This window comes from Paramisgurnus dabryanus, chromosome 21 (genome assembly GCF_030506205.2).
Source record: "Paramisgurnus dabryanus chromosome 21, PD_genome_1.1, whole genome shotgun sequence".
NCBI classification, from domain to species: domain Eukaryota; kingdom Metazoa; phylum Chordata; class Actinopteri; order Cypriniformes; family Cobitidae; genus Paramisgurnus; species Paramisgurnus dabryanus.
The window spans coordinates 3,649,902-4,226,617 of NC_133357.1; the positions used below are offsets into that span (position 1 = coordinate 3,649,902).

At 36.2% G+C, this 576,716-nt stretch overlaps 24 protein-coding genes and 6 long non-coding RNA genes across 51 annotated transcripts; 17 read left to right on the top strand and 13 right to left on the bottom strand.

Annotated features, from left to right (window-relative positions):
* Positions 1-1,315: 1,315 nt before the first annotated feature.
* LOC135775228 (uncharacterized) lies at positions 1,316-4,552 on the top strand. The gene is made up of 4 exons (XR_010543848.2): positions 1,316-1,506; positions 2,320-2,454; positions 2,664-2,747; positions 3,545-4,552. It is a non-coding gene; the product is annotated as an uncharacterized lncRNA (long non-coding RNA).
* A 2,058-nt stretch (positions 4,553-6,610) lies between these two features.
* On the top strand, positions 6,611-9,018 carry LOC135775227 (P2Y purinoceptor 1). Of its 2 annotated transcripts, none has more exons than XM_065285278.1 (2): positions 6,611-6,712; positions 6,798-9,018. In XM_065285278.1, exon 2 carries the CDS (start codon positions 6,959-6,961, stop codon positions 7,880-7,882), a length of 924 nt encoding a protein of 307 aa, XP_065141350.1. In that variant the 5' UTR covers positions 6,611-6,712; positions 6,798-6,958; the 3' UTR covers positions 7,883-9,018. The 2 variants fall into 2 exon arrangements, with proteins under 2 accessions (XP_065141350.1, XP_065141351.1); XM_065285279.1 differs by having other exon boundaries at positions 6,639-6,712; positions 6,801-9,018.
* Positions 9,019-9,112: 94 nt separating this feature from the next.
* On the bottom strand, positions 9,113-18,238 carry ints11 (integrator complex subunit 11). Its single transcript, XM_065285277.1, has 17 exons — positions 17,998-18,238; positions 17,646-17,743; positions 17,048-17,121; positions 16,730-16,958; positions 16,389-16,487; positions 16,262-16,296; positions 16,020-16,158; positions 15,869-15,933; positions 14,870-15,059; positions 14,520-14,603; positions 14,287-14,376; positions 13,969-14,131; positions 13,769-13,879; positions 13,476-13,537; positions 12,935-13,077; positions 10,932-11,061; positions 9,113-9,233 (listed from the first exon to the last, which is right to left on the bottom strand). The coding sequence occupies exons 1-17, from the start codon at positions 18,023-18,025 to the stop codon at positions 9,177-9,179; spliced, it is 1,797 nt and encodes a 598-aa protein (XP_065141349.1). The 5' UTR covers positions 18,026-18,238; the 3' UTR covers positions 9,113-9,176.
* Positions 18,239-18,462: 224 nt separating this feature from the next.
* cptp (ceramide-1-phosphate transfer protein) lies at positions 18,463-20,133 on the top strand. Its single transcript, XM_065285276.2, has 2 exons — positions 18,463-18,782; positions 19,136-20,133. Exons 1-2 carry the CDS (start codon positions 18,670-18,672, stop codon positions 19,656-19,658), a joined length of 636 nt encoding a protein of 211 aa, XP_065141348.1. The 5' UTR covers positions 18,463-18,669; the 3' UTR covers positions 19,659-20,133.
* A 139-nt stretch (positions 20,134-20,272) lies between these two features.
* Positions 20,273-21,994, top strand: ubxn10 (UBX domain protein 10). The gene has a single exon (XM_065285275.2). It carries the CDS (start codon positions 20,933-20,935, stop codon positions 21,707-21,709), a length of 777 nt encoding a protein of 258 aa, XP_065141347.1. The 5' UTR covers positions 20,273-20,932; the 3' UTR covers positions 21,710-21,994.
* Positions 21,995-22,304: 310 nt separating this feature from the next.
* On the bottom strand, positions 22,305-29,656 carry ddx19a (DEAD-box helicase 19a). 2 transcript variants are annotated; one of them, XM_065286645.1, is made up of 12 exons: positions 29,519-29,656; positions 29,134-29,185; positions 28,923-28,970; positions 28,671-28,806; positions 26,042-26,134; positions 25,832-25,934; positions 25,591-25,705; positions 25,334-25,511; positions 24,894-25,131; positions 24,639-24,801; positions 24,339-24,530; positions 22,305-23,104 (listed from the first exon to the last, which is right to left on the bottom strand). In XM_065286645.1, the coding sequence occupies exons 1-12, from the start codon at positions 29,582-29,584 to the stop codon at positions 23,043-23,045; spliced, it is 1,446 nt and encodes a 481-aa protein (XP_065142717.1). In that variant the 5' UTR covers positions 29,585-29,656; the 3' UTR covers positions 22,305-23,042. The 2 variants fall into 2 exon arrangements, with proteins under 2 accessions (XP_065142717.1, XP_065142716.1); XM_065286644.1 differs by having other exon boundaries at positions 28,923-28,973.
* Positions 29,657-30,504: 848 nt separating this feature from the next.
* Positions 30,505-32,122, bottom strand: LOC135775223 (uncharacterized). Its single transcript, XR_010543847.1, has 4 exons — positions 32,087-32,122; positions 31,724-32,003; positions 30,795-30,850; positions 30,505-30,602 (listed from the first exon to the last, which is right to left on the bottom strand). It is a non-coding gene; the product is annotated as an uncharacterized lncRNA (long non-coding RNA).
* vwa5b1 (von Willebrand factor A domain containing 5B1) lies at positions 31,374-72,941 on the top strand. The gene is made up of 22 exons (XM_065285273.1): positions 31,374-31,540; positions 35,487-35,681; positions 36,564-36,722; positions 36,882-37,101; positions 37,707-37,855; positions 38,485-38,616; positions 41,079-41,203; positions 44,275-44,451; positions 47,729-47,839; positions 48,248-48,450; positions 54,379-54,493; positions 56,394-56,579; positions 56,773-56,959; positions 57,198-57,391; positions 62,036-62,234; positions 62,972-63,262; positions 63,348-63,485; positions 65,966-66,097; positions 67,190-67,264; positions 67,440-67,509; positions 69,471-69,597; positions 70,976-72,941. The coding sequence occupies exons 2-22, from the start codon at positions 35,543-35,545 to the stop codon at positions 71,660-71,662; spliced, it is 3,816 nt and encodes a 1,271-aa protein (XP_065141345.1). The 5' UTR covers positions 31,374-31,540; positions 35,487-35,542; the 3' UTR covers positions 71,663-72,941.
* A 22,921-nt stretch (positions 72,942-95,862) lies between these two features.
* camk2n1b (calcium/calmodulin-dependent protein kinase II inhibitor 1b) lies at positions 95,863-100,472 on the bottom strand. Its single transcript, XM_065285272.2, has 2 exons — positions 99,930-100,472; positions 95,863-96,940 (listed from the first exon to the last, which is right to left on the bottom strand). The coding sequence occupies exons 1-2, from the start codon at positions 100,096-100,098 to the stop codon at positions 96,870-96,872; spliced, it is 240 nt and encodes a 79-aa protein (XP_065141344.1). The 5' UTR covers positions 100,099-100,472; the 3' UTR covers positions 95,863-96,869.
* A 579-nt stretch (positions 100,473-101,051) lies between these two features.
* Positions 101,052-107,956, bottom strand: mul1 (mitochondrial E3 ubiquitin protein ligase 1). Its single transcript, XM_065285271.2, has 5 exons — positions 107,867-107,956; positions 107,299-107,433; positions 107,134-107,221; positions 106,741-106,861; positions 101,052-103,692 (listed from the first exon to the last, which is right to left on the bottom strand). The coding sequence occupies exons 2-5, from the start codon at positions 107,416-107,418 to the stop codon at positions 102,963-102,965; spliced, it is 1,059 nt and encodes a 352-aa protein (XP_065141343.1). The 5' UTR covers positions 107,419-107,433; positions 107,867-107,956; the 3' UTR covers positions 101,052-102,962.
* Positions 107,957-124,198: 16,242 nt separating this feature from the next.
* Positions 124,199-127,785, bottom strand: LOC135776024 (uncharacterized). 7 transcript variants are annotated; one of them, XR_010544010.2, is made up of 12 exons: positions 127,675-127,785; positions 127,184-127,282; positions 127,040-127,094; positions 126,868-126,939; positions 126,656-126,741; positions 126,317-126,357; positions 126,084-126,166; positions 125,695-125,772; positions 125,464-125,527; positions 125,263-125,362; positions 124,953-125,053; positions 124,199-124,633 (listed from the first exon to the last, which is right to left on the bottom strand). It is a non-coding gene; the product is annotated as an uncharacterized lncRNA (long non-coding RNA). The 7 variants fall into 7 exon arrangements; XR_010544009.2 differs by having other exon boundaries at positions 125,464-125,530; XR_012335596.1 differs by lacking the exon at positions 125,695-125,772.
* Positions 127,786-129,469: 1,684 nt separating this feature from the next.
* Positions 129,470-222,654, top strand: LOC135776023 (uncharacterized). Its single transcript, XR_010544008.2, has 3 exons — positions 129,470-129,608; positions 178,152-178,240; positions 222,514-222,654. It is a non-coding gene; the product is annotated as an uncharacterized lncRNA (long non-coding RNA).
* Positions 148,646-150,624, top strand: fam43b (family with sequence similarity 43 member B). The gene has a single exon (XM_065286641.2). The coding sequence runs from the start codon at positions 148,787-148,789 to the stop codon at positions 149,693-149,695; it is 909 nt and encodes a 302-aa protein (XP_065142713.1). The 5' UTR covers positions 148,646-148,786; the 3' UTR covers positions 149,696-150,624.
* LOC135776021 (trypsin) lies at positions 207,571-222,647 on the bottom strand. The gene is made up of 5 exons (XM_065286642.1): positions 222,512-222,647; positions 214,549-214,708; positions 212,920-213,061; positions 211,704-211,967; positions 207,571-208,382 (listed from the first exon to the last, which is right to left on the bottom strand). The coding sequence occupies exons 1-5, from the start codon at positions 222,564-222,566 to the stop codon at positions 208,215-208,217; spliced, it is 789 nt and encodes a 262-aa protein (XP_065142714.1). The 5' UTR covers positions 222,567-222,647; the 3' UTR covers positions 207,571-208,214.
* LOC135776019 (uncharacterized) lies at positions 217,779-221,347 on the top strand. Its single transcript, XR_010544007.2, has 5 exons — positions 217,779-218,062; positions 219,016-219,046; positions 219,273-219,428; positions 219,562-219,657; positions 220,709-221,347. It is a non-coding gene; the product is annotated as an uncharacterized lncRNA (long non-coding RNA).
* Positions 222,655-231,825: 9,171 nt separating the features above from the next.
* Positions 231,826-241,070, top strand: LOC135776018 (trypsin-3). Its single transcript, XM_065286640.2, has 6 exons — positions 231,826-231,888; positions 232,156-232,221; positions 234,938-235,088; positions 235,208-235,349; positions 235,507-235,764; positions 240,676-241,070. The coding sequence occupies exons 2-6, from the start codon at positions 232,167-232,169 to the stop codon at positions 240,826-240,828; spliced, it is 759 nt and encodes a 252-aa protein (XP_065142712.1). The 5' UTR covers positions 231,826-231,888; positions 232,156-232,166; the 3' UTR covers positions 240,829-241,070.
* A 710-nt stretch (positions 241,071-241,780) lies between these two features.
* cdaa (cytidine deaminase a) lies at positions 241,781-243,123 on the top strand. Its single transcript, XM_065286639.1, has 4 exons — positions 241,781-241,999; positions 242,620-242,731; positions 242,815-242,872; positions 242,971-243,123. The coding sequence occupies exons 1-4, from the start codon at positions 241,861-241,863 to the stop codon at positions 243,091-243,093; spliced, it is 432 nt and encodes a 143-aa protein (XP_065142711.1). The 5' UTR covers positions 241,781-241,860; the 3' UTR covers positions 243,094-243,123.
* A 933-nt stretch (positions 243,124-244,056) lies between these two features.
* Positions 244,057-250,700, top strand: pink1 (PTEN induced kinase 1). The gene is made up of 8 exons (XM_065285269.1): positions 244,057-244,532; positions 245,149-245,421; positions 246,296-246,399; positions 246,482-246,664; positions 246,745-246,908; positions 246,994-247,118; positions 247,245-247,475; positions 250,126-250,700. The coding sequence occupies exons 1-8, from the start codon at positions 244,176-244,178 to the stop codon at positions 250,393-250,395; spliced, it is 1,707 nt and encodes a 568-aa protein (XP_065141341.1). The 5' UTR covers positions 244,057-244,175; the 3' UTR covers positions 250,396-250,700.
* Positions 250,701-250,890: 190 nt separating this feature from the next.
* Positions 250,891-256,670, top strand: agmat (agmatinase (putative)). The gene is made up of 7 exons (XM_065285270.2): positions 250,891-251,288; positions 254,022-254,224; positions 254,369-254,417; positions 254,510-254,705; positions 254,811-254,990; positions 255,281-255,365; positions 255,449-256,670. Exons 1-7 carry the CDS (start codon positions 250,993-250,995, stop codon positions 255,520-255,522), a joined length of 1,083 nt encoding a protein of 360 aa, XP_065141342.1. The 5' UTR covers positions 250,891-250,992; the 3' UTR covers positions 255,523-256,670.
* Positions 256,671-258,037: 1,367 nt separating this feature from the next.
* Positions 258,038-271,115, bottom strand: dnajc16 (DnaJ (Hsp40) homolog, subfamily C, member 16). Of its 4 annotated transcripts, none has more exons than XM_065285267.2 (15): positions 268,881-271,115; positions 266,653-266,841; positions 266,493-266,559; positions 266,078-266,396; positions 265,586-265,770; positions 265,408-265,512; positions 265,166-265,324; positions 264,885-265,015; positions 264,630-264,804; positions 261,739-261,921; positions 261,354-261,430; positions 261,192-261,272; positions 261,021-261,110; positions 259,648-259,818; positions 258,038-259,111 (listed from the first exon to the last, which is right to left on the bottom strand). In XM_065285267.2, the coding sequence occupies exons 2-15, from the start codon at positions 266,814-266,816 to the stop codon at positions 258,703-258,705; spliced, it is 2,316 nt and encodes a 771-aa protein (XP_065141339.1). In that variant the 5' UTR covers positions 266,817-266,841; positions 268,881-271,115; the 3' UTR covers positions 258,038-258,702. The 4 variants fall into 4 exon arrangements, with proteins under 4 accessions (XP_065141339.1, XP_065141338.1, XP_073669106.1 ...); XM_065285266.2 differs by having other exon boundaries at positions 259,648-259,821; XM_065285268.2 differs by lacking the exon at positions 258,038-259,111 and adding an exon at positions 259,127-259,378 and having other exon boundaries at positions 259,648-259,821.
* Positions 271,116-271,421: 306 nt separating this feature from the next.
* On the bottom strand, positions 271,422-277,133 carry LOC135775216 (torsin-1A-like). Of its 3 annotated transcripts, none has more exons than XM_065285263.2 (5): positions 276,946-277,133; positions 276,603-276,853; positions 275,148-275,323; positions 274,785-274,915; positions 271,422-273,633 (listed from the first exon to the last, which is right to left on the bottom strand). In XM_065285263.2, the coding sequence occupies exons 1-5, from the start codon at positions 277,067-277,069 to the stop codon at positions 273,371-273,373; spliced, it is 945 nt and encodes a 314-aa protein (XP_065141335.1). In that variant the 5' UTR covers positions 277,070-277,133; the 3' UTR covers positions 271,422-273,370. The 3 variants fall into 3 exon arrangements, with proteins under 3 accessions (XP_065141335.1, XP_065141334.1, XP_065141336.1); XM_065285262.2 differs by having other exon boundaries at positions 276,588-276,853; positions 276,946-277,132; XM_065285264.2 differs by having other exon boundaries at positions 273,465-273,665; positions 276,588-276,853; positions 276,946-277,132.
* A 1,472-nt stretch (positions 277,134-278,605) lies between these two features.
* LOC135776016 (torsin-1A-like) lies at positions 278,606-281,174 on the bottom strand. The gene is made up of 5 exons (XM_065286638.1): positions 281,020-281,174; positions 280,635-280,900; positions 280,370-280,545; positions 280,097-280,230; positions 278,606-279,886 (listed from the first exon to the last, which is right to left on the bottom strand). Exons 1-5 carry the CDS (start codon positions 281,141-281,143, stop codon positions 279,630-279,632), a joined length of 957 nt encoding a protein of 318 aa, XP_065142710.1. The 5' UTR covers positions 281,144-281,174; the 3' UTR covers positions 278,606-279,629.
* A 2,586-nt stretch (positions 281,175-283,760) lies between these two features.
* LOC135775214 (torsin-1A-like) lies at positions 283,761-291,390 on the bottom strand. Of its 2 annotated transcripts, none has more exons than XM_065285261.2 (5): positions 291,211-291,390; positions 290,830-291,095; positions 290,141-290,316; positions 289,924-290,057; positions 283,761-284,146 (listed from the first exon to the last, which is right to left on the bottom strand). In XM_065285261.2, the coding sequence occupies exons 1-5, from the start codon at positions 291,353-291,355 to the stop codon at positions 283,899-283,901; spliced, it is 969 nt and encodes a 322-aa protein (XP_065141333.1). In that variant the 5' UTR covers positions 291,356-291,390; the 3' UTR covers positions 283,761-283,898. The 2 variants fall into 2 exon arrangements, with proteins under 2 accessions (XP_065141333.1, XP_065141332.1); XM_065285260.2 differs by lacking the exon at positions 283,761-284,146 and adding an exon at positions 288,116-289,802.
* Positions 291,391-292,712: 1,322 nt separating this feature from the next.
* Positions 292,713-389,686, top strand: plekhg5b (pleckstrin homology domain containing, family G (with RhoGef domain) member 5b). Of its 4 annotated transcripts, XM_065285256.2 has the most exons (22): positions 292,713-292,857; positions 293,365-293,538; positions 309,873-309,949; positions 351,535-351,676; positions 351,939-352,038; positions 353,709-353,778; positions 354,240-354,331; positions 354,621-354,757; positions 357,982-358,148; positions 373,492-373,695; positions 377,864-378,034; positions 378,242-378,337; positions 380,166-380,366; positions 380,505-380,615; positions 380,805-380,954; positions 381,037-381,174; positions 382,805-382,924; positions 383,072-383,204; positions 383,608-383,723; positions 383,811-383,956; positions 385,492-386,397; positions 388,390-389,686. In XM_065285256.2, the coding sequence occupies exons 2-22, from the start codon at positions 293,457-293,459 to the stop codon at positions 388,397-388,399; spliced, it is 3,369 nt and encodes a 1,122-aa protein (XP_065141328.1). In that variant the 5' UTR covers positions 292,713-292,857; positions 293,365-293,456; the 3' UTR covers positions 388,400-389,686. The 4 variants fall into 4 exon arrangements, with proteins under 4 accessions (XP_065141328.1, XP_065141327.1, XP_065141330.1 ...); XM_065285255.2 differs by lacking the exons at positions 292,713-292,857; positions 293,365-293,538 and adding an exon at positions 300,885-301,148; XM_065285258.2 differs by lacking the exons at positions 292,713-292,857; positions 293,365-293,538; positions 309,873-309,949 and adding an exon at positions 334,809-334,958.
* Positions 389,687-398,882: 9,196 nt separating this feature from the next.
* On the top strand, positions 398,883-429,347 carry LOC135775212 (uncharacterized). The gene is made up of 12 exons (XM_065285254.2): positions 398,883-399,142; positions 404,456-404,517; positions 406,084-406,287; positions 406,367-406,456; positions 409,742-409,855; positions 414,189-414,245; positions 415,721-415,822; positions 420,832-420,846; positions 425,341-425,427; positions 426,768-426,840; positions 426,939-427,028; positions 427,182-429,347. The coding sequence occupies exons 1-12, from the start codon at positions 399,019-399,021 to the stop codon at positions 427,364-427,366; spliced, it is 1,203 nt and encodes a 400-aa protein (XP_065141326.1). The 5' UTR covers positions 398,883-399,018; the 3' UTR covers positions 427,367-429,347.
* A 31,816-nt stretch (positions 429,348-461,163) lies between these two features.
* Positions 461,164-462,734, top strand: irx7 (iroquois homeobox 7). Its single transcript, XM_065286637.2, has 2 exons — positions 461,164-461,659; positions 461,847-462,734. The coding sequence occupies exons 1-2, from the start codon at positions 461,453-461,455 to the stop codon at positions 462,555-462,557; spliced, it is 918 nt and encodes a 305-aa protein (XP_065142709.1). The 5' UTR covers positions 461,164-461,452; the 3' UTR covers positions 462,558-462,734.
* A 3,126-nt stretch (positions 462,735-465,860) lies between these two features.
* Positions 465,861-472,484, bottom strand: cd40 (CD40 molecule, TNF receptor superfamily member 5). Of its 3 annotated transcripts, XR_010543846.2 has the most exons (10): positions 472,323-472,484; positions 470,526-470,610; positions 470,086-470,208; positions 469,764-469,916; positions 469,153-469,243; positions 468,988-469,046; positions 468,401-468,502; positions 467,042-467,058; positions 466,279-466,930; positions 465,861-466,248 (listed from the first exon to the last, which is right to left on the bottom strand). XR_010543846.2 is itself a non-coding variant. In XM_065285253.2 (9 exons), exons 1-9 carry the CDS (start codon positions 472,350-472,352, stop codon positions 466,709-466,711), a joined length of 876 nt encoding a protein of 291 aa, XP_065141325.1. In that variant the 5' UTR covers positions 472,353-472,484; the 3' UTR covers positions 465,861-466,708. The 3 variants fall into 3 exon arrangements, 2 of the variants coding, with proteins under 2 accessions (XP_065141325.1, XP_065141323.1); XM_065285253.2 differs by having other exon boundaries at positions 465,861-466,924; XM_065285251.2 differs by having other exon boundaries at positions 465,861-466,930.
* Positions 472,485-475,525: 3,041 nt separating this feature from the next.
* Positions 475,526-533,083, top strand: LOC135775132 (uncharacterized). The gene is made up of 17 exons (XM_065285151.1): positions 475,526-475,696; positions 476,119-476,244; positions 476,724-476,789; positions 477,365-477,538; positions 477,702-477,859; positions 480,038-480,283; positions 480,565-481,126; positions 481,419-481,581; positions 497,669-497,780; positions 499,493-499,583; positions 503,467-503,553; positions 513,762-513,914; positions 522,344-522,473; positions 522,578-522,610; positions 523,121-523,218; positions 528,158-528,241; positions 531,092-533,083. Exons 1-17 carry the CDS (start codon positions 475,652-475,654, stop codon positions 531,212-531,214), a joined length of 2,451 nt encoding a protein of 816 aa, XP_065141223.1. The 5' UTR covers positions 475,526-475,651; the 3' UTR covers positions 531,215-533,083.
* Positions 533,084-545,323: 12,240 nt separating this feature from the next.
* Positions 545,324-556,043, top strand: cbln4 (cerebellin 4 precursor). Its single transcript, XM_065285250.1, has 3 exons — positions 545,324-546,081; positions 550,195-550,311; positions 551,069-556,043. Exons 1-3 carry the CDS (start codon positions 545,779-545,781, stop codon positions 551,264-551,266), a joined length of 618 nt encoding a protein of 205 aa, XP_065141322.1. The 5' UTR covers positions 545,324-545,778; the 3' UTR covers positions 551,267-556,043.
* Positions 556,044-563,462: 7,419 nt separating this feature from the next.
* LOC135776014 (uncharacterized) lies at positions 563,463-568,700 on the bottom strand. 3 transcript variants are annotated; one of them, XR_010544004.2, is made up of 8 exons: positions 567,884-568,700; positions 566,968-567,053; positions 566,748-566,820; positions 566,338-566,434; positions 566,072-566,221; positions 563,801-563,868; positions 563,584-563,678; positions 563,463-563,517 (listed from the first exon to the last, which is right to left on the bottom strand). It is a non-coding gene; the product is annotated as an uncharacterized lncRNA (long non-coding RNA). The 3 variants fall into 3 exon arrangements; XR_010544005.2 differs by lacking the exon at positions 567,884-568,700 and adding an exon at positions 567,464-567,497; XR_010544006.2 differs by lacking the exon at positions 567,884-568,700 and adding an exon at positions 567,232-567,455.
* Between the last annotated feature and the right edge of the window lie 8,016 nt (positions 568,701-576,716).

The window sequence follows — 576,716 nt, forward strand, 5'->3', positions numbered from 1 at the left end:
TGAAATCCTAATGTCAGTTCTGCACAATTGACTCGTTATACTTATAGTATGTGCAGATCACATCATGATGTATCCTTCTTTTAAATGAATCATCACAAGCATGCTCATTTTCATATTTATAAGGTCATATTGCTCACCCTTGCTCTATTGAGTATAAGCAACTTTAATAAGGATGCTTAAAATTTTTATCTATGCATTCAAATCCATATTAAATGGTATTATGACATGAATTCACAATGGCTGGAAATATGTTGCTTAAATCCTACAACAGTGGATCTCATCCATTTTGACTCACTCACAATTTCAACCCAATAAAATAGGCTATTCTAGAGTTTGGCTTAGCTGGTAAGGTATTAGCCGACTGTATATTTGCTATTATAAGTAAAGACATACTTTTTTTTTAAAGCTTTAAAAAATGCTTTTGCATTATTCTAAATATGTTTAGGTTATCCCGAGGTGTCCACATTGAGAAACACTTGTTAAGAATAACAATGAATTAGGTTTTTGCGCCATCTAGCGTCCACATGGAGAATCCGCTTGTTAAATTGTGACGTAATGAAAACTATTCATGAGACTACGGCCGTTTTTCAATCCGAAGGCTGCAGCCTCCAGAGGTCGCATTTGCAGGCTGCATACGTCATCAAGACGGTTATAAAGTTTTTCTCTAAAGTATTTTTCTTAGTTAATCGTATATTGTTGTAATATGGCTATGACTTTTATTGCTCAGTGAACGTAAATAAACCAGTGAACGTAAATAATGCAGACTGCATATGCGACCTCCGGAGGCTGCAGCCTTCAGATTGAGAAACGGCCTATAATCTCAACAGCAGTTGTATTTATTCATATCACACATTTAAGCTAAATTTTATAAACTTGCGTTTATAAAAAAGTTTTTAAGTTTATGTCAGCCGAACTCCCATTGACCTAAATTATTTACTTAAAGAACCATCTGAAATTTTAGGTGCATTTTAAATAAAATTTTATTTTTATTTATTTATTTACTTATTTATGAATCGTATTTTAAATAGCTATTGTTATTATTATTATCTTTTATTGGACCTTTATCTGGTAATTTTCTTTTACGGTTACATAACACTTATCTGTCAATTTTGCATGAGTTCTCAGTTTTAGGATATTGTGTTGTGTAATGGTCACATGATATGCATATATAGTTTTTTATTTAGATTTTAAAATTATTTATTGATTTATTTTATAATTTAATTATAAGTGACGATTTTTTAATAACTCATAACACCCCTGCCGCGAACCACCAGGGGTCATCTGTTTCTTTCAGGCATCTCATGCAGCGTGTCAGTACCCGATCCGTGCCGCCTGCCCGAACTGTTTTGAGCATGCGCATAATTATGCGCATGCGCAGAAGCTCTACGTGTTTTACGACAGTTTACGACCCTACCTGATCTGTTCTACGCATGCGCGACAACCGGAGTTTAAAAATAGTGAAGAAATGCGTCATATAACAACACCGGCGAACATATGGAGGCTAAGGTAAGTGACGGAAATGTTCGTTCAAAAGTTTTTAATGCAGATATACAGGCTTCTTTATGCATAAACAAGAAGGTCACTAAGACATAATATTATATATACAGTATTTCATATCAGCATGTAGTTAGCTAAGCTAGCCTAGGTGGCTGGTTAGGCTTACAATGAAATGCAGTGTGTCCGGTTACCTGAAAACTTCGAGTGTTTAAACTTACATTTATTTGATGGTGTATTGGCCCTGACTAGATTCATGTGACATGTAAACCACAATCCTTGTTGATACCAGAGGTGGACACTACTTAAGTATTTTACTTTCTACATAAAAGTATTCCTTTTTTAATAAGTGTTTTACTTTGGAAAACATACATTCCAAAGCATATTATCATATTTTTACTCCACTACATTTCATAATTTCAAGTTTTTGGTTTCCCTACTGAAAATCCAGCTAAAACCAGCATAAGCTGGTAGCTGTTTTTGCTGGTTTAAGCTGGTCAGGCTGTTAGACAGCTGACCCACCAGCTTTGCCAGGCTGGGAGGACCAGCTTAAACCAGCTACTGCCACCTTAAAGCTTATGCTGGTTTTAGCTGGATTTTCCAGTAGGGTTGTGTTTTAATCTCTATCTTTTTATGTTTATCTAATTTATTTTTATTGTTTCGTCATGTCATCTTTGTTTTAATACCTTTCATTGTCTGTGCATGTCACATTAAAAATGTACAATGTAAATAAAGTTGATTTAATTTAATTTAGTCTTTCATCATTATATCTATGTGTTAACATTGTAGCAGCATATGGTGAGTCAAGATATCTTTTTTTTTTAGTAATTTGTATAAAGGACCAACATGGACCAGTATTTATTTCATGCTGCCCTTCGGCAGTACCTACTAAGTGGGATGTCGATGTCGCGGTTGACTGGAAGAGAGTCATGCAGGTGGCCAACCACTTCGTTGTAGATGGTAAGTTAGTTGAGATAACATTGGACAGACAGACAAACAGACCAGTAAATCAATAAATTAATCAATCATCTCTTTTTCAGACAATCATCTTTTGTATACTATTATTTTCTTTTCAGTGTTTTACATCTGCTCTTGGTTGTTTCCATTTAATGAATCTCGCACTGCATACTATTGTTTGCTTTGTGACAAATTAAATGTTGTGTTTGTAGATTTGTCCATGCTGATGGCCATGCAGCATAGTTGAAGCAGACCTGTCAGAAAACATCTCTAAGGTGCTATGAATCCAATGACTAGTAAGTAGAACCTCAAACTAATACATTGCTATTCAAAGGTTTATGGTTGTGGTTTTATTTATTTAAAATGCACCCATTTCATTGCTGAAAACAACGTTATCTTGTGTATATGGTATAATATAATGTGTTTGCGTGGTTTCTGGTCAAAAAAAAAACATTATTTTCCACATTCCGTACATTTTTGTAGGTTTAGATTTACCTCCTTCCTCAAACGCATTGATTTTGTACAGAACTCAGTGATTTAAAAAGCTCTGTGTCCCTAATTGACCAGCTAATCTGTACATTGTGACGCTCCTTACCATGTTTAAAAGATTCGCTCACAATGCAATGCTAACAGGAGTAAACTTACAGGCCAAAGTGGGAGGAATTATGATATTGTCAGTCTTGTCTACATCACCAATCCCAGGAAGTAAACTGTTGCCTACAATCCGTGTGTTTGTTGTTGTCCAAGAAAAGAGATTTACATTGGAGACGATAACTTGTGTCATCTTTTACTTTGGGGTTTGTACCTTTCGCATATCGTTAACACTTACTAATACACACTTACACACCAGGAAATGCAAAAAAGTGAATCAGACCATTGTTGTACTTTACATAAACAGTTAAACTCTACCTTAACCTTACTGTCTTAATCAAGAAAAACACCTCTTCTAAGCCAAGCATTCGCATACACATCTTATGACCTTGTTCTCCAGTGATGAAATGATAAGAAGTGCACATAAACTTTTGCTTGAAATAATATGAACCGCAGCAATCCTAATCCTTCTAATTTTGCTTTCCTGTTTTTTTCCCATCAGGATACGCATCCTTAAATTACTAGAGGTTACGGAAGCTCCTTTTTGGATCCAGCTTCATTTGTGAAGACTTCAGATGATGCCAACACTCACAGAGACTTAAGACGATGGCAACAATAGATGAAGCAACACTCACAAAGACTTTAGATGATGGCAACTATAGATGGACATACAAAATTGCCAAATATAATATTGTAATTACTGCCCCAAAGCGCAAGTTTGCAGATTTTTAACCCACTTTATATTGTTACAAATACAATAGATGCTAACATTTGAACAGAAAATGTTTCCTCTTTATTCTTGAGTTAATTGTGCTGATTTATTCCCTTTTTTTTAATCCACAGTACTTTGCCAAAATTATGTTTTGCATCATCCAAATGGTTCATTTACAAATTACAGACATTGTAACAACACAAAGTGGGTTGAAATTCTGCCAACTTACCCTATAATAATAATAATTGTCTTTTAACTGAACATGACTTTAAACACATGACTTGTATTATCTTAGAGCTATTGTGATATTAATATTGTTTTGTTTCCAGAATATTCTCCTCAGTGAGTCACTGTTACCTCGGACTGATTAAGGGATTTTTTGTAACCTTGAAACATGCATTGGTTTTACAATGGTCAAACGGCAGATCTTATTTCAAGGTTTTGTGACCATGGTTCTACTACAGTAACAATATTGAAATGCTGGAATGAAACTGTGGTAACCATATTATTTTAAATCATGGTAAATTTGTGGTTACTAAAATGCACTACTATATGTTGGTTTAAGAGCATGATTATTTTTTATGTATTAATAAACCATGGTTGATTTTATATTTACCGTGGTTTTACTGCAAATTATGGTAAAAAATTATAGAAAACTTTTGCATGGAGACAGAAAAAAAGTGTAAACTGAATGTTTCTATTCGTAAGTCACGTTGGTTAAATGCATCTGATAAATGTAAATGGATTTGTATATTTATTCTGTTTACTGAAACTAATAAATTTGCAGTTGCTATTGTTTATTATTGTGTTGAAAGACATTTAGGTTAGAGTGATTAAACGATTATGAACCATGAGCCGCTGTGTATTAGCTGGGACGCGGTTTTGGATAATTGCCAATAAGTCTTCATTTAAATATGTTTAAAAAGAGTCTTTATTAACTACACAAAAGTGTAGCCTACAAAAATACGCTGCCAGTTGTTATGCTTAGCCGTAAAGTGTTTCACACATGCGTGGTACCAATCGCACAGTGAAATGGTGACGTTCTCTACTACGCAATTATGCGCATGCGCAATACAGATCGGGCAGGCGGCACGCATCGGGTACTGACACAGCGTTTGGAACCGAAAGTTGAGCCGTGTGACGTCAGATTTAACAAGCTGATAAACATCTACAATAAGTACTGAACTGTACAGTGAGTGGTGAACTTTGCAATAGACTGAAACCTGTTTTGAGGTTTTTTGGTCAGCAGAATTAGGGCAACAGAACTGATTCTGACAAAGCAGAACAAAAACAAACGATACCACCATACAGAAAAAATACAACCTATAATCAGTAAATAACACTTGTTCATCTCTAACACACTTATCTATTAACTTTACACAATCATGTAACCCACACCTCCGCAAGGGCAGGGCGAACGGAAGGACAAAAAAAGTGATGCTCCGATACCAAAACCTCAGGTGTGATCAGGTTCATGCGGCGCTGCGCAAACTGATCGGCGTGTGACATCAGAGTATCGCGAGAATTATTACGTTTGCAGACAAGTTAATAATATTTTGTATTATTACAGTTGTTTTTATCATAATTATTACTTTTATAATTATTTTCAGATATTTTTATAATTATTGACCAGAGCACATTTACAGTTAAGACAAAAGGGTCTGATAACCCTTTACAAAAAACAAAATTTATGGTCTGACCGAAATAACCATAGTTTAGCTATGGAATGTGTATGGTCATACAAATACTGCAATGTACAAATTAATTTGCAAAAAAAACCCCACATGGTTTCTGTACCTTCACTATAATTAAGCCACAATTAAATGTTTTATAAACAAAAAAACAAAACAAAAAAATATTTGGATTCTTTCTGCCTGTATTTAGTCAAGAAGCTTTATTTTAATTTCAACCACATACAGCGGTTGTCAAAAATATCGGCATGCTTGGTAAATATAAGCAAAGAAAACTGTGAAAATATATTGACGAAGTTTCTTCTTTTAAGCTTAAAAACAAATCACAAAAATGTTTCATTGAAGTAAAACAATTGAAAGTGAAGGGGAAATGACATTATGAAATAATCTAAGATCACTTGCCATGAATTCTTCAACCTCATCAGACTTCATAATACAACACTGAGCTTTTATCCTTGCAAATGGATGTAGCAAGGAGTATTAAATGAAGGGGCTCCAAAAATTGTGTCCAGTGTATTGGAGAAAAACATTTATTTCATAATGTAATTTCCCCCTTCACTTTCAATTGTTTTACTTTAATGAAATATCTTCATATTTTTGTGATTTTTAAAAAAGAAGAAAGATTGTAAATTCATTTTTAACAGCTTTCTTTAGGCTACTCATATTTACCAAGGGTGCCAATATTTTTGGCCACCACTGTACAAGTAGTTTAGTGCATGTGTGCAACCCAGTGCAACCCAGTGCCAGACAAAAGACAACAACAAGACAATACATTACAAAAAAAAAAATACAGTCTTAGTACTCTGCCACGACATGACATAAGAGGAAGTGACTATCACAGATAGACTAAAATTAGCCTTCAGATAAGTCATTTAAATATGCTCATAATAAAGATGCCATCTAGTTTGAGATTCTGTAATTAAATGCAATGAAACTTTAAAGTGTTAAAGCTTAAATACTCCATAATGAACACCCATAATAAACCCGTCACGTCTGATCAACCAACCAAACATTTTTAGTAATTGCATGTGGAAAATAAGATGCAGAATTTCCACGTGATAAAATGATGCACGTTCCCCTGGTTGCCCACAAAAGCAACAGTGGAGGCTGCACTTTCAATGTTTCCTGTTCTGACTCTTTATAACACTGTGCATAAACCACAGCACTCAGAATAAGTTTCCACCTCCGACAGAACACAACAAGCTTTGACATGACATGAAAATAACGCTTTAGTTTTACATCTCTTCTTAGGATTCCAGAAACCATTGTAAGTACATGTCGATTTCAAACTATATTGTGTTTTTTTATGTGGTAGTCTGTAAATTCATATGTGGTAACTTTGTCTTTCACAGCAGAGTCGTCTGGCATACTTTCACCTTTTTCAATGGTGAAAAACTGATTTATAACCAAAATAATGAGTAGCATTTTATGTTTCCGGCTTGAAATTAAGGTGTTACAATCTTAAAAGTACAAAGCCATAAAGCGGAGATCAAGTCGGACTAAGCTTTCCAAAATGTACCCCAACACCTCTACAGTCATACACCGTCAGTACTTGACTTTCCAGTACTATCTTTTCCCATCGGTGTACATCCCCGTGTTGATTTTCGGACTAATTGGAAATCTGGGAGCTTTGTATTACTTCATATTTAAAATCAAACAAAGGTCCCCTTCTAACGTCTACATCGTGAACCTCGCCGTGGCCGATACGCTTTTCCTGTGCACCTTGCCGTTTCGTATCCACTACCATGTGAACGAAAGCAAATGGGTGTTTGGAGACGCCATGTGCCTCATCACCGGCACGCTCTACTTCGCCAACATCTACATCAGCATCACATTCATGACCTGCATCTGCGTGGACCGCTACATCGCCACCTTGCACCCTCATACCTACCTGCAGCTTCGCAACAAGGGTGTCGCCACGATGGTGAGCGCTGGGGTTTGGGTGATCTCTGGGGCCGCAATGTTGGCATTTATGTTAAACTGTCCAGGCCGGACTAATAAGGTAACATGTTTTGAGGACCTCTCTCCGGAAGATTGGAACAACTTGGCACCCTTCACTGCATGCTGTATTATTTTTGGGTATCTCTTGCCTTATGTGGTCATATTGGTGTGTTACCCCATCGTGGCACGCAGGATCGGTCGAATTAATAACAACACTGCCCGTGGGGCAAGGAGGATCATCTACGCAATCCTGGCTATCACGGTTGTTTGTTTTCTACCGTATCACATCGTGAATTTAGTTTATCTCCTGTCACGCATGAGATTGATCGCCGTTGATGTTTGGATCCCTCGGAGAGTGACCATGGCTCTGGTCAGTCTAAACAGCCTACTGGACCCGGTGTTGTACTACTTTGCTACCGGTCACTACAAGTGGAGGATGAAAAGATTGAGGTTTAGGAAGAAAAAGGGGGTGTATTCAATATCCAAAGATTTTTGAGATGACGGATTGACCGAAAGCAGGTGTAAATCTTGCCATTTTTTGTCTGTAAAACTGAAAACTGAAAATCACATTCAATTCTGTGTACTAATTTAGAAGAAAAAATAAGGGGTTTTCAATGGTCCACACTTTAAGAAAAAGTAACGTTAATATGGTAACATTACACTGTATAAAAAGATTTGTTGGTTTAACTTAAAAAGATTAAGTTATCTGGTTGTCTTAAATTTTTGAGTTACTTCAACTTAAAAAAATATTAACTAAAAAAAAGAATTTGTATCAACTATTTTTTTTAAGTTGAATTAACGCAACCAGGTAACTTACTTTATTTAATTGAACAAACTTTTTTCCATACAGTGAAGTGAGATTACTCACTTGGTACCAAAAAGTACCTCTACACTGTAAAAAAAAAGTAAAACAATTAGGTTTTTACGGAGCCCGCAAGGGGACATGGAGCAAAAATTAAATAAAGTTTAGTATTGTGTGTGCACGTGAAACTGTCACATGCGCATATGAAACTTTTGCGTGCGTGTGTGAAACTATCGGGTTTAGTTTCGCGTACGCACGTGAAAATATTGCGTGCTCACGTGAAACTTTCGCGCGTGCGCGCAAAATTATTGGGTTAGTTTCGCGTGCGCATGTGAAACTATCGCGTGAAACTATCGCACAAAAATTCTGCACATGAAGGTTTCGCGTGAGCACATGTAACTAAACTTTAGATTTTTTTACTCCAATGTCACCTTAGGGGCTTGGTAGGTTTTTGCCAGTCAATAACTTACTATATAAGTGAATAGTTTACTTAAATTATAAAAATAAATTAAAAATTGTTTAACTTAATTTTTTAAGTATCATAAAAATATATGCTGATTGGACAAAAATGCTGCATTTTTTTTTAACTAATAGGAACTCTTTGGGTGCAAAGCTGTACTATTTAAAAGGGTACAGTCCCAGTGAGAGCTGGGGAACATATTTCGACAAAAAATCTGATGTTCATGACTGTACACACACATTTAACCAATCAAATAATTAATAAATAAATAATAAAGTGTTTAAAAAAACTATTAGATAACATATATTTGAAATACAAAATGTATGTCCTGTATGTTCGGAAACACATGTTTGCAAATAAAAATGTTTGAAGTGCAAATGTTTAATGAAATGTTTTTGATCTATGTTTGTGCAAAACTAAAAATAAATATAATTTTGTAAATCAGAGCCAGCCGAATCGATTAATTTTCCTAAAAAAAAAATCTTTATTTTTTTACAAAAAGCAAACTGTAAGTTACATTTATCAGAGTCAGGAGGGCAAACCCTTCTTCAACAGTGTCGACAAAAAGCTGCCCAATTCTTCATCCTGAGGAAGACAGAAATATGTTTCAAAACACAACAAAGAACAGGACACGAATGCTAAAAAGAAGTTACTTTAATAAACTCCTGGAAAGACCAGTGGTAGAGCATTGCGTTAGCGGTGCAAAAGGTCATGGGTTTAAACTCAGGAAACAAACATACTGATAAAAACTATACCTTGTAATGCACTGTAAATTGCTCTGGATTAAAGTGCATAAATGTTATGTAAATATTGTATGAACAACCGTATTCTATTGTATAATAAGGGATACTTCACCCTAAAATGAAAATGTTGTCATTGTTTGCTCACCCTGATGTCATTTAAACCCCAATGTCAAAGGTTCACAGATTATGAGGGTGAGAAAATAATGATAAAGTTTTCATTTTTGGGTAAACTATACCTTTAAAACAGATGATGTGTTATTCAATCTCAGACAGTACTGGTAGCACATGTGAAACTTCTTCACACTTATGTTGTTTGGAAACAAAGTAAAAAAAAATTCCATGTGGGTAGAAAGTTGCTGTAAATGCCATTGCGCTAACTGTCTCGCATGTATGACCCTGGACCACAAAACCAGTCATAAGGGTCAATTTTTTTTAAATCAATTTGACTTTTGATTTAAATAAATAGGCTTTCCATTGATGTATGGTTTGTTAGGATAGGACAATATTTGCCACAATATACATTTTTGATTTATTTACAGTAGAAAATGTCTTAACATGATCTTTACTTAAAGGATCAGTCCATTTTCTTAAAAGAAAAATCCAGATAATTTACTCACCACCATGTCATCCAAAATGTTGATGTCTTTCTTTGTTCAGTCGAGAAGAAATTATGTTTTTTGAGGAAAACATTGCAGGATTTTTCTCATTTTAATGGACTTTAATAGAGCCCAACATTTAATACTTAACAGTTTTTTTCAACAGAGTTTCAAAGGACTCTAAACGATCCCAAACGAGGCATAAGGGTCTTATCTAGCAATACGATTGTCATTTTTGACAATAAAAATAACAAATATACACTTTTAAAGCACAACTTCTCGTCTAGATCCGGTCGTGATGCGCCAGCGTGATCCCACGCGATACATCATGACGTCAAGAGGTCACAGAGGACGAACGCGAAACTCCGCCCCAGTGTTTACAAGTGTATTGAAAGAGGACCGTTCCTACGTTGTTGTATGTCAACTGATACTAATTAATATCTTTGTGTCAGTTTATTGTTTACAATGGTCCGCAAATGTGCGTTTTATATATGTAACACGTGACCTCCCTACGTCACTACGCATTTACGTTAGGTCACGCGGGACCGGACCTAGACGAAAAGTTGTGCTTTAAAAGTGTATATATATTTTTTTTCGTGTCAAAAATGACAATGGTTTTGCTAGATAAGACCCTTATGCCTCGTTTGGGATCGTTTATAGTCCTTTGAAACTCCGTTGAAAAAAACTGTTAAGTGTTGAATTAAGTGTTAATTGTTGGTGTCTATTAAAGTCCATTAAAATGAGAAAAATCCTGCAATGTTTTCCTCAAAATCATAATTTCTTCTCGACTGAACAAAGAAAGACATCAACATTTTGGATGACATGGTGGTGAGTAAATTATCTGAATATTCCTTTAATATCCTAATGATCTTTGGCATAAAAACTACAAATATACCACATATGTATAAATAATTGTGTATTTTGCTGAACTGTAGTTGGTTTACCTGATAACTCCATGAAAGCAGGATGACTTTAAGATTTGGCTCCTCAGGTGATGAGGTCACTTTAATAACAATGGACTCTACGATGACCGTGCCGTCCGGCAGGTGCTGGACACCGTAGCTTTTCAATAAACTATAACAGAGGGAAAAACAGACGTAACTTTTAATGACCTTAAACGTCTCTCAGACATGAACCTCATACAGTATCTGCCCACGTTCACTGACATTTATAATGTGGGAAGGTGGTCAATGTTTTTTCACACTACAGGTTGTGAAATGACTCACTCGGACGTAATGTACATTTATCACTGTATTTTTAGTCTTGTGTGATAATGTTAAAAAAGTATCATCGATCAACAATTACTCAAGTAATACATACAGTACTGTGCAAAAGTATTTTCTGCATTTCCTGGTTGTATATGAGAAATAAGTATATGCTCACTGCATTGCAAAAACAACACATCCAATGCAGTCCTTCCAGAAAAAGCAGAGATTTTTTGTGATTGTTACGGGCAAAAATCCTTGATCTTGCGGCATGTTTCTTGCGGGATATTTATGCAATGTTATGTGATGAAATTGCGGAAACTTGCTTGAAACTGTTTGCAGCTTTTAAATCATGTTCACGCCACATAATCATTTCACTTCATATCGTTCCCACGGCAACAGGAGACATGGCTGCACTTGTGTGAAGTAAATGCAACTTTTTTTTTACTTTCTGCTAAGATATATGTGATTTTTGCTACGAAAATGCAAGGATTATGAAATCATGCAAGCCCCGCATATTTTGCGCACGGAAATCTGCAATTTATGCTGCGAAAGTGCGCCATATTTGAAAAAAATGCTGCCTCCGCATAAATATGCCGACTTTGGTTGATTATGCGTTAAATCATGCTATCGCATTATCACGTTTTTCTGGAGGGACGGCCAATGATGGCCTAAAGGGGATCGCACACCAGCCGTGCAGCTCAGCGCCGCGTCACGCCTAGCAGAACTCGGAGGTATTGTAAACCGAAAGTGCACATTAAATAGCGCGAGCTTCGTCAGATAGCGTCTGACTTCAAAAGTTAACAGGTAACAAGTAACAAACACTATTAAAGGTGACATAGCATGATTGAACGGGGCATTTATCCTTGTTCTGTGATGTGACATCTGTAATGCCTTAGAAGCTTCATAAAAAACCTCTCTCAGATAGCTCTATTAGGGTGGGGGATTTTAAACAAGTGGTTTTGCACCTATTTGGCTCACCCTATTGGCTTAACCTGCAATCTCATTACTGATTGGCTGACTTTGCTGCCACTCAAAAAATGTAGCCAATTATTTTAAAGTGGAGGGGCAGTGAGATGCCTGTGATGTCATAAGCATCAGTTTTTCAGATTGGGGCGTTTTCTGGCTGACATTTCTAAAAGAGGAATTTGGAGGACTGAGATGTTTAGCATGTCTAGCACTTTTTGTATGTTTGTGAATGCGACTACCATTATTCAACAAAGACAAGGTAAAAATGGTTTTTCATTCTCTGTCCCCTTTAAGAATCAAGGCCCCAACAACAAAACAAATGGAGAAATAAAAGTGAAGATGAAAGACGAGGTGCGGGAGAAATTAATGTTGGGAATTTGTGAATAGATAATACAAACGCAAATGTTAAAAAAGTTTATCATTGTCCTTTATTTTTTATAATATGACCATGCCGCTTTCTATGGTTCATAAGCATATGTTGTTGCCAGTTTACAGTGCAATGTAACCTTATACCTATTTCCAAGCACTTTTAGGCTGAAATAAAGCCGCTTTACATTTACATTACAAATGCCTGGTATGTCTATTTTAATGGTCGCGGGTACGAGGTTGGTTGTAAAAATAAATACAGTGGTGCGGTGTGAGTTGGGGCAAGCAAAAATTTTCATAAAACCGGGACCCGTGGGTTGGGAAAAACCCAGGCGGCCAAAGCATGACTGCAATATTCATGACGAATTTATATGACACATAGAGAGCACTGGAGACAGGGGTCAGACCTCTTGAGATGTGTGTAGATGCGGCTGAGCGTGTCACTGTCGCTGTGAGGGTCGTGTAGTTGCACGCGGCAGGTGAAACGCAACTGATGTTCAGAAAGGCCGAGCTCTTTCAATGCCTGTTCTGGAGAAACCAGCCGTAGACTCTACCAAACACAGACACACAAACACATAGCAATGCAATTTATCAGAAACTACACATTTCCACTTCAATCTCGGGTCTAATTTGATCAGATCGAGTTTTACTTAAAAAAAAAAATTATTTATGCAAATCAGGCAAGATGTGATTTCGGATTAGGTATGGATTTTTGGACCTGAGAAGCCCCCTTAAGCAAGGCATCTTTCACCCAATCGATCACCGAGCTGCCTACTTCTCCAGGCGTGCGTGTGTTCAATACTCACTGGATGGGTTAAATGCAGAAGACACCTTGCAAGTACGGGTTACCTGGTTACTTTAACTTTCACTCGTGGGACGCCACAACTTCCACATATGAAGTTATAAAGGTTATGAAATGAAAACTTATATAAAACTACCGTGACTTACATTGTCCTTCATTATTAACGTGCCGTGCATGGTGCGAGGCTTTTTAGGATCAGGCAGTGGACCTGAAATACAGTACAGTTTCATTATAAATCCTTCATAATGAAATCTAAATTTCAGATGAACAAACCATTTAAGAGAAATTATCACAAAGTAATAATTATATTTGTTAAAAATGTTATTATTGCAATATTTAAACAAATCTCTGCATGTGTTGGCATGAATTATTGATTTGAAAATCTGAAAGTACAATTATATTTAACTGTATGACAGAAATGTTATGGACATCTCATCACCTCCAAGAGCCATTTCTCTCTTTAGCAGATTGAGCGAGATGTCCACAGGGACGCTGGGATTCGTCACTATGGTTGTCGTCTCTCCGTTGGCTGGCATGAAGCAGCTGATATCTGCGAATGGAAAAAACATACCATTTATGCACCAAAAACATTTGGTCATTTTTGGTAACAATAAATGTCATTATGGGAAGTGGACTTACTGAACTCCTGTTCAATCTTGTCTTTAAGAAACTCCATTTTTTTGGCCTCTCCGTGCACCAGCAACATGTTGCGAGGTTCTGCCATGCGTATCAGCTGCATGATGCCTTTAGCGTCAGCGTGAGCGCTGAAGGACATGTACTCCACTTGCAGCTTCACCTCCAACTAAAAACAAACAAGCAAAGATGTACAGACGTAAGAGACAGGTGCATCACATAAAAACCTTTTCATGGTATATTATGGACGATTTATTAATGGTCTCTATTATGTGAAGCTCTCTGGTGCCATCTAGTGGCAAACTGATCTGCAAGGCTCATTACCGTTGCTCTTCCCTCCATCTCCAGTTTCTTCTGCCCATTCAGGATCTTGTGTCCCACAGTTCCTTGCACACAGTACCCAGGCATGATCACCTGAAATATAAACCATACATTTAATTTTTAATTTTTCTTTCGCTTTAGCAATACAAGCAGAAAAGAAGTAAAAGTTTTAGCACATGCATATATATATATATATATATATGCATATATAAGTAGCTAGATAATATAGATATTACCATGTTTTTTTCATTGCCAGCCCATTTTTTAAAAATCTGCAGAGACTGCCCAGCATGCAACATTCCAGGAGTGGCAAATACAACCTGATGAAAAAAAACAAGATTCATTTAGACTCATCCATCATCTCTTCTCAAATAAACCCCTTTTCACAGAGAGATTTCATCACTATGACACACCCGGATATGTCATCGTTCCTGCCTTGTTTTTTTTTCACACAGGACTGATCCTAGTATTATTACTAAGTCCCCATCCCGGATTCGAAATTGCCCGAACACATTTATTTTAACAAGCATCTAACATATGTTATAAGTCTATATGATGATGATGATGATGATGTCATCGATCTTACCATTGGCCCAGGGTTATCTGCGTAGGTCCGATCAAAGGCTTTGATGTGCTTGAACTCAAACATGTTTCGCTGTACAAATGTCTTGCGGATCTTCTGATTGGTCCAGGTGATGAAGAGCTTGTAATAGTGATTGGCTTTCTCAGTCAGTCCAGTAGAGAAGTATATGGGAGCTTTCAGATTCATCCTCTCCCTGTAAAAGTGTAGCTGCTATTACCATACACAATATATCGTTTTAGCGGTGACTTTGCAACACAGTCACTTAACTAAAAAAAATTTCCAAAAGGAAAACTATTTCGGATGCCTTTGCCAGCGTTAATCTATATGAACGTTTCGAACGGCGTAAGAAATCACAGATTTAGCAACATTTCATCTTGCAAATCACATGGTGTGTAGTAACAATAGTTATGGTTGCAATATAATTCATACGACATGATGTGGTTGCTTGACAAGAGTTATTCAATACCATCATGCAACTATTTTTGGTGATGTAATTAAAATACCGCTATAGGCATAGCAGGCAAGCAAAATTTTGCAAGAACAAGAACAGAACACATTAGATGGAATAGCGTATCCCATGATGCATTATTTAGCATCAAATCCATTTAAGTTTGAAGGGTTCATACGCCTTAGTTAACTTCAAATTTAAGGACTTTCCAGGTCCAATACCCTTAAATTCAAGGAATAAATGTGGGGACACATTTCAAGTGAGAGCAAGGTTACATCGTGTTACCTTTTAAGATACATTGTTACAGTTCCCTTTTGAGGGAACTCGCGCTGCATCACTGCTGTGACACATTTTTTCCCCAGAAAATAGATTCAAGCACTTTCAATGACCTGTATCTAAGTATGCATATTTTCAAAAACTTCACAGGGCCTTGAATTATTTTCCCCCAGATTCACAAACTTTCAAGGATTTCAAGGACCCGTGGGAACCCCGGCCATGGTTTTTAACATCTCTGTTATGATTTATTAAACAAATGGAAAAGTATCCAAACTCACCAGAATGTTTCCAACAGGATGCAGAGTTCTTGAGCTCTTCCTAGAGCAAACACTGGAATCAAGACCTGAAATAATAAAATAAAATATATAAATATAACAGATAAAACCACAACTGCAAATCGCTGCTGGAGAAAATGCTTGCATTTCCCACCTTTCCTCCTCTTTCCACTGTTTCGTGAACTTTCTTCAAGAAATCTCTTTCCCTGCAGCGTTTGGAGTCTCTGATCGTTGTGGCGTACGTGGACTCCGATATCAAAATATCTGGTCGGCATTTATCAATCCAAGCAGCTCTGATATAAAGCGCATTAAAATAATATAAACTGAAAGTTAACTTGATGAGTAAAAGTACACTGCAGAAATAATCTACACAAGCAACTAAGACACTGTACTCACCCCAAATGTCTGTCTGGTGTCATGTTGTAATCTCCCTACATATAGGTTAAGACATTTTATTGCACAATAAAATAAAGCAGGAACATTGAGAAATTATAACGTATGTGACGCGTAATGTAACACTCACAGTGTAGACGACAGACTCCAAGCCAACTTTGATTTGAACCATGGCTGCTCCCAGCACGTGACCGGCATAGTACGCTTTGATCTCAAGCTCTTCATCCACCTGGATTGTAGATAATATACAAATATAAACACAACATCCATCTGTAACACATTTAATTAAACATTTATAGTTAAAGTCATAAAAAATGTTAGTAGTTGAGTCTCAAATGACATGCTATACACTATCAAAGTCACTCGCACCACTAGCTAACCATGTTTGCAAAGTCTTTCTTTCAGGCTGCACGATAAATCGCATGCGAAAGTCATGCGCATCTCGTCAGTAAAGCCGGTGGAAGTTTTTACCTGAACTGTTTGGTGGAGGTTCAGAGGCACGACTTTTTTCATGCAGTCTTTGATCATCTGTGAGGTGAAAAAGTTCGTCTCTCCCTTTTTGTCCACCGTGATCTTTCTGAAGTCCTCTAGCAGAATAGGGCAGATGGCTTTGGTGGGGTGGGTCATGTAAATGGGACCGTCGTAACCCACCATCTCACTCATGTAGGGAAGAGCACCGCAGTGATCCAGATGGAAATGACTTGAGGAAGAAATAAGGAAGAACACGCTTTAATGGAGGATGGGAAAAACTCGCACGACAGCCGATGAACACGTCAAACATAAACCAACCTGATAATGACGCAGTCCAAGAATTCAGTGAGGCGACCGTTTTGAGTAATATAACTAAAATCTGGAAAACGCCTCTATTGGGGAAATAAACAGATCAGAAGTATTGATGGCAGTTTAGAGTTATATGTAAATGTTAAAGGGCACATTTCACAAGACTTTTTTAAGATGTCAAATAAATCTTCGGTGTGCCCAGAGTACGTATGTGAAATTCTAGCTCAAAATATCATATTGATAATTTATTATAACATGTTAAAATTGCCACTTTATCCGTGTGAGCAAAAATCCTTATAAATGCAAATGAGCTGATCTCTGTACTAAATGGCAGTGCTGTGGTTGGATAGTGCAGATTAGGGGTGGTATTATCCCCTTCTGACATCACAAGGGGAGCCATATTTCAATGACCGAATTTTTCAGATGCTTGGAGAGAAGAATTTACCAAAACTAAGCTACTGGATGGTCTTTTTTACATTTTCTACAATGAAACAAGCACTGGTGACCCACTTATAGCACTTAAACGTGGAAAACGTCAGATTTTCGTGATATGTCCCCTTTAAAAAAACATTAAAAACCAGTTGTGTGGCTTTAATTAACAACCCACATCATCATTGTAGCCCATGTGCATCCCACAGTCAAGCATGATGTTTTTGCCTCCGATAGAGACCAGAATACAGCTGCGCCCCACATCTTGGCCCGCACCTGTAAAATATAATTGTATAAACTGTACATTTATAATATTAGCTTTTTATAATATTATAACATGTATAATACTTTAGTTTAGATATATTTGCAAAATAAAACTAACTATAATATACAATATATAATACATGAATATATAATAAAGAATGTTATAAATACTTGCCATAATGTTGTATAAAATGTTTCATTATTATCATCATCACAAAGAAAACTGATCTGTTAAGTGTATATATTTATATAAAATGTTTACTTACCTAAAGGTGTGACTTTAATCTCAGGCATCTTTCCCGATATGAAAGGATCAGAAATGAATGCGTATTAAAAAATACTACTTCACATGTGCATGTTTGTCTGCTTGTTTACTTCCGCTTGCACATCAGCGATCATTACACACTAACATACATAAATTACTATCGAGGCAGATTAATTAAATGTACAGAATTTAGACCATTACATATAATCAAACAGCAAAAACGCATACAAAAACTGGTTAGCAAAGATGCGGCAGCCATGTTGCTTTTGCTGATTGTGTCTCAAAACCTAGCGAGTTCCCTCACTAGCAGCAATGTTGAGCTTAAAGAACGCGCTTGTCTGTGGTCAAAGATGTCTATGTAGGTGGCTCGCTACAGTTTAGCACACAGTCACTCACACACGAGACAGAAACGTCCAATCATCATGTCTCAAAGTGTCATGTGACATGGAACACGCGATTTGATTGGACTAGAGTTGTTTACGTAATTAAAAGAATGCCGCAAATCCAGGAAGTATCAAAAGGGAAAGCAATGATATAATCCCAATGATAACCCTGATTTTTTAAGTCTTTCTTTACTAAATATTATCACATATATACATTTTATTCACTTGTACGAGTTGTCGAAAGATTAATCGTCAGGCAATTAACTAAATAAGAAACGTAACGTTACGCAATGGCAGATACATTCAGTCTTCAGAAAGTCTTAGAAACATTCAGATCATGCCTGAGTGAGAATAAGGAGGTTTATATTAAATATTATATAGAAGGATGGAAAGAGCTGGTCTGGTGAGTACATGTTATATGAGAGATGTTACATTATTAAGTTTACCGTGTTAAAATCATTGACTCTATTGTGGGTAATATTTACAGTCTCGTTGATTTTATAAACTAATGTGGCAACTTAGAATAGAATCACGTGACTTTCTGGTCATGAACAGTCAATGCAATTTGTATTTATATTTTCTGCTAGTGTTCTGCCCTGAAATATTTCATGGGCTTGTTTTTATATTTTTAAATACCTTATACTGTAATTACAGACTTTTGCAAGTGAAAATTAAGCACAACATGGTAATAGGGACTGTTTCATAATAATTTACTGTAGTAGTTTATATATACTTATTCTACACTTCTCATCTCAGCTTCATGAATAGTCTGGGGAGCGTGTTTTCCTTCATCTCCAAGGATGTGGTCAGCAAGGTTCAGATCCTAGAGAACTTCCTTAAAAGTGAAAACGAATCCCACTATGTCACAGTCCAGTCTATGGTGAAGTATGAACTGGAAAATGATCTGGTGGACCTGACCAAAAGAGCCAACCACCCTGAATCAGGTTGCCGTACACTTCTGAGGCTACATCGGGCACTCCGGTGGCTGGAGCTTTTTCTCGACAGCCTACGAACCAGCACGGCGGACAGCAAAACCTCAACCATGTGCTCTGATGCCTACAATGAGTCTTTGGCTCATCACCACCCTTGGCTTATTCGCAAAGCTGTAGGTGTGGCGTTCTGCGCCCTTCCAGGGCGTGACACATTTTTTGAAGTAATGAATGCTGGTGATCAAGAGCAGGTGGTTGCTCTGTTAGGAGAATCATTGCCTCTTATATCTGAAGTCTACCAGATCACAGAAGACTTATATGCGAAAAACAACCTTCTGGAGTTACCATAGAAGCATGATGGTTTAGTTGCAGATTTGATGGACCTAAACAATATGTGGATGAATGTATCAATTTTAGGGTTCATAAAGGGTTCAACATTCTTATTTGTGTAATAGTTATACACTACAATTCCAGTATTTAAGTTTTGTTCTTCATGTTTTTGTTGTTGGTCAGTTGGGCATTTATTTGATTGTATTTTAATATATTTAAAGTTAGAGAGCAATATAAATATGTTTCTTTATTTAAATGGGTAGGGATGTATGATATTCAAATTATAAGTGACAGTACATTATATAAGAATATATATATATTTAGATTCAAATAATTGTGTGATCAAAAAGAGCACTTTTATTTTTGTTTTATTTTACCTGAACTTAAATGTGTGTCTTGCATCTCCAACTTTACTAAAACTGCAAAAGAGGAAAATCCTGATATGTTAAGATATAATGTATTGCAAAAATGAAATACACCATTCTGGGAAATCTGTTTTTGAGTAAACATATTTCTTCACACATTATATATCATATATAATATGGTTTTTGACAATTATATTTCCACAGGTTGCCTATACGAGACTGTCCACTGGAATAACTGCGTGATAAATGGCTTTTCTAATAGACCCTAGGAAATACACACAGTTTTATTATAGTAAAAATAAAGTAATTACAATTTTACTACAAATATAATGTTTAAACTATAGTTGTGAGACCATATTTCATTTTTGATCAATGTGATTTCACTACAAATAAAAAACTATTGGTTACTATAATTAAACCATGGTTAATTTTCGTACGAGTTTATTATTTAAAAAATGTAAATCCATAATTATAAAACATCGCTAATCGTTTTCTATTTATACAGTAATAAAATAAAACGAACTTTACAATAATAAATACAACAGTTAAAATAATATGTAAACATTACTGTGTGTGAGCGTAAACAACAAAAGCGTGCATGCGCATTTCCGTATTGGTAGCGTTGCCATGGAGACGTCACTGCGTTGCTGGCATGATAGACGCTTGCTTCCTCACGTTATTTCTGCAACAACGAATGAAACTAACCTAATAACTTAAAAAGGTACATCTAATATTTTACTTTAGTAAGATTTGTGCAATGTTTGATTAACTTTAAAAACAAAAAATATTAAGGTAAAAAACGTGATAAATGTTAAAAGTTATATGCAGTGTTAAGAAAGCTAAATGCTAATATGTTCATTTGTATAAACTAATGCACTGTCTGTCTATCTATATGGGCTTGGCTATTCCATAGGTTTCATCAGAGTTCAATGTCGTCTGGGGAAAAGATGCAAGTGACCAGGCCCAAATCTTCTAAGGGACGAAGCAGACCTATGATGGCAAACTTTCAGAAGATGGAAACACCGGCCCATTATCCCACACTTTTGCCCCAACCTCCAACCAAATCAAATGACAGGACAAATCAACACCTTCGGTCCCAAGCTGTTCCCAGATGCAGGAGTCAACCGAGTACAGAGGTACTGCCTGAAATCTTTGACAGACCTCCAGATGAACCTTCCTCCCTCAACAGATACAGGGTTCTCCCCTCCATAGAGAAAAAACTGTCAGGAAACCGGTCCAGTTCAGATGTGGACAGAAAGGCCTCACAGATGAGTCAGGGTGACAACAGCCACAGGATTTGTAAGCAACAGTGTGCTTCACATCTCCCAACAAAAGCTCAGGGCAACGCAAGGATGAGGAATGTTTCGAATAGTCCAAAAACCCCAAAGCAATCAGTTGTGATGCCAAAGGGGACAGGGAGTAAAATGGGTTTAATGCCTCAAGATGAACCAGACCTACTGCTTGCTATCAGAAATCCATGCGGTCACAGATTCAAGTGCAATTTTCATCCAACAGATAAGCTTCAGGCGGTACTATCAAAGGCAGAGGCTGAATTTGGGGAGAATTATGAGAATTGCATCATTGAGACTATGGATGTACCACGCAGGACCTTTACAAACTTGACAATGACTTTAGCCCAGTGTGGCATCCTTAACAAATCAGTTTTATGCATTTCACAGGATGGCAGCAGTATTGATTCAACTTGAAATTAACAGATGAATAGTTGTTCATTTGATACCTTTGATTCATACTTAGATTTATGATACAGTCCGATCAACATTTCATATCTGCATTTATTAATTATGTAATAATTGTATGATGCACAGAAAACATATATATTTTTGGTAAAAAGCCAAGATTTTTTTTTTGGGTGATGTTCTAGTATCGTGTCAGTCTCTTTATTGCTGACTTTACATAATAAAACCACTTTGTTCTTTAAAGAGCCTGATTTTTATCATTTATTCAGGTAAAATGTCATAAATATGCTGTAATCCTGCATGCAAGTTTAATTAAATTGTTTATGCAAGTCAATTGAACATATTATTTTAAGTTTTTGACTACTAGTGATGAGTTAATATAACTTGTACTAAATAAATAATTTCTAAATAATAAAAAAAGTGTAAGTAAAACAAAAACTTGCATGTCTCATGTTATGTCTGCAAGCCGACAAATAACAGCACAACAATTCAAAATATATGGTGTAAAGCACAAATATGGTATAATGTTGTGAACATACAAATATTACAGGTGTTGTATTTAAAGTAAAATGATGATACACCACACATAAATCAACCAGCTGGCATATTTTTTAATTATAAGAATAGTTAGGAAAATACCATTAAAAGCATAAATGCAGCAAATGTACAAAACAATTGAAATGCTGCAGCTAAATGCTTTTAAAGAACAGATCAAGTCTTAAATTCTCAACCAATAAACTAAAACACTCACATCAATATTAAATATAAACAATCTGGTCAACAAAAGTGCACTGCTTTAAGCAAGGCAAAAATAAAATAAAAAATAATATTAATCAAACTCAACCTGCAAATCTTGCTCTTTCCTTGATAAAACTCCCAATTAAAGAGTAGTTTTGTGTAATATTGTACAAAACAACTCTAAAGCTTTTATTAACTTCAAGCACAAAGGCACTGTATACTTATTGGGTTTCTCACAATAATTGTCTTTAATTCTAAAGTGCAAGACCAAAAGGCAGATTATTTTACAGTGTAACAAATACGCCTCAAAATCAAGTAGCTTATAAACAAAATGTCGTCATTGAGTTGTCTCCATATGACCCAAAAACAAATGTAAGAAGAAGTACTGCACCAGTCCTTTACTTTTAACCAAAACATAGACACCCTGTCAAACTTTTTTAAACAGCAAATTTAAGTTCAAAACTATTTGGCATAAACCTCGATGAGGTGGCGCTATTCTTGTAAATTTAAGTTTGAAATCTATGCAAACATATTGGAAACTGAGTAAACAGAAGAACTGATTTCAATGATGAAAAGTGGAGTGGATTTTGGACTCTATGCTTCTTCAGTTGGTGATTTTTTCAATTTCATCAAGATCATCCGCGTCCATCCTCAATATTTTCTTATCTGTTGCAAACAAATTAAGAAAATTATAAATTTGTGCAAATAATAATATGCCACAAAATTATTAAATGGAAAAGCTGACCAGAAAAACATTTATTCAAGTCTTCTCATAAACTTTAATCAAAATCTGATTATGGTGACTGGTCTCTGATGACATCGGCTTCCGTTAACCCCATCCCCTTTCAACTCTCATGCTGCGTTCACACCAGCTGCGGTAGAGGCGTCAAGTGTGATTTCAATGTTAAGTCAATGTAAAGACACGTTAACGCGCGTCTGGAGGTGTCGTGGCGCAAATGAGGTGTTTAGCGTGTCTAGTTCGCACGAATGATGCAAATTGAGCGTTGCTGCGGGAAACGCGAGAGTTAAAAAACCTGAACTTTAGTGGAAAAACGCACCGCGTTAACCAATCAGGAGCTTGCTCTAGTAGTAACGTCATTACAGGAAGCGACCGGAGTCCCTCCCATGACGCGAATTTATGCGAGAATGTCTCGATGACTCAAATTTCACGCACAAATGAAGTGAGTACACTCAAAATGTTCAAGCGTCCAACTACGCGCTGTAGACGCAAATAATTTGACACCTCAAACGCGTCTGGTGTAAACCGACAGTCAGTTTGCTGCAAGCTCCATTTCTAAATGAAACGCCTATTTTACAATATCCAATCAATTCACAGTGGAAAACCACAAACCACGCCCACTATTTTCCTCACGTGACATTCCGTTATACTCAAAAACGCAAGTTCTGGTTCAGTGGGTTCACACCAGCCGCGTTTGAGGTGTCAAATTCTCATCCATCGCGTCTAGTTTGAAATTCTAGTCATCGAGACATTCACGCGGAAATTTGCATCATGGAAGGGGCTTCTGCGGACTCCGCTCGCTTCCTGTAATCATGTCACTACTAGAGCAAGCTCCTTAATTGGTTAACGTGGCGCGTTTTTCCGACAAAGTTCAAATTTTTTAACTCTCGCGTTTGCCGCAGCACCGCTCAATTCGCGCCATTCAATGAGGCGGAATCGTGTATACGCGCCGCGCTAAATGCCTCATTCGTGATGCAGCACCTCCAGACGGGCATCAACGTGTTTTCACATTGACTTAACATTGAAATCACTCACGCTTGACGCCTCTACCGCGGCTGGTGTGAACGCAGCAAAAGGATGAGTAAATAATGACATCATATGGATTTCTAATAATAATAATAATAATAATTTCTAATAACTAATAATAATGAAAAGCCTTACTAAAGTGCTTCTCAATTTTCTTGAGAATGTCCATGTTGCGCTGGCTGTCCACCATGTTGATGGCGAGACCTCTCTTGCCGAATCGCCCTGTTCTACCGATTCGGTGGAGGTACGTCTCATTGTCTGGATAGCCATCTCTGTCCAGAGGCGGGTCAAAGTTGATGACCACAGAGACTTGTTCGACATCAATACCTGCATGTGGCCAATTAGATTATTAAAATATAACCAATTAAAGTTAATAAGCTCTCATATATACATCTTTACATGTTATTTGCTGTAAATACAAAACATTGCACTTGCCTCTGGCACAGACATTAGTAGTGATGAGAACCTTTTCCTTGCCATCTCTGAATCGTTCGATAACTGCGGCTCTTTGCTCGACGGTCATTTCTCCATTAAGGAGGCCCACTTGATGGCCCTCCTTTGACATCTGCCCCGCGAGCCAGTTTGCGGTTCTCCGAGTCTGACGAAAGACAACACAACACAGTAAGATGAAAATAATACACACAAACAAAAATATAAACAATAAACCTGGTCCAGGCATGACAGACTTACATGACAGAAGATCATGGCTTGTGCAATAGTGATGGCTCCATAAACGTTACACAGCGCATTAAATTTGTCCTCCTTGCTGTTGCAGAGCACATAGTACTGCTTGATAGTGTCCAGAGTCTCCTCTTCTCGTCTCAGCTTGATGATGTTGGGATCCGGAATGACCCGCTCTGCAAACTTCCACACGGAGTCCTCAAACGTAGCGGAGAAAAGTAACATCTGACAGCCTTTAGGTAACATTCTGCATTAGGATGAAACAAGTTTAAATTTTTGTACATTAAAATGATAACAATTTAAATAATAAAGACATCCAAGATGATGATGATGATGATGATGATGATGATGAGACATGATTTAAAATGCAAATGTTCTTAGAAATGTAGATGTGGGTATCCAATTTGTGTATGCAAGCAAATAATCAAATAATATTAAAGAGAGCTCACCTCTGAATGCGGATGCTTTGGTCCTGGTGGCCCTGTGTGGCGATCATGACATCTGCTTCGTCCAGAACAAACACTTTGATAGTTTTCGGGTCGATGAGCTTCAGTTTAACGCACCAGTCTAGAACCGTTCCGGGCGTCCCAATGACAATCTGCTCCTTGATTTTAATCCCACGGGGCACTGAAAGACCATCACACATTTAACAGTTACGCACAATTAACAAACATTAAGATTCAATGGATGAATTTAAGCAACTTACTTCCATGTCCTCGCACAGCGTAAGCCAGTTTGACTTCTGGGTAAAACTTTCCCATCTGCTCAATCACTTTGCCCGTCTGAACGGCAAGCTCGTATGTGGGAGAAATGCACAGACACTGAAAGAAAAAGATTGAACATGGATTATGAATTTCTTTTATGGTGTATTGTTATATCGTATTATTTTTGCTCTGAATCAAAGCCATATTTGAATTTTCTGTGAGAAAGAAACGAAAGTGACGCACCTGAGTCGATTTTAAGGCTGGGTCCACATGACTGAGCATGGCCAGCACGAATGCGGCCGTTTTACCCGTGCCAGACTGAGATTGAGCGATCAGATTCTGGGGTCTGGAACACACACAAAACGTGAAGCACATATCTAACCACCATACCAGTTTTTATTAACACCTACTTCAAACTATATACTACAGCATTAATAAAATATGTTGGCTTACGGTTGGGCGAGCATCATGGGAAGTGCGTTCTCCTGGATTTTGGAAGGTCTGTTGAAGCCCATTTCATATACACCTTTAAGCAGTTGAGGTTTCCTGAGTTAAGTAATGAAAAGGACAGAAGTTGCTTGTGAGAGATTTTTAAAGCTTACTTTTACAGTATGTAGTCTAACTTCATGCACACCAAAAGCGAAGCGAATATATGCTTCGCGTTAATCGCTGGAGATTCCTCACGGGATTACTTGTTTATCACGTCACTCACACAAATAAAACCATCGATGAGGAGTGTCATCGTCACACAAAAAAAATTTCTCCTCCATTTTCTGATACAGCCAGATGTGTAAAACAAGACATCTCATATCAGTGACAGCTCTTCACTGATTGAATTGAATGACAAGGCATCATGCAAATTTCCCGCTGGAGTTGAATATTCCGCGTTTAAACATGTTATCCGGCACATGTGTGCTTTGACTTTGTATGTAATCTACTTGCGCAAATAAATAAATTCGCTTGATGTGCACACACCAGTACATTTGCTGGAATTACCATAACTGCAAGTTTCTGTTTAGTAAAAACTTTTAAAATGTGGCGTTAAAGGTGCAGTATGTAAATTTTAGTGACATCTAGAGGTAAGGTTGTGAATTGCAACCAATGGCTTAGTCCACTGCTCACCCCTCACTTTTGAACGCATAGAGAAGCTACGGTAGCTGCCACTGGAAAAACATGTCATCGTTGGAGACAACTTAGTAAAAAAGTTTGTCCGTTAAGGGCTTCTGTAGAAACATGGCGGCACAAAATGGCGACTTTCACGTAAGAGGCCCTTAGTGTTTGTATATAAAAAAAGTCTCATTCTAAGGCAGTAATTCTCAAAGTGTGGTCCGCCAAACCCCCCCAGTGGTCCGCCAAAAGATGACCTAAACTAGGCAAGTGTTTATACAATCGTCACTTATCTAAGTAGATTTTTAATGCACTTGCAAAACTGATATCAGTTCTTGCCATTCTGTTTTAATAACGTAAAAATGGATCGATGGCTAAACCAAAGAGGAGTCAAAAGGAAAGATCAAGCGTCAACTGAAAGCAGCTAAAATCCACAGATTTGTTTAATGTGTAAAATCCCTGTAATTTCAGTGATTTTGGACATTTTTTTCAGCTTTTTATTGTCACCATAGTTACAACCATAGACTTCATATACCCACCACCTCAGTTTTAATCTAATGGCTCTTTGGAATGACATTAAGTGGGACCTATGCTGTTATACTATGTTTAATTGCAGTTTTTTTACATATGTGAAGTTTGTTGTTCATATTAAGCTGTAACTCAGTTCACATTTATTTTTTCAAATGAACTAAAATTCATATAATAATTTCTGAACATAGCATTGCATTTGTGTTTAAAAAATTAGTTTTTGACTTGAAACAGTTGCTTATTAAACTTAAATTTAGCTTATCCTTCCTATTTTGTTGTTTTTTGGGGGTGTGTTAGAGTGGGATTCTGTTAGGTGGTCCTGAAAAAGTTTGAGAAACACTCTTCTAAGGTAATAAAAATATAACGGTTCATTATAAAAAGGTCTTTATACACCCCTAATGATATAGTTTTGTATATTATTTAGCGTTTCTGTCAAGAAATCCTTCTAAAAATTACACACTGCACCTTTAATAGAAGTTCCAACTGTTCTAAATGTACTTTTTGCAAGACAACATAATGATGAATTTATGTTCAGTACAAGTATTTCTGAGTTATGAGTGTTACCATAGAAATGACTTTTTACCGAGACTTAAAGCGATACTCCTGCTAAATATCAAAATGACCCAATGATGTACTCACGCAAGCAACCCGATATTAACATGTCCATCATCTTTTTGACGAACACATTTGGAGTTATTTTAGTAAATGTCTTTGCTTTTTCAAGCTTATAAATGGTAGAAAACAAGGATGAGGGAACAACATCTGACTTTAAAGCCCAAAAAGTGTATCCATCCTTCACAGAAGTAATTTACACGGCTCCAAGGGGTTAATCAAGGTCTTTAGGTAATCGATGAGATATTTTAAGGAAAATATCCATATTTTTAAACTTTATAAACAACAATAACTAGCTTCTAGTCACAATGCCATCTTGGCAACGAACGCTCTCTACGCGAAGATCCAAGTCCAAGATGGTGCTGTTACCGAAAGCTAGTTTTTACTGTTTATGGAGTTTAAAATATGGATCTTTTCCTTACAAAATCACATCGATTACCTGCAGAAGACCTTTATGAACCTATTAGAGCGGTGTGGATTACCTCTGTGATGGATCAATGCACTTTTTTGGGGGTTTAAAGTCAGAAGTTGTTCCCTGATCCCTGTTTTCTGCCATTATAAAGCTTGGACGAGCAAAGCCATTTACTAAAATAACTCCAAATGTGTTTGTCTAAAAGATGATGGACATCACAAATTGCTTGACGTTAAGTAAATTATGGGGTAATTTTGATATTTGGCTGGAGTATCCCTTTGAGGTTGAATAACGGTAATTCTGACAAGAATTTTGAATGCAGCGTTAAATATAAAAAATATATTAACTGGTCTGAATGATAGCAATGTAGATTCTTTATATCTTATAAGTACAACTGTCTTAACATTGATGCAAAGTACTTACAGTCTGAGTTCCTCAAAGGTCTTGACTGAGTAAAGTGGGGAATTGGGGTCTCGCTGAAGAACCTCTACCTGGTTTGTATTGTTGACCAAATTGGTTCTGATCAACTTATTTAGGAGTGACTGTGTAGCTCTGTCCTCTAAAATAAAGATAAAGGAGAAGATTGTTTTTTCCACAATTAGACATTTAATAAATTAATAGTCTAGTTTAACTATTAAACACAAATGTATTCCAAAAAAATGTAATAAAAGTAACCTTTATCATCTTCATCAGATTTGTCACCATCATCTAAAGGTTTTGTTCCTGCTTTTCAAGACAGAAGAAAAAAATAAATTAACCACTTAAGACAATGCAAATAATGTATTGTAAAGAAACAATTGCAAAAAGGTAATTCTACATATTTATAACATGCAGGCTTCATTTGAAAGTGAAATATCTAAAGTTATTGATTTAACGTTAACGTTACCTTTACACTGGATGGAGGCACCACCGGATTCCATAATCCGCAACTTTCCAATCTGGTTTTGAAGAACAGATTTTTGGAAAAAATGAAAGTTAAAGGTGCGTAGTGTAACAGTACCGTACATTTACACGATACAAATCAATCACTTGATTAGAAATAAAAATTATAAAGCAGACTTTTCAGCTTTCTACAGTTATCTGTAACGTTAGTACCTGGACACGTGTAGTAACTTAACTACAAGATTGAATCGGCGGTGTTTAAAAACTAGCATGTTTAAGCATCAAACGTGTTTCTGTTAGGCGTGTCCTTCTAGAATTTCGATCCACGGACTAGCATGCTAGCTTATAAAACAACAAATAAATTAAATGAAAAGCTGTTTTACACTCACACACTTGGCTGTCTCTTGATCGTCCACAGCTAGCGACCATGAATTTGTTGCCATGGTTGTAGTCATAATTAACAGTTTAGCTAAATTTTTCTGATGAGCCGTCCACTAGTTAACTCCACTTTGCTTCACGACGCACAAACTAACGGCACTCTCGTTGGCGTTGCGGCTGACTTGCTGTCCGAACGGAAGTCCGGACGCAACCCCCACTACTCAAGTATGACATCGAAGTACCGCGAGACCGATCCGAAAGCTCAGCTCTCTAATCGCTCTCGCGGTACTTTGATGTCATACACCAATTGTAATGCGCAATGCGGTAAAAATTTGACAATTTGAGGGTTCTGTACTCACGCCGATGTTGTAGATGGCGGCGAAACACCACGTTGGTTGATAGCCTGTCGTGTAAGGACGAAACTTAACAAATTAAAGTTTATATTTCTTTAAATATAAACGTTTTTTGGACCAACAGCAGCTAAAATAGACGTTGTTTTGTGAAGCGCTCTGACTAGAAGTTTACCTGAGTTGATCACGTGACGTGGATGCACTCTTTGCTTTTTTAAACGTTACTGGTAATATTGCTTTATTTGACATGATTTTTAGTCATAATATGAGTTGGTGCTCGATTTGTGCAAGAAAATGTTTACAGAATTTGTCTATTAATAACAGAGGTTAAGAGTTTGTAGAGATATGAATTAGATACCTGTATTGAATGCAATGACATTCTTATATATTTTCTCCTAAAAACCTTTGGGAAAACAGTAATAGGAAAGCTTTTAAACTTTTTAGTTTTAAATGGTAATTAATTATCAAAAGGTAATTTGTGTTAAAAGAACTGATAGACAAATAGATTTACCAATAATGAATCAATGTGTGAGAATTAGAGATGTAACTTATCCATAGTATTTAGATGTGTACAGCACCACTATTTTCTTGCCTTTTTATTTGTTAAGTTATATTTTGTTCTTTTTTGCAGAATAAATAATCAAAAACCAGTGCCTCCATCTATTCTCCAAACATGCTTGTCCTCTGCAGGGTCCTGGTGGGCTGGATCCTATCTCAACATCTTGGTCCACATGCAAGATACTCTCTATGGATAGAAGGAACAACCAATGAATGAAGTCTTAGTCTTTAGCATATCCAGGAATATATATATGTGTGAGAGAGAAAGAGAGAGAGAGAGAGAGAGAGCACATGTTAATTTAATTAAGAACAGAAGCGGAGATTTAAGCCAATGCACCACCACACGTTAGCAAACACTCACTGATGTCCTCCAACCAACCTGTTGTCTTTAAAGAAGCCCTGGAGGCTCCATATTGATTGTCATGGTTACGTCTTCTGTAAAAGCAGATTAAATACACCATGGATGTGCAATGTCACAAAAAACGTTAAGGAAAAATAAACCATCCCTCACAAACTGCTGTTAAAGGGCAGGGAGCAGGAAATACTAACACAAAAATATGCATATGTTTATGCATTTAAAATAATTTTGTATGATCTCTCTCAATGCATGCGGTGGTCCCCTGTCTATCAAACAGGATACATGAATGGGCGCATTCGTCACAGATTACGGAAAGGGACGGTGGGTGAGTGGGTGGTACAGATGCTTTGGGGAAAACTGAGCGTTGGTGGGGGCACAGGACAAGCTATCACATCCAGGTTTGAGCTCCTGCAATAGCTCCTCTGAGCTCCTCCTCATAACCACATGTTGCTACGCTGATTGACTGCATTAGCGCTGTGCCAGCTGCTACAGCTGTGGCTATCTCTCTCTCTCTCTCTCTCCCTCTCTCTCTTTCTCTCTCTCCCCCTTTCTGCCTCCCTGAATCTTCACTCTTCTCAGTTGTTGTGGCCATCTCTGAGAGGCAGGGAGCTTGAATTCAGAGTTGCAGCCACCTGTGACAGCAGACGTTATCTCTACGGCACTCAAACAGACATCATTACCCAAAAGAGTGGAGCGACAAGTCTTATTGTGGCTTTATGTGATTCATGCAAATATATAGGGAGATCTGTAGCAGATGCCAACGTGAGGTAAGAGTTGTGTTTTTTTTTTAATCTCTAGTGCATGTTTACACTTATTGGTGTGCAATTCAGTTTCTGAATGGCTTTGATTAGACTGAAACCGCATTGATAAGGTGCAATGAAGATGCATGTTGTTTTTAGAGTCAAGGTAGTGTTTTAAAAGCACTGATCTGTATGGAGACTCCTGCTTACCATAATTCATTGACAGCATCAGGTGAAACAGGGTTTCTGCATCTTCTGTTTGTTGAAGATGTGGTATCAACAGGTGTGTTGTCTCCTGCGGTGCGTGTGGTCGAAGCCTTGGTGTTGTTGTGGGTGATTCACACGGAAGACTCCGGAGAGATGGGATGGGGCGTGGGGGGTTCGTTAAGCATCTGCCACTTTGGGTTCCCCATCGGAGTCCCACATTATGGTGAAGGACCTTCTACTTGTTCCCAGTTCCCACATTTTCTTAGAGAATAATCTGTTAAATCTCATAAGTGAGAATGAAATTGAAATGGTTATTTATTTATTCTCTTTGGTTCAATTATAAATAATGATTTTCTTACCAGTTACCTGTAGAACCAAGAGGTTCAGTATCGGTTACGTCTCAGATGATGCCTTTGGGCAGTGAAGCAAACTTGCTCTTCTGAGAACACATGATGGCAGTGTTTGACCGGTATTTTGGGCACGGCGGTAATCTATTGCCGTTGTCTTGCACTTTTGTCTATCTGGTCTGATCTCATCACGCAGCCCTCTGCCAGACCGTAATCTATTAAAGAGGGGGTGGTGTTCGTCTGTTTGAGTTACGGCCATGTGGACATCTGGATTAACAGCCCTGTTTCTGTTCTTTGATAACCAGGAGCTGTTTAATCTCAAACATTTATGGCTCTTCCTGTCTTTGCAGGGTAATTACCTATAAATCATAGAGGCACTAGATGAAAAATCGAGCCAACTTTCTAAAATACTGTTACTCTGTGGATGTTCAACAAGGTGGATATGGAAGGGCTGTTTGAGCGCCTGTAGCACATTGGTAGAGCATTGTGTTAGCAGCGCCAAAGGTTGTTGGTTTGATTACAAGGCAACACACACATACTGATAAAATGTATAGCTTATAATGCAAAGTCACTTTGGGTAAAACATTAGGGGTCGGATTTTTGGGTCACAAACTGACTTTTGGGTCAATGTAATTTTTCATTCTTAATCCATTAACTAAGCAGAATTTGGGAATACAAATCAGTCATAAGGGTCTTTTAAGTCTTTTGAAGATTTATACGTCATCTAAATGCTGAATAAGTATGGTTTGTTAGGATAGGACAACATTTAACTGAGACGACTTTTTGAAAATCTAGAATCTGAGGGTGCAAATATTGAGAAAATTGCCTTTAAAATTGTCGAAATGAAGTCCATGGCAACACATACAGTATTACGAGTAGATTATTGATATATTTAGGTAGAAAATGTACAAAATATCTTTATGGAACATGATCTTTACTTAATATGCTAATGATTTATGGCAAAAAAGTAGATAATTTTGACCCATACAATGTACTGTTGGTGTTGGCTAAAATATACCCTTTTGTTTTGTGACTTTTGACTGGTTTAGTGATAAAGGGTCACATTTAGTCTTTTTTTGTAACTATAGGAGACAAATGTGAGATTAAGTCTTTCCTGGGAACAAAATACTTCACCAAAAGTCTTTATTGGTGCTTAGTTTAATCTAAATTCTGTCAGACATGCAGTAGATATTCAAAGAGATCTTGTTTGAGCGTTTAATGTGGGATCGCTTTTCAGAGAAATATTCAAATTTTTATTACATTTTAAACTACTTATTTACTCCTATGTGTATTTTACTAAAATCCAACAATTTATCTTATTTAGTCACATTACTCTTTTATTTAGGGATAAATCATTAAGACAAATATGAGATATGTCTACAGTATACACTCACCTAAAGGATTATTAGGAACACCTGTTAAAATTCTTATTAATGCAATTATCTAATCAACCAATCACATGGCAGTTGCTTCAATGCATTTAGGGGTGTGGTCCTGGTCAAGACAATCTCCTTGACTCCAAACTGAATGTCAGAATGGGAAAGAAAGGTGATTTAAGCAATTTTGAGCGTGGCATAATTGTTGGTGCCAGACGGGCCGGTCTGAGTAATTCACAATCTGCTCAGTTATTGGGATTTTCACGAACAACCATTTCTAGGGTTTACAAAGAATGGTGTGAAAAGGGAAAAACATCCAGTATGCGGCAGTCCTGTGGGCGAAAATGCCTTGTTGATGCTAGAGGTCAGAGGAGAATGGGCTGACTAATTCAAGCTGATAGAAGAGCAACTTTGATTGAAATAACCACTTGTTACAACCGAGGTATGCAGCAAAGCATTTGTGAAGCCACAACACGCACAACCTTGAGGCAGATGGGCTACAACGGCAGAAGACCCCACCGGATACCACACATCTCAACTACAAATAGGAAAAAGAGGCTACAATTTGCACAAGCTCACCAAAATTTAACAGTTGAAGACTGGAAAAATGTTGCCTGGTCTGATGAGTCTCGATTTCTATTGAGACATTCAGATGGTAGAGTCAGAATTTGGCGTAAACAGAATGAGAACATTGATCCATTGTGCAGGCTGGTGGTGGTGGTGTAATGGTGTGGGGGATGTTTTCTTGGCACACTTTAGGCCCCTAAGTGCCAATTGGGCATTGTTTAAATGCCACGGCCTACCTGAGCATTGTTTCTGACCATGTCCATCCCTTTATGACCACCGTGTACCCATCTTCTGATGGCTACTTCCAGCAGGATAATGCACCATGTCACAAAGCTCGAATCATTTCAAATTGGTTTCTTGAACATGACAATGAGTTCACTGTACTAAAATGGCCCCCACAGTCACCAGATCTCCACCCAATAGAGCATCTTTGGGATGTGGTGGAACGGGAGCTTCGTGCCCTGAATGTGCATCCCACAAATCTCCATCAACTGCAAGATGCTATCCTATCAATATGGACCAACATTTCTAAAGAATGCTTTCAGCACCTTGTTGAATCAATGCCACGTAGAATTAAGGCAGTTCTGAAGGCGAAAGGGGGTCAAACACAGTATTAGTATGGTGTCCCTAATAATCCTTTAGGTGAGTTATAATTCTGTTTTTCTATTGCTTTAATCTTTAAATTTCTGTGCTAACTCGGTGTGAAACTGATTTGTGATGACATCAGCGCTGCATGTGTGTGTATGTGTGCCATCGGCATGTTTGAAGTTTTTATTCTCTTTGATGGTGCAACATCAGACCAGTGCTTGTAGTGCAAAAATTGTGCCTGCATGATGGGGGGTGATGGGCTGCTGTCGGAGGTAGTAATTTAGATAGACACCCATATAAAAAACGAATAGCTCAGTCTTCATTAATGCGACAGGCGTGGGCGCATCGATGAATTACGATCTGTGAATAAATTCCCCAGAGAGTATTTAGCTACCCTATACTCGCATAATGCATGAAGGTCATTGGTTTTGGACCAAGCATTTCACAAAAAAGTTTGATAGTAGATCAAAATTTGTATCTGGACACTTTTTGCTTGTCAAATGTAAGTGGAATGTGTTGGACCTTGATGATAACCAACTTTATACATCCAAATGAGCATGACACCATTTGGCTAAGAGTAATTGAAAATTTAGCTAAAATAAGTCTTGTGTTATGTGTTTTAACAAACAGCAATTTTTTTATTATCTAATGCAATGAAATGCATACGTTTAAAGTGACTTAAAGGGCCATTTTGCTCTTTGACCAACATCCTCCCTAACATCTTTTGTGTCATATGGCTTTGAAACAGCACAATGGTGAATTAATTATGAGTTTTAATTTTGCAAAATTAACAAATGCTTTTAGGACAACTGTATGTTTATAAAAGTTTGATTATTTTGGGCAATCTATATTTAAACCTTGGTTTCAATCTCACCTGGTCTTTTGAAGGGCACATCACATCTCTCCTCTGTGCACGTGTGTTGCTACTGGGTTGAACCTTCATTATGCCGGGTCTGATCAACAAGAGCAAGAGGAGCGCTCTGCCTCTCAGTGTCTCTGACATCACTTCCTGTGTCAGAGGTTACACCCTGGCAATGACAGCCTCCCTGACTTACGAAAACATTGAGGATCACCCAATTGAGGGTAAATGCCAAGTACTTATCACATGATGACATCATTAGTAGTACTTGCTTAAAGGCAGGGTGCATGATCTCTGACATTTGAAATCACCTAAACAAACGCCCCTACCCCAATAGAATCTGAATTTTTTTTGATAGACCTGCCCCACACATACGCAACCTGATGTTGGTTAGTAGACACGCCCCTTACTGCTGATTGGCTACAAGTGTGTTTTGATACTCGGCCCGACTCTCTTTTCCAAAGTGTTTTTTAAAAATCGTGCACCCCGCCTTTAAGTATGACTATCACTATTGCCCATATGTAGGGTTTGAATAAGCCCCTAGGTACTAATTGTTTACATGTAGATTGTTATGTTCAGAATTTTTTGTGCACATGTCAATAAAACCCCTTGGGTTTACACTGAATGACTTTGGCATCTTACCGAAAACATCTAGAGGGACCCACCAGTTTTTTCAAAAACATCACTTTCTCATAAAAAACATTTTCCAAAATTAATTTCCCTTCACAGTAAGCTTATGATGCAAACCACAATTTAGATTTTTGGCCTCAAAAGCAATTTAGGAGGAAACACATCAGCCTGCTTTATTATTATCCTAGTAATCCCTTTTCAAAATCTCGAGTTGAGGTAGTCAAATGCCCAACAGGGAGAGAAACACAAACCCCAAACCTCATCAGCTTTCTGTGAAACCTGGAAATGTCATATCGGCTTGAAACAGATTTGGTTTTGGATCGGTCAGTGCTGAAGTAATTTAAACGATTTAATTTCTGTCAAATACAAAATTCGCTTTGTGCAGAAATTGGTTTTCATCAGTATCTAACAGAAATTGCATTCTTAATAAATGCAATAAATCGCTCTTTCTAATGCTTTTACTGTAATTCATGCAGGAGTCTTTATATACCCGCTTGAAGAGTGCTGCGTGGTGGTTGGGTTCGAAGCAATGATTGGCAGCCAGATAATAACCGTGCAGGTCAAAGACAAAACAAAAATCGATGACTGTTACTTTGATTGCTGTCAAGTCGATGAATTTCCGCAGAGTGGAGGTGGTAAGATTGCATGCTCGTTTATTATGCTTGTTAAAGTGTACTTGAATAATTCCTGGTTTTGAACAAAAAATGAAAGCTGATTAAATCAGTTTAATTCTGTTATGCTGAACATGAGATTATGTTCTCATAAGTCCACCTGACTATATCATTTTCCTCCAGGTCATATAGTTTTGGATGAGGATCAGGAGAGGACGGTACTGGTTGTCAATCTGGGGGTTGTTCCACCTTTGGAGACCATAAATATACAGGTCAGCACCTCGTCTGAACTGTGTACACTTCCTAATGGTGGGATTCTGGTAACATCACCGCCCGTATGTTCCCCACGGGTCCAACGGTCTGTCAAAGAAGATCCAACATTTTCCCCCAACACTGCAAGAAGGTACAAAAGATTTATAAATCTTTCTTATGATCTTGGATAACTTTGGAATACCGAATTGTGATTGTATTTTTTTAAATTTCAATCCTTGAAAGTTTGTGAATCTGGGAGAAAAAAATTCAAGGCCCTGGGAAGTTTTTGAAAATATACATACATGGATACAGGTCATTGAAAGTGCTATTTTATGCAAGAAGTTTTCTGAAAAAAAAAAGTTTTCAGTTTCATTTTGTACCTTACACCTCATATTTTAATGGCTTAATTTAAGCTGATGGGCATTAAAAGCAAATATTGTACAAAACGTCTCCCCACAGTCGGACATCACGTTTGGCAACTACTGTACATACTAATTTGTTATTGGTCTTTTCTTTCTTGATTATGATACAAAATGCAACAATGGCAAAACATGCTGCAAACCAACCCTCAAATGCCAAGCTTACCTTCAGTAAAACTTTAACATTATTATGTCCCTTCCAGCGCTGTTTTCTTTTAAGATGTTTACTGTATGTGAAGTCAATACTGATTCACATTAGGTCTCTGATTTTTAAGGACTCGCATAATTTACGTGAATTGGTAAGAAGACGAAAATGTAAATGTGTGATTTGTTTAAGGAGGGATAAACATCATTGTGCAGTTGGAAATCATGAACAGACGACCTCGGGTGTGTTCCTGTCTGCTTTGTTGCAAGAGGAGACCATCAACTCCATTGACTATGTGTTTAACTTCCAGCTGGAGATCAGAGGACCGTATCTACTGGCAGGTCATTACATCTCCACACAATCCAACCAGCAACCAGATTGCAGCTCTGCGGCCTTAACAGAACCTAGGAGTCCAAGGAATCCTCTAGGGTGTTAAATTGAACACAGCATATATTTCCTTCACATCCTATTTGAGAAAGTCTAGAAAGCGGCCAATTGCATTTTGAGCCTGAATCTTATACTCCTGCTGATAAGAGCTAGTTAGCTAGTTAAGGGGCTGTGTGAGAACACCAGGTAACCAACATCTCATGCTGATAGAGCCTGGCACTAACAAATTCAGTGTTCACTTATTATAATTGAAAAGATACAAGACACACTAACTTGTTAATGCACATGCAATTGCTAAAAACACCTGCCAAATTTTGATGACCAGAAATTCTTGACTTGATTTTGAAAAAAACTACATTGGATATATATATATATATAAACATGAAAACAGATGCGCAATATACACTTCTGTGAGCCATATTTACAATTATCATCCTTAGGAAAAAAAGTAGTTGTATTCTTTGAAAACGGCAATACTTTTTTGGCATGCATGTTTGTGTTAGGGAGTGGTCAGCACCCTGCATGTGCTGTAATGTGTGTGGCACCTGCCTATTTCAGATGCTTTACAAGTATTTCTGTGCAGGTGTGGAGAGTCCCTCCCATGCCATCCGGGCTGATGCAGACCCATCGGCTCGCTCAGCAACCAGCATCATGGTCACACTAGCGGACAAATACACTTACGACTGCCCCGTGGAGATACTGATCTACCCTAGTGGTGTGTAACACACATACACATTTGTGTTTGTTTATTATGAAGAGATCCTTCCACTGATTGTTCTTTAACTAAATTAGTGGTGATTACAAAAGCTGTGTTGTATGGCAAACACCACTCACCATTATATGTGAGATAAACATTATTTACAATCTTTGACAACATGTTTTCCTTATGTGGTTTGGAACATTTAGGTGCGTTTCCATTAAAGTGGACATATCATGAAAATCTGACTTTTTCCAAGTTTAAGTGCTATAATTGTCCCCAGTGCTTTATCAAACTAGAAAATGTGAAAAAGATCAACCCAGTAACTTAGTTTTTGTAAACCATTCTCTGCAAGCATGTGAAAAAATAGGTCATTGAAATTTGGCTCCCCTTGTGATGTCAGAAGGTGATCTTATTATAATAATACCACCCCTTAATATGCAACTATCCAACCATGGCACTGTCATTTAGTGCAGCGATAAATAGAGAGGAAGTAATTGACAGCACAACTGAGTTTCAATTTCATCAAACCATCATTATGGTGATCAGTGTTTGTTTTTTCATCAGCTCATTTGCATTTTAAAGGACACACCCAAAAACGGCAAATATTTGCTCACACCTACAAAGTGGCAATTTTAACATGCTAAAATAAATTATCTATATGGTATTTTGAGTTAAAAATACACATATGTATTCTGGGGACACCAAAGATTTATTTGACATCTTAAAAAAATTCTTGTGAAATGTCTGCTTTAAAGATTTGTGCAAAATTTTAGCGTTATTTTTTAAATGTCGTCAAAAAACGATTGTGAAATGACGGCGTTTCCATCAACCGATGTTATGCAACTAAAACAAAATTTTGTTGTCTTGCAATAAGTCATTACAAAAACCATGTGTTCGACTTCATACGGCACTGCGAAAACCCACTGAAAGATGACATCAAAATACAGTTAGAGCGACTCAAAAGCATACAGAGCAGTACATGTGCTTGTTGGTTCTTATGACCCCACATAAAGTAAAAAACACCTCTTCTGTCTTGTCCTCCAACCAAACATAGCATGCCATATTTAAAGAATGATCATGTGACTTTTGCGCACGTCAAGTTACGTTTAAATGTTTTCATTGCGGCTTTGCTATATATTCTTTTCCAAAACCACCTCACCCGAGCGTTAAAACCTTTTTGCGATATATGTGAGTTTGCTGTGTTTACATTGGGTGCATTTTTAATTCGCTATTTCAATTTGCGCAATTTGAAGGGTAATGGAAAGTAACGCAGCTATAGACGGTTTCAGCAGTAACAACATAAACAAGCAGCTTTTGTGGAAAACACGCAACTTTCGGTAAACTCCGTTAAGAATTAGTGCTTGGCGATAATTCGATAACGGAAATTTTACCAATATAAATTTTCTCGGTAAAACGATAACGACAGTTTGATAAGTGATCGATAATGTTTATGCACTGTGCATAATGTTGCGCAAGCAATTTCGGATGCACCATGCGCTCTTAGTTTACAATCACAGTGTCAGTTAGACTTGAAGGAGTGGAGTAAGATGAGGCAAGTTATTCATTTTTTTGTGATTTTCGCGATGTGGATAAAGCGGACAGAATCACGGAATCCAAATGCGTGAAAACATTTTAAAAAATTTTGGCCACATCGCCCAGCCCTACTAAGAATAAATAACAACAAAATCCGTTTAAAGTAGTTTATTTATATAACGAGCTAAATAAACTACACTTAGATTACCTAGGAAACCAAAACATTTGTTATTTTCAACAAAGGTATTTGTTTAAGATTTCGTTTTGAGCAACTAGTCAGACCATTAAACAAACAGAAACCGGAAGTAAAGTTCAGACCAGACGGGTAATCGCATCACTGCACGTGCGTCTGATGAAACAGTCTATAGATAGTCAAACAAGATCATACCCACACAGTGACCCGTGCTAATCTGAGCTTTGTAAAACAAACCAGCGCTGATCTCATCTACGTGCATGAAATGTGCATTGTTTAATCGAATCGGAAGCTATCGAAACATAGCTCAGATTGTAACTACATTTCCTGATCTTCCATTCAGATCTAAACTCCCCATGCCTGTATTTGTCTCTGCCCACCTCATCGTGCCTCTCAACCTTCACCCGTTGTGTGTGTGTGAGGCATAAATGAATCTCATACTGCCTCATAAAATGTCTCGAAAGATTGCCTCACTCTCCAGCCAACCCGAGGCCAGCGCTGTGCAATTGAATTCATTAGGGAGGCCGGCGGCATTGTGCACAAAGTCAAAGTGGCAAGTGAATGGACGACCTACCGTGCACCAATTTTCTCTAGCCCTTTTCATCGATACAGCTACAGGTTTAAACCAAAATACGGGTGCACTTTGTGTCCTTAGTGACTGCTACTAATAGAGAGACAGATGAGTGAATTATGAGAGCTGTCTTTACACTATGGTGTACATAAAAAGTGCTGTCTTCCTTCCCGTGTGCAGAGCCTCATCTACCACACGTTCTCATCGAGGATGGAGACATGACACCGGAGGAATACGACGAACATCTGAAAGGAAGGAGCGACTACATCAAAGCCACGAAGAAGGACTGCAGTAATGAGAAAATAGTGAGTGAATGTCACTGAGAGAGACACAAAAAATTGTGGGTCACACAAGGACAAAAAAATCAAAACTCAATAGACTGTAAAGGAGGAGGAAAATAATGGTATTTAGTGGGACTGAATATAATTGGCGAAGTCTGTCCCAGAACCGCCAAATGTCACAGAATATTTGTTTTGACTGTCAGCCAGGGTTTTGAGCTTGTAAGTACATTATAAATGAACTTGTTTGAAATAATTCCCACATCTTTAAAACATGTTGTGATCATTTTCCTCTTTGTGTTCATGTAAGTAATACATCAACACACCAGCATGGCCCATTAAAGATTAAACACTTCCCATTTATTTACAAAAGATCCAACAAAAGATTACAAAAAACAGTGCTGCTGAATGATATGAATGATAATCATTCAGTACTATGGTATGTGTCAAAGTACCATGGTACTGCCACAACAGTGCTGTAAGAGGGTTACGTTTTTAAAGATTAACGTCAAGAGATCTGTTTTCCCAGAATTATTTAAATTTGTATATTTGAAAGTTTACTTTGTATACTTTACCCCCAGTTTCACAAACAAGGCTTAAAGGGACAGTAAGTAGGATTTCCCCCATCTAGTGGTGAAGTTGTATTTCGCATTCAAACAAATAGTGCGCCTCGCTTTTCCAAATGCGTGTTGCAACTATGGTAGCCGTCATGTACTCACTGATCTCCTTTTACATCTCAGCTGGTTCACTTTGTTCTGAACGAAAACGCATTGTGGTAGGCTAGTGCTTTTTGTCCCTCTCTGCTATTATAGCATTTCAATATGGCGGAACGACTTGGATTTACCCGTTCAATGTAAGTAAAGAGAAGAAATTCTGAGCTTACCAAAAAAGTCAGATCATTGGCAGATGTTATTTGACACCAGTGAGGACATATTTATGAATAAAGACATTGATTTTGACCAATGAAATACTTTAAAAACTACACATTGTACCTTTAAAGGGACATTCCACTTTTCTGAAAATATGTTCATTTTTCAGCTCCCCTAGAGTTAAACATTTGATTCTTATCGTTTTGCAATCCGATCTGATCTTTGGGTCTGGCGCTAGCACTTTTAGCATAGCTTAGCACAATCCATTGAATCTGATTAGACCATTAGCATTGCGCTAAAAAACTAACCAAATAATTTAGATATTTTTCCTATTTAAAACTTGACTCTTAGTTACATCGTGTACTAAGACCGGAAAATTTAAGGTTGTGATTTTCTAGGCAGATATGGCTAGGAACTATACTCTCATTCTGGCGTAATAATCAAGGACTTTGCTGCTGTAACATGGCTGCAGCAGGCGTAGTGATATTATGCACTGCCCGAAAATAGTCCCTTTGGTTACTTTCAAAAGCCTGGGACTTACCACTCATAAACATCCATTAATAATCTCTGAATAATTGATTATTCTTCAAAATCTGTATCTTCGTCTGATGTCAAACATAAGGTCTGTTCACACACACACTGAGCTCCTGAACCGAACTGTTCTGAGAAACAGCCAATCAGAGCAGAGCTCCACATTATTATTTATGACCCTTTCAAATAAGGTTTTAAAAGACCATTTAATTCTTAGGGACATGTAAATAGCCATGTAAAATGTTTCTGGATAATTTTTGCACTTAATAAAGCCACATACCTTCTATGTAGATACCAAAGAACAATTTAACATACAGTTTCAATGCTTTCTTTGGCACCTTTAAGTATTATAACATATATAAAGTGAAAGCAAACAGACATGGACTAACAGCCACAAATCTCAGTTTTTTTAAGGTTCACAGCAATTTTCTGAAGTCTCTGCTAAGGAGATGTTTCCTTGATGTGCTTTTATCAAAAGTTACTCAGAAGTTAGTCTAATGGCATCATTCTCCAAACCAGAAGTTAAACAAAACAAGAAAACAATTGGTTTTAGTTTGGTTATCCTTTTAGTTCAAACTCATTTATCAATTCTCATTAACTGGCGCTTCAGGAAATTTCTAGCAAGTGTTGGAACAGATGCATGTTTACCAGCAGCACAAATGCTTCAATTGCATCTTAAGTGAGTGACACTATTCCTTCACGGGAGGGAAAGAACATTCAGCCCTAAAATGATTTGCAATGAATAGAGGTTTCTATGGAAACCGTCAAAGGTCTTCAGATTCAGCCCATAGTGTTGCTACCCTGTCGTGTGGTAAAGTAAGAGTAAATTTTACCTCCTCTGTGCTCCTTTAATTTAATCTTTACTCAGAAATGGCCAAACTGGACTTCATGAACTCTAGTAGATCTCTCATAGTGATCTGTCTTGCTTAAATCAATTATTTTCCTATTTAGGACCAGTGGTCCTCAAAGTCTTCGCGATGGACCCTTCTTGTATACTGTAGATTGCATCCCTTCGTGGCCCAATCAAAGTCTTAGAATTTGAATTAAACAAAACATATTAAATTATACAATGTAGTGCTGCTAGTTAATAGCCTTATTTTTCTGTGGTTTAATCACCAAGTAGTTACGATAAATTGATGTGTTTTTTAAAATTTCACAAAACTGGCCTGCCCCCCAGTTTGGGAACCACTGCTTTAAACTAACCTTTTTCCGGCCATGAATCCTTGTAGGGACACTCCACTTTTTGAAAATATGCTCATTTTCCAGCTCCTCTAGAGTTAAACATTTGATTTTTATTGTTTTGGAATCCATTTAGTCGATCTCCGGGTCTGGGGGTACCACTTTTAGCATAGCTTAGCATAATCCATTGAATCTGATTAGACCATTAGCATCGCGCAAAAAAATAACCAAATAGTTTCGATATTTTTCCTATTTAAAACTTGAATCTTCTACTTGACCCCAAGTAGGCGAAACATTCAAAATTAGACAGAATTTACATAATTTATGATGTTGTCATGTTAATTTTTAGCATACGTGACATTTTAAGTAAATCGAGTTTATCGTCGGAAAGTTATGCTTCTCATTAAGTTTGAATTTTTATACGTTTTAAAGTTATTATAGTTTGTGTTATCATTTATGATATAAGGCTGATGTAAATTAAAATACGTCACCATGTTTTTTTTTTTACTGGCTCTTTAGGTAGACATAATTCGGAAAAGACTCCATAAGGACATACTTCACAACCCTGTGGTCATGCTAAACTTTTGCCCGGACCTTCGTTGTACGACCTCCGACCTGCGGAGCATCCAGGGGGAGTTCATCTTTCTCATTGATCGCAGTGGCAGCATGAGCGGGGTCAACATCAAGCGGGTAAAGGTACGGCTCTATGAAGGGTCATTAACTGCTGAAGACATCTTTATTTATTTATTCAGTGGTTTAGTGCTCTGGCTTCATAAATGACCATTAAAGAAACCAGGATTTACAGTATGTATACATGTGAGCAAAGAAATAGTTCTGCATTAGTGTCAGGCTTGGACGGACCCCATATGGATCATTAATAGTCTGTCTTGGTGGCTGCAGTTGGCAGGTCTGCTGATTGGCTGGCATTACGCAATTTCTAGGCGTCAGGGTGCACATTCAGTACTGGACTGCTATAGTGAACGTTAGAAAGCACTAAATGCTGCTTTTACAAAGATTGTAAAGTTCTTGCCAGTGAATTCATAAAAGATGCACTGTAAGTTGTATCGGATAAAATGTTTGCCATAATTTTTTTTTAACCTTTTCACTCAGCTCTATGGGGATTAAATGTATGTAGTCATACATTATTACAAGCATTTTCCTGAAACAGATGTTTAAAACAGCATATTAAAGGACCACATACTGAATTGAACAGCTTGTTGAATCAAATGCCACAAGCTGCTACAATAATTGAACCCAGTAAGTCTCCATGTAGTGGTTGGAGGTATTGTGTGCTCTGTGAATGGGTGTATGTGTGTTGATGGTGCCTCGCAGCGTGACGTGCGTGTGCACAGCGCAGCAGTGATGACTCACTGAATTTGATTGAGGACGCTCCACTTCTGACCACAGACACAAGACTGTCCTCTTCTTTCAAAGGCTCGGGTCACTACTGTGGTACCAGAATATCCCTGACCCTTAAGGAGACTTCATCAAGAAATGTCAGTAAATTTTGTTTGATGTTTCCTGGGCCAGAAAAGGAGAATTGCGCTGTAGTAATAAGACGAATATTAATAAAAAGATAAAAATAAATGTAATTGTATGTGAGAGAGGTGTTTTATGAAGGTGGATCTGTTTATGGATGGTGGATTATTATGCAAATTTGAGCAAAGATTTGTCATTCATCTTAAAGGGGGCTGTGACAGATCTCATCATTAAAGAACCATTAATATTTAAAAACTTTTTTATGCATTCTGTTTAAACTGCTGGCAATCTGTTGAGAATTAGTAATTTGAATGATATATCTACTCGTAAATATCTAACATCACCTAACTAATGGATGCATGTCTGGGTGTAATTGCACAGACTGAAATTAAATTGAAAATGCGCTCTTATTTTCTTCACTGTATATATATATATATATATATATATATATATATATATATATATATATATATATATATATATATATATATATATATATATATATATATACAGTGAAGAAAATAAGTATTTGAACACCCTGCTATTTTGCAAGTTCTCCCACTTAGAAATCATGGAGGGGTCTGAAATTGTCACCGTATATGAATCACAATATATTATTTTTTTAGCTATTTATTTGTATGATACAGCTGCAAATAAGTATTTGAACACCTGTCTTATCAGCTAGAATCTGACCCTCAAAGACCTGTTAGTCTGTCTTTAAAATGTCCACCTCCACTCCATTTATTATCCTAAATTAGATGTACCTGTTTTAGGCCGTTAGCTGCATAAAGACACCTGTCCACCCCATAAAATCAGTAAGAATCCAACTACTAACATGGCCAAAAGCCAAAGAGCTGTCCAAAGACACTAGAGACAAAATTGTACACCTCCACAAGGCTGGAAAGGGCTACGGAGAAATTGCCGAGCAGCTTGGTGAAAAAAGGTCCACTGTTGGAGCAATCATTAGAAAATGGGGACTGGGGCTCCATGCAAGATCTCACCTCTTGGGGTCACAATGATCATAAGAAAGGTGAGAAATCAGCTCAGAACTACACGGGACGAGCTGGTCAATGACCTGAAAAGAGCTGGGACCACCGTTTCCAAGGTTATTGTTGCTAATACACTAAGACGTCATGGTTTGAAATCATGCATGGCACGGAAGGTTCCCCTGCTTAAACCAGCACATGTCCAGGCCCGTCTAAAGTTTGCCAATGACAATTTGGATGATCCAGAGGAGTCATGCGAGAAAGTCATGTGGTCATTTGGGTCTGTTTTTCTGCACATGGGACAGGGCGACTGCACTGTATTAAGGAGAGGGTGACCGGGGCCATGTATTGCGAGATTTTGGGGAACAACCTTCTTCCCTCAGTTAGAGCATTGAAGATGGGTCGAGGCTGGGTCTTCCAACATGACAATGACCCGAAGCACACGGCCAGGATAACCAAGGAGTGGCTCTGTAAGAAGAATATCAAGGTTCTGGCGTGGCCTAGCCAGTCTCCAGACCTAAACCCAATAGAAAATATTTGGTGGAAGTTCAAACTCAGTGTTTCTCAGCGACAGGCCAGAAACCTGACTGATCTAGAGAAGATCTGTGTGGAGGAGTGGGCCTCTGTGTAATTACTTATTGCGAGACAGCAAAATTAAGTTTTAGTCACATAACAAATAGTTTTTTGTTGACATTTAGAAAAAAGTTTTGCTCAAATCTTTAATAAAAACACAGCTATTATCTCATCTGTTTCGTAAGACGTTGGGTGCATTTCTGCCTAAAACAAAGTTGGTTGTTTTAAAGCAACACTATGTAGTTTTTTTACCTTTAAATAATGTCTCTAAAATTATTTCAGTGATAGAACAACTTTTAACTAGACAAATTGTACTGTTGCTGCAACCTGAGCAACCTCCTAGCTGCTACAAGCACACTCTGAAAGTGGCGGTGGAGGGTAGAGCACACAGCCCCGCCCCTCCCCCTGCCTGCAGAAGAGTGTCTGATACCAGGCACTGTTGTGCTTTTCAACCACATGGGGGAGCTGTAAGGCATTTTTACATGGAAACTACATAGTGTTGCTTTAACCCTGACGGGGTGAATTCTTGTAATTAAGTGACAGTAACTCGCTTTGGTTAATAAGAATTTGTTTCTGCAAATAGCAAAGCACTATAAAATCTGAAATGTACAATTAAAGCACTAAGGGTTTGTTAGATATAATGACAATGCTATTTTCTTTAGGTAAAAGCAGAAAGTCCACAGCTAAAATGCAACCTGGCTAGTAGCACAGTGCCAAATCCCATCTGCAGAGGCCAATTATAAACTCAATTATATAAAGCGTACCCCTGCAGACCCTTGGTCAATGTCACTCGACCTGACCGCTGTAAACACCTCTTCCTCTGCTCTTTTATCTTCCACCACTTTTACTTCCTCTATTGTATCTGATCTGTTATCTAACTAGTGCATCTCCTGTCCTCATTTACTGCACTAACCTTCTTTCTTGTGTGTTCACAGGATGCAATGGTCGTGATTTTGAAAAGTCTTTTCCCAGCATGCTTATTCAATATAGTGGGCTTTGGGTCCAAGTTCAAAACTCTGTTTGCCACCAGTCAAAGCTACGATGAGGTAGGTCACCCGCAGAGAACGAGAGCAAAACAGTGAGCATACAACGCTCGCTGCCCTCATTAGCACAGCAGTCATACTGTGGCGGTTTGTACTTTAAAAATGATAAATATTTGTGCTTGTCTGCCGGGAACCATTGATAATGTACTTTTATAGAAAAGTTTATGTAATAAAGTTTATGTAATAAAGTTTCATAATGATTTCATAGTGTGCTGTACACTAAAAACTGTAAAAATGCCTAATCTGTATTTTTCACAAAAATCCATATTATTACACTCCTGTTTCATATCACATTGGCAAAGCTAGTTTTATTTTCCTATGCTAAAGTAAATTTAAAAGAAATTTTCACTGGAAATGATAAATCAAATGTGTCATAAAAATGACCATCCACAAATCTCATTTATGTAACAGGTGACTTTAGCTTTGGCTTGTGAGTATGTGAAGAAGATTCGGGCTGACATGGGTGGCACAAACCTACTGGCTCCACTCAACTGGATCCTTCGGCAGCCCATGCAGAAGGGTCATCCTCGCCTGCTGTTCCTGCTGACGGATGGAGCCATCGGTAACACGGGAAAGGTCATCGAGTTGCTTCGTAGCCACGCCCGATTCACCAGGTCAATAAATATTCCTTTAATGTTGGCACAATTTTTGGATTTATCAAATTAAATTTGACTGTGCCTTGGCAATCTTGAAATCGTTTATAAGTAGGGCTGTCAAACAATTAAATTACAATTAATCACATACAAAATGAAAGTTTAAACATATATACACAGTGTTCAAATTGTGTCAAAGATTATTGGGGGTCCTTTAGCTAAGCCCCCCGTCATTATAGGGTTGCTGTGATTTCACAAAGTAAGATGTGATCCTGGATCAACAATTTTTGTTTCGTTTAGTTACCCTTAACTCATTTTTACCCCTCAAATTAGTGTGAAATAATAATTCTTTATATTCTTTATTCTTAATAAAAATATATTTTTTAAAGCCCCTAACCCAATCATAAATTTAAATCTAATAATCTTTCAATTCCTACAGAATGAGGTGCACTTGAGAGATTAGATTTATTTCAGACAGAAATCTTTTGGATCCTTTTAACGAGAAATTTGGTAAAAATAATATCACATTTTGGGACAGTATCGCTTTGTGGCATCGCGGCATAAGAATTTTAAATTCATAGTATTGTATTTTTAATAAAAAACAGTGGACCCCCCAATTTATATTTGTGCTCTATAGGTGGTCCCTCGATGCTTATAGGAGGTCCGGGACCACCCCAGCCCCCCCTCAATTCGAACACTGTATATACATAATAATTACACACACATAAATCATGCAAACACAAGCTTCTTGATGAATCATTTGACAGCCCTATTTATCAGTCTAAACACATTTTCAGGGCATTTGGAATTTGCATTTGAAACTTGTTAAGCACAAATTGACTCATGTACCAAGGTCGTATAGTCCTCGCTAATGAGTCTCAATACCAACTCTGATTCTGGATGCATATCTATTAACAAAAGATTTTAGTATTGAGAACCTTTTACATTAAATGTAATGCATTTTTTTAAATAAAGAGATTACATCAAGACGCCTGACCAGGGTTAAAGGGATAGTTCACCCAAAAATTTAAATAATGTAATTAATGACCCTCATGTCGTTCCAAACTCGTAAGACCTCTGTTTATCTTCGGAACACAGTTTAAGATGTTTTAGATTTAGTCTGAGAGCTTGTTGACCCTTCATTAAAATCTATGTACAGTATACTGGCCATGTCCAGAAAGGTTATAAAAACATCATCAAAGTAGTCCATGTGACATCAGTGGGTCAGTTAGAATGTGTTGAAGCATCAAAAATACATTTTGTTCCAAAAATAACAAAAATTACGACTTTATTAAGCATTGTCTTTTCTTCCGCGTCTGTTGTGAAGCGCATGCGCGAGACTAAAGTCACGTGACTGCAGTGACGCGAATAACTTTTTATCCTTAGACATGTTTGCTACTTTTTTTTCAAACTTACAGCGTGCGTCTCCCTCAGACTGTAAACGAAGCCCGGGCACACAAAAAAAAAAAGCTGGGGCGCACCAGATAACACGTCAGCAGCGTCACTGCAGTCACATGGCTCTAGTCTCGCACAAGAGAAGACAACGCTGAATAAAGTTGTAATTTTTGTTATTTTTAGACCAAAATGTATTTTTGATGCTTCAACAAATTGGACTACTTTGATGTTTTTATTAACTTTCTGGACATGGCCAGTATACCATACGTAGATTTTCAATGAAGGGTCAACAAGCTCTCGGACTAAATCTAAAACATCTTAAACTGTGTTCGGAAGATGAACGGAGGTCTTACGAGTTTGGAACGGCATGAGGGTGAGTCATTAATGAAACTATTTTCATTTTTGGGTGAACTATCCCTTGAACATCCGTGTAACCAAGCGGCATTGGTTCTTCCATGTTTTGTTACCAAACATGACATCTTATGCTTTGTGAGCTGAATTGAGGATCCAAAAATGGTTCTTCTATGGCATTACACATTATTTTAAGAGTGTAAGTTATATGAAGTACTTTTAGTCCCACGACAGAGAGTGAAACAGGTTTGATACAACATAAAGATGTGTAAAATAATTCAAACAGTCCTTCTTTGGGTGAGCTATTCCTTTAATATCCTAAGCTTGGGGATACAAAGCAGCGGGACAATGCAGGTTATCATCATAATCAGATCAGCACAGATGCAGTGAAAGTAAATTGATATCTAATCCTTTTAGATGACACAAGCTACAATGCTACCAGTATTCACAAGCACAGTCTCTGTCGATTTCTTACCTTTAGAGATTTTCCCTTAGAGAAGCAGTGCTTTTCTCACCTGTTCTCCTGGAGGAGAGTTGGCAAAAGCTTTCTTTTAAATGAATAGAAAAAGTCGGTCAGTTTTAACATCCGTTCCTGCTGTACAATAGAGCCGAGACACAAAGCAGATGACGCTTCATTGTAATTTACAGATTAAAACACCTTGTTCTCTACAGCAGAGAAAGATGGGTGAGAAAATAGCTAAAATTGAAAGGCATTTCTCTGCTCTTTGTGCTTTTGATAGACGATTGCTCTCAGTAAACGTATCAGACACGGGAACATTTGTTCATGCTTGTTCAGACATTAAAAATGCAAACCTGACAGATGTGTTCGCAGTCAACCCGTTCAGCAAATAGCAGTCTGCTGTTAGTCATGCCGTGATATGACGATGTCGGCTTTGAAGGTCGCTGTCCTTAATCACTATTGTTTGAGTTTAAATGATGCGCATTAGCTCTGTTGTCCTTTACAGACCCTGGTGGGTGGGTGTCACATTTTCTGGGGCAGTTTTAATAGAAGAATTTGAAGGACAAAAGCTCAAACCAAAGGAGCTGCCAACCTAAATAGGATTTCATGGAATTAAAGGCACGTTGGAATCGGAAGAAATAACACGCTGCTTTCAAAATTAAAAAACACACAGTGCACGTGCGCTGATGTACGTAAAAGCTTGACCAACACGTTGTAAGTGGTGTCACTGCACATGTCCATGCGTTATTGTACAAAGAGCAACATTCAGCTGGATTTAAAGGTCACAAAATATGAGAAATTTACTTTTACTATGTTGTTTGAACATAATTACGTGTCACCTGTGTGTGTACACAACCACCCTGTAACAATGAATATCTGCCCACTTTTTCACAGTCTAGGGCATGTCAAAGATTGGTAAAAACATTGGCTTTGATTTTATTATTTTCTCCCTCATTTATTGTTTGTGACCATTTTTTCCCCATTGACTTCCATTATAACAACATTTTTTGATTGCAGAGCCATGACACCTTATTACCATGCATGCCCAAGACTGTGAAAAAGACGAAAAAATATCCAGTCCACAATCACTTTTTATATTGAAAATCAGTGATTTTGTGTTTTTTTTCTCAAATCAGTGGCATCACTTGGCAATTAAAGAGTAAAAATCATGAAATTTTTGGAAACATTTGGTAGTTTTGATCAGTACTGAGGTTGATTTACAGATTTATGCAAAAAAAGTGAAAAAAATATTAATTTGATAAATTTTTACAGCCGTTTAATTGAGTGGCCATTTTTGTCCGCTAACAACACGAAAGGGTAGTGAATTGGAACAAGGCACAAGGGTTAACGATTAGTAAGTGCATTGTTGGCGGAAGAGACCCAAACGTGGGAATAAAACTCAGCAGAGGTGCTGAATGATGAATTTGCACATGGCTTGTCATGTTAAAAAAACATCACATAGACATATAAACAACAATATAAACCTGAATTTTTCCTACAGTGGGACTTTAAAGGGGCTGTCCGTAAGTTGAGAAATTTCTAACCGTTACTGACACCAGTGGCCGTTATAGAAACTGCAGCCAGTCTCATGCTTGTACTCGGTGGGCACACTCGTACGAGCATGACAACAACAACCAGAGTTGCCATAGCAACCACAGACAGCTCATTGAGATTCACCAGCATGTTTACAAATGTAAGAAAAGTTACAGTACTGTAAGGTTATTGTTTGACAGACCATATTTTAGCAAAATGTTGCAGTGCTACTTTATATTTTCAATAGAAGTCTACTTCTAAAAGTTTTGTAACACGACACTGTAAAACACACTCCCGACACTCACAATCTTAATGCACTCGTGCTCTGAATAAAGATAATTCATATAAGAAAGTAACTTTTGAAACGGTCCTGTGCTACATGCTATCGTTAGCATTACACCACAAAACAAATGCTATCGTTAGCATTACATCACAAAAACAATAACATAATATATTACAGATGCCCTGTAACTACCTTTGCAGTAAAAAGGAAACCTGCTCAAGGTCTGTTTTCATACCCAGCGCTGACCTGAGCTCCCTCCAAGAATCAAATGCCAATCCGATGTTTAATCTTGTCTTTTCCCCGACGCCGGTCACGCACTATTTTGGCCGCACTAGATAAGGATTTTTTTTAAACTTACGAGGAGTTTCCATAAGTGTCTGGATTGTGCTGGAAGTTGGTCGCTTCTTTCCGTCTACAGAGTCCATTTGAAACATGCTAGCGATTGGCGCTGTTTACTAATGACTGCCGTGCGCGTCTATATGGAACGCCCAGGTAGACGAGCACGCGCATGACGTCACATTTTGAATTTCGCGCCAATTCGGACCCGACTCCTTCAAACAGAAAAGAGCCTACAGGCTGATAGAGACAACCGTGGAGGACACTCAAGGTGTCATTCTTTCTATTACATTATGGTTGCCTTATAAATATACAAATGAAAACTCTATCTTAAAGATTTTTTTAAGTAATAACTTACATTCAGCCCCTTTAACAGTCAAGTTGTGGGACAAGTTGCTGCCCTTTTTATGAACAAACTGATGTCACTTTGCGCAGGCCACGCCCACAACCGTCCAAAGACCACAGTAGTGTCATCATTTCTATTTTAAACCTTCTTTACGTAATTTCTTACTGCACGTTCATTATAAACAATGAAGAAATGTGATAGTTTTAGATAACGGTAAATTGGAAAGGAATAATAGGCGTGCACATTTTTCCTGCACACCCAAAAAGACAGAAAAATAGCTTGATAATTTGCTGTGTGTGTGTGCTATGAAATGTCATATTAAAATGCACCTATTATGCTCATAAGTCTCAGGTGTGCCCAAAATGTTTCAGCTTAACCCCCCCCCCCCCCAGATATTTTATTATAGCATGTCCAATTTGGGTGGGAGCAAAAATCTGCTGTTTTCGTGTCTGTACCTTTAAATGCAAATGAGCTACTGCTCTTCACTCCCTTACCAAAAGAGACAGTGAACACTTTCAGTTTCATATATCTGATTCATGTGAACACAGTCTGAGACAATATGATCTTACTGAGGGCAGAAACTATATGGTAATGCAGGACTGTCAGTCAGTGGCCATGGGCAGGGCTTTATCAGTGTGACATCACATTAACAAGAGAATTAAAACACTGCTTTGGTTTAATGGTGATTAAAAAAGAGTGAGTGGATTTTTTTTCTTTGTGTGCTGGTTATAGACTGCCAATGCACATTTATATCCAAACACATAGTAAAATGAAACTTTGCATAATAGGTGCTTGTTAAAGTCTTGTTAAAGCATCCCATCTTTAGGTTAACAACATGCTAAAGGAAACCTGTACTGGAATGCGGCGTGTAATATTTATAATCAATCACTTGTAAGGATTCATTTTTTATGCTCCCTAGCAACTAGCAGCTCACTGTGTTTTGACACGTGGTTAGTTGTTAAAGGTTTGATGCTTTCTGCTTTCTAATAAAGAGAAAATGAATGATTTCCTTCCTGGCCTAATAAACACTCGCTTGCCAGTTCCAGAATTAAAAAGCCGACAAAATGAATCTTCAATTAAACTGATATTGTTTGACAGTGTCACACTGTTGAGGTACATTAGTGCTTGCGCTTTCAAAGCTGATGAGAACTAATCGAGTTTTCAAATTAATGGTGTTCTGATGTTTTTGAGGTCTTGTTGCACCTGTCGAGCATCTCTGTGTCTGTGTTTTTTTGTACATGACAGGTGTTACACATTTGGGATCGGGCAGAGCGCCTGCAGAAGGCTGGTGTTAGGACTGTCCACCGTTTCCAGAGGAACCGCTGAGTTCCTGGCAGAAGGGGAAAGACTGCAGCCCAAGGTTCTCATTTCATCTGACATGTTTATCCTCCACCGCTACAGCATTTTATTTAAATGTCACCACGCTGCATTAAGACGAGAGGCGTAAATTGTGGGGTGTTCAAATTACATAGCAATTAACAATTCCTTTTTGTCCCCCGATTGAATTTGAATGGATGTCAAAGCTGACAGCACATTTACATTTGGTTTCTGTATTTTCCTAGACTTAATATATAAAGATACTGGGGATAGTTACACTATTAACTCACAACAACATATTATGAACCGTTAAAAGAGACATGTCATGAAAATCAGACTTTTTCCATGTTTAAGTGCTCCCAGTGTTTCTATCAACCTAGGAAATGTGAAGAAGAACAAACCAGTAACTTAGTTTTGGTAAACCATTCTATGTTAACATGTGAAAAAATAGATAATTGAAATTTGGCTCCCCTTTTGATGTCAGAAGGGGATAATACCGCCCCTCAATCTGTACTATCCAACCATGGCACTGCCATTTAGTGCAGAGATCAGCTCATTTGTATTTTAAAGGCCACAACCAAAAACTGCACATTTTTGCTTAAACCTACAAAGTGGCAATTTTACCATGCTATAATAACTTATCTATATCATATTTTAAGCTAGAACTTCACATAAGTACTCTGGGGAGACCAAATATGTATTTTACATCTTAAAAAGGTCTTGTGAAATGTCCCCTTTAAGCAAAGTTTTACCAGCCAAACAATTAAGCAGAAAGGTGACATACAAAAATACCAAATTGCTTTGGCTAATGAATTATTAAATTATATATAAAATGCATAACCTTTAAAACACAATAAGAATGTGACAACTAGCACTGACCTGACATTTATGAGAAAACACCCTTATCCTGAGAAAACAACAGTTCAACCTTGCAAAGAAAATCTTATTTTTATTATTGTGCCGGCCGGTTTACACTACAGCCATAGCAAAGATATGATAATGAAATTTTTCCTTCAAATTCTTAATGACAACTGTGACAACTAGCCCTATAAAGTTTTATTTACAATATATAGATTACATTTGTAGTTTTGTAGATTATTGAACTGATTTATTTTAATATTTAACTTGGTGCTTATTATGGTGATTCTCATGAAATCTAGATTAAGAAGGTGTCCAGCATCAGAATTTTTAAAAAGCCGTTGAAGCCAATTTTGTTTTGCACAAATAAGATTAAGGTCTGAATTTACTATAACCATTATTTTTAGAGGATATTAAAAATATTTCCTATAGAATTATTTAAATTTTTTGGATAATCATTATCAAAAATTATCATTAACGCAACATGATATTACATTAAATATATGCATTTATAAACTCATGTTTCGGTAATGACAACTAAAAAGTTGTCTAGGTACTATGACAAACAAAATTTCAACTTTTATCTGGAGAGAAAAAATAAGAACTGCTTACCTGGTAGCCATCAATTCTTTTTTTTTTTTTAAATGTTAGTTCCTTGAGGGCTTAAACAATGATTGAAAATTGTTGCGGAGGATGAGAAAATTGGTCTTGGACACATTTATATTCCTTATTATTGTCTCTACATTTACCAATGATCACCAAATACCACATGTTTCTTTACTGTAAATTAACATTCACTGAAGCTTTTATTTTTTAGATTTTTTAATTATAAATTTTCCATGTCAAAGAACCCAAATCCAGTCATGGACACGTTGCGATAATGAAAAATGTTCCCCTTAAATGTGGAAAAAACAACAAAATTGGTTTGGATGATGTTATTTGAAATCATGTGCAAAATAGTACATGAAGAGATGTTTGTAACTGTATGCCTCTTATTTTGATAGTATTTACTAATCAAAATGTTTCATGACACCTCATAAGTCTAATTATGCGAGAATCACCCATTTGTGTCTTTGGACCAACAGATGATTAAGTCTTTGAAGAAGTCTATGACATCAGTATTGACTGACATCTCTATCGAGTGGCTGTATCCAGAGACAAAGGAGATCTTGCTTTCTCCAGTGGGAGCGACCTGTCTGTTCCCTGGTGACCGATTGATCGGATACAGCGTGGTCTGTGATACTTCCAGACATCACTCCAACCCTAAATCAGTGAGTAGTGAGTCCAAAATAAAAATGTTATTTGCTATTTTTCGTTATTGTATGATACAAAGTCGGAGCTGATGGTGTAGTGGGCAGTGCACCGACATATAGTCCAGACGCACTTTCGCCAACCCGAGTATGATTCCCGGCTTGTGGTTTTGCCGATCCTGTAAGTCTTTCATGTCTTTCTTTTGCGTATCAGGACAAGCGAAGGCGATACAGCATGATGCGCTCCAACGAGTCGGCCAGTTCTGTCTTCTACCATTCTCAGGAGGATGACGGCGGGAAGGCTTCATCTGATAGAGACAATCAGGTCGCCTCACTGTTTGATGCTTGCCAGGATACTATGTCTGAGAGCAGTCCTGTCGCCATTGAGCAAGACGCCATGGGTATGGTTAAAATCTTTTTAAGGAAGTTGTGTCACTGTGCTGCCATGTTTGCAATGCCTCCGGGTCTTGTTACAGCAAGACCTGTCATATACTGCCAGAGGATGTCATTCTATAACGGTTGACAATTGGCGATCTGCCCCATTTACAATGTGACGCATCTTGTTAATATTAAAATATCTTTTGTGTAGTACAGCTCTGCATGGGGAATACCTTTTGACCTAGAGGTTTTTTTTCACAGGAAGTGACACGGCCACCTCACCGAGAAGACGTGCATACAGCACCAATCAGATTATAGATTACAACCCTACAAAGAAGGTCTATACTCCAAGCGACCCCAACTCGGTAGTTGGGAAGAATCCTCTTAGAAGAGCAAAGGTCCAGGAGCTCACTGGTCAGGCCGATCATGGGTCTCAGTGGAAAATAGACTACCAGGTGGGTAAATCTTAAACCTGTTAGTTGATTTGTAAAAACTGTATCTCTTTCTTACGGTACATTCACACGGGGTGTCAACGCTTGAGGGCGTGTCTAAAGAGTGGGTAACAGCCAATCACAGTGGCCGCAACACATGCTCCTTTGTTCTCCGGTCTTGCATAAACGTAATTGGCTTGCTCTACACTAGGTTATTTAAATAAGGTGATCTGATTGGCTGACGCCAGCGTTGGCGCTTAAAAAGTTGAGAAATGTTGAACTTTTGTTGCGCAACGGCAGTGAGTGACACTGACAGATCCACAATTCAGTTTGACAATGCATGACATCACCCATTCAAAGTGAATGAGAAGCGTTGACGGCCCGTCATAGGTGTCATTTACACTGGGGACGCTGGGGACATGTCCCCACCACTTTTTGAAGTGGCTGATTTTGTTCCCACCACTTTTTAAAAGCATTTGGTTAAAATGTTCTGAAAAATCAAGCGACTTTCACTGCTATTTTTGTCTTGTTTTCAGTAGAAATATATAAAAATTCTTAAATTAAGATGCTTTTTCATGATGAGCAAAATGACCTAAGAAAATAATTCTAGTTTTTAGACAAGAAAATATACAATTTAAGTGAATTTGTGATTAAAACAAGCAAAACTATCTTCCAATGGGGTGAGAAAAAAAATCTTAAAATAAGATTTCTTTTTTTCTTAAACACTTAATTTAAGCAAAAATTTCTCACCCCATTGGCAGATAATTTTGCTTGTTTTAACTAGACTTATTTTCTTACATCATTTTGCTCATCAAGAAAAAATATCTTGATTTAAGAATTTTTAGATATTTCTACTGAAAACAAGACAAAAATAATGAGTCAGAAAGTAATAATCAAAAAATCATTTTCAAGAAAAAAAATTCTTAGCACTTTTGTCTTGTTTTCAGTAAAAATATCAATTTTTTTTACATTAAGATAAATTAAGTCTAGTTTTTAGACCAAAAATATCAAATTAAAGTGATTTTGAGCATAAACAAGCAAAATATCTGAAAATCAAAATTTTTTCTTGATTTTAGTGTTTAAGAAAAATGTTCAAGATTTTTTTTGCTTACCCCACTGGCATATTTTTTTACTTGTTTTATGCACAAAATCACTTAAATTTGATATTTTTGGTCTAAAAACTAGACTTAATTTATCTTAATTTAAGATTTTTTTTATATTTTTACTGAAAACAAGACAAAAGTCGACATTGTTGAGGGTTTTATGCTGAGTATTTGTGTGTTGTTGACTGGCCTATGTTATGGCCATTTTTGATGCGACATTATTCAATATTTTTCCCGTCCTGCTGTAATGTTTTTTCATCTGATCTTTTGTCCCCACCACGTTTCAACACAAACTGACGCCCCTGCGGCCCGTGTAAATGTTATGCTGCGTTTACACCAGCCACGGCAAAAACTAGTTGGACACTTGAACATTTGAGTTTACTCTGTTTATTTGCTCGTGAAAGCCGCGCATGAAATTGTAGTAATTCAAGACATTCACACGGAAATCTGCGTTATGGGAGGGGCTTTTGCGACTCTGCTGAGACTCCGCTCGCTTCCTGTAATCACGTCACAAGTACTGCAAGGTCCTGATTGGTTAACACGGCGCGGAAATCCGCCGAAGTTCAGATTGTTCAACTCGGCCGTTTCACGTGGCAACGCTCAATTCGCGCATAATGCGTCGCGCCTTCCGCACCATGCGTGCCGTGCCTACCACTTGTACCGCGCCGCAGGATGCCTAATCGCGTCTTTGCATTGACTTAACATGTAAATCACCCACGTTGCCGCCTCTACCGCGGCTGGTGTAAACGCAGCATTAGTAGTGTTACGTGATTTTTTTTGTGCAACAGTATGTGTTTTGACAGAAAGCCTTCAATATCTGAAGGCAGTCATCACCACACCATCTGTTTTAGCTAAAGCATCTGCTGCGATGTGAAACTGGAAGCTCCATAGATTCGTCTGTTTGTTCAGTAGGCTTGTTTGAACTCATTTCTGAGCACTGTGAGCAAATGATGAGATTTGAATCTTCTCATTGCGACATAAACACAAACAGAGTTTAGATGTTTAAGCAGAGTAAAGAAAATACCCTTACAAAAATGAGTGCCGGTGGGGCAGATTAGATTACATTGTGATGCGTGGCCACGCTCCCAACATCCGAATTTACCTTTGGAGTCTCGTGGGAGAAATAAGGCAGACGCCTGCCACAAAAAAGACGTGAGATGTTTGAATAGAAAGTCATGTGGGTTACAAAAATGAAAATGCAATCAGGACCAAAGAAAAGGTGTGCATTCGCTGTGACTAATAATAATGGCCGTGCTCATTTCATGAAAATTATTAGGATTCTCTACACACGCCGACCTTTGCAAGAAAACTGTAAATAAGCTCACATCTGCTTTCCTAAGAGACCGTGGTACTTTGTTGCAATGCATTTCCCACTGAGATAATGGCAACACACTCGGCACTCAATGCTACTGTTTCTTGGCATTATATTTCGATTTAAATAGATCCAGCCTTACTTCTGCATTGTTGGCACCCTGCAGAATCTGATATTGAACGCCTGTCCAATCTGTCCCGAAGGGTACAATTAGTTACTGACAACTGTGACGAAATCTTATCGTGGCCCTCATGGATTTTAAGTGTCATTTTATTGAAAGAGGTGATGCGGTATCAATAGTCTTGGATGTGCTCATCACCTATGGAAATGTTATTAATATTGCAGCAGAAATATTACAGATTAGCTGCGGGTAATAACAAGAGTCCCTGATTTCCCCTCAATGCGCGTAATAATGACTTTAATGGTCCTTACGAGCTCTTCATGAATACATTTTTCATGGTGCAAATTGTCATTAAATTGTGATTAGAGACCAATGGGAATAGGAACTGGATGGTTACCAGCATTTTAAATAATCATTATGTTTATAAACGCCTCTACATAAGAAATAAATTAGATTTTCTTTTGCTACTTGCCGCCTACATGTCGGATACTATAATATTAGGCTTGATATTGGCAGATAAATAAAATGTTAGTCTAGACTAGTTAGTCTTGGCTATGTAATTTTATTTTATGTATTTACTTAGTATACAGAAAAGATGGTTTGATTGCACTTATAGCTAAGTGGTGGAGAAGAATCTGACAATTTGTAAGTTTACGTTTAGCCATTTTTACATTCTTTACTTTATGCTTTTATTTAAAGGTGCAAATTGTAACTTTTGACTCTCTGTTGCCATCTCTGTCTGCAACATAAAATTGCAGGTCTTTTTTACGATTTACTTATTACTGACATTTCCTGGGAAATCCGACGTGACAACTAATATCGGGAGAACAAGCAACAGCCGGCATTTTTCCTTCACCCGAGTGCCTCTCGCGTAAATTATCCGATTGTGATGGTTTACATTTCTTCCCCGCCACAGGTTTATCAATTCCATCAAAATTACTTTTTCTTTGTTGATCACAAAGTAGATGAGGAAAACTAGGATTCCGTGTGAATTCAACGCGCCGCCATTGTTGTTTACAATGCGTGGAATGGTGCGCTGTGATTGGTTGAGCGGATTTATTGCATTCTGCAGAGAAGGAGGACTGGTGTTTGTCGCAGTTTGGAAAAAAGAGAGAAAAGATGACAGAATAACAGAGCGGATATTGGATTTTGCGGAAAAATTATGAATTTACTTTTTAATACTGACCAGATACAATACTGATTTTGGCAGTAACAAATTTTTTGGCGTTTATCGCGTTTTGATACCAAACTCTTCAATTATTCTTTATTTTCATGAAAATACTGTTAGTAGGTTTGAAGAATAGCTATACAAATATGCTTATAGGTTTTTTTCTTGAGATGCGTGTGTAAATAGTACTACTTTTGCGGTGCATATTGAGTTTCTGCACAAGAGCGCCCTCTGGCTTTTGGATGTAGCAGCATTGTACCGTAATTCATTTTAAGGCAAAACAAGATAATCGCACGATTTATCACCCCAGGCCCACTATTTAACATTAACTATTTATATACCCAGTTTTTTTTATAATTTTTAACGATAAAATAACCAATTGCGGATTTAAATTACTTATTAATGCTGAAACATTTTGGCTAATTTTACAAGTAGGAATAATATTGAAGCTAAGTGAAAAACATGAAAGAAAAATTGTTAAATTTGTAAAAAAAACTAAGTTTGAAATAAAGTTAAGTTTTAACACATACACGACGCTCCACATACATTGCGAATATACTCAAAATAGAACGCGCCCACTGTACGCAACCGCCGGATTTTATAACCTAACCGTGCATAGTACTTTCTACACATAGGTCACACCATACAGGAGTATGTATGCCAGGAGAGGTATTTCATTTTAGCGCAATGCGTATGCGTTGAACATCTGTGTACATTTATTAGCTATGCTTTGCAAATTTGACCGTAAAGAAAAACAAACTATACTCCAGGCTTAATTTGTGCATCCCTCACGATTGTGCAATTATTATTTTTTGATTGCCAGCAGCTTTGACTTCATCAACTCTTCTATCAACGACTATTACTTTGCTAAATATTTTTTACCTTGTACTGCAGCCAGGCAAAACAGGTGGCTGTTCCTGTGAATCGTGTTTGACTAATGGCCTGTTTGCCTTTTCTCCAACAGCCTCAGTTGGCCAGCCTGTGTGCGACGTCTTCAAGAGCCCGACCTACGCCTGGTCATAAACCTCCACAGCAAGAGGGGCTCCCGGAAGAAGCAAAGGTAGATCAGACCCCACCCGGCCCCTCAGCACAGGGTCCTCCTGTGGAGAATGGCTCCAGATCTTCGACAGACAGTCCATCTTTAGGCAGCACTGGTGATGCAGGTCAGTGGCTTACGGCAGTCCTCTAGAATAGAAATAAAGTTTTTTTTTTATTGCTGCTTTTAACTAAGTATTTTAAATACCTGTAATCAGCCGCATTGTGTGAGCATAAGAGCACTTTACCCTATAGCATACACTAAGTTACCACATGATGATAAACCATCTGTGAATTAGCTAATCACTTACTCGAAGGAAAAATCATAATGCTTTTATGAATGAAATGTTAGATTTAACAACAACAGATTTATAGAGACAGAGCGCAACGCGTCATAAACAGAAAATCACACCCACCGGGGGGAACAATCCATCCATTTCCATTGACTTTGTATTGCGAGAGGCCGCCTCCTTGTCATTTTTGGATTATAACAAAAAGCAAAATAATGCTCAAAAGCTGCTATGTGACAGGATGCACAGCTAACAGGCCAAAAATCCCAGAGATACATTTTTATAAGCTGTCGACCCCAAAAAACAAGCGTTGAAAGACACAAAAGTGGATACAGGCAACTTTTCATAGTACTACTATTATTATAACTACGCCCACTGGAGAGAAACGTAGTCGGCGATCCACTTTTGTGTCTTTCAAAGCTCGTTTTTTTTGGAAAACCAGTAAAATGTAAAACAACAAATATATTAGTCATGCAATTTGTTCACCAGTTAAACCAGCTTTGCCAGTCTTAAGTGTTTTGTTGCGACTGTTGTGACATCTGTTAATGCTCAGAACAACATATTTATTGTAACAGATGGTTACACGCATCAGCTTTGCGAAGTCGAAACGCCCCAAGATCCTCACGCTCCAGAATTTCGGGCTGCTCGAGGGAAGGGAGATTGCAAAGCGGTTGTATCGGGACTGCTGTGTGGAAAACCTGTGAGATGGGAGGTGTCCTTTGACATTCAGCCTTACCTTAAAGGCCGAGAACGAGAGGAGAAGGTTCATGAAGAACTGTGGAACGAAACCTTTCATCATCTGGCAGCGCGTTCGATTATTCAAGACTTTGAACACATGGCAGATAAAGAATGCGAGATTGAGCATGGTAAGAAACTGGAGCTGATGTGTTTTATATAAGAAAGCTGTTGTGGGTCAACCTCAGGTTAAGTTCCCTGTCATTTCCCTCCTAGGTTCTGGGAGGAGGTACCAGCTTTATGCCATCCACACTAGCAAAGCCTGCAACATCTTGAGCAAATACACAGCGTTTGTACCCATCGAACTGGACAGCAATGAATATTTACCTACTGGTGTTGAGTACAGCCGTCCTGGTAAATCTCAATAATCTTTAAGTTTCTAGTGATTATCAATTTGATATACAGTACTGCATCACTGTATACATTACCGTTCAAAATCTTAGGGTCACCTACTCATTCTTGTTCATGTTACTACAAAATAAAATAGATCAAAACTATACATTTTTGGATCTTCAACATAGTCAACATTTGCCTTAAATTTCCACAAATTGAATCAACCAGCCTCTTCACCTTGACATGCTTTTAAAACAGCCTAAAGGAGTTCAGCTGTTCTGAACTCTTATTGGCTGTTTTTTTATTATTTCGCCCAAGTCATCCATTTTACACAATTTTTTTAATAGATTTGTGCTTTGTAATGATAGAAATGAATTTACCGTCTAGGTAAATATCCATCCAAACACAACCCAAACGTAGGCAAAACGAGACAAGATTTGGGCTGTCAGTGAAAATTTAAGAGACGTCTAGCCATAGGCCAAAAATAAAATAAAAAATAAATAATACAAAAAGTAAAATAAAATAAAATGATACAAAAAAAAAAAAAAAAAACAGAAAAAATAAAAAATAAAAATAAAAATAATAAAAAATAAATAAGAATAAATAATAATAATAATAAAAAAATAATAATAATAAAAAATAAATAAATAAAATAACATAAAATAAAACAAAGCATTTTATTAAATAAAAAAGGCCAAATGACTGACACATAAAACAACCAATCACGTTTCGCTTTGTGTGGCATCATGTTTAGGGGTGTGGAGATTTTGCCACAATAACAGCAACCATCATTCACAGACGTTTTAACAATTTTATAACAGTTCAGTATATAACAACAATATAAAAACACATTAGTCTGGCTATGGAATGGAATGGAATGGAAAGTATTTATTTGAAACAGGGACAACTCACAATTAAACATTAAACTTGTTAAAAAACAAGAGAACATGTCTCGAGCCACAACAGTTGCTAATGGCAACCGTTGGTGGAACGCCTGATGCATACACTTATTTGGAAACACTTCAGCAGATTCAAAGTCGTCCGCTGATTGGTTGAATTACACAGGATTTGTGGGAGATGTTTGTGTCGGGATCTTTAATTGTCCGCCTAGAAAAAACACAAAGCCGTTTGATCGAAGAAGAAAGCTGTCGTGTTTACATCGCTGACAGTATGATTCATCAAGATCAAATAAACGCTGCATTTTTAAAAGTATGAGAGATATTTTAACGTGTTTTTATATTGTTGTTATATACTGAACTGTTATAAACTGTTAAAATGTCCGTAAATGATGGTTGCTGTTATTGTGGCGCCAGAGATGGGGACTCGAGTTTGAAACTTGGACTCGAGTGCGACTTAAGTCGCACACACAGTGACTTCAGATTCGACTTGAGACTCGTCCTCAAAGACTTCAGACTCGACTCGGACTCGAGCCGCTGAGCTCGTGAACAATGTTTACTTTTAGGAAACGTCTGATGAGCTCGCTTTCATACCCCTCCCTCCGTTACCTACAACCTGCCCACGACGTAACACGTGACGTATCTGCTCCGTGCGCGCGGCCGCGAACATACATGTCGACTGCACCAGCCGCTGCTGTGCCATTCATCTGAAGCTTTGGATAGTGCAGTGACGGATCCGCGGTTCGCCTCGCATCCGATTCGCGGATTAATATGCAATTTAAATAGGGTAAGTTTATCATTAATGTGTTTCTAAACCCACATAGCTGACCTCATTTATTCAGACAAATGGCTTCAGATAAAAAGGTTTTCAAGATGGCAAAAAAAAAAAAACAGTACACCGACCCTGAACTTTTGAACTGGTATACAGTAGGGATGGGCGATATGGCCTAAAATCCATTTTGCGATATACATTGCAGCCTCTTGCGATAGCGATATGTATTGCGGTATAATGCTTTTAATAGACTCGTTTCAGAACACGTTATAAAAACCCTTAGAAAAAGTGTTTATTCTAAGTCCATAATGCCAATTTTGCACGTGAAGCAGCAGTTAACTTATGTGCGATCTACCGGCATTCCCATCGACGTATTGGACACCCCTGCTCTACAGAGTATATTTTCCTGCTGCTTGTTGGATGGCTTAAATCCAAACCAAGTCCAAATAATAGATGTTGCATCGGTCTTTTTCACGAGCTCCTCTGTTTCGTTGATGCTTTTAGCCATGTTTATTCAAAATGACGAATATGATTATGCGTTGCAGCCGGCTGCAGCTCGTGGCTCTAAATTTCACGGGTAGATAGCGTCATCAACACGCATTATCGCGATAATCAATTTTTAATTCTAAAGTGCAATAGAATTAAAATCTCTATCGTATGCCAATTTTGTATTGTTTATATTGCATATCGTTTATATTGCCCATCCCTAGTATACAGTATCATCTATGTTGCTTAGAGGAAACGTTGGATCAGTGTGATTTTGTGTGAGAGTCATTCCAGGTTTAAGCACAATATTAAATTATGGTAATGAGTGTGTGTTTGTTTGTCTTCAGGGGAGGATCATAAACGCAGTTCACACTGCAGTTCCCGCTGTGGCAGCAGGAAGTACCTTGGTTACTCTGTGGGTCTGGGTCGATCACAGTCCGGCGGTTTACCCGAGCAAAATGATGTAGCATTACCCAGCAGTAAGAACGAACACACAATATTAACTATTTATCCCATCTACAAGTTTTACAGAGCAATCACAAGAAACTTGAATGGCTAAGAGATGCATAAATCCGTATTGCATCTAAGGCTGTCACAATTATTAAATTATTGTCTCATCACTATTGATTGACCTCATCGCAGACCACCGCAATGATTGCACATCTCTCTAAAAAACACAAAGGGGGCTGCAAACATAGCACAGCCACAGTGGAAAAACAGCATTTAAAGAAATGCTGCAAAACTTTGATAAGCAGTATAAACTGCCAGGTAAAACATACATTTCCAAAACAGCAATTCCAAATTTAGGTAAGTGAAGGACGCTATTCTTAAGGATCTGTAAGGAATTGATTTTTTTGCAGGCACTACAGACATGTGGTCCAGTACTAATATGACCTTAGTAGGATTGGCTACTATTTAAGGCCTGTTCTGGTATAGTCGGGTTATTTTCGATTTCAGACACTTTATTGTGTTTATTTCTTATGAAGAATTTTCAGTTTTTTAGATATTTTCATTAAATAATTACTTGTAAATTATGTTATGTGTATTAATATTTACTAATATCTAATTTAAATATTCACAACAATGTGTGAAAATAATTTCATGAACAAACCAAAAAATGTATGAGAATTAAATGTCAAAAAATAACACAGACAATTAATTGTCATAATCGTCACAATTTATTAGGCAATTAACCGTCAGCCAAATGTAATAATTGTGACAGCCCTAATTGCATCACACGGTTCGATTGCTTAGTCTTGAACCAGAGTTCAATTTCATACAGACCCCAGGTCTGTTTTAATGCAATACTCTCTGAAGTTTTTCTGTGATGCGGCTGTTATCACTGTAACCAGGTAACGACTAAAGAAAGGCTAAAAATAAAATAAAATAGAAAGTTTTGTATATTTTTCTTTACCTTCAGAGTTATAAAAAAATCCACCAATAGAATTTGTGTCTAATTATGCAAGACTTTGGTGCATAAAAGACTACACTGTCCACCGGCTTTTACCAACCCAACAAACCTAACTGATGTCAACAACAGTTTTGCCCTAAAACTGTTCTGTGTTGTACAGGTTTGGAAGATGGATCTCATTCCTCTCGCAAAACATCCTCATCCTCCAGTGGGGACAGATGTAGTGTCACTGAAGGTGAATTTATCTCAACTGTTGTTTGGTTTCTGTTTGTATCCGTTAACTCGGTTAAGATGTATCACTCGAGCAGCACAACCATATTCACTTCATTTGGTGTGATCTTGAGGAACATATGGGAAAGTTTGTCGAGCATCCTTTGTACTGGGTCGTACCAACCTGTCTTGTCTTTCAGGCTCTCAGCGGACACCATCAGTGACCTCTGATTCCTCGCAGAGATCCACTGAGAGTCTTTTCTCAGCCAGGTAGGATGCATTGCAAACCACAAATCAAGATATGCATTTCAAACACTGTAAATCAAAAAGCACAGATGTGTTGTTCAACAGATTTTGCGACTTTATTGTTTTGCGTCATGGGCCGAATTTGCATTTTGATTGACTTTGTTGTTCTGTGTGCGCATGTAATGAGTTCAACATGAGCATGAGCAGACAGCAGTGCTCATTAAAAAGATTAAAGATGGGTAATGTTTAGATGGATGGTATGACCAGTGACCACAAAGACGTGCGAATGTACACTGAAAAAAATGATTTTTAAGAAAAAAAATATTTGTATTTTTGTCTTGCTTTCAGTAAAAATAACTAAAAATTCTTAAATTAAGTTGAGCAAAATGACCCAAGAAAATAAGTCTAGTTTTTAGACCAAATATATCAAATTTAAGTGATTTTGTGCATAAAACAAGCAAAAAAATCTGCCAATGGGGTCAGGCAAAAAACAAAAAACAATTGGCAGATTTTTGCTTGTTTTATTGCCAAAATCACTTAAATTTGATATTTTTGGTCTAAAAACTAGACTTATTTTCTTGGGTCGTTTTGCTCATCAAGAAAAAGCATCTTAATTTAAGAATTTTCAGATATATTTACTGAAAACAAGACAAAAATACTAAGATTTTTTTTTCTTGAAAATAATTTTTTCCGGATTCATGGCAAAAATGACTTTCTTAATGTCTTGTTTTCAGTACAAATATCAAAAAATTCTGAAATCAAGACAAAAAATCTAAAATTTAAGTGAATTTGTGCTTTTAACATGCAAAAAATATCTGCCAATGGGGTGAGAACTTTTATCTTGGATTAAGCTTTTAAGAAAAACTTAAACTTATTTTTTTGATTTTTTTCTCACCCCATTGGGAAATATTTGTGCTTGTTTTAAGCACAAATTCACTTAAATTTGATATATTTTATCTAAAAACTAGACTATTTCTTGGGTCATTTTGCTCATCAAGAAAATGCATCTTAATTTAAGAATTTCTATATATTTGTACTGAAAACAGGACAAAAATGTTAAGTAAGAAAGTCGTTTTTTGCCGTGTTTAGTCTTCAACAATCTGTGATTTTGAAGATTTAAAGACTAATCATTCAGAACGATACACTTCTACAAAACATTTCCTTGTTATGTGGAGTACCTAACTGCTCTCTTACAGTTAATTGAGTCAATTATTCAAGTGTTGGGTCTGTTGACGTCAAAGGTTTAAAAGGTTTCCCTTAAATGTGGGATATTTTAGCCTAAGGAAGTGGGAAAATCGGATGTTAGTCACACACTTTTAATAAATTGTGTGGCATTAAAAAGTGTGGGCATGCTACTTTAATTTCTTTGCTCTTGCTTTGACCCACGCTCTTATGTTTTCAAGTGAAGCACTGTTACGTGTGTGATTAAAATAGTTATGTAAAAGTTTAAAACCCATAGACGTTAGTGTAGCTTAACTGGTTTCCATTCTAATGCCGCAGTCACACTATTTCTGTGCAGACCCCTGTATATATGGGCAGAAATCAGGGCTGTAGCAGCCATTTTAAAAGTGGAAGGACAGCTGTTAGGTGATGTGACGCTCAGGCCAAACAAATGATGCTATTTTTATGTCTCTCACAGTGGACATGCACCTACGATGACAATTTCAGACCCCTCCATGATTTCTAAGTGAGATTTCTAAGTGTTCAAATACTTATTTTCCTCACTGATGACCCTCCCTTCAAACCACCGACATGAAAGTAAACCCCATCCCTTGCTTGTCTGGAGTCTTTTTCACAGTTCTCTCTCTAGCTGTCACTTCATCTTAAGTAATGATCAGAACATGAGGAGCAAAGCTTTCAAGTAGGCAAATTAATGGATAAGAAGGGTTATAGGTTTCACACATTAAACACACATCAAACACGCCTGGGGATTTAATAAAGACATCACGGCACTAGAGTAAAAGGTGTTGTATTTTTTTCTCTAGCAAGCTGAGTCTGACCCGAGCGCGTCTCCTGTCGAAAGCCGCCAGGGGCTTCATGAGTCGATCGCAAATCAAAACCAGCAACTCTATGGGAGACAGCGAGAATGACAACAATGACTACATCCCTCTGGTATCCCTTCAATTGCATTTTCTGCTTTTATAGTTCCCTAGAGTTTTCAGTAGATTCAACAAAACATCTCACACCGCTAGTAATGACGTCATTGAGAGTATTACGGTCACTCGCCACACAACCTTTATAAAGCTGATCAATATTCACTTCACGAGCAAAGGCAAGTCTTCACATATATTAGTGTATAATAGATCTGATGACATTTAACAAGGGACGATCGATATCTCATGATCCTTATGTAAAGTTAAATGCTTTCGTATTTGGCTTTCCGTATTTGAATCGGATTACACAAAGCCATTGAAAAGGATTAAAAAAGCCATTGAAGCCAATTTGTTTGCACATATAAGATTAAGGTCTGAACTTACTATAACCATTATTTTTAGAGGATTTAAAAATATTTCCTATAGAATTATTTACATTTTTTAGATTATCATTATCAAAAATTATCATTACCGCAACATGATATTACATTAAATATATGCATTTACAAACTCATGTTTCGGTAATGAGAACTAAAAAGTTGTCTAGGTAAAATTGTGTAAAATTTTAACTTTTATCTTGAGAGAAAAAATAAGAACTGCTTACCTGGTAGCCATCTTAAGTGTCACAGTCAATTATGTCCCTTCAAACAATTTTTTTTGAAAAATTTTTGTTCCTTGAGGGCTTATACAATGATTGAAAATTGTTGCAGAGGATGAGAAAATTGGTCTTGGACACATTTATATTCCTTATTATTGGCTCTACATTTACCAATGATCACCAAACACCACATGTTTCTTTACTGTTCATGTTTATAGTATAACATGCACTGAAGCTTTTTATTTTTTTGATTTTTTTATTATAAATATTTCCATGTCAAAGAACCCAAATCCAGTCATGGACACATTGCGGTAATGAAAATTTCCCTCTTAAATGTGGAAAAAAACAACAAAATTGGTTGGTATAATGTCATTTGAAAGCATGTGCAAAATAGTACCTGAAGAGATGTTTGTAACTGTATGGTTTTTATTTTGATAGCATTTACTTGTTTATCAAAATGAAAGATTTTTCATTTATTTAGTGAACGATTTCTTTAAAAGACAAATTCATCACAAAAAAAAATGTGTTGTCATTTATTCGCTGACTATCAAGCGATTAATCGCGATTAATCGCAATACAAAATAAAAGTTTGTGATTTTAATTACTTTTAAACAAATGTAAATGTTTCTTAAATATATACATACATTTTTGTATATTTATATATTCATAATAATTACACATACTGTATATTATGCAAACACAAACTTGTATTTTTTTTATTGCGATTAATCGTTATTCCAAACCCATATTTTTTCATAGCCCAACAGCACATAAGCAAATGCTCTTTCTTTCTTTTCAGGTGTCGTTGCAGCTGTCTTGTGGGGCGTTCATGCTGGATGATGCCTTGTGTGAAGCCATCAACGTGCCCATGGACAAGCTGAAGTGGACCTCTCCATTCACCAGTCACAGAATCAGCCTTACCAACCCCTCTCACTCCGGCTCACGACGATCCGAGAGCCTGGAGGTCCACCATGGCTCCTCTCCTCCACCAAAAGACTTGGACCTGAATTCCGAATACGAGGAACCTCTATCCTACACGTCTTCGTCCTCCTTCCAGTCTCGTAGCCCTCGAACCGAGGGTTGCGGGTCCCCGCTGATAGGCGGTTTCTCTTCGATGTCAACCGGGCCTTCGATGTCGCCCATCAACTCTTTGTACGACAGCGGACGAGGGTCTGAGTCTGAAACTCTGGTGGCGCCCCTGCCAGGTTCCCCGGGGAGCCTGCAAAAGAGCATGGTTGACACAGAAGGGATGGTGTGGGCCACTGCGGTAGCTCTGGCCTGGCTGGAGCACAGCTCGGCGAGTTACTTCATCGAGTGGGAGCTGATCGCCGCTAAGGCCAGCATGTGGTTAAATGAACAGATCGTCCCAGAGGGCCGAGACCTGGCGTCTGTTAAAGCGTCAGCCAATCAGTTGTTCATTATTCTCAGACACTGGGACGAGAACCTGCAACTCAACATGCTGTGTTACAACCCGAACAGCATGTGAGCTCAGGGTAGGGACTCGACTTTAAACTATGCTAAAAGAGAGTTTTATTTTTATTTACTTACGTTTATCTCGTTTAAGTTTTTATGAATAGAGAATGTACCAGTATTTCATATCATCTACCCTACAGCGAGAAGTATGCAAATGCAGAAACAAACGCTTTGCCAGCACATTGCAAGCATGCTGTTGAATAATTTTTTAGTGCAAAAGTCTTATACTGTGTGCACACCAAACGCGAAGCATCGTGTTCCTTGCTCTACATTACTTGCGGGATTTACCTTCGTGTCATGCTAATTTTTTATCATGCAAATATTTTCAACTTGCGCAAAGACACATTTTAGGTGAATATCACGTTTTTGTGACAATCGTGCTGCCTTATTTGCGACATTTGCATCGTCCGTTCGAGTTCACGTCTATTCGCGTCTCTTCATGTCTTTTCACGTCTATTCGCGCTTTTGCATTGACTTTGTATGCGCAAATCGTTGAATTCGCGTTTGGTTGTATGCCCCATTAGGCCACCATTAAAGTATATTTTGCAATGCTATATTATTGACCATATATAATTATTAGTCTCTTTATTAGAATACAACTGGAAAATTAAGGAAATTTGTATGTAGTTTTACAAAACTATTACAAAAAAATTCTAAGCTAAAATGTTGATTCTCCTTAAAAGAGTTTAAGAAGTGTTTAGTGCCAAGAAAGGTTAACACTAAGGGGCTGGACACACCAAAACTTTTAAACGCGGCTGAAAACGCCTTGAGGACGCCGAACGCCAGCTGTTTTTCGGCTGAGTGCCAGCTTTCTTCAGCTGAGCGCTTTGGTAGCTGTGATACTTCAGCTGCGAGCCGGTTGGTTGCTGTGGTAATGTCCCGCCCCTCCTCCACTGTGATTGGGCGGCCGTGTGAGAACTGACATTGACGAGCGGAGCTTTTCTCCCAAAGTTGAATCTCTTTCAACTCTCGACGCTCAGCGCAGAGCGCGGAAAAACCGTTGAGCGCCGGTTTTCAGCGCGGAAAAAAACCGCTAGCTGCTGGCTTATTTGAAAAACGCCGAGCTTCCATTGGAAACAATTGAAAACATGCGCCGACCACGGGCGTAAAAGTTTTGGTGTACACAACCCCTAAATATTTACTTTTCCCCAAAAAGCCATTATATTTTGATTATTTAAAAAAATATTTTTACGTATTTCCTGTATGCGTACATAATCTGTATTTTCTGTTTGTATCTTAATAAAGAGAGCAAAAAATAAATATGGATGCTCATTAAAACTTTGCCGAATCTACATGGTGGTGGCCTAAGACTTTCGCACAACATGTTCTTGCATTAGTGGTGGTAACATGCCTCAGTCCTCAATGTGGCGTCCGAGTAACGTGTAAATGCCTTTGCCATTAATTATCGCTGTTATGTTCAAATAAAATGTACACAAATAGTATAAATAGGTGCTACAGCGCCTCTTGTGGCAACGCTGAGACTGCAAGGCATATTTATATTTAAACACATTGTAGGAACGCAACTATGTGTGAAATTAAACTTGCGTCGCCAGAAGCATTTATGTGTTCAAATTTCGACCCAGAACAAAATAAAAATTGCATGTCTTTACAATTTGAATCTCTTAAATGCAATGATTGTTCATATTTCTAATCCGTCTCTAAAAAATGTTTTGTGCATATCTTTTAAGAAACTGTCTTGTTGCTGCTTTTAAAGGTTTTGTACCAAAAAAAGACATGAATTGTACGAAGTAAAGCCTTATAGTAAGTATTGTGTTTTTTAGCTGAAGATGTGGTTTACTGCTTTACAGTATGTGGCATTTGGCACCTCAGGCTTTTTGTAGCCATCAAAAATTGCAGTTACTTTCTGCGTTTCCATTATCTTTCAACTTGCGCAAATTGATGGAAACACGTCAATTTCGCGAAAACTCCCATATATTACCTCCAAGAAACACCTCATACTGTACATCGCCTCTCCCAAGTATAAGGGGCTTTTTTTGTCATTAAAGGGACACTCCACTTTATTGGAAAATATGTTAATTTTCAAGCTCCTCTAGAGTTAAACATTTGATTTTTACCATTTTGGAATCCATTTAGCCAATCTCTGGGTCTAGTGGTACCACTTTTAGCATAGCTTAGCATAATCCATTAAATCTGATTAGACCATTAGCATTCCACTAAAAATAACCAAAGAGTTTGGATATTTTTCCTTTTGTTTTTTTTTTAGCGCAATGCTAATGGTCTAATCCGATTCAATGGATTCTGCTAAGCTATGCTAAAAGTGGTACCGCCAGACCCAGAGATCAGCTGAATGGTTTCCAAAACGGTAAAAATCAAATGTTTAACTCTAGGAGGCTGTTTACACTTGGCATTAACATGCGTTTTCATCGATCGGATCACAAGTGGACGACGTTAATGCCAGGTGTAAACAGTGTTCAAAACGTTTTGAACGCGTCCACTTTCGACCACTTTCAACCACATCCAGAGGTAGTCGAAACCACTTTCGATCGAATCGCTTTGGAGTTGCGGAACGCAAATGTGGTTGAATGTGTTCGAACAGCCACACGCGACCGCCTTCTCTCCGCCCATTTATCTAATCTGAGGTATTAAACACCAGTTTAACGTCTTTTTTTGACTTCTGGCGTGAACATACGGTGAACAGCGCTATTTTTAGCCTTTCATTGATAAAACTACTGCGGGTGTTCTCCGTAGTTTCGTTTTGAAAGCGTGAAAGTTGCGCGATCCTATTTCATCAATTGCGCTGAAAATTCAGAGAAAGCTCCGACATATAAACGTACAAAACACTGTGCAGCATGTATACTTGCTAAACAAGCAGCGGACTCCGACATAATATAAGTTTGTGTCCATATAAACTCATAATTACTCCCGCTCAGGTTGAATGACAGCAGAGAGACTCGCCCACCGTCTCACGGACCGTCCCCTCACAGTATTCAGGACAAAAGCGGTCGAAAGTGGACAAAAGAGACAGATTTAAATACCAGGTGTAAACGTAATGTGTCTCTCTCGTCCACTTGTGATCCGATCGATGAAAACACATCTTAATACTAAGTGTAAACAGCCCCTAGGGGAGCTGGAAAATGAGCATATTTTCAAAAAAAGTGGAGTGTCCCTTTAATGTTTAAAAAAAACCTCCCCCGTCAAATTTGATTATAAATAATGGCTAGTTCGGTGGATGTGATGATAAACCTACCATCTGTCGACGTGATGTTTGGTATGACTTATCGTGAGAGGAAAAACTACGTTTAAGTCGCATGTCATTGGTTAGTGGAAACGGCATTTCACAAAATTTTTTATCGACATTTAAAAAATATTGCATATGTTTTGCGCAAATTTGTAATGGAAACGCAGCTAGCGTAACATTGTATCCATCATGCAATGTACATTTGTTTGCCTTTACGCTCGTAAAAGATGTCAAATCGTCACTGGAACGACACTTTCTATTGATGCAAGTGCTCTCCGGTATTAAGTGCCTAACTTTGCAGAAATCTTTGGACTGTTGAAATGAACGTCGTACTGTTACTGCGGTGTGTAATCGAGTCGTTCTTTATTTTTGCTGATTGTATTTATTGCTGTGTATTATTACAGTATTTTGTTGATGTCAGTTTGTACCTAATAATTCAATTGTAAAGATATTTAATAAGTCTGTTTAAAAAAATGTAACCTGAAAGAGACATACAGAAGCTAGTTTACTCTCACAATTATTATTTTGATTTCTCAGGTATTGCTATTGAGTACAATGAGTTTTGGAGTTACCGTTGTCTAATGCATGAGTGCTTTGTGGAAATTTTGAGGTTTTCTTCTGAACGAACCTCTCACATGTGCTTGTGAAGGTGGCAGGTGGCTCGTTTTTTATGTGAAAAGTGTTACGTTTTGAGATCAGTTGTACTTTGTGCGTACATGCTAGTGCAGTGCCGTGTAACTGCATGTAATAAAATGTATTGCTGAAAAAAGTGCCTTTTGTCTCTCAATTGGAAACCTTTCCTCATTTTAAAAGTCTTTTAAAGCTTGCTGAGAGCAATTTCCAGCGGCTAAGTACCTAGAAATCATTCATTTCTAATGAGAGGTGATGTGAGGAGCATGAGTGACAGAGGTCTTTGGCAATGCCTTTTTCTAAAAGCAAAGTGACGTGAATGGCTGAAAACTGGCAACCAACAGTTCAATGACTTGGCAACCAGTCGCTGTCAGTGTGAATGCACCTTTAATGCAGATGCTGTAGTTTCATAGCTGGGTCTTATGCACATTACAGTTTTTTGCCTGTAACCTTACTAAAATCCAACAGTAGTACTCCTTACAGCCAGTAGATGTTGCACCACACTTAAAAAAAATCTCAGAAAAAAAGGCGTTCTTTATCCGAATGCCGCATTTACGGATCTTTCACGACAGCTCGATTCTCTTTGAGAAATAAATGTCTTTGCTTATTCATAACCCATTCGTAGGGATTCACTCCGCAGCTGGCTGTCAAAACATTCCCGTAACTCAAAACAATGAAATCTCTTTGTCACTTCTTCTTTTATGAGTTATGCTAATATCTGTCCTGAAGCGTGCATGACACATCTGAGGCTTTAATCATATCGGTTACCTCTCGGCGGGGTACAAAGAGAGAATGAAAGAGAGGATTATGATAACACACTTCAGATGCCCGATAGAGGGAGAGAAAGCACGAGGGGAGGAGGTGCTGGAATCTAAAAGAGGATTCTAACCCATTCCATCCAGAATCCTCTTCACCTTTGACCCCAGAAATGGAAGAAACTTCCACCCCATTGTCTGTAGGTAGATTTGACATCCATCTACCTGTGTATCCTGTGAATAAACAAAGTTTTTTATATTTTACAGTTCAGGAGACTAACAGGAGATCTCATTTATTATTCACTTACAGGTATCAGCTTTGTTTCAGATGTTTCTGCTATGAAAAACAGATACGAACCACACAATTGATAACATACGGTAAGGATGTACTGCATATGTACATTTTTGTATATAATAAAGACTCTAATATCTAAAAATGCTGGGTTATTTTCAACCCAGCATTGTGTCAACATGGACGAACCCAACCCATTTGGTGGTAATTTTATGCTAGGTGGTTTTTACCCATTGTTGGCTTAAATATAAACATTTTCTGGGTTCATTTAACCCAACGACTGGGTTGAAAATAACTCAACATTCACTCTAAAAATGCTGGGTTATTTTCAACCCAGCGTTGGGGGAAAATATGAGCTCAGCCCCTTGGGTTGTAATTTAACCTCTGCTGGATTGTTTAAACCCATTGTTGGGTTAAATATAAACATTTTCTTGGTTAATTTAACCCAACAAACGGGTTGGTCCCCTTTATGACCGAATGCTGGGTTGAAAATAACATTGTAATTTAACCTATGCTGGGTTATTTCAACTCTAAATGCTGGATTGTTTAACCCATTGTTGGGTCAGATATACATATTTTATGTTAATTAAATGGCTGGGTTTAATTTGACCCAATGCTCTGGGATTTTTTTTAACCAATACTGGGTTGAAAAAACCCAAATCAAAGTTGTAATTTTAACTTTACATTTTTACTAGTAATGAATTCCAATAAGAAGTTGAATTTTCTTAACTTGATCTGATAAAGAAAGAAAAAGAAAGTCATGTTGGTCTGGATTGACATATGGGTGAGTAAATAAAGTCAGAAATGTAATTTTTTTTAGATAAATTTTACCTCTCAGTTTACTGTTCAAAATACCTCAGCCGAGTCAGCCATCATACATTAAAAGATAATGGACATATGATCTATGAACTTCTGATCCCAGGATGTAGGAGGTTGCCACTGACAGGAACGTTTGATGTCTTGTACTGATGTCTTGTCTCAGCTGTATTACCCAACACTTTTACACAAGCAACCATAGTCTTCTTACATAAAAACTTACTAAAAAGTTGTTGAAGTGTAGAACGAACGCATACACTTCCAGATTTCGACCTGTTTTATATGCTCAGTTTATGATCAGCAGGGAGATGTTATTTGCTGTTTTGATAATGATTGCCAAGAATAAGAAGCTAATTAAACAGCTTGTGTTTATGTAACTGAGAGGGCACAGCGCTAACAACATAAAGGTCATGGGTTTGAGTTTCAAAAATACGCTGAGTCAAATTCAATCGAAAGCGTCTGCCGAATACATAAATATAAGTGATGGAATGAAAGGTCTAAGAAATAAGATACTACTGTACAGCACTGCTATAGCCTACTGCACAAAAACAAGAGTGATTTTATTTTTACTGATCTTGTTTCTATGGCAACTGTAAGCATTGTTAAGAGACCTTGAACAATGCTCTTGACACAAGAGCTTAAAAATGAAAAGAAACTTAAGTTTTGTCTGATTATGAGGTCAAACCGGTGATTATTGTGAAGTGTTACTTTCACTATTGTTAGTATGTAAAATCTCTAGTGACTTTAGCATGTAATCCATGCTACTATGGTTTGCTACTGACATGAATGAAGCTTCAAATCATGCAGTTATGTTGTGATCGGATTTATCATTTGCACGAATCAAGAGATTCCCTACCCTGTCAGAAAAAATGGTCAAAAATGGTCCCTATGTACGGGGATGGTACTGTACACTTTTAAAACTTACATCTTTTTTCTAAAGAGTTCATATAAGTACCTTAAAGGTACATATTGCTACCAAATGTTATATTAAATGTAAATATTTAAAACTTAATTAATGAAAATAAATACCTTCCGGTAGCGCCGCCATCTTAGTCGCATCCGCATTCAGGATGAGCGCTTACGCAGCCTATGGAGGTTTCTCTGCTGCTGCTCTGTGCCCCCGCCCTCCGAATTTGTCATACGTCACTAAGAAAAGTGCATACACTACGCTAATACTCTCTCCTGAATACAGAGGAGTCTAAGATGGCGGCGCTACCGGAAGGTATTTATTTATGTTAATAAAGTTTTAAATATGGATATTTCTACAACAACACCGCGCGGATTACCCTCAGAAGACCTTTGTTTATCATCCTGGAGCCGTTTGGATTTAATTTGTGAAGGATGGACGCACTTTTTTGGACTTGAAGGTCATGGACCCCGTAACATTACATTTAATGAACAGAAAGATCTTAAACATTTTCTAAAATATCCGAAAATGTGTTTGTCTGAAAAACGATGGACATATGCAACTCGGACAGCTTGGGGGTGAGTAAATCATGGGTTTAATATCATTTTTGGCCGAACTATCCCTTTTATTGAATCAATATAGCATGATTTAGCTAAGTTTTCTTTTGTTTTCTCTGTGACTCAGTCCACTTTCATAGTCAGTCGAGAGTAAACCGTGACGGATCACTTTTTGAAATCCCAACAGATTATTGATAAAGGTTTAGACATCACTCTCATCTTATCAGTTTTCCATGCGATGCCGTGAAATTGAATTATTTTAACAGCTAGCAGCTCTGTCAATTTTTCCATTCTGATATAGCAGCTTCCTGTTTATGATTTTGCACTGGCTGATGTCATAAAACGTTGTAAATTAGTGCATGCGATGTTTGGTTTCCAGGATGGATGCTGAATGACCCTCTGAAAATACAATAAAACCCACCCAGAAGAAAATTTTATTGCTCATGTGTTGCTCTTTCTTCGCTCAGAAGATTTGGAGTTCACAGTTGTGTTTTATTTATTAGTCTTAGATGTTTCTCCTAAAATTGCAGGAGAAATAAAAATAAGAAACAAATAAAACAACTTTATATTACAACAAGATTGTATAATAAAAAGTAATTTTTATAAAAAAATGTAAGTTAATAGTAAAATCTATATTGACACATTGCAAATGTGACAAATCTGAGCTGAGCTTGTGGCATTGCCGAGATCTCTTCTGAAACACTAATGGATACATTTGTGAATTTTTATATCAGGTGAAATATCCAAGATACAGTGAAGATTTAATAATAGTTGAGATTATTTCTGAGTTCTGTGATTTTTCTTATGCGCATTATCTAAAGCCCAATTATTAAAAAATTTTCAGGCTGTCAAAAGCTGTAATTTCAGAGCACCTCTCCATTCGGATCTGTGTTTTCACTGGGGAATCAGACAGTCAAGTTTGAGCTCTAATGAGCTCCATTGCTTTGGTGCGAAGGGGTCGACTCTCAACCAGGGGATGTACAGAGGACTTTAATGATGTCTGACATCCAGAGAGTGCCTGGGTTTATTACTTCACTGGAGTGTAATAACCTAAAAAAACTTGTGCATCAGCATTACGTCATTAAAACACTAAGATGTGATTTAAGCAAAGCTATGTCATCATGCTTGCTCTATGACTATATTAATCTAACATCTGTAAAATGATAGTAATGGAATAGAGAGCAATTAGATAGCTAAACTACAGAATATAGTGATGCATTTACATAGTAATGGAAAGAAGACTAAAAGACAACTCAGCAAACAATTTTGCATTTAAAAGCCGTCCAAACACTGCCCACATTGCATTCTGTCTATACAGTCTGTGGAGAAGCATTCAAGAACGTACTAACTTAAAAATAATAATGGCAATAAAAGACATTAACTTTGATATAATGAATGCTATATTGGCCACATCTGCGGAAAAATGATAACTGGGCAACCATGAAAATATCCTTTATGGGCTCTGCCACTTTATTTCAAGTTATTTCACTGCTTAGAAGCAGCTTGAGATTGCTTATCTGAGCAACATCGTACACCAAATTGCACACTTTCCTGTTATACACAAAGGTGCTACACAGTGTTGTAGAAGAACCACGTTTGGCTGTACTGTAAAACATCTAAAAACTTTCTGTTTCACAAAAGTTCCTTATACTATAAAAAGTAATGGTTATTCTATGGCATTCTTGTGAAGAACCTTTATTTTTAATAGTGTTTCTGTTTTGTTTCTGTTGAACAGGATCGGTCGCTGCTCACGGGTTGGTGGAAGGGTCTGGAGGGGTCACCATGGCAACAGAGGAGGAGAGATAACAATGTGATGCTCTTCATTCATAATTAAGGCAGAAGAATCCTTTCTTCTCACAACTGGGAAGCTGCTGGTAATAGTCATTAACATTGGTTTGTTTGTTGGTTGTGTGTTGGCCAAAACATCTTTTCTTTAACGGTCAGCCCCCCTTTTTGAGTGTGATGTGCACCTTCAATTAATATAACTTTGGCATTCTGCGGTCTAAAAGCTTAATCTGGGTCTCTTTTTAAGACGCTTTTTTATTGAAGTGTCTGGAATCTTTTTCCCCGCCAGGGTTTTTTTTTTTTTTTATAAAGTTGCCAGCCAGCGCCAGCATTTTAATGATTTTCACAAAAGTTTAATGCCTTTCAGAAAATGTTCTTCTTTAAATATAAAAAAACATACATTATATCAAATGAAACAGACCCTCTGCTCTTAAAAACAATAAATAAATAAATTGTTATATAGGTAAGTTTCTTCAAAAATACCAAATTTTGAGCAAATTTCTGGGAGATCAGAGAGATCAGATTCAGAACGATAATTAAAGCATACACAACGTTTTTACTGTTTCTCAATCCATGGATACGGTACTTTATTGTTTTATAAGTTGTGTAAAAGCGCCACCTAGTTGATAATAGCGGAAATATGCATTGCGTAAAAACTCGTCTTTGGCAGGAAAGCGTTTTCTTTTAATTGACGAGATAACTTGTCAATGGGGGGAAAGAGTTAAATAAAAAATAGTTATAGCAGTTTAAGTTTAAATGTAACATTTTTACTTTATTGCATTATTTTTATTAAAAGAAAATAAAAATGAAAATGTTTCACACCAAAAATGCTTAAAAAAAATAAAGCAAGTCTCAACTTGTTTTGATTAAAATGTATTCTTTGAATCATCAGAAAAAAAATTTTCACACTTTTGGTGGTTTTACCAACAAAGGCCACTAGGTGTCGCTGGTTTGCTATATTTCTGTCACAAATTAATAATTTACTGTCGCTGCATTATTGTTTGTATTGGATTATTGAATTATAATGTTTGTTAAAAATACTTAAATATAACTAAATGTAACTTTAATATAACTAAGGCCAAGTCTCAGTGCGACTTATATATGTTTTTTCTCTTCAAAACACTTTTTGACTGATGCGACTTATGCTCCAGAGCAACTTATAGTCCAGAAAATATGGTAAGTTTAACGATTTCAACTAGTTCTTATAAGTTAAAGTAACATACAAATATATGTTGAATTGATATCACACCTTACAAAAAAACATTACTGCTGTGCATATTGAGACAAAACAATTGGACAGATATATGCAAAGATCAATAAAGCAGCTCAATCATGCATTTTATAATCCGCCCCTTAGAGTTTTCCAACGATATAGTTTGTCAAGATTATTTTAGCTTTAGAATAGGCTATTATCGGTTTAATAGTTAAGCCAACAATTTGGGCCCACCCAGCTTTAGAATAGGCTATTATCGGTTTAATAGTTAAGCCAACAATTTGGGCCCACCCATGGGCGAGCCCCACGGAGTCATGCAGGCATTAATCTGCCTAAAATGTTTGTTTAAACTGTGAAAAATAGTTATCCAGTTCGATAAGAAAGTGCAGGTGAGGCCACGAGTGGGCAATGTCAGTTTATTCAAGCTCAGCGTGGCGTTTAACAAAAATATACCAGCAAACATTCTTATCTGTAAATGGATATGCGATTGGATTTTTTAATCTTGTTTCTAGGCAACCTTGTTTCATATGCCGGAGCTTTAAGCCTACTTTGACATAACTCTTTATGAAGCTCTTTTGAAAAGTGAAAGCCTGAATACTTCAATGTCTTTGAGGCCCATGTTTGCGGTTTATGTCCCGAGCAGAGCTAGCATTTGCCCCCGCGATCCATATTTTGGCAGACAAGAAATGTAATGTAATGAAATGTCATGGGAAGAGTTGTGGTGAATCACCAAAGTACTGCAAGTTTCCATAAATGAGTGAAAAGAAAGATTTGAGGCAGATTTAAAATGGCACAGAGACTCAGAGGAACCGTTTTCAAGTTTACCAGCATCGATTTTTATGGCATTAGATTTGTATTTTTTATGAGATGTGGAGGATGGATTTAGGATTAGCATTAACCTCCTAAGACATGTTTTTGTTGCTTGCACCATAATACTTAATTCTGTGAAACTAGAACCTGTTGTAAACAAACGTGGACAATGACACTTCTTCATGTTCAAAGAAAAATATTTGTTTATTATCTTTATTGGTTCTTCCTAACCGCAAATAGCTGGGAGAAATCTGAAACAAGACAAACCAAAGCTCAGGTCTTAGGATGTTAAAGGAATAGTTCACTCAAAAATGACACTTCTGTCAGCATGTATTCACCCTCAGGTCTTTTTGAAACCAAAAACAAAAATATTTTAGATATAGACATTTTTTAAGACATTGATTTGTGACCATGGCCTGTCAACCCTAAAGTTCACTCTGTTCCTTAAACAAAACAATTGCAATTGCAAGACTTAAAATATACTGTATGTAGTTTTGTGGTGCTTATTTGTCCCCTTTGATAGTCTATGGCAACTGGGGGCCGGGGCCCTTAGGGGGGGGCACAAGATGGTGCCGGGGGGCCCCAGTTTTATGACATTTTATGAAATATATTAATTTATCACGAATTCTGTGTAATTAAACCTAAAAAAATAAGCCTACTAATCAAAAGCACTACTTTTTTGTATACTTTTATGTTTTTTTTTATTAAAATTTGAGTTTTAGAACAGTTTTTTGTCACAAATTTTCTTTGGGGGGCCGCGAAGGAATGCACCGTACACAGGGGGGCCACATGGTCACAATATGCTGTCAAATGCATAAATGTAAATGTACTGTATAGCTGGATGGGTTCATGTGTTACAGGTATCAGAACAGCTTTTCTGTACCCCCACAATATCATAAAGCAAACTAATTCATCATTATAACCCAACCAGTTATGCATTCTCAGAAATGACATTTCCATTTATAATCAAGATAAAAAAATAAGTGGTCTGGTATAAATCTGACTCAAAGTTAAAATTGCTCATTTTCTTGTTGAATGAGCACAAACAGGAGGATGAAGCTGTGTCACAGGAGCATAAAACTGTGCTGAAGGTGCGATAATGAAACTCTAACTATCTGCTGTTTTATTTTTTTTAAGAAGTAACATGGTGACCCAAGAAGCTTATTAAACCTGTAATTGGAGTTTTCGTTTTATTTCTGTGACTCAACCACAGGAAAAGTTTTGTGATAAGAGCACTGGATTGAGATGTCAGAGGTGCAGTTCAACATTATTTACAGCTCGGCAAGTTAGTGTTACTCAGAAGTGCCAAACCTGCTTAAGGGGAAAATAACATTCATACTAAAGTTTACTTTTTTATAGAAAATAATCCCTTGTATTTGCAGTAACAATGCTTTTTTGATGTAGTGATTACCATTGGTAAACTACGGTGGCCCTGAAGTGCAAACCACAACAACAAATTACTAAACAACAACAACAAATTAAAAAACACCACAACAAATTAAAAAACACTGCAACAAATTAAAAAATAACAACAAATAAAAAAACACTACAGCAAATTAAAAACACAACTACAAATTAAAAAACACTACAACAAAATAAAAAACCATAACAAAATAAAAAACACAACAGCAAGTTAAAAAAACACTACAACAAATTTAAAAACACTACAACAAAATAAAAAACCATAACAAAATAAAAAACACAACAGCAAGTTAAAAAAACACAACAGCAAGTTAAAAAAACACTACAACAAATTAAAAAAACACTACAACAAAATAAAAAACAACTACAAAATAAAAAACACTACAACAAATAAAAAAACACAACTACAAATTAGGTACTACTGTTACCTACCTCTTCCGGTAGGTAAATGTAGTTGTGTTTTTTATTTGTAGTTGTGTTTTTAATTTGTTGTTGTGTTTTGTAGTTGTGTTTTTTAATTTGTTGTAGTGTTTTTTATTTTGTAGTTGTTTTTTATTTTGTTGTAGTGTTTTTTTAACTTGCTGTTGTGTTTTTTATTTTGTTATGGTTTTTGATTTTGTTGTAGTGTTTTTTAATTTGTTGTAGTGTTTTTATTTTGTATTTGTTTTTGATTTTGTTGTAGTGTTTTTAATTTGCTGTAGTGGTTTTTAATTTACTGTAGTGTTTTTTTTTATTTGTTGTTGTTTTTTAATTTGTTGCAGTGTTTTTTAATTTGTTGTGGTGTTTTTTAATTTGTTGTTGTTGTTTAGTAATTTGTTGTTATGGTTTGCACTTCAGGGCCACTGTAGTAAACCATACTTTAACCATGCTTTTTAAGGTAAGCATTGGTTTACTATAATAACAATGGGTTTAACTGTAGTAAAACTATTGGTTATTATGGTATACTTATGGTTATTTTTTTCATAAGAGATGTTATCGCTCACAGCTTGCTTTTCATTGCTTAAGAGACTCAGAATTTTTTTTATTTAAGTATGAACTTGGTTTCAGATTTTATATTTAATAAAGAAAATTTTTTTTTTTTGCAGATTTATAAACTCACAATTAAAACTTTCAACTTTTATTTGAGAACATTTATTTTAATTCATGGCAAATGAACATTCTTGAGTAGTTTTAAGCATTAAAATATGTTGAACATTTTGCTACTGAAAGGAGAAACAAAGGGATTTGTTTGTCCCAACCCATTCTCACCAAAAAGCGTACAAATGACACGCAGTGTGATTATCGTGCAATAGATACGCCAAATTCCGATTTTGCGTGCATATGATACGCCAGTCCTTCCCATTCACTTATATGGCGAATCGTTTCGTGACGTTTTATTTATTGTTTTCTCATTTGTTTTCTGTTTTTTTTTTTACCATTTTCGCTTGGGTTTAGGGTTAGAACAACTTTTTGTTATATAAAAATGACATCCTAACCCTAACACCAACTCTAACCCCAACTCCAAGCGACCATGGCTTAAATATAGATAAAAACTTAGAGAAACCTGTATATTAAATAACCTGCTTAAACAAATGTGAAATCTAACCCTAAACCCAAGCGAAAATGGTTTAAAAAACAGAAAACAAATGAGAAAACAATAAATAAAACGTCACGAAACGATTCGCCATATAAGTGAATGGGAAGGACTGGCGTATCATATGCACGCAAAATCGGAATTTGGCGTATCTATTGCACGATAATCACACTGCGTGTCATTTGTACGCATCTTGGTGAGAACGGGTAGGTTTGTCCACAGCCACAACATTGTTTTATGTATTTTAACTTAAATATAATAAAAATAAATCTGTCTATAACACAATATTTCCTAAAAACAGTCAGGGTTTCATTAATGACACATTTTCCACAATAAATTCAGATATTAGCTTCTGTAAACCTTAGTGGGTAAAGATTTAAAGGGTCATGGGTTTGAAAATAAATGTATACCTTGCAATGCACTGTAAAATGCTTTGAATTAAAGCGTCTGCCAAATGTAAATATATAGCTCCAAACTTTATAAAGCAAATTATGTAACAAAACATGTGAGAGGTGAGGAAACAGCGTGTTGCGTCTTACTATCACTAAAAATCAAATTAAAGAGAAAGGGGTAAAATATCACCTTGCCATGCATGGAAAAGGTTCACGAGACACATGGGCGATGTTTTGAGTGGGATGCAGAAACCGCAATGAAAACCTCAACTCAGCCTCATCTTTCTGCTGAAGCGCATGAGGCTGTGGGGTTACTATGGCAACAGGTGTCGGCAATCCATGTTTTGTTGCCCTGTTTCACAGCTATCATGCCAAGAGTATGTCACCATGTGTTATCAGTGCTTCTCAGAAGACCGAGTCACACACATACACGCAGTCATATTTTCATAAATGTGTATTAAACACAGTAGGCTATGAACATCAAACAGAGATGAACTCGTATGATGGGCCTTTAAAGGAATAGTTCACCCAAAAATGAATTTACTAACCCTCATGTTTTTGTAGACTTGTATGAGTTTATTCAGTTGAACACAAAAGAAGATATTTTGATATGCGTACTGGTATGCATTGACTGCCATATAGGAAAAAACTAATACTATGAAAGTTAATGGGTACTATCAACTCTGTGCTTAAGTAGTTAGTTAGAGATTTTCCTGTGCATGGAAATACATAGATCTAGGGACCAATCACAAATACTTAGGGGCGGAGTCTTTTTACTTTGAAGAACGTCTATAGCAAAAGCACTTTTAAGCCATCAGAATACCTTAGCAACCACATAGCAACACCCTGGCTTTTCTTATAATGTGTTTTAAAGCTAAACATTAGTGCTTGCTCATAATGTTTATAAATTGTAGATTATAACTGAATATGTGTACTGTGATGGGACTCGGGTTCAGTGTGGATTTCATCATTGCTGCCTATGAAAAAAACCCTTGAATTGAATCATGCATACATGAAGCCACTGGACATAATGAATTAAATTCCATCTTCATTTTTCTGTTGCTAAACGCGCGTCACCCGGCCGGACCCAATTACACACCGACACTTCATTCTGTTCAACCTGAAACCTGCTTTAATCCTAATGACTAACAGAAAGCTTCAGGGCTCTTTATTGAGTTATTTCTGCAGGGATTATTTCATCTCTGGATCCATGATTCTCAGAATTCTCACATTTATAGGTTCACTATTTATAAATGTTCTGGACATTGCTGCTGCGAAATGATTTTGATTCGAAGAATGTTTCTGTGCACGATTATTAATGTTATATTTACTGTACATTACATTTATTCATTTTGCATGCACTTCTGCCTGAAGTAACACAGCTTGATGTAAAATATTCAATACAATTCAATAATTTATTTCACTAAAGTGTTTGATTGCACTATATGAATGGTTTGATTCAGATTTGAAATAACTTAGGATCTTTAACAGGCTGTGATTTTAATATATTCTGTTTGTGTTTGACGTGCTTGCATAAAACATTGAAACTTTTTAATAGGATGTGTTCATGTGGATCAAAGAAACAGGGTTTGGATGTCACCTATCAATGAGGTACAGAGAGAATGCATGCTTATGAACCGAGGTTATGTTTTGTTTGATCATATCTATTTTTTAAAACTTCTGCTGCTGTTTAATATTTTAACTTTGATGATCTGCAAGGATTTTCAAAGAGTTTGTGTTTTGGCTGCAAGTTACACTGTAAGTTCTGCACTTTTAAAATAATCAAATTGACTGTACAAGTCATTTTAACTTATTAAACTAATTTAATTTGATAAGAAAATGTAATGTAAAAACATAGTTGATTTATTATTTAGTGTATAATGGTTCTATGGTTTAGTGATGGTATCATATTGTAGTACACTGTAAAAAGTGAAAGTTGAATGATAATTACTTCCTTTATACATAAAATTTGTAAAATGTGAAAATTTTAAATAGAAAAAGCATTTTAGCTGTTACCAAATTATGTATTTTTTTTAAATACAACTTTTACATTTTTTCAGTGATATTAAATTAGTAGTAGTAGATATTTTAATATGATAATTAAATTTACTGTAAATCTTTTTTTTTTGGCAGGCAGTTTTACCATATATTTAAAAAAATGTTCCCACAAATCTTAACTTCTTATAAGTTGCAATAACCTATAATAAATAAGTTACATAATAAATAACTTTCAAGTACATTTACATTTTTGGTAACACTTTACTTGATGGGGTGTGCATAATGCTGACATGGCACATGTCACGAACATGAAGAGATTCAATGCACGTTTATGCAACTGTCATTAAGTGTAATATGCTCAATTTTAAATGCAAATATGCAAATATGACATTGTTTGAGATGTCTTTATTATGACAACTTGATATAAACCAATACATCATAACCTGTCTTGACAACTTGACATTACCAAGACAACATAACTTGTAATAAATCTGTTATAAACATGACATAGCAGAATAATTATTAAACCTAAAAGACCTAGCTTTATGGGTTAACATTAAACTGCCATGTGTGGTTTTGCATTGGCTTTTATGAGGCCATAACAGTAAAATTGTGTCATGAATATTTTTCTAATCACTTTTTACCAGTGATACTAATTGAATTTGTCATTAAAATGTCATTAAGTGTTAATACTCTGTCAAATAGTTTTATAACAGGGTCATGAATATTCTTAATTTCATATTTTATATTTTACTATGTTTTTACCTCAACTTAGACAAATGAATACATACCTATCTTTTTTCAATTCGTACAATTCATCTTTTTACAGCGCGTCATGAATGTGTTAGCATTTAGCCTAGCCCCATTCATTCCTTGTTGAGGTCAAGAAAAATATTAATGACGCTATTATAAAACAATGTGACAGAGTATTAACACTTAATGCCATTTTAATGACAAATCTCATTTGCATCATTTGTAAAGCATGGTCAGAAAAATATTCATGAGACCATTATAATGGCCTCATGACAGTCAAAACCAACCACATGACAGTTTAATGTTAACCCATAAAGCTAGGTTGTTTATATTTAATAATTACTCTGCTATGTCATGTTTATGACCGGTTATGTTGTCTAGGTAATGTCAAGTTGTCATGACAAGTTATGATGTATTGGTTTATGTCAAGTTGTCATAACAAAGACATCTCAAACAATATCATCTTTGCATTAAAAATGATAAACTTCTTACACTCTGAGGCTATTTTGGGGATTTCCGCCTGGAGTTGGCCTACCCAATTTCAAAAGCTTCCCATACCCACATGCAGAGGTGCACATACAAAAGATTTGTATCATTTTACAGGAAACCCTTTGAAATTACATAAAACACTGTTAAAAGTGCTCAACATGGTTGTATGTGTTGTCAGTTCTCTAATAAGCACAAAAATAAATAGGCGCTATTTGATGTTTTTTTTCTAAAGTCTGTATTTAAAAGTGTATAACTCTGGCCCTGAGTGGTAACGAAACCTCCAGACAGTTTTGTTTGATTCCAGCAATTGTCAGCTTACAGAGGAAAAAGGAATTTTTTCTCTATCATAATGTATGCAAAATATATTTTACTCCAACTGATGGGAGGAATAATACCCTTTTAGTATTTAATCTCCACCTAAAAATATTTGAAGTGCTCCCATAACCACATACAGTGGAATAAATGCAATTTCTTTATATCATTTTAAAGAAAACCCTTTGAAGTTACATAAAAAGCTGCTGTTTGTGTCAAATATTGTTATTTATGTTGTTTTTCATATGATGAAACACCAAATTTTATTTTTTATGTTGTAAATACTGTCTTTGATAGTGTATAACTCTGGTTCTGGGTGCTCTAGCAGACTGCAGACAGTTCTGGTTGTTAGCAGCACCACAGTAAACACCCAAAAAAAGAATGAACTCTTTAGCATGTCGCATTCAAAAGTTATTCTCATTTTACTGAAGGGTGTTAAAATAAATTTTTCATATAAATATTAATTTTTTGTTTTGGACATATAATAAATAGCAAGGGATTAATTATGCACACAACCAAATAAAATGCTGTGAATGGACTCATTTTTTAGAGTAGGACCTAAGATAAAAGATGGTGTATCATTTGTGGCTATCTGTGCTATCTGAGGCAGTCCACACTCAAGTTTCCCATATGTTTACAAAAGACCATTTTTTACCTCATTATTCATTCAACGATTGTTGAATATGTGATAAAAATAGAACAAACGCTGTAGCCTTATTCCTGAGAATGAGAGCTTTCATTTGATATAAGACTTGCCCATGTTTGTCATACTTGAAAAATATGAAATATGTGAATATTAAATCATATAAAAAATTGTGGGGGGGTGATAGTGTAAATTAAGTGTAAATAACTTTCTTACAGTAAAACATATGTCAAAGTGATGCATATCTGCAGAAAGTAGAGACTCTAAGCTTTCAAACAGTATCTCATATGTAGTACTGGGTCCATGATAGATCATTACAAATTACAGGAATATTTTATATTAAGTCAAAATAAGATAATTCTGGACCCGGTACAGGGTCCCAGAGTTAAAGAAGTTAAATACTTAAATATAATTAAACAAATGACACTTATTCACAATTGTCATAAAATCTCCTTCATGTTCATGACACGTGTCATGTCTTGATTATGAAGATGTCATGTCAGTCTTATGGACACACCTTCTTTTTTATTTTTACAAAAATCTATGCCTACTTCTTTGTAATAAAGAGTAAAAAAGTTTTAACACATTGTATTATCATGTGTCTAGAAGTAAGATAACATTGTTAATCTTCTCACGCGAGTTTGTTTTTTTAATGTAAAAATATTACAGCTAGATTGATTAATTTTCAAGATTTTTTTTTAATTTTCAAGACTCCAGCTACAGATTTTCATAGAGACATAAGGTTGTGCTCATTTGGCCTCCATTTATTGCAAAAATGTAGTTGTTTAAAATTAAACGTACTACTCAAACTGTGTTTCAGAAAACCAATTAAATTTAAGCTGATTGAGTAAGGACTCATTTAGTTTTATAGGCTCGGCGAACAACACATAAAACCAAATAGTGAACATTACACAGTACAATACAGCATAATCTTCTTAGCTGTAGTGCCGACTCATTACACAGACTCATTTCACAAACATAATGTGTTGGTTTATTTTTTGGTGATGTGTTTGTGAAAGTACCAACCCTATCATGATTTAGCACATATGGATGTTTCCTAAAATTAACAAATTATCATTTGAGGAATGTTGTAATCAGACATGAAGTCTTCTTGTGCTGTTAGGTGTCCTAATTATAAAAACAGACTCATTTGCAAATATTTGACATTACATTTCCATCATTCACATTTAACTTTTTAAGGACGCATGGAGGTGAGGATGGAGAGCTTTTAATAGTTCAGTGATCACAGAAACAATGGGAAAATAATGATTTTTTTTATCACAATAGCACTTTAGTCATTGTCTGATGATCTGTGCTGTTGTTAGAAGTCCATTAAGAGGAATCAGTGATATGATTTGTGCTTATAACTCCCACAGTCACCTGCAAACACAAGCAATGTGCTACAGTAACTAGGACAGCTTCCATGCTTATTTCTATAGCAACCATTGTGAAACTTTCACATAGCAAAATCATTATGACCTCAATGCACTTTGCAATCATCACAACATTTATAGCATTTGTTAAATAGCAAGTAATGCGAGCCAGGATCATTACCAGAGGGGAAAATGTACATAAGAGCCTTAAAGGGACACTCCACTTTTTTAAAATTTGCTAATTTTCTAGCTGCCCTAGAGTTAAACATTTGATTCTTATCGTTTTGTAATCCATTCAGCTGATCTCCGGGTGGGCAAGTATCACTTTTAGCATAGCTTAGCATAATCCATTGAATCTGATTAGATCATTAGCATCGCGCTCAAAAATAACCAAAGAGTTTCGATATTTTTCCTATTTAAAACTTGACTCTTCTGTAGTTACATCGTGTGCTAAGACCGATGGAATATTAAAAGTTGTGATTTTCTAGGCAGATATGGCTAGGAACTATACTCTCATTCTGGCGTAATAATCAAGGACTTTGCTGCCGTAACTTGGCTGCAGTAGGCGTGGTGATATTACACAGTGCCTGAAAATAGTCCCCTGCCACTGAAATTAACCAATGGATAAATGGATTCCAAAACAAAAAAAATCAAATGTTTCACTCTAGGGGAGCTGGAAAATGAGCCTATTTTCCAAAAAAGTGGAGTGTCCCTTTAAAAGTTGCCATCTATATGCATAAGAAACAATTACCTTTATAGCCTAAAAGCTTTGTTTAGCCTACCTTTTTGTGTTGCAGGAGTGCATCAGCATAGTAGCGAAAACACGAAATGTAGTTTAAATTATACAAACTTTAATGAGTCAAGTTGAATGGATTTTAGGAAGCAGCAGCTTGGAAGTCAAGGCTGTAGCTAAAATGCGGAATGGAGTTTAATTTATTAGGATATTCCTAGTGGAAATTAGTGAAAAAGTGAGTGGGTCCAATATCAGCTGGTCGTTATCGGGTCAATGACGTGACGTTAATTTATTTGTGTCCATATGGTTCAATTAAATGTAAAGGGGTTTAGGGCTGCATAACGATTAATCGCGATTAATTGTTTGCAGAATAAAAGTTTTTGTTTACATCATATATGCGTGTGTACTGTGTATAATAATTATGCATAAATAAATACACTTGCATGTAGGTATTTAAGGCGTATTTACATGTGGATATACATTTTTATATTTATTTATAATTTATATTATATATAAATATTTAATCTATAAATATTTTTTTCTTAAAATTATACATGCATGTGTGTATATTTATTTATACATAATTATTATACACAGTACACACACATATATGATGTAAACAAAAACTTTTATTCTGCAAACGATTAATCGCGATTAATCGTTACGCAGCCCTAAAGGGGTTCACATTTTTTAAATAAATTTGCAGATTATTGGAAACATATTTTTTTGAGCACCAAGTCTAAAATTTCTGGTTTTATTTGATTTTAAAAGAATATTTGGGGGATGATTGCAAAAATGTCCATGTGGTGTAACCGGTCTGTGTCAATTGGTGTAACTAGTATTTTTTTAAATGAAAATATAAATATATTCATAAAAAATGTGGAATAAAATATAATCATCTGGTTTAGTATAATATGATTTTTTTTACATACATTTTTACATGTCATCAAGGTGGATAAAATATTTATATTTCTAATTCTTTGGCAATTGGCGGTTACACCGTTTGACATTTTCAGGTCCACGCATTCTTAAATTTCATAAAAGTGGTGCAAATGTATTTTGCATAGAATTAACATAAATACACTATGTGCATTGAAAAAAACCTATGCTTTAAAAAATTTTTTTGAATTTCTCACCTTGCCAAACCGTTTTTGTCACTGCCCCTATTGCGAAATAAGCCCCTTCAGTGTGATACAAGTATGAAGTGGGCGTCCTTTTGCGATAACAACCTGCTGCCTATACATTTTCCCTTATTTGTGTGATAAAATAATCACTATTATTATATTAGCTTTAAAAGTTGTTTTGGTAAAGAAAAATATTATTAAACAACTACATAAGCAATCAGTGTTCAAAACTGTCTCCTTACTTTACAAAAGTTCAACAGTAAGCTTATAATTATGATGCATTTATTAGGATTTATCATTTGGGCCATCAGGTCAGATTTTGCGGGAAATGTCCATTGTTTTTTGTGACACGCATAAAAATAAAGACCTGCAGTTTTATGTTTTAAACAGAGAGGGCGATAGAGAGCCGGAATGCAATTAACAACCCACAATAGCAGATATTCGTCTGAATGGCGTGGCTCTTGAGAGCAATATGATTGAAAGCTGACGCTACTGAGACATCTGTGAGCTCAAGTGGGTTATAATAGAGAACATGACTTTGATGCAACCCTGTATTATTTGCATGGAGAAAGAGTTGCGATTGGGGCTCTGCTCACATCGCTTCTCCTGATGCTCATCTGGCATCTGTTGCCATGGCAGCCAACTGTACCGTTAGCAGGTCCATGTCTAGAGAGAGTGGACAATAATGAAGGAGAAGTGGACTCGCACTCACTGTTACTCCTCTAATGAGATGCCAACACACATCGGAATTTTGTTTTGGCTCCAATTTCTTTATTTAGATGGACTATGAGATGTGTCACATTGTTACGGATTAATGGGGTTTTTTGCAATTATATTTGTTGACACCACAGAAATGTTCCTGTAGCTGATTTGGTAGTAGAGAGCGCGCTAGCAGTACAAATCTTGTAGGTGTAATTTCCAGGGAACACACAGGGGGGCTTGTCTAAATAAAAGAGGACATGCTGTCCTCACGATGAAGTTTGTTCTGGAAAGTGTTTGCGTGCACTTTCTGCTTTTTTAAATAAGCGCATGCATTCTGGTCTGCTTGTTTGGTGCGTACCAAGGTTCAGGTGCACAGCATCTCAGTGAACAGCACCAACTGAGCAATCACACAAGAGTTTGTTTAAATTGGACCAAATCTTCCAAGTGTGAACAAACCATAAGTTGTGGGTGTTAGTTAGTAACGTGAATCAAGACCGTAACCACACTTTAAACATTGGGGGGGACATTATATTAAAAACATAGGTGCCGATCCCGGATTAACCGAGCACCCGTGGGAAAACGTGCATGATTTTTGTCGGGCCGAATACCAAAACACACTTGTAGCCAATCAGCAGTAAGGGGCGTGTCTACTAACCATCATCGTTGCCTGGGTTGCGTATGTGTGGGGCGGGTCTATCAAAACAAGGGCCAGATTCAATTGGGTTAGGGGCGTGTTTTGGTGATTTCAAATGCCAACATTGGCTTTCAGAGATCATGCACCCCGCCTTTAATTTTTAAAAATGCTTTTGAAATTCAGGAGCATCTCTGATTGGTGGATCTCGTGTGCTGTAATATCTACTATGTTTTGATTTACAACACACGAGATCTACCAATCAGAGAGGCTCCTGAATTTCAAAAGCGTTTTTGTATACGCTAAATATATAGGGTGGCACATTTTGCATCTAAAACCGCACGAAAAACGCAACCGTGCCGCTTTCTTTCTTCTTTCCAAAGCTAATTTCAGATCATTTGGCCATTTCTGATTAGACGCACAATATCTATTATGGTTACAGTACTGATATTAATACAATTACGTTAAATTATTGTAACTTTTGGCCATTGTGCTGATGGTAAAGTATCTAAACTTTATACTTTTTAAAGGATAACACCACCGTTATTCAATATTTTACTATGTTCTTACCTCAACTTAGACGAATTAATACATCACTATCTTTTTTCAATGCGTGCACTTAATCTTTGTACAGTGCCTCGTGAATGTGTTAGCATTTAGCCTAGCCCCATTCATTCCTTAGGATCCAAACAGGGATGAATTTAAAAGCCACCAAACACTTCCATGTTTTCTCTTTTTAAAGACTTTTACATAAGTAGTTAAACGAGTAAAGTATGGTGGCACAAAATAAAACGTTTGTTTGGAGCCATAGGAATGAATGGGGCTAGGCTAAATGCTAACAGATTCAAGAAGTGCTGAACAAAGATTAAAAATGCACACATTGAAAAAAGATAGGTATTAATTTGTCTAAGTTGAGGTAAGAACATAGTAAAATATTGAAAAACAGTGTTGTTTTCCTTTAAAGAGTTATGTTTTTTCAGTGTTTCTATTAAAACATTAATTTATTTTAGTATCGTTTGTTAAGCAAAGTGCCCATCTGTGCCCATAAACTATTATGAAAGTAAGCTAACATACGAAAGTGAAAAAATTCACATTGCACAAAGATGAAAATCATACTTTATTGGTCATTCATTTCATTGCAGACATAGCCCTGTTTAACAGTATAGGGAAGTGCAACACAGACAATATTGAAGAGTCTGAGGTTCGAGTCATTCAAAATAACAATAAAATATATTACTGTACGTACAGTACATCAGTTTCACTGCCACAAAAAAAAGACGTTTGTGCCATTCCCATGCAAAGCCGTTAGAAAAGCCCCAAAACATCAACGAGAGGCAGGCCTGAATTGAAAAACTTCACATTACTCGGGTGACCGGAAACACAAGCTGGCATATTTTGCACTATTTGGCACAAACGTGTTCATAGTCCATTCAGCTTAAAGCAGTGACAACCACATTTCAAAGTGCTACGACTACAGAAAAGCAGTTTTTATTTCTTCGACATAATTGCTCCGTCATATAAAAATAAGCTTTTCACTTCAGGCTAAAGCAGGCAGTTTGCAGCCATATATACGACATGAAAAAAGTATGTTTTAAAAAGTAGTCTTTCCCCCCTCTCTCTCTCTATATATATATATATAAAAAAAACATTCGCTCAGTACATAATCTTTGCGAACGATCAAAAAAACGTATCCAAGAGATCACATTTAGGATATTCAAAGTGAAACGCTTTGCTTTCATTGTGCACAAAAGATACAGAGAAAGCACGCGCCCACGGCAAAATAAAGAACGAAGGTTTGTGCTTGTGATACCGATGCATTCCTCTCACAATATAAACGGTACCTTGACCACCACAGACCAATTCCACATGTATTATACAACATACGGTAGGACTTGTATGTCCAGTAGGATCTCACTTTATAAGTAGGGATATATAAAACATGCCCTTAAAGAGAGAAAGCTTCTTCCATCTGGACGCCAGCAACAGCAGCAGGAACTCCTCACCTGCTGTCACACTGTGAAATTCAACCCATACTAAGTGGAACCTCAAAGTGCATTTGATGCAGAATGCATGTAACCCATTTGTAGCCTCTTTACCGACGTCCTTAAGCGCTACACACCCGCTGAAGACTTTTCTGCCGTGTTATTCAGGACTTCATCAATTCTGTCGTCTTCAATGACAACTGCAAAGAGGAGAAATCGAAAAGTGAGGCGTTTGAATGAAACACGGCTGACGATGAAGAATTGACGGCACTATAGATTTAAAGGTTTGACAGACATTGCAGACTGATAAAATGTGGGTGACATTACACGATAAGCAGTGATATGCGCTTGGTCCTTTTTATCTCGACAATCAAGAGAAAACGCTTCCATGCCAATGACGTTTCCCTGACGAGTTTTTACGATAATCTATATTATCCACTAGGTGGCGTTCTTACTTAACTTATAAAACACTAAAGGGGATCGCACACCGGCCGCGCAGCTCAGCGCCGGAGAACTCGGAGGTATTGTAAACCGGAAGTGCACATTAAATAGCGCGAGCTTCGTCAGATAGCGTCTACTTCAAAATGTAAAATATACGTTAGCAGCCAATGTTAATCATTAATGATGTGGGACAAATATGATGTTATTTAATGTGAAACTATGTGAGTGGCGCTGTGTGGCGCGACAGGGATTTGAGCAATTTCCTGAGTCACAGCTGGGCGGAGCCGGTGTGCGTATACTCATAGAAAACAATGTGTTCAGTTGATTTAGAACGGCGCGGCGCTGAGTGGCGCGGCTGGTGTGCGATCCCCTTAAAGCAGCCACTGATTTAAAAACAGTAAAAACTTCTTTGTATGTTTTGATCATCGCTCTAAATCTGATCTTTAACAAAAGTCCTTTACAAAAATCCTTTTTGCTCAAATTTGGTATTTTTGAAGAAACCTACCTATATTTCAGTCCTTCCAGAAAAACACAGTTTTTTGTGATTGTTTCGGGCAAAAATCCTTGACCTTGCGACACGTTTTCTTAAAAAATGTGATGAAATATGTGGGATATTTATGAAATTGTATGCGATGAAATTGCGGGAACTTGCAAAAATAGCGTGAACTTGCAAAAAGGGGACATGGCTGCGCTTGTGTAAAGTAAATGCAACATTTTTCAACTTTCTGCTAAGATACATGTGATTTTTGCTACGGAAATGCGGGGATTATGAAATCATGCAAGCCACGCATATTTTGCACACTGAAATCTGCAATTTATGCTGAGAAAGTGCGCCAAATTTGAAAAAATGCGGCCCCCGCATACATATGCGGACTTTGGCTGATTAGGCGTTAAAGCAACACTATGTAGTTTTTTTACCTTAAAAATAATGTCTCTAAAATTATTTCAGTGATAGAACAACTTTTAACTGGACAAATTGTACTGTTGCTGCAACCTGAGCAACCTCCTAGCTGCTACAAGCACACTCTGAAAGTGGCGGTGGAGGGTAGAGCACACAGCCCCGCCCCTCCCCCTGCCTGCAGAAGAGTGTCTGATACCAGGCACTGTTGCGCTTTTCAACCACATGGGGGAGCTGTAAGGCATTTTTACATGGAAACTACATAGTGTTGCTTTAAATCATGCGATCGCTAGGGCTGTCACAGTTGAGAAATTTGTCTGACGGTAAATTTTCTAATAAATTGTGATGATCACGACAATTGATTGCCTGTTTTAAGGCCTTGACGTTTAATTCTCATAGATTTTTTTTGTTTGTTCATGAAATTATTTTCACACATTGTTGTGATTATTTAAATTAAATCTTTTGCAAGGTTTACCTGGCAGTAAATTTGAATACACATAACACATATTTAAAAGTAATTATTTAATGAATATATCTTTCAAAAACTGAAAAAAATTTTTTGAAGTTGCTGTTTTGGAAATGTATGTTTTACTTGGCAATTCATACTTCTTATCAAAGTTTTGCAGCATTTCTTTAAATGCTGTTTTACCATTGTGCTTTGCAATGTATCTAGTTACACTGTCAGTCAAGGAGCGCCATTAGATACGGTCTCGTTTATACAGGCGCTGCAGCTCCCCCTTGTGTTCTTTAAAGAGATATGCAATCATTGCGGTGATCTGAAATCATTGCGATGAGGTCAAACAATTGCGAATAATTACAATTTCATTATTATATAATTGCATTATAATTATTTTTTTGAGGGACTGATATTTGAAAGGTTCATTTGATATATTGTATGTTTATATTTTTATAGAAGAAAATATTAAACTTTTGTAAAAATCATTAAAAATGCTAGCGTTGACTGGCAACTTAAAAAAAAGCTGGTGGGAAAGAGTTAAACAGCATTTTTATGCTTTAATACTAATATTATTATTATTATGCATTTTGTATAGAGCAGAAATGAAGAACTTTCCAGTTACTTTTTAACTGTATGAAGACAAATTGTAGTGATTTGCAAGGGTGTGAAAACTATTTTTTACAGCACTTTTATCCGAAGCGAATTACATTACATTTAAAATATAAATTTTTATCAGTATGGGTGTTCCCTGGGATTCGAACCCATGAACTTTTTGCAAGGCTCTACCAGGAGCGAAATCACAGAAATATCGTATATGTGAATACCGCAATAGTTTGCAATAACTCATTAATTGTAATTCTTCCAAAGATAATGTATATTTAAAGTTTCAACAAAGAGAAAATGAGCGCTTGGGTGTGCTTTGACATACATATTATAATACACTTCAATTGACCTTACAAATTTTAACCATTATCATATCCTATATTGTTTATCGCATCATCTAACAAGTTATTGCATACCGCATTATTCAATATGGTGCAGCCCTAATTGGCCTACTGTATATACATCCCAAAGTTTTCCTGAGGAAAAAGTTACTGGCCTTGTAAATAATGATGATATAATGGACTCACAAGCAGGCAACTACATGCAAACGCACCACGATGACATCATCACGTCATTCCACGATTTGCATATTCAAGCTACCAGTTTCATATTACTGGTAAATGGTAGAAACCAGACATTAGTTTGTGTAATTAACAGTGCTTTTTATTTCTATTTGCACATTATGGCCATTTGAATGTTTTTTTTTTTTCAAAAACGAAAACGCATTTTATATTCACTTTGACGTATGCAACAATGCATCACCTCAATTGGTAAATAAATACCGTCTTACCTCTCTTGCTCCTTCCGATCTGTCCGAGTTTCGGTGCTCGTTTGTTGGGTGTAGTAGCAAAGAGGTTGTTGGTGTTGTTCTGCAGTCGACAGGTGAGGGATATCTGATCCTCATCTCCATTATCACCATAATGAGCGATGTTCTTTTCATATGGCAACACCTCTGACATGATCGCGGTAATCGATAACAAGGTTGCGATGCGATCGGACGCGATACTCAACTGTCACGATCGGATGCAGTTGCTTTAATTTTTTCCTAGACAGACTTCTCACACACAGCCACTTTCACCTTTCCAGTCGCAGAAGTGTTTCGGAAAAACTGATGTAAATGCAAAACAAGAGCGCGAGGCAAAAACACGGTCCGATCTCTGGAAGAGACGTCACTCAGACTGGAGCATCCAGAAGCTCCCCCCTCCTATCCTATCCTGCCTTGTCACTTTTGTTATCTTTGCCAATAGGTGCTGTGGCGCAGTGATTAAAAATATTGGTTAAAAGAATACAGGTTTAAACCCCAGCAGTGTTGGTTGATAATGCATTAGTTTGGTCTTAACACACACGGTAAAAAAAACTTGACAAACGCAGTTGCAAATGGGTGGTGTGGCGTAGTAGTTAATAGTAGCTTGATGACGTTTAATTATTTAAGGCACCCAAAACTTATGCATATAAATGATGAATTTATTTCTATACTTGGGGCTTTTTTAAAGAAATAACTCTGTGTGATGTACATTGTCAAAAACCCATGTGCTTAATTTTGGCCTGTGGGACTTAAACCATATTTTTCTCAATCTAGAAGGTATTAAAAATAAATTTGTGGGGTTAGTTGTTTAAAAGCATTGACTTCTTAACTGCATATATTACACAACGTTTTGCATGTTGTTTAACTAGTATGCAATTTGTAGATAATATCATGTTGTACGGTATATATATAATTATGTCATTTATACAATTAGCTGGATTGTGAGTATTAAATAAGGCATCGTGACCATTATAAAACTGAACTGCAATGGTAAATATAGACGTGTATTTACTGCCCTCCTCTGGTCAGGTGCATTACTACTATTTTTGCTTATGTCCAAGAACTTAAAAACTGCAGAACATTTCAAGTTGTTTAATCTTTTAAAACCATTATAATGTTGTCTGTAAAATAATATTAAATCAATAGTTTTCTTTGAAAACAAACAAACAAACAAAAAACCCCAGAAGAACAATAATTAAGTTTTATATTTCCCGCCATTTAGAGATTCCATTGAATAAAGCTTTTAAAAATAATGTCTCCCATCTCCCTACCACCAAACATACTAAATCTAAATAGGGATGAATTAACCAAACATGTTCAAAAAATGAAAAACATATTTTTCACAAATACAATGAATAGACATGGGCCGGTATGAGATTATGGTGGTTTTACAGTGTTGGGTTATTGCCATTGCAACATTAAAATGTGCTATTTTTGAATGTCTGTGTATACAAACAACATCTTTCCACTGGACACAATACATATTTTTAAGCAACATACAACATGTATGACAGGTAAAAATGAAGCCTTTAAATAGGGGGTCTCCAACCTTTTTGTGAGGGCTATCACAATTAATAAAACAATCTGGATGGCTACTTTTTGATATAGTCTACTCAAAACTTTTTTGTTTTACTTGTTGGTTTTATTTTATTTTACTTGTTGATATGTTTTATCATTGTTTCAATGTTAACATACATAAAATAAGCCAAGCTAATATAAAAAATGTAATAAATAAATATTACAATTGAGAATATTAATAGAATATGCTTTGGCGGGCACCTCACAGACTCGGGCACCATGTTGGAGACCACTGCTTTTAAATGATATTCTTTCAAAAAATGTCCTTTTGTAATATAAATAAAAATAAAAACATCAAATCAATTACGTGATATAATGATTTAAAGGTGGGGTGCATGATCTCTGAAAGTCAATGTTGACATTTGAAATCACCTAAACATACGCAACCTAGGCAACGGTGTCGGTTAGTAGACACGCCCCTTACTGCTGATTGGCTACAAGTGTGTTTTGGTACTCGCCCCGACTCCTTTCCAAAGCGTTTCTCAAAAATCGTGCATCCCGCCTTTAGTTCATTTTGTGTGTAAACAGCTAATACCTTGTGAATGGCATCACTGAAAATTTTAGTGGTTTTGAAACCTTGGTATCCCTTGAAACCGGCCCATGCCCGAAGGATAATTAAGATTGTCTGCATCATAATATTAACAAGCAGTACAGTTTTGCCGTAATACAGTTAAAAAAATTCTCATTGCATATACAGATAAGATCTATATGAGAATATGACAAACTAACACAAAACTCAATAGTAATATGTCTGGATGTCATTATTGTAATGAGCAGTGTTGGGGAAGTTACTTTTAAAAGTAATGCATTACAATATTAAGTTACTCCCCAAAAAAGTAACTAATTGCGTTACTTAGTTACTTTTCATGGAAAGTAATGCTTACGTTACTTTAAAATTACTTCAGCGTTACTTTTTCTTGGCTGAAGCTTGATCTCTTTCAGGCCTTGCAGGTGTTTTTTATGATCGCAAAAATGTCCAGATCTGGCCTGCCATCTCCGTTTCTGACTCAAACTGTTCCCGCTCAGGTGCACAGAGTGAAATATTATTGTGTACAATTATAAAGTAATGTGTTACTTTACTTGTTACTTCAGAAAAGTAATATTATAACGTATTACTTGTAATGCGTAACCCCCAACACTTGTAATGAGTATGTGCATAGTTCTCAGTGGTCCTAAAATAGGCTTTATTTCTTTCAGCATTTGCTTTTTATTAAATGTTTTTGCCATGAAATAAGTGCAATGAATTTAAGTTCACACAGGCACAAGTGATGATTACAATTCCCAAATAACTTCTTAAAATCCCTGTCAACCATCTTGGTTTTGGTCAGGAATTGGAGTCCTATAACAATGTGATACAGCATTCAAATACTGTGCTTGCGCACAATAATCTGCCCCTTACTTATTTCCAAGCATACTATTGTATGTTTATATTAAGGCCCCCTAGCTGTTATACAAAGGAACAATCCTGTCTATTCGAGCCCTACATATGGGGCATTTCTTAGGTGTGGGCAGAGCCCTATAGCAATCCTCGCAGGTGCAGACATGTCCACACTCTAGAAACACACAGGAACGCTCATTACTCAGACATATCGTGCACATGTTGAGGGAAACGTCATCCTCCGTCAGGTTGAGCTCTTTAATACGTCTGTTCTTCCACTTCTTGAATTCTTCCAGCATGCTGCGCTCTTTCCCTCGATCTCTGCGCAGAACGTACTGCCGCCACAGCATGTAAAATAACGTGGCGCAGGCAGCCAAGCCAAACAGCACCGTCAGCACCTTCCAGAGCCTCAAGTTCCTCTCTTGACTGCTCAGGAGTGTGTCGTAATCCAGACGGCTGAGGAAATAACGCAGGCCCTGCTTGGGAGGTTGAAGACGGACCAGGTTGTTATCTAGCACCAGCTCCCCAACACCTGTCATGGTGGCACCCAGACGCAGCATCTCCTCCGTCTCCTGGATGCCTTGTGGGCGCTCGCCGCTGATAAAGTGGCCGATAACATTGGTCAGAGACTGCTGGGATGGGTGAAAGTTCTCATAGGTGGTCTCCAAATCCAATTCGGCCGCATCGAGCGGACGGACCACACGAACGGCTGCAGGGACCGTGTCGTCGTGCGGGATGAGATCAAAAGGCACGGTGTTGGTGCGTTGGTGGATAACCTTCTCGTTCTCATTCCTAAAAGATGTGTTAATACAATGCATTAAATGACATTTCTGATCGTTATAAATTATGCCTAGTGTGAGCAAAGCTGGATGTTAACACATCTAGTTTTAAAAATATGCTAGTATATGGCTTTGCATGATATAATGTGTCCAAAAATATTGCCAATTATTTTTTAGACGGCAATAAATCAGATGATTTATTAGACAATGCATTTATTATTTTTCCTTACTATCGGCATCAGCCAATAAATCTGTTAAATCGGCCGATATATCAGACAATATTTGCATTTTTATTTTTTTCTTTACTATCAGAGTTTCGTTGCAAAATGAGATAAATCCGTTTTTAAAATTTTTGTCAAAACATGTTTATTATTCTTATAATAAACATAATAATTATCATGTTATTATTTTGTTTTATGGTGCTACTTAAAAAAAGTTAACTTGTTTTGCAGCGAAACTCTTCATTTGCATTTCTTTTTTCTTTACTATCAGTATCAGCCGTTAAATCAGTCGTTATATCAGATTATATTTGCTATTTTACTATCTATTGGATGATATTTGCACTTTTTTTACTATCGGCATCAGCCAATAAATCTGTTAAATCAGCCAATATATTGGCCAATATTTGCATTTTAACACATTTTTCTTTACTATCAGCATCAGTCAATAAATCTGTTAAATCTGACGGTATTTGCATTTCATTTTTTCCTTTACTATTGGCATTGGCCAATAAATCTGTAAATCAGCTAATATATCAGATAAAATATTTCCATTTTAAACCATCTATCAGATGATATTTGCACTTTTTTTTACTATCGGCATCAGCCAATAAATCTGTTGAATCTGCCAATATATCAGACAATATTTGCATTTTTTAGAATTTATTTCTTTACTATCAGCATCAGCCAATACATCTGTTAAACCGGCCCTTATATCAGTGAAAAAAATTGCAAATATTCTCTATCTATCGGATGATATTTGCACTTTTTTTGTTATCCGCATCAGCCAATAAATCTGTAGAATCAGACGATATATCTAACGATATTTGCATTTTTAACAGTTTTTTTTTTTACTATCAGCATTAGCAAATAAATCTGTTAAATCTGTAAATATAACGAACAATATTTGCATAAAAAAATTTTTCAAGATCTTCCAAATGTGTATTAATAAATATTGCTCACAATAAATGTTTATTTAGTTTCACCAGCTTTCTGTTTGTCTCTTATTTACTGCAATTACATGTGTGTTATATCGGCCACATAGCTTTTTCAATATCGGTTGAACATTGGTTGACCATTATTTAGTTTATAAACCAGTTTATATATCAGCATTAGCAAATAAATCTGTTTAATCAAACAATATTTGCATTTCTTTTTTTTCTTTACTATTGGCATCGGCCAATAAATTCGGCTGATATATCTGACGATATTTGTATTTTTTACTAATTTTTTTTACTATCGGCATCAGCCAATAAATCTATTAAATCGGCCGACATATCTGTCGATATTTGCATTTTTTTACAATTTTTTTACTATCAGCATTAGCAAATAAATCGGTTAAATCTGCAAATATAACAGACAATGTTTGCATAAAAAAAAACTTTACCATCAGCATCAAACAATAAATCTGTTTAATCAAACAATATTTGCATTTCTTTTTTTTCTTTACTATTGGCATCGGCCAATAAATTCAGCCGATATATCTGACGATATTTGCATTTTTAATTTTTTTTTTACTATCAGCATCAGTTAATTAATCTGTTAAATCGGACGTTATAACAGACGATATTTGCATTTATTTTTTTCTTTACCATTGACATAGGCCAATAAATCCATTAAATCAGCTGATATATCAGACGGTATTTGCATTTATTATAATTTTTCTTTAATTTCGGCACCAGCCAATAAATCTGTTAAATCTGACGATATATCTAACGATATTTGCATTTTTAACTTTTTTTTACTATCAGCATTAGCAAATAAATCTGTTAAATCTGCAAATATGACGGATAATATTTGCATTTTTTTATTCTTTACCATCAGCATCAAACAATAAATCTGTTTAATCAAACAATATTTGCATTTCTTTTTTTCTTTACTATTGGCATCAGCCAATAAATTCGGCCAATATATCTGACGATATTTGTATTTTTTTTATTTTACTATCAGCATCAGTTAATAAATCTGTTAAATTGGATGTTATATCAGACGATATTTACATGTATTTTTTTCTTTACCATTGACATAGGCCAATAAATCCATTAAATCAGCTGATATATCAGACGGTATTTGCATTTATTATAATTTTTCTTTAATATCGGCACCAGCCAATTAATCGGTTAAATCGGATGATATATCTGACGATATTTGCATTTTTAACATTTTTTTTACTATCAGCATTAGCAAATAAATCTGCAGATATAACAGACAATATTTGCATAAAAAAACTTTACCATCAGCATCAAACAATAAATCTGTTTAATCAAACAATATTTGCATTTATTTTTTTCTTTACTATTGGCATCGGCCAATAGATTTGGCCAATATATCTGACGATATTTGTATTTTTTTTTTTTTACAATTTTTTAACTATCAGCATCAGTTAATAAATCTGTTAAATCGGACGTTATAACAGACGATATTTGCATTTATTTTTTTCTTTACCATTGACATAGGCCAATAAATCCATTAAATCAGCTGATATATCAGACGATATTTGCATTTATTATACTTTTTCTTTAATATCGGCACCAGCCAATAAATCGGTTAAATCGCCCTATATTCGCAATTTTTCTCTATTGGCATGAGCCGATAAATCTTTTAAATTAATTGTTCTAATTAAAAAGACACCCAGATGTAAAGCCCAAGTCATATGTCTTGTTAATATTTTTCAAGATCTTCCAAATGTGTATTAATAAATATTGCTCACAATAAATGTTTATTTAGTTTCACCAGCTTTCTGTTTGTCTCTTATTTACTGCAATTACATGTGTGTTATATCGGCCACATAGCTTTTTCAATATCGGTTGAACATTGGTTGACCATTATTTTTGTTTATATACCAAAGATGTGTTGTACGATTCCACACCATCTTCTTCTCCTTTAAGGTCAACCTCTCGATGACGCCTTTGCAGTTGTCTACAAACTGGCTGTTCAAGGTCTCCTTGACAGACCGCACAACTCCTAAAGACAATTAAGGAGAAATACAGTGCAATTAAAATCCTTAAAAACTTACATTCAATTTTATGCATTTGACAAATGCTTATCCAAAGCGACTAATAGTGCATGCAAGCTATATATTTGTTTTAAAGGCGGGGTGCATGATTCCTAAGAGCAAACATTGACATTTGAAATCACCTAAACAAACACACCCCTACCCCACCGCATACTGTATATACTTTTATAAATTACATTTTTCTGTGTCCTATTCTAATACCGTAATAAACAACCATTACCTTCAATAACTGCGTAAGGAATACACTTTCCTGGAGCTTCACTGAGGATTGTTTTAAGATCTGGATTTAATGACATCTTTTTGGCCTCCTGATAAAGAGAAGAGTTCGTAACATACATCTGGTGATAGTGTTAACTAGGTAAAATAAAGTGGGATGTTGTCTTACCCTTAATCTAACTACATGGCTTGATTTCCTCTTATATATGCTGTATAAGAGGGCTGTCAGAGCTGAACTTGTAGCCAGCAACACGACCTGTGTTGTTGAAGGTCTGCCATTGGCCACCATCCTTTCATCTACCAGCTAAGTATAAAGAATAATAAACACTGAAAGTCAAACCAATTGCCATTTAAAATATTCAAGATTAAATATTTTTAACCTGAGGAACAACATAGAATTTGCTTAGAAACTTGAATCACTTTCTCTTTCTCCAAGTGTAAAAAGAAACAAACAGAATTCTATGTAACTTAGTCAATAAAAACGCAACATTTATCATTTATGAAAACAGAAGTTGAGTTATGTAATATTCATTTATTTGGTAGTTTGAGGCTTTGTGATTTACTCATGTAACCTTAGCATGTATGGCTAGCACGTCTTCCGATAAGAGCTAAGGCAGATTTTCGCTAATTCTTAATTTTAATATTTTATAAACTGATGAAAGCGGAACAAAGTGCACCGATGAAGTAAGGTTTTAATCAGAACAAGCGTTCAAAAAATAAAGATAAATTTACGCTACCTTCCCGTCAGCTGTGTTAGTATCTAATGTAGAGTAAAAGCCTTTTCATAATAAAAGTCCCGTGTTTTGACAGCGAGAGAGCTCTGCTACAGGCGTGCAATACTCTTTATAAATGCGTTTGCGTAATTTGGCCACTAGAGGGCTTCATTGTACTTTTTATGGAAAAATCATGACAGTTGAAAATATTACTTTTTACTCTAACAAACTGAAAACAAACAAAAACAAAAAAGTCTGAAAACATGTAATGCTTTAAAAGCACTGAAATGTACATGTATTTTGTTATTTTTTTGCCAGCTAGTGTTTATAATGCAAATATGTATTACCTTACCTTTTGTTCTTGTGACACTAAATTAAACGTGGTTTCCCGGATAGGGATAGCTGAAGCCAGGACAAGGCCTTAGTTTAGTTTAATTAGGAAATATAACTAGTTTTAACAAACATGCCACTGCAGGCCAATTAAATTCTTTCAAACAGATGTGGCTTATACTTTTAAAGTCCCTATAAAATCAAAATTAAATATTTTTTTACTTTAGTACAAATATTTTAGCCTTAAGGATAAACTATAAACTAATTCATAAACTGATTCAAAACCCTGACATGACAAAACATTGCATTTAGAAGATATAGCTAATCATTCATGACCTCCACCACTGATTAATGATTTTTGTGATGTCACTCTGCACTTTTATAAGTGGGAGGAGCCACTCAATATGCCATGGTCTAAATTTGCATTCAGTCATTTACCTCCTGTTGCCATCAATTAAAGCTTTGCATTTTAAAGCACTTGAGGTCTTTAAGATTGCAGATAGGCTACAACAATACATTTAGTCATTTGTATAACAGCCCATACTGTATAACCAAAGATGCTAAACACTATTTAGGAAGTTAGAGATTTTCTTTAAATGAATAAAGTATTTGATATCTAAGTATATACTAAGGCAGAATTGAAGACTTAATTAAGATTGAACTATTGGATTAAAAGAGTTATGTAAATCAGTATCACCAGGGGCGCCGCTAGCAATTTTGGGCCGTATGAAAAAATAGGGGGTCAGGCCCCCATACCCATTTCGTACCAAACATACAATCCAACCTACTGTAGCTATTCAAAATCTTTGTCTGTAATTTAATAATACAGAACTATTTATTTTGCTATTGTTTTGACCACAGTTATCAGTATTTATAGATACCTTAAATGTCTGCAGCTAAGATAATTTATTGTGCAATGCAAATTTAATTGAAAAATACAGTACATTAAATCAAATATTCAGAGAAAATGCAACATTCTTAATGATTAAAGATAAATTTGACCATGCCTGTGAAAACCCAGCTGAAGTATTTCTTTGTGATTTACTGTTTTCCACATAAAATCATCCTATATAATGTAAAGAACATTTGTGAAAATATAAACTTGATATCTTTAATATTGACTGAGTAATGTCATGTCAGCGATTGAAATCATAGTGAAATTAATGCTTGAAATTAAACTGTGATGCTTTTTATCTCACAATAAGATTTGAGGCTTTAGTCTGATTTTCAGAGACAGTCTTAGTGACATACTGTACTGTATACTTGAGCCAGGGACGTGCACAGGAATTTTTAGGGGCAGTTGCTCTGACCTACATAAAGGGCACCCCCCCAAAAAAATTTTTTTTTAAACTCACGGCCTATATGAAGGACTGAGAATAACATGGTCTTTATTAAAATCAGCAAACATGTTTGCCTAATGCCTACTAAAAAAATTGTAGCCTAGGCTGCTTGTCTGCAAGCTGTAGCTAGCTGCTATCTGTCTGATTATTTAGGCTTAAACGTGGCAAACTCAGCCTATTCATGAAGATTTTAACAGAGGTGGAAAGAGTAGCCAAAAACTTTACTCACGTAAAAGTACAAGTAACTAAATAAATAATTACTCAAGTAGAAGTAAAAAGTATGCAATGAAAATAATACTCAAGAAGCGAGTTGCGCACGCACGCACGCACGCACGCACGCACGCACGCACGCACGCACGCACGCACGCACGCACGCACGCACGCACACACACACACACACACACACACACAATACAGTGCCCTCCATAAGTATCAGAACTGTAAAGACAAGATTTTTCTGTTTGCTATGGAGACCAGAAATTGGTAAGATAAATATCAGTATGTCAGAAGTTAAGAATGTCACATTTTATTAACCTTTGTTTATGTTTTAACACATACATGCTTTAACAACAAAGAACAACAGCATTAAATGCTGACTTATGTGTGTTGTACACAAATGCACACAAGTCAATCAAACTGATCCTACACATTTTATGCTTTTCATCTGTAAACAATCAGGACACAGCTCAGTGACCATTAAAAAAAAAGAATGTGACAGATTCTGTACTTTTGTCTCATGTTCATCTTTTAATGTTTAGACATTTCTTGACTCCACAACAAACAGAAGAATACTTATGAAGGGCACTTCTACAGTATGTGTAAAACTGCAACATACACAAACAGTACAGAAAAAAGAATACAAACACAGAATAGACAAGCATTTCAAATTAACAAATTAACTCTAGTCTCAATGTTGATGTAGCTTATAGCTGAAATATCAGACAAGTAAACTGACAACAGTTTTGCATATGTATAAAGTTAGAAATCTCCTATGGTCTGAGAACATTGACAGTTTACACTTACAAAAAAATGATTTTAGACAAAACTCATGTTTTCTTACGTTGTCATGTCACGTCACGTGTGTTTTGTGAGGATCACTTACATCATATACAGTACAGTATTTTTTTTTTTTTATTTTTTTTTTTATATACAGTACAGTATACAGCGAATCAGACGTCAATCATCGATGGATTTTCTTCAATCTGTGCAACAATGCTTCTGGAGGTTGCACGCGTTTAACTGTGTCTGACGACGAACAGGTCGCGTGTATGTAATGGCGGGTACATGTGTGAAGTTTTGCTTTTAGTTAAAAGATTGGTAAATTCATTTCCACGTCACCCAACACTGGTTATATTCTGCGTGCTTATAGGTTACGAGTAAAACAGCTTCGAACGATTCAGTTTTTGCAGCGATCTGAACAATTCATTCAAACTGATTCGCGAACCAATTTAAAACTTTGGCCCATTCGCTTTGTAAAGAATCGACTCAAAAGACTCGTTTATTTGCAACACTTTGTAAGGAATCGACTCAAACGAGTCATTAATTCGCGAATACGCCAGAAACACAAGATAGCAATTTAAAAATAAAATACAAATTTCGTAATTAATTAAAATACAGTAACGAAGGATCGCTGCATAGTGTAAATAAAGTAAAAGTACAATTTATTTTTTTCCACCTCGGAAGGGCAACTTGAGTCGAGAAGGGCATATGGGCAGTTGCCCGGGCAACCTGAGCAACCCCCCTGTGCACGTCCCTGACTTGAGCTGTTACACACACGACATTGTAACATTTAAAAAACAACAATGCATCTTTTCTATGTACATTCTGCCTGAAATAAGACTGGGTCAGCAATGCTTGACCAAAGCGGCGTGGTGAGCTTGAACCTGCTTACATCACGAGGCATTTTTTGGACCCAACATTCAATAGGAAAATTCAACTGCAGTAGCCACCGTTCAACCTGAAGAGGGCAGCACTCAGACGTTTTTACACCATATATTGTAGTATTGAAACACTTTATATCCAAATGTCAAAAAAACTTACTAAAATCAATGAACAGCACTAATAAAACCCTATTCTTACAGATCATTAACTAAAAAAAGTTGGTTTAGGGTTTAGTTACTCTTTAAGAAAACAGAAAACTGTTATTAAATGATTCTTCAGACTGTTTTTTAATCAACGGGGATCTAAAATGAAATGAATGACAACTATAGCAGATTACGACATAGATTTCCATTGATTTCTTAACCCTGTTGCAAGTTGAGAAGCTTTAATATACATAACTGGACTAGTTTAGCCTTAGTTGCATTTCAGTTTTATCACAACCAACTCGATTTACGACTGCATAAAAATCCTTCCTTGGCATATTGCGTTACAAAACAAAACAGTGTGTAACCGATCGCATTTCTAGTTTATGTTAATTATCTTATACGGGCTACGTTAATTAAACAGCTTATAAGGGCTGACTTCGCGTTAGAATCATAACATAAAACAGGGAACGTAAATCACCTTGTGTTTTTTTAAACTGGGGTGAACAAAGCGAAGACTTTACAGTGGAAAGAAAACTGCATTGTATTGCTCCAGCGTCACATTGTGTAAACTGAATTTATAGTAAGGAAGTGCACATATGTAGCCTAGAAATCTAGACGCACCCTAGCGGCCGCAAAGTATATTTGCTGCCAGGGTTTAGTCTAGGCACTCACAATAGACCTTTCTCACAACTTCCGTATTTATGACCGGAACTACGCAATCGTCGCGGAAATCTACTTCCTCCGCAGTCAAGGCAATGTAAAAAGCCGTATCTGTTCCATCAATTCCCTGTTGATGGTGAAGGTATACAGAAGTGGATTCAGGCTATCCGGCGAGACTTATAATGTGTCGTTTTAGTTAACAGTTCAGTAACAGTTATACTCGCTCTCTACTTACCTAGAAATTTATTGACAAATTCTTCATGGAAAAAGTTTTCCTCCATTAGTCGTGTCACATCAGCAAATGTAATATTTGGCAAATCCGTTAACGAAGTTTTGTAGACTCTTTGATCCATTTTAAACTTGCCCGGGTTTATGTTTTTCTAGTGTGTTGACGCTTGACAGGAACTCCGCTTACACGACGATTACGTATTTCCGGTTTCTGTGAGAAAGGTCTATACACTTAACAGCTCCAAAAACCAAAATTTGGTCAGGCCAATCACATCGTGTGTAGCGTCTGTGGGGCGGGCTTAACATGATGACGACAGAGCTGCAACGGTTTCCACTTGAAAACAAAGAATGGCTGCTGCTGCTGGCGAACAGCTTTCTTTTGAAGCGGCTTTGGCCGCGACTCTGGAGGACTTAGACTTATGTTTTTCTTTGAGAGAAGAGCAAATAACCCTACTGAAGTCCTTTTTAAGCAAGAAAGATGTGTTTGGAGTTTTGCCGACTGGTTACGGTAACTACGTCACCTTCTTCGTTGCTCTGATTGGTCATAGCGCTATCCTATTGCATGCAGAGGCATTTTGAGGGACAACCTTATATCCCGCCCCTTGCATTGAGCCGTTTGTGTTAAGAGTTGCCAGACCTTACATCTTGATGTAGGTCTGGCTAACCAGGCTAGCACATATGCAGATATCATATAATAGCAGTAAATACACACACCTTGTTCTCTTCTGAAGTTCACGCGCACTGTGAGACCGTGGATTGAAGACGGCGCTAAAACGCAGAGTAAAGACGGGGCGGAGCTAAGAGGGCTCAGCTTAAGGGGGTTGCGTGTGCGGCACAGTCCTTGGCTGGGGCCCTCAAAAGTTCATGGGCCCTTAGAATCGTCCTAACTTTCCCCCCCTTACGGCGCCCCTGAGTATCACAAAGAGATTGCATGGTTGCATCATTAATAAACCGTAAGAGCTTTCAGAAGCACAGAAGCAAAAAGCGTTGTGTAACATCTGGATTTGCATGATAAATGCACACTCTCCTATCTATAGTGCCAGTCAGCGATAGATATTCAGTATATAACCATTCATCAGAGTTATATGCTAAATGATCCATTCATAAGGAACCCTTAACCGTGTAGTATCTTTTTCCCCACACATGCGCTCTATCACATAAATTCATGAGGCAAAAATCCCAGCGGTTGCCTTTTGGGTAAGAAGCCTTTCATAAATTATTAACAGAGGGAAATTGGAATGATGTCCAATGGGGTTTAATGGGCTCTGTGCAAATCAATTTTAGCTGTTTAACACTCAAATTAGAGGATAGCCTAGTTGATTTATGACTGACGGGTAAATGGCTGCATGACTAGTATTGCACAATAGAAGTTTCAGGTGTTGTTTAATACTTTCTTGTTACAAAATGCATGATTGTACAAAGCTATTCTACTCTATTCTGGTATGAGCATTACACTAACACAGAAGTTGTATATATTTGTTTTCTATATTGCGTATTTCTAGGGTTAAGGTTAGGGTGTTTTTTTCATTATGATGCCAGTATTCTTTGTTAAGATCAGATGCTATAAACAAGAATTTTTGTGAATGTTGCTGCAATGCAAATGGGTCAATGACGTGATGTTAATTATTTTGTGTCCGTATGGATAAATTAAATGTAAAAGGGTTAAAATTGTAAAATAAATTTGTAGATTACATACATTCTCTTTTTTGAGGACCAAGTGTAAAATTTGGGGAATAATTGCAAAAATGTCAATGTGGTGTAACCGGTCTGTGTTAATTGGTGTAACTACTATTTTTCAAAATTAAAATATAAATATATTCATAAAAAAATGACACTAGTTTAGTGTAATATGATTTTTTTAACATACATTTTTACATCATTTGTCAAAGATTATTTAGAAAACAGAGCTGTTTTAAGCATATATCAGAACAAATATCACAAAAACGCATTAAAAATTTACATTTAGAAATAATGAATAAAATGATATTTAAATTTTTTTATGATTACGCTTACATGACATCAAGGTGGATAAAATATTTAATATTTTTCATTCTTTGGCACAATTGGCGGTTACACCATTTGACATTTTCAGGTCCATTCAGTCTTAACCAGTCGTATAGGTATCACTTGATTTTTCAGAACATTTTAACCAAATGCTTTCAAAAAGTGGTGGGAACAAAATCAGCCATTTCAAAAAGTGGTGGGGACATGTCCACAGCGTCCCCACTGTAAATGACACCTATGAAATGTACAGTACAAAAGCTGTCACTGGGACGGTACCCTTTGAAGAGGTCTTAATATGTACCATTTAGGTACAGAAATGAATATATTTGGTACCAATATGTGCCGTTATGGTGCTAAAATAAATTCTATTCAACTAATATGACAGTGTAGTCAACTTTTTAAATGAGACCACCTGAGTGACAGCTTTTGTACCTTTTCCTGCAAGTGCATAGTGCAAGGCGTCTTGGGCAAAGTGGCATTTCAGACTAATTCTGTAATTCAAAGTGTATAGTAGAATAAGTTCAGAGGACTTTAATAAGTTTCTTAAATAACTTGTCAGTTAATCTCGATGTGTTGTTCACTTGGCAGAAAGTAATGTGTATTTCAGCGGTGCTTGACTAATGTGAACATCAAGCATAAGCCAAAAACATGAAAAGATGCACTTTTATGCAGTTTTCTACATCGACAGCTGACTCACCAGAGGACTTCTCCTGCCTAAAGGCTTTAACACTAACATTATTCATTGCGTTGAGGGAAAAGGGTAAACTGTGTTGTGTAGCAATTTGTGCTTGAAATTTAGACAAGAAGCAGCTTTCCTGTGCCCACTTAAGCAAGGGATGAGACAGATGGGTCGACAGGAAACAAAACAGGAAAGCTTGGGTACCAGATGTGAAGGTGTGCAGGGATGCAGATGGACTGCCTACCCGCATAAATGCACACACATGAACACACTCCCGCTCCCAAATCATTTCCAGATGGCCTGTATTTACGTGAAAAAGTGTAAACAGGAGGTTAGGATGAGCTTTTTTGTTTGTTGCTAATTTTGAGACCTCCGAAATGCTTCCCGTACACATGATGTGTGCGGCCTTGTTGGCACTTTATCCATTTAGTTTAATGGTTTCATTATGCTAATTGACATAATGAGGAAATAACTGAGATACCATCAGTGTTTTAGAGTAATAGACTGAGAAAAAGTTATTTTATCATCTTATCTACGATCCTCTTGACTCCAATTTTCACTGACAGAATCAGACTTAAGGGCATTTTTCATGGTATGCAGTAGGCAGAAAGTTTAGCTTAGCGCTACGTGCGAGGCATTGAGGATTTTAGGCAATGATGTCTCCTGCTGCTTCAGCTTGAGGGATGCTAAAGAGAAACAACATGAGGCGATTACTTTAAAACACAGTATTCACTGTTGAAATTAATTCTTTGATTATTACGCCAGAATGAGAGTATAGTTCCTAGCCATATCTGCCTTGAAAAATGGAACTTTTAATTTTCAGTCGTTCTTCATACACGATGTAACTACAGAAGAGTCAAGTTTTAAATAGGAAAAATATTGAAACTCTTTGGTTATTTTTGAACGTGATGCTAATGGTCTAATCAGATTCAATGGATTATTCTAAGCTATGCTAAAAGTGGTAGCGTCAGACCCGGAGATCAGCTGAATGGATTCCAAAACAGTAAAAATCAATGTTTAACTCTAGGGGAGCTGGAAAATGAGCATATTTTCAACAAAAAAAAAATGGAGTGTCCCTTTAACATTAAAAAATTGAAATAAAGGGAAGCGTTCAGTGCTCGCTGGTCAGACATCAGCTGTAGATCAGCACTGTAAAAAAATTCCGTAGAAATTGCAGCTGGGTTGCCGGTAATTTACCGTAGATTTACATTTGTTATTTACTGGCAACATTTTGTTCAAAGTTAAATGAACATTAAACATTTACAAGTCTTTGTCTTTACAGAGTAAAACTAAAAAAACAGCATTAAGTAAAACATTCTGGGAAACAAAATCTGAAGCAAAAAACAGAAAAAGGTTGATGATGATTTCTGGTTCCCAGAAGGCTTTGCATGAGGCTGTTATTGTATAGTTTTATTCTGTAAAGATAAAGACTTGTTAATATTTAAAATTTATTTAACTTTGAACAAACTCGTTCCAGTAAATAACATAAATGTAAATCTACGGTAAATTACCGGCAACCCAGCTGCAATAACATTGAAATTTCTACGGAATTTTTTTACAGTGAGTAGTTTAAAGAGCAGCAGGAACTGCCCAGTCGGCATTTCAACGTTGATTCAACGTTGAATCAACGTCAGGTACCAACGTTGAATCAACGTTGGATTACCTTTCGGTTTTGCAAACAATTTCAACGTTGATTTCACGACGTTGTTTCAACGTCACACTTTCAACATAGGTGAATTATGGTTGATATCATGACGCAATTTCAACCTTCTATTTCCTTGTTGTTTTTAACACTAAATATAGATTTTTACTTGACACTGCAATACTCACTATATGATTTTCTGTAAACGTGTTATTTTTAAAGCAATTATCATATGAATACAACTTGCTGCGCATAACTTACAGTACAACCCCATTCATAAAACTAAACACCTAAAGAAGGTAAAGTTTAAATGTGGACAAATAAGATGGCAGGTGCCTACCCTTTCCAAATAAACATGAAAGCAGCTGTTAAAAATATTTTTTAAGGATAAAAACACATTCTTTCAAACAGTTAGGTTTCCAGTTAGTAGTGCAGAAGTGTAATATTCTAAATATAGAATAAAATCATAAAATATGAAAACAAAATCATGTTTAAAAGTCATTTTATTCATCTGAATAGAAAAACTTTATTCAAGAAAAAATGCAAATATGAATTTTGTTGTTGATTTAGTTGACAGTCTTCTTATGGCCACCACCACCCATCCATTCTGGCTCATGCTGTACTTAATACGATGACAGCATCTAAAGAGAGGAAAAAACACAATATTTAATTTTCAAAAAATGCTGCATTTTAGCCCATGTACAAAAAAATCTTGTTATTGCACATCAGGACAAGATGCGTTTTCTTTGATAGTCTGACTTGAAACATTGCATAGCCATCTGATGAAGGAAGAAAGCTGTTGTGTTTACGAAGATAACAATGAGGTTCAATTAAGATCATCTGCAGTGCATTCAGAAATTATCATACACCTTTCACTTTCAAATGTTATGTTGTTGCATGATACTGTAATTGTTTAGATATTTTCTTCAAAGTAAAAACAGAATTTTAGAAACTTTCGCAAATGTATGAAAAAAGAAAACATATCATATTTGCATTATACATATTCAGACCCTTTGCAACAACATCTGTAATTTAGCTCTGTTGCCTCCAATTTCTTTTGAGGTTGCTGAGATGTTTCTACACCTTAAAGCGTCCTGATGAACCTGAATATTTTTTAAGGAATGTCTGCAACCAAACTGATCAGAAGCACCATTGACTTACATAGTAGGATAAAAGAATACTATGGTAGTGAATGGTGCTTCTGATCGATTTGGTTACAAATAAATCCAATACTGAATGCTTAAGTGATATCAACTTTATATTTTCAACACCCCCCAAATGATATGCTTAAAGGGATAGTTCGGCCAAAAACGATATTAAAACCCATGATTTACTCACCCCCAAGCTGTCCGAGTTGCATATGTCCATCGTTTTTCAGACAAACACATTTTCGGATATTTTATAAAATGTTTTAGATCTTTCAGTTGATTAAATGTAATGTTACGGGGTCCACCCATAGTCCACGACCTTCAAGTCCAAAAAAAGTGCGTCCATCCTTCACAAATTAAATCCAAACGGCTCCAGGATGATAAACAAAGGTCTTCTGAGGGTAATCCACGCAGTGTTGTTGTAGAAATATCCATATTTAAAACTTTATTAACGAAAATAAATACCTTCCGGTAGCGCCGCCATCTTAGACTCCTCTGTATTCAGGAGAGAGTATTAGCGTAGTGTACGCACTTTTCTTAGTGACGTTATGACAAATTCGGAGGGTGGGGGCACAGAGCAGCAGCAGAGTAGCCTCCGTAGGCTGCGTAAGCACTCATCCTGAATGCGGACGTGACTAAGATGGCGGCGCTACCGGAAGGTAGTTAATTACGTTAATAAAACGTTAAATATGGATATTTCTACAACAACACCGCACGGATTACCTTCAGTAGACCTTTTTTTATCATCCTGGAGCTGTTTGGATTTAATTTGTGAAGGATGGACTCACTTTTTTTTGGACTTGAAGGTCGTGGACTATGGGTGGACCCCGTAACATTACATTTAATCAACTGAAAGATCTAAAATATTTTCTAAAATATCCGAAAATGTGTTTGTCTGAAAAACGATGGACATATGCAACTCGGACAGCTTGGGGGTGAGTAAATCATGGGTTTAATATCGTTTTTGGCCGAACTATCCCTTTAAAGTGACACGCCCAGATTTTGGGAATTTAGCTTATTCACCATATCCCCCAGAGTTAGATGAGTCCATACATACCTTTCTCATCTCCGTGCGTGCTGTAACTCTGTCTGACGCAGCCCCCGCTAGCTTAGCTTAGCACACTGGAAGTGAATGGCTTCAGCTAGCATACTGCTCCCAATAAGTGACAAAATAACGCGAACATTTTCCTATTTATGTGTTGTGATTTGTATAGTCACACCGTGTACAAATAACAAGGTCATATGAGACACAGCCATCTTTTAACAGTATACATACTGGGAACTATATTCTCAGAAGACAAAGCACTGCTACTTGGGCGGACCAATTTGCACAACTCTGACCGAACTCTCTGCTCCTCACCAGGGGACTTCTCGGGTGCTGTGAGCAAATCACTCCGCCCAAGTAGTGCTTCGCCTTCTGAGAATATAGTTCCCAGTATGTATAGTGTTAAAAGATGGCTGTGTCACATATGACCTTGTTATTTGTACACGTTGTGACTACACAAACCACAACACATAAATAAGAAAATGTTTGCGTTATTTTGTCACTTATTGGGAGCAGTATGCTAGCTGAAGCTATTTACTTCCAGTCTTTGTGCTAAGCTAAGCTAGCGGGGACTGCGTCAGACAGAGGTACAGCACGCACGGAGATGAGAAAGGTATGTATGGACTTATCTAACTCCGGGGGAATACGTTGAATAAGCTAAATTCCCAAAATCTGGGCGTGTTCCTTTAACAAAGCAAACACTGACAGGTTGCTTTACGTGTGGGTAAAACAGCCTTTTGTGTAGTCCCTTACCAATGAGATCGAAGATGGACTTCAGAACCTCTGGACTGTCTGTGTAAGACTTTAAACTCGCCCAGACCAGCAAGGCATCTTGTTAGCAGACATCCCGACCTGATCAAAAACTTTTGATTAGGAGATGTTCTAATCCTATTTTTAATATACGTTTTACAAACTTACCACAGGTGATCTGGCAAAGCGACTTATGAAACAGCATCTTCCCAAATCTCCTCTTCAGGCTCATCTTATCGATCATTGCATTTGATAAAGTTTGGAAAAAGAAAAACATATTTCATTAGTATAGAAACATAAATGTAATGTTTTAGTTAGAAATACAGAAATACATTTTTTGTCATAACACTATTCATTACCTTTTAAGGGGGAATGATTTGGGCATCTGGAAAGACACACTACTTCACCTCTCTGTATTTTATCACACGTCTTCAAATTGCATGTTGATCTGCCTACAATTTAAAACACATAATAAAATAAAAAACAAGTCATAGCCCCTTTTAAAAAGAAAACATAAATTGTGAGATACAAAACACTGCATCTTAATTATTAGGATTAGTAGAATTTGATTTGATTACAAAACAAATATTAAATGCATTGTAAGGTTTTACGGGAGACGCTTCACAAAAAAGCGTCCTAAATTAGCTTCTCATATTTTCCTATTGACAATGATAAACCATTCTTGAGAAACAAGTAGCAGGTGTTTTTAAAAAGCCACTCTCACTTCTCACCTGTGAAGTTTCTTGTGTTTGTGTGTCGTTCTGTTTCTGACCTGACAACCCTTGCTGTCTGTTTCTTGTTCAATCTTGACAAAATATAAAAAAGTAAAATTAGTGCAATATTGAATTGGAAGAGAATTCTATAATGACCTTTATCAGAATGTAATGCATACACGTGCATACTGTATTTAAGTAAATATTGTAGAATAGCAGGGTTAACACAACATTACCTGATCCAGATGTAGTGGCTGTTGATGCATGAAAATCTCAGCATTGACAAGATCATCATCACTTTTCTAATTTGAAGGGCTCTGATAACTAAGACATTACAAAATAGTTATAAAAATATACTAAAAACAAGAGCACATTTGTCTAGATAACCAATATTTTCTATTTCCATTAAAACTTGCCAACTATTCAACAAGAGAAGTAAGCAAAATTACACCATTACAATTTATTTCAATTCGAATAGAACATGCCAACTTACACGACATGACATTTCGTACAAAGGAGTTAACCTAAGTGTTTTATGCCGCTTAAAATCATGGATACTGCGCGAATGACCACAGCATAAACGTAACATGTGATTGACTGATTGCCATGGAAACATGAAGGTCACGTCGACTATCTTGTCCCTTTTAATTTTATAACTGCATTTATACACATTACCCCGTCGTGAAAACCTCAGCATGATTAATATTGGATTCGACGCCCATGTTATAACGTCATCAGTAAGTTTAGATTAATGTCAATTACACGAACTGCTAAACGTATCCGTTATTGCGAATTCGTGAGCCATAAAACACCAACATCTCATCTAAGTTTTAAGACTTAAATGAATTTGAGAAATAGAGCAGCTTAACTGACCGCACCGCACTCGAGCTGCTGCTGCTCCTTACCAAAGGCTGATAGGTGTCTGTGTGGCGCCTGTAAGACCTCTAGGAAATACACTGACTGAACTACGATATCAACACTTTTTCACCAAAGTTGTCCAAAACAGCCCTTACATTTATAACTAGTTGCTTTTCTGAAGCAAAAACAACCAAGTGGTTAAGTTGATAACAACACATATCATATTAATTTATTAATATTCATAATAACGAAGTCCAATTTCGGCGGGAACATCCCGTGAACTAGCAAATTAACTCCTATGACGGATACATTCGCAACTAACAGAAAAAAAAAACGAATTGGCATCGTGCTTTTTTGTCATACCACTTTGAATATGTGAATAAAATAACGTTATGCGTTTAAAACATTGACTTACTGACTTTATATTTCCTTACCTCTTCTTTCTCCGAAGCATTTTCTCGTGTGATACGCAAGATCTCGCAGACAGCGTTAAAACAGTCCAGTCTCGTGTAATCTCGCGAGATTACATCGCTACCTGTATATTCAATTATTTGTTACATCTTTAAATATTTTCATCAATTTCATAAAATGAGTTTTTACATTTTTTTCTAAATGATTCACAAATGATAAAACATTATTTTATTGTCTCTTTGCAACCGTTTACTTCACTGTTGTTTCAACGTTGTTTCAACGTTGAATCAACGTTGAACAAACAACTGACGTTATTTCAACCAAATTTCAACGTTGATTTTTAAGCATTTTATTAACCTTTTTCAACCGTTTACCATTCACCGTTGTTTCAACGTTGTTTCAACGTTGAACAAACAACTGACCTAATTTCAACCAAATTTCAACGTTGAAGGTCGGTCATATGCCCGCTGGGTGGGTTTGTTAGTCTCAGTGTCCTTGGGTTAGAGGACGAGACAGGGAGAGAGAAACAAAATCCTATTAGCGTAGGTGCCGTTTACACATAATGCAAGTGTCATACAGAATTATGGATGAAAGTGGGCTCGGTTCCAGAAAAGCCGACTACTGCGGCATACATGTATTTACTAGATGAATTATGTGAATGCTTTGTTAAAGAGAAATGTCTTTGGTTTAGACTTAAATTGATCGACTGTGTCTGATTCTTGTTGGGTAAATCATTCCAGAGCCCGGGGCTAAGTAGGAAAAGGATCGACCACCAGTTTAGACACTTTTGATATTATAGGGACAAATTACCGTAAAACTTCAAATAATAGCCCGGGCTTTTATTTTCCCAAACCTATCATCACACCAGGCGTCTAAAAGAGACAGGCGTCTATAAGAGACAGGCTTTTAATTTAATTGTTCCAGCATGACAGCAGGAGGTTACCACATATTACGTTTTATTTTTAATGTGTTTAACAAAGTAGTTCGTGTAATAACAACAGTCTTAAATTATTGGCAGTATAAATAAAGCAAACAAGGACATGTTATTTTATTGGTTGTTGCGTGAAATCTTACCCAGATACAACAGTGCTATTTTCTGATTGGCTATTGTGTAGCCTCTTTCTCTTTTTTTTGTATTGGCTCGCTCGACTAGAACTCTAGGGAAGATGGGCTTGATAGAGAGAGAGAGCAGTGCGGCCAGATACATTTTGGGCGCTGCAGCATATTAAATATGATAAATAGTGTTTCCGCGAGAGAAATACAATGTGTGGCGGGAGTGCATGCATGACAAAAGACTGAAAGCCCGGCTATTATCAGCGGCCTCAAAACACTACCGGCCCACCGGGAAAAGTCCCGACTCTCCCGATTGCCACTTCGCTACTGTCATCATCATAGATATGTATATAAAGGCTAGATGGCTCAAGGCGGAGTCAGCTGTGTCGTCACTTGGCGGCCATCTTAGGTCAGTGCTGCCATAGTGCTGCTCCCTGCTGCTGTGGACGGAAGGTGAGTGACATACGCCAACTAAAATGCTCGTAACTTGCTGAATTCTTGACGGATTTACAAACGGTTTGGTTTTTTACAAACGTTATTAACGTGGCTATAATTATGGATGCTTTAACATGTTTCATGAATTTTTTATTTATTTTTAGTATACGTATTCAGTGTCATAGGTACATCTTTGACGTTTATAACAAACCAATCCGTTTGAAAATCGGTAAAAAATTAAGCAAGTTATGGTCATTTAAAAGTACCTGCATCATTAAAACTCAATGCTACGAGTGAGCGAGCGCCCTGTCCTAAGATGGCCGCCAAAATGCGGACGTTCAACTCAATTGGCCATCAGCGCGGACGAGCCATCTAGCCTTTATATACATATCTATGGTTATCATCACCTCAATCCTGGCGACGAAGCTTGTTGTGTTGTCATAGTGATGAGTAACGGAACGACTGCGTCTGTCACGTGACATCTACGGTAAGCAAAAAAAAAACTTTAGCGTGTTCAATCTGCACCATAGAACTGTCTTAAACAGACTAACTGACGGGTTTTAGAAGATTAAATACAACCCGAAACTAAAAAACAGACCAGGCCTTTATTTGAGACAGCCCAGCAAACATTTGGACGTGTGATGACCGTTGAAAAGACGTCCGTTCGTCACGTCCCGTCCTGGTTGAAAAATAGTTCCAAAATGAAAATCCAACCGACGTCTTTGACGTCATCTGACCGTGAATCACACGTCTTTTCTGCACGGTCCGTGCACGTCTAAAAATGTCCTCTTCTGGACTGTAATATGAGTCTCTGCTTAATTCAGGCGTTATACTCACTTAAACGTGCATATAAAACAGGCTAGTTTGTACAATTGTAATAGGCAATTATTAAGGTTCTTAAAATACACAAATTCAGTCCAGTCAAACCTGAACGTCTTTAAAACGTTGTAATCACGTGTATTTCACAAACACATTAAAGAACACATTATTTATGGACACAAGCAAAAAAAAGAAGCATGTTCTGATTTAGCACTTTTTATTTTTTTAAACCGTTTAACTATAATAACAATTTCAAAATACTTTACTCTATAAAAGGATAGTTCACCCAAAATGATTATTTAGTAATTTACTCTCTCTTATGTTTCAAACCTGTATACTTTTCTATGTTCTGCTGAACACAAAGTTATTTGAAAGAATAGAAAGCAGATCTCACAACCCAGTACTACAATTGTAAAAAAAATTATTGACAGCTTGGTTACAAACATTTTTCAATCTTTGTGTTCAGCCGAAAATAGAAATGTATACAGGTTTGAAACATGTGGGTAAAAAAATTATAACAATTTTCATTTTTGGGTGAACTCTCTCTTTAACACATTACAGCTGTTTGGCTTATTTAGCTTGAGGTCGTCTGCCATAGCTGCATCTATTTCCGAGTCTGTGGCATTTGGGCTCCACCTCTTCACAGCATCTGAGGGAAGAGAAGAATGTTTCTTTTTAAAATAAATACAATTAAAATACAATACAATATATAGTATAAAGATGTTCTGCATTAAATAAGTGTTAGATCAGTTGTGGGGGAAACAGCATTTGTCCCCTCCCTCTACAAAACCACTGTGGTGCCCTTGAGAAAGACCCTTAACTAGGTTTGTAATTGTCAAAAAATGAACAGGATATTTCTGATAAAGACAGGTGAGCTGTGATGTCCCCTAAATCCATAAATCATAGCAATAAAAATTACATCAATATACAAAAACAAGTTTTTTAGATCAACATATTCCCCAAATTACCTTGAATAACATAATACAAAGGTGTGCCTTTAAAAGACTTCTTTTCCAGATGTCCACCACCCCTCATATTGAACTTTGCCATAAGACAATTAGACATCATTCTGTGAAATAAATGTATGATTACTTCACCTTAAACAAATTACCTAAATGGTCAATAAATCACAATTAACAGTAATGTGCAACATAGCAATTGCATGCAATGTTCAAACATAAACTATGTTTTAACATTTCACAACTACTCATCTATCATGTAACAAGTGCTATAAACTATATCCTCATCCATAAGTTTTGATGACAAGTAATGGCTTACACTGAAATTATGTTTTGATTTCTTGTTTTCAGTATGGCTGACTGTTTGAGCCACTACGAACATTAAAACTTCTGACAAGTAATGTGTGACAGATTAAATCCTGAAATGAAGTAATATAAATAGCTGGGTTAATGGTGGTAATCAACATATATTCCTGAAATATTATGGTGCAAGATTACACAATTCAAGAGAAATACATACCTGTTCATAACATTGTTCACGCAGTCTCTGACAGAATATCCACCAGCTCAGACAGTTGCTGGACCTACTTGTGAAAACAATTGAAATAATGTTATAGAAAGATAGATGGTAATATATATATATACATATTCTTTATGTCACAATTTACGCAGATCAACTTGTTATCAACATCTTTGATGTATTCATAATTTATTCATAATGCAAAATACACAGTCATATAGCATTTCTTACTTCTTGCATTTGAAGCTAAGGCCATAGGTGAAGAATCAGGTAGTCTTCATCCTGTTAGTTTTTCTTGTGTTACCTCACCTGGACAAATATAGTTAATTACATGGTAGTGTAATATTTTAACAGTATATATAAATAACTTCACAGTGTAATACTGCATTAGTTATGAAATTAGCTGTCTGTACTTTTAGGTCTTTGTGGTTGAGCAATGACAGACATTATAAGCTCTGTATTTGTAACTATTAACTCAGATTCAGAGAAATGTACATGTTTATACTCTAAGCTGTGTTGTCACTAATGTAAAATCTAGGGCTGCACGATAAATCACATGCGATATCATGCACATCTCGTCAGTAAAGCCAGTTCCTTGATTAGTAGTAAATTGCCATCACCTGCTTTCAGATGGATGCTCTATGGGATTGGGGTGCCCTCTGGTACTGGGGCGTCAATCCAGAATTTGGGATTGTAGAGAATACTATATAGACATTAAAAACAAAAGTAGTGAAAAATGACAAGTTATTTAAGGTAAGAAAGAACTCATTAATGAATGAATAACACCATAATTGTATGATTTAAAAAATCCTCTTTTAGGTGTATGACAATACACAAGAAAACAATACTATGCCTCTTTCGGTTGTCTGTAAGATGGCTGTTCATTATGTGACCCTGCGAAACAAATGACACCTTGCATGTAATTTCATTAAGTACAATAAACATACACATGCACAATGTATTTAAAAAAATACATAGTAGTGTAAAATATTAAAATAAATCACTTTTTATATCAAAGTTTTGGGATATTATGTTGACATTCAGGCAAAACCCTGACTCATGAAATACATTTTTACCTAAAAATGAGAATGACATTATAAAGGCAAAAGTGTATGCACTTAGGAGCCAAGCAATGTGTTTGTATAGTGTGGAAATGCACCAAAAAAATAACAAAAGTATCAGTAGCACGTACGTCTCATAGTGTCACAGCTTATTCTAGGCCAGGGTATAGATCAATCACACCATCTTGATACCGATGTTTACTGTCATGAAGTGTGCCTGTGTAAACAAAATACACCAAAACAATTTATATACATTTTTGAGTTTCATATCAAAATATATAAAAGTCCTTTATGAAAAAATCATGCTTTTTCGTAGTATTAAGCAAAGAAGTCAAAAACTTACTACTTAATGTAGGGTAGACACAGTCAGGGGTCGGGCACGTCTCATCCAAGTGTGTTGGACACAAAACTTGATCTTTAGCACAAAGAAGGACATGAGACACATTAGAACATTAACAAATGTGTAGACTGTTTAAGCCATATCTACAAAAATTCATATCTACAGTTTTCCATACCTTTTTTTATCGTTTGTAGAATGCGCATCTTTATTTGGTTTGTGTTGATCTTCAACTGTAAATAAAACAACATTGTAATTAATTATATTAACTCCACAATAACAACTCCAATTTGTTAATGTATTTTCAAACTGAGGCATTTACCTGACTTGGGTTTTGGGTGGTTATATTTTGGAGGGTCTGTGTAGGACACAGTGCCTTTAACAGCTTGTTTATTTTTATTTGGATGAGGTTCTGCTTTTCCTTTGTACAAAACAAAAGCAAAGGAAGTTAATCAAACAAACACTTAAGCTGAACTTTTAATGCAAAACAGTATTTAATATTTTGCATGTGCAATGTTTAGGCAATCAAATCATTGTAATTCCATTAATGCCAAATAACTTTTATTTTTCAGATAATTTACTTTCTGAAAGAGACTTTCAAGAGGCTACATTAATAAGTTACAGTAATAACTTTGACTGGATCCTTAAACATACTTTATACCATGTATAACTTCAAAGTACGTTAGCTTTTAGCCTTCTAGCTATTTTTTGCCATAGTCAGTGTGGACAATTCTGGCAACGTTTATTTCGGAGCCTTCGTATCAAACAAGTAAAACTTAAGCACGTTAATCAAACAATACACTATGTACTTACCCAACAGTAGATTTTGCATAATATATAGACAAAACTCCCTCGTAACCGCTCCTCGTGTTTGAATGTGAACTTCCGGAAGAACGCGTGACGTGACCACTATCTCGCGAGATAATCTGTCCTATCGCGGGATTTTGTAAAATCCCGAGATGTATCACTATATTTCTTAAAATAATCTAAAAAACACAGTTTTTGAAAATACATCCAACTCAGACCTAAATTGTGACCGGATATGTATCTGTTTTACATGCATACATTCAATAATAAAACAGGTTGAAATAATGACTAAAATGCAGTGGCTTTGCAATCACACGGGGCACTTTGTGATTATAATTTATTTAAACAAGATAAAGTTAATATATTTACTTTGTATACAAATCGTGTATTTCATAAAGATTATTCCGTTTTTTTCCTACGAGTCTAGTCTAGACGTGTAAAAGACGTGAGTAGACGTCTATTCATAACCTCTTAAAAACTACTTTGTTCACTTAAATTATTTATTGCAGTATTAACCAAGGTGTACGCACAGCATTTGCATATTTCACAAGGACTACATAAATGCATTTAAGGACATGTTGTGCATTTGTGCCGTCCAGGAGCGACTAATTTTGGACGGGGAGACAACGTTGATTTCGGACCAATATTACACCATTTGTGGCGTCCTGCCGCGACCTCTTTTGGCCGGGGAGACGACGTTGCCGTCCGACCAATGTTTGCTGGGAGGCGTTTATTTACCCAAACCTGTTGTCACACCAGGCGTCTAAAAGAGACAGGCGTCTTGGGACTCGGCTATTATTTGAAGTTTTACGGTAATGACCAGAATTTTGCGACCACAACGTACGCAGTGGATTGCATATATGTACTATGTGATATTGATACAGATATGTTGGTATTTATTTAGTTTGGTGATTTTACAAATTGCATGAACACTGAGATTATGTGTGAGCTAATTTTTCCTCTACTTTTGAGAAAAATAATTTCCTCGCACTGTAACATAGAGTATGTGACCCTTTTTTGATTGACTCTTTTCTACATAAAATCATCCTACATAATGTGAAAATATAACCTTGATATGTTTAATATTGACTGAGTAAGGTCATGTCAAAGATTGAAATCAATATGGAAAATAAAATCAAACTTAGTGGTCCTATACTCATAATTATAAGACTTTAGCCTGGATCAGACAGGATCACATATATTCATCACCTAAATTATGCCATGTATTGGGAGCCATGTGATTGGAAAGCTGCCTCAAAAGATGACCAGTCAAAAACAACAGGTAAATAATGAATCATTTTGGCTCTGGCCTGAATCACAGTCATGCAAATTTCCTCTCTTTATAAACTTAGGAGAGAGGCTGATTAGCATTCGTACCCTTGCATAATGAGTTTGCAAATAAAGCAGAATGGGGCCAAGTACGTAGACGTATTACGCAACTCAGTTTGGATTAAGTTTGTATCCCGTTTAACATCTGCATAAATTTATAGCTAATGGAAATGACATTTAGGCACCAAGATAATAGTGGAGACCCTCCAGTAGACCACTGCAATTTATTTTAATTAACAGTATACAAAACTTTTACTGCATTTTACAGCCAATTCAATTTTTTTCATTAATATCATGTATAGTTCAGATATTGTTTCACCAATTTTATCTTAATATCAGTAATTTCTCCAATAAGTGTACATTACAAGAGAAATTCATTGTATTTGTATATATTTTATAGTTTTTTGTTGAAATGTTAATATAAATAGTGTAACTGTAATCCTACCTTGTTGTCACACATCCTGTTTTATATTTGATACAGGAAGGTAAACTCCAGAAGAGGGCCAAAGCTGCAACACTAAAATAAACCAAAACATCGTTGGGCAGATGTTCATTCGCGTGGCTCGCTAAAAGTCGAGATGAATTCGTGCAGCTCTGCAACGCCAAGCAAGGTATTATAATTTTAAAACAAGTATGTATTGCTTACAGCAAATATTCTTTACAATAGGCTTGTATTTGTAAGCATTAGTTAATGCTTTAGCTAACATGAACTAACAACGGACTATACGTCTAGCATGTATTAATCATAGTTAATGTTAATTTCAGCATTTACTAATACATTTTTAATATCAAAAGTTGTAAGTGATACCATTAGTGAATGCACAATGAACTAACATAAACAATTGTATTGGCATTAAAGGCGGGGTGCATGATTTAAAAAAAAGGGAGTCGGGCGACAATCAGCAGTATAAGGGGCGTGTCTATTAACCGACATTGTTGTCTGGGTTGTGTATGTGTGGGGTGGGTCTATCAAATTATGATTCTATTGGGGTATGGGCGTGTTTGTTTAGGTGATTTCAAATGTCAACACTGGCTTTCGGAGATCATGCACCCCGCCTTTAAAGGGATAGTTTACCCAAAAATCATCATTCACCCACCCTCAAGTTGTTCCAAACCTGTTTAAATGTCTTTTGTTCTGTTTAACAGAAAGGAAGATACTATGAAGAATGTTAATAACCAAACAGATCTGGGGCACCATTCACTTCTATAGTATTATTTTATCCTACTATGGAAGTCAATGGTGCCCCAAAACTGATTTGTTGCAAACATTCTTCAAAATATCTTTCTTTGTGTTCAACAGAACAAAGAATCTCATACAGGTTTTTAACGTTAACAAAGATTAACGAATGCTGAAACTATGTTACTCATTGTTAGCTAATGCATTTCTTAGCTATTTCATTTCGGTTGCCTATACTTCCCTCGAGTACAGTCTCTTTAAAGGTAAAGGATATAATCCTCTGCAACATCTTTATATATTCGTTGTGTGTATGTGATTGCAAGTTGTGATTGGCTCTTGGCACCGACTCCAGCTTTTAGCTGAAGAGTGTTCAGTGTTATCAAACCAACTCATTCTTTACACCGAGCAGCCGAAGTGTGCTCTGCAGACCTTGTGTTCAGCCATAAATCACACATCTATGAGATCGACCCTTTTTCCTTTTACTGCCTAAGCCCTTTTGTACATTACTCTGAATTGGACAGGCCAAGAATTGTTAAGGAGAGGGGAAGCTGATGTGATTAACAACGGACTGTCTATGGAGATCTATTAAACACAAGAGCCTATGGTTTTGCAGAAACAGGAGGAGTTAAATAGTGGTGATTTTCCCCATGTAAATAAGTTGCTAGGATGTTGTTGTGTGACTGCTTTTTTTTGTGGTCGCTTTGATGTCAATGTCTTCGAGTGGTTGCGTTATTGCCAAAGACAGTCAAAAGTCTTTGATGTTGTGGTCCTTAAACTGCATTTACACAAGTGTGTTTATTTAAACACAACATTTATACTGCATTTCAGAAAAGATATCCATCCACACGACAGAAATGCATGAAACATTACCATGCATGCACACTGGGCATGCACGTAAAGTGTAAAAGAGCCGATTGCTTTATTAATGATTATTGTGCATGAAGATAGCCGCTGTAGTATAAAATGTTATATAATAATGTTGCAAATAACAATTAAATTAAAAGAAAAAAGTAACTGGATCGATTGCAGAACATAGAGGCAATGCTAGAAAATGTCTTTGACAAATAGGTTCCCTGCAAAAGCTCCAGAAACGAAGTCGGTAGCCAGAAATAGCAGTCAAAGCTTCTGTGCTCAATATGAAACAGTGGTGCATTCAGCACTGTAGGCAGCATTTCTAGTCTCTTAGCTGTAAGTCACAAAAGGGAATGGAGCAGTAATGCCCGTGTGCGATTTTCCTCTGTCGGCTCCAATGAAGGAGTATAATGAGCTCGGGAGAAAAATGTTCCTCCTCATTTCCCAGTGAAATTGATGCTTGTATCGCACTAGAGAGAGGCTTTTTAATTGTTGCCAATTCTCCAAAGAAATTAAATAAGATAAAACGTAGAGTAGCGTTTAACCCTATAGTGAGCACGTTTACATGCACAGCCTTGTGCGGATTATGCTGAATAAACTGATAATGTATGGGCTCATGTAAACGCTAAAACGGTTTTCTTTAATGATCTGCACAAGTAGTTTTTTGCGTATTATCTCGATTTTGCATTGCATGTACTGTAAACACTTTAACTGGCTTTTTGTTCATGTGTGCATGATGTAAGCACAAGTAACGCATAAAAGTCTGCGCTCGACTCAAGTAGTTGGCATTTACAGGTTCTCCAGACATGAGATACAACAGTATAGCTTAAGACAGATTTCCCGTCAGCTTCTTGAAGGACTATATGTGGGTCAGTGACAAAAACAGTTTGGCATGATGAGAAAATCTTTTTTTGTAATTGTTTTAAACGCATGCATCAGGTTTATTTCAATGCACAGTTTATTTATGTTAATTTTATGCAATAAAAAATTACATTTGCATCATTTTTATGTAAGTTAAGACTGAATGGACCTGAAAATGTAAAATTGTTTAACCGCCAATTGCGCCAAAGAATGTGAAATATTAAATATTTTATCCACCTTGATGGCATGTAACGTAATCATCAGAAAATAATTTTAAAATAAAATTTTATTAGTTATTTCTAAATGTAAAATTGAATGCGTTTTTGTAATATTTTTCCATGACATATGCTGAAAACAGCTCTGTTTTCTAAATAATCTTTGACAAATTATGTAAAAATGTATGTAAAAAATCATATTACACTAAACTAGATGAATATATTTCATTCCACATTTTTTATGAATATATTTATATTTTAACTAAAAAAATACTCGTTACACCAATTTACACACACCGGTTACACCACATTGACATTTTTGCAATTTTCCCCCAAATATTCTTTCAAAATAAAAAGCATATAAAAAAAGCGAAATAAAAGCAGAAATTTTAGGCTTGAATGTATGTATGTATGCAAGTAATCTGCAAATTTATTTTGAAATTTTAACCCTTTTACATTTAATTCATCCATACGGACACAAAATTATTACCGTTACGTCATTGACCCATGTACTATAGGCGTCACCAAATCCCATGCAAACACATTTTTAGTCATAGCCGTTTTTTTTATTTGCATGTAAGCGCAGATTTTTTTTAAAGTGATCTGCTTATTTTGTGCATGTAAAAACGCATTTACTGTTTATTAATTTTTTTACAAGATGTAATATAAGTCTCAGGTGTCCCTAAAATGTGTTTGTGAAGTTTCAGCTCACAAATACCCCACAGATCATTTATTATAGCATGTCCAAAATGCCCCATTTGAGTGTGAACAAAACCGCACTGGTTTTGTGTCTGTACCTTTAAATGCAAATGAGCTACAGCCCTCCCATATCAAAAGAGACGGTGAGCGTTTTTCTATTTTATGAATACAGCCTGATTCAATAGTATCTCACTATTGAGATATGGTTGACAGCATAATGTGGTAAAACTAAGGCTATGTTGTTAGTCAGTGGCTGTGGGTGGGGCTTTATCAGTGTGATGTCACATTAACAAGAGAATGTCTAATAAGACTGATTTGATGTAATGAGGATAAAAAAAGAGTGGGTGGATTTTTTCCCTTGTGGAGTGATTGTGTTCACACACTGACAGCACACATTTATGTTCAAACAACATGTAAAAGTGAATTTTGCATAATAGGCGGCCTTTAAGGTTAAACGTCTGTCTGTGCATGTATCCAAATGTCTTAGAGTTGTGTAAGTGTGTTGCATATTTATAACATATTATATACATATTTATAAAAAGAAGTAAATCACCTGGGTAAATACCTAATTTTAACCAGATTTCTTCTCATTACAAAAAGTCTCACAGTTAATTAATTCCCTCGCATCTTCTTTCATATGCAGATCCGTCAGAAGGCTTAAATAATACATTCACTTGGATCGGCAAGCTGGTGTCCCATTTTTGCTACCGAACAGAATGTGCTGCCAATGACAGCTTGCAGCACAAAACCTTCATCCTCAACTAGTCCCCAACTAGTCAAATGCACTTTCATTGAAAATGGTGTAGAAAGAGAGAAAATAAAATAGTGACTGATATTGAATTTAAGTAGTATGACATGGGGTTAGGTTAGTACTGTACTGTTCATCGGTTTAGTGCTTCTGCCGTTCCATAATAAGGCTTAGGAGTCATGATGAATTATATGCATCAATCTTTGTAAAGGCCACAGTGTAGCGTCAGACTACGACCCTTCGTTCAGAGTCAATCTTTTTGAGATGGCATGGGCATGTTGTTTAAACTGCAGCCCTGCTTTATATCGTCCCCGTTAGGTTGAGCCTCTTCAAATTTATCCCCTCTGGAAGATCCGCTCCGCTCTTCAATTTCTGTCAAAAATCATAAACATAACCCTCGCTTTCACTTTTTATAGGCTAAGAGCCGTTTCACCTAATGCACTGAAGCAGATGGCCGACCCTTCGAGCCATTTCTGGAGATATGGGTGATAGCATTCTTCACATTTCTCAAAGAGTAAAAATAGACTTAAGGTTGCTTTTTGCTTGTGCTTCTGGGGTTGACTGTTGTCTTATAAGGATGTCTGCTTTTAGGGCTTCCAGCGAACTGACAAAGGTAATTTATAGCAAGGACGTGTAAGGACAGAATATAGAAATGCCAAGGGAAGCAGCAATTTATCACTTTATTTAAATAACAATAAGAACAAAGGGGTACGATAATAGACTGTGCACGCTAGAAATTGGTTCATTGTTAACCTTGAGTTAATGTTAGGGATGCTTAACGATTAATCACGATTAATCGATAGCAGAATAAAAGTTTTTGTTTACATCATATATATGTGTGAACTGTATATAATAACTTTGTATAAATAAATGCACACACATGCATGTATATATTTAAGAAATGTTTACATGTGTATATACATTTGTATATTTATTTATAATTTATATTATATATAAATATAAATACCTAATATATAAAAATATTTTTTTCTTATAATTATACATGCATGTGTGCATATTTATATATTCATAATTATTATACACAGTTCACACACATATATGATGTAAACAAAAACTTTTATTCTGTTATCGATTAATCGCGATTAATCGTTAAGCATCCCTAGTTAATGTAATGAGTTAGTTAACCAATCCTGTGTGGTCATGTTTTAAGATTTCACACGTAGGGCCCTACTGTATCTTGCACCCAGCGCAATTGACTTTGTCAGTCGCATGTATCATTTGTATTTTGCACCGGCGCACAGCGGGTTTTTCCCTCCACAGACGCACGTCGGCAAAACTAGGGAATGAACTTGCGCTCCCTGGGCGGTTCAGCGCAAAAAAGGAGGCGTGTTCCAGCGCAAACCTCCCTGATGCTATTTTGCAGTATCAAAAAACAATTGCGCCACTGACCAAAAAAACTAGTCTAAAGTCAGTGGTGCGTTGCGCGTTGTTCATTATGCTATTTTAAGGGCGCATGCTTGACCATAATGTATAGCGTGCACAACGCACACACACTTTGCTTATCTAATCTACACAGATGCAACAGTTATTTTTGCAAATCATAAATTGTTACAATAAAAAATATTAACACATGAGATAAGGGGAATCATAGTGGTGAGCATTGTGGTGATAGTTTTTAATTATTGTGTGGCTGAGTATCATGCATTAAAATACGATTAAAATATTTTCATACATTTGTTGTGTGGCTGTATTACGTTTATTTTATATAAATAATAATTAAAATGTTTTCATAAGAAACCTTAATGTATATGAACTTGATTTGTAAGTTTACTTTGGGGTTGGACCTTGCTTGCGTTTCTTGGGTCTGATTTCAAAGCCCCCAAACCCTTTCAGCGGTGAGGGTGGACGCAGCGATGTCCTCTGCTGGTGTCAGGTCCTGTGTAGAGGCAGATCCAACTCCCGTTACACGGCGTGCCCGATTTATGCTGGCAAGCTTGGGATTCCCCCATCTCCTGACATCATTGTAGCGCTTGGCGCAACGATGGGGATGCCAGCTGATGAGACAATTGTGGCTATTTCCTCTCACGCCTGTTAAACCGACGCTGATTTGGGCGGGTTTCTCCTATCCCCATACAAAACAACTTCTCTGTCTTTGACAGCTCTTACAAGAACGTCGGTCTCCTCGGCTGTGAACCTCTCCTGGCGTGCGCCTGGTAAATCCGTCATAATAATAGCAACCCGCCATGGAACTTGCGCCCTTGCGTTTAAAGGGAATGTTGGATAGCGTTCTGATTAGTTTATTTGACGTTACGCCCAAACCACACCTATGAATAATGAACCTACTTCAGACCAACCCCTTATTGATTTGCGCCTGGCGCAAGAGTTTTTTCTCCCACCGGGAAAATAGCAACAGCGCCCAAGATCCGCCCACAAACTCACTTGCGCTTTGCGCTTCGCACTTGCGTTTCAGATCGTTAAAATAGGGCCCTAAGAGTTTGGTTATAAAACGTAATAAATCCGTTTCGACTAATTTTGGTAAAAATATGTTTTCTATACCAAGAAAGTGACAAGTGAAAACAACTATTTTCTATCACAAACTTTCACATAGCATCCTTAGGTTATAATAACATTAAAAATTCAAATCCAAAAGATTTTTTTATAAAAACTGATTATTTTTTCCGCAAAATGCAGTAAATCCATGACAAGTTTTTTTTTTAAATGTTATAAATCTATTGAATCAATTTATAAATGTGCATTCAGTTTTGCCATGTTATATTCATTTAGTTAACTAGTGCACTCAAAAAAACGATTCAAGGCCTTCTTAGAAATGACACATTAAAATTGTGTTCAATTAATTTAAAATACCTCATTAAGAGCAATAAGTATACATATTTAATTATCCTAACACAAAATGAAAATGTACAATAATTTATTGATTTCTTTTTAATTGCGTTAAGACAATTAGATTGAGTTTGGATTCTGGAAAAATAATTTCCCAGCATGCTTTGCATTCAACAGCTTTTGGAGAGTAATTTTTTTAATTAAGTGTTATTTTATGCATTTTTAGGTAAAGAGAAAGACTTAATAGTGTTTAATGTCCGTTTATCTTATTGATTTAGAAGCGTTTGTGTTATATTTTTTCAAATTGTTTGGTTACCATCGTGCAGAAGAGTGGCGCTTGTGGTTAGGTTGTGGATGTGACGCATTTCTCTCAATGAGCACTAACTGTGTTAATGCCTGTTTGGAGATCAGTCTCTTCTCACATGCTCATCCAAAGTGTCATATGTTATTATTATTAGCATATTAACATGTGCTTATGCTAATTAGTATGACACAAAAACCTTTTATATAAACTACTTGAGTTATTCAGACTACACTACATTGAGTTATTCAAACTACGCTAAATCGAGTTATTCAGACTACACTAAATTGAGTTGAGGCAACTAATTGAGTATTGCCATTTACTTTAAACTGAGTTGGACTAACTCAATTTATTTTTATTTTGTAAAGCAGTTTTTTATGAGTTAGGGGTACACATTCATATTGGATGGAAATCCTGCCCACAATTTTATTGAGTTAATCTGAGTGTGGTGTACACTGATTAAACATTAACGGCATTAATCCAAACACTTACTTTGTCAAATTAAGAACACTGTCATTGCTGCTGTCATCCTTGGGGACATCATCGCTGAACTTTTTTGACAGCGATCAGCTGTAGGATTCCATGTGTATTCAACGCACCGCCATTGTTATTTACAATGCGTGGAATGGTGCGGTGTGATTTGTTGAGCAGATTTATTGCATTTTTCAAAGAAGGAGGACTGGCGTTTATCGCGTTTTGGGAAAAAAGGGAGTAAAGATGACAGAATAACACGGTGGATATTGGATTTTTTTACAATACTGATTTTGAAGGTAACAGTTTTTTTAAATGGCATTTATCGCATTTTGGAACCAAACTCTTTATATGTAATCCCTGGTTTGACATTTTTTTTACTTATCTATGAAATTATCTATAAGATTTTCTGAAAGCTAGACCGTCTCATTTAAGTTCGCTTTGTGGACTTCGGAGGCTGCGTCCTTTGAAGACAAAGGTCGTTGCATCCTTCAAAGGATTCAGCCTTCGAATTGGGACACAGCTTATATATTTAATAATTTTCCATAGGGCTCCAAAACAATGAATCGCAACTAATCGTTTTGCAGAATACACACAGATGCAAGTATATATTAAAAAAATATTTATTAAAAAAATATTTACATGTGTATATACATTCTTATATTTATATATAATTTATATTATATATAATTATAAATATTTTATATATATATATATATATATATATATATATATATATATATATATATATATATATATATATATATATATATATATATATGTAAGGGATAATGTAGAGGCAGCCGGTAGTTATCTGGAAATAAGGCCCGACAGTGTGATCAGGACCCGACGCGAAGCGGAGGGTCTTGTATCACACTGAAGGGGCTTATTTCCCGATAACTACCGGCTGACTCTACATTATCCAGCTTATTTCACGGCTACTTGTCACATAAGAAAAAAAACTGGACATGAATATGAATTTGAAACATTTTATTGGCATATTTGTTTTAAATTAACATTTTTTATCCTTCCGCGAAACTTTGCACAGATGCATAAAATGATCGTAATACCTTATTAAGATCCTCTGCTTCATACTTGTCTGTCTCCATTTTTTCTCTTTTAGCCAGTCTTTGAGAAGTTTTAATGCCCATTCTGTTTTTTTTGTGTGTTGGCTTCGTAGCTGTCATGCTCTATTTTGTCAAGTTCAGTCTCAGTAAGCTCTCTGTGTCTTGTCGTGGTTGTCCAGTGTTTGTCACAAGATGGCGCCAAACAAACAGTAATCTTTATTGATCTTTATTGGCGCGGAGCGATCTTTCTCGTAAAAGTAGTACCGGCTATGCGTTATTATTTTGGAGCGGTTATTATTCGAAAAGAACGAACCTGCAAATGTCTCAACTGACCAATCAGAATCAAGCATTCCAGAGAGCCGTGTAATAAATATATATATAGACCGTTTCATTGGCCGCATGTGCGGTGACGTGATAAGCGTCTGGTCTGAACTTTAATTCCGGTTTCTGTTTGTTTAATGGTCTGACTAGTTGCTGAAACTGAACTCTTAAACAAATACCTCGTCTAAAATAACAAATGCTTTGGGTTCCTATTTAATCTACATGTTGTTTATTTTGCTTGTTATATAAATAAAGGACTTTGTTGTTATTTATTCTTTGCAGAGTTTACTGGAAGTTATGTGATGACCACAAAAGCCGCGTGTTTATGTTGTTACTGAAACCGTCTATGATATAAGTATAAAAATTATACATGCATGTGTGTGTATTTATATATACATAATTATTATACACATATACAGGTATATACAGTACAAACACATATATGATGTAAACAAAAAACTTTCATTCTGCAAATAATTAGTTTGCGATTAATCGTTTTGCAGGTTTTTATCTTTAGTCTTTTTCTAAAGCTGCTTTGAAGCAATAAAACATTACAAAAAGTCCTGTACAAATAAAAGTGACTTATATTTTAGGCATTGTTTAGGTCCAATTATTGTTGCTCTTAGGTCCAATTATTGTTCTATGATTGACTAACATTAAAATCGACACTCAAATACCAGTGTGCTATATCTGTTTAGTAATAACTGATTAGAAATAGGAACCGATCAATCAAACTGAGATGTAATCTCAGAATGACAGGAGCAGTTCCACTCCTCTGCGCTGTCTATTGGATTGATGGAAATGCTTTTCAATATAATGCATAAACTGCTGACCGACCCCCTGGCAGATCGGCTCATCCAATACACTTCAGCACCGATGAGATCCTCACAGTCAGAGATTGTTGAAAAGTCTCATCAGCTACAAGCTGTCTGACACATAATGTGTAATAGCATGGCTGTAATCTGGTTTTAGGAGAAAAGCAACGTTTATTAGCATGTTTCATTATGTAAAGCACATTCATCATTTACTTCACTTAGGAAATTTACTTTATTAATTGTTGAAGTAAGTTGTAGTGATAGCCCAATACATCTGCTATTCTGAGATTCCCTGCATTCTCTAATAATCAAGTCTGCTTGGCCAAATACAGTAAAAGATGTCATTTCTTCCCTCTGCCAATTGTTTCCTTTAGACAGCAATAAAATGAAATTTAATTAAACTGCTTTACATTTATATCTGCATTAATATCGCTCTCTTTGCTCGAGAGATCTCATTAGCTTTGGAATAAAAAAATGTATTTCGGTTGACAGTTAAACGGTGACACCAAACTTAAGTTAAAGTCATATATTGTCATGTGCACAAGTACTCTGTACATAGTAATAAAAAAAAAAATCTTCACAGACAATAGGCAAGGCCGAATACAATAGACAGCACTGCTATGAACCCAAAATATGCACATGTACAAAAATATTCATAATATAATATAATTACAAAAACACAATAAAGTGACAAGACAATAAAATAACAAGTATCACATTAAAGGGGACATTTCACAAGACTTTTTTAAGATGTCAAATCTTTGGTGTCCCCAGAGTAAGTATGTAAAGTTTTAGCTCACAACAATATATAGATAATTTATAACATGTTAAAATTGCCACATTATAGGTTTGAGCAAAAATGTGCCATTTTGGGGTGTGTCCTTTTAATGCAAATGAGCTGATCTCTGCACTAAATGGCAGTTTTGTGGCTGGATAGTGCAGATTAAGGGGCGGTATAATCCCCTTCTGACATCACAAGGGCAGCCAAATTTCAATGACCTATTTTTTCACATGCTTGCAGAGAATGGTTTACTAAAACTAAGTTACTGGGTTGATCTTTTTCACATTTTCTATGTTAATAGAAGCACTGGGGACCCAATTATACACTTAAACATGAAAAAAGTCAGGTTTCCATGATAGATGACAGCAGACCACGGTTCAGATTTGCGTCATAATGTTATGCGTAGCAGCCATTCTCCTTTGTTGTTCAATGCAAAAATAATACTTTCGGTTGACAAGAAAGGCACAATCTTTTATATTTATGTTCGTCATTGTGGTTTAGGCATCACGTGCGAGTAAAATACAGATTGACTTCGGTTCCTCGCTTATGGCGCTTTTTCATTGCATAGTTCACCACGGGTCAGGTCGTGTCAGCTCACCTTACTTTGAAGTGGTACTAAACTCAATGAAAAAGCTAACCAAGCCAGATTGGGTGGGATTATAGACGTGTTGTTATATTTGCGCTGCCTACTGCTGTGACATCATACAAAACAAGGGAGAGAGCATCGTTGGAATGCAGTGTTTCCCATACACTGCAAAAAATGATTTTCAAGAAAAAAAATCTTAGTATTTTTGTTTTGTTTTCAGTAAAAATATATAAAAATTCTTAAATTAATAATATATATAAATTTGTCTTGGTGAGAAAAATGACCCAAGAAAATAAGTCTAGTTTTTAGACCAAAAATACAAGCAAAAATATCTGCCAATTAGGTAAACAAAATTTTCTTGATTTTTTCTTGAATTTAAAACAATTCTCAATAATTTTTTGCTTACCCCAATTGGCAGATTTTTTGCTTGTTGTATGCACAAAATCACTTACATTTTTATATTTTGAAAACAAGACAATAATACACAGATTTTTTTTCTTGAAAATAATTTTTTGCAGTGAATGATTAAAGTATTGTTATTGGGAGGTCGTGAGCTTGGAGAAATGTACTGTACACAACAAGTTTATAAAAATATAGCTTAAATGTCTGATATAAATAGAGAGCGCTGCTAAACAGCTGACGAGATGTAGTTTCATAAGCGAGTTGAGGCTTGCACCAGGAAATGCGTCACAACCTAACAATCAGATAACAATGGGGAAAACATTTGAGGAATAGTGAGAAAAGACTTTATTCTTTGAGGTAGATTGTACAATAGTTGAATTATAGTTCATAAGCGAGAGCTCTCATGAGTCATCCTTTTATGAGAAATTGTGCATGTTCAAATGTCAAGAAGAAAATGTCTCTCCAATCATTTCAGGTTCTGCAGCCTACGCACGCGTTCACACAGCTGGACGTTTAATAAGCTCGGAAATAAGCACATTACTGTGTTTGTTCTAGCACCTTCTTTCTCCTGCGGTGCTTGTAATATAAAATCATTTCCTGGAGTTTTTTCAGAAATTGATTTAATTAATCGTATTGAGCACAGCCCTCAATATCTTTGTCTAGACACTGAACATGTCAAAGGTTTCCCGTGGGATTTTGAGACAGGTTTGAATGCTGGTCCTTACCTCAAAGTGGAATATAAAACAGTGAAACAGTGGACAGTGACACAATGATGAGGTTTACTATTGTGTTTTTTTGGGGGGGGGGGGGTGTAAGTAGAGTAAATACAGGTAACATAGGACACTTTTTATATAGGCTATTGATTTTAACCTTTGTGCATTGTTTAAATTCACTACCACTAAATTAAACGGCTTTGTATCAATGGCGTAAGCACATTTTTCGAATCGAATTTAGTGTTTAAGAAAAAATTTTAAGATTTTTTTGCTTACCTCATTGCCAGATTTTTTTTGCTTGTTTTATGCACAAAATCATTTAAATTTGATATTTTTGGTCTAAAAACTAGACTTATTTTCTTGGGTCGTTTTGCTCATCAAGAAAAAGCATCTTAATTTAAGAATTTCTTAAATATTTCTTAGATAAAATAATATTTCAAGAAAAAATGACTTTCTTACAGAGGGCCCTATTTTAATGATCTGAAACGCAAGTGCGAAGCGCAAAGCGCAAGTGACTTTGTGGGCGGATCTTGGGCGCTGTTGCTATTTTCCCGGCTGGAGAAATAACTCTTGCGCCAGGCGCAAATCAATAAGGGGTTGATCTGAACATTATTCATAGGTGTGGTTTGGGCGTAACGTCAAATAAACCAATCAGAACGTCAATCAACATTCCCTTTAAACGCAAGGGCGCAAGTTCCATGGCGGGTTGCTATTATTATGACGGATTTACCAGGCGCACGCCAGGAGCGGTTCACAGCTGAGGAGACCGACGTTCTTGTAAGAGCAGTCAAAGACAGAGAAGTTGTTTTGTATGGGGATAGTAGAAACCCACCCAAATCAGCGTAGGTTAAACAGGCGTGGGAGGAAATAGCCACAATTGTCTCATCAGCTGGCATCCCCAGGACGTTGCGCCGCAAGCGCTACAATGATATCAGGAGATGGGGGAATCCCAAGCTTGCCAGCATAAATCGGGCACGCCGTGTAACGGGAGGTGGATCTGCCTCTACACCGGACCTGACGCCAGCAGAGGACATCGCTGCGTCCACCCTTACTGCTGAAAGCCAAGAAACGCAAGCAGTCCAACCCCAAAGTACACTTACAAATCAAGTTCACATACATTAAGGTTTCTTATGAAAACATTTTAATTATTATTTACATAAAATAAACGTAATACAGCCAAACTTATGAAACATTTTAATCGTTATTTGCATGAGAATATTTTTAACGCAGCCACACAAAATAAATAAAAACTATCACCACAATGCTCACACCTATGATTCCCCTTATCTCATGTGTTAATATTTTTTATTGTAACAATTTATGATTTGCAAAAATAACTGTTGCATCTGTGTAGATTAGATAAGCAAAGTGTGTGCGTGTTGTGCACGCTATACATTATGGTCAAGCATGCGCCCTTAAAATAGCATAATGAACAACACGCAATGCACCACTGACTTTAGACTAGTTTTTTTTGGTCAGTGGCGCAATTGTTTTTTGAAACTGCAAAATAGCATCAGGGATGGTTTGCGCCGCAACACGGCTCCTTTTTTGCGCTGAACCGCCCAGGGAGCGCAAGTTCATTCCCTAGTTTGCCGACGTGCGTCTGTGTAGGGAAAAACCCGCTGTGCGCCGGTGCAAAATACGAATGATACATGCGTCACTGACAAAGTCAATTGCGCTGGGTGCAAGATAGGGCCCTTCGTGTTTTTGTCTTGTTTTCAGTAAAAATATCAATAAATTCTTAAATTAAGATGCTTTTTCTTGATGAGCTAAAAGACCTAGGAAAATAATTCTAGTTTTTAGACAAAAATATAAACTTTAAGGGATGATTTCCCGGAGAGGGACTAAGTAAGAAAGTCATTTTTTCTAATGTACATTTATTTTAGTCTAGGACTATTCTAATGTCCGAGAAACCGCACAAGAGGGTTTTAAAGTCACAAACGGAAGTAGCGATTGTCTTATTTTACCCGTCGTGATGTATATCTGAGTGAAACGGCTTCTGAAATGAAAAAAAAAAGGTAGGGCGGGACTTGAATTCGTCCATCGAGAATTGATTGGGTTGCTGGACGTTGGGTCGTGTAGCTATTTGCTAATCGCTGTGATTTATTCACGGACCCTGCCCTCCCACCATTCCTCATGACCCGATTTAAATCATAATCGATCATTAATCTTAGATTAAAGATTATGAGGGAACATGATTTTAAAAAAAAATGATGCTCACAGATAAGTCATTTGTAAAAAAAACATAATCCAAGAATTAGAAGTTTTTAATTTCACTTTCATTGTGACTTAAAATAATTAACTGCAATTTTGCCGTGGTCATTTACAGATCCCAATATTTTATACTGCTTTCTATTTATTAGTCGGAGCCGATGGTCTAGTGGGCAGCGCTCCGACATGTGGTGCTTTTGCACTCTCTGTGACCCGAGTTCGATTCCCGGCTCGTGGTCATTTGCTGATCCCATACCCCTCTCTCCTCCCTGTACTTTACTGTCCTCCCCTCTATCACTGTTTAAATAAAAAAGGCAAAAATGGGCAAAAAAATATATTGCTTTAAAAATATCCACATTATGGATTAACAAATGTAAATGAATATTTTTCCATTATTATTTGGTACAGTTTTATATACATTTTAATGTACATATTCAAAAAGGAACCTGGCCAACAACTGCTTAACTCTCACACTGTAAAAAGAATACTGTGAAAAATACAGTAACTTGCTGGCAGCAATTAGCTAGTAAGTTGCTGTATTTCATTTCACAGTATTCTTACTGTAAATGTAACTGCAGTAAAATTAAAATTACTGTGAACTCTTTTACAGTAATAATCACAGTACTGTATTTCATAACTACTACTGTAATAGGGATTACTGCATTTATTTTGTGTACTGTAAAATGAAGACACTGTTTGTCACAAAAATGGCATTTATTTTCTCACTTTAAATTACAAAAATTCATAATTTAAAAATAGCATAGCATACATTTTTTTCAACATGTTACATTTTTTCTGTGAACATCTCAAATCTTTTCTGAACACATACATTTTTTTTATATGTTAACATTTTTCTGTGAATATTTCATTTAATTTCAACACTTCATACAAAAACACTTTTCTGAACACACAAAACAATCAATATTTATTAAAATGTTTCTGGTAAATTACAAATGCATAAAAATTAAATGATTTACATTTACAGCAGGATTTCAAACCTGAATATTGTTTTTCTCCAAGACGTTTTTTTTTTCAGAACTATTATTCTTTTAAAACTGGACCTGAACTAGTTGACTTCCTGGGCTGGACTCTACCCTGTAGTGAAAGAAATGGACTATTAATGTAAAAGTTTATAAGCAAGACAGATGGGTTGATGACATATACATAAAAGTTTACTTCACAGTGTTTTAAAGGTGCGGTGTGTAATTTCAAGAAGGATCTCTTGACAAAAATGAAAAATAATATACAAAACTTAATTATCAGGGGTGTATAAAGACCTTTCATAATGAACCGTTATGTGTTTATTGCCTTAGAATGAGACGTTTTAACTACATACACAGAGGGTCCCCTTACATGGAAGCCGCCATTTTGTGCAGCCATGTTTCTACAGAAGCCCTTAACGGACAAACTTTTTTACTAAGTTGTCTCCAACTATGACATGTTTGTCCGGTGGCAGCTACCGTAGTTTCTCTATGGACTGAGCAGTTGGTTGCAATTCACAACTTCACCACTAGATGCCGCTAAAATTTACACACTGCACCTTTAAATAAACAATTTTTATTTTTTTATATGCTCTGTTGGTGGTTTGTGGAGTAAAATCTAATATTTATTATTTAATAACTGTCTACATTAAAGGCGGAGTGCACAATGTTTGAAAAACGCTTTGGAAAAGGAGACGGGCCGACTACCAAAACACACTTAAAGCCAATGAGCAGTAAGGAGCGTGTCTACTAACCGACATCCTTGCTGGGTTGCGTATGTGTGAGGCGGGTCTTTTAAAAGAAGGTCCAGATTCTATTGGGGTAGGGGCGTGTTTGTTTAGGTGATTTCAAATATCAACATTGGCTTTCAAACATTGTGCACTCCGCCTTTAATACTATTATAAAATTATACATGAATATCCCACATTTCTGCCACAATACCATGTTTACAGTTAGTGATACACCAGTGAAATTTATGGTAAATATTTGTTGATTTTTGAATGGAAAAGTATTGTTTCACTCGACACGCCAAACACATATTTTGAAATGATGAACCACACACATGACGGGCTACATACATGTTGTGACAAACTTCGCATCGTGCGCCCTCGAAAAAAGAAGTCACCGGCCGCCACTGCATTAGAGCTGTGCTGCTTTTCTACCGTTTGCATGGCGAGTTAAATTAAACGTTTGATGTTTAACAATAGCACAACAGTTGATATAAACAAAAATAAACACTTTAAGAAGTATTTTACTAATCGGGTAGTTGGTTAAAGAATGAGTACTCAAATATTTGTTCCCATTCCTAGTAAAAACTATATAAAAAACAAATAAGTGCTTACCTCTGGATAAATTCCAATGTAGTGGCTGCATCATACATGGCTAGAGCAGAAGTAAAATCACAACGGTCACTCAATTGGAGGAGAACTCTGCCCTCGATGGAAAGCATCCATTTTTTCCCCCAGAATGGACTCTCCTAAAAAATATTAAATAAAAGTTGACATTGCACAGTATTCAATCTGATATGGTTTACTATTTTACATAAGCAAAATTTATTGAAAACACTAGCCCTACATAACTACCTCTTTTTTTCCTATTAGATCAATAACCACTAGAGATTTTTGGAATGTATGTGCAAGATGACATAAAATTTTGTTCACACCACACAGTGACTCGATACAAATATGCTTTATAGATGAAGTAACCCTTAAAATTGGCATCTATTGTGTATGTCGAGTGCTGGGATCTTACCGAGCATGATGAGCCTTGGAGTGCTTGGCAGGGAAATCTGGGCCTCAGCATCTGTTTAGGTGGAAGTTTTCTGTAACACAAAATAAACAAACAAATAAAAACTATTAGAAATCACAAGTACAATATTCATGAGAGAAAAAGTGTGTCAATACTGTACAAAAATAACTTGCATTAACCAAGAGAAAAACAGCTTCTCCTGTTGCATGGTTTCTGTGCACTTTAACATGTTTGATATATTAATATATATATAAATCATAGAATAAACAACATTGCTTGCATTTGAAAATCATCATGCATGCCAGTTCATGTAACTTATGTACCTGGAACTATGGTCGATGGCTCTTGTCTGCAGTCTGAAAGAAAAAAAAAAGAGGTGAATAAAAGAACGAGTAAGATCTCGAAATATCTTAATACAGTGCGAGCATATTATAATACTATAATATATATACACAATTTCAAACTATTTTGAATTCAGCAATGCTAACGTTAGGTACTCTTTAATCAAATAAAAATACGTTATAAATGTAATGTCGCCAGATAAGACAAATATTTATACAATATGCTCCCAAAAGTCGGGTATATCACTTCAAATTAGGCTATTAACAATCTAACGTTATAGTTTCTGCAGTTTGACCTCCAATGAAGTTCAGAAAAATCGTGAAATTATGAATAATGTGTGTTATTGTGTTTTCTTTCGAATCGGCCCGCTTAACTTTATGCGTTTCCTCAGGCAGCAACGTAAGCGAGCAAGAGAAAAAAACGAGAGATTTAAACGAATATCGCGCCAATAAATACAAAAATACACACTTTTAAATTAATTTTGGTTCACAATGCTAACGCTATAATTAAATTAAAGACGTTATAAATGTAATGTTGCCGGATAAGTCTTACCTCATATCTCCTCAGCTGCGTTTTCTTTCAGCTCGAGAGACTGGTTTCAGCCTGCGGAGGTCGTCGCACTTGCATATGCAGGGTGCATACGTCATCAACCCTGGGTTATTTAAGTTAACTGACCATTAGATTCGCAAGTCATAAGCATATTAAACCATTTACTATTAACTTAGTAACAGTCAACTTTATAATTGTTAATATTCTGAAACAAGACAGTTTTGATGACGTATGCAGCCGAGAAATGCGACCTCCAGAGGCTGCAGCCTTCGCATTGAGACACGGCCAATTACTTTTATTATTAAATTATTATCCTTCTCTTAACTATGACGTTATAAAATGTTGCCAGACTAGAAAATATATCGAAATCATTCAGAAATATATATTTGTGGTAATAAAATTGCAAAATGCACACAAGAGACGGGTTTACTAGGAAGTGTGCCGCTCATTACTCCTCTCTCTCAGTGCACTCTTAAAGTTGAACAAACAGGTGACTTTACAAGAGTAAACTTTGGAATTAAATTAGCAAATTTACCTTTCTGAAGTAAAAATTCAGATGAAAGTGTGGAATCTCGTAGCTTTCCTTGGCTGAAGAAAAAATCCTCTAGAAATTGCTGTATTGTGATTCACAGAAAAAATATTTTTACTGTAGAATTTACCCGCCGTTGAAAAAAGACCATGATGCTTTGCAGATCTACAGCAACTTGCTGTATACAAGTTCTACAGTAAGCATTTGCTCATTTTACAGTAATAATGCTGTGAAAACTACAGAAATTTGTTACAGTGCATTTAATTCTTCAAAAATGATAACACATCAACTTTTACTCATCATTTTTATGACCATATTAACTTAGAGAGTATTTGCACTTCAAATTCAATATAATGAGCTTGTTAATGTTAAATGAGTCCCAGCGAGACCCAGCTCTGCTCAGCACTCAGTGATGTGATGCAAGAGGAGGAGGAGGAGGAGGAGGAAGGAGGAGCGAGCAGAAGAACAGACCAGCTGAGCCTTTCTGCTCTCAGTCTCTCGTCAGCATCTGCCAGAACGGTTTCCTTTCCTCTGCTTCTCTGAGAAACTCACGTACGCAGATACGCACCTCTTTTCAGTTTGGGGAGAGCGTTTGAATCTGTTCGCTCTGCCTTGACAATGCTGCCCTGGAAAAGGAGTAAGTTTGTGCTTGTGGACAATGAGACCAAAAGCAAGCCTAAAAGTCTCGGAGTGGGGTTAACTTATCATTCTCTGCTGTCTACTTTGCTCCACTCCTGTCCTGACCTTGTCCCCGACTGTCCGTTTCACTGGCTGGGAAGCGTCTTCCACAGCAAGCGTCAGAAAGTGGAGCTCAATAAAGAGGAACCCACCTACAACGTGCGATACCTGGGTAGCACGGTCACCATCATGGCTAAAGGGGAAGAGTGCACGCAGGAGGCGGTTGCTAAGATATGGACTCGCAGCAACTACGGCGAACAGAGCGCCAAGATGAAGCTCACCGTTGGACCCTACGGCATCCGCATGGGGGCGGATAAAAGCGGCAAAAAGAAACCCGTCCACCTGTATTCCCTCAACCGCATTACGTATTGCACTGCAGATCCCTTTCGTCCTAAAATCTTTGCGTGGATTTACAGACATCAGGTGAAGAATAAAGCAGTGGTGCTACGTTGCCATGCCGTCCTGCTGGCGAAGGCCGAAAAGGCCAGAGCCTTGGCGTTCAGTCTGTACCAAACATCTACGTCCGCGTTCACTGAATTCAAAAGGCTAAAACGTCAAAGTGACTTTCGCCATTGCCAGCAGCAGTTATTGGGCGAGGATATCGTACCTCTTATGCCGCTACGGAGACTCTTAAACGGGCAGTGCCACTATCAGCCACCAGCAGAAAAGCCTGGAAGTGCCTCACGGCTTTCTTCCATTTCTGAGGAAGAAGAAGAGGAGGAAGAAGGACAGGGCGATTTGGAAACATCAGCAAATTACAACCCTCCAGAGAACGATCTGAGTAAACCGGATGAGGTTTCCATTACAAGCTGGGATGAAGCACATATGACTATCAGCACTCTGGTGTGACTTTACATGGATACAGTTAAGTGTCCTCACCACTGAGCCTATGTCCAGACTCTTCTCACCTGCCTTCCCACTCCATCCGGAACGTTCTGTGAAATCCCTGGATCTCCCCTTGCATCCGTATCGGGATAAGGACCAAGGGAAGTGACTTGGCACCACTAATGTTGCCTAAGGAGGAACTATTTCCAAGACAGAGGAGATGTATACATGTAGAGAGGATTGGACTGTTTGAGCCAACAAGCACAATAAAGGAAGACCAGGTACACCAATTATTCAGCATTGGTTGGGAGATTACACCGAAAAGCCTTTATGTACCCGGACTTTAAGCAAAGCTTAAACTGCACACCCAAAGATGATGATGAATCATACATCTTGTACTTTTGTGAGTACATTTTGACTGATGGACTGGGATCTTTGTATACAATTTTTGATGTTTGTAATTTCCCCTGGGGACCTGTCTTAATATGCTCGCTTCAGGGAGACAGGGGGTTGAAGTTAAAGCCGTTTTATTGGCTTTGGGAGCAATGCTAATGAATTAAACCATAACTTAGGAATCGAGCCACTGACTGGACATGTTTACTGCTTCAATTTGTCCTAGCTTTGCTAATCAGTATTGCATAAGAAATGGCAGCATCACATTTTAAAATATTTTTAAAACTGTATTTGTTGTACACTGTGATTTGTTTGGGACCAATAACAGCAAAGATCTTGTATTTCTACAAATTGAGCAATTGTAGTTTATGCTGAAAGTGTTGAATTAATGTGCTTGTCATAAAACAGATTTTTATGCTGTTCACGTGAAGGTCGTAGCTTCCATCTGTCAACTCTGGCATGGGGTTTTGTATTTGCACATCATATTAATCTTTTGGATAAACCGATTAAATCAACGGTGAACTGTTTTTACTACTCTCATCTTTTTCTGCACAATTGGATCTGTGATATAATTATTTGTTGTATAATAAAATATTTATCGTAACTCTGAGTTATTTATTTTATCTTAGTTAAATTGCATTTGCTTTAAAGTGACAACTGCTGTTTTTTCGACCATATTTGGCAGAAAATACATTTCCGGCTTGAAAAGAAATATAAATGAATGAAATGGCTAAAAATGTCCATTGACACAGGCTGTGAGTGGGTTGGAACACAGATTTCATCTGCAGCTTGTGGGCATTACTGTATTTCCTCAAAGTGAGGCTATTAATCAGCCGATTGAATTGGACGGAAGTGAACATAAAGCACCTGGGCGAGACAGCACAGAGCTTTCAATGAAATAACTAGAAAAACCTTCAACAGACTCTCAGTGCATATTTGTTCACGGCGAACAAAAGATGAGCAAAATAGTGTATGAATAGAATTCACAATAATTATAACCTGGTTTTGAAAACACGTTTGATAAAGGTTTCATGATGATCAAGAGTTTCTAATACTGTTGCTTATACTTTTGCAAACCTTTAATCCTACATTGTGAATAATTTAACTTCGTAGTAGGAGATATTTATTAATAAGTGCATACTGAAAGATGTTTTTTTTCAACAAGCACTTTAACATTTAACAAGAAATTGAAAGTTCCCAGCATGCATTGCAGCAAGTAAAAAATGTGATTGCTATAGAGTATCTGAAGGGGATTGCACACCGGCCGCGCCGCTCAGCACCGCGCCGTTCTAAAAAAATGTAACACATTGTTTTCTATGAGTATACGCACACCGGCGCCGCCAGGTGGCGCCTGTCCGCGCCGCCCAGCTGTGACTCAGGAAGTTGCTCAAATCCCTGTCGCGCCACACATCGCCACTCACATAGTTTAACATTAAATAACATCATATTTGTCCCAAATCATTAACGATTAACATTGGCTGCTAACGTATATTTTGCATTTTGAAGTAAACACTATCTGACGAAGCTCGCGGTATTTAATGTGCACTTCCGGTTTACAATACCTGCGAGTTGTCCTAGACGCGACTCGACGCAGCGCTGAGCTGCGCGGCTGGTGTGCAATCCCCTTGAGTCACAGCTGGGCGGCACGGACAGGCGCCACCTGGCGGCGCTGGTGTGCGTATACTTTTTTTATAACTGCGCGGCGCGGCCGGTGTGCGATCCCCTTTAGAGAACCTAGGCTAACCATACACTGTGTAAGGTGGTGCCAAACCCTGACAAAAGGTATTTCAAAAGCCAGCAGCAAATGGCTGAATCCACAGGGAACTGCTTCCTAATTCCTGTTGAATTATCATCTGAAACCTCTCTCAAAGAGTTCACATCTACCCCCCAAGAACACTACCCCAAGTTGTGAGACTGAAACCTCTCTCAAAGAAGAGTCACACACCCTACCACACGTTCTCATCCCCCTCTCCTCATGTTCTCAAAGCAAACTGTATATGGAATGCTACATTCTGCAAACACATGTATCTGAAACTGGTCTTGTTTGGTGTTATATGAAGTGTTTTTAATGCAAGTGGTACATCTGGGTTTATTAATATGACAACAGGATTCAATGTTAATCTGTGACAATAAATAAGTAAATTTAACCTAATGTTGGGAGACAACTCCCACCTTAGACATATTGATCAATCACCAACTGTATGTATATTAGGCAACACCCCTGGGCTTACAAGAACCAATCAGCATGTCATATCACAATGCTTTGTTCTCTGGATATTTAAGGAGATGTGTAGAAGATTTAGGCGGGACTTTCGATATCTAGAAATGCACCCCCATGATGCTGTATCTTTGATACAGCATCATGTTTCTCTTTATTTCATTTTGAGGAATCTGTAACCAGATCTTCATCTCCTTACCAGGTATGCAATGGTTTTTCGTTTGTTTCGTATTTGAATTGGAATGTAAATTGGCTTCTGAATTATGTGCTACCTACCTGGTTAATAAATTGTTACATTTGCATTCATTCTAATTTGCTCTGTATCATTGACTCTTCTAAGTTACTATAAAGTATTACGATATCCTTTGTTACCACAAATCTTTGATCGGGGTTAATTCATGTTAATTAGATTCTGCCTCTTAACTATGTTGGTGGGCAGTCGCATGGACTATCAGAGTGATAGTTCTATTATCCATTTTATAATTAAGTTGTTATATAGTTCTATGATTTAACTATATGCGTCTAGAAGGAGCTAGATTGAACCTCTGATTATGGTAAGTTGTGTAAGCGACTGTGGGGGCTATATGGATACTATTTAATGAGAGCACGTAAACATGAAGCGGTATCATTAAATTGCTTTAGCCATAACCTCTGGTTTTTGTATGGTCAGATTAATTATTTAACCTTAACTAAGTTGTTTTGTAATCGCATTTGGTAATTATAATTACCTTTTCATAATTAAGTTGTTATATAGTTCTATGATTTAACTATATGCGTCTAGAAGGAGCTAGATTGAACCTCTGATTATGGTCTTATGTTTTATATTTAATTGGCGATTTTTGAGAGCTACATGGGGACCTTTTAACAAGAGATTGACTTTGTTAAATTGCTTTAGCTACAACCTCTAGTACGGTCAAGTCTGTGTTCAGTACCCACACAACGGCCGGTGTGGACTGATATGACATTGGTAATCGAATGAATGAGTTCAATGTAAACATGAGTGAATAGAATGATCAAACGTTTATCCAAATTCTATATTTACATCAATTTGATTCATATTACAATACGTTTCATATCTTTGGAGTCAGATATTAAGTTGCGTAATGTTAAAACCGGAAGCACCGGAAAAGACCGAATGCGCTATAAACCGGCCATGCCGTTTGGATTCCGTCGTTGGGCCAAACGGATGGATGGGGTCATATTTGGACCTCCTTACAAAGTGGTGATTCCCGGGACGTGATATTCAACCAGTGGAAATCTTATCAAAATGTACAAAGTACGACTGATTCGATCCCTGGAGAATAATAGTCTTTTCATGGAGCTAAAGGTTTGAACTTCTTCTATTTCTTCAGCTGATGTGGTAAGTCAATCTTTTCTTTGCCTTTTAAAAATGTTTAAGGGAATGTTTTAAACATCCCACATTTATGAAATAGGTTGTAAATATACATAATGTTAGACTGGAAATCAAATCCGGTGGGGCTTAAAAATGAAATGAAACCACATTATTAGGAAAATGCTGTGCAATGCTAAATGAAGAATGAATTGCTTTGCTCTGTTAAGATCTTTTGTTTGTGTGCCTACGGAAAACAAAAGATCGTCTTACATTGGAGTTAAATCATCCAAAATTTATTCTGATTCTCAAACAAGGAAAACATCTAGAATCTAAATTTAAATCACCAAATCCTATACACAATTGTTTCTGTTGTGACAGCAAATGCACAACCTGGAAAACAGCTAAAAAACATTAACAATTGAAAAATGATGTTGGATGATTTAAACTACAATGCAATGAATGTGTTTGCATGTGAAGGGAGGACTTGGACAATTTATATGTGAAAAACACACAGATAGTAAGATTTTTAAATGCTGCAAACATCAGTGTACAATCTATATTTGATGAGTAAAGGTAATATTGTAATGAAGCTGGAGAATGAATGAAATGTATGAATGATTGAAGGCAGCGTTGTTGGATTTAAAAATCCCCAACGCATAGAGAAATGTAACTGAATGCTGGACATTAAGCAAGTAGGGAGCAAGTAGGGAAATGATTTTAAATGAGTTGGTGTGAGTGAGCCTTCTAAAAGATCACTCTGGACTGAATGAGAATAGAATGGAATCAGTAAGTCATATTACAATTACAAACTTCTAATTCAATGTAGTATTGCTCCATTGATGAGATACAATTAAGCAAAACCTAAAATTGTTGCAGGAAAATACAATGTTGTTCTAGGCCAACACAAATGGTCTTATCTCTCATTGTGAGACACCCAACTGAGATGAAAGGGCTTACCCCCCACTCAGATAACGGGCTATCCATTGTTCCCAAGAGAGAACATTGTTTTTAAGAGAGACATTTGTCTGTAACCATATTTTTCCTTCTGTAAATCAATCTCAGTGTTCTTTAAGAACTTGATAAACACCAGGACTGTTAAAAGTTCTTGGCTTAGTCTTTCCTTATGAGTCTGTGAAAATTGTTTAAAGACAGTTTTGTACAGCTTTATAGAGATGTGAAAGGCCACACAATTCTTAGTCTTGAAACTGTTGTAGAAATACATTAGCATGAACCAATGAACATCTGTGCCTCACACCAGTCTGTCCAGGGCTGACACCTTTTCACATTCAAATACATTGATACAGTAACATCTTGCAAATTACAAACACCAGCCTGGTGTTCCTTAAAAGAGATCAGTAATGAAAGTATTTTTAATTCATACTATTTTAATGTAATATAATCTATATTGTGATGAAGTTGCAATATACATTATATTATAATGGCCAAACAGGCCTCAGATGGTAAAATGTGGTGCATTAAATGTACTATGGAATAACTTGCACAAGCCAAACCCACAGAATTGGTCCACTATGCAGTGTCAAAAGGGCGGAATGTGCTGTCACATGTTGCCATGTTTTAACACTTAAATATTACATGACACTTGTGATAGTAAACCAAACCCATTTAACTGGAAATCACTAACCCATTTTTAATCCAATACAGATTGGGCTCATGCTTGTGTGGCTTAACAGCCAGTTAGCATGTGTTTAACATTCTCATTGCAGTGATCCGTTTACATTTTCTGATTTGTAATTGATCGTAAGGCATTGATATTTCTATAGAACACATTCTAGTTGTTTGTTTCGTATGTGTTTCTATGTTGAAGGATTTGTCTCCTATGTGGTAAACTCTGCTATTCCTTGTATAGCTGCAGTCAGACCCTAAAGAGGAGCACAAAAATGCCATGTGGCTACAATGTGTTAATTGCATTAATGAAAATGTTTTACCTCACAACAGGATCCAGTAGCACTTTTACCATGTTTCCTAACTAAAAACACTGGTGTTGGAAGACTTATTGAGCCAGATTACAACCTCATACCGATAATATCGAACTGGCTCCCTGTTTTAACAACAGGACTAAATTTGCATCACAATTTATCCTCCTCACCTTTGTTGCAGCATGGTATTCACACATAGCCTCAGTTAAATTAAATCGCATAGCAAACACTCACTTACCAAGAATTAGTCATTATTTCAAACTGTCTGAATTTAAGCATCTGTTTTGGGTTTTCTTTTCAGAAGTTTGATCAGTTTAATGTCTACTAAAATCTTGATAAAGAGCAATTTTCTAAGTTTAATACTATTATTTTTGACATTTGATTTGCTCTGTATGTAAGACATTTAAAACTAGCATGTTTATCACCACGCACCACACAACATATTCCAAACTGAACACTACACTTAAAACCAACATTCTCCTGTTACACCAACAGAGCCATCTAATCTAACACATATGCTAAAGTGATATCATTCACACCCATATTAGCAAAACTACAACACTCATAAGAAACTTACATGGCAAAGTCACACTTTGATGATTATGTTTTTAATTGCAATAACAAACTTACTGTCTTACTCTCAAATCAATAATCTTACTGTTGTTGTCATAAGTGAGGACCAGTGGCGCCCTGATCCTCAACTTATCACGAAATAACAGCACAGACAATTGTCAAGAATCAATCAAACCATTTACTCAACTCCTAATATCAAATGTGACTTAGCCAACAGATCAGAGATCACACACACACCTATACAAATATTCACATATCTCTACACTCACACACCTACTTATACACGCTAACACATTGAAATCTGAGATTCTAAATCTTCAAGTGTATGGACTACACATACTCATTAACACATACACACATACGCATACAGATACACATACACATAGGCACATACCTGCACACATAGAAATCTAACATGAGATTCTGAATATTCAATTGTGCTCATGGACTCAACATGTTCTGAACATATTCTTAATCTTAGGCCTAGAAGGTGCTTATATTAGAAAATTCAGAGTTCCCGCAAAACATTGATTGAAGATGTGTGTATGGAATGATTACAACATTATGTGCCTATTATTATTATTATTATTACTATTATAATTATATGGTCTACAATGCCATACATAAATCTATTATAGCAATATTTCACTATTATCAATACACCCTATAGTATGCATAACCAAATTTTACTTTAACATATTCCATTTTTTATTTTCACATGACCTAATATATGCATACCTGAATATTATTTTAACACTTTCTGGGTTTTATTTTTTTATTTTTACATTACCCAATATATCCATTCATGAAGGTTATTTTTACATTTTCTGGGCTTTATTTTTCATATAATCTATAATATGCATACTTGAAGGTTATTTTAATATTTTCTGGGTTTTATTTTTACAATCTATAATATGCATACATGAAGATCATTTTAACATTTTTCTGGGTTTTATTTTCATACAACCTATAATATGCATACCTGAACAATTTCTGTTTTTTTATTTTTCATATAACTTATAATATGCATACCTGAAAGTTATTTTAACATTTTCTGAGTTTTATTTTTTATAATAAGCATACCTCAATGTTATGTTTTTATTGTTTTAACCTGATCTTTTGCATCCTCTCCTTCAATATCCAGAGATCAGGTACCTTTGAATTCCAAATACAACGGTGGGAAAGAATGATGGTAATTTTATAGATCAGATATATTTGACCCTATCGTACCACTTGCTTCTTTTCACATCAAGTTATCATGTGTAATGTTTTTATTTTATTTTATTTTATTTATGGTTTGCCCTAACTATCATGTTATAGTGTTACCAAGCCTATTGATATTGATCAGTGCTCAATCAATGAATGGTCATTTAAGATGTGCAGGTGTTTTACACAGTGATGTATTGTTAATGAAATGAACTTTATTCACCTAATGATGTCTGAATCCGAGGACATCACCTTACAGAGGTGACAACTTTCTTCAAAGGATCAGAATGTCTAAGAGCAGGTGGTTTCGTAAATGAATGACCAAACAAAGCACACAGGCCTGATTGAGCTTGACTGGAACACTATAAACACTACAGAGACTGGACACCACCAAGAGCTAACACCTTATTGTATATTGATCTCATTGGGAATGTTTTGTTTATCCCACTTCATCAAAAGGGCGGATTTCTGTAAGGTGGTGCCAAACCCTGACAAAAGGTATTTCAAAAGCCAGCAGCAAATGGCTGAATCCACAGGGAACTGCTTCCTAATTCCTGTTGAATTATCATCTGAAACCTCTCTCAAAGAGTTCACATCTACCCCCCAAGAACACTACCCCAAGTTGTGAGACTGAAACCTCTCTCAAAGAAGAGTCACACACCCTACCACACGTTCTCATCCCCCTCTCCTCATGTTCTCAAAGCAAACTGTATATGGAATGCTACATTCTGCAAACACATGTATCTGAAACTGGTCTTGTTTGGTGTTATATGAAGTGTTTTTAATGCAAGTGGTACATCTGGGTTTATTAATATGACAACAGGATTCAATGTTAATCTGTGACAATAAATAAGTAAATTTAACCTAATGTTGGGAGACAACTCCCACCTTAGACATATTGATCAATCACCAACTGTATGTATATTAGGCAACACCCCTGGGCTTACAAGAACCAATCAGCATGTCATATCACAATGCTTTGTTCTCTGGATATTTAAGGAGATGTGTAGAAGATTTAGGCGGGACTTTCGATATCTAGAAATGCACCCCCATGATGCTGTATCTTTGATACAGCATCATGTTTCTCTTTATTTCATTTTGAGGAATCTGTAACCAGATCTTCATCTCCTTACCAGGTATGCAATGGTTTTTCGTTTGTTTCGTATTTGAATTGGAATGTAAATTGGCTTCTGAATTATGTGCTACCTACCTGGTTAATAAATTGTTACATTTGCATTCATTCTAATTTGCTCTGTATCATTGACTCTTCTAAGTTACTATAAAGTATTACGATATCCTTTGTTACCACAAATCTTTGATCGGGGTTAATTCATGTTAATTAGATTCTGCCTCTTAACTATGTTGGTGGGCAGTCGCATGGACTATCAGAGTGATAGTTCTATTATCCATTTTATAATTAAGTTGTTATATAGTTCTATGATTTAACTATATGCGTCTAGAAGGAGCTAGATTGAACCTCTGATTATGGTAAGTTGTGTAAGCGACTGTGGGGGCTATATGGATACTATTTAATGAGAGCACGTAAACATGAAGCGGTATCATTAAATTGCTTTAGCCATAACCTCTGGTTTTTGTATGGTCAGATTAATTATTTAACCTTAACTAAGTTGTTTTGTAATCGCATTTGGTAATTATAATTACCTTTTCATAATTAAGTTGTTATATAGTTCTATGATTTAACTATATGCGTCTAGAAGGAGCTAGATTGAACCTCTGATTATGGTCTTATGTTTTATATTTAATTGGCGATTTTTGAGAGCTACATGGGGACCTTTTAACAAGAGATTGACTTTGTTAAATTGCTTTAGCTACAACCTCTAGTACGGTCAAGTCTGTGTTCAGTACCCACACAACGGCCGGTGTGGACTGATATGACATTGGTAATCGAATGAATGAGTTCAATGTAAACATGAGTGAATAGAATGATCAAACGTTTATCCAAATTCTATATTTACATCAATTTGATTCATATTACAATACGTTTCATATCTTTGGAGTCAGATATTAAGTTGCGTAATGTTAAAACCGGAAGCACCGGAAAAGACCGAATGCGCTATAAACCGGCCATGCCGTTTGGATTCCGTCGTTGGGCCAAACGGATGGATGGGGTCATATTTGGACCTCCTTACAACTGTAAAAAATGTCTGTAGAAATTACAGTATTACTGGGTATTACTGGCAACTAGCTGCTAGTAACTTAGTGTAGATTTTACATTTATATTATTTACTGGCAACAGTTTGTTAAAAGTTAAATGAACCTGACATTTTTTTTGTGTTTATCTTCTACAGTAAGTTATAGACAACCAGCTGCATAATTACAGCAAATTTTTTACAGTGATTTCCTCACAAAAAAGCCAATTCATTTATCCCATAAACTTTTGGATTATCGAAAAAAAAAATAAGGTTTAACAAGTTTTTGACAGTTACACATTTTGACCAACAAGTTGGTCTTCACAGATGAACACTTTGAACATAAAAACATTTTCAGTCTTTATCTTTTACAGTAAGTTACTGGCAACCAGCTGCATAATAACTGCAAATATTTCTACAGTGAAAGGTATTTACTTCTAAATTCATACAATACATGAATTTGTATTAATCTGTAAAGGTTAACTTGTTGGACAAAATGTGCAAGTATTTTAAAGTGCATTTCTTTCATTGCTATAAAATAAAGTTATTTTGTGTATTTGGAATAAAACAATGTGTTTGCGTTGTTTATGGGTAATAAACAAAATATTTTCCATGTACCGTAAATTTTTTTAGCTCCAGATTTTATTCTCTTCCTGAAATGCACGGATTTGAAAAGCGCTGTGTCCCTGATTGGCCAGCTAATCTGTACATTGTGATTGGCCTGAATACCTCTGACGTCAGACGGAACTCCTTACCATGTTTGAAAGATTCGCTCACAATGCATGCTAACAGAAGTTAACTTACAGGCTGTGAGTCCAAGCGGGAGGAATTATGATAATGTCGGTCTTTACTACATCACCAATCTCAGGAAGTAAACTGTTGCCTACAATCCGTGTGTTTGTTGCAGTCCAAGAAAAGAGATTTACGTTGGAGACGATAACTCACGTCATAGTTTACTTTGTGGTTTGTACCTTTTGCATATCTTTAACATGTACTAATACACACCTACGGTAAACAAAAAAAATACACACCAAAGAAAATGTTAAATCATGAATCGGACCAGTTGCTCTTTAACTTTTGTTAAACACAGAGCTTTTTTGCGATAATCAAAAAATGTGGGGAAAATTAATGAGCTATTTTGTGAGGAAACCAGATTCCCGCTACCTTTCGAGTTGGCCTACAAAAATACATTATCCCTGCGGCACTCCTAAAAACAAAGGTGCTTCACAATGCCATAGACGAACCAGTTTTGGCAAAATTGTCTACACTGTAAAAAAATTATTTGCTACTTTTTTTGTTTAATCAACTCAGATTTATAAGTCATTTCTACTTTTCTATTGTTTATCTTTACTAGAGATGAGTTGTTATAACATATATAGTTGAAATATAAAATATATCAACTTTATTTTATAAGTTGAAGCAACTCATCTCTTGTCAAGATAAAAAATTGTAATGATAAATTGATTAAAACAAAACAATTTAAGGCAGCAAAACATTTTTTACAGTGTATTTTACTTGTCTTAAGTAAAGACCCAATTCTATTTTTATATATATATTATCTAAGCAAATTTGTCTAAACCAACAAAAATAATATGGTCTTTATTTGGTGAACAATAATATTTTTGTGGTAAGTACTTTTTAAATTGTTTATTCTTTTTGATTTGGGTGAACTTCAGTCTCCAATAGATAAGCAATCTTGAAAATGTGCTTGTATTGTGTTGCTGAAGTTTATTAGAAAAAAGGTGGGGAGATTTGCATTGTTGATTACCGGTTATAAGGGCACATTTTTTTAATGAATTGGAAAAAAATACCCAATTATTTAAAAACAATAAAAGTTTTTAATTTATATTTAAAAAATACTCAAAGTCACAACTAAAGACATGGATGATCTCAAATCATATGGCTACATGATATGACTTATAATTTTGGTTTGGGTGACAGAAACAAATCCAATTGAATCCCAGCTAGAGTTGCATAACGATTAATCGCGATTAATCTATTGCAGAATAAAGGTTTTTGTATACATCATATATTTGTGTGAACTGTGAATAATAATTATGTATATATAAATATGCACACATGCATGTATAATTTTAAGATTTTTTTAAAAATATATTAGGTATTTATATTTATATATAATATATATTTTACATAAATATACAAATGTATACACATGGAAACATTTCTTAAATATATACATGCATGTGTGTGTATTTATTTATAGAAAGTTATTATACAAAGTACACACATATATATTGTGAACAAAAACCTTTATTTTGCAATCGGTTAATCACGATTAATCGTTATGCCACCCTAAATTCCCAGCAATTTCTAGGGACAAGAATATTAAAGATGCTTTTTATCATAGATGATGGACTCTTTTAAACAACCATTCAGAGCAATGCATAGCAAATATCAAAATAAATAACTTTTAAGTAGTTACTACACACAACATCATCTCACAACACCTTACGTGGACTTATATGCCAATGCAATGAAATGCAATTCATAAAAATGCAAACAAAGCTTTGTTGTTGTGTTTATTGAAGATTGCACAAATGTTATCATCAATTTTGTCTTATAATAGTATGTCCTCAAGATCTCATAAAACACTTTTGCTGACTGGAAACCAATACATGGATGGAAATGAAACGGCTAAAACGAAATGCATTACATTGTAATATTTGGTCTGTCAGTTTTTTTGTCATTGCTGCATATCGCTTCAGGTTTACAGTATATATAAAGAAATATGTCCTTAATTTGTGAAGGAATGAGTATTGACTAATAGGCAGACAGAAGCTCATGAATTAAACAACAAATGCCATCAAAAAGAAGAGAATGATGTAGACGACAGCGTTAAGGTACAAAGTAATTTACACCCTGAGAGACAATTCACAAGATTTAGTATGATACATATACCTAAAGGCAATTCGGATATGACACATGTGGACCAAATCCACAAGCGTTTGTCACACCTGCCAAATGCAATTGAAAATGTACAGGCTATAAATGTCTTTGCAGACATGAAAGTGTATAAAAAAAAGATAATTTCTCGCCATGAAAACATGAGGGATATTTTAAGTTTTGCTGGATGTGCTCTTATATAGCTCGGATGGTAAAGCATTAGCACACATACTGATTAAAATAATTATACACCTTGTAATGCACTGCAGTCACTTTGGATAAAAGCATCTGCCAAATGCATTCATGTAAAGTTGCTGTCCACTTGCATTTATTTACTCACCATAGTCAACTCTACTTGCATTTGTTGCTTGTGAACGAGCTTTAAAACAGAAGATCCTGTTAGATGTTGTACTGTATACATGTAGTGGTTGGATTTGACATGGTTTTGTCCCTGGGACCGGATGTGTTAGGCTGTCAGTGTTATCTTGGCTCAGTGCGAGTGTGTGGTGACAGTCACAAAATAATAGGAGTGAAGACTGTTTGTTACCTCGCTCCTGTAAGCCTCAATGAAATTGTTAATAGTTTCCGCCAAAGGCATCGGGTCTTGGGAACAAGGTGTGCTAGAGCGGGACATACAGGATCAATGAAGCATCTTTCAGCATATCAGAAGAGAGAGAGAGATAAAAAGGATGACAGGATGGTTTTAGTTGTATGTGTGTTTAAGTGAAAGAGAGATAAAAATATCTATTTGTATTCCTGGGCAGTGTTCTCATCTCTTGAACATTGATGCTGAATTCTGCATTATTGCCTTTAAACACACACTGTGTGTTCAAACTACCTAAAGGTTCATAAAAAGTTACATCTCAGAAAGGCATTTGAAGTTAGTTATAGACGGTTTCAGCAGCAACGAAACAAACGGCTCTTGTGGACTAAACCCAACTTCCGGTAAACTTCCAAATAGAATCAATAACAACAGAGTCATTTTACAGTAGTTTATTTCTGATAACAAGGGAAATAAATGACAAGTATATTAAAATTATCCAACGTATTTCAAATATTACACTGAGCTAATGTTGCTGTAAAATTTATGTACAATGTAAGCCACAGGTCCTTGAATTCTTACCTGGATGCCGAAACCTCTCCGCACAGTTGTGATCCATGCTCGTCTTCCCCCTTTATCTTTAGCAAACCAAATTATTTTATTTTCGGCAAGGTATTGGTTTCAGAGATCAGCTTAGCCACTAGCCAGACGATAAATAAATACAGACCGGAAGTTCACTTTGGTTCAGGTGTGTTACTGCAACAATGCGTGTGCATCGGATGAAACAAACGCACAAAATTTATTGATCTGATCGGAGAACTGAAGACAAAGCCCCTTTAGGGAAGTGGTGCCACTAGGTGGCCATTTTTGCAACGCCTCCTTGCAATTATTTTACTCAAAGTACTATCTACTTAAAGGCAGGGTGCATGATCTCTGAAAGCCAATGACACGCCCCTACCCCAATAGAATCTGGACCTTTTTTTGATAGACCCGCCCCACACATTCACAACCCAGGCAACGATGTTGGTGAGTAGACACACCCCTTATCGCTGATTGGCTACAAGTGTGTTTTGGTTCTCTTTGGTTCTCCAAAGCGTTTCTCAAAAATCATGCACCCCGCCTTTAAGACAGATATCCCCAAAATCCAACTCATTCTCACTCCCCAAGGCATCAAAATCTGAAGCATGTTCAAACGCCTTCAGCATCAGTATGAAGACGCGAAGGGTGCCCCTATGCGTCACTATATCAACGAAATGGGAACTCCGTTGCTTTCATGCTTATCCCTCAGCGTCAGATATAGACGAAAGGGAATCCCGGAAGGTGATGCCGTCATGTTATGCGATGATCGGCAGGATCATGCCGCTTTTGGACGTTAACTACTTAATTTTTTGTTCCAAATTTTTTACCATTGTCGCTTGAGGTTGGGGTTGGAACGAATTTCTGTTCCATAAAATTACATCCAAACCCAACTCTAATCCTAAACCAAAGCGACAATGGTTTAAAAATCAGAAGACAAAAGGTATAAACCAATACAGACATCCTAACCCGAACTCTAAGTCTAACCCCAAGCGACAGTGGTTTAAAAGTCAGAAGACAAAAAGTATAAACCAATACTTAAACTGACATCCAAACCCCAAGTGTAACCCCAACCCCAAGCGACAATGGTTTAAAAATTGGAAAAAAATTGAGTAGTTACCGTGCATGATCGTGTATGATCGCATAACGTGACGGCATCACCTTCCGGGATTCCCTTTCGTCTATATACGACGCTGAGGGATTAGCATGAAAGCAACGGAGTTCCCATTTCATCGATATAGTGACGCATAGGGGCACCCTTCGCGTCTTCATACTGAATTGAACATGCTTCAGATTTTGACGCCTGGGGGAGTGAGAATGTGTTGCCAAAATCATATTTTCCGACCAACAATTAAACCTGACATCAACAGTCTCATAACTTTTGTTTCATAAGCTCAAATTGCTCTAAAAACAACTTTTTGAGGTCGTTTCAACTACTGCGCATACCCACAGGTTGGCACGTGACTATGTATAGAGCCCCTCCCCCAGGGAATCATCAGTCTTTATCGATCGATGATTGGTTCTTTTAACTGGCAGATGGGACCTCTGTAACCAGAGCTTCCATATTGGCCCTGTCCCAAATGGCACACTGCGGACTTCCACTCGGACTGTGGATTTCCTTAGAGTCCACACTTTGATGACATCATGTAGTGCAGACCTTAGGGACCCTTGATGCGAGTCCATGAGGGTGCACTGGAGTTATATTTTTGGAAATAGGAAGTCTGTCGTCTGATTGCTCTTTCGCAAGGACTTCTGGGTTGGTAAAGTGTATGGTGCCTGCAGCAGTGCGGGCTTCGTCGAAGATCGCATCAAGGGTGCTAAGGGGGCGCTGTTCGGAGCGTAAAAATGACAGATGGGATACCCTACGGACTCGTAGAGTGAGAACCAGCATTGTAAGGCCACGAGACAGGAAGTGCACATGAAGGGCGCCATTTGGGACAGGGCCATTGAGCATTGCATTGTTCCCAATACATAGTAATAGTTGTGCTCAATCTTGTTTAATATAGGAATATCTTTGTTAACACTGAAGATCAAGTTCGCAAATATGACAGCAAAAGATTAGAAATACTGTACAAATAGGTCAAAACTGAGAGGCTTGCATAAATATATCTTGATTTCTGGGAGTTTTTATTCAGAACTTGCATCTAGGTCTGTTTCAATTTGTTTGCATATTGAATATTGGGTTTCTCTGTAAATATGTCATACTTTGGTTGGCTATTCATACGAGCTTCATGTTGCATCTCGACTAAAAATCTTTATTTAAATAATGACATGCATTAGATTAGACAGAATCAAACATTTCAGCATCTAAACGGCTGCAGCAGATCAGATAGCCTGCAATGCGTTTGTTATGCAACCCCATTATAATTCAGGCCAAATAAGTTGTCTGTCTGATGCACAAACTCTCTTGCTGAAAGAGCTTAACTGCGATTAACATTACTGAGCAGTGTCATCGAAACACCAGCCACCCACAAGAGGCCTGGGCTCACTGACACTTACAAATAATGACGCTGAATATTGCATGACCTTTTAAAAACAGGGCTTGCACACCGTTATAACCATATACATTTTTAATGGTGAATAAAAGATTTTATGTTCTGACAGCCAACCTGGTAAGAAGTGAGACTATACCAAACATCAGTACATAGTCTTGTTAGTAAAAGGAATCCATGAGCCTTAAATATTTTATTTGACTTTCAATAAATTTTTTTGAGCTCATATTTTTTTGCAAAAGTTTGTGCATAGTTCACCTCCTCCACTGGTACTGTATCTGTAAAATTCATATTTCATCTCAATATAAGTTTGGGAGATTTCATACTGTAAGTCATTAATTATGTTGTTTCCACACTTCGGAACAAATCGGAATTGGGCATCAAGATTTGCAGTGTAAATCCAGCACAAAAGAAGCAAGCAAACCAAACTTCAAGTTTAAACATTATTTACATAGCTCTTTTTAAAACATTATACGGTTTGATATAAAAACACTTTAAGCATTTTTCAGTACAAACATGTAAATGGATGAATACTGTATGAGCCAAATGTTAACACTTTACTTGAAGGGGTGTTCATAAGACTGACATGACATCTTCATAATCATGATGACATGACATCTGTCATGAACATGAAGGAGATTTCATGCACATTTATGACAACTGTCATTAATTGTCATTTGTTCAATTATGCCATTTTTAATGCAAAGATGACATTGTTTGAATTGTTTTTGTTATGACAACTTGACATAAACCAATACATCATAACTTGTCATAAATCTGTCATAAACATGAAATATTATCAAACTTAAGAAACTAGCTAGCTTTATGGGTTAACATTAAACATTCATTAAGTGTTAATACTGTCAAATTATTTTAAATACCTTAACAAAATGCAACAAACACTCAAAATATTATACTCAAGAAGAAAAACTAACAAAACATTTAATCAATTTAAATTAAAGTAATTAACTTTGTAGCTATATAGACCCAACGCTGCATGGCTTAGCCTATTATTTTACGGTTTTTATTTAATTTTAGGTGAATCGGTCTCCAAATGCAATAAAATAAAATTTTATAATTTTTTTAATTATTATTATTATTGAATAATTTATTTTATTTGTTAAAAACATGGAGGAAACTTAAAAAAACATTATGAACTGAAGAATATTCATGATGTTGTTATAAAACTATTTGACAGAGTATTAACACTTAATGACATTTTTAATGACAAATTATATTTGTATCACTGCAGTTGAGGTCAAGAAAAATAATTACACTTAACTACATTTTAATGACAAATGTATCAGTGGTAAAAAGTGATCAGTTATGTTGTCTTTGTAATACATCATGATAAGTTATGGTGTATTGGTTTATGTCAAGTAGCAGCCCAGTCTCACGAAATTTCGTTATATAGTCACGTTTTTTTTTAAATTCTTTTTTCGTGATATTATCACGAATTTTCGTGTTTTTTCGTGATCATATAACGAATTCCTGTTTTGTTGTGATTATCACGTATTGGTAACTCAACTGTTTTGTCCTATTTTCTTACCATTGTCGCTTCGGTTTAGGGTTAGATTTACATAAAATGACATCCCTACCCAAGCCCAACTCTAACCCCAACGCCAGGCGACATATAAAAAAAATAAATCAGAAAAAATAGTATAAACCAATGTATAAAGTGACATTCTAATGCAAGCACCAAATCTAACCCTAAACCGAAGCGACAATGGTTTAAAAATAGGAAAAAGCAGTTGAGTAACCAATACGTGATAATCACACGAAAACAGGAATTCGTTATACGATCACGACAAATGCGGAAATTCGTGATAATATTACGAAAAAAGAATCAAAAAAATACTTGACTATATCACGAAACTTTGTGAGACTGGGTAGCAGCCAGCTTGTCATTACAAAGGCATTTTAAACAATGTAATTTTTGCATTAAAAATGACATAATTAAACGAATGACACTTAATGACAGCTGTCATAAACGTGCATAAAATCTCCTTCATGTTCATAGCACATGTCATGTCAGTCTTATGAACACCCCTTCAAGTAAATTGTTACCAGGCAATTCAGGGATTTGAAACCCCCCCAACCCCAAGTATGAGCAACACTTATTATAAATCAATGAGGTAGAGGATTGATTATTTTTGGCCAGGTTTGTGAGGTCATAATGACTCGGTGCTGCATAATAATTTGGCTCTTTGCTGGACCGTTGACATTTAAAAGGCGAGACTGGTGTCACTAATGTAAGCCGGGTAATTGAGGATATTAGCACAACATGAGGCCGGTTTAGTGCAGGACCCTTTCACGCTATCAAGCTCATAATTAGACCTCATCTGCTGAATTCTGCGTCAGTGGATTCGCAGGCCAGCTGGTGGTTGTGTAGCGGGTCAGATTAAAATTCTAGATTATCTCATTGGTGGAAGTTCTCATGCAGGGTTACATCACTGGTTTATCGCATATTAGATAAAGATTCATGCTGGTCATTTATTTTTTTATCCAAAGAACCAAGCTTAAAATGAGAAATGAGAAAAAAACTAATTTTCACAATTTAATGTAAAATACTTCATTCCCTCAGTGAGCTTCCTTTAATTATTCCTTCAAATGTTACACTGAAAAAAATCACATTATTAAAGTTAGAATTGATCTATCAAATCTGTCTGAGAAATAAATCATTTCATTTCCTATGAGGGATTGTGAACATTTACCTCCAAGTCTCGTCTCCTCTTTTACTCCAGAGGTGTTTGGATATTTTTAATAAGAGGCGTTTGCTTGAATCTCAAAGTCCTGCTGATCTCGCTCTCAGAAAAGCCATAAAATATTTCTGAATGCAGGAATCAAAGAAGCCGAGCCCTTGAGGTGTTCTGCAAAGACCTTATTGGATAGAGCCTCGGTGTTATTGCATCAGATGAGGTCCTGAATATCACCCAGAGGACAAAGATGTCATAAGGTCTAATCCAATATATTGTTTTTTCCCAGGAATGTAATAAAACAAGCCACAACTGAGGAAAATGTTATTAATATAACACCTGCAGTCTTGCTGTTGTGCTAAATATCAGCAAGAACGAATATTATTCAATACAACAGCATGACCACGAGCATGACATTTATTATAATCAACAAAAATAGATTAGGAAACATAAAGTTATCTTAAAAATGACAATTGTATTAAAAACCAAATTAATAACATGTTTATAGCACACTATATAGTATAGATCCAATGCTTGTGGTAGCAATGCTTCGAACACATTTAGAGATACGTTTTGGAGAGATTTTTAGTATGCTAACCATAAGACGATATACAGCACAGTACATACTAAAATTGCATGCATGCAGTTAGTCGACAGCATCCTTATTATCTATTTTGCCGTCTTTAAATTAATCGACAGAGCCGAAGGGCCGACATACACTGTAAAAAAAATCCGTAGAAATTGCAGCTGAGTTGCCGGTAATTTACCGTAGATTTAAATTTATGTTATTTACTGGCAACATTTTGTTCAAAGTTAAATGAACATTTAACATTTACAAGTCTTTGTCTTTACAGAGTAAAACTAAAAAACAGCATCAAGCAAAACATTCTGGGAAACAAAATCTGAAGCAAAAAACAGAAAAAGGTTGATGATGATTTCTGGTTCCCAGAATGCTTTGCATGAGGCTGTTATTGTATAGTTTTATTCTGTAAAGATAAAGACTTGTTAATATTTAAAATTTATTTAACTTTGAACAAACTCTTGCCAGTAAATAACATAAATGTAAATCTACGGTAAATTACCGGCAACCCAGCTGCAATAACATTGAAATTTTTACGGACTTTTTTTACAGTGTAGAGGAGGATGCAGTATGTGGACATTTAGTGCGTAGACTTTCTCTTCATATCCTGTTATCATAGCCACCTTAAGACTGGCACAGACTACCCACACTCGGTTTGCTAACTGTCTGATGCATGCACACAAAACTGGAAAAAATCTTTCTTTGTGTACTAAGCACTAGTGGACAGTTTCTAGTTGCAAAAAGTTTCAGATCTTTTACTGCAGTCAATGTCTGCCTATGTGAGACTAAACCAGCTGAACAACTAAAGTTTATTTGTCCTTTGAACTTTATGATGAGAAAGGAAAGAGAAAGTACCAAGAAAAGAGAGGGATTGATAGAACAAAATATGTCTTTCATCTCATTGCATCAGAGCATACAATAACAATAACAATAGATGCAAACTTGTTTCTATGGTGACAACATCAAAACATGACTATTAAATTGGCTGAAAATCATTTTTGGACTTTATTTTGATGTACCTTAATAACTGTGCTTAGTCTTGCGATAATACATGAGTTCATTTGGGGTGTTTTCAGCATAACAAAGTAAATTATTGATGCAATGTGTGTTAAAGCAGCAGGCTTACTTGCCTTGTGTTTTCTCTTTTCATCTCCTAATAATTAAGGCTGTAGCTTGACTTTATTCTGCTCGTCTATCAAGTTCACACAGTTGCCACATAGACAAGGTCCTTTTAGACCCAATTTTTATTTTATTTTGATTCAATTACATGCACTGATAAAATCTTTAGATTGGTTTTCAGGGCACTTATACAAACAGATTTAAAGACAATAATAAACCTCTAAAGATCTGACAGCAAAATGAGCTCCATTTAGATGAGTTGGTTGAGTTAATGAGGCACTGGAAACCTTCATTATTTCATGAGGTTTCGTCCTTCAGTCCTGCACCTAGGAGGGGTTTCCAACTTCAGCTGGATCTAATAGGACCGCTACACATGAATACATAATTTTCTAATAGAAATTTTTTTGCGCTTAGTTTTAAGTTGCCGTAAAAGAATTTCAACTTTTGTAGGCAGCACTGCTCATCAATGTCTCAGTGTTTCCCATAGATCTGAAATTTACTTGTGGTAGCCGGTGAAAAGGGCAATCATAGCCCACCAACAAAAAAAATGGTCTAACGTTACTATACCACAAAGAGCTAATAATGTGTGACACAACGCAATACTTTGATTTACATTATCCAATTTAACTCTAATCTCTACTTTCTGCAGATATGCATCACTTTGAGATATATTTTACTGTGAGAAAGTTATTTACACTTAATTTAGACTATCACCCCCCCATATTTTTTATGTGATTTAATATTCACATATTTCATATTTTTCAAGTATGACAAACTTGGGAAAGTCTTATATCAAATAAAACCTCTCATTCTCAGGAATAAGGCTACATTGTTTAATAATTTTTGTTCTTTTATCATCACATATCCAACAATCGTCGAATGAATAATGAGGTAAAGAATTGTCTTTTATAAATGTATGTGAAACTTGAGTGTGAACTGCCTCAGATACCACAGATACTACACCATCTTTTATCTTAGGTCCTATTCTAAAAAATGAGTCAGTTCACAGCATTTTCTTTGGTTGTGTGCATGAATAATCCCTTGCAACTTATTATATGTGCAAAACAAAAAAGTATTTTTATATGAAAAATGTATTTTCACAACCTTCAGTAAAATAAGAATGCGACATGCTAAAGAGATAATTTTTTTTTTGGGTGTTTACTGTCTGTGTTCGCGTCGCACCCAATTAATTGAGAAACAGAGAGCATGTAAACGCACACCGAACTCATCAGGTCGCACACAAAATGTCATTATTAAAGAGTGTCATCATCACGGAAGAACCAAAAAGGCAAAATTTGATGCCAGATATACTTGGGCGCTTGTTAATATACCTGGGCGGCGCGCCCAAGTAAAGTCAATGTGTGGGAAACACTGATGTCTGGTCTAAATCAGTGGACCAATCAGGAAATCCCGGAGGTGGGACGAGCAATGAAAGGTTTTGTTTACAGTAGAAAGATGACATGGCAATATTTGTTATTTCCTTATGTTTTCGGGGGTGTGCACACCAAGGCGTTTACTCCGGCAGACGGCGTATGTTTTTAATTTTTCCAATAGCAGCGCCGTGCTTTTCAAAAACGTCAGCTAGCGTTGAGCACCAAGAATTTAAACATTTTCAACTTCGTATAAAAACGCTCAGCTCATTAATGTCACTTCTCACTCAGCCGTCCAATCACAGTGGAGGAGGGGCAGAAATATATTAGAACAACTAACCGGCGCATCGTTTAATAACTGATAAACAAAGCAGAAGTATCAAAGCGACCAAAGCGCTTATCTGAAAAAGCTGGCAAGCGCCCACAGTCCTCATCCACCTGACGTTTTCAGCTGTGTTTAAATCTTTGGTGTACATGCTCCCTTATTCTATTTTGTTTAAACCCAGCATGTGTTTTATTTACAAAACGGTTGATGTTTACAAATATTGAAATTTAGGGGGCGTGTACACCAAAACATTTATGCCTGCGGCCGGCGTATGTCATATTTTTCATATTCTTCATAAAAAAATGTTTGTGAAATGCTCAACTGGTTAGTGTCACTTTTTACTTGGCCATCCAATCACAGTGGCACATCGTTCAACGACTGAAATGCGCTGGCAAGCACCCACAGTTGGCATCCGCCTGCCGTTTTCAGCTGCGTTTAAACGCTTTGGTGTATATGCCCCCTTACAAATGTTAATGTTTACAAATGGTTATTAATAAACTATAAGTTATTTTGCATTTACCCCCTAACTGTACCAAAACCGAACCGTGAAAAAAAAAACGAGGTATGTTTCCAAACCATGATTTTTGTATACCATTACACCTCTACCATATAGTGTGAAGTTTTTCCATCAGGGAAACTACAGGTAAAGTCTATTTGCACTTCAAAACGTAGTTAAACACTAGACATCTCTTCTTTGTGCTAAACGTCCTACTGTCTGAATAAGTCTGTCAACCTTTCCAAGCTGCCGGTTAAGTCAGATGTGTCCCACCGGGTGGCATGTCAGTTTCTGAAGCCGAACAGAGGATGGAGGAAAATACTGATGAGAAAACCACCAAAAACATCTAAACTTAATATTCATATGAGAATTTACTGTCTGTTTTGACGATTATTAAACTTTTTATTTGATTCACTTTTTAATTCTAAGACCCTGAATTTAGTCTTTGGGGACACTGGACCCACCAGCCATAATTGAGATCAGTGAACTGAGCTGTGGTATTCTTATATAGACTGCCAAGAAGCTCCAATAAATCCCTTTTATAGCAAACAGGTCAATTTTTGAATCCTTCCCAAAATAGCGGTGTGAAAAAAAATTTGATGGGTCCTCTTATCCTGAAGCGCAGGAGGCCGGGCATGCGAGATATTGAAACGGTGCTGTGTGCCGTCGCCCACGTGATTTCTTCTTAGAAATGTGCGTCTTGTTCATTTTCGGCACGGAGAATAATGATGAGCCCTGTCATTTATGATGGGAAAGACACTTAAAGCCTTGAATTATTTATGTGAGATGCTTGCTTGTTATTTCTCAAGGCACGATGTGCAAGGTTGTTTGCATGCGAAGCCTCCAGAACATGTGTGTGGTAGCTTGTGTGCATGTTTATGAATCTGATGCTTTGCATGTGGTCATATGGGTAAATCTTGCTAAACCTGCTATCTCAAGGTTTTCCTAAAAATTATATCATAATTCAAATAAATAAAATACAATTATGCAAAGTATTTTAACATCGAAACACATCACCTTTTGTGGTCTTATGGAAAACCATCATATATATTTTTCATAGATGTTTTGATTTTGGAGTGAAATGTTACCTGCACATGTTTTTGTGAGATTCATCCATTCATCTCTTTGTGAGCACAAACACATTCAAGAAAACCTTAAATCACCCGTGCTTTGATCACACTGTGTTATGCAACATTCAGGAACATTCGGTCTGCATGAAACTCGTTCTCAGCATCGCAGTCCATTCTGCAAGATCACGCTCAGATAAAGACATCTGATGTCTCACACGGGAAGGATTTTTTGGACTAATTTGACAGCAGAGGAAGCTGGCTTGCTGTGAATTTTGCTCGTAAGATGAAACATTGTTTGAAAAACACACATGCGATTTCAGAAGGCGCTGTGGAGAAATGTAGTTATGTTTGTTTACCCAAGGACAAATGTCCCTGAATCCCACGCTGTGCATTTTGTTAGCTTATAGTGACTACAGTTACACCCCTCCTTCAAGTTTCCCTTGAAATAAAAATTCAGTTGGTTTCTTAATGCACATTCCTGGTTTTATTATGCACATTTTTTGCTACATGTTATTTACTGTCAGTAAAATGGTCTTTAGCTGTCACTGGGTCAGTACCCTTTTTTTTGCACCTAAAGAGTCACCATATTAGTACCTCAGAGGTACATATTGGTATCAAATGTATATCTGTACCTAAATGATTTTTAAAGGGGACATTTCACGAAACTTTTTAAGATGTCAAATAAATCTTTGGTGTCCCCAGAGTACGTATGTGAAGTTTTAGCTCAAAATACCCCACAGATAATTTATCATAGCATGTTAAAATTGCCGTTTCGTAGGTGTATGCAAAAATGTGCATTTAAAGGTGTGTCTTAAATGCAAATGAGCTGATCTCTGCACTAAATTGCAGTGCCTTACTTGAATAGTGCAGATTAAGGGGCGGTATTATCCCCTACTGACATCACAAGGGGAGCCAAATTTTAGTGACCTATTTTTTCACATGCTTGCACAAAAACTAAGCTACTGGGTTGATCTGTTTCGCATTTTCTAGGTTGATAGAAGCACTGGGATCCCAATTATAGCACTTAAACATGAAAAAGTCAGATTTTCATGATATGTCCCCTTTAAAGTATACTGCCCCAGTGACTTGCCTCCTAAAATTGCCATCTGAGAACCAAACCAGTACCTTGCATCTATTGTTTGAAAATGCAAATCTGTATTACCTCTGAAAGTCTGTTATTGGGTTTTATAGCACAATGTTATTTTCTGCCCACTACATTCGGAGATTTACATACGATGGCACTCCTTGATTGTTGTTTATTTCTGTTGTATAATGGAGCGCCTTGGCAGAATTGATAGGCTGCTGAATTGGCACGTTGAAATTTAGGAGGGTAGACAGTACCTGTGTGGTGGAGATAACAGTTAAGTACTGTTATTTGCTGCAGACTGGAATTGGTTTGGATCCATAACTCTCTGGAGAAAACAGACAGACAGCTGCCGACGGCAGACCCGAGATGAGGCCGTTTGGACTGCATTCCAAATCAGAAACGACAGCAGGTGCTTTGCAGTAACCTTGTACACGAAACACTGCAAAACTAATAGGATGTTTTTTTCAGAGTTGCACAGACAAACTGCTGGTTAGAGAACAGCTTGTTCTCAAATTAAAACGCATAAAATCTGTCGATTTGGTGCTGGTGGTCTGGCTTATTTACAGGCATTGTTAGATTACATTTTTTAAAGTTTAATGATAATGTCTGAAATCATGTTTTGTGCAGTCCAATGTCACAAAAAATAGTAAAAAAGCTATCTTGCTGTCACCGGGGTTGTACCCTTTATAAATTGTACCTAAAGAGTGATTTTGCAACTATCATCGTTTCACTATTTAGGACTATGTTAACTATAGATCTGTATAGTCCGGTTATAACCCACTTATAACCAAACAAACTTGAATATATTAAACTTGAATTAAAAATATTGTAACTTGTGAGATATGTTATGCCCTGTGTTGGGGAAAGTTACTTTTATAAGTAATGCATTGCAATATTAAGTTACTCTCCAATAAAGTAACTAAACTTTTCATGAAAGTAATACTTACATTAATTTTAAGTTAGTTTTGCGTTACTTTTTCTTACTTGGCTGAGGCTTGATCTCTTTCAGGCCTTGCAGGTGTTTTTTATGAAGTTCTGCATTTAGAAATTGCATATTTCCATCGCAAAAATGTCAAGCTCTGGCCTGCCATTTTTGTTTCTCATTCAAACTGTTACCACTTAGGCACGCACGCATAGAGTGCGTAATTCTATGTGACTACTTTCAGTTTAATTTAGTACATTATTTTTTTAAAATCGAATTAATAAAAATGAAAAGTAACTGGCATTACTTTTTTTTTAAATAAATCAAATATTAATGTGTACATTTAAAAAGTAATTTACTCGTTACTTCAGAAAAGTTAATATTATTAAGTAATGCACGTTACTTGTAATGCGTTACCCCCAACACTGGTTATGCCATTTATGTCATTTATTTTTGGGCTATGGCTAGACATCAGATTTTACATTGTTTTAGCCTTTGGGCTGTGTTTATTAGACGTGTTTTAAACACAAAATTGCTTGCTGGGTAATAGGGATGCGTGAAAATTCGCATCTTGTCGGTAAAGCCGGTTCCTTGATTAGTAGTAAATCGCCATCACCTGCTTTCAGATGGAGCAGCATTTACTACACAAAGCCATAGTTCACTGGCAAGCTGGGCCATATCGCATACATATCACAGGTAATATGTCCGCGATAATTAATGCGAAATTGCCTCGATTGTGAGGTGAACTACGGCTTTGTGTAGTAAATGTTGCTTCCACTGAAAGCAGTTGATGGCGATTTACTTCAAATCACGGAACCGGCTTCACTGACGAGATGCGCAATGGCAATCACATGCAAATTATCACGCATCCCTAAGTACCAAGTTTTTACATATCTGTGCCTAAATGGTACTACTTGCATTTTTAAAGGTTAGAGCCCCAGTGACAGCTTGGAATCATTTTTTTTTACCAATTTTCATTAGATGCTTCACAAAGATTGTTATTTATATTTTTCGCTTTAGTGTCTGGAGATATCACAATAAATTAGTTTTATTTCTGTCTCTTCATGTAATCTCAGGGCATATCGTCTGTTGTAGGACTTCATGTTCACACATAAATCTTTCTTATTACAGCTAATGGCAAAGAATGACTGGAAAATCTTTATATTCATACAGACACACTAAACCAAAAGGCTGTTTCCTCTCTCTGGTGTCTGTCTGATTTATTTGAATTATTCTAGAAATAAAATGTGATTCAGTGAAACAGAACAGGAACATTCTGCAAATAAGACGACACTCTGTCCTGTTCACAGTTCTTTATTACACCCACTTACTGACTAACACTGGAAAGACCTTCAAGTGCCTTCAAGTCGAGCAGATTATAAAACCCAAAATGCAGAAGATAGACAAATACTGTAGTAATATGTTGTGAGTTTTTGCACAAAGTGCATGGGTATAAACACACATAATGCAAAAGTATACCATGAATGCACTGTAAGTAGCATTGCATAAAAGTGTTTTTTATCATTTGCATATTTCTTCCTAATTATAAATGTTTTTAGGCCTATAATCTTATTTAAATATTAATTCCAATACAGGCTATCAGACTTTGCCATTATTGTACCAGGATATCACCACAGTACCTTTTTGCAAAGGTATCCCCATAAATCATGAAAAAGTGACATGATCTTAATTAAATCCATCTCGCATATAAACATTGGAAATTAAAATGCTGTCAGCTCTCAGAAGCACTTCAGTTTTACAGGACCACTCAGTGATGAGGATGACGTGTTGAAGGGTTCATTTCCTTCATTAATTTAAATCTTACTGCCGGTCACGTCTGCCTCTGGGATTAGTGTGCATGGCCAATTTACACAACGCACACACGGATATCATTTATGTCTAAAGAATAGGATTTTGAAAGTATTTTGTAATGATTGTTTAAATAATTGTCTTTAAGTAGTTTAAAGGGATTCACCCAAAAATGTAAATTCTGTCATCATTTACTCGAACACGCAGAAAGATATTTTGAGGAATGTTTGTAACCTCACCGATCCGAGGCCCCCATTGACTTCCATAGTATTCTTTTTTCCTAATATGAAAGTCCATGGGGCCTCTGGTCGGTTTGGTAACAAACTGAGAAATGTATTCAGGAGAACAAGTGTTAATGTTATAGCTGCTTTATTTCTGTGCACTGCGAGATGAATTCACAAAAAATTCAGATTTCTCTTATTGTTGTGATGAGCATGTAATCCTGCACTGCATTCACAGCATGAAGTGTTGATGTGTTGGACCTGTTCAATGAAACAGCAATTTTTGACAATTCTGCAGAGGCAGTATCTCATCTCTTTGGGATAATCAACCTGTGAATGACTGTCGCTTCACATTTAGCTGTGCCAGAAAATATTTTAACATGGAAAACTTTACAGAGTAGCTTTAAAAAACACAAGCTGTCAAGCATATGGTGGCCATGATTACTCATAGATGATTTTCAGGGACAAATATATCCATCCCAAATGTTCTCGGCAGAATGTGAAGGAAAGCGCAGACTGTACGCTCTGAACCAAGACCCACGCCAGCAGCTGTAAGTTACACTCATTCATGATATCTCTAGAGATAAACTTCATTTAATGGGTGTTAAAGACACTGAAAGTTTTTTTAAGGTAAGTGGTCGCAATCAATTTATTTACATTTAAACAAAAGTCTTTTTATTGTATTTTATTTAAAAAAAAATTTTGTTTAAATGTAGCTTAAATAAATTGATTGCAACCTCTTACCTTAAAAAAAGAATAAAAAACTTTAAAAAAAAACTTTTTCAGTGTAAAGAATTGGATTAAATTAAATTTAGGTGACTGTTATTTCGGCATCTAAGTTAACTATAGTCTCGAAAAAGTCACACTTCTAGCTATTGAAACTTGAATTTGGTTACGTGTCGTTTCGCCAAAATAACTTCACAGAAAAAAAATTATTCATTCAATTTACTAAATTTTTTAAGGTAAGTGGTCGCAATCAATTTATTTAAGCTACATTTAATAAAATAAATAAAATAAAATCGAAAAACAAAACAAAGCAAAAAACTTTTGTTTAAATGTAGATGTATGATATTCCTTCATGTAAGCAAAGTCAACAGTGATTACAATGTGTTTGTTTGGTTTCATTAATTTATTTGATTTATTTTGGGGCTATGGTTAGACGTCTAATAAAAATTTAACTGATAGCCCAAATTTTGCATTGTTTTAGCATAGACATCCGGGTTGTACGGAGCCCCTATGGGGACATGAAGCAAAAATGAAATAAAGTTTAGTTTCATATGCGCATGTGAAACTATCGCGTGTCCACGTGAAACTTTTATGTGCGCACGTGAAACTATTGCATGCGCACGTTAAACTTTCGCTTTCACGTGTGCACACACAAGTTTCACGTGAGCACGCAAAACTAAACTTAAAAAAAATTCTGCAAATTAAGGTTTCGCGTGAGCACATGAAAGTTTCAAGTGAGCACATGAAACTAAACTTTAGATTTTTTTACCCCAATATCACCTTAGAGGCTCGGTAGGGTTGTGTTTGGACGGCTCACTGAAAAAAATGAATCATTCAATTTACAATTTTTTTAAATTGGTTGCAATCAATTTATTTAAGCTGCATTTAAACAAAAGTTTTTTTATTTAATTTTATTTTTCTAATTTTTTTGTTTAAATATAGCTTAAATAAATTGATTGCAACCACTTATCTTAAAAAATTTAGTAAATTGAATGTATTTTTTTTCAGTGTATTAGATGTCTTTCAAATACAAAATAGCTTGTTGGGGTTTTGAAATGTTGAAATGCACTGGTTGGCTACACCTAACAGCCAATCAGAATGATCCAACTCCAAGGTGAACGCCAATGCAAATTCGACATGCTGAATCGGCAAAAAAAGGCGATGGTGCAAAACAAACTAAAAGTTAAACAAAGCTTAAAACCTACATGACGGCAGACTGCCGGCTTGGTGTATTTCTATCTTTACTCTGTGTATTACAATAGGTAATCCTCTGCAAGGTAAATGTATGGGGTAGGCAGGAAAAACAATTTCCAATTACATGCCATATTAATTATGTCTCAGATAAATAATTTCCAGCTCTTCCCACACCTCAATAAAGGTTTTATGTTACTTTGAGCCGACTTTAATGACTAGATCAGATCACAGGGGAAATGATTTGGATACCCACTGATCTGGAAATTCATAGTTTATATTAATGTTTTCTGCCTCGCGGTCTGCTCATAACATTCATAAATAGTGTAAATCTCATTCAAAGGTGTATTCATCCATGTGGATAATTCCCAGAGAGCTAAACAGCGTCAGCTCACATCTCTGTGTCTTGCACTGCGTCCGCAAGCTCTGTTCAGCAAACCGAGACTACATTTACATTTTGTTTTTGAGGTAGGTGCAGCAAGTTTGGGCATTTCTCGCACTTGCCAGCTTTCTGCATGGCTCAAGATAATTATACTGTAGATTGATTCAATCCTTTCTGCATCCGACAAATATCCAAGCTATTCAGCAACACTGCAGCTCCCAGAACGGAGAACCGGTCGTAATCCCAAAATGAGGTTCATGGCCGATTAGACATCGCTTTAACACATAATAGGGCCAAGGCAGCAAATGTCAAAACTAATTTAGCTTTTAAGGAGAACTTAGTTATTTAAATACATTCATATTTGATGCTCTCAAGGATGGATTACAGATTTGCTCAATTAAGCCCTAGAAAATTAGCCAAGACGTACGATTTATATACAAACTTTGATGTGAAATAATGAATCTTTTAATTAATCTTTAATAAATCATTAAAAAATTGGGTATGTTATTTTATGTAGTTTTGTCTACACTGCAAATAATGACTTTCTTACTTAATATTTTTTTCTTGTTTTCAGTAAAAATATCTAAAAATTCTTAAATTAAGATGCTTTTGATGAGCAAAATGACCCAATAAAATAAGTCTAGTTTTTAGTAAAAAAATATCAAATTTAAGTGATTTTGTGCATAAAACAAGAAAAAAAAACATCTGCCAATGGGGTAAGCAAAAAACTCTTGAACATTTTTCTTAAACACTAAATTAAACAAATATTCAAGAAAAATGTCCTTACCCCATTGGCAGATTGTTTTGCTTGTTTTATGCACAAAATCACTTACATTTGATATTTTTGCTCTAAAAACTAGACTTATTTTCTTGGGTCATTTTGGTCATCAAGAAAAAGCGTCTTAATTTAAGATTTTTTTTATATTTTTCTAAAATAAAAGACAAAAATACTAAGATTTTTTTTTCTTGAAAATATTTTTTTGCAATGTAGGAGCTGGAGGTTTTTATTAAAAGCCTATAAAGTTTGGGCTTGACAATAAGGAATGCCCAATAGCCTAGGGCCAAGCGTGAATTGTGCCCTCGCGCACTTCACCTTCACGAAAGTTTATCATTTGCACATGCTTTGCCAATTAAAATATTCAAGCAAACAAGACCCAAAACAAATCTCAATGCGCTACTCGCGTACTGTTTACGAAGTTTTGTGTGTGTGCACATCCAAAGCACGGACCTGACAAGTTGCACTTCAAGGCTTTAGACCGCATTAACAATACTGGGTTCACATTTCCTTGCACTTGACCCAACATATTTATGCAAAATGGAACAATTGTGTGAATGTGAACAATTCAGAAAGAAAGTGCATGTGTAACACTATATTGAATCTGTGCATTACAAGTAGGTCTTAACATGATGACAGGACACTAAATAAATTCAATGTCTGCAAAAATAACATTTTAATGAAAGATTGTTGAGAACGAATCGATATTTGATTAAATCATAAACATAAAAATCGAAGCGAATTGCCAAATTGGTTGCAATACCCAGCCCTATTAGATAGTTAGCGACCAAGAATATTTTTCATCATGGTCGTCGGAAGCAAATAAAAAGTGGGTGGGTCCCCACCTACCCCCCCCCCCTGAAAAATACATTTACTGCAATAGATGACATTTTCATGTTTCCTTTTAATTAGCCTGAACATTTGCGTTTATTAAATTAAAGACAGTAGCCTATTGCGGTCGAAATTCTGCTAATAGCCCTTTAAATATTTTGCAAATAATGACAGATGTCATGTTTCATTTATCTTTCCCTCTGTCATTTTTTTTCTCTACTCTGCTGACAGTAGGCTACAATGTTAATTTTTTTATTTTGAGGAAATATAAGGTAAGAAAAACAAATGAAGGTAAACTGATACAACTTTTGTATACCTTTTTTATTTGTTATACCCAATCTCTCTTTCTCTCTCTTAGAGAAATATAAATGTGAGATTCTGGAAATGAGATCACTTTATTTTATGGTATCCGTCGGGAAACAATGCTGTCATAAGAGTTTGAGCATGTGTACTTCTAAAACACAATCGATTAAACAGAGGTATGACTTTATGGATTATCTGCAAATGTACCTCGCAAATAATAACAATACGTGAAGACGTTCATATCGCAAATAAAAAGTAATTGGCTTCTGTAAAAAAACTTGAAAATTATCCAGCGATCGTGACATAATCAAAATAAACTATTTTACAGCAGTAATAATATTTTAACGAGTAGCCTACACTTTTAACGTTTGAAAGGAACCACATTTAGTGCTGTGTTAATTATCATTAAAAGCAAAACGAGAGTCTTCTTCTGGCATCTCTCCTCATCATCTCCTCCTTTTTTCTTCTGTGTCTTGAACTTGGGGCTCGAGTCCGACCTAAGGTTCGAGCTGCCTTTAAGAACACCAAGCTAAGTTCGTTTACCGTTAATTATTAAGACTAAATGGGCAGGCAAACTCGTGAAACAATGAAAGTAAAATAATCCGCTATAATATGGTTTTACATGTCTTTAGAAAATATACTATAAATAAAGCAGTTATTAATTTTCCTAATGCATGGTTGTTTGACATTTACTTCTGTTTAAAACGTTATACATTTGGCAAATGAGGTTTTTCAGCACTATGTTCGAACAGCAACTCAGCATCCACTCACCCCCGCGAATTATGTTTAAAAGCTGAAACGGGTCCGCGGTGTAAAAAAAGCAAAGGTTAGGGATCCCTGCTCTAGTGGAATGAATTTGGACTAACAGCGCTTTGATAAGTGAACAGACAAATGCGCTAAATTAGAGAAAAAGTGGGTGGGCATTATCATTGGTCTTAAAAAGTGGGTGGGTCCTGTCCCACCCATGTATAATGGTTCCGACGCCCATGTTTTTCATTAAGTGTGTATTTGTTTGGTACATTGTGATGAAGTAGAGCAGAAAATCAGTCTGTTCAGACAGAAAGCATTGAGAAAGCTATGACTTTGAGAGTTGATTCCTGATTGTTGGCTTTTTGTGCCCTGTAGGAAACTCTAAAATAAAGTTCTGCTTTTAAGGAGCCTTTACAATCGACTTTCTGTGTTGGTCAACACATCCTCACCCCATGTCGTCAATATTTGACGACACTTGACCATTCGTCAATATGTGACGGGGAGGGTATACCTTTCGCGTCATTTTTTGACGAACTGGGGACTTCAATACTATTACGTCCGTTGCATTCTCTTTCCTATTTTCTTACCATTTTCGCGTCGGTTTAGGGTTAGATTACGCAAAATTAAACAGTGTACGCGAAATTAAACAGTTGTCACCTGGCGTTGGAGGTAGAAACAGTTGCCACCTGGCGTTGGGGTTAGAGTTAGGTTTGGGTAGGGATGTCATTATGTAAATCTAACCCTAAACCGACGCGAAAATGGTAAGAAAATAGGAAAGAGAATGCAACGGACGTAATAGTATTGAAGTCCCCAGTTCGTCAAAAAATGATGCGAAAGGTATACCCTCCCCGTCACATTGACGAATGGTCAAGTGTCGTCAAATATTGACGACATGGGGTGAGGATGGGTTGTGTTGGTAGGATATGTGTCTCGCTATACGTTCTGATGTTAAGGTGTAATTATAAGAGACAATAGGATCTGTATCAGGAGAGCTTTGTTACATTATCTCCACCGAGACAATTTTCCATTGAATGAACCTATAATTAAGGCCTTATGAATATTCCTGCAGAACATGAAGGGCCCTATTTCAATGATCTAAGCGTATTGTCTAAAGTGCATAACGTCTAAACGTTCATGTCTGATTCCACTTTTGCTAATTTAACGATGGGAAAAATGGTTTGTGCGCCAAGCGCATGGCCCAAATGGGTTGTTACTATTCTCGTAATGTGTAATGGGTGTGTTTTGGGCGTAAGGTGCAATAAAGTCTCAGCTCTCATTCCCTTTAAAAGCCAGTTGCGCTAGCGCCATGCCGATTTCCTATATAGATGGCACAATTTGTAAACTGTAAAAGTGGAGGAAGACGACCACCAGTTTAAGATTGATGTTAAAAATTGTTTTCATTTGTATTGAAATTGTTGATATTTGGTATTAAAACTTTTAAAAGTCGTTTTCTTTCAGTTATTTGTCGTCCCGTTTATAGGCGCATATTAGTAACGCGTGCTTTAAAGGGGCCATGTCACAAGACTTTTTAAAGATGTCACATAAATCTTTGGTGTCCCCAGAGTACATAAGTTTTAGCTCAAAATATATCAAAATAGTGTGCAAAAATGTGCAGTTTTTGGGTGTGTCCTTTGAAATGCAAATGAGCTGATGAAATTCAAACACTGATCACAATGATGGTGGTTTGTTGTAATTGAAACTCAGTTGTGCTGTGAATTATTTTTTTCTCTCTTTCTCTTTCTCTCTGCACTAAATGGCAGTGCTGTGGTTGGATAGTGAAGATTAAGGGGTGGTATTATTATAATAAGAGCTCCTTATGACATCATAAGGAGAGCCACATTTCAATGACCTATTTTTTCATGTGCTTGTAGAGAATGGTTACTAAGTTGATCTTTTTCACATTTTCTAGGTTGATAGAAGGACTGAGGACCCAATTAAAGCACTTAAACATTGAAACAGTCAGATTTCTATGCCATGGCCCCTTTAAATAACAAAAACAATATTGCACCATTGACTTTAGACTTTAGAGCAGGTTTTAGTTGGTCAATGACGTAGTCTATTTTAGTTGCCTCAAAAAGCAACGCGCCAACATTGCGCCTGAACACACCTCGTTTTCAGAGCAGAACGCCAATGGGCGCAAGATTGTGCGCAAATGCATTTGCTTGTAGCCATTGATGTTGAATATTAAAGGGGACAGAGAATGAAAAAACATTTTTACCTTGTCTTTGCTGAATAATGGTAGTCTACCCGCATTCACGAACATACAAAAAGTGCTAGACATGCTAAACATCTCAGTCTCATAGAAATTCCTCTTTAAGAAATGTCAGCCAGAAAACGGCCCAATCTGAAAAACTGATGCTTATGACATCACAGGCATCTAACTGCCCCTCCACTTTAAAATAATTGGCTACATTTTTTGAGTGGCAGCAAAGTCAGCCAATCAGTAATGAGATTGCAAGTTAAGCCAGTAGGGGGAGCCAAATAGGTGCAAAACCACTTGTTTAAAATCCCCAACCCTAATAGAGCTATATGAGAGAGGTTTTTAGGAAGCTTCTAAGGCATTACAGACCCAAACAAAAACCTTTTTGTCTACATCTCACATCACAGAACAAGGATAAATACCCCGTTTAATCATTCTATGTCACCTATAACAATGTGTTACATCTCGATATGCTGTATTTAAAAGCACATGAATGCAGCTAGCTAAATCTTTTCAGCAGTTCTTCAGTTTTGCAGGGTTTGAATCATGAGGATTTTTAATTGTTGGCAGCCTTTGATGCTTGCAATTGAGTAGTTAATTGTTTTTTACAGCTCAAGTTGGCATTGCTCGTCTAACTGTCAGTGCTGTCCATAAAGCATCCATGTCTTTTATCTATTTTTAATAGGGTAAAAGAAGCATTTTAAGGTTTTTATGATTCAAATACAACCCAGCAATTTAAGTCCAGGCTTCTTTCTCATCCACTTTCTCTGACAGACTGTACTTGTAGAGTTCCTAGCTTGTCTGGTATTAAAACAGCCATGCTGAGACCAGCTGACAGCTTCCAGATTAGGAAATGAAAGACTGTGAACAACGCAGATTTGGTTGCCAGGGAACTGCATAGATCAACTTGTCATTTGCTGCACTGAATAATTCAAAAGTTTGCTGACCACTTCTTGTCCAGTGGGGTTGTTGTATTTTTCTGTGGACATGATGCTGAATGTTCAGTTTTCAGTGTACTGCAATGGAAGTAATAACTTTAGTAGCACTCCATGTTCTGTAGTATAGCATAGTAAGGCTGCATGATATTTAAGAGAAATGCAATATCTTATAACTTTTTTAATACTTCTATATACAGTATTCAGTAGAATAGTGCTTTAAGTTTGTATAAAATCAATTTAAATTGTAATAAAATATATTTTAAATGATATAACCAACATATTCACATTCTTTCTGTATAAAAAGCGTCTACTGTCTCAAATTCTCAAGTTAATTCGATTAATTCAATGCTTCTTGCACTTGACAAATATCCAGCGACCCTTCTGCTCCCAGAACAGAAAAACAGTCGTAATCCCAAAATGAGGTTCATGGCCGATTGGATATCGCTTTAACTAGGGACAAAGGCAGCAAATGTCAGTACTAATGTAGCTTTTAAGGAGAATTTAGCTTGTTTTAAAGTGATTTAAATACATTCACATTTGATTCTCTTGAGGATGGATTCAGGTCCAGTGAATTGGGCCCCGGGGAACAAGCCAAGATGTATAATTTATATAGATATACAAACAGCACTTCGGTGGTTTCCTGGACAGGGTTTAGATTAACATAGGACCTGTGCCCGGTTGCATGAAACTCCTTAAGTGAGGGTTTCCCTGAGGGAGAAAAAATCCCTGAGGTAAGGGATTTATTTAAGAGCGTTGCAACAAAGGTCTTAACTGTCACCCTTACCTAAGTGTTGATACTAAGTATTTTACGATAGTCTCTGCCAAAACACGGCAGCGGAGAAGCAGTTGCTACGGTTACAAAATCTCACAGCGTAAACAAATCAACGCACGCAGCTCAACAGACGGCGAATTTGTGTACAATGAAACATCGCAAATAACAGACTGTAAAGTGCCGCATGCATGAATACTCAAAGTAATTCAAACTGGAAACACTTTATTTTGACGGACGATCAAACCGCCATTCTTCTGATAAATGCGCTTCACTTTTCTCTAGGGATTATTTCGATTGTTAGAAATGCGCGTTTGTGCTTCATTTTCTTAAAAAAAACATAAAATCAGTCATCGCGTGTGACGTTAAGGGACCTGTTTTAGTCCCTTAAGTTTTTAAGGGAAAATGGGACTTAAGGACTTTGTAGCAACGCATAGCAGAACTTAAGGTAATACTTTAGCATTCAAGGGTAAATACTTATTGACAGCCTTAAGGTTCACTTAAGGGTTTTTCTTGCAACCCATTTTTTATTAAGGGTACCCTTAACCTTATATTTAAGGGATTTCTTAGCTTAAGGACTTTCATGCAACCGGGCACAGGCCTTAATTATATTATATTATATTATATTATATTATATTATATTATATTATATTATATTATATTATATTATATTATATTATATTATATTATATTATATTATATTATATTATTAATCAATAACCTTCTTTTTACAAACATACCTACAAAAACACATCTTGTAACAAAACTTATAAATTAAAAAATAGGTCAGTGCAAGCTGTTTTTAGTTGAGACAGCTCAAACATGCATTTTAGTCTGGGACTTAAAGCCCTGTCTAGGAAACTGCACCATACACTCAAAAAAATGATTCAAGCCCTTCTTAGACATGACACATTAAAATTGTGTTCAATAAATGTAAAATACCTCATTAAGAGAAATAAGTATATATATTTAATTAGTATAACACAAAATAAATATGTACAATAATTTATTGATTTCTTTTTAATTGCGTTAACACAATTAGTTTGAGTTTGGGTTCTGGATAAAGAATTTCCCAGCATGCTTTGCATGCAACTGCTTTTGGAGAGTCATTTTTTAAATTAAGTGTTATTTTATGCATTTTTAGGTAAAGAGAAAGACTTAATAGTGTTTATTGTCCGTTTATCTTATTGATTTAGAAGCGTTTGTGTTATATTTTTTCAAATTGTTTGGTTACCATCGTGCAGAAGAGTGGCGCTTGTGGTTAGGTTGTGGATGTGACGTATTTCTCTCAATGAGCATTAACAGTGTTTATGCCTGTTTGGAGATCAGTCTCTTCTCAAATGCTCATCCAAAGTATCATATGCTATTATTATTAGCATGCTAACATGTGATTATGCTAATTACTATGATATAAAAACGATATATATAAAATAACAGAATTGAGTTCTTCAGACTACATTACATTGAGTTATTCAAAATACTTTATATTGAGTTATTCAGACTACACTAAATTGAGTTGAGGCAACTAATTGAGTATTGCCATTTACTTTATATTGAGTTGGACCAACTCAATATATTTTAGTTGTGTAAAGCAGTTTTTATGAGTTAGGGGTACACATTCATATTGGATGGAAATCCTGCCCACAATTTTTTTGAGTTAATCCAATGAATCATTTTAGAGTGTAATGTGCTTTAATGTGAAATAATGAATGTGTTTTATTGGACCAATAGGAGAATATAACATAAAAATTGCTGTGTTTTATGTAGTTCGGAGCTGGATGCTTTTATTAAAAGCATGTAAAATGTCTTTGCCTTGTGGTTAAATTCTAGACTAGGTGATCAAGGATATTTTGCATTAGGGTTTTTTTTTTTGCTTAGCACATTATCTGAAGAAGATCAGAAAATCTGTCTCTAACAATTTCTTAGCAGTTGTAAGAGAAACAACTGAAACATTGTTGAGAAATATAGCTAAATCTCCCATGCTGAAAAGGCTCTGAGGATATAATATTTATTTTGGCTGTAGTGGGACCTGCAGTCTGTAATGTAAAAGTACTGCACATTTTGGTTAGAGGGCCTATGCACCTGTAGTGGGGTTGCCAGATTTGTGCAATGAAACCAACCCAAATGGCCTATTAAATATATACCAGTGACCATAGCCCAAATACCAACACTTTATTTTTATAAATAAAATCTTACCTTTATATTGACCACAGATAAACAAAATCCTTCAAACTTAACCCGCAGCAAAAGCAATCCGGTTTTAAAGTGATCACCACAGACTTGGCAACAGTGACGTGCAGATCTAAAAAAGTTTAGTTTGCACATGAACATAAGCGAGGTTTTAATTTTTATATTAAAATGCTGATGTTTTAGAGCAGGATTTAAATAAAACACTCCACTTTTTATCCATGTATAGTGTTTGAGATTAAATTTGCCTTCACTTGCTATTAGAATTATCGTAAATACTAGTTGCAACCTGTGCTATTACTGCGAGTTACAAATTTATATAAAAAAATCACAGGAAGTGACATGCAACATACTTAAATATGTTTTACAGTACAGTGCAATATACATTTTCTATACATAAGTATGCAAATTAGGACTCAGAAGTTGCTTTATTGATGTTATTTATGTTATTACAACATCACAGTTTGCAACAGTTATACAGAAGGAAAAGCAATCTATTGCAATGATAAAGCAATCAAATTATTATTAAATCATCGCTTATGAGAACATATGAAGCTGTGATAACAGACAAAGCAAAGCACAAACTACAGGAATCTTCAAGCGATCGCTGTGAGCAGCTCTTTCTGTCTTGACAAATGAATTAGTGGCTCTAAATTATAGCACAGTATTAAATTAACCCACATTTTTAAAATCACGCCATTCCCATGCTCAGGTCTTTTGTTTTCAAGCATAGAGAATTAAAGAGAGCTGAGAAGACTTGGTGTTAATTAATTCTGGTGCACAATATCACACAATATAATACAAAATCACACTCTGAATCACAAGTTTGTCCCTGCTAACACGTCCACTCTGAGACTTCCGCATTTCTTGCGCATTTAAAGCTGTGATTTATTCATCTGTGCATGCTGTAACACGCCAGCGAGACGTCAGAGTATTTAACAAATGCATGAATATACATGAGCTAAAGTGTATATCCTACTTTGGAGTAATGATCTGTATTCATTTGCAATACTATGTATTGCAAGATTTGGGTTATCAACCTCCTGGGGGTTCATTATGGAACTGCTTGATCAATATAGAAAATGATAGAAAAGCTGATGCCAAATGATTTTTATGCATACTTCAAATGTCTGCAAAGGCATACTTACAGCAACTTACAGTAGTCTGAAAATTTTGCTATATTACTGAAAGAAACATTTACTGTAGCAATAGGTCCAGTTGTTTTATTATGTTTGACTTTTACATAACAAACATAATAGCAATTATAAATATTTGCATACGATGCACATAAGGTGCACAAACTAACCAATGCACATTACTGTAAAAAACAAAAACATACTTTTCGAAAATCATTACATGTTCAAAACAAAACCATAAAACCTTTGTCTAGACATTGGATTTAGAAATAATATTGCATTTGAAAATGGAATTCGTCCATACATTAGACTTTCATTTCAATAAAGGTGGCTTCAGTTTGTCTGCAATGATACTTTGTCTTTTTTGTTTTAAGTGAAATGACTCTATCGATTCAGGGATTTCCCTTATTGATATCGTTTTGTTAAATGGGAAATTGATTAAGTAAGGGATAATGTAGAGGCAGCCGGTAGTGATAACTACCGGCTGCCTCTACATTATCCCGCTTATTACACGGCTACTTGCCACATAAGAAAAAAATCTGGACATGAATATGAATTTGAAACATTTTATTGGCATATTTGTTTTAAATTAACATTTTTATCCTTCCGCGAAACTTTGCACAGATGCATAAAATGATCGTAATACCTTATTAAGATCCTCTGCTTCATACTTGTCTGTCTCCATTTTTTTCTCTTTTAGCCAGTCTTTGGGAAGTTTTAATGCCCATTCTGTATTTTTTTGTGTGTTGGCTTCATAGCTGTCATGCTTTATTTTGTCAAGTTCAGTCTCAGTAGCTGTCTGTGTCTTGTCGTTGTTCGTTCTTCTATCCACTGTTTAAATGTTTTGTTTTTTCCGTACATGTTAAAATTAATGTCATAATGTTGTGGTTGTCCAGTGTTTGTCACAAGATGGTGCCAAACAGTAATCTTTATTGGCGCAGAGCGATTTAAATCGTACAAGTAGTCCCGGCTATGCGTTATTACTTTGGAGCGGTTATTATTTGAAAAGAACGAACCTGCAAATGTCTCAACTGACCAATCAGAATCAAGCATTCCAGAGAGCCGTGTAATAAAATCATATAATCAATATCTTTTTATATTTATATGTTCCCTGGGAATCAAACCCACAACATTTTGCGCTGTTAGCCCAATGCTGTGCCAACTGAGAAACATTTCTGTGAGAAAGCTAATGCTGTTATATGTTGACATCAAACATCAAAGTTTGAATTGATGTATTGTATGAGACTTGAGTGCCATTTTTAGTCATTTTGCTGCTTCCCGCAATCATGAAAAGTTTGTAATAAAGTTTTGACATTGCGTAATATGACTATATGACAACAATGTGACATTCGGAATGATTTATTGACGGCTTTAAAAAAACGCTTATGAATAAAAGATGAAATGGCTCTTTTGGCTACAGATCCACTTATGATCCTCAAAATAGATCCATCTTATTCATTAAAGAAGTTGTGTGCCAGCTCCTTTGGGCAACTTTATGTTCTTGGCTATAATTACAGTACAGTCTGATAGATGATTTTTTATGAACTGAAAGTGACACTATGTCCTTCTGAGTTTGAATGTTTTGTGTCTTATGCCTTAAAGTTCTGATACACACATTACAGCTGATTCATATAATGTACTTGCATTTGATTAAGCTTAAATTTGGAGAAAAAATTGATCAATTTAACACCAATCCACATTGATGGTTTGAACAATTGAGGTACTATTAAGATTTACTTAATCTCCCTGGTATTAGTTTTAAAGTTTGAAATATTCAAAAACTGTACATTTCACACATAAATGTGACCCTGGATCACAAAACCGGTTTTAAAGGGGACATTTCACAAGATTTTTTTAAGATGTAAAATAAATATTTGGTGTCCCCGGGGTAGATATGTTTAGCTCAAAATACCATATAGATAATTTATTATAGCATGTTAAAATTGACACTTTATGGTGTGAGCAGAAATGTGCCGTTTTTGGGTGTGCAAATGAACTGATGAAATGCAAACACTTATCGCCATAATCTAGCCTAGACTTTATTTATTTATTTTTTTTATTTCATCTCATTCATTCATATCATACATGAACGAAAAGAAAAGAAACAGGAAGAAGAAGAAAATCTTATAATACCTGTCACTTATGTATGCACAGTCAAACAAAAAACACAACAAAAACAAAAAACAAAACCCCAAAAAAAAAAAAAAGAAAGAAACTACATAAATGAGTTAACCCCACTCCTTACCACATCCACCAAAAAAATTATCAATACCACCTATCTTTACATTTAATTATCATCCTCTTAACCATATTAGTCATCTTTTTTTTATAACCTTCCAAAATATTTTTCTTAAATGGACAAACACCTCTGCTTTTGCGTGGTACGTGCAAAATGAATTTTAAAATAATACTGCCTTCTGTGGCCATAATCTTCTGATACCAAAAAAAATAAATTTTGTATATCCATATATAATGGTGGTTTGTTAAAATTTAAACTAAATTGTGTTGTCAATTATTTTCTCTCTCTCTCTATCTTTGCACTGAATGGCAGTGCTGTGGTTGGATAGTGCAGATTAAGGGGTGGTATTATCCCCTTCTGACATCACAAGGGGAGCCAAATTTCAATGACCTATTTTTTTACATGCTTGCATAGAATGGTTTACTAAAACTAAGTTACTGGGTTGATCCTTTTGACATTTTCTAGGTTGATAGAAGCACTGGGGACCCAATTATAGCACTTAAACATGGAAAAGTCCGATTTTCTTGACATGTCCCCTTTAAGTAGCACGGGTATAATTGTAGCAAAAAACAAAATATATTATATGGGTTAAATTTATTGATTTTTTTTCTGTTATGCCAAATATTGTCTCAGTATCTCAGTCCTATCCTAACAAACCATACATCAATGAAAGCTTATTTATTCAGCTTCAGATGATGTATAACTTCCAATTTCAAAACAATGACCTTTATGACTGATTTTGTGGTCCAAGGTCACAAATCAGGTGGTCAGATCTGGTATTTATCATATAGAAATATATCATATATACTTAAAGGTTGTATGTGCAAACAAACAGGTATACATATAAATTCCAATATTTGTTTACACTGTTCGCAAAATGATCAAAAATAGTGCCTAGCTGTCATCGAGGTGGTACACCTTTGCACCTAAAGATTCATATTAGTACCTCAAAGTTGCATTTTGGTATCAAATGTATATCTGTACCTAAATATCTGACCACTTTGTGACAGTGTAAGAATTGTATATTATAGCCTCTGAAATATTGTTCATATTGGAGCCTGTAAAACTCATTACGGAGACTATGAGATCATTTCGATCTTGTTTGAGAAAAGGCTCGGATATAACCCTCCCGCTACCCATCAGCTCCACGTCCGACATCATTTCATCATTCTTTGACTCTATCGATCTGACCGTCGCTCTCAGCGCTCTCATCCCTCTCTCTCATCACACATACGTCTCAGGATAAATGCAGGTGCCATGCGTCGCAGTGCTGCTGCATACAGAGCGGATGCATTTCACCTGGAACTCCAGAGCACCTGACCTTTTTGTTCAAGTGGCCACTGAGGGGAATAGATCTTTTTTTCCATTATAAAGGTGGACAGTTTATGTGACCTTGAAATTGATCTTGGGTATAAAAGTATGGGATGTTCTCGAAATGCTTTGCCATGGACTGTGTCTCAAAGTCCTTTATACTTATTATTAAACTCAGACACGAATAATAGGTGAACTTGTTGAGGTGTTCTGTTAATTTTCTTAAATATCTCATACAACTATATTAATTGAGCAATCCAAGCCATTTCCAGAAAACTGGATCATGTGGTCAGATTTGGTATTCTCATATATAATAGTGCTGGTCAAAGATTAATCGCGATTAATCGCATACAAATCAATAATATCAATATCAATAAATATATACACACATGTAAATGTTTCTTTAATACATACATGAATGTGTGTGTATTTATATAGCACACACTTGTATATTATTCTAAAAATCACTTTTATTTTGTATGCGATTAATCGCGATTAATCTTTAGCCAGCACTATATTTTTTATATAATTTTTGTCACCCTGGCATCATTGCAATGCACAAAAAAGTGTCATGTAAAATAAATTATTAAAAAATATATTATTAATATTAGACAGGATTATTTTAGTTTTAAGTGAAGTAGAAAACCATGGTTAATAACCACAAAACATTTAATGCTATACTGTGGGCATGCATCGCTTGGGTGTCCATCTGTTAATCTTCCTCATAAACCCATTTTCAAGCCCAGACTTTAAAGATAATGCTTGCTGCCTCCATCTGCTGTTATATCAGATGTGTGATGTGTATCGGATGCATATCGTTCCGTGTTGACTGCAAATTGCCACAAAACCAAGTGTGTAGGCCTGTCTGATCATATAATGGTCCAAAGCAGATAGCGCAGCAATAACTGCAATGAAAAAAGCGAACATTGTCGGCAGCCGATAGAAAATACTGGTTGCCACACCATCTTTATGGATACCGGTGAAATACAGGAGACGTGGTTATTTCAGCTCTCAGCTGTAATGAAGCTATAAAACTGGAAATGAATCTTGGCTGCATTTTCATACAGCAGTAAAAACTGCTCAGCAGTTTTAGGCTCATGCCGTCCTTAAAGCCATATGCCAGGGTTTAAACCTAATGTAACCGCATCTTATGAGCAATGACGTCAGCACGGATGATGATTTGGACTTGGTTCTCGGTGTCAAGACACACATTTACTTAATGCATTTGGCAGACGCTTTTATCCAACTGACTTAGAGCATTTAAAGGTGCATTGTGTAAGTTTTAGAAGGATCTCTTGACAGAAATTTAATAATATGCATAACTATATTTTCAGTGGTGTATAAAGACCTTACAAAATTTACTGTATTGTACTTTAGAATGAGCCGTTTTTATCGACATATACCATGGGTCCCCTTACATGGAAGTTGCCATTTTCTGCCGCCATATTTCTACAGTAGCCCTAAATAGACAAACTGCTTTACAGAGCGTGTCTTGTCACTACTTTGTCTCAGACGATGACGTGTTTGTGCTGTGGCAGCTATCGTAGCTTCTCTATGCATTTGCAATTTTTATGCATTTGCAATCTCATCGCTAGGTGCAGCTAAATATCTGTCTGTGTTGTGCAAATGGTAAAGTTGCACAAAGCAACTGGATGATTAATAGATGGATGAATGGTAAAAAGAAATATGAACAAATGAGGATTACAAACCATATTTTAGGAAAAAAATAACTCTTTCTCCGCCATTGACGAGTTAACTCTTCAATTAAGAGAAAGTGCTTTCCTGACAATGACGAGTTTTTCCAGCAATCCGTTTTTCTGCTACTATCCACCACATGGCGCTCTTATTCAACTTATAAAACCCGGAAGCAGTGCCTTAGGTCAAACAGTTCAAACTACGTGTGTGTTTTGATCATCGCTCTCGGGTGCGTTTCTCAAAAGCATGGTTAGCCAACTATTGTCGTAAGTTTTGTCGTTACTGACAAAGTTCAACGCTTTGGTGTTTCCCGAAACCATCGTTCAAACAAACATTTGCAAACTGCATCGCAAACTTGTGTGGTTTGAACGACAGCTCTTCACCTGTCGTTAGAAGCATCGTTCCTTGTTATTATAATATGTAGACTTACGTTGATCATGCTTTTGAACAAAATAAGCAAGAAACATGTAGTACATTTTATATCCATCATTCAAAGTATATAAATTTTTTATTTTACGTCTTTAAGTTTGTAAACAGAATTAAAGCGCTGCAAGAGCTTTAAGACCCTGGGGAATCCCTGGGAGGAGTTACGTAAGAGGGAACTTGCGCATTAATTAAATATGTAAGGAATAATTGATGACGGGCCATTGAATTATATGAAAAAAAATGCACACCCAAGGTGGTAATGCGGCACGACGCAGGTGTGCATTATTTACTTATAATTCAAACAACCGGAGTCAATTATACCATGGTTACCACAAACATGGCTCTGGTGCCTATTTTTAAGACATTTGAAAAGTTACGTGTGCGGTTATCGAAAAATAATGCATACCCATGGAACATTTCTCAACCAATCAGAATACAGCATTCAACAGCCCCGTGGTATAACTTTAAATAAACAACAGATAACTAAATCACAATAACAAAATCAGTCGTCCGGTGCAATATACGTTATTTACAGCAGTAATCTGATATTAAATAGATTTGAACAGATTAATTACTCCACCTCCCCCGTGACATCATCAACTATGTTGTTGAACAAACATGGATCAAACGAGGAATGTGCGACAAAGTTATTATGTTTTAGGCAAACAGTTTTGACAAGGTAGTTAGTTTCTCCAACTATGCATCATAAAATGGTGGTTTAGCAGCGAGTTACGTCGTTGTTCGGGAAACGCACACTAGGACCTCTATCAAAAGTCCTACACAAAACGTTATACAAAATGTTTTATTTTTCGAAGAAACCTACCCATATTTGAGAAATGATAAAAAGAGAAGAAATGAAGGTAGGATGTTTTTAGTTTGAAAGTGGAGGGTCTGTTCTTTCATTTGATATTTGTATGTTTATATATTTAACCACTTCAGACCTGATTTTTCAGGTGTATAATAAGCGTGCCTTATTTTGATTGGTTGATTAGCATTTGAATCACAAAAAATTTATTTGAACAACAAAACATTTAATGCCCATTCCAGTGGACGCAGGACCTGAAGGGGTTAAAGAAGAACATTTTCTGGAAGGCATTAAACTTTTGTGAAAATCATAAAATATGCTGGTGCTGGCTGACAACTTTTTTTTTCAAACGCTAAAGTTAGAGTTAAATACAAAATCATCATGTTTGTTGATATCAATGTGAGTAAGTGATGAGTGCTTTGTCTTGGTTTTTATTGGATTTATTGTGATGAGTGAAAAGTCCTACATTTACATTTATGCTTTTGGCATTCAAGCTATACATTTTTCTTAGGGATCAAACACATAACCTTTGCGCCGGGTATGCAATGCTCTGCCAGTTGAGCTACAGAAAGTCCTGTCAAAAGCTCACAGTAAATGAAGGTCTCCGTCACTCTGTGAAGAGGAGTCTTGATTAAAGTGCTCTTGTTCCTGGAGTTCCTCTGAGAAATAGGCTCCATAAATCTGTCTGAATCCGTCCTCGACCGGAACTGAGTGGGTGAACAGCCAAAATGGGACATCGCTTTGAAATAAATAAGGTGTTATCTCAGGGCACTGCAGAAATGACCTGGCTAAAGACCTCACTATTCTTCATCCCACATTCTGCAGTATTTTCATACATTATAACAGTCAGCATGTTAATGGTGATGTCTCCATCTGTAGACGTAGTGCACTTTAGATCTTTAAAGTGAGACATTGAAAAAGAGGTCATTGTCATTACCTTCTGCCTACTCATTGAAATTTGCAGTACAGTAAATTACTGCTGACGCATTAGCTGTGAAGCGTGCTACCGTACAGTACATCTGGTCAGTTTAATATTTGCTGAGTTATATTTTCTTCACAGTAAACAGTGCTTTCATCAATATTTAATTTGGCCATCAGTTCTCTAACATCTGCGACTATAAACTTTATGCGATCGTTTTTTATTACTTTATCGTTGATCCCAGAGGTCTGTTTATAATGTTAGTCAAGTAAAGCAGGGGTAGTCAACTGGCGGCCCGCGGGCCAAATGCGGCCCTTCAAATTATCATTATCCAGCGCACCGGTCATCTTTGTCTGATTTAAAATTAGCGTTGTTACTTTAAAGCCGCCTTTTTATTATAAATGACGAATGATGGCCGATAAACCGAAGGAGAGTCAGAAAGGGGTGCGTGGGTTGCCTACCATCTGCAGGTGCATAATCTTCGGATCCAAATTGAGCTTTGGATGCATTAAATAAAATAAATTTGTGCCACTACACCACTTATCTTTAAAATATTAAAAAAAGAAAACAATTTTAGTCATGAGGACAAGACTGACTGTATGATGTGAATACTTTGTGCAACAATTTATGAAAGTTAAAAAATATAAACAAAAAAAGTTTAAGAGCTCTGCATTACAGTGCAACACAAAAATACATGTATTGATCACTTTTTTGTGCAAGGTTCATAGTTGAACTATCAACATTTGGCTGTTGCAATGTTAAATTGCAATAGTTTTTAAAATATATATTTTTTTTAATTATTTGGGGGCCGTGACAGAATGCGCCATACACAAGGGGGGCTGCACGCTAAAAAAGTTTGAGTAACGTATAATAAAATATTAAAAAATATTAGAAAATTTGAGTTTTCAGTAATTAAAAAGCAAAATACTGGATACAAGATGCGCGCATCTTTTTTGAAAATGCATGTTTTTTAATATATACATGTTTTTTAATATATGACCTAAATATATATGTGATACATGATCCATATATATGTTGTTTTTGTTACTTTTTGTTAAAGGTCATATTAAAAAACATGCATTTTCAAAAAAGATGCACACATCTTGTATCCAGTATTTTGCCTTTTAATTACTGATAACTCATATTTTCTTTTTTTAACATTTTATTATATTTTACTTAAACTTTTTCAGCGTGCAGCCCCCCTTGTGTATGACGCATTCCGTCACGGCCCCCCAAAGGAAATTTATGACAAAAACAGTTCTAAAACTCAACCTTTAAATTAAACAAAACATATTAAATTATACATAGTAGTGCTGTTGGTTAGTAGCCTCTGGCACCATCTCGGCACCCCTGAGGGGCCCGGCCCCCAGTTTGAGAACCACTGTATTAAAAAACATGCATTTTTCAAAAAGATGGTATAAAAGGTAATAATTGGGGTACATCTTTTTACATTTTTAAAATCTGGCCCTTGAAGAAGAGTAGTTGAAGACCCCTGAAGTACAGTATATCTGGACAAAATACCCAGATGACCCACTGCATTTGCTAATATACAACTAAGCACCCATATCATATACATGAGATCACGAAGCAGGCCTGCACAGTATTGAGGTAGGGGTGACTGCATTTTTATTTTGCAATGTATATTATTATTTGAAAAATACTGGTTTACTTCACTATGGGGCGGTTTCCAAAAAACTATACTGGTGTGCATCTTGAGACAAAACAATGGCACTGATATATGGTAAGATATGTCAGTACAAGGTATTTTTAAATTAAGGGAGCTCAAACATGCATTTTAGTCTGGGACTACAATACTGCATTTCTTATAGCCTTGTAGGAAGATACAATAGATATTGAATTGCTTTATAAAGGCATCAGCCAAATGCATCAATGCAATGTACAGTAAATATAGTTCTCATAGTATATCAAGTTTTATAGTCAACTAATAATTCCCTAACAAAACATTGGTGGCAGTATGATAATACACAGACAGTATTATAATCATCATAAGTTTAAATGCATGTTAGAGGTTTCATAGGTAAGCAGATAAATGTGGACGGCCTGTGCAATGGCGACATTCATCTCTTCTGTGCATGCTGAATGTGAAAAATAGATGCTGTCCTGTTTTAAATCTATGTGTGTTTCCAACGCTAAATGGCTCTGTACATTTGAGACTATTAGTGCCATCGTGACATCGTTCATTTGGAGCAAAGTCTTTGTTTTACTCTGTTTAACCGATGCATTTCATTAGTTAATGCATTGTGTCAGTACTGAATTTACCTGGTATGAAAGAAAGCTTTCCTGCACAAATCACAAGCTATTTCCTTTTAAACCACAGCCGTATAGGAGCTCTTTTGTAATGTAGCCGTGGGAGTAGCAATAATAAAACAAAAAAGCTATTTGGCCCACTCGTTCCTTTCTTTTGAGAGTGCATTTTAAAGCACGCACCATTATTTACAATAGCTTTGCTCATGCCAGAGGGTTTCAGTGCTAGAAAGGAAATATTTTGTGTTTTATGTGCTGGTGTGGTCGAGCGATACCAAATGAAGTGTCTTGTGGAGTCATGTTTCTCATGTTTAATGCAGGGTTTTACCCAAATCTAACATCAGGTGATTTTCTTTCATGCTGACATAATCATGACAGGAGAGACAAAAAGGTACAAGGTTGTTTTGTATTGCTGCTTAAAAGTACAGCGTGTTCTGTATGGGCATGTGTTTTCATACAGAGAGATGCCAGATGACCTTTCAATAGATATAGATGTGAATTAAATGCCCTTTTGTGGTTTGTTTTTTAAATATTTATAAATATTTTATATAAAAATACCATAAATATGCTATACGTGCAGCATATATTAATGATCGTTGATTTTCGTTGGAAACATTGGATGTTTTACCTAAAGCAACCTACATGTACATCTCATTTGAGCTTTTGATTTGATCAGTAAATGCATTCTTTGGGAAGGATTTTTGTTTAGTTAAACCACACTTAAAAACAAATAAAACTTTATTGTAAATAAGTGATGCGTATGGTAATAAGTGCTAATCTGCTTTTTAAGTCATGCCATAAGGAATACTGTTTCTGTGTCCAGCCTCCACTAATTTTAATAGAGGATATTATTTAAACAGCCCTATTTATTCATTAAACATTTAAGGGAAAATTGTATAAACTCACAGTGTACACAGCAGTCTTCAGGCTTACAGTATTATTTGTAAAAAAAATCCATGGCTATGAATCCAGTTATGCTCATATTGGTTTTTGTGATGAAGATAAAAATTAGGATCTAGTGTTTTTGCATTATGATACGAGTGTATATTAGCATGATTTTTTGTTATTTCTCCATGGTATTTGAGATCGGTTGGACTTGGAAGTGCTACATGACATCAGACTTAACCAGCGGATACTGACATTTAACCATAATTATGCAGAACTTTAAGGTTTTATATAACTTAAACAGATGAGTTACAAAAAAATCACCCTCCTTACAGTTGTCATGAAGAGCAAAATTAGCAATATACAGTAGGCCAAAAACAATTTTTGTTCGTTTTTGGTCTATATAAACATATGATATTAATTAATAAAGTAATAATAAAGTGATTTACTATTTTTTTATTTACTGTTTATTGTAAAACAGTACATTTGAAAATTCATGGATAACAACAATAAATACATTTTCACAGCAAAAAAAATTACTCTCTTATGTATTTTTGTCTTGTTTTTAATACAAATATATAAAAATTCTTAAATCAAGATCTAAGAAAATAAGTCTAGTTTTTAGACCAAAAATATCAAATTTAAGTGATTTTGTGCATAAAACAAGCAAAAAAATCTGCCAATGGGGGAAGCGAAAAATCTTGAAAATTTTTCTTAAACACTAAATTCAAGAAAGATTTACTTTGCTTACCCCATTGGCAGATTTTTTTTTTTATGCACAAATTCACTTACATTGTATATAGTTTTGTCTAAAAACTAGACAAGAAAAAATACATATTGATTTAAGAATTTTTAGATATTTTTACACTGCAAAAATGACTTTCTTACTTAGAATATTTGTCTTGTTTTTACAAAAAAAATCTAAAAATTCTTAAATCAAAATGTTTTTTCTTGATGAGCAAAATGACCTAGGAAAATAAATCTAGTTTTTAGACCAAAAATATAAAATATAAGCGAATTTGTGCAAGCAAAAGAAATCTGCAAAAAAGGTAAAAAAAATTCTTGAAATAAGTGTTAATAAAAAAGTTAACTTATTTTACTAGAACATTTTGCTCATCAAGAAAAAAACATCATAATTTAAGAATTTTTAGATATTTTTACTGAAAATAAGACAAAAAAAGTAAAAAAAAATTACTAATGTTTTTAGTAAAAATATCTAAAAATTCTTAAATGATGATGTTTTTTTCTTGATGAGCAAAACAACCCAAGAAAAAAATTGTATAAAAAGTGATTTTGTGCATAAAACAAGCAAAAAAATCTGCCAATGGGGTAAGCAAAAAAAAAATCTTAAACATTTTCTTAAACACTCAATTCAAGAAAAATTCAAGAAAAATTTGCTTGCCCCATTGACAGATTTTTTTGCTTGTTTTATGCACAAAATCACTTAAATTTATATTTTGGTCTAAAAACTAGACTTATTTTATCGGGTTGTTTTGTTCATCGAGAAAAAGCATCTTAATTTAAGAATTGTTTGATAAAATGAGACAAATAAACTAAGATTTTTTTCTTGAAAATAATTTTTGCAGTGTAAAAACTAAATAAAAATACTACATAAGAAAGTCATTTTTTTGCAGTGTTTACAGTAATCTGTAAACTTTATCTCCTGAATTAGATCCGCAAAGCAAAAACAGATAAGACTGTCCTCATTTCAAACATCACCCACTTGAATCTCAACATTACTTTATATGTTTTGTCTGTTTCACAGCAAAGCCAAATCCCCTGAGATCTGCAGTCGTGAGACTATTGTGCTATTGTAAATCTTACAATGTGAGAATCTGCGCAAACAATAACGCCGGTACTCCCCTTGAGAATCTCCTCGTACGAGAGTGTGTCTCAATATGTCACACGATAGGCCTTCAAAGTCTTTTCTGACGTGTTCGAGCTATGGATCGTACAATAGCGATGTGTTTTTATGCAATCTGTAAATGCTGGAGAGACTCCAGTATCCATCGTTCGATGAAGGACACTCCCTTAAGCTGAAGGACATCTCCTTAGTGCAACTTGAGAAGTAGGGCATTCAGTATTCATGTTGTGTCGACAAGGCCTCAACTGACCGTTTGGGTGTGGCGTTATCTGTCCAGATTTCATCCACTTCTTTGTGAAACCATTTTCACACCTGCCTTAATCCATCTACTGGAGACATAAACAACACCACATGAAGACAAAAGATAGGGAAGCGTTTGTACACTGGGTGCACATGTTTGGATGTCTGTAAGAAATACACGTGCCTAGCAAGCTTTCATAAGAAAACAACTTACTGTACCAGCTTGTTTAGGGGACAAGCTACTACTTTGAAAAGATTAGTTCACCAAAAACGATAATTCATCATTTACTTACCTTTAGACTAGGGGTGTCCAAACTTTTTCCTACCAAGGGCCAAAAATTCAACCTGACTGAGGGGCGTAGGCCGAAAGAAAATGATTTTGTGTTATATTAAAATTAAAGTTGCCATGATTCTCCTCATTTATAATTTTTTAATACTTAAAAAATAAATAAGCAAACATTACTCTGTTTATGCATTACTAATGCAGTTTTATTTTCAAAAGTATCTGTTGTAAATAAAGAAATAATTTTGCCAAACATTTTTAAATTTCCTTTTGTCTATGTGCCACTGCTTTACCATCTCCATTATTTGCCTGTAGGACCTGAGTTTGTTGAGTTTCGCGATGCATGCTATACACCTTGCATGTAAAAAATGTATTCCCTTTAATTCCTTGCATTTAATTTCAATTTACATTTTTTGTATTGTGCAAACAAAACAAAAAAGTTACATTTTAGACGTTTAATGTTTAATTATTAATATGAACATGTGACGTTTATCATTTTCTTTATCTCATGTGACATTGCAACCCAGTCTCACGGCAAGTCGTGTTATAGTAACGAAAATTTTGATTAATTTATTTGTGTTTGATGACACGAATTTCCGCTGTTTTTCGTGTCTCTGGAGACGAATGTCTTTTTCGTCCTTCCCAGCACGAATTTCTATCAATGGCTGTTCGTGTCTGTGGCACGACTTTCTTTATCGTGTCATTTTATATTTTGTTTTCTCATCGTTGTTTTCTATTTTTTGACCATTGTCGCTTGGGGTTTGGGTTAGAATCACTTTCTGCGACTTCCTAACCCAAACCCCAGCTCTAACCCCAACTCCAGGCGAGAATAGTTTTAAAAGTGGACGAAAAACATGTAGAAACCAATGCAAAAAATAACATCCTAACGCAAACCCCGGATCTAACCCTAACCCCAAGCGACAATGATTTAAAAATAGGAAACAACGATGAGAAAACAAAATATAAAATGACACGATAAAGAAAGTCGTGCCACAGACACGAACAGCCATTGATAGAAATTCGCGCTGGGAAGGACGAAAAAGACATTCGTCTCCAGAGACACGAAAAACAGCGGAAATTCGTGTCCTCAAACACGAATAAATTAATCAAAATTTTTCGTTACTATAACACGACTTCCCGTGAGACTGTGTTGGACATTACGGGCCAAATTAAAGGTCATAACTTTGGCCCTAGTTTGGGCACCTCTGCTTTAGACTAAATGAAACCATGTAGAAGAGTTTCCTTAAGAAAAATAGCCAGCAACTTAAAATTGACGTGATGGGTAAAGAGGTGACCCAGAAGTCTTGATCAATTTAATGGCATCATATATACCACATAAGCCCTTTTCAAACACAGATTAGGGAAAATTCATGGAAAATGTCTTCGGGATTTGTCCGGGGATCGTTTTTATTTTGGTTCATTCACAATGCCAATGATTTTACGGAATCGGTATGTTTGTTCTCACACATCAGTAAACATCTTAAAGACATGTGACGTGACGCAACCGTGCAATTGGTGGATTGGATCCAAAGTGTATACATGTTGCTCACATAATATTGTAGCCCAGTTTGTGCTGAACACAATGTTATGAGACGTTTGCCATTATTATGTTATTAAGCAACTGAAAAAAGCACAAAGTCAGTGCAGGTCAAAACTTCTCAAAGGTGTCAATTCACTTAAGTTTGCTTATTATCCACGATTTCTCAGTGCTTTTCTATTATTTTGGCGAATAATCTCAGTTTCAGTGCGGACAGTGAGGAGCTCCTGATCTTGTCTTCTTTTCGGTTTGCTGACATTTTCCGTCATAATTGTTGATCTGCATTTAAAACCCCTGTGTCAAAGAGCTGAACGACAACTTCTTGTTGCATGCTTTCCACACTGCGACTAGGAGTACGTGTGATGGATCACAAAAATGCATGGTTTGTATTACACATTACATTACCAGTGTTTGGAATAACGCCGTTTAAAAGAACGGCGTTACGTAACGACGTTCATATTTCAGTAACGGGCTAATCTAATTAATTACTTTTCCCGCCGTTACAACGCCGTTAACGTTACCGGACGTTAAATGCGGTGCGTTACTATGCACTGACTTAACCTGTGTGATCCAAACGCAACCCTGGGTCACACAGCTAGTGAGGAGGTAGGTTAATAACGAGATAAGCGATTATGATTGGCTAAGGCAGAGTAATGTGTTTCATGGTAGCCAATCAGAGCCAGTGTTGTTATACACATGCCAGCGCACGCGCCTGCGGCGACACACACACACACACACACACACACACAGGGCGAATTCCAATCAAAAGTGATGATCACTATGCCCTATTCCCTTCGAAGATCAAATCTCTTGATGTATAAACTCTAGATAAAGTTGCGCAATGTTGCCTGATAGTGTGGCTCATTAAAATACACTTGGTGATAAAATACAGCGTCTTTTTCTGTTTATTTGGATTTTACATCCCCTTCGCGAAGTGCCCTTCAAGGGCGCACAAACGGCATTTGGAATTTACCCACACACACGCAACAGCTAAACAGAGATTCGCGGCAGCAGAAGAGATGGCGAGTCAGGAGGAGCAATCCGATGAAAAGTTGGCATTTTCAAGGTGGAGATATAAGCACTACTTCAAATTCATTGTGGTCAAAGCAAGAACGTGCATGTAATGTGTACATTATGTCCGGGAGCGAAGACTTTGTCGACATCCGTTGTAAGCAACTCTAATTTAATGAATCATATTGTTAAACTGTTTACTTTTTTAATGAAGAAAACGAAATACAGCAGCCTATGTTTTCCAGACTATTTATCTCAGTTTGATTTATTTAATTTGCTACAGTTATTGCAAACACACTTTATATTATTTAACTGTTTACTTTTGAAGAAAATACCTGAAGTACAGAATGTCTACCAGACCAGTTGTCTGACATTGGGAGTTTGATTTATTTTAATTAAGAATACGACTACAGAGCAAACACACTTTTTGTTGTTTAAAAGTTAACTTTTTGTGAACAAAACACTTGGAAGTACAGGTTGTTTACTTGACCAGTTGTCTCAGGTTGAGAGAGTTTTATTTCATTTAGTTTGCTGAAGTTAAATGCACTTTATATGGTGTAACTGTTTACTTTTCTTACAAAGATAATACTTGAAGTGTAGGATAAAACTCTTGCTGTCTGTTGACGTGCAATAAATATGGAAAGTTATGTATGAACACCTGTCTGTTCTACTCATTTCAACTGACATGTGAAAACTGCTAAAAAAATACAAATTCTTTGACATATAGCAACTTTTTTTAACTGTAACGCAAATAGTTACTTTCCCTGGTAACGAGTTACTTTTATTATAGAGTAATTCAGTTACTAACTCAGTTACTTTTTGGAACAAGTAGTGAGTAACTATAACTAATTACTTTTTTTAAGTAACGTTCCCAACACTGTACATTACGGATCATGCACCGTGGGTTGTGATCCGTAGGAATCACAGATTATCTGCGATCACAACACTAACTGCGACACGCCTCTTACAGCATTGTGTCGGCATTTTGTTCACACAGGACACGTTCCGTAAATGTTACGGCATTGTTTTTCAGAAACGATTACGGGACGTGTTTGCTTTCACAAAGAAGGAACAATGACAGTTTTATAGGAGTTTTCTGAAATCAACGTACACTGCAAAAAACATTTTCAAGAAAAAAATTTGGAGTATTTTTGTCTTGTTTTCAGTAAAAATATCTAAAAATTCTTAAATTAAGATGCTTTTTTTTTGATGAGCAAAACGAACCAAGAAAATAAGTTTAGTTTTTAGACCAAAAATATAAAATTTAAGCGATTTTATGCATAAAACAGTCAAAAAAATCTGCCAATGGGGTAAGCTAATTTTTCTTGATTTTCTCTTGAATTTAGTTTTTAAGAAAAATTTTCAAGATTTTTTTGCTTACCCCATTGGCAGATTTTTTTGCTTGTTTCATGCACAAAATCACTTAAATGTGATATTTTTGGTCTAAAAACTAGACTTATTTTCTTGGGTCGTTTTGCTCATCAAGAAAAAGCATCTTAATTTAAGAATTTTTAGATATTTTACTGAAAAAAAGACAAAAATACTAAGATTTTTTTTTCTTGAAAATCATTTTTTGCAGTGTACAGTAGGCTACTGCGTGAATGGGGTTATATTGAAACGTTAGAAAGAGATGCTTAGCCATCATAAGAGAGGAGGTGCAACCAAAAATCCATGCTAAATGAAAAAATGGTGCAACACTAAGTATTTCTAGAAAAGATTGAAACTTTTATTAGTAGAAAACAGTGACGTTTTGGCCATAACACTGCAAAAAATGACTTTCTTACTTAGTATTTTTGTCTTGTTTTCAGTAAAAATATCTAAAAATTCTTAAATTAAGATGCTTTTTCTTGATAAACAAAATGACCTAGGAAAATAAGTCTGGTTTTTCAGACAAAAAAACATAAAATTTAATATAAATGTATTTACTTAAAAGTAAATTAGCGCTTAAAACAAGCAAAAAAAAATCTGCCAATGGAATAAGAAAAAAAATATTTAAATAAGTTTACTTTTTTCATAAACACTTCTTGTTCCATTGGCAGATTTTTTTGCTTGTTTTAAGCACAAATTTTATGTTTTTTTTGTCTGAAAAATAGACTTATTTTCATAGATCATTTTGCTTATCAAGAAAATACATCTTAATTTAAGAATTTTTTGATATTTTTCCTGAAAACAAGACAAAAATACTAAGTAAGAAAGTCATTTATGCAGTGAAGGCCTTCTTCAGACATCTTATAAATTTTTCATACCACATACCATATTTAAATGAATTGATTCCTCAAAAATGCAAGCACTGTATTTGATGCAAAGATAAACAGGATTTGCAAGCTGTGCAGTAGAAAATCTCTGACTTGATTTATACAGGGCATACTAATCAAAATTAAACAATGTCATTGTATTACAATGCGTAAAGTAAAATGTATCCAAATTAAAGCTATACAAGTTATACAAACATTTTGGATCAATTATTCTTAAACATGCAACTGGTTTATTAAAAAAACAAAAATCTAAATAAACTCACCAACATATTCATGCTCTTCATTTAATGTTAAACAGACTATGTTTACAAGTACTATCATATCAAATTGTTTGTAGTTTGTTTTTATTGTGGGCATATTCTATATGCTTGTTTACTAACAATATGGCACATTCAAAACAATTTACACAAACTACAGTATTTAAAAAAGGTCTACGAGGGGAGCAAATGTGCTCTTTAAAAACTCTGGTCTGAAATTAAATCCAAACAGTAAAACATCTGAAAAGTTCCTAATAGTTGATATTCATGTACAAGCTTAAGTTGGCATGTTTTAAGGCTGTTTCAAGTTTGATTTGAGGAGTGCTGGAATAACACTGCAGTCTACTACTTAAGGCACCTTCCATAAAAACCAAATATTGTTTTGTCGATCCACTGTCTGAACTTGGAGACGGCGGTATAAACACCAGGGTACTCGGGGTCACCACAGCCATTGCCCCAGGACACGATCCCATAGAGTCGACCGTCACACACCAGAGGTCCACCAGAATCACCCTGAAGATGAAGGAGATGAAAGGGGTTTGATGGGTTTTTATTAACAACAGTTTTTAAACACTCATTCTTCATTTCTTAATTTCACAGCAGTGGTACAATTAACACCATACGAGAGGTGAAAAACATGGGGATGTCAGAATAGAAACTTTCACACATACTTCATCTGCTGTAAATTTTAATGGATTTTTTTTGTATAGAAATCAAGTGTGAACAGGATGCACTGTCAAAACAGATTATCTCTCGTAGTTTCCTAGTAGTTCTAGTTGTTGACTTGTACATTTTACTTTTGTCATTTGATGCATTGAATGTTTAAAGAGAAGAAAAATATATGGACGTGATAAATGGCCAGATTATGACTTTTTAGTTTAGTATTTTAGTTTTGTTTTCAGTACAATTATCTAAAAATTCTTAAATTAAGATGCATTTTCTTGGTGAGCTAAATGACATAAGAAAACAAGTCTAGTTAGTGCTGGGCAAAGATTAATTGCGATTAATCGCAAACAAAATAAAAGTGATTTTTGGCACAATATATGAGTGTGTTATTATTATGTATATATAAATACACACACATTCATGAATGTATTTAAGAAACATTTACATGTGTGTATATATATACACACTGCAAAAAATGATTTTCAAGAAAAAAACTTAGTATTTTTGTCTTGTTTTCAGTAAAAATATCTAAAAATTTTTACATTAAGATGCTTTTTCTTGATGAGCAAAACGACCCAAGAAAATAGGTCTAGTTTTTAGACCAAAAATATCAAATTTAAGCGATTTTGTGCATAAAACAAGCTTAAAAAAATCTGCCAATGGGTTAAGCAAAAAAACTAAATTCAAGAAAAATTCAGATTTTTTGTTTGTTTTATGCATCTTAATTTAAGAATTTTTAGATATTTTTACTGAAAACAAGACAAAAATAATAAGATTTTTTTTCTTCTAAATAATTTTTTGCAGTGTATATTTTTATATATTCTATATTATATATACATTTACAAAATGTATATATAAATTTAAAAAAATCTTAAATGAATATATGTATGTGTTTGTGGTTAAATATACATAATAATTACACACAGTACACACAGATATATTATGCACAAAATCACTTTAATTTCTTTTCAATCGTGATTTAATCTTTGCCCAGCACTAAAAAAAAAATTAAGTGAATTTGTGAAGAAACAAAAAAATCTGCCAATGGGGTAAGAAAATAAATCCTGAAAAAGTGTACTTTTTTCTTAAACACTTAATTAAATTTTCTTAACCCATTGGCAGATTTTTGCATGTTTTAAGCACAAATTCACTTAAATTGTATATTTTTTTGTCTAAAAACTAGATTTATTTTTTTGTTATTTTGCTGATCAAGCAAATGCATCTTGATTTAAGAATTTTTAGATATTTGTAATTAAAACAAGACAAAGATACTAAGAAGGTCATTTTTGCAGTGAAACTCTTGGTCGATTGTGTTGGTCATCATGGAAATTGGTCGTCAGGTTTCATTTTCTCTTAAAGATCGGAAGGTGACCCTTATTTACCATATATACCCTCGCATTGGGCCCCCAATTTGCTAAATCCGCAACTGTGGATAACATAATTATGCCGCAATAGTTAGTCTGTCTGGAACTAAGCTGAGTTAAACCACATCACTGTGTGACACTTCAATACATATGAACGGCCGCTACGCTAATACGATTTTGTTTTTCTCTCCCTGTCTCGTCCTCGTTCCGAGGACAACGAGACAAACAGACCCAGTCCCGGTAGATGTGAAAGTCGGCACACCTCTGATCTACTGGCCGTCCTTCAACGTTATGCCCAGCTGATGCCTGACCAACGATCACCGGCAGAACCGCTTAATCTCCGCTAAATCTCATTATCCGTTCTCCCAAGGGTTTTTCCCTCCTAGGACTTATTTTTCCTCGGATAAAAGCACGGGGTTTTTTTTCTCCTAGGGGGTTTTTCACCCCGGGGAGGCAGCCTTTTTGGGCTTTACCTAGCTTCCTCTTCTATACGTTGCTTTAGTAATACGTGCACTTATAATATTGAGTCATAGCCGCAGCAAATTTAACTGCTCATGCTATCATGTATTTTGTTGTGCTATCTGTCGTTTTTCTGTGTTTTTCACTGCTTCTATTTATGTAAAGCTGCTTTGAAACAATTGACTTTTGTGAAAAGCGCTATATAAATAAAATTGAATTGAATTGAATTGAATTGAAATGAGATTTTGCGCCTGTATTTTTTACAACCCAATCTCACAAAAATTCGTGTTAAAGTGACAAATTATTTGATTAATGTATTTGTGCTATTGACATGATTTTCTGCTGTATTTTCCGCTGGAAAAACAATGAGAAAAAAATATAAAATGACACGATAAATAAAGTCGTGCCACAGACATGAAAACAGTTTATAGAAATTCGTGTTGTGTGCCACGAAAAAGACATTCGTGCTCCAGTGGCACGAATAACAGCGGGAAATTGCGTCAATAGCACTAATAAATTAACACAAAAAATTGTGACTATAATACAACTTGCCGTGAGATAGGGTAGATTTTTCAACGTGCCCCTTGTCAGGAAATCACCCACAGAAATGTTCACTTCTATTGGCATTTTTTTTAAATTGCGCTTTTATGCTAATTTGCTAAGTTAATGATTTTGTTAAGTTTGGTTACAATTGCTCTTGAGATTTTAACATTCAAAGATGTGATGTGCACAAAAAGGACAGAAATATGTTAGTATATTAGGAACCAAATTTCTGATATAGTTTTTGCTTACTTGTTGCTTACTTTAGCAAAAAATCTGCTGTTTAAATTTAATCAGACCCAGTAAATGTACAGTAATAAACATTGCAAGCAGCCACAGTAAATAATTCATGGACTGGTAATTGACAATGACTTATAAAATATTCCAATAAACAAAGAATATATGAATACTGAATGTAATATAGTTTTGTTTCTGACAATAAAGTGTGAGTGTGTCCCAGTGGTTGCACTTTCCTTCTGAATAATTTATATTTCTGCTTACAGACAGACACTGAATTGCTTCCTAATCCAGCAGCCATTATGCATTTTGAACCGTGACCCACTAATAAAAAGTTATAGATTTCAGTCTTCATGTAGCTTAACATTGCATTGCGTTAGCTTCACAAAAGGTCATGGGTTTGATTTCCAAGGAACACACATACGTATAAACTGTAAAGCTTGCATGCACTGTGAGTTACTTTGGATAAAAGCATCTGCAAAGCAAAAGCATTCAGTCGGTACAAACTATTGCACACGCTCTAATGTGTCTAATGCTCTACATGTGCTGTACTAATTATTTGTCTCACCTTGCATGCATCTTTTCCTCCCGAGCCGTATCCCGCACAGATCATGTCATCTGTGATGAGCCCGTTGAATGACTCGGTGCTGTTACACACTGAAGTGGACACTATGGGTAGCTTGACCGTACGCAGAGTCAAAGGGATTCCTCCTGTCGGGGCGGTGAAGCCCCAGCCGGACACCCTGCACACCCGACCCACTGGCACAACAGCATCCAGACGAGGCAACGGAATCAGAGACACAAAGCTGTTAAGATAAACTGGAGACTGCAACTGTATCAGAAAGACAAAGAGAAACATTTGATAAACAAACCGAAACAAAACACTAACTTGCTTTGCATGGTCCTTGTAGGGTCCACACTACAAAAAAAGATTTTCAAGAAAAAAAATCTTAGTATTTTTGTCTTGTTATCAGTAAAAATATCTAAATTTTCTTAACTCAAGATGCTGTTTCTTGATGAGAAAAACGACCCAAGAAAATAAGCCTAGTTTTTAGACCAAACATTTCAAATTTTAGTGATTTTGTGCATTAAACAAGTAAAAAAATCCATTGAGGTAAGCAATTTTTTTATTTTTTTTATTTAGTGTCTAAGAAAAATGTGCAAGATTTTTTTGCTTACCCCATTGGCAGATTTGTTTGCTTGTTTTATGCACAAAATCACTTAAATTTGACTTACTTAATTAAAGAATTTTTAGATATTTTTGCTGAAAACAAGACAAGACATTTTTTCTTAAAAATCATTTTCTTGCAGTGTGTACTTTATCAATATCTGATATTTGTTTATTTTTGAACCAAGAAAAGTTGGGGATTGCATCTTTAAGTTCAAACCTTTCAAAAGAAGCTTGTTGATCAAACCATGTCAGTATAATTTTAAGCTTTTGTGAGCGGCAGTATATCTTAATCCAGTTAATAATGTATAACTTAGATCAAGCTTCATTGTTAAGTCCTCCTTTATGTACAGCAAGCCAAATATATGTTCCTCTTATTCACTGTTTACATTAGCCTGCAGACTTGTGAATACAATTTTAAGGTAGTAAAAAATTCCCATCATGATTTGCAATGTGGCTGCATTACTTACCGAAGCATACTTCAAAATCAATCACGTCATCTAATAAGGTTTGACGCACAAGTAAATTTTTTATGCATGACAGGAATCGATGAACCACGGCTGTATTGGCGCTTCAGTGAGTCACTCAGTGTAACATTGATTCCCATTTCTCTCACCTTAATGAGCATGATGTCTGCGTTGTTGGTGTCTCTGTTGTACTGTGGATGAGGTATTAAGAGATGAGGTATGCGAAACTGTTCAGTGCCCTCGTATAAACCCACCGAATAATCTCCAGCCACGATTCTCATGTTTGCCGCACTACAGATCAGACACAAACTTAAATTTAGATTCATTTTGTCAAATTAAATGACTCAAATAATCTAAAAAAAAAACTGTATTTTTGTAAGATGTGTTATACAAACAATATAGTACACGTCTTGATTTAAATGCAACTGAGAGCAGAACAGAAATTAATGTCAACCCATTAATTAAAAAAACATGCCAAATTTTTACTGTGTTAATTCTTTGCAAGCTTCTGGATGCAGGACACATTGTTAATTTATGTTTAATTTATCTATGAAATTTAAATTTCTTCAAAAATGATATCCGTTTGTAGCCTTACATTCAATAAGTTTGCTCTGATTGGAAATTTGACAGTATTTAAATGTTTAAGAGTTTTTATGTTAAGTTAACTAAATTTATGTGATTTAGACATTAACCAAATTTTTTGATATTGCATAAAAAACTTTCGATGGAAACAACACCTGACTTGTAAGGAGCCCCTAAGGGGACATGGAGCAAAAATTAAATAAAGTTTAGTTTCATGTGCTCACGCGAAACTTTCATGTGCAGAATTTTTTTTAAAGTTTAGTTTCGCGTGCTCGCGTGAAACTATCGCGCACGAACGTGAAAAAAATTCTGCACATGAAGGTTTTGCGTGAGCACATGAAAGTTTCACATGAGCACATGAAACTAAACTTTAGATTTTTTTTACTCCAATGTCATTTTAGGGGCTCGGTAGACTGTAAAAAGTGAAAAGTTGGATCAAAATCAAATAAAACATATAAAGTTAAAAATTACTTAAATTTTCAAAAAACTCAACTCTTTTCCCGCCAACGATGAGTAAAGTCGTCAATTAAGAGAAAACGCTTCCCTGCCAATGATAAGTTTTTCCGGAAATCCATATTTTCCGCTATTTTCCGCTTTTATCCACCGGGTGGCGCTGAGGAAAGCAGAGTTTCTGTTTAATTTGATATATATTATGTTAATATATTTAAAGAGGAACATTTTCTGAAAGGCATTCAACTTTTGTGAAAATCATAAAAAATGCTGGCGATGGCTATCAACTTTTTTTTTAAACGCTGGCGGGGAAAGAGTTAAAATGTACAGTATGTTTTTTGTCAACTTAAAATTTTACTTTATTTTCAGAATTTGAAAGTTGAAAAACTACACATTTTTAAGTGTTACTAATTAAAGTATTTTTTAAAGTTGATCCAACTTTTCACTTTTTACAGTTTACAGTAAGCTAACGTTCCAACAAAAACTCATAGAAGTTCATCCATGTGACCCTGGACCACCAAACCAGTCTTAAGTAGAACAGGTATATTTGTAGCAAAGCCAAAAATACATAGTATGGGTCAAATTTATTGACTTTGTTTTATGCCAAAAATCATTAGGTATTTAGTAAATTTTGTTCCAGGGTCACATACAGTATATTGTGAACTCGTACGTTTCTGTACGATTTGCTTTCACCCCTGTGACGTTGGGGTTAGGAGAGGAAATCTTACTCAGAATTCAGAACTTACCCTATATTGCAGTGTGCTGCTGTCAGCACCCAGTATTTGTTTATTAAGGATCCTCCGCAGAAGTGCTGGCCCGTAGCGCTCTGAATGGACACCATGTACTTGATGGAATAAGGTGTGGGGATGTATCCACCAATTATTCGGCCCTGCACTACATCTTGACCTGTGAAATAAACCAGAAGTAACTAAAGATATCACATACATAGCATGTTTAGAAACATGTCACAGCACGTGTAAGACACTTTAAGGGACTTATTTTAACTATTAAGCGCACTGTCTAAAGCGCACGGTGCATGGTCTAAATGGGCATCTCTCCGATGCCACTTTTGCTAATTTAAAGTCGGGAAAAATGGTTTGTGCGCCGAGCGCACAGTTGAAAAGGGTTGTACATATTTCCCTAATGAGTAATGGGCGTGTTTCGGGTGTAACGTGCAGTAAACCAATGAGAGTCTCAGCTCTCATCTCCTTTAAAAGCCAGTTGCGCTGGCGCTATGTCTAATCCCTATTTAGATGATGGACTTTGTAAACTGAAAAACTAAGCTGAGGAAGAAGACCACCAGTTTAAGAATAATGTTAAAAATGTGTTGTTTTAATTTTTATTGAAATTTTTATTTTTTGGATAAAAACCGTTAAAAGCCTTTTTCTTTGTATGAAAGTACAAATAGCAGGCTTTGAATTGCTGTAAATGTATTGATATCCTACATAATCATTGTAATCTCATAAAATAATTTGCAAATGTGCCAGAAAAAGTTTGTACTCTAAAAGCACAAACAAGAGATAAAGGATTTACAAACGTTCAGAGAGCCAAAGCATTTCAGCACTCGGACAGCGACATGGATTTTTAAAAAAACATTACTTAAAATGTTTCTCATCTCACCATATCCATAGGTACAGTGTCATCATGTACAATAAATCCGTAAGATAGCATTTAAAAAAATATTTAAAAATAGATTTGTTTAAAGCAAAGCATTTATTTACTTACCAGGCTACAGTTGAAGCAGCTCTTTGCTCCTTCTAACGTCTCATAATCCTCATTCCTCATTTATGTCCAAGAGACTCAATAATAATCTTTTACATTCAATCCTTTAATCTTTCATATTTAAAAGCGTTTTTGTGCTGCTGCGCATTCATGTATGTGATAAGCAAACCTGCGTTGTCGTCCCATTTATAGGGGCATATTACTAACGCGCTCTTTAAATAACAAAAAACATATTGCGCCATTGACTTTAGACTTTAGTCCAGGTTTTGTTGGTCTATTTTAGTTGCCTCAAAATAGCAACGCGCCAACAATGCGCCTGAACACACCTCGTTTTCAGACCAGAACGCCCATGGGTGCAAAAGGGGGCGCAAATGCATTTGCTATTTAAACAACGTGGTGCTAAACGTGAAAATGATAATTGCGCAGGGTTGAAACTAGCAAAAGACACTTGCATTGCGCTGCATTGCGCTGGGTGTATGATAAAGCCCTAAAATTATACCTTGAAGTTTGTACAGAAAGAAAGTGCATAACATGAAGTCATCTGTGGTTGCTTAATTTTGTCTTGCAGTAGGCCAATACTGAACAATGCATATGGGTCTATTTTGAGACTTTCGCACCAAAATTTGTCCACAGTCCACTTTAATTTCCTGCGATGTGCGTCACAGACGAGACATTGGATTTGAGCGTGCTATAGAAGTAAGTGAGTTCAAAGTCATCTTGGGTTGCCCTTGGGCACATTGATCTCATTGTAACAATAAGATAGTTGTACCTGCTGCGGTTAAAGTAATCCTATACAGTAGTATCAGCCATTGACCAGCCTTGCAAGAAAGGTACGTGCAGTGGATTGAACATATTATGTAACATTAATTGAATGATCTTAAACCTCATGAGGATTTATGGACCCGTGTGACCTGCACCAGATTGTACAATGACAAGTTTCATTAGATTTTTAACTGTACTGTGTTGTTAACCAATTTAAGTCATTTTTTTTACCTTCAATACGTTTTATAAGCTTATATTTTATAACTTTATTTTTTGTTATTAACAATCGAAGTAAGTTTTTATTTTTATTAGAGCAGCCTTTAATACACATGACCACACAATAATGTGTATAAAACGTGTATAGTGCTTAAATGCATTACGGTAAGTGTGTATCGTAACTCAGTACTGTTTTACACTAATTGAGCTTTAGTGCTGTTTTTGTTGAAAATAAAAGCCAATTTACTTTAAGTTCTCTAACTGTGCATTTCATTTTCTGCCAATGAACTCAACACAGACTGTCAGGAGAAAGGGCGCCATTCATTAACAGAAACTAAACTGTACATTGTCCTCATATATTTTGATTCATCATTGTCTATATGTTTCACCCAAACACACTTTTAAAATATAGGTGCTTCATGATGCCAGTAATACAATTTCTGCCTCATTCTGAATAAAGTTTTTTTTAGACTACAAATGTATAAATTAAATCGTTTTTTTTTTAAAAACCTTTGACTGAATGGTTATCAAAAATGTGTTTTTTTTTTGGCATTGCTGTGAAGAAGACATTAAGAGTAGCAATATAAAATTAATGTGTGAAAATGCTCAGATAACTTTTGGTCTTGGAAGAAATGTTTGGGAAATCTGAGCACAGCGTACTGTAAAACATTTTCAACCTCTCTAAAACCCTAGATGAGAAATTTCCACAATCTTTTTCAAAAATTTTAATCGAATTGATGACTGATTCTGATGAATGATTTTTATTTCTTTCCTCTCTGTTCAGATTTTTTTCTTAAAACATTAATATAAATTTGAACTTTTATATAAAAGTATGCATTGCAATAAATTACGAAAAGCGTCTAAAGTTTTTCATTAAATAATTCACAGCAATGCACACAGCGATTTACTTAAATAAAACTCTAGTTGGTACAGTCAGTATACCATTTTTTGGAAAATAAATTATTCCTACACACAAGTATTTATACACTGCTCAAGGTAAAGCTCTGTCTGAAAATATTTTGTGGGTTTAAATTACAGTTTTCTCCATCACATTTCTCAAATCATTCTTAAAAATTAGCAAAATAATGCGTGCAAACTGCACAACATCATGGATTTCCTGCAAAAGCATAAAATCCTTAATTCATCTCTCAAAAGTACATTTTTATGTCAGTGAACATGTCAGTCCTATCGAAATACACTGTAAAAAGTGATTTTTTGACCTTGTAAATAATGGAAACATTATTTAAGTATGTTTTACAAGCAAATAGTAGTTTGTCTTTTTACTTAAAAATGGCATGTTTAATTCAGTACATTACTTGCAGTTTCTTTGTCATTTATTGTTCTAAAATACGTATGTAAATTTAAATACAATCTCCTAAGTAATATTTACTTATTGTTCGCCATCTAATCAAATCACACCAACAAATGAACAACTCAAGTAAAATATACTCAGTACAGCAAGATAATTGATGCGCATGCGTATTTGACTTCGAGTCTGAAGTGGCGCGGACAGAGGAAAGGAAGGGAGACTTCAGGACGGCTAATTTGAATTTTACCACGGTAAGTTAAGTTATTAATATGCTTATTAATTAATTGATGTATGTTTGCTAAAAGTGTAGAGTTATTAAGCTATCTGCAGTCCCAGTGGTTTGTGCCTATTGTTTCCTTTTATCGAGTTACAGATGCTAACAGTGTTCATGTTTAAACGTAATCTTAGTTTTGTTTTGTTAAACACATGGAGTTTGGGATTTGCATCCGTTATTAGCAAACGCGATCTCTGTAGAAAACAATTGTCTTAAGTTTTATATATAACGTTAATCCTGTCAGACGAATATTTTAAAAACATCCGCGCAAACCTTGCTCGAGGCTTTGCGTGTCGTGGTCGAGCATTCTGTCCCAGAAAAGTTCGAAGTGCCGAAATGTAATAATCACCCTGTTTTTCGCGTATTAATCACACATGATTAACAATAGGGTACTTTTTAAAATGCACGTGTACAAGGCAAATATTACTTTGAACTTCATTTATATTGTTTACCTATACTATTGGCTATGATAGGTAAGTTATATAGAAATCGATAAGGTGTTGCACACTTTTGCAATTACACAATGCTAAATGCTTGTTTAAATAAATGTTAATTACTTAACAATCAACCTTATTTAAGTTGTAAAGCCTGTATTTTATTTCATGATGTTCTTTTACTGACCAACATCCACTTTACACGTGGTTGATATCTACAAACAGTTGGAGATTCTAATTTGTTAAAAGATATATGGGTGTTACTCTTGAGTAAAAACGTTAGTGTAGTTTAAAATATTATCATAAATGATTCAAAATGAATGTCACGAATGACACCGGCAAATTATTAATGTTTAATTTACATAACTGCATAACCACAGTCAATGAATTGTAAAGGTAAGATTAAGCATACCTCATGTCAGTAAGATCAGTAATATATTTACAATTGTTAAAAAAAGTATTTTCTGACGTGAACATTTCTTACATTCTTTTACAGATATTTCACCCACTATTCAAGCTAATGCAAGGTAAGTTGACAATACTTTATTACAGCACACCTCACAGATATATAGCAATAAGTATGCATTCACATGTGCATCGTTTGTTTACTGTAGGTGCCAAAGCATGAGGTGGTTATGTAAAAAATGCAGCTTTCAGTCAAACCGAAGACTACTGTACAGCTATTAATACACTTAAGTGCATCCAACTCTAATCATCACTTGATTGTGTTACATTTTATTTTCTTTGTTTTAGATAAAAAATGATTTCAGAAGAATCACCACAATTTCCTTGGAGCGTACATTCTTGTAAAAGCTGGACTTCTATACCCCCAAACTCCTGGCTTTGTTTGAGATGAGGGGTGGGGTTGCTGGCATAAGAATTAAACATTTGCTGGATTCACTGAGCTAGGTAAAATGTAAATGTTTTTTAACAATTGAGAATTACTTGTGTGATGATATGCTGCTTCCTGACTCTGTAAATATGTTATATGTAGATGTATACACATTAAATGTTCATTGCATTTTCCTTCTGTTTTTAACAGCAAGAAGATAGCCTTGAAGACAGGTGAGACGTTGTGATTCGCTGCCTCCTATCTTTCCTGGGAGAATCAGCTAAGGAGCTCATTGAAGACCACCAGGTAGTAGAGTTAAATTAAATTCAAATTTATTTATATAGTACTTTTTACTGTGTACAATGTTACAAGGCAGCTTTACAAAAACACAATGTTGAATGATCAATAAATTGAAACAAATCAAAGAAAAAGAAATAATCAATTAATAGTCTAGTGCTGACTTTGTTTGAAGTCCTTGCATGGCCTGGTGTCATCATTGCACAAGTCTTGGATCATCTAATGTCTTACTGGGAGGCGGGGTCCAGATATGGATATACAATAAGTGAAGCAGCTAGCAGTTAGCTGGCTACATACACAGCTACATCCATTTCTATTTTTATTTTATTTTGGATGTAGACAGTAGTGGTTTGACTGATATACTCTATTTGTGTTACGTGTTCTTTTTATTCCTGAGCCATTAAACCGTCTACAAGGAAATCTTCCATAATTTTTCCTTTTGCTTAAGTTTTCTGCATATTTGAACCCTGTCAAGCACTGACAATGATGCTAAGATCCATTTTTTCATACTGAGGAAAATTTTAAATCTTATACACCATTGTTACTTAAAGAACACTCAGTGATGGTCAAGAACGCAGCACCATGCATTTAAATGTCAGGTGTATGTTAACTTTTGGACAGGATTACCAGTGTAAATTGTTATGTTGTTTATATTTCTTTAATGTACACTAGTCAACATTTGAAGTGGATCAAAACCTTTTCTAAAAGTTTTCTTAAAAACCAATATCCAATACCCGTTCTTGTTTTAGGACAAATTTGGTGAATGTTTTTGATCCACTTCAAATGTTGACTACTATATATATTGTCTTTAGAAACCATTGTGTAATGTTTCCCAAAAGACATAACAATTTACACCAATTATAATTTCCAGAGGTTTACACCCTCCTGACTATAAATGTATGTAGTTATCTTTATTAGCATCATGTTTCTTTCTACTGTAATAATTGCGTATGAGTCTCATTGTTGTGTTCAATGTAAAAGTATAACTTAACATCATACAGTTACTGCTGAATACTGTACAGTATTTTAACCACTTTGCAATGATTTGTGTATTTCACAGGATATCAGCAGAGACATGATTAAGGATACCTTATTCAGTCATGTCTTTAAAATCATCGTACTGAGCAGATCTGTGGAAGAAGATGCCAGTATGTCTGATGTCATCATTGTCATTGAGGGAACTCTGGTGCTGCTGGGATGTAAGAATCTCACAAATGCATGTCTTTCACTCACAGGCTGCATTTACTCCCTAAACTTAAGCTGTCCCCCAAAGCTGAGAAACACATTTGAAGTGTTTCAGAAAAATTTTCTTGGGTTAGATGCTTTTTAAATTTTCTCCAAAGGTTAACTCTGCATTGAAAGCTTCTAATGTATTCTGCTAGTTGGGCACTACTTGCACTTATTGTACTGTTTTTTTTTTTTTTTTTTTTTGATTGTTTTGTTTTATGCAAGAAATGTTGTTCACAAAACAACTTCAACTACAGTACTATTTAACATAGCCATTCTTATGCATTTTAAGTAATACTATTCTGCTGAAGAATAATTATTTTATTTGATGTCTTTTTTCACTTAATTTAATCTAATTGAAATTAAAATAAGCTAATGAAAGGCAGCTACTAGTTTGACTATTTGCACATTTGTTTTTGATATCTGCAACTGACATTGCTGTAATGTTTATGTTTAAAATTTTATGCATTTTAATGGACTGTGTGGTTTACTGGAGTAAATTCACTATAGTGAACCATAAAACGGATGGAATTGTACTATTTGTTTTATTTCATGTTCCCATCTTTAAGGAATCTTATAGAAATAAAAGTATTCAAGTAAAATGTATGTCAGTGTTATTTTATTGAACACCATTTAAATAAACAACATCAAGTAATGTTAAAATATATTTAAAGTAAAGGTTACTCAAAATTTTAAATAAAATAACTAGGATCATTGTGTAAAAAAATTAATTTATAAGCATTACTTAAGTAAAATATATAAACAAACAGTCAATACAATTTACTTGAGATTTTCTAATGAAAGCTACAGTTCCTTGTGTTTAGTTTTTACTTGGGAATGCTATTGAAATTACTCACATTTTCTAAGTGAAAAAACTTTCCTAACTTTTTTCAAGTAAATTCTACTCCAAATTTTTTTCAGTGTAGTCCTTGTGTTATTGTTCATGAACAAGACAGTCTAAATGTTTAGCCATGTTGTCAATATAACAAGAGTAAACAATTATATGTGTCAGTATTTTCTGATGTGAACTATAAGGCTGCAGTTTTGATAATGATGATTGTAAATGAACATAGCTGCACTTTTTCAATTTTAACAGTATGAAGTTACTCATTTGTGTATGTGAAATATTGATTGCAAGAAAAATTGATTGGCTGAACAACTTGATTAGATGGTTCAGGTGTGTTTGATTGGGGTTAGAACTGAAATCTGCATGTGCCCTCCAGTAACAGGGTTGGAGACCCATAAACCATGATCTAACACTTCACACATTCATTCCAATTCAGCTATTTATTTATCAATTCAGTTCACATTTACAAAAGTCTAAATATAAAAAATAATTTTGACAAAAGGTCAACCATTCTGCATGTCATGACTTATGCAATGAACTAATTTCTAAACGTTTTGAGGTGTAAAACTATTCAACAGAAACCAGTAAAATGTATTTTGATGAAAATAACAAAAGCAAACATCCGACAATTGTACAAAATCATCTGCATGATTGTATCAAGCATTTGCAACTTTATGTTGTGCACAACTAACTTGATGTGGAGGTTAGACAAAGTGTTTTGAAAAATAAATTTTTTAAACTGAGAAATGCTTCAAAGAGACTGAGAAAAATTATAAAAGCTTTACTTACAGGTGACCACGAGGAGCTCCAGAAGAATACAGAACACAAGACCAAACAGGTGCATGCTGACAGAAGAAGAGCTACAGACTGAGACACATCCACGGTTTCCAGACAAGACTGAGAGAAACTAGCTTCAGGTATTTTGATTCCTCACCCGGGAATGGATCACCTATGCATCATCAGGTTTCCTAGTTCCTATTTCCGTGTCCATGGTCACGTTGCAGTCTGAGAATGAGAACAATGTATAATTGAAGCACCCAATCTGTGACTCGTTGTTTTGGACCTGATTTAGGATCACTACAATTGCCTACATTATATTTTGAGTCACATCAAAGATTGTATTCTGTACTGTTTGCTCCATAAAAGATTAATTTATGTTTAATTTTAAATTGTTTTTTATTCGTTTTAATATGTTGAATTTTACTGTAATAAGGACACATTTCTATGTCACATTTATTTATAGCCACATTTATTTTTAAAAAGCAATACAAAAATAGTTTGCACTTATATATTTTTAGGTATAATCAACTTTTTTTTGTAATTTTTTTGGGCTTTTCATGATTTTATTTAGACAGAACAGTAGAGAAAAGACAGGAAAGTGTTGGGCGGGAATCAAACTCAGGCCGCGTGAGCACATTAGTGCCATGTGTTGCTGCGCTAACCACGGCTTATTAGCGCCGACAATCAACTTGGTTTTACTGGTCATTCTTGACGATTTTTTATCTTGACGAGTTATGAGTTGCTGTAACTTAATAAATAAAGTTAAAATAACTTAAGTTACAGCAACTCATCATTAGTAAAGATAAACATACATGCCAATGTTTAAACAAATAAAATGCAGAATTTTGATTTTATATGATACTATTTAAAGGATTAGTGCATTTAAAAAAAATCCAGATAATTTACTCACCACTATGTCATTAAAATGTTGATGTCTTTCTTTGTTTGGTCAAGAAAAAGTTATGTTCTTTTAGGAAAACTTTTCAGGATTTTTCTAATTTTAATGGACTTTAATGGACCCCAACACTTAACAGTGTTAATGGAGTTTAAAATTGCAGTTTCAAAGGACTCTAAACCAGGGGTCCCCAACCTTTTTTACACCGCGGACCGGTTCCAGCTTTAAAAAAGATCCGCGGACCGAGGGGTGAGAATGGTGGGGGGGGGGGGGGGGTTGGTCGCTGAGTTGCTGAAAATTCTCTTTTTGAAATGTATAACGTTTTAAATGGAATAAAGAAAACAACCTTGCATTAGGAAAATGAATAATTGCTTTATTTATAGTATATTTTCTATAGATGTGTAAAACCATATTTTGGCAGATTATTTTTTTAATTTCATTGTTTCACTAGTTTACCTGTCCGTTTAGTCTTATTAATTAATGGTAAATGAACTTGGCTTGCTGTTCTCGAAGGCATTTCGAATCTTGGTCGGGCTCGAGCCCCAAGTTCAAGTAACAGAACGGAAGAAAAGTGAAGGAGGAGAGATGCCAGAAGAATTGCGGCTGGGCGCAGAGGCACAAAGTCTCGCGTTTACCATATGATTTTAATGATGATTGACACATGACTGTTTAAGTTCCTTTCAAACCTACGTTAAAAGTGTAGCCGTTAAAATATTATTAGCCTAATAGTTTATTTTGATCATGGTGCTACGATCGATGGATAATTCTGAAGTTGTTTTAAAACGTCTCCGCGTATTTACATGATTTGCGAGGTACATTTGCAAATGATTCATAAAATTATAACACTGCAATTCTTTGATCAATTGTGTTTTAGAAGTACTATATGCTCAAAACTCTTATGACAGCAATGTGATCGCTGATGCGCTGGTAGAGAGAGAGAGAGAGAGAGACCAAGAAAGAGAGAGAGCGCGACTCTGTACAACAGTGGAAATGATCAATGTTATTTGAAGTCGGCTCTTAAAGTACAAAATATCCGATTAAGCTATTACGTGGCTATTATACAATTTTTTTTCGGGACGTTCTTGCGACCCGGTGGCAACTTGTCCACGACCCGGTACTGGGTCGCGACCCGGTGGTTGGGGATCTCTGCACTAAACAATCCCAAACGAGGCATAACGGCGCATTCACACGGGGCGTAAGCGTTGACGCTTCCCATTCACTTTTAATGGGTGACGTCAAGCGTTGGCGAACTGAATTGTGGATCCGTCGGTGCCGCGTCAGTGCCGTTGCTCGCGGCAGAAGTTGAACATTTCTCAACTTTTCAAGCGGCAACGCGTGCGTCAGCCAATCATATCGCCTTATGCAAATAACCTAGGCAGAGCCAGCCAATTACGTTTATGGAAGACCGGAGCTTGTGCTGCGGCCACAGTGATTGGCTGTTGGCCACGCTTCAGACAAGCCTTCCGTTAAGCGTTAACGCTTACGCCCCGTGTGAATAAGTCTTATAAGGGTCTTATCTAGCGAAACGATTGTCATTTTTGGCAAGAAAAATCTGCACTTTTAAACCACAACTTTTCGTCTATCTCCAGTCATGTGACGCGCCAGCACGACCTCACGTAATACGTTAAGAGGTCTCGGATGACGTATGGGAAACTACGCCCCAGTGTTTACAAGTGTGGAGAAAGAGGACCGTTCAGACGCTGTTGTATGTCGAATGATAATTAATGTCTTTGTGTCAGTTTATTGTTTAAAATGGTCTGCAAATGTGCATTTCATAAATTGAACATGTGACCTTTCGACGTCATTATGCAATTAAGTAAGTTTGCGCTGGCTCGTCACACAGCTGGAGGAAGACGAGAAGTTGTAGTTTAAAAATGCATATTTTTTTATTTTTCTTGCCAAAAATGACAATCGTTCGCTAGATAAGACCCTTATGCTCGTTTGAGATCATTTAGAGTCCTTTGAAACTGCAATTTTAAAGTACATTAAAACTGTTAAGGGTTGGGATCCATTAAAGTCCATTAAAATGAGAAAAATCCTGAAATGTTTACCTCAAAAAACATAATTTCTTCTCGAATGAACATTGGTGGATGACATGGTGGTGAGTAAATTATCTGGATTTTTAAGAAAATGGACTATAATCCTTTAACAATTTGTGTAATTAAGTTACTTTTAATTACCTTAATTGGTAACACCTAAAATATTTAAAAATTTTCACCTTAACATTTCACTTAAAATGAGAAAAATTAAGTTGAAAAAAAAAACATAACATTTTTTAGGCGTTACTAATTAAAGTCATTTTTTTTAAGTTGATCCAACTTTTACTTTTTACAGCCATCTATGCTTATTCACACATTTTCTTGGTTACAGTTACTGTCATAGCACACAAGACAGACACAGTATAACAGATATCAAAAAATAAAACATACAATAAAAATATGCAATTATTAAAAAACCTGAACATTAGACAAAATAAATGTATACTGTATACAATCACAGTACAATATTTATGTGAAAACGTGTTAAATTCATATTTGTAACATATATATTTGTAGTATGTATAGCACATGATTTTATTGCACAATGGTAAGTTTATAAACAGTTTTAACTTTATATGGTATGGAAAAAAACTGGATGTGTGGGTTTCAGAGGGCCCCATACGTTTCGTTTTATGGCTTTATAAACTTTATAAAAGTTTATTTCAGTTCACACAGGTCACATCCAAACAGCAATAAAAATTGGTTGCCTGTCCTGTTTTAGCACTAAATATAATTATCTAAATAACCCTGAACTGAAACACTATGGGGCGGTTTCCCAGACAGGGATTAGATTAAGCCAGGGCTAGGCCTTAGTTTAATTAGCAAAATAACCAGTTTTAACTGCATGCCTTACTCATTACTTATGTGCATTTTGATGCAAAACAAAGGGCACTGATTGTATAGCAAGTTGTTTTCAGTTTGGACAACTCTTACATTTATTTTAATCTAGGACTAGTCTAATCCCTGTCCAGGAAACCGCCCTTAAAGGTTTCACAAACTCACCCAAACTGATGTCAGTTATATAAGATGTGAAGGACAAACTAACACCTTGACTGTTTGTTTAAATTATTATTTTCTCTGGCAGCCCCTTGTTATTTCAAAACAGCCTTTTTGTGGTTTTATTAATTATAGTAATATATCATATCCAATTTATATAAATATATTATTAAAATAAAGCAATAAACCCCGAGAAGCAGTGGGTTACCAGTGCATTTTATAACAGCTAAGGGGCGTTGTTAGGCACGACGCGAAGCGGAGTGCCTAAACCCCCTTAGCTGTTATAAAATGCACTGGTAACCCAACGCTTCAAGGGGTTTATTGCGTTTATAAAACGGTTACTTCATATGTATAACGTTAGCGGGATTTTATAAAATAAAACCCAAAAAAGTTGTAATTATATTAGTACAAATATTACTCTTCCGCCAAACAAAGTAGTTCCTCAGAATCAAGTGTGACTGAAACAGAGCGCAGTTCCCAACCAACACAGACACAGCAAAGACACAATGAAAATATGATTTAAGACTGTGGTGTTTATTTTATAAATCACAATTCATCTAATTCATACATTAACATTTATATCGTGCAACTGTTGAAGTGATGATCAAATATGCTTGGAAGCATGCTGAACTCTTTCCCCGTCAGCGTTTTTTTTTTTTTTTAAGTTGCCACCCAGTTTTAGTTTAATGCCTTCCAGAAAATTATCTTCTTTATATAAACATAAAATATCAAATGAAAGAACAGACCATCCGCTTTGAAACAAAAACAAACAAAAAAACATTTCATCCTACCTTCATTTGATCTCTTATCATCTCTCAAATTTTTTATTAAAAGCGGAGATAATTAAATTTTTGTGAAGAACTTTAGTAAGAGATCAGATTCAGACGGAGCCATGAACAGTACTACATGGTGTTTTCAGTGAATGCGTCAGTGTTTAAGTTGGGTAAGATCGCCACCCAGTTGATAATAGCGGACGTATGAACTTGAGTTATAAAATCCTCAGACAACGTTTTCTCTTTATCGACGAGATGACTCAACAATATTTATTGACATTCATCTGGATATCGCCATTAATTGTGCAATTGTAGACAAATTAAAAATATGATTTAAGACAGTGGTGTTTATTTTCATAAATCAATACGCAGTAACAGTGGCGCAGTGATACTTATGTAATTTGGTCTGAACCGTGAGGTTACCGGTGTATTTTATCACGGCTTAGAACGCGTTTCAACCAATCAAAATGAAGAACCAGAACTGCCCGTTTTATAATACGCATTTGACCTTGTCTGTAAAATCCAGTTTAATGTATTATCAATGGAGATGCTGGCGTGGGTGATTTAAAGCCTAACAAACTTATTTTATTTAAAGGCAACTTTTCTTTAAAATAAATGGCACTTGGTTTGATATTCTGATATGTGATGCAGTGGCATTCATACATTTATAATCGTGTCTTCATGATGCCATTACCTTAAAAAAACTTGTAAAAAGTTTCACTTGTTATCTTTAATTGTGATATTCGGTGGGCAAGTCACTTTAACTTCTTTTACGTTGGGAGTTAGTTGAGGGTTACTGTGGGTATCTGGAGCAGACATCATTATAAATGAAGCTTCTCTGATCTTCCTCACCTCCTCACCAGCCTCAGTTAATGATCTCTACTGACACAGCATACAGTAATCTCTGAGCGTCTCATTACGGGCTCTCTCTTTCCCCATGGCTGTTTTCGTTGGATTTGCCATACCACAACAGAGCGTTTAGCCCCGTTTTTACTGTCCTCATCTGCAAGATATGATGTCTTGCGGTTCTGTATTGGATCCACTGCAGATCCCTTGAGAACCGGTAATAAGAGATGTTTAAGGGTTGGTTCTGTTTTCAAACATGATCTTTGAAATAAGAGGTTTAATTTGTATGGTTACCGTGATAATTAAGTTGACAGGAATGTTGGCATCTGAAGAGATTTCTACAGGGTGAGAGTATTAGTTAAAATAAACAAGGTAGTTAATTTGGATTAACTGTGTAATAAAATTTTATATTAGGAAATGTTAATAAACATCTCAGTTTTTGTATCACTGTCTTCTTCATTACATCAACAGTGTCGTTGAATTACTGTATGATCAAACACATTTTTGGTACAATATGACCATATGTATTTACTGTAATTCAATTCACGGTTGGATTGAATTACAAACACATGAGGGAAATAAATCTTAGAGATTACAGGACTTTACCTTCATTTACAAAGAGACTGCAGACTATTATTTGGTTGAATGTAAAGTCAATCTCTCCCAAGAGAAATTCTTAAAGCAGTTGTGCAGGCGGCAGCTATTGTCCTACAGAGACGAAATAAAAACCTACAGTTACAGTGCGTGTGAGTTACTGTATACTCAGTTATAAAGAGATGAGTTTAGAAAAAAGTCCCACAGAAGGTTTTTTGTGGAGTGAAATAAACCATTCGCTCAAACATCTGTTAGTCTAGAATAAATGAATATATAGGGGTGGATTCCCAGACAGGGATTAGCTTAAGCCAGGACTAGGCCTTAGTTTAATTAGGAAATATAACTAGTTTTAACAAACATGCCTTACTAAAAACATTACTTGTGTGCATTTTGAGGCAAAACAAAGGACACTGATGTATTTTAAGATATGTCAGTTTTCAGTTTGGACTGCTCTTACTATTTTTGTCTTGGAGTTGTCTAATTCCTGTCCGGGAAACCGCCCCATATTCTGGAATACTAACTCGATATTTGAAAAAACTAAAAAATTCCTTCAGAATGCACTGATATATCGGCATATAATCGGTATCGGCATATTGTTTAAAGAGCACGTTATTTTGTGTATTTGGTGTAATACAATGGGTTTGCTTTATGGTTCAAAAAAAGTTTATTTTCCCACATACCATACATTATTGCAGCCCAGTCTCATGAAATGATGTATAGTCACGTAATTTTTTATTCTTTTCGAGATACTGTCACGAATGTCCACGTTTTTCATGATCATATCACGAATTTCTGTTTATGTGTGATTGTCATGTATTGGTTACTCAACTGTATTTTCTTACCATTGTCGCTTCGGTTTAGGGTTAGATTTACATAAAATGACAGCCTTACCCAAACCCAACTTTAACACTAACGCCAGGCGACAATGGATAAAAATAATTAAGCAGAGGCAGGGATACATTGACCAGAAAGGGGGAAATCCCACGCATCCCCCCCGGCAAATCGCACCCTGGTAAACAGTATCACGAAAAAGAATAAAAAAATTACATGACTGTACACTGCAAAAAAAAATGACTTTCTTACTTAGGGGTTGTGCACACCAAAACTTTTAAACGCGGCTGAAAACACCTGGATAACGCAGAATGCCAGCCGTTTCTCAGCTGAGTGCCAGCTTTCTTTAGCTGAGCGCTTTGGTAGCTCTGATACTTCCGCTGTGAGCCGGTTGGTTGCTGTGGTAATGTCCCGCCCCTCCTCCACTGTGATTGGACGGTCGTGTGAGAACTGACATTGACGAGCGTAGCTTTTTACCCAAAGTTGAATATCTTTCATTCAGTGTGGAAGAAAACCGTTAGCTGCTGGCTTATTTGAAAAACGCTGAGCTTCCATTGGAAACAATTGGAAACAATTGAAAACATGCGCCGGCCACGGGCATAAACGTTTTGGTGTGCACGCCCCCTTACACTGCAAAAAAAAAAGATTTTCAAGAAAAAAAATTCTTAGTATTTTTGTCATTTTTTTCAGTAAAAATATCTACAAATTCTTAAACTAAGATGCTTTTTCTTAATGAGCAAAGCAACCCAACAAAATAAGTCTAGTTTTTAGACCAAAAATATCAAATGTAAGTGATTTTGTGCATAAAACAAGCAAAAAAATCTTGAAAATTTTTCTTAAACACTAAATTCAAGAAAAAATCAAGAAAAATTAGCTTACCTTATTGGCAGATTTCTTTGCTTGTTTTATGCACAAAATCACTTACATTTGATATTTTTGGTCTAAAAACTAGACTTATTTTCTTGGGTGGTTTTGCTCCTCCAGAAAAAGCATCTTAATTTAAGAATATTTAGATATTTTTACTGAAAACAAGACAAAAATACTAAGAATTTTTTTTCTTGAAAATCATTTTTTGCAGTGTAGTATTTTTGTTCAAGATTTTTTTGCTTACCCCATTGGCAGATTTTTTTGCTTGTTTAATCCACTAATTCACTTAAATTTGAAAAATACTAACTAAGAAAGTCATTTTTTGCACTGCAAAAATATTTTCAAGAAAAACAATTCTTAGTATGTTTGTCTTGTTTTCAGTAAAAAAATCTAAAAATTCTTAAATTAAGATGCTTTTTCTTAATGAGCAAAACGACCCTTGAAAATTTTTTTAAACAATAAATTCAAGAAAAATTCAAGAAAATTTTGCTTACCCAATTGGCAGATTTTTTTGTTTGTTTTATGAACAAAATCACTGAAATTTGATATTTTAAGTCTAAAACTAGACTTATTTTTTTGGGTCGTTTTGCTCATCAAGAAAAAGTTTCTAGTAAGAAAATATTTTTTTGCAGTGTAGTTCAAGAAAAGAGATTTACATTGGAAACGATAACTTGCGCCATGCATCGTTTACTTTAGGATTTACACCTTTTGCATATCGTTTACATAAACTAGTTCACACTTACACACCAAAGGAAATGTAAAATCGCGAATTGGATAATTGGTGCTCTTTAAAAAGCAAAACTATCATTATCTCTCAGTATCAGTGGATGTTATTCTGTATAATCAAATTGGCAACGGCACAGACATTTTGTATCAGTGCATCCCTATAGTCTCTAGCAACTGTTATAGCTTTGTAACTTTATAGCACATCTCATATTATTGCCTCTTTAAGGTAAATTACTTCATTGTTGTCTTCAATTTTACAAGTTGTTTTGGATAAAAGTAGCTAACAGTAGTCTCATACAATTTCCCAATCAAAATGAGAAAATAACATCATACCTCTTTGAAAAGAAAAAGTGTTATAGGAGCTAATGTAAAACATTTCACAGACATGAACAAAAACAGATGAGGCTTCCTTATTACATATCACCACAGTTAAGTCACTTATTGTGTTTAAAAGATGTTTTGTCCATGTAACTCAACCCTGCTAAACACCTTTTAAGTGACAATACTCAATGTATGGGTGTCTACCGCTACCCTTGAGGTGCCCGGACTGGGTGTTGTTCCAAAGAAACTTAACAACGGTAGATAATAAAGAGCTTTTACGTCCGATATTTGTCACACTTGAGAGACCGTGGCTTTGTTGAGTATTGGGTCAGTTTCAGTATATCTGTGGGATAGCCCATACTGTTTGTTGTTTTACTGGTCGACAGAAGCAATAGACATGGATATGGTTACATTATAAAAGGATTATGGGAAGTACTGAGATCAGCAGTTGGAGGTTGGAGGTTATTCAAGGCTTCGGAGGTGAAGGATTTTGCACTGGTAAGTCTGATATATTTTATGTTTCTGGAATTCAAAGCACATTATGAAGATTAGATATACAGTGTGAGAAAAAGAAAGGCATGCACGTTGGCTCTGCGTACTTACTGGTATCAGTTTGGTATTATATAGACCTGTCAGAGAAACAACATTTATGATTCACACCTTTATTATAACCATTGTAAAACTTTGTCTCATTTTCAGATATCATTGAATTTCTATTTCAGTGTTATGCTTGTATGCTCAGATTGCTTATTTTCTTGCTCACAGGCACCTAAACTATGACTCGATTATTATGGGAAACAGTGTTTCTCGTGCTGGCTGTAACTATCAAAGGTACGCACCTCTATTTCATTTAGACAAACAGTTTAGATAAACAATAAATCCCTCCATGCACACATATTCACACACATTATTAGTTTGTGAAGTTTCCACAAAATATATTTTGCCATATATTCACATTCAAGATATTTTTAATACAGGTACATTTATCTGAATGCACACTGTCAGAAATTAAGGTACAAAAGCTGTCACTGGGATACCCTTTAAAGGGGACATTTCTTAATACTTTTTTAAATATGTAAAATAAATATATGGTGTCCCTAGAGTACGTATGTGAAGTTTTAGCTCAAAATTCTCCACAAATAATTTATTATAAGATGTTAAAATTGCCACTTTGTAGGTGTGAGCAAAAATGAGCTGTTTTGGGTGTGTCCTTTAAAATGCAAATGAGCTGATGAAATGCAAACACTGATCGCCATAATGGTGGTTTGTTGAAATTGAAACTGAATTGTGCTGTTAATTACTTCGCTTTCTCTATCTGCACTAAATGGCAGTGCCGTGGTTGGCTAGTGCAGATTAAGGGGCGGTATTATTATAATAAGATCCCCTTCTGACATCACAAGGTGAGCCAAATTTCAATGACCTATTTTTTCACATGTTTGGTTTACCAAAACTAAGTTACTGGGTTGTTCTTCTTCACATTAAGGTTAATAGAAGCACTGGGGACCCAATTATACTTAAACATGAAAAAAGTCTGATTTTCATGATATGTCCCCTTTAACTCATTCCCCACCAGCCATTTTTTTTTAAGTTGCCTGCCAGCATTTGATTTTGTTTTTTTTTTCACAAAAGTTTCACAAATGCCTTCCAGAAAGATTTTCAGGAAATATCCAGGAAATATTTAAACATACAAATATATCAAATGAAAGAACAGACCATCTGCTTTCAAACAAACAAACAAACAAAATGGGAAAAAAAAACATTTCATCCTATCTATATTTTTTCTTTGCTTATAAATTCTTAAATATTGGTATTTAATATATTTTTTTAGCAAAAATCTGAAATAATTGCATTTTTGCAATTCAGATTAATTATCAAAACATACACAGAGTTTAAAATAATGTTTTGGCTTCAGTTTATTCATAGGTAATTTAGTGGCTGATCACGGTATTGTCGATTAACCCTATAACTGTTACTGCCCCTTTTGAGTGGGGGGGTGAAAAGGTGATCTGCAAGTTAAAATTACTATAACTCTGGCATTCTTTGGTTTAGAAGCAAAATTTGTTAAGTTTGTCTCTTTTTTAAAAAGACAATTTATAGTTTTACACTGAGGTGTTTGAAGTTGTAAATATTAAATGACAAAAAAGTTATACCCGTTTAAATTTATTTTAAATAATAAAAATAATGCAATAAAGTATATACTCTCTAATCAAATGTATATAAAAATTAAAATGTTTTACTCTCAAAACACCACACCAATAAAGACACAAGTCTCAACTAGTTCTGAACCAAATTTTAGGTGAAAATAACAAAAAATGAAGTTTCTGTCACACTTTTAGTGGTTTTACCAAACAAGGCCACTAGGTGTCAACGGTTAGTTGCAATATCTTGTCAAAAGTTGATAAATTATGTCTCTGCATTGTGTTTAATGCAAAAAGGTTTTGAAATATGAAAACTACATTCTTAGAGCTTTCCAACGATATATAGTTTGTCAAGATTTTTGAAGATTCATATATTCATTTTGAAGAATATTAGAATTATGAATATATACGAATTCATATGGACTCCTACTGGGTCAGTGACAAATAACAAAATGACTCTCACTACTAAATTTCCATCATCAAATGGCCTTGAAATATGAAAACTACATTCCTAGAGCTTTCCAACAATATATAGTTTGTCAAGATTATTTCAAGTTTATAGGGTATTAGTGTTATAAATTTATAATCATTTATATGTATTCCTATGGGGTGAGTGACATTTAACAAAATAACTGTCCCTATACAAATTCTATCATCAAATGGCCTTGAAATATGAAAACTACATTCCCTGAGCTTTCCAACAATATATAGTTTGTCGAGGTTATTTCAGGTTAATGGGATATTTACAAATAAATATGTAATAACATTTTGGGCCCAACTGTTGGTCTGCGACATTTTAGAAAATGACTCTTACTACATACTTTTTTTTTCAAAATGGTGTTGATATATTAAAACTACATTCTTAGAGCTTTCCAACGGTATATAGTTTGTCAAGATTGGTGTAGGTTTAGACTATGTAATTATTGTTTTAAATATGTAATGCCAAACGTCCCACCTGTGGGACAGTGACAGTTATAGTTAACATAACATTTTTTAGGGAACACTTTTTTATGCAAATGTCTTCTCTTAATTGACGAGATAACTCGGAAAGATTTAAAAGATGTACTATTTAGATAAAGCAATGCATCTTTGAGGTAGGCCAACCAATAAGTGCCTTTGAGGAACTAACATGCACCCTTTAGGTAGGCCTACCACCTCTTTTGAAAGGGTACCACCCCAGCAACAGCTTTTGTACTTTTTTCCCAGAATCCTAATGTTAGACTTTAATCTATAAAAAAGTTTTTAAACAAATTTTCCACAATGCAAACATGGTGCACTGGTGTAACCGCAGGCTTTTTTCAGCCTACTTAATGATAAGACTCACTTTATCATCTTCTTATCATACAATAAACAAAATGCAAAGCATTAAAAGGTTAATCTTTTTTAATCTTGCTTTTGAAATCCCTTAGACACAATTTCACAAAGGATCATCGGGGGTCAAGAGGTCGTGCCTTACTCAATTAAATACCAAGCATCACTTCAGTATGATAGGAAGCATTACTGTGGTGGCACCCTCATTGATCCACAATGGGTGATATCTGCTGCCCACTGCTGGCGACCGTAAGTACTGCAGCCAGTCAACACTACAAATAACCACAACATTTGTATGTGAAATTTAAATTAAAATGAATGCATTTCTTTTTTTATCTGAATAAATTATTTGAATGTTAAATCAATAGGGCCAGTGTGATGCAGGTAGTGTTGAGTGAACACAACCTTGCTAAAGAAGAGGGAGTTGAACAAGTACTTAATGTATCCAAAATCTACAGTCATTTCGCCTACAACCCAAAAACATTTAACAATGATATATTACTCATTAAGGTAAGCAACACAACAATAAACCCTTTAATCTGTTAATTTTATAAATTGAATACAAAGCTTAAAAACTCAATGTACAGAAACATGAATAAATGTACAGAAACATCTTTGAAAACTGTTGTTTTTGCTCAGCAGAAGTTGTCGGGTTTATTTTTCCCAGCTCAGTGTTCCAGCACAGCTTAACGCTTACGTTCAGCCGGCTCCATTACCGGATACAGACACCCCTGAGCCGTCCGGAGGGACCAGCTGTACTGTGAGTGGATGGGGAGTGACGCGTCTCTACAGTGCCTATCTGTCACCGGTTCTGCGTGCAGTGGATGTGGAGATCATCCCTTACTGCTTTTACTACTATAACTATAGAGTCAATGACAACATGCTTTGTGCTGGCTCTCGCTTCGGTGGAAAAGACTCATGCCAGGTAACCAGGGGCCCGAGTCAAATTTGTTAAAGGTGCTGTGTGTGCAAATTCAATTGCGTCAGAAAATAATTGAATTGCAAATATAATGACAGAGGTCGTGCGTTATAATGCATTAAAAAAAATGTCGATACAACTTTATTTCAAGATTGCAATGCACAGCTTTTCTTTGCTGTTTGAAATTTTGTATTGAACCATTAGTGTCTCCGAATGGTACACTTTTATTTTTAAGAGGCCGAGTCCAAAATGGATTGGAACTTTAATGCTTGATAGGCTTATTTGTCAGGCTATTTACTCGTGCAAATATAGCAACTATTGTTGTTTTTATAAAATCAATCAAGCACTAAGGACTGTGTTATATTGAAGAGTTTGCAGCCATGCCTGTAATCATAATGTAATGCACATTTCTTTTCTTTGCATTATGATATAAGAGTCTCGGGTGCACGGTCTCAGAGGTTTTTATGAGTTATTGACTTGCCTATACCTGCCTGTAGTCTGTTGGCTTCTCGATTTCTAAAAGCAGTATTCTGCAAAGCCTGACCTCCGATTGTCTCCCCCCAAAGGGTTTTTGTGAACAAGGCCTTCTGGGAATAAGGGTGTGGTTAGCCGCCCCCAATTCAGTGAAATTTATATGTACTGAGATATGGCAACAATGTTAGGAACTCCCAGGTGGGGGATCGGCCTTAACTTCTTCTTTATGCTAAATGAAAGGTGACATCATGGGTAGACAAAACACTAGTGTAAGGCTACAAAAATATTATGAATGATGAACAATGACATTATATAGAGTTTTATAGCTTTGGAGGTATTGGAGATTGTTGATGGTAAGTTTGGAGAAAAATAGATAAATCGTATTATGTAAATTGGCATATGTATGTTTAAATATATACAGTTCTGTGCAAAAGTCTGAGACCACCAGCATCTTTGTTGTTTTAGAAAAGTATTAATGACCACCCATGTTTATTTCCACATAAAATACAGAAAAAAAATGCAGAACAAAATGGCTTTTTCTAGCAAATGTCTGTATTTAGTGTTGACCTCTCTTGGCACTAAAACCATATTAAACTTTCTTTAAGTAGATTGAAGTCATTAGATTTGAATTCGAAATTAGGATGTTTTTTCATTTTCCGTTTAAGAGATCTTGCAGGTTCCTGCTATTGCTTAAGACAGGGGTGCCCAACCCTGTTCCTGGAGGGCTACTGTCCTGCACATTTTAGCTACAACCCCAATTAAGCACAGCTGAAGCAGCTAATCAAGGTGTTCAGGGTTGCTTAATAATTACATCCATGTGTGTTGGAGCTTGGTTGGAACTGAAGTCTGCAGGACGGTAGCCCTCCAGGAGCAGGGTTGGGCACCCCTGGCTTAAGAGGAGTTCACAGCAGTGTTCGAAATGGGGTGGGGGGGCTAGGGTGGTCTCGGACCTCCTAAAAGCATTGAGGGACCAAAACTTATAAATTATGGGGTCCGCTGGTTTTTATTAAAATACTAAATGAATTTAAAATTCTCGTGCTGCGCTACCACAAAGCGATGCTGTCCGTTATATGTCCCAATTTTCACAATAAACTCCAGATAATTTACTCACCACCATGTCATCCAAAATGTTGATGTCTGTCTTTGTTCAGTCGAGAAGAGATTATGTTTTTTTAGGAAAACATTCCAGGATTTTTCTCATTTTAATGGACTTTAATGAACCCCAACACTTAACTCAACTTAACTTAGAATAAAGGAAAGAAAATGGAAAAAGGACAAATTGCAGTCTTCATTTGAGTTGTATAAATCTGCTCTGCTGGCATACCAGTCTGCATCAAAAGCCGCTAAAGCGGCGTACTTCTCAAATCTAATCCTGTGCAATAACAATAAGCCCAAAACCCTTTTTGCTGTGATAAACACTATGTTAAATCCACCTGTCAACCGCATTCCAAACCCTTCTAATTAACTTTGTGAACACTTCTTGAGATTCTTTTCTGATAAAATCTTAAATTTAAGGTCTCAGGTAACAATTAAAAACTCTGTGTTTGTGTCACAACCTTCATCTGTTTGGGACTCTTTTGAACCTGTGTCATTAACACAACTTTCTGAAGTTATCAGTGCACTTAAACCTTCTCTGAGCCCTTATGATGAAATACACCCTCGCTACCTCAAATTGATCACAGAGTCTGTTTGTCCCACTCTTCTTATTTTCATTAATAAGTGCTTAGATACTGGGATGGTACCTGCTGCTTTAAAACAGGCAGTTGTCACCCCCCTGCTAAAAAAAAACCCCTCCCTAGATACATCGGTGCTAAATAACTTTCGACCTATTTCAGTGCTCCCATTCATTTCTAAGGTACTTGAGAAGTTGGTCCTACTTCAATTACAGTCATTCCTTTGTACAAATCACATCTCCGAGCACTTCCAGTCGGGCTTTAAACCTCTCCACAGTACTGAGTCTGCCCTATTAAGAGTGTTTAACGATATTTTAACCACAGACTCTGGGAATTCCATGATTCTAGTTCTCCTAGAGCTAACTGCTGCTTTCGACACCATTGACCACCAGGTGCTTCTCTCGAGACTACAATCTCTAGTTGGGTTAAATGGGAATGTTCGCTGATCGCTATTATTCAGTAAAAATTGGAAATTACTCCTCCTCTGCGGCTCGTCTTGAATTTGGCCTCCCTCGGGGTTCCATCCTCTCTCCCCTGCTTTTCTCTCTTTATATGTTGCCGTTAGGCTCAATTATAAGAAAGCATGGGGTTCAGTACCATCTTTATGCAGATGACACCCAGATCTATCTGCCTATAAAAAGAGATAAATCTCCCTCTGTCACCTCACTGTTTTCCTGCCTGGAGGAGATAAAAAACTGGCTGGCAAAAAATGTCCTATTTCTAAATAATTCAAAGACCGAGGTTATCGTGTTTAATCCTTCAAACACTAGTAAGACTGAAAACTCTATTCTAGGTGATCTGGCAGTCCATCAAACAAAGTGTGTGAAAAACCTCGGCGTTTGGCTGGACAGCCAGCTCACTCTTGACAAACACATCTCCTCTGTTGTTTCTTCTAGTTTTTTCCAGCTCCGTCTGTTGTCTAAAATCAAAAATGCATTGCCTGTAAAATCCCTCGAGACAGTAGTCCATGCCTTCATTGTTTCACGGTTGGACTACTGCAATTCTTTATATAGCGGAATTTCAAAATCTCAATTAGCCCGGCTACAACTTGTCCAAAATGCTGCAGCAAAATTTCTAAAAAATGGCCGCAAATATGACCACTCAACTCCGTTACTTCGTGCCCTCCACTGGCTACCGATCCAGTACCGTGTACATTTTAAAATAATCTTATTTGTGTATAAATGTCAACATGGTCTTGCGCCCAGTTATTTATCTGAACTCATTTCTCCTCACAACCCCACCCGAGTACTCCGATCTGGAAGCCAAAACTTACTAACGATTCCCTCATCCAGATTAAAACGTAGAGGTGACAGAGCTTTTTCCATCACGGACCCTAGACTGTGGAACAATCTACCTTTACATATTAGAACTGCTCCCTCTTTAGGGACTTTTAAATCGCTCTTAAAAACCCATCTTTTTTCGCTCGCCTTTCCTGATGATCAGATTTAGTTTTTAAGTTTCGCTTACTGCCTTGCTTGTTGTGGTTATCATGTGTGCATAGGAATTGTACCTTTTATTGTTGGAAGCCACGCATTATAACTGTGTGTTTCCACTGTGGTTTTACTTAAATAACTTCTATTCCTTTTTATTTTAATAGTGCTTATTTTTATCTTGCTATGTTTTATCTACTCTGCACTGTACAGCACTTTGGGCAGTCGTCTGACTGTGTGAAATTGTGCTCTATAAATAAACGAACTTGAACTTGAACTTAACAGTTTTAATGCAGTTTAAAATTGCAGTTTCAAAGGACTCTGACCGATCTCAAACGAGGCATAAGGGTCTTATCTACCGAAACGATTGTCATTTTTGGCAATAAAAAGAAATAAATACGCACTTTAAAACCACAACTTATTGCTTCCTCCGGTTGTGTGACGCACCAGCCCGACCTCACGTAATACGTCATCATGTCAAGAGGTCACGGATGACGTATGCGAAACTACGCCTCAGTGTTTACAAGTGTGGAGAAAAAGGACACTTCCGACGTTGTTGTATATCGATTAATACTAATTAATGTCTTTGTGTCAGTTTATTGTTTAAAAATGGTTTGCAAATGTGTGTTTCATATCTGTAACACGTGACCTTTCAACTTCATTACGCAATTACGTGAGGTCGTGCTGGCTCGTCACACAGCCACAGATGAAGGGAAGTTGTGGTTTAAAAGGGCAAATTATTTTTCTTGCTAAAAATGACAATCGTTTTGCTAGATAAGACCTTTATGTCTCGTTTGAGAGTCCTTTAAAGCTGCAATTTTAAACTGCATTAAAACTGTTAACTGTTGGGGTCCATTAAAGTCCATTAAAATGAGAAAATCCTTGAATGTTTTCCTCAAAAACATAATTTCTTCTCAACTGAACAAAGAAAGACATCAACAGTTTGGATGACAAGGTGGTGAGTAAATTATCTGAATTTTTTTTAAAGAAAATTGACTAATCCTTTAAGTGTGCCTCACGCTGTTTTTTGGTGTAATTGACATATTGTTAGATTTAGATTTAGGATTGGGTTAGGGTCTTTTAAAAATTTCTTCTCCAACTATTATTTCACAATAATCTGACTAAGGGGTAAAAATGGTTAGGGTTTGAGTTAAGAGTAATTTGGGGTTTCTTTAATTAAAATGTTAATCCAGGATTACATCTTTGTGAAATCACAGTGACCCTATAATGATGTGGGGTGGGCTTAGCTATAGGGGATCCCCATAATCTTTGACATAATTCAAAGTCTGTTTATAGTTCAGAAAAACAGAAAAATTTTTGTTTGTATCACTTTCTCACAGGGTGATTCGGGTGGGCCACTGATCTGTGATGGGAATCTAGAAGGAATCGTGTCATGGGGAGTAAGCTGTGCCCAACCATTTTATCCTGGTGTCTACACAAAAGTGAGAAACTACAACCGCTGGATCGACTGGATCATGAACGCTGACAACTAAATTACACCGTCGTCAAAATGTGGGAAGTGTTGCCATAAAATCTGAATTAGGGAAAACTCTGATCTCATTATTGCATCCATAATCTCAAAATCATAATGTGCGCACAAACTTTTGTTTAAACTTGTTTTATTTTCAAATAAAATACATTTGTTCAAGCCCATTTTCATTAAATTTCTTTTGTGCTACTTCCTGCCACTAACATGAAAATAAAGGCAATAAAGGTGACTGTGTGAGGTTTAAAATTAATCAGAAGAAAATCCTAAAAAGTCAGAATCTTGACATAAATGCATACAATTTTGCAAAGTGAAAGTTTAAGCATTCAGCAAATACCTTAAGACAATATGAAAACAAAAAACTAAACAATGAAGTATACAAGCGCTTGCTTTTCAAAAATAGAAAAACCTGTCTGTCAGTATCATTAAGATTTATAGAACTGTCACAATGTTTTTAAAAGACTTTACAACAAGCTGCTCCTTGAAATATCTTTATTGAAATCATATTTTCATGTCTGTGACCTCTGTACTAAACAAACAGGATAATCTTCATATATCATCTCATAAAAGTCTTTGCTTTCTTTCATTTAAATCTGTTGTAAAGCATATATAAACAACATTTAGTTTTTTAGTTCTTATTATAAGGTTTAATCCAAATAAATCTTTTATTACATTTCTGTTGTGCTACTTCCTGCCTCTGACATGAAAATTAAAGCAAAAAAGGTGGATGTGTGAGGTATAATTCGATCAGAACAAAATCCTAAAAAGTCAGAGTCTTGACATAACATTGGTATAAAAAAGGTATAAAATCATTCTTTTCCTCAGACCCAAATTATTTCTTGGATTTTAAAGTATATAATGATGTTTCTGTTTGTTGTTATAAAGGGTTTACACGTTGATTCATTGAAACTCCTCCCCAACTACATTACTCCACACCAAGTGTCAAAGGATCATTGCATCCATTAATCATTTCCTCCCTTCAGAGTCACGTACATATTAACTTGTGACTTGAAGGCAAGCAGTACACTAACTCTCCCCAATGAGCAACAGTATGGACCCCTGGAGCCCACAAGATCTTGTTCAGAAATCTCAGGAAGCCAAAAATCTTGCCTACTGTCCCTACAGCAATTTCAGGGTTGGGGCAGCGGTCTTAACAAGCGATGGATCCGTCTTTACAGGTGATTAAACTACTAAAACCAATATCATGTTAACTAGATTAATGTATAATTTTGATCTTTCTAAGCATAGGCAGATGTGTGATGACATTTCATTGTGTAATTCTGTACACTGTAAGAAAAAAAAATTGTCAAAAGGGGGCAATACCCTATACATTATATATCCTTTATGGTTAGACATACATTTGGTACCTACATGTACTTTTGAGATACTAATAACCTCTCTTTGGTACCAATATGTATCTCTGAGGTACTACTATGAACTCTTTAGGTGCAAAGTTGGACCGCCCAATGACAGCTTCATGATTCACACTTGATGATGCTGAATACGTTTTTTTTTTACCTTTCTGTAATCCTTAAACTGCAATATAGACAATGTGATTGTACTATGACTAAGCATTAGCAATACAAATGTAGAAATAATGAAGTAAAATGTTGCTTAGGCAACAACAACAAAAAAGCACAAAATTACAAAACAATTGATGCAATGTATGTATCATGTCTGCAAAACAAGACATGTTTTGTGTTAGCACAAGCCTTTCATTCATATTCATTCTGTACAAATATGTTTTATGGCTGAAACATTGTCAATAAATGATCTAATGCTTAATGTACTCTTAAAGGTTGTAATGTAGAGAATGCATGCTACAATCTTGGTTTGTGTGCTGAGAGAACGGCGATCACCAAGGCTGTGTCTGAAGGTCACAAAACCTTTACGGCCATCGCAATTGCCAGGTAGTTTATTGGTTTGTTGAATATTAATATTTTAAGTAAATACTGTGGAATGCTATTACTTTAATAAACTGTCTTTTGTGCAGTGACCTTGAAGATCGCTTTATTTCTCCATGTGGAGCCTGTCGGCAGGTCATGAGAGAGGTTAGTATTTTTTGGACCTTCCTATACATAAAGTTAATCTTCTGTTATTTTACACTCATTGATAATTAACACAGTGGTTGTGTCATCTCTCTTTACAGTTTGGCTTACAATGGAACATTTATATGTCAAAGGCTGATGGATCTTACAATTCGATGAAGGTGGAAGATCTTCTGCCATGTTCATTCGGCCCTGATGACCTAAGAGCAGGAGAAAATCACTAGACTTTTAAAAAATTACTGTTACAGCCTGAATGTAAGATTGTTTGGATGAATGGACAAAGAGACACTTTATATAAAGTGTTATATAATATAAAGAAAATTAAACATGGTTTTATTAGTAAAATTGTAGTGACCGCATTTTTTTATTTTGGGGGGTGTTACCATTTGTATTACCCAATTTATTACAAATAATATGGTTCAACTGTAGTAACACTTTTAAAAATGCTGGGTTATATATATCTGGTCAAAAAGCAACAAACCCAACACTTTGGGTTGTAATTTAAACTATACTGGGTTGTTTCAATCTATAGTTGGGTCAAATATAATCATTTTCTGGGTTAATTTAACCCAACGCCTGGGTTTGTCCGTTTTTGGGTTGAAAATAACCAAGTTTTCTATTACAGAACATTTTTATGGATTTAAAGACTAATTTATTTTAGGAAGCTTTCTGTGTTTGGTTGTTTTATTTTTGTGTGTGTGATTTTTTTGAACATATAGTTTTGATGTGTGCAGCACTTCGGTCCATTTTTATGATTTTGAAAGTGGTTTATAAATTAAAGTTTTGTTAAGGTACCATTATGAACCAGCATAAATCCTTACAAAATGCAGTGCTTGGGTGTTATTCAGTAAGATTTAATAATGTTTTTTTTTGTCATACACCAGACATTATTCCATAAACAGAACCCACATTCCCAGACCCAGCACAGAGATCCTATTAAAACCAACACAACCATTATAATCATTAAATTAATTACAATTTCTGTAAAGGTTTTTTTTGTTTGTTTTTTTAACAATACTAAAGTAAAAAAAAACTATGGTTGTTCATAAAGAAAATATTAATCTGTAAACTCGTAACAAATAACCCTAGTCTGCACCACAACATCAAAACATTGGGACTTTTATTTTGAAATATCTAGAAAGCGACTTTTATACTTTTATTTTGAAACACAGGCATAAACAAACATCTCGCCTGCCGCGTTACATAAACATTGCCCTTGAGTAATAATGGAGGGAGTTTCTGAGGCAGTTTAAAGACCTTGTTTATCTGTTATTGTGGGATCTTCGGTGATATATTTGGAGCAAAAATGTCAGTCAAACACGCCATAAGCCGGGGTATGGAGTTTGGGAGATCCGTTCTCCAACTGGGTCTCTTGAAACCAGCCGCCCGTGTGGCAGCGAAGTTCCGCGGTGATCGACTGCGTGTGTCACCTCAGACCCGCACTGTCCAGCCGCAGAGCTTTCTGCCCGCGCGGTACCGCTTTTACAGGCTGTCTGTCAGCGGGATGGCCGCTCGACTTCAATCGGGTGGTTTCAGGAGACTGATCGGAGGCGGGTCACCCAGGAACAGAGCAGTTTTCCTGGCTTTTGGTGTTGGATTAGGATTTATTGAACAACAACAGGAGGAGGACAGAAAGAGCGCGGCGCTGTGTCAGGAAATACAGGTGACATCCCATAACATAACACCACCTAAATAACTTAGATTGTATATTAAATAAACAGAAGTTGATAATAAAAAGTGCAAATTACCTTGTTAAAAACAATTCAGTGGTTAACTTTTGTCTTTCAGTATGATTTAATGGTGTTTTAATGAAAATTGCTATAATTGGGTCCCCATTGCTTCTATTAACCTAGAAAATGTAAAAAAGATCAACCAACCTTAGTTTTGGTAAACCATTCTCTGCAAGCACATGAAAAAATAGTTCTTTGAAATTTGGCTCCCCTTGTGATGTCAGAAGGGGATATACCACCCCTTAATCTGCACTATCCAACCACAGCACTGCCATTGCAGAGAGAGAGAAAATAATTGACAGCACAATTGAGTTTCAATTTCAACAAATCACCATCATTGTGTTCAGTGTTTGCATTTTATCAACTCATTTGCATTTAAAAATCATCCAAAAATCACACATTTTTGCTCACACCTATAAAATGGCAATTTTTACATGCTATAATAAATTATCTATATGGTATTTTTAGCTTAAACTTCACATATGTACTCTAGGAAAACCAAATATTTATTTTACATCTTAAAAAAGTTTCTGTCTGTGTGTACTGTAGGCTGTATTCAAAAAGAAAAAGTTTCAGACGCCTCTGAAGTCCTTTAAATCAGGATACAGGTTGGAGGATTATGTGATTGGGAAACAGATCGGGAAAGGTTGCAATGCTGCTGTGTACGAGGCCGCAGCTCCGTTTGCACTCCCTGCGGAGAATGAAAAGTGTTCGCTGGTTCAACTGGACCAGAATGAAGATGACAAGAAGAATGCAGGACCATTTCGATTCTCAGCTACATCCAGCTTTCCTTTAGCTATGAAAATGATGTGGAACATTGGGGTAAGACCGTTTTAGCCTGACTGATTCTGTTATAGAAAGGAACAAATATTTTGCATATTAGTTTATGGGTCAGTGACAAAAACGGTTTAGCAAGATGAGAAATTTATTTCATTTTTTTACTTTTTGTTTTAAAGCATACATCAGGTTTATTTCAATGCATATTGTATTAAGTTTAATTTTATGCAATAAAAATTACATTTGCACCATTTTCATGAAAGTTAAGACTGAATGGACCTGAAAATGTCAAATGGTGTAACCGCCAATTTCCCCAAAGGATGAGAAATATTAAATATTTTATTCACCTTGATGGCATGTAAGTGCAGGGCTCAACAATTTTTTTTTTTAATAAAAAACCAGTGGTTCAGGTTTTCACTTGCCCTGCCAACATTTTCACTTGTCCCAATAAAAAATGGCATATTTAAAAATAATAATTCAAAAGTCAAATATAATTGTATACATACAACAGACAATTTACAAAGAAAAAAGCTCCCAACTTTTCTGTTTACCTATAAACTGGCAGCAAATTGGATCGTGTTTTACCCAAAATGTCTGCTTCCAAGATGTTAAATAATATGAAAATATATTTTAGTGACTGAGGGTGAAGCACTTTGCCCGATCGGGCAAGTGACAATACTTTTTACTGTCCCGAACGTCTCTCACGCTTGCCCCGGGCCACCGGGCAGTCCTATGTGTTGAGCCCTGAAGCGTAATCATAAAAAAAATATATATATAAATATACATTTATTAGTTATTTCTAAATGTAATTTTAATGCGTTTTTGTAATATTTGTCCTGACATATGCTGAAAACAGCTCTACTTTGCATACTGTACATTTTTTACTTTCATTTATAATATTTTATTTATTATCTAATAGGCTGGATCATCTAGTGATGCTATCCTTCGATCCATGTCCATGGAATTGGTCCCTTCATCCCCAAAGGCCTTATCGAAAGAACAGCGAGTGATTGCTTTAGATGGGTGAGTTCATGTGTGCAACAAAACCTTTAAATAGACTTAACCTCCATCGCCAACCATCAACATTGCTGTGCTATTTTTGCAGCCATTTTGGACCGGTGCCTAAAAGACTTACTGCTCATCCCAATGTAATCACGGTATACCGGGCTTTCACTGCAGACGTACCCCTGCTACCTGGTGCTCAGGAAGAGTATCCCGATGTCCTGCCACCCAGACTCAATCCTATGGGTTTGGGCAGCAATCGCACACTGTTCCTGGTCATGAAGAAGTAAGAACTGTAAAAACCCTTCTCTGGTATTTTCTGTATTTTGCATTTTCACTTTGAAAAAATAATGATTTGTGTCGTAGTTACCCATGCACCCTGCGTCAGTACCTGGAGGTTGGTGTGCCAACCCGGATGCAGGCGTCTCTGATGTTCCTGCAGCTGCTGGAGGGCGTGGACCACCTTTGCAGACAAGGCATTGCTCATCGAGATCTTAAATCGGATAATGTTCTTCTAGAATTCGATCGTAGTAAGATCTCCAAAAAGCAATGTTATGCTAATGTACACATTTAAAATATTTCAGCTATAATTACAGTACACACATTATTTTACAGCTGGGTGTCCCAGACTGGTGATCACTGATTTCGGATGCTGTCTGGCAGAAGACTTTAGTCTCAAACTGCCCTTTAACAGCTTGTGGGTTAACAGAGGAGGAAATGGCTGTCTGATGGCACCTGAGGTAAAATTTGATTGACTAGCGGTCTTTTTGGTTGATCCAAGAAGTATTGCTGGTTAAACTAGTGGCTTAGTGGGATAATTTGTGATGTTAAATAGGTTAGTAAATGAACTGTCTATATACTTCTAGGTGGCAACTGCCGTTCCAGGTCCAGGAGTAACAATCGATTACAGTAAGGCAGATGCCTGGGCCATAGGGGCCATTGCTTATGAGCTTTTCGGGGAGCCGAACCCCTTCTACCATGCACAGGGCCTGGAGAGTCGCAGTTATCAGGAAAGAAATCTGCCCCCATTGCCTGATACTGTACCTGCTGATGTACAACTCGTGGTGAAATTATTGCTACGCAGAAATAATCACAAGGTACTGTCTTCATACTGATCAATGAATCAATTTCTGTGTCATATTTCACCTCCAATTCAATAAAAAACAAGTATTATTTTTGCATTAGGAAAAGGCATCCTAATTTTTAAACCATGAAGATTTTTTGCATTGTGAAATAATTTTTATAACAATTAATCACATTAATTCAGAGTACTGTAACTAAAAAAATCAACATAAGGGCTGTCAAAAGATTAATCATGATTAATCGCACACAAAATAAAAGTTTGTTTTTGCATAATATATGTGTGTGCACTGTGTGTAATTATTTTGTATATATAAATACACACACATGCATGCATGTATGTATTTAAGAAACATTTAAATGTATTTTAATTTAGATTTTGGTATATTTTATTATATATAAACAAAACAATTTATATGCACAAATTAAATTTTATATGTATGTGTATTTGAAGAGTTTGGTTCCAAAACGCGATAAACGGCATTTAAAAAAAATGAGTTACAACCAAAATCAGTATTGTTTCAGGTCAGTACTAAAACATAAATTCTTAATTTTAGGCAAAATCCTATATCCGCTGTGTTATTCTGTCATCTTTTCTCCCTTTTTTCCCAAAACGCGATAAAAGCCACTCCTCCTTTTCTGCAGACTGCAATAAATCCGCTCCACAAATTACAGCGCACCATTCCACGCATTGTAAACAACAATGGCAACGCAGAATACACTGACTTGGCGCTGATGCGCTTGCTGTTGCTATAGGTGACATATATTTTGGCTGGAAACGCTTCCAAGACGCTTGCGTGTGGCATGAAAAATAGGCGTCGGGTTTATTTCTAGCAAGCATGCGCGTCTCATGCAGGCAGTCTGCAAGCTCTAACCTGTTAACATGGAAGCCGAATTAAAAACGGACACGCCACGCAGCTGAGACGCTTACGCCACGCATCCAGTGTGTCACCGGCCTAAGTCACTCGGGCGAAAGAAAAATGCCGGCTGTTGCTTGTTCTCACACGACAGCATCAAGCTTCTGTCATGCTAACACATTGACCCCAGCGTATCTTATGAAAATCCTCCCATTATTTTACTCGAAGTCACGAAAATCGAGCAGGACCAAAACATTTCACAACTGATCGCTGTCAAAAAAGTTCAGCAACGATGTCCCAAGGATGACAGCAGCAATGACAGTGTTCTTAATATGACAAAGTAAGTGTTTTGATTAATGACATTAATGTTTTTTTATCAGCGTATACCACTAGAAGTTTTTTTTTTGGGGCCATTTTTGCCTTTATTTGATAGATAGTAATTACAGAGATGACAGGAAAGTATAGGGTGAAGAGAGGGGTGTGGGATTGGCAAAGGACCTCGAGCAGGGATTCAAACTCGGGTCGCCAGAAGTGCATCTGCATCATGTGTCGGAGCACCGTCCACTACTACACCATCGGCTCCGTAGTTTTTAAATCTTTGAAAATCAAATTATGGATTTGAATTTTTAATGTTATTATAACCTAAAGATGTGATGTGAAAGTTTGTAACAGAAAACAGTGGTTTTCATCTTGTCACTTTCTTGGTATAGAAAACACATTTTTACTCTAATTGGTCAAAATGGATTTTTTGCTTTTTGCAACCAAACTCTTCATTTATATATATATATAAAATAATTACACACAACACACACAAATATATTATACAAAAACAAGCTTTTATTTTGTATGTGATTAATCGTGATGAATTATTTGACAGCCCTACATAAAATACATTCAATTAAATTTTTGTAAAAAAAATACACTTGATACTACCATGACAGTACAAAAATAAGCTTTTATTTAAAATATTAAGCTTAAATATATCTCACCCATACATGTTCTTGACAGATATACCTAAATGTGACCCTGCCAGCTTAAAGGGGTTAGTTTACCCCAAAATGACAGTTTTATGATAAATCTCTTCAGAACACATTTTTAGAAAACAAAACAAACAATTTAATTCAACATTTTGTTTTCCTCCTTGGTCCTTGACCTGCTGACGTAGTTTTTTCTTTTCTGTTTTTTTAGTTTTTTCATTAGGCAAAAAAATGTGTAAACAATACATAAACAGCCCTTATAAATGCACAAATTACTTGGCAACGAATTCTGTGTCTGTCCGCTGGCAACTATGTCAGCAGGTCACGTCAGCAGTATGTGCCGTTGTCCACTCATGAACGCGCACTGAACGACCAAGGAGGAGAACAAATTGTTGAATAACATTTTTGTTTTGTACACAAAAGTTTTCTGGTCACTTCATAATATAATTTTTAAACTACTGATAGAAAATGTACCTTTTTGGCGATGTCTTTAATTCTTTTCTGGGCTTGATTGTTAAAATAAAACTGCAGTCTATGGAACAGTCACAAGCCTCCTGGTTTTCATCAAAAAATGTGTTCTGAAGACAATCAAAGGACTTTAGAACGACACAGGGTTAAGTGATTCATAAAAAAAAATTCAATTTTGGTGTAAACTAACCCTTTACAGTAAGTCATTTTTTATGGATTTACTGTTAAGTCATTCTACATAATGTAAAGAACATTCTGTAAAAATCTACCTTTGATTTATTCAATATTCACCCCATAAGGTCATGTCAAAGATTAAAATCTTGTTTAATAAGTGACTTATTTACACAATCTTTGGTAATCCACAGCGTCCCAGTGCACGTGTGGCTGCCAACATAATTCACATCAGTCTGTGGGGCAAACGTGTCCTGGCCAGCTTGGACCGAGCCAGAACGGATAAGCTGATTGACTGGCTGCTGTGTCAGTCTGCGGTGGTCCTCCTGAATGTTCGCGGGCCCAGCGGGAGCTCTGTGGAAGCTGAACTCCAGAGATCTTTCCTCTCTAACATAGACCTAGAAGATCTCCGCACTGCAGTCAGCTTCCTTATGTACGAAAAAGAACACAGCAGTCTCTTCTAGTGCACTACACTGAATCATAGTGTATTCATTCGCTTTAAAAAATAAGCACTTTATTAAGCGACACTGTGGAAGCACTTTAATTTAATTGTCGCTGTAATATGTAGAAATTATGCCAATATATGAATTTGCTTTTATAGTTTTCATTATAATGATGCTCGAGGAATAGTGCACAAGAACACATTTTGTGATGGATTTATTTTGTCAGAATAACCCGCAAATGTGGGATAAAAGTAAAAAATTAAAGTACACAGCAATGACATCATGTACATGTATACAGTGTGTGCTAATAAAAAGACATTTGATGACTGGTTTGTTGTATTTTTGTGTTTATTAAATGTGGCAACCCGTACACTACACTATAATAACATTACAAACAGAGTTACGTTGCAAAATAGTACGCAACGGTGCCACATACTTCCATACTACGTACTGTTCTAGTAGGAGAGAAATATGAACAGTATGTAACCATACCCAGAGTCCAGCCCCCTGTCACGCCACGGGCGAAAGTTCATTTGAGTCCCTAACTTCAAGATATAACTTTATTTGCGAAACTTTCCTTACATTAAAAGCGAAATCGTTGCACGCGAGGGCTGCAGCATGTTGTCTTTGACCAAAATCGCAAATCAAACTCGAGTCTTTGGTGGCTTGCAGGTTTTTAAAACATGTTCCTCTCGAAGAGCGATAAACAGGAGAGATGTCGACACAAATCAGGTTAACGTAGTCTCTGTCAGGCGAATGAGTTTTAATGTCCCAACGAGCGCAGAGTTTGTGGCGCGAGTCAGCGGCATCGCCACGATGTGTAAATTACCGTTTCACAAAACAGCCGACGGTCTCGACGCCGCTTTTGTCGGAGTACCGATCGACACCGGGACATCTAACCGACCGGGTGCAAGGTACAGTACAGTACACGAATGTACACATGCAAGATAATAATGTGCACGTGTAGGGTAGGTTACAGTAAAGCAGCACTGCAATATAATGCATTGTGCATAGTTATTGGCGCTTTAAATGCGTATGTTCATGTAAATATTTACATTTCCTAATAAGTTTAATTAATATGAATTAATTATATCATATTTATATGTGCTTTTAAAACGTATATTTTGTTTATTTGACGAGTGAAAATGTTTTTATAAAAAATATTATAGTCTTAAAAATTATACGAATGATATTTCAGCTATTAATAATATTTTATCAATAGTTAATTATTAATTTCTTTCTTTACAAAAAATGTTTTTAATGAATGACGTAATGAGGATAAAGCAGCCAATAGGAGTCCAAAAAAGATGGGCACTCCCTCAAAGCTTCGTAAAAAGCATCCCAGTGTAATATAATAGTTGGCACAATTTTTTTTTCTCCAAATTAACTAGAAAAGCAAATTTCAGTCAGAATTGTCTTTAGATGAAATGTTTTTTTTTAGGATCACAAATAACATTCAGTCAAGTCAGTCAAGTAATCTGAATGGTAATGATTACTCTCGGATAATGCATTGTGCACAGTTATTGGCGCTTTAAATTCATATGTTAATGTAAATATTTACATTTCCTAATAGGTTTAATTAACATGAATGTATTTTAATTGCATTATATCATATTTATATGTGCTTTAAAAACGTTTAAAACGTATATTTTGTTTATTTGACGAGTGATTTTTTTTAATAAAAAATATTATAGTCTTAAAAATTATACGAATGATATTTCAGCTATTAATAATATTGTATCAATAGTTAATTATTAATTTCTTTCTTTTTTCTTTACAAAAAATGTTTTTAATGAATGACGTAATGAGGATAAAGCAGCCAATAGGAGTCCAAAAAAGACGGGCACTCCCTCAAAGCTTCGTAAAAAGCATCCCAGTGTAATATAATACGTTGGCACAATTTTTTTTTTCTCCAAATTAACTAGAAAAGCAAATTTCAGTCAGAAATGTCTTTAGATTAAATGTTTTTTTTTAGGATCACAAATAACATTGTCAAGTCAGTCAAGTAATCTGAATGGTAATGATTACTCTCGGTTAATGCATTGTGCACAGTTATTGGCGCTTTAAATGCATATGTATGTTAATGTAAATATTTACATTTCCTAATAAGTTTAATTAACATGAATGTATTTTAATTGCATTATATCATATTTATATGTGCTTTAAAAACGTTTAAAACGTATATTTTGTTTATTTGACGAGTGAATTTTTTTTATAAAAAATATTATAGTCTTAAAAATTATACGAATGATATTTCAGCTATTAATAATATTTTATCAATAGTTAATTATTAATTTCTTTCTTTACAAATTTTTTTTTTTAATGAATGACGTAATGAGGATAAAGCAGCCAATAGGAGCCCAAAAAAGACGGGCACTCCCTCAAAGCTGCGTAAAAAGCATCCCATTGTAATATAATACGTTAGCACAATTTTATTTTTCTCCACATTAACTAGAAAAGCAAATTTCAGTCAGAAATGTCTTTAGATGAAATGTTTTTTTTTAGGATCACAAATAACATTGTCAAGTCAGTCAAGTAATCTGAATGGTAATGATTACTCTCGGTTAATGCATTGTGCACAGTTATTGGCGCTTTAAATGCATATGTTAATGTAAATATTTACATTTCCTAAGTTTAATTAACATGAATGTATTTTAATTGCATTATATCATATTTATATGTGCTTTAAAAACGTTTAAAACGTATATTTTGTTTATTTGACGAGTGAAAATGTTTTTATAAAAATATTATAGTCTTAAAAATTATACGAATGATATTTCAGCTATTAATAATATTTTACTAATAATTATTATATTACACTGGGATGCTTTTTACGCAGCTTTGAGGGAGTGCCCATCTTTTCTGGGCTCCTATTGGCTGCTTTATCCTCATTACGTCATTCATTAAAAATATTTTTTGTAAAGAAAGAAATTAATAAGTTGGCACAATTTAATTTTTCTCCACATTAACTAGAAAAACTAATTTCAGTCAAAAACATCTTTAGGTTAAATGGTATTCAGGGTCACAAAAAACATTAGGTCAAGTCTGAAGTAATCTAGGTGGTAATGGTTATTCTTGGGAAAATTTAGGTAAATTGGGACACCAACATTTTTAGACCAAAAATATCAAATTTAAGTGATCAAAAATCTTGAAAATTTTTCTTAAAGACTAAATTCAAGAAAAAATCAAGAAAATTTGCCTACCCCATTGGCAGATTATGTTTTTTTTTTGCTTGTTTTATGCACAAAATTACTTAAATGTGATATTTTTGGTCTAAAACTAGACTTGTTTTCTTGGGTCATTTTGCTCATCAAGAAAAAGCATCTTAATTTAAGAATTTTTAGATATTTTTACTAAAAACAAGACAAAAATACTAAGACAATTTTTTCTTGAAAATAATTTTTTGCAGTGTATATATTTTATGATTAAATTGGTCACACTTATAAATATTTGGCATGACAGAAAAGACCATGATCTTCTCTTTGTGATCAAAAAGTGGCAAACAAATGTCTACTACAACTAACAAAAATTAATTTCTCTCGAGCGATTGATCACGTACAGAAACTAAAATGCAATCCTTAACAATACTGCTTGTACTGTATGTCTTGACTATTTACCCCAAAATGTCACCTTCGTGTTGTCTACAGATTTGGTCCTAGACATATCAGGGCAGAATCGGCTATGATAAGAGCATACAACGGCTGGACACGCGCCGCACCGTATGAATCGATGAACGTTGCAGATATTGGTGACGTAAATGTCAATCTCTTTGATCTGAAGGACACCTGCAAGAAAATCCGCGAGGCCTACCGCGAAATAGTGGCAACCGACTGCATCCCACTTACATTGGGTGAGAATTGCAATAGTTCGCCATCACTGTGTTTCAAGCTTGCATGACTTTATTTTTTCTTTTAAAAGAAACGTGATAAAAATTATCACAGTGCAATGTGTTTATATCAGTAATCCTTCAATATGAACCTCTTGACATTTCCAGGAGGTGATCATACCATTGCATACCCAATTCTTCAAGCTGTTGCTGAGAGGTTGGTGCAAAAACAGGAGACCTCCCATCTGACTATTCTTACAGACCCAGTCTTGATATAACTCCAGAATCACTGCTATTTATTATGTTCAGACATGGACCGGTGGGCCTGATACATGTAGATGCCCATGCAGACACAAGTGACATGATTCTGGGTGAGAAGATCGGGCACGGGACTCCTTTCAGGCGATGCGTGGACGAGGGCCTGTTAGACTGCAAGAGGGTGGTACAGATCGGGCTAAGGGGACCAAGTTATTTACCAGACAATTACGAGTGGAGCCGAGCACAGGTATGAGTCCAGCTAATCTGTTTGGTGCTGCAGAAATGACTTTAATTGTTTAACTTACCGAAATCACTCGGATGAAACATTAAACTTTTGTTAATGTGCATTTAGGGTTTCCGTGTAGTGGAGGCTGTTGAATGCTGGCACAAATCTCTTGTTCCACTCATGGAGGAGGTTCGGGCTCAGATGGGAACCGGACCTGTTTATCTCAGTTTTGACATAGATAGTCTGGACCCTGCATTTGCTCCAGGCACAGGAACACCAGAGATCGCAGGTCTCACACCCATTCAGGTACATTATAGCTGTCCAAGCTGATATCAGTGTTATGCATTCATGTGGGCTATAAAAACATGCATAAACTATTATGATTTGGGACACTTATTCTATCTGTCACATTGTACAGTATGGATATATTCAGTTTGGGAAGCACCCTAAATCTCTCGGATATGAGCAGACTTTGCACTCAGATGTTCAGTATTAACTTTAGGTTATATGCAGAGTTGGTAATAAATATACTGCAGAGTTGTGCAATTTGACACAGTTTTGGTTAAAGATTGTTGAATTGTGAAATTTGGTTTCAGGGTCTTGAAATCATTCGAGGTTGTCGGGGCGTAAACCTCGTAGGATGTGATTTAGTTGAAGTTGCTCCAGCCTATGACACCACAGGTAATGTATTACATTGTCTACATTTATTAATGCAAAAGATTTTACATTTCATACATTCTAGTCTTGTTTTGATCTTTTCACAGGTAACACTGCTTTGACCGGGGCTAATCTACTTTTTGAAATGTTATGCGTCCTTCCAAAAGTTAAATACTATTAATTGCTTAAAGTTTCAATTTCATACTTTCTCTGAAAGTAATCTACACTGTGACTTAATACGTACATAAGCTTTTTTTATTCACGTACCAAATGAACATACAGTATAACATCGGCAGCACATTTGATAAATGTATTAAGTGCATTGTTGATTTTTCCTCAAAATCTGAATATTAAACAAACCAAACTAATTATGTTTCTAAAACGGTTCAAAAACCGTTTCCACAAATATGGAAATAATAAAACATTTTATTTGATATTCATTCGATAATTTCATTTTTTAAGGATAACATAATAACATGACAATACTTTACACCACAGACATTACAGTAAATATATTTCCATTCAGGGTTAATAAGCCATTAAAATTTGGCATGGTTCAACATTGACTATCTTAAATGTAAGATATTTGCCAGTGCATTGCAAGAAAGTAAAATAAATGCTATACGTATACAACAGTAAAACTAATACCACGTCACAAATAGTGTAATGAATGTTCATGGAACACCATACAAATAAAGTTTTAAAGTCCTTATAAATCATTGCTCGAAACATCTCAGTATGGAAGACTTCATAAAGGAGCCCAATATTCTCCTTTCTTTGCATCTGTGATAGTTACAGTGCATCATGAAATATCTTATATAAATGACATGACAACATAAAGTGAGTCTGACTGACAAACATTCACAATACTTCACATATCATCTTATGTTTTGTGTTTCTGTCAGCTGTTTAGACTCAGAACTAGCAATGCCTGATTTATGTCCTGTAAAGACTTGTTTAGCATGCCACAGCATAAAAATGAAAGCTGGATAAAAATGTTGATGATGATCTATTATGGCTTGACCTGCACATTTAATAGTTTTTACTATACAGGTGCATATGATTGATAAAAGGTCAAAACCTTTTGCTTTATTTTAACTCTTTACTTGCACTATCCATCTTGTTGGAACAATTTTTATAGGAACTCATTTGGAGTTTTTACATATTTTTAATTTAATATTATTGTGTTACTATTTACACCTGACAAATGCAGATCCTATTTTACAGATATCGCTGTAATGTTGTGCCAGCTGTGTTACAGTTTCTATCACGAGTATATTGACAACAAGTGATGCACAACAAGAGAATAAAAGTTAAATCTGAAATATTCTTGAGATTTCTTTTTTAGCTTAGTTTTAATGTTACACTTAGATAAGGGGTTAAATTAAGACTTTGTAAAACAAAATTCACAGCATACACACAGTTACTTGAGGAAGCATGAAGTTATGCTACATTTCGTACATTTTTTTTAAACTGAGCAAGTTCCAGTGTTGTTCATAGAATGGAACATTTTTTTAAAGCTCAAACATAAAATCAATATCAATATATGAAGAGCTCCCATGCAAAATCCACTAAACGCAACCTCCGTCAAAGTATTACATGTTCATCAAATACAATCACTTCAAATCTGCTTAATCTCGACCTCAGGCCATAAAAACGCTTAAATGCATGAAAGAGGAATTGGATGAACGGCGACTCGCATACCTCAAGCTGCAAGATTTTTTACCCTCTTAAATGCGGTTTATCTAATTTTTTAGCTTTTTACCTTTTTTTAATTTTTTTTTAGAAAAGTTGATGAAGAGTGACCGAAGACTTTTTTAGAAGTAGAGATTTTTGCATGCATTTAGAGGGTTTTGCAGCAAAAGAGTCAAATTTATTAAATACCAAATACATGACTCAAGTGACATTTGTGAAAATAAGGCCTTACAATTATTGACTAACATTTTCATTGCCATTAAAGTGAAATTACTGAACCAAAACATACACTGCAAAAAATTGTTTTCAAGAAAATAAATTCTTAGTATTTTTGTCTTGTTTTCAGTAAAAATATCTAAAAATTCTTAAATTAAGATACTTTGTCTTGATGAGCAAAACGACCCAAGAAAATAAGTCTAGTTTTTAGACAAAATGTATCAAAATTAAGTGAATTTGTGCATAAAACAAGCAAAAAAAAATCACCCATTGGGGTAAGTAAATTTTTCTTGAATTTAGGGTTTAAGATAAATGTTCAAGATTTTTTGCTTCCCCCATTGGCAGATTTTTTTGCTTGTTTTATGCACACAATCACTTAAATTTGATATTTTTGGTCTAAAAACAAGACTTATTTTCTGGGGTCATTTTGCTCTTCAAGAAAAAAAACATCTTAATTTAAGAATTTTTTGATATTTTTACTAAAAACAAGACATAAATACTAAAAACGACCCAAGAAATTTTTTTTCTTCATGAGCAAAATGACCCAAGAAAATAAGTCTAGTTTTTAGACAAAATGTATCAAAATTAAGTGAATTTATGCATAAAACAAGCAAAAAAAAATCACCCATTGGGGTAAGTAAATTTTTCTTGAATTTAGGGTTTAAGATAAATGTTTAAGATTTTTTGCTTCCCCCATTGGCAGATTTTTTTGCTTGTTTTATGCACAAAATCACTTAAATTTGATATTTTTGGTCTAAAAACTAGACTTATTTTCTTGGGTCGTTTTGGTCATCAAGAAAAGCATCTTAATTTAAGAATTTTTTGATATTTTTACTGAAAACAAGACAAAAATACTAAGAATTTATTTTCTTGAAAACAATTTTTTGCAGTGTATGTTTTGGTTCAGTAATTTCACTTTAATGGCAATGAAAATGTTAGTCAATAATTGTAAGGACTTATTTTCTTGGGTCGTTTTGGTCATCAAGAAAAGCATCTTAATTTAAGAATTTTTAGATATTTTTACTGAAAACAAGTCACATATAAGACATTTTTTTTCTTGAAAATATTTTTTTTGCGGTGTAAGAGCCTGATAAAAATACTCATGAACAAGAAAGATGCACTTAGAGGGTTTTGCATCCAAGCTCTTCATATTCACTCTCAATAAATGGCATAGTTTATAGCAAGAACAGCTACATAGGCCATTGAATGAAGTAGGCCAAATATCTTCAGTGTCATAGTCGATTCAAGTACTAAAAATGTCATTCATTCTGAATTACAGTTTCCTTCTTCAACCCTTACAACTATTCTCTCCATTCTGTACAATCATTAGGCTATACATTTATTTGCCACATAAATGCCTTGTGGACTCTCAGGTGCATCAAGCCTTGTCTCACTTTAAAACCAGAAAAGCTATACGCTCCAGCAAAAGATCACCTGCTCCCCCCAGGCTTTATTTATTAACAGTAATCTTATCCAGACCGGGCCAGGCTGGAACGTAATACCGTGGCAGCGTCCCTTCCATCAATCGCTCCATCCAAAGCCCGAGTCGATCTAATTTGTGATGGATCTGAAGAGTTGTTGACCGCGAACGTGTCATACCCTTTCTGTACCTGGAGGCTCCTCCTTCCTCTTCCGGCTTACTTTCCACGTCCTCGCCGGTGTAGACTGGTTTGAAAAGACACAGGTATTTCTTGTGGCCGTTGAGGGCCAGAACGTAGCCGGTGTAGTCTATTTTGCGGGTGCTTATATCGTCTTCATCACTGTCGATCTGCATGGCATCCTGGGCGTACTCCAGCACAGCTACCATCCATTCACTGTGTTTATCAACATTCAGGAAGGAAAAGTGTAATGTCAGGCTCCTGTAAAGAAGAGAACACATTGTTTATGCAAAAAAATTAGCTTTTATTGTATTTTATTATTTAGCTATTCACTTTACATTGCACTACATTTACTGTATGCATTTGGCAGATGCTTTATAAACAGTACAATTATTTCTAAATAGTACAACTAAACAGAGTCAAGGTGTTTACCTTTGAATTCAAGAGTATTCCCAGCAAGCAATAGCCGTCATTTCACAGTCTAGGCGAACTATAAAACCGGTATAGTCCATCTATACCCACCTCTAGCTGAAATAAACCTTAATTTGGTTACATGTAAATAACTTGTGAGATGATATTCCATCATCTAAGCAAAGTCAAAAGTGATTACAATGGGTTTGGTTTCATTTATTTCATTTCATTGTTTTTTTTCTATGGTTAAACTTCAAAATTTTCACTGACAGCCCAAATTTTGTCTTGTTTTAGCCTAGACGTCTAGGCTGTGTTTGGACGGCTATTAGATGTCTTTTAAACCCAAACTTGCTTGCTGGGTTATAACGTAACCTGCGAGGACTCACCCAGTGAATGAATAAACCTCTTTTGCAAACTTGCTAAGCAAGATGTTCTTCGTGGCATCGGTAAGGACCAGAACCACATTGATATGACCCGGCCTCAACTTAACCAGGTTACTGGTGTACGTGATATCGGTTAACTCCGTCACTTCCACAAAGTTCTTCTTCGGCTGCCGACTGCTGGACATTTCAGTTTTATAATGAGAAAATAAACAAGATGATTATTCTGCAGTGAAAAATTTGTAATGATTTAAAGATTAACTCATTCCCCACCAGCCTTTTTTTTTTAAGTTGCCAACAGCATTTTTTGTGATTTTTACAAGTTTCACAAAATCCTTCCAGGAAAAATGTCTTCTATAAATATATAAACAAACAAATATGTCAAATGAAAGAACAGACCCTCTGCTTTCAAACAAACAAAATGAGAAAAAAGTTTTATCCTATCTTCATTTGTTAAATATTGGTAGGTTTCTTCAAAAATCCAAATTTTGAGCAAAAACCTGAAAAAAAATGCATTTTTGTAAAGGAATTTTGTTAGAGATCAGGGGCCTCATTTATAAAATGCTGCGTAAAAACCATCCTACATTTGATCTTACGATCTTTTAACAAAAATGCGTACGTGTGATTCATAAACCGAACGTACGCGCAGAAAACGCGCGTACCCCTTTCAAATCTATAAATCGCAACTGAACTTGAACTTGTGCACGCAGCCGAGCAGTTTCAGATCTCCGCTTTTAAACGATGCGTAATTAATGTCAGACATATAAAAGTGCACTTATCAATGTTTAAACCCAATTTCAAACAGAAAGAATGGCTTATATTTCCAAAAACCTGCAGCAATCAGACAAGCAAAAATGCGTACGTCTGCTCAGACCCTGACGTGGCGCTAAGCACTTTTCCACGTCAAAGACAGTTTTTATAAATATGGACTTTGCCGTGGATTTTTGCCTACGCACACTTTACGATCAAATCTGTGCGTACGCACGCTTTATAAATGAGGCCCCAGATTCAGAAAAATTATCAAAACTTATAGTGTTTATAATGTTAAAAAATTTGTTTTTGCTTCAGTTTCTATAAATTAGGTATGAGCCTTCTAGTGGATAATAGTGGAATTACAGATTACCGTTAAAAATCTGTACAGGAAAGCGTCATTGGCAGGGAAATGTTTTCTTTTAATTGACGAGATGGCGGGGAAAGAGTTAAATACATCGTAATTACATTACTTTGAATTACCACAATTAAGAGTCTGCAACTAGTAAAACTTGTAAAACAAAAGTTTCAGTTTTACGAAATTGCTTATGTTAAAACTATAACGATGCAATATAACCAGGTGCACTTTAACTTTAATAGAGTGTGAATGTAGCAAACTCGGAGAAGACCTGGATGTGTTGGAGGTACTTGGTGAACCGTTCTCGGTCTTCGATGCATCTTTAGATTTTGGTGTGGGCTGTTTTTCTTCGCTTGAATCGCTGAAATCAGAAACGGCAGTTCTGATAGTCTACACATGAAGAAATGAAGAAATATCTGAATTTGAACAGAATTTATCTTACCTAACAGCCTGCATGATCACAGTGCCAAATAAAATGAAGAGTGCAGAAAAGATCAAAGACAGAAGAGGCATCATCTCACGCCTGCAGGACAAACAAAACCATAACTTTTATACAGGACATTGAAATATTAAAACACAAACACCTTTATTTTCCTTTATTTACCAGTTATTGTGAAGAAGATCATCAATAATTTCAGACAAGTAGTCACATGCTGCGTAAAGCCATCTGAATATAAACATCTGAAATGGAGAAAATGAATGATTGAGATAGACTGAGATCATTTTTGGGGTACAATACATGCATAAAGGATTCATCTCATTTGATTTAATTCAAGGTGGTCCGGTGTGCCAGCTTTTCTGTGCTTTATGGACATGATGCTTTCCTTAAAAAATGTCTGGCCACCCATGATCAGATCACCTGAGATGGATGTTAATACTAGGTGAAAATAGCAGCTATTTAAACCGCGAGATCTCGCCACTAAAGAATGTATTTAGGTCAGAGCTAATTTTTCATCAACATAGACTTTAAAAACACCCAAGGGACTCACAGAAGCAAATTCGTTGTTAAGCTCTGGCAGAATGGCATCATAGTTGAGTATAGACGGATCTTTCTGTAGTCTGTCCAGTTCCTCCAATAGTTTGTGTTTGTCTTCTTCACTGCCGTTCCATCCACCCAGAACCGGTTTATACAAAACTTTACCAGCACTGTTACGCCTCTCCAGAATCAGTACCTGCTCGACACACACAAACCTGGGAAAAAACTGGGATTCGTGAACCCCTAGTGGTTCGCGAGGGTATTGCAGGGGGTTCGTGAGTTGATGAAAAACATTTGATTAATTAATTACAATTAAATCATAAGATCATAAGAATCATAAAAATTATTTTAAAATAAAAAATCTTAACCCTTACTAACAAAGTAGATTTTTACTAACAAAAGATATATTTTATTTGTTTAATCTACATGTCATATGAATATTACCCAACAATTAACGGATGGAGGTAAACCTTTTGACAAAAGTTTCATAAAATACCTTCCAGGAAAATTTTCTTCTAAAAACATATAAACATACAAATATATCAAATGAAAGAACAGACCCTCTGCGTTCAAACAAACAAACAAACAAAACGTGAAAAAAACTTTCATCCTATCTAAAAAAAAATTCTCTGCTTATAAACTCTTAAATATGGGTGTTTTTCTTCAAAAAAAATTTTTTTAGCAAAAAGCTGAAATAATTGCATTTTGTGAAGGAATTTTGTTAGAGATCAGATTCAGAACATTATAAAAAACATACAGATTATTAATAGATAATTTTAAAATTTTATAAATAAAAAAGTGCGCCATCTAGTGAATAATTGCGGTATTACAGATTACCATAAACACTCATCAGATCACGTTTTTTCATGCAAATGTTTTCTCTTAATTGACGAGATAACTCGTCACAATTGACGATAACTTGTCAATTGTGGGGAAAGAGTTAAATACTACAAATAAAAACTTTAAAATGAATGAAAAATAAAGTTAAAATAAATAAAAATAAATAAAGTTAAACGTGCAAATATGCTATTAAATTACTGAAAATTTACATAAAATCTCAGGGGGTACTTTAATTAATAGATAATTTTAAAATTTTATAAATAAAAAAGTGCGCCATCTAGTGAATAATTGCGGTATTACAGATTACCATAAACACTCATCAGATCACGTTTTTTCATGCAAATGTTTTCTCTTTATTGACGAGATAACTCGTCACAATTGACGATAACTTGTCAATTGTGGGGAAAGAGTTAAATACTACAAATAAAAACTTTAAAATGAATGAAAAATAAAGTTAAAATAAATAAAAATAAATAAAGTTAAACGTGCAAATATGCTATTAAATTACTGAAAATTTACATAAAATCTCAGGGGGTACTTTAATTAATAGATAATTTTAAAATTTTATAAATAAAAAAGTGCGCCATCTAGTGAATAATTGCGGTATTACAGATTACCATAAACACTCATCAGATCACGTTTTTTCATGCAAATGTTTTCTCTTTATTGACGAGATAACTCGTCACAATTGACGATAACTTGTCAATTGTGGGGAAAGAGTTAAATACTACAAATAAAAACTTTAAAATGAATGAAAAATAAAGTTAAAATAAATAAAAATAAATAAAGTTAAACGTGCAAATATGCTATTAAATTACTGAAAATTTACATAAAATCTCAGGGGGTACTTTAATTAATAGATAATTTTAAAATTTTATAAATAAAAAAGTGCGCCATCTAGTGAATAATTGCGGTATTACAGATTACCATAAACACTCATCAGATCACGTTTTTTCATGCAAATGTTTTCTCTTAATTGACGAGATAACTCGTCACAATTGACGATAACTTGTCAATTGTGGGGAAAGAGTTAAATACTACAAATAAAAACTTTAAAATGAATGAAAAATAAAGTTAAAATAAATAAAAATAAATAAAGTTAAACGTGCAAATATGCTATTAAATTACTGAAAATTTACATAAAATCTCAGGGGGTACTTTAATTAATAGATAATTTTAAAATTTTATAAATAAAAAAGTGCGCCATCTAGTGAATAACTGCGGTATTACAGATTACCATAAACACTCATCAGATCACGTTTTTTCATGCAAATGTTTTCTCTTAATTGACGAGATAACTCGTCACAATTGACGATAACTTGTCAATTGTGGGGAAAGAGTTAAATACTACAAATAAAAACTTTAAAATGAATGAAAAATAAAGTTAAAATAAATAAAAATAAATAAAGTTAAATGTGCAAATATGCTATTAAATTACTGAAAATTTACATAAAATCTCAGGGGGTACTTTAAGTAAATAATGTATTCAAGCTATACATTTTTATCAGTCTGTGTTCCCCAGGGATCGAAGCCACAACAAATTTTTTTGCCAATTGAGTTTAGGAAACACATTTTTTGGCACAAAAGCTATCGTGTGATATCAGAATACATAAGTCACATGGACCACCTTTATGGTGTTTTATTTTTAACCTTCTTGACAGCTCCTGTCACCATTATGAAAAAAATATCTTATACTACAAAATTAAGTTTATTAAACTAAGTTTTGGAGAAGCATGGTCATGTAATACAACCAATCAGCGTGAAGAGGTGTGTATAAATAGCCGTCCCTGACCTCTGTCCAGTGACAGTTTTGGCAGCATCCCTCCACCACCCCATCGCCTCACTGTCAGCTAGTACATCTACACCCACTTAAAGTTCGGGCTAAAATTCTGAGCTCAGAGACCTCCCCTCGGACAGCACGTCAAATATGCTTTATCTTATTGATTACATGTTAATGCAAACTCGTGAAATATCTTTTAATTCCACACAAAAAAGTCAGACAGGTTTTGGAAAGACATGAAGCTGGATTTTAATTTTAAACAAAATGCCGAAAATAATGCTTACCTGTGATGAGCCATCATTGTTCTTCAAGAGAACGTCACATAGTGCCTGCTGATGGCGTTGGTATACATAAGCGAACCGTAGGATGTCGTTGGTGTTGAGAGATGCTAAAGTGAGGAAGGCTTCATTTCCAAAGGTAAAGGACTCTTCCTCACCAGTGATAAGAAGAACACAATATCTGGAAAAAAAACACATCAGAGCTCAACCAACATTATTTCTGGAAAACATTTTACAAAAATGTTTACGCATCCATCCTACTTCCTGCGTCGATGGAACTGTTTGACAGGACAAAGCTCATCAAACAGCTTCTGGTTGACCAGTCGAGGTGCTAAGAGGAACTTGTTGTTGGTGATGAACTCGTCTATTATCTGTTTCTTCATCCCTTTAGCCTGAGGGAACGAATAGATTCAAAAAGCACATTTTGGATCTTCTCAAACATGGCATGCATTCAGTTTCCCAAAATCTTGATTGGCACCATCACAGTAAGCATCTCATCTTGTAACCTTTAACCTTGATTATATTAAGCTTGATATGTTTACCTGTATAATATCTGCAGGCTTTTCTACGTCCTCTTTGAAGACAAGCATAGTCGGTGCATACGTGTTTAGGTTGAACCTTCTCAGCAGGTCAGCAGTTTCCGAAAGTCCCTGATCCACATATCCAAACTGCACATAATCCTTATAGGCAAACGCTGTGAGCTGTTGGAGAATAAATGTAAAACTACTGTGCTTAAGGTGGACATAAGAAAGTCGATTAGGTGGTGGTTACTAACAAACGTTACCTTATAAAGAAGAGGAACTGAAGGCACTTGGTCAAACAGAAGAACATGTGGCTTGTTCAGCTCATGCCAACTGTTTAGAAACTCTTGGTTGTTTTTGTCTGTAACCTAAAGTTGGGATTTAGATTTGGGATTGTGGTAAAAACAATACTATGTTTATAAAAAACTATCGATGACTTACTTTCTCCACCAGCCTTTGTGGGAGCAAGTCTTCCACAAACTGCATCAGGTGCACCTTCACAACGGCGTAATGGAAAAAAGTGACTTTGCCATTGACCACACCAAGGATGGATGGAGTCTGATGTGCACCCAGGTGGTTGGCTAGACGCCGTTCGTAACCAACATCAACCACACCAATACCAATCCCTAAAGACGGACAAAAACATTTTTACACAGAGTAATTAATGAAAACAAATTCGAAAGCACCTCAATTTCATGTCAATTTATGTTATTCCAACCCTATTAAGGGAATAATGCATCAAATTGGCTATTTAAAGTAAGCATTCATTTACATTTATATGCATTTGGCAAATACTTTTATTTAAAGTGACTTTTTTATAAACCTATACATGTTATCAACATTTGTGTTGGCTTTTGAACCCATTACCTTGGCATTGCTACTGTTATTCTCTATTAGTTGAGCTACAGATAAAAGTTTATCACCATTTCTCACCCAGAGTTTCCAGTTCCTCCACAGTTTCTTTCCAGACTGGTTCGATATGAATGCAGCTTAAACACCAATCTGAAGTGATCTTGATCAAGTAAGGCCTCTTGAAGCTCTCAGGCACCACTTCATTGAGGTACTGGTTGAAGTGTAACGTGTACTTGCTGTCGGAGTCCCGGCCACCCTTATTATTGAAGGGAAAGTGGAAATAAGATTCATCGAAGAAGTTGTCGTGAAAGTGGCGAAACCCTCTGTGATCGTAAGAGTGAGTGTTATCCACTGTCCCGTACCGATCATAACTGTCTCTCTTCTCCTCATTTGACAAGATCTGTGAAGAATGATAAAATACAAATCAGCTTTCCTCTGACTTATGAAGTATGCACATATGAAAGAATGTCACTTTATTGTTGCATATGAAAATGACCTCATAAGATTGTGTTATCTTTACAAACGTGTCTTCTGCTTCTGGATTTTTGTTTTTGTCTGGATGCCTGAAAGCAGAAATAAATGATGACATCATGAATATATTATATGTCCTGTTTATAATTAAATGTTAAGACATACAGAAATATTGCTACTCTCACCATTCTTTAGCCAGGCGTTTGTACACTTTCTTAATTTCTGCTTGGCTTGCACTTCTGGTGACTCCAAGAACTTTATATGGATCAAATTGTGCAGTGCTTTCTACTAAAACATCCATCAGGAGCATGCAGACCATCATCACAAAGACTAATGACAGTCTCATCATGACCGTGTGATCTGATGCCTACAGACTGAAGAACCAAAATAATATCAATGGTTAACTGTTATTAAAAAAGATATATACAGTGGTGGCCAAATGATGTCTGAATATTTAGAAAATGTTGTTTGCATTTTACGTAGTTGTTTGTAGCGTAAATAGGAGCTTAGCTTAAAGGAAAACACCACCGTTTTTCAATATTTTACGATGTTCTTACCTCAACTTAGACAAATTAATACATACCTATCTTTTTGCAATGCATTCACTTAATCTTTGTACAGCACGTCATGAATGTGTTAGCATTTAGCCTAGCCCCATTCATTCCTTAGGATCCAAACAGGGATGAATTTAGAAGCCACCAAACACTTCCATGTTTTCTCTATTTAAAGACTGTTACACGAGTAGTTACACGAGTAAGTATGGTGGCACAAAATAAAATGTGACCATTTTTTTAAGCAGATAAAAAATGAGAACTAAATTGTATGGGGAAAGAGCACTTAGTTTGCAGCTAAGTGCTTAAAAAAATCGCAACATTTTATTTTGTCCCACCATACTTACTCGTGTAAATACTCATGTAACAGTCTTTAAATAGGGAAAACATGGAATTGTTTGGTGGCTTCTAAAATCATCCCAGTTTGGATCCTAAGGAATAAATGGGGCTAGGCTAAATGCTAATACATTCAGGACGCGCTGTACAAAGATTAAGTGCACACAGTAAAAAAGATAGGGATGTATTAATTTGTCTAAGTTGAGGTAAGAACAAAGTAAAATATTGAAAAACGGTGGTGTTTTCCTTTAAGAAGATTTTAAAGTCGCCATGAAACGGAAGTAGCGATTGCCTTATTTTCCCTGTGGTGCCGTATATTCGAATGAAATGGCTTTTGAGATGAAATAAGGCAGGGTTGGATTTGAATTTGTCCATCGAGATCTGATTGGATCGTTTGAAGTTGGGTCGTGTTGCTAATTGCTGCAATCTTCTCCCGGACCCCGCCCACCTGCCATACTTTTGACCGGAAGTGAAGAGAGATAGTTTTTAGGAGGGGAGGAGATTTGCATTTTTGATTAAAGATTATGAGCACACACGAATTTAAAAAAAAATAATGAAGCTCACAGATAAGTCATTTGTTAATAATACCACAATATTAAAAATATATATATATAGTTTTTCATTTCAATTTCATTGCGACTTTAAGGAGGCTTGGCAAACAATTACAACATATGCGCAAACCGACAAGGCTCACGAGAAAGAAAGGCTACAAAATATTACTGTACGAGTGGATACCATTTTTTATAACAGATAAAATTGTAGTCAATTTATGCATTATTACCTGTTAGCTTTATTTTTTATGTATATTAGAATAAAACCTGTTTTCCCTGATAGGCTGTTTTTTGCCCTTTTGCCAAATAATTTAGTAAAAAAATACCTTACGCAAGCTTCGTACCACTTTTGTTTCATATATTGAGTATCATATTTAGATGCTTCATAAATACCTTCCTTCACTTTTAGCCCCTACTGTAGACAGACAGGTTAAAATGTACATAATAAACAAAGTAATCATACTTAAAACATACTTAAAAATAAAAATAAAAATTTAATTATTAAATGAGAACAAGAATAAATAAATAAATACCTATGCATATAAATACAGATTAAAAGAATACAATTAAATAAAACATTTATTTTTATTATTCATTGGGTTATGATACAGTTGCCTTACTCTGTCACATGTAAAATATAAAAATGTAATGCAAACAGTCAATTTATAAAAAAACATTACAAACAATGACTTTTATGCAAACACTTAAGTTTGTCATGGATGTCAATGACATGATGGTGTGCGATCATAAAAAACGCTACATGAAGCGCAATAAATAAGACAACATCAGGTAAGAAATGACATTCAGATGTGCAATAGCCTACAAGTAATAATAAAACATAACATGTTGTTACAACCCACAACCACACGTGACGATTGTAATGCATCCTGAGCTAGCATGCTAGCCTAGCTCGTGCTTTTATCATAAACATGAAATCAGAATGAGAAATAAAACATGAATGAATGATGAATATACCGCATCTGATGTTGAACGTTGTTGTTCATCCTTTCATCTCAATAACGCGTCACCATTCACCAAAACACGAGCACGAGTATTATTCACATGACATTACTACTGCTCTCTCTCTCTCTCTCTCTCTCTCTCTCTCTCTCTCTCTCTCTCTCTCTCTCTCTCTCTCTCTCTCTCTCTCAACAAAATTTCTGCAGCTCTGCCTTATCACAGTAAAACGTTCAAAAGAAATAAGATTATAGTAGGGGAGAGTGGGGTAAAGTGAGACATTTTTTACATTTGCTCCCCTCTAAGCGAGCTAAAATGATATATCAGTCAAATTTACACATTTCCCATTAATTCAGGATGTTTCCTAGCTATGGAAATTACCAGAATGTATTCAGGACGAAGAGCAGTGAAAATATGATTGTTTTAAAAAAAGTGGTCTTGTGTCTCACTTTACCCCAGCTTAGGGGTAAACTGAGACAGACCAGAAAAATCAAGCGGGTAAAGTGAACCAGCTCGGGGTAAACTGATCCACTTACTTTTTACACTCTGAAACTACCATAATAGCACATATTGTAACAGATAAAATCCTGACGGCTAGCTTGACAACCACACACTCCAGAACTAATGTTGGACTAGTAACAGAATCAAGGGGATTGGTCAATTAAGAACATTATTTTTCTAAACACTTGAAAGTACAGTAACTCTGAACCAAAATCAAATACAACATAACATAATTCAAAAGTTATATTTTTTGGCCAGTTTTTGCCTTTATTTAACAGTGAGTTTTGGAGAGGACAGGAAAGTACAGGGAGGAGAGAAGGGTATTGGATCGGCAAATGACCACGAGCCGGGAATCGAACTCCCAGAAAGTGTGAAAGCACCACATGTCGGAGCGCTGCCCACTGTAGAACATTGGCTCCGACAATTCAAATTTTTTTAATTAACATTCAAATGACATATAGAACCAGTTAGATTAGAACGCAGTCTGGGGGTCAGAACAAAGGACCCTTAGAGCCAGCTAGTGTCTGCGGGTCAGCGCAAAAGACAATCAGAACCATCTATCAATATTTCTATCCCTTGCAGCTGCTCTTACTTTGGGTTCACACCAGACGTGAGTTCAACGATTTGTGCAAGTAGATTACATTCAAAGTTAATGCAAAGACACGATCAGACGCATCCTCGCCTGGGGCGATGCGAATGACGCCATATGAGCGGAGCATTTGCCGCGAAAACACGCACTATTCACCTCAAACATGTCTTCGCCCAAGTTGAAAATATTTATCTCGAACGAAAAATTTGCATGACACAATGTTAAATCCCGTGAGTAATCTAGAGTGAATAATGCTACGTACACACCAAATGCGGGGCAGTGCGTTACTTGATCTAGATTACTCGCAGGATTTAACATTGTGTAATGGAATTTTTCGCTCAAGTTGAATATTTTCAAATTGGGCGAAGACATGTTTGCGGCGAATAGCGCGTGTTTTCGTGGAAAACGCGCCACCCATATCACGTCATTCGCATCGCCACATGCGAGGACGTGTCTGATTGCGTCTTTGCATTGACTTTGTATGTAATCTACTTGCGCAAATTGTTGAACTTGTGTCTGGTGTGAACCCACAGTACCATGATGCCTCGCGTTTGGTGTGTACATAGCATTAGAGAATTCTTTCCTTCCTTGACCTAAGCAGCTGCACTCTCCATCTCCTCAAGGGGTGTTTTTCCCCAGGCTGTCTTCCTGGTGTATTGACTAGGCATAATGATTTTTCTGCAATGTTTATAACATTAAAAATAAAACATATGTAATGTAATATTACATTAAAATATGTTTTAGACTAAACTGAACTTGTGCCTCGTGTCTCACTTTACCCCACATCATTTGTCTCACTTTACCCCACCACCACATTTTGGAAAAAAACTCTCTCTCTTGGAAATTCAGGCTAATCTTCAGCTAGCATCAACACAAGGTTTTATATGTTGGTAGTTCATAAACATGTGTGATATAAGTTTTTCTACCTGAATCAATTTGCTTTGGCACAACAGTTGATTAAGTTGACAGCAAGAAAATTTACTTTTACAAGCAAAAAATATATTTTTGTGAAAAAAACATGTTAACCACAGCAGCATGAGGTCCTGTCCTTCATGGCCAAGGGGAAATTTGAGGGGCTTAAAAACATAATGGTCATAGGACCACAAATGTGTTCCGTTGCCTAGATACAGGGGGTGTCTCACTTTACCCGATGTCTCACACTTTACCCCACTCTCCCCTACAACAAAATAAATAAAGCGCATTCCAAAATATGCTCGTTTTTTCAAAACTTGGTTATATATATATATATGTATATGTATATGTATATGTATATGTATATGTATATGTATATGTATATATATATATATGTATATGTATATATATATATATATATGTATATATATATGTATATATATATATATATATATATATATATATATATATATATATATGTATATATATATATATATATATATATATATACAGCCCCGCCGCTACCATAACGCGCATCACGCGCAGGGGGGCAGGGTTTCATATTTTATTGAAGCTTCCCTGGACGCCGCCATTGCTTAGCGAACACCCATCTGCTGTTAGCATCCCATTGACTCCCATTCATTTTGGCGTCACTTTGACCGCGAATAACTTTACATCTGAGGCGATTAAAGACTCCATTTGTCCATTAATTATTTCTAAAGAAACACGAAAATGTATAAAAGGCTCCATTACCATGTATCTCACGTTATGTCCCAGTAGAAGCAGTTTTTGTAAAAATAGGCTAACGATTGCGTCATAACCTGCGACTTTCTGTCGCACAGTAGAGAAATTACCGTATGGACTGGGAGAGAAGCTCACAGGCAATCTTTTACTGACTATGAGGCAATCGGGTGGACGTGGAGGCATAAAGTCAAGGGAGATTATTAATCAGAATACTAACCAAAATGTGCTCCTGTTCACACTCGCCGTCTCTGCAAGATTCAGTAGGTGATTCAGATTTCCCGTGGCACGGCTATTAGAAGACTTACAATTGTCACACAGGTTGCTCACGTGACATCCACGTCATTGAGCTCAGTTTGAGTCTGCGCAGTACGCTCGACACCCAGGAAGTGCGTGCTTCTAATTGACTTCACTTGTCTCCGTTGAATTCAGTGGGGTCGCTGTGTCCATTTCTTTTACTGTCTATGATCACGCGCTGTGCGTAGGGCACCAGGTCCTTAGAGGGCACCAAAATAATAGCCTAATGAAAAAAAATTATAATGCTGATAGAATTTCATTAGCCTGTAGAAATATTATTTGGCACTTTTTATCCATGTATATGTTACAAAAAAGGGGGAACGAGATAATTTAATTGCTCTAGTATAGCAAGTATGCCCCCCAGCCTTTGATGGTCCGTGCAGGCTGCAGCCTCCAGAGGTCGCATTTCCAGGCTGCATACGTCATCAAAACGTTTTTATTTCGTAATATTAACAATTATAAAATTGACTATTATTCTTAGTTCATCGTAAATTGTTGTAATATGCTTATGACTGGCTAATGTAATGTTCAGTTTACTGAAATAAACCAGGCTTGATGACGTATGCAGCCTGCATATGCGACCTCGCGCAGGCTGCAGCCTTCGGATTGAGAAACGGCCAGACAGTAAACTATTGGAAATGGCCTCGAAAAGACAGGAGGAGTCATGATCGGAAAAAGGAAGAAACTGCGGGATGATGCCCGTGCATCACTTGCAGGTAAATCCATCATGTTTTATCATTCACTCCTAAATAAGGGAAATGCGCATGTGCTGCAGCTGCTGCTAATCGTAATGCGCCTCGAACTTGCTGTGCTGACATTAATGTTAGGAAACTATGTTGTTATAATTTATTACTTCAGGGCAAGCTAAATTGAGATTTTACTGTAAAACATTACCTATGCATATGCATTTTACAAATAACTGACGGCAGCTGTTACTTTCTTTACTACGTTTCTTTAGATATTGAGCAGTAGTTTATTTTGTGGTTTATTTTGACGTGATGCTGGTTAATACTTTCTCAGTATAAGTTAATGTTAGCAGTCAGTGCACATGGTAGGCTAAAAATTCCTGACTGTTAAATATATAAAAATATAAAATGTCACCATGTATGATATGAAGCAAACATTACTTGACACTTAGTTCTCTAAATCTTTGTTTTATTTAAGAATATTGAGCATTCTTGTTTACTTATTGGTGTTTATTTAATGTAATTTATTTAAAGTGACATTGTACTTGGGAAAAACATGTCTGGATTATTTTTTATTATTATTTTGCTATTCTATTTAAGTTTGGTAATTTTTTTCTATTTTGCTATAAAAGTTAGCACTTTCAAATGTGTAGTGTTTGTTGACTAAAGCTGTGATTTTACTTTCTGCTATTAATTTATATGTTTGGTAATAAAAAGTTAAACTTCCAAAAAAAATATATATATTTTTTATATTTTTAATTTTTTAGAGTGTGTTTAGTAAACTACAATGTATCAGTATCGTGAGTATACAGCACCAACTTCTGTTTGACTGACTTGCAGCCTGTAACAGAGAAGATTTTCTCTTCTGGTGGAAAATACTTCATGTTTCCGGCCACTTTATCTGCCAAATTACGATTAATCGGGATATTCCTTTTGACCATTTCATCCAGAACACATTTGCGTACATCCTTGAGTTTCAGAGGCAGGAAAGGAATAAAGTGATCCACCAGGTGACTTTCTATTAGACAGGATTGCCAAAATCCACCTGCAGAACAAATTGATATGTTCTTGGGTGAACTGAGTAAAAAGAGGACATAATACTGTTTAGCTGTTAGTGCTATTAGTAAATGGACTAATAAATTCAGTATGTTCTTCTTTACAAGTATTGAAGAAATGAAGGGGTTAATATAACAATTTCTGAATAAACTCCAACCATCAGCAAGTTTTTAAGGCAATTACTGTTTTTTTTTCAGACGCTAGGACACATTTCTCAATACTTTCAGTAGGTCACTTTTGCAAAACTCTTCACACAGTTCTCCTAACAAACTTTAAGCTTGGCAAAGCAGTTCATTTCACATTCAAAATGCACTACAACTACCAAAACACTTTATTCAGGTCTCAAATCAACTCATTCTTCCAGAACACTAGCAAAGGTTGACAGCCAACAAACACACTTTGTCACCAACAAAATAATGACCTAAAAAACAACATGTATCATTACACAATGTTTTCTCTGTTTATAATTCACTGCAATATATGTTACTGGAATGAGTCAGACATGATGCAGAATGCATCAATATTTTATGTAGTCAATTTTCATTTTTTTTTTTTTTGCACTGAGTAATTCCAAAATACAAGAATTTGTATACACACCATCCACTGATACAGATTCAATAGTAATGATAATCTACTCGGTCTTCTCCATTTGGCCAATTGTTTTTATAGCATTTATTTTTTAAGATTTTAAATATATTTTTTTAAATATTACTGTAGAAATGTAGCAAATTGCTGTCTTATTCAGTTTTGCATCATGTTATTGTTTTGAACATAAGTTTAACAGTTTTGAAAACAGTATGTAAGCATGTGCAAATTGGCCTGTATGTATAAAAAGTTTTGGCAGTTGTTGTGTCTGAGTGAGAAAATAATTCATGAAATTTGAGAGATGTAGTCATTGAATGCATTTTGTGCCAAAGCAATGATAATTGATCCTCAGTTTAGCCCACATAGACTTCTGTTGTGCTCACTGTGTGAGGAGTTTTGCAAAAGTGACCTAAGTATTGAGATGTGTCCTAGCGTACTTTGTATACCTGATGAGGGTCTTGGGACAGAAATTTGTGAATAAAGATTTGTGATACGTTTGCAAAAAGGTGTGCAGGATTTTTCAGTTTCCAACGCAATATATGTTTTAATACATACTGCTCTTATCTTTGAAGATGTCTTGAATTTCACTCTCCATTCCATTTGTGTTGATATGTAGTTCTTCTGTCTCTTCACCCTTTCTCCAGTAATCCACAGCCAGTTTGTTGATCACATTTCCACCTGTTTGACTATAAATAACACAGATTATCATGGACTGAATCATTGCTTTACTTCTAACAGTTAGAACAGAATGACTGATTATACATGCAAAATAACATAAAATTAACTTGCAATACAATATGTTGCAATATCTTATATTATGTTACTGGTGTTACAGAATATTGAAGTAAGTTGTACACTAGTATTCTATTCTGATTAAAGGCACATTATTAAGATCAAATCTCTTGACTGAGGCATCACCTGATAAAAATGAAGATTGCATTGTGGAATGACACTCCATCTACTTTGGGCACGTAGTCCAGAAAATGTTTTATGGTGTCAATCAGACGTGAGTTCATCTTCTCCGTTTCATCAAATATAAACATTGAGCGAGGAAAACTTGATACATTTCCAAGAATCCACTGTTTTAGTTGAGCCTGCATGTACAGAAGTAACAAATCGTATTTTTCACGGTGCTCAGTCATGCTTCTTGAAATTGGCCTTCCAACAGACAGGTAACCCAGATAGCATGCAACCATTGAAACAATGTTAAAAATCGTTGATTTGTCAACGTTAATACCATTGAATCAACATCAGGTTTGCACCCTCCATTAATATTGAAAAAATATTGAAATTTCAACAAATCACCATTATCGTGATCAGTGTTTGCTTTAGTTGGGCCCTTTACTCTTGTGTTTTAATGGTAAGTTTTCTTTGGCTGCTGAAGCAGTGTTTTAACATACATCTGCTATTGCAAAGAAAACAAAGATCTTATGTTATCAAGTAGTTTAATTCTTGTAGATATACCTAAATTATATTAATGAAATATTGTTAAAGTTATGCAAAAAAATCATTTTACAGTACTAGTTGGAAACTGTGTCAGGTCTGTTATTTTGAGGATTACAAAAACACATTTAAAAAGTTAAACTACTGAATCTATCTCTGACATCATGAATCGGTCTATGAATCTCATCAATGGTGACGATTAACAAAAGAAAGCTTCATGCTGCAATGCATGCTGGGTATCATCGTACTACTAAACTAATTTATAACTCCCAGCATGCATTGCAGTTGATTGTTTTATCTAAATTTGTTTGATGATTGTCACCATTGTCGAGATTTGTAGGATGAGTAAGGATGTCTGAATGTGTCAGCTATTTTTCTGTTTGTCTTGTCACAGTGTATTTACAAACCAAAACAATTATAAATGTCAAAAACGGATCAACATAATCATGTAAAGCAGCTTAACTTTATATAATCTTGACTTCTTTACAAAAAGCAATCAGTTTCAACTTAACTTTGAAACACATCTTTCTTTTCCAATGCACATGTGTTTCTACATAAACACAAACAAACACTAATAAAAAGAAAAGAAAGATTTAACTTAGTGAATAACAAGAGTCAAGGACCCAACTAAAGCAAACACTGATCACAATAATGGTGATTTGTTGAAATCTCAATATTTTTTTCAATATTAATGGAGGGTGCAAACCTGATATTGATTCAATGAAGTTAACATTGACAAATCAACTGTTTTTAACATTGTTTCAATGGTTTGCATGCTATCTGGGAAGCCTGATCTTATAGTACTGACTATTCATTTAAAGCATAACAGTAGGCCTACTACGTGCTTGCCATTAATACTAAGGACACAAATAAAATATTAACAACAAAAATGTCAATATAAAGAGTCTGACTTACTTCATATATCTTTACCTGGGCTTTGAGTGGGAAGTGATATGTGGCTATGAATGTGTGGACATGTTGGCTTTTCTCCCCCATTTCATAAATATTCCTTGCAATGATCTTGGTGACGTACGTTTTTCCTACCCCTGTTGGTCCATGTAGAGAAAGGACCAGTGGTTTTGATGGATTTGAATCTTTTATAAACCAGGACACAGATTTCTGTATCATTTTCAGTGCAATGTCTTGCCCATATAAGGAATTCCTTAGATCTTTTCCAAACTCTGACAATTTTAAAATTAGTTAGTGGCATACAGATAAAAATGATCAACCATTTAAATATTTTACACGTTAAAGCTAACTTAGTTCTTCTTACCTTTAGCATCAAAAGGTCGTAAATTGTCTTTGTCGCGAAACACATTGATAAAATCTAAGAATCCTGACTCAACTGTTACAATAGGTAACAGAAAAAACAGCACAAATATATCTTTGGATTTCATTGAAAAGGTTCTTCTCTGCGCTGCTTTCCTCAAAAAAGACGATGGTTTTCATTTGTAAGGATTTTCAAGAATGAAGTTTGGCAACTGGTATAGCGAAATGAGGTGGTACTTTAAAAAGAACAGAGGTGTGTCTTTAAATGCTTTTGTACAGTATTTCCTCTTTAAGGACAAACAATATCTAAGCAAATACTTCTTATAAGCAATGAGCTATAAAAAAATAGGGATAAAAACCAAACAATCAAACACATATATGGGTTTCAATTTTCAATTTAGAATGTAATATATTATCCCTGAAATTATAGGCTTATGAAACCCTGCTCTGAAGCAGGATGTCATTTTTACTCCGATTCAGGTGTTTTCATTACACAGATCGTGATATGAGGTGCTTGCACTTAAATTTCTGATTGGCTGTCCGTTGCTAAGCATCGAGTCATTCTAACCCTGCTTCGTTTCACCCTGCGTGCGTTTGGCAACGCAATGCGGGGATAACCCCGCAAAAGCAGGGGTAACCCTGCTTCTAAAGGGTTTTTTACACTTGTGTTTCTCTAAACCCAGGGTAACAGAATCATGGGTTATCTGTTTCATGTTTCACACTGTTGATACTTAACCAGGGGTTAAGAGATAACCAGTGGTGGCTCGTGACTGCTCATCCGAGGGGCCTAATTCAAAATTCACTAGTTTGCCTGCGCATTCAGGTCTTAATGATTAATGGTAAACAAACTTGGCTTGCTGTCCTCGAAGGGAGCTCTGTACCTGAGCTCTGAACCTTCAGAGAGAGCGAACCTGAGGCTGGGGCTCGAGCCACAAGTTCAACCCCCTGCAACGGAACTGCAAAGAGGAAGAAAGAGAGTGAAGGAGGAGATGGGGAGGAGGAGGGATGTTGGAAAAGAAAGCAGCTGGACAGGAAGGCCTGAAGGCTGCCTTATATACGCCCATGATGATGATGATGATGATTGACAGGCCTGAATGTTTAGGCTCCTCCTGAACCTACGTTTAGAACTGCATTAAGTGTTCGGAGTGTCATGTGTGTTGCTTGCATTTTTTTAAAATATGTGTTTGTTGCGTCATGTAAACCATGTGCATCACATGTTTTGTCAAAATAAGTGCCTGCTGCACACCCGTCAAAACCGTTTATAATAAAAGAGACGCTCACGTTCACAAAATACACACAAGACACTCCCTTAACAGTAAACTCTGATTACACATGAGATTATGTGAGTATCTGGCAAACGCGAGCGGCTCTTTTATCATAAACCCTTATATTTTCACAGAATGTTCTTTACATTATGTAGTATTATTTTATGTAGAAAACTGTAAATCACATAAAGAGACTTCAGCTGGGTTTTTACAGACCCGTTCACATAATATTTCCAATAAGGATAACGATTTTTTACAAAACGTAGCCCTGCTGCCAAAAACAAAATACAGAAGCAATCATGCATTTAATTTTTTATTGTATAAGTAACCATGAAATATTGACATTAAAAGGAATATTCCATTTTCTTAAAAGAAAAATCCAAATAATTTACTCACCACAATGTCATCCAAAATGTTGATGTCTTTCTTTGTTCAGTCGAGTAGAAATTATGTTTTTTGAGGAAAACATTGCAGGATTTTTCTCATTTTAATGGACTTTAATAGACACCAACAACTAACACTTAAATCAACACTTAACAGTTTTTTTCAACGGAGTTTCAAAGGACTATAAACGATCCCAAACGAGGCATAAGGGTCTTATCTAGCAAAACGATTGTCATTTTTGACAACAAAAATAACAAATATACACTTTTCTCACAAAATCTCACAAAAATATAACACACATACATTATCTCTTACCGTATTTTCCGGACTATAAGTCACACTTCTTTCATAGTTTGGCGGGTGCTGGAACTTATAGTCCAGTGTGACTTATATATGTTGTTTCCTCTTCAAGTGTGATGTGACTTTAGAGCGACTTATCCGGAAAATACGGTTATATGCCAACATGATTGCTTTCAACATGAAGTTAAAACAACTTGGTTTTGCAATTCAATTCTACCTACTATTTTGAGTTTTGGCTTGTGAAATGTTATAAAATCAAGTTGAAATTGTTTAACATATTTTTTTTAAGTTAAAGTAACATAAAATATATTTTGATTTGCCAAAATGCTGCATTGTTTTTACAATGCTGTAACTTAAATCCCTGATAATATGGTGGAGAGTTTCCTTTTACTGTACTGAAAAGAGTTTGTGAGACATGAGAAGAGTATATAAAGATGATTCAAAGAGCAGGTAAGTTGTAGGGGAGATGGAGATTGCTTGAGGTAACACATATAATTTTGAAGGTTTTTTAATAAAGAATGTAATAATAATAGTAAAGTGGTGGTGGTGCTGCTAAAATGTATTTAAACAATTTGTCAATAGACAGCCTCAACTTCAGTCTGAAATTGTATAAAACACAATTACAGTCACTCTATAAAAAATGAAATAAAAAAAATGAGAATGTCTTCTCTGGTACATGAAAGTAGCCCTTTCGCTTTCTATTAATCAACAGTAGACAAGGGCTGTAAAAGTCTATCATCTATTGATCAAGATACATCCTTAACAGCTCTTTGACTGTCTTACAGCCTTTAACAGAGAAGATTTTCTCCTCTGGAGGGAAGAAGTACATCTTTCTGGCCACTGTGTCTGCAAAATCTGGGTACTGGTCTTTATTGATGTTCATATTGGCCATTTCAGCCAGAACACATTGACGTACATGCTTCAGTTCCAGAGGTAGGAAAGGAATATAATCATCCACCAGGTTTTCATCTATTAGACAGGAATGCCAAAATCCACCTGTAGAACAAGTTTTTATGTTGAGCAATAAGAGGATGTTTGAGCTAAAAAGTTGGGAATCGATTAATGAAATGTTTTATTCCATGCATGGATTTTTATTTAAAAAAATGTTAATTGTTCCCGTATGCTGAAAACAGTGATTGTTTTTAAAGGTTATAATAGAAAAGTAATTTTTGAATAAATTCCAATGCAATTTGATTTACTACATACTGTATTTATTGCTGAAGATATCTTGATAAATTTGAGTCTCCATTCCCTTGCTGTTCATGTGTATTTCTTCTCTGCCTTTACCTTCCCTCCAGAAATTCAGAGCTATGTTATTGATCTCCGTCTGACCTGTATTACTGTAAATAAACACAGTTTGTCATGGACTTATTATGGAGGTCTTTCAATACTTCATCTGTTTCTGTTTTTTGTCATGAGGTACATTTAAAAACACAATATATACAAAGGAGCATGCTGTATATTAGCCAACTGTATCACCTGATAAAAATGAAGATTGCTTTCCTGAATGACACTCCATCTACATGGGCTGTGCATTCCAGGAAATGTTTTATGGCTTCAATCAAAAGTGGGTTCATATAATCTGTTTGTTCAAATATAAACATGGAGCGAGGAAAACTTGATACATTTCCATAAATCCACTGTTTAAGCTGAGCCTGCATGTACAAAAGTAACAAATTCAATGATCTGTATTTCATCGAACTTAATGTTTTCTTCACAGTCAATACATAAAACTGTGACTTACTTTATACATCTTTATCTTGGCTAGGTATGGGAAGTGATATTTGGCTATGAATGTGTGGACATGTTTGCTCTTTTCCCCCATTTCATAAATATTCCTTGCAATGATCTTGGTGACATAAGTTTTTCCCACTCCTGCTGATCCATGTAAAGACAGGACGAGTGGTTTTGATGGATTTGGAGTTTTCATAAACCAAAATACAGCTTCCAGTATCAATTCCACTGCAATGTGCTGCCCATATAAGGACTTCCTCAGATCATCCTCAAACTCTGACAATATTAACATTGATTAGTTACATAAAGACAAAATTGATCACCATTGACTTCACCAATTCTCAAATATTCAATAAAAATTGTTGACAAATTAAAGCTCATTTTCTTTTGCTTACCCAAATAATCAAAAGGTCGTAAATCATCTTTGTCCCGAAACACATTGATAAAGTCAAAGACTCCTGTCTCAACTGTTATAATTGGTAACAGAAAAAACAGCAGAAATATTTTTTCTGATTTCATTGTAAAAGTTGCTTCACTGCATGCATCGCTCTTAAAGTTGCATTTGTAATGAAAAAGTGGGATGGTACACATTTTCACTTAGGCAAATACTTTCTAGGAATGAAGTTTGACAACCGCACCTACATTAAAGTTGGGTGGAGCTTCACAAAAACTCATTTTCCATATCCTTGAGAATAAATGATAAATGTTGACAGTAGTGGCATGAAAAGACCTCTATAGGCAGAAATCTCGAGGGAGACAGATCCCCCCATCTGATGGTTGCCCACCTAAAATTATCATTAAAAACCATGTGCATTATAAACATAGAAATATACTTTAAATATAATTGTGTAAGTAATAAAACACTACAAATGCAATTTTCTAAAATGTGTTTAAGGTTTAGGGAGTCCCCCCTCCCTTGCCTCAAAGTGGTTTGGTTCACTACCTGCTTTCGTCATTCACCTCATTTACACACGCACACACACACACACGCACGCACGCACGCACGCACGCACACACACACACACGTCTATAAGAGAACAAAGTTGTTCAGTAGTTGTGAAACGGCAGTAAGTTACTGTCAAAGCTATTGTATTACTTTTAACATCATGATGAAGTGATTATTTTCTCTTTAATACAGATTATGCTGAGTCATTATTAATTTAATTAATAGTATTTTTGATGAGCCGGCCATGTTAGCGATTATAACGTTAGCTTATAGTTTTTACATTTACAGTAAAGTTCAAATATGATTGGTGGCATTTAAATAAATAAATGGCTTTTAAAAAGAATATTAGGCTTTTGCTCTGTGTATCTGCACATATCCCAGTACAATTTTGCCTGTATTATTTGTGTCCCCTTTAAAAATTGCTGAAGAAATGTTATGTTTATTGGCCCAACAACCCCCCCCCCCCCCCCCACACACACACACTGATTTACACTAAATTTACACCCACACTGTAAAAAAAATGCAGTATGAAGTTAAAACAACCTGGTTTTGCAAGTCAGTTCAACATACTATTTTAAGTTTTTTTGGGGGGTGTTTGTTTTATCACCTCCCACCTCTACAATGGGTGCTTAGGTGCACTAAACAATCCATCCTAAAATGCATTAAACTTTCGTTTACAAAGATGTGAAGCTCACCGACAGGTCAGGGGTGTTCACTGATATACTCACACAAAAATCGCTGCAAAAGATGCTTTCCAACAGCTGTTTTAGCATTCGTTGTAAACTTATGGACCTATTTTTCCAAACGCCTCACATCCGTACATTCTTCCGATGAGAGGTTGAGTAATAGACACTCCAGCCCAGTTGATGGCAATAATCCGCCTTTGCCAACTGCAAGAATACAAACAAAGTTCCCGGCGCGGAGTAATACTGAACCTCACAGCACATCTAATACAAGTCAATGGAGTTGGACAAACTACGATAAAACCTGTTGGAATGCATCTTTTGCAGCGATTTTTGTGTGAGCATATCAGTGAACACCCCTGACCACTCGGTGAGTTTCACGTCTTTGTATACAAAAGTTTAATGCATTTTAATAAAGATTGTTCCTGTGCACCTATGCAGTCATTGTAGAGGTGGGAGGTGATGCAACAAACATCTGAAAATTCTCGGGTCAGCATCATATGTCCAAATTTCAGTCAAAACCGTTCTATATCATCATAAACAATCTGAAAACAGGGCTTTAACTGTAAAATACCAAACTTGTCCTTTAAGCTATAATTTAAACTAAGGTAATCTACTGGTTATTTATTTTGCTTATTTTCAGCATTAAACCACTCTAAAAGGACTTTTCAAGGTGAAAAGTGATCCTCTGCAATCTAAAAATGGCTGGGTTATTTTTGACCCATTTTGGGTAAATATGGGACAGAACACATCACTGCACTGAAAAAAAATCCGTAGAAATTTATACAGTTATTGCAGCTGGGTTGCCGGTAATTGACCGTAGATTTAAATTTATGTTATTTACATAAAATTTCTACGGATTTTTTACAGTGTGGGTTTAAATTGACCATGCTGGGTTGTATTAACCCAACTGTTGGGTTATTATAATCCATGTTTGCATAACAACAACACAACATTGGGTCATTTTTAACGGAGCATTGGGTCATTTTTAAACTTGATGTAAAATTACAGAAAAAACAGTATTTGTGTATTATGGAAAATGTCTGTAATTTATTGTGTTCGTTATTTTACTGCATTTTTATGACACCTCAGCTGCCGGAATTTTACCGTTTTTTTACGATTTTTTTACAGTGTGTGTTTTGTCTGTGTAAAATTACAGAATTTTTATTTTATTTTGTATTACAGAAAATTTCTGTAATTTATTGTGCTCGTTATTTTACGGTATTTTTCTGGCACCCTAGCTGCCTGAATTTTACCGTTTTCTTACGGATTTTTTTTACAGTGTGTGTTTTGTCCAATATTTACCCAACATGGGTAGAAAAATAACCCAGCCAGTTTTAAAGTGAGTCTTAAAATATGTAAATGATCTTTAAATGTCAAATGGATTGACACATTGCTTTTGTGGAAGGAAGATGTATTATGATATTAAACAAAAAATTTTCACCACATTCAATGAAATACACTGATAGATGCTCAGAGATTAAAATATTTACACAACAATTGCAGATATGTTTATTTCATATATTAATTGTAAGTGTAAATGCATAACTTATATCAATTACAAAAATGTATTAGGATAAAAATTTTTTTAAAGTAGCATCAGAACTGTAACTGAGGTGTATAAACATAAGTGTAGAAGTCTCTTTCATCTAAGGTACAGCACCAATTTCTTTTCGACCGTCTTGCAGCCTTTTTCAGAGAAAGCATACTCCCCCGGTGGAAAATAGGGCAAATCTCTTGCAACTGTTTCTGCCAGATCATAATCTACAGGGATTTTCTTTTTGACCATTTCAGCCACAACACAGCGGTGTACCTGCTTCAATTCTAGAGGCAAAAAAGGAATAAAGTAATCCACCAGGTGACTTTTTAATAAACTGGAGTGCCAAAATCCACCTGTTCAAACACATAAAAATGAAAGATATGATTTGTGGAGGAGACATGTTTGTTGTGTATAATACAGAAATCTAACCACATAATAATTTTAATGATTTAATTTCACATACAATGTCAAAGGAAAAGTTAAAGAGAATCAATGATAATGCAACTTTAAAGAAGTATTTCACCCAAAAAATGACCCCCATTGACATATAGTCATTTTTTTCCTCCTATGAAAACTCAATAGACCCCAGTTTGGTGGATTACTCCTTTAACAACTTTCTAATACATACTGTTCTCATCATCGAAGACGCTTTGACGGATTTTATTCTCCATTCCATGGCTGTTCATCTCAAGTTTTTCTCGGTTTTCCCCTACTCTCCAGAAATCCAGAACTATGTTGTTGATCACATCTCCACCTGCATTGCTACAAATATAAACAACTTATATCATATACAGTACTTTTGAAAGAAATTGTGTAGATATTTATTCGCAGTTTAGAGCATTACCTGAGAAAAATGAAGATTGCTTTGCAATACGACACTCCATCAATATGGGCTGTGTAGTCTAGAAGAGGCGTTATGGTTTCAATCAGTCGTGGATTCATCTTGTCCATTTCATCAAATACAAACATGGTCCGAGGAAAACTTGATACATGCTGATAAATCAACTGCCTTAGTTGTGCCTAAATACACATGCATGTGCCAGTTAGATCAATGGCCTGTACTCAAATGTACTATGTATACTTACTGCAATTATGGTACATGCATAATAAATCAGGTAAAATGAGCAAATAAATATTTCAAATTCATATTTAATTTTCCATACCTTACTTATGAGGTTAATAGCTGTGTTATAAGCAATATAATGTACAGACAGCTGGTTGTTATGGCAATATAACCCCCTTTAGTGTGGTACAAGACCCTCTGCTGCGTGTGGTCCTGATACTGTCGGGGCTTATTTCTGCGATAAAAACCTGCTGCCTATCCCTTACATAATCACTTATTAGGGTGCATTTTATGTTTGTTTTATTAGGCTTGTGTTGTTCTGTCTGATCTATTTTAATTACAAAAAATGTTCAAGCTCATGACATAAACACAGGCACGCAATACAGGTTATTCAAGTACGTCTGTAGAAAGAAACTATGTTGAGTGTAAACACATACATTTTACATTAAAATGTACACATAAATAATCAGGGTTTGAAATTAAAGAGCACCTATTTCATTGCCAAAAAACAACGTTATTTTGTGTATTTGGTATAATACAATGTGTTTGCGTGGTTTATGGTTTAAAACACATTTTTTTACTGTGCATTTTTGTAGTTTCAGATTTCAATTTCTTCCTGAAACGCACTGATTCAAGTACAAAGCTCATTGAATTGAAAACCACTGTGTCCCTGATTGGCCTGCTAATCTGTACGTTGTGATTGGCTGAATACATCTGACATCAACCGGAAATGTTACACTCCTTACAATGTTTGAAACATTTGCTTACAATGTGAATTATTCTGCTTCAAGAACAAAGTAAAAAGAAATTGCTACAGCGTTAAGATAAAATAGGAAATCTATTAAGTATATAAATATATAAGAATTATTTGTTGGTACACATTGAGCGGTGACGTGCCGCACATGTACTTATGCACTGTAAAAAAGAATAAGGTGAACAAGAGAAGTCACAAAAAACCTTTCAATTAGTCTCCCTTGAAACGTGAGAAGTAAAGAAACTTTTAGAAAGCTTGTCAGCAAATCCTTTCCAACAATAACAATGTAAGCTAATATTGCTATGGTTATGATACAGTATGTTTTGCTTGTCTATTATCTACAGTTTTATTACAAACAGCAAACTAAACTACAACGAACTAATGTAGACCTAAACTCGGTTATCTAAATAAACATTTGAAGTGGATCGAAAAGTTCATCAAAGTTGCCATAAGACAGGGGATTTGGTAAATAATAATAAAATGTTTAATAAATGTTTATAGCCTAAATAGTTAATCTGGTTATTTTCTTTCTGTTTTAGGCTATAATTTCTGTTCTTGCTCTTGGTTGGTGTGATGTATTATCAATAATTGTAAAAAAAAAATAATTACATCATTTTTGAAATACAAAAACTTTATTTACTTACACTGTAAATGTCGACGCTGTCTTTGGATGGAAAGTGATATTCGGGTGTAAAAATGACTAAATGTTTGCTGTGCTCCCCTTTTTCATAAATGCTTCTCGCTATGAGTTTAGCGACATGGTTTTTTCCCACTCCTGTGGAACCGTGGAAAGAGAGGACCAGGGGTTTATTTGGATTAATATCATCCATAAATGCTGAAACAGATTTCAGTACCACCTCTGACACGATGTGCTGCCCATAAAGATTGTTTTGTAATTCTTTCTGCAAAGCTGAAAAAAGCAAAACAAAAAGACAGTGTTTGTAGCTACATGATACCTGAACTAGTGAAATAAGGTTTGTGAAAACAAAACAAGCCACCTGATATGCTGTAAACCTGAGGAAACACCACATATTTAAACATACAGTAAGACAAAAAAATATAAAGAATGGATTTGCTCACCATTAGAATTAAAGGGCAATAGACCGTCCCGTTCATACTGAGACCATGCAAAAATAAAGACTCCAAGAAAAGAAATACCAACAGCAGCACCACCCAATAAAAGGGCTTCTTCATTACCAGACGTTAATGTTATATCTGACAACAATAAAACTATTACTAAATACGATGACTTCATGGTGTCAGAGTTACTTCCAATGTCTCCTTCAGACTCCTTCAGAGTGTTGTTTCTGCAATGTGATCTCACTTTAGTTCACTCCCTCCCGAAAATGCAAATATACCAGGAACACATTCTTGATTTGAAACAGAAACTTACTGCACTTGACGGGAGTCAAAAGTTAGTTCTACTTAAAAAGTTACTTTGATTGGTAAAACCTAAAAAAATTATGATAGTTTATTACCAATTGAAGTAACTTTATAAATTAATCCAACTTGTCACTTTTTACAGTGTGTACAATTTCTTTGATTTGCAGGACGTTTCACATATGTTCTTCAGTGAACACGCTATATAGAAATAAATCATATACAAGTGATCCTATCTGTGAAATCCTGACAAAGTCTTATAATTTAGTCATGAAATTTGAAACATCAAAGTTTGATTTTACTCATTGATTTTACATTGATTTCAATCTTTCACATGACTTTACTCAGTCAGTACTAAAGATATCAAGGTTATATATTCACATGAGGTAAAAGGCTTTTATATACAAAGCAATAATCACAATAATGACTTCAGCTGGTCATTCAAGTAGGGTTCACATTTTTACAATTGTTGTCATGCCAGAAGATAATTGTGCACCCCTGCAGCAAAACAAGAAATACTGAACTGACTGTCACAAGATTATATGAATATGCCGAACAAACTATTATAAGTAGTTTAAAGTTACATATTGGTACCAAATGTATACATATCTGTACCTAAATGTACATATGAGGACCTTTTTAAAGTGTTTTTTACCCTTTTCTCATGGTTTTAATAACAAATAAGACAAAAAACGTAATAACAACTCATCTCACGTCAAGATAAATAAAAGTAAGTTGAAATGACTTGTAAATCCAAGTTGATCTTTTTTTACAGTGCAGTAATAATAGAATTTTTTGTCTCTGTCTTCTGAAATGACTGTGATTTGAAATGACATTGATATGACAGTTTATACAATGACATTATACTTTTCAGATATCACAAAGACTCATTTTTAGGTTAATGCTTTGAATGGAATAGCACCTCTATTCCATTCAAAGCATTAACCTAAAAATGAGTCTATCCTACACCATTATGGGGGCATCTTTCCCCATAAATTGCTATTTAAAAGTTGATGTGCACTTTGCAATTTAAAGTTAAAAATGGTTTCAAAAGCACTTTTATTGTATTATCTAATCTGTCAGGACTGATGAATAGGGATCAGAAATCTAAACAGGCTAGAAAAATGAGGCAAATAAAAATATTTTCTTTAATATTTCTTTCACACATGAGTCAAGTTTTAAATCACAACAAACTCACACACAAATAAGGATAAAAATCTAAGAAAAATTACTCTCATGCAATGCACAGTGGCAGATTTAACAAATTGGGGGCCCAAGGCGAATGTATGTAGGGGGCCCTCCTATCCGATCTTTAAAAGAGAACGAAAACATTTTCAAAAAAAAACACTTCCAAAATGAAGATGGAAAGCAGAGAACACACAAAGTGTAGCATTACACAAACCAATAGAGAATAAGTCATAAGGGCAAAAACAGCCACGAACATTAAATTATGGAGAAAAAAATCTAATGCTGCACAAAAACTAACAATGCATCAAAGCCAATGTTGTTACAAATTTTTCACATACCCAAGACTGTGATAAAAGGTAAAAAAATCTGTGTTTTCCCAAATCAGCGAGTTCACTGGCAATTAAAAAGTAAAAATCCTGGGTTTTTTATTAAGCATTTAGCAGTTTTGATCAGGACTGAGGTTGATTAACAGATTTATGCAAAAAATTTAAACCAAATATTTATCTGATTTTACCAGCAAATTAATTTAGTATATGTTTTCTTCACAAACATAATGAAAGGGTTGTGAATTTGCCCACAGTGTATTGTATTGTTGACTTTTTGAAAAATGTTTAAAGCATTTTCCCAAAATATGTGTCAAAATAAGTTTTGTCAACAAAAACTATTCCATTTGCTGAAACATAGAGAAATATGTGGCCAAATTAAGACTCAACAGCAACCCATAGTGGACAAAAACATCCCCAACATAACATAAGGTGTCAATTATTTTTTTCTGTAATAACGTTATTTACTTCACCACAAAATCATTTTTATCAGTGTAGGGCTAAGGCGATTACTAGCAGAACTAGGCGGTTGACTCACCAAAGCCCCATTTTACGTTTATTTGTCTTGATTCGTCTCGGTTCGTGTACTTTCCCAATCCTCCTGTCACTCTCTGTTTATCTTTTGCGGGGCGCAGCGCGCACCGTTACAGACTAGTCCTTTTTATTGTGAAATTAAAAAAAAAAGTTTCAGCGTATTTCTTAAGAATATTAATACAATTTATAATGCTTTTGTAGTGTTTATGATGATTAGGGTTTTATTTATTAGGTTTAATTGGGGCCCCCCTAATATGACCGCTGATAGGGGGCCCAAAGCAGCCGCCTACCTATGCCTCTATGTTGCCTCTGGCAATGCATCTTATAACACAGAGAAAAGAAGTGCTCCAATAACAATACCTGAAATATCTAGCAGGAGATTATCATAGCAAAATCAATTAAATATAACCAGACACAATATCAGTAACTCTAAGGAATAAAATGATCTATAACAGCCTCTCGTATTGGCTGGCACCGGTATGTAAGCAAAGGTAAACAAGTCTCTTTCATCTAAAGATCGGTGTACAGCATTAACTTCTGTCTGACTGACTTGCAGCCTTTAACAGAAAATATTTTCTCCTCTGATGGGAAATATGGCATATCTCTGGCAACTGTGTCTGCAAGTTCAGGGTAACGATCCACAGTCATGTTCAAATTGGCCATTTCAGCCAGAACACATTGACGTACATGTCTCAGTTCCAGAGGTAGGAAAGGAATAAAGTGATCCACCAGGTGATGATCTAATAGATGAGAGCGCCAAAATCCACCTGTACAAAGGCAAAAGCATGCAACCATTGGAACCAAATCTAATCATTGAGTCATTTAAAAATAAATAATAAAATGGAAAATTAATTTTTTTTGTATAATACAAAAGACATGACTACATACTGCTCTTATCATTAAAGACATGTTGAAGGATTTCAGTCTCCATTCCCTTGCTGTTTATCTGAAGTTCTTCTCTGTCTTTACCTTCTTTCCAGAAATCCAGAGCCATTTTGGCAATCACATTCCCACCTGCATTGCTACAAATAGAGAAAGCTTGTCATAACCCTTTGGTCACAATTTTGTGTAGTATAGATATTTAAATCCAGTTTGACTTCATCACCTCAGAAAAATGAAGAGGGCTTTGCGGTATGACACTCCATCTACAAGTGGCATATAGTCCAGAAAGGGTTTTATGGTTTCGACCAACCGCGGATTCATCTTGTCCATTTCATCAAATACAAACACGGACCGAGGAAAGCTTGATACATTTCCATGAATCCACTGCTTTAGTTGTGCCTAAATATAAACACATATACCATGTTGGTTCAATAACCATGTTAGTATCTGGTTTAAATGAGTGAATATGTTTTATAATAAATATAGATTCATTATAAATAATAAATTATAGGAGAGGTTTACTATGACTATAACTAAAGTTTCTATAACAAGTATAAGTTTCTATAACAAACCTATAACAAGTATTTTTCCCGTCATTAGACTGCCCTAAGCGAACTTGCGCGTGCGCTTTAGACCTTGCGCTTATCGTTAACATAAATATGTTTAGTATGGTAATTGAACTGAGGTTGTCAACCTTGTACGTTTCAAACTTGAAACACCTGTCTGAAATTCAAGAGCTCGGGTTACAGGTTGTGTCAACAAAAATAAACGATCAGCTGTCCAGGCAACTGTGAAAATTGAGTGACAAAATTTGATATTAGTGCTGTTCTTGATCTTTCTGCTGGTATTAACAGACAAATCATTAAGCCTAAATGTAATGAATAAACCCATAGCATTTGCATCTTTACTTACACTGTATATGTCGACCTTGTCTTTGTGCGGGAAATGATGCTCAGAAATAAATGTGATAAAATGTTTGCTCTGGTCTCCTTTCTCGTAAATGTTGCTCGCGATGATTTTAGCGACATGGTTTTTTCCCACTCCCGTGGGCCCGTGAAAAGACAGGACCAGGGGTTTGTTCGGGTTACTGTCCGTCAAAAATGCTGACACAGATTTCAGTACCACCTCTGACACGATGTGCTGCCCATAGAGATTCTCATGTAAATCTTTCCTCAAACCTAAAAATAAAATGGTTTGATCATTCACATATCGATACTTGAACTTGAAAACGTCTGAGACACAGGAGATAACATTAAATGTTTTAACAACACTGTATAGAATGTTTTTGCTTACGTTTTGGATCGAAAGTCAATAATTGATCCCCTTTAAACAATGTGTAGACATGAGAAGCAATGCCTACCAAAACTTCCATAAAACCTGACGTAAATGCTATATCAGAAAACAGCAATAAAACTATAAAAAAATACGACGCTTTCATTGTGGAGTTACTTCCAGTGTCTCATCCAGTCTCGCTTTCGTTTCTAAAAGGAACTACTAAGAAGTAACCTCCCTCACTCCCTCCCTCCCTATGAGGCAAATATTTGGCACATTAACCAACTGATTCTCATTAACTTAAGAAATCACGAGACTTGCGCCCACTTTTGGATCTAAGACATTTTGCTTGTTTGAAATGCATTTATTTTGAGATCAAGTTCATTTGAAAATATGTTGTTATAAAAATATGTGTCTCTTATGTGTTAATGAATTGCTTGTTTATTTTGTTATTAAACTTCTCATTTGTTTATGTGTCTCACTGTCTGGTCTGTATAATGAACTGTGAGACAATCCCTTTGTCTTTTATTTACACTAAAAAGCTAATTTCATCCAGATGGATACTTGTTAGCAAAGTATAAAATAACCAGCAGATAGCGCTACATGCAAACGTTCAGACCTTCACCTGAGCACTTTGTGGCATCCTAAATAATATATGAACGTATATTTTCTTAATATTTGTTAATATTATTAGTAGTAAATTATATTACAAATATCTAGCAACATACCAAGCTGAATTAAAATAACATTAAACGCTGACATGTTCAAAGTTTTAAGATTTCTCATTTCAAAGAAGGTCTGTCTGTCTGTCTGTCTGTCTGTCTGTCTGTCTGTCTGTCTGTCTGTCTGTCTGTCTGTCTGTCTGTCTGTCTATCTATCTATCTATCTATCTATCTATCTATCTATCTGTCTATCTATCTATCTATCTATCTGCGCCTGGTAACTGCATTATGGCGCCTCTAGCGGCTGAACGCAGGAAGTGCATTGGGACCTCTTGGCTAGGTGAATTAAATTAATTTAAAACGCTTTCCATGGTAAATCTGTTCATAAAGTATAACTTAATATTTGTTAATATCAAAATTAGTAAATAGAATCATCATTTAAGAAATCGGTCTGTCTGTCTCTGTCGGTCTGCCCTTGGCAGCTGCATTATGACGCCTCTAGCGGCTTAACAAAGAAAGTGCAGTGCGATCTTTTACTAAACGTGAATTGAATGAATGGGGAACGTTTTCCATTTTAAATTTGTTCATAATGTATTATTTTATATTTGTTAATATCAATATTAGTAAAATATATAGCATAGTTGTCGGTCTGTCCGTCATTCTGTCTCTTTCTCTCATTGTGTCGGTCTCTATACGGATGGCGCCTCCAGCGGCCAAACTTAGAAGTGCAGTAAAGGTGAATTGAATGAATGGGAAACGTTTCCATGGCTGAATCACAGTAGAGGAGGGAAGGAGAGCTTCAGACAAAGCAGCGAGAAACTTTTGGGACTGCTTTTCGCAAGTCTTGCTCTACTAAAGATGTCTGTACAGAAGAAAGAGATGCTCCAGTAGATTCCGCATCTTTCTGTGGAGATAAAAGCGATGTTGAAGTGAATTTAAAGCGCCGATGTTTGACGGAGAAGCTTATTTCTTTTCTACGGCTCCACAAACATTTTCAATGCGACAGGTTCGAGTGAGTTTTGTTATAATAGTATCATTTTATCTAACAGTGCATTGAACATTAAGTCTGTATTATAATCCCTGTGATGGATTTGTGAATTGGCTGCCCAGTGTGCACGTTCACCGAGTCATTAAAGTTACAATGTAGCATAATATTACGAGATAAATATAGGCCTGTTGCATATATGCATGCATAAATCAATTTAAGGGTGTATGCACGTGCAATGTGTGCATGATATAATGCGTATGCTTATAGGTTCGCGTGCACTTAAAACTACAGCGTGCAGGAAAGCACATGAAAGGCAGTCTGTCTGTAGTAAATATCCATACAAAGTTTGCTCTGAAAGTGATTGTTTATGTTTTTTATAGAAAGCGTTGTCTTTTCATTCTCAGTGTGGTGTTTATTTGGGAAGCATATATGATAAGTTGAGGGCTCACTTTGTATCTCTGACACATGAAGTAGTGTCTACAAATATAGACCATAAATGCCTTTCATTCTCCTATCATCAAATAGGAGTCACATCTGACCGCTGGTGACCCCTCAGCCAGCTGTTTTCGGGTGGATTTCTACCTCAGCACAGAGGAAGTGGTGTAAAACCAGACAAAATGGTACCTAAGAAGTGGACTATGCATCCGATTCTTCACAAATCACCTCCTAGAAGTTGGCTTGGCATCCGGCTACGTCTAAGTGAGTAAACTCTCATGTAGTATGCACATATTATTGTTCAGTTGAAATGTAAAGATGCTCACTCTGAATTCAGGTCTTATCTTTCATGTTTATATTTAATATGCTACACAAATCATCCTTGCTTTATTGACTCGATACTCCTTTGGAGACAAAAGGTAAAGTCAAAATTATGGGTCTGACATTGCATCCTTTTGAAATAGATGTCAGTACACGTTACAGTCGCTGTTGTTTGTTTTCGCTTGTGGTTTGTGCGTGTGCTGATCCGTTCTGCGTACTTATAAATTAATCATATTTACAACAAAGCCATTGAAAGTTAATAATAATTCAATTTTGAATCATTTGATATTATCTGCAATTCATGCAATTTCTGCAGAAGGAGCCTGTGAATGGACTTGGTTGTGGATCAGACAAATTGTGAAGTGTCCTGTTGTGTTGTACATTCATGAATTCATCATTGTAAGAGGTGCTTGTCTGAGCAAATGTGCTGGATGTTGTGGGAGGCTGCTTTGCGGTCGCTAAGGTTTTCTGAATGGTTGTTAACATGTTGCACTGCAGATAATGGTGCTGTTTGTTGATGCACACAGCAAAGTTTATTACTTGGGGTCAGGGGTCACTAAGTATGAGCAACTGCGATACTGATGCCTGCCTTAGCAATCTTCAGGAATAAATACTAGCATGCATGTTAAAAAGTTTAACATAGGAAATGAACATAAATGCACAAATAAAAATTAAAGTTTAAGAAAGCTTGACTGCTTCTGGACAATCCTGAAAGTACATTGAATTACATTACAGTGACTTGAGTCCTTCTGAAACAAAATGCTGTATCGTTCTGCGCTTACCTATTGATAGAAACAGCCGCATTTACACTGGCTAAATGCTTTCTACGTCATTATATTGACCTCTGCGTCCGTAATAAGATTAGGCTTCAAGTCTGAATGTTCATTTATAGAAACCTTAAACTAAAAGTGTGCGGTACGCCAAAGGCTTCTTAACTCTGCGGGGCACGCAAGTTACTTTTAGTGTCCCAGACCACTGAAGCTTTCTTAAAATAATGCATGTGTTTGATCTCACAGCGTCTGCTGTTTAGTTGATGTCTGGGAAACAGCTTCAGGCTTACTTAATTTTGATTGGTTGTTGTACTTGATGGGTTGCATCTAGTATTCATTTTGGGTGCATGTTGGTGCATGATTGCTCCTTTAGTGTTATGTGAAGTTATCGTTGCTAAAGACTGCGTTTTAAGTTGGCTCCTCATCCAGTGCTTCTCCCTCCCAAACACTGGCAAATCCTTCTGCTTCAAGACTAATCTTATTATCTGAAGTGTCAGCGGGTTTGTATTCACCCATTTTTTTGGCTAATTGTTTGTGCATTGATAGTCAGGTTAAATTTTTTTTTAAATTATGCTTGTAACTTCAATCACAGTAATGCAATCGATTACAGCCATTGCACGGAGGACCAAAACCTAACTGTGCTCCATGTCCCAAAGCCAGACACACACACACAAACACAGAAACACAGAAACGATTGCTTTCAGCTTTTCATGTCCTGAGATAATGTAATGAGCAGTCTCTCACAGCTGTTGCCTCCACAGGTCAGAAGTCTCTTTCCCATCATCCTTCACTTTTTCCAGCTTTCTGTTTGCTTTTATCATGCACCAGAAAGGCTTGAGGCTCTGCTATTAGCATATTGTTCTTCGTCCGGGTCCTGTCCTTGATCTAAACGTCTGTACAGCAATTAAACTCTTGAAATTAGCAGTAATTTTTTAATAATTTACCTGTGAACTGACAGCTGGGATTGATTGGTTTGTTTGACCGATGCTGCGGAGCCTGAAGGCTGAATTTGTGTTGCTTTAGTTCAGGGTCCAGCTTTGATGAATAACAAATATTTTCGTGATGAATGTCTAACTACTAAAGGAACAAATGATCAGACGACAAGTAATATGGTATCTGGAGACCATTGAGAAGTTTTTTAAATGTTCTCTGAAGAACCATTTTTGGCTGTATGGTTCCTTTAACATCTAAAGAACCTGTCTGTTTTGCAGAAGGTTCTTTGTAGTGGAAAAATGTTTCGACTATAAAATATTACAAAATAAGATATTATTCTTTTAATAGGGTTCCCACGGGTCCTTGAAATACTTGAAAGTTTGTGAATCTGGGGGAAAAAGTCAAGGCCCTGGGAAGTTTTTGAAAATAAACATACATGGATACAGGTCATTGAAAGTGCTTGAATCTATTTTATACAAGACGTTTTCTGAAACAAAATCCAGCTTATTCCCTGTGAATAAGTGTAGGAAAATATCATAAAAATTCTAGACTTTTTAAGCACACATGCTAAACTGTTCGCTTTAAATGCTTATATCTTTTGTATGCGAATGTTGATTCATACCAAAATGCTTTTTTGCATAGATGTGTTTGACACATGAAAACGTCTCAGGGTTACGTATGTAACTGTTGTTCCCTGAGAAGGGAACGAGACGCTGCGTCTCCCTTGCCATACTTCCTGCATCCCTGTAACGCCATCTTTGGCAATATTTCAGATAGCGATATACTTCCTGGCTCCCGCGCCACCCTGTCTTTGTTGTTAAGCCTCACCATTGGTTGAATTTGATATACACATTCAGACGCACTTACCCCTGGAGGTGTCCCTAAAGTGTCACCGCAGTGACACAGCACGAGTTCCCTCAAAAGGTAACACAATGTAACCTTGCTCTCATTTGAAATGTGTCCCCACATTTAGTCCTTGAATTTGAGGATATTGGACCTGGAAATTCCTTGAAAGGTCCTTGAATTTGGAGGTAACTAAGGTGTGGGAACCCTGTTTTAAGAACCTTTGACTCCAGAAAGATTTTGGAGAACCAAATGTGACCCTAGGCCACAAAACCAGTCATAAGGGTACATTTTCCGAAATTGAGATTTATACATCATCTGAATGAATAGGTCAATAGGACAATATTTGGTTGAGATACAACTATTTGAAAATTTGAATCTGAGGCGGCAAAAAAATCAAAATATTGAGCAAATCACCTTTAGGGGGCGTGCACACAAAGGCGCTTACGCCGGCATATATTTTTAATTGTTTCCAATGCAAGTGCCGCACTTTTTAAAAACGTCAGCAGCTGCCGGGTTTTGTACGCGCCGGCACTTGAAAAATGTTCAACTTTGGGTTAAACACTTAGCTCGTCAATGTAACTTCTCATTCTGCCTTCCAATCACAGTGGAGGAGGGGCGGGACAAATATCACAACAACCAACCTGCGCATTGTTCATTGACTGATAAACAAAGCAGAAGTATCAATGCAACCTAAGCGCACCGCTGAAAAAAGCTGTCAAATGCATGCAGTTGGCGTCCACGTGGCATTTTTAGCCACATATATAAGCTTTGGTGTATACGCCCCTTTAAAGTTGTCCCAAATAAATCTTTAGCAACACTTATATTACTAATGATAAATAATTTTTTTATATACTTACTGTCCGACATTCACAAATTATCTTCATGGAACACGATCTTTCCTTAATATGCTAATGATTTTTGAAATAAAAATTTATATTTTGACCCATTCAATGTATTGTTGGCTATTGCTACACAGGGCTCGCAAAATCGCTAGCCCGACGTCCCGGGGCTATTGTGAATTCCTGTCGGGCTACCGAAATGTATATCTTCCCTGCCCGTCGGGCTATCTTGGGGAGGAAATAATAATTCAATGTTTTTGCTTTGTCTCAGATTTAGTTTGGTAATTATATTGTATTTATTTCGGCCGCGCGTCCTCTTGTCAGTCATTATCCTCAAGTAACAAGTGAAACTGTCAGGAAAAGAAATGAAAGCATAAATAAATCCATCCTTTAATGTGCACGTCTGAAATGCGCGCGACCCTCTGCACGCGACCCTCTGCACGCGCTTCTCCCGGCTTCGCTCTTCACGAGCACCTGCTTGCTCTTGTGCTCAGCGCGAACTCAAGTCATTTATAAAAAATAACGTTATTTCATTTTTTACCTCATAGACTAACATTGTTTTAGTGTTTCTTTTTTCTTTCTTCAGTTAGTAACTTAAATATGTGAGAAGGAAAATATATTTGAGGGATTTCCGATCGATTTGACACGTCTACGCTGTTATGAGAATATAATGTTAGAAGCTTTTGATAGGTGGCTAAACAGCAGTGGTAAAGATATTTTACCTAAAGCGAATATAATGTTTATTTAACATTATTCTAGCGAAAATAAACGGCTATGGTAAGATCTGTTAACTTAAAGGGAATTAAATGTTTATTCCTTTTTAATAAATATCTGTTTTAAGTCTTCTATATTGTGTTAAAGTCACTGGTTGTTTATATATTTGATAAAATACCATGTTATCTAAATACAATGTGTGATATGTTGAGGTATTTTATTATATTAAATTATATTAAAAATAAATAACCTGTGTTATAATACATTCATATAATATTTTAGAAATATAACAATTCAATTATTCTAACGTAAGGGAAACGTTAAAATAACCTAAAAATAACATTAGGGGAATGTTTATTTTCTTTAAGAAAACATTCCTGGCTATTAAACAAAAACCTTGGAAAATTACATTTTTAGAAACCAAAAACTAATGTTAGGGGAACGTTTTGGGAACCAAATTGTTAGCTGGGGATGGGCAGAAATAGTTGGCTTACATGGAAATCCAGGATTTATCAATATTCTACATTAAACTGTGTATTTTTTATTCGGGCTAGTTGTATTCATTTCGGGCTACCAAAAATGAAAGAGTGCCTGCCCGAAGGGCTACCAGGGATTAAAAAATTTTGCGAGCCCTGCGACAAGTGCCAATATGACTGTTTTTTTGTCACAAATAATGGTTCTTCAGGCATTGCTGTGAAGAACCCTTTGAGAACCTTTGTTAATTCCTTTGTTAATTTTTTTTTTTAAAGTTGCCCACCAGCATTTTTTTGTGATTTTCACAAAAGTTTCCCACACTTAGTATTTTTATCTTGTTTTTAGTTCAAATATCTAAACATTCTTAAATAAAGATGTATTTTCTTGATGAGCAAAATGACCTAAGAAAATAAGTTTAGTTTTTAGACAAAAAATATTAAATTTAACCTAATTTGTGCTTAAAACAAGCACAAATATCTGCCAATGGGGTAAGAATTTTTGTCTTGAAATTAAGCGTTTAAGAAAAATGTAAACTTATTTTTCGATATTGTTTTGCCACATTGGCAGATATTTTTACCAATTTTGTACAAATTGGCTTAAATTTGATATTTTTATCTTGCACATCTTGTATTTGCACTGAAAACAAGACAATTTAATTGTAATTTTTTTACAGTAAGAAAGTAATTTTTACAGTGCAGCAAAAGTTTCTTCTATAAATATATAAACTTATAAATATATCAAATGAAAAAAACGGACCCTCTGCGTTCAAAGAAACAAACAAAACTGGGAAAAAATCATCCTTCATTTGTTCTCTTTTTATAACCTCTTAAATATGGGTAGGTTTCTTCGAAAATAAAAAATTTTGAGCAAAAAGCTGAAATAATTGCATTTTTGTAAAGGAATTTTGTTAGAGATCAGATTCAGAACAATTATCAAAACATACACTGAGTTTAAAATTAATTAAATTAGTTTTTTTATAAATTGGGTCTAGTGGATAATAGCGGAATTACAGATTACCGTAAAAACTCATCAAAAAAAGCGTCATTGGCAGGGAAATGTTTTCTGGCAGGGAAAGAGTTATGACCGATTAAAATGGCTTTAAGTTCATAGCATCCCATATCTCTCACCGGCTTGGCTCCGGCTGTAAAGTTTCCTGAGGTTTCCTGCGTGCCACCTCCCCCCCAGCTTAAATCTTAGGCGGATCTCAGCCTTGCTAATGACCACGTCTCTGCCAGGGATGATCTCTCTAATATCTACTTGTGCAAAGAGAAAGACAGTCTAGCTTTTCATTATATTACTAAACACCCCGTGCTGTTACGGTAACATTTAAAGATTCTGCAAAACAGGGTTCAGATGAAAGGCATGGCCGTCCTGCAGGTGCGAGGTAGCAGAAATCTGACCATGTGGTTTTTATGTTTAAAGTCGGTCTGTGACCTGTTAAAGGATTCTGGACTGTGATTGTAACAGACAAAGCATGGAGCCTTGGCTTCTTAAAGTATTATAAATGTTTTTGTTGGGTCTTCAAGGGTTAAGTATAGGACATGCCGTGGCCCTTTTGTCAAAACATATGTTAACATACTATTTTACAATCAAACTGTTCACCTGTCAACACCCTCCGTCAGAAGAAAACAGACACACTTTTGCATTCAAACTAACACATGCTAATGTGGAATATCCAGGTTGGACACTAAAATTGCAAAGGAAAGATCTCAAATTCATTGACTCTTCTGAAAAATAAAATTGGCTTCTCTGTGCCTTAAGCACACGATGGGTCGATTCATTTAAAAAAGCTGCAACTTCAAAGCAGGGTTCGGATTACTACCATATGTCTCCAAAGACCGACTCCTGCCCTAGCCTTACCCTTTAATTTCTTATCCCAAAATTGGACATCTGAATGGTTTTGCTACATTGTCCCTCCCCTATGAATCAGCCACAGGACGTTCTCACAGTAATTCTTCGCCAAGCATAAACTCATAAATGCAATTAAAGAGAAAGGTGGATATGATGTCATTCAACTTTGCATACACCTCTTCCTTTGTAGACCTTTCTATAATTGTAGGCTTATCGGGAGGTTGTGCCGGCCGATGACCTTCTACGGAAACAGCTGACTGCATTGTAGATGTTATTGGAGTCGTACGGCCTTTGTAATGCATAAATCTCTCCCGATAAAGGAGGAACGGATCTCTCATCAAAGTGAAAAAATGTCTGGCTTTTATTGTTTGTGAAAATTATAGACAGAGTTCAACGTCTGTGTAGGAGGGTTTTGCAAGAGATCTTTGTTTCTCCCATGCTTGTCCAGTCTGTCAATCCCAGCATGCACTTTACCTCTGCATGAATGCAACATTTGTCTGATGGTGTGGGTCGAACACCCCCGTCGATCGGTCCGATTGCCCAGAATGCTTAGAGGGACACCAATGTGCCAATGGAGATACAGATGGGTTTTGAAGAGCTATTCGTGAGCCCGGCAGCACAGTTTTCGAAGAGATTGAAAGAAGGAATCGGTCATATGTTTTCAATCGTGATTTATTCGGTTGCTATGAAATGGGTGCCAAAATTCGCACTGTTTTGGAAAACGGGTTTGGTTTTGGCTTGCTAAGTTTGACACTATTAGGGTTTGGAACTGGTACAGCTGGATCAAAGGATATTTTCATTGATAGAGAAGATGAGGTAACCGCAGGTGTCTACTTTATGGAGAATTGTTGGATATTTCCAGTTTAGTGTTTACTGCAGACATCACAGGTGCCTTGTTAGATGTTGACGGTTTGTTTATCACGTAAGTGGCTGTTATTTCTTTGAAAGCAGCCTTTAAAGACAACTTGGATTTGGTTAGCATTTACAGCTGTGTGCTTTACAATGTTCCTGTACTGGAGGAAACGGGGAGCTTATGAGCTCGAGTCCCTCCCATCCTCTCTGACAGAGTTAGGGGTGGAACGGTACTCGTGGTCTTCCTCTCTGGATGTTATCTATGATGTCTATGGTAAGGCCTAATCCATTGATACAAACCTCTCTCGTACTAACCAGAATCATCAAGTCTTCCTTAAAGGCGGAGTCCACGATGTTTGAAAAACGGTTTGGAAAAGGAGACGGGCCGACTACCAAAACACACTTATAGCCAATCAAATCAAATCAAATGCCGGGTTGCGTATGTGTGGGGCGGGTCTATCAACGGAATGTCCAGATTCTATTGGGGTAGGGGCGTGTTTGTTTAGGCGATTTCAAATATCAACACTGGCTTTCAAACATCATGGACTCCGCCTTTAACTGAAGTCAGTGCTATTTGTATGACACTTTAGTGTGCATACCATTTGAAAGCAATTTTTTATAGAAATCATGACTTTACTTTATAGTAAGCAATACAAAGGTGACTGTTGAAAGGTAAAAATAAACTCATTGAAATGTTTGGGTGGGAAGGAACCAGGTTGGAAATACACATATTCAAAATATGATACTTTATAACACAATTACATAAAACAGGGCTTGTTTTTTATATTATGGAATAAAAAATCCAAAACAAACCTGGTAACCGTTTGTTTTCATAAAAAAAGATTTTTGTAAAGTTGTAACAAACATCCCACTAATTTAAAGGAACTTGTTTGGTCTGATGATACATTTAAATTAATGAGGAAACCTGAAAATATTGGAATTTAATTTTAATCAAAGTAAGTTTTTTTTTTTTTTTTTTTTTTTTTTTGCATAGCACTCTATTGACTTGAATTATATTTTCTCTCTGGGGCCGTTTACTCGACAATGTTTTTACTTATTTTGGCTTATCATTTACATGACAATGGCATTTTTGGGTCCTGTTAAAGCAGACTTTGTTGCAAATTTTTTAAAACAACGCCTTGTCGTCTGCATGTAAACTACAAAAACGAAAATCTGTGAAAGTGGTGATGTCATGCGCATGTATTAATTCAGTCTCTACTCTGTAAAAATTCCTTGTTGCACTTCAATTTTTAAAGGAATATTCCATTTTCTTAAAAGAAAAATCCAGATAATTTACTCACCACAATGTCATCCAAAATGTTGATGTCTTTCTTTGTTCAGTCGAGATGAAATTATGTTTTTTGAGGAAAACATTGCAGGATTTTTCAAATTTTAATGGACTTTAATAGACACCAACAATTAACACTTAACTCAACACTTAACAGTTTTTTTCAACGGCGTTTCAAAGGACTATAAACGATCCCAAACGAGGCATAAGGGTCTTATCTAGCAAAACGATTGTCATTTTTGACAAGAAAAATAACAAATATACACTTTTAAAGCACAACTTTTCGTTTAGGTCCGGTCCAGCGCGACCTAACGTAAATGCGTAGTGACGTAGGGAGGTCACGTGTTACATATATAAAACGCACATTTGCGGACCATTTTAAACAATAAACTGCCACAAAGACATTAATTAGTATCAGTTGACATACAACAACGTAGGAACGGTCCTCTTTCACCACATTTGTAAACACTGGGGCGGAGTTTCGCGTTCGTGCTCTGTGACCTCTTGACGTCATGACGTATTGCGTGGGGTCACGCTAGCGCATGACGACCGGATTTAAACGAGAAGTTGTGCTTTAAAAGTGGATATTTGTTATTTTTCTTGTCAAAAATGACAATGGTTTTGCTAGATAAGACCCTTATGCCTCGTTTGTGATCGTTTAGAGTCTTTTGAAACTCCGTTGAAAAAAACTGTTACGTGTTGAGTTAAGTGTTAATTGTTGGTGTCTATTAAAGTCCATTAAAATGAGAAAAATCCTGCAATGTTTTCCTCAAAAAACATAATTTCTTCTCGACTGAACAAAGAAAGACATCAACATTTTGGATGACATTGTGGTGAGTAAATTATCTGGATTTTTCTTTTAAGAAAATTGAATATTCCTTTAAGTTTAATCAACTTGAATTTACATTTAAATTAAACTTTCTTGGTTAGTGAGGAGTTGCTATAAAAAAATTAAGTTAAAATAACTTAAAGCTAATTCAACTTAATTTTTATAATTTTTACTGCTTAAAGGGACACTCCACTTTTTTTTAAAGAAGCTAATTTTCGAGCTACCCTAGAGTTAAACATTTGATATTTACCGTTTTGGAATCCATTTAGCCAATCTCCGGGTCTGGCGCTAGCACTTTTAGCATAGCTTAGCATAATCCATTGAATCTGATTAGACCATTAGCATTGTGTTAAAAATTAACCAAAGAGTTTAAATATTTTTCCTATTTAAAACTTAACTCTTCTGTAGTTACATCGTGTACTCAGACCGACGGAAAATTAAAAGTTGCGATTTTCTATGCAGATATGGCTAGGAACTATACTCTCAAACTGGCGTAATAATCAAGGACTTAGTCCTATACTTAAGGGCGTAGTGATATTACGCACTACCCGAAAATTGTCCCCTGCTATTAATAAAAGTAACCAAGAGGACTATCTTCGGGCATTACGCCTGCTGCAGCCATGTTACATTAGTAAAGTCATTGATTATTACGGCAGTTTGAGATTAACACATGTTCGCTGATCCATGTAAACAGAGCATTTTTACAGCATTTTCATGTGTATTTGAAACTTTTCAAAAAACACCAAGGAAAAACTTTCATTGTCGTGTAAATGTAACCTCTATCAGTCATGTCCTTGATTGTGCGTACAGTAAGGGAATTATTGTAAATAAAACAAGTTTTCACACTAATAGAGGAGTATAGTTTGTATTAGTACTCGTAGGCTGCATAACGATTAATCATGACTAATTGTTGCAGAGTAAAAGATTTTATGTGTGTGTGTTTTGTGTATAATAGTGTATAAATACACATGCATGTAAATATTTAAGAAATATTTACGTGTGTGTGTACATTTTTATGTTTATATAATTTATATTAATAAAAATAAAAATATTTAATATATAAATATATTGCGATTAGTCATGATTAATCATAATGCAACCCTATTTATTAGTTCTGATAATCATTTTTTTTGTGGAGATTTTTAGAAAGATTTCAGTCCACTTTTCCAAACATGACATAATTCTGAAGAATTGTGTCTCATCATAACATATTTATCAGTGCCGGCGCCAGCCGAACGCTGATGAGGGGGCGTCTAAAATACCAGAGGGGGCGATCAAATGAATGCATATAATTCCCCCAGCTAGAAAATACATAGGTTTGGTACATTAAGTTTTAAAGTGTTATAAACAAACATCTCTGTATACAACCACAAAAACTACAGCTATAGTGAGCAACGTACAGAGCTCTGAACAATACAACAACAACAAAAAAACGCATACCTAACGTCACATATTAGCACAACACTAACGTTACTCATTAGAAGTTCAGACCCAGAGGTAGAAATAAATTTTACGTTATGGTGGGGGGCAGTGTTGGCAAATAGAGTTGATGGTTTTCAGCCCAAAAACGGTCCAAACGCAACATTTGATCAACATTTTGGTTCAATTTGATCATATAACGTAGTTATTTTAACTGCCACAAGTAATGCACCATAAGCTAGCGATTAAGCAGCTACAGAACCACAATAGCAAAATGACAATAACTCGTTTACATATACAGCTATGCTGTAGGATAGGCTAATTCAAATTCGTTAATTATAAATTTAACAATGTCTGTTTTTTTATCTATTTACTCCTGATAAACAGGTGTGTGAGAGAGAGAGATCGTACAGGCTTACCTTTAACGTTAAATGCAGAACAATAATAGGCTGTTGGTTGTACGTTGACTTGCAAGGATGCTGAAGAACATGAACATCTGAACTTTTCAAAACTATGTACAGTCTGGCTGAAGTTCATGGTGCCCGAATTGACTTAATGACAGCCGAACATTTGGATCTTTGCACCTGAAATGCTCCGATAATTCATCCACGGCATTAATTGATGTGTGACAATCCGGAGTCCGGTTTGTAGAACTTCCAATGCTATTTTCCATATATCCATTGCTACAGGGCAGGCCCAGGTCACTCTCACACTCCTGTCTGTAAATTTTTATATAATTTCCCACTTCGACATCTTGATTTCCCTCTGAGACTCAGAACGCGGGCTCATTGTCGGCGTGCCTCAAGCCGTCAACACAAACTTGTTCAACTTCAGGCGCGGCTGCAAGAACCAACAACCACATGACGTCAAAGTACCGCGAGAACGATTCGAGAAATCATACTAAGTGTCGTTTCGTCTCGCTCTCGCGGCATTTTGACGTCTTCGCCTGAAGAATTCGAACAAGCCTATAGGCTACACATGAGTGGGCGTGTGTCACGGTAGAATACATGCACACTTGTTTTTTTGTTTTGTTAAATAATTAGACTTTAAAATTCACTTTAGGAAGACAATACACAAGGCAAACGTGATTTTTAAATAGCGCATTTTATCATTAAAATCCCATTCAACATTAATGGTTATCTAAGGGGGCGGGATAGTGCCAGTGAGGGGGCGACGCCCCCTCACGCCCCCTCGTGGCGCCGGCCCTGATATTTATACAGTATATAACACTAGAAAACATTTTAATTATTTCTTGAATTGATTTTATTATTGCCAATTTTTCTTTTTATTTCCAAAAATGTTTTCCTCCTGCTTTGTTCTGTTATAATTGTTGTGCATTAAATACAGTCATTGCTGTGTTGTTACCGTTCACTTTGACTGTGTGGTGATACTGCATTTGGCTGCATGTCTGACAGTCAGTGAAACCCCTGCCGTTTGTCATGTGTCCTGCAGTAGACGACGTGCATTATGTAACGTTGTAATAGTTTGGTCTCCACAGCAAAGCATGACAACATTTCCACGATTCCTACTTTCAATTGGGTGCCAGCCATCTCTGAGGTACAGGACAGAGGGATAAATTCAGATCTAAAGCATTCCTCACATTCCCCATAAAATCCTGTACAAAAGCTACATGTAAACACGCTGTTAGAAACCTCCACTCTGTCTATACATGGAAAGATGTCGTGGTACCGTGCAGGTCGAGGGACCTTGCTGTGTGGTCTCAGTCTGATAAGACCACAGGGTTTGTGGACTCCTTTGTCTTGCGCTTTGCTTTTTTATGGTTGTTAGAGGGATTTGCTCTTACTGTTTATGCAATTTATCCAAATTTGAAAATGTATGTCATGACTTGAATAACATTATAACATGACATTCAATTTCAAAATTGTATGCATTTTAACCTCTGCAATATATTATATTATTTTATATTATATTATATTATTTGAATTATATATTTTTTAAATACATTTAATTTTAATGTTGTTTTGGATCCCATAGTTTTTATTATATCAGCATAATTTATTAATAATTATTTAATTATTAATAATTATTTAATAATTTTGGTGTAGTGTATTCTCACACTGTTTTTGCAGAAACAGCACCGGACTTTCTAAATGCACAGCTTGGCGTTGCATAAAGCACATTCTCATGATTTGCGTACTTAGCACGCATGATTAAAAGTCGTTCAATATGTTTCCCGCAGCACTTTTCAGTTCGGGCGGCCCACCTAAGCTGGGATACATACCACCTTAACAAGGTCGTCCCAAAAAAAAAATTAGCTGCACAAATTTCCGTCAATGTCTGGAGGATAACTAGCCTGTTGATAAAACATTTAATTAATTAATAATCTAGTATGTGTTCAATTTCGGTCATAGTTTCTTAAAAATTGAGTTTTATTTGAGTGTTTTAAATAAAAATATTTTCATAATGACGTGTACGCCCGCCCCTTTTGATTGCCACCCCCCCGGCCCGCCCACCTGCACAACCCTACCACCTTAACTAACAAATTTTCTGCGGGAAACCCTGCATAAGTCAAATTCCAATTTTCCGTGTATATGGATTTGTCAGTCCTTCCCTTCATGACGTTTTATGTATTTTTTTTCTTTGCCATTGTCGCTTGGGTTTAGGGTTTTTTTGTTACATAAAATGACGTCCTAGCCGAAACCTTAATTCTAACCCCAGCTCCAAGTGACCAAAAATTGACAAAAACACGGAGAAACCTGTATAATAAATGACAGCCTAAAGCAAAACCCAAATCTAACCCCAAACCCAAGCAACAGTGTTGTAAAAAACAGAAATGAATTGAGAAACCAATACATAAAACAAAACAAAAAGTTGCACGTATTAAGTGAATGGAAGACTGGCATATAATATGCATTCAAAATTGTAATTTGGCATATGTATTGCACGACTTTTCACATTTATGCGCCCTTCATGAGAATTGGTTGGTATGAAGAAAAGTGCCTGACTCTATAACACACATCTCTTGCTGTATGAGGCAGATTGTGGTGACGTCACAGACCAACTAATTGATAGTAACTATTTTCATAATCAATTATTACATTTTTTTATCAATTAGCTGTTGCAGCCCATATATTTTCTGATTAGTTTTGGATTCTCAACATCTCGCTTTGACTCCTGCAAAACTGAAAAGAAAGGATGCTCAGATTTTTTTAAGAAAGCACATTTTAAGTGATTAAAGCTCCAGATGGAAAAGATATCTGAATTTTCCTCTGAATACTTTTCTGTAAGCCGAGAGAAGTTATAGTTATATTTCATGGAAAGTTTTTGTTGGGTTGACTTTTACAGGAAATTACCAAATGTGAGGATACTTAAATTTTCATATTCAAAGCATATACAATATAAAACTATTAGCATTCATTAAAAAGCCATTGTCTGCTGTGATCTTTAATTTTCGTGTAACGTAATGAGGAACACATTTTACCTCAGTTTAGAATTGATAACTAATCCGTTTTTATTTTCACTTCCTTTTCATCACTTCCTCCATAAACATCCTGTTTATATTCCTGGAGATGATAATTGGTCACCTCTATCAACCATGGACCTCAAAACCATCATCTAAAAGTCGAATTGAAATAAGCTTACCGTTAATGTATGGTTTGTTAACAAAGGACGATACTTGGCCGAGAATAGGGCTGGGTAATGATTAATCACTACTAATCGTTTGCAGAATAAAAGTTTCTGTTTAAATCATATATATGTGTGTACTGTTTATAATAAATATGTATAAAAAAATATATATATATATATATATATATATATATATATATATATATATATATATATATATATATATATATATATAAAATGTATATCAGTGTGTATTTATATTTACATAATTATTTTACACAGTACACACACACATACATACATAATGTAACCAAAAACTTTTATTCTGCAAAGATTAGTCGCGATTAATCGTTATGCAGCCCTAGCCGAGACACAACTATTTGAACATCTGTAATCTATAAAAATATTGAGAAAATTGCCTTTAAAAATGTCCAAATGAAGTCTTCAGCACACATAATAATAAATAGATTGTTGACATATTTACAGATTACAATTTACAGGAAATTTCCAAAAAAAGCTTAATTCAACATGCTTCTACATAATATCCTAATGCTTTTTGGCATAAAAATCGATCATTTTAACCCATACAATTAGTGCTGCCTCACGATTAGTTGCGACTAATCGTTTGCAGAATAAAAGTTTTCGTTTACATAAGATGTGTGTGTGTGTATAATAATTATGTATATAAAAATACACAAACATACATGTATAATTTTAAGAATAAATATATTTATATAATAATTATATATAAATAAAAACATGTATACACATGCAATTGTTTCTTAAAGCTCACATAACTCATGCTGTTTCTGCATTTCTGATGTTAATCTGGAGTACCTATAGAGTAGTATTTTACATCCTTTATATCTCCAAAGAATCCTTAGGTTAATCAGATTTATAAAAGAAAGATTAGCTTTACCGAATCTTTCCGATAACGTACGAAAAAATGAAGAAGGAGGAGTTATACCGCGGGAGGAGCGAGTACGAGTCATGCAACACTTTATACAACACTGTTTAACTTATGATTCACTACATGTTCATGTCATTTCTATAATATGTCTTACTTACCGCAAGCAACTCATGACCCGGTACTCATGGGAAAATCCAGTGCATCAAACACACAAGCAAAACTCCGCTGCTACCCCGGATAATAAACTATATCCATTGTTTTCATAAGGCTGGATTTCTTCTCCTTACATCCAAAAACACACTTCTTCTTTCGTGCCATTGTTGAGGTTTGAAATTAAACAAAGCTGTGTCGCGTGATGTGATGTTTGCAAGTTCTAGCGTCTTCCGCTGATTGACAGGTGGGCGGGGTTTTCCGGGGGAAGTGCCCATAAAAAGAAGTGATACGTATAGAAACCCCTGAAACGTCAGCTGGACCTGTAATCGAAAAAAACTTTCCGAAACTTGTATGAACCCTGGCGAAGTGCATTCGGCACAGAAATACTCTGTAACACGCCCAACTAATTTTTTGACACTTTGCTTACGTTTAGCACGAGAAACAACTCTATAACTGTGTTAATAAGTCAGAATGCTTGAAATACAATTGAACCACCCCTTTATTATAAACGTGCGTGCGTGCGTGTGTGTGTATTTATACATAATTATTATGCACAGTACACCCACATATATTATGTAAACAAAAACTTTTATTCTGCAAATGATTAGTCGCGACTAATGGTGAAGCAGCGCTACATACAATGTATTGTTGGCTATTGCTACAAATATACCCGTACGACTTATGAATGGTTTTGTGGTCCAAGGTCACATATTACAAATGTATAATTTCTATATAAAAAAGTAAAACTTCATCATCTCTTAATCATCAAGGTTACTGGTGTTTTAAACATGTATATGATTCAATGTTGTAGATGAGAAGGCCGCTCAGGAAGAGGAATGCATGATGTGTCAGCATCCAGACTGCATGGACCACCGTCACGCCACAAAGGTAAGATCAGACGTCTTCAAAACACCGCTGAGCTCCTAATAAAGACCACTGCAAGGTCTTTCTTCTCTGTCTGCTTCTTAGTCGAGGTTTTGTAGTTTTAAGGATTAGCTAAAGCCCCTGTGTCCTGCTATGATATGTGGTCGTCTCTCTGACCATCAGACTGTGAAATAAATTCCCCATTATGAGCCGAGATAAACAACCACCAAGACTGTCCTTGCATTGCAATCTGTTTGCCTTTATAGTCCATCCAAAGCATTTCTGGAAACCAAACTGTGCTTTCATAAAAATAGCTCAACTGTTATTTCACTACCAAAAGATGGGGTTAGTAGCACTTGCCATACAGAAGACTTTGAAGATGTCCTGAAATGGTATTTGCTGTCTTGTCATAACCTAACAGGAACTGTTTTTATTCCCTGTCTTTTCTGAGAATAGAGAGAAGTGAGCTCAGTTTATTTTGAGATTTAAAGGAAATACAACAGAGAGTAGACAACATGGAGTTTGCTTGGTCTCATCTAAGTATTCTTAATGGTGTATTCTTATTCAATAACAGTGATAGGCTTTCTCCTTGGCAGTTCGCATGTTACATCTAAAAACACGTGTTAAACGTGGGGTCAAGGTGATTCTTCCGTTTAAAGTGTGCTCCCATGGCGTCTTTCGTAGCTAAGCAACCATGAGCTCCGCTTTCCGGGATGGCGAGGAAAACGGAATTGCTGATCGGAATTAAATCGCTTATCTGTACCTCATGTCAAATCATATCATTGTCACCATGCAATCAATTAATCTGGTTGGGTGTTTGCCCAGAGAAGAGCTGTCACTCAAAAGTACGAGAAGAAGGTGCGGGATTAGTTTGCATCAAGTCACAACTTCCAATGGTGACACCATATAGGGAGGGAGAATGGGAGATGTAACACGGCATATATAGGCGATAGAAAGATTGGCCATATCATCCAGCCCTAAGTGAGCACATGAGGCATTGTGATTATGTGACCAGGAGCGCAGTAGGAGGTTGGCCTGTAGGAAAACCTCGTCTGGCGCCGAGGTCACGGGCTGCAGTTACGTAAGGAGATTATGGAGGAGGGTGGGAGGGAGGAGGGTTCATTTTTTTCTTATCTTCGTCACTCATTATTGTTTACATTTCTGATCGCCTACTTGAAATACATTTTTGGGGTACGTTTGATATGATTCAGTTTTACTTTTAACCCTTTGTTCTTGCTTTTTTAAGCAATACCTTTAAGGTCAGGTGATTCATTGGCATTTATGCATTTGGCAGATGGGTTTGAACCCATGACCACTGAGCTATCCAGGAGCACCTGAATTCATTATTGTACAATTTTGAATTCCATGAATTAGGATTCCTTAAAGGGATAGTTAGGCCAAAAATGATATTAAACTCATGATTTACTCACCCCCAAGCTGTCCGAGTTGCATATGTCCATCGTTTTTCAGACAAACACATTTTCGGATATTTTAGAAAATGTTTTAGATCTTTCAGTTGATTAAATGTATGTTACGGGGCCACGACCTTCAAGTCCAAAAAAAGTGCATCCATCCTTCACAAAATAAATCCAAACGGCTCCAGGATGATAAACAAAGGTCTTCTGAGGGTAATATGTGCGGTGTTGTTGTAGAAATACCCATATTTAAAACTTTATTAATGTAAATAACTACCTTCCGGTAGCGCCGCCATTTTAGTTGTGTCCGCATTCAGGATGAGAGCTTACGGAGCCTACTCTGCTGCTGCTCTGTGCCCCCGCCCTCCGAATTTGTCATACGTCACTAAGAAAAGTGCGTACACTACGCTAATACTCTCTCCTGAATACAGAGGAGTCTAAGATGGCGGCGCTACCGGAAGGTATTTATTTACGTTAATAAAGTTTTAAATATGGATATTTCTACAACAACACCGTGCGGATTACCCTCAGAAGACCTTTGTTTATTATCCTGAAGCCGTTTGGATTTAATTTGTGAAGGATGGACGCACTTTTTTTGGATTTGAAGGTCGTGGACCCTGTAACATTACATTTAATCAACTGAAAGAGCTAAAACATTTTCTAAAATATCCGAAAATGTGTTTGTCTGAAAAACGATGGACATATGCAACTCGGACAGCTTGGGGGTGAGTAAATCATGGGTTTAATATCTTTTTTGGCCAAACTATCCCTTTAAGGATGCGTAATTTAAGCAATTATGACAATAATGTATTTAGTGAATACTGTATTGATCAGACAGATTGTCCCGCCCCAACCTCACACCATTGGTTGAGCCAGTTTTGTCTATTTTGACAAATATGAGCGTGGAACTTTTATTTTAGTCTTCATTTTTGCTTCTTCATTTATCACTCAAGACATAGACTTGTGTACATGCCTGTGTTATGCCTTTTCCTACACTGCTGTAGCACATCCTGACCACTAGGTGGAGGTAGAGAGATGGCATGGTAGTGTATGCCAATTGTTTCACTTTAAGATGGCACTCTGTTGGTCAGGCCTGGGCAAAGAAAGCTGGCATGTCATCATTAGTGCTGTTGCCTAAGGAAAGATGCTAAAAACTTGTTGAACAACAACATAGCAACACAATCGCAAACAGCTAAGCACTGTGCTGTTTTAATTTTATGTTAAAAAAAATGCATGCATGTTCCTTTTACAAAATAAATAGTAAATTAATAATAGGATTTTTTTCTGTTACTCTATTGCACTTTGCTGTTAGATGTTGGATGATAAAGCTACAGGCTGAATCACTACATGACCATCACTTCTATTGCACAACCTGCTTAGGCCTTCAGACCGGTTTAAAGTGGATTGCATTTATTTATAATGTCAAACAGTGCTGACAGCAGAGGTTAAATGCAGGTCTTCGATGCTTTGGCAATACAGTTTCAGAAAGAGCTCACTTGCATGTAAAAATCAAATATTTAACTCTAGAGGAGCTCGAAAATTAGCATATTTTCAAAAAAGTGGAGTGTGCCTTTAAATGTGAAAATGTAAGCATGGCATAGTTTTTGCAGTTTCGGTTGTCAACGCTGTTGTTGAAATTCTCCATTTTCAGTCAGATGCGTTTAATTTCTTGTTTAACTAAAAGTGTCCTGTACTGGATTACTTAAAGTGAGTAGTATACAGCTGGTTATGTGAACCCAACATGTCTCTACTGTACTCTACTTGGATGATTTTAAGGAGAAAAACATGCATGCTACTGAATTACTTGATGCATGTAAGAAACGGACCATTGTGTACCGTGTGTCTGTTTCCGTGTAGAGATGGGCCAGTCTGAGCGTGCATCTATCGCTTTGAGCCAATATCTTCTATTCACCACCCAACAGGACCAGACAGCACCGGGCAAGGTGTGCGTTGCCAGAGAAAACTACCTCACCAAAAACAAACAGCTGAGTGCCCTACATTCATTTGGATGCACGTAACGCATCAGATATCTGTGCTTATCCTTGTCTAAATGAATCTTCTATTATTCAGGGATACGCTTGCGCTAAAGTTTCCTCCAAGGAACGGGACCCTCTTCGTTTTTCCTAGATAATTTAACATTTTCATCATGTTTCTTTATTCCACTGTTAATCTATTCCCGAGTCGTGCTGATGAGTGATAGAGCCTATTGTCGACTCATTTGCTCGTCATTTTTTATTTTCGCATGAAATGCCCCGTAAAGATTTTGCTTTTCATTACTTTGATGATTTATGAGTAACTTTGGGTAACCGCAGTTCGTGACTACCGTAATAATTTCTTTTAATAAATAATCCTGCATGCTTCCTTTCAAAACCATTTATGAGCTGTAAGATTTGGCCATTGGCCCACACAGACTGTTTGGGTCATAATGGGATTTCTGCTTTCTTTTTACTTTTCATTGGTATGAGTCAGGGTTGGTTGACTAAGCATCCAATAACTAGTTAATCGATTAGCAAGTTCATATGGGTAGTTTTTCATGGTTTTCGAGACATTTCAGCAATTGTCCTTTTAACTCTTACCCAGCCAGTGTTGTTAAGTTGACAGCCAGCGTCAGCTAGGGCTGTCACAATGATTAAATAATAATCTCATAGCGATTGTTTGACCTCATTGCGATGATTTCAGATCACCGCAATGATTGCATATCTCTCTAAATACACAAGGGGGAGCTGCAGCGCCTGTATAAACGAGACCGTATCTAATGGCGCTCCTTGACTGACAGTGTAACGCGATACATTGCAAAGCCATTTAATACAATGGATGTAAACTTATATGAACTTATATGATTTTTATTTTTAAAATATTTATTGCATTTTTTGTTATCGCTACAATATTGCCGAAGAAAATAGCATGATGCTCACATATATATCAATATTTTTACACCCCTACTGTGCTAGTGCTTTATGGATATTTTTATGCAAAAATCTTACATATTGTGTCTTTAAGCGTACCATATACAGCAGGGGTCTCCAACCTTTTTGTGAGCAAGGGCTACCACCATGGATAAAACTATCTGGAGGGCTACTTTTTATATAGTCTACTCAAAACTTTTTTTTGAAAAACGTTCCTTTCTACTTTTTTATAATTTTGTTTTACTTGTTGATATGTTTTATATATATTTTTAATGTTAACATACATAAAAAAGCCAAGCTAATATAAAAATATTTCATAAATAAATATTAAAATTGAGGCCATTAATAGAATGTGCATTGGCGTGCCACTCGGTGCGGGCATCCTGGTGCCCGCGGGCACAATGTTGGAGACCGCTGATCTACAGACATCATAAGACCCCAGTTTTTATCAGCTATGCAATTGTCAAAATACTAAAAGTTAGCACGCAGTCTGTGCACGCATGGTTTTTCACTTTTTCAAATCCAGTGTATGTTTTCATTTGTCACACACTGTCTGAGCGGTTAAGGCCTGCACCCCATCATTGTCAATTTCCTACCGATTTTCCTCACAGATTGTTTAGCCATTAAATAACCGCCGAAAGCATAAACTCAGGCTGATCGGACGAGGTAATGTCTCACAGGCGAGTGAAGGCCCAGACGAATGGATGATTTCACTGTTGCATAATGGCCATCGAGCTGTTGGAGAGCGTCTGTTGGCAGTGCGGTGAGGTGGATGTGGGATGGGCGCAAAAGTCTGGCAGTTAAAGAGAAGTAGGATAATGAGTTTTCAATGGAGGATACGCAGAGTGTCTTGTGCTTGAGACCTCTGGTCGTGAGTCCCACATCCATCACAAAAACCGCAAGTTTTTATTAATCGGATACGACAGCGGTTCTGAATAATAAGGGCTTTCGGATAAATAGCTAGACATTTGTTTTTTACAGTAAAGTATGAAACTGATCAAATCTGGCCTTATAATAAGTGTCTTCAACAAGATCTCTGTGGAAGTTCCAGATAACATCAGTAATCCAACAAGGAAATATTTCACACCTTCTCCTCTTTGAGGTATTTCCTGGGTAGGTTTGTACACCTTCTTGGGAAAAGGTTATTGCGAAATATAGTTTTTTTCTTAGAAGTGGATACATAAACTGTAATTTTGTTTAGCTCTTCATATAGGTGGTAATATAAAGCATGATGACTGCTAATGGACGTGTTGAGATCTGCGAAAGGTGTCGTGAGGAAAGCATCCTGTTTATAATAATAATTTATGAGTTGAGCTGTCGGGTACAATGTTGGGAAATGTTAATTTGATGTCTTTTGACTTTAACCCTTGTAAACATAAGGGAGTAGTTGTAACGGGCCGGCATTCGTCAAACTTTTATGACCCCCTCCCCCACCCGGTGACAGTTGCTATCTGACAGGTCGTTTTTATGACCCTTTGACAGGGGGGCGGGACCATCAATCAAAATCTGGACAAGCTGTCAACTTTAGACAGAAAGTATTTAATGGTTTTATTGCCGGTCATTTAGAGTGATTGTTTTTCCTGAGTGTGTTTTATGTCAAGCGTATGGTGTCATGTTTAATGACGGCTCGTGTTTCGACATTTTGCTGTTTATTGACATTTGATGTCAGATCTCAACCATCCTCCCTCCTTTGCTCGCCCCGTGCGCTTCTCAATACTGACTTTCACACCGCGGGTGTGTTGTTGAATCTAAAGTTTTGCAACAGCATAAGTTTATTTAAAGGCAATCACTAATCATATATATATATATATATTAGATGTACCTGGCTATGCTTAAAGCCGATGTTTTCTATCGAGCTATAGTTTCTGATCAGACACAAAGTCTGAACTAAATAAAATTTTAAACGGTTCACGAAGTCCGGGAATCTTTTCATGACATGGTCTACAGTTTAGCGCGTATTAAAGATCCAGCGGTGTCTGACAAAGCGACGGGTGAATGTTCATATCTGTCATTTAAAATAAAGTTAATAAATGTAATTCTGTCCACTATGGCAAAATAGGAATTTATTTTAGATTTAGGGGAATCTTTAACCATGTCTCTGATTAAAACTTTTGATTGTAACATCACAAGTTATTTAATTAAATATTCCGTATACGGGTATAGTTAAGCAATGATCTGAGCCATAACCTTCGGAGCCGGCAATACTATAATCTTTAGACGAAAGTCTAAACTAAATACAATTTTAAACGGTTCATGAGGTCCGTGAATCTTTTCATGACCTGCTCTATAGTTTCACGCATATTAAAGATCCGTAGGTGCATGACAAAGCGCCGGGTGAACGGTCATATCTGCCATTTTAAAATAAAGTTAATAAATGTAATTCTGTCCACTATGGCAAAATAGGAGTTTATTTAAGATTTAGGGGAATCTTCAACCAAGTCTCTGATTAAGACATGTGTATACGTGCACCGATGGTGACAGAAAACTTATATCTGACGTTAATAAACTTTTAAATGTTTTTAAGACGTATTCAACCCATTTTGGGGTTTTATTTTTAATTAAAGGCTTCTTAAAACATGTGTGAATATGTGTATATTATACAAAGAGTCTTATATTGTCTGCTCTGACAAAAATAAAGTATTTTTTAGATTTAGGGGAATTGACTGCGTGTGTCTTATAAATACAAATTGATAATACGTTTGTTTTGTAAAGAGACTTCTTTAAAGTCACGCAAGAATAAAATATTTTAGTTGTAACTGGTTAAACTTAAAGCTGTTATTATCTATTTAACTATAAGCTGTATTTTTCTGATAAGACACAAAGTTTTTGATGATGAACTTATGACCGTGTGTGATAGATATTTCACAGCAGGGTCGGTTTGTAATCTAGGTAGAGTCTTTTAAAACTCTAATGGTAAAATGTAATATGGACACTCTGTCAAAAATAAAGCATTTGTTTGTAACAAATTATTTAATGAAATATTCAGCAGTGGTATAGCGATGAACAGTGCCAAAACCACCGGGGACACCAATAACACATTCTTTAGACTAAAGGTTATTTATTTTAAACTAAATAAAAGTTTAATCTTTTCAGACATAGTATTCTGATCACACCATTAGATCGCGCTCCGGCGTTTACAATAGAGAACATAAGCGGATGAGTGTTCATATCCACCGTTAAGAAACTTTTAAACGATTAAAAACACTTTCATATCATTTTCTGAGTTTGTTTTAAATTAATGACATCTTAAAATCAACTGTGAATATGTGTTTATTACACAATAAATTGTAATTCTGTCCGCTCCGGTATAATAGGGGTTTTATTTTAGATTTGGGACTTTCTTTAACCAAGTCTCTGATTAAAACATGTGAATGCGTGTACCAACGTTGCCAGAAAACGTACGCTGATGCGCTCATATATCTGGCGTTAAGAGCCTTTTAAACGTTTTAAGACATTTCACACTCTATTCTGAGTTTAATTCATTAATGTCATCTAATATCCAAGTGTGTACATGTCTATTTACGATAAATGTAACACGGTAAACATTGTCAAAATAAAAGGGTTCTTGAACATATTATTCCAGTGGGTGTTTCTTGTTTTGCGAGTGTTCGACATATTTATTGATGTGGAAAAAGTTTGTTGTTTGGACGAACAGTTTCAGTCTCTCTCTCTCTTTCTCTCTCTCTCTCTCTCTATCACCAGTCCGCTATCAACCAGCAGACAACCCCCCAGATGTCTGGACAGAGGGAGTGTTGGTAAAATAAAAGAAACTCAGCCCCCATTGACAAAAAGTAATAGGTTTATTTAGATTTCAGGCTTCATTACTCAGATACAGATTAAAGCATGTTATTTCTTATTCGTAATTTAAAGAAACTTAGAAGTTTTAAGACATTTCATCACACATCCTATGATGACATAAACCCTTGTGTTAGCCCTTAGAGGCCACGAAACGGGTGCAAATATTATTTATCAACGTTTGATGTTGTTATAAACCAGGTTGTCACATACGTGACAACAATCATTGCTTTAAAGACAAAACATTTAACAAATTTGACATTTTGTTAAACATGGTTGTGTGCGTCCACAAACACAACATCAGTTAGGACATGGTTCTACATAATATTAAAATCACGGGCTTACGTTAAATAGGTAAACCTTAATTTTTACTAAATAAAATAAAAATAAACTATTTTAACATATTATCTGATATTAGGTTAGGTTTAAGATGAATTAGTGTCTATAGCTTTACGAATTACATCGTAAAACCCCCCAGAGGATATGGTATGTGTGTGTGTGTGTGCGCGTGTATGTGTGCAATGGATGTTATCACGTGGTGCGGACCGAACGACCAACGCTGCGGGGGTTGTGAAGCGAAGAATGAGTACATATGAGAAGTTTTTCCTTCTGAACACAGAACCTTTACCAAAAACGTATCCCCGGATTAACACATCACAGAACAATTTGAACAACCGTGTCGGATTCGTACACACCAGAGGTCTGTTTTATGTTTTGCAGAAACTGTGGAAACTTTTGATGCTGCCAAGGTGTCCGAATTCGCAAACAAACTATCAAACGCAACGCGGCGGAAACAGTGGACACGAGCCTTTTGTTGCTGAGAAGGCGATTGAACTCAGAAACAAACAAGCAAGCAAAGTTGTCTACGAAACTACAGATTCTTGAAAAAGATGTCACAAAGATCATTCGAACGACTACGCAATGGCCAGATGGGGTATGTGTACGGGACCGACCTTTTTAAAGATATGCTTAAAAAGAACTACAAGCGCGAGATGTCCAATCTACTATGTACTGTGATATACAAAGAGGCCAATGTGTGCATGCCTCCAAACTATTGCGAATCTAAAGCCGGTCGTGTAACCAGACTCAAGGAAAAACAGATGGTGTGAAAATTATAGATGGAACTCTTTTAATAACATGGTACAGACAGTTGTACAGGCCCAAGAGGAACCCCGTGTGATTATTAGAAAGGCCCTAGAGATATTTTATGAATGTGACGAGGCCGAGTTCTACATCATCAATATCATACTTATGTCGGCCTTTGTAATTGACGTATGCACTGATATCCTTGTAAAGAAACGAGAAATTAATGTGTGTGAAATCATAGAAAATGCCGTAGATTTCATGTTTGAAAAGGGTCTTGGATCATGCATGCACTATCTATGGTATCTAGATAATATCATAACGGTTAATGATGACTAAAAAACCAAACCTGTGAGCCAATGGTATATTTTACGCAAGTTTTACAGTTGTTTTTTAGTTTTCCAAAAATTTCATTCTGTTTTATTTTTACTCAACATTATGATGGCAAGCCATGTCCGTCAACAAATGTATACATTAACAAAAACTACGTTCTAGTAGTTTCAATGTATGGTAACTGGTGGTTTTTCATCATTGATTTTGTATACTGCTTATGTTTTTGTATGTTTTGCTGTACCGGTTTCATAAAAACAAAATATACAAGGATTTTTTTTTGGTCTTAATGTCTGTGTTGTTACCATTAGAACATTTAGACATCTTGTTCAGACAACGTGTGCCATTGCTCATTCTTCATATGTTTTTGCAAATCCACACAGAGAAATGTGAAAGATTAATAGAAATTACATGTGGCTACATCACATGTTTTTTCAGAGGCGTAAAAATAAAAGTCAACAGTGTTAGTATGGGAATCTAAAACAGCACATGCACGATATGATCCTAATTTTGTTACCTGACGTCTGTCACATAGTCAAAGATCATCTACTTCATGTCTCTACGAATCCTGACAGAGTTTTAGTTTCATATACACAACACATCAAATGTAAACCACGGTAAACTAAATACATTTGACAGCCAAGATCTCTAATTTTCATCATCAAACATCACTCACTTTTAAGGTACCGAAAGGTTTTTGTTTAATTTAGTTTAACTCAACACTGAAATTTTAGTTTAAGCACACAGAAATGCACAGATTTTACGTTTTCAGTATTCATGTGTACATCACATGGTGATTTCAGTCTCTACTAGATCGATGATCTAACAATATTAGCTACAAATGTTAGCTCTGATTTCACAAAACATCCATTTACATTCAAAACCTATGGATTCAACGCCTTAAAGTCATCATTTTATTTCGTTCACATCAACAGCACCAATATTTTTGAATGTGCAAACTGATTTAATTCGTTTTAAACATGTTTGTGCGGTTTCGGTCTAGATTTATAGAAAACTTCAGAACATGACACCGTTTTAACATTTACAAAATGAAACATTATACTTTTAAGTGTCACCCACGAGTATGTGTTACTGTGACAAATACTTTTGATTGTTTGGAAATTATATGAATGCAGAGAAACAACGCAAAAGTTTTGAACGTTAATATAATTATAGGCGTCCTGATTTTTAAAAACAGTAAGCTGTAATGTTTCTTACACACAGATCTAAACACATCACAAGTCTCAATGTTTAATAACATAAAAACCTGTATGCAAAGGTTTGTTGGCGTATTTTTAGACACAAGCTGTTTATTTTCATCTTTAAACAAATGTGTATGACAAATGTTGTCCTGCCTGAACTGACACTAAGGATCGATGCCGAAATGTTAAATCTAAGTATTTGCAAAACAACCTTCACCGTCATATAGATGTTTTCAATCTAATGGTACCTGTTTAAATGTGACCATACTATTTCAAACATTACCAAGTTGTAGATGGTTGTGACTCAAGTTACAAAGGTTTTAACAAACATTACTGTTTGTCGCGGTGTGTTTCATCGCATTGCTGTTGTATGCAACAGACTCTCAAGTTTTATGTTAAAAGGATTACTAAAAATAAAAACCTAAGCATTCTGTATTATGTTGGTGCTGATGATTTTACAAGTTTACAGTTTCAAACATTTTTGCTATATTCGCCGTGAAAGATTTAGTAAATAAATCTAAAACATACACAGGGTTGAGGCGGTCCCTTAATCTTCTAACACGATTTTCAAGAGATTACCAACATGTATGATGTACTAACTGTCAGGGGATCTGTGATATTATTTTCTGAAGTAATTAGCTATCTAATGGCTACTGCACAATAACTTATGCGATAAAGAGTATGTTACATAAACTATAGAAACGAAACAAGATAAATTACAAAGTCACTGGCATGAGGTTTACACTTAAATAAATCACGCAGATGTTTAAAGTGGTACATGTGTTTTATTTCTTATCAAGTAATAGAAATACATAATTTGTTATCATTGTAGTGTAGAAATATCACAACGTTTTTCACGACCGGTTCATTTCACAAACAGCAATTTGATCATTATTTGATATTGTAAACACACACAAACACACAGTAATAGTCTCTAAAGATTCTACAGAATACCATTAGCTTTTTGTCATCAAGTTTGTAACAGATGTATCACGAAGCCTGTTTCATGATCTTGAAACCAAACAGTCTGTGGAATCGATACACGCAATGTGTATCGATTCATCAGGCATTGTCGTATCCTTCTTGGGGACACAGGTCCATTGGAACATCATCAGACATTACTTGAGCCGTACAAAGGGGTGTGTTGTTGTTGTAGGTTGATGGTCCCCCATCAGATACTGTGGAGGACTTATTGAGTGCACAGGTCCAACTGTAGGTTCTCTCATATACATATTGCTCTGGGGTGGGGGTAGCGCGAATGTGTTGGTGTAGCAGTAGGAGTCCATAGTTTCTTGAAACTTGTTAGGCAATTGTGTTTGAATGAATCATACTGGCGCCGATTTAATGACTGTAATGGATAGGCGGAGATAGGAGTCCTGGAGTTAGGGACATTCCTCTCTGGGCGTAACAACTTCACTTTAAACATCTGCGTGATTTATTTAAGTGTAAACCTCATGCCAGTGACTTTGTAATTTATCTTGTTTCGTTTCTATAGTTTATGTAACATACTCTTTATCGCATAAGTTATTGTGCAGTAGCCATTAGATAGCTAATTACTTCAGAAAATAATATCACAGATCCCCTGACAGTTAGTACATCATACATGTTGGTAATCTCTTGAAAATCGTGTTAGAAGATTAAGGGACCGCCTCAACCCTGTGTATGTTTTAGATTTATTTACTAAATCTTTCACGGCGAATATAGCAAAAATGTTTGAAACTGTAAACTTGTAAAATCATCAGCACCAACATAATACAGAATGCTTAGGTTTTTATTTTTAGTAATCCTTTTAACATAAAACTTGAGAGTCTGTTGCATACAACAGCAATGCGATGAAACACACCGCGACAAACAGTAATGTTTGTTAAAACCTTTGTAACTTGAGTCACAACCATCTACAACTTGGTAATGTTTGAAATAGTATGGTCACATTTAAACAGGTACCATTAGATTGAAAACATCTATATGACGGTGAAGGTTGTTTTGCAAATACTTAGATTTAACATTTCGGCATCGATCCTTAGTGTCAGTTCAGGCAGGACAACATTTGTCATACACATTTGTTTAAAGATGAAAATAAACAGCTTGTGTCTAAAAATACGCCAACAAACCTTTGCATACAGGTTTTTATGTTATTAAACATTGAGACTTGTGATGTGTTTAGATCTGTGTGTAAGAAACATTACAGCTTACTGTTTTTAAAAATCAGGACGCCTATAATTATATTAACGTTCAAAACTTTTGCGTTGTTTCTCTGCATTCATATAATTTCCAAACAATCAAAAGTATTTGTCACAGTAACACATACTCGTGGGTGACACTTAAAAGTATAATGTTTCATTTTGTAAATGTTAAAACGGTGTCATGTTCTGAAGTTTTCTATAAATCTAGACCGAAACCGCACAAACATGTTTAAAACGAATTAAATCAGTTTGCACATTCAAAAATATTGGTGCTGTTGATGTGAACGAAATAAAATGATGACTTTAAGGCGTTGAATCCATAGGTTTTGAATGTAAATGGATGTTTTGTGAAATCAGAGCTAACATTTGTAGCTAATATTGTTAGATCATCGATCTAGTAGAGACTGAAATCACCATGTGATGTACACATGAATACTGAAAACGTAAAATCTGTGCATTTCTGTGTGCTTAAACTAAAATTTCAGTGTTGAGTTAAACTAAATTAAACAAAAACCTTTCGGTACCTTAAAAGTGAGTGATGTTTGATGATGAAAATTAGAGATCTTGGCTGTCAAATGTATTTAGTTTACCGTGGTTTACATTTGATGTGTTGTGTATATGAAACTAAAACTCTGTCAGGATTCGTAGAGACATGAAGTAGATGATCTTTGACTATGTGACAGACGTCAGGTAACAAAATTAGGATCATATCGTGCATGTGCTGTTTTAGATTCCCATACTAACACTGTTGACTTTTATTTTTACGCCTCTGAAAAAACATGTGATGTAGCCACATGTAATTTCTATTAATCTTTCACATTTCTCTGTGTGGATTTGCAAAAACATATGAAGAATGAGCAATGGCACACGTTGTCTGAACAAGATGTCTAAATGTTCTAATGGTAACAACACAGACATTAAGACCAAAAAAAAATCCTTGTATATTTTGTTTTTATGAAACCGGTACAGCAAAACATACAAAAACATAAGCAGTATACAAAATCAATGATGAAAAACCACCAGTTACCATACATTGAAACTACTAGAACGTAGTTTTTGTTAATGTATACATTTGTTGACGGACATGGCTTGCCATCATAATGTTGAGTAAAAATAAAACAGAATGAAATTTTTGGAAAACTAAAAAACAACTGTAAAACTTGCGTAAAATATACCATTGGCTCACAGGTTTGGTTTTTTAGTCATCATTAACCGTTATGATATTATCTAGATACCATAGATAGTGCATGCATGATCCAAGACCCTTTTCAAACATGAAATCTACGGCATTTTCTATGATTTCACACACATTAATTTCTCGTTTCTTTACAAGGATATCAGTGCATACGTCAATTACAAAGGCCGACATAAGTATGATATTGATGATGTAGAACTCGGCCTCGTCACATTCATAAAATATCTCTAGGGCCTTTCTAATAATCACACGGGGTTCCTCTTGGGCCTGTACAACTGTCTGTACCATGTTATTAAAAGAGTTCCATCTATAATTTTCACACCATCTGTTTTTCCTTGAGTCTGGTTACACGACCGGCTTTAGATTCGCAATAGTTTGGAGGCATGCACACATTGGCCTCTTTGTATATCACAGTACATAGTAGATTGGACATCTCGCGCTTGTAGTTCTTTTTAAGCATATCTTTAAAAAGGTCGGTCCCGTACACATACCCCATCTGGCCATTGCGTAGTCGTTCGAATGATCTTTGTGACATCTTTTTCAAGAATCTGTAGTTTCGTAGACAACTTTGCTTGCTTGTTTGTTTCTGAGTTCAATCGCCTTCTCAGCAACAAAAGGCTCGTGTCCACTGTTTCCGCCGCGTTGCGTTTGATAGTTTGTTTGCGAATTCGGACACCTTGGCAGCATCAAAAGTTTCCACAGTTTCTGCAAAACATAAAACAGACCTCTGGTGTGTACGAATCCGACACGGTTGTTCAAATTGTTCTGTGATGTGTTAATCCGGGGATACGTTTTTGGTAAAGGTTCTGTGTTCAGAAGGAAAAACTTCTCATATGTACTCATTCTTCGCTTCACAACCCCCGCAGCGTTGGTCGTTCGGTCCGCACCACGTGATAACATCCATTGCACACATACACGCGCACACACACACACACATACCATATCCTCTGGGGGGTTTTACGATGTAATTCGTAAAGCTATAGACACTAATTCATCTTAAACCTAACCTAATATCAGATAATATGTTAAAATAGTTTATTTTTATTTTATTTAGTAAAAATTAAGGTTTACCTATTTAACGTAAGCCCGTGATTTTAATATTATGTAGAACCATGTCCTAACTGATGTTGTGTTTGTGGACGCACACAACCATGTTTAACAAAATGTCAAATTTGTTAAATGTTTTGTCTTTAAAGCAATGATTGTTGTCACGTATGTGACAACCTGGTTTATAACAACATCAAACGTTGATAAATAATATTTGCACCCGTTTCGTGGCCTCTAAGGGCTAACACAAGGGTTTATGTCATCATAGGATGTGTGATGAAATGTCTTAAAACTTCTAAGTTTCTTTAAATTACGAATAAGAAATAACATGCTTTAATCTGTATCTGAGTAATGAAGCCTGAAATCTAAATAAACCTATTACTTTTTGTCAATGGGGGCTGAGTTTCTTTTATTTTACCAACACTCCCTCTGTCCAGACATCTGGGGGGTTGTCTGCTGGTTGATAGCGGACTGGTGATAGAGAGAGAGAGAGAGAGAAAGAGAGAGAGAGACTGAAACTGTTCGTCCAAACAACAAACTTTTTCCACATCAATAAATATGTCGAACACTCGCAAAACAAGAAACACCCACTGGAATAATATGTTCAAGAACCCTTTTATTTTGACAATGTTTACCGTGTTACATTTATCGTAAATAGACATGTACACACTTGGATATTAGATGACATTAATGAATTAAACTCAGAATAGAGTGTGAAATGTCTTAAAACGTTTAAAAGGCTCTTAACGCCAGATATATGAGCGCATCAGCGTACGTTTTCTGGCAACGTTGGTACACGCATTCACATGTTTTAATCAGAGACTTGGTTAAAGAAAGTCCCAAATCTAAAATAAAACCCCTATTATACCGGAGCGGACAGAATTACAATTTATTGTGTAATAAACACATATTCACAGTTGATTTTAAGATGTCATTAATTTAAAACAAACTCAGAAAATGATATGAAAGTGTTTTTAATCGTTTAAAAGTTTCTTAACGGTGGATATGAACACTCATCCGCTTATGTTCTCTATTGTAAACGCCGGAGCGCGATCTAATGGTGTGATCAGAATACTATGTCTGAAAAGATTAAACTTTTATTTAGTTTAAAATAAATAACCTTTAGTCTAAAGAATGTGTTATTGGTGTCCCCGGTGGTTTTGGCACTGTTCATCGCTATACCACTGCTGAATATTTCATTAAATAATTTGTTACAAACAAATGCTTTATTTTTGACAGAGTGTCCATATTACATTTTACCATTAGAGTTTTAAAAGACTCTACCTAGATTACAAACCGACCCTGCTGTGAAATATCTATCACACACGGTCATAAGTTCATCATCAAAAACTTTGTGTCTTATCAGAAAAATACAGCTTATAGTTAAATAGATAATAACAGCTTTAAGTTTAACCAGTTACAACTAAAATATTTTATTCTTGCGTGACTTTAAAGAAGTCTCTTTACAAAACAAACGTATTATCAATTTGTATTTATAAGACACACGCAGTCAATTCCCCTAAATCTAAAAAATACTTTATTTTTGTCAGAGCAGACAATATAAGACTCTTTGTATAATATACACATATTCACACATGTTTTAAGAAGCCTTTAATTAAAAATAAAACCCCAAAATGGGTTGAATACGTCTTAAAAACATTTAAAAGTTTATTAACGTCAGATATAAGTTTTCTGTCACCATCGGTGCACGTATACACATGTCTTAATCAGAGACTTGGTTGAAGATTCCCCTAAATCTTAAATAAACTCCTATTTTGCCATAGTGGACAGAATTACATTTATTAACTTTATTTTAAAATGGCAGATATGACCGTTCACCCGGCGCTTTGTCATGCACCTACGGATCTTTAATATGCGTGAAACTATAGAGCAGGTCATGAAAAGATTCACGGACCTCATGAACCGTTTAAAATTGTATTTAGTTTAGACTTTCGTCTAAAGATTATAGTATTGCCGGCTCCGAAGGTTATGGCTCAGATCATTGCTTAACTATACCCGTATACGGAATATTTAATTAAATAACTTGTGATGTTACAATCAAAAGTTTTAATCAGAGACATGGTTAAAGATTCCCCTAAATCTAAAATAAATTCCTATTTTGCCATAGTGGACAGAATTACATTTATTAACTTTATTTTAAATGACAGATATGAACATTCACCCGTCGCTTTGTCAGACACCGCTGGATCTTTAATACGCGCTAAACTGTAGACCATGTCATGAAAAGATTCCCGGACTTCGTGAACCGTTTAAAATTTTATTTAGTTCAGACTTTGTGTCTGATCAGAAACTATAGCTCGATAGAAAACATCGGCTTTAAGCATAGCCAGGTACATCTAATATATATATATATATATGATTAGTGATTGCCTTTAAATAAACTTATGCTGTTGCAAAACTTTAGCTTCAACAACACACCCGCGGTGTGAAAGTCAGTATTGAGAAGCGCACGGGGCGAGCAAAGGAGGGAGGATGGTTGAGATCTGACATCAAATGTCAATAAACAGCAAAATGTCGAAACACGAGCCGTCATTAAACATGACACCATACGCTTGACATAAAACACACTCAGGAAAAACAATCACTCTAAATGACCGGCAATAAAACCATTAAATACTTTCTGTCTAAAGTTGACAGCTTGTCCAGATTTTGATTGATGGTCCCGCCCCCCTGTCAAAGGGTCATAAAAACGACCTGTCAGATAGCAACTGTCACCGGGTGGGGGAGGGGGTCATAAAAGTTTGACGAATGCCGGCCCGTTACAACTACTTAAGGGGGTCAGTGACAAAAATGGTTTGGCAAGTTGAGGAAAAAAAAACTTGTTTTAAAAGCATGCATCAGGTTTATTTCAATGCACATAGTGTACTATTTATGTTAATTTTATGCAATAAAAATTGACATTTGCACCATTTTTATGAAAGTTAAGACTGAATGGACCTGAAAATGTCAAATGGTGTAACCGCCAATTGCGCCAAAGAAGGAGAAATATTAAATATTTTATCCACCTTGATGGCATGTAAGCATAATCAGCAAAAAATAAAAATAAATATATAATTTAATTCGTTATTTCTATATGTAAATTTTAATGCGCTTTTGTAATATTTGTCCTGAAATATGCTGAAAACAGATCCGTTTTCTAAATAATCTTTGACAAATGATGTAAATCATATTACACTAAACTACATGATTATATTTAATTCCACATTTTTTTTATGAATATATTTATATTTTCATTTTTAAAAAATATAAGTTGCACCAATTGACAGAACGGTTACACTACATTGACATTTTTGCAATTATCCCCCAAATATTATTTCAAAATGAAATAAAACCAGAAATTTTAGACTTGGTCATCAAATAAGAGAATATGCAAGTAATACAGACAAAATAATTAACGTCACGTCATTGACAAAAGTACATAAAGTCACTCATCCGTGTTTAAACGCTTTGGTGTACACGGCCCTTTAGTGTGTGCTTTTTAAATGCATAAGCAAATAAAAAATGATGTTTAATATTTATTGGAGCCAAGTAAAAGGAAGGCAACTTGTGTGCCAGGCTTTGTGAATGTAAGATGGCCTGTGTAATTGTATTGCATTTTGACAAGAACGGCTGTTTTATGGTCGGATGTCAGCTTCATAGAGGCACTTGTGCTAAATCTTCACGATTGTTTCGCCTGGAGCACCTGATCCCCTCAGGTAATTGTATTGTTGCTGTCTGCCTTCATAAATATAGACTATATTTAATTGAAGCAGACAGCGGGGAACTGAAGAAGGGACCTGCTAAGGGATGCTATTCCCCAAACATGCACATGTTTATTCTCTCTCTTATTTATTTAAATCTAATTATAGTAGACTTAAGTAAAGCTCACTGCAGTTTACATTGAATACGAAAGAACAGTTTTGTTTAGAGACCTGTAATACTTTAGATCAGGTTTCTTCAAAAAACCAAAAGAGAAACTTTTTTAAAACTCGCTGTTAGGGATGCTAAACAATTTTTATTGCGATTAATCGTTAGCAGAATAAAAGTTTTTGTTTACATTACATATGTGTGTAAACTGTGTATAATAAATATGTATATATATATAAATATGAACACATTCTTGTATAATTTTAAGAAAAAAATGTATATATTAAGTATTTATATTTATATATAATATAAATTATTCATAAATATACAAATGTATATACACATGTAAACATTTCTAAAACATATACATGCATGTGTGTACATTTATTTATACAAAGTTATTATACACAGTTCACACACATATGTGATGTAAACAAAAACTTTTATTCTGCTAACGATTAATCACGATTAATCGTTAAGCATCCCTACTTGCTGTGATTTAGGTCGGTGAGAACATAAGCATAATGATGTAAAATCCTTTGTTGCTCAACTGATAAAATATTGCACCAAGTTTGATTCCCAGAGAGCAAACAACCTGATTAAATCCTCAGCAAACTTTGAATGCACAAACACTAAGATATAATGCATTTGCTTTAAACAGAGGAAAAGATGTATCTTAAGTTTAGACCTTCTGTTGAATCTAAAGATGTTTATCTGATATTTAAGCTTATTCTTTAAGAGTATTACAAAAGATGCTTAGGGATGCATTCATTAATAGCCATTGCGAGACATTGATAGTAATCTGTGCAAAGAACTTTAAAACATAACCCTGATATCTAATATTGACTGAGTAAGGTCTTGTCAAGAGTAAATCTGGGGTCACATGTGTGTAAACATCCGTCTTAAAAAAATCAAAATGCAATTCCCGATTTTGCAAGGCGGTGTTATTCGATGAGCAGATCTCTAGCTCATATCTCATACTGAGTTTGTGTTTATCCAAAAACAAAAACTTCTGAATTTCAAACCTCTTGTCAACGTAATTTCATTTTCTTGCAATTTTACACCAAGGCCGCCTAATCCATAAAACTATCAAGCTGATGCAATAACAAAACAAAGCTCTTCTGTAGAGCGATGATTATGTTAGAGGGAGTGGTGATTTATGTTATACTGGGGTAAATCTCTGTAAACTCAAGCTATGCTGTCATCTGTTTGGGGTTTTAGAAAGATTTACCTGTCTTCTTGTTTCGGGCTGTGCGAGATGGAAGTAAAATTTTATATGCGATAATATGCTAAATAACGCGCCATTTGGTATACAATATGATTTTTTTTCCCTAAGACCAATTTTGGTTGTTTAAACACCGTAAATAACCAACATATGTTTCATATTTCCAGGAAAAGAAAGCATCACGATAACTTCTGAAAGTGAACAGCCATGTTTAACTGTTGCATAAAACACATCAGACATTTTAACAATGTAAAAAATAAATATCATGTGCCAAATACTATATTATTTATCACCATCGACCCAAAACTTTGACCGTTACTTTTTAAAGTGTGAAAATGAATCTTTAATTTATTGCGATATGCTCATCTGCACTTTTGCTGTATATTGCGCAACCTAGTCTCGAATTGCCAGATATTCCTACGGAAAGGTCTGGGAACATTGGCAGCTTTGAATGGCCAAGGACTGCCAAAGAGTCAGTATGACACGTATAGCAACCAATCACATTTCGTTTTGTGCCTCGTCATGTTTAGGTGCTTGGAGATGTCACTATGATAACAGACCGTTGTGCAACAACTATCATTTATGACACAAACGTCTCTAAAGTTTATAACACCAATAGCAAACATGTTAAAGAACAAGTTCTGTATTTTAGACTTAAAGCCCTGTTTTCAGATTGTTTATGGTGAAATAGAATGGTTTTGACTGAAATTTCGACATTTTCGGCTGCCCTGAGAATTTTCGCGTGTTTGTGTTTCAGCTCAGACCTCTACAATGGGTTTAATGGTGCACTGGAACAATCCTTCCTAAAATGCATTAAACTTTCGTTTACAAAGACGTGAAACTCACCGAGTGGTCAGGGGTGTTCACTGATATGCTCACACAAAAATCGCTGCAAAAGATGCTTTCCAACAGCTGTTTTAGCATTCGTTGTTAACTTGTGGACCTATTTCCCCAAAAGCCTCACACCCGTACATTCTTCCGCTTAGAGCTTGAATAATAAACACTCCAGCCCAGGTGGTGGCGCTAATCCGCCTTTGCCAATTGCAAGAATAGAAACAAAGTTCCCGGCACGGAGTAATACCGTACCTCACAGGACGTCTAATACAGTCAATGGAGTTGGTAAAAACTACGATAAAACCTGTTGGAATGCGTCTTTTGGAGCGATTTTTGTGTGAGCATACCAGTGAACACCCCTGACCACTCGGTGAGTTTCACGTCTTTGTAAACGAAAGTTTAATGCATTTTAGGAAGGATTGTTCCAGTGCACCATTAAACCCATTGTAGAGGTCTGAGCTGAAACACAAACACGCGAAAAATTCTCAGGGCAGCCGAAAATGTCGAAATTTCAGTCAAAACCATTCAATTTGACCATAAACAATCTGAAAACAGGGCTTTAAGTCTAAAATACCGAACTTGTCCTTTAAGATACCTTGCATACATTTAAACATACATGGTTTATTCGAACTTGATGAAGCGTATTGTCACTGATGTAAACATGAAAGCTTTCTTCTTCGATCAGACGGCTTTGTGTTGTTTCCGGGCGGATTGTTAAAGATCGCAATATATATTTACAATAAATTTGTGCTCCAGATGCTTCTTGGCCGCCATTTTATTTATTCAAACTCGACCAGACTCGACCAATCACATTTCCCGTGCACGTCCCCCAGGCTTAGAATTGTGGGACAGGACAATGAAGGTATCTCAGGAGACAGGAAGTAAAGCAAACATTGTATTCAAACGTGCCTTCATGCCTTGGAATGCTGCCTCCGTAGCTTTCGGATGTAGCCCTTGTATAATTAAACCAATCAGAGGACGACTTCGACATCTGCTGAAGTGATATGCATCAGACGTTTAGCCAACGGTCTGTGGGCGTGACGATTCAGGCTAAGACTGAAGCTGCGTCCGAAACCGCCTACTTCCATACTATATAGTAGACGAAAAGCAGAAGGCAAGGCAAGTAGTATGTCCGAATTCATAGTATTACAAAAACGAAAAGTACCCGGATGACCTACTAATGCCAACAAGATCCCGAAGTGTTCATTCGATGGATACTTTGCTATCCCGTGAGCCCCCAGGAGAGGAGTTATCCAACATAAAAGCAGGAGATGCATTGTTTTATTAAAATTTTTCCAAAATCAGTAACAGGGTTTAATTCAAATGCAAATGCATATATTAAACAGCTGTTCCTTGTGGTTAAAATGTGCTTGTATAATGTCATTCCAGTTAACAACTGACTTGTTGTTGTGACAATGTATGTCACGTGATGTATCAACATGTGGATGTAGTATGTCTGAATTTATTCATACTATCCGTATTCATACCATATGGTACCTACTGTTTTAATGGTCAATGAGTACCTTACTGTCACAGTATGCGAATTGGGCTGCGTTCACACCAGCCGCTGTAGAGGCGTCAAGCGTGAGTGATTTCAATGTTAAAGGAATATTCCATTTTCTTAAAAGAAAAATCCAGATAATTTACTCACCACCATGTCATCCAAAATGTTGATGTCTTTCTTTGTTCAGTCCAGAAGAAATTATGTTTTTTGAGGAAAACATTGCAGGATTTTTCTCATTTTAATGGACTTTAATAGAGCCCAACATTTAATACTTAACTCAACACTTAACAGTTTTTTTCAACGGAGTTTCAAAGGACTATAAACAATCCCAAACGAGGCATAAGGGTCTTATCTAGCAATACGATTGTCATTTTTGACAAGAAAAATAAAAAATATGTACTTTTAAACCACAACTTTTCGTGTAGGTCCGGTCCAGCGCGACCTAACGTAAATGCGTAGTGACGTAGGGAGGTCACGTGTTACATATATATATAACGCACATTTGCGGACCATTGTAAACAATAACACAAAGACATTAATTAGTATCAGTTGACATACAACAACGTAGGAACGGTCCTCTTTCACCACATTTGTAAACACTGGGGCGGAGTTTCGCGTTCGTGCTCTGTGACCTCTTGACGTCATGACGTATTGCGTGGGGTCAGCTGGCGCATCACGACCGGATCTACATGACGAGAGGTTGTGGTTTAAAAGTGTATATTTGTTATTTTTCTTGTCAAAAATGACAATCGTTTTGTTAGATAAGACCCTTATGCCTCGTTTGGGATCGTTTAGAGTCCTTTGAAACTCTGTTGAAAAAAACCTTAAGTGTTGAGTTAAGTATTAAATGTTGGGCTCTATTAAAGTCCATTAAAATGAGAAAAATCCTGCAATGTTTTCCTCAAAAAACATAATTTCTTCTCGACTGAACAAAGAAAGACATCAACATTTTGGATGACATGGTGGTGGGTAAATTATCTGGATTTTTCTTTTAAGAAAATGGACTAATCCTTTAAGTCAATGTAAAGACGCGTTGACGCACGTTTGGAGGTCTCACGGCGCAAATGACGTATTTAGCGTAGCACGTTAGAATGCGATTCCAGCTCATTTGCGCGCCTAGTTGAGCATTGCCGCGGGAAAACGCGTGAGTTACAAAATTTGGACTTTGGCGGAAAAAACACCGTGTTAACCAATCAGGAACTTGCTCTAGTGACGTGATTACAGGAAGCGAGCGGAGTCGCAGAAGCCCCTCCCATGATGTGAATTTCCGCGTGAATGTCTCAATGACATGAGAATGAAGCGAGTACACCCAAAATGTTCAAGCGTCCAACTACTCGGTGTAGACGCAAATTTGACGCCTCAAACGCGTCTGGTGTGAACCCAGAGTAAGACTATGGGCAGCTCTACTTCTTTTGCCACCTTTCCACTGTACACGACATTCGCCCCCAATTGTCGGGAGTTCGCCCCCTAGTGGCAGTCCTCATGCAATTTCAGTTTATTCGTAAATCTGTGCCAACATGGGAGCAAAGCTCATTCCAGTGCAAGAGCCTTCAATCTACGAATATTCACCATAGTGGAATAAAAAAATGATTGAAACAATGCACAGCTATGCATATATGACACCTCACACATGGGTTTTAATTAGAATACACTGGAATACATCACTTCTGGTCGGCATATCGCATGGGGTGTAGTCTCACAAGATGATACATTTTATGGATCCAACGCTCAAAACGGATCCGAAAATTATGCATCCGCAGATGTTCAGCACCTAACGCAGACCCTTTTGCTTTTGTTTTTCACACGTTTTAGATGATGATTATCACTATCGGATGCATTTCACTCTCTTCCCCAAACATAGAATTCGTATGAATTGATATTAAGATAAGCTTAAATGTGAACCCTGAGATTTCAGGAGGAAAATAAGATGCAGATAAGATGCATTTGACAAAAAAGTGATGATCTTCTACATTAGCTTAACAATCACTGAGAGATATAAAGAAATAAGAGAGCATAGTTTACATGCGGTGTACATATAGGGGATGGGGGCGCTGGTGTAAACATAGATGGAGCTTTAACCCAGTGTTATATTGACGAGATTATATCTATTGCCCCTATACACATCCACCCTACCTTCAGCATTTAAATAGTCTCTCAAGTATAGCTTGAGGGTCTAAACAACACCCACGCTTGAGGAAATGACATTTGGATATTATCCAGGGGATAGAGGCGTTTATCACCTCATAACATACCTGCCTTTCACCAAACACACACACACACACAGGGAGGCTTACGGAGTTATTAAATTGAAAGTGCATCAAATCCTGACGGACTACAGGAATAGGGTATAGATCGCTCTGGAAAGAGGTCAGATAACGGCAGTCTGATTCACAGAGGTGTGGAGAAACATGGATACATGCAGGTCCACATGCGACACTGTCCTGCAGGTGAGGTCCTCCTGTGGTGTGTCAAGGCTTTGTTGACATTTCTATTTGTTTTGTTTATTTAATTTCTGGTATAATTTTCTGCGTCACCCATTTGACCTGGTGGTTGTGACTTTGAGATGCGTTCGTGTTGTGTGTGTTGAGCAAACTGAATTGTATGGATTTTATGACTTACGATGAGTGGCTGGGAAGAGTTCAAACCTGTTATTCTGACTGATACATGCAGGTCTGGACTGGGGGTAGAACAGGGTGGATATTTTTTCTCCAAAATCTTTCCTCCTAAATTAGCTTCTCTTTGGAGATTGCAAGGTCTGGTACAGTGCACTTAAAAAAAGTTGCATTTACCTAAAAAAAAGTATGATTATATGCTTTTAGGACATACCATACCATAGTAATGACATTTTCTTATAAAAAATGATTTTTGAGTAGCACATAAATATCATTAAAGTGTGAATATATATATTATTATAAATAATAATAACAAAAATTAACCATGGCTTTTTGATACCCATATTTATTTTGTGTATATTGATTACCATTTGTAAATCCATAGTTTTTTGCATGTGGTAAGTTTTTTGGGGTTAAACTGTAGTAAAACCATGGTTCATTATTAAAGTAGTGGTATGAAAATTATAATGGTATTACTTTTGCATCATTAGTATTTGAACGTGACATTAATTTCATAATATTTCTTAATTTTCTCAAAAGATTGCATTAATGCAATTTAAATATGGAAGCATTTATATACAAGTACTCTACAGTATGAGACTAGCTATTGATACATTATAGTAATGAGATTTTTTGGTGGGTAGGTGCTTTATTATTATAAAATAATCTAACATCGAAGTTGTTACTAACAAAGGGCTTCATTTAAAGGGATACTTGAACAAAAAATAAAAATTATGTCATTTAATCGCCTTCGAGTTGTTTGAAACTTGTATACATTTCTTTGTTCTGCTAAATACAAAGGAAGATATTTTGAAGAATGTTTGTAACCGAGCAGTTCTGGGGCACCATTGACTTCTATGGAATACTAATGCTATAGAAGTAAATGGTGTCCCAGATATAGCTGGTTATTAAATGTTTTTTCTTCATTTGTTTTCATCAGAGCAAAGAAATGTATACAGGTATAGAATAACTTGAGGGTGAGTAAATCATGACAGAATTTTCATTTTTCTCTGAACTATTTATTTAAAGGGACACTCCACTTTTTTTAAATAGGCTCATTTTCCAGCGTCCCTAGAGTTGAATATTTTATTTTAACCATTTTGGAATAAATTCAGCCGATCTCTGGGTCTGTCGGTACCACTTTTAGCATAGCTTAACATCATCCATTGAATCTGATTAGACCATTAGCATCGCCCTCAAAAATAACCAAATTATTTAGATATTTTTCCAATTTAACACTTGACTCTTCTGTAGTTACATCGAGTACTACGACTGACGAAAAAATAAAAGGTGCGATTTTCCAAGCCGATATGGCAAGGAACTATACTCTCATTCTTGTGTAATAATCAACGATGTTGCTGCCGTAACATGGCTGCAGCAGGCACAATGATATTATGCAGTGCCCGAAAATAGTCCCCTCCTATTAAAAGTTACCATGGGGACTATTTTCGGATGCTGCATAATATCATTGCGCATGTTGCACCCATGGTATGGCAACAAAGTCGAAATATCAAAACTCTTTGGTTATTTTTTAGCGTGATGCTAATGGTCTAATCAGATTCAATGGATTATGCTAAGCTATGCTAAAAGTGGTAGCGCCAGACCCGGAGATCAGCTGAATGGATTCCAAAACAGTAAAAATTAAGTGTTTAACTCTAGGGGAGCTGGAAAATTAGCCTATTTTCAAAAACGTGGAGTGTCCCTTTAAGCCAAATAAATAATTATTTATATTTAAATCTAAATGTGAATGACAGGACGTTTTTCTTATATTCCCCAAATACAGCCCGATTGCCTTTTTCTTTTGACTCTCTTATTTTTTATTTTCACAAATTTTCTTCCTGTTTGCCTTACATTTGTAGCACCATCCCACAATCCTCTTCTCCTCTCACTTCAATTCAATGCAAAAGAGAAATTTCACTTCCTTCTCCCTCCCTCACTCTCTCCCGTGTCTTTCTTCGATTCCTCCCCTAAAGCTATGTATTCGTCAGAGAGCACTACTTTAGACGTCTGTCTCTGGCTCCTGACAGAGTTTGAGTTGAATACGCACAGCTGCTGGTGAGTTCAACGCTTCTGTTCCTCACGCTCGCTTTCATTCACTTCTCTTCCTCTCTGCATGTGTTTTTCATTATAACACAGATGCTGAATATTAAGCTTCTTGGTTATTTTACTTTTTATACTTTTGTTTTCAATGTCATTAAATGTTGATGATTAGAGTTTTGTGTGTGTTAGAGTGATTCCTGCTCTACAGACGTTCTGGCAATTAGTTTTGAACTGCGGATTTTACTTACTAGTTTAATTTCGTGTTTTATGTTAGCTAACGTTTCGCTGACATTATGTTTAAAGTTCTTCATATATGGTAAAGATTTGCAATGTGTCCGTTATCTTCTTCCATAATACGTCTCGTCTGACATATTGATGTTTATTCAGAATTCCATCTCGAAAACCGTAATGTAATAAATCCATATTCCTGCTTCCTGTCGTCCTAATGATGACTGTTTTCCAGGTGTGGGTGTGTACATGCATGGTTGGTTTTACATGTTGAAACACACACTGACTGGAATGTTTATTACGAAAAGAAGAGTTAGTTAGTCTCTTCTGCTGTTTCGGCATGGATGGCCTTGTCCTCCATCAGTCGGACAACTAACGGTTTTAATTCGGAATGCTGAAGAGTGTGACGTCCCTTAACAAAGATTTGTTTTGCAAAACTCATCTGACTTTGTTAAGGTGACTGACTGGAAACCGAATTGGGCAATAAAGAACTGAAAGCAGACTTTTTGTGATTGAATAACTTGAAGGATATGAGACCTTGTGACTTTGTCCCAGAGATAGTGAGGAAGTCCCTAAGTAAATTTCGTTTTTCATTGAAAGTGACTGCCAGGGCTTGGAGCCCAAATTTGAAAGTGAGCCCCAGGTTCTCAATATTAGTCACTCAGGAAAGTTTCCACGGTAACCAAATCGGTATTTCACATATCGAGTACGTAAGCATGGAAATCCCACACCCCTATGTAGACATCTGTCATTGGCTCATGTGGATGGGCTGCTCGTTCAGACTGTTTTCGGCTGATTCTCCGTTAGATGTGGTTGACTCACTTGTGACACAACAAACAGAAGTCTGCTTTGCTGTTTTAGTGATTTTAGTTTCACAAGTCTGACTGGAGAAGATGCAGATCCTTTTTTAAGTAACATCTAGACAAGATTTTTTAATTAAATAGATTTATTTTGAAGAACTATAATGAACGGATTATTAAAGATGACCAGGGGCACAAAAGCACCATAGTAGCCCATATAACTCTTTTAAAACCATATGCTTTTAGGCAGTGTTGCTCAATCAAAAAAGGGCCTCAAAAATCTTACAAGGTGGTTTGAAGTTTACTTAAAATAATTGGGCAAAACAAGCATCAAAATAAATCAAGCTACGTGTATTACAAATGTATGTTGCGGTAGAATTTGTGAGTAGGGGGCTTCAAATATTGCATCAGGTTAAGATCCACAAGGCTAAAATTTAAGTTTTTGCACACTGAAAATCCGTCTCAAACATACAACATAAAGGTTGAAGATGCAGCAAGACTTTGGTGATGTCAAACGTCTTTGTGTTTGTCATAGTTCTGTAACCGCACCATGTATCACTGTATCATTGAGGTCTCGTGGCACGAAGAGGCTAAATTCCGACTGTGGTCACTGTATTTTGATACATGGATCTGTGCCGCTGATGCGGTAATGCGTTTCTTCATTTTAATACATCCGGTTGTCCATTGACCCAAGACTGTGACCCATCAGTCACTAGCCTCGCTCTGCATACTTTCTGGGTCCTTGTATCTTGGTTGTTTCGTAGCTTCGGTTCTTTGAATAAGAGCAGGCTGGTCTAAAGACTCAGTGTTGTGTAAAGTACATACAAACTATATGAAATTGCAAACTTGTAAAACAGTATCCCAACCTGTGAGATCAGGCTGAGTAACTGTTTTACAAGTTTGCAATTTCGTATGAATTGTATGATTGTTTTAATTTTTTTTTTACAAAAGTAGGGATGCTCCAATCAGGATTTTTGGAGCCGATACCCATTTGTTGTCTTCGTGATCAGCCGATACCAATGCCGAGATTCTTCAAGCTGATATGCAAGCTCTTTGATGACTGTAACTGTTTAAATTTTTTCTAGATTAAGTAACACCACAGATGTTGCCTTTGTTATATTACTTACAGTAATAAGTTATATTACTGTTTTAATAGAAAATCAAATAAATTAAAGTAATGAAAATAAAACACTTCACAGTCTTTACTGTATGAATTAAATATACACGCATTCGTGTGAAGTATAACAGTTCCTTAGTCAAGAGCAGAGAGTGATCTCATTAAGAGATGAATTAGGTTACAGTAGCTTTAATGGTGCGCTTAGACCAGCTGCGGTAGATGCATCAAGCACGAGTGATTTCAATGTTAAGTCAATGTGAAGATGCGTTGACGTGCGTCTGGAGGTCTGGCGGTGCGAATGAGGCGCTTAGCGCGGCGCAGTAGATACGATTCCACCTCATTTGTGAGTCTAATTTGCGCGAATGGCGCAAGTTGAGCGTTGCCGCAGGAAAAGCACAAGTTGAAAAATGTGAACTTTGGCTGAAAAACACGCCACGTAAATCCAATCAGGAGCTTGCTTTAGTAGTGACGTGATTACAGAATGCGAGTGGAGTCGCAGAAGCCCCTCCCATAGCGCAAATTTATGCGTGAATGTCTCGATGACTAGTATTTCACGCTCGGCTTTCATGCACGAATGAAGTGAGTAAACTCAAAATGTTCAAGTGGCAAACAAACGCAAATTTGACACCTCTAATGCGTCTGGTGTGAACCCACGGTAAGTTGTGAGAGAGATCGCTCTGTACATGTGCGGTGATGACAGGCTGCTGTGTGTGCGCGTGTCGTGCGTACGTGAGCAATAGCAGCTGAGGAAAATTAAAGTTTAAACTGTCAAAACTTCAAAACGCATGCAAATAATAAACTTTCGTCATGAGGATGCAAATGTCCACGCTAGATACGTGTTGTATACGCTGTTTGATGGGGATGTGAAGACGTGTCGCGCTGTTAGGACCGGAGCACGTCCTTATAGAAAATACACATGTCTCTGTTAAGGCAAAGAGAGAAATCCAAATCTGCACGTCGCACATGAGCAACGGATTATAAAAGTGCTTGCACTGCGTAAAAATGGTCTCTAATTGCAGCCGCATTCAGGAGCCGTATGATGACAAAGTAAACGGAAAGATCGGTTCATGAGATCGGCAAATTTAGTGTGTACCGATCGAATAATTTAATGCCGTTATTGGCCGTTACTGATCTGCGGCCAATTGATCGGAGCATCCCTAGACAAAAGCAAGAATGAAACTTCACCCCTAAAACCTAATAGGGCTATGAAGATTAATCGCGTGTCCCATTAAAAATACCTGTCTGAAATCGATTCTGAATCGCAAGGCTGCAATTCTGTGTTTTATGCGCAGCTTGTGCGTGTATTACGGTGTTGTGGTCAGTAAGAAGTCCTTATCAAGCTAAAATCATCATGAGTCTGAGTCGTTTATGATGTGCATTTAAAAAAGCAACAATCATTAAACAAAATCATTCAAATATTCTTTATTATCATGAAAATACCTTACAATATGAAGAAAAGCGATATAAATATTGTTATAGACATTTTCTGGAATAGAGTGTGTAATGATACTTCTTTTGTGGCACAAATGGAATTTCTGCACGAGAGCGCCCTCTGGCTTTTAGATGTACTGTGATTTCACCATAATTCATTAAAATGAATTCATTGAGAAACGTGCATTTGCGTGATTAATCTTACAGCTCTATAACCTTATGTCACTGGGGCAATTGTACTAATGAATGTACGAATGCGATACAGCTTACAAATTATAGTTGTGCGATGTGCATAGGTTCTACGCTGTTGCTACACCGTATGTTATGCGACGCGCACCTTGCAAAAATTTTAAAAACGCATCTGTTTTACGCGGACGGCTAGCGCTGTGATTGGTCCACTAGAACCCCTCCCATCAGGTAAAAAAATCTGAGTTGCATTTCTTCATAGGCATTTCCGCTTGAGACGTACAAAGATGGGCCAAGTTGAGATGTGATTTAACTCAAACTGCGAACAAAATTCGCTGTCTATTCACTTTCATCACTGCTGGTTGCTGCTGCTTTTGTGGGTTTATTGGCCAAGCCGCTTCTTCTTTGGCTGTGGCCGGTGTCTAAGGTTAGATGAACTCGGGTCAGTTTTATTATGCAAGTTTATAAAACATTCATCCTTCAAAAAAATTAGCATTATTAAAAGGGGAGTTAGTTTTAATGATTTGTTTGCCCTAAATAAAACTAAAAACACATAATACACTTTTACTTATGTCTTAATTAAGTAAAAAAAAAAATTTAAACACATTTTTATTAAAATCTTGCTATTATTTTGTGCTATTAAAAGTGTCAAATGTTTGGACAGATCTGCTTTTGACCAGCAGGTGTCGCCAGCATGTGTGGTGTTTCGAACTGCCTCGAAAAACTGAATCAATTTTCAAAGCAATTGGTTCAATTCATTCGAAGCTTCGAAAAGCTTCGTTTCTCCCATCACTAACTGTGGGTTTACTAGCGTGGATACTGCCAACTAGCGGTCTGCATGTGTAACTGCACGTCCTATAACATTTTAGAATATAAATAATTGTTACCATGAGTTCAAATAGTATTTGAATAATATATTTAAACTGTGGAAATGCACAGTTTTGCAAGTTTGTAAAAATGTTACATTAACTAATTTAGACATTAACTTTTATCCAAAGCATATCTGATAGAGAATAAAGATTAAATAAATATAAAATATGTGAAATCATGGCTAATATTACTTATGGTTCTTGCGTCACATGGAAGGTCAAATTGAGCACATTGCATTGTGGGATACAGTTTTTCCGTTAGTGTACACTGCACTTTTTTGTAATTTTTTGTCTTTGTAATATTTGCATACTGCAGAAATAATAGATTGCATGGCAAGTATGATATTCTGAATGTATGAGAAACAGGATTGCTTGATATGTTGTCACTTTAATGAGTATATTTAAATTTTTTGAATTTGTGTAGGTTTAAATGTATGGGCCCATACAGTACATTTGGATGTAGGTATAAGCGAGTACGTGAGAAGGTTTGGGGTGGATAAAATAATTCCTTAACTATAAAAACATGAATTGTTGCATGTCTTGTAAACTAATAACCATATGGACAAATTTTAATAACATGGCTTTCTGTTTCTAGCCTCGATTTAATAGAAGGAAAACAAAGCATGGAGCTAATATATCGCCGCCTTGGTCTGTGCAAATGCCTTTTATTTTTTTTGAATCTATTTTCTTTTAAAGTGTACTTTATGAGCCAGACGCTTGTTTTGGAGTCACGAGTTGGAGCGGTGAAGTAGTATGGCACTTCTCATCCAGTGGGCTGTGTGTTGAGGGATCGGTTTGATGCTGAGAAATTACAAGAGCTTTGATTTCACCGCCCTCATTGGTCGTCTTTCTTCTTAAACACACAGAAGCTGAAAGATGTTTGGCTGACGTTTCACTTGCGTAATTTCTCATTCACTTAATTGCCTAACCGCACCATGTGTCTGTCTGTAGTTCGTAAAGTACACAATTTAATGCATTTAAAAAGTTGAAGAATAGCAATTTGTTGTTACCCATACTTTTTTAGATGTTTTAACAATATGTTTTGTACCATAATATCGTGGATAAATGTTTGTTTTGCCAAGTCTGTCGTTATTCAAATGATCTATGAATCAGTGTTTATATGAGGAAAGTCAATATAAGTTTGGGTGTGTATAGGTTTTAGTAAGAGTTGTGTCCGTGTTTACAGGTGTCATTATCATTAGATGTCTCAATCACTTTTCTCTCTGTGTGTGTCGGGCTAATAAGGATGTTTAGTGATACAGACTGTCCTCATATGCGAAAAAACACAGTCACCATGATGCATTCTGGGTTGGGCTGAGTTTAAACCTGTTTTATCATCTGGCTGTTGGGTGTTTCAGGATAGCTTGGTTTGTGACTCAGTGTTTACTAGGACAAATCATAAATTCTGGTCGAATTTAGCTGCAACATTAAAAGGGAAAGAAAAACAAACACAAAAACCATGGCAATGCACGTGGTATATTGCGTAATGCATTTTACAGCAAATGGTGATTCAGGAGTTTAGTTGGAAGCTGTTATTGTTTGTCGGCAAGTTCCTAATTTGATTCTTGACCTTTTCACACCATGGGAAAAGTGGGAAACGGACAGGATATGATGGAGAGAAGAGGGTTGAAAAGAACTGCAAATGTTGCGAGCCGGATTTGAAGTTGCATCACAGATTAACGTGTCAGAGCATGTTTACAAAACCCAAGTTTTATACATAAAGGGTAAAAGATGACAGAGGAAACACATTGAAGAGCATGTTGTCAGATAAAGTTCACGTTCAACTTTAGTTAAATATTACCTGCTGTTTTTTAAGCAATGTGCATGCGCACGTATGATGTAAATAAATCACAAGCAATTCATCTACAGTAAAATGCCCCCCCTTGCGTGTGCCACTCAGTGTAGTGTTGCTCAACTTTGTAATTTTTTAAGTTTCATCATATCTACTTCCATCTAGCTTGCTGAGTTAGAAGAAATACGAGTAGTTTTACTTTCAAAATGTATTTATGAAAAAAATCTTGCTTAATTCTGTATTTTGTCAATGTTAAATATATAATTGTTTATGTCATCATATTTTTATTGCCATGCAACATTTTGGTCTGCCCTTCAAAACCGCAGGGATGATTTTTTTAAGTGGAGATTATATTTATCTGCATATGAAAGATGCATAATGAAAATGTACGTTATGTAAGACGAGCAAGCTGTATAGTGGAGCGAGAAACAGGTGCTCATGTGATGGATTAATGCAGTGCTAAACAACACTGCATTTGACCTTTGACACCTCCCTTTACCTTATACATACTTTAAAATAACCTCAGCACTTGTAGTCCACAATACCTGTTCACCATGGGTCCCCTTCACTCCAGGTGATCTCAGAAATTGTCATTTAAAGCAATAACTCAACCCAAAAAGCTTTTTCATATCAAGGATTAATTGCTTGAAAGATTATTTTGGGTGAAATGAGGAAATTAAATTATTCGCAAAGCACAGATAACGTGGTAATCCTGCGGTAAATGATTGGAGGCTGCTGCTTTTGTATGTGCCATGATTTATTTTTTATATCTAACACCGTGTCCTTTGCAGCAAAGTTATTTGTTTGTCCAAATTGAAACCTGCAATGCTTTGCAGCACATACACAGTAAAGGTTTTTTAGTAGGTTGACTTTAGTTGTCATTTTAGTTTGGACTTAACCCAAACAAAGGCTTGCATTGGTTGTCATTGTCTGGAAGGATGCTTTAGTGTAATATTCCTACATGTGTTCTATATTCCCTAAAACATAATGAAGAAATCAACTGGTGCCACGTGTCCCTGAATTCGATAAGCCCCAGTGGACACTTGTGTGTGTATGTGCGTTCACAGCTGTCCGTTTCTGTGTTGTTCACTCAAACGCACACCAATCACATCATCTCTTTCTGAGGCCCATGGGTAATCCAGCTGAACATTAAAGCTGAACTGAACATATACACACACATGCATGCTCAGCTGTCCTTCACTTTGATCCCTGGCTGTGGTTCTTTCATTGCCCAACTGTTCTGTCAAGTGAGCTGTTTGAGATAAACTCCTCTGTACTCTGTTACAAAATAGAGTTCCCTACCTAGACAACATTTTTAGGTATCGTAGGTATGCACAACTTTTGGTTTGGAATCGGCACGATGCCATAGAAGAACTTTCTTGCTTTTTCATAAAGATCCTTTAACATCTAAAGGACATTTCTGTTTCACTAAAGGCTCTTTGTAGTTTAAAAAAAGAACCAGAATGGTTCTTCTATGGCAGGCTTAACTTAATTTTTGTATTATTCAAACTTAAATTATTTTAGGTTAATATTTCATAATCATTTAATAGCACATTTACATGTCTAACTTCAAAAACATTTATTTTTCATTAGTTTTAAAAATTGTATTGGTAGTATTTTAAGAATTATTATTATTGTTACCCGTTATTGGACCTTATTCTAATATTCTTTTATTGGTACATAACACGTATCTGTCCATTTTGCATGAGCTCCTCAGTTTTCTGATGTATTGGGGATGCAGCGATTATAGATTTTGATGGTACGGTTATAGTCTGATAAATAATCACGGTTGTACGGTTATTACGGTTATTAAGGATTCATTTATTTTACAACATTAATGTATAAAATCACATGAATAAGTTTTTGAACAATTGCTAAATTTTTCTGTATTTTCAGTTTGTGTATTTTCTCTACAATTCTTGGACAAATGATAATAATAATAACTTGGCTGGCTTTGACTTAAACCGTATAGGTGCCTTTTAAACCTGTAGGCTATTCATTTTAATGATCTTTTGAATAAATGTAACTTTACATTTGGACTGAATAAAGTTATATTATTTTGGTTTGTTTGAAGTATTTAAGTAAAATATATGAAGTAAAAATGATAAGAGCCTCTCAAAATGAATAATTACACAGGGTCATCCTGAACCAGGTACTGCAAGTCATTTTGACAGGTGAAGCTTAATATTACACAAAAGTCAAATATAAATATTAGGGGTGGCAAGATTAACGTGTTAACTAATGCTATTCATTAATTAATCATTAACGCGTTAAAATAATTCAACGTAATGAAATGCAGTCAGACCACCAGGAGCCCCGCCCGGGTTTGATCCGCGAGCAGGAGGTTTTTAATGCTGTACAGAGTAGACCGATTGGAGTGTGGCTCTTTCACGTACAGATGCAGGTGCGCGCGCACACATCCACGCACACGCACACACAAACCAGATGCACGAACAACCAAGAGACGCGTCACGCGCACATATTCTTTTGAACGCGGAGCTTTGTCATACAATGCATCATGACGCATGCGCCTCTTGGTGGTTCGTGGATCTGGTTTGTGCATGCGTGAAACAAAAACATGCGGTGTAGCGAAGGCTTTACGGTGACATTTTAAAGCGCGGTTAATAGTGAAACCGGTTAATCGCTGCATCCCTAATTGTAGTGTTGTCAGATGACATTTTGTTTAAGTAAGTGTTATTTAGATTTTTTTATTGTTAAATTATTCATTTATATTTTATGATTAAATTGTAAGTTATGTTTTTTTTTATAAATTCGAGAACCCCCTGCAGTTCCCTCACAAACCACCAGGGGTTCACAAACCCCCATTTCTTAATAACCTTTAAATGTCCCCTCTTTTTTCCCTTACTTTATCTTCTCTCTCCCACTCTTTTTTTTCTCTGTTATTCTTTCTTTCTTTCTCTCATTTTATTCTTTCTCATTGATTTTTTGTAAATTTAGCTTTTGCGCATTTGGCAGATGCTTTTATCCAAATCGACTTACAGTGCTTTATAAGTTAAGAACAACCAGGCGAAAGTAAGGTTGAACGAAGGCAACAAAGCAATTTTCTCAGAGCCCTGAACACATTTGCTTTCCGAACTATGACACAGCATCTTTAGCACGAACCCTGACAGAGCTGACAAAAATTGCATTATTTCGTCACCGTTTTGCGCGTGTGGGTCCAGAAAGCTGTCAACCATGATATGTAAAGCCCTAAACATTTTTTCTTTTTTTCTCATAACATGTTGGGTTTTTTGTTTCATGTGTTTCAGTACTGATCAATCTACAGGTTATTTAGTGCTGTAACACATCCTGAAGTTTGACCTCTCTGAGTTTTTCAAAATAAAAGTTAGGGATGCATAGACATTTCTCGGACCGTGGTATCGATTCCAGGTATCGGGGGACTTTTAATGAGTACGAGTACTTTAGAAAATGTGGTATCGAGGCCGATACCCGATACCGGTATCGGTGCATCCCTAATAAAAGTAAATTGGGTTTAAATGTGAGGAGTTCCTGTCGGTACGAAAGTAACATTTTTTACTTTTGTCCTCCAGCTAAAATTGTTGATTTATATTAATAAGTTATATTATTCTAATTTTGATTGAATTTTATTTTCATAGTGTTTTACTGTAGAAAAATATTTATTCTTACAATTCAAGTTTACTGTCTGGTTGCTTTTGAAACATTTGATGAAACTGAAATTTAAAATGAAAATGTAATTTCATTATTTTTTGCAAAGATAAATGACAAAATATGTTTGCAGTTACATATTAACAAGGTCATAGTCATGTATATTTACTAAACACAGGTGTAACACAAAAATCTATCTTGTTCTGTTGTGTTACTTTTGATCCACCTGTGTGTTACTTTCATCCCAGCTGAAAGCGTCAAAAGTCGTTTTACATTTGTTCAAAATTTCACTTTGTATTGATAGACCACATGTTATTGACCACAGCAAAAATAGATCTCTGTATAAAATAGGGCTGTGCAATTAATCGTTTTTGATTTAAAAATTTTGATTCAAACAATTACAAAAACAAGATAATCAATGTAAAACAATTTTTGCGCAACAATTATGGTTGTGCTGGACCAATGTGTTTGTAAGGCACTTCGAAAGCATCACTGCTTTGACGCGTGTAGCATATTGCAACACTTACTTAATAAAAAGGTTAAATAAATGCGTGTTTTCAAAGTCACTGAGTAGTCATGTTTAAAATGACGTGGTACTTTCGCCCCTGCTCTCCTCTATACAGTGGATTCAGGTTTCCCACGGGTCCTTAAAATCCTTGAAAGTTTGTGAATCTGGGGGGGAACAAAGGCCCTGGGAGGTTTTTTTAAATATACATGCATAGATACAGGTCATTGAAAGTGCTTGAATATATTTTATGCAAGAAGTTTTCTGAAAAAAAATCCATATTATTCCTTGTGTAGTGTAGGATAATATAATAAAATTTCTAGACTTTTTTAGCAAACGTGCTAAACTGTTTGCATTAAATGCTTATATCTTCTGTATGTGAATGTTGATTCATACCAAAATGCTTTTTCGCATAGTTGTGTTTGACAAATGAAAACGTCTCGGGTTACATATGTAACTGTTGTTCCCTTAGAAGGGAACGAGACGCTGCGTCTCCCTTGCCATACTTTCTGCGTCACCCTGTCTTTGTCGTTAAGCCTTACCATTGGTTGAATTTGATGTACACATTCAGACGCACTTACCCTTGGAGGCGTCCCCAAAGTGTCGCCGCAGTGACGCAGAACTAGTTCCCTCCACAGGGAACTGTAACAATGTATCTTAAAAGGTAACTCGATGTAACCTTGCTCTCACTTGAAATGTGTCCCCACATTAAGTCCTTGAATTTAAGGGTATTGGATCTGAAAAGTCCTTGAAAGGTCTTTGAATTTAAACTTAACTAAGGTGTGGGAACCCTGTGCATTACAAGGTCTCTCTCTCTTTTTTTTTCTTTCTCTCTACCATACACTAACACTAAACAGTCTGTGTAAACCATGGTCAAGTTCACACACTCAGCTCCTCTCTTTACACACAAGGTGTAAGGGTGCGGTCACACTAGCATGTGAATATTTTTTGTAAGTGCTTTTCATTAGAGAATCACCAGACTTGAACTTTTGTACGCAGTGAAATGCGAAATATCTTCACACAAGCTTGCGCCTCAGGTCTGACGCATTCGCACGCGAATGAAAGTGTAGTGTGACCGCCCCTTAACTCATCGATGAGTCCATGTCTGTAGACTGTATTCTCCACTTCAGGAGTAAACCCCACTATAATAACTCTTATACACTGTTGTTGTCTTATGCTTTATCATAACCTGACTATTTGGCTCCTAGATGGTATATTTCAAGATGTTTACGTGTGATTCAGTGTGTTAAAAGGTACTACCCCAGTGAAAAATGGGATTACTGTGACCATTTTCAACAGTGTGCCAAATAGGGGTTGTAGGGATGCTTAACGATTAATCGCGATTAATCGTTAGCAGAATAAAGTTTTTGTTTACATCAAAAATGTGTGTAAACTGTGTTTATTACACGGCTCTCTGGAATGCTTGATTCTGATTGGTCAGTTGAGACATTTGCAGGTTCGTTCTTTTCAAATAATAACCGCTCCAAAATAATAACGCATAGCCGGTACTACTTGCACGAGTAAAATCGCTCCGCGCCAATAAAGATCAATAAAGATTACTGTCTGTTTGGCGCCATCTTGTGACAAACAGTCGACAACCACGACAAGACACAGAGAGCTTACTGAGACTGAACTTGACAAAATAGAGCATGACAGCTACGAAGCCAACACACAAAAAAATACAGAATGGGCATTAAAACTTCTCAAAGACTGGCTAAAGAGTAAAAAATGGAGACAGACAAGTATGAAGCAGAGGATCTTAATAAGGTATTACGATCATTTTATGCATCTGTGCAAAGTTTCGCGGAAGGATAAAAATGTTAATTTAAAACAAATATGCCAATAAAATGTTTCAAATTCATATTCATGTCCAGTTTTTTTTCTTATGTGACAAGTAGCCGTGTAATAAGCGGGATAATGTAGAGGCAGCCGGTAGTTATTGGGAAATAAGCCCCTTCAGTGTGATACAAGACCCTCTTGTCGGGTCCTGATCACACTGTCGGGACTTATTTCCCAATAACTACCGGCTGCCTCTACATTATCCCTTACATAATAAATATGTATATATATAAATATGAACACATTCATGTATAATTTTAAGAAAAATTTTTTTATATATTAAATATTTATATTTATATATAATATAAATTATACATAAATATACAAATGTATATACACATGTAAACATTTCTAAAACATATACATGCATGTGTGTACATTTATTTATACAAAGTTATTATACACAGTTCATACACATATATGATGTAAACAAAAACTTTTATTCTGCTGACGATTAATCGCGATTAATCGTTAAGCATCCCAATGAGTCGTTTTATTTAACGGTAACTGTATATTTCACAGTATACATGTTTTTTAGTTTATATTGTTTTTTGAATATAAAAATGTGCAGAAATTTGCCACTCACTATAGCTTTTAACCAAATGCTCACCGCAGCTTTAAAATATGGGCAAGTTAAAGTTAGTGTTAAGTTTGTAGAAAAATCTGTTAAAGCTGACGTTTTATTTCATGGTAATGGAATATCATACCGCCCAGCCCTAATAACCAAATACAGGACACATTTAAAAAGGGTGAATCAGCAATGGCATTGAGGTATTGCAAACTTTTGCTTGATGTTGCATCAACATTAATAATCCTATAAGTATCTGTGTCCACCATGGAAACATAACATAGCCAAAATGTGAAATATTTGCAGTATGTTCTCTGACATACTATAATGCATTCAGTGGAATCTTACTAAATCAAAAAAAATAAAAATTTTCCCTTCAACATCTCTCAAAGCTTCACACAAAGTCCTAGAAAACCATTAACTCTTAAAACATAAAAATAAATCTAACCTAATTGCGCTCATTGTGGTACACCATGCTTATTACTGACAACAAAGCCTTTATAAAAGCGAGCTCTCTTTAAAAACTTTTAAGAACCGAGACAACCTTTTTTCCTCGGGGTAAAACACTTCTGAAGTGGGGTCCAGTCGGAGACAGATGAGCCAAATCTAATCTCAACTGTCCTGTCGTATGGGTTCGAGAAAGAGAGAGAGAAAGAAAGAGACCGAGAGAGAGAGCGCACGGCATATGATTAGCTCCCCAGATTAGAGTAGCTTTAGACATCTGAAGACTAATTCGGTTCACGGGGAAGACCAGAAGTACCCTAAAGCCGCCCCCCTGCCCCCATGGGCGTTCAACCTGACTAGACATCAAGGGGGGGTGGATTAATTGGACATCTTGTTGTTTCTTTGGGGGATAGGGAAGGGATCGGGAAGCCGTCCGTTTAGAAAATCTTCGGAGCTCAGATGAATATTTGACATGGACCTGCAGAATACACCTAAGCCCATGGATGGGGCGACCTGCATGCATCCCATGATATGGAAGGTAATGATGAAGGGGCGTGGTCATTACCCAGGCGTACTGTACAGGTCATTTTAAGATTTTGGTTTAGGCTTTTAAGACCTTGTGTTGTGGGTTATTACAGTTGATTTTTTTTTAGTAGACACAGAGAAGGGAACTTTAGGGACTATTGTTGAAAGTTTGGTGTAGGTCATGAAAGAGCATTTCTTTGTTTTATTTAATCTCTGACTTCATAGACTCTGTTGTTATATATTTTGTATTTTCTTAAAGGATTTTATAATTACAATACACCTTTATCTTATGTTGAAGTAAATGATATATGCTGATTATACATTTTGCCCTTTTTTTGCGGGGAGGTGAACTTAACCTCATTTCTGGGCCCGAAGTGACTCAAAGGTTTTACAAAAAACGTTAGTCTCATTGATTTCTCTCTGTGTCTGTTACCTTATAGGTGTGTCATCATCCAGACTGTCAGGAAGTGAACAATAAATCCCCTCTTTACCTGTGTGAGTCATGCGATTCTCGCTGTCACCTGGATGAGACTGACAATATGCACTTTGACCGGCATCCACGCTTTGACGTACAGCCACAAGGTAAATAATCCTACACACACATCATATTGTTTTCCGCCCAACACGTTTTTGATTCATAAAAATTACCTTTCATTGAAATTGGATTAGGTGCCGGCTTATTTGTATTTGACTATCATCCTTCCAGTGATGTTTCAAACGTTCACCTGTCCATCACACAGTATGCTGATAAAATGTATAGCATGAATGCACCCCTAGTTGTTTTGGATAAACGCATCTGCTGAATGCATAAATGTGAATTTTAATCGTAAACTGTGTGTCGCAGGTTCCATCCTGGCGCGAAATGTGTCCACGCGGTCCTGTCCCCCCCGCACCAGTCCCCCTTCAGACCTGGAGGAAGATGAAGAAGGAACCAGTGAACGAGTGTGAGTTAATGTTGTGCAACCTATAGACGGTTTCATCAGACGCACATGCGGTGACGCAATACGTGTCTGGTCCGAACTTTACTTCAGGTTTCAGATTTATTTTAATGGTCTGACTAGTTGCTAAACTGAACTCTTGAACAAATACCTCGTCAAAAATAACAAATGTTTTGTTTCCTAGGTCCGTAGTTTTCAAAGCCAGGGGGGGCCCCAGTTTTATGACATTTTATGAAATACATTCATTTATCATGAATTCTGTGTAATTAAACCTAAAAAATAATAATCCAACTAACCAACAGCACTACTAGGTGTTAATTTTATAATTTTTTTTGTTTAATTGAAATATTACATTTAAAAAAATAATAATTTGCTCTCGGGGGGCCGCGAAAAAATGCACTGTACACAAGGGGGGCTGCACGCTGAAAAAGTTTGGGAACTTCTGTCCTAGGTAATCTACGTGTTGTTTGTTGTTGCTTTTTATATAAATAAACTACGCTTAAAGTCCTTTGCTGTTATTTATTCTTAGCAGAGTTTACCGGAAGTTACGTGTTGACCAAGAAAGCCGCTTGTTTATGTTGTTACTGCTGAAACCGTCTATATGAACTTACATTAAGGTCTATAATTGACAATAAAAGTATGACCATATCGAGGTTAAGATACGCCCGCATGTAAAGCGATCAATCAAAGCATTGGGTCTCATATACTAAGCATGCGTAAGCACAAATTTTTTTCATAAAATGTGCGTACGGACGTTTTAACTTACAAATCATGATTTAACAAAAACTTTCATTCTAAAATTTATTTTAAATGTATGCAAAAACGTACATTTAAGACCACACGTACACAATAATAATTTAATAATTTTTCCTTGTTCATGATTATTGCGCACGTGTGGTCTTACTGGGCGTTCACACCAGATGCGGTAGAGGCGGGAAGCATGGGTGATTTACATGTTAAGTCAATGCAAAGACGCAATTAAGCATCCTGCTGTGCGGCGTGAATGGTGCATTCTGCGCAAATTGAGCGTTGCTGCGGGAAACGCGCAAGTTGAAAAATCTGAACTTCGGTGGATTTCTGCGCCACGTTAACCAATCAGGATCTTGCTGTAGTAGTGACGTGATTGCAGGAAGCGAGCGGAGTCTAAAGGGGATCGCACACCAGCCGCGCAGCTCAGCGTAGCGCCGCGTCTCGGACAACTCAGAGGTATTGTAAACCGGAAGTGCACAGCCAATGTTAATCTTTAATGATTTGGGACAAATGTAATGTTATTTAATGTTAAACTATGTGAGTGGCGCTGTGTGGCGCGACAGGGATTTGAGCAACTTCCTGAGTCACAACTGGGCGGCGCGGGCAGGCGCCACCTGGCGGCGCCGGTGTGCGTATACTCATAGAAAACAATGTGTCCGATTTTTTTAGAACGGCGCGGTGCTGAGCGGCGCGGCCGGTGTGCGATCCCCTTAAGCAGAGTCGCAGAAGCCCCTCCCATGAGGCGAATTTCCGCGTGAATGTCTCGAATGACTAGAATTTTACTCGCAAACTAAGCGAGTAAACTCAAAATGTTCAATCGTCCAACTACACGTGCAGTGCTTGTTAATAAAGGGAAGTGGCTTGCATTTGTCATATACACAGATGCCATAACCTGTGTATGTGGTGTATTTGTTTGTTTTTATCAGGGAACGCAAGACAGGAGGACTGAAGATGAAAGGAAAAGAGGGAAAGAAGCCCAGACGACGCAATACTGATGTAAGTGATGCAAAGGCTCATGGGAAAAGCTGCCAGAATTTCTCATAACATTTGACTAATATAAGCTTGTTTTTATTTTAGGCTATTTTATGCTTTCATGAGAACTGTTTTTAAGTTTTCTAATTTGTCCTAAAATAACTGCGCTTGTTTGAAATAAGTCAACTTTTTCTACTCATAACTCGCAGGCTTATGGGAAATGCTTCAGGAAATATTTGATTTCTTACGTAGGAACATATCTAGTTTAACTGCACAAGCGCCAACTTGAATGCGGGCTTCCCTCTATGATGTCATACTGTATGTATTGCAGAGGATGTGACACATCATCTGCCCCAGGATATTTGCATAAAAAATTACAGATACCTGGATAAGACTGATATTGTTTTCTTCAAATGTTTATTGTTTGGTTTATGTGACTAAGTAGTTTGTGGTTTTGACTAGTTTTGGTCTGTCGCCCCCTATAGGACCCAAGGAAGGAATGCTTCACGCTTAAGTTTGACCTGAACATTGATATTGACACAGAGATCGTTCCTGCAGTGAAAAAGAAGACGCTACGGTGAGACTTTTGGATTTATAATAGTGTTTTGATTTACAATACTTAGTACAGATAGTACAAATAGTTTTGATAACAACTTACAGTGCATTTAAGATGTACATTTAATGTGTGTGTGTAATGCTTGAGGTTCAAACCTATAAAATGGCATTTTAGCCACAATTATTAAAGCTACAGGAATAAAATGAATTTTGTATAGCTAGTAAATTCTAGTATAGGTTAAATGGATACATTTTATCAACACAAGCACAATTTTCTTCTGCTTAATTTAAACGTCTTTATTGATTTTTAGAGAGGTTCTCGCACCAATTTTTGAACGGAAGGGCATCGAATTTTCCCGGGTTGATCTGTTTTTGGACCAATCAAACACTCCGCTCTCGCTCCACTTTGAAGCATATCGTTTTGGGGGACATTACCTCAAAGTGAAAGGTAAGAAACGCCCGATATTCTCCTTTAGGGAAGTCATACCATTAGGTGCCTATGTTTGCAACGCCTCAAGGAAGTTATTTCAGTTATGCAAGACTAAATTCCTATCTACTTGAATGGAAAAAAACAGATGTCGCTAAAATCACAGTTAAACCTGACATAGACTGTACCAAAATATATCATAAGCTCAAATTAAGCAAAAAAACCTCCCACATACTATCATCAGGCTTTATTGATTAATGATTGTTTTTTTTTAACTGGAAGGCGAGACTTTTGTCTCAGAGTGGCCATATTGAGCGTTGTATTGTCCCTTTATTCATAATAATAGCAGGGCTCAATCATGTTATATGCAATATCTTTGGTATTCTTCTGAGGATTTTGTTTCAGTGACTTTGTTTAAAACTTAATCCTTTGTGGAGTCCCCTTTGCTGTTATTAGCATGATCTCCATGTCACATTTTTCTCTCATCTCCCTTTTTCTGTAAACTGTTTTTTCTGTACGTTCTAGATCACCTCAACTCTTTTCATGACTAAATAACCATATGCTTGTCTTTACAAATCTGTGCTCCTCTCTTGAATCAGATAACGCAAACACATGTCTATACAGCTCTCACACCCCCTCTCCTGCTTGCGTAATTTCTATGACGTGAGAATGTAGTCGAGCTACAGTGGTGTTAAAATGACACAGACATTAACATTGAATCTGAGAGGCAACAGAGAGTTTCATTCGTACAGAAGATTTTTTCTTTTGAAGTGTGTACTGTGGTTTTGGATCACTTTAGTAGATTTAAGAAAATAATATTGAGTTTGGGATTAAACACTGTTTTTTGCGAACTGGTTATTGTAAGTATTCATTTTTGTTGTTTGTTGTATTTTTGAGTGTTTCCAGAAAATGTGTGGTTCATGTTATAGCCTTAAAGGGGAAAGAAGTAAGAAATCGTCACCTTCCTAAACTAATTTTTTGACAAAAATGTTTAGGCTGTTTTATTTTGCCTAAGTCAAAAGACATTGAGACTTAGGCAATTTTACAAGCTTTTCTAAATGGCAGCTGCATCAAGAAGAACACACATCTACTCAACCTCTGAAGTTCGTTCCATTTATTTGTGTTTTCGGAGAAACCTGAAAATATGACTTGGGCAAGTAGTTTAGGAAGGTGATGAAATACTATATTTTGCTTAAAAATTATGACTACTATTAAGGATTTTTGCATTACAATTTTTTTAAGAACATCCCTACAAAATTCTCATCAATGAATGGAAAAATTATCTTCTCATTGTAATCAAAACCTTCTGTTTGTTGTTTTGTGTAGTATTTTACATCACATGTTATACTGCATTTTTTGCCAATAAAGAATTGCAATACAGTCATTTTAATGGTTAGCAGAATATTTCATTACAGTGATTAAAATCTGCTAAAAATGTCATTAGAATTACTACTGAGGATAATGGATATTAAAATCAAATGGAAATAAAAAAAGTAAAATGTCTACATGCATTACAGATTAAAATTATAAGACTTCACTTTTTTTAATCCAGTTTGTTTAGCTTTTTTCATGCACTAATTTTGCACTTTATAAAAAATAGTAAAAACAAGTAAATTCCATGCATAACTGTATAAAATCATTAGAATTTAGGGGTGCTTTATTGTAATAAAATAAAAAGGCTAAAAAATGCCCCAAAAATACACCTATTGTACCTGCTGTGTTGAATGTATCTTAAAAGGGTTTATACCATTTGAATAACAAGAATCTCAGCTTTCCAAAGACACAGTATGTGTGTAATGTTTAGCTTTTTGTTTTTGAGTTGTTGTATTTAAAGTTTTCTGTCAAATAATGCAGTGTTCCTCATGTGGTACATTTGGAATTTTAAGGGTTAATGCAAAGTTTTATTTCCTTAGATTTTGGGTTAAAATATCACCTGGACTTTCATGAGCTTACCCAGGTGAAAAGAAGTGCACTAAAATACACTTTATTTAAGGCACTAGTAAATGTGCTTTTTCATGCACAAATTTTCCTCTTAATTAAAAAAAGTAAAAACAAATAAGTAAAATTTATATGCATTACAGTATAAAATCATAAGAATTTAGGGAAAACCCAATGGAAAACAGACTTCACTTTTTAATGCAAAGTTTAATTTCCTTAAATTTTGGTTGAACATATCACCTGGACTTTCACGAAATTACCCAGGAGAAAAAAATGCACTAAAATGCACTTTATTGAAGTACATTAGTATATGTGCATTTTAATGCACTCATTTTGCACATATATTTAATAAATAAGTTGTAAAAACAAGTAAAATTGTCTACATGCATTCATGTAAAATCATAAGAATTTGAGGACTACAAAAAGTGCTTTTTTGTAATAAAAAAAAATGTCGCAATGGAAAATATACTTCAATTTTTCAAAGCAAAGTTTAATTTCTTTAGATTTGGGGTTCAATCAATGTCGCACACCTGTAGGTTCCGGTTAGGTGCGTTGGATAAAGAGACAATAATAGTCCACCAAACATTTATAAAAAAGAGATATCCCGCACACTATTAACTTGCAAAATATTAAAATAATTTGTTTCGATCGTAAGATCTTCTTCAGGCATATGAACATAATAATGATATCACATAGTATTTAAAAATTCATTTAGATTTGGGGTTAAAATGCCACCTGGACTTTCATGAGATAATCTATCATTTAAAATGCACTTTATTTAAGTACACTGGTAAATGTGCTATTTTTTTATGCAATAATTTTCCACTTAATATACAAAATTTGTCTTTAGTACCTCTTAAAATAAACTTAAGAACATATAAGTGTACACCAAATGTAAAATTTTTAGTACACCAAAAATTAATTAAATTATATTGGTATTTTGCATACTTTTCTCAAGTGCTTTTATAAGTACTACTGAAGCAGAACTATACTTTTAATGATGTGTTTTATACTTTAATTTAGCACAAAAAATATCAGTGTACTTCAAATGTAATATTTTAGTACATTCAGATATACTTTATTTTTACCTGGGTAGCCCATTTTTTATCTTTTATAATCATTCTGAATTACACACAATTGTTAGACCTGTTTTCTATTTGCATACGTTTTAGAAATTCAAAATCAAGTAAAAAATAATTTGACTTCAGGTAGTAAATCAGCAATTGTGAGATGTTGTAAATGATAAACAGCTTGCACAAACGTTTAATTAATGTATGACCGTGTGCATGTGTGTTTATGACCTGCAGCTCGACCCGGTGATGAGTTAAAGGTAGAGCAAAGCGTGAAAGATTTCCGCTCTCTCAGTCTACCCAACATGAAGCCGACAGTAGGTGGCAGTCTCTACATCCTCACACCAGGCAGTGAGAGGACTGAACACGGGTCACTGTCACGGCGAGAGAGCATGGACATACTGGTCAGTACTGCTTTTCCTCTTAACCACAACATGTTATCTCATACAGGAAGTTTACTGGCTGTAGGAAGCGAATGGTTAACCACTGGTCCTTCACTCTGACCATGGTCCGTTGGTCATAATGTGGTTTTTGGTGTTAAGTTCCTGTAGAAATCACCCTGTGCATCTTTCAACATCACTCTGTTGGATATTCCCCTCACTGACACATGCACGACGGGGAGACGTGTCTCGTCTTACTCTTGTTGTTGTCAGAGGATTTTGAGTGCTTGTCCAAACATGGAGATGTCTGTGAGGAGCACAGGTCTTGGGATTGCGAGTGCAGACCCACATGCGGTCTGAGGTATAAACACATTATTTTAAGGTATAAACATTAAGATTTGCAATCAAACGGTATAACAGAATGTTTCGCTCCGGGCTGCGGACTCTTGCATCAGACCTTTGCCCTAAGGATGCAGGTTATGTAATCACCTGAGACAAGCCTGCACGTGCCTGCACATCAGTCTTCTCTCAAACACGCAGATTTGTTTTTCCTTTTCCTCGGCAAGACTGGACTTAATCAAAAACCACAGAGCATTACACACTGTCTGGACTCGATTTAGCATTTTTGTTAACAATTAAAGGCTGGCTGTCCTAAAAAGGACACATTTTTGTCTTGCGCAAAAATGTTTTATTTTAAGAAATTCCTCGGACAGTTTAGCAATCGTTTTGGGTCTTAAAAAAGAAAATATTGGGGTCTGTTGATGTTCAAGTCATCTGAAGTTTATATTAGTTTTCAGTGGGATCTTTTAACTGGTAAGCAACCACACTGAACACCCTAGCGACCCAAATGCACTCCCTGGCAACCAAGTGTATTAGTAAATGTCATTGTTGTAGTGCCTGGTTTACCAATCTTATATTAAATGTGGGTTTTAACCACAGGCCCTGTTGGCTCATAACAATCATACACCCCGAAATGAGGCATTCAAGATATCATCTCACATACTGTATTGCTGACAAGATATCTAATCTATTTACTTCTCTGTAAACCCTCTGTGTCGCATTAGCCAATTTTTCATTGTCCTTCACTTGTAAATAAGTTAGGGCTGTCAAAAGATAAATCACCAATAATAGCATACAAAATAAAAGTTTGTGTTACATAATATATTTGTGTGTAATTATTATGTGTATATATAAATACACACATACATTTAAGAAATATTTTATTTATGTATATATTTTTTAATGTATAAATGTAAAAAATATATGTCAAAAGATTAATCGCATACAAAATAAAAGTGCCAAACTAATATATAAATTATATATTAATATTTAAAATAATATATGTGTGTGTGTGCACTGTCTAATTATTTTGTATATATAAATGCACACATATGCATGTATGTATTTAAGAACCATTTACATTATATATATAATGTAATCATTAAATTAAAATATATATACATAAATAAAATATGTAATAAATGTATTTGCGTGTATATATATACACAAAATAATTACACACAATACACACGCAAATATATTATGCAAACACAAACTTTTATTTTGTATGTGTTTAATCGTAATTTTGACAGCCCTAATCAAAATCTAAATAAATAAATACATAAATAAATAAATATAAATAAATAAATAAATAAATTTAATAAATAAATAAATATATATATATATATATATATATATATATATATATATATATATATATATATATATATATATATAAAATGTATGTATATATGTATATAAATAAATATATATATATATATATATATATATATATATATATATATATATATATATATATATATATTTATTTATTTATTTATTTATTTATTTATATACATATATACATACATTTTATATGTATATATGTGTGTGTATATATCTTGATTAATCTTTTCACACCCCTGAAATAAGTATATACTGAACTCCTAGTGTATATATTTTATCTATAGTCTAGTGCTAAACTGTTTTTAAGCGTGATCGTGTCTATTCGCTGCCATCCTCGAATCTTCCCATCTTCTTGCTGAAGGAATTCTTAATCATCTGCCAACTATTCTGCTGGAATTTTTATGAGAGCGGCTTGGTTTTGTCTGTGAGTGTGTTTGACCTGTATGTGGTAACACACCTACTGTGTCTTGCCCCTCTCACCAAAGTCTGACCTTTAGAAAGGAACCCATCACCCTTCGGATTATTGGTGCGCCGCTGACACCGCTGCACCTCTTTGAGGTTTGATTGGCCAGATCCGCCCTGGTGACCTTTGAAGCACGAGCGTTTGATGTAGCACGGTGACTTTTACCCCACTGGCAGCTGAAAGACAAGTGTCAAGAGCATGTTTTTAGGTCAAAGTTGTTCATATTTTTACATTAACTTTGCTAAATATTTGGTCCTCTAGTGGCCAGGTGTATAACTGAGCATAAACACAGGTGCTTAATTCAACAATAATGCAATCGCACATTAAAAAGCAGGCAAAGTTACTTGGTTACTATAGTTACCATTGATGGATAGATTTCAATTGGCCTAGATTCATCATTTTAGCAACTTCGTATACCTTTGCGAAAAAGTATACCTTTGCGTCAAAAAAGTTAATTTTAGGACCTCTGAGGAACATATTGGTAGCAAATGTATACATATCTGTACCTAAATGGTGCATAAATGGTGCATATTGCCCTCGGGACAATTTTTTTAGACAATGTAAGATATAGATGCATTTGGCTTATTGGTGGACCATGCCATTACCATTGCAAAGTCATTGGTTCAATCCCAGAAAAGGCACATAATGATAAAATAAATAGATTTAATGCACTGTAAGTCGCTTGGGATAGAAGCATCTGCCAATGCATTAATATCTCAAAGCTAATGCACATGTACTAAAAGCCACCATACTCCTATTTTGATTTCAAGAGATCTTTTATATTGTTTAAACTTCCTCACAGAGACCTCAATTTAACGTTCCCTTCTCTTCACTTTTGACCTACAGTTCAGTTGCATTCATCAAATAACATTAGATTGATAATGCTAGCTGGCATTTGGATGTCATAGTTCAACCACATAGACATAGTACAGAAGAGAGAGACTTGCCTGAACGCATTAACTGTCTGATGACCTCAGAGGTGTATTACACAACTATGCAGGTAATTAAATCAGACGTTCGGTGGCCCTCAGGGGACACAGAGGTATGGGTCATAAATGATTGTATTGATGACGTGTATGCCAACTACCAAACTATATTTTATATATCTATATTTTATATATCTGGTGATCTGTACAGTTGAAGTGAATGTTAAAGGGACACTCCACTTTTTTTGAAAATATGCTCATTTTCCAGCTTCCCTAGAGTTAAACATTTGATTTTTACCGTTTTGGAATCCATTCAGCCGATCTCCAGGTCTGGTGCTACCACTTTTAGCATAGCTTAGCACAATGCATTAAATCTGATTAGACCATTAGCATCGCGCCTAAAAAAATAACTAAAGAGTTTTGATATTTTTCCAATTTAAAACTTGACTCTTCTGTAGTTACATCGTGTACTAAGACCGACAGAAAATTAAAAGTTGTGATTTTTTAGGCAGATATGGCTAGGACCTATACTCTCATTCTGGTGTAATAATCAAGGACTTTGCTTTCGTAACATGGCTGCAGCAGGCGCCATGATATTACGCAGCACCAAAAAATAGTCCCCTTGGTTACTTTCACAAGCAGAGGACTATTTGAAGAGTTTGGTTCCAAAACGCAATAAATCCATTTTGACTAATTTCGGTAAAAACTTGTTTTCTATGACAAGACGAAAACCATTATTTTCTGTTACAAACTTTCACATAGCATCTTTAGGTTATAAAAACGTAAAAAAAATTCAAATCCATAACTTGATTTTCAAAGATTTATTATAAAAACAAATGATTTTTTCCACAAAATGCAATAAATCCATGACAAGTTTTTTCAAAATGCTATAAATCTATTGAATCAATATATAAATGTGCATTCATCTTTGCCATGTTATATTCATTTAGTTGAACAGTGGTATACACTGATTAAAAAATAAACATTAATTGCCAAAACACTTACTTTGTCATATAGTCATTGCTGCGGTTAAACTTGGGACCTCGTCGTTTAACATTTTTGTCAGCGATCAGCTGTAAAATGTTTTCGTCCTGCTCGATTTTCGTTGACTTTAAGTAAAATAATGGAAAGTTTTTCATAAGATCCCCTTTGGTTAATGTGTTAGCATGACAGAAGCTAGATGCTGTCGGGAGAACAAGCAACCGGCTCCCGAGTGCCTCTCGCGTAAATTATTAGAAGTTGCTGGCTTATGTTTCTTTCCCGTCACAGAAAACCACCACAGGTTTATCAATGCCATTAAAGAAATGCATAAAATTAAGAATTTACTTTTAAATACTGACCTGAAATAATACAGATTTTGGCAGTAACTCATTTTTGTAAAAATTGGCCTTTATCGCGTTTTGTTAACTCTTCATTTTCAGGCACTACGTAATATCATTGCACCTCCTTCAGCCATGTTACGGCATATAAAATGAGGATATTTTCAAAAAAAGTGGAGTGTCTCTTTAAACCAAGGGCCTTTTGCAAATAATATATTTACTTTCTTAACATATAAAGATAAATCACCTGATATCCAGGTCATCTTTACTGATCATTTAGTATTATTTTGGTTGGAGAGGACATGGGAAGAAACATGTTTTGTTTTTATACACCTGTCATTATACACATATGTTAACCACAAAAGGACACTTTCGTATATATTTTGCTGTTTTAAAGTGTGATTGTGTGGTCTTTCTATAAATCACTAGATTTTAATATTTCACATCAAGACATTTATAAGTTAAGTGTTCCTTATATATTTTGCAGTGCTGTTTGTATAGTGAAATGCTAAAGGACTAAACTTGCTGCTTGGTATTGCCGTGTGATTTTCATTTCTGTACAGCATCTTTACTACAGTAAAGATTTCAGATGAAGGTTAAGATGATAGATTAAGGTTTCACTAACATGAATATTTGTTTTGCACTGTTAAGGAAGCCTAGCACTTTGAATCTCAGAGGCACGAGAATTTGTCACCGAAGCATTTAATAAGAAAATGAAGCTTTTGATCAAAAGTAAATCAGTCAAAGGAAAATCAAAGGTCTGCTTTGATGCAAACTTTAGGAAATGAGTCGCTTCCTTTTTTCTTATCTGAACACACTGATAAAACACAGATCCTATTCATATCACAGCTTTGCTTGAAATCAAAGTAGATTTTCTCACTTGTAAAAAGGATCAAACTTATACAATTTTTACTGGCTGGTTTAAAAGTTTAAGTTTATATAAGTGGTGTGCATACGTTTGGCAGATTTCTTTTTTATTTTTACAATCTTCCCTTTAACCAGAAGACCAATGCAAAGAGTAGTATTGACTTATTTACTCGAGTTTTCAACAAAGACCCTCCATCCACCCCCCGCATGATTGATGTTCATCTGAAGTTAACACAATTAGCATGCAATTAGTTTCTGACCATTAACACTCAGTGTTCACAGACAATAGAACTAAATGTGGCTTTTGCAAAAAATGGCCTTTGTCTTCACCGGAAACTAGGATGAGCGTTAGAGATAAACCAATTTCTTAATAGTGTCCTATATGCAGTGCATCACATAAAACACTAAAACTAAAGACTATAAATACATTATTTAATACAATATTAAATTCTAGTAAGATTATTTTGGAACGTTACAATATGTTGTGCAGACATAAACTATTAATGAGCAATTTATTTTTAGTATTTATTCACCTTTGTTAATGTTATTAATTAATGCCAGTGCAATAGTTCATGTTAGTTGTGCATTAACATATGTTAGCAGTTACTTTTTTTGCTGAAGTTAACATTAAAGACGAATAAATGCTGTAGACGTTTTGTTCATTAGTAGTTTATTAGTTCAAAGTGTTACCATTGTTTTTATCCAAACTTGTGTGACCCATAAATCAAAAGTGGAAGGGGATTACATTTTGCAATGAAGGTTTTCATACTTTGCATTATATAAACTTTTAATACATCATACTTAGTTACAAGATCTGAACTAATACTTTTATTTTGTTAGTCTTTTTTTGGGAGGGGTGTGAATGTCTGTGGATGTATTGAATGACTTTGAAGTAGATGGGAGGAGTAGATTCATGAAGTCTTTAAAAACACCTTTCTATCAGTGACTTCCATCCATAGTTTGTCTGTCATTCTCTGGATGTTAACCGGGTGAAGTGGATGGTTTAGGGTTGTACTGTACACCCTAGTGCTTGGGTCTGAAAAGGAGTGTGCAGGTCACATCATGGTCCGTTTTGGACGCCTATCCTCATGGCACAGTTGGGACCTGCTGCACATTATTCCTGAAGGTTTGCCTGATGTGTCATCCATAGAGAGTCCTCCAACACAGTGTCAGGTGAGACTTTGTTGACTGCTTTAACTTCCCAGAATTGCTTGGTTTTCGTATTTGGGTGATAAAATCAAACGTTGATGCATGCTTACCGTAATCACCTGATTCACCAGGGTTCATAACCTCGGTGATGTTTGGTTTATTTCTCATTGTGCCGTGTTTGGTGTGTTTACGCTTCGGCGATCAGCTCGTCAATTATTAATCTTCCAGCTAGCAACACTTTTGGAACTAGTAAAAGTTTTTATCAGCGCTCATTCTACTAATGTGTGTTTTGAGGGGGTAGACGCTACGCGCCCGTGCGTAATGGACGCTGAATGTGAACGTAATGGAAAGTTATTGGCGGCATTACACCACCTGATGGCCCCTTGTCTCTTCAGGCGATAAGGCCCCCTATCGTGATTGTCATTGGTTTTGATCACTGATTAATCATCCGTCCTTAAACTTCAATGGCTCTTTGTTTGATCTCTGATTCAGGTGGGTCATCGTGGGTGTTGTTAACCCTGAGAACGGTAATGTGTTGACACTTAAGCAAGGCTAAAGCATTAAATGTGACCTGGTCAGAATTGTGTTTGTTTCTGTTTGGCTTTCCCGTGCTTTGTCTCATTGTCTCAAAGCTTGATTAAATGCTGTTCTTATCTTCATTATAACGATGTTGCAAAACAGTGACTTTATTTTCCCCATGTTTACTAAAAGCATTCCAACGCATTTGTCAACTCAAGCTTTTTATCTCTATTATTATTTAGTCATTATTATATATCATGTTTAATCAGGTCTTTAAATAGACAATAATATGTAGAAGTTAGTGAGCTAACAGAGAAAAATGTGTCCCAACCCTGGACCTAAATGTCTGGCATGTGAATGTTCTGAAATAAGGAGTATCAGTCATATATCATTACAGTGTTTCTTCATTGGAAAGATATTGTCTATGTTTATTTGGCTTGGCCCCGGCATGTTGAGATCAATAGTAGCAATGCATACCAAGTCCCAATAGTCTAGACTTGTTGTGGCATACGCTGCTGTCCGGGATTTCCCACAGTTTTATATTCCAGAGGCCATTTCCCTGTAACAGTAAGGATAATGTGAAGCTGGGAAATCACTCCTATTGAGGCGCAGGAATGCCATTCTGCTGCATTTTCATGACATCATACAAAAAGCGTATGAAATGAAAGTAAAGTAAAGACTAATTGATTACTGGGAATAAATTCTCATAAATAATTGGTTACAGCGAAAACATTCTTGTTCTGTTGTACAATTCATAAAAGAAATGTATAATTTGGAATTAAAGGGATAGTTCACCTTAAAATGAAAAAATTGTCATCATTTACTCATCCTCATGTTGTTCTTTATCTGTATGTATCCATATTTCTTTTTTTTTTGATGAACACAAAAGAAGATATTTTGTAAGCACACAGTTCATGGTACCCATTGAATTCCATTATATTTTTATTCCTACTATGGAAGTCAATTGTTACTATTTGCTGTGTGTTTACTCAAAATAATCTTCTTTTGTGTTCATCAGAAAAAGAAATTCATACAGATTTAGCTCAACATGAGGATGAGTAAAAGCTTTGGTGTGCACACCCCCTTAATGAAAAAGCCCTTGGGCAGCTTGCATACAATGGGAGTGATACTGAGTTTAACGAAAGCTATTGTATGGTTTTAAAAGACTTACTAATGGGCAGTTTTATGGTTTTAAAGCTTGGTATTTAAATTCCTCCACGCACACTTTTATTGTACTTTTATTAAAAAGCTATTTTCATAACATCATTCTCATGTGTATCACAGTGTTTATCAACATTTTATGTATATCAACTTGTCATGACATTTCTGGAATATTGTGGAATTTTAAAAAGTATATTCTAGATATTACGGTGTGGTTTCCTGGACAGGGATTATCTTAAGCCAGGACTAGACATTAGTTTAATTAGAAATATATAACTAGTTTTAACAAACATACCTTACTAACAACATAACTTGTGTGCCTTTTGATGCAAAACAAAGTATTTTAAGATATGTCAGTGCAAGTTGTTTTCTGTTGGGACAGCTCTAACTTTTATTTAAATCTAGGACTAGTCTAAACCACCCCTTTAAGTACCGGAAGTCATGAAATATTAGAGATTTTGTTTGTCACTTTAAATTTTAGTTCAAAATGTAAAAGGAACCTTTGACCGAATGGTTCTTTGAGGAACCAAAAATGGTTCTTCTATCTATACAATCACCATAAAGAACCATTTAAGTTTATTTTATGAATGTAAATAATTGCAGGTACTACATTTGTATTCAATGTGCAAGCAAAAAAATCTGCCAATGGGGTAAGCGAATTTTTCTTCACTGTTAGAAAAAAGGTACAAAACTGTACCTTTTTTGCCGCTGTGGCGGTACCCCAAGGTACCGTTTTCTACCTTTACAGGTATATAAACATAATACAATGTTGTACCTTTTCAGGTACATTACTGTTCCTTAAGGATCTATTTTGTACCTTTAAAGGTACAGTTAGGGGTGGGCGATATGACCAAAATCTTCTATCACGATAGGATTAATTTTATATCATGATAACGATATGTATCACGGTAGAGTTTTTTATGTTTTAATAAGGTTTAAATCTTTAATACCATAGAAATGTTCATAATTCTCACAAAAAACATATACAAGCATAGAAAGAAAATAAAAACAAACAAAACGCAAGCTCTCTGAAGATACACAGTCAATAAGAATGATAATAAATAATTATGCATGTATGTATAGGCCTATATATATTTTTATTTATTAAGGTAGAAAAGTGATTTAATCAGGAGCAGTGAGAGATTTTTTTCTCAATGCTGTTTGATTAACACGAGTGACAGACAGGAGCAAAATTAGGTAACTTCCCCTTTAAGACCAAAGTCCGGATCCAATACACTGTTACACATGCGCTTTCTCTTTTAGCTGTTTACTTTCTCTTAAGACCTTACTGGTCGTGTTTATGATGATGCTTGCAAAGACGGGAATTTTGACGCATATGTGTATTTAAGGCCAATAAAGCGGGAAAAATGCTCACGAGCTTAATAAGCAGAGGTCGCGCGACTTGCGCGCTCCTCACAGACAGAAAGAGCAGCGGTTGCGCGACTTGTCCGCTCCTGACACACAGAAAGAACGCACGCATACAGATCTGTTGTCTGTGTTTCAATGGCTTAAAATAACTTGTTTTAAAACTGCAGTGCTTAAATACGTGTACAAACGTTACGTTTTCGCGACCACACGCACAGGAGCGTGACATGGGCACGTAACCTCGATAGAAACGATAGTCCAAAATCTCTACCGGTTGACAAATTTCTACCGGTTAATTTTGTCTACCGGTTTATCGCCCACCCCTAGGTACAGTTAACTGTTTTGTACCCCTAAAATTTAACTGGTACAAAATTGTTCCTTAAGGTACACAATTGGTCCTAAGGGTATAATATTGTACCCCATAAGGTACAACATTTGAATGTGTTTTATACCCATAAAGGTACAAAAAGGTACCTTTTAGGGTACCACCCCAGGAACAACTTTGTACCTTTTTTTCTGACAGTGTTGAATTTAGTGTTAAAGAAAAATTTTCAAGATTTGTTTGCTTGTTTTATGCACAAAATCACCTAAATTGTATATTTTTTGGTCTAAAAACTAGACTTATTTTCTTGGGTCATTTTGCTCATCAATAAAAGGCATCTTAATTTAAGAATTTTTAGATATTTTTACTGAAAACAAGACAAAAATACTAAGAAATTTTTTCTTGAAAATCTTAAATAACTTTCTTACTTTTTGTATATTTTGTCTTGTTTTCAGTAGAAATTTCTAAAAACTTTTCAATTAAGATGCTTTTTCGTGATGAGCAAAATGACCTAAGAAAATAGACAAAATTAGTTTTTAGACAAAAAAATATACAATTTAAGTGAATTTAAACTTCAAGCAAGCAAAAATATCTGCCAATGGGGTGATGATAAAAATCTAAAAATAAGTTTTCTTTTTTCTTAAACACTTAAAGGAGTAGTCCACTTTAGAGATGGGGTCCATTGACTTTTTATAGTAGGAAAAAAAATACTATGGTAAGTCAATGGGCCCCATCTATAAAGTGGACTACTCCTTTAATTTAAGCAAAATTTTCTCACCCCATTGGCAGATAATTTTGTTTCTTTTAAGCAAAAATTCACTTAAATTGTATTTTTTTTGTCTAAAACCTACACTAATTTTCTTAGGTAATTTTGCTCATCAAGAAAATCCATCTTGATTTAAGAATTCTTGGTTATTTCTACTGAAACCAAGACAAAAATAAGTAAAAAAGTAAGAAAGTCATTTTTTGGATTGTGACATATATGGTACTTCCAGTTCCAGGATGTGTTGCTGGAGCTCTGCAGAGCCCTGTTTTCATATCTCCTCCCTCTTCACATGTGACTGTCCGCAGCCACACCTCTCTTTCCTCGTCCACACAATGAGACGGGATCCTCCAGTTGCTATGACGTTTGGCCCGTCCCATTTAGTAATGCAGGCAGGCAGACAGACTCAGTTGATCAGCTTTACCTCTCATCACAGGACCTACTATTTAACCTCAGGACATCTTATATCTTATGAAGTGAAACGAGCGGAACTGAATCGAAATAAGTGATCGTCCGTTTTCGCTCAGATCTTTTTGGACTTTGCAGGGACAGTGGTACTATCTATTGGTGTGTTTGAAGGATCGTAGCAGCTGGCTCCAGCATGAGTCAGGCTCTGTGAAACCTTACGAAGGATTATCATGGTCTTCAACCAATTTGACATGTCGCTTGCTTCCATGGTGAGTAGAGTAGACGCTCTGGGAATCTTGTTACGCTTCATAAATTCACGGGTCATTCAATCGCTCCGCGGTCTTGCGGAAACTCCAGGCACAGCTGATCCCAGAGTGGGTATGGGAAAATACAGTTGTAGTATTCGTGCAATGCTGTTTCATTCGCTTTTTATCTAAAGTATCTTGCAATGCATTCAAGGTTTACATTTTTACCATGTGTGTCTTCCCTGGGATCGAACCTACAACCTTTGCCGTACCAGTTGAGCTGTTTTAAAGATGCTCTGTTGTTAGGGTTTTAATATTTTGGGGGTCTCATTTGTTACTTTAAGTTCATGTGAAAGTAAATTGTCTTATTTCGGTCAACAAATGTCATGCTCTTGGTGGGATTTCTTTTGATGTGGTCATGCCAGTTGCCAGTCAGGCTTACAGTACTCTTTTTGTTGAATGTGTCCTTTTTTACAAACATATAAAACATCTGTGTGCATTATTGAGGTTTTGGTTCAGTTTTTCTCAAATAAGTGTCATCCGTTGCTGGAGGTGAACCGCGCGTACATCCTTCGTCTGGATAAAAGGATGTTTCCTGACATCTGCGTCCTCATCCTTTCGCACCAGATTCCGCAGAAATCCCCCATCAGAGCTTAATATCTGCCTGGCGCTTTGGCCCAGTGCTCGATTTAGCACGGGAGGCAAATTGGCCAATCCGGACATTTCTTTTATTTCCCACATTACTGAGAAATCTTTTTATAGTCTGAGAAACATAAAGTTTTTGGGGGGGTTCTTTAAGGAACCATGCAGCCAAAAATGTTTTTCCATGGCATTGCGTTAGCAGCTCAAAGGTTGAAGATTAAGTTCCCAAATCAGTTCAGCGTTTTAGGATTGTGACTCAACATGGTCTTGAATAAAAACAGCTATAGACAGACAACCCTTACAGTCATTTATTAAGAATCGCATTGCGTTTGCAAACTTCAATACAGCTGTTTTCACAGCGGCACGGATCTGTTTGTTTAAGGAATACCATTGTTTCGTCTTCAGACCTTTCCTGTTTTGTGTGCATTCCTCAAAATGTCGTAGTGCTCTGTGGAATTCGCAGGAGTTGTTAGTGTCTAATGGAATTCCCTGCGGTCTTAAGAAGGGTCGGCGAGCGCCCGTGTCTCCTGTTCGCCGAGATTACTGCTTCCTTGGATACTAAACAGCTTGTTTGTTTGTTTAACTCACTGTAAGATGGAGCGCGAGTGAAGATTCGCTGGCAGAACAATGGCAGACTTGATCTCCGAGCAGGTTTGCCGGCTGCTGACTGTCAGTATGATGTCATGAGGAAATTGTGGAGTTTATTGTTTGAGAAATCTCGGATTGTTATTTGAGATGATGTCATACGATTACAGAAGCCATTCATCTTTTTATGATCGCAGCTGCGGTTTGATCAACTTTTTTTTAAATTTGAGAGAGACAACATTTTAAGTTAAAACAATCCTTTTTTATTAAAAATAGTTTTTGCATAAAAGTGTGATGCATATCAACTAGATTGTTTTAGAATAAAACTATTTTAAAGGTTAAAAGACATGAACTGTCTGACTTTGTGTTTGTTGATCTACATGTTTTCCTTTATTAAATGTTTCCTAGAAACATTTACTTGCACAGTTTATTATTATTATTTTACAAACCAGAGAAAAAGCAGCTTGTATTCAGCATATGGGTGATTCTCATGAAATCCAGACTTAAAAGGTGTCCAGCATCAGATTTTTTTTTAAACCATTGAAGGCCATTTTTTTTTGCACATATAAGATTAAGGTCTGAACTTACTATAACCATTATTTTTAGAGGATTTAAGGTAGCACTTTATTTTACAGTGTGTGTACTTACCTTGTACATATATGGTAAATAAGTTGTACTTACCGACAAATGTGTGGTACTTACTTTTAGGTATCTACATGGTAATTAATTGGTATCATTACTGTACTTACCAGTGGTACATACTTGGTAGTTGTTATGTAAATCTAGATAAGTACTGGGTAATAACAGATACATACTTATAGTGTAGGTATACTGTAACTAACGGGAACATTACTGTACTTACAAATAAATGTACAATATAAGTATTTAGTATTTACAGGCAAGTTAGGGTAAATGACAGATATTTATAGTGTACATATATGATAACTAATATCAAACACTTCTGTACTTAAAAATTGTATATACACAATAAGTGTGTACTAGTGAATGTACCCAGTAGTTAATGCATATGATAGTCAATAGTTGGGTTTGCCTCACAGTGACATGTATATGATGCTATATCTTAGGTGGTAGGTCCTATGTAATAACTGTTTAAAAAGCAACACTTTATTTTACAGTCCTGTTTCCATGCAGGTACCATGGAAGTACTAGTGAATGTAACCAGTAGTTAATGCGTATTATAGTCAATAGTTGGGTTTGCCTCACAGTGACATGTATATGATGCTATATCTTAGGTGGTAGGTCCTATGTAATAACTGTGTAAAAAGCAACACTTTATTTTACAGTCCTGTATCCATGCAGGTACCATGGATGTACTAGTGAATGTACCCAGTAGTTAATGCATATGGTTATTTAATGCTTGGTTAAAAGGACAAATATATTGAGTACCAAAATGGCATATCAGTAATGTTTGTTTTTAGTTATAATATACGTATGGTATAAGTATGGTATAAGTATAACTTACCACACACTTATTTGTAAGTACAGTAGTGTTTCTTGTTAGTTACAGTATACATACACCATATGTGCTGGTCATTAGCTTACACTGGCCTACAGGTACCACACACTTATCATGTATATACAATTTGTAAGTACAGTAGTGTTTCTGGTTAGTTACAGTATACATACACTATGTATGTATCTGTTATTACCCAGTACTTATCTAAAGTTACATAATAACTACCAAGTATGTACCACTAGTAAGTACAGTAATGATACCAATGAATTACCATGTAGATACCTAAAAGTAAGTTCCACACATTTGCGGGTAAGTACAACTTATTTACCATATATGTACAAGGTAAATACACGTACTGTAAAATAAAGTGCTACCGGATTTAAAATATATTCCCTATAGAATTATTTACATTTTTTAGATTATCATTATAAAAATGTATCATTACAGCAACATATTACATTAAATATATGCATTTACAAACTCATGTTTCGGTAATGAGAACTAAAAAGTTGTCTAGGTACTATGACAAACAAAATTTCAACTTGAAGAGAAAAAATAAGAACTGCTTACCTGGTAGCCATCTTAAGTGTCACAGTCAATTATGTCCCTTCCAACAAATTGTTTTTGAAAATGTTAGTTCCTTGATGGCTTAAACAATGATTGAAAATTGTTGCGGAGGATGAGAAAATTGGTCTTGGACACATTTATATTCCTTATTATTGTCTCTACATTTACCAATGATCACCAAATACCACATGTTTCTTTACTGTAAATGTTAATAGTATAACATGCACTGAAGCTTTTTATTTTTTATTTTTTTAATTATAAATATTTCCATGTCAAACAACCCAAATCCAGTCATAGACACGTTGCGGTAATGAAAATTTTTCCCTTAAATGTGGGAAAAAAAATTGGTTTGTATGATGTCATTTGAAATCATGTACAAAATATTACATGAAGAGATGTTTGTAACTGTATGCATCTTATTTTGATACTCTTACTTTGCATTTACTTTTTTTTATCAAAATGCATCATGACACCTCATAAGTCTAATTTTGCCAGAATCACCCATATATGAATCTTGTAGTGCTGTTTTAAAAGCATCCCATAATGCACTTAATGAAGTATTTTTTGAAAGTGTGCACATCTGTAATAGAAGATAAAAATCAAATAAAATCTATTGGTAAGACTTATTGAGTTTAGTGAATGAGGTTTGATCGGTTTGAATCAATGTTTTGCTACTATGTTTCGTTTCTTGTTTGCCTCCTCCCCACCGCTCTCTCTCTCTCTCTCTTTCCTCTCTAGCGATCTGTTTATACATCTCAGTTTATCTCTCGCACACACCCTCATTTACTCCACTAAAGTGTGTGGTTACTGATAACAAATCTGTCCTTCACATACTTTCTAAACTAAACCAAATTCCCACCTACTGTAAGTCTTACAATGATCTCTCTATCTTTATCTGCTCAGGGTCAAGCCCGACGGCGGAAAAACATGACCGAGTTCCTGGGTGATGCAAACATCCGATGCCCTGATACTCAGGCCACGCTGAGCGGGTCGCTGCCAAGCGTCGCTCCCGGAGGGTCTCTGTCAGGTGTGGGTAACGGACCCGACAACTGGAAGAACCGTGCCTCCAGTCGGATCAGTGTGTTTTTTGGTGCTGGATCTGGAAAGGTAATACAACCCCCCTACGCACACGCACGCTCGTCTTTGTAATATCAGTAATAGCAGGACGTTCAAGAGGGTAGCTTCCTGTGATCTTCCCATAAAACTCTTTAAGAAACTGAAACTAAAACTAAAAGTTTTAATATTTCAAACAATAGAAAATCAGTGCTGGTTTTCCCAGATCCCCTTGAGGCTGAAACCTCGGCTTTCGTCATACCAGATGTGTGACAAATAAGCGTCCGTGACTGTCACTCAACTGTCATGACGCACGTCCCCCATTTCACAATAAGCGTAAAACTGATTCTGTCGACTCTGAGGGGGCTCTGAGTGTGTCCCATTGGGACCCTTCTGTCACAAAAGAAGGGTTAACCAGGGCTAAACAGTCATCTCCAGTAGCCACTGCAGGACAGGACGGCCCATCTGTGTCTGGAGCCTTTTGTTTAAAAGCACTCAATGCAAACGACTCGTTGTCATAAGTACACCAGCCAACCCATTACAGGACAATAGCACACGGGCCATCAGTGAAGAGCATTGACATGAATAGATGAGCTGTAATTATAAGGTTAAAGAGATTGGGGTGTTTGCAGAAATGGCTGTTTGGAGTATAGTTTGTTTTTTACTATGACATGTAAAGCAACTATACTAACTATACAACCTTGCAAAGCAAAGTTTATTTGATGCATGGGCATTGAAACAAAATGCAATATGTGTCCTGGCCTGCATACTACATACTCCTGTACACACATGTGCGACCTACACGTACAAAAAGTTGGCGATGCGCAACATTGTGGGCAGACTATTCTAATGGTGCATTTTGTGTAACGCATATGCGAGGGTCCACGTACAGTACGCGTTACGCAAATTGAATCATTAGAATCGTTTTATAATGTAATAAAATATAATTTTAGTGCTGGGCAAAGATTAATCGCGATTAATCGCATACAAAATAAGAGTGATTTTTGGCATAATATATGAGTGTAGGGCTGCAACGATTCATTGAGTTACTCGATTAAATTCCTCGAGGCAAAAGCTCTGCCTCGAAGCCTCGTTAAATTCCTATGACGTGCACTACACGCGCCGATATCTGATTCACACGGACCGTTGTTCAATGTTCAGGAAGCACATCATAGCGCGTGATACATTTTGAATTTAGTTGGCGCAATGGCGGAGAGTAAATATGTCCATAAACGGCAGAGAGAGAATGTCTAAAGTTTAGGATCATTACATTACATTCAGCATCTGAACCGAAAACATCCACTGCTGTTTCACCAAGCGTCGATGAAACAAGGTAACGTAGCTTTCGCTGATTTTAATCCCTTACTGTATTTGTAGCGATGTCGTTATGCTGTTTGACTAGATATGATGTTTAGCTTTGATGTTTTTAAGTAGTAAACATATTCACGTTCAATTGCAAGAGAGTATAGCTTAAAAAAGAACCCCTTCACACACACACACACGCATGCACCCTCGTCTCTCTCACGCGAGTCAGACCGATCGCGCAATGCATCACATATGCTTAAACTTTTATGTAGCCACGCAACAATAATTTCAGCATGCATTCACTGTTTACAGCGGGACGTAATGTTGTGATTTTTCGAACGGATTCTTAACCTTAAATGCACCGCAATGCAAGTGATGCAAACCAAATGCAATATTCTATTTCTGTATGTATTTCTGCCGAAACCAAACTGCAATGAAGCAACTGAACGTCTGACTGGGGTGTCACTCTTCCTCAAGCACAGCACGCGCGCGCACACACAGGTTGTTACCATAGCAAATAGGCTCACCCCAGAAATGATATATTATTTATTAGTAGCCTAATGCTAAATGCTCCAGGTGTAGAAATGTACATAAACCAGATATTTACTTTGATGTCAGGGCTAGATTACACCATGAAACCTGTTGTGCATATTAATAAATTTAGTAATAATAAGTGCTTAACTCTTTCCCCGCCATTGAGAAAACGCTTCCCCGCCAATGACGAGATTTTCCGTCTTTCCGCAATACCGCTATTATCCACCAGGTGGCGCCCTCCCGCAACTTTTTAAAAGCGGAAGTATTGCCCTATGGCAAGCTGCTGCATGTCCGTGTCTGTTTTAAAGATCGCTCTGAATGGGATCTCTATGAAAAGTCCGTCACAAATATGGAATTATTTTTGCTTTTTGCTCAAAATATGGTGTTTTTGCCAAAACCTACCCATATTCAAAAGCTGATTGCAAAAGAACCACTAAAGGTAGGATGAAACGTTTTTTTTGTTTGAAAGCAGAGGGTTTGTTCTTTCATTTGGTATATTGTATGTTTATTTATTTAAAGAAGAACATTTTCTGGAAGGCATTAAACTTTGGTGAAAATCATGAAAAACGCTGGCGCTGGCTGGCAACTTTTTTTTAAAAACGCTGGCGGTGAAAGAGTTAATTGTTGGCACTGGCACTTATAAACACTAAATGGGTACAAATTGAAATAAATAGGCTTATTTTTTGGAGCCAAAATTTTTTTTATCTGATTACTCGATTAATCGATCGATTCAGTGCTAGATTAATCGATTACAAAAATAATCGATAGCTGCAGCCCTATATGAGTGTGTGCTGTGTGTAATTATTATGTATAAATAAATATGCACACATTCATGTATGTATTTAAGAAACATTTACATGTTTATATATATATATATATATATATATATATATATATTTATTTATTTATTTATTTATATATATATATATATATATATATATATATATATTTATATTTTTATATATAAAAATTACATATAAATAAAACAATTCTAAAATGAATATATGAATGTGTGTGTGTGGTTATTATACATAATAATTAGACACAGCACATATATTATGCCAAAAATCACTTTTATTTTGTATGCGATTAATCGCGATTAATCTTTGCCCAACATTATAATATAATCAAATATAATTAAAAATAATTTGCGTAACGTGTACTGTATGTGTGGACCCACTGGTACTGTACATGGACCCTCAGGTACACGTAAAAACCTTGTTTTGATTATTGTGTTGAAAATCACAATGTTTGATGCTTTTAAGGTGTTATTGTTTGAGTTTTGTGATTTTTAAAGGTTTTTAAAAAAAATTTTTTGTAAAGGTAATTTATTGTCACTGACAATAAATTAAGTATTTGACAGTTTTGTGGTTTTCGGATTTTCTTTTTGGTGATGTGCCAGAAGACAGTACATACATCTTTTTTGATCACATAATCACATAGTGCTCTTTTCAGGGTTCCCACTAGTCCTTGAAAGTTTGTGAATCTGGGGGAAAAAATTCCAGGCCCTGGGAAGTTATTGAAAATATACATACATAGATACAGGTCATTGAAAGTGCTTGAATCTATTGTATGCAAGAAGTTTTCTGGAAAAAATCCATATTATTCCCTGTGTAGTGTAGGATAATATCATAAAAATGTATGACTTTTTAAGCACACGTGCTAAACTGTTCACTCTAAACGCTTATATCTTCTGTATGCGAATGTTGATTCATACCAAAATGCTTTTTTGCATAGTTGTGTTTGACACATGAAAACGTCTCCGGTTACGCATGTAACTGCTGTTCCCTGAATGGAACGAGACGCTGCGTCTCCCTTGCCATACCTCCGGCATCCCTGTAACGCCGTCTTTGGCAATATTTCATATAGCGATATACTTCCTGGCACCCGCGTCACTCTGTCTTTGTCGTTAAACCTCACCATTGGTTGAATTTGATGTACACATTCAAGCGCTTACCCCTGGAGGCGTCCCAAAGTGTCACTGCAGTGACACAGCGCAAGTTCCCCCAAAAGAGAACTGTAACAATGTATCTTAAAAGGTAACACAAAGCTCTCACTTGAAATGTCCCTACATTTAGTCTTTGAATTTGAGGGTATTGGACCTGGAAAGTCCTTGAAAGGTCCTTGAATTTGAAGTTAAACAAGGTGCGGGAACATTGTCTTTTGAAGAATCAGTATACTATTATATAATCATCTAAAACAATGACTGTGTATCATGGTACAGTTTTTCAAAGATAGGGTTCGCATGATAAAGTACGAGTCAGTGATATATATAGTTATAGCTAAAGGATGGATATGGAGAAAGCTAATGCAAATGAAAAGGAAGATGATAAATGATCTGTCTATTTCTTACATTGTGTGTCTCTATGTTTGTGTATATTAGGAGGTGGACCGCGTGGAGTTTCTTCATACTAAGTTGGATGCGTACAAACTGTTTGGTTTGCCCAAGGTTCCCTCTCAGCTCGCCTTTCATCAGGACTCCTGGGAGGAGGAAGAGGAGGAACCAAACCTGACGATGGAGGACAGCTGGAGACAACTACTGGATGACCCAGAGGTACACAAACACAACAAACACACAGGGATTGATCTGTGATTGATTGATCCGTGAGATTGGCTAAGACAAGCTCATACATACAGTGCATACTTCTTTTATCCATTGTTGTATCTCAGAACAGACCTGTTTTTTTTTATAATCACATTTATATATTTCACTGCATCTTCATTTATTTGACCTGGCTGTATTTTTGTTCATGTTTTTTAGAGTTTAGGTCGTCGTCAGTTTCAGCAACAAGAGGCGGTATGGGAACTGATCCAAACAGAGGCTACGTATATCAAGAAACTCAGTGTCATTACTGATGTAAGTACTTAGGGTCTGTGGTTTTGTAATATTAAACAACAACTTGAAACCAAAAGCATTTATTTATTTTCACAATAAATGTCCCCGGTTTCATCGTACATGGCTCTACTGAGTGTCATTCAAATATTAAATATTCTGCTGATGTCATCAAGGCCTTGTGGGTGGAGACATTATTCATTTGTATTTTTTACGACTATTGGGTTCAAAATTATATTTTATTGATTAATGACAAAGGTTCTTTGCTTAAATATTCTGAATTTTTAAGGAAATTTAATATCACAGTATTGCCAAAAGAATATAGTATTGTAATTGATGCTATTCCAGCTGTTTTTTCTTAAGACTAAGATTAATATTAACGATTTCAAATGTAATAACAGATTTTTTTAGAAGCTTGTTTCATCATCCTGTAACATGTAGAAGCAAACAATATTGGGGAAATATTTTGGGGAATTTGTATTGGCCTTAAGTTTGGACGTACAATAATAATTACTGTATTACCAACAAAGTAACTGAGGTTTATTTTAAAATTATACATCTAATTTACCCGACTTACCAATTCCTGCAAAAATACAAAAAGGATCTTTCAGACTCTTGTGTATTTTGTAATATTAACAAAGAAACTATTGTACATCTTTTCTTTGATTGCATATATACTGGAATTTTTGGTAACACTTTAGTATAGGGACCAATTCTCACTTTTCTTATTAGCTTGCATATTAGCGGTTTATTAGTGCTTATAAAGGACAAATTAATGCCTTGTTCTGCATGACCATATTTTACATCCCTTAACCCAATCCAATACCTAAACCTAACGTCTACAACAACTACCTTATTAGCTATTAATTAGCAGTAAATTGGGAGTTTACTAAAGAAAAAGTCATAATTAATAATCAATAAGTGTTCCCCATACTAAAGTGTTACCGAATTTTTTTAGTGATATTGGACATTTATTTGAATTATTCTGTGGAGAGAAAATCAAAATACAGAAAAAAAACGTTTTTTTTTTTTTCTTTAAAGATATCCGATATATATATATATATAATATATAAATATATATATAAATTGAATTATTTTATATGGTAAGCTTTAAATTCATAAATGCAAATGGGCTCGGATTAACCCCAATATTACCCAATTTAAGGTTCAGATGAAGATTTATTTTGAAACATTGAAAGGACTTTCAAATCGTAAAGCTGCCAAGACTATGGCATATTACAATGTGTTAAATTCCTCATTTTCAAAGATGTATTGTATTGTATACCCTCTTTTAATAAATAAATTTTTATTTATTTATTTTTCTTTAACACTGCAAAAAATGAGCAAAACGACCCAAGAAAATAAGTCTAGTTTTAAGACCAAAAATATCAAATTTAAGTGATTTTGTGCATAAACCCAGGAAAAAAATCTGCCAATGGGGTAAGAAAATTTTTCTTGAATTTTTCTTGAATTTAGTGTTTAAGAAAAATGTTCAAGATTTTTTTGCTTACCCCATTGGCAGTTTTTTTGCTTGTTTTATGCACAAAATCACTTAAATTTGATATTTTGGGCCTATTTTCTTGGGTCGTTTTGCTCATCAAGAAAAGTGAAAATGTGAAATTGCAGTGAAAATGTATTCTTTTTACAAATTTTATTTGTAATCCTTTACGACTGTTTGCTTACAATGTTGCTGCATGATGCTTTAATTGTATTTACATATACAGATTATTAATTTGTATTTCTAAATGTTTAATTTTTATTCAAATATTTACAATACTTTCCTCTGAGTATTGTGTTGTATGTCTCCCCCTAGTGGATGTGAAAGCTGATTCATTGTGTTTCTCTTATTCAGCTCTTCATGTGTGGCCTGCTGAATCTACAGGACAACAGTCTGCTGTGTGAGGTGGAGACTTCGCGCCTCTTCAGCAACATCCACGACATCGTACGTCTGCACAAAACATTTTGGGTACAGGTGATGTTTCCAGTTCTGGACAAGGCACGGCGGACACGAAGCCTGATCGACCCCACGGACCTGCAGGAGGGGTTCAGTACGGTGAGCAATGAGCTATCAAACCCAAATACATACATAGTATGAAATCTATTAAATTAAACTATATAATCTTTGTATTGACATATTTTCATTGGCTTTACTACTTCTGGTATGGTAGCTAAGTTTTTTTTGTGTGTGTAGTTTGCATCCAGATTTCAGCCGTATGTCCGGTACTGTATGGAGGAAGAGAGCTCTTTGGAGTACATGCGTTCCCTGCTGAGAGAGAATGAACTTTTTAAGATCTACATCACGGTGAGGATTTCATTGCCAAACTACAAATGTGCAAACTATTTACCTTTAACCACATTTTATCTTAATGTGCATGTTCCAGAGATTAAACCCACAACTGAGCATCATATCCTACCAGCCTAGCTACTGTACATAGACACTAATATGCAGTAATCTGAATATGTGATGATAAAATCTTTCATTTTCCTGCAGTGGGCCGAAACAAATGAGCAGTGCAATCGTCTGAAGCTGGCGGACATGCTGGCCAAACCTCACCAGAGACTCACAAAGTATCCTCTGCTCCTAAAAACGATTCTGAAGAAAACTGATGATCAAACCACCAAAGATGCCCTAAACAGCATGGTGGGTACCTGACGCCTCTGTATATTCAGTGTTTCCATCGACTTTTTTCGAATTTCTGATCGTTTTCTGCATTTTTCTTCAGGTGTCGTGTGTGGAGGGCTTCATTTACGGTGTGGACTCTCAAATGCGTCAGAGACAGGAGAAGCAGAAACTGGCGGCCATTTCGGCTCGAGTGGAGTCGTACGAGGCTGTGGAGGGAGCGAGTGAGGAGGTGGAGAGGGTGAGAGCTAAACACAAATACTTTTCACCATTTTGTGACCTTTAAATTATCAACCACCCTACACTGCAAAACATGACTTTCTTACTTAGTATTTTTGTCTTGTTTTCTGTAAAAATATCTAAAAATTCCTAAATTAAGATGTATTTTCCTGATGAGCAAAATGACCTAATAAAATAAGTCTAGTTTTTAGAAAAATAATATACAATTTAAGTAAATTAGTGCTTAAAACAGGCAAAATCATCTGCCAGTGGAATAAGAAATATTTTTTTCACTTAATTCAAGAAAATTTTTCTTATTCAATTGGAAGATGTTTTGCTTGTTTTATGCACAAATTTGTTTAAATTTTATATTTTTTGTCTACACTGCAAAAAATGATTTTCAAGAAAAACAATTCTTAGTATTTTTGTCTTGTTTTCAGTAAAAATATCTAAAAATTCTTAAATTAAGATGCTTTTTCTTGATGAGCAAAACGACTCAAGAAAATAAATCTAGTTTTTAGACCAACAATATAAAATTTAAAAAAATGTTTGCATAAAACAAGCAAAAAATCTGCCAATTGAATAAGAAAAATTTTCTTGAATTTAATGTTTAAGAAAAATTTTCAAGATTTTTTGTTTACCCCATTGGCAGATTTTTTGCTTGTTTTATTCACAAAATTACTTAAATGTAATATTTTTGGTCTAAAAACTAGACTTTCTTTCTTAGGTTGTTTTGCTCATCAGGAAAAAGCATCTTAATTTAAGAATTTGTAGATATTTTTACTGAAAACAAGACAAAAATACTAAGTAAGAAAGTCATTTTTTGCAGTGTAAGTGTGGTTTAGGCAGTACACGGCAAAAAAATACTTTCTTACTTAGTATTTTTGTCTTGTTTTTAATACAAATATCAAAAAATTCTTAAATCAAGATGTAATTTATTGATGAGCAAAATGAAAAATCTTGGAATAAGCTTGCTTTTTAAACCCTTAATTCAAGAAAAAAATTCTCACCTCATTGACAGATTTTTTTGCATGTTTTAAGCACAAATTCACTTAAATTGTATAATTTTTGTCTGAAAACTAGACTTATTTTCTTAGGTCATTTTGCTCATCAAGAAAATACATCTTGATTTAAGAAATTTTAGATATTTGTACAAAATAACTAAATAAAAATACACTGCAAAAAAGATTTTCAAGAAAAAAAGGCGTAGTATTTTTGTATTGTTTTCAGTTAAAATATCAAAAAATTCTTAAATTAAGACGCTTTTTCTTGGTGAGCAAAATGACCCAAGAAAATAAGTCTAGTTTTTAGACAAAAAAACAACTTCAAGTAAATTAGTGCTTAAACCAAGCAAAAAAAATCTGCCAATGGAATAAGAAAAAATCTCTGGAAATAAGTTTACTTTTTTATAAACATTTCATTCAAGAAAAATTTTCTTATTCCATTGGCATATTTCTTTGCTTGTTTTAAGCACAAATTCACTTAAATTGTATATTTTTTGTCTATAAACTAGACTTATTTTCTTATACATCTTAATTGAAGATTTTTAGATATTTTTTCTAAAAACAAGACAAAAATACTAAGTAAGAAAGTAAATTTTTGCAGTGTGTCAATTTACATATTAAATCTCTCTTCATGCTGTATATCTACAGGCTCTTAAGGAGTTTAATCGCTTTGACCTGATGGCACCTATGATTGACACATCACCTGAAGAGACGAGACAACTTCACCTGGAGGGGGCGCTCCGCATGAAAGACGGCAAAGATGGCAGGGTTAGTTTATTTACACCTCCTGAAATCTTTTACATTAAAACGAACATTTTGTAATTACCATATAATACTGTTTGTATGCATGTGTGGCTGTTTGTTGTAGTGCCGTCACATGCAAATGACCCTTTTTGTGTTTTTATTCAATGGTAGATGGACGTTCATTGCTTCCTGTTCACTGATTTGCTGTTGATCACGAAACCGGTGAAGCGTTTAGAGAAGGTGAAGGTCATCAGACAGCCTCTTCTGCTTCATAACATCGTGTGTAAGGAGCTAAAAGACCCAGGTGCGAATTTCACCAACATAGCCCAGTTTAATACCAATTCACATTTAAAGGTGGTGTGTGTAGATTTTAGTGGCATCTAGTGGTGAGATTGCGAATTGCAACTAACAGTTCACCCCTTCATTTCAAAACGCATATGGTAGCCACCACAGGTCAACTATGTCGTCTGAGACAACAAGCTATTTTTTATTTCTAATCTGTATAATGAATATATGTTTGTGTAAAATGTAAGGAGAAGTCAGACTGAGTGTTAAAATATGTTTTTGATATAGCAACCAACACCAGTCTATTGTCAAGATTGTTTGGTGAATGTTGATTTACTCCATGCTGTTATATAATAAACATCACATTTGTTATGAAGTTGCATCCCTCTTTAATTTTGTTATCGTTTCTCATTCGGCCATAGGCTCATTTGTGCTCATCTACCTCAATGAGTTCAAGAACGCTGTGGCCGCGTACTCATTCCAGGCCAACAGCGCCCCCCAGGAACGGAGCTGGACTGACGCTATCTGCAATGTCCAGGTAAAACATACTGTTCCTGATGACATCTCCAAAAACATGTAACCTCTGATAAAAGTTTATTAATAAAGCTTTATCTGCGTGTTTTAGAATCAGCTGCATCGGTTGCGCTCTGAAGAAGCGAAACGTCAGAAAGCTTGTCTGAAAAAGAAGATCGAGGAACATCAGGAAGACGAAGAGAGCTGTAACTCCACCACCAGCTCACCACATCTCAGACACAAAGATCACAACAACAGGTACATTTACTGCAAAAACTTGTGTTTAAAGGCGGGGTGCATGATCTCTGAAAGCCAATGTTGATATTTGAAATCACCTAAACAAACACGCCCCTACCCCAATAGAATCTGGACCTTCTTTTGAAAGACCCATCAGACACATATGCAACCCTGGCAACGATGTTGGTTACTAGACACGCCTTTTACTGCTGATTATTCACAAGTGTGTTTTGGTACTCGGCCCGACGCCCTTTTCCAAAGTGTTCTTCAAAAATCATGCACTCTGCCTTTAATTACAGAAAGTTTCTAATTTAAAAAAAAAAAAATTATTGGATTTGCTTCGAAGTCTGTTTCTGCGAAACACACTGGTAGTAATAAATTAACATGCATAACCTAACATGTTTTATTAGTATTTGCCTTACCACGATTCATGATGGTAAGCTTATAATAAAGTTGTAATAGTTGAGCTGTCGGGTCTAAACTATATAAATATTTTTTGTTTTTAATACACGTAAATATTAATAAATAAAGTAACCGGCAATTTTGTGTTTCAAACAGATATTAAAAAGTTATTCGTTATTATTATTAACTAAACCAGGAACTGAAGTGTCATTGTTTGTTTATACCAGATGTGAATGAAGCGAATAAATCGTGCTATTCACACGTAGTTGGACGCTTGAAATTTTTGAGTTAACGTGCGTCATTTGTGCGTGAAATTTATGTCATTCGTGCTTGAAATTTGCAATTACCAGATGTGAATGAAGCAAATAAATTGTTTTTTTCACATGTAGTTGGACGCTTGAAAATTTTGAGTTAACGTGCGTCATTTGTGCGTGAAATTTGTGTCATTCACGCTCGAAATTTGCAATTACCAGATGCGAATGAAGCGAATAAATCAGGCTATTCACACGTAGTTGGACGCGTGAAATTTTTGAGTTAACTTGCGTCATTTGCGCATGAAATTCTTGTCATTCGGGCTTGAAATTTGCAATTACCAGATGCGAATGAAGCGAATAAATCATGCTAATCACGCGTAGTTGGACGCTTGAAAATTTTGAGTTAACTTGCGCCATTTGCGCGTGAAATTTGAAGTTGTTTTGCTTCATTTTCGTGTAAAATTCAGATGCTCATTTTGCAGGCTTTAGCCAGCTTGTAGTCTCAATATGTATATATCTCAAATGAAGTAAAGACCTCCTCACTCACTTTTTTCCAAGCAAGATCCTTCTTATTCCTGTTTCTTTAAAAGTACGAAGTACGCTCAATTTGCGCCGGATTACTCACGCAAATCACGTTATTTTTGCCGCAGGATGTCTATTGCCTCTTTGTATTGACTTAACATGTAATTTACTCATGCTTTATGCTTCATTCACGTCTGGTATGAACGCACCATAATAGTCATTTTACTTTCTTGCAATTGTTTTTTCTTTTAATATTTTTTTTTGCATATCATTGTACATTTTGAGTAGACAGGAGTGCTGTCTATTGTAATTTGTCTTGTGTGTAGTTTATGGAGAAGCATTCAGAAAAGTTGTAACATTATTGTTTCTCTTTCTCAGCCAATCAGATGGCTCCACTGAAACCCTCTCGGTGATGGATATGGATGAGTCTGGATCTTCTCTAGATCCCTCCACCATGCAAGCTGACCAAGGTGAGACTCCAGAACCTGAAGCCGATCTGTCCTCTCATCCACAGCAGAACGCCGAATTTGAGCCGCATCCGGACGGTCAGGATGGATCAGACCTAGACCCACAATGCTGGTCGATGTCAATGGACAGCGCCTATGGCACACTCTCACCCGAGTCCACGTTGGAAGTGCAGGGCCGAGTGGTTGCAGTCGAAGAAGAGGATTCGGAGGAGGACAAGGGGAACACGACAGCAGAAGATGAGGAGCAGGAGAATGTGGACAAGGATGACGATGAAGACGACAGAAGCTCATTCGGTTCTCAAAACTCAGTGGCAGATTCTCTTAAACTCAAGCGACAACCGCCAGTCCGGTGTCGTCTGCCCTTTCTGCAGAGACTCGCCATCAAATGCCTCTCGGAGGACAACCTGCTCTCCTCCTTTCAGCACAGTAACCATGGTGTTACCAGGGCAGCGACCGACTGCACCGGAATTCAGCGGAAAAGGGTGAAATGTTTAGAGGGCGTGCCGCTCAGTAGGAGCCTGTCGGAGCTCAACAGTGCTGAATCGGACGAATCTCTACCGACGGATGGAGAGACCGATGAAAGCGACAAACTTATGCGTAGCTTACCCACTGTCATGCTTTTGGACACACTAAAAAAAGCTAAAATAGCACATGAGGCTGGTGGTGTTCACTGCAGTGCGTCTGATGGGGAGATATCGCCCCCTAGTGGTTTGGAGAGAATGGGCCGCAGTAAAGGACCCAATCACAAAAAACTCACACGGAAACAGCTTTACAGGATACGGACCGCACTGGTGCTCAACTCGACACTGACAGCTTCGTAAGTATTGTTTGTGTGTGTAGTTGTGTATTTGATTTGAATTAAAATTAAGTTACATTTATTTCTATAGCACGTTTTTTAAAATTTTCTTTAGCTTTACAGAAAATATTTTTTTAAACAAACACTAGAGTCGTAAGAAATAAGCTGTATAAAAATGTTATAGCGTTTTTCATGATTTTCTCCAAAGTTTAATGCCTTCCAGAAAATGTTCTTCTATAAATATATAAACATACAATATACCAAATGAAAGAACAGACACTCTGCTTTAAAACAAAAAAACAGTTTCATCCTACCTTTAGTGGATCTTTTGTAATCAGCTTTTGAATATGGGTAGGTTTCTGCAAAAACACCACATTTTGAGCAAAAAGCAGAGATAATTCCATTTTTGTGACGGACTTTTCATAGAGATCCCATTCAGAGCGATCTTTAAAACACACACGGACATGCAGCCGCTTGCCATAGGGCAATACTTCCGGGTTTAAAAAGTTGCGGAAGGACGCCACCTGGTGGATAATAGCGGTATTGCGGAAAGACGGAAAATCTCATCATTGGCGGGGAAGCGTTTTCTCTTAATTGTGTAGATATCTCGTCAATGGCGGGGAAAGAGTTAAATATGCCGCACTTTTTGCAAGTTCCCGCAATTTTGACAAGTTTCCGCAATTTCATTGCATTAAATTGCATAAATATCCCGCATATTTCATCGCATTTTTTAAGAAAACTTGCCACAAGATCAAGGATTTTTCCTGCAACAATCACAAAAAACTCTGGGTTTTTCTGGAAGGACTGATAATATAATATAATATAATTTATATAATATATTATTATTAAATTATATAATTTAACCCCTTATCTGACGCAACTCTTTGAAAGGTGATGTACACCTTCAAATTAATATAACTCTGGCGAATTAATATAACTCTGAATTTTTTGGTCTAAACTCCTAATCTTGGTTTTGTTTTAAAGAAGACACTTTAAAGTTTTTTCACGGAGTGTCTGGAGGTAAAAATAATAAATTGTTATAGCAGAAAAAATTAAAATAATGCAGTAAAGTACACTGCAAAAAAAATATTTTCAAGAAAAAATTTTCTTAGTATTTTGTCTTGTTTTCAATAAAAATATAAAAAAAAATTAAATTAAGATGATTTTTCTTGATGAGCAAAACGACCTAAGCAAAAAAATCTTGAAAATTTTTCTTAAACACTAAATTCATGAAAAAATCAAGAAAAACTTGCTTACCCCATTGGCAGATTTTTTTTGCTTCGTTTATGCACAAAATCACTTAAATTTGATATATTTGGTCTAAAAACTAGACTTATTTTCTTGGGTCGTTTTGCTCATCGTGAAAAAGCATCTTAATTTAAGAATTTTTTGATATTTTTACCAAAAACAAGACAAAAATACTTAGAATTTTTTTCTTAAAAATATTTTTTTTTCCGTGTATATTTTATACATAAAATGATCACAAAAAATACACTTTTAGTGGTTTTACCAACAACGGCCACTAGGTGTCAACGGTTTGCTGCATACTCATTGTCACAAATGAATGAATTACTGCATTATTATTAGTGCTAAAAGGTTTTAAAATATGAAAACAAAATTCTTAGACCTTTACAATAATATATAGTTTGTCGTGATCGATTACATTTACATGCAAAATATTGAAGTAAACTCAGGCGTCGTGCTCACGGGACAGCGCCAGTTTTAATATAATTTGCATAATGTCAAGTGTCTGAAAAATGCCAAACCCATAAATTGTATTTTATTATCATGTTTCTTCTTTTTTATAAATTAAATTCTGTTCAATTGTATCAACTGTTTTAGACACTTTTTTGAGATTTTGTTATTGTGCCGTTTCTGATTACATCCCCATTCCTTCATGAGGGTTGCAATATGATTTTAATAAGAATAATAAATAGCTAATAATAATAACAAATTATGTTACATATGCACATCTGTAGTAAACTCACTTTTATTATTTTTCTCTCCTTACAGAGAAGTGTAGCATCTTTCTATCACAAACTGAGTTTGAGGTAAACCTGGTGGGACTCAATTCTGCAAGACGCCAATGCACTCGAACCGCTGAACTCTCTGATTGCCCTCTCCGTTCCCTCTTCAAGTCGGCATGGGTGTCCTAATGTGTCCCTTTCCCCCCCAAAAACTGCGTAGCTTTACTGTCCTTTCGTCGACAGGAGGGGCAGATGACAGACTTATTAACTTGTTGCACTTTGTAATACACAACTTTAAAGGAGGTCAAAGCTTTCAGTGGAACTCTAGGGAACAAAAGTGTGACCAGAACCTTTACCCCGGGACATTTGAGGTAAAGACGGGTCATTTCGGTGGATCGGAATCCACTGAATATGAGGAAAAATTGGTGTACGTTGAATTCCCGAAACACTGCACTACTGCGCGTGTGTGATTGTGTGTGTGTGTGTGTGTGTGTGACTGAGTGAATGATCCTGAACCAAAATAATCACTGTCTTTACATTCAGATATCTTGAGTAGCAACTAAAGCACGTTACAGATATACGTTTGGACCAGTGTTACTTTAATATCGCTGTCATGCTACTGCTTACACAATCACAAACCCTTATTTAGGCTATAGATCATTTACTGTATACATGTCGTGTGGGTCAAGTTTAAATAACTGTATTGTCAGAAGCATCTGAGATCAGTTTAGGAAACCTAATCTATAGGTTGTATTCATAATAGAAATGAATATTACATCTGTGAAAAGCGCTAAAGACCATCTGCTGTGGTATCTGTCTCGAGTCCGAGGTGCTGATCTCAGTGCAGTATTCTGGTTTGTTACGTTTGAGGGTTCAGGGAAAGCTGTCTGACCCTAGATCAGCACTTCAAGAGCTTTTACATAACACTGAACATTATAAGGGTTTGTATGTGAAAGCTTCTGTAAGCTTTCATATATTAACGTATGAGTTATTTTTTTTGTAAATGTATGATCACACAGACACTGCTGTTACCAGAAAAGGTAAACTGAATTTGTCTGCTCTTCTGAAATCTCCTTTTTGAAAGATAAAACTGCCCAAAGTAAATAATATGGTGTATTATATGTTTACTTATTAGGGTTCTTGTGTTTGTTATATTTATTGAGCTTGCATTGTTTTATATATAAATATGGTCTTTAATAGTATTTCAGTTCACTGTATTGTTTTGTTGTCATTTGTCGAATTGATTTTGAAATGCTAAGAACCAAAATAACATTGTTTCCCCTATGTGAGGACGTGTTCCTTTAATGTCTTTAAAAATAAAAGACGTCTTTCTGAATCTAAAATGTTTGATGTTTTAACCACAATTGTGACCACAATTTTACAAAATTGTTACAATGCAGTTTTTTTCTACCCACTCTGCACAGACCCACGGGTGGGTCCGTTATTGCATCATTACATTTATATTATAAAGCTATATTAATTTATGAAGCACAAAACTCGACATTTATGATATGTTTTGAAAGCTTAGCTTTCCTATCAGTACCATTAATTTTAAGTTTTCACATAAAGTAACGCAATGTCTAAATTAGTCTTCCAAAAACCAACCCCTGTCCCCGCTTATAAAAATCATTATATCAGTAAATCAATTTAGATTAATAGTAAATTTCATATTAATATCACATAAACTAATAAAACATAGAGGAGTCATTCAGAAATATATGTTTACTGTCACCTAGTGGTCACTTTCTGCAGGTACATACATAGACAGATCCTAACCCTTATGCAAAAATGCTTTTCTCTGGCCAAAAATATGGTTTAAATATATGCTAAATACATTTTGTAGAAAGTAAAGCTTAATTAAATATATTTAAATGTATTATTTAAATAAATATTTAGTTTTAACCACCATATATGAACATATTTTATCTATTTCAGGGGCAACAAATACATTTCTAGTTTTACAACCCATACGGCAAAATATATATTTTTTTTCCTTGCCAAAATATAAAAGTTTTTATAAAATGTAACATTATAATTATAGCTATTATTGCAGTTGAGCAGTTTAAATTTAATTTTAATCTATTCAAATTTATTTGAAATTTATTTAAAAAAAAACATATATATGTTAACAGGTTTGTAACATAAAGTTTTTCTCCCAATGTTAATATAAATGCTTTAGAATATATTTATTTTAAAAATATACTTCAAAATATACAAAAATGGCCTTTTAGTGAAAAATACATATTTGTAAACATGTTTAGCCTATATATTTTTGGGCCATTTATGAAAACAAAATATGAATTATTCCACCCATACTCTAAAAATGTCTGGGTTATTTTTGACCCATATTGGGGAAATATTGGACAGAAAACACCGCTGGGTTAAAATTGACCCAATGCTGGGTTGTTTTAACCCTACTATGGGTTATTATATCCCATAGCTGCATAAAATCAACCCAGAATTGGGTCATTTTTAACCCTGCATGTGTTTTGTTCAATATTTACCCTACATGGGTAAAAAAACAGTCATATTTAGAGAGTGTGTTAAAATGTAAAAGTGTCAAATATTTTTTCAATGTACTCAAATGTATGCCTGATTTTGTAAAAAAATGCAAAATATGTTATGTACTATAGTAGAGCTGAAGATGTGTTTATTTTATAAAGAAAGCAACTTCTACAGTCTAAACTCTTTTATCTCAGAAATTCAATTCAAGTAATACCTGACCATCACCACTAGAGGGAACTAATGAGTCAGAAGTTGAACACATGTCTAAACATAAACTCTTAATAAATGTTACATTTATTCACGTGATAGGAAGAATTGAAAGCTACTTGTATCTTTTAATGTATTAGTATATTTTGACTCTCACTTTGACAACTATACAAACATGTATTATTATATAAACACATATAATCTTGTTTACCTACAAGATTTTAAGGAATTTTATTGGCATGTTTGTGTGTCATTTACAATACACTCTCTGTGATGCATGTTAGTTGTTGAATTTTAAGCAGCCAAACTTTATTTGAATATTTGGGAGCTGCTTTACATTTTTGGCCTGTGTAACCTAAACAATTACTTCCCCCTGGTCATCAACTGTTTGTCAAGCTAGTTTATGTAGACGATAAGACAGTAGTGCACTATTCAAAGAGGTTCTTTGCTACGATACCATTAAAGAACCATTTTTGGTTTTTCAAGAAACCTTAAAATATCTTTTTATAATCCTATAATACAATAACCACAATATTCATAATGCAATATACAGCAGATATATATATATATATATACTATTCTGGAGATAAGTTAAGATATCTGGCTGTGTTTTTACATGTAGTAATCTATTAATATAACTTTTGTCTTACATTCACATTTGCACAGACTCGTCTGACCTCTGTGTATGGCCGGTTGAGATGGGTGCAGGCCAAGGTGTATTTACAGGTGGATTATATCGGCTAATCAGTGGATTACAGGATGTTGACTCCACACAAGAGCCTAATCCTCACAAAAAAGGTAACGTTCTGGACAGTGGGATTTCTCTATTAATCCCATCCTAGATCTGCCGGATTCACCACCCGATTCCCACATCTGGCCTTCTGCGGCTTATCAATGTAATCCTTCATTTTAAAAGTATTTTATTATGCTTCATCGCTGATACCCTGGACTTTAATTATAAAAATGCAGCTTTCTACTGCAAGCAAATGTAATTACACAACCTGAGTCGATTAGCTGTCCTGTTTGCATCTGTACATCATGCATCCGAGGAAAAGTATACCCTGATCATTGCAGAAATATCAGTGTGTATATCATGCATATATCGACAACATTTTTGTAATGGCCTACCTGGTGTATATGTCTCCAAAAGTGTGGTTTTCATTTTAGGAACTCTCAGCCAAGATCCTCAACCATCCAAAAGTATCAGAAAGGTAAAGTTTTTAATAAAAATAATAAAAAATAAATAGAGAAACATTATTATCACCTAATGCTTAACAATTATTGTACTACATTTGGACATACACTTTTAAATATGATATATTTTATATTCAGGCCCCTGGCCTCTAACAAGAGCCACATAAATATAAAAAGTTAATTATTTATTAAAAAACTTTATTATTCATGTCCCCAAATTCAACACAAACGATACCAAACTCGACGCACAGACTACAGGAAACTCTCGCTCTCCGTGTGACAGATGTCAGAGAGCCTCCTGTAAAAATAGTCTGTTTAACACAAAAGGGCACTTTGGTAAATCCAGATTACGAGAGCACTTTCCATTATTAAACGCTGCCAATCCCGGTCCTGGATTAAAATCAGGTAGATGCCATTGTCTGTCTAAACAATCCTCCCCGTAAGCCCTTGGCTGCGTTTTACTGCATGTTAGTGGGACAATGACACCAAACACCCATCATTCTCTCATCATTCCATCAAACTCAAAACGGAGAACTGAGGCCTATTTGCTAGGTTCACCGCTGTGAAAACCCTTTAGACAAGTAGTGGCCATATGGAGGGGCTCACCAGGAAAACAGCTGCCTACCATCAGCCGGGCCTGTGTCAGATTGACCCTTGTGTTGTCACTAAAGCTGCCGAGCCACATCTGGCATCATTGGGAACAGTGACATTTCATCAGGCTAACATGGAGATCAGAGATCAAATTGTAAAAAAATTAAAAAGGTCCTAATGTACCATTTAAGTACAGATTTGGTACCAATATGAACCACTGAGGTACTAATATGCACTCTTTGGTACCACTATGCACATCCAAGGCATTAATATAAACTCTTTAGGTGCAAAGTTGTACTTTTTAAGGACCATTTTTCTGGTAGTGTAGGATTTTTTTACCAGTTTTACCTCAGCACACCTTACTCTCAATAAGTCATGTGATTTAAAATAGTTGTCATTTATGTCTAGCACACACATTGTACTATATTTTGGTAACACATTTGGGTGATTCTCATGAAATCCAAACTTAGAAGGTGTCAAGCATCAGAGTTTTAAAAATATCTATTTTTTTGCACATGTAAGATTAAGGTCTGAACTTACTATAACCATTATTTTTAAAGGATTTAAAAAAAATACTTCCTATAGAATTCTTAAATTTTTTTAGATTATCATTATAAAAAAAAGATAATTACCGCAACATGATATTACATTAAATATATGCATTTACAAACTCATGTTTCGGTAATGAGAACTAAAAAGTTGTCTAGGTACTATGACAAACAAAATTTCAACTTTTATCTAGAGAAAAAAATTAAAAACTGCTTACCTGGTAGCCATCTTGAGTGTCACAGTCAATTATGTCCCTTCCAACAATTTTTTTAAAAATGTTAGTTCCTTAAGGGCTTAAACAATGATTGAAAATTATTGCGGAGGATGAGAAAATTGTTCTTGGACACATTTATATTCCTTATTATTGTCTCTACATTTACCAATGATCACCAAATATCACATGTTTCTTTACTGTAAATGTTTATAGTATAATAAGCACTGAAGCTTTTTATTTTTTAGATTTTTTTATTATAAATATTTCCATGTCAAACAACCCAAATCCAGTCATGCACACGTTGCAGTAATGAAAATTTCCCCCCTTAAATGGGGAAAAAACAACAAAATTGGTTTGTATGATGTCATTTGAGATCATGTGCAAAATATTACATGAAGAGATGTTTATAACTGTATGCTTCTTATTTTGATACTTTACTTTACATTTACTTTTTTTATCAAAATGTTTCATGACACCTCATAAGTCTAATTTCGCGAGTATCACCAATTTAGGATTAAATACCTGTTTGAGGAATAGTAAAAATGTTTGCCAGCACCTCAAATAATGAATAAAGTATAAATAATTCATTTGTTAGACAAAAACCAGTTGGAATGTTTTTTTAATTACATTACATGTGCATGGTTTAATATGTGAGCTGTCTGTCTGTGCTGTTTTCGTCCCATTAGACATAACATATGTCCCTGAGCTCATAATCATTACTTGGGTGTTTTGAAAAATGAAAGTGACGGCAGAATTCATAAAAAACAAATTTACAAAGATTACGGTTATTGTATCAGCTTTAAAGAGCTTATTGTCATTGCAGTATTGTATTTTTAAGGGGGTTAATGCACATGAAAATGAAATGACAAGCATATTACTTAATTAAATGGAAATCCATTTGGAAATCCCAGCTGTTGCAGTGTTAGCAGCGTGCTGGAGTCAACGGGATGCATTTTCCAACGTTTTACATTATTCTGTGCCTATGACATTGGATTGGTTGATATCAAAATTTAAAGGACATTTTATATTGAATAATAATATTAAATGCAATAATGTTAATTACTTTAATTGCAGAAATTGTCACTTAAAGGTATAGTTTTAACTCAAAATGGCTTGTGACTGCTCATCCGAGGGGCGCAAATTCAAAATATGTGTTGGGAGTGTCGTGTGTTGCTCATGTTTCAAAATATGTGTTTGTTGCGTCATGTTAACCATGTGCATCACGTGTTAAAATAAGTGCCTGCTGCATACGCGTCAAAACCGTTTATGATAAAAGAGACGCTCACGTTCACAAAATACACACAAGACACTCCCTTAACAGTAAACTCTGATTACACATGAGAATATGGGAGTATCTAGCAAACGTGAGCGTCTCTTTTATAATAAACTCTTTAGACGCGTCTGCAGCAGACACTTATTTTAACAAGACACGTGATGCACATAGGATCACTCGACGCGCAGAACACATATTTTGAAATTACTAACCACACACATGACGGGCTACATACATGTTGTGACGAACTTCGCATTGTGCGCCCTCGATTAAAATGAAATATCTGTCATCATTTACTCACTCTTATGTTGTTAAACATCTATACATTTCTAGATATTTTGAGGAATGTTTGTAACCAAATTGATCAAAGGCCCCATTGACTTCTATAGTTGCCTACTATCCTTTTAAAGTTCCAATGATTCTTGAATGACCCTTCACGAGTATGCACATTATGCTAGGCCTGTGGTACTAAAACTTTTTTGACCCTTTTGTATAGTGCATCCCTTCGCAGCCCTTCCCCAAGAAAATGTATGACATAAAACATTATAAAACTTACAATTTTAATTAATCAAAACATATTAAATTATTCAGGGTATTGCGTAATTATTATACATCGTAAACTATTATACATGCAGCCAGGCCAGCTGACAGTCTTGCCTGGGCCCGGGACAAGATAATCTTAGAGGGACTTTTTACTGGTAACAAGACATTTGGCATTATCAGATTCAGGACCCACGAATATTGCATATTATACATTGTATAAAACATTTAGTTAAAGGTGCTTTTCGTAATTTTTAGAAGGATCTCTTGACAGAAATGCAAAATAATAGCCTATACTAAACTATATTATCAGGGGTGTATAAAGACCTTTTTATAATGAACCGTTATGTTTTTATTACATTAGAATGAGACGTTTTTATCTACATACACAGAGGGTCCCCTTACGTGGAGGTCGCCATTTTGTGCTGCCATGTTTCTACAGAAACCTTTAACGGACAAACTTTTTTTACTAAGTTGTCTCTGACGATGACATGTTTTACTGTAGCTTATCTATGCGTTTCAAAAGCGAGGGGTGAGCAGTGGATTGAGCCGTTGGTTGCAATTTGCAACCTCACCACTAGATGCTTCTAAAATTTACACACTGCACCTTTAAATGTAGTACACTGAAAAAAAATATTCATTGAATTTAATACATTTTTTAAGGTAAGTGGTTGCAATCAATTTATTTAAGATACATTTAAACAAAAAGATTAGTAAAGTAAAATAAAATATAAAACTTTTGTTTAAATGTAGCTTAAATAAATTGATTGCAACCACTTACCTTAATAAAAAAACGGATTAAATTCAATTAATCATTTTTTTCAGTGTACTGACGCTGTATACTGAAACAAAATATCATAATCACGTATGAATTATGAACAGACTATTGGAAATATCAGTAAAACAACTTCAGCTAATATTATGCTGTGTTTGGACTAAAAATTGAATAAATATTACTCCTCTCTTTAGAAATTTGAAGTAAACATATAAACTCAATCAATATTTCTCCAAACATGCACGCCTTTGAACCAAAAGCCCCGAGGGATATTATTTTGTAAAGAGCTTTCATGATGAGCAGGCATTAGATTTTTCTCAATGAATGCGACTGAGGGTAGAGCCCTGCATTTCAGCCCGACCCGACCTTTTTACACCCCTCAGGTCGGGTTTCGGCCAATTTTAACGTCACAGCTGATACGCGGGCGGACCTCGGGCTTATTTAGGCTTCTCCATCTTTTTATATTTTTCAATTTAATTAAAATAACATTTTGACAGACGATGAATGCAAAACAAACGTAGTAAGACTTTTAACTATAGCACGAGTCCGCTATAAGCACAGCCAGCCACACATTTACAATGCAGCTGTTGCGTATTTAACAGCAGGACCTTCAGCGCACCGGGAAAAAATATTAATGGAGGACTAAATTAAAACCTTGGATACTGCGCATAATCTATGCAAACAGCATCCAAGACATAATCTATAATACATATATATATGCATAGCGAAGTTGTAAGATAAGGCAGGTTGCATGTTTATTCGTTTCATGTTTATTTCGTTTCGTTTTGTAGCTATAGCCCTTTTCATTTTTTTTTATTTCTGCACCCGTTGCAGCTGCGAGCAGCAGAGCAATCTGCCTCCGCTTTTTAAAAATAGTGTGTGTTGATAATAAACGTTTAAACTAACACTGTGATATGCTGAAAATATATATTTTATATAGTTGTTATCATAGGCAAGTGAAGTGTTGATTTGAGAGTTCAATTCATCAAACATGTCGTCAACTTGCTGTCGGCTGCGAACCGCTTGTTGGAACAAACAAAAATACTCTAAAATGTAAATAAAAAAAGAAATATAACTATTTTGCCATTTAAAACAAATCTGAACTGCTTTAATTGCTGTAGTAGTACAGCTGTATACGGAGTGTAAGGAGTTATTTTTTCTATTTCTGCGGATTTCTTTTGCAAAATCTATGCGGAATTTTGCAGAATAATTAAAAATGTTTTAAAACGATCTGAGAGAATGTGCGCTGTGAATATTACAAAACAATAAAATATTTTATAATTACATTTTATTAAAGGATTACCCTGAATCAAACTGGACCAACATGAACCAACAGATAATGGACAATGTGCGGTCACAACCATAGAGTTTAATATAAATTACATATATTACTGTCTACAGTGTAACATTAAAAAGAAAAGGCTTCTCATAATGAATGTAGCCTATATCAAGATAATTTAATCTGTTTAACAACACAATATATATTTATCTTGTAAACGGATTTGAAATAATAAATAATTTTCGCATCACTTAGCAATAGAGACGATAGCGAATTCATTATCTTCTCCGCGGTAAGTTTTATTTCAAATTCAAGTTTTACATATTAAATATTAAATAGTTTGTGCTTTCTCTCATAAAAACCTCACAGCAAACAGCACAGACTTCTAAACACACGCGATGCAGTGACTATATCTGCGGTCACAGATTCCTAACGGGGATAATTAGGAATTCTATTTTCCTCTATAAGGCCTATATTTTCCTTCTTTTCTTTTCTTTTCTGAGCACCGGACTTGTGCTGAGTCTGACCGGACATTTTGAGCGTACTGAACTTCAAATCAAATGAATCAAATATTTTCTTTATTTTTTATCAATTATTCCATAGGTTCCAGTTCTGGGCCCCCCTCTGGGCCCCACCCCACCCTGGGCCCGGGACAACAGACCCGTTTGTCCCCCCCTGTCGGCGGGCGTGCATGCAGCGTTAAACTGGCACCCCGCTGGCACAATTTCGCTACACTAGGCTACACTATTTTGGGCTAAATGAATGTCAATACTCAAAAAACAAAAAAACAAAAACAAAACTAAATGGTGGGCCATGTGACTACCAACAGTGAGATGAATAAGATACATGCACAACCATTAAACATTAACAGACTGCTTATCGTGGGAATGGGCCGGTTAAATCAATACATAGGCTACAAATAACGTGTCTAGAAATAGCAATTGAATAACTATTGAAATAAAAGTCTGGGTTATAGACAGATAGACTATTATTATTTATTATTTAAGGTTTTGTGGACACTTTTTTTTTTTTTAGAAAGAAATGCATATAAAATAAAAAACAAATAGGCTAAACTATATTAAATTGGAGTATAGCTTAGTATAATTATTATAGTTGTATTAACTAAAGTAAATAGATATAGCCTACTGGAGTGAATACTGTAATACTTACTATAGTAAGGTTTAGTAACACTTACTTAAAGTTCTCCGGGAACCAAAAAGGGTTCTTCAAAGGCGTTACTGCCCGTGAAGAACCCTTATAGCACCTTTATTTTAAGCATGTATAATGAATCTTTTTTCGTGCAAGTTAGAAAGACTATTTGGGACTCCACGATGAATAATGAAATGTTTTACAAATGGTTTGTATATGTAGTGGCCACTGGAGCAAAAAGGGTTAAAGTAGGAGGCACTATGTCCGGATTTGGGTGGAGTGAACTTGGACAGTGTACACTTTTCTTCTTCTTCTTCAGTAATTAGCAGTAAAGCCAATGCTTTAGCAGGAGCATCTCGGAGGAGAAGCCATGAGGAAGCTGCAGTAAAACAGTCAGCAATGATGGACATCAGTGAAGCGTCTTTACTGGATTACATCTTCTCCTCTGGAGGAAAAGTCAAAAATTCAGATCTGTCCAAAACATATAAAGCGTTCATAAACCATAGCGATTTGCAACTACGTGGTGAGTAAATATAAATGACTATAAACTAAAAACCTATCATTTCTATTACGCGTTCGCTTTAGAACCTAAACGTGATGCGACAGAATGTAGGGGAATTAAGAAAACGGCTGAATGGTATGGAGCGCAGCGCATTACTTGTCGTGCGCCTTTATTACAGTCATTGTGAGTTACATTTTTAATTTGACACTTCGTCTTGAAAACACAACGCTATGCGACACCTTTATGGGGGCGTCAAAACGCGCTAAACAATGGAGAGCAACCCGACAGAATGCAGCGCGTTTCTTGGCGAGGCGTCTTTTAAAAGTTATTTAAAGTCTTGAATAACGCATCGCCGGGCGTCTGTCACGAAACGTCCTCCTGACGCATGTGTCCATAAACAAGTTAATAAAATAGCGCAGTATGGACGCAGGATCGCGTCCTGTGCGCGCGCACCCCATACGCCCCCATAAATGGAGTGTTATATCTGGGACAAGCATTGAAAGTACATTTTCACTCCGATATCATTATTTACAACAAATAAATCGCGCGTTTCAACACGACTGCGTTTGCTTTGCCTGCGTTCTGTTGGTTTGCAACGTGATAAAGCCAAAGTGAATGTGGAAAACATCTGGTTTAGATTAGGAATGCCCTAGAAAGGCCCCACATTCCCAAAGCCTGGGGTATTTGATCGATTACAGAGGTTTCAGTGAATGCTCTTTCAGTGCTCAATGATGCTTCTCGTGCTCTTTTAAATGTTGTCATTTTAAAAATTTGTGTGAAATTTTATTGCAGATAATTATGTTTAAACATCTAATATTACTTAAAATAAGAAACACAAATTTCCATCATTTTGAATTAGATTATTTCTCCTACCCCATTGCCAAACTGTTTTCCCCCAAAAACATCACAAACTTTTGTTTATTTTCTATGAAAGCGAGACATAAACTATTGTTTTGGTTCTTAAGTAAATAATATATTATAAATATAGTCCTGTTCACACCAAGAATGATAACTATAGTTATCATATAATAGCGATAAACATGGTGATGTAAACAACATTTGGGCCCCATATTAGTGATGACCGTGTATCAGTCATCTTCTTCTGTATTGTTGAAAAGAAATACAAATATAGATAAACAAATAGTGTTCAACCACAGAGGTTATAAGTATGACTTATATGAATGCAAATGAATTAGATTAACATGACTACATCAGACTGTACTCTGTCGGTACAGAAAGTAGGCCAACCAATAAGCTTATAAACCATCAAACTTGTAATTTAATAATATGATGTTGCATTTAATCCTGCGTACATGTGTCAAACATAAGTATATGAAATAATTATCCATAATGGCTTATAATGCTCAGTCCAGCTGTGATGGTACAGTTGTGTGCAGATGTTTCGAAATCTGTTGCCACCTGTGTTGACCAATTATCTTAATTATTCTCAAACAGTTACATGCACGGCATGCTTTAATAATGGTTAATATCATTTCAGTCCTTTTAAGGATGGTTAGGTTTGATGGGATCTCGTTGCTATTTACAGTGTGGGAACATGCTAGATTAACATGGACTAATACATGAGCTGAGGAATGTAAACTGTTTAGCTCACAGTTACCGGGCAGGATTTCTGCTGGTTACAATTGTTAAGTGCTGACTTCCCTTACGGTTTCCTGTTGTTTTGGATGCCGTGTTGCAATGTCATCTCTCTCTATCTTTTTCCCCTGGCAGGAAAACGGAAAGGTTGTGCAGGGGTACGTTCTTTTTTTAAAGAGTCAACGTCCAAACTTTAATGTGGGCCAGATGGTATTGTTTTGAAATTTAGCAACATTCCCAAATCTTCTTGTGATTTACGATGTTGATTTAATGAATATATACAATATTATTTTTCAGATATCATTTTAAACTATTTGCATGCCCAAATGTTTAATTTTCAACCATTATGTGATTTTAGTTTACCTAAACACTTTAATGAAGCTCAGTCATGTTTTCATCATGGTATTTTCATTATCTTGTCAAACATTGACCTTCAACAAGCTAGCATTGCATCTGTCTGTTACCTTGGTAACCAACTAATAATTCACATCACAGAAACTAAAGCAAAGTGCATTTATGAAGGACTTTGACCAAGAGAGAGTGAAAAAAATTTTGTAGTTTACATGACAGTAGTGTTTTAGGGTCCTGAAAATGGCACATTTAAAAAAGCCTCAAAGTGCAAATTTTTGAAAACGACGCCTTGTCGTCTTCGTGTAAACTATAAACGTGAATCTGTAATAATGGTGAAGTCATGCACATGTGTTTATTCAGTCAGGCATGGGCGTCGGAAGCCAAAAAAATGTGGGTGGGTCCAAAACATTTCCTGGAGTAAATTCCATTTTCTTGTATTCTGGTGCCTTTTAATTAAACAATTGCTTTTATAGCCTAAAAACTTGTTTACCTTGTTCTGTCGTGGCCCGGAGTGCATGGCTGGCGAAAGTAGTGAAAACATGAAATGGAGTTTAAATTATATGGAATGAGGCAAGTGGAATGGATTTGAGGAGCGTGGAAATCACGGCTGTAGCTTAAACGCAGAACAGAGTTTAATTTATTATGCCATTCCTCTAGTGGGTTCAAACCAGATGTGTTTGAGGCGTCTAATTTGCATCTACCGCACGTAATTGGACACTTGAACATTTTGAGTCCACTCACTTTATTCGCGCATGAAAGCCATGCGTGAAATTTTGGCCATGTTTTTCTCTGACGACCTCCGTAAGAATTCCAGAGCAATTTACCTGCTGTTTTTCGCCGAACTCAGAGGTCCTCTGAGAAATGTAATCCCGTCCGGATGCAAATGTCTGTGTTTGCCCGCAATATCTTTTGAAAACGCGGTTCATTTCGTGTTTTGGCCAACGTGATCTGCCGTAAAGTCTTACTAATGCGCATATATTGTATTTCCTGAGTCCCATTCATTCAGAAATGAATGTTTTTTCGCATTCGGCAAAATAAAATAATTAAAACAAGACGAGCTGAATATCAAACACTGTTAAAGGGATACTTCACCGATTTAGCATTCAGCTTTGTATCTGTAGAAACCCGGCAGTATTACTGAATGACCATGTTTCCCTCCATCATTTCCCCCTGAGAGGAGAGATATCTGCATTTTGGTTCTGCAAAAAAGTCCTCCGATGATGCAAAAATCGTCATATTACATCATCGGAGGACTTTTTTGCAGAACCAAAATGCAGATATCTCTCCTCTCAGGGGGAAATGAGGGAGGGAAACATGGTCATTCAGTAATACTGCCGGGTTTCTACAGATACAAAGCTGAATGCTAAATCGGTGAAGTATCCCTTTAAGACTGGCCACTGTAATATCATTAACTTAACATTAAACTCCGTTTAATGTTGTTCAACTCCGGAATGGTAATGTTAATTAATAAAGATAATAAATTGTTATTAATCATTATTTCTTCATTTCTTTGTGTTTATTATAAGCAGACAGTTTTATAAAACACGTAGGCTAACGTTACTTTAGTAGGATTTGTATATTTTATTTTGATTTGTTAAAATTTAATTAATAAATTACATGTTCTGTCATAATTTTACATTTAAAGCTAAATATTAAACATTACAAACACGCGTATCCAGAGCACGTGCTCTTCTGCAACGGCCAAATGCATGAAACAGACACTCCCATCTCTGGAATAGCCTGAGATTTTTAATCCCGTCCGATACATAAAATCACAGACGTCCTGGGGGACACGTTGAAACTCAAACGTTGTTTGGAAAACTAATCCCGTCCGAATAGTGCTTTAAGTCGAGATAAGATCATAGTAAAATTTTAAAAAGGAGGTGTTTTCCTCTAACAAATAAACATCGCCATCTTCTGGCCTGGCGTGGATAATAATATTGAGTTTTCCTAAATCTTTTCGACAGTATTGTCATAAAAATTTTTTTCAAAAACTATTTTACTACATCATTGTCTTGTAAACATTGCCTAAAGCTGAAGGTATAGTTTGATTTCTTACACGTACATTTTAACGCAGTTGAACGTGCAGCATTGCCTAGCCAACTACGTGTACACCGGTGCTGGGCGCATGTGTATTGCGACAAATTGCGATACCACTCCTGCTATTGCAATACAGCATACGTGCAGTTACAAAAATCTGGTGGTGCGCATACAGTACATGTAATATACTGTTGATGAAATTTGTGGCATGCTCACTGTATTCTCACGCAGGGATAAAACGTGTACCCAGGCCTTTAAGATACACTGCCATAAACGCTAATATTAGCTTTTACCATTACTGTAGTAAAATACTACATTATAGTTTTATTTCAACAAGCAAACTGTAAAAAAGAATAGGTTGGGTTAGTTAAAGGAATAGTCTACTCTTTTGCCATATTAAACTATGTTATTACCTCAACCTAGACGAATTAATACATACCTATCTTTTTTCAATGCGTGCACTGTACAGCATGTTATGAATGTGTTAGCATTTAGCCTAGCCCCATTCATTCCTATGGTACCAAAAAAAGTTTTATTTTGTGGCACCATACTTACTGGTATAACTCCTCATGTAACAGTCTTTAAATAGGGAAAACACGGAAGTGTTTGGTGGCTTCCCTGTTTGGTACCATAGGAATGAATGGGGCTAGGCTAAATGCTAAGAGCACGCATTGAAAAAAGATAGATATGTATTAATTTGTCTAAGTTGAGGTAATAACATTTAATATGGCAAAAGGGTAGACTATTCCTTTAAATGATGGTTAGTGTCAACCCACTGAAAATGATGGGAAAAGATGTTGAAATAGTGACGCATGTGTGACTAGAATACTCAGAAGAAAGGATTTGTTTGTGTAAGTCTCCTTTTCGTCCGACATCGATTGTTTTTTTGGATCCTCCTCTATGATGCTGTGAGTTTGTGCTGACTATTCTAATGTTGCATAACACATCAAACTCCCATGGGTCGATGTCAAAGTTTATTGTGTGTAATTGAATAAAACTGCAGACAGAAGCTAATCTTACTGATCAATAGCTTTTTAGACAAACAAACAAGCATTTTAAAGAAAAGTGAGGAAAGTTCTTCTAAAAGAGTTCTTATCTCGTGTTGTTTCAAAACCAAGCTTAACCTTTGGTCACTAGAATCCATTCTGTTTGATGTCATCAACGTGCATTGTTTGCATTTTTGTGTGAACCGTTTCTTTTAAGTGTCGTTCTCTATGTTTTGGGTTTTCTTCTCAAGCCAAGAACAAATGCAAGGTCATGTTGTATCTGTAACGTGTCTCTCGAGATAAACATGCTGGGAAATTTCTCTGTCATTGTATACTGACCAAACTTTTTTTTAACCCCCAGCCAAATACAGAGAGGAGTTCAAAGCCATCATTGATAGAATTGCAGTGGTGAAATCCGAGAATGTAAGTAGATCTGTTTTTATTGTGATCATGCACAGTTTAATCCGTGTCAATAAATAATCATTCCACCTCTGAAACACGATCACATTCGACTCACAGTGATTCATTATTGACTCGGTGACTGGGACAGGTCTCATTTTCCCACATTGATGCTATACACACCCTTATGACATTAGATCTTTCATATTTAGTCTGAGATTCTCCAAAGATGAGATCAGTTTTCTGTCTGTTCCAGTGTGTTATTTTTAACCCAGTGTTGGGTCCAAAAGGGACAAACCCAGCTCATTAGGTTGTAATTTAACCATAGACTGTTAAAAATATTAATGTAGTGTCCGTGGCGTCACCCATAGGTTTGTGAAGAGCTTTTTTGAAGCCAATAGTTGGCAGGGCTTGCCATCTCCAATCTTGGCATCGCGTCATCGCGCATCACTCGCGGATAACCGAAATTGGGTAAAGAGGCGGGACGAGGGTGAAGCTTAGGTGGCTTGGTCTGCTTAAATCACACCCACCTAGCTCGACGGTAGTGACAACAGTGGCAGTTCACCAGTCACTCAAGTGGCCACGCCCTTAATTATGCAAAACTTTAAGGCTTAATATAATTGAATCGGATGAGTTACAGTTGTCATGAAGGGAAAAATCTGCTATATGATCAAAATACATTTTTGTACTAGGCTGTAAACATTATTTTTGCTGTAATGTTGGCCATATTAACATGGGGGTCTATTGGATTTCACTCCCTTTTGGAGCCTGCCTCTAGTGGCCAGTCGATGAATTGCAGTTTAAGTCACTTCCGTATTGGCTTCACGTTAAAGATCGCCAGATCGGAAGGTTGCCCCTTGAATTTAACATATGCTGGGCTGTTTCAACCCAAAATGCTGGGTTGGGTCAAATATAAAAAAAATTGGTGGTTAAATTAACCCCACGGTTAGGTTTGTCCCTTTTTGATCCAATGATGCCTTGAAAATAACCCGTAATCATGTACGACTATGTTAAAGGCGGGGTGCATGATTTTTGAAAAAAACTTTGGGAAAGGTAGTCGGGCTGAGTACTAAAACACACATCCACTAACCGACAACATTGCCTGGGTTGCATACGTGTGGGGCGGGTCTATCAAAAGGTCCAGATGCACCCTGCCTTTAAAGGGACAGTTCAACCAAAAAGAAAAAAATAACTTATATAACGAAAAATATAATTTTATGTAAGTTTTTGGCTATGATTTTTGTAAGTGTGATATCTGAGTTGAGTTATAGTAGTTATAGCAACATTTAAAAAAATAAAATATACATTTTTGGAGTAACATGAAGTGCTGTGAAACCCAGCTAAGCAAAGATTTTCTACATACAATCATCCTATATAATGTAAAGACATTTGTCAAAATAAAACCTTGATATCTTTAATATTGACTGAGTAAGGTCATGTCAAAGATTAAAATCAATGATTAAAATCAAAATGTGATGCAACAAATCTCATCATTAGATTATAAGACTTTAACCTGGATTTATCAGACAGGTTCACATGGTTAAACAAACCATCATCATTGATTGTAAGAACAAAATTCTTGATTTTCAGGGAGAGAAATATCTTGTCCTTAAGAAGAAATATAAACAGCTGATGCAAGAGTCTTCTGCTGGAGGAGATGCAAGCAAAGATGTTCAGATCTCCAACCCGAATCCATCGCAGAAACCACCAGCAGCAGCAGCAGCACAGGTGGCCTGGTGTACCGGACCCATAATAACCATTTCAGAGGTTTCAGAACCAATATGTACTGATAATGTGAGTGCCTTTTATAATATTAACTTTATTTCATCATCATAACACCAGCGTTACTGATGTTACATTGAATCCATCACAGAAACCAGCAGCACCATGTGCACAGGTGGCCTGGTGTACGGGACCCATGATAACCGTTTCAGAGGCTTCAGAACCAACATGTATAGATGATGTGAGTGACTATAATAACGTTTCATTATCATAACCAGAATTACAGATGTTAATTGTTCCTACAGTAGGCTATAGCTCAACTGGCAACTGTAAGTTGTTTTGGATAAAAGCATGTACCAAAATACATAAACACATGCACAAAATAAGCGGAGTTTAGTCAATAAACTGTCTTCACAGAAAACTGCGTTTACATTGGATTTTGTAATCTGTCAGGTTTCTTGCAGGCAGTGAGGTCACCGCCTATAGTCTGCCTAGTGATTTAAAAAGTGGTGGGAAATCTGTGAAAACTTATTTTCATGTTTGCACACTATGCAACCTTATGCGTTACTTTACGTTTACTTTATACTTGTTTAGGTTGTATACAAAGAGACATTCCGCATATGAACAAAACTGTGAATAAGCCAGTTAAAGGAAAACACCACCCTTTTTTTTATAGTTTACTATGTTCTTACCTCAACTTAGATGAATTAATACATACTTATCTTTTTTCAATGCGTGCACTTTTAATCTATGTACAGCGCTTCTTGAATGTGTTAGCATTTAGCCTAGCCCCATTCATTCCTATGGCTCCAAACAAAAGTTTTATTTTGTGCCACCATACTTACTCGTGTAACTAACTACTCATTTAACAGTCATAAAAACATGGAAGTGTTTTGTGGCTTCATTTGAAAGCCACAATGGTTTATTATGACCTTTACCCAATAAAAAACAGACAGTACCGCATTTACGGTACATGACCTCACATGTCATCAGTTTGTTAATCATGATGGGAATAATACTGTGCACAAACTCAATGTAACTCTGTTACAGGCTATTACAGGAAATTTTAAAATCTATGTCTAACAATATTAATGTAATCATAAGATATGCATACTATAAATTCTGATATTTTTCTCATATGTATTTGCATATTGATTTGTAATTATCGAAATGACAATTGCAATGCTTTGTGTAAGGGTCAGTCTGTCTGAGGTGTATGCAAAGAATTGCAATGTATATTTCAGGTATATAGAGTTTTTTTTTGCCAATTTTAAATAAATACATTCATGATAAAAAATATTATAGAAGACTTTATGCAAAAATATGTGCCAAAATAGAAATTATTTCGTTTCAAGTTAATAATGCATCTTCCATCAAATCTCATTTAATTTAAAATTTTGGCACATATTTTGCCAAAACATTAAAGTTTACATTAAAGTTTTCTATAATGAAGTGGTAACTCTGGTTATTTTTCATTTTTATCATTAGTTAATACAGGAAATGCAAATCTTGATATTTTTAGTTTGTAAGCCCTACTAACAAATAAATGACTACTACAAATTCTGCAGAATTGAAAATATTTTGCGATCAGTTTTGGCAAATTTACATGCTGACTTATATATCTTGCTCTTTCCTGATCCAACAAAACACAACAGGGAAAAAAGAAGTAAACAGCAATTTGTGTGAGTAATTTAAATGGTAATTCAGCCGCATTGCACAACATAATAAATTCCTGTGTGACGAAAGTACTTTCCAAGTACCTATACACTTTAAAACGCTGGGTGCGTTGGGTCAAAAAGGGACAAAGCCAGACGTCAAGGTTAAATTAACCCAGATAATGTTTATATTTGACCCAACAATGGGTTAAAACAACCCAGCAATTTGGGTTGCAGCAACCCAGCATACAGTAGGTTAAATTATGCTGGTTGGGTTCGACCCAAGCCTGTTTTGAACTTTTGAACAAAATATGTGCCAAAATGTAAAATTAAATGAGATTTGATGGAAGATGCATTATTAACTTGAAATGAAATCATTTCTATTTTGGCACATATTTTTGCATAGAGTCTTCTTTAATATTTTTTAATCATGAATTTATTTATTTTAAATTGGCAGAAAAACTCCATATACCTGAAATATACATTGCAATGCTTTGCATAAACCTCAGACAGACTGACCCTTACACAAAACATTGCAATGTACATTTCGATAAATTCAAATTGATATGCAAATACATATCAGAAAAAATATTAGAACTTGTATGCATTTTTTAAAGTGTACTGTTCGAGTATTTGTCATATTCTCAGATCAGCTAAAGATTGACTGTCATGGTGAAAAACTCCTCTATTAATCATTTTCCTGGATATCACTCCCAGTTCAGTTTTTCTCTTCAGACTGTTTGCTAAAGCCAGTAGCTGGATTAAAAACAACAGCATGCAATAAAAGAAAGCTTGTCAAAAACAACGGCACAAAGCAGATAACAGCGATTCAGTTGTCTTATCTTTTGCTGTAGGACTTCAGAGCTGCTATAAATGTTCATTTTTGTCTTCATACTTTAGGCAAGAAGTAAAAGGCATGTAAATACTATTTCTTGCCTGGTTTCTAGTTAACCTTTTCTTATCTTGAAGCCCAAAGCATCTTTTGGTCATATTTTGAGGTTTGCATTTTAGTGTTGCAGAAATTTGTATGTACACAAATGCATTACTGTGTGCATAGGTTACAATGCACACGGATGCAAGATGAACTTGACCTCTCCTGCGTGGTGTTTGGCAAGGCATTTGATCATATTACTATTAGTCACACACTTAATAATAGTGTATTATTAAACATTGTTGTGCAATATTTGTGCATGAATGAAACATCTGCATGTGACTTTGGAAAGGACCACGCAACCACAAAGCAATGTTTTAAAAACACAGTAGCAACGCCCAAGCAGCACTTGCATCCAGTTACATCTAGTTTACAACAATGGATGATTTTTTGCTGAAGTAAATTTCACCAAAGCTCACCAAGAAGGTCCAGTTGAATATTTTGAGTATGAGATGATAAGGTGCTACATAAATTCATGTGTGACGCTTTTCAGCGACATCAGCAGTGCAAAGATTAACACAAATAGTGTGAACTTCCTGTCAGTGTTCATTTCAAGTGTGTCTAACAGACGGCAGGCACAGATGTGTGATGCATGAAAGTGCCTTTATTTCTCTCTGACCATGTGAATGTCTTCTTTTATCTTATATCTTATCTTTCAATGAGAGATGGTTTGTTCCAAGTCTCTATATGCAAATGATGGGTTTACATCCTTCATGGCCATATATTAGAGAGTTAAACAGCTTATTTGGCCAACAAGAACATGAGAAATTTTGGAAGACCTTTGGCAGTGCATAGTGACCACGTTAAAAATGTATTAAAAAATATTAAAAATGTGTTTTTGAATAGATCATGAACGACATGAATAAGTTGTTAACTTTTTTTCAAAGTCAGCTGATGTACAGTAAGTGTATTTTGTAATGTGCGACTTTCTTGTGGTTAGCAGGCCGACAGCTCCCTCTCGCTGCCAACAGCTGTGGAGAACCTGGAGACTCCGGTGGATGAGCTCTCAGCATCAGATAAAGATGATGACCTGGACAAGGACTCGGGGTCAAAGGTGAGAGTCAAGTAACTTTTTATTAGGGTGACCAATTCAAGAAACAAAAACAAACAAACTTTTATATTAGGACATTTCAGAGGTTTATCTATCTGTCTGTCTGTCTGTCTGTCCGTTCGTCCGTCCGTCCGTCCGTCCGTCCATCCATCCATCCATCCAAACATCCACCCCCCCACACACATGCACGCACGTACATGATGATGAACATACATGTACATACATGTACATACATACACACATCCATACATACATCTGTCTGTCCATCCGTCCGTCCGTCCGTCCAAACATACATCCACACACACATATGTATATCTGTCTGTCTGTCTGTCTATATCCTTACATCCATCCAAACATACATCCACACACACACACACACACACACACACACACACACACACATCCATCCTTTCATATGTATATCTGTCTGTCTGTCTGTCTGTCTGTCTGTCTCTCTGTCTGTCTGTCTGTCTGTCTGTCTGTCCGTGTGTCCGTCTGTGTCCGTCTGTCTGTGTCTGTCTGTCTGTCTGTCTGTCTGTCTGTCTGTCTGTCTGTCTGTCTGTCTGTGTCCGTCTGTCTGTCTGTTTTTGTCTGTCTGTTTTTGTCTGTCTGTGTGTCCGTCTGTCTGTCTGTCTGTCTGTCTGTGTCCGTCTGTCTGTCTGTCTGTCTCTCTGTGTCCGTCTGTGTCTGTCTGTCTGTCTGTCTGTCTGTCTATCTATTCATCCTTACATCCATCCATCCATCCATCCATCCATCCAAACATACATCCACACACACATCCATCCATCCATTCATATGTATAACTGTCTGTCTGTCTGTCTGTCTGTCTGTATGTCTGTCTGTCTATGTCCGTGTGTCTGTCTGTGTACGTCTGTCCGTCTGTCTGTCTGTCTCCGTCTGTCTGTCTGTCTCTCTGTGTCCGTCTGTGTCTGTCTGTCTGTCTGTTTGTGTCCGTCTGTCTGTCTGTCTCTTTGTGTCCGTCTGTGTCCGTCTGTGTCTGTCTGTCTGTGTCTGTCTGTCTGTCTGTCTGTCTGTCTGTCTGTGTCCGTCTGTCTGTCTGTCTCTTTGTGTCCGTCTGTGTCTGTCTGTCTGTCTGTCTATCTATTCATCCTTACATCCATCCATCCAAACATACATCCACACACACATCCATCCATCCATTCATATGTCTGTGTCCGTCTGTCTGTCTGTCTCTCTGTGTCCGTCTGTGTCTGTCTGTCTGTCTGTCTGTCTGTCTGTCTGTCTATGTCCGTGTGTCTGTCTGTGTACGTCTGTCTGTCCGTCTGTCTGTCTGTCTCCGTCTGTCTGTCTGTCTCCGTCTGTCTGTCTGTCTCTCTGTGTCCGTCTGTGTCTGTCTGTCTGTCTGTCTGTCTGTGTCCGTCTGTCTGTCTGTCTCTTTGTGTCCGTCTGTGTCTGTCTGTCTGTCTGTCTATCTATTCATCCTTACATCCATCCATCCAAACATACATCCACACACACATCCATCCATGTATAACTATCTGCCTGTCTGTCTGTCTGTCTATGTCCGTGTGTCCGTCTGTGTCTGTCTGTCTGTCTGTCTGTGTCCGTCTGTCTGTCGTCTCTTTGTGTCCGTCTGTGTCCGTCTGTCTGTCTGTCTATTCATCCTTACATCCACCCATCCATCCATCCATCCAAACATACATCCACACACACATCCATCCATCCATTCATATGTATAACTATCCTGTCTGTCTGTCTGTCTGTCTGTCTGTCTGTCTGTCTGTCTGTCTGTCTGTCTGTCTGTGTCCGTGTGTCCGTCTGTGTCTGTCTGTCTGCCTGTCTATGTCCGTGTGTCCGTCTGTGTCTGTCTGTCTGTCTGTGTCCGTCTGTCTGTCTCTCTCTCTGTGTCCGTCTGTCTGTCTGTCTGTCTGTCTGTCCGTCTGTGTCTGTCTGTCTGTCTGTCTGTCTGTCTATCTATTCATCCTTACATCCATCCATTCATCCAAACATACATCCACACACACATACATCCATTCATATGTATAACTATCTGCCTGTCTGTCTGTCATGATATATAACCAATAAATTTTATCATATTTATATAATTTAATAAACTATATTTGTTCTTAATCTGTTAGGAAAATATTTTACTTGTTCTTTCCACTTAATTATCCCATGCTGACATTTTTAGCGTTAATAAATTAAAACCAGTATTTCTTTCTAAAATGTATGAAACCAAATAAAAACAGAAATTACAAATCGAATATCTAAAAATGTAAAACTAAGATGATTTTTAGCATTTTGCACGTACTTTTAGTCAGCACAGTAAAAGATATCCACAGCAACGCTGCATTTAATAATTGTAATACTAGAGGTGACCAACAGGTGGCGACAAAACAAACCGCTGGATTTTAAGGAAAACACATTCAGCCTGGTGTGACAGCATGAAAGCAACATTCATTTACATATGAATAAAGCCTTCTGTTGTTGTGCAAAGCACCAGCATGCTCCACCTTATTATACAGAATATGATCATCTGTGACATTTGTATGCAGATTGATCTGAGATTCACCTCAAACCACGTCTTTATAATGGCTAAATGTTGGAACATGAGATTTTATGCTAGAATGGATCAGTTTTATAATGTATTTTAATCTCATTGAGTTTTGTTTTGCCTTGCTGTTTCATGTCTGCTTTGAGTTTTTGGACATCTGGGTTGCGTGTTGTCACCCAGACCGCATGAAACTGTTTAACTGGGAAAGATTCACACTTGAAAGCTCTTCACACCTGACAGCTTTTCTAAGAACACAGACTAACCAGCTAGTCACTCATAACAATTATTCATAGGATGCACTGAAGCTGAAATTATTTGCATTAAATCTCTTTAATATTTTACAATGCAGTTAATCTTTTTTACAGTGATTATTGGACACCACCAAATAAAATGATTTTTATTTGTCATATTGTATTTGGCAGATGTTTTATATACTATATTCAAGTTATACAAATCGAACACATGACCTTTGCACTCCTAATGCAATGCTCGGCCAATTGAGCCGCATAAAGGAAAAATAATAATTTTAAAGTAATTATTCACTCACTCACCCGCTCAATTACCTTTAAACTTGTTTTGTTTGAAGAGGAAATACATCTGGCTAAGTTCCTCTTCAAACACAAGTAAATAAATATTGCTCACCGTATGTAGAAAAAGAGGCTTTGTTACCATTCGTGCACCCTATAGGACAGAAAGCGAGTGTTTATGGTCCACCGCTGTCCTGAGAACCATTAACCGTCGCACAATTTCACTAAAATGACCAAATTATCCTCTCGAATTCATCAGATTGACTGACACTTTGAAACATAGAGAGAAATTGCCCGGTACTTTGGCTCCGAAAGCCCGTTGCTTCTTGCAAAACGGCGTACGATAACAATAACAAAAGACATAGTTGAAGCAATCTGGCGCTCATTGGAGTTAATCGTTCACCTCTGAGGGGTTTTAAACATTTTTCATTTTACTCTTCTCTCGTTTGCTTTTGTGATTTTTAAAAGCTTTGTTTTGGGGGTAAACAGCCGTCCTGTAGCGAATAACAGAGTGGAAGTTTGTAGATCAGCTGAGGAGAGCATTGTGCTTGCAACGCAAAGGTCGTGGGTTCAATCCCAGGAAAGACATGTAGTGAAAAAAGAAAATATGTAGATGTATGTCGCATTACGTCGCTGAATGGAATGTAAATAAAGCTTTGTGTCAGCTATTCTGTGTAGACATTTCAAGCATTTCCTCTATTTGTTGAGTTTCCTACATCTTTGTTGGCTCTGCTGTGTATGTTTGTGTATGTGCATCTGTGTGTGTGTTTCTTGCATGTGTACCGAAGACCTTGCGGTCTGTTTACCATGTTTATTTGCAAGCCAGACTCTCGACAGCGCCGGGTTTCTCTCAACTCATAGCGCTACTACAGAACAGGAAGAGGGCACGTCTCACACCTAAAACCAATGCACACTATTAGAGTTTATTTACATTACTAACTGTACAGTTTCACACTAACTGTCTACAAACAACACACATATACTGTATGATGCTCCAGATAATGCTAAACTGCCAGAAAAAAAGGTCAAAAAATGGTCCCAAGCTGTCACTAAGGCCTTAGTGGACCCTTTAAAAGATCCTAACATGTACCATTTAGGTACAGATATGTATACATTTGGTACTAATATGTACATTTGAGCTACTAATATTAACTCCTTTGTGTACTTTTTGAAAGGATACCACCCCATTGACAGCTAGGTGCCATGTTTTGATATTTTTTCTGACATGTTTTGTGATTGATTTTGGTCAAATGTAGTCTGATATATATATATATCTTTTTTTTATCTTTACCAGAGTGAATCTGAGCTGGATGAGGAATGTGGAGGAAGTCTGGGACCCACTGCTGTGGCTGTGAGTATCAGTAATTCATGCAACAAAACGACACAAACTGTGGTTTAAAGCAACACTATGTAGTTTCCATGTAAAAATGACTTACAGCTCCCCCATGTGGTTGAAAAGCGCAACAGTGCCTGGTATCAGAAACTCTTCTGAAGGCAGGGGGAGGGGCGGGGCAGTGTTTCCTCCCCTCCACCGCCACTTTCAGAGTGTGCTTGTAGCAGCTAGGAGGCTGCTCAGGTTGCAGCAACAGTACAATTTGTCCAGTTAAAAGTTGTTCTATCACTGAAATAATTTTAGAGACATTATTTAAAGGTAAAAAAATTACATAGTGTTGCTTTAAATGTGAAATGTCATATAAGAATAACACACATAAAATACAGTTAAAGGTGCAATGTGTAAATTTTAAGAGGCTCTAATTACAGAAATGCAATATTATATAAATAACTATGTTTTTAGTGGTGTATAAAGACTATACATAATGAACTGTTTTTATGTTTTTATTACCTTTCAATCAGCTGTTTTTATCTACATACACCATGGGTCCCCTTACATGGAAGTCGCCATCTTGCGGCGCCATGTTTCTCCTTTAACGCACAAATTGCTCTATAGAGCGTGTCATTGTTGTCTCAAATGACAATATGTTTGTCCTGTGACGGCTACTGTAGCTTCTCTATGTGTTTTTTTTTAAATGGAGGGGTGAGCGGTGGACTGAGCTTTTAGTTGCAGTTCGCAACCTCACCACTAGATGCTGCTAAAATCTACACTCTGCACCTTTAAAATGTTGTATTAAATAGTATGCACTCTTAAATATACAGGTGCTACAATGATTTAGATGAACCAATTTTGGTTGTATGGTTCCATGAAGAACCTTTAACATCTAAGGAACCTTGTTGTTTCACAAAACGGTCTTTGTAGTGAAAAAAGGTTGTTATGCTATATAAAAATAAAGATAAGAAAGAAATGGTACTTTTAAATGGATAGTTCAACCAAAAATGAAAATACACCCTCATGTTGTTCTAAACCTGAATGAGTTTCTTTTTTCTGTTGAATACAAATTAGATATTTTGATAAATGATGGTCACACAGTTGACAGTGCCCATTGACTTTCATAGTTGGATAAACAAATACTATGGAAGTCAATAGGTATCGTCAGCTATGTGGCTTTTATTGAAATATCTTTTTTGTGTTCATCAAAAACTGAAAGATGAATGAAACTGAGATGATGATTTTTGGGGAACTGTCCCTTTAGGAACTTTGATTCTTTGACAACCAAAAATGGTTCTTCTGTGAAGTGCATGAGGAATCATTTTAGAACCATATTTTTTAAGTGTGTGTGAGGGTATAAATTAAATAAAATGAATTAAAATTTCTGAATAATAATTAAAAAACAATTTGTATACTCCCATGTTGTTTTTCTATATTATAAAACATTTTAAATTTGATGTTTTATGGACCTGAGCTGGAAACCAATTGAATTTGTATTTTAGCTGGATCCTATTGAAAAGGAGTGGATCTTCTCAGCAGCGTGTGGCCGACTGTCTCACCTCACACAGCTCTTGAAACAAGACACTTCACTGGCCAATAAAAAGGTAAGAAAACTTTATTTCCTCATCAGTTTGTGCTTACTTGAAGCATCCTGTGCATGAATCCATCTCTCATATTGCACTTTTAATATTTTCTTTTATTTGTTCTTTTCACATGTTCACAATTCAGGATTTTACCTCGGTAAGTTTGCAACTACTGCCACCTTTCATAAAATTACAGAATAAGTTTTTATTTGGGGTTTTTTCGCCGCTGGGATGGTAAAGCTTTGCAAAAAAAGTCATGGGTTTTAACCCCACACTCTCAGAAAAAGCTACAAGAAGGTAAAAATGTTACCTTTCGTACCTTAACTCTTTCCATGCCAGTGTTTTTTTTAAAAAAGCCCCAGCATTTTTCATGATTTTCACAAAAGTTTAATTCCTTCCATATCCAATGTTCTTCTTAAAATATATAAACCTACAATATATTAAATCAAAGAACAGACCCCCTGCCTTTAAAAGGTTTCATCCTACCTACATTAGTTCTCTTTTTATCATCTCTCAAATATGGGTAGGTTCCTTAAAAAACACAACATTTTGAGCAAAAGCAGATAAAATTTTATTTTTATGAAGGACTTTTGATAGAGATCAGATTCAGAGTCATCCTCAAAACTTACAAGGACATACAGCTGTTTGCCCTAGGGCGATACTTCCGGGTTTTATAAGTTGCGTAAAGCCGTAAATACTCGTCATTGGCAGGGAAGCGTTTTCTCCTAATTTTCTCGTCAATGGCGGGGAAAGAGTTAAAGGTGCATACTGGTACCTCAAAGGTACCAAAATGGTACATATCAGGACCATTTTTAAAGGGTAACGTCCCAGTGACAACCTTTGTACCTTTTTTCTGAAAGTGCAGGGAACACATACTAATCAAATCTATACATTTACTGCACAAGATGGATGTAAATGACACACTAAATAATTTGTCGAACAATCCTTGTGATTATGCTTTTTGTAAATGCATAAATGTAAGGGGTTAGATGTAGACATGTAGATGATAGTAATGATTTATATACTTAGTAGCATGTCTTTTGTTAAACCATGACAATAAGCTGTTAGCAGATTTTAAAGGTGCAGTGTGTATGTTTTAGCGGCATCTAGTGGTGAGGTTGCGAAATTCAAACAACGGCTTAAGGGCTCGTTATAGTCGTGCGTAGGTTCTGCGTCAGTTATCATTTATACTTTTGCATCGTCGTCCGCGTAGACGTGCAAACACACGCGCGACTGCTGGTGGGCAGTATCCACGAGTGTAACCACAGTAACAGCGCGATCGTCAGAGAAAAAGAAGCTTGGCAACAACCCACAAACGAAGAAGAAACAGCAACTTGTTGTGTATAATTTGAGAAGACCAGCAATGATGGAAGTAAACAAAACAGCGACTTTTGATGCAGTTTGAGTTGAACTTGGCTCTTCTTTGTTTTCACCGTCACAAACGGAAATACCTATGACGCAGTTTTTTTACCTGACGGGAGGGGTTCTGGTGGACCAATCACAGCGCTTGCGATCCGCGTAGATCTGACACGCTGTTAAAAGTTTTGCGAGGTGCGCGTCAGGCTACGCACAGGCTATGGCTACGGCATAGAACCTACGCACGACTATAAATCGCCCTTTAGTTCACTGCTCACCCCTCGCTTTTGAAACACATAGAAAAGCTAAGGTAGCCGCCACACACTGCACCTTTAAGCAAACAAAGACATTGTACAGTATATAGTTAGGCGTATTTTAGGAAAATGTCTAAAGTAGCTACCCTATCTCATGGCAAGTCGTCTTATTGTCACAAAATATTTGATTATTGTTTTTATGTTATTGACATGATTTTCCGCTGTTTTCGTGCCACTGGAGCACGAATGTCTGATTTGTGTCATCCACAAATTTCTATAAATAGTTTTTCGTGTCTGTGGCACAACTTTATCATGACATTTTATATTTTTTTCTCATTGTTTTTTCCTAATTTTAAATCATTGTCGCTGGGTTTGGGTTAGATTCTTTTTTTTATAACTTTATTTATCCCAAAGGGAAATTTAGCATGTCACAGCAGCAAGTCTCACCAAACAGTAAAAATACATTAGAAAATAAAACATAACAATACACATTATAAGAAATAGCATTCATAACACACCATCCAAATTTTTGTGCAGTATCAATTTGCAAAGCATTATCAGATTCGGGGTTATGATGTATATTTTTGCATTGGTTTCTACATGTTTTTCTTCCACTTTTCTCGCCTGGAGTTGGGGTTTGGGTTAGGATGTCACAGAAAGTGATTTTAACCCCAACCTCAAGCGACAAGGATTAAAAAAAAAAAAGGAAAAAACAATGAGAAAACCAAATATAAAATGACAAGATTAAGAAAGTCATGCTTTTGTTGGGTGACACGAAAAAGACATTTATGCTCCAGTGTAAAACAGCGGAAAATCGTGTCAATAACATGAATACATTCATCAAATATTTCGTGAGTAAAACACGGATTTCCATGAGATTGGGTTGAAAGTGAACTATCGAAATGAAGTGTTGCCATTAATTGTCATTTTGTGTTTATATGACTGTTCAGTAATAAGTTTCATTTCTCTTTTTCTCTCTCCTGACTTTGACAATGACTTCCACAAGGGGGTGAGTTGAATCTCTCTTCTGTGTAGTGTTCATAGAGTCAAATGTGAATCTTCTCCACTTTGTTTGAGAGTCTTGTAAGGGTCGTCCATGACACTGCACATTAAAAGCATTAGAGATCTGGACCACTGAGCTTCTCGCGACTCTCCACAGTTCCCAGTCTAAACCCAGGTGCAGAAGCCCCAATCATGCATTTCAAAGGCTTATTTTCAGTGGGATTATGAAAGATAGCTTTTTAGCTCTTCTGCCCCCCAAAACAAGCACAAATCCTTTTATTTGCCCCCCCTGTGCGCTTAAGAGCTTTGAGCTGGTGTTTGTGGTCCCTGCTCTCACACTGTCCTGTGTTGGACCACCTTCTAAGAACCTCTAAGCTCTTTGCCTTCCATGCGCAGACAAGATACAACAGCGACCATTGAAGTGCAGGGAAGATTAGGGGTCACCTCAAAGACTTCAACCACTTAAAGATAATCTGAAAGTAATAGAGCAGCCTGGGATTAATTGGAGAACAATCACGGCCGTGTCCCCAGGAAGGTGGTAAGTCTGACCCCCAGGTGGCTTTGATGCCCCCCTTCACGAACCGAGAAACCATGCCAAGCAATGAAGTCACTTTGGGCAGACCGGCACCTTCCTCCGGACCGGTTGCACTTTCCGAGGTTTTCGGACCCCTCTGTCCGGCCTCTTTCCCAGGCTTTTTGCCTTTAAGCTGATGAGGACGCTCATTTTGGGTGTCTTAGATGTATCTGGATCTTTTCTGCTTCATCTATTGTTCAAGTCTTAAGTTTAAGTAGTTAAGCTTCGCCTTTAGCCTCTCCTTAGTAACTAAAGTTACACATCACCCCGAGCCGTAACCCGACACGACGCGCATTATCTCTGTTTTGCTTTCACACGTTGGAAGCTCCTTTGGGGAAAATTCCAATTGAACCTCTCGTGGTGAATCCCGTAAATAAACAGCGGCAATCTCTCAGATGCAACGTAAACATTCCTACCGTTGAACTGCTCGGTTTCTGTCCGCCGACACGTGGAGAGAGCAGATAAGCGTAAAGAAAAGCCACCTGTGTGCCAGGTGGGTTTCTTCCCAGCATGCAACACAAGCAGTGCCTTTCCTAAAAAAAATAATCAATTTATCGACCTAAACTGAATTATAGCAATGTGTAACAGAAATGCATGGGTATAAAAATACAGAGTGATAAAAAATATATAGACACTTTGGATAAAAGGTTGTATTCGCTAACATAAGTCAATGCACAATAAACGTACATGAACAAAGATGCATAAATGCTTAAAAACTATATTGCTCATTGTTAGCTAATGCTTTAACCAATGCTAACAAATACAAATGCATCTTAAAAAGTGTTACGTTATTATTTTTAAAGCAATGCAAACATTAACTTAATATGTGATGGTTACAATCTGCTTGTTGAAGTGTAATATATATGGTGTTTAATAAGCATCTTCTCCATGTCTTCAACATTTCCTCTCTTGATGTGCTGGACGTCACTTCCTCCCTCACACAGTTTGTAAGTACATCATTTGTCCATTGCTCTTATTTAAAAGATACGATGAATATGTGTGCCACACACCTCCTTTGCGCCCCATACTGGCCCTCACAAAGATGCTATTTGGTTAGTGAAAGTTAAGGGTTCCCTACCAGGCCGAGACAGGAATCTGAGTAACAAGGGTAGGAGATGTCACATCCTGTTGAACGTCGTCCGTCACACCGAACCTCCATGAGACCTGTCGGCCTGTCAGTCAAACGTGTACGCCGGCCAATCCATCTCAGAGTTGTGACAGTCAAAACAATAGATGGGCTGATAGGGGAACCAGACTTCATCTGTCACAATCTGTCCCACGGGCAGGACTGATAACACCTACAGGAGACACACGACCCTCCCTTTAGTACAGAAGACATAATATGCCTAATACTTTCGGAAATGAATGCATGTTAGCGTAGCTTAACTGTTAGAGAACTGCGTTAGCATCACACAGATCATGGGTTTGATCCCTAGGGAAAACACATCATCATGGTCATTTTTAGATGCGTAAAATGTAAATTCAGGCTGAGCTATGTATGCACTTTACAAAACGCTGGGTTATTTTGGGTCAAAAAGAGACAAACCCAGCCCTTGGGTTAAATTAACTCAGAATTGACCCAACGATTGGTTAAACAATGCAGCATAGATTATATAACAAACCAATAGGTTGTGTTTGTCCCTCTCTAACCCAACTTTGGTTTGAAAATAACCCAGCGGTTTTTGTTTTTAGACTTTGGCAAATACTTATATGGGCGGTTTCCCAGACAGGATTGATCCTAGTCCCAGACTAAAATGCAGGTTTGAGCTGATATAATTTAAAAACATCTTGTACTGATTGATTTTAACATAAAATTGTTTGTCTTAAGATGCACACCTGTAGAGTTTTTTGTAAGGTATGTTTTTAAAAACGACCTAATATAAATAAGGCCTAGTTCTGGATTAACCTAAACCCTGTCTGGGAAACCACCCCATAGTATAATAAACCGTATATATAAAAATTGTTGTAAAAAGTCATGGCAGACATTTATTTTTTGTTTGTCACACTAGCTGCATTTCCATTAAAGATTTGTGCAAAACTTTAGCGTTATTTTCAAAATGTCGACAGAAACGATTGCAAAATAACTGCAAAATTATGCAACTAAACTGTAATTTTTTGAGATAAGTCATTCCAAAAACCATAGCGACAGTTTTGTCCGCCTTGATACGGCACTGCAAAGATTGACGCGAATGTGCAAGTCGCAAGAGCGACTTGAAAGCATACAGAGCAACTTCAACTTAACTTCAACTTAACTTCAACTTATTTATTTATAAAGCACATTTTCATGCAACTATGTTGCCCAAAGTGCTGTACACACAATAAAAAATCATAAACACACTTTATATTTCGCATTCGACTCCCAAATCGCTTTTGCTGTATTTTAATATCAAGCGCTTGGCTATTGTGACGCCACATGAAGTCAAACACAGCTCTCCACAGTCCTCCAATCGAACATCCCCGTGCAATATCTAAAGAATGATCATGTGACTGTTACGCATGTCAAGTGATGTTTTTCAAATTGCCTGAAAAACCACCTCCCGGGGTAAAAACTTTTTTGCAATATATGGGAGTTTATACGAAATTGGTTTCCATTGGACGCGTTTTTAATTCGCTATTTTAATTTGAAGGGTAATGGAAACGCAGCGATTTGTAGTTAGGTTAAATCTAGAGCATTGCATTGTGGGATTTACTATGCAATAGAGTGCAAGCACTTATTTCTGCAAATATAGAGGGTCATCTAAGTATTTTGTGAACTGTCAAATTTGCATACTTCAGAAATGTTTTATTGTCGTATTTTTCTGTAAAGCAGGTTTGAAACAATATGTTAGTTGAAAATGCTCTACAAAACTAAGGGGAACTGAATTGTTTTGCTCAGGTAGCAGAGCTTCATGTTATGGCAGCCATAGGCGCCGCTCAAGCACCGACCGAAATGGCCGTGCACCCGTAGAAAAATGCCAGATATGCTCAATTAATTTGAGTCAAAAACGCTTTTAAAATTTGAGAGCCTCTCTGATTGGTGGATCTTGTGAGTTGTAATATCTACAATGCTTTGATGAATAAGCTGAATAAGGGGCGTATAACATTTCGTGTCTAAAACCGCCGCTTTCCCCCTTCTTTCCAAATTGTTTGGCCGCTCCTGTAGCGTCTGCTGTTGCCAAGCAAGCATTGCATTGTCGCGAACACCCACCGACGGAAAAATAAATTAACGCTTTTTATGGTAGCCAATAGCTATCAAGACCATTATGCAGTCCCTCCAGAAAAACGTGATTATGTGATCGCATGATTTAACGCATAATCAGCCAAAGTCCGCATATTTATGCGTGGGACACATTTTTTCAAATATACTGCAGCATAAATTGCAGATTTCCTTGTGCAAAATATATGCGGGGCTTGCATGATTTCATAATCCCTGCATTTTTTTTTAGCAGAAATCACATATATCTTAGAAGAAAGTTGAAAAATGTTGCATTTACCTCACACAAGCGCAGCCATGTCCCCTGTTGCATTGGGAACGTTATAAAGTGACGTGAATTTGTGACGTGAACATCATTGAAAAGCTGCAAAATATAAAAACAGTTTTTGCAAGTTCCCGCAATTTCATCGCATAAAATTGCATAAATATCCCGCATATTCCATCACATTTTTTTTTTTGAAAACGTGCCGCAAGATCAAGGATTTTTGCCCCAACAATCACAAAAAAAAAACTCCGGGTTTTTCTGGAAGGGCTGATTATGTAACATTTTATCTGCTTCATTATATTACGGACCTAAATGCAAAACATGTTTTCCATATTTATTGATGTATATTCAGTGTCGTTTTTGGTTATCATTGTTTCTCTCCGTGCACCCAAGTGACCTTGATGACATCATCATTCATTTAGAGAGAAATGTCATTACGTTCTTATTAAAAAAGTGTTCCTTTAGCTTACCTGAAAGAGCATTGCATTGCAAAAGGTTTGATCCCAGACAGTGAAAATGTATGCCTTGTAAGACGCTTTGAAAGCGCCTGCCGCATGCATAAATGTAAATGTAAGATTAAGAAGACATTTCTTCATCTGAATAACATGCACAGTGAAACCAGGAATATTTATATCGTAAGTAAACACCATAACACAACAAACACAATAATTTGTGGTTAAGATCACTGAGCGTTCAGAAGTTCACCGTCCGTGCATGTGTGCGTATCTGAGATTGTGTGTAATGTGGTGGCCTCTCCTCTTGACAGGGCTTGTCAGCAATCTGATGCCTGGGTGGGTCCTTCATCATAGGGTCATACCAACATCATCAATCTTGCAACCTGTGACAGGCCACTGCTCCCCCCGTAGTGGGCACACTGGTTTGTTGTTTTGTAATTAGACCGCTATTAGATGTCAGGAAACCGTCCCCAACACACCCTCTGTGCACAGCTGGGGCCCGCTGGCAGCCTATGAGAGGCCACGGTTCGATCCACCGCGTGGCGTTAGGGGGGTGGGGCTTCACCTGGTGTGAGAGAATGAACGTGTGGAATGTAAATGATGTATTACAAGATGAATCAGAAGCTCAACCTGGTCAAACAAGCTGGTCGAACGACTTTATGAGGTTTCATTGGTTGGGCAGCCCAGTCAAGCCAATATAGTGTAGTGGCTGGGGTTGAAAATGCATTTGTTAATTAGACATGAAATAAAAACAAAAAGGGAACAAACTAAATGCTATATAAATATCTGAAATGTGTTTACATTTTTCAAGTGAACTGTTACTCAGATTTACTCAGATTATTGATTAATTTGCAGTTTATTAAAATTATAACACTCTAAAAACTCTAAAAAGCGTTGGAAAAAAACATAATGTTTAAGAGTGTATTAATATTATTAACGTAATTATTTTAAATAATATTTAAAATGCACTTTCATTGCTGATCTCAGATTTTTGCATCCAACTTTAGCTGTGAAGAAAGTAAAATTGAATACAATAAGGATGCTTATTAATATTTTTTATGTATTTTAATATATTACACATTATTAATAATAATGCATTTTATTTATGTTCTATGAATATATTTATGCATTATGAATATTATTAATATACTAATACTAATAACTAATATTACTAATATTATACATTTTTATTATATTATTAATATTATTAACCTGAAGTATATTTTTGCGTTAGTAGTTTAGTGCTTTATAATTGAAATGTATATTTCTATTTGTTGCATCTTTGTTTAACACATTTGTAATTATTTATTAAGTAACAGAATTGTTTTCTGAACAATGTATATTTAAATTAAATAATAATATTTTGTTCATTTCACTACCGTTTTTAAGTCATAAGCAACCATAAGACTTTGTTTATCCTACACTGTAAAAAAGCAACTGTTTGTGGCTTAGTAAATGTAAATAAAATGAGTAAATGCTATTTTAAAAAATTATTCTTGTTCTTTTAACCAAATTTTAGTAAAAATAACACAAAAAGTGAGTAATTCTAAATGAACACATTATTAAGTAAATTCAACTAAATTTTATCATGTAAAATTTGTTAGAAGGAAAAACGTAATAATTTTGTGTTGAAACTAATTTTTTAGTGGACTTGTATACTGTTAAAAAATAATATGTTGGATTTACTTAAAATATAGTGCATAATTTTTTGCGTACACTTTTTTAAGTAAGTTTCACATGGAATTTTAAAGGTGCAGTGTGTAATTTTTAGAAGGATCTCTTGACAGAAATGCAAAATAATATACAAAACTATATTTTCAGGGAAAGACCTTTCATAATGAACCGTTATGTGTTTATTACCTTAGAATGAGACGTTTTTATCTGCATACACGAGGGTCCCTTTACATGGAAGTCGCCATCTTGTGCCACCATGTTTCTACAGAAGCCCTTAACGGACAAACTTTTTTTACTAAGTTGTCTTCGACGATGACATGTTTGTCCTGTGATGGCTACCGTAGCTTCTATATGTGTTTCAAAAGCGAGGGGTGAGCAATGGACTGAGCCGTTGGTTGCAATTCACAACATCACCACTAGATGCCGCAAAAATTTACACACTGCACCTTTAAGCAATTGCTTAAAAAATCTAACTTTAAGCTTAAATAGCTTAAAATCCATGTAAAACGTATTTAAAAAATTGCAATTACTTAAACTGCTTAAAATTCCAGGTTAAACTTACTTTAAAAAGTGGTTGCAAAAATGATGCACTATATTAAAAAAACATTGTAAATCCAACATTTTTTTTTTCAGTGTAGATAGTTCATGTAAATCAGGTTTTAAATATTTGAAATATTTATAATGTAATGTAAGTGTTGTTAATAAAGTTATTACGAATTGTCACTTAATATATTTTACTCTAATAAGTTGTAAATGTCTCTTGCAGACTGCCCTGCACTGGGCTGCAAAACACGGTAAAGCAGATATGACCACGGCATTGGTGGAAGCAGGAGCCGACATAAATACAAAAGCGGTAAGCACTTCACTTAATACATTATCGTGACTCCTACCATAAATAATAGGTGATAAAATAATATGAATGCATACATGACTAAACTCGATGAATTCACTAATCAAACATTTGATATTTTTGTGTCTCTTTTTTTGACAGCATGTAAGTACTGTACGCATCACCTCACATGGACTCTGGATATGTAAGCGTGCATGCATGGGTTAATGTTCCTCATGTTAATGTCGAGCTGTCAGAGAGTGTCTGTTTAAAAATCTGACAGCTCCTCTCCAAACCAGCTGTACAAATGAATCCAGAACGTATGTTCATAAATCAAACTCTGTCATGTTAACAGCTTCCCTTAAACAATGTCTTCATGTATTTCTAACAGCAGCCTCAGAGCAAAGCAATTTCACTCAATTACTAGCCAATTATGATTCGGCCATTAGTTTGTGTTGCTGTAACCTCACTTAACTTGCGCATTTTCTTTCTCCACCCCTTTTTCTTCTCTCTCTCTTTATCTCTCTCACTCTCTTTCTCTGTGACATTCTAGGGGGTGAGTGTTGAAATTAACTTTATTTAAATTACAACAATAATATTGCAGTGCATAACAAATTTATTAGACTAGTATGTACGGTTTGTGTCATGGGTGTCTTAAAATGACCAAATTCATTTGTTATGTTTAATGGTTAATCCATTAGTTTATGTAAGTTCTTAAGTATTTCTTATGCTAAAATATAATTGTTGTTATCCAAGAATTGTCACATTTACTTTTTCACAAGAAATGCAAAAAAATAGTAATGCACTTTTATTTAGATGCCCACATTTTCTGTAAAGTTTTAATGGTCGAATGTTTCGCTTGATTTATTTCTGACTTGTGAAAAAAATGTGCCACTTCAAATGTGGGTATAAAAATGCAAATTCATCTTGACAGTCATCACTTCTGTTTAAAATGATAAAATGTTTGAGTCCACTTTAAAACACTTCTTGATGCTGCATGATTTTTGAGACAAATAGACAGGTGCTATTATAAACTTGTTAAGCACTGAATATAATATATCACAGTTTTTGTCACACTGTAAAAAATATGCTACGTTTTTGTCAAATCAACATATATTTTTATGTTAAACAATTTCAACTTGATTTTATAAGTTATGTCAACTTTTCACAGCCAAAACTTTAAATAGTAAGTTGAATTGACTTGAAAAAACAAGTGGTTTTAACATCATGCTGTATATTTTTTACAGTGCACATTTGGAAAATAAGAATAAGATTTTGCATCATAGAAATGAGATTATATCTTAATAGACATAAAATTCACATCTAATGATGAATTACATCGTTCTTGTTTGTTATTTATACAGGGATACACACCTTTACATATAGCTGCACTACATGGGCATCGACATATAGTTGACCTGCTGGTCAGGAAATACGGTAAGCAATAACTATGCTAACATGTGCCACATTCGTACAGAATATATGCGCATTTGATTGAGTTACATTGCGTAAGTTCATATTACTGAAACACACAGGGGCAAAGCTAAACCTGCGGGACTACAGCGGTCGCTTGCCATATTATTACCTCAAAAAATTGGAGACACAAATAGAAGACAATGAACTATGTAAGTCAAATAATTCTTATTTTTAGTGCATAAAACAGGAACATATGGGCTTCAGTTTGTTTTGTGATTTGGAAGAATCAGCTATAGGTTTTTACCCCAAACTATTTTTTGTTGCTGTTGTCTTATTATTTTGCTGTGATTTGTTCTCTTAAGGTGAGGCCGGTGAATGCCAGAGTCCTGCTCAGGCCAGCGAGCGCAGAAACAGAAAGATTTCATCCTTATTTCAATCCATGAAGAAGTGGGGTTCAGCGGAGGATCTCGCACCCATACAAGAGGAAAGAACCGTTCCCCATCAACTCATGCTTCCTGCGTTTAGGACCAGAAAGTTCTCACGGTAGAGCGCATGAGCTCCAAACGTCTGCAGATTGATCGTTCATAGATCAAATCACATGATACTTTATTCCTCTGGGCATAAATAGTGTTCTATATCTGCATTCACTTTCCATAACATTTCGTTCACTTTAATGATTTTTATTGTATGATTAGCTTTTGTAGTTTATTATGCCATAACGGATTGTTACATGTCAAGTGTACAAACTTATATTAATCTTTGATCTGTATCATTAAAATGGATAAAATGTTTACAAAACCTCAAAAAAGTATTTTAAAACAATGCACATATTTTTTTTTCAAGCAAGTAGAAACATTTCGGACCCTTGACCACAAAACCAATCATAAGTCGCACGGGTATATTTGTAGCAATAGCCAACAATACATTGTATGGGTCAAAATTATAGATTTTTTAATGCCAAAAATATTAGGATATTAAGCAAAGATTTTGTAATTTTCCTACCGTAAATATATAAAAAATATATTTATCCTTAGTAATATGTGTTGCTAAGGATTAAATTTGGACAACTTTAAAGGCGATTTCAATATTTCGATTTTTAGCACCCTCATACTGGAAAAAATTATTTTCAAGAAAAAAATCGTAGTATTTTTGTCTTGTTTTCAGTAAAAAAATATCTAAAAATTATTAAATTAAGATGCTTTTTCTTGATGAGCTAAATGACCCAAGAAAATAAGTCTAGTTTATAGACAAAAAATATCAAATTTAAGTGATTTTGTGCATAAAACAATCAAACAAATTTGTTAATGGGGTACGCAAAAAAATATTGAAATTTTTTCTTATACACTAAATTCAAGAAATATTTGCTTTTTGTATTTTTTTTATTTTTTTGCTTGTTTTATGCACAAAATCAGTTAAATTTTATATTTTTTGTTTTAAAACTAGACTTATTTTCTTGGGTCGTTTCCTCATCAAGAAAAAGCATCTTAATTTAAGAATTTTTAGATATTTTTACTTAAAACAAGACAAAAATACTAAGATTTTTTTTTCTTGAAAATCATTTTTTACACTGCAGATTACAGATTTTCAAATACTGTAGTTGTACTCATACAAATATTGTCATATCCTAACAAATCATATATCAATATAAAGCTTATTTATTATAATACAAATGGACCCTTATGACTGGTTTTGTGGTCCAGGGTCACATTTTTGTTTTATATCATACTCTTAAGAAATGCTGGGTTGTTGGTTTCGACCCATGGTATGGACAAACCCAACCATTTTTACCATACAGCTTTAATTTGCCTCATGTTAACAGTTTAAACCATAACTGAATTCAGAAAGCGATTTACACCAAATACCACAGTGTCAGAAAAAGTTCATAGTACTTCAAAGGTGCATATTGGTACCAAAGAGTGCCTAGTAGTACATCAAAAGCACGTATTATTAACAAATGTATACATATCTGTACTTAAATGGTTCATGTCAGAACCTTTTTAAAGGGTACTGCCCCAGTGACAGCTTGGGACTATTTTTTGCAATTTGTCTGTTCACCTATGGTTTATATTCATACAGATAATAAATATTAATAAAATAAACAACACCTTGCAATCCAATCAAATATCTATGAATAAAAAAAAACATGCCTTATAATATTTGGAAATACATTACTTTAGGGAAGTTAAATGAATGCTGTTTATTTAATTTTTGCCTTTTTTTTCTATAGATGTGATTTAGGGCATATTTGTCTTGTATTTCAATCTTTAAATAAATTATAAACAAATAAGCTTGTTTCCTTATGCTGAAATTCATCTGGTTTGTTTTTAACCCATGCTGGGTAAATATTAGACAGAACTTAATGCTGGGTTAAAAATTCAACCCAAATTCCAACCCAGCATTGGGTCTTTTTCAATTGTTTATGGTTTACTGAAACATTGGCTTTTTGTATGTGTACCTGAATGTTTATTTTCACAGTGACATTTATATTCCCTTATATGAAAAGGAAAAATAAATTTTACTGAAGATCACTTGTGCTCTTTTATCTTCTCATCATACGGAGCGCTTTTATTATAAATCATTACACGATTTTCCTCTAATTCATCATAACAAATAAAAACCTCCTAAACTCCCCCACCTTTCCTCTGGGCCTTTCGATAATCTACCGTGCCCTCTCTTTCATCACCCTCGTGGATCAGCCTAACAAGATTACACCCTATCAGATCTTTCACCTCAGTCACTATCCCCTCGCACCTTCGCAGCTACACCCCAAAGAAAACCACTGCGGTTCTTTTCTCCTCTCCGTCTTTGATTTCCACGAACCGCTCGCCTTTGAGTTCCCCAGATGGAGTAAATATGGTCCTCCGTAAGGTCCTGAGCCCTTAATTCCAGCTTAGTCGCAAAAGGCCAGCACTTGCTTTCGGGTTTTGGGTATCACAGGAGTAAGAGGAAAGACAGCCAAGTGGTTTTGTGCCTTGTTTCTGAAGGCCACGGGGGTGTTTGAAGGATAAGAGGGAATTGCTGTAATAGATACTTATCTGACTGCCCTGCAGTTCTCAAACAAAGTTCTCCTCTGAAGAGATTAGAACCCAGGGAGGGCACATTAGCTCTAATCCCATGCTTTGAGGGGCCTGCCCCACCCCACGCCCCACTTATTCTTGCCCCTTCTGTTGCAGGGGGATACCTTGTATCTGGCCCATGTGTAAGGGAAGCCTGTGGCTACAACGGAGGGGGGTCAGAAGGTTTGTGTATGTGTGTCTGTGTTTTCGGGGGGGGTGGCCGGTTCAATGGTGAAAAGCATGGAAACCCTTACTGCTGTGTAACTGATTCCTGGCTCTCTGAAGAGATTAGGCCATACATTGTTGGTTTGGTTGCTCATTTCCATCTGAGGGCCGCTCCCCCTGTGGTTAAGGGCTGCCATTGTACTGCGGAGGGGGAACTGAAACCAGCGGCTCAGGGCTTCTGGCTACCTTGTAGTCTTTGTTTTACAAATGGCCTAAAATGTAGATGTCATGTCACAGAGGCCTTACAAGCTCACCAGGTATTGATTGTGAGGCCTGGTTTGGAGAAAATGGCCGCATAAAGAGTGCGTCTGTTAACCGATCAATGCGGTTCTTTGTTTTGTGCCCTTATGCCGCTTGTTATGCGGACTTTCTACATGTTTTTAAACAGTAGTGATCAATAATATCTCTTCTGTGTGCTATCTATGTATTTATCTATCCATCCATTTATACATCTACCTATCTATTCACCCTTACATCCATCCACACACACATTCAGTACATACATACATACGTCTATCTATCTATGTATCTATCTATCAATACATACATACATGCATACATACATACATATGTTCATCCATATATTTATTTATCCATACATACATATATACATACATGCATACATACATACGTCTATCTATCTATGTATCTATCTATCCATACATACATATGTCTATCCATCCATATCTAATTATCCATCCATACATACATCCACATACACACACATACATACGTCTATCCATCCATATCTATCCATCCATACATCCATCCATCCATACATTCATTAATTAATTCATCCATCCATACATTCATTAATTCATCCATACATACATTCATTAATTTATCCATACATACATTCATTAATTCAACCATACATACATACATACATTCATCCATCCATCCATCCATCCATCCATCCATCCATCCATACATACATACATACATACATACATTCATCCATACATTCATCCATGCATACATACATACATACATACATACATACATTCATCCATACATACATACATACATTCATCCATCCAACCATACATTCATACATCCATCCATCCATACCTTCACCCATCCATACATGCATTCATACATTCATTCATCCATCCATCCATCCATCCATCCATACATACATACATACATACATACATACATACATACATACATACATAAATACATTCATACATCCTTCAATACATACATTCATCCATCCATACATACATGCATCCATCCATCCATCCATACATCCATTCCTACATACATTCATCCATACATCCACCCATCCACCCATCCATCCATCCATTCATCCATCCATTCATCCATACATTCATCCATACATTCATCCATCCATACATTCATCCATCCATCCATCCATCCATACACACATACATACATACATACATACATACATTCATCCATCCATACATACATTTATACATACATCCATAAATACATTCATACATACATCCATTCCTACATACATTCGTCCATACATACATTCATCCATCCATACATCCATCCATACATTCATCCATGCATACATACATACATACATACATACATACATTCATCCATCCATACATACATGCATCCATCCATCCATCCATACATACATCCATACATACATACATACATACATACATACATACATACATACATACATACATACATACATACATACATACATACATACATACATTTATACATACATCCATAAATACATTCATCCATCCATCCATCCCTACATACATTCATCCATACATCCACCCATCCATCCATACATCCATACATTCATTCATCCATCCATTCATCCATACATTCATCCATACATTCATCCATCCATACATTCATCCATCCATCCATCGATCCATACACACATACATACATTCATCCATCCATACATACATTTATACACACATCCATAAATACATTCATACATACATCCATTCCTACACACATTTGTCCATACATACATACATCCATCCATACATTCATCCATCCATACATCCATCCATCCATACATACATCTATCCATACACACATACATCTATCCATACATCCATCCATCCATATATACATACATCCATACATCCATACATTCATCCATACATACATTCATCCATACCTTCATCCATCCATACATTCATCCATCCATACATACATCCATACATACATACATCTATCCATACATACATACATTCATCTATCCATACATCCATCCATCCATATATACATACATCCATACATTCATACTTTCATCCATCCATTCATCCATATCTTCATCCATCCATACATTCATCCATTCATACATCCATCCATACATACATACATCTATCCATACATACATACATCTATCCATACATACATACATCCATATATACATCCATCCATCCATCCATAAATACATATATACATACATACATACATATCTATTTATCTATCTATGTATCCATCCATCCATATATTCATCCATTCATACCTGCATACATTCATAAGTCTACCCATCTATCTATCCATCCATCCATATCTATATATCCATCCATCTATCTATCTATATGATGAAAATCAGGGTATACTGGGCAGATTTCTGCACATCTATGGTGGTTGTTTGTTGCTCTTTTATCAACATTCCTGTCTTTCAGCACATAGCCTGAACCTGGGTGTCCCAAATCCACATTGCCCTGGATTCTCAACCAGACCCAGATGATGGCTTGAAAACCCCCATAAGACACCACATGGTTGAGCCCCAAACTACAACGCAAACTCCAGTCGCCCATGCTGCCTGTCGCAGGCTAACGAACGCCACCTGTCACTCACCCCATGCGGGGGGCTGTCAATCAAATCACACCCAAGAGAGAAAGAGGAGGATGCGGGACCGGGCCAAACCCCTAACAAAGGCTTCCACCCATTGGTGAGTACTTGCAATGCCAATTTTGTGAATAGAGGAGTGATCTAGTGCTCCTGATAACACAAATGACAAAAGATAGATGAGTAGTGAGGGAGGGGGGTGATAGAGGGGAGGTGAGAAAGATCGATAACACTCACGTTCAGATATCTTCCCTCTGTTTGGGGCTTTGGCCTTGGCAGAGCTCATTAGCTCACAAAATGAGTGTTTTGAAGACTTAAAACAACAGCATTGTTTGAGGACAGGAATTTTATGTCATACTTTTTAAAATGAGGTTTTATGGTTTTTTATTGTTGTATACACAACTGCACAAAGATAAAAAAACACTTACTTATACTTTATTTTTATTCACATTTTTAGAAAAATAGTACAATAATTAAATAATGCAAATGTAAGATTTATGTTATGACAAAAGCATCCAAAATAAATCAAAACTATGTTATATTTTATCATATTTAAAGTAGCCACCCTTTGCTTAAAATTTGCTTAATAATTTCCCATTTATTTTAATATAATATAAATATATATAGATTTTTCTTACCCTAAGATGCTTTTAAAATACTATTAAATAAATTTCCATCTATTCTGGGCTCTTATTGGCTGCTTTTACTTCATTATTTTGTTCAAGTTACCTATTTCAAAAAAATATTTTAAATACAATTTTAGTTTTTTAATTAAACAAATTAATATGCACAAATATATTATTGTCTACAAAGCAAAGTAATAGGCAAGCATTAAACATACAACTTCAGATCACAGCGCTTTAATAAAGTGTTTTAAAACTTTTGAACAATAGTGTAAGTCTATAAGTTTTCTCAAACTTTAAACTTTTTATGTGAAGCTAAAACTATTTGCAGTTTGCATTTATTTCTCAATTGTTGTAACTGGTTTTGGTTTGTGTCAGATGTGTTATATGATTTAATGCCACAATTGAATGGCTGTTTTACATGTATGTCAGATCAGGGAAGAAAAGTTTTTTTTTACAATTTTTACTTGTCATTGATTTTATACTGATTTATTGACAAACATTGTGGTTTGACTATTCTGCTGGCATTGTTTCAAATGAAACGCTGTCATATTTGTTACACAGTGTTTCATTTCAATCTATTCAATCTTCTTATTATCTTGTTGATGTTCCTCTCCCTGCTTAAGAATTACAAGGGACTACGTTCAGAAAGAAAAACTAACATGTTGAAGGTGTGAAATGCTCTCTGTGGATTCTCAACCAGCTTTTGTTAACAGATCTTATTCACACCTGACTATTGGTCATTCTAATGACACGACCAGTCCCTTTTGTCTGCTCAGTGGTTTGTGATGAGCGTTAAATGAAGTCGCACCTCCGTCCATTGTCATTATCAACTCATTAGGCTTCACATACTGCAGTCAATGAGTGATCCTCCTCTTGGGTGATTTCCATTTTGGGCAGATATTTTTGTTTTCAGTTCTGGGGCACTTAAACAGAACAATGTCGTGTTGTCTCAACATGTTTATCCATAATATTTCCTCCCCACTAGATGTGTTGCATTAGTTGTTTTGTGTTGACAGTGATTATCCTAATAGATTAAAGTCTATACAAGTTGGGAACAAATGTTTTTACTTATACAAAAATGCTTTACAGCATATTAGCCTGCCAAAATATAATTTCCTAGAATATCACAATATGTTTTTCTGAACAACAACAACTTAAAACAATATAGATTTAGCAGAAATTGGAATAATTTATGGTTGTAGATGGTGTATCTAAGTGCATTTTGCCAATTTTTAAATGTACTTTTTTTACTTGCAGCATATTATTATTTTTTACTAAATGCTGGGTTATTTTCAACCCAGCATTGAGACAAAAAGGAACAAACCCAGCAGTTTGGTTAAATTAACCAAATTTTTTTATATTTTACCCAACAGTGGGTTAAATTAACCCAGCGTAGGTTATATTACAACCCAAACCAAACCCCAATTTTTAGGGGGTATAGTTATTGCAGCATTTCTAATAATGCATCAAATATATGCTTATGTTATTAAGCTAATATATCAACGTGTTTATAATGTTTCCATTTAAATATACAACACACAACATGACAAGCAAGTATCAGAATTTGATTAGCAAATAATGTGTGTCTGATTTACACCATGTTGCTAATTAAATTCTGACAGTCGCATGTAATGTTAATAATGTTAGTTTCATAACATAAGCATATATTTGACGCATTATAAGAAATGCTGTAATAACTATATTATAACTTTACTATAATGCACTTAAAATGTAAGTGGTTGCAATCAATTTAAGCTACATTTAAAAAAGACTTTTGTTTAAATGTAGCTTAAATAAATTGATTGCAACTACTTACCTTAAAAAATTAAGTAAATTGAATGAATATTTTTTTTGTGTGTGTGTCTGATTTGTTTAAGAAGGGTGGAAAGTATGTTGCAATTTTAGCACTAATTTAATATCTTTTTGATCTCACATTAAAACAATAGTGGAAAGTACAGAGTAATTAAAATCAACATGTTTTTTTATTTATTTATAGTCATTCGATTTATTTGCAAATACTTACTGAAATAATATGTTTAGCACTTTTTTTACTGAATTTGACTTAATTGCAAATTGTAAGAATTCAAAAGAATGTGTCAGAATCAAATATAAGTATACTGTATGTATAAGGTATTCTGACCTAGAAAGCTGATAAAATCTGACTCTATTTGTATTGATTTATCTGGTTGAACTGTTTGGTTAACCACAGTCCAAACCGCAAGGACTCTGATGAGAATGAACATCAGTAGAGTGGAACCAAATTGAATCCGGTTCTCAAGAGAAATATCTGCAGATGTTTGTTTTTCAATGAAGGAGGTCTGGCCGAGCTCATCTCTTATCTGAACTATGTTCCCCTTGCTATCTCACGTGTTTCTCCTCTCTGCAAATGACTCGCATCCCCCGAGCAAACAGTTTTAACTGGACCTGTCAGAACTTGAGTACACCTGCATTGTGTGTGTGAGCAAAGAGGAAGGAGAGGAGAAAGCCGAGTTTGAGAGGAACACAATAATCACAGTCCTGAGCTGATTATCTTCAGAGATGCAGCACAGCTCTTTGCACCCTGTTTTCACCATTGTGCTAGTTGTGTAAATTTGCTCTTGGTCCGAAGAGATCTGAACCCCACCCTGCATCCAGGTTTGCTCTGAGTCTTTATCTTTTTGTCTGTCAGTCTCACACGTTCACACAACTTCACACTAACCTCACACTAAACCTAGCAAAATCTTAATACACATCACTAAATGAAAGGTGTCAAGTGCTTTGAAGAAAAAAATCAGAAGCTTGTTGACTGCAACAACTAAAGTGCTTAGATCAAGTGAAAAAGTCATTCTTAAATATCCATGCATTGAGATATCCTGTTTAAAACTTTTTGGTACAACATTTTGTAAGACCTAGTTGAAGTTTTAGGAAACAATATCAGCCACAACATGGTTAAAATCTGCCTCAGGATGCTTTTAACTATAGATAACAGATTAAAGAGCAAGTTTCAACAAAAAACTTGTATTACCAATGTCAGGGACCCTACACCCCCTGCTACTGGGCTGTTTGCTGTTCCTTTCTTTCCAGGGCATTGGTATGTATAGTTAGGAATTCTAATCTTATCTTAGTATCTCCCTACATTAACATCTGTTATGCTGAAATTACCATATACATTAGTCGACACCTGTTTCACTTAAACCTATTTAATTACACCAATTGTACCGGTTTGTTGTGGGCAAAAACAAAGTCATCCCCTTTTAAAAGAAGTTTGATGTTCGGTCACAACAGAGTCAAATAATTCATAGTTAATTTGACCTGAAACTTCGAAATCAATCGAAAATAAATTATTAAATAGTATTAATACGGGGTTTTTCTAAATAACAAATCGTAAAAATATGGAAATAATTTTTGAATTGTTTAATTTATTTAATAAAAATGTATTTTTGTTTTACTTCTACACAAACGTTGTATATTTATTCAACCCGTTCTCACCAAGATGCGTACAAATGACACGCAGTGTGATTATCGTGCAATAGATACGCCAAATTCCGATTTTGCGTGCATATGATACGCCAGTCCTTCCCTGGTGAAAAAATAGTATACTAAATATATTTAATTTTGATATACTTCAGTATACTTGCAGTCACACTAATGACCAGTATACTTAAAGTGTACTGTTGATTAGTCTACTTAAAGAGTGCTATTTTGGAACAACTAATTTTGTACTTAATATATTTTAGTTGTATATTAATTGTAAGAAAGTACAACTTTAAGTGTATTTAGTGTACTTTTGTGTGCTAAAGTGGAACAACTTTAAGTGTATTTAATACAATTTAAGCACATGACGTTGTTTGTGCTAAATTCATGCTTGACAAGTGAATTTAGAGTGTGCTTTATTTGTGTTAAAAGTATACTACAAATGTATTATCAGTTTCTTGCAAACATACCATCAATATACCTTTAATATATTGTTTGTGTACGTTCTATATTTTTGGTTTTCAAAATTCTAAAAACTACATGTTTTGTTATCAAAAATAAGTTAATCGTTACTTGAATAAACTACTTTGCAAAATATACTTTACATTATCTCACACAATTAAGTTTAAATGTGTTACAAATATACTGGCTATTACATAAGGGGCATTATCACAATGCTGAGTGCACTTTAAAGTCTATAAAAATGAACACGTAACAACAGAAACATTTAACTTTTTTATTGACATGTTCTCATTGGTTAACGTCAATTTTCCAATGTATTTAACATTTAAATAACACTTAAATAACACTGGACCTAATGCCCACAAATTTAACAGAACCATTTGAATCAGTCAAGTAAATATAACATTCTATTTTTTTTGGCTGAACTGCTCATTATTGCATTTTCTTCTGATGACTGCACGTACATCAGAGGCAGTTGCCAGTGGGAATTCCTCAAGAACAGTATCTGTATAGAGAAAACAAAATAGACAAAAGACAACGTCAGCTGAACAGAAAAGCATTTTCTCTCATCTGTCGAAATAATTGCCCTGCGACATTGCACCCCTAGTGTCAGTACCTTGTTCGGGAACCTAAGATGTATTCATATATTTAAGGGAACGAAGGCACCGGCACGTTACCCTGAGCCGAAACAGGTTGCCCATAAGGGAAAACCCTTTGCTTTTGAGCGCTACCATAACAGCCTCATCTCCAACAGTCAAAAATCATGTCATAACATGTGTTTGGCGTGTCATGTGAACCATGTACATCATGCGTCTTGTCCAAATAAGTGCCTGCTGCACATGCATCTAAAATCCCTTTTTATTAATAATATAAATTAAATATTGATAATTATATTAGCCACTAGACAGATCAACAAATACAAGCTGGAAGTGACTCAAGATAACACACCTGTTATGGCCTGCACCTTGACAGTATCCAACTGTGTTTTGGGGGTTGTCCCTTTCCCAGATTTCCCTGTAAGCGTGGACTGGCCGAGAACGTCTCTTGTAAAGACAAGGACAGAAAGCTCCTGGGCAAAAATGGACATGCGGGACCGGTTCAGTCGCTGGAATGCCCTCTTTGGAACTGAAACTGCACTGCCAGCCAAGGGGTGCTGTATAGAAACAGAGAGAGGGGGAGATGGCGTACTGTGCATGGAATGACCTTTAATACTAATCCATTTACCAAAACATCAAAAGATGCTGTCACATACAAAATGTCCAATACATATTAAGCACTCTAAACACCCATGAATGAATTATTGGTCTACAATAATAGATTTAAATTTAACATGAAGGACAATAAAATAAGCACCTATCCCATAATTGTAACATACCATTTCAATGTCACTGCTTAAGGATGACACCACTGATGAGGGGGTCCCTGAAGGTGAGGGCATCAATGCCCTAACACACCTCACACACTCCTTCATCAATTTAATCATTTCAGGCAGTTCTAGGTGAATATGAGGAGAAAACAAAGATATATTGATTACAATGGATGAATTTAAAAGCTGGGTAGTTGACAAACATATGTACCTGTGTTCTGTTGTGTGGAACCCCCCCCAAAAAAAACAATGGAGATTAACCACTAAAAATGAAGACAAATATCGCAAATGCTAATTCCTGTAAATATAATTTCTCTACATATTTTCCATCTAACACTAAAGGACACATTTGCATATTCACTTGTCTACTATCCAGCTGTACTCAAGTTTAATATAGGGCAATCTCAAATATCCAAATTTTACTAGGCTTTAGGTCTGGCTTAAGCTAATCCTTGTCCGTAAAACACCTACCACGAAGGTATGGCATTATTTCATCCATTCGGGGCATTGATTGCTGACCAGTTTCATCACCTAATATCTGCTAAAAGAAACAAAATACACAGACACACTGTAATTTTTAACTGCACTGAAGTCACTTTTACAACAATAACTTGCATTCTATAATTGACATTTATTTACATTGTGATGGGCTGAGGGTAAGTCTTCATCCAAGTCATTGCCCTGAAATAAAACAAGAGATATACCTGTATTAAAATCAATAGACTAAGAAAGTGTCTCTAAAATAGTACACAGAAAAACATCAGAACAGATGTTTACAGTGTTATGGTGACATGGACTCCTTATCGCTGTGACATCTTCAGAACTGGAGTGTTGATTTGGATGTGGTGGGCTTTCTATGTTAGTGGCATCATCAGAACTGCTGTAAAGAACAGGTGTGTATGCCAGTTTGGTAGTCTTCAAAGATTGTTTTTCCTGGACAAAACATATACAACATAAAAATAAGACAAAGGTTACCAGTTTCTGTTTGTATAACTGCCAAATTCTACATAAGCTGTGGTTAATCACACAGCTTGTCTGTTTAAAATTAAGCGATAGCTAACATTAAATAAATTCTGCACAATTCACAATTGATATGAATTAGGGGTGTTTGATGTTGGCAAGAAAAATTATCTAGATATTTTTTGAGATTTTGCTGTTAATGATAATCAGGCATTATTTTGCATCCTTCAAAAAACAAAACAACAACAAACAAACAAACAACAACAACAACACAAAAAAACGATGGTAACCAAACAACAGGGAACAACCAAGAAACACATTGTAATAAAAAAGTAGCCTACCAAAAGCAAACTTGTGTGGGATGCTTATTATTTAGATTAAGTTAGTTGTATTGCTCTCTTTTTTTACAAATGTTTTTAAACAAAATAGAACACAGTTAAATGTTCAAGCATGCTCTCATTTGGATTTGAGCCTGAATGTTACCAGATCTGGGGCCTCATTTATAAAGCATGTGATCAATAAAAAATAAACTTGACGGGAGAATGAGCCGTGCATACGCACATTCTGGAAACAAAGGGAATTGGTGACACAGATGGTGAGGTTGTGAATTTAAGTGAGATTTAATAAAGTAAATGTCAGATGAACGATTATAAGTAACTATTTATATAAAAATATACAAAATATATTAACTCACACATGTGCAAGTTATTAAGAAATAAAAATTGAGATCGCTAAAGTAATAAGTCTGTTAGTAATAGGAAATGACTATTTATGTTTTTACATGAATTGCAGATTTAAAATCAAGTTTATATGGATTTATTATACCAAACTGACAGTTTTCGTCAGGAAAATACTAAATAACTCTTAGAATAAAATCCCTTTACCTGACGCCGTCCACTGTGTGATTATGTATGTGAGCACCCATTGCTGTATTTAGTGGTCCTTAAAAACGAGTGACATCTTCGATAATACAATTTTGCAAATAATTAAAACAAGATTTACGATACAAACCCTGCTTAGCAAGAAGACTACAATCATATGTATCAAGTTCCTAAGCAAATTAGTATGTCATACCCTATGAAAACAATGTGGAAGTTCTTCCTCTGAACTGCTGTGGTGATCTGGTGGAACCCTTTTTTGAGACAAGGTACTCTTCAGATTTTGTACCATCTGGGTCCTTGCTTGCTTTTGGTTGTTGGTTAGCTTGTCCTGAAAACAATGTAAGATGAAAAACAATGCAAGATTAATAAAATATATATTTTTTATAGCAATATAATGCAATATGGTATATTAAAACAACAATATGGTGGCATTCTGACCCATACTTTATAAAGTACAGTTTAAAAAAAATTCTAAGATACTAACAGTGATACTTGAAGAAGGGCTGGGAGATATAAAATATTTTTTAATACATTATTGGCAATTAACTGACTCTCAAGTTCATAGTGTATTCCAGATGTCAAATTTTTTATTTTCTTATTAAACAATAGGTTGTCTTTGAACGTTAATAAATAAATAGGCTCTACTTAATGTTGGTAAGTCTGTAACATAATTGACTTATGGCTAAGCCACGCCCCCTCCACTCACTCGGACAAACAATCAACATTCGGTGACAGGCACTATGGCAGCTGTCACAGTAGGAGACATTTTACAGTAAGCAATTGATGATTTTTGGAGACGGAGAGACTATATATATCATCTCAAAGTCATCAAAAAAGCCTTAACTATGCATTGGAGGGTTAATAATTTTATTGTTAAGAATGTCGATGAAAAGCTTCAGCTCCAGGCAAAAATGTACAGGTCAAGGTGTATACGCGATAAACCGCATCTTGTTGCCATCATGAACAAATTAAATATGTACAGGTCTAAGTTTTCAAATGATAGGCTAAAGTTACGTTATAGATGTTAAAGATAATGTTCAAATACATTGTTGACTTAGCTTAGAACAGTTGTAGACATCCTCGTTTAATTTATCCACGTTTAGTTGGTGTTGTGGTCTACCGCATAACTTAATCCAGAGCAGACACTTAACGTTATCTCGGTTGAAATGTGGCTTGGGAAAGGGTAAAAAAAATACAAAACGTCGGAGAGCCTCTCAGGATACTTCATGCACACCGTTTGACCATTTTAAACTTAAAATGACAAGAAAAAAAACCATATAAAAACAAAACTGAAAAACTGACTAACTGCTATGCATTTGAATGGACGTGGAAGCAGAGACTGTCCGAGTGTATTGGGTTACCTATGCGCACTGTGATTGGCTCATTGCGTTTGGGGGCGTGGCTATTAATGTGGAAGTATACTGATAGTTTTTCTATATTATTGTTTTATTTTTCTGTTATTTTCAAACAGATAAATGTATCTAGCAGCTTAGGATTAAGCAGTCCTTCCAGAAAAATGCAAAGTTTTTAGTGATTGTTGCAGGTAAAAATCCTTGATCATGCGGCAAGTTGTCTTAAGAAATGCGATGGAATATGCAGGATATTTACCGGTATGCAATTTTATGCAATGAAATTGTGGGAACTTGCAAAAACTGTGATTGGATGAAAAAGAGAAAAAAAGCGATTCCCCAAAACCCTGTTCTCACTAGGCTACTACCTTAATGTAAAGAGTCATTTCTTAGTCATCCTTTGTTTTTTGCAAGATGGCGGCGTGTGCGAGTGCAGCGGCTCTGAGCTCTCTAGCTCTGTGCTCTTTAGTATGTTTAGTATGCGTTGCGTGCGTATGGAGAATTTTGTCAAGCACAATGTGTATAGAGTAGGGATGTCACGGTACCAAAAATCTAGTAGTCGGTACCAATACCACAAAAAGTACACGGTACTCGGTACCTAAGTCGGTACCACAGTGTGTAAAAAAAGAACAATTATACTTAAATATTTTTTGTTTTTATTAAAACATTTCAACATTATAGAAAACTTTTAAGAGCTTCTGTTTAGGTTGTCTGTGTTAATGTTAGTTGACTTTTCTCCTGACTCTCTCGGTGTACATCTTCCTCTGGCTGATACTGTTAAAAAGGGAGAGAATAAGAAATACATTTTATTTATTTAACATACTGTCTGACAATGACTAATAAATCAGCTAAAGCTACAGCTGCTAAGATGCACTTATAAACACACGCACGTGCACATACACATACTCTGAATGCAAGCATTAGTTTAATATCACTGACATTGTTGCAGGATGAAAATAATTATTAAAAACCCTTAACATTTTAATACTTCATCCAGTAACATTAGGCTACATTTTGCTGACAGGATGACTAAATGGCGAGGCATGGTCGCCCATTTATAGAAACAAACATAATAGGGTCTGAGTTTCAGTATAAAATTAAAGTTTTACAGTTTGTATATAATGTTAATGTGAATTAAAACTTACCTCGAATTCTTTAAAGAGATCGGGGTGTCTGTCTTTCAAGAGCTTTGCCAAATTCTTTGTTTGATAACGACAAACTACTTAAGAGAGATTCCCGTGTGCTCTTAAGAGGCGTTCTTCCTCTTCTTAACTCTTGTGGAGCGTCAAATACACACGCGCGTATATGCTGCCCCCATCAGTTCCGGAAGAGTATTGCAGCCTTGGTACCGCCGGTACCAGAGAAAGCAGGTACCGTCATGTTTAAAAAAAATGTTGGTATCGACTTGGTACCGAAGAATCGGTTCTCGTGACATCCCTAGTATAGAGTCGCACAAACCTGATCAGCATCAGTTTACAGAGTAGTGTTCCTATTACAGATTATTTCCAACGAACAAACAACATACCGCTCGATTAAAGATTTCCTCTCGAACAGATCACTACAAGTGAGAATTGGTCACCATCTCTCCTCTCCCCTCACACTCAGCACTGTCTTCCCCAAGGATGTGTGTTGAGCCCACTCTTGTATACACTTTATGCATCTGATTGCTCCCCCTCCCACCCCTCTAATCTCATCATAAAATTTGCTGATGACACCACGGTAGTCGCTCTCATTTCAGGTGGAGATGAGACAGAGTACAGAGATGAGGTATAGCAATTGTCAACCTGGTGTTCATCTAACAACCTACAGTTGAACACATTAAAAACCAGAAAAACTTCAGACGGAACAGCACAGCTCACGCCCCACTCCACCCAAATGGAAAGGTCATCCTTTAATTTTCTGGGAATACACATTTCTGAAGATCTTTCTTGTTCCGCAAACACTAATGCAATAACCAAAAAAGGGGTCTTTTTACCGGTCAGCCACTGAAAGTACTTACCTTTTGCATTACAGTATGGTATGCGGGATGTTCTGCGGCAAACAGGAAGGCTCTGCAGAGGATCTTAGGCACAGAAACAAAAAATCATATGCCCTCTGCCCTCCCTGGTGCAGCTCGCAAACTCCCGCTGCATCAACAGAACAGGATCCATACTCTAGGACATTGCCCACCCTGCTCATCACCTGTTTAAACTGCTTTCCTCTGGTAGGCACTACAGGTCACTGACTGTACGAACCACCAGACTAACAAAAAAAATTTTCCCTGGGCTATACGCTCTTTGAACAAACAATTATCCTGTGCAAAAGAGCCCTCTCACACCCCAACTAATCCCCCATCTTTACCAGATGCACTTTGAACAGTTGTAAACACTTTGTAAGAAGTCCCCTGCTACTTTATACATTTGTGTGTGGGAGGGATGAGGGGTAGGGGTGGAACAAAAAAAAATCGATTCTTAGATGAATCGCTTTTCGGACGTGGGCCGATTCTGAATCGATTCACAAATGTCAAGAATCGATTCTTAAATGTTAGTTTACAAAATAATAACGCGACGTTATCAGAACCAAAAGGCGGAACACAACTCGGGGAGCGGTGATACACAAGGACAACTTAAGAGAGCGCGCACTGCACGAGCACATAGCGGAGCAGAAGAGAAAGACTTTAAATGCTTGTAGGACTGCATATATCTCTACATTGAATTTAGGGCTGTCACCATTACTCTATTCTTTTTGAGGAGTTTTTAAAAAAATCCTTGAGTACACAGTGGCGTGTTTATCCACCACGCAAACCACGCAATTGCGTGTGGCATCGCGGACTTGGGGGGCCCCCTACTGGCCACAAGGTGTGCGAAAGTATGTTACGTTTATTCAGACCCGATGCACGTGCGAGCGAGAGATGTGCGAGTATGCACGTAGAATAATATTTGCGCTCATCCTCGCGAGGGCACATATACTGTAGGCTACTTCATGAGTGAAACTAGGCCTGTCGCGATAACAAATTTTGCTAGACGATAAATTGCCTCAGAAATTATCGCGATAGACGATAACATTGATGCTCCGGGGCCATTATAATAATGCAGATACACCTTTTCAAAGATCTATAAACTTTTATTTCTAAACAATAAGTAATACTGGAACTGGAAGACATTTTAAATATCCACAAGAAATGAACAAAATAACAGGATGATTGCGTTTTAGGTGCATATGCATGTTTGTCGTGTTGCCACTACAAACTGCTACGTTTTTACCACAAATGCGACATAACGGCTCGTTCAGGTTTAGTGGTTCACCTCGGTCATTAGGTTTAAATCCAAAGTACTCCCACACTGCAGCTGTAGCGTTTGGTTTTGAAACTTGGCTGTTTACACTTGGTATTAAGATGTGTTTTTGATCAGATCACAAGTGGACGAGAGAGACATATCACGTTTACACCTGGTATTTAAATCCGTCTCTTTTGTCCACTTTCGACCGCTTCTGTGCTGAATACTGTGAGGGGGTGGTCTGTCGAGACGGTGGGCGAGTCTCTCCGCTGTCATTTGAACGCCAGCGGGAGTAATTATGAGTTTATATGGACGCAAACTAATATTATGTCCACTGCTTGTTAAGCAAGTAAACATGCTGCACAGTATTTTCTACATGTATATGTTAGAGCTTTCTCTGATTTTTCAGCGCAATTGATGAAATAAGATTGCGCAACTTTCACACGCTTGCAAAATGAAACTGCGGAGATCACCCGCTTTAGTTTTTCAATGAAAGGCTAAAAATAGCACTGTTCACCTTGTGTCAGAAAAGACGTAAAACATTGTGATCCGATCGATAAAAACGCATGTTAATGACAAGTGTAAACAGCCTCTAGTAAATCCATATTTTTCTCCAACTCTCGTCTCAACTAGTGTTTTCTCCTGCTACACTTCTCACGCGGCGCTCATCCTCCTCAGTACTCCTACTGTGATAGGCTACGCCAGGAGTCCCCCCTCCCCACACAGATCATGCGACTGACAAATGACTGACGAGGGTTCACTCCTTGTCACTCGTTGCACGGAGCGGTCATCCAGTCTCTTTGGTAGAGAGAGAGAGAGACAAGGAAAACAAACAAGCATGCAAATGTGAATTATTGCGGCCGAAAAAAATGATCGAGCTCATTTTATTTACCGTGCGATTAATCGATTTATCGTTTATCGCGACAGGCCTAAGTGAAACTCTACGGGAAAGCGCACCTCGGCACAGCGCACACAAAAGCAGCCACACAAGTGCTGGAATGAGCGCTAGCTCAACTCTCTCTCTGTGCTCTCGTAACTGCACAACATTCACTCGATGGTCAAGTTTACTTTAAAGACTTTGGGCTTCACACCCGTGATTGGTGGTTTAGTTTGATGACACACATCTTTTTTTCCACACTCGTACAGGTATAAACATGATAAAGACAACACGCAGGGGTTTTAATTAGAGGTCGACCGATATGGCTTTTTCCTTGGCCGATGCCGATATTTAGAAATCAGGGCAGCCGATGGCCGATATGTTTGGGCGATTTTCTATATGTACATAATAATCAAAATGTTCTCATCATTAGCAGATATTTTAAATGTAAAAATGTCACTATTTAAGACAAAGTATTTTAAAAAAATTATGACTGGTCTTTCTGAAGAGTTTTACAACCTCCTCTGCACCATGCATTTATCAGACACAGATATTACCTGACACTCTGCTGTCATCATCTTTGATCAGTTTTTTATCATGGCTTTTATTGCTTTGTAGGATAAAATCCTTATTTGTTAGACCTGATTATTTATTTATTCATCATAAAGTTAACATAGTAAATGTCTATGTTTTTTTAGTTGAGACTGTTATTTAGGGCAAATCTTTTTAGACACATTTACATTCTCATTTCTGAGACGCTATAAGTGACTGATTGTGCTGACAGTGACGTCTTGTGAGTTTAGTGTTGGGACAGATCTGTTGTTTCAACCGTTCATTCAAACGAATCCGTTCAAAGGAGTCAGTTCGCGAATCGGACGCGCTGTGTTCTAACCCAGGGCTGAGCAGCGCAAAACTGTAAACAAAGTGTTACTGTAACAACACGAAAAACATTTCCTCGGTGGATATGATTTGGTCTTCCGACCTTTTGCCATTGAGTCAGTTTTGTTTTGAGTAATAAAAGCAGGGAGACAGAAAGCGTGCGCGCGCGGCTCTTCTCTCTCTCTGTCACGCAAACAAAACTCATCATCACTCATTAATCACATGAAATGAGCCTAATCTTTGCACGGACAGTGCACCGCGAGACATAATCCCGTCGCGCTGTTGTACTGGCTGCTTAATTCGCGCGACTGCGCCATCGTTTACTAAATCTGTTTGTGAACAAGGCATGGCTGCACACACACGAGACGGGAGGGATCTGCTTGCAGCAAGAGGCAGCGTCACGAGTTCTACAACAGCGCTTAGGTGCCCGCAGATGCGCCTGCCTATTAATCGTCCTAATTTTGCCGCAAAATCGGCCAAAGCGGATTTTTTAAAATATGCCAAAAATCGGCAAATTAATCGGCCGGCCGATAAATCGGTCGACCTCTAGTTTTAATCACGTCGAAAATAGACAAACCATATTCTGTATCTCATCATTGTCATTAAAATATCATCTTTGGTGTATGTCTAGTCTATATGCTTGTTGTAGTTTGTTTTTGCAATATGAACAAAAGAGTTTTATGTTGTTTGCTGGTGTTTGTTAGTTCAGTTTGTTAGATCAGTATGATTCTTAGGCCCAATCCCATTTCTCTGTCTTACCCCTTCCCCTTACCCCTACCCCTTAGTTTTGCACGTTCACGAGAGTGAAAGAGCTATCCCAATTGGTCCTTACTCTCACATGAACGTGCAAAACTAAGAGGTAGGGGTAAGAGGAAGGGGTAAGACAGAGAAATGGGATTGGGCCTTAATCTAATGCTTCCTCTTTTTCCTCATTTAGTTTTTTAAGTAAGATGTCAGACACTGAAGTTGCAGTATTAATTACATTGTTTTAATACATCCTATAATACATTACAGGGGCGTGAAAAATTTTTTTAAACCAAGAATTTTTGTCATACCAAACTAACAATTTGGTGTTATTTTAAGCAGTGTAAAACAAAATAAACCAGGTTTATATATATCTCACTAAATTCTATATACTGAATATTTTTGTTGTGCAATTCAAATGAAAAACCTTGGGCAATGCTGGGGCATGGGGGGCCCGGTTCTTGGACTTTGCTAAGGGCCACCAAAATGGTAAACACGCCACTGTTTGTGAGTACATGCCGAGTACTCCTCCTTAAAATAGCGGAGATGCGGTTTAGTGAAACAAACTAAAAAATTACAGCAGTATCAGAAGCATACAAATCAGCGCTACGCTGCCTCTCTCTCTCTCTCTCTCGTTTGCTCGCTCACACACACACACACACACACATACACACACACACACCGTGCGTGTGGATCAGCTTCTGCGTGAGGCAAGAATGTGCATCCTTGTGAATTTTGGAAGTTAAAGACGACTGAGCTGCAGTGGCCTGGCATAAGATTTATAAAAACAAATTTGAAAAGAAAGGCGCAGCAACTCAAAAAGACCTGCGTGTTTCACAATTACTCTAAAAGACCATAATGACAATTTCGCTCGTGGAGCAGCAGTTAACTTGTGTGCGATCACAACACCGGCATTGCCTTTGCGATCAATGTATTGGACACCCCTGCCCTAAACCATCGCTGACTGTTTAGATATAACATGAAAATACTTCTGTAAAAATATGCACATAGTTTACTTATGTCATTCAGTCGCTGGGTGCGCTGCATTATATAAATACAGTAATACTGCCAATCACTGTGTATAATGATGATGATTAGACGCTTAACGTTCGTGGAAGTTAATGCCGGTTAACAAATAGAATTAATATGTCACGTTTAATTACTATTTTTACTGGTTTTAATGTCTTACAACAGAAACAGGAAATATATGTATATAAGAATGACATTATTTATCCCTTAGTTGCATTAAAGTACAGTATATGACAGTTCAGAGACTTGTAGCAAAAGCGCAACTATTAACCTGGCTTTGAGAGAAAATGTGACGTAATGACGTCGCAGATATGCAAATTAGTACGTCAAGAATCGATTCTGAATCGAATCGGGACCCTACGAATCGATTCTGAATCGATTCATGAGGGTCCAAGTGATTCCCACCCCTAATGAGGGGTGATTGTTAATTGCTGTTTGTCACATAATTAATTTATTTATATTTATTAACTTCTTATTCTTAATCTGTTTTTATTTTTAAAAAGCATTGATCTGGAGTGGCACTTTGTTGTTTTAATACACTGTATTTTTGCAAATACAATAAACTTGAAACGTATTACTTCCTATGATAAGCAAGCATACTACATCACAGAAAGTGCTGGGAATATTTAAGTTCTCATCTTGTTTGATTTCAGACCTTAGGAAACATATGGGTCAAACTTACAAAACATTGATGAGTCAAACAAGTTATGTAGCTTTAAAAAATGAATATGCTACAACTTCTGTAAAAATAAATAAATAAAAAATTAAAAAAAATTAAATGTGTGCTTCCTGTTTTAGACTGATTTTTGGGCCTCATGGTTTCATCGGCATTGCTGGATTTGCAGCTTTTCAATAATGTTCACGTCACGTAATTACGTCATCATAATGTTCCCATGGCAACAGGGGACATGGCTGCACTTGTGTGAAGTACATGCAAATTTTTTTAACTTTTTGCTAAGATATATGAAATCATACAAGCCATGCATATGTTGCAAGTAGAAATCTGCAATTTAGTCAGCAAAAGTGCGGCATATTTGAAAAAATGTGGCCCCCACATAAATATGCAGACTTTGGCTGATTATGCATTAGAACATGCGATCACATTATCACGTTTTTCTGGAGGGATTGATTAAATAAGTTTGTACATTAAACATGATTTTAATTAACTTAAATTTTTATGTTAATTATGTAAGAGGAGCTGTGTGTTGCAGCAAGACTCTTGGTCAGAACAGCATCCAGATTTGAGGAGTGCCGCCACCAGGCAACGACTGGTGGCACTAGTGTGTGAACACTCATAGAAAACAATGTTTGAATTTCTGTGTATAATTTACAGAAAATGAGATTCAATTTGAAAGATTGTTTTTTAACTGTCTTACATCTCATGTTTTGAGCAAAAAAAATAAGAACGTAGGCTGTGGATTTAAATATAAAAATAATTAAAATAATTAAAACTTTTACTCACCAGTCTGGGTTTTTTTGCCCCTACCACCTTGGTCTCCGGTATTTTCTTTTTCATGAGCACACCCCTGCTTTCCTTGCTCCATATGTCTTTGCCCAAAATAAATAAATTCTTCTTTGAGACAAGGTCCTTAAATGAATCTAATGTAATGAGAAATATACAAAAGTTCAGACTACTTGCTACTCAAATGTATGCAAACAAAATGCCTCAAGAAAAGCTATGTAAAGTCAATTAGAATATTTTATTTTACTGTGTTCAGTGCAACTTTACTCATAAAGGAACGTTCGGTATTAATGGAAGGGGCCACCAGAAGAAAATAGGGGAGGGTAATTTCTATCAAAGTGGTTACATACTTTACAACTTACCATAAAAAAGGTAACTTAAATTGACAGTGACACTACTTGTTAATGAGTTAAGTTTGAAAGTCCCCGTGAACATTATGTTGGGATCGACTTTCTACATCCTACAATGTGTGTGTCTTGTGTTTTTAACAGTGAATTGATTGGATATAGAACAGTAGGAGTTTTCATTTAGAAATGGAACTCACGTCAGACAGTTGGAGTGTGCGGTCTGGCCCTGACTCTGCCCAGAGAAAAATCGCAGCAAGATTTTATTAACGTATTTTTCAGATTTGTTTGATTATTGATTTAAATGTTTAAGGGGCCAGTTACAAGAGATGAGTTGCTTCAACTTATAAAATTAAGTTGAAAAAAGTCAACTTCATTTTATAAGTTATAACAACTCGTCTCTTGTCAAGATAAATAATAGTAAGTTGAAATGACTTCTGAGGTAAATCTGAGGTTGATTCTTGGCAGCAACATTTCTTTACAGTGTAGTGTTTTTTTTAATGTTACAATATCTCTGCGGCCCTACGGTCAACTTCAGAAATAGCCCCAAACCAGTTTAAGTTTGAAACCGCTGCCTAAGACAATTAAAAAATACTGTGTTAAATTGGTCAGTGATAAACTAACAATAAAAATGTTGATCTGTGCTGTCTTGGGAGAAAGAGCTTGGTCAAAAATGTTGATTGAGCACTGAACTAGACTCCAAGAGAACTTTGTAACATAACTTACACATTTGTGACCCTGTCTGTGAAATCCAGCAAAGACTTGTATAATAATTAATAGATTATGAGCAGCAAAGTTTTATTTAATCGTTCATTTCATTACGATTTCAATCTTTTACATCAACGTACTTAGTCAATAGGGAATGTGGAGTTGACGTCACGCCGTGTGGCATTATGAGTAATCCGCCATATTTGCAGGATCGCCTCCTATCCCGCTGTATTTGAGTTCATGTGTTGGAGGTTGTTTTTGTATTTTCAGTCGAGATTTTAATAAACTTCGATATGTTTGGTCAGTACTGCTCGATCAAGATCTGCCACAGCAGGTCACACGATCGTTCAGGGAGGAAACTGAACAACGTAATACGTTTTTTCAGCTTTTATTTGGGGGAAGCCGGTGGAGGAGCTGACGAAAAGACGCCGGATCGCGTTGTTTGCCTGCCGCAATCAGGAGAAAAACTTTTACTTTTCAAAAAAATCCCTGCATCAGCGAGAGTGTGTTTGCTGCATTTTCAGTCATTCAGTAATTTGTGATTAATAAAAGCAGAACCACTTAAATTGTCTTGTTTTTATGCTAACACTGTCAAACTAACTTGTAAATGTAAATTATGTAACGTTATTTATTCATTTCTGATTAACCTCACCACATGAGTTATAAAAATAAATCTTTAGACAAATTTGACGATTATAACAAATATTTTTTTATTAAATGCAACTGCTCAAACCCACTGCTTGTGCACTCTTTAAAATAACATAACGTTAGCTAAATATTTAGCATTTTGTTTGTTTTAATAACTTGGCCAAGAACAGAAGTGCCATCTTCTGAACATGTGTTGATTCATTGCACAGAATACAACGGAAATTTTTTTATAGAATCACTAAGATACTTAGGTATTAATACATTGCAAGTAAATGGCATATTTCTTTTAGCTGGTTTGCCAACCGTCATAAGACTCCGAAAGAAGAATGTCATCTTACTATGAGCTTGAAGGGATTTATAGCTCTTAAACTCCTGCAAAGTGTATGCACTCAATCCAAAAACAAGGTAATAATAACAGATATGTGAGCGGAGGTAGTGCGTCTGGATCCGTAATCCAGTCATGTGCTGCTAAATCCTATGGATCTGTTGTTTATTTGTCCAAATAAAGTTTTTTGGCAGTAGCACTTAGTTTCTCCCGATAGGGTCCCTTCTGTTTTTCTTTTAAACTCCTCAATTTCTTCGGTTCTTCTTCAAGTTTACTTAGTTTTAGCTTAACACACCCACAATTAAATGGCATAGCAGTCGGCGGTGCCTCTAAACATGGCGCCCACGTCCCATAATGCAACACTGCGGTGACGTACATTAACATTCCCTATATAAAGATAATAAGGTTAAGTTATTTTCACAGAATTTTCTTTACATTATTTAGAAGGATTTTATGTAGTGGGTAACAGAAAAGGTTTTAGCTGGATTTACACAGACAGGGTCACATATAACTTTTCATTATTTAAAAAATAAACGCCAAAGACACTGCGCGTGCGCAAAACTACTGATTAAATCCACGGAATATTCTCCTGTAAAGTTATCAAAGTTGTTTAAGTTAACAAGGGAATCAACGCAAACGTTAAACATAGACTTATTAAGTGAAATAATGTTAAACAGATTTTCCAAAATCAAATACTCTATAACTTTAAATGGAAGGTGTGTTATCGCTTCTACAGTAACGTTAACGTTATTGTGACGACACAATACAACGATAAAACCGAGATGATTAATCAAAATAGTAATGTTATTTGAAAATGTAAGCAAAAAATAACGGTTGCAATAAACTTACCTCCAAATAGCAAGACTTTAGCAGCCACTGTCTTCTCCGGTTCTTTTCGCGTTGGCCATTTTATTTCGAGCCAGTTATCATCGCTATCAAGGTCAGGCTTCGATGTCACTTGATCGAACTGGTCCGAATCCCCCAAAATAAGCGATGTACTCTCAACTTTTAAACTTTTATCAAAAAGATAATATATAGCGAACTGGAACGGCATTGTGTCGACCTCACCTCACCTGCTGACCTCGTGAGAGCGCGCACAAAACGAATACTGTCAGCGCTCTGATTGGCTGCGCAGTGAGGTCAAACGACACAGACGTTGACGCCTGAATATCAATTTGGAGACTTAGCGCCAAATTTGAAATCAGAGTCAGGGTTGTATAGAGACAACTCTGAAGTCCTGATGGCATCCAAACGAAAGCTAAAGAAACATTTGAATTCTGACGAGACTCCACCAGATACGCCAAGAACAACAAAATACAGAAGACTTCAGAAACAAGTAAGCATAAATATTATTAATGCTTTAACATTAAAATTACCAGGCTAAACAAATGTATGACATCAGTAAAATTTAGTACATTGAAATATTCTATTTCATTTTTAGTAAGTATAACATGATTACTATTTTGTAGTGTTATAGTAAATACATGGTAGAAAACAATATAGCTTACCATAGTGAGGTTGAAAACTAGTATTTTTGAGTTGTATGCCTAGTAAGTTAGTTACAGTTAATAGAATGTTTGGACTATCATTTTTACCACGTTAGATTATGTAACTTATATTTAATACTATGCTATAGTAGATGCATATAAATAATATGTGGGTTATTACCATGTAAGAATCCAGCTGTATGATAAGGTTTATCTGATAGCAAAAAAATATTTTTACATTTAATTTCCTTAAAGTATAATCAATCTTAATGTGACTCATGATTATATCATATTAACTTTTGGGTCAAAAAGTACATTCTGCCTAAGGCAATGCATGGTATTTCTTAAATGTGTGCTTAATCACACTGTAAGCCAGCATTAAACATACAGTATAAATATGTTCTAAAATGTAAGTTTATTTACTGTTTTTCCAGAAACCGCAGAAAGTGTTATATAAGGGATTTCTGAGTACATCAACAGTTCCTAGAACATCTGTTTTCCGAAGGAAAGTTTATGAAAAGGTATGTTTATGAGAAAAATATGGTTAACGTGCATGGTCATTTAGCCTACAAAATACATTAACATTTTCTCAGTATAAAATAATACCATTTTATTTCATAAAAATGACTTTAAAGGAACAGTATGTAGGATTGTGGTTAAAACTGGTACTGCAATCACACAACTGGTGGCCAATACACAACATGACAACATAAACATCAGTTGAGGGCTGCAACTACACTTTTTAAATGACAATATTCTGGCCAGACCACTGTTGTGAGTCATATAAGTATTTGAAATGAAAATGATTTCTTAATGTCTAGTGACATATCAGGGCCATTTTATGATTAATTGATATACATTTCTTACATACTATTCCTTTAAATTGGAATTAATAATGACTTAAAAACACAGCCAATAAGAGCACATAATTGATGGAAACTATTGATGGAATGCTTTTTATTATTGATGATAAAAAGCATCTCAATACACTTCAAGAAGTTGTTTGGTCAAATAAAAAAGGCAAGAGAACTTTTCTGCAAATTAAACTCAAAATGGGGAGTACATTGAAGATGCTAAATAATTATAAGTTATATTTTTTAGTCGAAACATAATCCTCATACTTCCCTTTGTGACATTTTTCAGTTTTGACCAGCTTACTATAGTTCTAAAATGTGAAAAAAATATGAATAAGTAAATGACAAAGTGTTTGTGCTTTAATACAAATACAGTTTTGAACCCTTATTACCATAGAAGAATAATCTAAATGTTTAAACAAAAGTTTTTAACTGTATGGGCTGAGATAGAATAGCACACCTCTACTGTTTTGCAGTTTTTTATTTCGCTTAACATTGTATTTGGTCTTAAAATACCACTGTTTTTTGATTGATTGTTGCTAAATGCTGCTGTTTTATAACTAAAGCTGCATTTTTTTTGCTGTACATTTGTCTCAGATTCATCCTAGAGATGCCGATTCTTGCACACACGTGGAAAGACATCACCAAGACTACACCGAAATAGAGCATGGAAAGATAGAAAAAAGGAGACAAGATGTGATACCTAGAAAAGAAGGAAGTTTAAAGAAGAGGAAACATATAGATGATGGAAGACAAAAAGAAAACAGAGAAGAAGATGACAGAAGTGAACAACAGGACAGAGAGGAAGATGATGGAAGTGAACAGGAGTTCAGAGAGGAAGATGATGGAAGTGAACAGGAGTTCAGAGAGGAAGATGACGTAAGTGAACAACAGGACAGAGAGGAAGATGATGGAAGTGAACAACAGGACAGAGAGGAAGATGATGAAAGTGTACAACAGGACAGAGAGGAAGATGATGGAAGTGAACAACAGGACAGAGAGGAAGATGATGAAAGTGAACAACAGGACAGAGAGGAAGATGACGAAAGTGAACAACAGGACAGAGAGGAAGATGATGAAAGTGAACAAGAGTTCAGAGAGGAAGATGATGGAAGTGAACAAGAGGTCAGAGAGGAAGATGACGTAGGTGAACAAGAGGTCAGAGAGGAAGATGATGGAAGTGAACAAGAGTTCAGAGCGGAAGATAATGGAAGTGAACAAAGGAGAGCCGGAGAAGAGAGAACCCAAGATGGAAATCAATCGACATTGAAGGTATATATATATATGTCCTTACAGATTTATAAAGATATTTATATAATAATATAATTGACCACATAACCTAAGTATGAAATAAAAAATAAATAAGTCAGAATAGGTTTATTTATGTTGTATACCTACTTATATAGGAAATATGCAAATTATTATAATGAATTTCATCCATAAGCGGTTGCAAACAAAGTGTTTTGTACATATGTAAATGTTTATTGTTAAATCTATACATTGAGACATCAGAAGATATTAAACTTGTGTTTATTGGTTAATTTGTTTATTGTTTGGTATCTGTTAAACTAACAGTTATTGTATACAAACATTACTGAGTTGCGTCAGAGTTCATAATATACAGTGACAAGTAGATTAATAAGATTATTAAGGTTAAGGCTTAATTGTAAAAGCCATACAACCTAGTTAAACATTCTGAATTAAATTAAATCAATTTCAGTTTGTGCAAAGAGTATTCAATGATTTGATTATTACATTAAATAGGGTTACTGTATTGAGTCAAAGAGTCAACATTCAGCATTGATTTATATGCTTTGTTTTATTATTTTTTTCTTTTAATTTTTTGGTAAAGTGTCAGTGGCATTCAATTTACTCTGCTATTCTAATATTTGCAGTGCAAGTGATTGATTGATTATCATTGGCCCACTGTAATACAATGTCTCATATCCAAATTAGATGAAGTTAACTGTTAAGATCCCATTATGATGTTAACCTTTAAAACGCCTGACAGGGGTTACACTTTCAAAGATGATTATTATTTTTTGTTAGCTACATAATATACTGTAGTAATGTTAATTAATATATTATAATAAGTATAACAATGTTAATTATTATAAAGTGTTACCATGTTGATTGTGTACTGTTTTAACAGAACAATTCAGTGCTACTGTATTTCTGCTTATATGTAATATTGTGTGGTAGTAACAAATGTAATAATTTTTATCTTTAATTACAGAAACAACACAAGGATGAACCTGTATACCCTGGTGCTCCCCTCACAAAGGGACAGAGTGTGCTGTTACTCATGTCTTATGTACTGAGGCACAATATAACAGGTGTAGCTCTTCAGGATCTTCTTACAATGTTCAACGAACATTTCCCTGGCTTGGTGCCAGCAACATCATATCTTTTTCATAAATCTTATGGAGAGTTTGGGCAGTATGTGCCTCATTTCTATTGTATTAACTGTGAAAACTACTTGGGACCCATTGAGACATCGCCACAAAACTGTTCTTCTTGTAAAGCTGAATTTGACAAAGACAAAAACTTAAGAGTTGGATGTTACTTTCTTGTGCTTAGCCTTTCAGCCCAAATAGTGGACATTTTGGAAAGACCTGGGATGCACCTAAATAAAAAGGAATCATTTCCTGGCATTCTTTCTGATATTCAGTGTGGGGCAGAATATCAAAAACTCAAGCAAAGCGGACAACTGGGACCTGATGACCTTTCAATCTTATGGAATTGTGATGGAATTCCAGTTTTCAAAAGTAATAATGTTCAAATATGGCCAATCCAGTGTCAAATTATAGAGCTGTCACCAAAAGACCGTCAAGAGAATATATGCGTACCATGCTTATGGGTTGGTAACAGCAAGCCAAATATGATCACATTTTTAATGGCTTTTGTTGCACAGCTAAAAGAACTGGAACATGTTGGCATTAAATGGAGGGACTCAGAAAACACAGAGCATACAAGCAAAGTGTATTCACTTCTGTGCTCTGCAGATTCAGTTGCCCGCCCACTCCTTCGCAATACAAAACAGTTTAACGGAAAATACGGGTGTGACTTCTGCCTTCACAATGGTGGTGGCCCATATGTTTGGGAAACCCCTGAACCACCTTTAAGGACAGAGACAGATCATTTCCGGCATGCTATGCTTGCAACACCCGATAAACCAGTAATGGGTGTCAAAGGCCCGTCCCCTTTAATGGAGCTGGAGAACTTTAACATGATCACTGGGTTTGTTCCAGAATACCAGCACAGTGTTTGCCTTGGTGTTACTAGACAAATTACATCTCTGTGGCTAGACAGCAAGCACCATAACGAAGAATGGTACCTGGGCTCCAAGGTCAGTGACATAGACCAGGAACTGATGGCCATTAAACCACCAGTGGAGGTCACAAGGGCACCAAGGTCAGTGAAGGACCGAAAATTCTGGAAGGCATCTGAGTGGAGGTCATTTTTGTTGTTTTATGCTTTGCCTGTTTTGAATGGTATTTTGGTAAAGAAGTACTGGAATCATCTTTTTTTATTAGTTTTTGCAATTCACACTCTTCTGCAGGATTCCATCAAATTGAGCCAAGTGGATATGGCAGAACAAGCTCTTTGTAAGTTTGTGCGTAACTTTGAGAAACTATATGGTGCTGCTAATGTCACTTTTAATATACATTTGTTGATGCACCTTGCATCAAGTGTGCGCAACTGGGGACCACTGTGGGCAACATCCACATTTCCATTTGAATCCTTTAATGGGACTTTACTTACATTTTTCAATGGAACAACACATGTCCCAGATCAAATTGTGAAGAGATTCCTTAGGTGGAGGAGTCTTTCAACAAAAGCAGCTTCTATAATGATAAATGCTAATGGCAACATAAGGATTTTTTTTGGAAAACTTCAAAGCAGATCTGGCTTAATCAAAAAGTCAAAGGAGTTTCAAGATGTCAGAGGATTTGGGTGCCCCCATAAAAATAACACATCTGTTCTGCAGAGGTTGGCTATTAAAAATGTTATGGGAGAGACAGTTAATTCTGGTTTATTTTATGACCGTTTCATTTGTAGCAGTGTTGTTTGTCATTCGTATAATAACACAACTCTCAAAAAGAGAAACAATTCTGTTGTACAGTTAAATGATGGAACATTCTGTGAAGTTATGACATTGTTGTCTTTTACATCTGAGGATGGGGCCTCTTCAACAACAAACAGATTCTGTGTTTTAGCAAAAGAGCTTGCCAAGAGTAGTAGAAATGTTTATAGAGATGTCCAGTTAAATATATTGTCAACATTTCTAAATGAAGTGTCTCACACTAATAATGTTTTTGCCATTCATCCTCAGTCATTCATACGTAAATGTGTAATGGTCAGATCCAGAGACAAAATGTATGTTGTTCCTATTCCAAACAATGTTGAAAGAGACTGATTCAAAACTGATTTTAAAACTGATCTGTGAAGATTAAGTTAGGGTTCCTGTTTGTAAATAGACACTTACTGTGCACTAATTATCTTTCTCTCCAAAAAATCCAGTGAGTTACTTGATATTTCTTTTAACTAAAAGATTACATTTTTGCTTATATTACTTTGTTTAATGGTTTAATTCTTTTTAATACAATTTTTGCAAGTAAATTTAGAAATGTACATTCTATATCTTGGTAGTATATATGTGTTGGCAACTTGTTATCTTACTCTTATGTGTTTCATTCTATGGAAATAATTTGTGTGTATGATTATAAAATGTTTTTGCCAGTATAAACTTAATAAACATGCACAATTATAGAACAATTACAAGAACAGACATCATTTTTTAAAAATATTTTTAAAAAACTAGCTTTGTTGATCATTTTAACATTTTCTGAAGTCCAAAGAACACATTACATTTCAAGCATGAATAAGTAAATCTACAACCCCTAATTTAACTGAAAATACATTGAACCATTAATATATTAGATTATGTATTTTCAAAATATGCTTTCAGTGTATTGTTACTAGGAGAATTTGAAGTATGCATTTAAAATATACCAAAAATATGTTAAAAATTTAATATAAAAGTAGTACGCATTAAAAATATACTAAACTGTTATTTTAAGTTTATTTTTCAAAAATATATTTTTAGAAAATATACTTAATTACAATTTTTCTCAAGCATGTTACAAGTATAATTGTAAACATTTATAAAAAACATATTTTTAATGTACTTTTAATATATTTAAAGATGGTACGATTCCTTGGTAATATGCTTAAAGTGTATTATTGAGAAAGGAAGTGTGTTTGAAATATAAAAAAGTATATTTATTTTTCACCAGGGTTCCCATTCACTTATATGGCGAATCGTTTCGTGACGTTTTATTTATTGTTTTCTCATTTGTTTTCTGTTTTTTAAACCATTTTCGCTTGGGTTTAGGGTTAGATTTCACATTTGTTTAAGCAGGTTATTTAATATACAGGTTTCTCTAAGTTTTTATCTATATTTAAGCCATGGTCGCTTGGAGTTGGGGTTAGAGTTGGGGTTTGGGTTAGGATGTCATTTTTATATAACAAAAAGTTGTTCTAACCCTAAACCCAAGCGAAAATGGTAAAAAAAACAGAAAACAAATGAGAAAACAATAAATAAAACGTCACGAAACGATTCGCCATATAAGTGAATGGGAAGGACTGGCGTATCATATGCACGCAAAATCGGAATTTGGCGTATCTATTGCACGATAATCACACTGCGTGTCATTTGTACGCTTTTGGTGAGAATGGTTGATTTATTTATTATAAATTGATTTAATGAGATAAAGTATTGAATTCTTACACTTTCTTTTTAATTCTTTCGATTTCCGTTTAAATAAATCGACAACACTTTAAACATTTAAAAATATTTAAGTGCTAAACATATTTTTTCAGATGAATGATTAATAAAATAAATGACATGTAAGCATGCAAATAATTAAAATCTGCGATGCTACAAAAAACTATGAAACGCGTTCGTTTTAATTACGTTGTACTTTTTACTTTTATTTTAATGCGAGATCAAACCAAAGTAAAGATATTAAATTAGTGCTAAAATCGCAACAAGGTATTTTCCACCCTTTTCAAACGCATCAGACACACATTACACCATGTTGCTAATCAAATTCTGATAATCGCTTGTCATGTTGTGTGTTGTATCGGTTTGCTCAGACGACAAGATGAAACAGTCTCAGCAAGATGGAGAAAAGTTTATTGTAAGCTGTTAATGTGCGACATTTAAAGGTGTTCCGATGGCTTTCAATGACATGGGCAAGTTTTCCTTTTGAGTTTCATTTAATTACTTAGAAAATCGTACATGTAATCGGAAAAGATTGCGTAGAATCAATATAAAATGTTTTCAAAAAATTAAAAATTACATTAAAAAAAAATAATATAATTTTTTGTTTTTGAACACACAACTAAATCAAATAATAATTAACTTATTGCCCAATAAAATAAATTATTTTATTATTTTATCATGACATTGATGTTTATTCTAATGTGGGACAACATCAAAACATGCATTCCAGAATTTCCAGTTAAGAACATTTCTAAAATGCGAATGCATTCAAATGCTTCCCTAATATTTTGCTCTCTTCATACGGATTAAGAATTAGATAAGCATCCTTGTTTTAAAGACTTTTAGAGGCCGTTAAAAGGAACAACCGAAATTCTCCTTTGAAGGGATTTAATCCAAGTGAAAGCCCAGCGCCCCAGAGCTTTGGAGCACAGCTGTCAATCAACTGTCTGGCACCTCCCACTGTTGCCGCTCGTCCTATAAAGAGAGCCAGCGACTATGAGGGGAATATCATTTAAACACCAGAGCTCAGGGAGTAAGGATGCCTGCTTCACCAACCGGGTTTGGAAACTTCTTCATGGACAGAAACATTAACATGCCCGCTGGATATCAATTATTGGGCTGCCCACCAGGAATGCAACAGCCACCGGCACATATGGTGGGCATGACTGGGATGCCCTTACCTTTCTCAGGAATACCAGGGTACAGTTTCATCCCATACCCTCATCCAGGACACCTGGCACACATTGTAAGTAGTATGCTGCGTTTTTGTGTTTTTAATCACTTCCATTTTGACATTTTGTAATTGACAAAAGCATCTTGTTTATTGAGTATGATATAATTGATGCAATGTGTTTAATATTGCAATTATGATAGGCTACCTTGAAAAAATCTTATGTTCATATTTTTAAAACGAATCTTTTTCTTGTTTTCAGAGCAATGCTTATGATATCAAGACTGCATCATCGTATCACCAAGCTCTTCTCAGTCGTGGTGGACCCTATTACGCTCCGTATCGCCCCATGCCAGCGGATGACCCCAGCCGGGTAACCAAAGTGGCCACCCGGGAGAGCACGAGCGCATTGAAAGCCTGGCTCAGCGAGCACCTGAAAAATCCATATCCCACCAAAGGAGAAAAGATCATGCTTGCCATCGTCACCAAAATGAGCCTCACACAAGTTTCGACGTGGTTCGCCAACGCTCGGCGTCGCCTCAAGAAGGAGAACCGGGTCAGCTGGGCCTCCAAAGGAAAGTCTGACGAGGAGGATGAGGAAGAGGACGGTGAGAGCGAAGAAGAGGGTTCATTGAGAAAAGACGCAGAAGATGAGGATGAGATCGATCCTCAGACAATTGATGAGGAGGATGTAGATGTGTCAAACGAGCGTCTAGCAGAAGGACTTGACCATAAGGAAAGTGTGAAGTCCGAGACTTCATGTGAAAACAGGAGCGAAGTGTGTAAGCAAGATGCTGAAGTCCAAAAACCCAAAATATGGTCGCTTGCTGAAACCGCGACCTCAGACATTGTCAAGAAACCAAACGATATGAAACTTCTTCCAGATTTTGGGAAATGGTGGGCTGGCTGGCCTTCAAGGGAAACATATTCGCCTGTCAACCTCTCCACACACGATCTTCTCAAGCAGAAATAATTCATGAAACGGGTTTTTCTAAGACACTATAGACTCAATCTTGCACTTTAAAACCTTTAAATCCTTGGGAACTTTATTGTTGTGGAAGTTTGCCTACAAGATTTATTGCAATGGCTGGTTTAAAAACCAAAGTTTTGTGTGTAAATATTGTACATTTATTTTGTTTAAATTATAAATGCATTTAACTGATGTGCTGACTTATTTTTGCTAAAATAAAACAATTAAAATTTAATACGTTTTGTTCACGGTCAATGGTAATTTGACAATTTTAAGATGCTAAAATTAATTTGTGTAACGTTTTGAATAGATTTGATAAGGTTTTAACTGTACTTTTAATATATTATTGCTAACTGTAAAATTGCTTCAGGAATTCACTTAAGTTTAAACGAAAACAAGATAAACGAAACTGCGGTATAGCATTTAGCTATTATAATAGGCTACACACTAAAATGTTGTAGAAAGTTATTTTTCAAGTAATATAACATTTGTTTAGCATAACTGTATGTTTACTGCTTGTAAGCAACGTAAAACATGATTTAAATTTACGTGCAATTTTTCGCTTTCACCTCAGCCAATCAGAGTTTAGAAATGGTGACGTTTTGGGCTGTTTCTCAATCCGAAGGCTGCAGCATCCGGAGGTCGAATATCAAGGCTGCATACGTCATCATTACTGTCTTATTTCAAAATATTAACAATTATAAAATTGAGTATTATTTTTGGTTAATCGTAAATTGCTGTAATATACGTATGACTTGCGAATGTAATGCTCAGCTAACGTAAATAAATCAGGCTTGATGACGTATCATTGATGACGCTGCAGCCTTCAGATTGAGAAACGGACTTTATAAATGGGTGCTAACAGCAATATTATAAAAAGAAATCAATATTGATCAAATAGGTATATTTATTTTATTACATAATACTTTTTCATAACATAAGACTTTAAAAAAATATTTGCATTGTATACGAAATGTAGTTATCTGTGGTTGGATGTGCGGTCAGGTGTGTAGACTCATTTACAACAATTTTGAACGCGTTGTCATAATTATATAGTAAACAGTTTTTCTAAGATCACTTCGTAAGATTTACCTGCTAAACTCTATGTATGGTAATTGATGTGGCTAAAGAGGAATTGGCAGATGTAGAAGCAGATCAAGGCGTTCAAAGCGTTTCACTTCAAGGCTGGATTTAGACCTCATGTTATCAGTAAGTAGACTACTATTAAGGGATTTGCATATCTGGCTGTGATCTGTTAAAACAATTCAAAGCTGTGCGGATTAAAGAGACGAATTGTTCCCTACTAAAGGGTGATAATTAAGATTATTCTCCTGTTTAGTCACGACTTGACAGACCAAATGTGCCGGAGGCTTTTTTACCTTTAGTAACATGTAGTATTTAAGGATAGGTGCTAAAGGATCAAACCTGAACAAAGAGACTTGTGAGAAAATAGTTTTAACAAAAGAAGTCAAGTTAAACGTGCAAGTAATAAAAGTCATGCAATTTGCAGTGAAGTTAAATAGCAAAGTTGGGAAAAACTGTATTTATGTAAACAAAGAAGTCAAAATCTTAATGCTAAAAATAAATAAAATATATACTAAAAAAGTTTAGAAGTAAAAAAAAAAATTACACTAATTAATGCTAATTGCAATGATAAACAAACCATTAAAATTAGCTCCTATGGTTAAGACAAAACTTCAAATTGAAGGATCAGAAAATTAAATATAACAAGTAATGAATACTTAACAAATTAAGTTAAACAATTTTAACTTTTTATAAGTTATGTCAACTGTTTTACGTCAAAACTTAGGTTAAATTGACTTGCAAAACGTAGTTTCAAATTTTTTTTTGTTTACAGTGTATGCCTAAATAAAAACTCAATTGTCAAGGGCAATCTGACAACAAAAATCTGGCATGCTTTGGTTTCTTTTATAAATCTCTTCGACACAAACACACCAATGAGATTAGACCCTAGGACAATATTCTGTTTTTGTGACCTCCCCTCTGCAGAAAGAATGATAAAAGGAAAACTCTTGCTTGCCAGTCTTCTTTAGGTCTTCATGTAAATTCAAAGGCCTGTGGCCTGTTAATCCGAGGATAATGAGAAAACCCCTGGGTACAAAAAAGGAGCCCCTCCCATTCATCCCCCGAAGCACACAATTCACAGCTAACACACACTGGGCACAATCTCTTCCATGCCCCCTTTTCAGTGGCCCAAATGATGTGTAATCCCAGTCTAAACATGACAGGCAAAAGGCTGTGATATTGAGATAAGGATTGAGGTGTTGAACAATGGTGTGAGATACAATGCCTGTATCAGCCATCAAACGTGTCAAACAAGGGGTTTCTGATCTGAGCATATGGTCATATGCTTTGGGCAGTACAGCTTTATAGTTTAACAAACTACTTTTGTTTATATGCATGCGAAACTATAAGTGAACATTGGATCTGAACAAAATAACTTTACCATGACAACTTAAAAAAAAGGTAGGAGTTCGGTTAAATGCTGAATATGTGTTCAAATGAAATCTATAATTTGCCTCCAGCTGGACATTTATTATGTTAATGCACCTCTAATATACAACAGCAGCCTCTAGTGGACAGGAAGAGTATCGCACTATTCTCCAATAGAGTTTTACATCAGTTAATATACTAGTCAACATTTTAAATGGATCAAAAAGGTTAATCAAAGTTGTCTTGAGACAAGAACAGGTATTGGTTTTAAGACAACCATTAGAAAAGGGTTTGATTCCCTTTAAAGGGGTCATGGCATGAAAATGTTTAAGTGCTATGATTGGGTCCCCAGTGCTTCTATCAACTTAGAAAATGTGAAAAAGATAAACCCAGTAACTTAGTTTTCTTAGTTCTCCACAAGTACATGAAAAATCGGTCGTTGAAATTTGGCTCTCCTTATGATGTCATAAGGAGCTCTTATTATAATAATAATCTGCACTATCCAACCACAGCACTGCCATTGCACTGTGCAAAGAAAAGCACAATTGAGTTTTAATTGCAACAAACCACCATCATTGTGATCAGTGTTTGAATTTCATCAGCTCATTTGCATTTTAAATGACACACCCAAAACGGCACATTTTTGCACACACCTACAAAGTGGCAATTTTAACATGTTATAATAAATTATTTATATGGTATTTTGAGCTAAAACTTCACATATGTGCTCTGGGGACACCAAACATTTATTTGTCATCTTAAAAAAGTCAAGAGCCATGGCCCCTTTAAAAGTTTGACTAGTATAGTTTATTTTTATAGGTGACACGTATTTACAAAGAAGCAGGCTCATAGGAAAGTTTTCATATCACTGATTTATTATGTAAATTTTTTTCTGAAACAAAAGCATGTTCATATAACGAATAAAGATAAAATGTACAGTAAAATATTTACATACTACGAAGAAAGGCAGCCGATATAACATCGTAGACATCTATCTTACAGCAAATAAACAATAATAAAGTTACAAAATAAAAAAATAAACACATATGCAAACCTTTAACTACTTACACATAGTCTTGTACTTCATAATTTTCAAGTATGAAATGCCAAAAACATAAAAACAATAACATTGGGATAGAAATTGATTTTTTATGTAGTTTTAGTTTCATTGCATTAATGTTGTTGTGACATGGAGTAATTGTTAACCATGTGCACTGTAGTAAAGGCTTTTCTCAAATTTCTTCTGTTTTTTTTTTGGAAAGCATAAAACCATAAACATTTTCTTTAGCACGCATCTGTCCTTTTATCGCTTGACTAGTGTTACTCCCATATTTTACATTTTGACAGATCCAGACAGATGCATTCACTGTATATATTATACAACTGTTGTTACTGGGTTTAACCCTAAACCTCGTGTTTCAAGTGCCGTGCTCTACCAGTTGAGCTACATTAACACTGCTTCATTGCTTTCACAACTAATTTGTAATTTTGTCTACATGCATTTCATAACAGTGTTGCTGGTTGTACCGTAACGGGTGTATGTTTGCAAAGATACTGTTTCAGCTTTAACACTTAAGATTTACAACCAAAAGCAATGTTAGTGAATATCGTGACATGCAGAGTTGTACTACATTTAGAGTAAAGCAGTGGCTTGTAATGTAATGCTCTTTATGTTGATTGTAGCATACCGGGAGCAGATTTTAGAGGAAGGTGTTCTCTGAAAATGGGCGTGTTTCAGTACTCGAAAGGACTGATTGTTTGCCATCCTCTTGCACTAAAATATTCCCGTTTTCCGTAACGTTACTTGATGTGGGGCTCACAGGTGCAGTGTTGTCTACATCTTCCTCAGGCTGCTGTGCATTAAATGGCTCAGCTACTGAAGGGTCTTCTTTTAGTTGAGTTCTTTTTAGTTTATTCTGTAACTTAAAACAGAAGCATTTATTAAACACAACACCAATAAACTGTAGATGCCTTTGTGTAACAATATATCTGGATGGAAAAGACATGAAACATTTAAAGAAGAAAATATTTACCCATGTCAAGTGTTTTTCTGAAACAGAGCAAAAATGGCAAGTGTTAAAAATGCTTAAACTCGTTTTTTGTAAAATCTTAATATTGTGCGCCTATTTGAGAATATCAAAGCTGAGCTCAGGGTTCCCACACCTTAGTTCCCACTTCAAATTCAAGGACCTCAAGGACCAATACCTTCAAAATTTTAGGACTAAATGTGGGGACACATTTCAAGTGAGAGCAAGGTTACATCGTGTTACCTTTTAAGCTACATTGTTACAGTTCCCTTTTGAGGGAACTCATGCTGCGTTACTGCAGTGACACTTTAGGGGTGCCTCCAGGGGTAAAGGGCGATTTATAGTCGTGCGTAGGTCCTACGGCGTAGCAGCGACGGCGTAGGTTCCGCGCAGGTTTTCATTTATACTTGTGCGTCGCCGTCCGCGTCGACGTGCAAACACACGCGAAACCGCTGGTTGGCAGTAATCACGCGTGTAACCACAGTAGCAGCAGAAGTCGTCACAGAAGAAGAAGCTAAGCAAGTTAACCCACAAACGAAGAAGAAATAGCAACTTGTTGTGTATAATTTGAGAAGACCAGCAATGATGGAAGTAAATAAACAGCGACTTATGTTTCAGTTAGAGTTAAATCACTCCTCAACTTGGCTCATCTTTGTTTTCACCATCTCAAACGGAAATACTTATGACGCAGTTTTTTACCTGACGGGAGGGGTTCTGGTGGACCAATCACAGCGCTTACGGTCCGCGTAGAGCTGACGCGCTGTTAGAAATTTTGTGAGGTGCGCGTCAGGCTACGCAGAGCTACACACAGGCTACGGATAGCCTACGCCGTAGCTACGCCGTAGGACCTATGCACGACTATAAATCGCACTTTAGTGTGTCTGAATGTGTATATCAAATTCAATGGTGAGGCTTTACGACAAAGAAGGGGTGACGCAGGAGCCAGGAAGTATATCGCTATCTGAAATATTGCCAAAAACGGTGTTACAGGGGCGCAGGAAGTATGGCAAGGGAGACGCAGCGTGTCGTTCCCTTCTCAGGGAACAATAGTTACATATGTAACCCGACACGTTTTCATGTGTCAAACACAACTATGCAAAAAGCATTTTAGTATGAATCAACATTCGCATACAGAAGATATAAGCATTTAAAGTGAACACCTGTGCTTAAAAAGTCTAGAAGTTTTATGATATTATCCTACACTACACAGAGAATAATATGGATTTTTTTAGAAATAGATTCAAGGCCTGTATCTTTGTATGTATATTTTCTAAAACTTCCAACGTTTTTAAGGACATGTGGGAACCCTGTGAGCTGTCATAAGCAAAATATGTTTCGGCACTGAAGATAAATTAGGTTACTTACTCTTTTTGAGAAAAAACATTATAATAATTGCTGTGACTATCAGCGACAGAACTCCAAAAACTGCTCCCAAAATGGCACCCCGGTTAGAGGGCGTACCCTTTTCTGAAAAACAAAACATTTAACAAACAAAATCTACATTAATATTATAATCAAAACATCAATACTGACAAAATGTTATAGTCGTCTGGGGTCTCATTTATAAAACTGTGCGCGTGGGATCCTTACTAAAAGTCTACGTATGCACAAAAGCCGAAAATGGCATACGCCAAAAAATATTTAGACTTATAAAACAAAGCAATGTTCCCTGTATAAGTCACAGATCACCTATAAGTGTGCGTACATGAATCATAATCAGATCCCACCCTGCAAGCCCATTGTTTTTTATAGATCACAACCTTTGCGTGGGTACGCAAGCTTTATAAATGAGGCCCCTGGTATCCTTCTTGTTCACCAATTTAGGAACTAGGCTTCACCCACGTAAAGTTCTCAGGTTTCACTTCTGTACTGTATACCACGTTTACTCTTTCACATACTAACTGACTTTAATAATTACATTTTTTGGTGATCAAATAAGTTAAAGGTCTCACCACAGATCCTGTCTGAAGTTGAAGTGCCTGGAGTTTTCTCTTCATATCCAGAATCACATCTAGAGAGGCAAAATGAAAAACACAGCTAGTTAAAAGACATGCTCTTAATCCTTTTTTGTTAATACAAGCACACAAGGTGCGTTATATGAGTAAGCTTTCACATACGTTGTCCATTTTTCACAGGTGGTGGCTGAATTGTTTATGCTAAATGTCCCGATTTGACAGTTTTCACAAACTGTATCACTAACTGGTGAACCTGTGAAAATACAGTGAAATGAAAAGATTAAAGGTGGAGTCAGCAATTTTGCATTTTAAAGATGTCTAATAATCGTACAAACACAGCCCAGACGTCTAGGCTAAAACAAGGCAAAAAACAAAAATTTACTAGGCGTGTAACCATAGCCAAAAAATAAATAAAATCAAACATATTGTTATTACCGTTGACTTTGCTTACATGATGAATAATACATTTTATGGTCTTTCACCTTCTACAGACAAAATCTTTTTTTTTAAATACATTTAGATCACTTAATTTAGTGATTGCTTTCCGGATCTGAGAAACTTTTTAATCTGCATAACAAAAATGTTTTTGTGGAAATTACTTATTCCACCTTTAAAGTTTGTTGATATGTGTTCAGCGCAAATGACTTCACATTGGATGAGTCATGAATCTATTTTTAGTCAGATTTTAGATTCAATCATTTTTCACCAAATGTATAAATACGCTTCTGCAGAGTTTGAAGGTATACATTACATTAGACAGCATGTATACGAACCAGCTTTGAGGATTTTCTGTCCTGCGCTGCAGACTTTGTGTGGCCTACAAACGCTGCAGTCATCGTCTTGGGTACAGAAGTACCCAGGTTTGCATTTGCATACACTAAGAATGTCCTTGGGAATGGGAGTGATTTGTGGCAGAAAATTTAAATCTATTAAAAACCAAAGCAAGAGAAAGAGTGAGTTTGAATTTCAAAACATAATCTGTTCAATACATTATCCAGAACAGTCAAAATATTTAAGATACATTTATTTGAACAAATAACACTTTTATTAATCAAGATTTGTTTTTAATATTTCGTTTATAATAGTTTTACTCACTGGTGTCACAGCTGGGTTGGGGCTTGCATTTGGTCTCAGTTGTGTATCCGCTTTGATATTCTCCTTCTGAACAGTCCTGACACCTCGGGTCCATACAGTCATCATTCATCATCATCCTCTTTCCTGTAACACATTCATTGTTAATGCATACAAACAGTACAGGATCACATCCAATAGAATAGGACTAAAACATATTATACATATATTCACATATATTCACCAATAATGCATATAATTACAGATGCAGCTATACATTATATATACACCGATCAGCCATAAGCATAAGGGTCTTAGTGACTTTCAGGTGGTCATAATGTTATTGCTAATCGGTGTATGCAGCTATATGCATTATATAGTGTAATATTCTTCTTATCTGCTTGAAAGCAAATGATGTGAGATTTGTGGTGATACTTTCGTTATAATACAAATTATAAACAGACCTGGTCCACACTTCTTGCAGCATTTGCCATTCTTCTCATAATGTGTTTCCTCTTCACAAGACGACACAAGGTAAACCAATGTGACCTGTTAGGGGTAAAAGGGAGAGAAAAACATTATTTAAAGAAAACAACATTTTATTCTTATAGGAGATAACATAATTCATAACCTTAACCCTGTAAATTTTCATAGACATCTGAAAGGATATTAATATACAAATCTAAAAACAAGTGTCATAAAATTACAATTTTAAAAAGTTTGGAATCGCTGGCTTATTTTTTATTACCCCCCACTTTTTAAAATAATAATAAAGCATCTATTCTCTACTAAAAAAGCCGGTGAGCTGGTTTTAGCTGGTCTCCCAGCTTGGTTTAGCTGGTGTAGCAAGCTGATCTAGCTGTGCTTTTGTCACTTTTTTAGCTGGATTTAAAGAAGACCAGCTGACCCACCAGCTTGACCAGCTTTGCCAGACTAATAGGACCAGCTTAAACCAGCTACTGCCACCTTAAATCGGCTAAAACCAGCTACCAAACGTATGCTGGTCTTAGCTGGATTTTCAGAAGGGTTGTAGTCACACTGCTAGAAATAGTACAATTTCTCTTTCTGGAAAATCCAGCTAAGTCAGCATAAGCTGGTCTAGCTGTGTTTTGGTCACTTGTTAAACTGGTCTAGCTGGACTTAGCTGGTCAGACTGGAAGACCAGCTGACCCACCAGCTTTGCCAGGTTGATGGGGCATCTTAAACCACCTACTGCCACCTTTAAGCAGCAAAAAACAGCTACCAGCTTATGTTGGTCTTTGCTGGATTTTTCAGTAGGGTTGGATTTCATCAAACTTGAGATCTAAAATCTATGAGATGATTTTAAAAAACTATTGAAAGACTTTCCTTTTTTGAGCCCGTATAGGCTGCTGTCATTCATTATTCATTTCCAAATTTTATGTTGGCACAATTACGTTTGTCTACCCTGCTAAGACCAGCAGAAGCTGGTGAGCTGGTTTTAGCTGGTCTCCCAGCTTGGATTTAGCTGGTATTGCTGGTGTGTCAAAGTTGGTCTAGCAGGACTTAGCTGGTCAGGCTGGAAGACCAGCTGACCCACCAGCCTGACCAGCTTTGCCAGGCTGGGGGGACCAGCTTAAACCAGCTACTGCCACCTTAAAACAGCTACCAGCTTATACTGGCCTTAGCTGGATTTTCCAGTAGGGACAAAATAACTACAAACATTTAAGGAACACCTTATAATTAAAGCATTTTTAAGATCATGGGAATTGAAACAGACAGGTTAAGACGGCCACAAAGTAACTGCGTCATATTTAAATGTATTTCATGTCTGAGCCTGGGTCGTGTCTGAAACCCAACAGATCACGGGGGGATATCAAAACTGAAACGATACTGCGCAGACGGAAAGTACCAGACACTCCCCACCACACAGTGGCATTGACAAACAGCAGTTTTTGTATAAACGCATGCTTTAAAAGAATATTCAACAACACACTATGCAAAGATCAACAATAGACAATGCAAACAACTGATACCACTTATTTAGATCCGTATGTATGTATATATTCCGTCCCATTCTACTTATTCAAAACGAAAGTGAAAGTAATGCATCAACAACAATACTCCATAAATCCATTTAATAGCCCCCGAACGAAGTAGCGATACAATGTTACAATGTTGAAGTAACAATACTGAAGAAACACTACAATGCAAGTTACAATGTAACTAACAGCATCGTGAACATTATAAATATTAGCAGTTTTAAAGCGAAACGCATTGAAATGACACGAGCGGTCACTTACCACAATACAAAGAGTGTAAAATGTCCTCATGATGGTAACGGATCTTTGAAAATAACCTCACAGACACAACACACTGAAAACAAACGTCAGTGCAGGCAGCTCTGATTCTTGAAGACACGGCTCCTCTGATAAGACTAGTGTGGTACAAGGGAAATTTTCCCAGACACGCCCACACGTGACGTGACCATTTCCCCTTTATTCCAAGAAATGAGTAGTAATTAATATATTTTTTACATGTATTTTTGCTCCTTGAAGATAATATCTCATAATAATATAATTTATGATAAATGTATTAAAATTGTGATGTTAATCATTTAGTGTACGTCAGTGTTTCTGAAAAAGGGGGCGGGGCCGCGAGATGGTGCCAGAGGGACCCCAGTTTTATGACATTTTATAAAATACATAAATTTATGAGGAATTCTGTGTAATTAAATCTAAAAAAAAGCTACTATTACTAACCAAAAGCACTACTTTGTATAATTTAATGTTTTTTTTTTATTATTAAAATGTTGAGTTTTAGAATTGTTTTTTGTCATTTATTTTCTTTGGGGGGCGCGAAGGAATGCGCCATACAAAAAGGGGTTGGCACGCTGAAAACGTTTGAGAACCGTATGAAGAATGGCTCAGTAAAAGCTGGAAAACTAAATCAGATTTTATTAATTGTCATTGTGCAAGATTGATTAACCATCTTTTCATAGCTAAATCTTTATTGTGGCTTGGCTATAGTCAGCTATTGAGGATTATAATATGACCTGTCTGTTTTTTTTTATTTTTTATTATACTTTATGCCATTTGTAATAAATGTTGCATGTTGATTATCTGTCATTCACACACCATGACAATTGGCATCTCAACTTACCAGAACTTCCAACTTCCCGTTACCATCTCAGTTAACTTTCACTTCCTTGTAACCTCCACATTGAGACACGTCATCCGTGGCAGAAAACATTTTTGTCTCTTATCTGGAATTGTCTTTCCTTGATTTATTCCCGTATGCTTTTTTTATGATTTATTTTTGAGTTGACTGTTACAGTAATAAGAACAAACAAACATAGCTATTAAAGTCTAATGTGTGGAATAGTTTGTACACTTAGGTACAGGAGAATAAAAAAAAATGAAAATAGCTAAGAAATACATAAATAAATAAATAAATACAATTCCATCTACATGCTAACCACAGGTAAATCCCATCCTGCTGCAGGGCTCTCCCTCATGAAACAATAAAATTTCCAGGCTTATATCCTAGAAGCAGCAGGTGCTTTTCCACATTTTGAGGAAGTTGTACTGGGAAAGGACAGGAAAGAAATTCTCTCTGACCAGTGACCTAATCAAGATCCCAGCAATGTCTGTGCTGATCTGAAAAGACATTCTCTCACTTCCTCATACAACAATTATTTGAGGCCTGTAATACAGTAATTAAACATCCTCTTAAAAATACCCCTGAGTCCCACGAGAAACAGTTCAGAGAAAACAGGGGTCAGATTTTAATACATTTTTAACCAGTTTTTAGTGGAAATCAGGTGTAATAAAACACTGCACAGTGACTTCATTGGCTTTGCTGCAGAGCAAAAAATAAGTGTCTAATCTCAGGGAACACACATATGTAAGTCACTTTGGACCCCATAACACATTAAGACAAAATTATTTGTACACGTTCTGGTTGTTAATATAAGCACATACCTATGCTAGTTAATGTGATTAATTACATTACATGTGTGGTTAATCTACATAATGGTTGAAATTCAACCCAAAGACATGGATTTACTGGATTTTTATTATTATTTGGGGCCTTTGTATGTCAAAGCCAGATTGTAGACTCATATAAGCTATTATCAATGCTGAATGTCTATGTAACTCAAATCAAACAGGAAATCTTTTTTCTTTGTCACTTTGTCACATCTTTACTATTTTTAAACAAGTGTGAACTGACAGCTTTGGTAGGCTATTGAAAGGCCACATAATAACCAACATTATGTTTGACAAAACGTGTTTATTATGATTATTTCCCAACAACAAACAACACATTTATACTTTGGTGTGTGAATACTTTAACACATTACCAACAAAAACTTTCCTTATCGTAAGTGTGGTGCGCAAAACGAACAAACGAAAGGTGTGTCGGCTGCATGCATGCGCCAAACGATCTTATGACATCACTTTACCGCGAGAGTGATAGCTTTCGGATAGATCTCGCGGAACTTTGATGTCATATCTGTGATGTCGAACGCGCCTAAAATAAATTAATTTGTTTTATGGTAATCAACTTTCTCTCTCAACCAATGTTTAGACCCAGAATCGACGATTATACTCATTACACAAAACGCAAAAATATTCAAAAATATGAGAAGTTTTAGTATTAACTGCAAAAACTGTTGAGAGTTGCTGATTAGTCTCGCAATAAAGATATAAACAATTAGAAACTCGATCATAACCACCATATATTTCAAGTATTTTTATTTTATTTTATTTATTTTTGGAAAAAAAGTACAGCGGCCGGTCTGGCGTTGTGAGCGGAAGCTAATCGGGCGGATTTGGGTCCGACAGGACTCCGTTGGCGTGGTTCTCTTGTTTTTTCGTTGGCGTGGTTCTCATGTACGCGGCCCTTCTGATTGGGTAATAAAGAAAAAATCCTGTCACACACGTGTTTTTATTTTATATAGGTGAATGCTACGTTTAATATTTACACAGGGTTCTCAGTTGTCACGTGTGATTTATGCCTATAACTTGCCAAATGCTTAAATGTTAACTAAATACGCCTTGCTTTACTTTTCTCTTGCTTAAAGTGTTTCCTTTAATGACCGCATTTTATAGTTTTACTTTTTTATATAGTTGTTATTATATTTTTTATTACATGTTTTAAGACGAAATACAGCACAATATTTCATCCAAAGTTTGATTCATGCCGCTCTGGCTCCATCTAGCGGACAAAGCGTCGCTTTACAACCATGACCCAATGGAAATCAGTGTTATATCTGACATAGAAACAAATTAAAGAACCACAGATGAAAAATTATACATGAAGGTGATGCTGATTACATAAACATTAACATCACATTTACAACTGAGAACCAAATATTATAATATGTCCAATATACAGATCAGAAATCAGATAGTGAAGGTGTGTAACTTCATCAACTTACTACCTGTAAGCCACATTTAAGGAAGTTGTTTAGTTACAAGGTTAACATACCACACAAGTTCACTCTCTCTCGCCCTCTCTGTGTCTCTCTGATACTCACAAACACACCTCTTATTTTCAAGAGACAGCAAATCTCAATGTAACTTTTTATTTGACAGCACTTTGTGTGTGATCTGATGTCTTGTGAGTGATGTTTTATGTCAATATGGATCACAAGGCCGTGGTTTTTCCTCAGGTAAGACTTACTTCTTAATATCTGCATTGTGCAAATGTTGATTTAAATTAAACTATTATCATATTTAACTTAAGACAACACATGAGCAGGCTGATACAAATATGCATTTAAATCAAACCTTTAAGTTAATGTGGAAAAATATCATAACTGTTATTTTTTATACATATTATTAAATACATTGTGATGCATTTGAAAGGTTAAACCACTTGACACCTGATAACATGAAAAGATGTTATACTGAAGGTATACTTGTGAGGAAAATGTACAGTAGTACAGTAGGCAATTGAGAAGTGCTGTGATACAAACATATAACAACAAGTTGAAGCCAACCAAAAGCTTCCTCATTTTAACAGACCTCAAACATTTAATGGATAGCCTACAGTGTATATGTGTTCAGTATCTTCTTTAACTTTTTTTTATAGCTCAGCAATGAGATGCAGATCAATCTTATGAGCATGGTGAAGTCAGGACAGCTGAGTATTGATGAAGCTCTGATTCGTGCAAAGAGTGGCACGCTACAAAAATCACAGAGGAACTTCTGTACGGAGGTAAATTTATTGGATATGAGAAAAGAACATCACTTCAATGTATAAGTTAAGAAAAATCACAATGCAATATGTTTCTAGTTTTGTAAACACAGTCAAGCAACATTCCTTTGTTGCTTAAAAGAAGGAACTTATCTATAGCTATATTTAGCACAAGCCTTATGTTTTAACAATATCTTTTTGTTTAATTATTTTTAATGGTTGTGCAGAGTATAAAGACACTGAATTGCTAACATAGTTGTCATTGTAATTTAAACTCGGAGCCAATGGAATGGAAAGTTGTCTGCTTTTGCTCAGATCTTGTTAGGGAAATGTTTGTTGCTTAACCAGTTTTCATTACACAAGCGGTAATAAAGACTGGTCACCAAGGTGATTGTAATCAACCCGGTTCTGTAAATGTTTTTGAATGCATTAAGGAAGTATAGCTAGTTATTACCTGAAATCTGTGTTGTTTATCAGTGTTATTAATACGCCTGTTTTAGGAAAAACAATACAACTTCAGTGTCCGCAAGTTCAACCGCTACATATGGCAGAAAAGAGTGCTACAGGTTTGTATGCATAAACCAGAGATATGTGACCCTTACTGTGAAAACCCAGCTATAGGCGCTGTTTTTTTAACATAAAATTCATCCTACATAATTTAAAGGTGCATTGTGTAACTTTTAGAAGGATCTTTTGACAGAAATGCAATATAATATAATTATATTATCAGTAGTGATGAACTCTATTGTTTGATGAACTGTTTTATATACAAACAACGCGGGTCCCATTACATGGAAGTCGTAATTTCTCGCCACCATGTTTCTACCGTAGCACTGTCTCAGACGACATGTTTGTCCTGTGCGACTACCGTAGTAGCTTCTCTATGCGTTTTGAAAAGGAGAGGTGAGCTATGGACTGAGCCGTTGGTTGCAATTCACAGTTTCACCTCCAGATGCCGCTAAAAATCTGCACAGTGCACCTTTAAAGAACGTTCTGTAAAATTATCAATATGAAATCATTAGATAATGAAAGTTCATAGACTGGGTCACATATATGAACATCCATAAATAATAATACTCCTCCAAAAGAGTCTTTTAAATTGTGTATTAGGAATGAACGTGTCTTGATTCCTTCCTTAAAGATTGATTTCGCCAAGAATCTAATATGCAGCATTGAGAAAGGAATCGTGAAACGTCAGCTCCTTTTCTCGGATGTAAAAAACTGCCATGATTCTGCAGGCACCAAATTCTCAATTTCATTCAAAGGACGGCAAGACTATGAACTGGAGGCTGCATCTTCAGAGGACAAACAGAAAGTGAGATTATGTGTAATAATAATCTGTGCCAGATTAGTAAATGCACATCTGAATGAATACAAATTATGAATACATTATGAATATAAATATGTACACACAATATGTTTGCATGTATATGTGTTGTATGTGCAGATGAGTTTTAATGGCATATCTTCATCTTCAGATCATGCAGCTGGTAAATCAGGTAATCTACAATAATATATACAGTCTTCCCGTGGACAGTTCAGCAGACGTAGAGACTCCAGATGTACCTTCGGAGAACCTCAAAGAGGGACAACTTTTACTTCAAAGAGGAGGACTGGCGTCATTCAAATGGAAGAAGTATGAATTGTTTGCGTCTTGCAAAACCAATTCTCGGGTTGTATAGCGGCTTGAGCCCTGGCTGTGTGCTCTGGTTTCCAAAAACATGCAGGTTAAATGAATTGCCCTTCCCCGACTTGTGTGTATAGATCGACTGATTCCAGGGTTCCCACAGGTCATTGGATTTCTGGAATATCATGAAATGTCTATTCCAGATATTGAAAGTCAGGAAAGTCATGGAATATCAGTGATTTTTGACACCTTAAATTTTAGTTTTTCATTTATTAACTCCTTCCCCGCCAGCCATTATTTAAAAAGTTAAACCCCAGCATTTTTTTGTGATTTTTTACAAAAGTTTCACAAAACGCCTTCCAGGAAAATGTTCTTCTAAAAATATATCAACATACAAATACTGTATATCAAATGAAAGAACAGACCCTCTGCTTTCAAACAAACAAACAAACAAACAAAAAAAACAGGGAAAAAGTTTAATCCTATCTAAAAATATTTTTCTCTGCTTATAAATTCTTAAATATGGGTATTTTTTAAAAAAAAATACAAATTTTAGCAAAAAGCTGAAATAATTGCATTTTTGTGAAGGAATTTTGTTAGCAATCAGATTCAGAACAATTATGAAAACATACACAGAGTTTAAAATTGATAAATAACGTTTTGGCTTCAGTTTTTTTCATAAATTGGGTAAGTGCCATCTAGTGGATAATTGTGATATTACAGATTAACATAAAAAGGAACACTTTTTAATGCAATTTTTTTCTCTTAATTGACGAGATAAACCGTCAATGGTTGGGAAAGAGTTCAAATGTAATCTGCTTGTTAAGTTGTGATGTAAGGACTGTTTCCGTGTCCAGGGCCCCACTAATTTATTCGTCCTGACAAACATTTGTTGGCATTGTTTACTCATTTCAGACATTTAAGCTAAGTTTTTATAAACTCACAGTCCCACAACATTCCGGATATGAGTCATTAAAAATTGAGCTTCATGGAGAAGGACTTTTCCAGACATTGAAAGTCAGGGAAATTTATAGCATGGATTTTTGTTTGTTGCTTGAAATTTTAGTTTTCATTTATCAAAAATTGTTAACTTGTGACATAATGAATACCATTTCCGGATCAAGCCTCCTCTGAATTTAAACAGCTGTATATCAGCACTGTTAAGTAATTTCAGGCATTTAAGCTAAATTTTTATAAACTCACGATCTTCTCTACATTATCCAGGCTTACGGCATTCTGGAAAAGGTCATGGAAATTCAGCTTTAAAAGTCAGGGATTTTGACTTTGATTTACCTGTTAAGTCAATGCAAAGACACAAATTCACATCCTGCGGCGAAGTACGTGCGAAAGGCGCGGTGCGAATGGCGCAGAACGTTGCCGCAGGAAACGCGCGAGTTGGAAAATCTGAACTTTGGCGGATTTCTGCGCCGCGTTAACCAATCAGGATCTTGCTGTAGTTGCAGAAGCTCCTCCCATGACACGAATTTCTACGTGAATGTCACGAAAGACTAGAATTTCACACGCGGCTTTCACGCGCGAATGAATTGAGTAAACTCAAATATATAAACTCGAATAGCGCGTTTTTGCTGCCTCTATACCACAACTGGTGTGAACGCACCATTACCATGGGTTCAAACCGCGTCTAGTTTGCCTCTTGAACATTTTGAGTTTACTCGCTTCATTCACGCGTGAAAGCCACACGTGAAATTCTAGTCATCAACACATGCGGAAATTTGCGTCATGGGAGGGGCTTCTGCCACTTCGCTCGCTTGCTGTAATCACGTCACTACTAGAGCAAGCATTTTCCGCCAAAGTTAAAATAAAAAAAATCCCGCGAGACCTCCAGATGCGCGTCACGCGTCTTTACATTGACTTAACATTGAAATCACTCGTGCTTGACACCTCTACCGCGGCTGGTCTGAACGCGGCATTAGAGTGGGAACCCTTTGTTATTCTCGAACAAAAGTAACTTTGTATTTTAATAGACAATTAAATCAGCACATAAACCTCTTATGTTTACCCCAGTAATCCCCCATAGCCTCCTAACAACCACATAGCAATATGCTTCAAGCATCTCAAGTACCATAAAACTGTAATAATCTATGGATTTTATTTAATTGCAAATGACTTGATGTTAGAGCAATGACTTCAATGTTATTAACACACATATCATGTTTTGTGTCGTAGATATGAGGCTCATCTTCAAACTGGCTTGCTGAACTTGTTGCCAGTTGCCGTTGACACAGACACGTTCGTTTACTCCAGCGAATTTGTCTATAATATTTCGGAAATTTACACCAGTGTGGATAATGAAAGATGTACTGGAGAAGACAGGACGGCTGTTGTCATTCATCTCTCAGATGGTAACGTCAGGGTGGAGACGTCCAGCGCCCCTGATACCTTTACACTAATCAACGACAGAAATAACTTCCTGTGAGTCCAGTGGTCTTGTGTTTAAAAAAAAAGTTGCACTGATGAACAGTAAGCATAAATTTGAGCCAGTTTTGATTGAATGTTAAGACATTTGTGATGCATACTTGTATGAAAATCATCAGGAAAAATGTAAATGTTGTATTGACTTAATTCTCTAAATAGTCAATAAAATTAATTTAATCATAAAAATCATCTTCTTGTTTGACCGACATTTATCTTGCTCATTTATCCCACAGTCATATCTCATATACTCTTTTGTCTTATTTTTTTAACATTGGCAGGTTCAAAATACCAAAAAGTGACCACATGACCTCAGAGGCCATCACAAATGAGCGAGACGCCTGGGTGAAAGCCATTAAAACATTATGTATCGACTGGAAACGAAAATCACAACATCAACACTTCTACGAAGTCACTGAACCAGAGATAAATCACAATGGCATTATAGAAACCAACATCGAATCAGAATACGAAATGCAAAGTTACTACATGCCCACCACACCTCCACCAATACCACCTTCACCGAGACCACGCTTACCCAGAACTCCCTCAGCCGTACCCGAGGCCGAAGAACCCAGCTCCATACAAGGATCAAAACCAAGACTAAAGTCCGACCCAGAACCACAGATTCAATATGAGGAGATACCTTTAGCAGCGCCTATGATCGTACCAGCTTCTCCTGTGCCATTCTCTCTGACCTCGATGATGCTCGTGCCAGGTCCCGTTGCAAACCATGCCGTGCCACCTGCTCCTTTACCCCCTCCACCACCACCCAATAAAACAGCCAAGCAGCTCACAAACCGAATGAAAGCTTTTCACTGGGACCTGGTTGCTCAGGACAAGGTATCTGCTTTTGTATATTGGATTTTAAGGAAATAATTTACTCATCCTCATGCCATCCCAGATGTATATACAGTATACAACACATTAATAACTTTAAATCTCACTGGTTCTCAGATGTCCTCTTGATAGTTTGCACTGTATGTTTACATGGATATGCGTTATTGATCACTAAATATTATTGAAATCACCTGTCATGCTAAATCATCATGGTGCATTTGATATTTTCCAGTTGGCATGATAAGAGAAGATAAGAAAATTGACTCAAGATATTGTCTGCTTTCTCCCTTTGCAGATTGAGAAGTCGATATGGGCCCGCAGGAACCCCAAAAAGATTGATCTCGACACATCACGCTTGTATGAGCTGTTCGGAGTGAAGGACTCAGGAGCCACTGGCAGATCCGAGTCCAGCACTAACATGGAAATCATGCTGAACGCAAAGATCGCTCATAATTTCAGTGAGTACTTCACAAGTGGAAATTATTTATGAGTCTGTTGTCAGCAGATAAATCACAAAAAAAATCACAGCCAAGCCAAATTGAGTACAGGTGTCGAAAAAGACCAACCTAAATGTCTGCATAGTAATATGGCAAATATTTATTAGCATTCGGATTAACTCTTTCCCCGCCCTTGACGAACATTTGCATAAAAACCGTGTTCCTGATAAGGGCTGGGTATTGGCAAGGGCCTCACGATACATATCACGATACATAGGTCATGATACAATGTATCACGATACGATACAGTGCGTTGCATGTTGCGATACTTTGCAATACTTTTTCTTTTTTTATATCAAAAATGTAAAAAAAATTGAGCTTAACTTTTTTTAAAGCCAATGCTTCCACACGACGACTTTGAAAGCTGCAGCCATTTTCTTACTCCCGCTAACATCTGAGACATTGGCCGAATGGCCGTATATGACAGAAAACTGAGAGCGACAACTACAGCAGTGGTGGAGGAGGTTGTTTGATGCACACAGAGGGATTTGATGGGTTAAAAAAATACAGATAGTAGAGATTGAAATATCGTGGAAAAATTATCACGATAGTTAACTGTGTCGATATTTTTGCACAGCCCTATTCCTGATGAGGTTTTATGTTAATCTGTAATACCGTGATTAACCACTAGATGTCGCACTTACCCAATTTATAAAAAACTTAAACAAAAAATTATTTACTAATTTTAAACTTTGCACTGAAAAAATTATTCATTCAATTTACTCAATTTTTTAAGGTAAGTGGTTGCAAATCAATTTATTTAAGCTACATTTAAACAAAAAAGATAAGTAAAGTAAAGTAAAACAAAATACTTAGGTTTAAATGTAGCTTAAATGAATTGATTTGTATGGAGCCCCTAAGGGGACATGGAGTAAAAATTAAATAAAGTTTAGTTTCACGTGCTCACGCGAAACCTTCATCTGCAGAATTTTTTTTTAAAGTTTAGTTTCGCGTGCTCACGTGAAGCTATCGCGCGCGCATGTGAAACTATCGCGTGCTCACCTGAAACTATCGCGCGCGCGCACGTGAAAGCGATAGGTTCACGCGAGCATGCGATAGTTTCACGCGAGCACGCGAAACTAAACTTTAAAAAAAATTCTGCACATGAAGGTTTTGCGTGAGCACATGAAAGTTTCACGAGAGCTCATGAAAGTTTCACGTGAGCACATGAAACTAAACTTTAGATTTTTTTTACTCCATTGTCACCATAGGGGCTCGGTAGATTTGCAACCACCTATAACTTAAAAAATTGAGTAAACTGAATAAATATTTTTTTTCAGTGTGTTTATATTTTGATAATCGTTCTGAATCTGATCTCTAACAAAATTCCTTCACAAAAATGCAATTATTTCAGCTTTTTGCCAAAATTTATTTTTTTAAGAAAAATACCCATATATAAGACTTTATAAGCAGAGATAAAATATAGATAGGATGAAACGTTATTTTTTCCCCCGTTTTGTTTGTTTGTTTATTGTTTGTTTGAAAACAGAGGGTCTGTTCTCTCATTTAATATATTTGTATGTTTATATATTTTTAGAAGAAAATTTTCCTGGAAGGCATTTTGTGAAACTTTTGTGAAAATAACAAAAAAATTGCGGGCAACTTTTCAAAAATTGGCTGGCGGGAATGAGTTAATCTTGGTGACAGTCTGGCACCAACCAGACCTTATCGACTGGAAATCAAATTTATATTTCTAAACGTAAATAGCAGTGGCGGCTCGTGATTCAAAATAACCCTTACAGAAAAAGCACATGTATTTCACATGTGCAAAACACATGTGCTCACATGTGCAAAACACATCTGCTCACATGTGCAATACACATGTGGGCACATGTGCAATACACATGTGGCCACATGTGCAATACACATGCTCATATGTGCAATACACATGTGGCCACATGTGATCACATGTGTGTGATTTTGCACCTGTGAAATTTAATGTGTGAACACATGTTAAAATCACATGTGACACATGAAAACATGTTAAAATCACATGTAGAACATGTGTTTTGCACATGGGAAATGTGTGCTTTTGGAACACTTTTGTGTGAATCACATGTGAATTCCCATGTGAAACACATGAGATCACAGGTGAAACACATGCAGATTCACATGTGAAACACATGCAGATTCACATGTGAAACACATGCAGATTCACATGTGAAACACATGCAGATTCTCATGTGAAACACATGCAGATTCTCATGTGAAACACATGCAAATTCACATGTGAAACACATGCAAATTCTCATGTGAAACACATGCAGATTCTCATGTGAAACACATGCAAATTCACATGTGAAACACATGCAGATTCTCATGTGAAACACATGCAAATTCTCATGTGAAACACATGCAAATTCACATGTGAAACACGCAGATTCACATGTGAAACACATGCAGATTCACATGTGAAACACATGCAAATTCTCATGTGAAACACATGCAAATTCACATGTGAAACACATGCAGATTCACATGTGAAACACATGCAGATTCACATGTGAAACACATGCAAATTCACATGTGAAACACATGCAGATTCTCATGTGAAACACATGCAAATTCTCATGTGAAACACATGCAAATTCACATGTGAAACACATGCAAATTCTCATGTGAAACACATGCAGATTCTCATGTGAAACACATGCAAATTCTCATGTGAAACACATGCAAATTCACATGTGAAACACATGCAGATTCTCATGTGAAACACATGCAAATTCTCATGTGAAACACATGCAAATTCACATGTGAAACACATGCAAATTCTCATGTGAAACACATGCAAATTCTCATGTGAAACACATGCAAATTCTCATGTGAAACACATGCAAATTCTCATGTGAAACACATGCAAATTCACATGTGAAACACATGGGCTCACATGTAAAACACATGGGCTCACATGTAAAACACATGGGCTCACATGTAAAACACATGGGCTCACATGTAAAACACATGGGCTCACATGTGAAGCACATGCAAATTCACATGTGAAACACATGCAAATTCCCTTTCAATTTCACATGTGAAATGTGTGCTTTTGGAACATTTTTGTGTGAATCCCATGTGAAACACATGTGAAATTAGTGGATCACATGTGGCACATGTAAAAAAAATGGTCACCACATTATGCACATGTGATCGCATGTGTTTCACATGGGATTCACACAAAAATGTTCCAAAAGCACATATTTCACATGTGAAATTTATTGTGTGAAAACATGTTAAAATCACATGTGACACATGAAAACATGTTAGAATCACATGCAGAACATGTGTTTTGCACATGGGAAATGTGTGCTTTTGGAACACTTTGTGTGAATCACATGTGAATTTCCATGTGAAGCACAAAAAATTGTCATCACATTATGCACATGTGATCACATGGGTTTCTCATGTGATCACGTATTTTTTTTACATGTGAACTTGAGAGTTAAAGTATATAAAGTAGGCCATACAATTGCTTATCATAACCCAGGACTCAAACTCACCCTTTGACCCCAAGGGTAAGCTATAATCTTGCTAAGATGTCGGTGATATAAAATAAAGGCACCATGATGTGACTTTGACATAAGACACATTTTACTGTAAGGAAAAACTGATTCAAATGGAGAATTTATTTGCAAACATACAGAAAATTATAAGAAGTATCCAAACATATTCATAAAAAAACAAGTATCAATAAAATGCTGTCTGTTAACTGTTGGGAGTGTCATGTGTGTTGCTCGCGTTTTCAAAATATGTGTTCCCTTTCAGTCGGTCACTACGACGTCACGTCGTGACCGACGAATTGGGAACTCGCTTAGAGAGACCAATCTGCTTCGTACTCTACTAAAACGCCAATGAACTTGGCATTGAGATATTTGCATAATGCTGGCGCCGCCCCGCCAGGTGCGTATATAAGCCACAGGTGCAAATATGGAAATTAGCTTTTTTCGCTTCGAAAGCCGGCATTATCTGCTACTGAGAAGCTACTCTCTGCTCTTCTGGGAACGGTTGCTGAAGTTGATTGACAAGCAGTACTGACACAGCGGACGCTCGCAGTATTCCACTGCTCTGCATCTTTTTTGTTTTGAGTTTAGTGTGTGCGTTGCCTCTCCCTGTGCGCATCATCAGCTGAGCACCTAAGAGTGATTTCCCTAAAGAGTGATACGTGAGAGCTCTGTGTCTTTTTAAAGACAGCCACTCTCTCGTATATTCGGAGATCAGCGTCCTTTTCAGGATAGCTTTTCCTCCGTGCGATCTTGGATGCGAGAAGTACAGGGATTCCAGTGACGGTCACGAGCGCTGTCTTCGTGCTATGGCATCGAGCACTCCGAGGCTGCGTTCGTGGAGAGCTTTTGCTCTCTCTGTGAGAGCATAACCCTCTTGGATTGCGGAGACGACTGTCGTTTCTACGGGAACGGCGTCCGCGCCTTTGCAGTGCTGAACGCCGCCATGGTGCGGCTGTCAAGCGCTCGCAGGACGCTCTTCGCATCACTACGCTGAGTAGGACGGAGGATGCGTCCTTCACCTACCGGCCTTCTCATCCTCAGCCGGTTGAGGCTCCGGTGGAGACTGCAGAGTCGTGTTCTGCGATTTCTGCCGAATCCACTGGACCTCCTTCTGGTCCCGTCACTTCTACAGCATCAGAGGGGTGCCCATTTTTTCTCTCCGAGGCGGAGTCTTCCCGGAGATGGCGGCCGTGCCCGCTCGAGCGGCGGAAACGGTAGAGTTGGAGGGGTTAATCCCTCTCCGCCCGAACCGTCCCGCCCACATGATTGGTACTTCGGAGCTGCCCGGGCCTCTACGGTCCTCACCTCCTGTGCCTGCCTTTCCCGACGGCACGAAGAGCTGACGTGATTTGCGGCCGTCTCGGCCGTTCAGCTTTCACCCCTCATCTCCCTCACTAACGGAGCCGCTAAGGGGGATCCCTTTAGTGGAGCGGGGGGTTGCGATGCAGCTGCGTTCCTGGAGGGACCTCCCAACCCTTCCCTCCCGTGTTTGTATAGACAGTCGTCCGGTTACGGGCGCTGCCCATCAGGCATGCGGAGACGCGGCTTCAGCCGTGCACGCATTAACGTACTGCAGGTTCACCAAGCGAAGGCTTTAGAGATATACGAGGGAAGCCGCGACCTTCAGTCGTGCGATGTCCACCACAGTGTTCAAGATCGCCACCCTTGGCTATGTCTGACTTATATGACGGAACAACTTCATGAATGCTCCTGTCTCACAGACCGGCCTCTTCGGCGAGCCCGGGGAGTCGTACAGCTCCGCTGCGCAGACTGAGGCGATCTCCTAGGTCGTGCCCCGGCGGATGAGAGCTGCCCTGGTCCACCAACGCCGGCTCCTCAGTCTGCCTCTCGCCGTCCGCGTCCTGCGGCGGCCACCTCCGTTCCCCTCCTCGGACCCCATCTCGGCAGCGCAGGGGAACCGGTCGTCAGCAGCTCGCCCCGCCCGCTTAGCCGCTTCCCGTGAAAATCGGGAGTTTAAGTGGCCAGAGATGGGCGACCCGGAGTGGCAGAGGATCACTCTTCAGGAGACAGTGATTCGCTCCTTCCCCCGGTAGAGGGTCGGGTGGAAAATCCTTGGTTTGCATATGTTCCACCGGCTGTCCAGCCGGTACCCACTTAACCACACATAAGAGTGCATTCCTCTTTCCTCTCCAGGTCTCCGGAGGATCGAGAGAGCCGTGAGCGTACACCTGCTCACCCTACCTCTCCTCTATCGCCAGCGGGTGTCCTGAGGAGTCCGAGCTCTCCACTGAGCAGACCGGACCACCAGCACCCTCATCGGAGTCTGCACTCCCCGCAGAGGAGACCGGACGACCGTCACCCTCAGCGGGCTCAGGTCAGTGTCTCACACACACATACTGTAGATGTTTATGCTGTCACAGCAGACGCACCGGCAGTATCACCTGTCTCGCTTCGCTGCCCCACCGCGGGTACTTCGGTAGTGTCGTTAATTCTCCTCGTACGGTCCCGGGATGCTTCGCTTCAGTTCCCAGCCCGTCTCGTTGGGTTTTACGCACTATCCGCCTCGGTTACGTAATACAATTACCGGCACTCCCCCAAATTCTCGGGCATTCGTTTCACTATAGTGAAGCGTCCGATGCACATGTACTGCGTGCAAAAGTCGATGTCCTGCTGGCGAAGGACGTTTCGAGCCGGTCCCTCTTACCGAGAATGATGATAGGGTTTTTCCAGCCTTTATCTCATAGTACCCAAAAATACGCGGTGGGTTACGACCGATTTATTTACGCACCGGCTCTACAAATCTGATCCTTTAGGATGATACGCCGAGGCTCGTATTTCAATATTCAGATCGGTTTGCAGCATAGACCTGTAGACGTGTACTTCATGTGTCCATCTCCCCTCGCCTTAGACCGTTTTTCGCTCTGCGTTCATGGAGTGGACATACTAATACTAAGTACACCATTCGAGCTGTCTCTCTCTCCCCGTGTCTCCATGTGCTAGTCACGGCATTTAAATCTCCGAGAGAGAGAGCGTTGTTCGCATTCTGCTTATATTTACGTCAACTATAATGGCTCGTTCTTGGCAAACGTGCGCGAACACAGAGATTTAATGCTTCAGCATCTCGCTCGTTTAAGTCATCAGGTCAGCTGGGAAAAGAGCAACTTTGCCCCGTGCAGAGGATCCTTTTCTCAGTATGGAAATAGACTCGATCGATTTATTGGCGTGTTTTACAAGAGCGCGCAACCAGTCAGTTCTGACTTGCCTCGGTTTAATTCGAGGGAAGTACGCGGTCCCTCTGAAACAATTTCAGAAGCTCCTGGACATATGGCAGCAGCTGCGGCGTGACATCTGCTCGAGCTGCTTCATATGAGACCGCTTCAGCATTGGTTCTACGATCGAGTCTCGAGGAGAGCGTGGCGCAATGGCATACACCGTGTACCATTACACCTGCGTGTCATTTCTATTTTACCCCGTGGTCAGACCCAGCATTTCTGATAGCAAGATATGCCTCTGAGTCGGGTCTCCTGGCATTCTGTAGCATGCGATGCCCCCAGCACGGGATGAGCAGCCACGTATGACGGGCTTGCAGTCTCAGGGGTGTGCATAGCACCCCAACTGCCGCGAGCGGTGCGCTGTATATCTGGGACTTGTACGCTCCGCTATGGAGATGCGAGGGAAGGATGTATTAGCCGACACTGACAACATTGCGACTGTTGCGTTATTTACCGTTAAGGCGGTTTTTGCGCTCTCGTCACCTGTCGCATCTCGCTCGTCATCTCCTCCTTTGGAGTCAGAAGCATCTGAGGTCCCTTCGTGCCATTCACTTTCCGGGGACGCTCAAATACAGCGGCGGACGCGCTTTCCCGAGCTGCGCGCCCCGGAGAATGGCGACTCCACCCCCAGACGGTCCAGCTAATTTGGAATAAGTTCGGTCGTGCGCAGATAGATCTATTTGCGTCACCGGACGATACCCACTGTCGCCTGTTTTATTAACTAACCGAGGACAGCCTCGGCGTGGATGTGCTGACACACTGCTGGCCGCGGGGGATGCGCAAATACGCATTCACTCCAGTGAGCTTAATCGCACAGACACTGTGCAAAGTCAGGCAGGACGAGGAGAGCCTTTTATTAGTCGCCCCGTACTGGACGACCAGGAATTGGTTTTCAGAGTTAATGCTCCTCGCGACAGCCCCTCCCTGGCGAATTCCCCTGAGGAAGGACTTTCTTTCTCAAGGAAGGGGCACATTTTGGCACCCGCGCCCCGACCTGTGCGATTTCCATGTATGGTCGTTGAGCGCGCGCAAGGTTTAGGTGATTTATCGCAAGCGGTATCTAACACCATCGACGCGGTACGAGCACCGTCCACAAGACGGGCTTACGCGCTTAAATGAAACCCTTTTTCGTCACCTGGTGCTCTTCGCAACGCGAGGACCCCAGAGAATGCTTAACATTGTGCTTTTATATATCTTCAACACAGGTTAGATGGTAGGCTGTCACCCTCCACCATTAAAGTTGATATCGCCGCTATTTCTGCTCATCACTCGCTTATTAACGGCAGATCAGTTGGCAGCATGATTTGGTTATTAGATTTTAAGAGGCGCTCGCAGGCTAAACCCCTCGCGCCCTCCCTCTATTCCTCCTGAGACCTGTCCATGGTGCTGAAGCCCTACTACAGGTTCCGCGTTCGAGCCTTTGCAGTCTGCGAGTCTGAAGTTTTTGTCAATGAAAACTCTGACCCTGCTAGCATTGGTCTCCGTAAGAGAGTAAGGAATTTACATGCATTCTCTGTTGACGATTCGTGCCTTCAGTTTGGTCCTGCTGTCTCACTGAGACCCAGACCAGGCTACGTGCCCAAAGTTCCCACCACTCCCTTCAGAGATAAGGTGGTGAGCTTGCAAGCGCTGCTCCCCGGAGGAGGGCAGACCCAACCATGGCTTTATTATGCCCCGTACGAGCGTTACGCATCTACGTGGATCGCACACAAAGCCTCAGGACCTCAGACCAGCTCTTGTTTGTTATGGTGGCCAGCAGAGAGGGAAAGCTGTCACTAAGCAGAGGATGTCTCATTGGATAGTTGATACTATCGCCCTTGCTTATAATCTGCAGGGCATTCCTTGTCCATTTAAATTGAGAGCTCACTCTACTAGAAGTGTAGCCTCATTTTGGGCATTCGCTCGTGGTTCCTCGCTAACAGACATCTGCAGAGCTGCTGGTTGGGCGACACCTAATACGTTCATTAGATTTTACAGTGTTCGTGTCGAGCCTGTCTCCTCTCGTGTTCTTTCCTCGTTAGGGGAAGCACAGAGAACAGGCTCGCAGGTCGGCTTGCAGCCTCCGACTGCTGCTCCAAACTGAGCTCAGTATGGAAGGCCTTCGAGGCAAAAACGCGTAATAAATTGTTTTGCCTTCCTCCGCTGCCTTGGCAGCCTGATGTTGCGGAGCATCCGCTGCCAGCCTCTCACTAGCTGCATCCTCGCGAACCTGTGTTTGGCTCGGGCATCCACATTGCGTCCCACCGGGTTCCTTTGTGAGTATTTTTCCGTGGGGTTAATCCTACTAGCCCACGTTTCCCTCAGCAGAGCACTGCTTTGCTTACACAGCCACGGCTGTCATTTATACCTCAACTACGGTTGACTTTCGCCCACCAATAGCCCTTGACGGGGCGGTGGCTTCCGCAGCGTCCCTATACCGCTCAGATAGGGCGCTTCCCAGTCGCTGGCACTACTGTGGGGTTAAAGGAACATCTAGTGCCCGGCCTTCTGCCTTAAAACCTAATTCTCCTTATCCTTAAGTGGAACCGGAGGGCTTTACGCAGACACTGGAAGAGGTCAGCCCTCAGTGGCGTTTTGGTAGGGATTCCCAATTCGTCGGTCACGACGTGACGTCGTAGTGACCGACTGAAAGGGAACGTCTCGGTTACGTATGTAACCCTCGTTCCCTGAAGGAAGGGAACGGAGACGTCACGTCCCGTCGCCACAGGGCTGCTCCCTGCTGTTTATCGGCCGGTCACACTTTCCGGCTTTCTCAGCGAAATGAAGCTAATTTCCATATTTGCACCTGTGGCTTATATACGCACCTGGCGGGGCGGCGCCAGCATTATGCAAATATCTCAATGCCAAGTTCATTGGCGTTTTAGTAGAGTACGAAGCAGATTGGTCTCTCTAAGCGAGTTCCCAATTCGTCGGTCACGACGTGACGTCTCCGTTCCCTTCCTTCAGGGAACGAGGGTTACATACGTAACCGAGACGTTTGTTGCGTCATGTAAACCATGTTCATCATGTGTTTTGTCAATATAAGTGTTTGCTGCATATGCGTCAAAACCATTTATGATAAAAGAGATGCTCACGTTCACAAAATACACACAAGACACTCACTTAACAGTAAACTCTGATTACGCATGAGATTATGTGAGTATCTGGCAAACACGGGCGTCTCTTTTATCATAAACCCTTTAGATGCATCTGCAGTATGCACTAATTTTGACAAGACACGTGATGCACATAGGTTCACTTCACTCGACATGCCGAACACATATTTTGAAATTACGAACCATACACATGATGGCATACATACATCTTCACATCGTGCACCCTCGAAAAAAGAAGTCACCGGCCGCCACTGGTAAATAGTCCTATTATTTTAATATTTATTTTGAGACGTCCATGAATCGAGTGTGGTTTGGCGTTTGTCCGTTTTTTTTTAATATTTTGTGACATCTGATACTCTAGTGGTCATTGTTTGTCTATAAGGTTATTGAGTTTCTTGGCTGTTGACGATCTGTGAGTTTTACAGAAGTCAGCTTGCACTAAACTAAACCATAATTTTGAAGCAAAATGTGATAGTGATGCAAAATATGATATGCGGTACAATAACGCTTGTATAACAACTCTACATTCTTCATGTAGTTCATGAAGCTTAGTGGTAGAGCATTGCTTAAGCTGTGCAAAATGGGTTAGATCCCAGGAAACACAAATACTAAAACAGGGTCACCACGGGTCATTGAAATCCTTGAAAGTTTGTGAATCTGGGGGGAAAATTAAAGGCATAGATACATGTCATTAAATCTATTTTATGCAAGAAGTTTTCTGAAAAAAAAAAAATCCATATTATTCCCTGTGTAGTGTAGGATAATATCATGAAAAATCTAGACTTTTTAAGCACACGTGCTAAACTGTTCACTTTAAATGCTTATATCTTCTGGATGTGAATGTTGATTCATACCAAAATGCTTTTTTGCATAATTGTGTTTGACATGAAAACGTCTTGGGGTTACATATGCAACTGTTGTTCCCTGAGAAGGGAACGAGACGCTGCGTCTCCCTTGCCATACTTCCTGTGTCCCTGGAACGCCATCTTTGACAATATTTCAGATAGCGATATACTTCCTGGCTTCCATGTCACCCTGTCTTTGTCGTTAAGCCTCACCATTGGTTGAATTTGATAAACACATTCAGACACACTTACCCTTGGAGGCGTCCCCAAAGTGTCACCGCAGTGATGCAGCGTGAGTTCCCTCGAAAGGCAACTGTGACAATGTATCTTAAAAGGTAACACAATGTAACCTTGCTCTCACTTGAACGTGTCCCCACATTTAGTCCTTAATTTTGAGGGTATTGAAAGTCCTTGAAAGGTCCTTGAATTTGAAGATAACTAAGGTGTGGGAACTCTGCTAAAATAATAATACAATTTTTGTGTTGCTTTGGATAAAAGCATCTGTCAGATGCGTAAACGTAAATGAAATATGACAAATGCATCACTCACTAGACTCCCTAATATCTGCATCAAACTAAAACTTTGACTATACATAACTTTTTGTTTTAAAGTATTAAAGTCATTCAGTTATCGCAATCCATTGCAAGATGCGTATTGCGATATGCACATTTGCAATATTTTCGGTAATTTCCGTATGCCTTGCACCCCTACTAATGATCTTGTTTTGTTACTTTGAGAAATGGCAGATGTTTATAAATGTTGTGTTTGTTATGGAACCGGTAGATTCGGTCACGGTGGGCAGGTTATTGATCACTGAGAAAGGATTAGAGCATTGACTGAAGATTGGTGGCTTGACTTTGAATAACAATAGAGTTGGCAAAACACTATTGCTCATTTAGTTCAGCCCTAAGAAAGCTTTATTATTAGACAGCTACCCTATACGATATCATAAGTTTGCGTTTATTAATGATGCCACCTGAGGTCAGTCTCACTATTACTGTTAGTCATATTCAGTGTTAGGGATTAAACTTTAATATTAAACGTACTGCAAATCGTCTCATATGTATTGTGTGGCATATTGAGGAGAAATGTGCTATTACTTTTCTAAACTATTAAATCTCTTGAATTATACGTAAACCTGATGAATGACTTTAACACAGACCGCAGCTATGAAAGCTACAGCTAGGTGGCAGTGTTGCATCATTTTGTACCTTCCCAGAAAGACAACAAAGTAAAATTGGTCAAACATGGTTTTAATTTTTTATTTGCCTCTAAATGCTTTCTTGCTCACTGATCTCTGATTAGGTGAACTGCAATTTCATCTCGTCTGAAATCTTTAGAAATGTAATAACGGTTTCTCTTTGTGTCCTCCGTATTAAAATACATTTAAAGATGAAATAGTTTGAAGTGGGTCCTTGTGATCTCAGTTATTAATATTTTGAAGCATCCTTGGCAATTCCATAAAATATGGATGTCACGTTTTTATTTTATTTTCATGTTTTATTCTAATAAACCAGCAACATGTCCCATTGAATGAGCCAGGAGCACTTAAACTTATTTAAAAGTTACCTGCAGAAATAACAAAGATCAGGTGGTGCATAAAAAAACAAACAAAAAAAAACAGTTACATAAATATGCGACCCAGTCTGTTAAAAACCAGCTAAAGTTTTCTACATAAAATAATTGTATGAATGTAAATAAAATATTATCTTGATATGAATAAGGCAATGCCAAATCAACGTTAAAAACTGGATCACATTTAACATTTCTCGAGCTCTGATATGTTGCCTTGGATGCAGATCAAAGTTTGTCTGCACAATAAAAGAGTGAGTAGGTTTCAAAAGATGAAATTACAGCGAATCCTTGTAAATCTTAACAACAACAGCGCACCTGCGACAGCCAGATGAATGCAGGTGGATCAATTTGCAAAGCGGTATAAAAAATGCATGCCACCCTTACGATCATCTTTTCCCTCTCCAAGTGTCTTTTCCTGGTCTCTGACACGCTATAGTTGTGTGCAATCAAAGCCCAGAGCAACCCCCAGGCAATTTTATCTCTCAGACAGTCTAACTCGAAGAGGGCAAAAAGGCCACGGAGCACAGAAAAATCGTAATGCATCTTCGGATGAATATTGCATGTTGATCAGTAATAGCGCTGTAAAAAGATGTGCAAAGTGATTGAGCTTGTAGGGGTTCTGGGATGATGGCATCAAGAAGAGGCGACTCAATCGACATGGCATTCGGAAGGAAATGCCCACTTCAGACAAGCTGATTAACTTCACCAAGTTTGTCCCCTGCTTCTACAGACCACTGTTTGGTGTTCATGTCTTTGCCCACATTAGTCAGAAATGTATTGACGTATGCATCAGCAGCATTTAGGAATTTGATCCTTTATGCGCACATTTAGTGAGTTTATTACTACTGTAGCTTTTACGCACAGATGGCCATGAGGTGAAAATACAGATGGAGGAATTACAAGAATTTGAATTTCACTCATCTCAGAATATTATAGCTTTGCACTCGCAGATAGCTTGACTTTATCGACATCTCACGGTTATTTAATTTGTGCTAAAATAATTCTGCTAAAATTCTCTTTTCATACCAAATATGCATTTCATAGAAAAATTCTTTTTGGGAAGAATTTGCATTCATATCGAGGTCCCTGGCTGAGTCACACACTTGGTGTATTTTTGTGGAACCATTGCATTTATCGCTCATACAAAAACACATCTCATTTAAAATCCATGATTGGAGCTGCAATTATGGCTTGAAGTGTTTTTCCCAATAGTCTGACTGTTCGTCTGATGGTAAAGCACGAAACCCCTGCAGCTCTGAGCAGCTCTGCGCAGTCACAGGAAGTAAGACGAACGGTATATAATTTACACAAACACAAGTACCGCATAAAACCTACAGAGAGGGAATTATATATCTTACAGCTTTTGAACAGGATTTAAACTTCTTGAGCTAAAGAACCTCCCCTTCAACGTGACTTAATAAAATAGCTTGATTTTTCACCATTATATGATTAAAATATCTCTTATTATGGCTTATTTCATAACCCGAGTGTTAGTAGGCTCCCTTTTTCAGCGGTATGATTGCAAAGGGGCGAAATGTTTCCAGGAAAATTTCTGGAACTTTTCCACGGGAACTTAATCTGGGGAATTTTGGAAATAATTTAACTTAACAGAAATGTATGGGAATTTATGGGAAATATTTTTACTTTTGCAGAAATGTATATTACACTATCTAATACAAACATAAATAAACATTTAGTTTGGTCATATGCAGATATGCATGCAAGGTAATACAAATTTTGAAAAATCCTGATCCTTCAAGTTCATCAAGGCTGGATTTATTTGATCAGAAACCTTTCAGAAATCATATTAATATGAACACATTGAACAAGAAATTTCTAAACAAATTTTTGTAATTGATGTGAACACAGGCAAAGATGGACATTATTTTTTGTTTGCAGGATTCAAGAAATGATCTGTACATTTAATGGAAGAATGCAAGTACACGCAGGCGGTGTGGCCTCAATGGGCCTTCAGGAAGCAGTGTGCTGATTTTGCATAAAATCTTGTTGTTTTAATCTAAATTATACAGCAGGATTTTTTTTTTTACCTACATTTAAGTTCACTGTTATAGGCAACCCTGCAATTTTTTTAAAAAAATTCCCAGTTTATTCCCATGGAAAGTTTCCAGCCTTGAAAATTCCCAGGATTTTGCAACTCTATTCAGCGGTCAAGAGTTTGTTTCGCTAATCGCTATGCATCCTAACTTAACTTGATTAACTGAGATTGAGAGATTTCATCATGCATAAAATAGATCAAATGGTGCTTTTCCATTGCATATTTCCCCACGGTTTAGGTCGGGTCAGCTCACCTCACTTTGGCCTGGTTAGCTTTTCCATCGAGTTTAGTAACACTTCGGAGTGGGAGGGATTATAGGCGTGTCGTTATATTTACTGCCTATTGCTGTGACATCATACACGTGAGAGCGTTGTTGGGTTGCTAAACATCTCCATACATTCATTTATTTCTGAGTTCGCCACAAAATTAATATATATGTGGACGTGCACGTCGCGGATGTGGCGCAACAAACTGCAAGTCTGGAAAAACTGGTATGGTGTTCCTGATTCTCAACATGTGGATGTTTTTCATCGCTAAAGGGAGTTTGGGAACTTACAGCAAAGCACAGATGACAACAGATTTACTCTAGCATGAGGGTAAAGCTAATCTTTTACATTATAGCGATGACGCTGGTAGTGACGATTCTCTCAGACAAATCAGTGATCTTGTGTTTTAGCGTCACATATTTGTATCCGCTCGGGTTGTTTGGAACCCCAACCAAGGTGGTACTAAAAAAGAATCGGGTGCTACGTACTGCACCCAATGGAAAAGCCCCCAAAAGAAGGCTGACCCGACCCAAACCGTAGGGGAACTATTCAATGGAAAAGCACCATAAGTGTGCACTCACACTATCCAAATCAGACCCTGCAGAGGTGGGCTTGAGCGTGGTTTACTTGGGGTCAGGTGCGTTTCGAAAGGAGAGAGGTCAATTGTGCGACCACCCACCTTCATCTGCCTTCATAAAATCTTTCTGATGCATGCAGCAGGGTTACGTGAATGTCTGAGCTGCACACGATACGATAGGCATGTGAGAGGGCTGTGTGTCATCGTGCACCAAACGACTCTGAATAAAAACACAGACTTATCATTACGATGGGCTCCAGTGTTAAGAGAGCACTTTAATTCTTGCTTTGTTCAAAACAATTGCATCCTTATGACGAAAACTCAGATCAATAGAAGTACAGTGTGGGTGTGTACTTCTGGGGGAGTAGGAAGGGGGAACAATCGCGCTGGGGAGTGGTTTTTGGATAGTGTGAGTGTGCCCTAAAGCAGCTGATTTTCCAGTTGAGATGAAATAGTATTACCCATGAGACATCCTCCTTTCCATACAGGATCCAAAGAGGATTTGTTCCATGAGTTGATAAAAGCACTCGCCATTCTAATTGCACCCTCGAACTCGATGCCACTCAATCAAAGCACAAATATTTTGCTGTAATGAACACGTTATCCCATTCGCCATATTCACAACATGTCCGTTTGCAACTTCAGCACTGTGAGGTTTATCGGGAAAAATTCTCATCAATTTGGGTTTTGTAGGATGTAAATCAGCATGCATTCAGTCTCTCCGCGTTCGTGCGGAGAGATGTAATTAAACGCACGGCCTTTCAAAATGTGTTTGGAGTTTTTCCATCACAGGTGTGGAGGGTGTCTGTCAAGAGAGGTTTGTTTCAAGTGCTTTTCAATAAGACTGAAAGCGCGTGCGGGTGTGTGTAACTGACTTTTTCGTATGTTGTCCCCGCAGATATTTTTCTCAAAAGTTTCCCCGTGCCTCCAAAAGAGCTCAAGGACAGATTGTTGATTATAAGCGAAGAGGATGGCGGCCTCTCCGACGAGCACATCGCCTCTCTCAGGAGGTAAGAGTCACGTGGATACCCAACATGCCTGCCAAACTTGACACCTGCTATAGTTCATCTTTTCATAAGTGGAGAATTATCTCAAGTGGAGGTGTATGTTTTTAAGTTTTTGTGTCTGGGTTGGTTTCTGTTATGCCCATGAATGATTAAAATCATCCTACCAAGGAACTATACTCCGAAATATTACATTTTCGTTGTAGCCCTGCTGAAAAAAAACAGCATCAAGCTAGCATGGACCAGCATGGGAATTATGCTGGTCTATGCTGGTTTGATGCTGGTATAGCTGGGTCACCAGCATACCAGCACCAAAACACAACATATGCTGGTCTTGCTGGTTAGACCAGCATGGGATGCTGGTGCTAGTGCTGGTTTGGTACTGGTTTAGCTGGTGCTCATTAGCAAACCAGCATCAAACAACATATGCTGGTCTTGCTGGTTAGACCAGCACCATTAGCAAACCAGTACCAAACAACAAATGCTGGTCTTGCTGGTATGCTGGTTTTTCCAGCATGGAGCTTTGGAGACTTTTTGCGCTTTTCCATTGCATAGTACGGCTCGGTACAGCTTGGTACGGCTCACTTTTGGAGGTGGGGGGTTTCGACCGTGTACAATGCCTAGTACCTGGTACTCTTTTTAGTACTACTAATAGAGATATTAATGAGATCTCATATGAGTTTTTTCTTTGTGGTATGCCTACCTAATGCATTTTTCAGACACTTTTTTCTAAAGCGACTTTCAGTGCATTTAAAGTATACATTTTATCAGTATGTGTATCCCCTTGGACTCAAATTCTTTACGCTACACAAACACTTAATTCATAAAGTCTGTTTTTGTGTTACCTGGCCCTTAACAAAACAAATGAAAATACAGCAGACCAGAAAGCCGCAGATGTGAGAAAGCCCAGCGTCTCAGTGAAGTAATGAAGCCCACAGAGAGCGGATAAAGTCGCAGACAGTTCAGATTAAAGAAGGCACTACAGTCTTCTTTAATGCTAATGTACAAGAACATATGCCAGACTCTCTTAACAGAACAGTCTCCTTATGAAACTTTCATCAGATGTAGTTGAGTAAAGGGAAACTATTGAGTTGCCCTCAGGGATGTTTGGTCTGAAGAAATGCTTTCTTGTCTTCGGGAAACATCTTTAGATGACTGCGGCAGGCTGACCCGCATGCATGGGACATAATCTAATGTACCTGCTGCGGGATTTATTCAGACGAATATCCAAGTGTGGCCACATGGGCTACTGAATACAATCTTAATCGAGTCATTCCCAGCAGAAGCTGCAATATTAATGGTAGGTGGCTGTAGTTTCTCTAGTGAAACATCCATGGGCTCATGAAATAGTCAGTGTGGTATGGATTCGAAACACACTAAAACAACATGAACAAAGGTCCATTTTGGGTTCAGACCTGTGCACTTTATATAACCTGACTGCAACTTGGCTTTTAATCAAGTCCTGCTCCTCAGACCATTGGAAATCAGAGTAGCGTGCCACTTTTTCAGACAGATAGATGAAGGGATAAAAAAAGAGGAGGCAATCTCAGAGGAGACAAACAATCGAGCTGTTTAAAAAAAGCATGAGGTTGTGCGACATCTCTTTAAAATCATGCATGCTTAAAACGCTCAGCATTTAGAGCTTGAACCCTTGTAAAGATAAATTAGGGCAGGCAATTCTGTGCCCGGCAATGACTTTTATTTTCTGTCCTGCACAGGTACGTGCCTACAGCGGATGACATTGAGATGTATAAATCATATAAAGGAGATGTGACTGAACTGCACATGGTGGATCAGTACATGCTGGAGGTAAAGCTCTAGACACACACTGTTATCACACTCGACTTTATTCAGTTAATAATGCTGATAACAGGCATGTGTGATGTCACATGACAGACATAATGTTAATGATCTGAATAACATGTTTCCTTTTTCAAAATGCAAATGGTAAGGGAATTGCCTTTTATTTTATGGGAATAGACGTTGCATGTGTGATTCATTAAATCATGCAGTTTTTCCATGCTAACCTCAGGGATGTGTTTTTTTTACAATTGAAAATCTTGTCATTGCATAGTGCATAATAATTTAAATATTTTGCTTATGTGTTTTTGATGATACAGAGGCAACCTGTTGCATGTACTGTATGTAAAGCGTGAATCTCACAAAAGCTGTCAAGAACGATGGGTCTCATTCACTAAGCATGCGTACCAGGCACGTGCAGAGGGGGGGGGCGGCGGGTGCCCAAGCACCTGCCCCTTTACCCCTGAATGACCAAAGTGCCCTTTTTGTCAAGGCATTTTTTTTTTAATTAAATGCCCTTTTGTGAAGGCCTGCCCAATCTAACTATTAGTAAAATTAATAAAAATAATTTAGCCTTAAATAAAATTAGTCACATGATGACGTATTGACCTTTCATTGGACAATCTCTTTAGGGACGATCACTAGTTCACAGCGCTAGCGGCGCGCCCACACATGCACGACACGGTGCGCAGAACAGGGAGGATCCCCCTCCAGCCGGCATTGAACCTAAGCGGTATGCTTAATGTTATTATTATTATTATTATTTTACAAGAACGACGTGAGGAGAGCATGCACAGCTTTTGTTTATTGCTGTCTATGTGTATTAACATCTCTAGAACGTTAGATGCAAACAGGGCTCTCAAGTCTCATGCATTCGGCGTGAGACACACGCATTTCAGCCAGTTCTCACGCTGAAAATAAAACATTCTTCCCATATAAAAACAATGAATGAGGCAAAGGCAGGGACGTTCTCTCAACTTCACGCAACAATGCAAGAACCGAAACGCACATGACATCAAAGTACCGCGAGAAATATTCGGGAAATCATACGGAGGAGTTTGATTTCAAAACGCTCTCGCGCTGTTCTAATGTCATCCACCTGTCACGCGGAGTTTGTTGGAAGAGCAAGATCCGATAAATACGGTAAAAAAACACTTAATTTGTGTATCATATTGAATTTACGATTCCTGGACTCGCCTTTGATAATAGACAATGTGAGCTGATGTTGGGTAATATAGCCATACTCGTGCTAAATTATTAACTCATTCAAAACCTCTCCAGCTTTGCAACCAGTTAGTTTACCTGAAAATAAAGAAAGTACTAGAGGCTCCATGAAATGAATGAAAGGAAAGATGAATGTCATTATTTTATTTCCCTGTCATCAAGGCATCAAAGTGTGCACAAACACAACACAAACACGATTCAAAAGCTAAAATATGTAGGCTACTCTCTTTGTATACAAATTTCGAACAGGATTAGAATAGAATTATATTTTAAATATGACAACAAAAACACAAGCCTGTAAACGTAATAATATCTTAACTGCATATACTGTTGAAACACACAAACACAAAATGTAATGCACTGTAAGTCGCTTTGGATAAAAGCGGTTGCCAAATGCATAAACATATAGATATAAAACTCTGTATATATACTGTAGATTTTTCTGTCTCACTCTATTTGCAAGGAAAACAAAGAAAAACATTAGACTTAAAATCGTCTTTCTATTCTGTATTACTTTATTATTTGTTTCAGTTGTGTGCTTGCGTGTCAGCGAGCAAAGTGCCCTTTTTATTCTTTGAGCACCTGCCCCTCCAATGGTCTCTGCACGGCCCTGATGCGTACGCACAAATTTGTTCGTAAAATGTGCGTACGGACGTTTTAACTTACAAATCATGATTCAACCAGAACTTTTGTACTAAATTTTTTTTTAAATGTATGCAAAAACGTACACACACGTGTGCAATAATCATGAACAAGGAAAATATATAAAAATATATAACACAAATATATATCAAAGGGTTATTTTTCCTTGTTCATGATTATTGCGCATGTGTGGTCTAAGTTGTTCTTACGTTTTTGCATACATTTAAAATAAATTTTTATGAAACTTTTTGTTGATTCATGATTTAAACGTCCATACGTACTACGAACAAATTTGTGCGTACGCATGCTTTTTGAATGAGACCCATTGTCCAGATTTTAGTTTTACCCCATAAAAATCAAGGCAAAAATTAAGAAATTTTGTTTTTGTAAAGAAACTATTTAGGGTCTGTAAAGTTTTTATTTACTTAAAATGAACTTTTATGTTTACCCCCAAATTTTCATCACAAAAATTTTAAAAATTATATATTTTTAAAGCTGAAGTGTAAATTACTTTTACTAACATCACCAGATTCTAAACAGTGTAAACATCCACATTTTCAAAAATAGTTTTAAATATATTACAAATATACAAAAAATGGCCAAAAAATATATTTGCTGAAATATATACTGAAATATGTTAACAAAAATGTATTTGTCACCAATCTATTTTTTGGCCATTTTTTAAAATAAATTTTAAAAATGTATCTATTTTAAAGCATTTATATTCATGTCGCCCTGGAAGAAAAACTTTGTATGTTTCAAAATATAAACATAATAGGTTTGAAAAGGTTCAAGTTAAATATATTTTCAACTGCAAATATATACTTTATAAACTTTTAATGTAATACAATTTTATAAACTTTTATATTTTGGCGGGGAAAAATATAGTGTAAATTTTCAAATTCAAAAAAATATTTAATTACGCTTTACTTTCATATTTAGCATTTGAAACATATTTTTGGCCAAAGAAAAGTTTTTTTTTTTGCCTTATGGGTCTTAAAGGCGGCGTGCACAATGTTTGAAAGCCAATGTTTATATTTGAATCACCTAAACAAACACGTGTAGTCAGCCCGGCTCCCTCTTCCAAAGCGTTTTTCAAACATTGTGCACTCCACCTTTAATGGTCTTAAAATATCTTTTAGCATGCTTTTATTATAGTACAAGTCTAGTAAACAGTTTTTGATGTACTGATTACTATTTGTAAAACCATAGTTTTACTACAATAACCATGTTTAAAGAGGACACATCATGAAAATCTGACTTTTTCCATGTTTAAGTGCAAGAATTGGGTCCCCACTGCTTCTGTCAACCTAGAAAATGTCAAAAACAGCCCAGGAACTTAGTTTTGGTAAACCATTCTCTGCAAGCATGTAAAAATAGGTCTTTGAAATTTGGCACCCCTTGTGATGTCAGAAGGGGATCTTATTATAATAATACCGCCCCTTAATCTGCACTATCCAACCACGGCACTACCATTTAGGGCAGAGATCAGCTCATTTGCATTTTAAAGGACACACGCAAAAATTGCACATTTTTGCTCTCACCTACAAAGTGGTAATTTTAACATGTTATAATAAATTATCTATATGGTATTTTGAGCTAAAACTTAAGCCATGGTAAGATTTTCTTTAAAACATTTAAGGACAGTTTCCCAGTCAGGGTTTATAATAATCCAGGACTAGGGCTAATATTAGGACATTCAAGTAGTTTTTTCAAAAATCAGTACTGGTGTGCGACAAAACAATGGCACTGATATATGTTAAGATATGTCAGTGCAAGGTGTTTTTAAATTAAGGCAGTTCAAAGGTGCATATTAGACACCACCCCATAATCTTTATTATACTGAATTTTTCCTTTTTTATGCAAATGTACATTTCAAAATTCTTTATTCTTGAATTTGAAGTAAAAGATGACATGATCCTCTTGATAATTTTTTTTGTGAGACTCACACGTATGCATCAATGTGTTGCCTCACATTTCTGTGACGTTGTGCAGATCGTCTTACGATGCAACACTTCTTCCTCAGATGTGTCACATCCCAAACCTCAGCGCACAGCTGGATCTGCTGCTCATGTTGAGAGAACTTCCCATCTGTATGGAGGACCTCACGCCGGTCAGAGTCACATTACAAACACCTCATATGCACCTGTCACTCACACTAACGTCAGGCTGACGGTTTCATTCACTTTTAATCTGTCAACTCATTCTCACCGATAGCACATATTTAGAATATGCCACCCAACAGAAAAAGCATTTACTTCAGAAGATACAAGAAAGCTCTTGGATGAATTTATTATTTATTTAGCGTTAATGATAAGCAGCATATTAATTTGCATGGTTGCATATGAGACAGTGTGTGTGTGTGTGTGTGTGTTTGTGTGTGTGCATGTGAGATGGCATTTGTTTTGTAGTGAGCACCGCAGCGCAATAATGATTATGATTGACAGATGAGGAAAATTAAAAGTTTGGCTGTGGGAAAACATAATCTTATGTGAAGTTGAGTCTCTTGGTATTGGAGGTGTGTGTAGGGGCTATCAACATTGATGCTTTAACAAAAATAAGACTGAAAAACACATCTGGGTGATCCTCACGAAATCCAGATTTAGAAGGTTTCCAGCATCAGAATTTTTAACTCTTTCACCGCCAGCGTTTTTTTTTTAAAGTTGCCAGCCAGCCCCGTTTTTCATGATTTTCACCAAAGTTTAATGCCTTCCAGAAAATGTTCTTCTTTAAATATATAAACATACATATGAAAGAACAGACCCTCTGCTTTCAAAAAAAAAAAAAAAACGTTTCATCCTACCTTCAGTGGATCTTTTGTAATCAGCTTTTGAATATGGGTAGGTTTCAGAGCGATCTTTAAAACAGACACGGACATGCAGCCGCTTGCCATAGGGCAATACTTCTGGGTTAAAAAGTTGCATCTGGTGGATAATAGCGGTATTGCGGAAAGACGGAAAATCTCGCCATTGGCAGGGAAGCGTTTTCTCTTGATTGACGAGATATCTCGTCAATGGCGGCGAAAGAGTTAAAAAGCCCTTGAAGCCAATTTTTTTTTGCACATTATTTTCACGAAAAAAAAATTCTTAGTATTTTTGTCTTGTTTTCAGTAAAATATCAAAAAATTCTTTAAAAAATGGGGTAAGCAATTTTTTATGGATTTTTTCTTAAATTTTGTGATTTTTTTGCTTACCCCATTGCCAGATTTTTTTGCTTGTTTTATGCACAAAATCACTTAAATTTGATATTTTTGGTCTAAAAACTAGACTTATTTTCTTGGGTCATTTTGCTCATCAAGAAAAAAACATCTTAATTTAAGATATTTTTGATATTTTTTCAAAAAAAAATTTCTTGATTTTTTTTTTAGTGTATAAGATTAAGGTCTGAACTTACTATAACCATTATTTTTAGAGGATTTAAAAATATGTCCTATAGAATTCTTTAAATTTTTATCATTACCGCAACATGATGTTACATTAAATATATGCATTTACAAACTCATGTTTCGGTAATGAGAACTAAAAAGTTGTCTAGGTATGACAAACAAAATTGAAACTTTCATCTAGAGAAAAATTAAAAACTGCTTACCTGGTAGCCATCTTGAGTGTCACAGTCAATTATGTCCCTTCCAACAAATTTTTTTTTTGAAAATGTTAGTTCATTGAGGGCTTAAAAAATTATTGAAAATTGTTGCAGAGGATGAGAAAATTGGTCTTGGACACATTTATATTCCTTATTATTGTCTCTACATTTACCAATGATCACCAAATACCATACGTTTCTTTACTCTAAGGGCTCTATCTTGCACCCAGCGCAATTGACTTTGTCCGTGACGCATGTATTATTCGTATTTTGCCCCGGCGCACAGCGGGTTTTTCCCGTCACAGAAGCACGTCGGCAAACTAGGGAATGAACTTGCGCTCCCTGGGTGGTTCAGCGCAAAAAAAGAGGCGTGTTCCGGCGCAAACCATCCCTGATGCTATTTTGCAGTTTCAAAAAACAATTGCGCCACTGACCAGAAAAAAAAAGTTTAAAGTCAGTGGCGCGTTGCGCGTTGTTCATTATGCTATTTTAAGGGCGCATGCTTGACCCTAATGTATAGGGTGCACAACGCGCACACACTTTGCTTATCTAATCTACACAGATGCAACAGTTATTTTTGCAAATCATAAATTGTTACACTTAAAAATATTAATACACGAGATAAGGGGATTCATTGTGGTGAGCATTGTGGTGATAGTTTTTATTTATTCTCATGCAAATAACGATTAAAATATTTTCATAACTTTGTTGTGTGGCTGTATTACGTTTATTTTATGTAAATAATAATTAAAATGTTTTCATAAGAAACCTTAATGTATATGAACTTGATTTGTAAGTGTACTTTGGGGTTGGACCTTGCTTGCGTTTCTTGGGTCCGATTTCAAAGCCCCCAAACCCTTTCAGCGGTGAGGGTGGACGCAGCGATGTCCTCTGCTGGCGTCAAGTCCTGAGGCAGATCCACCTCCCGTTACACGGCGTGCCCGATTTATGCTGGCAAGCGTGGGATTCCCCCGTACAAGGACGTCGGTCTCCTCGACTGTGAACCGCTCCTGGCGTACACCTGGTAAATCCGTCATAATAATAGCAACCCGCCATGGAACTTGCGCCCTTGCGTTTAAAGGGAATGTTGGATAGCGTTCTGATTGGTTTATTTGACGTTACGCCCAAACCACACCTATGAATAATGAACCTACTTCAGACCAACCCCTTATTGATTTGCGCCCGGCGCAAGAGTTATTTCTCACGCCGGGAAAATAGCAACAGCGCCCAAGATCCGCCCACAAACTCACTTGCGTGTTGCGCTTCGCACTTGCGTTTCAGATCGTTAAAATAGGGCCCTAAATGTTTATAGTATTACATGCACTGAAGCTTTCTATTCTTTAGATTTTTTAATTATAAATATTTCCATGTCAAACAACCCAAATCCAGTCACGGACACATTGCGATAATGAAAATGTTCCCCTTAAATGTGGAAAAAACAACAAAATTGGTTTGTATGATGTTATTTGAAATCATGTGCAAAATAGTACATGAAGAGATGTTTGTAACTGTATGCCTCTTACTTTTTTTTATCAAAAAGTTTTTTTATTCATGACACCTCATAAGTCTAATTTCAGAATCACCCATCTACTAATGGGAAAGATCATCTCGGCAGACAGTAGGTGCATGAAAGAAAAAAGCGAAATGGACCTGAGAAAAGAATATCATGCATTAATACACAAGAGCTCCAAGTCTGAGCACTTAGACAGGGCTGAGGGGTTTTCTAATGGTAAATTTTCCTCAAACTCTGGAAGTCATTTATTAGTAAGAGCAAGGTAGTGCCTGGCTTGAGACGTAGCTCGAAAAGGCTTTTTCTACCTGAAAGGCTCAAATCCCTCTTGTACTTTAAAGTTCACCGCAAAACTTTGTTTTCATTGGACTCCCTCTATAACCGCCTGACCCCGCACCATTAAATACATTTCTCTAAGATGTTGAGCTCTCTATGCGCTCTGAAATCCCTCTAATGAATGAAAGCACGGTCTTAAGGGCTATCTTGAGAAGCTGCCGTGGGTGAACTTGATGAAATCTGGCGGTCTGGGGCTGGAGGTTACAGGCAGTAAATCCGGAGGTCGGGGTCAGGGAGGTATAGTCATTTTTTGGAGGTTATACGGTGCGGGAAATACACTTGACTCTGCATATGGGTGTCAGGAAGGGCTTTACAGCTTTCGCCTCAGGGGACTGACAGCTATTCAGCTAATTTTGTTGTAGTGTCCACCTTTATTTCCTTAGGGGTGTCACAAACTGATGTCAAAATAAAGATGCTAGAAGCAGTAGTCATTTTTAGTTTTTCACACTTTTGTGTGTGTATACTGAGAATTTGAAAGGTCTAAAATGTTTAAAGTTCAGAGCGCTATTTGCATATTGCAAAAATCACAGTCATTACAGGTCATACATGCACAAAAAGACCAAATATGCAAATTAGTGTTTTGATTTAGTTGCTTTAAAAGAGCATCTAGATGAAGATGTATTTAATTGTCACTCAGTATGAAAGGCACTTCGTTGCTAAGTGCACCCTCAAAAAGTACCCATGGTTGTGTTTCTACGTATCCCATTAAATCCATGGGATTTCAGACATGGTTGACTTTATAAATCCCAAACATTAAGATGGATTTACCCATCGTGTGACAGACTGGGTGCAAGGGTGGAAAATTGGTCTGGCTTAGATTGGGAACGCTGGAGAATCTCTAGGTGTGTTGTGCTTTGTCTTCAAGCCATCTAATGAATGCTAACACTTTGTGGCAGGGTGAGCTCTTACTAAAAAGAGCATACAGTGTTTGAAGGGTACTAAACGGAAGGGTGTTAAACTATAAAATGTAACTAACATTTGTTTGAAGTTTTCCAAAGGTGATTGTCTGGTTTCTACAAGGTAACCCTTACAAAAAACCACATGAATGTCACGTGATTTTGGGATTGACACGAAAATGTTCCATGTAAAAGCCACACACATCTTCCAAAACATTTTGACTGCCCCCTGGTGGGTGGCTGCAGTATCATATACCAAGTCCTCCATTCGAGGGTCAATGACGTGAAGTTAATTATTTTGTGTCCGTATGGTTCAATTAATGTAAAAGGGGTTAAAATTTCAAAATAAATTTGCAGATTACTTGCATACATTTTCTTTTTTTAGTCTAAAATGATTAATAGTTAAATTTAAAGTCTAAAATTTCTGGTTTTATTAATTTTGAAAAACTATTTGGGGGATAATTGCAAAAATATCAATGTGGTGTAACTAGTATTTTGTTTTATATAAAAAATATAAATATATTGAAAAAAAATGTGGAATAAAATATAATCATCTAGTTTAGTGTAATATGATTTTTTACATACATTTTTACATCATTTGTCAAAGATTATTAAGAAAACAGAGCTGTTTTCAGCATATGTCAGGACAAATATTACAAAAACAGATTCAAATTTACATTTAGAAATAACTAATAAAATTATATTTTAAAATTATTTTTTTGCAATGATTATGCTTACTTTATCAAGGTAGATAAAATATGTAATTTTTTTTCTTTTTTTTTTGGCGCAATTGGCGGTTACACCATTTGACATGTTTAGGTCAGTTCAGTCTTACCTTTCATAAAAATGGTGCAAATGTAATTTTTTATTGCAAAAAAATTAATAAAATAAATACACTATGTCATGGGTCTTCAACTGGGGGTCCGCGGCCCCCAGGGGGTCCGTGACGGAACTGCAGGGGGTCCGCCAAATGATGTTCATCAACAAGCTATTTTTTCCTTAAAACGTAAAATATATGTACAAAACGTTACATGTCCCCTTTAAGTTGTGCACGTGCGTGGCCGCATAGGTTTGAAGGCACGCGTTCAGTTTAGCCTGCGGACCAAAATAAAATATCTAAAGATTATAAATGTCCACTCAGGAAGCAGCAGTAGCGACAGAAAAGTAATCATAAAACAGGTAAATCTTATGTGTGTCTTTCTTTCAGAATGTCATTTTAAAATCAGTGCAACATGTTGTCTCATCTATATTACTGAACTTGGACGGGTGTTTCACGCGGTTCAGATTTAAAGCGCTAATTCAAGAGGCAAATGACACCACACCGCGTCTGCATTTTAAACTGTGACAAAACTATCGCTCGCATTTAAAAATTAATGAAACGCGTGCCGTGATGGTGCTTTGTGCAAGATTCATAGTCAGGTTGAAATCCGCCTCTCAAAAAGTTTCCCCAAAGAGATGCGCTCGGACTCGTTGCATGTTGTTCTCCTGAGTCTGATATGAAGCTATACAGAAAATAAACCTGCGTTACTTAAACTCGTGACAATGATGATACACGAGAAAGGCAACAGACCTCAAAATTATAAAGTAGCACAACCTCTATCCCCACCAGAATAGACAGTTTTTGTGCCATTCACCATGATCAGTCTTCTTTATAAACTGAAAGCCCTAGTCCAATTCACAGTAAAATGAAAATATATTACACTGCAAATACCTTAAAATAATATAATATTATTATTATTATATTAATATAAAAACTAAATCTACTTTAACAAAAAAATTATGCATGTTAATATAGTATGGCTGTGTCACAATATGGTTTGTTTCAATTTATAAAACAGTTCCAGTCCTTGATTCTGATTGGTCATCAGTTGTACTTTACTCCACTTTGCGTTGTGCCTAATACGAAAAGGCAGACTCTCGTACCTTACTGCTTACTTAAATATCTTTGTTTTACACATTTAGTATTAGGGGGTCCCTGCTCCATGCCTCTCTAATCTAAGGGGTCCCCGACCCAAAAAACGTTGAAGACCCCTGCACTATGTGCATTGAAATAAACCTGACACATGCTTTTAAATAATGCTGGGCAAAGATTAATCGCATACAAAATAAAAGGTTTTTTTGCATAATATATGTGTGTGTGTGCTGTGTGTAATTATTATGTATATTTAAACACACTCACATACATAAATATACATTCCAGAAAATGTATATATATATATTTTTTTTTTTTTGTATGCAATTAATTGTGATTAATCTTTTCCCAGAACTACTTTTAAAACAAGTTTTTTAAAAAAAATGTTTGGTAACACTTCACAATAAGGTTCATAAGTTAACATTAGTTAATGTATTAACTAACATGAACAAACCATGAGCAATACATTTGTTACAGTTTTTAGTAATCTTTGTTAAAGTTAATAAAAATAAAGCTGTTCACTACTTGTTCATGTTAGTTTACAGTGCATTAACGTTAACAAGATTTTAATAAAGTATTTGTTGAAATTAACATTAACAAAGACGAATAAATGCTGTATAAGTGCAGTTCATTATTAGTTCATCATGGTAACTAATGTAGTTAACTAATGAACCTTATTGTAAAGTGTTACCAGATTTGTGAATTTCTCATCTTGCCAAACCGTTTTTGTTACTGACCCGTGAACGAGTATTATGTACTTTTAAGTATCCATATTTCTAACAAGTTTAGTTTTAGTTTTTAGATGTGTTTGTGATTAGTTAAACCGAAAAATGTGTGGTGCCACCGCATCTAAATCTCACGATAACTACTACACAGACTTTAGCTACAGATGACATTGGCACAAGATGTCAGTGGCCATTTTTGAGATATTTTGGCTTATAGAGATATTTTTACAATAGAAGTCTACAGGGACACGTCATACACCTTTTTAAAGTCATGATATAAACTTATAGGATGTGGTCACATGTTTGGCCAACATATCACCAAGTTTTACCTGATTACATGCGTTTTACATGGGAATTGGGATTTTGTACTTGTAAAAGTTATATGGCATTTTGTAAGGGAACGGCTAACAGAGGTTTGTTGAATGTTATTAGCATTGGATAGGGTTTAAACTAATCTTATATGAAATGTGAGGCCTTGAAGGTAATGGATTGAGACCAAATGGAAGTCTGAAGGTTGGAGTCACTTGTGCATACAGTATAATGCTGATGCTACTCCTAGATTATAGATGTTATGTCAAGCAGTATGTAAGGACCTATTAAATACTATATCTACTCTTTTTTTACTCTGGGGCTCTGTATATAAGATTAAAGAGATGGAAAATAACTAGCAGCGTAAACAGCTTTAGCAATTAATGCTAGTGTCTCATAATACCTCAACCTGTTTATCTTGACTAAATCACATGGGCTTTCCCATAAGAGAACTGTCAGGATGTTACTTGTGGTATTATTAAGAATATAAATGAGACACCTACATGAATACGGTGGGTCTAATTTAGTAAAGATAATTGGAAATGATACAATGGTGATCCAAACAGAGAATTACAAGTTCACAGATGCACTTCATCAGTCTAAATGTAATGTTTTATTAACAAACATTGTGATACTATAAATACATCATTTGAATAAATTACTCAAAAACAAAACACATGAAGACAATAACTAAGAGATCATAAAAGCACAAGAACAAAAATGTCCAACAAACAGAGTAAAAGGGGCATGAAACAAATTATATAAAGTATGATATGATTCAACTTTTTGTCAGCTGACCCCCCTTGACCTAAATTATTTTCTTGAAGTACACCTGAATTTTATCCATTTTAAAGTTTTTATCAGTAGGTTTTTACATCAGTTATTGGTATTATTACCTGTTATGGGACCCCCATCTGGTCATTTTATTTTATTGGTAAATAAAACCTAAGCTGACATGCAGCTTAAACATTATTTAAAAATGATTTATATACACTTTATGACAATTGATAACAGTGGTGGCCAGTGACATCGCTACCGAGGGGCGCCAATTCAAAATATGTGTTTTTTGTGCATCATGTGAACCTATGCGCATCATGTCAAAATACATGCCTGTCGCAAATGCATTAAACGGGTTTATGATAAAAAGAATCACGCTCACAAAATACTCGCAAGACACTAACCTAACACTAAATTCTTATTACACATGACATTAACCAAGTATCTGGCAAATGGAGAGTTTCTTTTATCATAAACTCCTTCCAGCAGGCACATATTTTGACATGGCGCAAGATGCACATAGGTTCACATGACGCGCAAACACATATTTTGACATGATGAGCCACACACATGACGGGCTAAATAAATATTTTGACGAGCTTCGCATCTTGCAAAAAAGAAGTCACCGGCCACCACTGATTGATATTTTTTTCATCAACTTACAAACCCCCTGCAATTCCCCCACAAACCACCAGGGGAACCCCAGTTTGGAAAACCCTGCCTTATGCTGCATTTACACCAACCGCGGTAGAGGCGTGAAGCCCGAGTGATTTCAGTGTTAAGTCAATGTGAAGACGCGTTGACGCGCGTCAGGAGGACCCGCGGTGCGGAAGAGGCGTTCGGCGCGGCGCTGAAGACACGTTTCCGCCTCATTCGCGCGTGAAGCTCGAATTGAAAGGCGCGAATTGAGCGTTGTGCGCGGTGCGCAAATTGTGCTTTTGTGCATTTTGCAGTTCACGCGAATTTGCGGCTGATGCCCGAGTTGAAAAATTTGAACTTTGGCGGAATTTCGTGCCGCATTAACCAATCAGGAGCCTGCCTGCTGCTGTGGTGGCAGCCCCGCCCGGAGTCACTCACCCCTCGTTCAGACAGCCAGCGACGTTATCGCTGTGTGTTGCCCGTCTCTTTCAATGAGGCGTTTCTATATCTGCTTGTCATAAACAAATGAGTACCATCCACGCCAGTAACCGACGAGAGAAGGATGACGTGAACTCCACTGCTTTGTTCTCATTGGTAGTCGCTCCCGAAAGTCGCTCGACATTTGCATAAAGTTAAACTTTTCTTAACTTTCTCACGTCGCTGGACACGCCCATACGGTCGCCAATGGTAACTTTCGCTCTTGTCGCCGGAAGTCCCCAGGTTTCCATTGAAATGAATGAGATTGCGTCGCTCTGCTCCTGCTTGTCGTTTGGCTGTCTGAATAATAATTATAATTAATAATTATAATTAATAATTTTATTGAATGGGGCGTCACTCAACCAAGGCTTGATATTGTCCGTGCGCAGTCACCCAGAGCTATAAGACACAAGTTCTTATTTCTATAGAGGAGACAGGAATAAAAAGGACCTCGCTTGGAAGAGTGTCAGTAAGGACTTTGGGCAACCTGTTAAGTTGTAATACACACTTCACTTTTGAGTCACGTGACGTTTATCGACCCGCGCCGTTTATCGACCCGCAGCGTTTATTTTCCCCCTATAGTATGGTTACCAAATACAAACTGGTAACTCTCTCAATAAATGCACAGTCAACATAAGTCATCCTACAAACAGACAACCGCATAGCACTTGCCCCCCCACAAGAAGCGAAGTTTGCCTCTGACGCGCGTCAAATGCTTGCTTTTTCTGCGCGTCTACTCCGCTCTACACGCGTGAATGCATCCAAAATGTTCAAGCGGCAAACCACGCGCGGTAGACGCGATTTTGACGCTCAAAACGCGTTTGGTGTAAACGCAGCATTAGAAAAAAAATTTTTTTTACTTGTTTCTTACATTTTTATTGTTTCCTGAACCTTTTTCAATAAAGGTTTTGTGCATCAGAAAGCAATTGACAGTACAACTTAAAGCTACAAATCCCAATGGTACAAACCCAAAGCTAGACGTCTTTTTGACATATGATGATGAGCTTAATTATGCCTAGCAATATATTACAAGCAAACCCCTTAACCTACTCTAATCCATCAAGAGGACATCACAGAGAAACTTAAGTGCATGTGAGAGTAGCATAAGTTTGCGCGTGTATTAGTCAAAGCTGACGTGCTTTGGCGTTTGTCTTGCAGCTGATTAACCAGAAGATCCGCATGTGCCAGCAGTTTGTGTCCTGCGAGTCATTTGTCAACGTGTTGGAGCATCTCCTGACTGTGGGCAATTACCTCAACCAGAACGCAGGCAAAGACAGGGCCAAGGGATTTCGCCTTTCATCTTTATCAAAGGTAAGACCCGAATCATGGGGAAATGACCCTGAGATGGCAGAGGGGAACGGATGATAAAAAAGTTTCATTGGCATAGGGGACAAATCTTATATTTCTCAATCATCTGATTTTATTCCTCCAGTTGCTGGTTTGGTTTGTATCAGTCCTTAATTATCAGTTTTAAGTAACTAGTTTAAAGGACAAGTTCGGTATTTTAGACTTAAAGCCCTGTTTTCAGATTGTTTATGGTGAAATAGAATGGTTTTGACTGAAATTTCGACATTTGCGGCTGTCCTGAGAATTTTCGCGTGTTTGTGTTTCAGCTCAGACCTCTACAATGGGTTTATAGGTGCACTGGAACCATCCTTCCTAAAATGCATTAAACTTTCGTTTACAAAGACGTGAAACTCACCGAGTGGTCAGGGGTGTTTACTGGTATGCTCACACAAAAATCGCTGCAAAAGATGCTTTCCAACAGCTGTTTTAGCATTCGTTGTTAACTTGTGGACCTATTTTCCCAAACGCCTCACACCCGTACATTCTTCCGCTTAGAGCTTGAATAATAAACACTCCAGCCCAGGTGGTGGCGCTAATCCGCCTTTGCCAATTGCAAGAATAGAAACAAAGTTCCCGGCGCGGAGTAATACCGTACCTCACAGCACAACTAATACAGTCAATGGAGTTGGTAAAAACTACGATAAAACCTGTTGGAATGCGTCTTTTGGAGCGATTTTTGTGTGAGCATACCAGTGAACACCCCTGACCACTCGGTGAGTTTCACGTCTTTGTAAACGAAAGTTTAATGCATTTTAGAAAGGATTGTTCCAGTGCACCTATCAACCCATTGTAGAGGTCTGAGCTGAAACACAAACACGCAAAAATTCTCAGGGCAGCCGAAAATGTCGAAATTTCAGTCAAAACCATTCTATTTGACCATAAACAATCTGAAAACAGGGCTTTAAGTCTAAAATACCGAACTTGTCCTTTAAGGCAACAATTGTGCTAACTTTATATTTTTCAGTAGCATGATTGAAGCAAAATAATTTATTTTTGCATTACACATGTTAGAAAAGGTAGCTTTATATAATTAGTATCTTTGTATCATTTTCCTGAAATACTTTAATTTATAGTAAATTTAGTATTTATTTGAGTAAATTGTGGTAAATGGTAGTAATCGCTACTCTTTGTTAAAGTGGACATTTTACAAGACTTTCTTAAGATGTCAAAAAATCTTTGGTGTCCCTAGAGTACATATGTGAAGTTTAGTTAAAAATACCATACAGATAATTTATTATAAGAGGTTAAAATTGCTACTTTGTAGGTGTACGCGAAAATGTGCCATTTTGGGTGTGTCCTTTTAAATGCAAATGAGCTGATCTCTACACTAAATTGCAGTGCCGTGGTTGAATAGTGCAGATTAAGGGGCGTTATTATCCCCTTCTGACATCACAAGGGGAGCCAAATTTCAATGACCTATTTTTTATCATGCTTGCAGAGAATGGTTTACCAAAACTAAGCTACTGGGTTGATCTATTTCACATTTTGTAGGTTGATAGAAGCACTGGGGTACCAATTGTAGCACTTAAACATGAAAAAGTCAGATTTTATGTCCACTTTAAAACATTTTAATCGTCAGTTTTAATCACACGGGGACTTTAAACCTGTCTGAACTTTTTCTAAGTTACATGCAACTGCTATGAATGGCAGATGAGGATGCAATGGTGCATACATGAGTTTTCATTGAAATTTAACTAAAATTAGTGATTAATTAATTTATGCTACAATATTCTTTAGTGATAAACTGTAGCCTTGTAAATACTGTAGTGTAATTTAATATTTACTATGGTAAGTTTCAAAAACACTATAGTATCTAGCCCAGAAAGTATTCATGTGAGTTGGTGTAGATATGTGCCAATCATCACTTAACCCTTTGTTGTAGGGTAGATCTCTTCATAGCCCCCCAAAGAAAATTCATGACATAAAATTCAAATTAAAATTTTAACTAAACAAAACATATTAAGTGATACAGTATAGTGCTGTTGGTTGGTATTTTTCTGAGGATTGATTAATATACAAAATGCATGAAAAAGTAGCATTTTTATATATACCTCCCAATTTTGGGACCCCCAAATGGTGCCTGCCGCCCAGTTTGGGAACCACTGACTTAACCTATGAAGTTATAGGCTATGAGGCAAGAAAAAATGAACATAGCATGTATATATCTGCGTGGCAATATCCTTAGTGCTCGTTCTTGAAAAAGATTGTTAACATTCACAATGGAGAAAACAGATATTGTGATTGATATTGCATTGGGATGTATTGACGTCAGATGCGCTGGATGTATTTTGTGGAGATGTAGTTTGCCAGCCTTTATAATTTTTTTTATCTTTTGTGTTTTATGGTGGTTGGCAAACCACAAGCTTTTCCTTGTCACATTCGACTTTATCAGCTTCACAAATTGCACATGACACCTCAACGCTACCTTTAAATTTCTCTTAGTTCCTCTTGGCTATGAGCTGCTGTTCCTGCATCCTAATTCAATAGCCAAGTGGCAACATGGGCATTTGTTTTGACATTTTTTGCAACTCACTGAATCATTAGGAACACAACAGTAACGTGTATTGATTTTTTTATGCCAGGGTGCCGGAAAGCTGCTTGCTAGGTAGAGAAATTTCAGGGCACTTGCACGATAAGCAGAATGACTTTCTTTTAAGTTAATGAGGCATCTGAACACATCACCCCTGTGTTGTCGCCATGGAGACCTGACAAAGAAATGAACAGAACTGTGCGCTCTTTTGAAAGTGATGAAGTATGAATGCGCCGGACGGCTCTGTGTGCTTCTTGGGGTTCCTCTTTGGAAGATTTAGGACTATGTCTGTATCTAAGTGCTGAGCAAACATTTATGGGATGCATGCTGGTTATTTTTAGGCCTGAAAGGCAAATGCTTCTGTCTATACAAGCTATTTTGTGTATTGTGAAATGTGTTTATGTCAGGATGGGTGACATAGCGAATGATACAAACCAATAGAGAAAAATTAAGTGGCTAATCTTTAAGAGGTGATTTCCCAGACAGGGATTAGACTAGTCCTAGACTAAAATAAATGTAAGAGTTGTCCAAACTGAAAACAACTTGCACAGACATATCTTAAAATACAGTGCCCTTTGTTTTGCCTCAAAATGCATACAAGTAATGTTTTTAGTAATAGTTACATTTCCTAATTAAACTAAGGTCTAGTCCTGGTTTACAGTAGCGCCTCACTGCAGAACGCGACATCCAGGGGGCGGGGTTGGATTTAGATCCAGGGGCGGAGCTGGATCCCGATCCAGAGATCCCATTGGTCGGCAGTTTTACCACAAGACACGTCATACACGTGTTGCGGCGTTACCAGTTCCGCATTAAGTCGTAACTAAATTAAGTTATTATTTTGACTTATTACACGGCTCTCTGGAATGCTTGATTCTGATTGGTCAGTTGAGACATTTGCAGGTTCGTTCTTTTCAAATAATAACCGCTCCAAATTAATAACGCATAGCCGGACTACTTGCACGAGGAAAATCGCTCCGCGCCAATAAAGATCAATAAGATCTTTATCTGTTTGGCACCATCTTGTGACAAACACTGGACAACCACGACAAGACACAGACAGCTTACTGAGACTGAACTTGACAAAATAGAGCATGACAGCTACGAAGCCAACACACAAAAAAAATACAAAATGGGGATTAAAACTTCTCAAAGACTGGTTAAAGAGAAAAAATGGAGACAGACAAGTATGAAGCAGAGGATCTTAATAAGGTATTACGATCATTTTATGCATCTGTGCAAAGTTTCGCGGAAGGATAAAAATGTTAATTTAAAACAAATATGCCAATAAAATGTTTAAAATTCATATTCATGTCCAGTTTTTTTTTCTTATGTAGCAAGCTTCGCTTCGCGTCGGGTCCTGATCACACTGTCGGGGCTTATTTCCCAATAACTACCGGCTGCCTCTACATTATCCCTTACATAAAAACTAACTTTACTTATGACTACAATAAAAGTAGTGCCTTTAGGGTGAAATGTAAGTTTTTTGCTATAATGTTTTGGAGTAAAACATTTCGGGTAAGCCTACTATGAGTAATCTTACCACATGCAGTTTAAGACCTATATTAATAATTATTATAATATATAGGCTATGGCATGTTATTTAGAAATTAATAAATTGAATGTTTATCTTGTATGGACTTTGAACTTGTTTTAACCTGTCTTTGCTTACAGCCATTAGGAAACAGGTTTCCCTCGTAGATGGTTTACTTTTTTTATTTGCTAATAAAAGATATCAAATAAATTTGTTTTTATATTTACTCTTATAGGAATAGCTGTGTAATAAGTGGGATAATGTACAAATAAATCCCTTCAGTGATATCAAACTGTCGGGAACATGTCCGTACCTCTCCTTACACCTAACTGTGATACTTTCTAAATTATGAATCTTTCTCAACTATATTATTAATCAAATGTACACTTAAATTGATAAGAGCAAACGTTGGCGACCACAGGTTGCAACTAATTGCGGGCTGCAACAACGCTAATATACTGGTTCATTTGGCGGAACAAAGTATATAAAGTGGGAGGAGTTGGATCTAGATCCAACCCCGCCCCCTGGATGTTGTGTTCCGCAGTGAGGACCATCTCCTGGTTTAAGCTGATCCCTGTCTGGGAAACCACCCCTAATAGTTTAGGAGACTTAAAAGAACACTCCACTTTTTTTGAAAATATGCACATGCAGAGTTAAACATTTGATTTTTTACCATTTTGCAATCCATTCAGCTGATCTCCGGGTCTGGCGGTACCACTTTTAGCATAGCTTAGCACAATCCATTGAATCTGATTAGACCATTAGCATCGCGCTAAAAAAAGAGTTTCGATATTTTTCCTATTTAAAACTTAACTCTTCTGTAGTTACATCGTGGACTAAGACCGACAGAAAATAAATAGTTATTTTCTAGGCAGATATAGCTAGGAACTATACTCTCATTCTGGCGTAATAATCAAGGACTTTGCTGCTGTAACATGGCTGCAGCAGGCGTAGTGATATTAAGCACTGCCCGAAAATAGTCCCCTGCCATTGAAAGTTACTAAGGGGAGACGGCTGCTGCATAATATCACTGTTCGGGTTAAAAAATATTGCCACTGGCTCTGGTCGGATTCTAATTTAGGTCTGGTTTTCTTATGCTTGGGGTATGCAGAAAATCACAACGCAATTGATAGCTGATCAATCAAAGCACACCCCACTTTTCAGAACGACGCGTTTCAGAAAAGAAGAGCGTAGAGGAGCAACCATAATGTTCAGTATGTGAACAGTATGTGTTTTTTTAACTTTAACTCTTTCCCCGCTATTGACGAGATATCTCGTCAATCAAGAGAAAACGCTCCCCGCCAATGACGAGTTTTTCCGTCTTTCCGCAATACCGCTATTATCCACTAGGTGGCTTCCGCAACTTTTTAAACCCGGAAGTATTGCCCTATGGTAAGCGGCTGCATGTCCGTGTCTGTTTTAAAGATCGCTCTGAATGTGATCTCTATGAAAAGTCCGTCACAAAAATGGAATTATCTCAGCTTTTTGCTCAAAATGTGGTGTTTTTGCAGAAACCTACCCATATTCAAAAACTGATTACAAAAGAACCACTGAAGGTAGGATGAAACGTTTTTTTTTTTTTTGTTTGAAAGCAGAGGGTATGTTCTTTCATTTGGTATATTGTATGTTTATATATTTGAAGAAGAACATTTTCTGGAAGACATTAAACTTTTGTGAAAATCATGAAAAACGCTGGCACTGGCTGGCGACTTTTTTTTAAAAACGCTGGCGGTGAAAGAGTTAAACATTGTTAACACATTGCATTATACCAAATACACAAAATAATGTTATTTTTAGCAACGTCATATGACCCTTTAATGCACAGTTAACTAACTTTAACATAAACAATTGTATTGACATTACCTAACATTACCAAAGAATAATCAATTCTGAAAAACTATATAGCTCATAGTTCATGTTAGCTACTACATATACAACCTTATTATAAAGTGTTAAAAATTTTGCTTAATGATATTGACTTTGTTTTAGATTTCCTAAAATTCATTAGGAGACAGATAGAAATATGTATATATATGAAATATATATATATTATGAAATTTCAGATTTTTAATTGCAGATGGTATCCTGGCAAATCTGAGCAAAGATGTTAAAGGGACAGTCACCCAAAAATGAAAATATGTCATTAATGACTCACTCTCATGCCGTTCCAAACTCGTAAGACCTCCGTTCATCTTCGGAACACAGTTTAAGATGTTTTATATTTAGTCCGAGAGCTTGTTGACCCTTCATTGAAAATCTATGTACGGTATACTGTCCATGTACAGAAAGGTAATAAAAACATCAAAGTAGTCGATGTGACATCAGTGGGTCAGTTGGAATTTGTTGAAGCATCGAAAATACATTTTGGTCTAAAAATAACAAAAATTACGATCCAGCATTGTCTTCTCTTCCAGGTCTGTTGTTAACTGCGTGCACGAGACTGCAGTGACGTTGCTGACGTACAACACTGCTGACGTGTTATCTGGTGCGCCCCAACTTTTCTTTGCGCCCGAGCTTCATTTACAGTCTGAGGGAGACGCACGCTGTAAGTTTGAATTTTTTTCGCAAACATGTCTGAGGATAACACGTCAGTAGTGTCGTACATCAGCAGCATCACTGTGCACGCGAATACGCAACAGACGCGGAAGAGAAGACAATGCTAAATAAGGTCGTATGTTTTTTTTTTTTGGACCAAAATGTATTTTCAATGCTTCAACACATTCTAACTGACCCACTGATGTCACATGGACTATTTTGATGATGTTTTTATTACCTTTCTGGACATGGACAGTATACCGTACATAGATTTTCAATGGAGGGTCAGAAAGCTCTCGGACTAAATATAAAACATCTTAAACTTTGTTCTGAAAATAAACGGAGGTCTTACGAGTTTGGAACGACATGAGGGTGAGTCATTAATGACATTATTTTCATTTTTGGGTGAACTATCCCTTTAACTCTTTCACCGCCAGCATTTTTGATGATTTTCACAAAAGTTTAATGCCTGCCAGAAAATGCTTCTTTTTAAATATATAAACATACAATATATGAAATAAAAGAACAGACCCTCTGCTTTCAAAAAAAAAAAAATCTGTTTCATCCTACCTTCATGTGTCTTTTGATAGAGATCAGATGCAGAGCGATCTTTAAAACATACACGGACATACAGCTGTTTGCCCTAGGGCAATACTTCCGGTTTTTATAAGTTGCGGAACCTGGTGGATAATAACGGTATTGCAGATTGACGAGATATCTTGTCAATGGCGGCGAAAGAGTTAATAGAGTCCCCAGATATTACTGGGGTCTCTTCTCTAGAGGAAAATCTGAGAGACACGAGACTTAAAGCAAAATCGTAATTTCTCTTCATTTAAATCTCCTAGCTAGACAACAATGGGAAGTAATTGAAGTGAATGAATAAACAAATTTAAATGTATGTTTCTTTCAATCAGCAAATTTTTAACACTATCTGCTCTTAAACCAGTTAAGGGTCCATACTAATGCTTTCATGCTGCATTAGCAAAGCAAAGCTCGCACAAAGTATGCTTCCGACTTTAGTTTTATAATAGGAAGGATTCGAAATGGTAAACAACAAAGTATACATACTACTTAATGCAGCAGCCATCCGAGGCTTTATCCCTCTGCGCTTTAAATGAACAGCAGCAGAAATTGACGTGTTGGCTTTACGTCTGCATTTATTACCATAAAGAACAAATCTAGGGAGCTCGACATAGACTCGCTCTGGTTCTCTATAGACCTCTTCAGATGCATATCTGTAAAAATGATCATTCTGATAAATGAAAAAATGCTTTGTGACATTAGCTCTCACTTTACACAATGCAATTCAGATATTTAGCACTTACAGCACTTGTGCTCATTATGATTTGTAAAATTATGTGAAATGATTTGAATTAGCAGCTACGGTGTATGTGCAACTCGCAATACACGATACACTTTATAGTGTTTGCATTGTTAATAATAGAGCGAGCAGAACCTTGGAGATGTCAAGGAGATCCTTTGTCCTTTACGTGTATACAAAATAGGTGCACTTTAGTACAAGGGCAACAACAACTTCCATTTTTAGTTTGTTGTAATATACACATAGGTTTTGAGTTTGTCAAACTTTCCTCATTCTGCGGCCTTGGGCACGGTATTGGTATTCAGATTGTGGACTGCTTGCTTGAAAAGATAAATATTTGTTTGCCTGCTTTACTGCATTTAACTCCCCTTCGGTCAGATGGGATATTTGTTCAGGCATGTGCGACTCTTTCTTCGAGCACCGGCATTGAACATTTACTCAAGCATGCTTATTGTTTCTGTCTTATCTTTCTGTAGGTCTCTCAGCTGCGTGGGAACAATCGAAAGTTCACCTTGCTGCACGCCCTGGTGGAACAGATCATGTTGCGAGAACCGAGCCTGGCCACCTTTTTCCATGAGCTTGCAGAATTCGAGACGGTTTCTGGGGGTACTCTTATCAAAATTTTATTGAAAGTGAAGATGCGGTTGATGTTTTAAGGGGTGATTTGATTGAATGGCTTCTGATTGTGAGTTTCTGTGCTTTTCCTGCAGCCTCGGTTAAAGGCCTGACAGCGGAGGTGGATGGTACGTGGCTAATTTGATGTGTATTGTTTATAGACCTTGCTTTAGAAAAGTGATGCCACTTTTGCTGTCTGAACATTACCCTGCAATGTTACGTTCAAGCACTTTCACTTATTAAATAAAAGGTTCTTCATGATGCCGTAGAGGAACAACTGTAGCCAAAAGGTTCCATGAAGAACCTTTTCAATAAAAAGTGGTCTCCAACCTTTTTGTAAGCAAGGGCTACCAAAAAGGATAAAACAATCTGGCACCGTGTTGAAGACCACTGCTTTAGACTATAAAAAAAGTATGAAAGAAATGTTTCTTCAAATAACCTTTGACTGAAAAGCCTTTTAAGCGACTTAATTTTTAAGAGTGCTGCACATTTTTATTTTGCTGAACATTACATAAAAAAACTTGTTCGTGCATGAATGCATAAAGGCATTGCAGTAATTTTCATTCAGTAAGGTCTGTTTTAAATGATTTGGCCTAAAGAGTAAAGCAATTTCCAATGAAAATCTTTAATCTCATCAGTTGTGAAGAATGAGTTTCAGAAGGTCATCCAGTACAGAAAAGCACACAAGAAGAAAAACATGATTAATCAACAGCCCAAATTCTTCAAAGACTTAAAGGTATTTTGCATCAATGTACCACTTTTATTATTTAATCCACATCATTTGATCTTGTAACTTAATTTAAACATGCATTTAAATGAATATTTTAATACCAAGGTGATAATAATGGTGTGCGGCCAATGATTAATAATTTACAGTTTATACAAGTACTGTTGAACATTCAAAAATAAAGATGCTTAAATGGTGCTTTACAGAAGAACCTTGTTTGGTTCCACAAAGAACCATTTAGTCAATTTTTTATAATGTAAAGAACCTTTTTTGCACCTTAAAGAACCTTTTGTAAAACAGAAAGGTTCTTGAGATGTTAAAGGTGCTTTAAAGAACCTTTAGACAGAAAAGGTTCTTATATGGCATCGTGAAGCACCTTTATTTTTAACTCTTTCCCCGCCATTGACGAGTTATCTCATCAACTAATAGAAAACTTTGCATGAAAAAAACCTAATCTGTAATACTGATTATCCACTAGATGGCACACTTACCCAATTTATAAAAAACTGAAGCAAAAAAAAATATTTACTAATTTTAAACTCCGTGTATGTTTTGATAATCTTCTGAATCTGATCTCTAACAAAATTCCTTCACAAATATGTAATTATTTAAGCTTTTTTTAAGAAAAATACGCATATTTAAGAGTTTATAAGTAGATAAAAATATAGATAGGATGAAACGTTTTTTTTCTCATGTTTGGTTTGTTTGTTTGTTTATTGTTTGTTTGAAAGACGAGGGTCTGTTCTTTCATTAGATATATTTTTATGTTTATATATTTTTAAAAGGAAAATTTTCCTGGAAGCAATTTTGTGAAAAGGTTTGTGAAAATCACAAAAAAGGCTGGCAGGGAATGAGTTAATAGTAAACCAATCATTGCTCTCTGACTTTGGGGATGGGATATTATAATTTTCAGAATATTACTTATAATACCACGGGGCTGTTGAATGCTTTATTCTGATTGGTTGAGAAATGTTTCATGGGTATGCATTCGATAAACGCACACCTTTGACTTGTCAAATGTCTTAAAATAACCACCAGAGCAATGTCTTTGCAACGTCTGTGGTATAAGCAGAATATTTGACCCTGGTACTGTAAATTATTTGAAAGTAACGCAGGCCGTGCCGCTCTAAAAAAATTAAACACATTGTGCTCTACGAGTATACGCCCACGCGGCACCCATAGACTGTAAAAAAAAGATGGACGACGCCTGTTCGCTCTCTTCCATTGGTGAAAAGTGAAGCCGCCTGTGTCCCAATACAGTGCTGACATCCTGGGTCTTGAGTCTGCGCAGTAACGATTTCGGGACCAGTCCTTCGCAGTAGTGTTCAGGAAGTAAAGCTGCGAAATCAAGACCCCTGCCCTCGTTCTCGCAGAATGCGCGTCTCACACGATTTCGCAGCTGTCAATCATGACCTGTCACCACCGTTTTTATAGCATTAAATAACTAACTAAAAACAAACTTATTTTAAAAACAACATTTAAATTTACATCAGTATAGTAAATGACAGAAACCAGCTTCAGAAAAAAGATAATTAAAGTGTAATTAAAATGTTTAGTTGGTCTCAAGTCCCATTGAATAACATGGGGAGGCGGATTTTATGATCTATACTGGGACCAATGGGAGGCGATCGAGATGTTTTGGCTTCACTTTTCAGGGCTTGTGCGGCACGCTTGGCCGCACCCAGCTACGACCCAGGAAGTTGCTCAAATACCTGTTGCACCTAGGGTGGCCATTCGTGCCAGTTCCGCCGGACATGTCCCGAAAATGTTTTCGGGTTCGTTCTCCGGAAGTCGCGTTGCTCGACCGCATACGTCATCGAGGTTCTCACATTTCAGATAAAATACATTAAAAAAATTAAGATTTATTTCTTTTAAGACATACAATCATTGAAGTTTCATTCTAACCTTGAAATGTAACGGTTGCTTTTCTGAAATTAAACCCGAAATATTAAACCTTGATGACATATGCAGTCGAGCAACGCGACTTCCGGAGAACGAACCCGAAAATATGTTCAGGACGTGTCCAGGGGAACTGGCACGAATGGCCACCCTAGTTGCGCCACAGAGCGCCACTCACATAGTTTAACATGAAAAAACATCATATTTGTCCCAAATCGTTAGCGATTAACATTGGCTGCTAAGGTTTATTTTGCATTTTGAAGTAGATGCTATCTGACTAAGCTTGCGCTATTTAATGTGCACTTCCGGTGTACGATACCTTAGAGTTGTGCTAGACGCAACGCGGCGCTGTGCTGAGCTGCGCATCCGGTGTGCAACCCCCTTAACTCTGCTTCGCGTCGTGCCACATTACTTCGTGTGCATTATTTTCTAAAATTTCAATGGCCTGTCGTCAATTATTCCTTACATATTCACCATAGTGGTTCATCAATATGGATTTTTCATTGGCTATGTATTTTTCATATTAAGGGAGGGGTTATGTAACAAATGTGTTGGTGGGGTCTTAAGCTTGACTTAGCAGTGGAGCCTTATGTGTCTGTGCGTTGTGGGACTTATTAAAACTCATCAGTCGCGTAAATGGAGGACACTTCAAAATTAAGCTTGAGGCGAGCTGGGAGCACACAACTAAAACGTCCCTAAGAGATTGACCGCTCAGCCTTTTGTGCTGACCCACTAGATTTTCAAGAGAATTAAAAAACAAACTCTCTTCATCTTTCTTATTTTAACACACAAAAAACACTGAAAGAAATACATTTACAAGGTTTCACTCTCAGACTGTAAGCTCTTCTTATCTATAAGGCTTTTAAAATCTTGCTGCATCATCAGATCCTACACTGATGAACACAGCAACACCAGTTAAACCAATAGTGGGATGCACATTAGGTTTAAAATTATTATATTTTAAGTGACTTTAGGTAGAATTCAATTTTGACAGAAGAGACTTTTGGAGAATTTGCTGGGCTATTTTCAATTCAACTTTAAACTTTTCAATTCACAATTGTTCATCGTACCAAAGTAGCTTCACATGAATTAGAAAAAATATAGTTTAGTGTTGGGTCTAAGACAGACAAACCCAGCTGTCGGGTTAAAACAACCCAGCATTTTGGAAAAACGTATCAATCCAAGGCCCTTAAATGTGTTAAGAAATATAAAAAGTGTTTATTCAATCATGGCTCAAGCATTTAAAATCAAATGGCAATGGCACACCAATGCGTTGCAGCTAATAAGCCTTCAGGGTGTAGATGCAAGGACAACCCTTCATTTTTGGTTGAACTCAGTGTAGGTTAAATTACAACCCATTAAGTTGATTTTTGACACAGTGCTACATTGAACATAACCCAGCATTTATTTTAGATTGCTTATGGCCAATGATAATAATTAATGTAGAACTAGTAACACATGGAAAAATGCAATTTCCATTAACACTTCCACCCTGAAGCTATTTTGGGGATTTTCGCCTGGATTTGGCCTACCCATTTTCAAAAGCTTCCCATACCCACATGCAGAGGTTTACATACAAAAGTTTGGTATCATTTTACAGGAAACCCTTTGAAATTACATAAAACACTGTTGAAAGTGCTAAACATTGTTGTATGTGATGTCAGGCCTCTAATAAACACAAAAATAAATAGGCGCTTTTTATGTTTTTTTTCTAAAGTTTTTATTTGAAAGTATATAACTCTGGTCCTGGGTATCTCAGGTCCCTGCAGACAGTTTTGTTTGATTCCAGCAATTGTCAGCTTACAGAGGAAAAAGGAATTTTTTCTCTATCATAATATATGCAAAAGTTATTTTACTCCAACTGATGGGAGGAATAATACGCTTATGGTGTACAATTTCTGCCAACAAACATTTGAAGTGCTACCATAACCACATACAGTGGAATAAATGCAATTTCTTTATATCATTTTAAAGAAAACCCTTTGAAGTTACATAAAAAGCTGCTGTTTGTGACAAATATTGTTATTTATGTTGTTTTTCATATGATGAAACACCAAATTTTATTTTTTATGTTGTAAACACTGTCTTTGATAGTGTATAACTCTGGTTCTGGGTGCTCTAGCAGACTGCAGACAGTTCTGGTTGTTAGCAGCAGCAGACAGTAAACACCCAAAAAAAGAATGAACTCTTTATCATGTCGCATTCAAAAGATATTCTTATTTTACTGAAGGGTGCGGAAATACATTTTTCATAAAAATATTAATTTTTTGTTTTGCACATATAATAAAAAGCTAGGGATTAATTATGCAAACAACCAAAGAAAATGCTGTGAATGGACTCATTGTTTAGAGTAGGACCTAAAATAAAAGATGGTGTATCATTTGTGGCTATATGTGCTATCTGAGGCAGTTCACACTCAAGTTTCACATATGTTTACAAAAGACCATTTTTTACCTTATTATTCATTCGATGATTGTTGGATATGTGTTGATATTAGAACAAAAATAATGCTGTAGCCTTATTCCTGAGAGTGAGAGCTTTCATTTGATATAAGACTTGCCCATGTTTGTCATTTTTGAAAAATATGAAATATGTGAATATTATATGATATCAAAAAATATTGGGGGGGTGATAGTGTAAATTAAGTGTAAATAACTTTCTTACAGTAAAAGATATGTCAAAGTGATGCATATCTGCAGAAAGTAGAGACTCTAAGCTTTCAAACAGTATCTCATATGTGTTACTGGGGTCCATGACGGAGCATTAAAGATTAAAAGAATCTTTTATATTAAGTCAAAATACGAAATTTTGGACCCGGGACAGGGTCCTCAGGGTTGAAGAGGTTTTAAATGAAATTGTCACATTTTTTAATTATTAAATTGAATCCAGCATTCCATCCATTTAATATTCAAACATATTTTTGATTTAGCTTTATAAAAGCTAACACCCTCACAGACCGTTAGATCTCACGTTTTCAGCGCTATGTAGAGAATAAAAGAAAAGAAATAGCTCGTACCTAACACCATCTCTTCTTTATCTCTGGCTCTAGATGGCCATAGAAAAGTACGAAACGGATCTCAGCCACCTGACGAAGAGATGCGAGGAGATGAGGAAACTGTACGCTGACATATTGGTAATCCCTGAGTTATTATTTCAATATCTTCTTGTTGTGTTGCCCGGGGAGACGGATAGGTAGGAAGCCCGGCCATGTGGAGATTGGCCTTTTTCTGCTTATCTGTGCCAGGCCGACTGAGCGAAACAGGGAATATATTTCAGCCAAGCCATTTCTCAAGGTTACAAAGATCGTGAAAGACATGATGCATTATTAAGAGTGGTTTATGCTGTCAGTTCTCTGTTTATGGCTATGTTAATAGCAAATAACTTTAACTAATTATGCAATCGTCACATAAATTTGCTCTTGGCTTGTGAAATCCAAGCTAAAGTTTCATAATCTAATGGTGAGATCAGGAGCATCAAAGTTTGATTTCACTCATTAGCTGCGTTTCCATTAAAGAAAGACAGTATGTAACAGTATGTAAGAAATGTATATCAATTAATCATAAAATGGCCCTGATATGTCACTAGACATTAAGAAATCATTTTCATTTCAAATACTTGGAGTTGCAGCCCTTAACTGATGTTTATGTTGTCATGTTGTATATTGGCCACCAGCTGTGTGATTGCAGTACCAGTTTTAGCCACAAGTTTTGTGATTGCAATACCAGTTTTGGCCACAATCCTACATAATGTTCTTTTTAAGCGTTATTTTTTTAAATGTCAACAAAAAACTATTGCAAAAAAACAGCATTACCGTTAACCAATGTTATGCAGCCCAGTCTCACGAAATTACGTACCTATAGTCACGTAAATGTTTGATTCTTTTTTGTGATACTGTCAGGAATTTCTGTGTTTTTTCGTGATCATATCACAAATTTCTGTTTACGTGTCATTTTCACGTATTGGTTACTCAACTGTTTTGTCCTATTTTCTTACCATTGTCGCTTCGGTTTTGAGTTAGATTTACATAAAATGACATCCTTACCCAACTCTAACCCTAACACCAGTTGACAATGGTTTAAAAATCAGAAAATATAAAAAAATTAATCAGAAAAAAATAGTATAAACCTACCGAGCCCCTAAGGTGACATTGGAGTAAAAAAATCTAGTTTAGTTTCATGTTCTCACTCAAAACCTTCATGTGCAGAATTTTTTTTTAGTTTTGCGTGCTCACGTGAAAATATCACGTGCGCACATGAAACTATCACGCGCGCACATGAAACTATCGCGTGCGCACGTGAAAGCTAAACTTAACCGAAAGTTTCACATGCACACGCAAAACTAAACTTTATTTCATTTTTTGTGCTCCATATATTTAAAGTGATATCCTTATGCAAACACCAAATCTAACCCTAAAACGAAGTGATTTGAAAATAAGAAAAAGCAGTTGACTAACCAATACGTGACAATGACACATAAACAGACATTCGTGATACAGTCACAAATAAAACACAGAAATTCTTGACAGTATCACGAAAAATAATAAAAATTTACGTGACTACAGGTACGTAATTTCGTGAGACTGGGTTACACAGCATGCGACTAAAGTGCAATTTTGTTGTCTTCCAAAAACCATGCGACGGTTGTGTTCGACTTCATCCAGCGCCACACAGAACGACATGTGATGACATCGAAATACAGCGAGTGCGTCTCGAAAGCATACAGAGCAGTCGACTCGTAAATTTCTCTTGCGGTATTTTGATGTCATGCGCTTGCGGTTCTTCTGACGTCGCATGAATTTGAACACACCTATTCTGTTTTGTCCTCCAATCTAACATACCGTGCCATATTTAAAGAATCATCATGTGTCTTTTACACATGTCATTTTTGTAAATGCAAAAACATTTTTGCGATATTTGTTTATGCAAAATTGGCTGCATTTTTATTTGCTATCTCAATTTGCGCAATTTGAAGGGTAATGGAAATGCAGCTATTGATTTCACAACTTACTCAGTCAATATTAAAGGAATTTTTTTTTTAAGTAATTTTTAGAAGGATCCCTTGACCGAAATATATTCAAAACTAAATAAAACTAAATTATTAGTGGTGTATAAAGACCTTTCATACTAAACCCTTATGTTTTTATTACCTTATAATGAGATTTTTTTATCTACATACACCGAGGGTCCCCTTACGTGAAAGTTGCCATTTTGTGCCGCCATGTTTCTACAGAAGCCCTTAACAGACAAACTTTTCTTACTAAGTTTTCTCCGACAATGACATGTTTTTCCGCTGGCGGCTTCTCTGTGCGTTTTAAATGCGAGGGTAGAGCAGTGGACTGAGCCGTTGCCTGCAATTCGCAACCTCACCACTAGATGCCGCTAAACTTTACACACTGCACCTTTAAAGATATCAAATTAATAATTTCACAAAATGTTCTTTACATTTTATAGGATGTTTTTAAATCACAAAAAATGACTTCAGTTGGGTTTTTACAGACTGGGTACAAATTCGCAAAGCATTTTTTCTCGGTTTGTAATGTGTATTTCTCAACTATCCCAATTTTCTTCAATACTATCTCACAGTGAGGTTGTGTTTCACTGTGAGCATTTGGTCTATTGTGAGTTTGACAGGCTGAAAAGTGATTCTGTAGCCAGAGATGAGAATTGCTTTTACAAGTTTTACAATTACAGCAAAAACTTTTAGCTTGTGGCACAAAATACAGAAAGGAGCTATTTGGAGCAGCCTGGAGTGAGAAAGAAACAAAAACCCTGCATTCTGGCCCCTGCACAGTTTATTTTAGTTTATCGACATTTGAAGTAACTTTTTGGCATGTCAACAGTGGTTTAATATAACTTTTGCACGCAGCAATTCGTCACAGTGACTTATGTTTTGATGTATTTTGACTTTAACAGAATTCCATTACCCATGCAATACAGGCCTCAACAAACCATTTGTTCATCACCTTTCATTCTTTCTTCCACAGGTAAAATTCGGAGAGCCTTTGGATCAAGACTCTGAACAACTTTTCGGTTGGATTAGTCAGTTTGTTAACGATTTCAAGAAAGTTTACTCCGAGTATGTTCAGGGATACCCGTTTTCAAATTAAGTATCCACACAGAGCATGTTTGTGCATGCTGATATCTGCACCCGCAAGCATTTCATGAATACAAATTCAGTCCGAAGGCAATGTGAATATGCATGAAAACAGACTTATTTATGGACCAAGACCCTGTTTGCTGGGTCTTTCCCAGTGCTCGTGTGGGCTTTGGCAAGCTAGTTTCTTTGAATCTTTTACTTTGTGTCATAACAAATAGTTTGGATTCATTTTCCAAGCAGGAGCAAGTATTTACTGGAGTCGCATATCGGGGGCACAATAAATGAATGTTAGTGGTTCTGGGTCCAGCTGGGTGGTTTTCATAAGTATGATTTTCCCTCTTTATGGCCTTGAGGATGCGTGTGCTTTCTGGATGAAACAGACTCAACAGTGATGTCTCAGCACAGATCTGCATTTCACACTGTTTAAAATTGACTCGTCTTGAATTTTCTTTTCAAAGGATTTTATTTGGAAAATAAAGAGGACAAATAATGAAAGAAGTAAATTTATTTTTCAGAAATCTAAATTTATTTGTATAACACTGCTAATTTACATGTTCATGACTTGTAAGCTGTTTAAAATACTGCGTTTGTTTCGGTGCCGATAGCCCCGTGGTTAGTGCGTCGACATATAGCACCAGTGTGCTCACGGTGACCCGAGTTCGATTACAATCTCTGTGGTCCTTCACTGATCTTGCTCCCCATCTCCACCCAACACTTTCCTGTCATGTCTCTACTATTCTATCTAAGTAAAGGAATAAAACCCTTATCGCCATCTTGCCTTTATTTGACAGACAGTTCACTTTCAATTCAATTTATTTATGTATATAGCGCTTTTCACAATTAGTAAACAGAAAAATCGATAGACGACATAAGAAGCAAAATACAGTGGTTGAGATAAAACTGAACAAGCGAGCGTTTATTTAACGTATAGAACGGGGTGCTATGTTATGCCAAAGTCGGCTGACTCCCATGGGTGGAAAAAAACCCTTAGTAGAAAAACCCAGTGGGAAAAGTCCTAGGAGAAAAAAAACCCTTGGAAGATATATCTATAGGAATCAGGAGATTAGACGGGTTCAGCCGGTGGTCGTTTGGCAGGCATTACAGTTTTCAAGAGACGACATGAAAGTACAGGGCGGAGAGAGGGGCATGGGATCGGCTCGGGTTGCCGGAAGTGCGTCTGCACCATATGGTACATCGGAGCACTGTCCACTACACCATCGGCTCCGACACCCCTCTCTCTTTCTTTCTTGAAAGAGTGGCTCAGTGGGTTGCACTGTTGCCTGACAGCAGGAAGGTCTACGGTTCGAGCCCCGGCTAGGTTGGGTGGCCTTTCTGTGTGGAGTTTGCCCTGTGTCAGCGTGAGTTTACTCTGGGTACTCAAAAACATGCAAGTTAAGCAAATTGGAGATGCCAAATTGTCCCTCCCCCAACCTGTGTATGGATTAACCAGTTCTTGCCAAGAATACAGCCATTGATGCTGAAATGGCGTAAAAGAATACATAAAAAAGCGAAGAAACACCAAAGTAGATGTTTAAGTGAATGTTATGCCATAAATGTATGCTAGTAACAGTGCAACACACATAGCTCTAGTAGAATATAAATATTTGTCTTGTTTTTATCTCACCCCACCACTTTTTTATATAGGCAATCAATGACCAAAATATGTTTCTTGGGTTTAAATGGTGTGTATACAGTCACCAGGAGTATGTGGGCTGTGTAAATGTCTTAAGATGCTGTCAAATGAGCTGAAAGGCATCTATAAAATTGTCCAATCTGACTGATTCCAAGTTCTCCGAACCTGTGCGATATATAGATTTCTTTTTACAAAGTTTTTTGTTCCAGTTTTTAAATTATACATCAAATAGAGCTGTCAAAAGATTAGTCACGATTATTCGCAGGCGAAATAAAAGTTTGTGTTTGCGTAATATGTGTTTGTACACTGTGTGAAATTTTTTTGTAAATATAATTACACAAACATGCATGTATGTATTTAAGAACATGTGTGTGTGTGTGTGTGTGTGTGTGTGTGTGTGTGTGTGTGTGTGTGTGTGTGTGTGTGTGTGTGTGTGTGTGTGTGTGTGTGTGTGTGTATATATATATATATATATATATATATATATATATATACATATATATATATATATATATATACATATATATATATATATATACATATATATATATATATACATATATATATATACATATATATATATATACATATATATATATATATATATAAATATATATTAATATACATACATATAAATATATATACATATATATGAATATATTTTATATTATATATCAATGAAAAAAAATATATACATAAATAAAATATTTCTTACATTTAATATATATTTTATTTAGATGTTTAAATATTTTATATTATATATAAATGTAAAAATATATACATAAATACTTTTTTTTCTTAAATTTATAAATGTATGTGTGTATAATAATTACACAAAATAAACACACAAATATATTATGCAAACACAAACTTTTATTTTGTATGCGATTAATCGCAATTAATCTTTTGATCAACCAACTATTTCTTCAAAAATGAAATACATTTTGGTTAACTATTTCATTATCTAGCAATACAGATTAGAACAAACCTTTTTTCATTGGAGGCTCCACTACATACATTTAAAAAGAGATAATTTTACATTATAAGCAATTTGTAAAAGATTGAAAAAATATTTTTATATAAAATTATAAATGATATATAAATTATATAAAATTTATATAAATGATATATAAAATGTATATAAAATTATTAGTGGAATATTTTATGCATCAGATCCTACGGCCCCCCATCATGTAATGTGCTCCTGTATAGCTCAGTGGCATTGCATTAGCAGCACAAAAGGTCATGGGTTCGAACCCAGGGAGCACACATACTTATGAAATGTATACCTTGTAATGTACTGTAAGTTTCTTTGGTTAAAAGCATTTGGCAAATGCGTAAATGTAGTGTTGAATAAAGACATAGAGGGGGTTTGTGTGGTTGGGCAGAGATCAGATGCTTTGCTTCAACACTATAGCAAGTAAATTAGATTTTTTGTAAAATATGCATTTAGGGAAACAGAGCATGATGTACCCTTTTATTTTGATTTAAACAACTTGACTGCGCAGGGAACACAATTACGGTATTTTATTTATTAGAGAAAATTTATCACGTAGGAAAATGGAAATTCCAAGGCTAATTTGTCATCTGAAGCCTTGATTTGCATTAATAGTCATTTTAATATAAATAAATCATAAGCCTCCTATCAAATATTTTAAAGCTCTGGTATCACAAATCTATCATGATAGTGTGTACAGTTGTCTCTGTTTGTATTGCTTTAATATTTTCATTTTTTTTTTCATCTAAGCTTGGAGATTTTGAAAATGTTCGAGAAAGAAAAATGGTATTACAGCAAGAGGATTACAGATTCATGTCTGCTGCCTCTTCTTTAAATGATCCCACCTAAGCTTTTACAGTGACATTTGTATTAAATATCTTCTGTATACACTCGACTAACAGATTTAACCCTCCACTTTTCAACTCCGTAGTTAACAATTAAAACAAAATATAATCTCATCCATAACTTTAACACTATAAACACGCTGGATGCTTTATATTACTGTTGGCTCTTAAGCCAAAATGCTCCTTCATTTGTAAGTCGCTTTGGATAAAAGCATCTGCTAAATGAATAAATGTAAATAATACATCTGTTAGTTATCATCTAAGACACTTAGGTGCCACTTTGTTTTCTTTAAAATTTTATGTGCCGGCGTATGCCTGCCTGCTGGCAATGGTTTTAATAGCGTGTTGTGCTGTGAAGCTCAGTCGGTGTCGAGCTGAAGGTTTTACTCTATACAGCTGGTATGAGTAAGCATTCGCTGGTTTGTGAATGTGGCATCCGCAGGGCATTATTTTAGCATAGGTCAGCATGAAAAACCACAAAGCAACCATCTTCAAATGATGAGTTTTGCTTTTATGTGTTGATGGTATGGAGCTTGTGAAACTTTTTTAGGGTGTGGATGCATTTTACTAGTATCCCTGACACCAGATGCGAATGAATCGAAAAAACAATTTGCGCGTTGTTGGATGCTCAAACATTTTAAGTTAACTGATGATTTTGTCATCAATTGTTGTTTCGTATTTCTGCCACAGCTCGCTACGTCGTAATCATGTCAATACTAGAACAAGTGTCGCTGCGTGAATATCCAAAGCTATCTCACGAGAATTCGTACATATTTTAGCAGTTGGCTAATTCCTGTTAATTCATACGACCACATTTGTAAGTTTTGGTATGATTTGCTTTGACCCCTGTGACTTTGGGGTAATGTGGGGGGTTAAGGGCTGGTTAGTCGTGCGTAGGTCCTACGTCGTAGACGCGACGGCGTAGGTTCTGCGTCGGTTTTCATTTATACTTTTGCGTCGTCGTCCGCGTCGACATGCAAACACATGCACAGACCGCTGGTAGGCAGTAACCACGCGTGTAACCACAGTAGCAGCGCGAACTTCAAAGAAGAAGAAGCTTAGCAAGTTAACCCACAAACGAAGAAGAAACAGCAACTTGTTGTGTATAATTTGAGAAGACCAGCAATGATGGAAGTAAATAAACAGCGACTTTTGATGCAGTTTGAGTTAAATCACTCCTCAACTTGGCTCATCTTTGTTTTCACCGTCACAAACGGAAATACCTATGACGCAGTTTTTTTACCTAACGGGAGGGGATCTGGTGGACCAGTCACAGCGCTTGCGGTCCGCGTAGATCTGACGCGCTGTTAAGTTATTTTTGCAAGGTGCGCTTCAGGCTACGCAGAGCTACGCACAGGCTACGGATAGCCTACGCCAGGGCTAGTCAACTGGCGGCCCGCGGGCCAACTGCGGCCCGCCAATCATCTTTATCCGGCCCGCCGGTCACCTTTGGCTGTTTCTCAATCGGAAGGCTGCAGCCTCCGGAGGTCGCATGCAGACTGCATACGTCATCAAGTTTAAGTTAACTGAACATTTCATTCACAAATCATAAGCATATTACAACAATTTACGATTAACTTAGAATAATAGTCAACTTTATAATTGTTAAAATTCTGAAATAAGACTTAATGACGTATGCAGCCTGGAAATGCGACCTCCGGAGGCTGCAACCTTATTGAGAAACGACCATAGTCTGATTTAAATTCAGCGTGGTTACTTTTACCTTTCCACTGTACAAGACAACAAAGAAAGGGGCTGTGTGGGGTGTCAACCATCTGCGGGTGCGTAATTATCTGATCCAATTCGAGCTTTGGATGCATTAAAGAAAATAAACTTATTGGACTACACCGCATGTGACGCGGCGACCGGAAGTGATGTATTTCAGGGTGTTCCAATCAAAACTGTGTGCAAAGTTAAAATTATTAATTATGTTTTGTTTTACTTTATCAGTAACACTTGAATACTTTAATTACTGGTAAGTAAATTATTAACTATACATATATTCGTAGATTAAAGGTTCTCTCCCATGACAGATTTACCATTAAAGGAGCGGTGAATCAAATACTCAATTTTAACTTGATAATTTGTTATATAAGAGGTCATCATACTTAAATGAACATCCTGCAAGTTTCAGAACTGAAAACGTCCGTGCTACTGAAATATAACCGTTTTTGGCACCAAGCCAGTAAAACAAGCCAGTGTGGAATTCGGAAATCTATGACGTCAAAGTAGAATTGAAGCACCGCCCCATAGCCAAATACAAGGACCACTTTTGAAGTCCCGCCCACAGCTTCGCGTGACACACGTGTGTCTCAACAAGTAAATATGTCTTTAAAGATTGACAAATGTAACCAAAATGACTTTTAAATACATTTTTTCTGAGAGACTTTTATTTTGACGCGGTGATCTGTTATGATAGACTGGAAACGCATTTTCGGTTGTGGAAGAACCGCGTGGGAACAACACAGAAGCTAAATACTTTAATTCGGAGGCTTGGAACATAACATTAAATGCCTGGAAAAAGTTTGCTTTTTAAGAAGTTCCAGCTCGTGTGGGGAGTGTTTGTTAACTTTGTGTACACGGATTTATTTGCAAAGAAGTCGATGCTGGATTTGCAGAGAGACTGTGATTAAAAGCACCACTTATATTGGATCTGACAACAATGACACAGCATTATACACAGTAAGACATTTTACTTTATTTAAGTTACTGCGTTTCACTATTGCTTTGTTAGAAGAGATCGCTTGATATGTCTGTTGTAACATCCGTGTCTAAACACGTATGTTTGACTGTTTTAATGTACTAAAAACATTAAATGATTAATAAAGATACACCACTTAACAACACGACTGTAATTTAACGGTAGAAATATACAGTGTTATTTATAAAGAAGGATTTATCAGCCGCAGTTTAGATTCCGATGCCCGTTTACTGTGTTGTATACGGTAATTTAGACGAGTTACGTTTGAAAGGTCAAACACTCAACACATAGCTTATTTTTTTTATCATATAACTGTGGTATTTAACATTACGTGAATGTAAAAGCAACCTCACAAGCACAATCGAATTATACAAAGTTATTGATAAGGATTTATTAGCCGCAGTTTAGATTCTGATGCGCGCTTACTGTGTTGTAAACGGTAATTTAGTCACGTCGAGTTTTGTTTCTACTTTAATATACGTATTGTCATTTATGTGTATCATATTTAGCACCCAGAATCTTTTGTGGCTCAAACATATTTGTGTTCGGCTGCTATTTTTATCACATTAATGTTTTTAAAACATTTCCCCACATGTAATGACGGGGAATGAAGCCGTCCAATCATAGCAGTGGGTGTTTACGTCCAGGTCTTCAATGCGGCCCGCCCCTTCAAACGAACCATTTCTCCAGACAGCCACTAATCTATGTTACAAAATAGCCTATTACTTATTGATTTTTATGTTTTTGAATGTAAAAACCACGCGGACATCAGAAGTAGACATCAGGCAACAGTATAAAACAATAAAATCGACAAATTCACCGCCCCTTTAAACTACATTTTCATTACGACTGCCACTAGGGGGCGAACTCCCGACAGTTATATCTGTATGTAATTTACAATGGAAAGGCTGTTTAGCCTATATAGCCTATCTATAAAATATTAAAAAAGAAAACATGTACTTCAATTTTAGTCATTAGGAGAAGACTGGCTATATGTTGTGAATACTTGACATGTAACAATGAAAGTTAAACAGTTATAAACAAAATATTTATTTTGTTCCTATGTTTAGGAGTGTTGATCTTTTACACTTTTCTATTAACATTTGGCTCTTACATGTTAAACTGCAATTGTTTTTAAATATTAATAAAGAAAATATACGTTTTCAGTAATTAAATGGCTTTTAATTTTTTTTTTTTTTGAAAATGCATGTTTTTAATATGTTTTTTTTTTCAAATATACTACAACAAAAGTAACAAAAACGACAACAACACACACATATATATGGTAAAAGTAAAAAATATATCAAAAGTAAAAATAGGGGTAAAAGTTTGGCCCGCGTCATATTTACAATTTTAAAATCTGGCCCCCGAAGAAAAGTAGTTGAAGACCCCTGGCCTACGCCGTAGCTACGACTATAAATCGGGCTTTAGGGGTTCGGTTTCGTTGTTGTTTGTTCATGAGAATCGTACAATTTTGCACGATTAACTTCATATGAATTGATACGAATTAGACAACTTGTAAAATATATAAGGTTTCTCGTGAGATCAGGCTGGAATATCCACGTTTTGCGCAAATCACACATTATGTGCATCAAACGCCCGAAACCCTTAATTCGCGTTGCAGGATGTCTGCTTCATTCGCGTCTGGCGTTAACACATCATTACAGTTTGTGTTATGAACATCACTGACACATTAATGATGTGGCGTGTTATAGAGTTGTTTTGTTAATTTATTGTAAGGAGTGATTATTTTTAAACAGTCACAAGTTTGTTATGGCTGTGTAAAGGTTGTGCTGTTCTCCTTCTCACCACTAGGGATGCTAGAATGCAGTGTGTTTCTGTATAAATTCATTAAAATCACTTTTGTATTTGAAATCCCAGATTTAAAGATCTTAATTTCAGTAGAGACCTTAGGTGCAAGGTTTGCATGAGCGAAGAAAAATTGGTTATTATAAGCAATTACTTAAAAAATCAAGGTAAAACTATCTTCTTATCTTACCATAATTTTCAACGATAAGCTAAAATGAATAATAATTTATAATCTAAGCCGTTGGGTCAGAATTTTGCAGGTAATGTCAGTTTGAAGTTTTTTTTTGTAGGCTTTCCTGGAAGTTAGCGGGATACTGTTTCCCTCGCAAAACAACCCATTAATTTGTCGCAAATTATTACAAAAAATATAAGCTTTGTGTTTAACAAAAGTTTATGACACTTACACGCTTTGTCCAACCAGTTAGATGAACACAACTTTTGAAGTCAAATTTCAGCTTTTTATATTTCTACACTGAATAAATGTAAGGGAGCAAAGAATTTTTTAGTTGAATCAACTCAGCTACAAGTCATTTTAACATACTATTTATCTTGACTAGAGATTAGTTGTTATAACTTATAAAATATTGAAAGAAGTTGTAGCAACTCATCTCTTATAAATAATAGTAGTTGGCATGACATGTAAAAATTTTGCAGCAAATTTTTTTACAGTGTAGTAAACTTCAAAATTCATAAATTTGTATTATCTCTGTAGATTTACTTGGCAAAACGTGTAATTGTCATAAACTTTTGTTAAACACAAAGCTTACTTTTTGTGCTAATCCAAAAGTCTATGGGAAAAATGAATGGGCTTTCTTGCGAAAGAACCAGTCAAACGTTGAATTTGGATACAAAAAGCGTACATAAATGAAGAGATGGCGATAGAGAGTCAGTAGTAACTGATTTCCCCTTTAAAAGTAAAAAAGTAAAAGTAAATACTAATTTCATTTCTATTGATGTTATATAATTTAAAGAGTTTATTTGTCCACACTTTTTGCATTGTATACTGTTTTAAAGGGATAGTTCACCCTAAAATGAAAATGTTGTCCTCATTTACCCACCCTTATGATGAAACTTCCTGTAGATCCTGTATTTCGTCGAACACAAATCAAGATATTTTGATAAATGATGGTAACCACACATTTCACAATACTTATTAATTTCATAAAACGGTTTCATAAACATTTATGGTTTTAAAGATATTTTGGAGCATCTAACCCCACCTTCACCCTTACCCTAATCCCAGCCACTTCTCAACCATATAAACACAACATGCAAGTAAAAGTACAGTCAGATATTTATTGTATAAAAGTATTACAAACCTGCAAACCTTGCGAACTGAAGCCATACGATTACTTTATATGAAGACCTCTGTGATCAAAACGCACAGTAAGATCTCATTCAAACATAAACCAGCATGACGTAGTCGATCACAAGAGCCAATAGCGCTTCACATTCTTAGCTGACGTAATGATGCAATCGGTCACAGGACACACGACAGCCAATGCCTTTTCACAATCATAAATGACATATCATCGCTTCTTCTGGCGGCAGTTTTTGAATCATTATACACCAGGGGCCCTATCTTGCACCCAGCGCAATTGACTTTGTCAGTGACGCATGTATCATTCGTATTTTGCACCGGCGCACAGCGGGTTTTTCCCTCCACAGACGCACGTTGGCAAACTAGGGAATGAACTTGCGCTCCCTGGGCGGTTCAGCGCAAAAAAGGAGGCGTGTTCCGGCGCAAACCATCCCTGATGCTATTTTGCAGTTTCAAAAAACAATTGCGCCACTGACCAGAAAAAAACTAGTCTAAAGTCAGTGGCGCGTTGCGCGTTGTTCATTATGCTATTTTAAGGGCGCATGCTTGACCATAATGTATAGCGTGCACAACGCACACACACTTTGCTTATCTAATCTACACAGATGCAACAGTTATTTTTGCAAATCATAAATTGTTACAATAAAAAATATTAACACATGAGAAAGGGGAAGTCATTGTGGTGAGCATTGTGGTGATAGTTTTTATTTATTTTGTGTGGCTGCATTAAAAAATTATCATGCAAATAACGATAAAAATATTTTCATAAGTTTGTTGTGTGGCTGTATTACGTTTATTTTATGTAAATAATAATTAAAATGTTTTCATAAGAAACCTTAATGTATGTGAACTTGATTTGTAAGTGTACTGTGGGGTTGGACTGCTTGCGTTTCTTGGCTTTCAGCGGTGAGGGTGGACGCAGCGATGTCCTCTGCTGGCGTCAGGTCCTCTGTAGAGACAGATCCACCTCCCGTTACACGGCGTGGCCGATTTATGCTGGCAAGCTTGGGATTCCCCCGTCTCCTGACATCATTGTAGCGCTTGCGGCACAACGTCCTGTGGATGCCAGCTGTTGAGACAATTGCGGCTATTTCCTCTCACGCCAGTTTAACCGACGCTGATTTGGGCGGGTTTCTCCCATCCCCATACAAAACTCTCTGCCTTTGACTGCTCTTACAAGAACGTCGGTCTCCTCGGCTGTGAACCGCTCCTGGCGTGCGCCTTGTAAATCCGTCATAATAAAAGCAACCCACTTGCGTTTAAAGGGAATGTTGGATGACGTTCTGATTGGTTTATTTGAGGTTACGCCCAAACCACACCTATGAATAATGAACCTACTTCAGACCAACCCCTTATTGATTTGCGCCTGGTGCAAGAGTTATTTCTCCCACTGGGAAAATAGCAACAGCGCACAAACTCACTTGCGCTTTGCGCTTCGCACTTGCGTTTCAGATGGTTAAAATAGGGCCCCAGATCTGATATTTACAGCAGATTGTCATCACTTTTGCATCTTTTCTTCAAATAAATCGATCGTTTGACCTCGGTACACTTGGTATATTTTGAGTACATTTTTTAAAAGTTGTGACTGTTTTGTATGCTGTGTTTATATCATATAAATAAATGCGTACGTTATTTACCCTAAATGCCTGAATAGTGTAATGTGTAATAAAATACAATTAAGCCTGGCGGTTTAAATAGAAAATGTTATCCCAGTACATGTCATCATAGCAAAATTATACCCCAAAATATCATTTTATACCCTAATACATTAAGTTCCACCTGCTGCAAGTAGAGGCGCTAATTAAATAAAAGCATATATTGGTCGTATTTGGTGAAATGGACAAATGACCAACGCAATCGTATGATTTGGAGAATAGATTGAGATAGAAGTCAATACTATAGAATTAAATGGGTGCTGTCGTTAATAAAAAAAAATGCTTTTGAGAAACCTGTCCCTTTAAGTCATTTATCAGAAAAAACCTTTGATCTGTGATAACAGCTTCATTACTTTATATAATAATTATGAAATTGAAAATTTTGCTAATAACAGCACTTAGCAGCATTTTCAACATCTCCATGGCAACATCTAAGCGCCAGAGGATTGCTTCTGTCATGTTTGGTCTGGCGTTCATTATCACGATGTTGAACATAAAAGCCGTGCACATGTTGCCCTCTTGACCATCGTGGCATAGAGGCATTTAGGCTGTTGAGGAAAAATCACTCCAGCCGAAGTGCTCAGCTGTGACCCCTTTGGATAGACATCAGATGAAACGATTTCTCTTAGTCTCCTTTGCAGAGCAGCTGCCGAGGTGAGAGCAGAAAGCTGTCAATCTCCTGCAAGCCTTTAAAGCCAGGCAAAATTGGGACCAAAAAGTTGCTTTTACCTTTAGCTGTATTTCCATCAGAGGTTAACACACGGACCACCTCAACAAAAAGGATCTGCTGGAAAACAAAATATTCGCAGTGATATTGACATGGCACAGATGTCAAGAGTTCTTGTGCCATTTTTACAAGCCATTTATTTGGAGCCACTGGATTTTTGGAGGTATTTAAATGTTTTGTATTCCTAGTGAACCCCCTTGTAAAAAATTAACCATGGTTTTATTAAAATAAAAGTGCATTAACAAGAACATTTATCAAAGAAAAGTAAGGTTGAAAAATAGCAAATTCCCTTCTGTCTGCTTTGAATAACTATTCCAATAGCTTGTTTAACCCATCATGCAATTTCCTAATTTTAGGTTATTTTTGCCCTCTCTACCTGGCAGATTTGTTTGGATACCCCAAGCGAAGTCTGGTTTGTTTGAACTTCAGGATGAGCGCAGGTCTCCGATTGATGGATTTTAATGTCATTTGCTCTCGAAGTCAATGTCAGTTCTCGATGGGAGTTCACCAACAGCCTCTTTTCACCCGAACACTCGCTTTATACTAAACACAAAGACACGCTTATAACCTCAACATCTAAAGATGCTTGGGCTGTTTTGATCTCTCCACCTGCATGGTGAATCATAACTTTATACCCTGAATTGGTCTCATGGGGCTCTTTCTCTCTCTCTTTTTCCACAAACAGTGTTCGTGAGGTCGCAAGACTATAGCCTTTTCTTTACGTTCTTACCCGGCTGAGAAGACAGGTAGCATGTAGGTCACAGTAGGTTGATTCATTCGCAAGAACCGAAGTCCAGCTCATTTATCTTACTCTCATCCAGAAATAGATTCAACGCTATCTGTCTGCAAGGCTGCCGTCTTGAGGATAGATCCAAAAATCCAATAGTCTTAATCAAATATTAACACCTTATGTCATTATTTGAGTCCAATTTTGATACAGTTGGGTGAAAAAGTAATACATTTTGGATACTTGATATTTGAAGGAATAATGCAATTTGAAAATGATTTTTCCATTCCGACTTTTTCTTTGAATAACACTATTATCTTGCATACAGGTAACAGTAAGAAAACTGTTATATTACTACCTATCTAATGAATAATGCCTAAGTCTCTTTTTTGTGAATCACTTTGATTCAGGAATGCAAGGTCTAAACATCTAAAACATTTATGAATTCTGAAATATGAATGGTCACATTGGATGGCACGCTTTCGAGTTCACGGTTGTGGATGCACTGACTGTGCATTGCAATGCTGCATTTGTTTACACAATAACCATAAGTCTCTTATGAATATTTTCTCATACAAAGTGTACGTGAGTAATGTGAAATATTAATGTAACACATACAAAGGTATGCGGTTATTTAGCTGTCTTCCCGAGAAACTCAATAAGTTCCCAGGTGACCTGACTGTTAATTTGTGCTTGCAAATATTCCATCCTTAATTTGATCCATAAATGAAAAGCTGCGTATCGCTAAAGCTCATTCAATGCATCCTCTGGAGTGCCTGAAATCAACAATGAGCTTTTATGCATTTTTCATGGACTTCTTACACGGAGCTTCATCCCTAAATCCTCTTGAAAAAGTCTATTCATTAACAGGATCAGTGGCAGTATACAATGACTCGATGGCATGACTCCGCATTATTGAGTCCTGATAAACTTGTTTCATTTGTAATCTCATAGTTTGGCACAATGGATGCAGAGACATGGAGAAAATTGCATTGCTTAAAAGTCAGAGCAGCACAAAGCAATGTGGTTTCATTTACATACAGTATGCATAAGGCAGATGCAGACATATAAAGTCAACTGAAATGCTTCGTGGCTCATTAAATTATGCATTTTTACTCCATTTCTTTATTAACACCTTATTGAGGTCTTTCCTTTTGTCTCGTATGCGATGTTCTCCTGTGACTTATGCAATTCATTTTTGTGCAGTGCAATATACTGATTTTTTTGTTAAAGATCAGGCTATACCTGCCAGCTTTTGTAATTTATTTATTTACTCAAGTGGACATCCTGAGCTCTTCCGACATACCAAAGGCTAGGGGTGTGGCCATAATATTTGCATTTACAGAAAGCGCACTTGTATTTGGTTGAATGCAAACACCAAAACCTTCTAAACTTGATTTTTTTTAATTAATTTGGCAATATATTAACATTTTCAAGTATAACAATATGAAAATGCATAACTATGACCCCCCCCCCCAAAAAAAACCTTTAAAATGTTCTTTAAAGTGATTAAAAGGTTTCTATAGAATAAGATGGTTAACTGAAAGGTTCTTTGTAAAAACAAATTTGGTTATTGTGTGGCATTGCTACTTTATTTTAAATGTATACCTCGATATAAAGTGTTTGCTGAGCCTCGATATTGAAAAATTATCTATTACGCAACACTACGGGTGTCTCAGCAAAGTGCTCGAGTCCGTCGAATCGGGCGTCATTAAGGGTGCGCGCGCTCTCATAGTGGTTTAGGGACAGCAACATCCACAGATGCTCCATGAAGCAGTCACTGGGATTTTATTAGGTTAACTCTGCAGTTCTCTAATGCAAAACTAATATGGACAAAGGGTTGCGATTGTACAGGTAGTGCGCATAGAAGGAACTTTATCGCGGATGCGCCAGGAGCGCGCAGACTCTCCAAACCTCTCCAAACCTTTAATCGCCTCGCGTCCTTTCTTGCGGAGTTTAACAGACTTAAACACACGGAAATAAGTTTAATCTTAATAAAAATGACCACATGTATAACCTTGGCGCCTCCACCGATACGCGCAACATTCAGTGGTTTGTAAGTAAACGCTGATGTTTGGCGTAGGCTAAACGTGCGCAATTTCGCAGCTGAAGCGAAGTGTGGGATCCTGTGAGTCGTTTGGATTTTGGCTGTGTTGGAAATGCTCATCATGGTGTTTTTAAATCCCTTAAAGAAGGTGTGTGTCGACTGTGCGGTTATTTTAGTCTGCCTGACCGTCATGTGTGAACTCGTTTGGGCTCAGAATGACACGGAACCCATCGTCCTGGAGGGAAAATGTCTGGTGGTGTGTGACTCGAACCCCGCCGACTGGAAGAGCTCGTCCTCACCGCTCGGCATCTCCGTGCGCGCTGCCAACTCCAAAGTGGCTTTCTCCGCTGTCCGCAGCAACAACCATGAGCCGTCAGAGATGAGCAACAAAACACGAATCTTATATTTCGATCAGGTAAGGATCATTTATTTATTAATATCCTAATATCTTAAATGGCACATGCAAGAGTCAACCATTATCTAAAAAAGTTGATAGTTCTGGGGATCTTAGGGGATATAGTTGGGATTGCTTTTATAATGAAACGCATTAATATAATAATTGTAGATGTATGAGTGTTATGTACCTGTACCTCGACTCGTTTGGCCATAAAAGTAAAGCTCATAATATAAGTTGGACTCATAGTTTTGGGTAGTGTAGTGGCAATTTAGCAATAATTAAATTAAAAATGTATTTTATGAATTAAAATGAAAACAAAACACCCAATGATATATTTTATTTGAAGTTATTTTAATTTTACTAAAAGAATGTGATTAACCATTGCAAATTGAATGCAATGCAGTAAGAAATAATTCGATTATTATTATTTTGCACAATAATGTAAAATGTTCTTATTTGACATTGCCTGTCTGTTTTTTAAATTATTAAAATAGTAACAGATTTTTAGTAATGAATGCCATTTTTTTTCTGAACCAGAAAACCTTTAACAAAATACTGCAAAAATAAGATCAGACTTTATTCACATAGTGTCAGGAATGGTGTCCTATAGTTTATAAATAATAAACAGCTAATGAGTATGTCAGAGAACATGCACAAAAGCCTAATGCAATGAAATATTGTGATAGTCTTCATTCATAACTCAAGCGATAAAGGGCAGAGATTTTAATTTTGTTTGTTTTGTGCGAGAGTTTGAGATTGTGTATCTGTGCAGGATACCCTTGTGTCTTTATCTTGTGTAGGGGTCTGATGCATGATATGATTAAGTTTGAATTAATAATATTGATTTGCTGAATTTATGAAATGATCCTAATATGTTCACAGCCATTTAATATGGATTTTGAGGTAGATGAAACAATTTACATGACAGAGATTAAGTCTCATTGTTGCCTGTGAAGTGATGCGTACACACAGATCCATACACACAATCTGGCAACCCACAAAGCACAATGCAACCTGATTCAATTCAGTTCTCTTTCTTGGTCAAAGACGTGATAGAATTAATAAGGCAGTGTCTTCAAGCAGTGTCGGATCAAACAGAAAGCCCGCAGGTGTGCGTCCCTGAGGAAACTGTGTGTTTTATTACCAATATCCTTGAAAGAGATTAGTGAGATGCAATCAACTTTTTAATCATTTATTTACTCCCTCGCTTTCCCCAAAAAGCTGCAAAGACAATGCATATATGAACATTTGTATACATGCATCTCAGTTCATGACACATATCTTACAACTTTAAACAGGGAGAAAGAGAGACAGAAATATTATACATAATACATTCATCTGCTGTAAGCAGCATAGTGGAGAACATTCGAAGGGCACCAACACAAATTTGGGACTAGCAGGATAGTTTACATTTACTAAAACAAGAATGTTAAATGCTGTTGATGAATTGCAGGGGATGGGTTCAGATTCAATTATTTTTGCTGAGATATATGAAAAGCTCAGAGCAGTTTTGCCCTTGAGGATGTTTTATTCCCTTCTCATTGCTTTGGCTGCAGGAAAAGAAAAATATAAGGCAAAAAATACAACCCCTGAGCATTCAGCACCTTGACACATAGTATCGTCCAATTGCCCGCCAGGCCTAATTTTTGCTCCAGGTTCACCATATGTTACTTAGATCTCAGACTACAGGCAAAAAAAAAACTGTGTGTGTGCGCGTGCCACAAGCTTTTTGGATCAGCATGGATCTTGCGTTTGGAATGCTGAGTAATTCTAATGCTAAACACAATCACAGTTTCTGCCGGAAGTCTTTTTGGCCGTCATATATTCAGACTCTTTATAAATATTTATGTATCATACTATGGAGTCTAAAAGTTTGAGACCACTACTATAAATTATATAGATACTGCATCATAATATTTTAAGAGAGAGAGAGAGAGAGAGAGAGAGAGAGAGAGAAAGAACGAAAGAAAGAGAGAGATGCATTTTAGGAGGGGTCTGACCTGCCTCCACTGACTGTGTATCTGCTGGGATGTCAGACAGGTGGACAGATAAATAAATCAGAGCTTCACTTTAATCCCTTCTATTAAACAAAACCCTAAATATTCATTTTAAGTTTTGAGAAAATTGGTTTTGCTGTTTTTAATCCTTGGAAGCCATTTGGACCATGTTTGGCCCTATAACAGCATTTCATTTTGATTTTATTTGTCCATTAAACTTTACAATAACTTTACCTTGATTTTATTTTAGTTGTTGATAAGTTTTAGTATTGTTTAAAATGTTATTAACATACGTAAACCAACCCAACCTAATGTTAAAAAATATGCAATAAATTAATATTACAATTGAGATTATTAATAGAATGTGCTTTGGAACAGTTTAAACCAGGGGTCTCCAACGTGTCTGTGAGGTGCCCGCGGGCACCACGTTGGTGACTCCTGGTTTAAACAGTTGGATATTTAAAGATTAAAGTTTGTACATGAAGATTCAAAAGTTATTCCTTCGGGCAGTACCTTTACAAAAACACACTGGTACCTCAAAGGAACATAAATGTACCTAAGTTAAAGGGTTTGGTTTTGTATAAATGAAGTCAATTGTGTTTCAAGTGCAAATACATGTATGTCACCTTGATGCCTTAAAAGTTCACATTCTGTATAGGTTTAATACACTCACCTAAAGGATTATTAGGAACACCTGTTCAATTTCTCATTAATGCAATTATCTAATCAACTAATCACATGGCAGTTGCTTCAATGCATTTAGGGGTGTGCTCCTTGTCAAGACAATCTCCTGAACTCCAAACTGAATGTCAGAATGGGAAAGAAAGATGATTTAAGCAATTTTGAGTGTGGCGTGGTTGTTGTTGCCAGAGGGGCCGGTCTGAGTATTTTACAATTTGCTCAGTTCCTGGGATTTTTACACACAACCATTTCTAGGGTTTACAAAGAATGGTGTGAAAAGGGAAAAACATCCAGTATGCAGCAGTCCTGTGGGAGAAAATGCCTTGTTGATGCTAGAGGTCAGAGGAGAATGGGCCGACTGATTCAAGATAATAGAAGAGCAACTTTGACTGAAATAACCACTGGTTACAACCGAGGTATGCAGCAAAGCATTTGTGAAGCCACAACACGCACAACCTTGAGGCAGATGTCAGAAGACCCCACCGGGTACCACTCATCTTATTACAAATAGGAAAAAGAGGCTACAATTTGCACAAGCTTAACAGTTGAAAACTGGAAAAATGTTTCCTGGTCTGATGAGTCTCAGTTTCTGTTGAGACATTCAGATGGTAGAGTCAGAATTTGGCGTAAACAGAATGAGAACATGGATCCATCATGCCTTGTTACCACTGAGCATGCTAGTGGTGGTGGTGTAATGGTGTTGGGGATGTTTTCTTGGCACACTTTTAGACCCTTAGTGCCAATTGGGCATCGTTTAAATGCCACAGCCTACCTGAGCATTGTTTCTGACCATGTCCATCCCTTTATGACCACCATGTACCCATCCTCTGATGGCTACTTCCAGCAGGATAATGCAGCATGTCACAAAGCTCGAATCATTTAAAATTGGTTTCTTGAACATGACAATGAGTTCACTGTACTAAAATGGCCCCCACAGTCACCAGATCTTAACCCAATAGAGCATATTTGGGATGTGGTGGAATGGGATCATCGTGCCCTGGATGTGCATCCAACAAATCTCCATCAACCGCAAGATGCTATCCTATCAATATGGGCCAACATTTCTAAAGAAAGCTTTCAGCACCTTGTTGAATCAATGCCACGTAGAATTAAGGCAGTTCTGAAGGCGAAAGAGGGTCAAACACAGTATTAGTATGGTGCTCCTAATAATCCTTTAGGTGAGTGTACATGGTGTAGCTCTTCATGGTATGCATACAACTTCCCACCTCAAAAGTACATTTTTCAAAAGTCTGAATGGTGGGAAATCCTGAATTTTCTTTCGAATACCGCAAAGACAGAGAAGGCAAATTGTATGCATGGCTGAATACATCTTTTCTTTAATCTAACAGGAACGTGTTTTAAAGTCTTTCTTACAGATCTAATAAAGGTACAGTTATGTCTGGATGTTTCATTGTGTTGGATTTTATTGAAGCCTATGTTCACCTTTTTGCAGGTTCTTGTCAACATAGGAGACTATTTCACCTTCCAATCGGTGTTTCTGTGTCCACGGAAAGGAATCTACAGCTTTAACTTCCACGTTATTAAAGTATACCAGAGCCAGACAATCCAAGTAAGTCAAGAAACATGTGTGTAAAGTAGTGCATAAAAATACTAGAATTTATTAAAGGGACACTCCACTTTTTTTGAAAATATGCTCATTTTCCAGCTCCCCTAGAGTTAAACATTTGATTTTTACGGTTTTGAAATCCATTCAGATTTCCGGGTCTGGCGCTAGCACTTTTAGCATAGCTTAGCATAATCCATTGAATCTGATTAGACCATTAACATTGCGTGAGTTTCGATATTTTTCCTATTTAAAACTTGACTCTTCTGTAGTTACATTGTGTACTAAGACTGACGGAAAATGAACACCTGCTGCAGCCACGTTACATCAGCAAAATCCTTTATTATTATGCCACTTTGAGAGTATAGTTCCTAGCCATATCTGCCTAGAAAATCCCAACTTTTAATTTTCCGTCGTTCGATGTAACCACAAAAGAGTCAAGTTTTAAATGGGAAAAATATCGAAACGCTTTGGTTATTTTTGAGTGCAATGCTAATGGTCTAGTCAGATTCAATAGATTGTGCTAAGCTATGCTAAAAGTGGTACCGCCAGACCCAGAGATCAGCTGAATGGATTTCAAAACGGTAAGAATCAAATGTTTAATTCTAGGGGAGCTGGAAAATGAGCTTGTTGTGTCCCTTTAACAATTTGCAAGCATTATTTTTTCATTTCTTTTAGTGTGTCCATAATAGGCATCATTTTTTCCCCCTGCTCATTTCTATGACATCCGCACTGATTTTCTCCCACTTTTCTTGTGCGTCAGGTGAATTTAATGTTAAATGGAAAACCGGTCATCTCTGCTTTCGCCGGGGATAAAGACGTCACACGTGAAGCAGCCACCAATGGGGTTCTCCTGCATCTCAATAAAGAAGACAAGGTTTACCTGAAGCTAGAGAAAGGGAATCTGGTAGGTGGATGGCAATACTCCACCTTCTCTGGTTTTTTGGTTTTTCCACTGTAAAGCACATAAAAAAAAACTGCCGCCATTATTGTCCGACAAATCTACTACGTCATCGCGTAAGCAGACCTTCAGTGTTATCTGGAGGTGGCCGAATGGATTCATAACTCCAGCTCATTCAACTGTCGTCTAAAGACTACTGGAAAAAGCTTTTGTGACAATGAATCTGAAGACTGCTGTGCAATATCTCACATCAATATCTTCATAGACCAGCAGGTCCATCGTAACTCTGTTGGTTTAGTAAGTGATGTCAAAGTTTTTGTGTCAGATGTCTGGGAGCATCCGTTTTTGTGATTAAAAATGCCAGCGCCAAACCCCACTGAAAAAAGGTGATTATTGATCTTAACGCAGGCACGAGAGAAAACATTGACTCATTTTCGTAGCTGAGAGGTGTTAAAGGGATTTTTTGTGTGATCGCTCACTCATTGACTTCACGCAGAGTTTGTTTTAACAGAATCTTTGACGGCATATGACAAATCATAATGGGTGTAAAGGTGCCAATTAGTTCATGTTTCTGAAACACCACCAGATTAACTCATTAACATGAAGACGTTATGCGTAGCAATTTAGCCGTGATGAATTTGTGTTTGCTGTTACGATCATAACTTGACCTTAGGGTTTTGATCTTCACCTCGCATTACCACGTAAATGTGCTTTTTTGGGGGGCGGGGGTGAACTGTTCCTTTAAATTCTTTGGTTTGGATCTGAGCATGCAGGTTGTGACCCTGGACCACAAAACTAGTCATAAGTTGCACGGGTATATTTAAAGAGTTTAATTCCAAACACAATAAACGGCATTAAAAAAATGTTACCGCCAAAATCAATATGGTGTCAGATGAGTATTAAAAAGTAAATTCTTCATTTTACGCAAAATCTGATACCACTGTGTTATTCTGTTATCTTTCCAAACCACGACAAACGCCAGTCCTCGAATGCAATAAATGAGCCTTAACCAATCACAGCGCACCATTCCACGCATTGTAAACAATTACAGCTGCGCTTTGAATAAGCACAGAATTCCTCATCTACTTTGTAATTCGTGATCAACAAACAAACAAAAACAAAATAGTAATTTTGATGGCATTGATAAACCTGTGGTGGTTTTCTGTGGTGGGGAAAAAACGTAAACCATCAAAATCAAATAATTTACATGAGAGTCACTCAAGGAATTTTGCTGGAAAAAATCAGTTTTTATAATAAATCTTTGAAAATCAAACTATGGATTTTAATGTTATTATAACCTAAAGATGCTATGTGAAAGTTTGTAACAGAAAATAGTGGTTTTCATCTTGTCACTTTCTTGGTATAGAAAACACATTTTTACCAAAATTAGTCAAAATGGATTTATTGTGTTTTGGAACCAAACTCTTAATTTGTAGCAGTAGCCAACAATGCATTGAATTTTGTTGATCAAAATGATAGATTTTTCTTTTATGCCAAAAATCATTAGGATATTAAGTAAAAATCATGCTCCAGGAAAATATTTATTGTAAATTTCCTACCATAAATATATAAAAGATATTTTTCATTAGTAATATATGTGTTGCTAGGAACTTTATTTGGACAAGTGATTATTTTGATACCGGCGATTTTCTTTATATATAGATTTTTTTGCAACCTTGGATTCCAGATTTTCAAATCTTAATAAAGTCATATCCTAATAAACCATGCATCATGCTTTCAGATTATGTATAAATCTCATAAAAAATTTTTACCTTTAAGGTTTTGTGGTCCAGGGTCACATATCATTATTTCAGAGAGTTTGCAAGACTTGATTGACACTAAATATTTGGCTAAAGTGGCTTAAAAGCTTCTTCACATCGATGCCACTAAAGAACTATTTTTGGTTTCTCAAGAACCATTCGGTCAAAGGTTCTTTAAAGAAGCATTTCTTTCATACCTTTTTGCACTACAAGGAAACAGAAAAAGAACAGAAAAGTCCTCAGACGTTAAAGGTTCAGCCAAAAATGGTTCTTTTATGGCATTGTGAAGTACCTTTATTTTTTAAGGAAATTCTGTAATAAAATTTGGCACTTTATTATGTTTTAGTTTATGGACATCTTGGATGTTGGACTGTGGATTTAAGTCTTTGGGTGTAGATTTGTATCTTTGTATGGGTTTGGTAATAGACTGCACCTTTAGGGTTTGATCTTGACTTCAGTACAGGGTGAGATGGTTACATGTTTAATGTTGTTCATTTCCTTAAACCTCACCAGTACGTTTGATTATTTTCTCCGAAGCCTTCACAAATTAACATGGGTCAGTCATTTGTGACCCTGGACCACAACCCCAATCATAAGTTGCACGGGTATATTTGTAGCAATAGCCAACAATACATCATATGGGTCAAAATTATACATTTTTATTTTATGCCAGTAAAAATCATGTTCCATTAAGATATTTTGTGAATTTCCTATTGTAAATATATATATATATATAAAATTTCATTTATTTTAAACTTTAAAGGCGATTTTCTCAATAATTTTATTTTTTTGCATCCTCAGATTCCAGATTTTCAAATAGTTGTATCTCAGCTAAATAAAGTCCTACACTGAAAAAAAACCGATTAATTCAATTTACTCAATTGTGTAAGTGGTTGCAATCAATTTATTTAAGCTACATTTAAACAAAAAACATTAGTAATGTAAAATACAATAAAAACATTTGTTTGAATGTAGCTAAAATAAATTGATTGCAACCACTTACCTTAAAAAAATTGAGTACATTTAATGATTTTTTTAAGTGTATCCTAACAAATCATACTGTACATCAATGGAAAGCTTGTTTGTTCAACTTTCAGTTAATCTTTAAAAAAATTGACCATCGTGATTGGATTTGTCTGGATTTGTGCTCCAGGGTCACATTGTTTTATTAATATTTAATATATAATAAAGTCCAGCTTCTTTCTGTATTTAAACCCTCCAATTACAATAAAGATGTAGCTTTTCATGGCTCATACGACAGATGAAAACAGTGAGTTAAATGTCAAAGAGACAGGGATATATGTAAAATATATCACCGTTTTCAGTCTGCATTTTTCTGTAAATATTTTATTTTCATTCTTCTATAAGATCAAATAATTTAACTATTTTTACAATAGATTTTAGGAAGGTCAGGTGATGGATGAAGTGTTGATAGGTGTGTTCGACTTCACACAGCGCAGCAAGAAACGTCAGGTGAAAAACATCGAATTATCACGAGAGCGATTCGAGAATTCATACAGAATCGTTTGCTTTTGAATCGCTACCGCAGTACTTTCTTGTGGTGCTACTTGAATTCGAACACACCTTATAATTTCTCTGCTCTCGGTCACATGACTTATTGATGTTATGGGGCAATTGTTATATTACAGTGAAGTTGTATGCATTTCAGAAACTTCAATTTCTGAATCATTTAAATCAACACCAAAGAGTTTTTTTTTTTACCTTAAAATAACGTTTCCAAAAAAGTTTCACACTCGAAACAGGGTGAACGGCACTTTCACATTCGCTTTGCAGCCCTCTATCGGCCAAAACCACACTAAAGAAGTTTCCAATCGTTGGGTCGCGGACTTGTAGTTCAAGTGAAAACTACAAAAACTTGCTTTACGGCAGACCTACAATCCAATCAGAGCCAGCTATGCTGCAGTAGGCTAAATTATTTACGACAGTGGTAATGGACAATTCCGCTTCTAACCTGTAGGGGGAACAAAGAGCAAAAACTCTTTAGTGTTGCTTTAAATTGGCTCCATTTAGTCCTAATCTCTATTCAGACAGTAGTGGTTTTATATGGCGTCGTGATGCTTTTTTTCATTTAAAGAATTTAAATTATTGCCAACTAAACTGAAAATGTTCGTATCTCTCAGCACCCTGAGAAAATTCCTGCCATGATTATATTTCATTATGTTTTGTGGTTATTTGAAACAAATTATCATCTGACTTAAAAAAAGAGCCTTTTTAGCCAATGTGATGATAAATGATAAATAATTATTACCTTTACACGTTTATGAATGCCATTAACATCAGTATGTTCAAATATTTTCAAGTGACCCCATGCAATTCACACTTCTGAATGCAAACATTTGCAGGCAGAAAACATTTACAATAGTGTAGCAGATGAAAGCAGCGGTGTGAATTTTCAGTAGGCTGATGGGTCTCAGAATTAGACGAATTATCTGATATTAAAGTGAAAATGCTCGTCAGACAGTTTCCATGGCAAACATGAATCCCTTTCAACAAATGAGGGTTTTATGTGATATGCATCTGTGTCGAAAGCTTTATTTTTATATTTTCTATCTGTCAATATTCATGTTGTATTCTGCTTCATAAATGTTTTTCCATGCACATCTAAAACATCTCTGATGTGCTCCTATGATGTTTGGATGATATAATTGACTTAAAGTTACAAAAAGTGCATAATGGAATCAGATTGCATCGACTTGATGTTTCAAACACAAAATGGACAGATAAAAGGTGAAACATTTACTTAATTTTAAATGTCCACTTGCTAATAACCAGTCGAATCATGATCTTCTCTGGTGCTATGAGACTGAAATGATGATATGACTGTAGATGGATAGTTACAATCATTGTTATAATCACAAAAATCTATTTGACCACATGATTGGATTGTTGCTGATTTGAACAAAAGCCTTTAAAACCATTATGTGTTTTTGTCCTATTAAATTGAAGCATCTATGAAAATGTGTCTTTGTTCATTTCGTACTAATACTCTAAAAACCACTTAGATGTTGAGTCAGTTACATCCAGCATTATTAACTTTTGATGAAATGCCGAGTATCTTGCTGATAGTATTATCGGTGGCCTTGGGTTTAAGCCTGTATATTATAATAAATAAACTTTTATTCCATTATTATTTTTTTGTTCAGATGAGTTCCTGTTTTTCATTGTTTAGTTAATGTCAGTCTGCAACAATCAAATCGAACCTGTTTGAGATACAGAAATACTTTACATGCTTTATAGATTTTACTATCTCAAAAATCAAATAGACACTTTTATAGTCAACTTTGTGTTTACATGTGGTCAAGATCGCTCTAATCTGACGTTAGCACAACATTCTTATTTTTAGACTTAAAAAGTAAAAAATGTGCACTTTAAATTTTATGCAGTACAACTATTTACGTATGAATATTAAAAATTATTCTTTTACACAAAATAGAGGACACAATAACGTGTCTTTCATACTTTAGCTGACGTGCTATGTTGAGCTAACCCTGAGATTAAGCCAACTTAAACACACATCTGTTTGGGGCAAGTCGTCACATGGTAATGAGATAAGATATGAAAATGTAATGAATACAACATATGTGCCTAAGACTTCCTTCTTTTATTTGGTATGAGATTTATACCATTGTGATGTATGGTGCTCAGTAAAAGTGTAACAACTTACCCCGCTCTCCCCTACTTTCGAAACAAGATTTTATCCCGTAATTCAGTATGTTTATTATAACCAACCCTGCATTGTAATATTAAATATGATATGTTTTTATATTAAATTTCATAAATGGTGCTTAGATTATTAATGTTAGAGTAATAGCTTTTGACAATTAAGTATTACGCTTTAATATAAAATTGTAAAGTTGGATCAACTTAAAAATTACTTCATTTGTTACACCTAAAACACTTAAATCAACTTAAAATGTTCACCTAAAGTGAAACTAAAGTAAAATTTTTAAGCTTTTACAGTGTATGTAACTTTAGCTTGTTTGGTCAATAATCCTGATTTCACAAGAATTCATACATATTTTACGAATTGGCTAATTCGTATTAATTTATGCAAAGAAGGGATGCATAATGATTAATTGTGATTAATCTATAGCAGAATAAAAGATTTTATTTCCATCATATATGTGTGTGAACTGTGTATAATAAATTTGAATAGATAAATGCACAGACATGCATGTTAATAAATGAAATGTCCTTCCGAAATCTTGTTTCTCCATATTTTGTGAATTTCATATTTTGTCATAACTTATTATTATTGGTCACTCTTTATTTTTGTCAGTGGGTTTTGCAAATATTCATCCAATAAAAGTATTAAAAGTGCTTGTCAACTTAGACAACACAGTGTGTTGTTTAGACATACAAGCTTTCGGAAGGACAGCGACGATTTGTATATTTATGTATAATTTATATTATATATAAATACAAATACTTAATATATAAAATCATACCTGCATGTGTACATATTTATACATAATTATTATATACAGTTCCATACATATATGATGTAAACAAAAACTTTTATTCTGCTATAGATTAATCGCGATTAATAATCGGGATTAATCGTTATGCATCCCTAGTACGAGGTGAATCGTAAAAAAACATACAGTATGATTATTATAAAAACAATAACAAAACCCTATTTCTAACCCCAACGTCAAAAAAAGCAAATTGTAAAAAAATGCATAAATGTGGTCATACGAATTAATACGAAATAACCACCTCGTAAAATATGTACGAATTGAGATAGAGTTGGATATAAAGTAAATGATATTTGAAATCAGGCAGCTTTTTAAAAAATATTGTTTTTCTACACAGCTGCGATTGTAGCCTGGTGGGTTAAAAAAATCCCTAAAGTTTTTATAAGGAGGGACCAAAACTGAATATCACAGTGGTCTGGAGCTGAACTGTTTTTAATTGAACAAGTAAAAATCAAGCACCTATGAGGCTTTAGTATCATAGTGGTGGTGAGTTTCACATAAACAAATACCACTGTTTCTTTTTTTAAATTATAAAAAATCTTTTTTAATTTAATAAAGCTTTTACAAACCTTTCACCTGAATGTGTGACTTTCAAACAGTTTTAGTGATCATTTTAACACGTATCTTTGTTAATAAACACCTTAACTTCTTCTTTTCTTGTTGCCAGCACAATGAATAACATCTGTAAAACATGACATGACCTAAAAAAAACCTTTCTTCATAAGACACAATCAATAATTAAAGTATAAATCTCTTTGTATGATTTTCCATGCATTTTCTGCATTGTAAAAAATGCAGCATTTCTTTCATTTCAACATATATTTTTATGCTACTTTACCTTAAACCAGTGGTTCCCAAACTTTTTCAGCGTGCGGCCCCCTTGTGTACGGTGCATTCCTTCGCGGCCCCCCAAAGAAAATTGGTGACAAAAAACTGTTCTAAAACTCAACATTTTAATAAAAAAAAAACATTAAATTATACAAAAAAGTAGTGCTTTTGGTTAGTACCCTTATTTTTTTTTAGGTTTAATTACACAGAATTCTTGATAAATTAATGTATTTCATAAAATTTCATAAAACTGGGGCCCCCCTGCCACCATGTCGCCGACCCCCTGGGGGCCCCGGCCCCCAGTTTGAAAACCACTGCCTTAAACTATTAAGTTAAGCAATTTCAACTTGTTTTTTTAAGTTATGTCAACTATTCACAGGCCAAAACTTAAAATAATAGGTTGAATTGACTTGTAAAACATGCTGCATTTCTTTTTACAGTGACGAGATGATTGATCACATGTTTATGTCCATTGCCTAATAATCTCTGTTCATTTAGTTTCTCACTTAGCAGCAAAGGCTCACTGGACTCAACGGCAGTTGCCAATTACTCTAAATATTAAATTACCCCATGCAGCCAGAAACAGCCACTAAACGGACGCCTCGCCCCGACAACAGCCAATTCTGCACATTTCCCCGATTGACAATATGCAGAATCCGCACTTCTTTTCCTGAATAATTGGTCAATTTGGCCATTTTCTCTCAGTGTTTAGAGAATGATAAATATGTTGTTCTGGAGGATGCACACAATGGCCCGTCGAGCGGCCGCTGGAGACCTCAGCAGGTAGGATGGATTTTAATGTGGAATCCTTACAAAGCCCCTGTTTACTGGCCTCTCCTCATTTAATATTAAACACCAGAGTTAATAAAGCAACCATCAGTGAGAGCCATGGAGACATCCAGACAGAGAAATTTTAAGGTAGAGCGATGGCGAAAAGAGGGGAAAATGCCAAATGCAGTATTGATTTGTTTGCCTGCCTGTCCGTCTTGCTGTCCACGCATCACTTCCTCAATCCATAAATTCATTTGTTGGTCCTCTCCGAGCATAATTGATGAAATCGCTCTGCTTTGAGGCGCCTCCATAGACAGCATTTTAGTATCATAAGCAATGCTCCTCTGCAACCGTATGGTTCTTCATAATAAGGCATATTTTTTGTGGAGCAGACAATCCCAGAATGCCTTGCAACGAGCCCCACTTTTAAAAATAGAGAGAAAGCAATCTCAGTAGATTTTGAACTAAAGCCAATACAGAACATAACACCAAGTAACATTTATATCATGGCGCAGTGACAAAAAACCCAAACAGAGTCCTGGCTTAAGAGTTTTGTGCCCGGCACATCTGAGCGGTCCTCTGTAATTACCGTCATAGATGAAATTATTCACAGCTGGTGCAATTAGTTATGAATTGTCATCATTCATTAGTCATGCTGTGTATCTTGCATTGCGTAAACAGCCAATTACACAACATGGTATTCAGATGGATTAAAGAACTACATGTGCAGGTAAGGGACTGTAATCAGGATAATTACATTCTTAAAAAGGTGCTAAAACATTTTTGACTACAAAGATCCTTTTATGAAATGAAGTTTATTTAACTAAGTTCAGGAGAAGCATGCATGGTCATGTAATCCAGCTTGAGTATTTCACAATCTGCTCAGTTACTAGGATTTTCATGCACAACCATTTGGGTTTACAGGTGTGAAAAGGTAAAAACATCCAGTATGCGGCAGTCCTGTGGGCAAAAATGCCTTGTTGATGCTAGAGGTCAGAGGAAAATGGGCCGACTGATAGAAGAGCAACTTTGACTGAAATAATCACTCGTTACAACCAGTGGCGGAACTAGAATTTTTTTAATGGGGTGGCCAGGGGGTGGCCAAAGCTACTTTAGGGGGTCCATAGTCCATAAAAGAAAATGACGTGTAACCATGTATCAAGAAAGCATAAATTAATCTTTTGATCGCATTAGATGTAAACATAATCAATCTAAATAAAATCTTTCTACTGTATTTCTTACATCTGATTTACTGTCTGTAAAAGGGATTCACCCAAAAATGAAAATTCTGTCATCATTTACTCACCCTTATGTTGTTCTAAACCTGTATTTTATTTTAATAAATACAAAAGAAGATATTTTGATAAATGATGGTAAGCACACAATTAATGGTATATGCATTGAATTCCATCATGTTGTTTTTGTTCCTACTATAGAAGTCAATGGTTACAGCTGTGTGCATACAATCATTTATTAAAATATCTTCTTTTGTGTTCATCAGAAAAAAGAAATTCGTACAGGTTTAGAACAACATAAGGATGTAAAAATTATTTTCATTTTGTGAACTATCCCTTTAATGAAGCAAAAGATCAGGAAATCTAAACTCCATGATAAACCTTAAACTTACTTCAAATAGCAGAGCTCTACACAAGGATGTTTATTTACGAAGATACAGAAGATGCAAAAGTTTTCTTTTTTCTTTTGATATTTAATTAACTTTAATGACAGAGAGACTTCAACAGGTTAGGCTAAGATCCGAATGCAATACAATGTTTATTCGTTTAAGACGTACAGTAACCAAATGTTTAGTATGAAAATCACCAAGACAGCTATTTTGACATATGAGCATTTGTCCGTTTAAACCGAAAAGACGCGAAGTTGCGAGCATGAAGGCGTAAGCTCTTGCTGTGCACGCGCTCTATCGGATATGCGCAACGCTCTTTCAAGTTCAATGTGGCAATCCAGTCGAATTAACAATCATACAGTAGCCTATAAATATCACATCAAGAATGAAAACATGGTGCTGGGTTTTGTTGTAAACAGAATTGGCAATCTTAGACTTTATTCAGTCCACAACCCAGCGGGCATTTGATGTCAATTTAACATCAATTTGACATCAAACATCGACGTCAAAATTACGTCACAGAATAGGTCAAAAATGAAAGTCATTTTGACGTCAAAGTGTTGATGTCAATTTGATGTCAAGATTTTGACCCCTGCTGATGTCATTTTGATGTCAATTCTACATCTATTTGATATCAGGATGTTATGATGTTGATGTCATTTTAATGCTATTTTGATATCCCAGCCGGCATATGATTCACCTTTGAAATTTGTCTTTTAATAAAAACACATTCTTTCAAACAGTTTCCAGTTAGTAGTGCAAAAATGGAATATTCCAAATATAGAATGAAATCATAAAATAAGAAAACAAAATCAGGTTTAAAAGTCATTTTATTTATAACTGCAAATATGAATTTTGTTGTTGGTTTAGTTAGGGTGACCATACGTGCCATTCTTCCCGGACGCATCCCGTCCAGGATTTCGGTGCGTCTTCCGGAAGTCGTATTTGTTGACCGCATACGCCATTCAGTTAAAAACATAAGATATACAATCGTAGTTTCATTCTTCTTACCTTAAAATGTAACGGTTGCTTTTCTGTAATAATAATAATAATCCTCTGTGACGTATGCGGTCGACAAATACGAGTTCCAAAAGACTGGACAGGACGGGTCCGGGAAGAATGGCACGTATGGTCACCCTAGTTTAGTTGACAGTCTTCTTATGGCCACCACCACCCGTCCATTCTGGCTCATGCACTTAAAAAATGATGACATCATCTAAAGAGGAAAAACAAACCGCATGTTATTTCATTGTCAAAAATGCTGTTTTTTAGGCCATGTATAAAAAGTTATTGCACATGAAGGCAAGATGTGTGTTCTTTAATGGTCTGACTAGAAACATAGCATAGCTGATGAAGGAAGAAAGCTGTTGTGTTTACAAATGTGACAATGAGCTTCAATTAAGATCATCTACAGTGCATTCAGAAAGTATTAAGACCCTCTTCACTTTTCAATTTTGTTATGTTCTTTCAAGATACTGCAATTGTTTACATTTTTCCTCATACATTTTTTTTTACATTTGCAAACGTTTTTTGAAACGTTTGCAAATGTATAATTTTTTACATTATACATATTCAGACCCTTTCCAACAATACCTGGAATTTAGCTCAGGTGTCTCCTATTGGTCTTGATGTTTCTACACCTTAAAGGGTTCTGATGAACACAAAGATATTTTGAGGAATGTCTGTAACCAAACTGACCAGAAGCACCACTGACTTCCATAGCAGGATAAAAGAATACAATGGAAGTGAATGGTGCTTCTAACTGTTTTTTTAAAAACAAATCCAGGTGTTGCAAGGTTTGCTGCATCCTTCCCAAAAAGACCTGAGGCTGTAACTGCTGCTTCAAAAGGTGCGTTAACTAAATACAGAGTAAAGGGTCTGAATACTTGGGTGATATTGACTCTATACCCCCCCCAAATTGAGATGCTAAACAAAGCAAACATTGACTGTTTACCTTACGTGTGGGTCAAACAGCCTCTTGTGCAGTCACTTACCAATGAAAGCTAAGATGGACTCCAGACCTTCTGGACTGTCTGTGAGGGGCTGTTTACACTTTGTATTAAGATGTGTTTTCATCGATCGGATCACAAGTGGACGAGAGAGACACATTGCGTTTACACCTGGTATTTAAATCCGTCTCTTTTGTCCACTTTCGACCGCATCTGTCCTGAATACTGTGAGGGGGTGGTCTGTGAGACGGTGGGCGAGTCTCTCTGCTGTCATTCAAACGCGAGCGGGAGTAATTATGAGTTTATATGGACGCAAACTTATATTATGTCAGGGCCAGCTGCTTGTTTAGCAAGTATACATGCTGCACAGTGTTTTGTACGTTTATTTGTTGGAGCTTTCTCTGAATTTTCAGCGCAATTGATGAAATAGGATCGCGCAACTTTCACGCTTTCAAAACGAAACTACGTAGAACACCCCGCAGTAGTTTTATCAATGAAAGGCTAAAATAGCGCTGTTCACCGTATGTTCACGGCAGAAGTCAAAAAAGACGTACAATTAGTGTTTAATACCTCAGATTAGATAAATGGGCGGAGAGAAGGCGGTCGCATGTGGCTGTTTAGAACGCATTCAACCACATTGCGTTCCGCAACTCCAAAGCGATCCGATCGAAAGTGGTTTCGACTACCTCTGAATGTGGTTGAAAGTGGTCGAAAGTGGACGCGTTCAAAACGTTTTGAACACCGTTTACACCTGGCATTAACGTCGTCCACTTGTGATCCGATCGACGAAAACGCATGTTAATGCCAAGTGTAAACAGCCTCTCTGAGACTTCAAACTCAAACCAGACCAGCAAGGCATCACGTTGGCAGACACCCCAACCTGATCAAAAAATTTTGATTAGGAGATATTCTTGTCCTATTTTTAATATAGATTTTACAAACTTACCACAAATAATCTGGCAAAGCAAAGACTTATGAAACAGCATCTTCCCAAATCTCCTCTTAAGGCTCATCTTGTCTATCATGGCATTTAATAAAGTTCTGAAAAAAAAAAACATATTTCATTTGTACAAAAACATAAAAAAACTGTGGCCCAAGCACAACTATTAAAAAAAATTAAGAATGTTTCCATTTTTTGTCATGGGACACTATTATTTCCTTACTTTTTGAGGGGTACAGATTTGGCCATCTGGAAAGACACATGACTTCACCAAGTTGCACGGTGATCTGCCTACAATATAAACACATAAAAAAATAAAAAACAAGTCATAGCCCCTTTTAAAAAGAAAACATAAATTGTGAAATACAAAACACTGCATCTTAATTATTAGGATTACTAGAATTTGATCGGAATACAATCCAAAACAAGTAAAAAATCTATTGTAAGGTTCCATTACTACATGGTAGCTTGGTGGTGGATTACAATGGTTGGTGATAACTTGAATTTTATAACTCATGGGCATAGCCATAATTTTAAAAGTGATGATTAGAGCCATAATACATAAAGATTAGGGCTGTGACAGTTCTCATAACCACCGTGGTGGTAAAGTGCGGCCTGCGGTTGCGTGCACGTCACAAACTATGAAAAAATATAAAGTACAATCTCCCCCAGCGAGATATCTTCAAGTTTGTGTGAACGCAAACAGCCAGCAGATTCAGAGTTAGAGCGCTATTTGCAACTGATATCAGTGATGACACGGTGGCTTGGGAGCAGAACAGAGGCAAAATATTATTTCTTGGTCACTCAAGGTTGTGAAAAAGTATCAATCTGCGCTACCCGTACACCATCAGAACATGTTTTTAGTGCTGCTGGAAACATTGTAACCCCAATAAGGTTTCTCACTTTTTGTTTCATGGATTGAAGTGCTACAATAAACACACATAGGCGCCAATCCCGTGGGTGCTCAGAAGCTCGGCTCAAGCACCCAGCGAAATGGCAAAGCACATATGTTCAGTTTATTCACATTAAAGGTACTGTTTTTCCTGATCGCAAATTTAGTTTGTGTGTAATGTGTGTAATGTTGCTGTTTGAGCTAAGGTATTATTTATGCTCTAAGTTCACTGCCAAGTAGGGTTGTTGCGGTGACAGAATTTTCCCACCGGTAAATCAGTGCGTGACAAACCCGGTGATACCGGTTTCACCGGGTGGAAGGGGCTTATAAATGCATTATATAGGGGCATTTGACTTTCACTTTTGAATTAGATGCAACTGTTGTTTAAATCCAGCGCTTGCGCACGCTGCGTTAAATTGCGTATGAATTTGCGTGCAAATGCGAGTACAACAGCTGGTTTAAGTGCTTGAGTCAATGTGCGCAGGTACTTCTGACAGAACCCGCCAGTCCCAAGCAGAGCAACCGGCTATTCCTTCATAAAGCGCTGCTTGAATGGTGGGTTTATTATTATTATTCTTAATGAAAAACACAACAACAAAACGATCTGACCTATATTAAACATCATATATGTATATTATAACAAAAACGAGTAAGCACGCGGCTTCTGCCATCATCTGCTCGCCGCAGTCTGACAGGAATAAATGAAATCTGACACCCGCAGCCGCTGCTCTGTGATGATGCGCGTTCAGCTCCGCTGAATTCAAACAGCAGACACATTCAGTTGTAAGTGTTTGCTCTCTCTAACGAAACTAAATGATTTAATTACAAGAAAATATCAAAACGATGGTGAAAGACGGTGTCGCGGTGGTGATCTAAACGGTGAGAGGCTGAAGCACCGGTAATCACCGTTTCACCGACTATCGCAACAAGCCTACTGCCAAGCGATATATTCCCCTTTCAAACCATACAGTGAACGGCCAGTTTGTACTATAACCCTCTAATTCCTGGTTGAATGACGAGCATTGACTAACCTCCGCCCACAGGAACACGTCAGTCGCCAGCTAAGCTCAAATGGCTCTGGCTGCACAATTAATCACACACGATTGTCACGGACATCTCGTCAGTAAAGCTGGTTCCTTGATTAGTAATAAATCACCATCAGCTGCTTTCAGATGGAGCGCCATTTACTACACAGAGCCGTAGTTCACTGACAAAAGGGAAAATATCGCATTCATAATCGGCAATGATTTCTCCTTTTGTCGGGTCTGTGTAGTAAATGGTGCTCCATCTGAAAGCAGCTGATGGTGATTTATTACTTATCAAGGAACCAGCTTTACTGACGAGATGTGTGTGACAATCGTGTTTGATTAATCGTGCAGCCCTAGCTCTGACTAAGCTAAGCTGCTGTTGAATCACAACACACTAAACAAACTACACAATCAGAACTCGTTACATATTTCTGAAGGAGGGACTTCATAGAACAAGGAAGACATCAGCCCGTTTTGAGGACAGTGAAAACAGCACTATACAGTAAATTGTGTGAAAAATACTGTTTTTTCACACAAAACATGAACACAATCAAAAACACAGGAAAAACATTACCTTTAACTTCACAATTCACACGAAAACGTGACTGCGCCACTTTCCACCTCTTCAAAGCCTTTGAGCGCTCCAGACTCTAGAGCACCTGGCATTGCGAAGTAAAGCTTGAGGTTGTGATGAGCACCCACCGGCGGAAAAAGAAATTGCCGCCTATGAACACACACATTTGTTAAGAAACATCATATCTGATCTTTGTTTACATTTTTATATTTCAAAATATATGTATGCATTATATATATATTTATATATATATAAAAGATATATACCTCCCCCCTCACACAAACACATTCTATAACCACCGCACCACAGTGGTGAATTGGTGCATTACCATCGCGGTGGTAAAATACTGTCACTGTCACAGCCCTAATAAAGATAAGAAGGAAAGAAAGCTGTTATGTACACAACCACAAAGATCCATTTTGTCTGTCAATATGAACCCTTTTCAAAACTTCCATCAACATCTGCTCTGAACTATGAATTAAATTCTGGCTCTGTCTATTGAAAACAAAGGGTGTGAAACATGTATATAATATAGAGGGAATAGTGACATACAGAAGAAATTAATTGCTGTTCTGAACAGAGACCATTGCATCCTGAATTATTTTCTTATATTTTCCTAATGACAATGATAAACCAGTACTGAGAAACAAGTAGTAGGTGGTTTTAAAAAGCTTACCTGTGAAGTTTCTTATGTTTGTGTTATTACGTTTCTGATGTGACAACCCTTGCTGTCTGATTCTTGTTCAATCCTGACAACATATAAAAAAAGTAAAATTAGTGCAATAGTAAAAGAGAATTCTATAAATGATGACCTTCATCAGAATGTAATGCATACACTTGCATTAATGCATTTAAGTATACTGTGAAATATCAGGGTTAACATGTCACAACATTACCTGATCCAGCCAGATGTAATGGCTGTTGATGCATTAAAATCTCAGCATTGACAAGATCACCATCACTATTTTTAATTTGAAGGGCTCTGATAACAAAGACATTACAAAAGAGTTATAAAAATACACTGAAAACAAGAGCACATTTGTCTGGATAACTAATATTTTCAAGTTCCATTAAACTTGCTAATTATTCATCAAGAGAAGTAAGCAAAATAATACCATTACACTTCATTTCAATTCAAATAGCACATGTCAACAACTTACACTGTTTGACTTTTTCCTTACAAAGGAGTTAAGAGTTTTATTCCGCTTTAAATCATGGATACAGCGCGAGGGACCGCAGATACAAGCATAAGCGTGTGACGTAACGTGTGATGCCTGATAAATGCAGTTATTGCAAATTCGCGAGCAATAAAACACCAACATCTCATCTAACGTTAAGTATAAACACTTAATCAGTAACATGAAATTAAGCAAGCAGCATTAATTAACTGACCGCACTCATCCAGCTGCCGTGCTGCTCCTCTTTAAATGACTGACAGAGGTGTCTGTGGCGCCTGTAAGACCTATCAGATATTCACTGACTGAACCACGATATCAACGCTTTTCTACCGAACAGTTTTCCAAAAAGCCCTTACATTTAAGTGCTTTTCTGAAGCAATAAACAACCAAGTGGTTAAGTTGATAAGACCAGATATCATATTAATTGATTAATATTCATATTAAATCATATTAATGTAACCGTAGTAAAATTTCGGCGGGAACATGCCGTGGAATAGCGAATCAACCATTATAACGGATACGTTCACAAATAACAGAAAAAGCACGATGCATATTAAACATAAAACATTTTATGTGTGAATAAAATAATGTTACGCGTTTTAAACATTGACTTATTGACTTGATATTTCCTTACCTCAATGCACTTTCTCGATGATCACGCAGACAGCCGTTAAACTCTCCAGTCTCGTGTAATCTCTATATGGGGAGGCTGTAATCTCGCGAGATTACCTCGCTACTTTTTTAGTCAGGATCAAACATTCCAAACTGACTTGTATGAATTAAACCGATAAAAGTCATGATGTATTTTATTATTAATGGTATTCTTAAAATTTATATTTAACATGTTATATTTAAGACACTGTGATGAAAATATAATAACAATAAAACAACAATAATAATAGTTTATTTGCATGTGTCTATTACATTTTTAACTCTCCCAATTACTTTTGGTAAATTTTTAAATAGTATTTTTATCAGTTTCATAAAACGAGTTTTTACAGCTTTTTACTGAATGATTCACAAATTACAATGTCATTAAACATTTATTTTATTGACCCTTTGCAACTGTTTACCATTCACTGTTGTTTCAACGTTGTGTCAACGTTGAACAAACAACTAAGCTTTTTCAACCAAATTTCAACGTTGAAGGTCGGTCATATGACTGCTTGGATCATTCAATATCAAGCTTCGATATCAGATTAAATTGACCTTTTATAGTATATGCAATTATAGTGTCATTTTAAATGTGAACTACTTGTAAACATGCTAGGATTTAAATAAATAAAAAAAACACATGCAAAATACATAGACCTACAACTTTCAAGATGTTAAAAATGAGTCTCATTGATTTACAATGAGTAATAAATATACTTTTACAGACATTGTTTTGACATAAATTTAACATCAATTTGACATCTTATTTCCTGACATCAAATCAACATCGATTTAATGTCAATGATATTGACCTGAGATATAGGGACCAGAAAAAAACATGTCAGATCGATACCTTTGTTGGGCCTCTTTACAACCACAAGGAAATAATTACAAAATATAATGAAAATATGCATATTCATGCACGTTATACATGGTGGTCAAAATCTTGACTATTTGTTGATGTCAAATTGACGTCAAGGTGCCCGCTGGGAAGAAAATTACCACACTTCCAGCATACGGGGAAATCATGTAGTATTAGCAATGTACGACTTCACTTACATAATTTTAAAGAGATTCCAATTATGTAGACATGACATTTATATTCTGATGGTATGAAAAGTATTCGTTAAGTTACAGTAATTTTTCTGACGTGTTTTTGAAAAGACATCACGATGAACGCGCAGTATGTTTTCTTAATTTTGTGAAAAGCACAACATTCAGTTTTTATAGACATACAAAAAATGACACCTTAACGTTTTAAATGATGTATAAATAATATCTGTATGTCCAAAATCAGCAGAGTAATCCAAGTCTCTTTGCGCAGTGATTGAAAAATGAAGAGTTTGCGCCGCGACCGCAGGGAGGGTTAATATTCATAATGTTTTTAACAATGTGCTGCGCTGCCGCACGTCGAAAATAAACATAGGGATTAAGTGAAAGTAGCGCATTACATTTGGGGTGGCACACGGGGTGGCCAGTGACCTGTCAAGGGTGTCCAGTGCCACCCTGGACACCCCTCTGGCTCCGCCACTGGTTACAACCGAGGTATGCAGCAAAGCATTTGTGAAGCCACAACACGCACAACCTTGAGGCGGATGGGCTACAACAGCAGAAGACCCCACCTGATACCACTCATCTCCACTACAAATAGGAAAAAGAGGCTACAATTTGCAAGAGCTCACCAAAATTAGACAGTTGATGACTTTAAAAATGTTGCCTGGTCTGATGAGTCTCGATTTCTGTTGTAGAGTCAAAATTTGGCGTAAACAAAATGAGAACATCACCTTGTTACCACTGTGCAGGCTGGTGATGGTGGTGTAATGGTGTGGGGGATGTTTTCTTGGCACACTTTAGGCCCCTTAGTGCCAATTGGGCATTGTTTAAATGCCACAGCCTACCTGAGCATCGTTTCTGACCATGTCCATCCCTTTATGACCACCATGTACCCATCCTCTAATGACTACTTCCAGCAGGATAATGCAGCATGTCACAAAGCTTGAATCATTTCAAATTGGTTTCTTGAACATGACAGTGAGTTCACTGTACTAAAATGGCTCCCAAGTCACCAGATCTTAACCCAATAGAGCATCTTTGGGATGTGGTGGAATGGGAGCTTCGTGCCCTGGATGTGCATCCCACAAATCTCCATCAATTTCAAAATGCTTTCCTATCAATATGGGCCAACATTTCGAAAGAATGCTTTCAGCACCTTGTTGAATCAATGCCACATAGAATAAAGGCAGTTCAGAAGGCGAAAGGGGGTACAACACAGTATTAGTATGGTGTTCCTAATAATCCTTTAGGTAAGTGTATATTAATGCGAACTCAAGAAATAGATATTTAAGGTTCTCCATGGAAATATTCAGCCAAAAATGGTTCTTCTATGGCTTTGTTCAAAAGGCTTTTTAGGACCCTTTATTTTTTATGAATGTATCTACACAGCATAACATCAGATCAAGAGGATGAGCACAGGCTAAACACTCATTCATTTTGCTTGGTTGCATGTATTTACAGATAAATCACTCAAAAGTCTCCAATAAAGAGCTAATACATTTCAAGGTTTTTCAATCTGCTCTTTTAAAGATTTAATGAAAATAATGTCCATTCATTCGGGAATCACCTTTGCACTTTCAAAGCATACATACAGGTTTTCCATAAAGGTTGCTGCTGATGATTGGCACCCTTGCTTTTCATTACTATAATGGGTTTGTGCCTCATTGCATTCAGAGGATAAGTATTTAACTGGGATGTCAAGGTAAGAAGTGACGGTCAAACCCACTGTAACAGACCAGACGTGACCCACTGACCACCGTTTCATGCCGAATGGCGTGGGTAATGATTTCAGACAGAGAACGTTTTCAGATTATTGTCTGTAATGGTGCTCAAAGCTTTTCTAGTTTGATATTTTGAGCATTTAAATATGCATCTTTGTTCAAAGGCATTCAGAGGTTTATGATGTGCTATGTCGGACATTCTGATTAAAGATTAAAAAGACCTTGGTTAGATGTTGTGTTTTGTATAACAGAGCATTACAAACCTTGAATTTAACAGATTAATGCCGATGCGTGTCTATGTTTGCTCACATAATCGTGACTAGCAAGTATTAACTGCTTTCACACATTCAGTTTTTACTGATAAATTGCATATAAGAGATGCAGTTGTGTGAACAGGATGATTTTAATACTATGGCTGGACCAAAGGTAACCCGTCATGTGTCTGGTTCCTTATTTCAAAATATGTGTTTTGCATGTCAAATGATCCTATGTGCATCACGTGTCTTGTCAAAATAAGTGCCTGCTGCAGACGCGTCTAAAGGGTTTATGATGAAAGAGACGCTTGCGTTTGCCAGATACTCGCATAATCTCATGTTTAATCAGAGTTTGCTGTTAAGGGAGTGTCTTCCCTGTATTTTATGAACGTGTGCGTCTCTTTTATCATAAAGATGTGTGTGCAGCAGGCACTTATTTTGACAACGTGATGCACATAGTTCACATGACGCAACAAACACATATTTTGAAAACGCGTGCAACACACATGACACTCCGAACACTTATTTTGAATTTGTGCCCCTCGGATGAGCAGTTAGGGTGGCCATTCGTGCCAGTTCTGGCAGACACGTCCTGAACATGTTTTTGGGTGCGTTCTCCGGAAGTCGCGTTGGTCGACCGCATTTGGTTTTAACATAGCCCAAATAAATAAATAAAAAGCAAACACCTTGTAATCATTGTTGACTTTGCGTTTATGATGAAATATCATACATCTGACATCAAATTCAAATTTATTTTGGCTAGACGTGTGTTACTCATAGCCAGACCAAATTGGATCTACAGTTTACCTAGATGGTGTAATGACGGCTTTTGTTTGTTGGGATGAACTACTGCCATGCTGGCATTTATTGACAGCATTGTCCTAAATAATTTCTGCTTTCATGTTTAACTGATAAATATAATGGCTAACGCACTTGATAAACCATAAGGGAGAGTAAATAATGATAAAATGATTCCTGTTGATCTGAAAGGTTAGACCCTGGTAATAATTTTCACATTGGTTTTTATGAAGAGTGATGCTTTGTCTTTGGGGATGAACTTGTTTTGCATTTAATTATCTTCCTATGATTTCCAAATGAGTTCTTTTTCATAGCAAAACTAATAACAATAGATTCGGCTGGATCATGAAAGACTGGATTTGTCGGTATGGAGACAGCCTGCTTTATATTCAAATCATCTGAGATTTACACCAACCTCCTTGTAAGGAAATTAAGTCAGAATATATCCTCAGCTTATCAGATAATGATTTGTGTTGTCTCGTGTTTTGTTTTGTAATATTTTTGTACACCATGCACCTGTCCATCTTAAAGGGATGGTTCACCCAAAAATGAAAATTCTGTCATCATTTACTCACTCTCATTTTGTTACAAACCGCATACATTTCTTTGTACTGATGAACACAAAGGAAGATATTTTGAGAAATATTTGTAATTGAACCATTCGTGGACCCCATTTTGAAAGTAAATGGGGTCCATGAACGGTTTGGTTACAAACATTTCTCAAGTTTTCTTGAGTGAGTAAATGATGACAGAATTTTCATTTTTGGGTGAACTATTCCTTTAAAGGAATGTGTCAGGTTTATAAAATAATGTCAATTACCATGAAAAATTATCTCAGTTCTGTTATTTAAAGCAAAAATGATTTTAATAGTAAAAAACTTACATTTGATGTAAACAAGGCCATGCAGTTGAATAGGGTTTGATGTTGAATTTAATTACATTTCCTAAAAGGTTGAAATTTGAAGGTCATACTTTTTGGTATGAATTTTTCTATAAAAATATGTCGTATTTCAGCTCCAAATTTCTTTTTAATATGGGACTACTTTTCTAGGCGGATTAATTTTAAAGGACTTGTTACCGAAACGCTTGTATCCTTGCACTTCGTGTGTTTTTGTGTTTGTCTCAAAATGGCCATCACTGGAGTTGAAAGAATGGATTAAATTAGGTTTTTGGATGAGGTTAGTAAAACAACAATTATTATTTTTATTTTTTTTTAAGTTAAAGGATAAGACATTTCATACACGTAGTTGTTTCTGGTAACTGGTGTTAAGTAAGGATCTCAAAAGAGCTTAGCTTGTATTGAACCAAGAATACTCTTTTAGTAAACCGAAACATTTATTAGCCTACCGAATTAAATATTATGTTAACATTTATTTACCTTATTAGTAGTTATAAAATGGTTCTGATGTCTGATTGGACGAGCCGCATCCATTTGCCCCCTTACAGAGCATATAAGCAAAGCAAAAAATATACATCTGTGACCCCACATTGATTATTTATTAGTCCATAATCAATGCTTTTAACTAATGCTACATTGTACAATGTGTTTAACCTCACTAAAAACTATTGAACAAATATTACTGACACAGGAGGTTCTGGCAAAAACATTGACATGTGCATTTGAAAACAGTTCTTCTTATTATTGTAAAATATTTTGTCTTCCTATTAGTGGTAAACAGGAGGAATATTTCATTCAGTTATAGTTTTTCCTTGAACATTTCTGGAGAGATATCCGGTTTCCAAGGAAACCTTTCAATGAAGCTCTGATCAAACCGTTGAAATTCAAGGAAACCTATGAAACAGTCCTTACACTAAAAACTAACGTATCAATCTCTCCTGAGGTTTCCCTCCACAAGCAAACATGCTTTATCTGCCTTTCTTTATGATAAATGACTTTTCTATCTCATCTCATCTGTTTATCAAAAGCTACATATTTGTATGGGAAAGAAAGCTTTTGGCCTTGCAGTATCCTGAGAGCAAAATACACTGAGAGCAAAAGGTTTGTCTGAAGAACTGTAATATTTGGTCTATTGACATCAAAAACATGCAGGTCTTTGTTATATGACAAATTATATAACACGGTTTTCTCTGAATCAATTAATTTAAACTAAAAGAAAGTTAAATAAAACTGGGCTAGAGTACGCTATATTTGTCAGAGCATGTCGTGATGTCCATTTAATTTTATGTGTGTATTTTAACAATCTGTTGAATAAGTCTACAAACTTTGGGTGCAACCATCAACCCTGACAATTTTAAATCTGCATGCTATCCTACTTTAGAGACGATCCGAGTTTGAAGGCTGCATCCTCCGAAGGCTGTATTCAAAGGCCAGTAATGTTACTGCGTTGCGCAAAAGGCTGTCAGCTGTTCACAAGCCTCCAAATGTGGCTTTCAAATGTTTTCCGTAAAATGAAGGATCCATCAGATTTCTCTTTATATGCTGGGTACACATCAAAAGATTTTTTACATCTTATTAGATTTTCAAAAGGCAATAGACCACAAACATGAGAATAAAAAAATCCTAGATTTAACCGTTTTGCCCCTACACTGCAAAAAATGATTTTCAAGAAAAAAAAAATTAGTATTTTTGTCTTGTTTTCAGTAAAAATATCTAAAAAATTTTAAATTAAGATGCTTTTTCTTGATGAGCAAAACGACCCAAGAAAATAAGTCTAGTTTTTAAATCAAAAGTGATTTTGTACATAAAACAAAACTGCCAGTGGGGTAAGCACACTTTTCTTGAATTTTTCTTCAATTTAGTGTTTAAGAAAAATGTTTGTTTTTGCTTACCCCATTGGCAGATTTTTTTGCTTGCAACCAAATCTTTCAAACAAGGTAAGGAGCGTCATGTTTTCAGCTGACGTCAGAGGTATTGAGGCCAATCACAACGTACAGATTAGCTGGCCAATAAGGGACACAGAGCTTTTCAAATCCGTGCATTTCAGGAAGAGATTGAAATCTGGAGCTACAAAAATGTACAGTATGTGGAAAATAATGTGTTTTTTGAACCATTAACCATGCAAAACCTTTGTATTATACCAAATACACAAAATAACGTTGTTTTTTAGCAATGAAATAGGTGCCCTTTAACAAAGATGGCTCATTAAAATTCATATTATTTACTAACTATCAGTCTGCTTCCTCAGAAAGTGTAAAGGTCTCAAGGGGCACCACCGTCACATCAGGCATCAGAATATTACAGAAATGTGCAAAATAATGGGAACAAGAACAAACAACAGCTCCAACACAGAAGCAGGGAATTTTGCATGGGCCAGTAACACTGATATTTTTATTAGAAAATGTAAAGTCTAGTTTGTTGCTTAAATCAGCAGTTCTCAGAGCGTTTGCAATGCATTTCCTCCGAATCTAAGCAGATTTTACAATTAATTGAACTTTTATCACAAAAAAAAAGGTTTTACCATCACTGCTTTACCATCAAATCTCATATGTTTCCTCACCTCTGTTCTTTGTCTTTCACTTATTTTAACTTTAAACAAGGTGCTGAGAAAAAGGAAATGTGGTCTGTATGGATGAAGCATCATCCATCAAATGACCTCCTGAGAGACTGCTGTGAGATGAAGAGAAAAATGCTGTTATGCTAAATTCTCAGTTGTGTCTGTCATAATTATCTCATCATTGTTTCGAGAAATGTCCGGCCACAGCTGATGCTGTCATTATTTCCTATGAAAATCTCTGCTGAATTGTGTATCGATATCTGACAGGATGGCTGTTGTGTCCCTGTTTCGTACGTTTTATTACACGTGCATTTCAGTCTTGGATGTAAATGTAAGTACGCAGGATGATATGGGATACAAGATGTGACTTCCAGAGTGTTTTATTTTTGTATGTAACTGGCATCATTAATGAATCAAATTCTACATTTTCTCACATTGAAATGTATTCGTCCTTGTACTGTTTTCACCCTTCTACGGTTTTCTTTCTCTATGGGGAGTGTAACATTTCATTTTTGTCTATCTAACGAAAAGTATCTTTGCAATTTATTACTGCCTAAGCACAATTAAAAGCAAAGGAACACGTTAACACAGCAAAAAGGCAAGAAATGACAATAGGTCATATATCATACAGTTAGACATCTGTTATGTATGTGAAGAAAAGTGTGGCAGGACTCTCTCTCTCGCTCGCTCGCTCTCTCTCTCTCTCTCTCTCTCTCTCTCTCTCTTTATTTTTGCTTTTTGTTTATTTTACTGATAACATGATCTTGCTGTATGCTACACTGTTTCTCCACTGTTAAAATATTAAACAGTGCATTGTTTATTTGTAGCAAAACCATATAAGCAAAGTATGCACAAAGTCCCATTATCATTCTGCTCGACATCTCACAAAATAATTATTCAAGACCACCCGGCACCTGACTGCTTCTTCCTGACATTAGTGCAGTATACTTTAATATCATTGCTATTTAAACTCCTATCCTAAATTTGGGAGTTTTTTTAGTGAGGGACGTTTAATCAGTCAGGAGATAAAGAAATCACAATGAAATGTTGTACAAAGTTTGTGTATATCAAAAGTACTATTGTTATTTTTAAAATCTGTGAAAAACAATATTTTTTAACTCTTTCCACACCATTGATGAGTTATCTTGTCAATTAAGAGAAAATATTTCCCTGCCAATGACGCTTTCCTGACGAGTTTTTACGGTAATCTGTAATTCCACTAATATCCACAAAATGGCGCTCAATTTACCCAATTTATAAAAAACTGAAAGCAAAAACTAATTTAATATTTTTTTAATTAAAAATGTAATTAATTTTAAACTCAGTGTATGTTTTAATAATCGTTCTGAATCTGATCTCTAACAAAATTCCTTTACAAAAATGCAATTCTTTCAGGTTTTTGCTCAAATAATTTCAGGTATTTTTGAAGAAACCTAAAAAGAACAAATGAAGATAGGATACAAACGTTTATTTACTGTTTTCTTTGTTTGTTTGAAAGCAGAGGGTCTGTTTTTTACTTGATATATTTGTAT

Coding starts and splice junctions, on each gene's coding strand:
- pink1 (XM_065285269.1), top strand. CDS start 244,176: ATGTCAGTCAAACACGCCATAAGCCGGGGTATGGAGTTTGGGAGATCC. Junction 246,665..246,744: donor CTGTTCCTGGTCATGAAGAA/GTAAGAACTGTA, acceptor TTTGTGTCGTAG/TTACCCATGCACCCTGCGTC. Junction 247,119..247,244: donor GCTGTCTGATGGCACCTGAG/GTAAAATTTGAT, acceptor ATATACTTCTAG/GTGGCAACTGCCGTTCCAGG.
- irx7 (XM_065286637.2), top strand. CDS start 461,453: ATGCCTGCTTCACCAACCGGGTTTGGAAACTTCTTCATGGACAGAAAC. Junction 461,660..461,846: donor CAGGACACCTGGCACACATT/GTAAGTAGTATG, acceptor TCTTGTTTTCAG/AGCAATGCTTATGATATCAA.
- cd40 (XM_065285251.2), bottom strand. CDS start 472,352: ATGAGGACATTTTACACTCTTTGTATTGTG. Junction 469,047..469,152: donor ACCTGTGAAAAATGGACAAC/GTATGTGAAAGC, acceptor TTGCCTCTCTAG/ATGTGATTCTGGATATGAAG. Junction 468,503..468,987: donor AACTTCAGACAGGATCTGTG/GTGAGACCTTTA, acceptor TTTGTTTTTCAG/AAAAGGGTACGCCCTCTAAC.
- LOC135775227 (XM_065285278.1), top strand. CDS start 6,959: ATGTACCCCAACACCTCTACAGTCATACACCGTCAGTACTTGACTTTC.
- mul1 (XM_065285271.2), bottom strand. CDS start 107,418: ATGGTGGCCAATGGCAGACCTTCAACAACACAGGTCGTGTTGCTGGCT. Junction 107,222..107,298: donor GCCATGTAGTTAGATTAAGG/GTAAGACAACAT, acceptor TCTCTTTATCAG/GAGGCCAAAAAGATGTCATT. Junction 103,693..106,740: donor AATCGTACAACACATCTTTG/GTATATAAACAA, acceptor CACATCTTTTAG/GAATGAGAACGAGAAGGTTA.
- plekhg5b (XM_065285255.2), top strand. CDS start 301,025: ATGTTCCTGTACTGGAGGAAACGGGGAGCTTATGAGCTCGAGTCCCTC. Junction 380,955..381,036: donor AAGATGCCCTAAACAGCATG/GTGGGTACCTGA, acceptor ATTTTTCTTCAG/GTGTCGTGTGTGGAGGGCTT. Junction 381,175..382,804: donor CGAGTGAGGAGGTGGAGAGG/GTGAGAGCTAAA, acceptor GTATATCTACAG/GCTCTTAAGGAGTTTAATCG.
- ubxn10 (XM_065285275.2), top strand. CDS start 20,933: ATGTCGTCTGGGGAAAAGATGCAAGTGACCAGGCCCAAATCTTCTAAG.
- LOC135775212 (XM_065285254.2), top strand. CDS start 399,019: ATGATGGACATCAGTGAAGCGTCTTTACTGGATTACATCTTCTCCTCT. Junction 409,856..414,188: donor ACAAGGACTCGGGGTCAAAG/GTGAGAGTCAAG, acceptor TATCTTTACCAG/AGTGAATCTGAGCTGGATGA. Junction 427,029..427,181: donor AATAGAAGACAATGAACTAT/GTAAGTCAAATA, acceptor TGTTCTCTTAAG/GTGAGGCCGGTGAATGCCAG.
- ints11 (XM_065285277.1), bottom strand. CDS start 18,025: ATGCCTGAGATTAAAGTCACACCTTTAG. Junction 15,060..15,868: donor ATCCTGTTGGAAACATTCTG/GTGAGTTTGGAT, acceptor ACACTTTTACAG/GGAGAGGATGAATCTGAAAG. Junction 13,078..13,475: donor CGTTAATAATGAAGGACAAT/GTAAGTCACGGT, acceptor TGTGTTTGGTAG/AGTCTACGGCTGGTTTCTCC.
- cdaa (XM_065286639.1), top strand. CDS start 241,861: ATGAGCAACAGTATGGACCCCTGGAGCCCACAAGATCTTGTTCAGAAA. Junction 242,732..242,814: donor ACGGCCATCGCAATTGCCAG/GTAGTTTATTGG, acceptor TCTTTTGTGCAG/TGACCTTGAAGATCGCTTTA. Junction 242,873..242,970: donor GTCGGCAGGTCATGAGAGAG/GTTAGTATTTTT, acceptor CTCTCTTTACAG/TTTGGCTTACAATGGAACAT.
- LOC135776018 (XM_065286640.2), top strand. CDS start 232,167: ATGACTCGATTATTATGGGAAACAGTGTTTCTCGTGCTGGCTGTAACT. Junction 232,222..234,937: donor GCTGGCTGTAACTATCAAAG/GTACGCACCTCT, acceptor GAAATCCCTTAG/ACACAATTTCACAAAGGATC. Junction 235,350..235,506: donor ATGATATATTACTCATTAAG/GTAAGCAACACA, acceptor TATTTTTCCCAG/CTCAGTGTTCCAGCACAGCT.
- LOC135775216 (XM_065285262.2), bottom strand. CDS start 277,069: ATGAAATCCAAAGATATATTTGTGCTGTTTTTTCTGTTACCTATTGTA. Junction 276,854..276,945: donor ACGACCTTTTGATGCTAAAG/GTAAGAAGAACT, acceptor TAAAATTGTCAG/AGTTTGGAAAAGATCTAAGG. Junction 274,916..275,147: donor GCAATCTTCATTTTTATCAG/GTGATGCCTCAG, acceptor TGTTATTTATAG/TCAAACAGGTGGAAATGTGA.
- dnajc16 (XM_065285266.2), bottom strand. CDS start 266,816: ATGATGAGACTGTCATTAGTCTTTGTGATGATGGTCTGCATGCTCCTG. Junction 265,771..266,077: donor GGAGGAACTGGAAACTCTGG/GTGAGAAATGGT, acceptor GTCCGTCTTTAG/GGATTGGTATTGGTGTGGTT. Junction 265,513..265,585: donor CACAAAGGCTGGTGGAGAAA/GTAAGTCATCGA, acceptor TCCCAACTTTAG/GTTACAGACAAAAACAACCA.
- ddx19a (XM_065286644.1), bottom strand. CDS start 29,584: ATGACTACAACCATGGCAACAAATTCATGGTCGCTAGCTGTGGACGAT. Junction 28,974..29,133: donor TGCCTCCATCCAGTGTAAAG/GTAACGTTAACG, acceptor TGTCTTGAAAAG/CAGGAACAAAACCTTTAGAT. Junction 23,105..24,338: donor GAAAATTGAGAAGCACTTTA/GTAAGGCTTTTC, acceptor TGTTTGCAACAG/ATAAGAAAATATTGAGGATG.
- agmat (XM_065285270.2), top strand. CDS start 250,993: ATGTTGTCTTTGACCAAAATCGCAAATCAAACTCGAGTCTTTGGTGGC. Junction 254,418..254,509: donor CTTCAAGCTGTTGCTGAGAG/GTTGGTGCAAAA, acceptor TATTATGTTCAG/ACATGGACCGGTGGGCCTGA. Junction 255,366..255,448: donor TCCAGCCTATGACACCACAG/GTAATGTATTAC, acceptor ATCTTTTCACAG/GTAACACTGCTTTGACCGGG.
- cbln4 (XM_065285250.1), top strand. CDS start 545,779: ATGCTCATCATGGTGTTTTTAAATCCCTTAAAGAAGGTGTGTGTCGAC. Junction 546,082..550,194: donor GAATCTTATATTTCGATCAG/GTAAGGATCATT, acceptor ACCTTTTTGCAG/GTTCTTGTCAACATAGGAGA. Junction 550,312..551,068: donor ACCAGAGCCAGACAATCCAA/GTAAGTCAAGAA, acceptor CTTGTGCGTCAG/GTGAATTTAATGTTAAATGG.
- LOC135775132 (XM_065285151.1), top strand. CDS start 475,652: ATGTTTTATGTCAATATGGATCACAAGGCCGTGGTTTTTCCTCAG. Junction 499,584..503,466: donor TGGATCAGTACATGCTGGAG/GTAAAGCTCTAG, acceptor CTTCTTCCTCAG/ATGTGTCACATCCCAAACCT. Junction 513,915..522,343: donor GCCTTTCATCTTTATCAAAG/GTAAGACCCGAA, acceptor ATCTTTCTGTAG/GTCTCTCAGCTGCGTGGGAA.
- LOC135775214 (XM_065285260.2), bottom strand. CDS start 291,355: ATGAAAGCGTCGTATTTTTTTATAGTTTTATTGCTGTTTTCTGATATA. Junction 291,096..291,210: donor ATTGACTTTCGATCCAAAAC/GTAAGCAAAAAC, acceptor TTTTATTTTTAG/GTTTGAGGAAAGATTTACAT. Junction 290,317..290,829: donor ACAAGGTCGACATATACAGT/GTAAGTAAAGAT, acceptor GTTTATATTTAG/GCACAACTAAAGCAGTGGAT.
- cptp (XM_065285276.2), top strand. CDS start 18,670: ATGGCAGATACATTCAGTCTTCAGAAAGTCTTAGAAACATTCAGATCA. Junction 18,783..19,135: donor GGATGGAAAGAGCTGGTCTG/GTGAGTACATGT, acceptor TTCTCATCTCAG/CTTCATGAATAGTCTGGGGA.
- LOC135776016 (XM_065286638.1), bottom strand. CDS start 281,143: ATGAAATCAGAAAAAATATTTCTGCTGTTTTTTCTGTTACCAATTATA. Junction 280,231..280,369: donor GCAATCTTCATTTTTATCAG/GTGATACAGTTG, acceptor GTTTATTTACAG/TAATACAGGTCAGACGGAGA. Junction 279,887..280,096: donor TATCTTCAGCAATAAATACA/GTATGTAGTAAA, acceptor CTTGTTCTACAG/GTGGATTTTGGCATTCCTGT.
- camk2n1b (XM_065285272.2), bottom strand. CDS start 100,098: ATGTCAGAGGTGTTGCCATATGAAAAGAACATCGCTCATTATGGTGAT. Junction 96,941..99,929: donor GATCGGAAGGAGCAAGAGAG/GTAAGACGGTAT, acceptor TCCTCTTTGCAG/TTGTCATTGAAGACGACAGA.
- fam43b (XM_065286641.2), top strand. CDS start 148,787: ATGCTGCCCTGGAAAAGGAGTAAGTTTGTGCTTGTGGACAATGAGACC.
- LOC135776021 (XM_065286642.1), bottom strand. CDS start 222,566: ATGCACCTGTTTGGTCTTGTGTTCTGTATTCTTCTGGAGCTCCTCGTG. Junction 214,709..222,511: donor GGAGCTCCTCGTGGTCACCT/GTAAGTAAAGCT, acceptor TTTATTTCACAG/GTCAAGATGTAGTGCAGGGC. Junction 208,383..211,703: donor GAGGAAAAGATGCATGCAAG/GTGAGACAAATA, acceptor CTTCATCTTCAG/GGTGATTCTGGTGGACCTCT.
- vwa5b1 (XM_065285273.1), top strand. CDS start 35,543: ATGCCGGGTCTGATCAACAAGAGCAAGAGGAGCGCTCTGCCTCTCAGT. Junction 47,840..48,247: donor CCAGTCAAAGCTACGATGAG/GTAGGTCACCCG, acceptor TTTATGTAACAG/GTGACTTTAGCTTTGGCTTG. Junction 67,510..69,470: donor GAGAGTCTTTTCTCAGCCAG/GTAGGATGCATT, acceptor TTTTTTCTCTAG/CAAGCTGAGTCTGACCCGAG.